Genomic DNA, 541,413 nt, shown 5'->3' on the forward strand with positions numbered 1-541,413 from the left:
TAGTTTGAGAGACATTTTAACTTTCAGGTGCATATACGCCGAAGGAAAAAAAAGATTTTAGTATGTCTCACTGAAAAATTCATCAGGGAAAAAGCTCGTCAGGCTCAGGCAGGGTTGCAGTTTTTTATCGTCTGCATTGATGGAATTTTCTGTTGTAAGCAAGCTAGTTTTTGAAGATTTGTTCTCCCTTAGAAATTAACTTTTTTAAAAAAGCTTTTTTAATGGGAAATTTTAAACATTTTCAAAGGAAACAGGCAAGTATAACAAATCTCCCTCTTCCTTCCCATCACCCAGGTTCAGGAGTTCAGAATAAAATTTAGATGTGCTGCAATTTCAGCTACCTTGCACCTTATCTTGCTTGGGTGTTTATTATTCAGGAAAGGAGTAACAGGAAGAAACCTAAAGCAGAAAAGTGTCAGATGGGCAACTTATAATTCATTAAAATACATGTTATCAATTTCTTTCTTTTTAGACTTGTAGATAAAGGCATGGAAAACTAGAGTAGACCTTAGAAATAAACCTTTTGTTCCTGTTAAGGAGGTGGTCAGTTGATCCATAATGCTCTTTCATAATGAGTTGTTTGTTATAAAAAGTTGTGAGTTGTTTGTTATACAAAGTTGTATTTGCTTATGAAAATACTAGAAGAACTTCCTTAAGGCCTCTTGGTCGTCATCTGGTGCCAGCGGATACAGATGGCTTCATTAAGGAAAAGAAAACGGGCACTTTAGCGGAGTTGTTTTTGCATGAAGTGAAATCTGGGTTGAGTGTATTTCTCAAACCTGGTCTGTATCAAAATTACATGGAGATGTTAGTACAGGTTCCCTGGACCTTCTTAATCACAGTGTCTCAGGGTGGGGAGGGTCATAAAAAAAGCCCCCCAGTGGTTCTGGTGTGAAGCTCCATTCAGGAATCATTGTACCATTTATTCTACAAATTAATTCAAATACCCCAGAGGCATTAGTGGTAAGAATCACTGCTAGTGTAGGAGAAGTGAGAGATGCGGGTTCGATCCCTGGATCCAGAAGATCCTCTGGAGAAAGGCATGGCAACCCACTCCATATTCCTGCCTGAAGAATCCCATGGATAGAGGAGCCCGGTGGGCTGCAATCCCAAGGGTTGCAAAGAGTCTGACACTACTGAAAATGCATGCAGAAATTACAATACAGTATTCACGGCACTTATTATGTTCCCAGACACTGTTCTAGGTGTTTAGGAGACATCAGAGAAGAGAAGTTCTTGACTTTGTGGACTTAGGATCTAGCAGGGCTAAATTGATTGCAGTGTTTAGTTGTTCAGTTATTATTGCTACCTAGTGATATAACAAACATTTTTTTGCTCTCAAGTTTGTGAGGCAGGAAGTCCGATCGGTCTGGACTGCGCAGGTCTTGCGTGGTGGGGGGAGGGGGGCTCTCTGGTTCCGTTCAGTTACCAGCTGGGCCCGGTCCAAAAGCCCGGTAAGGCGTACAGTTGTTCAGTCACTCAGTTGTGCCCAAGGCTTTGCAACCCCATGAACTGCAGCACCTCAGGCTTCCCTGTCCTTCAGCATCTTGTAGAGCTTGCTCAGATTCATTATGCCATCCTACCATCTCATCCTCTGTCGTCCCCTTCGCCTGCCTTCACTCTTTCGCAGCATCAGGATCTTTTCTAATGAGTCAGCTCTTGGCATCAGGTGGCCAAAGTATTGGAGCTGCAACTTCAGCATCAGTCCTTCCAGTGAATAATTCAGGGTTGATTTCCTTTAGGATTGACAGACTGGTTTGATCTCCTTGCAGTCCAAGGGACTCTCAAGAGTCTTCTCCAACATCCCAGTTCAGAAGCATCAATTCTGTGGTACTCAGCCTTCTTTATGGTCCAGCTCTCACATCCATACACGACTACTGAAAAAACCATAGCTTTGACTAGACAGAACTTTGTTGGCAAAGTGATCTCTCTGCTTTTTAATTCACAGTCTAGGTTTGTCATAGCTTTTCTTCCAAGGAGCAAGCATCTTTTAACTTTGTGGCTGCAATCACTCTTCAGTGATTTGGAGCCCAAGAAAATAAGGTCTGCCACTATTTCCATTGTTTCCCCATCTGTTTGCCATGAAGCGATGGGACTGGATGCCATGATCATCACTTTTTCAATGTTGAGTTTTAAGCCAGCTTTTTTACTTTCCTCTTTGACCTTCATCAAAAGGCTCTTTAGTTCCTCTTTGCTTTCTGCTGCCATAACGGTGGTGTCATCTGCATATCTGAGGTTATTGATATCTCTCCCGGCAATCTGGATTCCAGCTTGTGCTTCATCCAGCCCAGCATTTTGCATGATGTACTCTGCATATAACTTAAATAAGCAGAGTGTCACTCTGCTTATTATACGACCTTGACATACTCCTTTCCCAATTTGGAACCAGTCCGTTGTTCCATGTCTGCTTCCACTTGTTGCTTCTTGACCTGCATACAAATTTCTCAGGAGGCAGGTAAGGTGGTCTGGTATTCCCATCACTTGAAGAATTTTCCACAGTTTGTTGTGATCCATACAGTCAAAGGCTGTAACGTAGTCAATGAAGCAGATGTTTTTCTGGAACTCTCTTGCGTTTTCTGTGGTCCAGCAGATGTTGGCAATTTGATCTCTGGTTTCGCTGCCTTTTCTAAATCCAGCTTGAACAACTGGAAGTTCTCAATTCATGTACTGTTGAAGCCTGGCTTGGAGAATTTTGAGCATTACTTTGCTAGCGTGTGAGATGAGTGCAGTTGTGCAGTAGCTTGAACATTCTTTAGCATTACCTTTCTTTGGGATTGGAATGAAAACTGACCTTTTCCAGTCCTGTGGCCACTGCTGAGTTTTCCAAATTTGCTGGCATATTAAGTGCAGCACTTTCACAGCATCATCTTTTAGGATTTGAAATAGCTCAGCTGGAATCCCGTCATCTACACTGGCTTTGTTCGTAGTAATGCTTCCTAAGGCCCACTTGACTTCACACTCTAAGATGTCTGGTTCTAGGTAAGTAATCACACCATCATGGTTATCTGGGTCATGAGGATCTTTTTTGTATAGTTCTTCTGTGTATTCTTATCACCTCCTCTTAATAGCTTCTGCTTCTGTTAGGTCCAGACCATTTCTGTCCTTTATGGTGCCCATCTTTTCATGAAGTCTTCTCTTGGTATCTCTACTTTTCTTGAAGAGATCTCTAGTCTTTCCTCTGTTGTTTTCCTCTATTTCTTTGCATTGATCACTGAGGAAGGCTTTCTTATCTCTCCTTGCTATTCTTTGGAACTCTGCATTCAGATGGGTATATCTTTCCTTTTCTCCTTTGCCTTTAGCTTCTTTTTGTTTTTTTTTCTCATCTATTTGTAAGGGCTCCTCAGACAGCCATTTTGCCTTTTGCATTTCTTTTTCTTGGGGATGGTCTTGATCACTGCCTCCTGTAGGGTGTCATGAACCTCCATCCATAGTTCATCAGGCACTCTGTCTATCAGATCCAATCCCTTCAATCTATTTGTCACTTCCCCTGTATAATCATAAGGGATTTGATTTCGGTCGTACCTGAATGGTCTAGTGGTTTTCCCTACATTCTTCAGTTTAAGTCTGAATTTTGCAATAAGGAGTTCACCACCTGAGCTGCATTCAGCTCCTGGCAAGACTGGCCATCCACAATGCTCAGTCACTGCTGGACGCGCTAGGCAGTGGTGCGCCCTCTCCAGCGTGTGGCCGTGGGTACTCGGACGTTAGATGGTGGTCGACCACCCTCAGAGGATCTAGTGGAGAGAACCAGGGGTGATGGCAAGGCCCTTCCGCCCTGGCCCCAGAAGCTGCAGTGACAGTACAGGTTTGCCCAGGTTCAAGGGAAGGGGTCACAAAGCCCACCTTTCAATGGGGACTGATGTTAAAGAATTTGTGAACATAGCTTGACATGGCTACAAGGGCATGGCGGTGTGTTTTGAATGTGCAAGAGAGGTGTTGTTAGGGGCGCTGGGTGCTGCTTTTCTCTGAAATTCCCTCCCCTCCTCAACACCATGTGTTCTTCTTCTTGTTCAGTCGCTCAGTCGTGTCCGACTCCTTGCGACCCCATGGACCGCAGCACGCCAGGCTTCCCTGTCCTTCACTATCTCCCGGAGCCTGCTCAAACTCACGTCCACTGAGTCAGTGATGCCGTCCAACCGTCTCACCCTCCTTCGCGCCTTTCTCCTCGTGCCTGGGTGCTCTGCTGAGCAGTTTCTCCCCCAGAGGGATTCTTCGGGAAGGGCGTGCAGGCCTAGACCCTCTCGGGGATGGCACGTGGCAGCATGCTCACAAGTCTGCTCCCTGAAGCCGCTAGCCCTGTTCCGAGCTGCAGCCTGGCTCGCTTTCTGGGAATGACAAGGAAGCTGGGTGGCAGAGCGCACTAAGGCGTGAATGCAGAGCCGTCATCACAGCCATAAAAGCCGCCAGGGCTTGTGTTCTGCAGGTGACCGTGCACGGGAGGCTGTCGTCACACACACAGAAAAACGTTAACCTTCTGTCTCTTTTGCTTTCTGCAGACTCACAGGGCAGAGCAAAGAGCATTCTGGGAGGGTGTGTGGCCACGTGGCGGAGCCGCATCGAGCCGCCTGCCCAGGCTGGAGGGTTTCATCGACACCCACTGTCACCTGGATGCGCTCTTTGCCAGGCTGTCCTTCCAGGGGACCTTTGCTCGGTTCAGGAAGATCTACAACAGCTCCTTCCCGAGGGAATTTCAGGGCTGCGGCTCCGACTTCTGCGATCCTCGCACACTGACCGATGGCCTCTGGGAGGACCTGCTGAACGAGGACCTGGAGTGGGGGGCCCCTGGCTGACACTCCCATTTTGCCCACTGCTACAGTGAGAGGCAAGAAGGAAATCTGCAGACCTTCAGGCACCCCGGAGCCGTGGTGTTCGGGGCGATGGGCTTGGATGACTCCCTGAAGAGCTCCACGCCCGCCCCGGTGCAGCACAAGGCGACGTCGTCCTCGGGGGCTTACTTACCGTGTGAGTTCCTCATTTCCTTGTAACACCAGGGTTTCTCTGCCTGGGGAACTAACAAATTTAGAATCTCTAAGGATGTCATCACTCTTATCCAGACCCCCCTAGTTGTCATTAGTCAGATGCTTCACACGCTGTTTCTTACCTCTCAGCTTCATTGTGTAAGAAGACGGGGACAGGCCCGAAGTGACCCTTGCAGCCAATGATACCAGTGGCAAAACTTCTGTTCCTTCTTGGGAAGCAGCACATTTTGTTTGATTAATTAAATAATATGTTATATTTTTTAATAAAATATATTTTATTACATATATAATTATTTATAGCTTATATAAAATCTATTTTATAACTTAAAGTTAGTGTGCCTGTTGCAGGATATTTGAAAAGTACACAGATGTGTACAGATCATTTCCTGTTCCATCAACATCGTGACCATGACCGCCATAAGACCCTTCCCGCCGAGTGAGCTTCGTTTCCTCCTGTGCTTCCGCTGGCGTACTGGGGAGGACAGAGTCTCCAGCCCAGCCACAGTTTCTGTCCCCAAACAATTCTTCCTTCTTAACGGTTTTGAAATTCAGATGTGTTTTGAAATTCATATTTTTAATGTTGCTGTGCCTTGGAGAATTGCGAGGAACAGTTGGGAGGTGTCTTTCAAACTCCTGTCATGGAATCAGGAACACGTGGGCTGTCTCTACATGCTTTTTAGAAAAGTAAGAAAATCAAAATGAGAAAGTTGTAGTCGCAAACCTTTTTTCTACTGTGAAAGTGTTCCTGCTTCAGTAAGTATGCTTTGAAAAATAGGGTTTTTAACAGCTATGTAATATTCCACCTCAAGGCTGTACTGGTTTGGTTACTTAAGGGGAGGTTTTTTAGAAGCAAAAATTAAATGTGGGAATTGGAATCCCTTGCTGCCTCCTGCCTCTGGAGGGTCTCAGGGAGGGTGGATGTGCTGGGGGGATGGTTCTCACCAGCTCTAGATAATGGGTCGAGCTTGTCTTTACAGTCCTTGGCAGGCATTCTATGCTCTTGGTTCCCCAGGGTCACTTTCCCTTAGTTGAAAATCACAGATTCAGCGTGAGTTACGTCAGAATTGGTATTGGCTCATTGCCAGTGTTTTGAGGAGAGGTAGTGTAAGTGTTGGACCTGAATGTCATTGCAGGTGAACATCACCTGACTCAAATTACCCAAAGCATCTTTTTATTTGATGTAGTAACTCAAACACGAATTATATTCCACAATTAAAAAAAATTCATGGAAACATTAAGTTGAAGATGATATCATTTGTTTATAAATGAATTAGTATTTTTGTTCTCTTTTTTTCCTAAACTGACCTTTTTAAAGGAAAGAATAAATTCTAGTCCTATTTTTTCATTAAAATTATTAGCAACTTGTATATTTTACTAAAGATATTTAACGAAACTAGAACTTTTTAAAATGTAATATATCTGTAGGTATCCACCTAGAAGAAGATCTGGTTTTGGTTAGGGAAGCAAGTTGGAGGAAATATATGTAGTATTTATGCTTTCCACACACACTTGAGCACCCTCCGAGAGTCAGGCACTGTGCAGATGTGTGTGTGTATGGCAGCGTTGTGTGTAGGAAAAGGTGTGCAAGGTGATGGATTACCTCTGGGGAGTGGGGGTAGAGGACGGGGCAGTGAAGGGGACACTTAGCCTGTAGTGATGCCACTGAGCACCGCCCTGCCCCCGGAGCCCCAGATACACATTGCCCAGTGGTTGCTGTGAGCACAGCCTGGGTTCAGATTTGAATCGTGGTGCTGGAGCTCACCACCTGCAAGTTACATGACCTCATTTGGAGCCTCCGTTTCTTTGCAGGATGGGCCAATAGCAGGAACTCTCCTAAGGTGCTCTTGAGCATTGCACGTTATAATACATCTAAATACTGCTACCACCTAGGAGGGCTGTCCCTTGTGGCTCAGCCAGTAAAGAATCTGCCTGCAATGCAGGAGACCTGGGTTCGATCCCTGGGTTGGGAAGATCCCCTGGAGAAGGAAATGGCAACCCACTCCAGCATTCTTGCCTAGAGAATCCCATGGACAGAAGAGCCTGGCAGGCTACAGTCCATGGGGTCGCAAGAGTCGGACATGACTTAGTGACTAAAGCACGACCACCATCACCAGCACCTAGGGAGCGTGCAGTGTTAGCTATTATTATTCTGCCTGCAATGCGGGAGACCTGGGTTCTATCCCTGGGCTGGAAAAATTCCCTGGAGAAGGGAAAGGCTACCCACTCCAGTATTCTGGGCTGGAGAATTCCATGGACCTTGTAGACCATGGGATCGCAAAGAGTCAGACACGACTGAGACTTTCATTTTCATGCATTATAAAGTTTAAGAACAAGGAATCCGACACAGAGGGGGTTGCCAACTGCGCTGGCTGCTCTAGGGCTAGGCTTGGGGAAGAGGGGCCCTGGAGGAGCTGAGAGATGGTCAGCTGGTCACTCTCCCGAGGCCGGGGGGCTGAGGTGGACACGGGGTGCCCTGGGAGCCGGAGGAGGGGCCCTCAGCTGTGTCTGGCTACAGTAAGGCCAGGAGTGATGCCCGGCGGGTGCTTTCAAGAGGGGCGAGAAGGGCTTAACTGAGAAAACGGGGAGTCTGGATCCCGCGCAAGGTCAGGACAGGTGGCCGGAGCACGTGGGGCTGTCCGGCCGCTCAACGCCTGCCTCCAGGGGCCTCAGGCTGGGGGAGTGTCACCTCTGAGTGGAGCCACCCCCAGAGACCCGAGGTGTGGGCGCTCAGCCCTTCTGGGGTGATGTGTGTTGTACTAGGTGTGCAGACAGGGGTCAGTTCAGAGAAGAAAACTCACCTGTAGGCCAGCCCCCTGTTTCCGCTTTCTGTCTCCTCCTTGTTCACTTGACCGCGTGGACGCAGTCTTTCCCTGCTCTCGTTTCGATCCAGAGGGACTCAGGTTGTCCACTCTGCCCCGACCGCGTGGACTGTGAGTCCTTCCCTGGGATGCGGTCTTTCTGTGTCTGAGAATCTACCCACCGGCAGTCCCATAAAAGAGGACATGGGTCTGGAGCAAGTCGGACACTCTGCAGAGCTGGTTAGGAGGGAGCCCTGACCTGGAAGTGTCCTTCCCACAGGCACTGCTTCACCAGCAGCTACCAGGTCGTCGAGCCCCTGCTGGAGCAGTTTCCCAACATGTTCCAACATGTCCGTGGGCCCGGGAGAGCCGGCAGGCTGTGAGAGATCCCGCAGGAAAGGATCGTCTTGGAGAGCGACGCCCCCTATTTCCTGCCACGACAGGCAGGGCTGTCTTCAGGCTGAGCTGAGGCTCTGAGGGGAGAGGGTGGGAGGCGGGCGGTCACCGCGCGGGGCTGGCAGGACCTGGGCCGCAGTACCTTTCCAGGAGCCCCGCCCCCACACTTTGGCTGTGTAGACGCCGCCTCTGTATTGCTTTTCAGAATCAGAGTCTGGGGGACCTGAAGCATAGCTACTCTGTTCCAGGTGGTGCAGAGCCCCACCCTGCAGAGGGTCGTCCAGGGAAGCGTGGGACCCTGCTCACTGGCGCTCCGTGATGGGGACTCTGCACCTGCAGACAGAGGGGCGTCTACACAGTGTCAGAGAGGCCCTGCTGGGGGAGGGCGGGGAGGGGGTCGGACGTGATGGTCATGACCGGAAGGCGCAGCGGGGTCCTGAAGGCTCGGTGTCCTCCAGGTTCCCAGGAGCGTCTGCCAGCGCGCCCGCCCTGGCCTGGCCTTGCACACGGCTTGAGAGATCGCCAGGGTCAAGGTCCTGTCACCCAGCCACACCCTGGCCACCCTCGGCGAGAGCACCCGCCGCCTCTACAGCCTCTAAGCCCAGACGTGCCATCAGAAGTCTCCCAGGAAAGGTGACGAAGATCAAATTCCTTAGGTTTTAAAGTCCAAGACAAAAGTGGCTTGGGCTCAACGTTTGAAACGGAGAGCACGTGACCAGGGGGTGAGAGCAAGGATCGCAGGGTGTCTTGAGTGACCTCGAGTCTAACCCTTGTCTCCATCTCTTCCCCGACCAGCGGCCTGGAGAGGGGAAGGCCATGTGAGCTCGGCCTGCGTGTCCCCCTCGAGGGTGTGTGAGACCCCCCGAATGGTGGGCCCCCCTGAGACCTCGGTGGGCGCTCCCCCTTCAGGCTGGCAGGGTTGGGGGGGTGGGTGAGGGGTGCGCGCTGGCTTCCCGGCCGCGGGGCTCCAGGGCCCCGGAAGAAGAGGGGGAGGACGGACGTGAGGATGTGGCGAGCTCGCCCACCAGCGCGCGTCTCTGCAGCTGGTGGTGTGAGTGGTCTGTGAATAAAGTCACAGCCCTTCTCAGCTAAGTGCGTGTGGGCGCCTAGCGTGGTTCCTGGCTTCTCCACTCTAAACACACCTCCCCGGGGGAACTCTTCCTCTGGGGGACATTTGCCAGAGACCACGCAGGCGGTGAAGGAGCCCCTCGTTTCCCTGGATGACTCTTCGGTCCGATCCTCCGGGTTACCGTGGCAGCCCCCAGTCAGCACTGGCAGAAGGACCTCAGCTGCTGGCCGCACTGGTTCCGCTGCCGTCTATTCGGTGGGGCCAAGGGGGAGCCCATCGTCCAGGGCACATCCTGGCCAAGGGAGCTCCTGACAGGTTGGGGGGCCCAAGGAAAGCCTGCTTGAGCAAGAAGACCTCAGGGAAGCTGCACCTGCCTGCAGATCCCCCCGGGCCGCAGCCTCCCAGGGAACACCAGCCGGGCCTGCATGCCAGGCTGAAGAGGCACACTCCGGTGGAGGTCTGCGCCCCTGCAGGCTTCCTGCCAGAGTAAAGCACACGGGCCGCACGCTCGTGCCTCCAGGCCTGGGCTCCTCGTGCCTGTCACACAGTGCACCGTGGCCTGTGTGGGCAGGAGAGCCGGCGGGCGTTGGTTCCGATCTAGTTTTTGTGTGGCTGGCCGGATGGTTTTGCTGTGCTGCCAGAATGCCTCTGTATCTCTGCCCCCTCGCCCCCTTTGACCACCCCTTTCTGAAAATAAAGTGATGGGCCTCCCATGGCCTCCATGTTTGTACATCTTACTCCGAGTGTTACCAATGGTTTAGTCATTGACTAGCTCAGGAATCCAAAGGTCTGGAGGCATTCTTGAATATGTATGTGCCTTAGCAAAATTCAACTGGAAACAAGCATTCCTGGTCCCTTCTTCAGAGTTCTGCCACTGGACTTTTCCTGGTGGTTCCGTGGCCAAGACTCCATGTTCCTGTTGCAGGAGGCCCGGGTTCAATCCTTGGTCGAGGATCTAAGGTCCCACGTGCTGCAGAGCAACTAAGCCCATGTGCCAAAACCCCTGAGCCCATGTGCTGGAACTACTGACGCCTGCATGCTTTGGAGTGCGCTCGCCACGACTGAGGAGAATCTGCAGTGCAGCAAAAGATCCTGCTTGACATGATGAAGATACCATGCGTTGCAGCCAAATAAATAAATTTTGTTTTAAAAAGAAAGTTCTGCTGCCTTTGAGCATTACCTCTTAATTTACTGCCTAGGAAGACCCAGATATACTTGTGCTTCTTGGCCGTGAAAAATAGACACCTTCTTTGTTCTGGAGCAGTGCAACAGGAGGAAGAAAAATTGAGTGCCCAAGGGTGTCGTCGATGACTCGGTTGTTCCGTGGGCTTTGGACTGTGAGCTCTGATGCCTCTGGGCAAACTAACTGCAAAGCCGTGAAACAATTTCCTCCCACCTTCCAGTGCTGTCCTAAGGTATCCCTGGATACAAGTGCTCAAGCCAGAAGCGAACGTGCCAGAAGGGAGGCTCTGTTCCAGGAACAGCAAACAAATTTGGAATCTGTGGAGGCCTCCTCTTGGACACACAGTCATTGGTTTGTGTATTTCCAGTACGTTCTTCACTCGGTCTCGGCCAAACGCGTGGCAGCTGCGTCCATCTGACGCAGCGATAGCCTCTTGTCTCTGGAAATCTGCTCTCGGCTTTTCTGAGGTTTGACATCTTTCTCTCTGTGTTGAGTTTGGGACCAGCCGTAGTCAAGCCCTTCTGCAAGCACTTAGTAATGCAAGCATTTTCATTTTTGTTTTGTTTTTAATTAATTTTTTAATTGAAGGATAATTGCTTTATAGAATTTTGTTGTTTTCTGTCAAACCTCAACATGAATCAGCCACAGGCATACATATATCCCCTCTCTTTTGAACCCCCCTCCCATCTCCCTCCCCATCCCACCCCTCTAGGTTGATACAGAGCCCCTGTTTGAGTTTCCTGAGCCATACAGCAAATTCCCGTTGGCTATCTGTTTTACGTATGGTAATGTAAGTTTCCATGTTATTCTTCCCATACGTCTCACCCTCTCCTCCCCTCTCCCCATGTCCATAAGTCTGTTCTCTATGTCTGTTTCTCCATTGCTGCCCTGTAAATAAATTCTTCAGTACCATTTTTCTAGATTCTGTATATAGGCAATAGAATACAATATTTATCTTTTTTTCCTGACTCACTTTGCTCTGTATAATAGGTTCTAGGTTCATCCACCTCATTAGAACTGACTCAAATGTGTTCCTTTTTATGGCTGAGTAATATTCCATTGTGTATATGTACCACAACTTCTATATCCATTCATTTGTCAATGGACATCTGGGTTGCTTACATGTTCTGGCTACTGTAAATAGTGCTGCATTGAACAGTGGGATACATGTTTCTTTTTCAATTTTGGTTTCCTCAGGATATATGCCTAGGAGAGGGATTGCTGGGTCATATGGTGGTTTTATTCCAAGTTTTTTAAAGGAATATCTATACTGTCTTCCATAGTGGCTGTATCAATTTACATTCCTACCAACAGTGCAAGAGTGTTTGCTTTTCTCCACACCCTCTCCAGCATTTATTATTTGCAGACTTTTTGTTGATGGCCATTCTGAGTGGTGTGAGGTGATAACTCATTGTGGTTTTGATTTGCATTTCTCTAATAATGAGCAGTGTTGAGCATCTTTTCATGTGTTTGTTAGCCATCTGTATGGCTTCTTTGGATAAATGTCTGTTTAGGTCTTTTTCCCACTTTTTGATTGGGTTGTTTGTTTTCCTGGTATTGAGTTGTATGAGCTACTTGTATATTTTGGAAATTAATCCTTTGTCAGTTGTTTTCATTTGCTATTATTTTCTCCCATTCTGAGGGTTGTCTTTTCACTTTGCTTATAGTTTCCTTTGCTGTGCAAAAGCTTTTAAGTTTAATCAGGTCCCACTTGTTTACTTTTGTTTTTACTTTGGTTTCTCTAGGAGGTGGGTCATAGAGATCTTGCTTTGATTTATGTTGTTGAGTGTTCTGCCTATGTTTTCCTCTAAGAGTTTTATAGTTTCTGGTCTTACATTTAGGTGTTTAGTCCATTTTGAGTTTATCTTTGTGTTGTTAGGAAGTGTCCAGATTTCATTCTTTTACATGTAGCTGTCCAGTTTTCCCAGCACTATTTATTGAAGAGGCTGTCTTTGCCCCATTGTATATTCTGCCTCCTTTGTTAAAAATAAGGTACCCATAGATGTATGGGTTTATTTCTGGGCTTTCTATCTTGTTCCATTGCTCTATCTGTTTTTGTGCCAGCACCATACTGTCTTGATGACTGTAGCTTTGTGGTATACTCTGAAGTTAGGAAGGTTGATTCCTCCAGCTCCATTCTTCTTTCTCAAGACTGCTTTGGCTATTTGGGGTCTTTTGTGTTTCCATATGAATTGTGAAATTTTATGTTCTAGTTCTGTGAAAAATGCCATTGATAATTTGATAGGGATCACATTGAATCTGTATATTGCTTTTGGTAGTACAGTCATTTTCACAACATTGATTCTTCTTACCCAGGAACATGGAATCTCTCTCCATCTGTTTATGTCATCTTTGATTTATTTCATTAGTGTTTTAAAATTTTCTGTATACAGTTCTTTTGTCTCCTTATGTAAGTCTATTCCTAGATATTCTTTTTTGTTGCAATGGTGAATGGGATTGACTCCTTAATTTCTCATTTTTCATTGTTAGTATATAGAAATGCCAGTGATTTCTGTGTATTGATTTTGTATTCTGCAACTTTGCTAAATTCACTGATTAGCTCTAGTAATTTTCTGATACTATCTTTAGGGTTTTCTGTATACAGTTTCATGCCATCTGCAAACAGTGAGAGCTTTACTTCTTTTCTGATCTGGATTTCTTTTATTTCTTTTTCTTCTCTGATTGCTATAGCTTGGACTTCCAGAACTATGTTGAATAATAGCGGTGAAAGTGGACACCCTTGTCTTGTTTGTGATCTTAGGGGGAATGCTTTCAGTTTTTCACCATTGAGAATAATGTTTTCTTTAGGCTTATCATATATGGCCTTTACTATGTTGAGGTAGTTCCTTCTATGCCCATTTTTTGAAGAGTTTTAGTCATAAGTGGGTGCTGAATTTTGTCAACGGCTTTTTCTGCATCTATTGAGATTATCATATGGTTTTTATGTTTCAATTTGTTAATATGGTGTATCACATTGATTGATTTTTGTGTATATTGAAGAATCCTTGCTTCCCTGGAATCAACCCAACTGGATCATGGTGTATGAGCTTTTTGATGTGTTGCTGAATCTTGTTTGCTAAAATTTTGTTAAGGATCTTTGCATCTATATTCATCAGTGATATTGGCCTGTAGTTTTCTTTTTTTGTGTTGTCTTTGTCTGGTTTTGGTATCAGGATGATGGTGACCTCATAGAATGAGTTAGGAAGTGTTCCTTCCTCTGCAATTTTTTTGAAAGAGTTTTAGAAGGATAGTCATTAGCTCTTCTCTAAATGTTTGATAGAATCCTCCTGTGAAGCCATCTGGTCCTGGGCTTTTGTTTTTTGGGAAATTTTTGATCACTGCTTCAATTCCAGTGCTTGTAGTTGGGTTATTCATAATTTCTATTTCTCCTTGGTGCAGTCTTGGAAGATTGAACTTTTTTAGGAATTGGTCCCATTTCCTCCAGGTTATCCATTTTATTGCCATATAGCTGTTCATAATAGTCTGTCTTTGTATTGCATTGTCTGTTGTAACCTCTCCTTTTTCATTTCTAATTTTGCTGATTTAATTCTTCTCTTTTTTCGTGATGAGTCTGGCTAAAGGTTTGTCAATTTTGTTTATCTTCTCAAAGAACCATTTTAGTTTTATTAATCTTTATCATTGTTTCTTTCATTTCTTTTTCAATTATATCTGCTCTGAACTTTATGATTTCTTTCCTTCTACCAATTTTTTTTTTTCTTTTTCCAGTTGTTTTAGGTGTAAAGTTAGGTTGTCTGTTTGATGTTTTTCTTCTTTCTTGAGGTAGGATTATACTGCAATAAACTTCCCTCTTAGAACTGTTTTTGCTGCATCTCATAGGTTTTGAGTTGTCATGTTTTCATTGTCACTTGTTTCTAGAAATTTTTTGATTTCCCTTTTGATTTCTTCAGTAACCTGTTGCTTTTTAGAAATGTGTTGTTTAATCTCCATGTGTTTGTATTTTTTACAGTTTTTTTCTTGTAATTGATATCTAGTCTCATAGCATTATGGTCAGAGAAGATGCTTGATATGATTTCAATTTTCTTTAATTTACTGAGGCTTGATTTGGGACCGAAGATGTGGTCTATCCTGGAGAATGTTCGATGTGTGCTTAAGAAGAAGGTATATTATTCTGCATTTGGATGGAATGTCCTGAAGATATCAAGTGTTTTCATTTTTGCATCAGTGACTTCCGTAACATCTGGGCCAGTGTCCACTGAAGTGTGTGGTGCTGGAGTGAAGTTTCCAAGACGGCAGAAGAACCTTTGGTCTGTGACCAGGCAGTCCCCTTGCTCGCTGTAAACGCTCATCTGTCAACACTGTGTGGACGTGGGTACAGACTAAAGGGAGGTAACTAAGCTTGGGTCTCTACTGTTGTGTCTGTCCACCATCGTAAGAGAATTTCTTACACCCCTGTCAGTGTGTAAGAGGTTAAGTTCATGTGCTAGTTCATATGCTAATGTACCTGGCATATTAGTTATAGAACACAAAAGTTTGGCTTTTTTAAAGTCTTTTTTTAAAGGAGGGTGTTTTCTCCCATGTGGCAAATACCTTGCTCAGCCTGGGGATACAGGCTGAGTACACCTGTACTGGGGATAAGTACACCAGCTTCAGAGAACCGGAGTTAGTGGTGTCAAGAAGGGACGTGTGCAGGGGCAGGTCTGAGCAGGCTGACCTGGGACCAGATTAGAAATGCTATGTATTCTCAAGTGTGTTCCCTGTGATCAGTTTTTCTGCCAGTTAATGACTTGAAACTGTCCTCAGGCCACTCCAGGCTGACCCCGTGTATTGTGAAGGAAAATGAGAAATAGAAACAAGAGGAACCCCTGGGACCTTAGGCGGTAGGGTCAGGCGGTGACGTGGGTCACCGAGTGTGCAGCTGAGTGTGCGGGAAGCAGCTGAGTGTGCGGGAGTGCGGCCTAAGCCCATAGCTCTGGGTGGGTCAGAAACTTGTTTGCTCTGTGACCTTGGGAAGTCGCTTAATGCCTCTGGACTTCAGTTTTCTCCCTCATAAGTGGGTTTTTTTTGTGTGAAAACTAACTGAAATCACACTAAATTCATGTAAGCAGTATTTTGAGCAGTGCCTGGTGCCCAGGAAAGTGAAAGTGTTAGTCGCTCAGTCGTGTCTGACTCTTTGTGAGTCTGAGTCCTGTCTGACTCTCTGTGACCCTATGGACTGTAGCCGCCAGGCTCCTCTGTCTCTGGGATTCTCCAGGCAAGAACACTGGAGTGGGTAGCGTTCCCTTCTCCAGGGGAGCTTCTCTGACCCAGGGATCGAACCTGGGTCTCCTGCATTGCAGGCAGCGTCTTTACCATCTGAGCTACCAGGGGTGCCCAGGAAGAATGCAGTAAGCGGTGGCTGTTAAGACAGTTAACGTGCAGGGGTCCTAGTGGGAGATGCTTGGTTCGTCCTTGACAGTGACCAGTGAAGACGGGTGTTTACGTGGGAAGAGCCTGCACAGTTCACTGTCATGGGTGGGTCAGCAGCTGCTGTTCACGTTCAAGTCTGAGTCCGAAGCTTTCCAGCGCTGCCTGGGCCAGTGAGAGCCCAGGCCAGAGTGGGTGCTTCTCATCTGTGTGTGGAGTGAATGACCTGGGCGGGTGGGAGGGAAGGCTGGTGTGGCCCTTGAGGAAGGGGTAAGGCCTTGTCTCTGAGGAGGGGGCAGCCGGTGACCAGCGTTCCCTGGGACCTGACACCCGTCCTCCCCTGAGCCCCATCTGGCTGCTGTCCATCAGGTCAGGAGCGGGTTTCTTGGGCCCTTTGAACGTGTTCAGACCTTGGGTCCTCCTCTGGGTGTTGAGAAGAGGGCAGTGGGCTAGGGTGGCACCCCTGCTCAGCTTTAGAGCTGGGATGTGACTCAGCTCCAGGCCCACATGTTGGTCTCTGCATCAGAGCGAGGGGCTGGAGGCTTCAGCTTCCTCCCTGCCTCCCCCCACCCAAGCCGTTCACCTGCTTTCTAGTACCTTAGATTCCTCCTGTGGGGACAAAGCCTTTCAAACTGTGATCGCCACTTAGAAGCAGATGCTTTCAGAAGGAAGGGCTCGTTGAGTTAAGGCACTGGGCGGTCAGATCGTCAGCGTGTGAGGTGCCCCGAGAGATGGAGAAGTATGTGTGTTGTCCGTCCGATGGACAGGCCTGGTGTTGACATCAGAGCTGAGGCTTAGAGGGCCGGTGGGGGAGGTACGTGAAAGAGGAGGCAGGACAGCTCTTTGCTGCCCGCTCAGTTTTGCTGAGGCCCGCGGGCCAGGCCTGCATTTTCTTGTCACAGGAGAGTCGACACTTGCTCCAAGCCTGGCGGGGGACCGGGCTCTGCTCGTGAATAGGACCCTGTGGCCTGTAAACCACTTTATATGCGCCTGGGGGTCTTGTTAGAAAGCAGATCCTTATCTGTCCTAGGGCAGGGGCGGGGCCCCAGAGTCTGTTTCTAAGAGGCTTTCTGACCTTAGTGATGGTCCTCTGACCACAGGTGGCTCTTTGCTGAGGGATGGTGGTGGGGGTTCTGGGTGCCCATCAAGTGTGATCAGTGATTCGTGCTTTGGTCTTGAGCACCTGGGGGCTTCCCTGGTGGTGCTAGTGGTAAAGAACTCACCTGCCAATGCAGAAGACGTAAGAGAGGCAGGTTCGATCCCTGGGTCGGGCAGATGCCCTGGAGACAGGCATGGCAACCTACTCTAGTATTCCTGCCTGGAGAATCCCACGGACAGAGGAGCCTGGTGGGCTACCGTCCATGGTTGCAGTGAGTCAGACATGACTGAAGCGACTTAGCATGCAGGCATACTTGATTGCCGGATGGCCAGCACTTCACTGGAGAAGGTACTTGGCTCCTAGAGGGAGCTCTCTGTGACCAAGGTTTCTCCCGAGGGTGGTTATTGTCCCGGCTCCACAGAGGGGTGTCCTGCATGTTGGTGACGGGTGTGCACATGTCAGGTGGGTGTCTGGGTGTTGCTTCTCCCCCGTGATCGCCCACCCATCGCCACCAGCTCTTGAGTCAGCTCACATGTTCGCACCAAAGTGCAAGTGAGTGCTAAGTGACATCCCTTCCAGGAAGACTGGGTCTTCGCTGGGATTCAGTTGTGGCGCTTAACAATCAAGGCTCATTCAGCCATGAGCTGGGGTTGCAAGCGTGTTTGGACATCAACCTCGTGTCCCAGATCAACGAAGGGACCAAGGCAGTGGTCAGTCTCGGCCACAGGCGGTGGCGTCCGCTGTGTTAGGCCTTTTCATAGGTCAGCCAGGTCCAGCAGTGGCGCTCGCCATTGTCAGCGCCCCTCTCACGTCCAGCCTCAAAGTCAGGCTTTCCCTTTCCCAGCATCCCGTCCGCCCGTGAGTGTCAGTTCAGGGACATTGGCTCTGATGGTGTCACGAGAAGTTTCCCTGTTCATACAGCCCTTGCTAGTTATTAATAAGAAGCCCGTTGCAGCTTGGCACCTGGGAAGCTCTGCTGTTTAAAGGAACTTTGTCATCTTTTCCTTCATCTTGCCCCTCCTTTCACCTCCTTTTCCCCGCCTTGTCTCCCCCACCTCCGCTCCTGCAATCCCCGGCAGCCGTATCTGCTTGTAGGAGTGGATCTGGTTTGGTTTCTAAGCATGCACACCTCCGTGCTGTGTGTCCTTCCTCGTCCTCTCCTCTCTTTCTATTGACCACAGACCAGGAATTGCGGGGGCAGGTTGTTTCTCATTGAAATGTGAAATTTTCGTCTTTGGTGAAATAAACATTTTGAACCTTTGCATTCATTTGAGCATTTATTCATCTCCTAGGCTAGCACCCCTCAGAGCTGCACGTGGTCTCAGAAGTGTCCTGGAAGCCAGGTGAGAGCTTCTGAGGGTGGAGAACGGACAGGGGGTTGGTCCCAGGGCTGGTCACTCATCAGCCAGGGTTTCTGAAAAATGCAAGAGGGCAAATCAAAGAGCTGTGTCCAGGACTTCCCTGGCGGTCCACTGGTTCAGACTCCATGCTTCCACTACAGGGGGCACGGGTTTGATCCCTGGTCGGGGAACTTAGGATCCACGTGCCTTGCTGTGTAGCCAAAAAAAGAAAAACCACCAGAAAAACCTCTACTGTGTCCACTGTCCTGTTGCCATCCAATTTGGCTTTCCTTCTGCAGGGGGACGGAGGAGATGTGTTGTAATGGTGAGAGAACTGGCCCCAGAGTTGGACCATGCGACTTTGGCCCGTCCCCTAAAAGCTGGGGCCCTGGCCCCTATCCCCGATGGGTACTGAGTGATGACTTCGGGAAAGAGGAATTAGAAGCTCTTTAGAGAGGCAGGGTGGGGAATGAAACCTCTGTTTTGTTACCCCTAGGCAGGCTCGCACTGGGACTCCGGTGAAGCCTGCAATTGAGCCAAGCCGGGCAAGGACTTACCGTCGGCTTCTTCCCAAAGGATGTCCTGAAGAAACTTCCCCAGCGTCTGGCCATGCTGGAGGGACTGAGCCCCTGACAGCTTGATCCCAATGTCAAAGGGGGCGTTGAACTAGGAGGAGGACCACCCAGGAATCGTCAGAGGTCACCCCCACCCTTCCACCCCTGTCCCCTGCACCCCCACCCCAGAAGAGGCCCTGGGCTCTCAGGAGGGGGAGAGGGGAGGGCCTGGGGTCCGACAGGGTCCCCGAGGGGTGGCTTAGCCGGGTCACCAGCCGTCCCGGGCCTGGCCTCACCACTCCACGATCCTTAGGAGGCTTCCCTTGTGCCCTCTTTACCTGGCTCTGAGGAGGTTACGGATAAAAGCTGCAGGGTCCCCTAGATCAGGTGACCCCCTCCACCTTTCAGCTTCAGAAGACGTCAAACGGAATGGCCAGCGGCGGAGCTACAGGCCCTGGCGGCGTGATGTGGGATCAGGGCTTCCCTGGTGGATGCAGCACTGGCCTGGGGGACAGTCCCTGCAGCCCCCTCCCTTCCCGGGGGCTCTTCCCCTCGACCACACAGGCCCTTCCTTGTTCCAGGTTGGACCAGATAGGAAGGAAGTTGACCTCTTCCTAGAACAATGCTCTGAGCCAAGTCTGTTCTTTCTGTGCCTCTGTCTCTTCCCTTCTCCAGGGGGATCACCCCCCGTCTCCTAGTTCCTCGGCAGCCTATGAGATGACTTGTTGAAGCTCAAACATTTGGGCAACCAGGAAGGAACTCTGTGGCCGCATCATTGTTTCTCTCCGGGGGAGCGGAGACCATGTTCGCCTCCACTCCTCCAGTTCCTGGCCGTGTTGGTGACAGAGCTCCTGGGTGAATCCACGAAGGGATCTTGGGGCCGAAAGGGAGCCCTCGGTCCCCCCGCCCTGGCAGGGGTGCAGCCCTCAGCCTGCTCAGCCCGGGCTGAGTGCCTTTCCCTCCGCCTCCCATTTCACAGATGAGCAGGGATGCTCCAAGGTGTTATTAAAACAAAATGTGGGTTCCGAGGGGCCACATGTGGGTAAAATGTGGGTAAAATATCGGATAAAATGTGGGTTCCCCTTTTAAAATTTACCTCCCCCTCTTGCGTCCACCGTGAAGATGGAGCTGTGGAGATGACGTCATCGATTTGGGGGGAACTGAGACCCCTTGGTTCCCTCCCTTCAGTAAATACTCATTTCCCCTCCAGCCCCATGGCCGATGTGGGTGGTCGGGTGACCCCAGCAGACGCTGGGGCTCCGTGAGCAGTGAGCCGGGGACCCGCCGGCTGGTCTGCGCCCTGGAGCCGGGCGAGGGGCGGTGACAGGAGGTGAGGGGCTGTCGGACGGGAGCGCGGCTTCAGGGGGCTGGAAACGGCCGCCTTGGCCCCAGTGTCTGACTGGTCTGTGGGTGACGGGTGGGGTGGGACAGGACTTGGTCTAAAAAGCGTTCCGCTTTGAGATCCCATTTTAGGAAAACGTGTGGAGGGAGAGGAGGGGCCTGCGATGCCTGAGGCGGGACCCCGGGACTGGAGGCTTTGGGGCGCACAGCCCACACCCTGCGGCCTGTGTCTCAGGCTTCCCCCACATCTGGTGGGCCCCCCACCTCTGGACATCACACACTCTGGTGCCGGCTGAGGTGGGGCCTGCTGTTGCCTCTGTGGAAACTGGGAAGTCCCAGCCAAGACTTCTCCCCCAGCTGAGCCGTCCCAGGGCTTCCCTTGCCCCGCTGGGCCTGGCAGTCTCATCAGGAAAGTCCCCTGGTTTTAATCTAAGAACCTGCAGGCGGTTGTCAAGTAGGAATGTGACGGGTGGGGTCTTACATGTGGTGGAGGAGGCGCCCGGCGAGAGTCAGGGGCTGGGGGTGGGGATTTGACCTCTGATGGGAGCAGAGGCGGGCGGAGGAGACTTCCCGGGCACCTGCTGTCTCTGCCAGACCGGCGACGGAGAGCGAGGGCTTGGGGACCCGAGCCCCCCAGACCGTGGGTCCCACCTCGGCGCCTGCAGGCGGCGGCCCGTCGGGCCAGCGGGTTCCCCTGGCTGAACCTCTGTTCCTCATCTCTAAACGAGGCCACAGAGACCAGCCGTACCGACCTCACGGGCGGTTGTAGAGCTTCAGTGCCAAGCAGGAGGGTAGAAGGGCTTCCCAGGTGGCGCTGTGGTAAAGAACCCACCTGGCAATGCAGGAGATGTAAGAGACGCGGGTTTGATCCCTGGGTGGGGAAGATCCCCTGGAGGAGGGCCTGGCAGCCCACTACAGTACTCTTGCCTGGAGAATGCCACGGGCTGGGGAGCCTGGTGGGCTACAGTCCGTGGGGTCACAAGGAGTCGGACACGACTGAAGTGACTGCCTACGCTCGCGTGCAGGAGGGCGGAGCCGTGGGAGGTGAGGCCGAGGGGGTGCGGCGCTCGGTGGTGACCGGGCACCTCGGGGGACCCTGGTCGCCCTGCACGGAGATGCCCAGCCCCACCTAAACCCTTGCCAGTCCTTTCCCGGGACCGTGGCCAGGCCCCCCGGCAGGAAGGCCACGTGATGGGGGGCCCTTAAAACCCTTCAGGCCCTGGTCCTCCTGTTCTCTCCAAACAGCACCCTTGCCCTGGGCAGGATTCCTGAGCCCAGGCGAGCCTGCCAGGCTCCGTCCTGGCCTGCAGGGGGGTTCACCCGTCCAGGGTGCCGCCCTGACAAGACAGAGTAAGGAGGGCCCTGAGCCCATCGGGAGGTTTTCTGCGGGGAGACCCCTGCAGCCCGTGAGCAGCTCCTCCTTCCTGAGTGATGTGAATACTTGCTGGCACGCACCCTCCCCTCTGCCGGGGCTCCTCCTGTTGCAGCAAATTTCCTTAGACATTTGCCTGTTGATGGCGAAGACCTGGCAGAGCCGGGGTGTGGAGTCCACTCTTGTCCTGCTGTTTGATGCCCCTTGAGTAGCTGCTAAGTGGGTGTGTGTGGGTGGCCGCCCTCCCCTGCCCTCCCCACCCCCCCTCCTACTGCAGAGGGACCCACCCGGATTTCCAGCTCGTCCTCCGCACCTTCCGCCTGACTTCCCACCTCCGGGTCAAACTGGCCTTCCAGGGCCCGGGGCTTCAGTCTGCCTGATGGCTTCTTAGGTTCCTTTCTCTGCAGGAAAGAGGAGGTGCTCCCGTTAGGCCCCGAATCCCCCCTCTCCTCCGAGAAGCAGAGTGAGGTGTGGACCCACGATCACACCCAGAGCCCTCCTTCAGGCTCGGGGAGAAAGCTGAAGATCAGAGCGAGCCGCTGCCCAGCTTACACGGCTCGGGGCATTCAGGATGCAGGGCTCCCGGGGTGACGTCTCACCTGCAGTTTCTGATGTTCGGGGCTCAGAAAGCTAGAGCCCGCCATGGCCAAGTCCAGCCAGAGCACGCTGAGCAGCAGCAGGGTGCAGACGGTCCATGGGGCAGGCATGGCTTCCCTGGCTGGAGGCAGACGGACCTGGAGGAGAGAGGGTCTCTGGGCCGATTAGAGAGATGACAGCGGGGCTCCGCGCTGGACCCCTGTACCCGGGGTGACTGCTGTCTGGAGCAGCTCCCCCCAGGAGTGCCGTCTGCCCGCCTCCCCAGGTAGGAGCATGCGGGCTCCTTCCCAAGACTGTTCTCTCGGGGGCGGGTGCTTGGCAGTGGGACTGTCCACATCCTTCATCCTCCACCCTGAGAACCTTGTGCCAGGTTTCTGGTGGAGGGGTGAGAAAGGCGAACCGGCCAGGTCCCAGGAGACGCGGGGGCACTGGGGCTGCTCCCAAGTCCAGCTGGGAGCAGCCAGGCAGCCCGGGGCCCTGCGACCTCCCCGTGTTCAGAAGGGCGCCTGTGGGTGCGCAGCCGTTGCCATGAGTGAGACCCATAAACAGACCCCCCGCACGCGAGCGTCCCCAGAGTGCCTACCTGGGGTTCCGGGCAGAGGTGGCGACTGGTGGCCATCTGGTCCTTATATAGGGCAGCCTGTGTTTGTCTGAAACCAGCAGCTGTCTCTCAGGGCAGCCTGGCATCCGGGGGCTGAGTGCCATTCCTTGGGAACTAAAAATGCTTCCAGCACCCACCAGGGAGACGTCAACAGCAGAGGTCAAACCCCTGGGAGATGGCCGGCTTGGCTGGGGCGGCCCTGTGGGCCACCTGCCCCTCCTGTGCCCAGGCGCGCCCGCCTCGGCTTGGGCGGGAGGGGGGAGAGTGCGCCCTGGGGCCAGCCCAGCATCGCTGCTCGGTGGCCGTGACCTGCTGGCCTTTCTGCTCGCCTCCTCCTCCCGGGATAGAACCAGGTCAATTGCTGTTGTTCAGCTGCCAAGTCATGGCTGACTCTCTGCGACCCCAAGGAGTGCGACGGCCAGGCGTCCCCATCCCTCATCCTCTCCTGGAGTTTGCCCAAGTTCACGTCCGTGGAATCGGTGATGAACCAGGCATCGTCGCTCGATCTCAGAGGCTTGTGCTGCCTCGGGCCTCATGAGGGACGCGGCTCTGGCTCCCATGGCCTGGGAACCTCCTGGCATTCTCAGGCCGCCCGGAAGGAAGGCCTGTTTTTTGGATGGGGAAACTGGAGGAGCAGGGCAGTGACTGTCTCCAGCAGGGGCTGAAGGCCCGTCCTCGCCTCTGGGAGGAAGTGGGGTGGCTCCGCCCTGCATGGTCTTCCTTAACGTGGGCTTACCTCCCCTCCCCCGGCCGGCCCTGAGAGGCAGCCGAGTGGCCCCGGCTGACCACGCGCACGCCAGCCTCAGCGAGGTCACGGAGCGTCCCCTGCGCAGGGCTGCCTCTCAGGGCGGCTTTGAGGACGGACCGAGGTGAAGACGTGACGTCCTTTGTAAGCTGTCGAGTGTCACGCGGTAGCTGTTCTTCGTGCCTTGGCCAGCCTCGGCCACGTCACATGTTCCCCGACGACGAGCTGGCCAACCACGTGGGGGGTTCTTAACCTGCCCGGAGCCGTTCGTCCCACCGGCTGCCCAGACGGTGACTCCTGAGGGCTCGGTGTGTGGTCTGCGTAGACGTTCTGGCGTCTCAGAGGAGGAACTCGCTTCTGGCCGAGCTCGGGCTGGGACTGGGGGAAGGCCGCCCCCATCAGGGCCGCGGCAGTGCGGCTGGGCTATGAAGGGAGGCCCCGCTGCAGGCCGAGGGCGGGAGCGGAGGTGAGCGGCAGGTGCGGGTGTAGGCTGTGTGGAGCCCCCCGGCGAGGAGGTGGGGTGCTTGGAGGACGGTAGCAGCAGTGGAGGGAGGGGTGGGCTGTGAGGAAAGGCCTGGAATGAGGGGCGGGGTGAGGATGAGCGCCCTTGGGAAGCTCCTGGCACAGGCATCTGGGCTTTGATCTGGAGGAGGGAAGACTTTGAAGGCTTGTGACCCAGTGGCGTGAGCGATTGACCTTGAAGACTTGGGAGGCTGCACCTCTTGTTTCATGGGGAGAAAGACTGACTGTTTAAAGGGGCCATCCTTTCCGCAAAGCCACACCGCCCTCAGTGGCTGTGTGGGCTGCCAGCCGGGCTCCCGATCAGGAAGGGGCTGGGGCCGCCAGCAGACTCTGGCCGTCGGATGCTGGCCTGACGTAGGTGGACCTCAGGGAGATGGACCTTGTGGAGACTCTAGGGATGGGGGACCTGGGAGGGGCTGGACTGAGCCCCGCCGTGCAGTGTGAGGACTAAGTACCGTCTGCTGGAAAGCTTTCCACCAGGAGCCTCCATCAGTCCCAGGAGAGGGTAAGCGTGTCCCCGGGAGACCTTCCCCTTGTGGGTCCCCTGAGCGTAGGGCTCCTGACCTTGGGAGCCCAGAAGGCTGAAGGTGGAGTGGGGTGGTGAGATGTTTGAGACAGCCAGCAGCTTTTTCAGATCCTCTCCTCGCCAACTCCAGCAAAAAACCAAAACAACCCAAACCATCTATGGTGACCAGGCCCCTGCTGCGACATGAGGCCTCCCTGTATGGTGAAGATGGAGCTGCGGGTGTTGATCTTAGATAACAGCCCCCACGAGCAAACACGGAACACGCTTGCTCCCTGGTTCCCTCGCCCTCGGATCCTGGGAACAGGAAAGTGCAGACAGGAGGCCTGCGGGGGGGAAACCACCCCAGGCTCATCCCGCAGAGCCCAGGCGAGTTGGGGAAGGAAGGGAGGGTGGAGGGACAGGGAGGCAGCGCCCGGATGTACCCTGCCGCCCACTGCCAGCTGCGGAAGGGGGCGCGGACTGAGGAGGGGGCACACGCAGACCTGACCCGAGTTCTCTGGAGGAGGACTGTCTCCGGGGAAGGACTGACATTCCCCAGCTCATGATGTCCGTCGGAGTGCGGGTAGCGAGGCCGGCCTGCACCTGTCTGTCGGCACCTCGGAGCGGTCCTTGCCTGCTGGGTGGTGGAGTCCTTCCCACCGCACAGCCTCGAGGGCCCGGCCTCGTGAATGGACAGGGACGCAGCGTCACCCAAGTAACTGCCATGTGTAAATGGTGTCTGAGAACAAACTGTGTACATGGCCCACTGTCCTTTTTGTTTGCACCAAGGATGAGTTGGCTTATTAGGCACTTTTTTCATCAACTTAGACCAACCTTGGTATGACCGAGGCGGAGTCTGGGGTTATAGAAACAGGTTTTATTTTGTGAGATAGGGCTCTTTGGTCCAAATTCTTCTTTTTCTCCTTCTGACTTTCGAAATAGAAGTATCATGCCAGCCGTGTGATGAAAAATTCCTTAGAAGTCACATTAAAGAATGCAGAAAGAAAGAGGTAAAATCAATTTTAATAATATAATGTATCCAAAATACTATCAATTTGGCATGCAATCAATGATTTACATATTTGGCACTGGTTTTCTTTTTACTAAATCCTTACAGTCTGGTGGATCTTATGTTTCCGCAGCACGTTTCAGTTCAGACCTGCTGCATTTCCAGCGCTTAGTAGGGACCTATGGCTCCTAGCTACTGCACAGGGTGAGTACTAGATCAACATGGGTGCCACTCTTTTTTTTTTTTTTAATTTCGATTTCTTTATTTAAAGTCCATAGTAAAGTCACAGCTATAAAATAAATGCATTTAAAAAAAACAGAAGATACATCTGGATGACAAAAAATAGATGATGACTGAAAATTTATGGGATTCCCCAATAGCTCAGTTGGTAAAAAAAATCCGCCTGCAATGCAGGAGACCCCGGTTTAATTCCTGGGTCAAGAAGATCCGCTGGAGAAGGGATAGGCTATCACCTGCAGTATTCTTGGGCTTCCCTTGTGGCTCAGCTGGTGAAGAATCTGCCTGCAATGCGGGAGACCAGGGTTCAATCCCTGGGTTGGGAAGATCCCCTGAAGAAGGGAAAGGCTGCCCACTCCAGTATCTGTCCTGGAGAATTCCATGAACTGTATAGTCCATGGGGTTGCAAAGAATCAGACACGACTGAATGGCTTTCACTTTTCATGAAAACCTACTGTACATTTTGCCAAGGGCAGCAGAATGCAACATGATAGGGATATTTTCCTAACAAAAACTTCCCTTATGAATAGTAAAATCATCTAGGAAAATGGTATGTTTACATAAGTGGACACTTTTTTAAAAAGTGGGGTACAGGGTGCTCGATAAAAATATGTGGGCACCAGGAACTCAAGATTAATCTTCTAAAATGAAGGTTTATTTAACAATAAAATGACCGTTTCTAACATGATAATCATGTGAAACCCTCCCCCCTTTTCCCCCCTTTATAGAAACGAGATGGGCAGTTAACAGGAACAGCTTAGTAGTCATTTAAGAAGAACTGGAGACACCATGGGCATCACTCTTGACACTTGCCTCACGTTAACCAAGTGCACTCTCATCCCTCCTTTCCCACTGGGGCGCCCCTGTTCTCCTGCCACCGTGGGGCTGGAGCCCCAGGTACTAGTCTATCTTCAGGCTTCCTGTCCAGCAGCTTCCGCCCTCAGCCGTCAGACACGCCCAAGTCTTCATCCTGGGAAGGTCTGTCGATGCCCCCGTGTCCAGGCAGAATTTCCTTTCCCTGTATCCCGTTCCTCCCTGGATACTGGCCCCTCCAAACTATCTGGCACGACACCCGCTCCGCCAGCGTGCTGAAACGGCTCTCAGAGCTGCCGGTAGCGCAGCCTTAGTCCAGGGGTCACTGAGAGCCGTGGGACCTCTGGGTGAGGCCCGTGGGGTCGCCTGATCGCCACTGCTGGGGGCAGACTTGTGCTGCGCTGCAGTGGATTCACAGGGGAGGCCGTAGGAAAGCTGACCTCCTCATGCTTCATCTTCCGACTCTGATCGATAAGTCTGCCGTGGGGCTGAGAGTCTGTATTTTCACAAGGGTCTCAGGTACTTCCTTTCTGATTACAAAGTCATGTTCCCAACGGAAAACTTGGCCAAGAGTTTTCCAACAGAAACCTGTGTAAGCTAAACTCTCCCCAGATATATTTGAGCTTCTAGAAAATTTCAAACTTACAAAGAAAGCAGAACGAGTAATTCCATGAGTCTGCAAGCACCCAGCATCAGTTCCAACACGTCTTAGCATCTGCTTTCGTGTACTTAGCCTCATACTGTTTTTCATTTGAGGGGGATGTTGTAGCAAATCTCAGCAGGCGAGTGATTTGTCTTAGAAAGCTTCGGTCTGTACCTTTCACAGGTGACGCGCTCTCGCAGTTTACCGCAGCCCCCTCTCGTTGTCATCGTTTAGTTGCTCAGTCGTGTCCAGGCTTCCCTGTCCTTCACTGTCTCCTGGAGTTTCCCCAGACTCATGTCCATGGAGTCGGTGATGCCATCCAACCATCTCTCGCTCTGCCGCCCGCCCCTTCTCTTTTTGCCTTTGATCTCTACCAGCATTGGTCTTTTCCATTGAGTCCACACTTTCCATCAGGTGGCAAAAGAATGGTGACTTCAGCTTCAACAATTTTGTTTCACGGCAAATAGAAGGGAAAGGTGGAAGCAGTGAAAGATTTTATTTTCTTGAGCTCCAAAAATCACTTCTGATGGTGACTTCAGCCATGAAATGAAAAAATGCTAGCTCCTTGGAAGGAAAGCATTCACAGCTAGACAGTCAGACAGTTGTTTTGGGGTCCAGGAATTAGTCTATTTTGATGAGTGTTTATTATATTTATTTATGAGTGTTTATTAACACTTGAATGTGTTTTAATTGTTGTTGGGAAGAATGTTCTATGAATGCCACTTAGGTCAAATTGATAGTATCCCATCACCTGACTGTTTTTCAGGGGTCTATGTGTTCTATTGCTGAAGGATGAGCATTGAGATCACCAGCTAGCATTGGAAAAGACTTCTCTTCACTTCTGTGAGTTTTTGTTTCACATATTTTGGAGTTCTTCCTCACCATAAACACATCCAGATGTACCTGAACCCAAATAAACTACTATGCTGAGGGGTTGTTCTTAATAAAGATGACGACTCTAAGCTTAGAGAATGTAGGCAGGAAGCCCTCAGAGCATGCTGAGGCCACTGCACTTTGAAACCATTTCTCGTGGATGGCCACTTATCTTTGGGGTCCTTGAGGCTGGGATTAGATTTGAGAGAGTGGGCATTTGGGTCTGAACCAGAAGTGGGAGGCATTAGGCTGGGTACCAGGGGGCATCATTTCTGCCCAAACCTCTACAGCACGCTTGGATCCAGGACAGTCTAGGCCAGGGGACCAAGCCAGGGGACCCAGGCCGTGGGGAACATAATAGACATTTTTACAAATGCTTCAGTACTTTCAAGTGTATAAAGACATAACTGGTCTCCTCCACGTGCATGATGTAGACGGGCAGCAGCAGCATTCGGCTGTACACGTCTGCACAGCTCTCCTTTGTGATGGAGGGTCGATGTTTTATGTAGCGCTGTGAACTGCTCGTACCTTTCCCCCCAGCTTTTGTCCCAACCGCACGCACATTTTGTTTCCAGGACTCAGTCTGTTGCTGTTTTCTCAGAGGGTTTATTTCTCTCCAGTTTGAGATGACACCACTACACCAAATCCTTTGGCTGCAGCCTTTACGTTAAGTTCCCCAAGTCCAGAGACCTCTAGGTCCGTCCTTGTTGCCGTCAAAGGCATTGTTTTCGTCTTCATTTCATAGCCGAGTCAGTTACTGCGGCAAACGTGTCCCAGGTGTGCAGGTGGTCCTGGCCCTTGCTGCGATGGCCTGTCGTGAGCATTGTCCGTATTCCTGCAGCGTGTATTTTGATAATCCCTAGTCTCTCTCTGTCCAGGAGCGTGTGCCGTGCCCACGTGGAGCTGTGACGTCCTTTCAGGAGCCCGAGTTTTCTTTCCAGCGGCCCGTGCCTGCGTGCAGTACCAGCATCGGCATGGAGCGTTCCCTTTGTCCTCGATCTGCAGCATTGACTGTTTGCAGACCTTTGCGCTGGACATTCTGACTCATGGCAGGCAGTGCAGGGTGTAGTTTTGACAGTCCTGTCTCTGAGTTTGAGGGATCTGCTGCAGCATTTAATGTGCCTTGTTAGTTTCTTATAAATAGTTGAGGAAAATTCCCTTCTGAATAGGGCTTGCTGAAAGCCCTCGTGTTCATGGGTTTTGAGGTTTTTACTCACTGACCTGCGCCAGGGTGCTTCTAGGGTAAGCGCTCCTTATTTAAGGCCCCGCAGCGCTTTGATGATGCGGTGTCTGAAGCACCAGTTTGTACGCTGTAATAGCAGGAAATGGCCACATGGCGGCATTACTTTTCCATGCCCAACCCAGGTCGGTGGGGAGAGCAGCCAGCGCCTTAGGAAAATGGGGGCTTTGGGTGGTCCGTGTCCTTGGAACATGCCCCCACAAACCCCACAGCCTTGCGTCTCATCCCTCCTCCTACTTCACCCTTGACCCGCAGATACTCAGAAAGCCCTGGGAAACTGCTGTGCTGCATTCCTGCCCTTTGGAAGTTAGGGGCTTGAAGCTAAGGGCTGCAGGGGAGACCCCACCACCAAGCCTGTGCAGGCCGTGTGAAAGTTTGAAGTGCTTTTCTCCCCGACAGCGCAGTGTCCCAGGTCCTTTTGGCTGAGATTAGCATTCAGGGTAGGCCGCCTCAGATTGAGGCCCAGTCAGGAACTGAGGCGGCACTGGGACTCCCAGGGAGGAACGTTTATGCCAAAACCTCTACAGCAGCCTGAGCTCAGGTGGGTCTGGCCTTGGGACCCAGGCTGTGGGGAATATAATGCTGTTTGAAACATACTTCAAGTGTTGAGGTGTATGACGGCATAATTGATCTCCACGTGCATGATGTAGGTGGGCAGCAGCATTCTTCAGTGGTACACGTCTGCACAGCTCTCTTCTTGTGGGCTCTTTCCCCATGGAGGACTCTCTTCCCGTGGGGGACTCTTTCCCCGTGGAGGCTCTCACACAGTGCTGGGCAGAGTGTGTGCGCTGTGTAGTGAGGGAGGGTGGATTTTCATGTGGCAGTGTCAACTGCTTGTTCCACAGTGTTCCTTGATAGCCTGGCCCCCGGCTTTTGCCCGACAGACACACATGTTGCTTCCAGGACTCTAAGTCTGTTTCTGTTTTCGCAGATGACACCAGTACAGCAAATCCCACGTCTGCTGCCTTTACCTAAGTTCCCCGAGCCCAGAGATCTCTAGGTCCGTCCTTCTTGCGGAGAAAGGTATTGTTTCCTCCTTTATTTCACGGCTGTTTCAGTAGTCTAGTGCGTACATGTCCCAGCTGGATTTTTTCGGCATGCCAGTAACCTATCATTTGGTTTGATTCCCAATCTTGACTATTGTCCACATAGCTGCAGCACGCATTTTGATGCCCGTGGCATTTCAATTTCTGTTTCTGTCTGGGAGTGTGTACTAGGCTCATATGCAGCTGTGATTTCCCTTTCAGAAGCCTGAGTGCTGTCTTCCAGAGTGGCCCGTACCTATCTGCATTGCCAGCGTTGGCATGGAGGTTTCCCTCTCCTCCTGGGCCTGCATATTTGATGCTAGACATTCTGACTCATGGCAGGTGGCGCAGGGTGTAGTTTTGATGGTTGGTCCAGTCTTGAGTTTGAGGGATGTGGTGTAGCATTTAATGTGCCTTGTTTGTTTCCTGTAAATACTTTGAGGAAGATTTCCTTTTGAATAGGGCTTTTAGAAAGTCATCTTATTTATGGGGTTTGAAGTTTTACTCTCTGACCTGTGCTAGGGCATTTCTAGGGTAGTGAAAGTGCAAATCACTCTGTTGTGTCCAACTCTTTGCAACGTCCGTGGCATTCTCCAGGCCGGGATACTGGAGTGAGTAGCCTTTTCCTTTTCCAAGGGATCTTGCCAACCCAGGGATTGAACCCAGGTCTGCCACAGTGCAGGCAGATTCTTTACCTGAGCTGAGGCACAAGGGAGGCCCATTTCTAGGGTAAGCGTTCCTTATTTAAGGCCCCGCAGCCCTTTGATTATGCAGTGCCTTGAAGCACCAGTTTGTACGCTGTAGTAGCAGGAAATGGCCACAAGGCGGCATTACTTTTCCATGCCCAACCCAGGTCAGTGGGGAGACCAGCGCCTTGGGAAAGTGCAGGCTTTGGGTGGCGAACGTCTGTGGAACATGCCAGCAAAACCCACAAAGGCTCATGTCCTATTCCTCTCCTACTTCACCCTTGACCTGTAGATATTCAGACCCCAAACTGCTATGCTGAAATTTCGTCCTCTGGAAGTTAGGGGGCTGCAGGTGAGACCCACCACCAGAGCCTGTGCAGGCCGTATGAAAAGCCTGTAGTGCATTTCTCCCCGATACTGCCGTGTCTCTTGGGTCCTTCTGGCTGAGATTAGCATTCAGGGTAGGCCACCTGGGTCTCAGATTGAGGCCCATTCAGGAAATGAGGCTCTGGAAGTCCAAGGGAGGAACATTTATGCCCAAACCTCTACAGCAGCCTGAGCTCAGGTGGGTCTGGCCTTGGGACCCAGGCTGTGGGGAATATGACACTGTTTGAAACATACTCCGACATTTCAGGTGTATTAAAGACATAGCTGATTTCCTCCACGTGCATGGTGTAGATGGGCAGCACCATTCTTCAGCTGTGCGCGTCTGTCTGCATAGCACTGTTTTTGGATTCTCTTCCCATGGAGGCTCTTACACAGTGCTGGGTAGACTGCATGTGCCATCTATTGATGGAGGGTCGATTTTTATGTAGCAGTGTGAACTGCTCGTTCCCGAGTGTTCCTTTATAGCCTTTCCCCCAGCTTTTGCCCCTGCTACACACACATTTTGCTTCCAGGACTCTAGGTTTGTTTGTTTTTTCAGAGGGTTCATTTCTATGCAGTCTGAGATGACATCCCTACCCCAAATCCTATGGCCGTTGTCTTAGTTCTCTGAGTCCCGAGATCTCTAGGTCCATCCTTATTGCCTCAAAATTGTTTTCTTATTTCACGGCTATGTCAGTAGTCTAGTGCATGCACGTCCCAGGTGGATTTTTTCGGCGTCCTAATGGTCCTGGTCATTTGGTTTGATTCCCAATCTCGAGGTTGTTCATATTCCTGCAGCAAGTATTTTGATGCCCGGGCCATTTCAATTTCCAGTTGCTTTTTACTTTGTGTCTGGGACCATGTACTTTGCTCACATGGAGCTGTGATGTCCCTTTCAGAAGCCTGAGTATTGTTTTTCATAGTGGCCTGGAGGGTTCCCTTTGTCCTCGATCTGCAGCATTTACTGTTTGCAGACCTTTGTGCTGGACATTCTCACTCACGGCAGATGGCGCAGGGTGTAGATTTGATGGTCCTGTCTCTGAGTTTGAGGGATCTGGTGGAGCATTTAATGTGCCTTGTTTCTTGTAAATACTTTGAGGAAAATTCCCTTTTGACTGGGGCTCATTGAAAGTCCCCGTTTATGGTTTTTGAAGTTTTACTCACTGACCTCCGCCAGGGTGTTTTTAGGGTCAGTCAGTTCAGTCGCTCAGTTCTGTCTCTCTGTGACCCCATGGACTGCAGCATGCCAGGCCTCCCTGTCCATCACCAACTCCCAGACCTTGCTCAAATTCATGTCCATTGAGTTGGTGATGCCAGCTAACCATCTCATCCTCTGCCGTCCCCTTTTCCTCCTGTCTTTAATCCTTCCCAGGATCAGGGTCTTTTCCAGTGAGTCAGTTCTTCACATCAGGTGGCCAAAGTATTGGAGCTTCAGCTTCAGCATCAGTCCTTCCAATGCATATTCAGGACTGATTTCGGTAAGTGTTCCTTATCTATGAAGCACCAGTTTGTACACGGTAAGAACAGGAAATGGCCACAAGGAGGCACCACACGTCTATGTCCAGCCCAGGTCAGTGGGGAGACCAGAGCCTTGGGAAAATGGGGGCTTGCTTTGGGTTGCCAATGTCTGTGGAGCATAGAAGCACAAATCCAAAAGGCCTGTGTCTGATTCCTCCTGCTTCTGACCTGCAGGTATTCGGACACCCCTGCCAAAAGGCTATGCTGCAGTCTTGTCCTTTGGAAGTTAGGGGGCTTGAAGCTAAGGGGTTCCAGGCAGCCTGTGGAGGTCATATAAAAGTTTCAAGCACTTTTCTCCCGTTGATGCACTATCTCTTGGGTCCTTTTGGCTGAGATTAGCGTTCAGGGTAGGCCTCCTGGGTTAAGTGGAGGCCCAGTCTGGAAGTGAGGAGACACTAGAATTCTACTCCAGGGGAGAAACGTTTATGCCAAAACCTTACAGCACCCTGGGGTCAGCTGGACCGGCCTTGGGGACCGCGAGCCTCTTCACACTCAGGGTTTTTTCCTTCTCTGGTTTTTAGTAGTTACAGGCTGTACACAGCACAGGGGCAGTTTCTCACCTTCCTGCTGATTCCCTCGGTGCTAATTCCAGATTTTCTGCCTCCAGAGGCTCGACACGCTGTCTGCAGAGATCTCCGTCACTGCAGTGAGTGGTGTCAGTGCTCCTTCCAGTCAGGGTCACAGGTGCTCCGAGGAGCTCCTCCACTAGGGGGAGGTAAGGCCCTCCGCCCGCCAACGGGTTAAGTGGACAGGGCGGGCTTTATCAGCCCGTCCGTAACAGGCGTATCCTCAGGGTGAGCGAGCAGTGCAGGGGAGACAGCGGCAGCCCTGACGGCCCAGTGCATTACGGAGCCCTGCAGGGTGCCTGCAGCAGAACTCGGGTAGGGGCATGGTGCCCGAGAGGTGTGTGCGAGGCTTGGTCAGGCCCCCGGGGACCTGGTCTGCATCTCTGCTCTTCTCAGACAACTAGAAAAGGAGCTCGGTTTTAGGTGGGTTAGGAAAATGCAGGGAGAGTTATAAGCAATATGTGTTTATTTAATTACTCTGGAAACAAACCCCACAAATGACACCTGAACGTAAAAGGTACTTAAAAATGACCAAAGTATCTTAAAATAACAACCTTCAGATCTTTTCATAGTTTTCCCCTCAGAACAAGTGTGTCTTCAGCTGGACGGCAGGTTACAAACCATATCAGATCATGTTAAGGCAGATGACAGTCCTGTTGTGTCTGTGACTCTCCCGAAGGGGATGGTGCGGGAGCGGGGTGTTCTTCCTCTCCGCCGTCTGGGCTGCTGGCCCAGGATCTGCAGCAGGTGGAGAACCAGGCATGCTGTGCGCTCACTGCTCGTTCTGCTGTCCCTCTGTGACAGACGTGGACACGGATCCCTGGCCCTTGTTGACGTCACTGATGCACACCCACTGCCCGTCGACCGACTCCTTCCACAGGGTCACCTGCAAGCAGAACACGGCACCCGCTGGAGGAGGCACCCTGCCCTCCTCTCCATCGGAGACCACAGCTCACCTCAAGGGGTAAATCGAGCACTTACATTTGGTGGTTTCAGTGGAGGAACCAAGGTAAATAAAGGAATAAAAACCCACACAGAGGAAGACAGGGGTGGAGAGAGTGATATCAAGAAGAGGATGACTCCAGCTGCTCCTAGCTTCATCTCCCTCATGAAGAACTGAGAACTTTTCAGGGACATGACATGCCTGAACAAATCCTACAGCACTGAGGCTAAGTGCCCCTACCGCAAAGCCGGAGACTGACTCCATGAGAAGGTGAGAGGTGTGGCCCATGTTCGGCCCAGGGCCCCTTTCCAGGGCTGGCAGAGCACCATGCAGAGAGGCTGCTCCTGAGGCTCTGGCACCAGAGTGAGAAGAGAGCTCTCTGCTTGCAAAGAAGTTCCCACTTCGCAGATTGGCTACTCTGGTTTGGCTCCACAGAGACTGCAGTTGAATCTGAGGCTCTGCTGCTGAGACAATAACTGTGCCGGGTAAGGCCTGCCACAGCCAGCGCCCGGATCTTGAGGCAGGAGTCTGTTCCTACAGGGAACGTGGGGACACTGAAGGCTAGAGATTAGTAACCTCACAGCACGCATCGCCTGATGGCTCAGTTGGTGAAGAATCTGCCTGCAACGCAGGAGATGCAGCCTCGATCCCTGGGTGAGGAAGATCCCCTGGAGGAGGAAATGGCAAACTGCTCCAGCATTCTTGCCTGGAAAATCCCATGGTCAGAGGAGTGGGGCAGGCTACACACACTCCACGGGTTCGCAAAGAGCTGGACACGACTGAGTGAGAAACCTCAGAGCTGCTTCCCAGGCCAGGAACCACTGCCGACCCTCAGGGCAGGCAGACTGCACTGGCACTCTGTAGAAAAAAACTGAGTCACCTCACTCACCAAGAATCCAGTGCACCCTCTTGCTCAGAAGCTCACCAAAGCGAGAGCAAGCCTCCTTTGGTATCTGTGATACCACTATATCGAGAGGCTCCCAGGTACAGAACCTGAAGCAATGAGTGCTAGAATTGAATCCAAATGTTATCAGATACAGCACAGAAATACATGGTCTAATCCATAATTAGAGGGGAAAAGAAACAGGAAGTTCAGGGAGAATTCCTTGAAATTAATAAAAACGGCAATCGTAACACAATGTGAGAAAAACAATCTCAAGAGTATCCTGGGCGGATAAACCAGGAGGTTGCGATTCACGTAGAGAAACTTCTGTTAATAAGACAAACCATCAAAAAGGCCCTATGGCAGCCCAGCTGAGCTCTACTATGAGAAAGGACAGGTGAGTGTATACGGACAGGGGACCAGCACAGTGTTCTGAAACTGACACAACCCTCTACATCTGCAGTAGTCCCAGGTAAAATAAAAAGGAAAACCTGAGACTACTGTCTACTATGGTATGTGAGGGCTCTGAAACCAGGGCTAATGTCCATCTCGAGGGCCGTAGGGAGCTGGCAGGGTGGGGCCAGCAGTGATGCCTCTTGGACCTGACTGCCTGCTGCCTCAATCACCAGACACGCTGGCCATGCAGAGGATAAAGCACACCCAGTGACCCAAAAGGCGAGTCCCCTGGGCGGGAGATCTGGAAAGACCCGAGTCCCCACGGCCGATTCTGCAGAGGGCTCCCCTTCTCTGGCCTCTGTCCAGGGGCTCAACCCCACATACACTGGGCAGCTCCTGTGCGCTGCGGCATCCGGGTTTCAATCTGGTGGGTTAATGGTCAGGAGGCGGAAGGAGACAGAAACCCTGGGATGTCTGCTGTACCCATCAGTCTTGGGACAACCCAGGAACACGTGGTTCCCAACAGTTCTGGAGGCTGCACCAACCACCAAGGGCAGAAAGAAATGCTGCCGCCTGTGGCCATTTCCCACACCAACACTATTAAAACCATGGTTTCAGGACACTTCAAGCTCACCAGGCCTGTGGGGCTGTAAAAGGCACCCATTTTCAAGAAATAGGGCCCCAGAATCTCAGGGATAAGAATTCAAAACAGAAACCACTTTCCAATAGCGGGCTGCAGGGTACATTTTCCACACACTGCTCTCAACCTCAGCACAGAAAGACATGCTCTTCCTGCCCAATTAGTAGAGAGGATCAGCAGAAACACGACGAGGAATCCCAACCCTTACACAGTGTGAGAGAATCCGTCTCGGAGAGGACCTGGAAAGAAGACAGCCCTCCTGCACTGCTGGGGTAGATGCATATTGAGAGCGCTACTAGGCAGAACACTAAGGAGGTTGACGAAAAATTCAGAAAGGGAGCTATCATAGTTGACTGAGAAAGAGCCCAGCGGGCACACAGCAGCAGACGCCTGAACTTCAAAAGCTACCTGGCACCCCAGCGTCCACTGCACTATTACGTGCAATGAGAAAAATGATAAATACTGATGACAGATGAACTGCTAAAAATCGTGATACAGATATAGTGGAATTAACTCCTCAGCAATGGAAGCACAGCTATATGAATGGATCCAGAGATGAGCCCATGAACCAACTAATACAGATGCAGACTGACAAATATTTCATGATTTCCATAACAGGCAGAATCTAAACACTGTTACATGTGAACTTAGCTTAAAAGAAAAAGAGGCTCAGTGAAGAAGAAAAAAAGGTTAGTGCAGCGTTAGGGGGCAGATAAAAGAGAAGGCTGGGATTCAGTTACATAAACTCCTGTTAATAAAATAGACAATCAACAAGAACCTACTGCAGCAAAGAGAATTCCACTGGACGCTGTATCCTAAGCTATCCGGGTTCAGAATTCTAGAAAGAAGAGGGTGTGTATATGCACAGGTGATCAGCACTCAGCATTGTGAAACTGATGCAACACTGTAAATCAACAACACTCCCAGATAAAACAAAGAGGGAAAAAGGAAAATCTGAGACTGCTGTCTACTGTTTTGTGATGAGGGCTCTGAAACGGGCTAATGTCCATCCCTGGAGCCTGAGCTGGTTGGAAAATGAGGCTGGGGAGTGCAGGGGTGGAGGAAGCTGGCAGGGAGACAGCAGCAATGATGCACTCTTGGACCTGGAGTTCCTGGTGCTTCTGGAATGCAGTAGTCACCAGACTTGGTGGGTGATGAGGGGAATACACACACCCAGTGCACCCGAGAGGGCAGTCTTCTGGGTGGGAGAGGTTTGAAAAGACCACGAATCCACATGGCCAGCTTCCGTGGAGGGCTCCCCTTCTCTATTCTCTGCCCAGAGGCTACACCTCACCTACACCAGGCAGCACCTGTGCACTGCGGCTTTTTCTGGGTTTGAATCTATTCGCGTGAAGGGTGAGGAGGAGGAAGGAGACAGGAACCCTGGGGTGTTGGTTCTGCACCCTTCAGTCTCAGTGGGGACCCAAGAACGCGTCATTCCCTACGGTTGTGGAGGCTGCATTAACCAGAGTCAGGCAGGAAGAAATGCTGCCGCCTTGCGGCCATTGCCCCAAACAACAACACTAAAACCGCTGCTTCAGGGCACTCAAACTCACCAGGCGTGTTGGGTTGTAAAAGGCACCTGTCTTAAGAACATGTGAACAATGAGCAAACTCCACAAAACAACTTCTGAATTCTGGCAGAGGACATCAGGCACCCAGAAAAGCAGCTCACTGTCTTTGAAAGGAGGTAGGACAAAATATAAAGGATAAAGAGAGAGACAAAAGAGTTAGGGATGACAGATTCATCTGGGGAAGGGAGTCTTAAAAGAGGAGAATTTTCCAAACACCAGGAAACCCTCTCACCAGTGGGTCTGGGGGAAGTTTTCGAATCTCAGAGGGCAACATAACCGGGAGGAAAAATAAATAAAACCCACAGATGACGTGCCTAAAGGCAAGTCCCAGCAGAGAAGTACCCCAGACGCTGGTATCTGCCACCAGCAAGCGGGGGATGACCTGAGGGCAATCTGAGGGAGCTAACGTGAGACAGCACCTAAACTGTGGGATAGCCAGAGAGAGAGATCTATCCTGCAAAAAGCCCTAAACTAAGGCACTGCCGGTCGTTCACAGAACAAAGCACTGAGCCAATACCAGAGAAGAGCTAGCTGGTTGCGGATCAGCCCATCCCCTGCTGGGGGCAGCGGCCAGGCAGGCGCCAGCCAGAGCCGGAACGGGGCAAACTCAGCCGCAGAGAGAGCATCCCCTATCAAACTGTGAGCTGGCTTCCAGTTTCTAACCAAAGACTTCCTGAGATTCTGGACGATTGAGATCAGCTCCCCAGAAGAGACACACGGCACACCGGAGACCTGAGCGGCGATAAGACGCACTGCACCCGGGGAGAGTGTGCGCGCCACTCACCTGGTCTCCTGAGCTGCTCGGGCCTGGGACGGCATAAAACGCAGGCCCAACCGAGTCTGCGCCTTGGTGGAGTACCTGAGACCCTGAACGGCTTAGACCTGGGAAGTGCACGCAACCCAGGGCCCGCTCCCTGCAGAGCAAGCCGACACCTGAGCAGTGTAGACGGGGAAAGCACACACGCTGTGAATGGGGGCAGACCCAGTGCGGCTGAGACGCTGCGAGCGCTCCCCACACACACCAGGGATGTTTGTCTGCAGTGCTCCCCGCTCCCCACAGCACGACTGAGCAAGTGAGCCTGAAGAGACCACCTTCGCCCCCTTGTGTCAGGGCGGAAATTAGACACTGAAGAGACCTGCAAACAGAAGCCAAGTAAACAGAGGGAACCGCTTTGGAAGTGACAGGTGCAACAGATTAACATCCCTGTAGTTAAGACCAACTACATGGGAAGGGGCCTATAGATACTGAGAAGTATAAGCTGGAACAAGGGACTATCTGAAACTGAACTGACCCCACACTGCCCACAACAGCACCAGAGAAATTCCTAGATGTATTTTTACTATTATCATTCTTTTCTTAATTAAAAAAAAAATTTTTAAGTCCTCTATTACTCCTTTAATTTTCATTTTTATAACCTACTATTACCTTGCAAAAAAAAGACCCTATTTATAAAGCAAACTTCATATATATTTCTTATACATTGTGTTTTTTTTTAATATTGTATTTTTGAGAGTCTAATCTCTACTCTAGATTTTTAATCTTTGCTTTTTGGTATTTGTTATCAATTTTGTACATTTAAGAATCCAATCTTCAGTACTCATTTTCACTTGGGAGTGTGATTACTGGCTCTCCCCCTTTTGACTCTCCTTTTTCTCCCCCAGGTCACCTCTATCTCCTCCCTCCCCCTTCTCTTCTCAACCCAACTCTGTGACTCTCTGTGGGTGTTCCAGGCTGTGGAGAACACTTAGGGAACAGAGCACTGCCTGGATCTCTCTCTCTCCTTTTGATTCCCACTCTTCTCCTCCTGCTCACCTCTATCTCCCTCCTCCCTCTTCTCGTCTCCATGTAACTCTGTGGACCTCTCCAGGTGTCCCTCAGTGTGGAGAATCTTTTCACCATTAACCTAGAAGTTTTATTATCAGTGCTGTATGGATGGAGAAGTCTTGAGGCTACTGTAAGAATAAGACTGAAAACCAGAGGCAGGAGGCTTAGCCCAAAACCTGAGAACACCAGAGAACTCCTGACTTCAGGAACATTAATTGATAAGAGATGATCCAAAAGCCTCCATACCTACACTGAAACCAAGCACCACCCAAGGGCCAACAAACTCCAGAGCAAGACGCACCACACAGATTCTCCAGCAATGCAGGAACATAGCCCTGAGCTTCAATATACAGGCTGCCCAAAGTCATGCCAAACCCACAGACATCTCAAAACTCATTAGTGGACACTTCATTGCACCAGAGAGAAGAAATCCAGCTCCACCCACCAGAACACCAACACAAGCTTCCCTAACCAGGAAACCTTGACAAGCCACTCGTCCAACCCCACCCACAGGGAGGAACCTCCACCATAAAGCGGAACCACAAACTGCCAGAATACAGAAAGGCCACCCCAAACACAGCAATCTAAATAAGATGAAAAGGCAGAGAAATACTCAGCAGGTCAAGGAACAGGGTAAATGCCCACAAAACCAAACAAAAGAAGAGGAGATGGGGAGTCTACCTGATAAAGAATTCTGAATAATGATAGTGAAAACGATCCAAAATCTTGAAGACAAAATGGAGTTACGGATAAACAGCCTGGAGAAAAGGATTGAGAAGATGCAAGAAATGTTTAACAAGGACCTAGAAGAAATAAAAAAGTCAATTAATAATGAATAATGCAATATATGAAATAAAAAACACGCTGGAGGGAACCAACAGTAGAATAATGGAGGTAGAAGATAGGATAAGTGAGGTAGAAGATAGAATGGTAGAAATAAATGAAGCAGAGAGGAAAAAAGAAAAAAGAATTGAAAGAAATGAGGACAACCCCAGAGACCTCTGGGACAATGTTAAACGCTCCAACATTTGAGTCATAGGAGTTCCAGAAGAAGAAAACAAAAAGAAAGACCATGAGAAAATACTTGAGGAGATAACAGTTGAAAACTTCCCTAAAATGGGGAAGGAAATAGTCATTCAAGTCCCAAGAAACCCAGAGAGTCCCAAACAGGATGAAACCAAGGTGAAACACCCCAAGACACATATTAATCAAATCAACAAAGATCAAACGTTAAAAGCAACAAGCGAAAAACAACAAATAACACACAAGGGGATTCCCATAAGGGTCACAGCTGATCTTTCAACAGAAACTCTTCAGCCCAGAAGGGAATGGCAGGACATACTTAAAGTGATGAGAGAGAATAACCTACAATCCAGATTACTGTACCCAGCAAGGATCTCATTCAGATATGGAGACTTCAAAAACTTTACAGACAAGCAAAAGCTGAGAGAATTCAGCACCACCAAACCAGCTCTTCAACAAATGCTAAAGGATCTTCTCTAGACAGGAAACACAGAAAGCGTGTATAAACTTGAACCCAAAACAACAAAGTAAATGGCAACAGGACCATAGTTATCAATAATTACCTTAAATATAAATGGATTGAATGCCCCAATCAAAAGACAAAGACTGGATGAATGGATACAAAAACAAGACCCCTATATATGCTGTCTACAAGAGACCCACCTCAAAACAAGGGACACATACAGACTGAAAGCGAAGGGCTGGAAAAAGATATTTCATGCAAATGGAGACAAAAAAAAAGGAGTAGTAGCAATATTCATATCAGATAAAATAGACTTTAAAATAAAGCTGTGAAGAGAGACAAAGGAGGACACTACATAATGATCAAAGGATCGATCCAAGAAGAAGATGTAACAATTATGAATATATATGCCCCCAACATAGGAGCACCACAATATGTAAGGCAAACGCTAGCAAGTATGAAAGGGGAAATTAATAATAACACAACGATAGTGGGCCAGCTAGACCTAATTGATATCTGTAGGACATTTCACCCCCAAACAATGAATTTCATCTTTTTCTCAAGTGCACACGGAACCTTCTCCAGGAAAGATCACATCCTGGGTCATAAATCTAGCCTTGGTAAATTCAAAAAAATTGAAATTATTAGATCTCAATTACAGGAAAAAAAAAAACTATTAAAAATTCCAACATATGGAGGCTAAACAACACGCTTCTGAATAACCAACAAATCATAGAAGAAATCAAAAAAGAAATCAAAATATGCATAGGAACGAATGAAAATGAAAACACAACAATCCAAAACCTATGGGACACTGTAAAAGCAGTAAGGGGAAGGTTCATAGCAATACAGGCTTACCTCAAGAAACAAGAAAAAAGTCAAATAAATAACCTAACTCTACACCTAAAGCAACTAGAAAAGGAAGACATGAAGAACCCCAGGGTTAGCAGAAGGGAAGAAATCTTAAAAATTAGGGCAGAAATAAATGCAAAAGAAACAAAAGAGACCATAGCAAAAATCAACAAAGCTAAAAGCTGGTTCTTTGAGAAGATAAATACAACTGACAAACCATTAGCCAGACTCATCAAGAAACAAAGGGAGAAGAATTAAATCAACAATGTTAGAAAAGAAAATGGAGAAGTCACAACAGACAACACAGAAATACAAAGGATCATAAGAGACTACTATCAGCAACTATACACCAATGAAATGGACAATTTGGAAGAAATGGACAAATTCTTAGGAAAGTACAACTTTCCAAAATTGAACCAGGAAGAAAGAGAAAATCTTAACAGACCCGTCACAAACACGGAAATTCAAACTGTAATCAGAAATCTTCCAACAAACAAAAGCCTAGGACCAGATGGCTTCACAGCTGAATTCTACCAAAAATTTAGAGAAGTGCTAACACCTATCCTACTCAACCTCTTCCAGAAAATTGCAGAGGAAAGTAAACTTTCAAACACCATCACCCTAATACCAAAACCAGACAAAGATGCTACAAAGAAACTATAGGCCAATATCACTGATGAACATAGATGCAAAAATCCTTAACAAAATTCTAGCAAACAGAGTCCAACAACATATTAAAAAGATCATACATCATGACCAAGTGGACTTTATCCCAGGGATGCAAGGATTCTTCAATATCTGCAAATCAATCAATGTAATACACCACATTAACAAATTGAAAGATAAAAATCATATGATTATCTCAATAGATGCAGCGAAAGCCTTTGACAAAATTCAATATCCATTTATAATAAAAACCCTCCAGAAAGCAGGAATAGAAGGAACATACCTCAACATAATAAAAGCTATATATGACAAACCCACAGCAAACATTATCCTCAAATGTGAAAAATTGAAAGCATTTCCCCTAAAGTCAGGAACAAGACAAGGGTGCCCACTCTCACCACTACTATTCAACATAGTTTTGGCCACAGCAATCAGAGCAGAAAAGGAAATAAAAGGAATCCAGATTGGAAAAGAAGAAGTAAAACTCACTGTTTGCAGATGACATGATCCTCTACATAGAAAACCCTAAAGACTCTACCAGAAAATTACTAGAGCTAATCAATGAATATAGTAAAGCTGCAGGATATAAAATTAACACACAGAAATCCCTTGCATTCCTATACACTAACAATGGGAAAACAGAGAAATTAAGGAAACAATTCCATTCACCATTGCAACGAAAAGAATAAAATACTTGGGAATATATCTACCTAACAAAAGACCTATATGTAGAAAACTATAAAACACTGATAAAGAAATCAAAGAGGACACAAATAAATGGAGAAATATACCATATTCACGGATTGGAAGGATCAATATAGTGAAAATGAGTACACTACCCAAAGCAATCTATAGATTCAATGCAGTCCCTATCAAGCTACCAATGCTATTTTTCAGAGAACTAGAACAAATAATTTCACAATTTGTATGGAAATACAAAAAACCTCGAATAGCCAAAGCAATCTTGAGAAAGAAGAATGGAACTGGAGGAATCAACCTGCCTGACTTCAGACTCTACTACAAAGCTACAGTCATCAAGACAGTATTGTACTGGCACAAAGACAGAAATACAGATCAACGGAACAGAATAGAAAGCCCAGAGATAAATCCACGTACCTATGGACACCTTATCTTTGACAAAGGAGGAAAGAATATACAATGGAGAAAAGACAATCTCTTTAACAAGTGGTGCTGGGAAAACTGGTCAACCACATGTAAAAGAATGAAACTAGAACACTCTCTAACAACATACACAAAAATAAACTCAAAATGGATTACAGATCTAAACATAAGACCAGAAACTATAAAACTCCTAGAGGAAAACACAGGCAAAACACTTCCCAACATAAATCACAGCAAGATCCTCTATGACCCACCTCCCAGTGTAATGGAAATAAAAGCAAAAATAAACAAATGGGACCTAATTAAATTTAAAAGCTTTTGCACAACAAAGGAAACTACAAGTGAGGTGAAAAGACAGCCTTCAGAATGGGAGAAAATAATAGCAAAGGAAGCAACTGACAAAGAATTAATCTCAAAAATATACAAGCATCTCCTGAAGCTCAATTCCAGAAAAATAAATGACCTAATCAAAAAATGGGCCAAAGAACTAGACAGAAATACAGATAGATGGCTAACAAACACATGAAAAGATGCTCAACATCACTCATTATCAGAGAAATGCAAATAAAAACCACAATGAGGTACCATCTCATGCTAGTCAGAATGGCTGCTATCCAAAAATCTACAAACAATAAATGCTGGAGAAGGTGTGGAGAAAAGAGAACCCTCTTACACTGTTGGTGGGAATGCAAACTAGTACAGCCGCTATGGAGAACAGTGCGGAGATTCCTTAAGAAACTGGAAATAGAACTGCCATATGACCCAGCAATACCACTGCAGGGCATACACACCAAGGAAACCAGAATTGAAAGAGACACATGTACCCCAATGTCCATCACAGCACTGTTTATAATAGCCAGGACATGGAAGCAACCTAGATGTCCATCAGTAGACAAATGGATAAGAAGCCAGAAGGCAAAACACCAATACAGTATACTAACGCATATATATGGAATTTAGAAAGATGCTAACAACAACCCTATATGCGAGACAGCAAAAGAGACACAGATATATAGAACAGTCTTCTGGACTCTGTGGGAGAAGGCGAGGGTGGGAAGATCTGAGAGAACAGCACTGAAGCATGTATATTATCATATATGAAACAGATCGCCAGTCCAGGTTCAATGCATGAGACAGGGTGCTCAGGGCTGGTGCAATGGGATGATGCAGACGGATGGGATGGGGAAAGAGGTGGGAGGGGGGTTCAGGATGGGGAACACATGTACACCCGTGGCTGATTCATGTCAATGTATGGCAAAAACCACTACAATATTATAAAGTAATTAGCCTCCAACTAAAATAAATTAAAAAATAAATAAACCAGATGGGGAATGTTATCCCCTGCAGCAAAAAAGAAAAAAGAAATATGCTCTGGCATCTCACGGATAATAATTCTAAACAGGCCACTTTACCGAAGCAAGTTGCAGAGATGTATTTTCCTCACACAGCTTTCAACCTAGGTAGCTAAACACATGCTGTAACTCCCCAATTAGTAGAGAGAATCAACAGGAAACTCCAACTAGTAATCCCCTGACACCAAACAAGGGCCATCCTTATGCAATGTGAAAGAATCAGTCCTAGTGGGAACCTAGGAAGAAGGGAACCCTCCTAGTCTGTTGGCAGAAATGCAACTTGGTAGGCCTACTACACAGAACACTTTGGAGGTTGGTCGAAAATTCAGAAAGCGAGGTACCATAGTCAACTGAGAAAGATTCCTTCGAGTACAGGGCCTGCAGACAACTAAAGTCAAAAGATAACTGTACCTCCAACTCCTCTGCATCATTTACAAACAGGAAAATGATAAACAAATACAAAAGACAGATGAACTGGTAAAAACTGTGGTACAGATTTACTGAAATTATTTCCTCATCCATGGAAACAAAGGAAAAAATGTCAATTGCAGCCATGTGGATGGACCCAGAGAGGATCCCATGAACCATCTAATTCAGATACAGACCAACAAATATTTAGTGATGTCCATAATATGCGTAACCTGAATAGTGTTAGATGTGAACTTCAAAGAGAAAGAGAGTCTCAGTGAAGAAAAAAACAAGAAGTGTTAGTGCAGTATAGTGAGCAGACAAATGAGAAGGTTGGGATTCACACACATAAAATAATCAACAAGAACCGACTGCAGTGCAGAGAGAACTCCAGTGGACACTGTGTCCTAAGCTATCCAGCCAAAGAATCTGAGAAACCACAGGTATGTATGTGCATATGTTTAGGTGACCAGTACCCAGTGTTCTGACACTGACGCAACACTGTACACCAAGAATACTCCCAGACAGAGAGGAAAACAGGAAAGCCTGCAACAGTGCTGTCTACTGTGTTGAGACGAGGCCTCTGAAACCTGGGGCAATGTCCGTCCCTGGAGCCTGAGCTGGCTGGGAAATGAGGCTGGAGCGGCTGGGACAAGGCTGCAGCGGCTGGGGCCGAGGGAGCTGGGAGGGAGGGGCCAGCAGTGATGCCCTCTTGGACCTGAGTGTCTGGTCCCTCTGGAAGGCACCAGAGTCAGCAGGTATGGGTGGGACATGCAGAGTGCTAAACCCACTGAGTGCACCAAAGAGGCGAGTCCTCTGGGAGGGAAGAGGTCCGTAACGTCCCGGGTCTCCACAGCTCTTGGTGGAGGGCTTCCCATCTCTAGCGTCTGTCCAGACACTCAACACACTGGCCACCCCCCTACGTATTGGGGTTCGGCAGGGGTTGGTATTTTGGGTGCTGAAGGGTGAAGAGGAGGAAGAAAGGAGAAGGAAGCCCTTCAGTGTGTGTGCTGGCACATACCGTCCCCTTGACATCCCGGGAATATGGCTTTTCCTAAGCTTCTGGAAGCTGCGGTAACCACAGTTGGTCAAGAAGAAACGTTACTTCCTTGTTGCCGTTTTCCATAACAAGTACTTTAAATCCAGGGCTTAAGGAAAGGTCATATTCGAAAGGTGTGTTGGGTTCTAAATGATACCTGCTGTCAATTAATGACTTTGGGTAGGTAATGTAATAACCATGAAAACAGGGTCCACTTTTAATACGGCAATTTCAAAAGGTACATTTTACTTACAATGCAGTGAAAAAAAAAGTCACACTAAAGATGTTCAACCTAATATCAGAAATTAAATCAAGGTGTAGAAATAACAAACACAGGAAGAGTGTTCAGAGAAAATGGAACTCTTGTGAGATGCTGATAGCAGTGCAATGTGGTAACAGCCTCTACTGAGAATAGAATGTGGTTCCTCAAAATAAAAGACAGATATATTATTGGGCCATTTCAGTCTCTGGCGAATAAGCACAGAAAAGTATAATTGGAAAAGGCACACACGTGACTACTGCCTCATCTATGCAACAGACTCCCAGAGATAAAGAATACACTTCTGGTTGCCAAGATGGATGGGGTCTACATGAGGGACGGATTGGGAGTTTAGGATTGGCAGATGGAAGCTATTATACACAGAATGGATTAACAACAAGGTCCTACCACAGAACAGAGGGAACTACATCCAGTATTTTGTAATAAACCACAATGGAAAGGAACATGAAAGAAAGATGTATAACTGAATGACTCTTCCGTACAGCAGAAATTAACACAACATTGTAAATCAGCTACATACCTCAATTAACAACAACAAGCCACCCACAAAAAATCAAATCTTTTATAATTCTACTTCTAGGCGGTCCCTAGAATAATCCATTCATAGCGACGGAGAGCAAGATTAAGGTTGTTGGAAGATCGATGATGTCGATAATAGACGTGCTCAAGTCTTCCTTCTGGCTCCTCCCAAGCCTGCGGTTAGATGGAAGACTCAACTGCGCCCTCTACTGGGCAAAGTAAAAACAGGGCCCTGTCTGCCAAGTCACAGAGATAGGGTGCACATACCTTACTGTCCTTGGGCTGCAAAGAGATCCAACCAGTCCATCCTAAAGGAAATCAGTCCTGAATATTCATTGGAAGGACTGATGCTGAAGCTGAAACTCCAATACTTTGGCCACCTGATGCAAAGAGCTGACTCATGTGAAAAGACCCCGATGCTGGGAAAGATTGAGAGCAGGAACAGAAGTGGACGACAGAGGATGAGATGGTTGGATGGCATCACTGACTCAATGGACATGGGTTTGGGTGGACTCCCGGCGTTTGTAATGGACAGGGAGGTCTGGTGTGCTGCAGTTCGTGGGGTCACAGACTCGCACACGAGATTGAGCAACTGAACTGAGCAACTGAACTGACCTTATTGTCTCCGCCTGAGACCGCCAGGATATTGGCTGTGATGGACCAGCTGACATGCCATACAACATCGTTGAACTTGTGCAGCAGCTTGGGAGACCATGTATTGCCCGAGGCATCATCACAGGTCCAAATGAACACTCGACCATCCTGGGAAAAGAAGGCTAGAGTCAGGAGACGGGGGCAACAATCCTCCCCGGTGCCATCTTCTCCCTCTGTATCTGTACTGGACCTTTTCAGGAGGAGGGTGAGGGAATCAGGGCAAACCACAGCCAAAGACCTCCTGGGTGTTTACAGCTTTGACAACCAATTTCTGGCCCACAGCACCCTTGCCTGTATCGCTTCACCCCAGGAACACACTTCAAGTCGGTCAGGAGCCTCCAGGCCCCTTTCCGCATACAGGTTTCAGGTATGGACTTTGTCAGCACTGCTATTTCTCAAATTTTCCCTGGGGCTCTCCCATATATGCCAAGTCACTTCCTGGTTTTGGTTTCCGGCAGCTCTGTACTTTCTCAGTGGAATGGGTATAGGTGTTTAAAAAGAAGCTCAGAGAATGAGAAGGGACCAAAAAAAAACCACACAAAAATAAACACACACACAAAACAAACCAAAACAAAATGATCTTTTACGTCATTTGACCCTCTTATACTTGGTCCTCTCAACAGGCTCAGGAGGAGCCTCCAGGAGGGCATGACAAAGCCACCCCAGCCGTCTTGCCTGGAGGATTCCATGGACAGAGGAGCCTGGCACTTTGCAGTCCACAGGGTCACACCAGAGTAGGACACAACTGAAGCGGCTTAGCACACACGCACACACAAGAATAGCTCAAATGATGTAAAAGGCCTGGCCTAACCTGCATCTTCAATGAAAGTGTTACTCACTTCAGTCCTGTCTGACTCTGCGACTCCATGGACTGTAGCCCACCAGGCTCCTCTGTCCATGGGATTCTCCAGGTAAAAAGACTGGAGTGGGTTGCCATGCCATTTTCCAAGGCATCTTCCTGACCCAGGGATTGAACTCGGGGTCTCTCGTATTGCAGGCTGATTCTGAGCCACCAGGGAAGCCCCCTCATCTTAGATGAGTGAAGTGAAAGTTGCTCAATTGTGTTTAACTTTTTGTGACCCCATAGACTGTATAATCCATGGAATTCTCCAGGCCAGAATACTGAAGTGGGTAGCCTTTCCCTTCTCTAGGGGATCTTCCCAACTCGGGGATCAAACCCAGGTCTCCTGCATTGCAGGTGGATTCTTTACCAGCTGAGCTATCAGGGAAGCCTCATCTTAGGTGCTTGCATGTAATTAAAGGCTTGTCCTGGGTCTTTTCTGTCTGGGAAGCATGAGCAGGGAGACGAGCCCAAGGTCTTAGGATTTCCCACTGATCCTGGTCCTTGTTTGGGAACACTCTTAAAATGATGCCCGGGTAGCTCCAATCCCTATCCATAAAAGGGTCAGGAGAGGAACTAGTCCTGAGTCTGGTCTTCCTCTTGGTTCAGTAGAAGATAGCCACTGTGGCTTCTGGTCAAGATCTCACTGAGAGATGAGTGGGCTCCAGAAGCTCTCTTATTTGCAGTGGTTCACAGGTGCCAGCCTCCTGCCCTTCCAAAGACTTCCCCCAGGAGACTGTAAGGGTTGATGGAACTTCCCGAGAATAACTAATGTGGGACGCCTGCGTGGGTCTGAACTGACCTGAGAGCAGCTGGCAATGGTGCTGGTAGGCAGGCCGATGGAGGGGGCCCAGGCCACATCTCGAACCCAGTCACTGTGGGCTTCCAACTTCTGCTCTTCCTTCCACTGGCCGTCCTCCTCCTCCCTAGCAGGAGAGACGGGAGGGAGAATTCAGCAGGCAGAGCCCAGGCGCCACTCCCTCACCTCCCTCCCCACCCCAAAGGCTCCACAGGGGTGGAGAAGCTACTCCATCTTTCTGATAGCATTTGTTGAGTCAAATGATAGCATTTAGGAAGAGTCAAACCGCCTGTGAAAAGGGCAAGTTTTTGACTTTTTTTTTTTTAAATAAAGGATGTCTTCTGAAAGACTGAAGACAGTATTCAGTGGGCAGAGGGGAAAAGGTGATTCTGTTTCCGGTGAACTGAGGTTGAGTCATGGTAGACAGTAGACAGGGTAGAAGATTCCCCTTAAGAAGATAAGATCCCCAACCCCGCTTACTTCCACAGCTTGATGAGGTTGTCACAGCCTCCTGACGCAAACTTCTTGATGTAGTTGGGCTTCTGCCCAGATGGCTGGTCTATGAGGCTCCCAGGCACGACAGCAGGCGCCCAGCTGACCGCATTGCAGCCAATCTGTAAGGAGAGGGACTCGTGCCGACTCTGCCCCCTGGCCCGGCAACAGGACACTGCTTCTGCAGACCTAAGGTTGGCAATTATCTCCTCTCCAGTTCTCAGGACTGGATTATGCAGGTCAGCTCTTTTAACGAACTAAGGATTAGCCACCCAGAACTCTCCTTCAAGGATTCCTTATGGTGCGTGTCTTTTTCAGCAACATGCATTTAAAGTAGGAAGCAGGGACTCTCAGGAAATTTAAAAAACAGAACATATTCCAAATATATGAAGGGAGGGCACAGATTTCAGAAAACCACACAAAGTAAATACATGGTTTCATGAATTACTCTGAAGTACTCCTGTAATCACTCCCAGGTCAAAAAATAAAATGACCATTTACCCAAGAAGCCCTGTCACTTATGTCCTACTTGAATCACAGCTCCTCTTCCCCACAGTAAACCCTATTCTGATTTCTATTCACCACCTTTGTCATCCAAATATGCATTCCGAGGCACCAGTTTAGTTGTGCCATTAAAAATATACATGTATTTCTTGACTGCAGTGTTCTCTTTTTTACTGAAATACAGTTGATTTGCAAGACCTGTGTCAGTTTCAGGTGTACAGCAGAGGGACACGTTTTTCAGATTTTTGTCCATTTTAAGTTATCAATATTATACTGAAAAGAGTGCCCTGTGCTATAGAATAATTCCTTGTTGGTTATTATTGTTATATAGTAGTGTGTACATGTTAATCACAAATTCCTAATTTATCCTCCCTCCCCCTTTTCCCTTTAGTAACCATAAGTTTGTTTTCCTTTTTCTGGTCACGCTGTGCCACATATGGGATCTCAGTTCCCCAACCAGAGGTCAAACCCACACCCCCTGGGCTGGGAGCACAGAGTCTTAACCAGTGGACCACCAGGGAAGTCCCATAAGTTTGCTTTCTATGTCTGTGAGGCTGTGTTTTACATCAATTTTTAAGATCCCACATGTAAGAGATATCATATGATGTTTGTCTTTCTCTGACTTCATTTTTATAATAATGTCTAGGTCCATCCAATGCAAATGGCATCATTCTGTTCTTTTTATGGCTGAGTAACACCCCACTGTATATGTATGCACCACATCACCTTTATCCATTCCTCTCCCGATGGACATTCGGGTTGTTTCCATGTCTTGGCTAATACAGTGCTGCCATGAGCAATGAGGTGTGTGTATCTTTTCAGATTAGAGTTTTCACTTTTTCTGGATATATGCCCTGGAAAGGGACGTGTATCCCATGTATGGTAGCTCTATTTTTAGTTTTTAAAGGAGTCTCCACATTGTTTTCCATACTGGCTGCATCAATTTGCATTCCCACCAACAGTGCAGGATGTTTCTTTCCTTTTGTCCACATACTCCCTACCATTTATTTTTTTGTAGACTTTTTGATGATGTTTATTCAGTTGTGACCAACCTAGATAGCATATTAAAAACCAGAGACATTACTTTGTCAACAAAGGTCCATCTAGTCAAGGCTATGGTTTTCCCAGTGGTCATGTATGGATGGGTGTGAGAGTTGGATTATTAAGAAAGCTGAGCGCAGAAGAATTGATGCTTTTGAACTGTGGTATTAAAGACTCTTGAGAGTCCCTTGGACTGCAAGGAGGTCCAACCAGTCCATCCTCAAGGAAATCAGTCCTGGGTGTTCATTGGAAGGACTGATTTTGAAGCCAAAACTCCAGTATTTTGGCCACCTGATGCAAAGAGCTGACTCATTTGAAAAGACCCTGATGTTGGGAAAGATTGAAGGCTGGAGGAGAAGGGGACGACAGAGGATGAGATGGTTAGATGGCATCACTGACTCAAATGGACATGAGTTTCGGTAAACTCCGGGAGTTGGTGATGGACAGGGAGGCCTGGCGTGCTGCAGTTCATGGGGTTGCAGAGTCGGACATGACTGGGCAACTGAACTGACTGATTTTGACCAGTGTGAGTAAAAACATTTTTTTGATGTTTCTTGCACCTCTCATTTATAGATTTCCCCCCTGTGATCTTACTAATCAGATTTGGGTTCGTTCCTTTTGCCAAGAGGAAAATACGCCATACAGGGTATGGTGTGTTCCTTCAGCAGGAGGCATATGATCTCAGACTGTCTCTCTTTATATGTTATTACCATGTCAATAATTTATGCCTCTTTTAATTCACTGGGCATTACAAAATGGTGATACTATCATTCTATTCCTTTGTCATTTATTACAGGGAATACTCTACAGAGGGGCAATTTCATTCATTAATATTTGCTTCCCCATAGGGGTACAGATCAGGTAGGAAAGGCAGGATAAACACTTAACCCCTTCTGAACCAGTTTCGTCTTTCTTCAAAGATGACTGATTCTTCTTTACTAAATAAATGTCAGGATGAAGGCATTGATTTAAGCGTATTTGATGGGTTTCAGTTCATTGTAATCATTCTAACTTTTTACAATCAAACTGCCCATCTTTGGCATTGTGAGCCTGTTCAAGGTGGCTCCTTTGATATAACCTTAGTATGTCTGTCACTGATTTCTTTTCTATCTGGTATAACAAGATGTTTGTTCCTTTCCTGCCTCAAAACCTGGGATTGTCCATTTCCCAAAGAGCTCTGGATTTTTTCAGTGAGAAACTATTTCAAGTGTACTTCTGGTGCTAAGGATATTCACTGATAGACGATTATTCATTTTATTTCATTTAACACACAGCAGAACAGCCTCAGAATAATAATACCATCAATATGATAACTAGTAGTATTTGCATCAGTCCATGGGGTTGCAAAGAGTCAGACATGACTCAGCAACTTAACAACTCCATTCTCCCATAGTTTTTTTTTTGGGGGGGTGGTGGGGTGTTTTTGTATGTATGGTACCAACATTAAGAAGTCTAGATCGCCAGGTGTTTGTGCCGCACACCATTTTTTAATAGTTATACTCTATCTATCTTAGCTGAGCACATGACCAGGACTCATTCAGTCTTAAGTTCTATTTATATGGATGTCTTTCTAGCCATTTTTGTGGTCTAAAACTTATTCTCTAGTAGATACCTCAGGAAGGGCTCATGGAAACAGTAGTCCTTGAGTTTTTGCATACTGGTAACAGTCTGCATTCTTTACACTCCAAATTGTAAAGACAGCTTTGAGATCTAACTGATGTTAACAGCACATAAACTGCACAAGCTGATTAACTTTGACATCAGCATATCCTGTAAAGCCATCACTACAATCAAGATATCAAATGAATCTCAAAGTGCTGAAAGAAAAAAACCCTTCCAACCAAGAATACTCTACCTTGCAAAGTTACTGTTCAGAATTAAAGGAAAGATGGTTTTCCACACAAGCAAAAGTGAAAGGATTTCATCACTAAACCAGCCTTACAAGAAATGTTAAAGGGACTTTTTTAAACTGAAAAGAAAGGGTGCTAATTAGTAACAAGAAAACATATAAAAGTATAAATCTTCCATGTTTTATGCTCATAATATAAATATATATTGAAGGTAGTGGGTTAATTGCTTATGATGCTATTGTGAAGGTTTAAAAAGTAATAAAAATCTGTGACTACGGTAATTAGTTAAAAGGATACACAAAAAGATGTAAAATGTTACATCAAACAAAAAGTGGGTGGGGAGGGTAAAAATATAGAGCTTTAGAAAGGGTACAAATTTAAGTTATCAACTTAAAATAGACTGTTATTAATATGAATTGTTATATGTAAACTTCATAATAAAGACAAAGCAAAAATCTATATAGTAGATATACAAAAGATAATGATAAAGTAATCTGAACATGAAAGTGACAGTGTTAATTATTCAGTTGTGTCCGACTCTTTGTGACTCCATGGACTGTAGCCCACCAGGCTCCTCTGTTCATGGAATTCTCCAGGCAAGAAAACTGGAGGGGGTAGCCATTCCCTTCTCCAGGGGATCTTCCTGACCCAGGGATCAAACCTGGGTCTCCTGCATTGTGGGTGGATTCTTTACCGTCTGAGTCACCATGGAAGCCCAAGGATAAAGGTCATCAAACTACAAAGTAAGAGAGCTAAACAAGTATAAAAGCCACAAAAAAACAGTAACACAGCATTAAGAACATACCTATCAATAATTACTTTAAATGTAAATCAACTAAATTTTCCAATTAAAAGACATGGAAGGATGGCTGACAGGAGAAAAAAACAAGATCATCCGTATGCTACCTATAAGAGACTCACTCCAGACTTAAGGACACACAAAGGCTGAAAAAGAAGGGGTGGAAAAAGATGTTCCACGCAAATGGAAAGCAAAAGAGCTGGGGTAGTGATATCTTTATCAGACGAAACAGACTTTAATACGGAGGCTGCACTAAGAGACAAAGAAGGGCATTAGATAATGACAAAGGAGTCAATCCAAAAAGATGATATAACATTTGTAAACATTTACGCACTCAACATAGGAGAACCAAAATATATAAAGCAAGTATTAACAGACTTGAAGGGAGATATAGGCAGCAATACAGTAACAGTAGGGTTATGTCAATGGCTAGATCATCCAGACAGAAAATGGCCTTAGGGACACATTAGACCAGAGGAACTTTACAGAGATATAGAGAATGTTCCACCCAAAGCAGCAGAATACAGGCATGTCTCACTCTATTGTATCTTGTTTCACTGTGCTTAATACCTCAGTCGAGTTCTTCACAAACTGAAGGCTGTGGCAACCTTACATAGAGCAATTCAACTGGAGCCATTTTTCCAACAGCATTTACCCACTTCTCATCTATGTGTCACACTTTGGTAATTCTTGCAATATTTCAAACTTTTTCATTATTACATTGGTCTTGGTGATCTGTGCTGAGTGATCTTTGATGTTACTAATACTGATGTTATTTATGACTTGCTAAAGGCTCATATGATGGTTAGTTTTTTTAAGCAATGAAGTGTTTTTTAAAGTATGTACACTGTTTTAGACATAATGCTATTATTGCATACGTAGTAGACTAGTATAGTTTACATATAACTTTTACGTGCACTGGGAATCCAAAAATTCATGTGACTCCTTTTATTGTGATATTTGTTTACTGTGGTGGTCTGGAACCAGACCCACACTATCTCTGTGGTATGCCTGGATACAGTCTTCTCAAGTGCACATGGAACATTATCCAGGACAGATCTTATGTTAGGCCACAAAAAAATTTTAATAAATTTAAGATGACTGAAGTCCAGGGGTCTCCGGTGGAGGTGTGGGTTGACAGTGGCCTGCCGTGGCGTCAGGGGCACTGAATACAACAATGCTGGCATAGGTCCTTTTGAAGGAGGTTGCCATTATCGCCATTGTTTGCAACCACAGTTTGGCCTCAGTTCAAACAACAGGGAGGGAACACAGCCCCACCCATCAACAGAAGATTAGATTAAAGATATACTGAGCACAGCCCCACCCAGCAGAACTAGACCCAGATTCCCCCACATCCAGTCCCTCCCATCAGGAAGCTTCCACAAGCCTCCTATCCTTATCCATCAGAAGGCAGACAAAATGAAAACCACAATCACAGAAAGCTAAGCAAACTGATCTCAAGGATGACAGCCCTGTCTAACATACTGTGTAGGGCCACCCAAAACGGACAGGTCAGGATGGAGTTCTGACAAAATGTGGTAGACTGGAGGAGGGAATGGCAAACCATTTCAGTATTCTTGCCTTGAGAACCCCATAAACAGAATGAAAAGACAAAAAGATATGACAATGAAAGATGAATTCTCCAGGTCAGTAGGTGCCCAGTATGCTACTGGAGAAGAGTGGAGAAATAGCTCCAGAAAGAATGAAGAGACAGCCAAAGCAAAAACAACACCCAGTTGTGGATGTGACTGGTGATGGAAGCAAAGTCCAATGCTGTAAAAACAATACTGCATAGAAATCTGGAATATTAGGTCCATAAATCAAGGCAAATTGGAAGTGGTCAAACAGGAGATGGCAAGAGTGACCACTGACATTTTAGGAGTCAGTGAACTAAAATGGACCGAAATAGGCGAATTTAATTCAGATGTGGGCAAGGATCCCTTAGAAGAAACGGAGTAGCCCTCATAGTTAACAAAAGAGTCTGAAATGCAGTACTTGGGTGCAATCTCAAAAATGACAGAATAATCTCTGTTCATTTCCAAGGCAAACCATTCAATATTACAGTAATCCAAGTCTATGCCCCAACCAGTAATAATGAAGAAGCTGAAGCTGAACAGTTCTATGACGACCTACAAGACCTTCTAGAACTAATACCAAGAAAAGATGTCCTTTTCATCATAGGGGACTGGAATGCAAAAGTAGAAAGTTAAGAGATACCTGGAGTAACAGGCAAGTTTGGCCTTGCAGTACAAAATGAAGTAGGGCAAAGGCTACAGAGTTTTGCCAAGAGAATGCACTGGTCATAGCAAATACCCTCTTCCAACAACACAAGAGACGACTCTATACATGGACGTCACCAGATGGTCAATACCAAAATCAGACTGATTATGTTCTTTGCAGCCAAAGATGGAGAAGCTCTATATAGTCAGCAAAAATAAGATCGGGAGCTGAATGTGGCTCAGATCATGAACTCTTTATTGCACAATTCGGGCTTAACTTTAAGAAAGTTAAGCTAAACCATTCAGGTATGACCTAAGTCAAACCCCTTATGATTCTACAGTGGAAGTGACACAGACTCAAGGGATTAGATCTGATAGATAAGAGTGCCTGAAGAACTATGGATGGAGGTTCGTGACATTCCCAAGAAAAAGGAAAGCAAAGCAGCAAAATGGTTGTCTAAGGAGGCCTTACAAAAGCTGAGAAAAGAAGAGAAGTGAAAGGCAAATGAGAAAAGAAAAGATATACCCATTTGAATGCAGAGCTCCAAAGAACAGCAAAGAGAAATAAGAAAGCCTTCCTAAGTGAACAATGCAAAGTAGCAGAGAAAAACAATAGAATGGGAAAGACTAGAGATCTCTTCAAGAAAATTAAAAAAAACAAAGGAAAATTTCATGCAAAGATGGGCACAATTAGGACAAAAACAGTATGGACCTAACAGAAGCAGAAGATGTTAAGAAGAGCAGGCAAGAATACACAGAAACACTATTCAAAAAAGATCTTAATGACCCATATAACCATGATGGTGTGATCACTCACCTAAGTGGGCCTTAGGAAGCATCACTACAAACAAAGCTAGTGGAAGTGATGGAATTCCAGCTGAGCTATTTCAAATCCTAGAAGATGATGCTGTGAAAGTGCTGCACTCAGTATGCCTGCAAATTTGGAAAACTTGGCAGTGGACACAGGACTGGAAAAGGTCAGTTTTCATTCCAATCCCAAAGAAAGGCAATACCAAAGAATTCAAACTACCGCACAATTGCACTCATCTCACATGCTAGCAAAGTAATGCTCAAAATTCTCCAAGCCAGGCTTCAACAGTACACGAAATGAGAACTTCCAGATGTCCAAGCTGGATTTAGAAAAGGTAGAGGAACCAGAGATTAAATTGCCAACACCAGCTGGATCACAGAAAAAGCAAGAGAATTCCAGGAAAACCTCTGGTTTATTAACTATGCCAAAGGCTCTGACTGTGTGGGTCACAACAAACTGGTAAATTCTTCAAGATATGGGAATACCAGACCACCTTACCAGCCTCCTGAGAAATCTGTATGTAAGTCAAAAAGCAACAGTTAGAACTGGACATGGAACAACAGACTGGTTTCAAATAGGGAAAGGAGTATGTCCAGGCTGTATATATACCATCACTGGGTTTATTTAACTTACATGCAGAGTACATCATGCGAAGTGCTGGGCTGGATGAAGTGCAAGCTGGAATCAAGCTTGCCAGGAAAAATATCAATAACCTCAGATATGGGGATGACACCACATTTATGGCAGAAAGTGAAGAGGAATTAAAGAGCATCTTGATAAAAGTGAAACAGGAGAGTGAAAAAGCTGGCTTAAAACTCAACATTCAGAAAACCAAGACCATGGCATCCCGTCCCATCACTTCACGGCAAATTGATGGGACAACAAAGGAAACAGTGACAGACTGTCTTTTCTTAGGCTTCAAAATCACTGCAGATGGTGACTGCAGTCATGAGGTTGAAAGATGTTTGCTCCTTGGAAGAAAAGCTATAACAAATCCACACAGCATATTAAGAAGCAGAGACATTACTTTGTCGACAAAGGTCTGTCTAGTCAGAGCTATGGTTTTTCCAGTAGTCATGTTTGGATGTGAGAGCTGGACCATAAATAAAGCAGACTGCAGAGGAATTGATGCTTTTGAACTGTGGTGTTCGAGAAGACTCTTGAGAGTCCCTTGGACAGCAAGGAGATCAAATCAGTCAATCCTAAAGGAGATCAGTCCTGAATATTCATTGGAAGAACTGATGCTGAAGCTCCAATGCTTTGGCCACCTGACGTGAAGAACTGACTCACTGGAAAAGACCCTGAAAGACTGAAGGCAGGCATTAGGAAAGATTGAAGGCAGGAGGTGAAGGGGACGACAGAGGACGAGATGGTTGGATGGCATCACTGACTCGATGGACATGAGTTTGAGCAAGTTCCAGGACTTGGTGAAGGACAGGGAAGCCTGGCATGCTGCAGTCCATGGGGTCACAAAGAGCCAGAAATGACTGAGCAACTGAACTAAAGTCCTATTAAGCATCTTTTCTGACTACAATGATATGAAACTAGAAATTAATAAGCAGGAGAAAACTGGAAAATCCACAAATATGTGAAGAATAAACAACATGCTACTGAACAGCCAACGGGTTAACAAAGATATCAAAAGAGTAATAACAAAAACACCATCAGACAAATGAAAACAGAAATACAACACACCAAAATTCGTGGAAGGCATTAAAAGCAGTTCTAAGAGGGACGTTCACAGCAATAAATACCTAAAGAAAAAAAAAAAACTCAAAAACCCCTAACTTTACACCTCAAGGTACCAGAAAAAGAACAGCAAATGAAGACCAAACTCAGTGGAAGGAAGGAAGGAACAAGAAACAGTAGAAATAAATGAAGTAGAGACTAAAAAGACAATAAAAAGATAAATGAAACTAAGAGGTGGTTCTTTGAAACTATAAATAAAACACACAAACCTTTAGCTATACTAAGAAAAAAGAGGGCTCAAATTTCATTTGATAAATGAAAGAGGGGTAACTGACACCACAGAGATACAAAAGTTCATTAGAGTACACTAAGAGAAATAATAGGCAAACAAATGGCAACAGAAGTAATGGATACATTCCTAGAAACACAGAGCATTGCAAGACTGAATCATGAAGAAACAGAAAATCTAATTAGACCGTTAACTGTGAACATAGATGATAAAATCCTCAACAAAATAATCAGCAAACCAAGTTCAACAATATCACAAAGGATCATACACGTGATGAAGTGAGGTTTATTCCAGGGATTCAAGGCTGGTTTAACAGTCACAAATCTATCCAGGTGTTTACAAAATGAAGGAAAAAAAATCACATAATCATCTCAATAGATACAGAAGAAGCATTTGATAAAATTCAGCACCCATTTATGATAAAACTCTCAACAAAATGGGTATGGAAGGTGCGTCCCTCAACATACATAAAGGCCATACATGACAAGCCTATAGCTAACATTATTCTCTGAGATCAGGAACAAGACAAAGATGCCCATACTTGCCACTATTATGCCTCAAAGTATTAGAAATCCCAGTGAGAGCAATCAGACAAGAAAAAGAAATAAAAGGCATCTAAATTGGAAAGGAAACAGTAGAACTGTCAGTAGTTGGAAATGATATATTATATACAGAAAATCCTCAAGTTCCACCAAAAAATTATTAGCAACAATAAAAGAATTTAGTAAAGCTGAAGGATACAAAATCAATATACAAAAATTTCTTACATTTCCATACACCAATAATGAACTATCAGAAAAGGAACTGTGAAAACAACCCATTCACAAGTGCATCAAAAAGAAAAAAATACCTAGGAACCAATGTGAGCAACGAGGTGAAAGACTGGTGCACCGAGAACAATGATGAGAGTAAAGACAGCACAGACGAGAGGTATCTGCGCAGGTGGATTGGAAGAGTATTGTTGGAGTGTCAATTCTACTCAGCAATCTATGGATCTGATGAAATTCCTATCAAAGTTCCAATGCCATTTTTCACAGAAACAGAACATACAATCCTAAAATCTGTATGGAATCACAAAAGACCCCTTAATTAAAAAATGCAGTGATAAAACAGTGTGCTCAGTCACATCCAACTCCTTGTGACCCCATGGACTGTAGCCCACCAGGCTCCTCTGTCCATGGGATTCTCCAGGCAAGAATGCTGGAGTGGGCCGCCATTTCCTTCTCCAAAACAGTATGGTACTGGCATTAAAAACAGACAGACATTATTTATAACACTGCTACTGTCTACATTCAGTTACGTACCTGTTATTTTCTATCCTTACTAAAATGTAAACTCAAAATAAAGACATAAAACCCAACCAGACACATAGATCAATGGAGCAGAATAGAGAACCCAGAGATAAACCCATGCCTCTGTGGGCAACTAATTTATGACAAAGGAGCCAGGACTATACAACGGGAAAAGGACAGTCCCTCCAACAGACAGCGTTGGGAAAACTTGACGGCCACGTCAGAGTGGAACTGAACCACCACCTTACCCCATACACAAAAACTACTTCAAACGTATTAAAGAATGTGAGACCTGCAGCCATAAAACTCCTAGAGAAAACCTTAGGTGCTAAGTTCCTTGACACTGATTTTGGTGTTGATTTTCTGGACCTGACTCCAAAAGCAAAGGCAACGTAAGAAAATATAGACAAGAGGGAGTACATCAAACAAAAATACAGCAAGAGAAATCATCAACAAAGTGAAAAGGCAACGTGTGGAATGGGAAAACCATTTGCAAACTGTGTACCTAATAAGCGGTCGATATCCAAAATATAAAAGAACTCACACAACTCAACAGTAAAAAGCAAATAATTCAACTCAAAAATGCCAGAGGATGTCAATATATGGTTTTCCAAAGAAGATACACAGGGGCTTCCCTGGTGGTCTAGTGGTTAAGAATCCGCCTCGCAACGCAGCGGACACCAGTTCGATCCCTGGTCCAGGAAGATTCCACCTGCCGCAGGGCAACTAAGCCCATGTGCCACAACTACTAAAGCCTGAACACTCTAGAGCTGCCCGCACACTCTAGAGTTTGTGCTTGGTAACAAGAGAAGCCACGGCCTGAGAAATCTGCATGCGCACTGCAGCTGGAGAGTAGCCCCTACTCGCTGCAACCAGAGAAGGGCCTTCAGGCAGCAACAAGACCCAGCACAGCCAAAAATAAATATATATATATTAAAAAAAAAAAAACAAAAAAAAGAAGATACACAGATGGGGTACAAGGATCAACAAGTACATGAAAAGACACTCAACATCACTAGCCATCAGGGAAATGCAAATCAAAACCACAATGGAGAGCACCTCACACCTGTCAGAACACATCCTACTGAACACACAAGTGTTGGTGAGCATGTAGAAAAAAGGGAACCCCTTTGTGCACAGCTGGTGGTAGTGTAAACTGGTGTAGCCACTATGGAACACAGTACGGAGGATCCTCAAAAAGTTAAAAATAAAACTACCTAGATAGATACAGCAGTACCACTTCTGGCTATTTATACCAAAAACCAAAGAAACCCTCCATTAATTCTAAATATATCTGCACCCCACCCCCATGCTCACTGTAGCATTTATAATAGCCAAGATATGTAATCAAGTTAAGTGTCCATCAACAGATAAATGGATAAACAGGTGAGGTGTACACACACAGAGAAGAATATTACTCAGCCAAAAATAAGAATGAAATCTTTCCATCTGCAGCAACATGGATGGATCTTGAGGGCATCATGCTAAGTGAAATAAGAAAGAGAAAGACAAATACTGTATGATCTCACTTAAACTAACACTAATAAAAAACCCCAAGCGCACAGATACAAAGAACAGATTGGTGCTTCCAGTGGTGGTGATGAGGGATTAGAAAAATGGGTGAAAGAGGTCAAAAGGTACAAACTTTCAGTTATAACAGCTTGCAGGCTCCAATCCTGGGACATCTCAGGCCAAACAACCAGCAGGGCAAGAAGACAGCCCTACCTATCAGCAGACAGGCTGCCTATAAAGTATTCCTGAGCCCACAGCCGGCCCTGCCCACCAGGGGGACAAGACCCAGCTCCAACCACCAGTGGGTAGGAACCAGTCCCTTCCACCAAGAGGCCTGCCAAAGTCTCTTAGACCAGCCTCATCCACCGGGGCAGACGGCAGAAGCAAGAACCACCACCTGCACACAGAAACCACAATTACAGAAAGTTAGACAGAATGAGACAGTAGAAGGATATGCTCCAGACGAAGAAACATGATAAATCCCCAGAAGAACAACTAAGTGAAGTACAGGCAGGCAATCTACTCTAAAAAGAATTCAGGGTAATGATAGTAAAAATGTTTTAAGATCTTGGAAAAAGAATGGAGGCACAGACTAGGAAGACACACAAAATGTTTAATAAAAAGCTAGAGAATCTGAAGAACAAAAAGAGATGAAAAATAGAATAACCAAAGTGAAAAATACACTAGCAGGACTCAGTAGCAGAATAAGGAATGCAGAAGACTGGATAAGTGAGATGCAAGATGGAATGGTGGAAATCACTGCCATGAAAAAGAATAAAGAAGAAAGACTGAAAAGAAAGGAAGACCTTTGTCATAACATTAAACACAAAACATTCACATTATAGGGGTTCCAGAAGGAAGAGAGAAAGGATGTGAGAAAATATTTGAAAAGATAATAGTTGAAAACTTCCCTAATATGGGAAAGGAAATAGTTACTGAAGTGCAGGAAGCAGAATCCCAGGCAGGATAACCCAAGGTGGAAAATGCTGAGACACATAGCAATCAAATTGACAAAAAGTAAAGACAAAGAGAAAATATCAAAAGCAACAAGGGAAAAGCCACAAATAGCGTAGGACGGAATTCCCATAAGGTGAGCAGCTGGTTTCTCAGCAGAAACTCTATGGGCCGAAAGGGAGCGGCACAACACATTTAAAGGGAGGGAAGGGAAGAACCTGCGCCCAAGAACACTCTAACCAGCAAGGCTCTCATTTAGGTTCAAAGGGGAAAGCAAGAGCTTTACAGACAAGCAAAAGCTGAGAGAGTTCAGCACCATCAGACCAGCTCTGCAACAAATGCCAAAGGAATTTCTCTAGGCAGGGTGAAAGGAGGTCACAACTAGAAACAAGAAAATTATGAATGGAAAAGCTCACTGGTAAAGGGAAACAAAATACAGGTAGGAAATCATCCACAGAAACATGGTATCAAAATCAACAATTGTGAGGAGAGTACAAATGCAAAATATTGGAAATGCATTTAAAATTAAAAGACCAGCAATTTAAAACAATCTTATTTATATATAGACCACTGTATCAAAACCTCATAGTAACCACAAACTGAAAATCTACAATAGATACACAATATAAATAAGAAAAAGGAATGCAAACACAGCACTAAAGTTAGTCATCAAATCACAAGAGAAAAAAAGAGGAAGAGGAGAAAAAAAGACCTACAAAAACAAGTCCACAACAATTAACAAAATGGCAATAAGAACATACATATCAATAATTACTGTAAACATAAACAGATTAAATGCTCCAACCAAAAGACACAGGCTGGCTGAATGGATACAAATTTTCAGTTGTAAAGTAAGTACATGACGGGGGATGTGATGCACAGCTTGGTGACTAGTTAATACTTCCATTTAAAAAAAAGTGATTAAAAAAATAGTAAGTTATTGGTAAAAAAGAGAATGAACACATCTGTCATCTCCAAGTTTGCAGTCCACCTCTGCCCCTCATCCCCCTAGCTCAGCAAACACTGATCTGGTGTGACTCAAGTTTGCTTTTCCATACTATAGAATCAGAGTATGTACCTTTTGACTGATTTTTTTCTTCCACTCAGCACAGTTATTTTAAAATGTGTTTATCTTGTATCAATAGTCATTTCTTTTTATTGCTAGGTAACATTTCTACTAGATCACCGTTTGTTGGCCCATTCACCTGTTGATTCACCTTTGGGTTATTTCCTATATATTTGGCTATTAAAGCTGCTATAAACTTTTTGTACGTTAGGTCTCTGCGTGAACTTGAAAGTCAATTTCACTAAGTTAAATCCTTGGCTCACACATTCTTTCCTTGAGTGTTGCAAATGTGTTCTCCATTTTCTCTTGCACTGATCATTGCCGTTGAAAAGACTGATGATAATCTGTTTCCCTTCTAAATCACATGGCTCCTTTTGCCTAGATGCCTTAAGGATTTGTTTTAAAAGCCAGTAATTTCACTATACTTAGAGGTCTTTTGGCTTGTGAGTCTGGGTTGATATTCTTAAGTATAAGGTATACTCTCTCAATATGTAGTTTCAAAGAGAGTTCTTGAATTTTAAGATAGTTTTTCTTTAATCAATTTTTAGTATTTGTTCTGATTTCTTCTGGACTCCTAATATTCACATTTGATCTTTGCCTGTCTCCACTTTTTGTCAAAATCTATTTATAGCTTCATCTTGGGGGGATTTCCCCTTCTTTTCACATTATTTATCTTAAGGCATTATTCTGCTGTTTATTTGCTCTTACACTCCTTCTAAATTTAGTCTTTATAATTTTACATTTCTTTCTTGAGTCCTGTCATTTCATTTTTTCTTGAATTTTTCTAATTTTGATTTATGCTATTTTTTATGCCTTTTGTCATTAAAAAAAAAGTCTTTTTAGCGTGTTTTGAAATAGATGACAACTGATTCAATTTCTGTTGGCATGTCTTTCTTTCACTGTGTGTAAAGGTGCTATTCTACATATTCTTTGTTTCCTAAAGGAAAACTCTGTGTGTGATCTCACTTCAAATACTTTTCTGGTATTTTTATGTGAAATTAGTTTTCCTGATGGTGAGGTTCAGGAAAGTCTTCCTCAGTTCAGAAGTCTGTTTTGTGCGGTGTTAAGAAACGTGGCACTTGCTCTGGGGATTTCAAGGCTGTGTTCCTCTCGCCCACTCTGGTCTAAATCCTTCATTCTGCGTCTCTTTGGCTCCGCGTCCCTCTGCTCATGAGGGGTGCTGCTGAAAGCAAGCCCTGCGGGTTGTGAGGGCCAGATTTCCCCACGCCCCCTTTTTCAGTTTCTTATGGTGGGTCCCTGCACTCATTTGGGCGAGAGAGTGCAAGCCCACTCCCCCAGTCAGTTCTCCAAAGACACACAGATGGCCAGTAAGCGCATGAAAAGATCCCTAACACCATTAGCCACTGGAGAAATGCAAATCACAACCACAAGCAGGTACTGCTTTACACCCACTGGGATGGCAATCATCAAAAGAAAAGCAGTGTTGGCAGGGGTGTGGAGAAACTGAAACCTTCATACCCTGCTGGCAGGAACGTAAAACGGTGGTTAATTTGGATAATAGTTTAGCAGTACTTCAAAAAATTAAACAGAGCTTCCCTTGCTTGGCGGTTCCACACCCAGGTAGTTACCCAAGAAAATTAAAATTTTCACAAACTTATACACAAATGTTTGTAAGACTGTTATTCATAATGACTGCTGATGAATAAAAATGAAATAAATGCAAAATAAAATGTGTATATTCACACAGTGGAATATTATTCAGTCATAAAAAAGGAACAAAGCAGTGATATATGCTATGATCTGGATGAAACCTGGATAAACCTTGAAAACATGCTAAGTCAAAGAAGTCAGTCTTCTGTGGACTGTACTGCATAATTCCATTTACAGACAATGTCCAGAATAGGCAAATTCATAGACAGAAGTTAGATTAGGGTTGTTGAGGGCTAGAGGTAGGGTGGGGTGGAGAGTGACTGCTAATGGGGCTTCTTATTGAGGTGATGAAAATTATTTGGGTATTAATGGTGAGAGTTGTACAACTTTGTGAGTATACTAAAAACTACAGAACTCTTTATGCTTTAAAAGGGTGAACTTTATGAGTTTAAAATGTTACGAATAGATCCTTTTGTAGTTCATAAGCATGATGATTGGGTGTTCACGCTGCTGCGTGACATGTGCCTCCCTCTAAACCTTGTTACCACATCGGCACATTACCTGTCTGATGTGAAGAAAAAATAAATAAATAAATAAAATGTTACGAATAAAAGTACAAAATCCCTGTTTTCAGACAGCGGCTGTGGGCCAAGTGGCCAGCTATGCTTCCAGCGAACACCTCGTGCTCTTTGTGGGTGCTCCGCAGGTGTCACTGGAAGGCGCTGCTCACCGCTTACTTCCTCCTCTTGCTCACATGCCAATACCACACAGTCTTGGTGTTGTGGATGGTCCACCCCCCTTCACTTATACTTTGGAGTTCATGGAAATACCTTTTACCCAGTTCTGTTGTTAACTACTGCTCAGGAAGTTTTGGTTTTGCTGCCTAAGTTGCTCTGTTCGTTTTTATGCAGAGATGTGGAAGACTCAAGCACTATGATGTCATTCCCTGCCATCTTTCCAGAAGCCTCTAGGCCTATTCAATGTTACAACTTAGTCAGCAGATGTGGGTCACAGGGTCCCAAGTAACAAGAGCCACAGACAGGCTCTTGGGGCCTTGAAGGCTGGGCAGGCTGTGGAGTCCCAGAATCTGAGAACTGAGAAAGTACAGGGTTAGACTTGAGGCTGCCGACTTCTGTCTGGGTAGCTTTCGGAAGTACTGAGGCCATCAAGGCTGGACGGTTGTGTAGACAAGAAGTACACAGGTTCTAGTGTTCTAACCCCAGCACAGTACCTCCTCTAAGTCAGTCACCTAAGCCTCACTTATCTATTCATAAAATGAGGACAGGACTGGTGACCTCACGCATCTGTACATTTGTTAGTTTTTCCTTTCATTCACAAACATTTGTGAGGATTACATGACATACCCTAGAGACTCAAGAACTGTGAGTCCCTCCCACCACTGTTCACAGTGCTTCCTTGACTGTTGCAACCTTACACAGGAAGCAGAGAACCAACTTCCTACGATGCTTTCTGTAACACCACTCAGTCCAGGGGTCCCAGTGGTCACTGCAGGCCATGACAACTTGCAGTGTGCACAGCAAGGGCGGCAGGCAGGCAGGCAGGCTGCTCCTGCAGTGCCCCGGCCTGCCCTGACCTGAAGGAACCAGCCCAGCACTGCTCTGGGCTGAATGAGGCAGGTGCAGCCTGGCCTCCCTGGATGCAGCCTCTGTCTGGCTTTAGGGCAAAGAGACTCAGACCTGCTCTCCCAATTGTGTCTGCTGAGCACCCCTCGCGTGGCCCAGCGCACAGCAGTGACACCGCTCCTGCCATTCTCTAAGGAGTGAACAGCGGACACGTGGCAAGGTCGCAGAGCACCCCCTACCCGCAGGCAGGGTGTGGACTTACAGTGTGAGCGTTGTTGATCTTCTTTACTTCCCACTGGCCCAGCCCGGTGTAGGTCAGCAGGGAGATGGCCCCATCCGAGCTGCCGCAGGCCAGGATGAGGCCATAGTCGTGGGGAGCCCAGCACACGGAGTTTACTACGGGAAGAAAGGAGGCACAGTGAGCAGACTTTCATTTCCGAGACTTACTGTTTAACTAAATTTCTGGGGAAAAAAACCCAGAAAAATCGTAGGGATCACCGTAGGGAAAGTTGTAATTTTGTCAATTGAGTTTTAAAAAACCCATCACGTACTAATATCATCATAAAGCCTATCTTATAATCTCAGAACAAAGGCCAGTACTTAAAATGAATAAACCTTAAAGGGAAAAAACCAACCAAACAACCTCACTATGTTGTCTTTGCTTTTCTTGTTGTGCTGTGTGCTGGCTTTAGGGCTGAGGACCTCACCTCTGCTGTGGACAGGCTGGCAGAAAAGCAGCCCAGGCCCGGGGGGACAAACGGGGAGCCCCCGGCAAGACCGACCCTCCCGCCGGCCCTCCGCGCTCGCCCTCTGCCTGCACTGTACCCGAGGAGTCGTGTCCCGTGTGCTCGTGTGTCTTCTCCCACGTGCCGTTCTCCTCTTTCCAGATGATGACCTTCCGGTCGTAGGAGCAGGACGCGAGTATATTGCCGTACATGGGGTGGGCCCAGGCCACCTGCCACACGGGGCCCTCGTGGCTGCAAGGCGAGAGGGTCAGAGGCTGCTCAAATGGGCAAAAGAGGAACCCAGGGCACTCTGCCGGCCACTACTTTGGACAGAAGCAAATGGCTTCTCAGGAGAGAACTGCCAAAGAATTTCAAAAGGGACAGAGCTGAATAACGTCACCCCAAAAGTGACTTTCACTGGACAGTGAGGACCCTGAGGCTGAGAGCAAGTCGGCCCCTCTTTCCTGAGCCAGCAGAGCCCCTGAGGAGGCTGAGCTCTTGAGGAGGCAGTAACTGTTTCATCTTAGTACTCTCCACCACTCTTAACTTTTTCAAAAGGCAGGTCTCTTTCTTCCCATCGCTGTGCATTCACCTGGTAACTACTGTCTGAGCTTGTGCCCTGTGCCAGGCTCCGCACTGGGTCCGTCCCTCAGAAGACGGGGCGCCCAGTACCCAAGACGTGGGCAGCACAGAGCGGATGGGACGGGCTCTCTCACACCCATTCCCCTCTCACTAGCTGCCTGACTTCAGGTCAGGGCTGTATCCTCTCTTTGGCTTTGTCTCTTAACAGAGATGTCAATGTGACTTCTTTCACATGGTGGTCATGAAGGAAATGTCTGTGATAACTCAGTTAAGAGCCTGGAACAGTGCTTGGCACCGAGAAAAGGAAAAAACACAAGTTCGACGCCTGTGAGCTCAGAGAGCTGCTCCCTGCTCACCTAGTCACCCGGGGCTGCAGACACTCAAGAGCCCATCTCCCTCAGCTGGGACAATGGTCCAGCCCCAGGCTCCACAAAGGAGCTGCTAATGAAACTCTCAGACACTCAGTCATCCTACAACGAGCATAGTGTTAACTGAGGGAGCAAAGAACGGGGGCATGACTTTTTTACCCTACAATCTCTCACGTACTTTGAGCAGAAAGGACCGAGTGACATAGACACTGTGTCCAAGCCAGTACTGGCAGCCAGGCCTGGCCCTGTGAGCTCTCTGCTCAGCCAGGGGCCGCTGGACGGGGAAGGCGGCACTGGGCTCCTTAGTCACTCAACTCCTGACCCCCAGGAAGAGCGGAATTTCTAGGCCCATCTTCCTAAATGGCTACTGACTTAGCCATGCTTTCTTTAATCCGTTCACAAACATGTAGTGTGTACCCACTTGTCAGGGATTCTTAACCTCTCTTGTGTAGTCTGGTCAAGGCTATGGTCTCTTCTCAAGATAATGAATAAAACAGTGATGATTATAAATGAAACCCAGTTGTACTGAAATAGTCATCAAAAAGTTAAAGAACAATTTATGTTATTAGTGATATATGTGCTTCTTTGTTAATACATTAAGTAACAAACTCCAGTGGCAAGTCTAATAACCATTCTAGTTTCACAGTAATGATGAGCATGAGTGCTGTTCTGAGAAAGTTGCAACTGCAATGTGATATAAAAACATCTGTGACTTCTACTGGTAACAAAGTGACAGGTGTCGGGGGCTCTCCTGGTGGTCTAGTGGCCAAGACTTGGCGCTCTCACTGCGGGGGCCTGGGTTCAATCCCTGGTCAGGGAACTAGATCCCACATGCCCCAACTAAAGATCTGCACATCTAAACAAAACAGAAGATCTTAAGTGGCGCAACTAAGACCCAGTGAAGACAAATAAATATTAAAAAAAAAAAAAAGTGACAGCTAGGTACCATGAATACTACCTACTGTGGTTCTTGGCCTATAGCCATAATTGAAGGAAATGCTATATACCAGAATCACTGAAAATAAAGACGTGATTTTTTCCCTTTCCGAGTTCACCACCCCCTGAATTCTTTCCTCAGAACCCTTGGAGATTCATGGGACCTGGATAAGAACCCCATCCATCTGAGGTAGTGAACTGAGAGGGAAAACACCAGAATGTGGCCACAAAAAAAAAAAACCTGGACCTCAAGAATCTCCACAGGGAGAAGGGCAAACCAAACATCTGTAAATATTCACTGAGTACCTGCCGGGGCAAACAGGCCCAACTGTGGGATCCACATAATTACTCTTATATCCTGAGTCACTTTAGATCATGTGTGCTGAACATGTTTAAAAAGGGAAGGAAAAGGTAGTTTCCCACTTTTGAACACAGCAGTAGCCACCAAAGACTTGAGCAGGCACTGCCCGGGTGGAGGCTGCCCCAGCCTGTGCCGGGGGGAGCGGGTGAAGACGGAGGGGTAACCTGACTCACCCCAGGGCTGTCTGTGGGCGTCTGGGCGGCAGAGGTGAGACTGGCTCCTGGCCCCATTAGCCCGGGACGCCTGCTGAGGCAGTCAGCTGGCCGGGACCAGGTATCCTCTCCGCTAACCACACCAGGGGCTGCTCTGATCTGGGCTCTCTGCTCTTCCTGCCACATCTGAGAAAACCAAAAGCTCTCTGAGGCTTTGTCCAGGGTCGGGGGCGCTTACCCCCTGAGGTCGGCGACGAGGATCTGCCCCCCGTTGCGCACGTCGAAGATCTTGACGGACCTGTCTGACGAGCAGGTTGCCAGGCGGGTGCCGTAGTAGTCCATCTGCGCATCGTGCTGCAGAGGGAGCACAGGGCCTGAGATTAACTGAACCTCAGAGAATCATCACTACCCGGCAGGAAGCTAGCTTGGTAACATTCTCACTTCTCTCACAGGCAACTTCCTTCTGAGAGGGACAGGAGACACTACACCCAGCTGCTTTCAGACCCTTCAGAGCACGGGGAAGTCCTTCCAATCCCGACTGGCAGGGGGTATGGGAGGAAAGGAGCTCGTGCGCTTCTCTCTCCTTCCTCCCACCCCGCTATCTTGAGGCTCCATATGCTACCAGGGAGGTTCAGCTCAGTGCCAGAACCCAGGGCTAAAGCCGTCTTAAGAGAAGGCCTCTGACTACGGCGGGACCCAGTCAGGTCCTCCACAATGCACGTCTGGCCGGGACACAGGGCTCCATTCGGACATTTGGGCTCCTTCCTCCATGGCCCTGGATGCTCTGTGGGCCTTTGTTCCTGGGTTTCTATCTGACCTTTTCCCCAAGCAGTGTGCCCAGGACCCTGAACTCTCCACCCAGCACTTCAACGTTGCTGGTCCCACCACTGATGAACCGACTTCATCGAGGCTGCCCTCCAGGGCTAGACCCTGCCCACAGCTCCTTGTCCATCTGGGCGATGGCTCCTCTGAGCCCATCTGCCTGCTGCCTCACTGAACTTAATGGCCCTCGTGTTTGCTCGCCCTGCTATTCCAACAGATGACTTAACTTCATTATTCTACCTTTGGGGTTTCAGGAACTATCAGCTGTCACACTGTGGTCATCAGGAGCAATTACATCCTTTCAAAGGTAAGCAATTATTCTGTCTGCTTAGACATTTCTTCCTCAAGTCCATACCCAAGGAAGACATCCTGATTCTTCTTGGGAAGTCAACCTTCTCCACCACTCCAGGTCTTGGCTTCCTGGAAGGTGGGCAGGGAAGTGCTAACACAGATCTTCTCTGTAACTGTACTTCTGAAGCACTGTTCCTGCAGACTGCTGTCACACACTTTGGGAGGAAGCAGGGCACAGAACCGAGACTTCAATCCTATCTCAGGTTATCTGCCGTGCAACCTTGGGAACATGTCCTAATGCCCTGGAACCTTAGTTTCCTTGTCTTTAAATGGAGCTAACAATGGCCTCAACTTCATGAAAGTTAAATGAGACACTGAAGGAGCAGCATTCAGCAGGGGGTGTGATGTGCCAAGAGCACGCAGATGTTCCCCATTACTACCCTGTCTCATCTGTTCCCCAAGATGAACCCGCCCAGAGAGGGGACACATCCATGGCATTTTCCATCTCAGCTATGAGGAAATCAAGGCTGGCTCAGAAAAGTTAGCAGATTGACGAAGGACCTCAGACTGGACTGTCTTAAAGTTAAGATTGACTAGGGATCTCACATTGGATGGTCTTACCCAGGTGCCACACTGCCTCCAAGGACGACCACATCCAGGAAACCCCTCAGAAGCGCAAAAGCAACAGCTAGAGGGGGGCTGTGAGGGCAGGACGCCTGGGAGGAAATGCTGTAGGCTGACTGACTTGGGTCTTGTTCAAGGCTTCCTGGACTCCTTGCCCTGCATGAAGCAGTCTGTATCTTTGCTGGAGACTTTAACCTCTGGACCTTCTCCCACAGCCCTGTCCTCTTACATAAGCCAAGTGTTCACCTCCCAGGACACACCCTGAGTTAATGACTTCTGGTTCAAAGGGCACCATCTGGCCCGCCGTCTGTGGTAGTCCTACCTGGCTCTGCCTTTGTATTGAGTCATCTTCCTATTTCTTTCCTTGTTTTTTTTTTGGTCACATCACACAGCAGGCAGAACTTTCCCAACTAGGGGTCAAACCTGTGACCCCTGCATTGGAAGCATAGTCTTAACCGCTGGACCACGAGAGAAGTCCTTATTTTTTCTTCTTTAATCCCCTTTTCAATGCGGCTAAGAAGTGACAGCAGGAGGAAGATAGCTGGGAAGACTATTTCAAACCTCTGCACCCACTTTCATCCCATCCCAGAGCCAGTTACTTTTTTGGCCAGGAGACTAAGTACCCTGAGCTACAAACTGTTTCTGGGTTTCTCCTGACACAGTGACCAGACTGTCACAGCCCTGTCAACTCAGAGGGCCTGCTTGGACACTGACCATACCCCTGAGGTTACAGCCTGACTGGCAAAGGCTGCAAGGCCACACTGGATTCAAAAATCATCAACAGAGATGCCCATGTCCTCAGCATCTGAGGAAGGGCTAAAGGAATACTTACAATCATGTCCTCATGGGAAGTGTCCACAGTGTTAATTACTGACACCTAAAACCAAAGATATTGTTGGTAAATGAACTGATGGTAGTTAGAATGCAATCATCTCATTAAATCCACCGATCACTTTTAAAGTTCTTGACAGCATCTAATCATTCATTCATTCAGTAAACATTCACTCTAAGTGCCTTCCTTGCACCAAGCACTGTGCCAGGGACTGGAGACGCAGACACAGAAGAGAGGTACTTCTTGCCCCAGAGAACCCTCTATGGAAGCAGCCCCAACAAGGTAGAATGAGTATTTTCATGGGGTTAGGATGTGCAACAGCAGTCTGAGGGGCTGGTGGTGGTGGACAAAAACTGGGGCTCCGATGAGGAGGAATTTGGCAGGTGCCTTCCCTGTAGCTCAGATGGTAAAGAATCTGCCTGCAATGTGGGAGACCCAGGTTCGATCCCTGGACCAGGGAAGATACTCTGGAGAAGGGCATGGCAACCCACTCTAGTACTCTAGCCTGGAGAATTCCCTGGACAGAGGAGCTTGTGGCCTACAGTCCATAGGATTGCAAAGAGTTGGGCAAGACTTGAGTGACTAACACATGGAGAAAAAAGTACAGTCCATGCAGAGGAAATAACATGAGCAAAGATCGGGGATGGTGGCATGGGAGGTCCTGGCTATGCTTGAGGGTGAAGAGGGACTCCAAGGGAGCTACAGCTGGACTATGGAGCATCAGAGGACAGAGCCTCTGATGTTCCAGTTTCTTGCATAACAGGATTTTCACCTGAAGACTTTGATTAATTGATTCAATTGATTCTCTTGAGGTTTCTCCCTGGTCCACCACCTGTGACAGAGTCCAGTTCGAAGGGCTGCAGTACAGTTACCATGGTCATCACCTTCATATCCATTCTCTGAGGTTCAGCTCAAAATATAACCACACCCCGCCCCCCAAAACCGGGTCTTGAAGATTCCCAGATTTCCAAACTGGGCAAACTCATTTGAATGTCAACACTGAATGTCTAGATGCTTCTTTCTCCCAACTAGAAAGCAAGCTCCCCAGGGCCAGGGTTGGTGTCAATGACAGTTCTGAATCCTCTTAAATCACCCAGCACAGAGTTTTGCAACCAGAAGGAACTCAGTGTCTATCTGCTAAATGAATAAGTCAATGAACAAAAATGTACAATTTCCCTATGTTCCACCACTAGTCTCTCAAAACTCTTGGGATAGAAGAGAGACTGAAAAGGAGGTTTCAGACTGGAAGTGATACTTCTTACCATCTCCCCCATTTCATCTTTTCCCAGCACTAGTACTGCAGGTCTAAAACCTGACTTTTCAGAAAGGAGGACACTGGAAGAGGATGGCTGCAAAGCAGTGCAAAAGGGGAACATCAAGTAAACACAAATTCTCTCATCAAAGTCTAGATGCCCTAGAAAGCAGGCCCCCGAGATCTGCAAAGGCAAGGAAGGCAGATAAAGGGAAGCAGCTCCTACCTGCGCCAAGCTGCCCGGGTTATAAAGTGCTTTCAGGTGTGCACTAGGAAAGCTGAAGGGTAGAGTTCACAGCTAGCCGACTAAGGAGATGAAGCCCAGAGAAGAGGAAACAGCTGCTCCAGGGCTAGTCAAAGGTGGTGCTGGGAGAAGAGCCCCCACCTGCTATTAATAATTTCTAGCCCACAAAGCTTTCCACCCCACTAGGCTGCCTATCTAGCTGTTACATTCAATTGCCTAAGTTAACGACCCAATGCTAAGTAGATGAAAAAAGAAAATTTACTGGTAGTTTCATACTAGTTCATCAGAGGACCTTGAAGATTACCAGCATTTATTTTGAATCACTTTCACTCACCAACCAGGACTGATAAGTGCCTGGTTCTTTTTTTTTTTTTTTTTAAGCTACTTAAAAAAAAAAGAATGTTCATCCTCCCGAACACCACAAGTTGTCTGGTCTTCACTGGGTAGTAAAAGACAGCCCTCAAAACAATTCACTCTTCACAACTACTGACTTAAAACCTCATTTTTTAAAAAAGCTGAATGTCACGGCATAAGCGACTCCAACTCTACTCAGTACCTTAACAGGCCAAGAAAAACCCCCAAGAAACTTACAACCCAGTCTCCTGCAGAGCAAGGAGCAAACCAAGCGTCTTGACGTGTGGGCTCACCCAGCTTTCCTCAAACACCTAGGCACAGACATTTCCCCGAGAACACTGGCGTAACAGAATCGACTTCACGGGGCTGTGGGCAGGCTGAGATTAGGAACAATGCTTGGAACCTGCCAGGGCTCAGAATATAGCGGCTTCTACGGTGTTTGGGATTTTATTTTCAATTGTTGGGGGAGGAGAAGGGAAGGAAGGAGCAGGAGACGCTGCAGTTCGGCTGTCCGCAGAGTTCTGAGAGGTTCCGCGGCCTCCCTCTGACCACCCCCTAGAGCCACCCCACCTCAAACCCGAAGCGGTGCGGGAGTACGGCCCCAGAATGGGGCTCGAAGTTCAGCGCGGCGAGGACCCGGGAGGGCCGCGACCCCCACCCCAACGCTCACCATGATTGTAGCGGCGGTAGCGGCTTCAGGACTCAGACGTGGCAGGACCCGGCGTCGCCTCGAAACACCTCACTTCCGGCGTCGGGCTAAAAGCCCGTCGGGTCCGGACGCCGGAGCCTCCGGGGAGCAGCGAGCTCTGCTCGCACAAACGTTCCGTCCTCTCCTGAGCGCCACGGCCCCTCCCCTTCTCCGTGCGTAGACCGCGAGACCAAAACGGGGTGGGACTCGTTTCCATGGCGACCCAGACTCGGGACTTCTAATCTGAAGCTTTAGCCCGTCATCCCTCGCGACCAAACGCTTCCCTTTTCCTGAGATCCACACAGGAACAAAAGGGACTCCTAAGGAACGTCTCTGCGGTTCTGGGTACAACGGGCCTTACGATGAACATTTTAGGATGATTAATTTGGGGGGCAGTGGCCAGACTGGTCCTTGTTCTTCCTTGTTAGTGTCTCCTCAGGACCCAAGCTGGGACCAGGAGCAAAGAAACCCAGCAGATAAGCCCCGTGCCGGGAGCTGAGCCTGTCTCTCTTCCTGCCCTCTCGAAGCACAGAGGATCCACGCCTCTGAAACCGCCTTTTCCGTCACGGCTCTGGGATCCTATGAATCCGGCCCACCGGCTAGATGCCCAGGCAAGGAGGGATCTCAGCCCTGCAGCTAAGCCCAGGATCCAATCACCAGTTTCCCCAGCCCCTAGGCCCCTGGCTTCTCACCTGCACAGCGAGGATGCTGTAGCTGGACAGAGCCCCTGGGGGGGGGGGGGTTCCCCGGGGGGGGTTCCCCGGGGGGGGTTCCCCGGGGTTCCCCGGGGGGGTTCCCCTCAGCCACACATGGGCTGGCAGCCGTGGGCTTCTCGTGGCTTTTTAGGAGTTCAGTGACCCAGGATGGAACCTAGACTCCCCTTGGATGAGTCAGAATCCCCCTTTCCTCTCTTGAAACTGGAGGGAAGTGTCCTAGCCGAAGATGGTCCCTGCTGGAGGGATGATGTTAAGACCCAGAGGGTGTGACAGACCCAAGCCATCAAGGAGCTGGGAGAGGGGGCCGGAGAGCGGGTTCTTACAGAACTCAGGGCTGGACCTCCAGATTGCAGCTCACCCTCCACTCCCACCCCAGCTTTCAAGACCTCCAATTTCCCTCTAATGGGAAAATGTTCCAGGGATTTGAGGTCTGGTGTTTATGATGGAAAAAAAATGTTGCAAGGAACAAAGCGGGAGGGGCTCTGGGGTCTCCTGTTCTTCCAGGGACAGGCCCTGATCTCAGATCTGTAGATGTACTACTGATTCTCTGAGTGATAAAATCATATCGCTTCTTTCTGAGTCCGACTTCGCTTGAGTATAAGATGAGGGCAATGACCCACTAGATACAGCATAAACACAATGCATGGGGCATAAGGAATTCCCTGGTGTTGGCACTGAAGCTGTAGAGAGTGAGGATTTGGGAGAAACAGTGCAACTGTATCCTATTCATTAAGGTATTTGCTGGTGGAACTGAAAAGTTTTGAGTGCCAACCCAGGCATCAAGACTGCTAGGTATGAATACTGTAGCTCCTGTTTACTAGGTGGGTACACCTTCACCTCTTTGAACTGCTGTCTCTTCTGTTAGGTGGAAACTGTAATAAAACCTTCTGTAGAAGGTTGATGTTGGGAGTAAATGGACCTTTGGATGTGAAGCTGGGTTTGGGTTTGGAAGCCAACTGGGCCTGTGGTGCTTGTTCTGGGAGTCAGTCTTCCCTGAGAAGAGCTGGGATTGTGTGTGCGTGTGTGTGCACGTGCGACCCTCAGCCTTTGAACCAACACTGGGACTGTCTCTTGATCTGGGCGTGTTCCTGTTCTTTGCCAATGTTCACCAGAGGTGTGCAAAGCTCAGACTCTTGGTGTACCAGGCTCCCTTCTGCATCCCCCTGTCCTCAGGAGGGGATGACACCTACATCCTTTGTCCATATCTCCCATCACCTCCCTCTGGTTAATCCCAGACCCCAAGTCAGGCCACTGTTAGCTTTCCTTATTTGGTGCCCTGACCCGCTAGAACCTGAATCTCAACCTCGTTGTCCTCCTGAGATCTCTTCCCCCAAAAGTCTGGCCATCTGGGATTGTCAGCTATTCCTCATGGAGGTTTCATGACTCACGGAACACTGAACTTGCCTCCTTCAAATGGAACAGGAAGGCGTGACTCAGTGGAAGGAGAGAGACTGCCCCTGCTCTGCACACCCTCAGGCAAACTGCCTTTCCCTTCCAGGGACTCGGTTTCCCTCTGAGTTCAAGTCCACGGAGGGCGGGGACCCAGCCATCCCGCGGAAAAAGGCCTTGTGATGTGGACCGTGTCTACATTTCCACGTGTGCATTTATTGTTATTGCTCAGTATAGTGTTGAAAAGGCAGACAAATCCCATCAGTTACAAAGAGCACAAGCCAGAGATACAGAGAAATCAAGAGTGTACAATAAGAGCACAGTCACTTCACAGCCCCGATTGTCCCAGAGCCCCCCAGAGCCCGGGCAGCTCAGGAAGCTGGAGGCGGCACCATTTCCTTGCTTACTCTGGTATAAAATATGTGCACACAAGAGTTAGCAAAGTGTGGCGACCGACCCTCCCGAGAGGAAAGGTCGGGAGGGAGAGCACCACAGGCGTTACAAGACTTGGGGGAGCCGTGAAGGGCGGTCCCAAAGCAGCCTTAAATATCTTGTTTTCGTTGGAGGGGGTGATGGCTGATGCCCAGAGCTTGGGATTTCCCCTCCCCTACTTGGGTGGACAGGATCTTTATGTCAAAATCAGGAGAGCTTGCTTTGGAACTTGAGAAAGACCTGGGGATTTCCCGCTATTGTTTGATTTTGGCCTTGGCTTTGGAGGACCCAAAAACCTTCAGAGAAATGCAGCCCATCCCCCCCCCCCCCACACACCTTCTAATGGTGGGATCTTGGGGCCCATTGGAGAGAGTTTGGGGTTGGGAGGCGTGTCACAGTGTACTTATTTGACAGCCTCCTGCAAGTAGAGCAAGAACCACTAGGGGGAGTCAGGGTGGTGAGCAGGTCCAGGCCAGAAACGGCTACACGCGGAGGACCTATCTCAAACCTGCTGAAAACTGTCAATAAAGAGCAAGGTGTGACCCCCTCCCCACAAAAACAGCCCAGGAAAAGGAGCCAGGAATAAACATCTCTCCATGAGGAGAATTGGCAAGTGGGATACACATTCTGGTAGCTCTGAGTCTGGGAGAGAACCTTCTCTCTCCCCTGGACCCGGGTGGATGGAGGGTTCACCCCATCACAGACAAGGTGGATGATTTGGGGGCCCACACTGATATTGGGTGGGGGCTCAGTGGCCTCTCCTGACAACACCCTGGCTCAGGGGACAGGTGAGATGATGGGAGGAATATCAGGCTTCCCTCAAGATCTAGGATGCCTTCTTTTTTCTCCTTAAAGGGCTCTCTATTTAGTGAACCGGAGTGGACAGTGCTTACAATGGCGGCATGATGTTTGCACCTATGATGAAAAGGCCCAATATTTGGGGTGAGAGGAGGGCAGGAGGGTGGAGGACTTGGCAACATTTTAAGTTTACTTGGAAGAATAGACGTGAAAGAATAACCAGGAAATTTTGTTTAAAAAAAAAATGCACAAAGGGTATTTATCCCACCACATAATAAAAACATAAAGTGACAATAATTAAAACTAGGTGGCTGGTCAGATGAGACACCCTGATGAGGGAACAGAGGGGAAATTCCAGAAACAGATGCAAGTCTCTCTAAGCTGTCAGGGTGTGGTAAAGGGGGAATTTCCGCACAGTGGAGGAAGGGTGGCTGTTCCATCACTGGGCTGCCTGGGCTGAGACAGGTCCCGGATCCTTGCCCCAGTGCAGTCACCGCTGTTGGTCTGTGCTCAGAAGCAGGGACCCCTGTTTCTTGTCTGCTCTCTGCTCTGGCTGGGACATGGGGAGAAGGGGCCACGGGGGTGGGGTGGGGGCTGGTGGGAGCAACCCAGGCTGCTGCTGAGTTAGGAAGGAAGGTCTTCAGTTTCCTCCCTGTCCACCTCCAAAGGCGGGTGGCTCACTGGATGGGCCCCCTGCCCGTCCCTCATCTGTGGAGGGGGAGACAGATTGGTGAGCGCAGACCTCAGAACCGAGTCTGCTACCTCCTCCTGGAACCCTGTCCAGAGGGCAGACAGGAATCTAAGAGGATGGTGCAGTCCCTGACCAGTTAAAAAAAAGTATATATTACAGAGTATATAGTCACTGTGTTCTGTTTGATGTTTTTGCCTTTTGTTTTCTTTTAAGACCACAGACATTTCAGAACGACACTGCAGGAGTAAGAAGAGAGAGCAATTGAAAGCATCACCATTGCATAGTATTAAATGAACAGAGATGGTGAGTTCTTTATTTACAATTATTGTCTAGATTAAAAAAATTCATAAAAACAGATGAATGGTCATAAATTATTTACCCCCTAATGGGGTGAACTGCCAAACGTACCCCATGCTGCTAGATATAGGACGCCGAGTGCAAGCTTTATGTACTACAGTGAATTCTGACAAACCAGTCATTTCCTCTGTGTGTGTGTGTGTGTGTGTGTGTGTGTGTGTGTGTGTGTGTAAGTGTGAGGCCGAGGGTATGAATGTATGTGTGTGTGGGCATCCATCATTCCTGACAAGAAAAGACCAGCACTGACGAGGGGGCATTCTAGCTTCCGTGGCTCCCTACTCTCCCTGGAGCTGAGCCCCGCTCTGGGAGACCCCCTCCTGCTCCTCTTCCGTCCTGGCTGCAAATGAGCAGGAGGCCTCATGTGCAAGCCGGGCTTTCCTGGTGTCATGGAATGAGGTCATGGACACAGGGTCGGAACACGGGGAGATGGAGAACCTGGAAAAGGGAAACTACAAAAAACAACAGAAAACGAAAAACACACCACGTTCCAAAGCTGCCCCAGGTTCTGCAGGAGCAGGTCTTTCTCTAAGGAGAGCAGTGGGCGGTGTGGGCGGTGTTGGTCTTGGAATCCAATAAACACATCTGAGGGCTGGTCACCCCTTCGGGGGATACAGTTCCCTCTGCTGGCTACATTCAGAGATGCTGCTTCTCGACATTCAGGAGATGCTCTTGCTCAAAAAAGGTCCTCCTTCCAGGAAGGTCTTGCCAGGTGGGATGGGCTGTCTCAGGATCCCAAACCCTCGGGTTTCTCCACAGCCGTCCAGACGCACGCCCTCCCAGCTGACTATGGCTCTTTTCCCGAGTGGCTCTCAATCTTGTTTGTGGAAGAATTCTCTGGGCCTGGAGAAGGGAGGGGCCCGGGCTGACACAGAGCAACCGTGGGAAGGGTCAGTATGAAGAATGCATTTTGCAAGCGAGGCGGGAAGCGTTTTGGTTTTCCTTGAAGCATGGGACATCATCGGTCATGGTATTCAAAATGTCTTTTGCACTGTACAAGTTTATGGAAAAAGATCATATGCTGAAAAGTCTCAAAGCAAACTTTGTATTCAATACAAAAGTTCTTTTATGAAAAAAGCTGATACCCACAAAGTGCTTAGCAGTTAAGAGGCTGACATACAATTAAATAAGCTCTTATTAAGTGGGATTACTAGTGCTGTTATTGTCTCAGGGGCGGGGGAGAAATAACCACCTTTTCTCACCTGTGATATGCAGGGTTTCAGAATGGCTTTCTGTCTGGGAAAGCAAGACTTGCTGTTCAAAGGCTACAGTATATATTGCGACTACAGGAAGACGATTTGGTTTAAAAAAAAATCACACCGAATACATCTCAATATACACATCATAAGGTTCGTTCGGATCTAAGTAGTGCAGAAAAAAAGGCTATTCTTCTTCAAAAGTAAAAACAAAAGCAGCAAACCTTAATGATCCTCATCCAATATGCCAACAGCATATTTGCTGCAATCTATGAGGAAATAAGCCTCTCAATGACTAACTGAAAAAGGAAAAAATCAACAAAACAGCATTTCTAATATTGCCTCACTACCTCAGTCTCTGCACAGACAGCGCCAGAGGGAACCTCTGTTGGAAGTGCTCTTAGTAAACTCAAGTGAGTTTCATTGAGAGAAGGTCTTCACTCAGTGCTTTGCGGACCCCGTGGCCCGGGGGCCGGCCGGCCATCAGTCCTCGGAGCCCACGAAGACTTCTCTCCTCCTCCCCCTTTGTCTACGGAGCGTGCTGTCGCACCCCTCGGGATGGATACCTGCTCACATTTGACTCCTGCCTCCCACGGTAGTGACATTATCCAACAGAAACAGCAGGCCAAAAAAAAAAAAAATCAGAGCATGGCTATCGGAAAACATCGAGGATGCAATCCAGGGAGGTGTCTGCCAGGCTGAGCTGTTTTTATAGCATCTCAGCCACCAGTGTTCTTAAACCATACAAATAGCCGAAGACGTTATCTACAGGTTTGTAAACAAATTACATTCTTCTTTTAGGACATAAATAAGTTAAAATAGAGCAATTTAAGCGGAAACAAGGCAACATGCCGGCAAAAAAATTTTATATATCCATTATATATATTTATATATATATATATATCTACCTATCTATATGGACGTATACAGTCTCAGAGAAGTATACGTTGATATAGATACAAAGAAATGGATATAACCTTGTGAGTGTCTGAAGTTCTTCGGTTCCATTGGTGCAAATTTACCAGGCGAGTTAAGCTCTGCAATTTCAAAAAGTTGTGAAATTAACCTGTACAACTGAGACCATGCTACTTGCAAGCATCTCAAAAACTTCACAGACCAGTGGATTGGATAAATAGTCTCAGAAAAGAGTCTGTTTTGCAGTTCCCGCCTAAGAAAAGAAACAAAACAAAACAAAAAACAAAGCCCCTCCCCAACCCCCCAAAAACCGAACTAAGGGAGGACCGGAAGTATGCAGTACATTCATGCAGGGATGTGGCTGGCGCTGGGCAGGGGGCAGGGCTGGTCCACGTCGGGCGGGAGCCAGGAAGGGCTAGTTCTGGGAGAACCCCCACTCACTCCCTTCAGCCCCGCTCCCCACGGGATCCCGCCCTCGCCTCAAGGTGGAAAAGAGTTCAAACAGCATCGCAGCCAGAAAAAAAGGGTCTGCTGGGTGGAGTCGGTTTTCTCGCCAGTATTTGTTTTTGTTTTTTTTCCTGCCGTTGCTCGCTGCTGCTTGGGTCGGTCAGGTGCCTGGATGGGTGGCTGCCCGGGTGGGGGGCGGGGTGCGGTGTGGCGGCGGGGTGGGGGGGTCCCTCAGCTAAAGCGACGTCTCCAGGCTGTGGATGGGGCTCCCTGGACTTGAAGAGGTAGCTGATTTGCTTGTGTCGGTCGTCAGGTTGATCCCGCTGTCGATGGCGCTGTTGTTCTTGTTGAGCGACGAGGGCGGGCTCGAGTTCTGCTTGAGCGCGGCATCTTCTTCCAGGTCGGTGTCGTCGATGAGGGGGATGTGGGGCTGCGAATCTTCGATCCGGAACTCAGGATGAGCCATGAAGTTATGGATGGAGGTTCGAGACTCAGGCTTTTCTAGACCTTCATAGAGAGAGCTACGAAACGCCTTCACGACGCGGATCTGCAAGGGAAGGGCCGGGGTGAGGCGCACCACCGCGGGGGCGGCGGCCAAGCTCTGGGGGTGCGGGGGGTGGGCTCGCGGGAGCGGGTGGAGAGGAAGAGGGCACGGGGCACAGCGGGCGGCTGGAATCCACGGCGTCGGGAGCGCGGACCGGAGCGGGAAGAAGGAGCGGGGAGGGGGCTCAGGCTATGTGCACCCGAGAGGTCTTTGCTTTTACTTGCTCGGTTTGGGGACAGACTGCAGTATTAGGACAGAAGGAAGGAGGCCCCGCCGTAGAGACGATGGGGAGCAGCGGTTAGAGGAAGCTGAGTCCGCTCCAGGGGGCACCCAGACCTAGTGAGAGACTGAGCCTTGTTAACTGGAAATTAGAGCTTTGCCCATGCAGGAGGGTAGCGGGGCCAGGTGGGAGTCAAGGAGGAAAAGGAGAGGCTATTTGTAAAAAAAAAAAAAAAAGAATTCATCTTAGAAAAACCACACACCGTTAAGGAACCACAGACATGGAACAGATAACGCATCACACATACACAGGGAACAGAGGGGAGATGGCTGGGTGAGCCGGGATGAGAGGGGGGACACACGAGGGCCAAACAGAGAAGGGGGACATGGAACCAAAGCAGCAGAGCAAACCGAAGCCAACTCGGGGCTTTCTGGGGTGCAGCAGAGGCAGCCAGAAAGCGCGGAGGAGCCGGCGGCCCAGGACATTCGGGGCTCGGGAGCATGCGGTGGGGGACGGGAACCACACGGCACACACGGACGGACACACGGCTACACTTGGAAGCCTGCACAATGTGAACGGAGGTCGTTTGTACCCAACGCTTCTTTCCTTCATGCATTTGGGAGGTAAACACTCGAGTATAGACTCAAAGCTCTGGCCAGTCATTGGACTTGTCTTTGGGGTCCCTGATTTCCTGCGTTTTTTTTTTTTTTCCTTTCTTTCTTTATTTGTGCTTTGAAAACACAAAACCGAGAAATGAGGCCAGAATCACAGGAGCCCACTCAGCCCCTGGGTAGGATTCTAAGAGGGTTCGGAACTAAGCCACAGGACAGCCAAGTTCTTTCATTGTCTGGGTCTCAGTTGGAAGCTGGGTTCCCTGCAGAACGGAAGGTGGCCGGACACGGAGGCGTCCGGGCTGTGCCACTTCTGGCGCCTTGACTGCGGGCCAAGGCGAGCCACGCCACCAGGCTGGCTGCCCCCGTCCCGCCTCACAGGGGGCACAGGAGCGGGACCCTCGCTTTGAAGAGAGGCGTCCTGTCTCTGAACTCCTGGGAGGGGAGCCCTGCCTGCCATGGTGGGGGGCCAATGGGACAGAAGCGCCTCCTCCTCTCTTCCCAGCCCCCACTCAGAGCGGAGCCAGCAGGCGGGGAGAAACAGGCATCTATGATGCCTCGGGGGGAGCCGAGCCTCAGCAGAGAGGTGGGGGTGCTGACCCGGACAGTCTACCTTCCTGCCCCCCTATATCACAGGCCTGGGGGGGTGTGGGAGGGCCCTCGCCGTCCCGGGATTTGTGGCACTAAACCCAGGTTGGTGGGGTGCGTGGCGGGAAAGCCCTGTCCATGGAAGTGAATTTTCATGATGACTGTGGCTGATGGTTTTAAGTGTCACAGCTCAGGGTTTACGTGACTATTTCGGAGAGGAGTCTCGGCAAGGCACGTCGTAAGCGCCTCCGCCTTCTAATTTAAAGAACACAGAGAATTTGTCAGTGAGCCCTCTTTGTTTTGTGTAAGACTCCAAAGTTTGGATTTTTAAAAAAACTTTTCTCCTGTGCTGCCAGCCATCACTTGCTAGCTCTGACTCTTCCTCATCTTCTCTAAACCACCTCTGTCCCTGGTCCTTATGTGCTGTTGGGCTGGGGATTCTGGGGAAACCTGCCTGGTGGGATCCTGCTTTCAGTAAAAGGCACTGGGCGCTAAGCAAGAGCCAGCCAGACACCGTGCGTCAGTGCTGGCCCCCCGTGATGGCCACGTGGCTGTTCAGAGACGTCTTTCTCCCTGGATACCCTATCTGTGGCTCTGTAGAGATTATGCAGTATTCTAACCTCCTGATAACTGGGCCATTACTCCATTGGTTAAGTGAAAACAACAAAAAAGAGGTTGCAGGCCTCAGTCTTCCTAACTGTATAATGGGGACGCTAATGACCGCTGTAGCTGTTCCGCCCTGTGCCCGGAGTGTTTGGAGGCTGAGCTGCTATGAGACGCCAGCCGGGCAGCGCCTGGTGGAGGAGGGGGGATGGTGGCAGGACCCTGTCGTGTGACTGACAACGTGGAGGGGACGACACACAATGAGATGCAGGCCCCTCGCCCTCCCCCTGGAATGGAGACGACAGAAAGAATGAACTGCTCTGGACAAAGACTGTGGGGACAAGACTTTCCGGGACACCCCGCCACGGCCGTTTCAAGTCTCCACTGCGGATCTCTCGCGGCTGAAATGGAAAACAGTATGGGAAGAAAAAAAGCTCTTCCGTCTCCCCTTCCCTGACTGCCCTGGGGATGGGCCTTTGCTGGCGTGAGCCGCCCTGGGACGTGGGGTGAGGGGGGAAGAGAGGAAGGGTCTGGGGTCTTCAGATGTTTTGGTTTCATCAGCACAAAGGGGGCGGGGAGGGGGTGTGCTAAAGGAAATGTATAGGCCCCCCCGTCTGGGGTGGGTTGGACATACTCGAATGTTTACCCGGCTTCAAGGAAGCCAAGAGTCTGGGGTTGATTCACATTCATTTCAGGCTCAAGGTTAAAGACTCACAACCTCTTTTAATTTCACTCTCTCTTGCTGAACTCTGTGTCCAGGGTTCTCTAGCCCTCTAGGGAAACAAACACATGGAATATTCAGACAGTGGAGAGGTCTGGGCTCCCCCCCACCACCAACCAGAAGCAAGCCATTTTCTCGCCAACCCAAGGTTGCACTAAATTAGTAAATTAGTTACCAGGATGCTAATGAGAGCTCCGGCTTCCTTTCCTTCCCTTCTCCTTCATCCCCCGCCTAAGAGACGCAGACTCCTCATCCTAGCAGTCCTTAGAACCTGGAATCTGAAGGGGGCTGGGAGGGGGCATGCCCTCTCTAGACTGGGAAGGCATGGGGAAAGTGGCCAGTCTGGGGTTAGGAGTCTGATGCTCTGGGCCTGGTTGGTTCAAAGGAACAGGACCTTCACTCATGAACATGGCACATGCTACGAACTTGCTAAATATGAAGACGGCCTGAGATGGATTAGGAATTTGTGGGAATAAGAGAGAGAGGAGCCACGGAGGTTGGCCTTGGATCCTAAAGCTGAATGCTAACTCTGTTCCTGATCACTGATGGGAGGACACCCCCGCCCCAGTTGCTGCCAGGCTGATGGAAATCTCAAGAGGAGAAACAGCTTCCCTGGCCCCCTGGACCCCAAAGCACTGGCTCCTTGTCACTGCATGTGTCTGTGGGCGTGGACACTGGTTCCACCATGGAAATTCAACCTCTGTGGGCTTGTCTGGCGAGTGGTGTGGGTGGTGGGGAAAATGGGGGACTCTGAGTCAGATCTCTTGTCACTTACATGCTGTGTGATCTTGGCCAAGTCAGGCCACTTCTCTGAGCCTCAGAGACTTGCTCACTTAAATGGAGGTATTGGCAGATCCTCCCTCTTTGCATTTCAGTTGTGAGGTACATATGGAGTGGAGGATGTGGGCAAGTGCTTTGGAAAATGGTGGTTGAGGCTCAAGTATTAGGGGCGTGTCATTAAGTTTCTGGGTGAAAAACTCACTTTTGAGTGGGTCGGAAGAGGAAAGCGAGGTCGTGGGCCAGAGTTTCCTCCTGATCATTAGAATGTCAGTCTGACCACACTGTCCGGTCACCGCAGGGCATCTGTCAGCTGGGGGCCCTCCATCTCACAGTGGTGCTGGGGGAGGGACGTGTGACTTTCTGGGGGTGTTCCAGAAGTCAGCCCTGCAACCCAGCCCTGCCCTAGGCCTCTGTGGTCACTTCTGATAGCCAAGGGGACTGTGGTTGGGACTCCTTCCAAGGTTGGACGGCATCACTGACTCAATGGACATGAGTCTGAGCAAACTCCGGGAGATGGTGAAGGACAGGGGAGCCTGGGATGCTGCAGTCCATGGGGTCACAAAGAGTCGGACATGACTGAACAGCAACAAAGGTACAGAAAGCCCAGGTGTTTTTTTTTTTTTGACTCAGCAAGCACCCTCCTTTACCCAGAATCCTGGGAGGAAGATCCTGCTCGGAGGAGGTAGGGGTAGCCCATCTCTCCATCCACCCAATGTGGGGCCCTGCTTCCTGGCCGCCTGTTTGAAGAAAGCCTCTGTGCTGCTGGAGGGACCTGCCTGGTACCCAGAGGGCTCCTGGAGTCCCTGGAGATGGGAGGAGGCGACATGGCTATAGAAACTATTCAAGCGAAGGAGAAACTCAGGGGTATATATTTAGAGTCATGACTGTGTTGACCCAAATCTGTGTGTTGAGACCACAAAGGCTTTGATCCTTTTTGGAACAAGTACCCTCATGCAGGGGGATGGCCAGGCTCTTTTTGGAGACCTGATGCCCAAGAAAAGGTCCCAGCACAGACCCAGAGTCACAGGCCGGATTCTGCAATCACAGGTAGGAATGCAAGACCCCTAAGGAGGCGTGATGCCTAGAGAGAAGCTGGATGATGCTTGGGTGAGGGAGTCATGCTTGAGTAGCCCCCTTAGGGTCCTCTGAGAAAACGATGGGTCATGGGCAAGACCTGAAGGCTCCTCAAATGCTGTTCCAAAGCTGGGTCACCTCAGGGGGTAAAGGGGTCAACCTGGCCTGAAAGGAAGCTGGCTTAGAGAAAGGGAGTGAAGGGCAGGCGGAGATGGGCATTTCTCTGAAGGGAAAGTGTTGAGAACCAATTGGCCCAGGACTGGCCTTGCTGAGTGGTTTTATAAAGAACAGAAGAAAGGACTCGAGACGACTGCACTCTTTCCTTGAGACGTGAGAGCTAAGATGCGAGGCTCAACCAAGGGAGATGTTGCGGGGTGGCCGGGAGCTCTGGGAGCTCCGTGCTGGCCAGGACGAGTGGGGCGCCACGCTTCAAGAAAGACACCGTGCCAGGGAAGGCAAGGACTGGACCTGGAGGCCGCCCCCTGGCACTCAGGCCGACTGGAGGGACGCAGGAGGGACGTGGGAATGGAGGGAAAGGGACTCCTCCCCACTGGCTGTCCAGCCCCGAGCACTTCTGGTCTCCATGCTCGGAGACAGGAGGCACCGCTGAGCAAGGCCACGGCTTGGCTGGTGCGGGAGTAGGGCCGATGGGTGCAGGCCTCCCGCTGAGGCGGGGCCTCTCTGGTGTGAAGGGCGAGAGTGTGGGATCAAAGTGCCTGCTGCCCAGAGAGAGCCTGGCACTGGCTTCCGGTGACAAGGCCTCCTGGAGACAAGGCTCAGGCACCATCTGCTCAAGTGGCCCCACTGCCCTGGGTGCCTCCGGTGTCCCCATCGCTGCATCTTCATGCTGATAAACCACCACAGGGTTCTGCCTCATTTCTGCGTGCCTCCCGTCATCTCGCGACCCGGTGGGGCTGCACCCACGGAAAGGTCCGTGGGACACACCGCCGATGGTGCCCCGTGACTTGCGCCTCCTGCCTGAGGGCTCGGACAGCATCGTGCCCTCCCAGCACGCGGGCCTCTCCTGCTTGGTGGCAGAGGATGTGTGTTTTGGGTGTTCTGTGTTTAGAAGAGGATAGAGGCCCCTTACAAACTACAAGAGATGAGGCCTGGAGTCTCATGAAAGAGGCCCGGGGGCTGGGAGTTAGCACACAACCCGAGAGGCCCAGACTGCAGCTCCCGTGTAGTTTGGGAGGGGCTGACCGGGAAGGGAGCCAGGTGGTAAACAGAATCTTCTTGTGCCCTCTGGGGCCTGAGGCCACTAGGGGTTCAGAAAGATCTAGACAAGGCCAGAGATGAGTGACCTTGGGCGGAAGCCGTGGTATAAGGAGATGAGCTCGTGGGAGGAAGCTGACGGAGGGGCTCAGAGTCCCAGGCTGCCCCTCCAATGAGGAAGGAGGAAGCCGAGGGTCAGACCAGGTCCACGAGCCCATCGGCAGCCAGCCTGGATGAGACCCCCGCCATTCTCTACTGAGCTCAAGTGGAGTGGGGTCACGAGCCTTGTCCCTTCCAGGGAGGGCTCAGGCCTTCACTGTGCTCCAAGCCCTGCTGCAGGGAGGAGGGTACGAGGCAGCCGGGGCTGTCAGATGTACAGGGGGAGAGGACGGAGGGGCTGCACGATGGGGCACAGGGCCTCGGGCTGCGATCCCCGTGGGGGCCCGGGTCCCCGGACCGACTGTGGTCCCTGACCTACAGTGCTCCCTTTGGGTGGGCCTCTCTGTGGCTGACCATGACACCCAATAGCCTTTCCTCCCTTGACCCACGGTGACCCTCGGCCTGACCTTGACTGCAAGACTGTGATCTCCTGGCCAACTCTGACCCTCATAAGCCAGACTTTTCCTGACCCTACACTGATTGGGACGCCTCGTGCCCCCCCAGCTGACTGCACCCCCACTTGGCCTCCGTGACCCTGTGGGCGACTGCGACCATTCGATCACTGAAACCTCCCTGAGTGCTGGGGATCCTTGGACTGACCCAGACTTTCTGACCACTCGTGACCCTCCTGACCCCACGACGGCCTGGTCCGTAACCCCTGACCCTGACCCGCCAAGGGACTGCCACCCCGTGCCTGGCTGTGGTCGGCTGATCATCTGGGACCCTCCTCCTCAATGGCTGGGGCCCCTCAGCTCCCTGGGCCTAACCACGAGCGGCTGGCTGCCCCCCGGCCCCTGCCCGCCTGCCCGCGTGGCGCTGGCGGCTCCCGAGGCGGTAAGGGGGTCACACTCACGCCCAGCTGCAGCAGGAGGAAGGCTGGTCGGAGAGGAAAGAGCATTGGACAACGACACGCGACTAGGGCTAGAGAGATTGGCTACGTCCTGGCTCTGGCTGGTGACGGAGGATTGTCTCCGCAGGGCCCCCTGAAAGGAGGCCCCGCTCTTGAAAGTATTGACTACTTCAATCTGCAACGGAGGAGAGAACGAGACAAGTTGCGAAGAGAATGGACACGACAGCTTCACGACTGACAGGCGCCACGCCACGAGGACAGCCGCAGCCACGGCAAGACGACACGCCACTTACACCAAGACGACAATACCAGACACGTCCAAGGCTCTGAGAGATGTCTGCTCAGTCGGGCACCTGGGCTTCCCAGGGCCCGGGGAGAGCGGGGTGACATAGGGCCTGGCAGCAGCACCGCTCTAGCGGCCTGGGGGCTGGTGGGCTGGGGGCGGGGTTGGGGGGCATGTTAAACGTGGGGTTTGCAGGTAGAGGGGGTGCTCAGCCCCTGGGACCAGGCGTGGAGCCGGAGTGGTGTGGAGGGGACTCCGGGGAGGACCGCCCTTGGCCCAGATACCCGCTCTGTCACGTACGAGCTAGGTGGCCTTGGACAGGTCACTGGCCGGAAGCAGTTTCTTATCCTTCAGAAGGGGCAATGCCGTCAACCTGCCTGGCAGGGCTACGCTGTGAGGGACAAAGCACTGACCCACTTAGTGGTCGGTAAGAGTCAGGCTGGACAGGACTCGTGCCCACTCAAGAAACTACAGTCCTTGGAGTCCTCCTGAAGGGCTTAGCGGCCAGGCTGGGTGTCAGCACCAGGGCTGTGTGTGACAGCTGCCAGCCCTCATGGGCAATGGGGGGCCGGGGGCCACCAGGAGGGCTAGTTCCAGAGCCTGCAATGCTGGTCATCAGGAGGCTCTGGGTCTGCAAGCTCCTCCCTGCACCCAGCGCTCACAAAGGGCTGTCTCCCACGCGTCAGTTACCCCTAAAGCTAGGTGGGGGGCTGGAAAGGCCCAGGAGATGTTTGGGACAGCGCCCTGTGCAGGGTGAGGCAGCCCAGGAGATCTGTTTGCGTTGCGAATGGATGGAAATGCAGTGGTTGGCCACGCAGGGCTGTGGGCTGAGGTGGGGGCCCCTGACATGCTTCCCAGAGGGTGAGGGGATGGGGTGGGGTGCCATGACCTTCCCAGGCCGGCTGGGCAGGAGACCGCCTCACTCTTGGTCTCTTGGTCCCTTTGTTCTTCGCCCTGCAGGGCTGTGAAAGCACCTGGGAACTGCAATGCTGAGCCAGGGAGCGGACCCCGTGAGAGTGTGGGGGCTGCACCTTCTTGGTGTGTGTCGCCTGGTGGGAGGCTCTGTTCTGGGGAAGAAACCTGCTCTTGGTTGGACACACATCCCGCACCAGTGCTCGGCCTGTGTGTCCTTGCGGTGTGTGTTTTAAAACTGAACTTTGTTCCCCTTGAACTCACTCAACGCCCTGAAGCCCCACTGCCCTCCCCTCGCCCCAGGAGGAAGCTGTGTGTGCAAGTGCAGAAGAGCCGGGCTCAGGGCTGACTCCCTGGCCGGGAGAATCTGGGGCCCGCCCTGGCCTCAAGCGTCCATCCTGGCCTCACGGGGGCTTGACCCTTCTGGTGGCCGCCCGGCAGCCCTGATCCACCCTCCCCCAACAGCCCTGAAAGGAACCCTTCACTCACCTGGGCCCTCAGAGCCAGCCCTCCCCCACGGCAGGGGCACCCCTCCCCCCAAAGCCCACAGTGGGCGTGGCCCTGGTGTGACCCCGTCGCCCAGTGGTCGGGGAGGTAGGCCATTCCCTCGCTCAGCCAGGCAGAGTGCACGCGCGGCACTGGCCCGAGGCTGATCAGAAGGTGGGATCTGGGCCCGCCCCCTCATCTCCGTCCCCGCCCACCCGGCCCCGGTAGCCGCCGGTACCTGGGTCTGGATCCGATTCAGACCTCGGAACCACAGGATCTGGCCCCGCCGCAGCTCGCGCTCGGCGTGGTCTATCTCCTCCACGTCCTCGTTGAGCTCCTCCTCGGGGATCTCCTCCTTCTGCGTGAGCCTGCCCGCCTCCTTGAGGAACTTGAGCCTGCTGGTCGGGATGGTGGCGATGACCTGCCGGGGGGCCCAGCGGTCAGCGTGAGCGGAGGGGGCCAGCCGCTCCCTCCCTTCCCTCCGGCTTCTGTCCCTCACTCACCCCGTTCCCGTCAACTCGCTCCTTAGCTCACCTCCCCACTTCGTCAACCCAGTCTTTAGATTTCTTTCTAATTCCCTGGATCCTCCAGAGTCAGCGGGACATGGTGGGAAATCTTGGGAGCTGGATTAGTCATGCAACCTCTCTGGGCTCTAGCTTTCCCTTCTGGAAAGCTGGGGGCAGTTCTCAGAGTTGGAGATGGTGTGTCTAAGTCGCTGGCTTATTCCTGAGGTCCCTGGGGTGCCCAACCCTGGGCAACAGGGCCTGGGAGCTTAGGTGCCTGGGGGCAGTCAATGCTGGGAGACTCTTGGAACGTCTGCCCTCCTGGAAAGGAAGGCGATATGGGAGGGGGCTTTGTCTTCGTTCTTACTCTTCCTCCAAAGGGCATGTCCATGGGGCTGAGGCCTGAGTGGCAGGCCCTATGGGGTAACTAAGGTGGCTGGTGTCAGAGGCCCCTTACATCTCCTCTAGGGACAGAGAGGGGCTGGTCTGGACACTCTCAGGGGTTCCCTGGGAGTCTGAGGTGGCATCATGCTTAGGGGTCAGGAACCAGCTTGTCCAGATGCCAAGGGCTCCCTGAGGGAGCGGGCCCCCATGAGACAAAGATGTCCAGGCTCAAGGGTGCCCAGGGAATGGGCTTGCTAAGTCAAATCTAGTTTATCAACTCTCCAAAGACACTCTGAAGTTTAAAGATTACTTTGAGTGAAACTAAAGTTCCTTCTTGACCTTCTAGTTAATTTCTGTCACTGGAATTCCCCACTTTAGCCTGGAAACAGCTTGAAGGCAAGACCAATGTCTTAGGTCTGCTGGGGCCCCTCCACCTAGATCCAGATACCATGTCCTCTGAGCTGCAAGCTGTGAGTTCGCAAAGGTGCATGTGTGTGTGCTAGTGGGGGAATGTTCTGGAGAGGATCCAGCCCAGGGTTCCCCAGAGCTGGGGAGGGTCACGGATGGCTGCAGACACAGTACCACGATGCAGCAGAGGTCTCGCCTCTTGCATTCCCTCGGAGCTCGCTGCAGGAGCCTCTGCTGGGCGTCACAACGCCTGTGACACCCTTTACAACTGGCCGCCTCAGGCTCTGAGCCTTGGCTGGCCATGACATCTAGTTAGAGTTTAATAACATTGGTCTTGTTACTTTTTTTTTAAAATCAGCTTCTGTTTATGACAAATAATACTTTTTTTTCAATCATATTAGTAATATAAGTTGCCTTTTGAAATAAATTTCAGTTAAAAAACCAGACAGGATTAAAAGAAAATATCAAATAACAGGATCAGCGGTATATGTGTGTGTGCATGTGTGCTCAGCCACTTAAGTCGCATCTGACTCTTTCAGACTCCATGGACTGTATGTAGCCCACCGGCCAGGTTTCTCTGTCCATGGGATTCTCCAGGCAAGAAGACTAGAATGGGTTGCAATGCCCTCCTCCAGATCTTCCCGACCCAGGGACTAAACCCTTGTCTCTGGCATCTATCTGCACCGGCAGGTGTGTTCTTTACCACCACCTGGGAAGCCCCTCAGCAGGGTATATAGATGGAAGCAAAAATCATAGTGGCGATACCCACATGACCATCATGTGAGACCAGGGTCAACCCGCACTGCTGCAGCCCCCAGAAATGGGGGCCAGACAGCTAATCCTTGCAGGAGCCAGGACCTATGGGTGAGGATCCCGGACTCCCCCAGCCAGTGCTCTCTCCGGAGCATCCCTGCCGAGAGGCCCCTCCTGCACCGCCCACCCCCAGCACTCACCTGGCCCCAGACGAGCTCTCCTAACCCAATGAATATGCACCACATCCACTGGTCCAGCTGCAGTGGGGAGCAGCTGAATGGCTTTCCCCCAAACTGCACGATCACTATCTGGAGATAAAGAGGAGAGAGAGAGAGACAGAAAGGCCATCAAGGGTCAGCTCAGAGGTCTGGCTCCCAGGGCATTGCCGAGGGGTTCCGGCTGCCCACTGATGCCCCCCCCACCAGCCAGGCCAGTGTGGGGGCCTGGTACCTGGATGGCAAAGGTGCCCAGCACGATGGTGCAGAAGATGGGGTTCCGGAAGATGCCGTCGAAGACGTTGCGCTCGCCGTGGATCTTGCGGGCGTTGATCTCGTTGAAGAGCTGCATCATGACGAAGGTGTTGAAGATGATGGTGTAGTGCTCGGAGGGTGGTGAGTGCAGGGGTGCGTTCCTCCCGCTGTCGATCTGGAACATCTTCTCGCCTGCCAAGTCGAGAGGGCGGGAGCCGAGCTGAGGGTCGGGACTTGTGGGGGACGCCTGGCCCTGTGGGGGGGATGCCTGGCTCTGTGTGGGGGCCTCTTCTGAGCAGCCAGGAGGGTCACCCAGATGCGGGAGGTGCTCTCTGGGCACTGGGGGGCCAGGTGGGCCTGCGCCATGGGGTGTAAATGAAGGGGTAACAGTACCCTTTCTCCTCTAGGGGTCAAGTGCCTTGGGTGAACTTTCTTCTTCTTTTTTGAGGAAATCTGACAAAGGTGGGAGGCCAGCTGTACTTCTGGGCAACAGGGCTTATAAAAAACAGCCCCTGGTTGGCAAACTCATCTGGCCTGGGAGGACGGGGAGGGACCTCAGAACGTCTGGCAGGAGGTCTTGGCTTTCTGTGTTGTTTCTCAGTTACTCAGTCATGTCTGACTCTCTGAGACCCCGTGGACTATAGCCCGCCAGGCTCCTCTGTCCTTGGAATTCTCCAGGCAAGAATACTGGAGAGGGTAGCCATTCCCTTCTCTGGGGATCTTCTTGACCCAGGGATTGAACTCAGATCTCCTGCATTGCAGGCAGATTTCTTTACTGTCTGAGCCACCACTAAGCCGTAGCTTTGGGTTCCCCCCAAAAGTGCAGCTGCCTGTAACTGAGAATGTCCTTGCAGAGACCTCTGGAGCTCAAGGGGCTGTCACAAGAGAGACGGTTCCCACATGGATGCTGAGCCTTCCAGGTCAGGCTGGCTCCAGACCCGCCCAGGTGGCCTCATTCTTTGAGGGGGCTGTCACATGGTGGGGGCGACACAGCTCCCTGCTGCTCTGCGGACACCACCCATGGCATAGCCTGATGCCATCCTGTGTCCTTTTGCAAAGCTGCACAAGCTGGTGCTGGGAGGGCTTGTGGGGTTTTCTGACGGTGAGAGTCTAGCTGAATCCAGAAGCACCCAGAGCAGATGCTGCAGTGGGGAAGCCAGTGAGTAAACCCGGCCCTCTCCACCTTTCTTCCCCAGCCGACAGCTTTCTCTGCGAGTCTCTCCTAGCTCTGCATTCCCGAACATCCTCTTAGGCTTCTCATGATCATCTTTACAACTGTCCTGCCAGCACAACAAACAAGAACTGCCCTTGGAAAAATGGGCTCACGCCCCAACCCCACCCAGGCTCGCTGGTGTTGAAAGCCCAGCTCAGGGATCTGGGGAATCCCACTGGCCCCAACTTGTGTGACCCTGGGCCACCATCTGCCTGCTTCTGGGCCTCTCCAGGTGCCGGGGGTCGACTTTGCCCGGATCACCTTGGAAGCACCCTGGAAGCCAGGCCAGTCTGAGTTCCCGCCAGGTCTCTTCTCAGCCCAGGTGCCCCCTCAGGCTGGCTGCATGTCCTCGGGCAAGTCACCTCCCCTCTCTGTCCCTGGTGCCTCATTGTCATGGGGGTGGTGGCCCAGGTGCCCAAGAAAAGTGTGACTTATAGGCAGGTATGTGGGTCTTTCCCAGGGAGGCCTTGGTGAGGAGCCTCCTTCGGGGCAAGGAGCAAGTGTGGGAGTGATGAGAGCAGGGGCCGGTCACTCCCACTAGTGTCTCGGGCTTCTGGGGGGCTGGCATGAAGCCCCGCCTTGCGCAGTGTGTACACAGTGTCCAGAGCTGTCCTCAGTGGGAAAAGCCCAGGCCTTGGGGTTGCCAGACCTGGGCCAGGGCCCGGCTCTACCCAGGATTCGCTGTGTGACCCCAAGCCACTAACTTCACCTCTCTGGGCCTCCATTACCTCCTCAGCAAACAGGCGGGCGACTGGGAGTCCAGAGCGGCCAGGTCTGGGCCATGGAGTCCTGGGTGGGCAAGGCAGGGGACTCACCGACGAAGAGCAGGGTGAAGATGAGGGTGAGCTGGTAGACGGCATGGCCCAGGATGTTCTTCATCATGGTCCGAGAGATGAGGGGCTTGTTGCGGCCGTACGGCTTCCTCAGGAGCAGCGTCTCGGTGGGCGGCTCAGTGGCCAGCGCCAGGGAGGCGAATGTGTCCATGATGAGGTTCACCCAGAGCATCTGCACGGCCTTCAGGGGGGAGTCCTGGGGACCGTGGGTGAGAGGGTAGTGATAAGTATCTCCTAGGTGTTTATGACGGGAGGTTGGCCACCACCGCCCTGATGTGCCTGGCGTGGGGCTCATGGCCAGGGTGTAAGCAGCTCCCCGTGAGGCCAGCTCTGCCGCTGTGTCTCCCTTGGGTGGCTGGCCCACCCCAGGGTTCCAGAGTGGGTGCTGAGTAGGTTTGCGAGGCCTTCCGTGGAGAACCACCCAGCTCTATCTTCCACAGCGCTGTCTTCTCCCCCAGGGAGAAAATCAAACCCTGGGCATCACGGCCACCACTTCACACCTTGTGCTTTGTAAATATAGCCACACTCCCACTATCTTCACCCTTCCCCTCCAGCCCCCACTGGCCATGTCTCTCTTCCAGGCTAAGGCCAAAAGCCCCCACAAGCATCTTCCACACACCCCCCCAGCTGTCCTGCTTCCTGCCGCCTCTTTCCCCTCAACCATCAATGAATCAATGACTCAGGCCTCTCCTGTCTCACAAACAGTGCCTGGCACCCTGTCCCCTTTTCACTAGCATCCAATTTCACTTTACCACCACCCAATTTCTCTTCACCTTTTACCTTTACTTGAAGGAGGTACTGTATGTCTCAATAACTCCACACACACACACAAAAATGTTTTCCAGGTAGAAACTTTGGACAAGTAAGGCACAGAGGAAGCCAAACTTCATCAAGGATCTCACCACTTATGGGCTTTCTGCCATCCACATTCTGGGGTGGATCCTTCCACGTGTCTCCCTGGCTGAGACTGGGATCACACATCCATACAGTTCTGTGCACAGTCCTATCATGTGGTCTATGCCGCCTGAAGGTGTGTAGACCCCAGGCTTTGTCCCCCATCCTCTCCTCACACCTGCACATCCCCCGAAATGCCTTTCCCCAAGGGCAGCAGCACCTTTCTTGTCACAGATTCAGGCATAATTTTCCAGGCTCGTCTCACTGAACCTTGAGGTATCTGACAGCAGCCTCCGCTTTGCAACCTGACCCCTCTCCGGGCACCCTTCTCTCTGACTCCTCCTTCTCCAGCTCCCTCTTCCCCTACCCTTTAAATTTGTGTTCCCTGTGGCCCATTCCTCAGCCCTGCCCCCCTGCTGCAGTTGCCCACATCTCCCCACATCACCCTCCCTCCAGCCCAGGCCTGGCCCTGTGGCTTCAGCCTCGCCCAGGGGTGGGACACCTCCTCCAGGAAGCCCACAGGCCCTATACACCTAACAGCCTGGGGTGGGCTGTTCCTTGTCCCCTGGTCCTCTCAGCGTGGCTCCGGAGGCCCCACTGCCTACACCTTGCACCCTCATTCACCTCCTAGATATTTATCACCTCCCCTCCCCCAGGCCACCCCTCCCACCTCCGTGCCAGCTCAGTCATGCTCCCCACTCCCCTCAGCCTCTTCCTGCCCACCAGCCTCCTCTGATTGCATGCACCCTGGGGCCAGGGCCCCTCTATCTTCACCAAGGCCTTCACAGCCCTGCCACCAACTCAATCCAAGACCTCAGGCAAACACAGTCCCTTTGGACCTCAGTTCCCCCGTGTGGCATCAGTGGTCTCCAAGAAACTTGGTGTGAGTGGCTGTTCCTCCCTAAGCCATCACTAGAGGGAGCCTCTTGTCCACGGAGCAGGAGAGAAGGGCCTGGTGAGCACACCCCCTCCCCACCTCCGCTCCTGCCATCCTGCACCCAGGGCTCTCACTCTCAGGGCTGGGGTGTTGGGCGCTGCCATGTATGTCCTCAAAGGCTCAGAATGCAACAGAGGGAACAGCATTCCCTGGGCCACACAGCTCTTTAGGACAGAGGTACGGGCACCAAGAAAGGTCTGTCTAGTCAAAGCTTTGGTTTTTCCAGTTTTCCCGTAGTCATGTACGGATGTGAGAGCTGGACAATAAAGCTGAGCGCCTAAGAATTGATGCTTTTGAACTGTGGTGTTGAAGAGTGTTGAGAGTCCCTTGGACTGCAAGGAGATCCAACCAGTCCATCCTAAAGGAAATCAGTCCTGAGTATCCTTTGGAAGGACTGATGCTGAAGGTGAAACTCCAATACTCTGGCCACCTCATGCGAAGAATTGACTCATTAGGAAAGACCCTGATGCTGGGAAAGATTGAGGGCAGGAGAAGGGGACGACAGAGGATGAGATGGTTGGGTGGCATCACCGGCTCAATGGACATAAGTTTGAGTAAACTCCGGGAGTTGGTGATGGACAGGGAGGTCTGGCGTGCTGCAGTCCATGGGGTCACAAAGAGTCGGACACGACTGAGCAACTGAACTGAACTGAACAGTTACCCCGCGGGCCCCTCTGTCCTCCAGAGCCTCTGGGCTTCTGGGGGCTCCTGTGGGCAGGAGCTTGTCTGCCTACATGGTCGCTGGGAGAGGCCTTCCCTCTCCTCCCCAAGTGAGGCTGGTCAGTCCTTGGCCGCAGGGAGGCAGGAGGCTGCGGGAGCAATGGCAGGCGCCTGGCCAGCCCATCCTCTGGGCGTCAGTTTCTGCCTCTGTGAAATGGGGCAGACAACAGTCCCCATTGTACGAGGTGGGTGAGGAAGCAGTGAGGCTGTGGGGACTGGCACCTGCCTGCCAGCTCCACGGGGCACAGGACACGGGGCTGCCAGAGACCTGGCTGTAAAGGTGGGGCCGGCTCCTGCTCTCCCAGTGACCGAGTCCACCCAGCCCAGGAACCCAGGTACCCGGGCCTTCCCTGATGCACTCCACGCCAGAGCTGGGGCTCCCAGGGCCACAGCAGCTCCGTGATGCCAGCTGGCTGCCTGTCTGGTCCCGGCCTCTCTCTGGCCCTTTACGTGGCCAGGGGCCCTGCCTTCCTGGAGGGTCGCCTCTCCTGCCTCCTGGAACGAGGGCCAGTGTCTCCACTGGCTGGCTGACCTTGGGCTAGTCCTGCCACCTCTCTGAGCCTCCTTTCCTGCACTTTATGCGGCTGATGCCTACGTGGGTGGCTCTGTGATGTGGTTCCGGGCCCTCGGCATGGAGCCGTGACAATCTGGGACAGCCCCTGTGGGTGGTGCCCGTCCTCCCCCGGGCTTCAGCTGCCCCACCCCGCCCACCCCTGGAGGACCCACCTGCGTGATGCAGGCGCCCGTGAAGGCCACGATCACGGCCACCACGTTGACGGTCAGCTGGAACTGCAGGAACTTGGAGATGCTGTCGTAGACGTTGCGGCCCCACATCACTGCCTTGACGATGCTGCTGAAGTTGTCGTCCGTCAGGATGATGTCCGAGGCCTCCTTGGCCACGTCCGTGCCTGCGATGCCCTGTGGGGATGGGGACAGGAGCCTGGGTGGGGTGACCGGAGAGGCAAGCAGCTCTAGCAGCACCATCCTCACCTCCGACCACCACCCACACACACACACGAATCCCCAGCACTGCAGACCACATGGGAGCATGTCTGCCCACGTGGTTGCTGGGAGAAGCCAGGCCTTGGAACATCTGCCCTCTCCTTCCCAAGCGAGGCTGGTCAGCCCTTGGCTGCAGGGAGACAGGAGGCTGCCTCTCCCAGTGATGGAGTCCAGCCGGCCCAGGAACCCAGGCACCACACGGGACACGGACGTGTGCATGCATGCACACACACATACACACCACCCCTACTCCTCCAGACCCAGCCTTGAGGCCAACCTCTGCCTTCAGGAAGGGGGCCCTTCCACCCTATCCTCTTCCCTTCCCGAGACCCATCACTGCGGGAAGCTCTCTCCTCCCTTCTTGAGGCCAAGCTGAGCCTCAAGACCTCTGGGAGTGTCAGGTGGACAGAGGGTGGGTGGAGTGAGCACTGGGCTTCCTGAGCCCCCTGCCTCCGCCGCTGGAGGCTGGTGGTCCGGGCACCCCCTTAACCCCTGCCTGCGGGCTCCTGCCAGATGCCGCCTAGCCCCCATGCGCTCCTACCATGGCGAAGCCCACGTCGGCCTTCTTGAGCGCAGGCCCGTCATTGGTGCCGTCCCCCGTCACGGCCACCACCTGCCGCTGCTCCGTGTGCGTGCTGTCGATGATGCCTGTGGGCGGGGCGGGCGTGTGCTCAGGGCCCTGGGACCCCAGGAAGGGCCCCAGGCTGGCACAGCCTCCTGTCTGGCCCCTGCCCTGCCACTGCCCTCCCCACGCCCCGCCCCCGACTCTATCAAGCTTCATCCCAGCTCCCTGCACCTGCAGGGACACGGGGCCTGCAACCAACACTCCCTCGTCGGGGCCTGCTGCCTCTCCAGCGTCCTCTTTGCTCTCTGCAGCCCACGGCCACAGCAGTGACCACTCTGGCTGAACTCACTTCCCATGTCCGAACCCCAGGGGCCTCTCTGTTCTCCAAGGGAGCCAGGTTTGGCCAGGGGGCCACCTCTGTTCCCCAGCATCTTCCGCTTGGGGTGGGGGGCCGGTCACACCGAGGAGGCCTGGGCTCTGCCATTTGCTAATGACCGCTCTCTAGATACTCATCCTTAATAAAACCTTCAGCAAGTAGCAGTGAGCAGACGACAGTGGCTCTTGTCACTGAGCGAGTGAGGGCCAGAGGAACAGGACGAGTGAAAGAAGCCACCTCTACCCACCGCTCAGGTGGGAGTTACCTGGGTCCTGCGGCTCCTCTATTTCCACCCCCACGAGGCATACAGACACCACCTTTGCCTTCAGCGAGGCCGGCCCTCTCTCCTGAGCCCTGACTCCATGGCCATCTCCACTAGGATGTCAGAGCGCCTCCAGCCCAGCCTCCTAAACCACATGCATCCGTTTCCCCTCAAATCTGTCCCTTTTTGTGCGACTTCCGACACCGAGCTGCCCCCTGGTAAACTCTGCAGCAGGCTCCCAGGCAGGAACACACCGAGGGGTCCTGGACTCCCATCTCCCTTCTTCTTCCACCCCATCTGGGCCAGGCCCGCCCCCCACAGAGAGTTCTCAGACCTGCCCACTCCCCGCGCACCTGCACTGTCACCAGCCCGTCCCCAGCATCCCTTCTCACAGCTGGACCATCCCAGCGGTCCCTCCGTTTTCCAGGCCGCTCTCCACTCGGCAGCAGGGAAAGAGATGTCTAAAACACCGCTTCTCCATCACGGCCCTCCTGCAGCTCACCACCTGGGCTAGCAGTGCAGGTCACTGCCGCGTGTTCAAGGCCCTGTGCGATCTGAGACTGGGACTCCCTTCTCCAGCCCTTTCCTCTCGTCTCCCTCTCTCACTGGAGGCCCCAGCCCAGCCAGCTGAACTTCTTCCCACCCCTTGAAAGTGCCTGGAAATCTTCCCCTCTGGACTTTCACAGTGTAGTTCCCTGTCCTGCCTGAAGCACAGGTCGGTCCCCCTGGACCCCATCCCACCTTCCACAGCCTGCGATCTGACACCATCCCCAGGTGGAGCGAGAGGCCAGCAGGCGGCCCTGCTCAGCCTCCTCTTCCACTGGTGTGGCCTCTGTGCAGGGAAATGACCTAGTCAATGTCCACTGGGTAAGACCTGGCCATGAATTCCAAGAGGGAAGGGCCACGTCGGCCAAGAGATGAGCCTGACATATAGTAGATACTCAGTAAACATTTGTCAAGAGAATGAGTGAATGAATGAATAAGTGATTGAATAAAAAATGGAGCCGGGTTGGGGGGCTCTCCTGGGGTTCAGGGGCTCAGTGTTTCTAAGGCCAGGTCTGCCTCCATTGAAGTCTTTGGGCAGCATCTTTGGAAGACGAATCTAAGACACCCTATGATTGACCACAGTCAGAAAACTTCCCCTTATGGCCATTTAACAGATGGAAAAATTGAGTCCCGGGATTGGACACTAGCCAAAGGCCACAGAGCAGGGCAGGGGGCAGAGCCAGGGATTTAACTCAGGGCTGTGTGACTCTGAAAGTGCCCCGCATCTGGCCAGCGAGATGGGCTCAGCGAGGGGTGTGTCCTCCCCCTGGAGGGAGTCAGGGAAGGACACTGGCTTTGCACCTCCTGTCTCAGATCGCTGTTCCCAGGGCAGCCCATGCCCAGGGTCCTGGTCACACACGTCGGACAGTGTCCTTAGGGACCAGGCAGGCCAAGGCTCTCAGACTCACAGGGTGTGGGGTCAGACGGGGAACATATGCAAAGGAAGGGGGCCGAGTGTCAGACCTAGTGGTTAAGACAGCATCTAATGGGAACAGCGGGGTCTGTATCCAGTCATGCAAACTGAACACTAGCAAAGACATACCACCCAAATCAGCTCGTCGGTGGGCCCCTCAGCCCTTAGCTCCATTGCTGCCCATGGGAGATGGGACCTAGGCCAGAGGCCCACCACCTCCTCATGCCACGGTGGCCCCCGGCAGGCCTCCTAGGGCGTCCCCAGGTCTCAGGAGCCCCGGGCAGGAGCCGCTGCCATCCTGGAAAGAAGCTGAAGGCGCTAGGACAGGGAGGCCCCAGAGGCCTGGTGCCTGGGCCTCAGCACTGTCCGGGCCCGCCCGAGTCTTACCTTTGACCAGGGTGTGCTTGTCCGTGGGGGAGGAGCGAGCCAGCACTCGCAGCTTTGGCCAGATCTTGTCAATCCGCTCCTGCTCGATCTGGAGAGGGATGGGGGGGGGGCAGGTCCGTGGGGTCGAGGAGAGAATGCGAGGCACAGATGAATGGCCTAGACCCCTGGGCTCTGAGCAGCACACTGGCTGAATGCTGCAGTGCCATGCATGCCCGGGTCTCCTGGCCCCCGCTCCCGGCCAAGCCCACCCTCCGAGGACCCTCTGCGCTGGGCCACGTACCTCCCCTTTCTCGTTGCGGATCCTTCGGTTGAACTCCTTGCCCTCAAGGCACAGGAAGTCCTCCCCAGGATGGATGATGCCACACTTGATGGCGATGGCCCGCGCCGTGTTGATGTTGTCACCGGTGACCATGCGGACAGTGATGCCTGCTCGCTGGCACTTGCGGATGGCTTCCGGGACCTGGGAGGGAGGGCAGGAGCCATGGAGCGGACGGCACCTTGGGTAGGCCCTCCCTGCCTTCATGGATTCCAGAGCCTGTTCACAGGCAGCACCGGGAGATACTGATGGCATGCAGACCATCTCCTCCCTTCCTATGCCCATGGCAGGCATTGTTAATCGATCCCAGCACACTCTGATTAAACCCTGATGTGATCTCACAATCCTTTTCTGCAGTGTCCCTGACAGCCATCACCTATCAACAGTGATAGTGCATCTTAGGATGACACCATTGACTATTCCGACCTGGACAAGAACTTTAAGAAATACTGCACTAAACACCCTCTTGGATATGGCCCTAGGCAGCAGTACAGAACAATGCATTATTGCACAGGATATTGTCCCTGCTTTATCCACATGCACATTTCCTGCAAATGCAATGTTAAATACGTTTGTGTACTTTGGGGTTTTTTTGGGGGGAGGTGGGCATGGGAAGAACATTGCGTTTTAGGGCATATTATTTACATAGTGTGACACTGGTTTAGATAAATGCAAATGATTAGGCTTCATGTAAAACATGACATCTTCCTGGGAGAATAAGGACTGTCTACTGCCCTTGCTGTAATGATAGATTTGTATCTGGCCAATTAGGCCAAAGCAGACCCAAGCCAACCAGAAGCCAGCAAGCCCCCCAACTCTGCCCTCTAATCCCCACTCCACCCCCACTCCCCACCCCACCTATGCAGAGCTCTGGATCTGTCCAGCAATTAGGATGCAAAAGCCAGCCTGGGAGCTTCCCCAGTGGTCCAGTGGTCAAGAATCTGCCTTGTAATGCAGGGGACATGGGTTCAATCCTGGGTCCAGTAAGATTCTACAGGCCATGGAGTAACTAAACCCCTGTACCACAGCTACTGAGCCAGCAGTCTAGAGCTAAAGCCCTTGAGTCTCAACTACTGAACCCACACACCCAGAACCCGTGCTCTGCAACAAGAGAAGCCACCGCGGGGAGAAGCCAGCACGCTGCAACGAGAGAGCAGCCCCCACTCGCCCCAGCTAGAAAGGCAAGCAGCAGTGAAGACTCAGTGCAGGCAAAAATAAAATAAGTACATAATAAGTACTTTAAAAAACCAGCCTGGAGCTGCTATGGCCCTTTATACACAGTACAGATCAACTGAACCAGTGGTTCTTATCCACGGGCAGTGACAAATCGCACAACAGGAAGGCAATATTTGCTGCCAAACATTCTTCAGGGGGAGAGGGCGTGTTGGGGGCAGAAAACCCAGTTCTACTGAAAGACCGAAGCACTTTAGCATCTCAGACCTGGCGACTGAATCCCACGCCCCCTCCTCCTGCACATCCTGGGTCTGAGAACTCACGTTCACCCCTGCCTAGCCTGACAAGTCACATCTTTGAGAGAATTCAAAGATGTTGCTGCTGCTGTTCAGTCACTCAGTCATGTCTGACTCTTTGCGACTCCACGGGCTGTAGCGCACCAGGCTCCTCTGTCCACGGGATTTCCCAGGCAAGGGATCTAGAGTGGGTGGCCACTTCCTCCTTCAGGGGATCTTCCCGACACAGGGATCGAACTCGTGTCTCTGGCATGGGCAAGCGGATTCTTTACCACTGAGTCACCTGGGAGGCCCTCAACCTGCAGTGCAGGGAGAGACAAACGCCCTGAAGAGGTGGGGTCCAGGTCAAGGCTGGGGAGGCCTCTCCAGCTCCCCAAGTTCTCTAAGAAACCAGTTCCGGGGTGACAGGTAGTGCTCTCCCTGTCCTCGGAAGGGCTGGAGCGGGACACGCTGACCGTGGGCCGCCGCTGGGTGTGTTTCCAGGGTATGGGCAGGAGCCTGTTGGTGCCCACCCAGGGCCTGGGGCCACGTGATCAAGGCCTCTGCTCTGTGCCACGGCGGCTGCTCACGTGAGCAGGCGTGACCTCTTTTTACAGAGCTGCAGGGAGTGGGGGTGTGGAAGGTCCAAGATCCCGTTTACATAATTTATCGATGTCCTCACGACGGCAGTAATCCGGCTGCAGCCCCCGCTATCTCCTGCCCCAGAGGACATGCAAGAGTCACTCTTCTTTTGGGAAAACATACCTTTATCTGTTTCCAGCCCCAAAAGGAGTAATGTAGGTTTCGTTGTTTCAGAGGCACTTGGAGTTGGAACGGACTCTAGGTGGTGACTCTGACCCTCTGCTAATTGCCTAGATCCCCTCCCAGGCATCCCCTCTGCTTACATGCCTCTGTTGACAGGGCATTCACCCCTTCTAAGGCCGACTGCCCCACGGTAGAGCAAGTCTATTCTATCCTTTCACAAAATCCTTTTTTTCAGATAAAAGAGTAGTTACACATTGCAGTATTCTTGCCTGGGAAATCTCAAGGACAGAGAAACCTGGTGGGCTACAGCCCATGGGGTCGCAAAAGAGTCGGATACAACCGAGCCTGGTGCGCTACAGCCCATGGAGTCGCAGAGTCAGACATGGCTGAGCGACTGAAGAGACCGAGAGACTGAACAACAACTCTGGGTCAGACGCATTCTCTTGTACAGAGATAGACTCTTCAGTAAAGATCTGTGCAGAAGGTTCTGGAAGCACAGAAGAGGGCACTGTTACTTAAGGAGGAAGTGTGTGGGGAGGAGAAATCTGGGAGAGCTTCCTGGAGGAGGGGGTGCTCAAACTGCCTCTTTTTAGCCAACACTAACTAAGGCTTGGATGCCTGGCTCTGTGCCCATGCTGGGCCTGCAGAGACAGCCACTTCATTATGGTTCTGGCTTCAGAGAACTGTCCACAAGGTGCGCAGGCAGAGAAAGGGAGGGTGCTGCAGATAGTGTTGCAGGTGATCTGGGGGGGCTGAGGCCAAGGGAGGGTGAGAGGTAGGGGCCAGTCGGTGGCCATGGAGCTGGAGACGGGCTGGAGGCCCAAAGGTCTGGGAACCAAGGCCTCGCTCCTTCAGGCCTGGGAGCCATAGCAAGTTCTGAACTGGGAATGAGGTCATGAGTACCATGTTTTAGAAGGACTTCTGCTTTCAAAATGGTCTCAGGGAGCTGAAATTTGCCTGCGTGAAATCCCTACCATCTGAGCTTCACCCTAACAAGCCAGACTGGGAAAAAAGGAGGAGATTAATTCGTATGGCCCCCCATGATTTTCTCTGTGCAGTGGAGGCACCTCTGCTTCGGGGAGAGAGGGCTCAGGGACCAAAAGGCTGAGTTGGGCCTTGCCCGGGCTCCCCACTGAGCCTTGGTTTCCTCATCTGTAAAATGGGACCATAGTTTCCACCCTTCACTGCAGCTGCAGAAATCTTTGACAGGCGAACGGCACCAAGCTCGGGGCCAGCTCATGCTGGTGATGAGGGGGTGGGGGAGGCTGGCGAGACGCCTCACCCCAGGCGTCCTTGTCTGCTCTTTCTGCTCCAGAGGGGTGAAGGGGATGCAGAGTGAGGGTGCAGATGTGGGGGTGGGGTGCTGTGGGCACCTGGAGCATGCGGGGGAACAGGTGCTTGGGGTGGTGGGATGGGGTGGGCGCCGCACCATGGCTCTTGGGTCAGGTATATTAGGAGTCTTTGACCTGCCTTGACTCAGGGCGGGGACTGGGGACAGATCTGGAAACCCCTGGCCACCGCGAGATATACTCTGCTTCCTTTCTGAGCAGTGCCCCCGACACTGGACATCCTTGCCGCGTTCAGTCCCGTCTGCTTTCACGCTCTCATGCACCAAGCAAGCATCTACACTTTCCCTCACCCTTCATTTCATTAGGCCGTGGGTCTGCAGGCGGGGGCTGCCGGTGGCTCAGAACCCTCGCAGAGGCCTGGGCACAGGGCAGGCACTCAGTCAGTGAGGGTTATCGTGAAACACCTCTGCACTCAAGTTCCTCGAAGGTTGACCCACGTGAGAGGACATGGACGGGCATGTGCAAACCCTCCAATTCCGCTCCAAGCTCGCTTCTCAACCTGTTCTCTCATAAACTCAATCTGAGGGGGACTTCCATGGTGGTCCAGTGGTTAAGACTTGGCTTTCCAATGCAAGGGGTGTGGGTTCAATCCCTGGTCGGAGAGTTAGGATCCCACAAGCCTCGTGGCCAAAAAAAACCACCCCCAATCATAAAACAGAACCAATATTGTAACATTCAATAAAGACCTTAAAAATGGTCTACCTGAAACAAAAAAACTTTTTTTTAAAGGAAAAGCAACCCATCTTGGGTTTTCAAGAGTCTCCAAACACCCAGCATCCCGTCCCACCTCCTTGCCTCTTCCTGTGTGGTCCCCTCCACCAGGGATGCTCTCTCTCCCTGAATCTCTGTTCTCACAGATCTTTTCCATCCTGCACATGAACGTTCTCTGCTCAGGAGCCATCCTAGGCCTCTCCACCTCAATGGGACGCCTCCTGCAGCTGCTTAGCCCTTCCTTTTATCGCCTCACTCGTTCATTTATGTGACGCAGAGCCAAGGAACATCTAACTGTTCTGGGCAGGGAAGATGCAGAGAGGATAAAGACTCAAGCCCCAGAGGCTGAGTTGAAATGGTTGAAATGTGCTTTCCCCATAGATACAATAGCTGTAAAAAAAAAATTCCTTCTTTCACTAAAATTATCCTCGATATTTCTCGCTGAGGAAAACCAGCCAGGAAATGGGTGCTTCCTGTTTTCATTAAATAAAGGCTTTAAAACATCTGTTGTTTCTGGTGACAGCAGTCGTCTGTGACTCCAAGGGCTCCAAACGCCCCCGGATAACACGGCAAATCTCCAGCCATGGCTCTCCTGACGGCTTTATCCTCACTGGCTTCCATCAGCCTTGGAAAATGTACTGTGGTTGTGTCTTGGGGGTGGGGGGGTGGTTGGCAAGCCTGTTTTAATCTGTTCTGTCCTTTGTCTTTTCAAGGGAGGAAGGTAATGAGAGTTTCTCCCCCTGACAGATGGGGAAACTGAGGACACAGAGTTTCTTTTCCTGCAGCAGCTGCAAACGAATCTGACCAGGCTTGTAGGACCCTAGATGTGGTCCAGGTGGGGCCCTTCACTCCGGCCAGCCTCACGGTTGTCCTGGGAACTTTCACAAACATTCTCTCTGTAGGCAGAGACAGTCCTCCCAAAGGTTAGGGTGGAGGCTTCCCAGGTGGAGCTAGTGGTAAAGAACCCACCCGCCAATGCAGGAGGCATAAGAGACGCGGTTTGATCCCTGGGTGGGGAAGATCCCCTGGAGGAGGGCGCAACAGCCCCCTCCAGTATTTTTGCCTGGAGAGTCCTATGGACAGAGGAGTCTGGCAGGCTACAGTCCATGGGGTCACAAAGAGTTGGAGACGACTGAAGCGACTTAGCACGCCCACACGTGACCCTAACCTGAGAAACTGGTGACCGTGGCTGCCTCTGTGGTGGGGACTGCGAGTCTGGGGCTGGCATGGGGGCACCTTCGCCCTGTCTGTGCTATTGAACCTGTTGAATTTGCCTCCATAAATCACATAGCCTAAAATACCCAAATAAATCAAAACCCATACCTACTGGTCTCCTCAGGCCCTGCGTCCCACCCCTGCCTCACGGGAGTTGCTGAGTCAACAGGTGAAGAGGTTCAACACTCTCACTAGTATCGCCAATAACCCTGCTATGCCCCTCACACGTGGATGTCTAACTTCCTCATTGTTCAAACAGGGAAATTGAGGCCGGGGCAGCGATGTATGGGAGGTCTTATGGGAAGGAGCAGCAGGCGCGGGATGAGAACCCACTTTCCTCCAGTAAGCCCCCTCCTTCCAGCACAGTTCCAGCTTCTAAATCCACATCCCAGAGTGAGCCCGGGGCAGACAGAGGTCACCACAGGCTGTGTTGACTGAGGGTAAGCCTCCCTCAGTAGCTTGCTAGTGGCAGAGCTGGGGTTGGGATCAGGCCCCCTTCCTCCCGTGCGGGCTGACCATGCTCCCAGCCCTGCTGGGTGGACAGCATGCGTGTGTGCGTGCTAAGTAGCTTCAGCCACACTCAACTTTTTGCGACCTCATGGACTGTAACCCTCCAGGCTCCTCTGTCCATGGGATTTCCCAGGTAAGAAGACTGGAGTGGGTTGCATGCCCTCCTCCAGGGGGTCTTCTCAAACCTAGGGATCGAACCTGAGTCTCTTATAGCTCTTGCGTTGGCAGGTGGGTTCTTTACCACTGGCGTCAACCTGGGAAGCCCACAACCCCTCCCAGAGTCTGAGCCTGAAGTCAGCTTCTCTGGATATTCTTCATGTCAACAGAAAACAGTAGGGACCCCGCTCAGCCCTCTCAGGACCTCTCTCCTCTTCTTACCCCGCTGACCCACAGCTACCTGCCCTCACATTTCTGTGACCCCCAGGAGGAGACTCCGGACAGGAAGGCAGGAAACCTGGATTCACTCAGCGAGACTGTGGGCACCTCACTGGCCCTGCTTGGGTCTCCGTGTTTGCTTCTGCAAATTGGGAGTGTGGGAAAGTGTTTGGACTAGGTCAGCCATTCAGACCTCGAGTCTTGCCCCTTTAGTGGGTTGTGAAATCAGTTTTGTGGGTGGTGGCCAGTGTTTAAAAAAAGAAAGGAAGAGATAGAAGAGAATAGGAAATACTTTAGTGCATCACGTTACTTTGTGAGAGTCGTATTTCGGTTTAGTGTGTGTGCTTGCTGAGTCCTGACATAAAATACATTTCTCATCACTGGGGTCACGACGAGAAAATAGCATATGGTGTGTGTTATGCTGCTTTCCACCCCACTTCAGTGTGATGAGGCAGGAGCTCGGGCAGGGGGCCAGAGGGGGATCTGGGACAGGAAGGGCAGGGGAGCTGCAGGCCAGCTTTACGCACTGTGCATCTCAGTTGCCTGTAAGGGTATAACGCATCACAGCAAAGCCTGATCCCATTAGCAGCTGGTAATGAACAGGCATTCTACCAGGGAGACTGGTGAGTGGCCGTGTGTCCAGGGAGATTTGCCTTCCAGGCTGAAGGCAAATGCGTAGGGCTCTGGTGCCAAGCCCCAGAGGCACTAACTGCCTTTGCTATTTTAGGCTCTCGGTGGGAGGAAGGAGGCATGTGTGTGTGTGTTCAGAATACTATTATTATCCCCAGTCTTCGGATGAGGAGATGGAGGCTCAGAGACGTTATGTAACTGGCCCAAAGTCACACAGCTGAGGGACTCAGAATCCCAGGTCTGTCTGATGCCCAAACTCACAGCTTTGACCCATCTCCCTGTTGCCTAAATGTGAAAGCCCACGTCTGTGACCCTCAGGTTTCACTTGGTCTTTGGAATGCAGAGTCTTGCTACACTGCGACCAGGAGCTTCACTTGAAAGAAAGAGGCTCCAAGAAGAGCAGGGAACAGCCAGAGGCCCCCCCGAGGGTGGTGGCAGGCTAAGTGGGGCACCCTGAAGTTGCCCTCGGTGGGGGAAGGTGGCCCTGAGACCGGCTGGAACCTGGGGCCCTTTGCTGCAGGGTTAGCACCTGGGCAGTCATCTCCTCAAGCAACAGGATATAAAGGAACCATAAGGGGACTTCCCTGGTGGTCCAGTGGTTAAGAACCTGCCTGCCAGTGCAGGGCACACTGGTTCGATCCCTGGTCCAGGAAGATTCCACATGCCATGCAACCACTAAGCCCGTGTGCCTCAATTACTGAGCCCACGTGCCTAGAGCCCGCGCTCCGCAACGAGAGAAGCCACCACGAGGAGAAGCCTGCACGCCACAGCCAGAGAGGAGCCTGCACGCAGCAACGAAGAGCCAGGGCAGCCAAAAATAAATAAAACAAAAAGAAACTATAAGGGACAACAAATGACGGCATGCGTGCCCAGCTGGGGCAAATGATAGACAACAAGACACAAAAAAGACCAAAAGAACCCTATTGCCACTTGGAAGAGTTGGGAGCAAAAGCAGGGTGCTGCGCATGCCCCCTGATCAGAACACCACCAAAGGGTGGGCAGACCCCCTAATGGAACCTGTTACTTGTTCTGGCTCCCCTCTGCTGTAGCAGGGGCCCCAATAAAGCCTTGCCTGAATGTCTTGTCTGGCCTTGTATCAATTTCTATTGATTAAGGGGGCCGAGAACCCTGGTCAGTGACACTCCCAAGGGGCCATCACCAAATCCCACAATCAAAGCCCTTCTGGGCCCAGCGGCGGGGTTAGTCCCCAAGGAAGCCGAGGCCGCCCCCTCCTGGGTCCTGCCCCCACTTCCGGCTCCGGGGGGAGTGAGTGTGCTCTGCCTGCCCACAGTGGTGTGTTGGTGATTCAAGGTCGCTCTCTCCTCTTCTCACTCCCCCTTTCCAGCCTGAGCAGCCCGACTGATCACGCAGGTCCCATCTTCCCCCAGCTCTGCAAATCCCCAGCTGAATTCAGATTCAGCTAAAGGAGACTGAAGACCCACTGTCAGCCGAGCACCCCAATAGGTGCACCTGCTGCATCACTTCCCTCGGCCTTTGTGGGGAGGGCTACTGTCATCCCCCTCCTTCCCTTCGGCTTGAGAATGTGACCTTCAGTTAACTTTCCCGCTCTGTTGCCCTGGAAACCTGACGAAGGCGGACTGCCCGCTGCATCACGAGGGAAAACTAACTGGGAACCTTGGTCTGCGTGCAGAGAACGCTAAACTGCTGATAGGGATGCCCACGTTTGTGGTCTTCCTGAGTGCGGTAACCTTTGTTAGTGGGCGTCTCCTTTGCAGGGACCCTGGAATTGGGGCCTGTGGATTTTTGACAGGAAATCCTGACTCCTCTGAGGCTTCCAGGGCAGGGTGGCCCCCATGGCTGTCCCTGGAGCCCCGTAGAGAAGGTCTCTGGGTGATCGGGTGGACGGTTCCAGGACAGACCCCATGGCAGTGCGACGCTGCCTGCCAGGCTGCGGGCTCTGCCCCGGGGCCCGAGCAGACAAGCGTGGCTTCGCTGGTCTCAGTAGTCTGAAAGTGTAGGAGAAGGTAGAGAGGAGACCCAGTGGGCCTTGCAGGGACATTGAGGCTCAGAGGGGGGAGGTGGCGTATGCCAGGTCACCTGGCAGCAGGCTGGATGCCCAGCCTCGCCCCCTCCCTGGGGTGCTACGGTGAGGCACCTACCTCGGGCCGCACGGGATCCTCGATGCCCACCACACAGATGCAGGTGAGCTCGTTGAGGATGTCGTTCTCATTGTCCCAGTCGGGCTCAGGGCTGCTGGGGAAGTCGCGGTAAGCCACGCAGATGGTGCGGAGCCCGTCGCAGGCCATGGGCTCGATCACCTTCTTCACCATCTCGTCCCGGTCACGGGGCCGGAAGACCCGAGGCTCACCTGCCCCGTTGAGGATTTTGCAGCACCTGGAGGAGGGGGGTCAGTCAGGTGCAGCCAAGGGCCCGAGGACCCTCTTGCCGATGGGCTCGGAGCTCACCCCCGCACCCCAAGTGATGCCCCGCACTGGCCAGGGTTGGTCATCCAGGGCCCGTCCAGTCCATCTCCCATAACACTTGGGATGGTCCTGGCCACTGGGCCCCAGGCAGGTTTGAAATCAGCTGCTGCTGCTTGCTGCTTCAGTCATGTCTGACTCTGTGCGACCCTATCGACTGTAGCCGGTGAGGCTCCTCTGTCCGTGGGATTCTTCAGGCAAGACTATTGCAGTGGGTTGCCATGCCTTCCTCCAGGGGAACTTCCCAACCCAGGAATTGAACTGGGGTCTCCTGCATTGCAGGTGGGTTCTTTACCAGGTGAGCTACCAGGGAAGAACTTGAAATCAGGACCAACTAAAAAGAAATCAGGCGGTCTGGTTGCTGTATCTGCCCTCAGGCCATCCACCAAGAGCCTATCTACTTTGTTTCATTTTCACAAGATTTCATATGAAAAGGTAGTTTCACAGCTAAAATGGTTTTCAGAAGGCATAAAACCTAGGCGAGGGGTTTCTGACCCCACAGGTCACATCAAGATGGCTCGGGGGAGCACTGAACAAATCCCCACCTTCGAGGCCCACATCAGAGGTTCCAATTCAGTTTGTCTCGGGCGAGTCCGGGGATCCTTGTTTGTTCGTTTGTTTAGAAATCTCCTTGGGGCTATTCTAATGTGTAACAAGGGTTGGATTCCCCTTCAAGGTACAAATGGGAAAACTGGGGTGCAGGGAGGGGGCCTGACTTGCTTAGTTCTCCGAGTTTATTTCTGGCACCTGGAGCTAACAATGAAAATCATGTTGTCAACCAACTCCATGTTCAGAGAAGTGACAGGAGGGGCGCCAACGGTGATAATCAGGAGAATTTCCTGATGAGACAGTGACTTAGAGGGGGAAGAGGGAGGACTCTCTGCATGAACATTTAAGAGGTTGTTCAGTTGCTCAGTCGAGCCCGACTCTTTGCGACCCCATGGACTGCAGCATGCCAGGCTTCCCTGTCCCCCACCATCTCCCAGACCTTGCTCAAACTCAGGTCCATTGAGTCGATGATGCCATCCAACCCTCTCATCCTCTGTCACCCCGTTCTCCTCCTGCCCTCTATCTTTCCCAGCACCAGTGCCTTTTCCATTTAAGAGGAAACAGCAGCAAAAGCCCTGGGCGAGGGATTGCTCAGGTGGTCTTGGGGCTGGGATGCTGGGCAGGGCCCTCCCGGGACCCCAGGCGCCCCGGCCCGGCCCCCGACCTGCGCCAGCCCCCTGCGTAGATCGTGGGCTCCTTACTCACTTCTTGAGCACGATCTCCGAAGCGCCCTTGCTATACATGCGGAAGCTCTCGTCCGGCAGCTTGATGACGGTGCTCATGGACTTGCGCACGGAGTTGAAGGTGTAGACCTTGTACAGCTTCTCCTCGGGCATCTGGGCGCGCACCGGCTCGTAGTCCTGCTTCAGGTCCAGCACGAAGCCAAGCAGGCCGCACTCCGTCTTGTTGCCCACCTGCCGGGGCAGGGCGCCGTCCTTCTCCGGGGGCTGCGGGAGAGGCAGGGGGGCTCACTGGGACGGCCTGGCACTGCGGGGCGGCGGGCTGCACGGGGCTGCCCCCACCCGCGCCCGCACTCTCCGGCCTCTGCATCCCAGACCCGGTCCGGGCTCTTGGATGACGGGAATTAACCTAGACCGGCTTTTTAAGACTTCAAGCATAAACTGGTGACAGAATTAAAAAAAAAAAAATGTGCGCAGACTACCCAGCTCTGCAGAACTTGAGGCGTTGTTCACTTCAGATATTTCTTTCTTTTTTTTTTTTAAGAAGTCAAGCCTAACAGACCAAGTTGAATCCCCCATGTACCCCTCTGCATAACCCACTCCTTGTCCCACAAGGAAACTCTCACTTAAATTTGGTATTCATTCTTGCCCTCTGTGCTTTAACTTTTTGTTTCGAGATTCATGCTAGATTCTCAGGCAACAAGAAATAATACAGAGAGGTGTCACATGCCCTTCATCCCCAAGTGCTCACTTCCTGAGCGATTGGACCACAAGAACACAACCAAGGAGTTGACGATGACACAACTGACCCGGCCGGATTCAGATCTCACCAGTTTTAAAGCACTTCTATGTGTGTTTAGGTCTGAACAATGGCATCGCGTGTAGATCCCTGTGATAACCATCATCCAGGTACACAACTGTTCATCACAACACTCTCCTGTGCCATTCTGTGTGTGTGTGTGGTTTTTTTTTGAGATAACCATTGTAAAAATGTTAGTGTCTTTTTCTATGTGGACATAAATTTTAATGAAATTTAAATTTTACTGTCTATGGTTTGTTTTCCTAATTTATTATAATTAATTTTTATTGGAATATAGTTGTTTAACAATGCTGGGTTTAATTTCTGCTGGACAGCAAAGTGAACCAACTATACGTATACATGTTATTATTGCTGTTTAGTTGCTAAGTCCTGTGTGACTCCTTGTGAACCCATGCACTGTAACCCGCCAGGCTTCTCCGCCCATGGGCTTTCCCAGGCAAGAATACCAGAGTGGGTTGCCGTTTCCTCCTCCAGGGGATCTTCGGTATGCATGCGTTCCCTCTTTTTTGAACTCCCTTCGCGTTTAGGTCACCACAGAGCGCTGAGTAGGGTTCCCTGTGCTACGCAGTAGGTTCTCATCAGGTATCTATTTTGTACGTAGATCAACAGCATGGATATGTCAATCCCAGTCTCCCAATTCTTCCCCCTCCCCGCCCCCTTGGTGTTCATATACTTGTTTTCTACGTCTGTGTCTCTATTTCTGCTTTGCAAATAAGATCATCTATACCATTTGTCCAGATTCCACATATATGGATTAATATATATTTTCTGACTCACTTCCCATGCTGCCCTTTTATGACTGTGCTCATTTCTCTCCCTTCCCCCTCCCTACCCTCTGACCACTGCTAATCTGTGCTCCAGCTCTGTAATTCTGCCACGTTGTGCAAGTTATATAAATGGAATGGTACGGTATGTAACTTCAGAGACTGGCTGCTTTTCACTCAGCACAGTCCCCCCGTTATTCATGCAAGTTGTTGCATGCGTCAGCGGTGTGTTCCTTTTCACGGCTGGGTGGTATTCTATGTTCTGAATGTAACATCCTTTGTGGCTTCAGCTGAGGTTGAACCAAATGCAACTGCTAATGCGTTACAGTGGCCAATCGTTGGAAATTTCATGTAGTTTAATGTACTGTCTATATGTGGGTGCGGTTTTACAAGTTGCAAATGCCAGGTAAGGAGGTTATACACATTGTTCTCTAACTTGCTACATTCTCATAAACATTCAGTTTTTGAGTTATCCTCATTTAGGGCGCTAGTTTGTTCTCTTTTTAAAATTGGAATATAATTGTTTTACAATGTTGTGTTGGTTTCTGCCACATATGAACTGAATGAATCAGCTATATGCATACATATATCCCCACTCTCTTGAACTGCCCTCCCACACCCCCATCCCACCCCTCTTGGTCATCACGGAGCACCGAGCTCAGCTCCCCATGCTACATAGCAGCTTCTCACTAGCTATTTATTCTACATATAGCAGTGGACATGTGTGGATGGATCTAGAGCCTGCCATACAGGGTAAATCAGAAAGAGAAAAACAAATATTGTATATTAACGTACGTATGTGGAGTCTAGAAAAATGGTACCAGTGAAGTTATCTGCAGGGCAGGAATAGAGACACAGACATGGAGAACAGACATGTGGACACCGCGGGGGAAGAGGAGGGTGGGATGAACTGGGGGTTTGCTCCTTTCTAACTGGGCCGCATGGACACCATAGCCTCTGCCCTGAACCTCAGTGAAACCACTGACCACATCTCCCCAGTGCCTTCCACTTCCTCACGAGGCTGCTGGGACACAGTCTGTTGTTTCTCCACCCTGTCCCCGAAGCCCTGCCGCTCCTGTTCCTTGCCCTGCTAGGCAAACTGCCCTCACACTTTAAGGACCAGCACAGAATATCCTTGTCTTTGAAAATGACTTTGTCACCCCCTGAGTAGGAGCTGTATTCGTCCATCCCCTGCCCAGGTTCTCAGGGCCAGCATAGAGCCCGGCACCCAGTAGGTATTTACTCATTGTTTGCAAGATGGCTCAATGCAGACCAGTCTTGGGGGCGGGGGGTGAGAGGCACAGGTGAACGGGTACACACAAGATGCTGCATATAAGCGCTGATGGTGGGATTAGCAGGTGGCTGTGGGAAGTTCACACGGCAGGTGGACTCAGCTCCCACAGCCTCCCCCCCGCCCCCCGCAACCCTGCCTGCCACACGCAGACCACTTGTATAAAATCAGTGTGCAGCGACCCAGGCGGAGGTGGCTTTAGGAGCGCTAAGAGCCGTCAGGGATAAACGCAGACCCCAGAGAGACGCTGAAGAGGACCCGCGTCTATGAGCATTCTGTGTCCCCTCTCCCACCCCACGGGTGGGTCTTTGTGGGTCTCAGACCAGCCTCGCACAGGAGCCCTCTGAACCCTCACCGTCAGCCTCCTTGGTGTCGCTCGTACGAGCAGCCCAGGTAAGAGGAAGGCAGACCCCAGAGGATGCTGGCACGGATGGGCTGGCTGTGCGGGGGGGGGGGGGGGGGGGGGGGAAGGATGGCAATAGGACCTGTCCCTGGCCACCCCCCCACCCCTCCACAGTCAGGGCTCAGGTCCCGGGAGCAGACCTGAGGCGCAGCGGGTCACGGGCACTGATCTCACCGTACATAGCTGTAGACCCTAAGCTGTCATCCTCAGGGTCCCCGTCTGTAACATGGAAAGGCTGGAGTAAATGATTTCCAGCTGAGAAAAAAATCAACCCACTCCTTCAAGTGCACCGTGGGCCGTAGTGAAGGGTGGTAGAACAAGGCAGAGCTGTGGGTTCCTCCGAGGGGCCTGGGGGCCGTGGGTGCAGCCAGAGAATACCCTCCTGCTCCATGCCACGGCCGACTAGGTTCCAGCACTGCGGGCCTCGGAAGGCTCCCCACTCCCACACTCTGTGGATGTGACTTGAAAGCAGAAGAATCTGACAGCTCCCTCTTTCTGATGTTTGGGAAAAGAGACATTAAGCACTCTTCTTAGTCTCTGCAGCATGCGGTTATGTGTGCTTTGAAAATTTACATATTTATTTATTTTTTTCTTTACAATTTTATAATTAACCTTCTGGTGATTTCCAGAGTTTTATGTCTTTCACAACGGTTCTCCCCGCCCCTTGCTTGTGAAAGAAGATGATGACACGGAGGACTGAAATAAAAATGGCTAATTACTTATTTGCCCAAGAGAGCTGAGCAGTTATGCCTGCAAACACACAGCATTTTATTACCCTCTGTGAAATATTTTAATTTTCCCCTAAAAGGATTTCAAACAATCCATGGCTGTAAATGGCAGAGCTGGCTCCTCCGTAATTCAATTTGTTCCCGTGAACTTGAGCTCTGAAATCGCCTACGTGTATTATTAAGAAGTAGGGACTTGTCCCTTTTTTCTTTTGACTTTTTTTTTTTTTTTAATCTCAACAAACACATAGGTTTTGTTATTACTGTGGACTTCCCAAGAGCCTTTGCTCTCCAGGGCTCTAGGTCTGTAAGAGAGTTATGGCATTGGTTTTGGCAAGCCTGGGGGGAAGTGATTTGCTACTGGTCAAAGACCTCCTGCAAAGACTGGTCAAAGGCCTGGGGCTGCCTCCAGTCTCTTCCATTCCCAATGCAGTGCCGTTTACTGCTCATGTCCCTGTATGAGCACTAAGTCCTTTGGGAGTGCTGGGCGCAGCTAACTTCGGGTGAGCATAACCTTGAGAGGGCAATTCATGCTCCTGTTTTGGGATGCTTGGGAGTGACTGGAGCTCAGAAACAAGGAATGATGACCCAAAGGGCAGCAAGTTATAAATAACATCTTCAAAAAGGAGATTTAAAAAAATATAGCGAGCAGGTTCCACTTCACACCCATGAGGACACCGTTATCAAAAACAAAATAGGAAACAAGTGGTGGCAAGGATGTGGAGAAGTTGGAACCCTTATGCACTGTTGGTGGGAATGTAGAATGGTGCAGCTACTGTGGAAACCAGCATGGAGGTTCCTCCAAAATTAAACATGGAATTACCATACAATCCAGCAGGTTTACTTCTGGGTATATACCCAAAAGAACTGAAAGCAGAGACTTGAGGAGATATTTGCATACCCACGTTCACAGCATCATTGTTCACAGTAGCCAAAAGATGGAAGCAACCCAACTGTCCGTCAACAGATGAACAGATAAGGAAGATGTGATCTACACATACAGTGGAGGGTTATTCAGCCTTAAAAAACGAAGGAGATTCTGATACATGTTACAACATGGATGAACCTTGAGGACACTATGCTACGTGAAATAAGCCAGACACAAAAGGACAGATACTGTGTGATTCCACTTATACGAGGTCCCTAGAGCAGTCAAATTCATAGAGACAGAAAGTAGCAGGGTGGGTCCCAGGGGCGGGGGGAGAGGGAAGGGGAAGAGTTTAAAGGGAACAGAGTTGGGGAAGATGCTAAGTTCTGGATGTGGGTGGTGGGGACGGTTGTACAATGTGACTGTACTTCATGACACTGATGTGTACACCAAAATGGTTGAGGTGATCAATTTTAAGTTATGTGTCTTTTACTGCAATATTAAAATACCCTCAACAACCCCTCTCTGTCCCTCAAAACCCAACAGACATAGCACGGTAAGCTGCAGCCGCGGTCACGGGACAACACTCGTGAAAACACATTAGAAAATGACTTTTCACTCGCTGGTGGTCTCTGGCCGCCGCGCCCACTCTCCTCACCCCCTGAGGACGGGCACTCGCAGAGGAGCCTCCCTGAGGCCTGGACGGCCCACCAGGAGCCTCGGCAGCTGCAGCAAGGACTGTGTGCCGGATACCAACGCCTCTTGCCCTTTGCTGAGCTCTGCACTAAACATGCACCTTCAGTTACATCCTCATGGCTTCCTAGGGGGCAGACTGTTATTATTCCCAGGTACATGGGGAGGCCTGGAGAGACCGGATCTCACAGCTCGTGAGTGGCTGAACTAGTAGGATTTGCCCCTGGCCGGTCTCAGCTCTGTGTCCACAGAGAATGCTTTCCCGGCAGCCCTGCCTGTCTTCACTAGCATTTCAGATAGTTGGTTAACGAGGTAACTGGTGGGTGACTGGTTTAGAGCCCATGGTGGGGGCGGTGGGGAGGGCTGTCTTGCTTATCTCTGCTTCCCACTGTGGGTAACCAATGAATATGTGTTGAATGAATAAATGAATAATTTGGTGCTTGTGGGTGTGGAGTGCTGCCAACGGGAGGCCAGATGGGATGGGATTTCATCAGAATGTTGGCCTCCAGAATTGTTATCTGAGGCTCTGCCTCCCCAGGAGCTTCTCAGGAGCTAGGCCTTGATGAGCAGGAGAGCAGAGTCAGGACCTTCCTGAAGGCTACAGAGGCCCAGGCCAGCATGCGTGTCCTGGATGACAGCCAGACAGGCTGAACTGCCCGGGGGAGACGCTCGGGAAAGCAGACTCCCCGGGGACCCTATTGAGCTCACCACTGCACTGTGTGTGTGTGTGTGCATGTGGGTGTGTGTGCATGCACAGATGTGGTATGTGTGTGTACACATGCACGTGTGTGCTGTGTGTAGTGCAGTATATGCGCGTGGTGTGTGTGTGTGTGTGTGTGTGTGTGTGTGTGCGCGTGCAGGCACCTGTGTGGGTATGGGGTATGTGCTGTGTGGTATATGTGTGTGTGCACGTATGGTAAGAAGGTAGGATACATGGATTAACAGTTCTGTTAAAGATCAGACTCCCCCATTCCAGGTTACTTGTTTTAAACTGTTCTCCTAGGGATAGTTTTTTCAAAAAGAACAAAAACAAAACCAATGAACAGAACCAGAACAGCTGTTGAATTCAACGCAAAGGTGCCGTCACTTCACAGACCAGGACGAAGGGCAGTCCCACCTCCCTGTCTGAAGGCCCTGGTAAGTCACTTCCAGGGTCTTCTGCGCCTTCTGGAACCACTGTCCTAGCCAGAGTCCAACGCAGAACTGGCTTGACTCAGGGGGTTTGAGGCTCCTTGGAATATTCAGTTGCACCCTGGGTTTGGAGCCAGATCTGAGTTCAAGGGCTGACTCTCTGCTTCCTAGAGTTAGCGCCCAACTTCACCCTCCTCCCAGGAGCTCTAGTTCTAAGATTCGTGAGAAACGCAATCAGGCAGATCCTTCCTGCCTTTCAGTTTTTACTGGGGCTCTTGGGGTATGGAGGCACCTCAGTTTGGGAATGGGGTAGCACCTGGAATTTCTAACTGGGTGAGTGCATGTTGAGTCATGTCTGACTCTTGCGACCCCTACAGACTGTAGCCTGCCAAGCTCCTCTGTCTGTGGAATTCTCCGGGCAAGAATACTGGAGTAGGTAGCCATTCCCTTCTCAGGGGAATCTTTCCAAACCAGGGATCAAACCCTGGTCTCCTACATTGGCAGGTGGATTCTCTACCTCAGCGCCACCTGGGAAGCCTCTACTTGGTGAAGTTTGCCTTATTTATTCAGGAAAACCTTCCTGCCAGGAAAATCCTTCTGCTCCTTCCTCCAAAACCACTTCAGAGACTCCAAGGAGATCTGTTCTTCTTTCAATAGTTTACGTTACCAGAATATATACCATAAACTTCCAACAGTTTGACTCCGCAAGTGCCCACCTTCATTTTAATAATTCAAACGTTAACCGTAATGTCAACCTACTTTAAAAGAGGTCTCATAAAAAAATTAAAGTCCGCTTTGGTGGTTTCAGAGCACAGAATAAACGTGGGTGGAAAAGGAGAGCGTTCTCCCAAAAGAGAGCGCGGTGCCTCTAAAGTCTGAGGAAGGAGCTATTTCCATCTGAGAGCTCAGCTGCGGCTCTGGGAAGCAGCAGGGCGACAGGAAGAAGCAGCTAGTAGAAGTCTCGACGCTCAGAGAGTTAGAGGCGACAAAGCCAATCCGAGGGTGTGCCAGGATTTCTGAGGCAGGGAAGCAATTTCTGACTAAAAGATGATTCATCTCGCTTCCCTCAGAGGGCAAGTTTAGTTGCCAGTGATTAGAAACAGGAGTGGAAAGAAGACAGTTCCGCCATCCTCAGAAGGGACGGGGCGTGTGGTGGAGGCTGGCCCCCGGAGAGGGACCTCCTGCTCAGGTTTCCTGGTCTCCCCCGGCAGCCTCCGCTCTCACACCATCTCCGCCAGCGCCTGGGTGATTCTGAGCATCGTGAGGAAAAAGTCCACTTAGGGTGTAACTGCTGCCGCCCCAACTCGCCCTCAGCCTTCCCAGCCTCACCGCTCACCATTCTGGCCCGGGAAACGCCCAGGCCACAGACCGGCTCATCTCTAAAAGGGCTCCGGGCCTTGGCAAGGCTGTGCGGCCGGCCCAGAGGCCCAGAGCACCTCCTCACGTGCCGGGTCAACTCCGCCACGATTCTCTGGGCTCAACTCTGCCCCCTGGTATCAGGAGCAACGTGGGTCAGGACACCTGCTGCTTCTGCAGCTCTGCCGTCTCAGCTGCAAGAGGAAAATGGTCACGTTGGCCTTGGTCACCTGGAAGGGATGTGGAGGGTCAAGCTAGACAGTGGCCAGAAGAGCAGGCTATGGAGGCTAAGGCTCAGAAATAATAGAGGAGGTAATAAGAGGAACTGACATGGACGGAGAAGCTGCTACATGTCAAGCACTACCCTGGGAACCACACATGCACCCTCCTCTCTGATCTCACAGTGGTCCTAGAACTCTTACACCAGCCCTGGGAACTGCCTCAAGGCATGTACACAGCCAGAGGAGCTGGACATGGAGCGGCGGCGAGCGGTGCAGGCCCTGGACTGGACGGACGTGGATTTGAAACCTGGCTCGGCCTCTCATCATCCCTAGGACCCTGTTCTTTAACTCCTCCCAGCTCCATTGTCCTTATCTACGAGTTGGAGACGTGACATCGCCTACTTCACCGGGTCTTCATACAAGCCAACATGGGTTAAGCACTCAGCACTCTGTCTGGCTAAGTGAATACGAGCGATTATGATTAACTGTATGATCATTTAACAGATTCGAAAGCAAAGGCTTAGAGAGGTTAGGTAACTTGTTCAGGGTCACACGGGTGGTGAGTGCTGGAGCTGAAATGTGGACCTTGGTCTGTTGGACTTCAGAGCCGAAGCTCCTAACTGTTGCTTACTGCACTGGGTGTCAGGACATATGGATTCTAACTCCACAAACCCACAGGGTGACTTGGCCCAAGTCCTTTCCCATTTCTGGGCCTCAGAGTAAAGTGAGGGGGCTGGACCAGGTGGTTCCTAAGGTCTGCAAATCCATGCAGATACACCTATACAAACTACCCTTGCAAATATGCATCTAGTTTTTTTCTTTTTTTAAATCTTTTAGAATAACAGGCATGAGTTAATTTGGAAGTCTGGATCAATGGAGAGTAGAGAGTTGAGGGCACTTTCAGAAAAGATTTCCCCGGCACGCTGGAGGTACCAAGAGAGCCTGGGTGTTAGCCTTAGACTGGGGCCAAGGCCAACTCCTACTTCTTGCTGCCATAAGAATAGGAAAGTAGAACATGGAGGTGGCCCTATCCTGAGCCTCTTATCAATTCAGACTCATCCATTCACCACCCACACATTCATCCATCTGCCTACATATCCATTTACTCATCTATCAACCATCCATCCATCTTCCATCTGTCTGTCCATCCGTCTCCCTACCTAGTCCTCATCTCACTGATTACACATCTCTATATTTATTCACCAATTCACATACGTCACCCACCCAACTAGTACTTCCCAAGAGCCTATGCTGGAGGGAGCGGAAGTAACTCAGCTGTGTCTCAGAGCACACAGCCTGCAATCAGACCACGTGAAGACACAGAAGAATCGGCACCCAGGATCTGTTTCCCAGGCCAGGCTCATTTCCCAGCTGAAGCTGGTGGGTATTGTGGGGACACTGTGCGCCTTTCCTGTCCATCTCCTCTGGCATGGTAAAGATGTCCCACATCTAGATTTCCCAGCCTGGTCTGGACTTCCATGTTGGATAGAGCAGCCCATGATGCTTCTCAAAATTCCTCTAGGACTACAAGGGCAGGCCCGGGGAGCCCCTTCTCTCCATATGGCTGACAGTATTGGCTGTGAATCTGACCCTCTGAGCTCCAGGCCTTCCTTCCTGAGACCAACCAGTACTAAAGATGCTGCAGGACTGGTTTCAAGGACCAAGAAAGAACCTAATCTGGACACCCTACTCAATAGCTGGTTTTAGGGTATCTGTAAGTTGGCTTTGCCACCAACTTTGAGCAGAACCCTTTCTTCTGTAACCCGGATGTCTCTGTTGTCTATTCATTTATTGATTAGCCTCTGCATGACTACAAATGGGTGATTTTACTGCTGACAGACAACAATGCTAATCACCCTGAGTGCTGAATATGTGCTAAGCACTTTCCACTTAGTAACTCATTTCATCCTCACAATAATCCTATCGTTTCCCCCAGGAAACTGAGGCACAGAGAGGCTTAGTAACTTGTTCACAGTCACATAGCTAGTGAGGGATTTGAACCCAGGCTGTCTGGCTCCAGGCTGTGGGCTTTAACCAGCACCCAGTCATGCCAGGGGCCTCTGCTGTCCCTTCCACACTGATGGCTATCAGCTCACAGAAATGAGAACCGTGTGGCCAGGGTTCTTTCAAGGGAGCCCCAGAAAGAGAGGCGCAGGGGTCCCAGGATGCCAGGGTTCCAGGCACAGAAGGGGACACTGGTGCTTGAGAGGTCAGAGACTTGGTCTGTTTACAAACCAAGAATCCCAGTTTCCAGCTCCCTGGTTTCTTCCAGTCTTGGCGGTTACCCCTTTCCCCCAGGTGGACTTGAGGACCCCTGTCCTTGAAGCCACGGACACCGTCTAGTTAACCACATCTGGACATGAACTGTGGCTCTGCCACTGGCACTGTGAAACACGGCCTAACAGAGCCTTCTTGCTGCATAGATGTTCCGTGGCCCCTCCTGGCAGATCCCAGAACTCCTTTTTTAACTGTAATTGCATAACATACATCTTCATCCAAGCCCATCTTGCAGGGCTCTGCCCACACGGCCGCCCCCACCACCCGAAGCCTGCTCTGGGAATTGCCCTGTTCCCTTCTCTGAAACATCTACAGGACGAGACCATTAACGGCATCTTGGTTATTTTAGGAAGGCCTGAGGAACAGAATAAAGCCTTGCCCCACCTCCCTTGATTCCCAGATTGGGGCTGGGAGGTGGGGGGAGGGGTGGAAGGAGACAGAAATGCCGTCATCTCTGGCATCCCCCTCCTCCAATCCCCCCGCCCCCCGTCCCCGCCCCCAGCGTTCTCTATCACCCATCTGCACGCTTTCTCCCGACCTACTTTCTCCTCCTGTCAGGGCTGCCTCCCCAGCCCTGCAGCTCTGGGCTGATGGGGCAGCTGCTCGGCCACAGTGGACGGGACAGTTCTTGCAGCCCCAGTGTCTGGAGGCAGAATCTGCCTCCCTCCAGCAGACGCGCCCCCCCTACCCCCACCCCAAGCCCTCGGCCCTTGGCCGCTGACTCACGCTCTAGCGCTCGGCAACCCAGTCTGATCCCGAAGGTTCAGGCTAGCTCAGCGGCAGAAGGAGAGGTCAGAGCCAGGGCACATTGGCAGGGCAGGCAGAAAAGCTCAGCTGTCCTCTCAGATGCTCGCTCTGCAGGAACGTCCTGCATCTGGGAGCCGACAGAGCTCTGGATGGACCGGTGTGTATTTCTCCAAATGCTGGTTAATCACAAAACGGCAACCTGTGCTTCTGAACCAAACAGGGATTCTAGCATGATGACTCTAGGTGGCTGAGACAGAAATATGAGCGTTTTTTTTTCTTATTAAAACAAGTTAATGCCCCTACTATTACTAATAACTACATTGTCGCTGGTGGTGGGCTGTGTAAATGGCCACAGTGAGACCCCTCTCTGAATCCATGCCCTTTGCAATGTGACTTTGAAGTTCCTCCTATTAGAGATGGGGTCTATTTCTCTGTTCCTTGAATCTGAACAGGCCTCTCGACTTCTGTCGGCCAATAGGACGCAGCAAAATGACGTGAAGCCGAGCCTGCTGGAGGAGGTGGGACCACACAGAGCAGAGATGAGCCATGCCAGCTGAGGTCATCCCAGATCAGCCTACAGTCCTGCCAAGATCAGCAGAGCCATGCATGTGACCCACGGTGGATGTGCGAGGAAATGCATCCGCCAGTTGAGCCCGGCCTGAGCTCCCGGCTCACAGAACTGCGAGCTAAAGACACAGCTTGCTTTTGAGCCACTACATTTTGGAGTAATTATATAGCAGAAACTAACTAATAAAAAGATTTTTTTGTAGGGAGGGAGATCATAGGATCTAAAAAACACAGTTAACAGTAATCTTTTTTTTTCCCCCATGGGTGGCTCAGATGGTAATGAATCTGCTTGTAATGCAGGAGAACTGGGTTTGATCCCTGGGTCAGGAAGATCCCCTGAAGAAGGCAACGGCTAGTCACTCCAGTAGTATTCTTGCCTGGAGAATCTCATGGACTGAGGAGCCTGGCGGGTTAACGGTTCATGGGACCACAAAGAGTCAGACACCACTGAGTGACTAACACTTTCACTTTGGGGGCTTCTCAGGCGTTGTTAGTGGTAAAGAGCTAGCCTGCCAACGTCAGAGGCATTAAGAGATGGGGATTTGATCCCTGGGTCAGGAAGATCCCCTGGAGGAGGGCATGGCAACCCACTCCAGCATTCTTGCCTGCAGAATCCCATAGACAGAGGAGCCTGGCAGGCTACAGTCCACGGGGTTGCAAAGAGTCAGACACGACTAAAGTGACTGAGCACGCACACACGCAAGCATCATAGCTGGGTCAAAGAGAAACGACTGCCTGCTATCTGACCACCCAAAATACCTCAGCGGGATTGCAAATTACGAATCGCTCTGCTCCGCCAGCCAGGTGCCCCTGCATCACGCCCTGGACGCCTCTCCCTTGGCAGAGGCTGCCCACTCACCAGGATCTTGGTGGTGTAGGCGCTGTTGATGGCGATGGCATGGACCAGCAGCTCCATGGTCTTGGCGTTGATGGAGCTGGGCTCGGGGATCTCCTTGTGGTGGACGTCGCCCACGTAGGCCTGCACCACCGTCATGCGATTGGTGGTCAGGGTGCCCGTCTTGTCCGAGCAGATGGCCGTGGCATTGCCCATGGTCTCGCAGGCGTCCAGGTGGCGGACCAGGTTGTTGTCCTTCATCATTTTCTGCAGGAGGGGGCGGGGGAGAGGGCGCAGTGAGGACAGGGAGCTGGGGCTGGGCTGAGGGCACCGCGGGACGGGCGGTAAATGAGGCAGAACTGCCCCTCTGCTTCACTCCTGTGCAGAGGACCCGGGCCCCAAGAGCGTCTGTCATCGGGGTCCTTATTTGTGTACAGCACTCTCTCTTTCTCCTTTTAAATTACTCGAGCCACTGAACAGAGTTGATTAGTTGACTTTATTAATTTCAATTATGGAAGTAATCTGTATTCTTTATGGAAAAGATAGCGAAAAGGATGGTAAATGAAGGCTGGGTCCTCTCTGAGCACTTCAGATGCTTTCCTTTTACCTCCTAACAGAAATACGCTCTTTATTTGATTATGGGTTTTTTCTTTTCCAAAGGTATCATCTCTCACTGGCACCTGGATTTCACGGTCACTTTGGTTTCATGAGAAGTGAAGAAGTGTAAGTTATGTATGTATTAATAGACATAGGAGACTACGTGGAAAAAACCAAAATACTAGTGTCATTGTTTCTGAGTGATACACTTATAGGAGATTGCTATTGCCTCCTTTTAAAAATCTATAGCTTCCATTTTCCTACAATGACTATATACTATAACTTGCATAATAAAAATCACAGATTTCTTTTAAATATAGATACACATGAAAAAAACAAGTCAGTCATAATTCTACCACTGAGCACTGATGTATCTTACATAACAATATCTTTTCTTTTTAAATTTATAACAAAACTGAAATCCTACTCTACAATTATTAATTGTCTTATATTCACCTTCTTTTCTCTCCTCCCAGCATCACACTCCTAGCTTCTTCCAGGTTCTCAAGCAAATATTGCAAATACAGTGATTCTTAAGGAACCACCACTCTTAACTGCAGATCCTCCTGACACAGTGACCCTACTGGCAAGAACACATGTGAAAAGGTGGATTTAGCTAAAGGCTGAGTCAGATGTTCTAATCTGAGCCTAGGAATCTGATTCCCTTTTTCTTGCTCCTCATTATAACTCTTTATAACAAGGATAAAAAAGGAGCACAATTAAAATAATTAAAAAAAATTTTTTTGGCTATGGGACATGTGGGATCTTATTTCCCTGACCAAGGATTTGAACCTTCGCCCCCTGCATTGAAAGCATGGAGTCTTAACCACTGAGCCGCCAGGGAAGTCCCTAGAATAATTTTAATAGCAGGTCATGTTATTAAAAAATGAAAATTGGTAGAATTCTGTCCTCCTGCAGCTTCTCTTATCATTTGTTGTTGTTTAGTTGCTAAGTCGTGTCTGACTCTTTGTGACCCCACAGACTGTAACTCACCAAGCTCCCCTGTCCATGGGATTTTCCAGGTGAGAATACTGGAGTGGGTTGCCATTCCCTTATCCAGGGGATATTCCCAACCTAGGGATTGAAGCCTGGTCCTCTGCATTGTGGGCAGATTCTTTACCATCTGAGCTACCAGGGAAGCCCATGAAATGTGCTACAAGAGTAAATTTCACATCCAGTTTTGAAGGCTGATTATGAAAAGAAATGTAAAAATCTCACTAATCATTTGTGTATTATTAAATATTACCTGTTGACTTGATAATAACTTGGACATATTAGGTTCAATAATGTACAGTATTAAAATTATTTCCACCTGCTTCTTTCTGTTTTGTCCTTTTCATGCAGCTGCTAGGAAATTTAACATCATACAAACGTCATGTCTCTATCGGACAGTGAGGATCTAAGTGTCACCTCTATTCTTTGGCTGGTGGACCCTGGATATAGCTCAGTCGGTAGAGCATCAGACGTTTAATCTGAGGGTCCAGAGTTCCAGTCCTTGTTCTGGCACTTGCTTTTGGGGGGCTTCCCTGGTGGCTGAGTGGTAAAGGATCCATTTCCCTGGATGAGAAAGACCCCCTGTGTTCTTGTCTGAGAAATCCCAGGGACAGAGGAGCCTGGTGGGCTACAGTCCCTGGGGTCGCAAAGAGTCAGACACGCCTGAGCACACAGGGCCAGGCTCAGAAAGCGGAGAGTTCGCCTCTCTCCTGGGTGGCGGGTGGGGGCTGAACTCAGTTTATCAAGGGACTGTATAAGTAACACTGCGTAAGGCAGCTGAAGGCACAGGTGCCAGAGACACAGACTACGGGGGTAGAGGCAACAAGGTCTGCAAGTGAACCCCCGATACCATTTATGACTTTAAGGGGACCTTGAGCTCCACTGGGTGGCTATGGGGTCCAGACTCATAGCGGCACGAGGTCTCCAACCCCAGACTCTCCGATCAGCCTTGTGTTGTGATCTGTTTGGGCTTTGGTTTGTGGGATGGAGTTTCTTAGAGAACCCCAAAACAAGGAGACGATAAGCACGGTGTCCTTTTACACAGACCTGCCACTTCCTGGCACTACCCTGAGATCTCTTTTCTGTATGAAATTACATCGGCCAGCCCAGCCCAAATTCCAGCTTGGAAATTGACCGTGCCCTTGGTCGGCTCTGCCAACGACTCGGAGCGAATGCCTTGTTTGTAAACAGCCCTGGCCTCCGCTCTCGCAGGCACATCCGGGCCTAGGGGCCCTGGGAAACAGGAGCACAGGGCCCTGCCCACCGAGTTGGGGCAACCACAGGGCTGAGGCAAGATGATAAGCCCGGGGTATGGGGATCTGGGGATGAACCTGGCTTGGAAGTGCCCCCAAGAGGGTCAGACGCCTGTGCTCACGAGATGATGCCAGCCCCCACACCCCCGTGTTTGGGCTCCGCCGATGGCCATGGGCCTGGGAGCAGGGGAAGGTGGGGCTCTGTTATCAGGGTGGCACTCAGGAGCACCCCCAGACCCAAGGCACTCCTGGGTCCACTTGCCCTTTATCGGCTTCCCTGCTGGCTCAGCGGTAAAGAATCCGCCTGCCAGTGCAGGAGACACAGGAGACATGAGTCCAATCCCTGGGTTGGGAAGATCCCCTGGAGCAGGAAATGGCAACCCACTCCAGTATTCTTGCCTGGGGAACCCCACGGACAGAGAAGACAGGCAGGCTATAGTCCAGGGGGCTGCAAAAGACTTGGACACGATTGAGCGACTAAGCGCAAGCCGTTTATTGAAATGCTTTTAAGACTTCCTGTTTTTAGCCCATCTCTTGAGAGGTGGGGGCTTTCCTAAAACCAGACATCCTTTTTACTTTGGCTTATCTCTTTTGAATTTTAGGAAGAAAACTCCACATAGTCCCAAGTACCGCGGCTAAGTGGGGCCTACGGCTGTGTGATGACCACACTTTGGCCAACATTTGATGGGACGGGATGGGTGTGGGTCTGGCTTCCCTGGTGGCTCAGATGGTAAAGACTCTGCCTGCAGTGTCGGAGACCCAGGTTCCATCTCTGGGTGGGGAAGATCCCCTGGAGAAGGAAATGGCTACCCACTCCAGTATTCTTGCCTGGAAAATCCCATATAGACAGAGGAGCCTGGCGGGCTACAGTTCATGGGGTCGAAAAGAGTCAGACATGACTGTACAAGGAATATCTGCGTCTAATTTACTGCTCAGAGTTGAGTTGACGGTCAACGTTTAAAACTCAGGAGAGCTTATGTGAAGTCCAACTTTCTGGCTTCTCTTAGAAAAATGTGAAGATCTGGCAACACTGGACCCCATCACTACAAGGGGACACTTGGCTGGGCTGAATAACGGCTGTCCCCTTAGCCAGGGTGTGGCTCTCCTGGAGGCCTGTGACTCTGGGGCTCCCACATGCAGCCTCTCTCTCTGAGCTTCCAACGTGCCCACTCCTTTCTACTTAGCTCTCCTCGCAGCCCCCGGCGCTGGCCCCGCCAGCCACTCCTCAGACCCCCAGCTCGGTGGCATCAGCCGGCCTGTCCTGCTTCCCACTCCTCACCTTCACCGAGTAGGCCAGGGAGATGGTGACGGCCAGAGGGAGCCCCTCGGGCACGGCAACCACCAGCACCGTCACGCCGATGATGAAGAACTTGACGAAGTACTGCACGTAGACGGGCGTGCACTCGGGGAGCCACGGCTTCTTGTTGACCACGAAGGTGTCCACAGTGAAGTAGAGCACCAGGATGATCACCGTGATGGCTGACATCACCAGGCCTGCGACATGCGTGGGAGGAAGCCTGTCAGGGGGGCTCCTGGGGGCAAGGGGCCCTGGGAAGCGAGATGTGGACCCAGCCAACCCTTGGCTCCAAGCGCTCTGGGGTCAGGCAGGCCCTAGCTAACATGCCAGCTCAGCTTGGTGGCCTTTGGGCAAGTGCTTGATCCTCAAAGAGCCTCAGTTTCCTCCTCTGTACAATGGGGATGTGTATTTATTCCATGTGGTTTTATAAGAATCAAATGCGACGAATGCATATAAATTGCCAGGTACAGTGCTGGACATACAATAGGTGCTGCGTGAGCATGTGAACAAGGAACTGCTAGCATGGGGCTCTCACACTGTTGGATGTACAGAGGGGACCACTTATTTCCTCCTTCACTCAGGCACACACTGTTCCTATTCTAGGAACAAGGGACACAGCAGTAAAGAGACAGAGTCCCTGCCCTCGGGAAGCTGAGATTCTAGAGGAGGAGGCAAACAAGAAACAAAACAAACACACTAAGAGGATAAGTCCAGTGGTCACATACGGATGTGAGAGCTGGACCATAAGGAAGGCTGAGCACTGAAGGACGGATGCTTTCGAATTGTGGTGCTGGGGAAGACTCTAGAGAGTCCCTTGGAGAGGAAGGAGATCAAACCAGTGAATCCTAAAGGAAATCAACCCTGCATATTCATTGGAAGGACTGATGCTGAAGCTCTAACACTTTGGTAACCTGATGTGAAGGGCTGAATCATTGGAAAAGACCCTGATGCTGGGAAAGATTGAAGGCAGGAGGAGAAGGGGACGACAGAGGATGAGATGGATGGATGGCATCACTGACTCAATGGACATGAGTCGGAGCAAACTCTGGGAGGTAGTGAAGGACAGGGAAGCCTGGCGTGCTGCCGTCCATGGGGTCGCAGAGTCGGACACGACTGGGTGACTGAACACCACCACTGGGGAGGGGAAGTGATGTGCCCGAGGCCACAGGCCAGGGAGGCACTGGAGAATTAGTGCCTGCAGGTAGCTACCCACCCGGCTCCCTCTTGCCAGCTCATGTGCCCAGACACCCCCATCCACCTCAGTGCTGTGCGGGTGTAGCTGAGGCTGCCCACACCTGCAGCCTCTGCCAGAGGAGACTGGCGTCTCCTTGTCAAAAAGTGCCTGGCAGGTCCACCCACCCCAATCTGATGGCCAATATCCAGAGGCTGACGCAGGGGTCCAGAAGCCCAGCCGCTTTGCTGCAGCATGGGTCGGACCCTGCAGAAGTGTTCATGCTCCAGAGCTCCCTGTGGGATCAGGTGGAGACGGGGATTTCTCCGGAAACCTCGGCTCGGTCGGCTTCTTCCTGGGCTCTGTGGCATGCTGGGCCCTCTCCAGGTCTCCCCCTGAGAGCACCCCTCCCCAAACCCTGTGCCCACCCATCTCAGGCTCTGCTTGCAGGGAATCCATCCCAGGAGAGGAGCAGCGGTGGGATGTGAACCAGAAGGGTGCACGCCTGGCAAGGCTGACTGAGTGGCGGAGGGGATGAGCCAGGACAGGAAGGCCATGGGATGCTTCCCACGGCTCTGCTCCCTGCCCTCCAGCACCACACTGCCGTCGAGCCTTCCCCGTGGTGGGGAGGGAGGAAATCCCCAGACCCATTGCCACCCGCCCCCGCTGCCAGCTGTGGAGCCCAAGAGCCAGCTCAAGCCCTGTCTGACAGTCGCAGGGGCGGGAAGCCAAGCTCCCGGCAGCCGGGAGCTGTCACCAGGCCCCTGAGTTTAAATATAGACGGCCAAGCCTGCAATTTGCCTCTCTTCTCCACACTGCGGTGCCTATAATTAGAGCTGGGAGACAGCCGTGGAAGAGCAGGCAGCCAGGTGGGGAGACCGTGGTGTTTGCCACATCCTTACCCAGGAGAGGAGGCCAAGATCGTGTCGGGCGGGCAGGGCTCACCATGCAGCCGGGCTTGGCTTTGGGGGCCTGAGCGGCCGTCATCAGCTGTCACCTGTAGCTATCAACTCGGTTGGGAAACCTGGCTCGTGTTGTTGTCCAGTCGTGTCTGAGTCTGTGACCCCATGGACTGCAGCACGCCAGGCTCCCCCGTCCTTCACTACCTCCCGGAGTTTGCTGAAACTCATGTCCATTGAGTCGACGATGCCATCCAACCATCTCATACTGGGGCTCAGACAAGGGGCTTCTCCCTGGGCTCCGAGCACTGCCCTCCATCTCCCCAATCTTTCCTGTGCATGGCAGCTGGGGTGGTCACTGCAGAGTTCAACTCCATCCTTGCTCACACCTCCTCCAGGGCTCGCAACGTCCTCAGGATAAAGCCTGCACGGCCAACTCCTATGGGGTCTGCCCGCATCCAGCCACCACCCTTGCCTGTACGTGTAAATAATCTCCTTTACTCCTCACGGCAACCTGTGAAGTGGGGGCTACAGGAGCCCAAGTCCACGGACCGGGAGCGCAGGTTCAGAGCTTGGTGAGGGTGCTTGCCCAAGACCTCAGCGCCGGAGCTTGACGAGATTGCAGGCAGGCTGCCCCCAGAGCCCGCGCTTCCTTCTTGTGCCTGTCTGAGTGCTAGCTGAGTGCCTGCTGAATCAGGACTCAGACTGGTTGCCGTGGCAGACAAGGGTGGGTCTCATGCAAGCCCTCGCTTTGCAGATGAGGTAGCCGAGGCCCAGTCAGGGGCAGGGCTCTGCCCCGGGGACCCCTCTGCGCGCCCTTTGTCCCCCCAGCCCCGTGCCGTCCGCCGGGGCTGCGCGCTCACCTGCCTTGCCGATCTGCACGGCCAGCTTGGTGAGCTTGCCCTGCAGCACCGACTTCTCCTTCTTGTGCATGTTGGCCTTCTTCTTGTCGTCAGCGTCTCCCCCCTCGGCACTCTTGAGGGGTTGCATCTCCATGGCGGCCGCCCCGTCCTGCTGTTTGGCTGCAGGGGGCAGAGCACACACATATGTACACACACATGCACACACGCACGCACAGACACGTGCACACACACAGACATGCACACCCACAGGTTAGCCTGCAGGGTGCGGGTGTCGGCACCCAGCCCCCTGCCCAGGGGAGCACGGTGAGACCCTCACTCCCCAGCCTGAGACCCCCTGCATGGCCGGCACAGATTCCCTGTGATGAGGGGTCAGCCTCTCCCTGCTGGAGACCCTGGACCCAGGGCCACAGGACATAGCACGGAGGGACACGGCTCCACCCTGGACTTGTAGCAGGAACGGGCTGGGGGCGCCTCTGGGCCTGAACAAGTCCGCCAGCCCTTCCCCAAAGGGCTCTTCGACTTTTCCGCATTCAGACAAGACACAGGCTTGGACTCTGCCCAGTTGTTCCTTAGGCCATGTTGCTGGAATATTAAGTAGTCAGTAGAGAGAAGGGACAAAGGGGGACTTAAAAAGTGGAAGAGTATGTCCTCATCCACAGGTGCCAAGACCCTGCTCCTTCAGCACAGCCCTGACTAGTGGGCTTGGAGCCCGACCCCTTGGCCCCTAAAGATCCCAAAGAACCAGCTTCAAGCCTTCAGCTGAACGGGGATATAGCTCAAAGCAGGGGAGACACTGGCTTGCGGGTGGACTGTCGTGAGGACAGTGCCGCTTCCATTTTTTCTGGTACCACGAGATCACAGCTACCCCCCCCCTCCCCCGCCCAGAGACGTCAGGCACCCAAAGGCGTGGATGTCTGCCTCTGATGTGGCCCCTAGAACCAGCAGGGAGGGGCCGCAGGGACCAGGTTAATACAAAAGGGTTACCTTTGCTCTGGCTGGCGTCCACATTGCCATCCTGCATTTTACCTACACGACAGAGAATTTTAACAGACAACAGAGAACAGACAACACACATCGGTCACCATGAAGACGCAACAGGGCCACGGACATTCATGTCAGCTGGGCGGGCGGGGATGGCCAAGCCGGCTCTGCCCCTCAGTACAGGGGTGCCGGGGAGGCCCCCCAGGCAAGAGCAAACCCACGGGGGTTGCAGGGTCTCTCTGGATTCTCTGAGGGCGCAGAGAGGGGGCTTCCAGGGGGATTATGTTAGCCGTGAGCATTTTACGGATTAAACAGCAGCCTTTAGGGTAAAGGAACCACACAAGCAGAAGGAATGAGAGATCTCAGGCCCCCAGTGATGAATTTGGAATTTGGTTGGTGCTTTATGTGGGCTGAGAAGAGGCAAAGGCAGAGAGAGAGAGAGAGAGAGAGAGAGAGAGAGAGGTTGATTTTAGAATGGGGAGGTGTTCGGTCAATGTGCTCCTTAGTTTCTGGCTCCAGGAGAGATGATTCCAGTTCCTCTTCCTCTTGGTGGTGGAGGATGAAGCCACGGCATGGACAACCCTCCCCGCCGCCCGCCTCACTGAGAGTGATTCAGGCAAAGGGCGTGCAGAGGCTTCCCAGCAGTGGGCTCAGAGGCACCCACAGGTGTCTGGGGGCTCGGTGGCCATGCCGTGGCGCCCAAGGGGAAGCCACCCCATCGCTCCCCTCAACTAAAGTGTGTGTTCTTCACTCTAGATTGCCTAGTTCGGGCCACAGCAGAGAGGCAAAGTTGGCTTGGTGGGAACCCCTGGATGCTCCCTACCCCTAGCTCTATAAGAGTCGGATGCTGTCTAGTGCTGGGTCTGGAGCTCCCCACCCTGTAATCGGGGCCACGTGGCAGGCTGCCTCCCCAGGCTCGGCCCAGAGCACGTGGGCTGCGTTCCCAGGGTGGGAGGTACTGGTGACTGCTACCTGGTAGCTAGACACCTACCTGCACCTGCTGGCCCTGCACGGATGGGGGCACCCTCCTGTCCCCTGGCTCATCCTGGGCTTTGCCCCATGGCTCGCCACCCCAGGAGGACTCAGAAGGTTGCTGAACCCCTCACCACTCCTGGATAATCACTGTGAAGGACATCCTCACAGTTCGTGGTCCAGGCCCATACATGACCTCCATGGTTTCAGCTGGTCCTCACTGCATCCCTCCTGGGGTGCTCCAGGATCATGCCCACAGACAGATAAAAAGCTGCAGCTCAGGGAGGGGCACTCAGCAGGGGCTCTGCCAGCTCTCTGCAGGTGAGTGGACAGCTGGCCCCAAAGGGTGTGCACATTTTTGCCCCTCCTTGGGAGAAAGCAGCTGCCCCCCATCCCCTGAGCCTGTGGTGGGGTGGGCATTGAGGCGGCAGTGGTGTGACTGGGCTCCTGAAGCTGCTGTTTCAACACCAACTAGCCCTGTGACTTCACTGCTCCCAGCTTGGCTTCCACCTCCGTAACAAGGGGTTGTCATCTTGCCTCCCGGAGCACCTAAAAGTTACCTTTTGTGATAACCACTCGCCCAGCAGCATTCGGCAGTTTGCAAGTGTCTCATGTCTTGTCAGTTTTCCTGGTACCCTGCAAGGCGGGGTGGGAGGGACTTTCATCCCTCTCATTTTACGAGGAAACTGGGGCTGGGGGAGGTTCAGAGGCAGTCGTCATTTACAGAGCATCCGGATGACCTCTGCAAACACTGTCGTCCCCACACCACATTCACGTTCCACTGACTGCCTCAGAGGGAAGCAGCGGCTTCCTGGGTGCCAGCTCCATACCATCTCTGCAACAGTGCCGGGCTGTTCCCACCGCTCCTCCCAGCAAAGGGTCAGTGGCCTGCCCTGGGGTTGAAAGAGAAGGGCCCCCATCCCCGTATTCTAAAATTCTTTCTACCAGATTAAGGAACAACACGGAAGAAGGCTTCTCAGAGCTGACAGGAATGAACCACAACAGTTGTTTTTATGTTTAAACATGATTTCACTAACTGGGCTAAAAGGCACCAGAGGACTCGGCTTCAGGAGCTGGTGTGAGGGGCACAGAGGGACCTCTGTTTGCATCGCACATTATCACATGCAATAGCCCACGTGTGCCCATTAACCAAGCCAGCAATTTCCTCTTGTATTTCCATAGCGATCACGTGCCAGAAAAATAATCAACAATGCATATGTCTGAGGGAGGGAGCCGTGTCCTGGGGGCACTTGGGTGCAGATGGCCTGGTTTCTTGGAAGCGAGGGACTCATTTGGGGGCTCTCCTTAGCCAAACCAATGCTCCCATGGCCCTGGAACGGTGGTGGGGTCCTGCTCTGCCCACCCCCCACGGGACCTGGAAGATGGGCTGATTCAGGGGAGCTGGGATGGAGGACAGGAACCAGGACGGGGGACCGGGGTGGAGACCCAGAGGCCTCTCTGCATCAGATGCCAGATGCATTTTTGCCAAATGGATCAGTCCTCTCTGGGCACTGTGAGGGTCATGGGTGTGGAAAGCCTGGACGTGGAGGGTCAATGGTGAGGAGACCCAATAAACAAGCTTTGAGGAGACAGGCTGCTAACTAGGAGAACTGGGAGGCGTCACTTCTCTTACCCGTGCCTACATTTGTCCCTCTGCGAAATGCAACAATTTCAACCAAGGTGATGCTTATGAAAAGCACTGCAAAGTACCCTGTAAGTGTCCAGGGTTAAGAGCAATGTATCACTTAAAATCGTGATTAAAAGTGATGTATTCAATAGTGATATATCAATAAATGGGTTTCCCAGGTGGTGCTAGGGGTAGAGAACCTGCCTGCCAATGCAGGAGACACAAGAGATGCGGGTTCTATCCCTGGAGAATCCCATGGAGAGAGGAGACTAATGGGCCGCAGTCCATAGGGTCACAAAGAGTTGGGCATGACTGAAGCAACTTAGCATGTATGCACGCATGTCAATAAATATAAAAGAATCAATAAAATGGCAATTATAATGCCTCCAGAATGAATGGGACACCCCTTAGCGCTCAGTTGAGAGGGGCTTGGGGGCGTGGAGTGAGGAGGGGCATCCCGCCACCTGAGTGTGTCTTCCACATCCAGGTCATCCTGATTCGGCTCAGATCAAGGAGTGGAAAGGAGTGGTCCATTCTCTCACTCATAAGGCTCAGCTTAGCACCCTCAGCCTTCAGCGCACTCTGCCTGGAGCCTGGAGGGCGCGGCAGAGGGTAGGTTCTCATTCACTAGGCCTGGGTGAGGTCTGAGAGTCTGCATTTCTAACGAGCTCCTGGGAGATGCCCAGGAGCATGCCGGCCTCCAGTCACAATTCAAGTAGCAGCAGCTTAGAGCACCGGCTCCAAAAACAAACACATGAAAAGATGCTCAACATCACTCATCATCAGAGAAATGCAAATCAAAACCACAATGAGGTACCATTACACGCCAGTCAGGATGGCTGCTATCCAAAAGTCTACAAGCAATAAATGCTGGAGAGGGTGTGGAGAAAAGGGAACCCTCTTACACTGTTGGTGGGAATGCAAACTAGTACAGCCACTATGGAAAACAGTGTGGAGATTTCTTAAAAAACTGGAAATAGAACTGCCATATGACCCAGCAATACCACTTCTGGGCATACACACTGAGGAATCCAGATCTGAAAGAGACACGTGCACCCCAATGTTCATCGCAGCACTGTTTATAATAGCCAGGACATGGAAGCAACCTAGATGCCCATCAGCAGATGAATGGATAAGGAAGCTGTGGTACATATACACCATGGAATATTACTCAGCCGTTAAAAAGAATTCATTTGAATCAGTTCTAATGAGATGGATGAAACTGGAGCCCATTATACAGAGTGAAGTAAGTCAGAAAGATAAAGAACATTACAGTATACTAACACATATATACGGAATTTAGATAGATGGTGGCGATAACCCTATATGCAAAACAGAAAAAGAGACACAGAAATACAGAACAGACTTTTGAACTCTGGGGGAGAACGTGAGGGTGGGATGTTTTGAAAGAACAGCATGTATATTATCTATGGTGAAACGGACCACCAGCCCAGGTGGGATACATGAGTCAGGTGCTCGGGCCTGGTGCACTGGGAGGACCCTGAGGAATCGGGTGGGGAGGGAGGTGGGAGGGGGGATCGGGATGGGGAATACATGTAACTGTATGGCTGATTCATGTCAATGTATGACAAAACCCACTGAAATGTTGTGAAGTGATTGGCCTCCAACTAATAAAATAATATTAAAAAAAAAAAAAAAACAAAAAAAAAAAAAAACAAAGTATATTTGGGGGGGTCTACCAATCCCACGACATTCAGCCAGGAAGGGTCCTGCGGCCACGTCAGTCTGGGAAGCCCTGTGTGACTCTCACTCTCTACCCCACGGCACAATCGAGGCTGTCTTTTTGCAACGAGGAGGAAGCCAATTCTACCCAGTGGTTCTTAAACAGTTTTGACCACAGGATCCTTTCTTTGCACGGAAGACTTCTTAACGTGCTTGTGAAGTTTATTTATTTTTTAAAGCTTTTCTTTTTTTTGAGGATGTGGACCATTTTTAAAGTCCTTATTGAATCTGGAACAATACTCCTATTTTGGTTTTTTTTTGGCTGCGAGGCATGTGGGAATCTTAGCTCTCTGACCAGGGACTGGACTGACACTCCTTGCATTGGAAGATGAAGTTTTCACCCCTGGACCGCCAGGGAAAAGTCCCTACATCACTGTGACATTTACACCAGGAAGAGCAGCACACACTTAGAGCCAGGGAATCCTGGCTTCACGTCCCAGCTTCGCTACTGTCTAGCTCTGTGACCTTGGACTAGCGTCCTGATCTCCATGAGACTCAGTTTCCTCATTTTAAAGTGGGGACAAAAAACTGACCCACAAGGTTATCGTGAGGATTAAATGAGATGCTTGCAAAGTGCCTGGTGCACAGAAAGTGGGTAAGAAATGATGTTTCCCCATCTTTCCCTACAGTTTTTCTTGGGAATATATGGATGTTTTTGGCTTGAACTGGAAGTGAGGCTGCGGCCTTTTTGAGACCCACCAGTCTGGATGGGGTCCCAGCAGGGTCATCACCCGGGAAGGGTGCGGGGAAGCAGGACGTCACTTCCTGTTTCCTCCTTCTCCTCTCCCTCCTCCCATGTGGATTTGCCTACTTCGTTACCTTAGGGCTTCTCTGGTGGCTCAGTCTGTAGAGAACCTGCCTGCAATGCTGGAGACCCGGGTTTGATCCCTGGGTCAAAAAGATTCCCTGGAGAAGGAAATGGCAACCCACTCCAGAACTCTTGCCTGGAAAATCTCACGGACAGAGGAGCCTGGCAGACCACAGTCCACGGGGTGGCAAGAGTCGGACACGAGTTAGCGGCTAAAGCGCCAGCACCACCCCTCCCTCACATGTGACACCTCCCACACCCCAGACTGTCCTCTTTTCTCTTCCTGTGCCTGAAATAGACCCACACCCGAATTAGCCCTTCCTGGCCAGGTGCTGCTCACAGAGGAGTGTTGCCCAGCCCCTGACATCGCTTGCTGCTTCCGTCTTGGGTCACTTTGAATCCGAGTGGCTCAGCCAGAGGTCTGGACAGGGGAGGGGAGGAGGAGGCAGAACCTCAGCTCCATGTTTTCTGGGGGTGGTGAGGAGTAAATGATAGGATGGATGAGAAACCTGCTGCCCAGTTCCTGGGATGAGCGATGCTGGGGAAAGAAAAAGCTTTCCCTTCCCTTCAATTCTCGGGGGCAATGGTTTCATGACTGAGCCCTAAAAGCTCTTAGGAGCAGACCGAGTGACTTTATGTCACCTGACTTGGGGACGGGGATGACCAGAGAAGATGGCAGGGTATAGAGGTGTGAAATCTTCCAAAGGCGAGGCCAGTGAATGGAGTTCCTTCCTGCCTGTGTATAAGGAGGGTGAGATGCAGACCCAAGGTACAGTGGCAGCCCTTACCCCCATCGCCCATCCCTGGGAGGGCTGGTAAGAATGCAGAGACTCAGGACAGACACTCCAGCGCAGGCAACAGCGAGAAACACCAGTCCACACCGCAGGGACAGCGCTGGGCCCGAGCCCAAGCGAACCCTCTGCCCTTTCGGTTTGCGAAAGAAGAGAAAGAACGTCTACTAGTGGCTCAGCCATGCTACAGGGAGGGGCCAGGAGCTGAACGCCGGCCCGGGTCCCCCTGCCTCGAGGGAATGGTGTGAGTCGAGGATGGGAGCCTGCCCCGGGGACCCAGAGGCCAGCCTCAGCCCGGGTCCTGACCCCGGGCCTTCTTCCCCCAAGCCGGGACCAGGAATGTGCTTAGGAGAGGGCCACATGGGGAGGGAAGCTGCTTCCAGGGAGGGAGGGGAGACCAGACCTGAAGCCAGGGTCACGTCCCTCTTCTGACCACCGCCGGTGGAGGCGGACGGAGCTGGGTGCCCGGGGGTGGCTTCTCTCTTAAGCACCTGCCCCGTGTGTGAGAGGATGACCGTCCCCGAGCTGCCCATGCACATCCAAGTCTGGGCCATCCCGAACAGGGAGGGGAAAGCCCAGAGCTGGGGGTGGGGAGGCGCCCACCGCCCAAGACCGAGAGCTGACCGGGGGCGGGGCGGGAGACGTACCATTGACTAGGCTGGTATTTGCACTATCTGCAGCATTTGAACCTGCCGCACCATCGGCCGCTGTGGGGGTGGGAGGGATGAAAAATGCAGTGGTCAAAATGGAGGAGAGCAACAGCGCAGACGGCAGCAACAGTAGACGCGAACCAGCGTGCGGGGAGGGATGAGACTATGGGTGGAAACACACATCTCCGCCGGAAATCGAGAAACGCAAATTTGGGGGTGAGGGTAGGGTGAAATGCTCCCGTGGAGATGGCACACAAGTCGGAGGGCAGAAACTCAGACACGGAGGGTCTTTGAAATAAAATATGGAGGGTGATCCACGTGGGTAGGTGGGATGGTCGGTGTGAGGTCTGGACCCAGGCACCCCGTTCTCCCAACCAACAGAGCAGGTCTCTCGGCCAGTGAGGGTTCTGTGAAGGTCGGCGGAGGGGCTGGCTGACCATCATGGCCAGAGGGACCCATGGCCAGGAGTCGCTTCAGCACGGGGTGCAGTAATAGCACCGGCCGTTCTGAATGACCGCTGCTGTGTCCTGGAAGGACATCTGTTCACGGCAGTGACCTCAGATTCGTGTGTTTGACTCAGGCCACTGCCCACGGCCAACTCCTCCTTTCCTGACTGACGCCAAAAAGGCTGCCTTGGTCTTGCCCGTAGGAGATGCCCCACCACTTAAAAGATGACATCAGGCATGTTGCATCTTGTGCACGAGACAGAGAGGGTACTAGTGAGATTTCCTTAATTTAGAAATAAAAAGTGATATGAGATGCTCAAATTTGCTCTGGTTGCTTTTTCTTGGGGTGGGGGAGAAGGGTTCTGTGGGAAGGAGAGGGAACAGACGCTGGGTGAGTTGGCCGTGCCGTGAGGCGAGGGGCTCTGTGGGGTCTCATGGTGCTGAATGTACACGGCGTGCCACTGTCTGGGATTTGGGGGCGGTGGGGGTGCCACTGGCAGCATGGGGTGCTGGCCTGTCCTGCGGGGCTGGCAGCACACGGGACCACAGAGGAGTTCTGGGGTAGGGGGCAGAGCTCCCAGCCATCGGGTACCCTTCTAGCTGTGTGCTGGGGGTCTGGGGCTGGGGCTCAGGGGTCAATGGCTGCTGTTACTTCTAAAAGCCCCTTCTACCCTGAGGGATGTCTTACTGTACCTGGTAGCTGAAGGCCATCCCCCTTCTTCACACCTGTGTGATGATTTTTGAGACATGTTAATGAAGGAGAAGCATGTACAGCCACATACACGCCCGCCCGCACATGCACACACACACACACACTCCAGCACGCTCAGAGTCATCCTGAAATGGAGGGTTGTAAGCAGCGCCTCTGGTGGAGGTGATGGGATGGAAGCGCTAAGGGGGTCCAGCCCTGGGAACCCCCCGGGTCTGCTCTCAGGGGCCTGAGAGGCTGGGCTGCCCCCCATCTTCCTCTGCCATGTCCCCTCCACATCCCACCTCTTTCTTCTGCACTGCTGTCCCCCTCTCAGTGATGGGCAGGTAAACATTCAGAAAGGGACTCTGACCCATGCCGGGCAAGAGAGGCCTGTTTTCTTATTGGCATTGTAAAAAACACCGGTCTGGCCCGTGGTAGCTTCTGGGTGCTTCTGCCCCTCACCCAGGCCCCCGTGAGGCCAAGGAAGTGGGCAGAACTGCTACATCCTGCCCAGCCGCCTGCACCCATGGCCGCTGGTGGCCACTGCTGCCACATCACTGCGTGCACGCTGCCCTGATGTGCTCTGCGCCTCACGGCCAAGGCTTGGCCTCAGATTCTACCTCAGCTTGCACAGATCACAGCTTACTGCTACCGTTCCTGCTGGTGCAGCTGCCATAATCTTAGGAGGACCCCAGTAGGAAGCAGGTTTTGGCCCTGGGAGCAAGTAACCTTTGATTGTGACCCAGGCCCAGAGACTGGCTGACCTCTGAGAGCTGGAGGTTAGTCCTGTTGTCCCTAAAACCAAAAGAGGGGTCATCTACTATCTCATCTCCTTCCCCTGGGTTCCAGAAGGTCTGGATGTTGGGGACTCTCCTCTGGAGCTTGGGGAAGGAGACAAATGAATGAAGATGTGAGAGGGGGAGGGTCACCAAGGCTGAGTGTGAGTGTTGGGTAAGTAGCCAGCTGTTTTGGACCAGAAGCTGGTTGTTAGACTTGGGCCCAGTCTGATGGGATTGGGGCTCACATCTCCCAGTCAGCCCTCCTATGCTCTGAGAGGCACTTGCAGCCCAAGCTGCCAAACTGCTGCACCAAGGGGAGCCCATGGAGTGAGGACACTTGCTTCTGGGGGAGGAGGAGATAGAACTCAGCTGAGATTGCGGCTCCAGGGGCATTGGAGAGGGGCTCACGACAGTTGATTTGGAGGCACCTTCCCCAGAAGCTCCCCATCACCTCTGGATAGAGTCTCCACTGAGTGTGCAGCTCTGCCCAGTGGAGTTGAGAGTAGTGATGGAATATGCCCAGGTTGGGTTTTCTATTCAATATCAGGGCTGATGATGGGACCAGGTCACACCTGAGGCTGGAGACTAAAGAAAAGGCTCAGCACCCTTGGCCTGGTTCCAAGGGGAAGGGGAGCCCCCCATGACATGACTGGACAAGACAGAGACTGGGACAAGACCCTGGAGATGGAACAGACAGAGCCTCCTGGCCCGAGCAGGGCTTCAATGATTCCGGAGGTGACTGCTGGCACAGGGTGTGGACATAAAATGCACTCAATAACTCTCTCGTTGAGTGAAAGAATCAACAAAAAAAAATGTGGCCTTAAGAGCTCCTCTCCTGGTCCACAAGGGGGCTGGGCTTACCTTTCTTGTCTTTCTTCTCTTCCTCTTCACCACCGGCCCCCAGCAGGGTAAAGATAATGCCAGTCTGAGAGTTCACACCCACGGCGGTCACCACCATCCGTCCAGAGCCCTCCATCACGTGGGTACCTAGGGATGGGGACGAAAGCCAAGTTACCATTGCACAGCCCAGATCCCCCTCCCCCATGGAGTGGGAGGAATCTGGTCCCAGTCTGCTCCTGGCAATTTGCCTGTCGAGGTCCTGGGGCACCTCCTACAGTGAAGGTTTAATGTGTATCATGGCAGTGGGTCCTTTAAAGATGACTATACCTTGGGACAATGCTATGATGAGCCAGGAACTCAAACACTGCTATACTTAGCTCTTAGGCCCCTGGAAAGCTCAGGCTTACCATCTCCTCCCCATTCCTAGAGAGTTCCTTTCTCTCTCCCCATTCCTCCTCTCCCTGCCTTACAGGTCAAGCAGGGACCACTCTCGTCTTTTCCTTCCTTGATATATCTAGAACCATACCTCATTCTATTTAATTTTGCAACTGGAAAGAAAAATGCCAACTAAGCCCTCGGCAGGACTGCTTAAAATGAAGTTCACCTTCTTCCCAAAGATCTGAAGAAAGAATTCAGGGCTCAGTGAACTTGGATGAGGAAACAATGAAATCTTAATTTTCACAGACATCAAACTGAAATTTAGCATTTTTCCTCCACAAAGAACAAAGTCAATGGACTCCAGGAGTGTTAGCAGTGCCCACACCATTACATGTTACCAAAATCACAGTTTCTTAAAAATATCTCTTTATAACTGCTGTAGATAGGTTTTGAAAGTGAAAGTTGCTCAATTGTGTCCAACTCTTTGCAACCCCATGGACTATACAGTCCATGGAACTCTCCAGGCCAGAATACTGGGTGGGTAGCCTTCCCTTCTCCAGGGGATCTTCCCAACCCAGAGATTGAATCCAGGTCTCCCTCATTGCAGGTGGATTCTTTACCAGCTGAGCCACAAGGGAAGCGCAAGAAAACAGGAGTAGGTAGCCTCTCCCTTCTCCAGTGAATCTTCCCAACCCAGGGATCAAACCGGGGTCTCCTGCATTGCAGGTGGATTCATTACCAGAGCTATCAGGGATGCCCCCAAGATAAGATACTTTTTAGGCTTATGCTTATTTTACAACTAAGGCTGCTATTAAACTGATTGCTGGATCTCATTATTCAGTATACTAATAAAGAAATGCATATGTTACTATACCACATATTTATTCTTTTCTAATTACTTTAACTATTTCAATATAATTGACTTCCTTTGTGATCCAAGGTATTTCATGTATTTCAAAGCTTTCTGAATAGGGGTGGCCCATGATGACCCTGGACCTTCCCAGGAGCCCATGGTACAAGAAAAGTTACAAACTCCCTTTCGAGAATTTGAGATTTTGGAAACTGGGTTCCAAAGGGTCCTGGAATTCTTCCAAGGGCCTGAGGGGAGCTGTGGGGGAGGGAGGTGGGAGGCCTTTGAGCAGAGTAGCTCCACTTTTACTCATCTCTGGGGTCTTCATTGTCAACTTCTACTTGACAAGAGGGCACTCTGCTTAGTAAAGAACGTAGGGAAGTGAGTGAAGTTTGGCCTGTCAGGCGCTTATTTTTTTGTGGTTTTTCATTTTTACTGCTCTGGCTAGAAAATTCTCTATACGAGCACACAGCTCCTCCTTCAGCAGACAGGTAAGAATCCAGTCCCGCATGGTGTAGGGTCTCCAGCCATCCCCAGGCTGCACAGAAAGAATTATATCTGGTTTATCAGACAGGCGGCCATGGCCACTGAGCCCAGACACCAAACACCCCTGAATACTTGTTTCTCAAACTTCTGCTGTTTTCAGATTTTCCTTCCTTCCCCTCAAGATCGATGGTCATTTCTTCCTGCTTTCAGGGTCATTTGTCAGTAATGGCCTTCTCCTGGTCTCCCAATTTGCTTCAGACTTGAAGTCTAGGTGGACAGACTCATTAGAATTGCATGTAAAATAAGAGTCAATAGGTTCTAAGTCAGGGCAGAAAGCACTTTCCTTAAAGCAAGGAATCTATTTTCGCGTTTCAAGAGGTTTCATCTACTACGTTTTCCTTTTTCTTCTAGGACCTGAGTCATATTTTGAGATGGTGTGTCTGCATGTATAGGTTTGCACACATGTCTGGTTGTGTGTGTGCGCGTGTTTGTGGGGCTCCAGCTGTTTGGCCTCTAGGATGTAAGGATCTTAAAGTGCTTTACAGACAGATAGATATTCTCCAGTAAGTTCCTCTGAGGTGGTAAAGGTCAGTCTGTCCTTCCATGAAGGGTAAACTAAGTCATGAAGGCTCCCAGAGGCAGCCTGGAGCCTAGCAAGCCGTACCAGAACCCAGGCTCTCAGGGGAGGTGCTCTGCGGCTAGCTTCACACCCATCCCCAGGCTCCTGCCCATCCCCAGGCTCCAAGCCCATCCCCAGGCTCCAAGCCCACCCCCAGACTCCTGCCCATCCCCAGGCTCCTCCCTATCCCCAGGCTCCAAGCCCATCCCCAGGCTCCAAGCCCACCCCCAGACTCCTGCCCATCCCCAGGCTCCTCCCCATCCCCAGGCTCCAAGCCCATCCCCAGGCTCCCACCCATCCCCAGGCTCCCACCCATCCCCAGGCTCTGCGCCCATCCCCAGGCTCCGCGCCTATCCTCACACAGGGAACAGTGGGGACCGCAGAAGGTGCTCGAACACTGACTCCAGGCTGGAAGGTCCAGGCCTGGTGTCTTCCCATCACAGGCAGACCCCGGAGCACACTGTCCTCACCAGGGGCACAAGAACAACCTGGGCCAATTATGGGACTTCCGGAACGACAGTAACTTGCTGACAAAATGCTTCTCAAGCGCGGGCTCAGCTTGAGTGGGGGCTGGCAGGATGGACTGTTAAGTATCAGCGATATTAGAAGGATGAGGAACTAAGGCGCAGAGGGGTCACCTGTGGGCGGTGTGAGGTCACTGCAGATCTTTAAAGGTGAGGGGTGAACACACTTCACCGCACTCACAGGGTGTAGACGGCGGGGGCGGTAATCAGCACGACCTTCCGCAGGACACCTACTCTGCACCAGGCCTGGTGCCCTCGCCCCGATCCTAACCCCAACCTTAACCCCGACCCTTCACGCGCAGTCATCTCATCAGCTCTCGCGCTGGCCCTCAGCTGGCAGAGGAGAAACCTGGGGCTGCGGGAGGAGTGGCCCGTGAAGGGTCCCTGGCTGGGGAGGGACAGAGCCCTCTGCCCGGCTGGTCAGATGATGCTCTTCCCCAGGAAACAAGGCCACACGCTGGTCCCAAACACGTTCGTGAAGAAGTTAGCTTGGCCTGGGTGTCGACAGAGAAGCCGCTCCCCACCTCCTCGGCCCTGGGCCGGATGGAAAAAGACACAGGGGGCCAATTTCCACCCAAGATAATCAGACCCCAAATCACCTTCTGATCTAATCACTCCCAACTCAGCAGGGAGCTGGCGGCTCTGCACCAGGAGGCAGGGAGGAGGGGGAAGGAAGAGGAAGCCAGAGAGGTGACCTCCGGCCACAACACAGGGACACGGGGAGGCGGGAGAGAAGGGTCAGCACGCCTCCCGCCCAGCACCGAGGAGCCCCGGGGGTCCTCCAGGCCTCAGCATTAGAGGGGCCAGAGGAGTTGGGGGCGTCACCTCCCCTGCTGGTCCCCCCTCCCTCCACACCCCAGCAGCACGCCCAGCCTCAGCTCTGACTACCGTCCCCCGGCTCAGACCCTCCACAGCTCCCCGAAGTCCAGACGCCTTAATCAGCAACCTCTGGGTCAGCTCTCAACCTTCTCCGAGCCCCGGACCACCGACTTCTGCCACACGCCCTCTCCCTGGGGGCGGCACAGCTCACTGGGCCCTTCTGTCCCACAGCCGACCCCAGCCCCACGCCCATCTCTGCTCACAGTTATCACCGCCTGAATGCCCTTCTTCCACTTCTTGTCTGAAACCTCCTCTTCAAGGCTTAGCACAAACACCCCTCCTCTTAGGTGACTTCCTTGACTCCTATAAAAGGACGTCTCCTCTCCCCTAGTCTCCTCTGCTAGCAGTTTCCCCAGGGGGTGCCGCCTGGCCCCTGAGCCCCTGGGGGGCAGGATCTGAGTGCATTTCCCCTCTGCCTCCCACAGCACCGCTGTCACTGCCTCCTTGTTTTCTGCATTTTTCTTGGTGGGCAAGTGTTACACTTATAATGGAGGACCCACACCCCCTCCATAAGCCATCTTTATGGTTTTACAAAGGGTCAAATTCATCCAGCCCAGCCCTCCTCCCCACAGCTCCCTGGACTGCCCCCCACTCCCCTACGAAGACTTCAGAGCCTGGCTGCCCCTTCCTGCCAGAGGAAGAACCGAGTGGACTGGGTCTCCCAGCTCCAGGATCCCCTGCAGGGGACAAGCTTTAAGCCCAAGGGCCGAAGCTCCCATAGTACAACCTGAGGCATATAAAACACAGGTCTCTGTGTGTGGACAGAGGGGAGACCCTTCTGGGGAGGGGCGCCCTGTCTAGACTGTGAACCAGGCTCCCTTGGGCACCATCCTGCGGTCCCCACAAGTCCCCAAGGAGCCCCTCAGAATACACCACCTGGGGGACGGCCAATGGAGAGGGCCCTGGGTTGAGGAGGAAGGGACCTGGGATCAGTCTGGGGTCTGCTTCTGATTTGCTGAGCGGCCTGCGGCCAGCCCTCTCCTCTGTGGACCTGTTTTATCCCCTGTTAGAGGTCTGGCTTAGGTCATCGCCTCTCGGCAGTAAAGTCTGGAAATCCAGGTCTCCCGGAGATGAGGGCCCCTTCCGGGTGGGAGAGGGCAGCCTCTATTAAAGGCAGCATCTCGGGGACTCTGGAGGGGCGGGCGGAGGCTGAGCGGACAGACTGACCACAAGTTGCTCCCTGTCTGGGCCACGCTTATTCACGCAACAGATGGGTATGGTGGGGTCCCGCTCTGTGCCAAGGGGCTCCCAGTGGTCCCTGCCCTCCAGGGACCTCACAGTCTAGTTGGGGGAGCAGACAGGCACAGAGATGAGCAACAACACAAGACAACAGAGACCCAAGGGCCCCTAGACCAGCGGGAGCAGGGAGGGGCTGGGGCACTGTCCAGGCAGAGGCAGGAGACGGCCACGAATCAGCTGCGCTGAAGCTCAGAGCTCATGAAGGGAGCAGCGGCCTGAGCAGAGGGCTGCGGGGTTGGGGGTCTGTTCGGGGCTCAGTGGGGAGCCGCCGGAAGTATTCTGGGAGGAGGGGAAGAAGAGAACCATCATGTACAAAGATTCCCTCCGTGCCCCGCACTCTGGCCCGCTCTTTCCACTTGGTGACCATGGTCCCTGGGGAGGTCACCGTTGTCACCCGCATTTCAAAGCACACTGCTGGGGCAGCTGGGTGGCTCTGGCTGTTATCCTCCCCCCCTTGTAGGGAGGGCTTATGCACAAAGTCTGAGGCAGGGCTGTTTGGGGACACGGTCCCGAGGAGTGAGAGGGAGACAGGTGAGTGGCGGGGGGGCCGTGTCAGCATCCGTCTGTCCATCCATCCGTGAGTCAGAAAGGAGCTTGGGCCCCGGGAACTCTGCAGGCTCCAGTCAACAGGATGGCCTGTCCAGGCCCCACCTGAACCTTCATCTCGTCCCCCTGGAGGTGATTTCTGCAGCCTCTGAGCTGGCAGCAGAGTGTGGGCCAGAGCCTACCCGACTGCAGGCTCGAAGCCCACCTCTGCCTCCGACTTGCCCCAGACCTGGTCCAGATGGCCTCTCAGGGCCACAGCCTCTGGTGATGACAAGTGGGGTGCACCGAGGCCCTGTGGGCAGGCCTAGTGAAGCCTTGCTTTGTGAAATGAAGCTTCTGAGCCCAGAGAGGTCAAACGGCTGACTGAGGCTGCGCGGCACACGAGGCACAGGCTGGGGCTTAAGCCCAGAGCTCCTCACTCTCCAGGTTTTGACTTCCGAAGCCTCTCTCCAGGCAGGGAGTGTGGAGAGGTCGGGCTGTCTCAGAGGCCTTTTCCTGAGAGCAGAGACGTGAAGACAGGATGGAGGCCCTCTCTGGGGGGTTATCACCTGCCTCCAGCACGAGCACCAGGCCAAGTCCATGCGGTCCCCAGCCCAGACGCGATGCTGTCATCGTTACTGTCATCGACGCGGTTAACAACAGCAGTAACGCACGCCCTCGAGCACTCCAAGTCGCAGAGCGTTTCAGCACCCATGAGCCCATCCCCCTCACAACAACCCAGTGAGGCAGGCCTTGGTGCGGGCACCACCCCAGGCCCCTCCGCCCACCTGCGGCCTCTCCGGCTCAGAGAGGTTGAGCGATGGCCCGGGGTCACACAGCTGTGAGAGGTGGAGCCGGAACTTGAACCCGTGCTCTATCCACTACACCCCGCTGCCTCTCGTGGAGAAGAGGCAGGGTAGTGTAATGGAGAGAGCGCGGGCCGAGTGGCAGACAGGGCCTCCCCGCGGTCACGGTGTCGTCCTAGGCTCCCCGGCGGCGGCGGAAGTGGCGGCAGGTCTGGTTCCCCGTGCCTGGCCTTGCGCTTGGTGGGCAGGGTGGGCAGCGGGCCCCAGAGGGTTGTTGAGGTCCTGGGTTACCTCATGCTGTTCGGGCTCTGGTTCCAGGGGTGAGGGGGGAGGGAGGAGGGGGTTCCTGCAGGGGGCTGAGCTGGAGGGTCTGCTGGGGGTGGGCCCTGCGGCTTTTGAGGACAGCGTGCTGGTCCCTGCCGAGTCCTTGGTTTCCCTGTGGATTCACTGTGTGTGTGTTCATCAGTCCTTTCCATCACTTTGTGACCCCATGGACTGTAGTCCACCAGGCTCTTCTGTCCACGGGATTTTCCAGGCAAGAATACTGCAGCGGGTTGCCATGCCCTTCTCCCAGAGATCTTTCAGACCCAGGGATCGAACCTGTGTCTCCTGTGTCTCCTGCATTGCAGGCAGATTCTTCACCCGCTGAACCATCCCCGGAATTCACTACAAGATGCTTCAAATGGGCCATAAAGTCATGGGCTCCCCGAAGGTAAGCTCGTGAGCGGGGGCTGCAGGGGAGCTGAGAGGCTGGAGGGGTGGTGTTCCACTCTGGCCCTGTGCTCTGAGGGTCCCTACGTGCCTGAGGGGCCTCACCTTTCCCCTGCTGCAAATGGAGATCAGGGTAGGGCTCTCCAGGCATCTGGGGGTCTCTTGCGTGTGCATGCATCCTTCCTTGTCTCAGTCATGTCTGACTCTTTGCGACCCCACGGACTGTAGGGGGCTCCTACAGTCAGGCTCCTCTGTCCATGGAATTTTTCTGGCAAGGATACTGGAGTGGGTCGCCATTTCCTTCTCCAGAGGACTTTCCCGACCCAGAGATTGAACCTGTGTTTCTTAGGTCTCTTACACTGGCAGGCAGGTTCTTTACCACTGGCTCCACCTGGCAAGCCAGGCTGCCAAGTGGCAAGTCTGGGCATGTATTTCTAACAGGAGGGATCTCTGCTTTCATGGGGCTCTCATGGGGGTTCATGACCCAGAAGGGCTAAAAACCACTGGCCTTCCAGGAAAGGCAAAGCAAGGCTGAGGAGCCTGGAGAGGCAGGACGTCTAAATGCCGCAGGGCCGCTGCACCGGGTTCCAGCCTGGGGGATGCCATGGGCACTGGCGGTGCCTGTGAACACGGATGGTGCGTCGGGTGACAGCACTGCACCTGTGCCTCCTGAGTTGACAGCTGCGCTGTGGTTACTCATGAAAATACCATTTCTCGGGAGACACACCTGAAGGAGGAAGGGGTCCCGACAAGGGAGAGTGCCTGGCTCCCGAGAGCGAGGGCAGCGCGTCGGCCATAGCGGTTTTATCAGAGGGAGGGCATGCAGGCGGTCATTGTGCTACTCTTGCGACTTTTCTGAAAGTTTGAAATTATTTTAAAATACAAAACTAGGAAAAAAAAAATTAGGCCGAGTTCATGGGCCCCTGCACTCCAGGGCCCATCCACATGTCTTTCTTCCCAACATCTTAACCAACTGTACGTGAAGTATCTGGACCCCTGGGTCCCCTTGCAGAGTGGACATCACTGTCACACTGGTGGCATGTGGGCAGGCGGCAGGGGGAGAAGGCGACACTGGGTTTGTTGCCCATCCCCGCCCCACCCCCCTCCCGGCTTCGTGGACATAGGATGGCCCTGAGATTCCTGCACATCTCCTCTGCCCAGGTTGAAGACACTGCAGACACGGGCCTGCGTCCTTCTGTCTGTTCTCGGGGATACGCTCCAGGCCTTTAGGATTTCCTTTGTGCCCTGAGTGCTAGAGAGACAGCTGAATCTTTCTGAAGCCTGGTCTGCCCCCATTTGACAAATGGGGAAGCTGAGGGCCCAAGGGGCAGAGGTCGTAGCGGGAGCTGATGCAGAGCAGGCACTGGGGGGTTCTTCCTCTGTGTTTGATCCACATCATGAGGCGTCTCACAAGCACACCATTCACAAAAGATAGGCTCATTGGTTTAGGCATGTGGTCCCCAAAACAGCCCTGTGGGGTAGGCAGATGTGGGGGGGGGCCCAGTGACTACACAGACATGGACATGGACGCTCAGAGACGAAGCAACCTGTCCAGGGTCACAGGCTGGGCCACTGGACCCAGAACCGAGCATTATTTGCCTTCCTCTAGGCTGAGCCAATGTGCTCGATGTGATGTAGCGGTGTGTGTGTGGCAGGTGTGGGTGGGGGTTTCTCAGCTACCATGAGGACCCTGTAGGTGTCTCCAGGCTGGTCTCTCTGTATTTTCGGAGGGTCATCTGACCAGAAGGCCCAGCAAAGCCTTTAGCACAGCGGGAGGGTATGAAGAGTCTGGTCATGTGCAAAAAAAAAAAAGTGTCCAAATGACAGTTATGCAGAATTGAGAGCAATGGGGAAGATAGCAATCCAGGTGTACTCCCTGGAGGAGACAGGCTCATGAGGCTGTAGGTGGGGAGGAGTTACATGATGGAGAGATGGGGCCAGCCCAGAGAGGGGGAATGGTGACACATTCAGGATGAAGGGAGATGTGGGAAAAGGACACATAAGCTGTTGTCGTTCTCCCATTTTACAATTGAGGGAATGCAGGCTCAGAAAGAAGCTTGTCCAGGGTCTCCCAGCCAATGAGGGGCAGAGTCGGGATTTGAACCCAGGCCTATGTCACTCCCAAGTCCAGGCTCCTCAGGAGGAGCAGGGAATGGACCCAGCTCACCATGGGCATCCCTCTGGCAGCACCGTGCTAGGTACAGGCCTCACCTACATCACACACCAGGACATTGCTATCGTCCTCACAGGTAAACCGAGGCTCAGAGAAGTGAAGCGACATGCCCAAGGCCACACAGTGAGTTCATTCCAGCGCCCAGATCCAGCTCGGCCTGGCCAAGCTCTGCTCTTTCTACTACACAGTGCGGCCTCCCTCCTCACTCGGCAGACACTGCCTGAACCCTAAGGGGTGCAGGGCCTGGGGTGGAGCTTGGCTGACCTCCTGGCAGCCTCAGGCCCGGGGTCCCACCCACTTGGACCGGCCAAGGATGGAAGGGCCCACAAAAGTGAGGCCTGTTAGATCTGTTTGGGTGGCGGGGCTGTGGATAGTCTTGCTCTTTATCTGAGATGCTCTGCACAGCACAAAATTCAATCAGCATGACAGGCTGTGCCCGAATGGCTGAGTGCAGTGTGATGTCACAGGCCAACACAAGGGTCCCAGGTGGTGCCGGGGTGCAGGCCAAAGGGTGGTCAGGGAAGACTTCGTGGAGGAGGTGGCGCTGAGCAGATGAGCAGGAGTTAGGTGTGCAATAAGGAAGGAAAAGGGCCATCTGAGAGGAGTGAACGGCCTCACCAGAGGCAGGGCAGAGGAAAGGAAGCAAGGCGGGTCTGTAGCTGAGGTGCGGGTGAGGACGGGTGTACTGAATCTGTGACTGTCACCACAGGGAGGGGCATTGAAGGCAGTGTCTGCTCGTTGCTCCAGCCTCCTCTACAACTCCAGTCTGTCCAGGCCCTACTTACATACAATCAGTGACGGGGAACTCACTACCACACAGGCAGCCTCGTCTGTTCCTAGAATGGTTTGACTGTCACAGAATTCTCTTTCCAATCAGCTTGCTTTCCATCGGGCTGACTACCCCCCTTTCTTACTGTCTTTCCCCCTGGAGCTTGGGCTAAGTCACGGCCCTCCCTCCCCGTCACATTTCAGAATGTCGGCACTGCAGCTCAGAGTTCATTTTCTTGAGTCTAGTTCACCCTGCACTCTGGCCACCTTTTACGGGTCCTGACCCTCCCTGGGTGTGTGGGCTCTGCAAACCTGACGGGCACACTTTCCACACTGCAACAGGAGAGAGCTGCAGGGGAACCTGCTAGAAACCTCCCACCAGGTCGCCAGCAACGCAAGCACCAGCACAAACCAACCAAGATTCCCAGGCCTCGGCACAGCCTTCTCTGTCCTGCCCTCAAAAGACATCACGGGAGACCCTGGCTCCTGTTTCCTGACGCCCAGAGGCCCAGGGTCTCCTCCATTTGTCTTGACTTCCTGCCAGGTGGGTAGATTGAGACCAGAGTGGCTGACCCTGCTGGGGCTGGCCAGCCGACTTCCCGTCCACCTCTGCCCTGTTGCTCTTTTCCAGGGTCTCCACATCTGTGCCCACCCTCAGGGCTGCTTGGTGATGCTTCGTTCGGGTCAGTGATCCTGAACATTTTCTCTCCCCAGCCTCCTGCCAGGGAACTACCTCTCCTCTCCTCCAAACGGTCTGGAGCCTTCATCTCCCATCCACTCAGGCCCCGCACCTCCCCTCAACTCGCACTGAGCCTCATAACCCACCTCGCCGCTTCTCTCAAGGGTGCCCGCCTCTCTGACAATCACTTCAGCCCAGAGGTCAGGACCAAGGCCACAGGGCGATGACCATTTACAGAACCCCCACGTGGCTCTGAGTTCCCAGAGGGCAGTTATGGCTTTCCATGATCACTCGGTCGGACCCCCGGCCCTTTGCACTTATTGTCCCTCTTTCTGGAATGCTTTCTTTCTTTCTTTTTTTTTTCAAGTTTCAGACTATTTATTCATCAGTGTAAACCCCAACATAACACACCAACATGATTTCATGCATTTAGAGGGGAAATATTTCCTGGTTAAGTGGAAAATTATGCAGATGGCTTCTGGAAGACCTTCATTCTAAGCAGCTTTAAGTGAAATGTTTCATTTAGAAGCCTGGACCTCCTTTCTTCAGTTTGCTGTAGTCTATATTCACAGAGTAAAACTTGTACTGATCATTAGGACCTAGTTGGTTCCAGGGTTCTGGGTTATTCTTTCTCTCCCAACTGACGTCGGGATTGAACAATGCCAGGCGTGTGACATACAGAGATGCTCCGATAAATATGAAGAGGGGGATCAAGCTAGGATGCTTCTTGGCCTGACCGATGATCTGGCGGAGCATGGTTGCGACAGAGGCCTCGAGTCCAAACCGACAGAAAAACTAACCCGCAAGGCTGGAGATTTAGCACTCACCGCACCTGAGGAATGCTCTTTCTCTCACTGCTCTGCCTTTAGCTCAAATGCACCTCTTCACACACACTTTTCCTTGACCACTAAGATTCCCATCCCCTTCCTCAGGGTCTCTATCTCACTACAATGATGTAACGTCTTCACCTGACTTATCTCCATCTGAAACTGTGGCACGTATCTGCTTCTTTGTTCCTTTCTTGTCAGTTTCTTTTACCAGATTCTAAGCTCCAGGAGGGCAGGCACCTTGCTTGTTCCATGAACCACTGGCATACAGCAGGTGCTCAATAAATGAATAACTGAATAAGTTCTTGATAAGTAAATGCCCCAGACCCGATTCTCAGTTCTTTTTACCATCACAGCCTGTAGACATGCACCCCTTCCTCTTTGTAACGTTTCTAGGAAATTCCGCCCTCCTTTAGACCTCTGTGCCTCTGCTAGGAGGACCCTTTCTCCACAACTCTGCCTGGTGGGCTTCTACCGGTCCTTTAAAACCCCGCTCAATTCTACCTCTTCTAGATGGTTCTGTCCCCTTGGTTTTCTCACACCTCCCTCACTCCTCTTCTATGGACTTAGCTATTTGCAAGTCTACCCCCTGCCCCCTGCTCCTGCTTACTCAGGTTAGAGGTTTCCAAGGGCGGGGGGTGAGTCTGTACCATCGTGGGGAGGGGGGGAGGTGTCCCACTGCTCAGCCTGGCCCAGAGCAGCTGCTCAGATGATGTTTGCTGAGCACTGCTGGACAGCAATGCCTTTTTGGTGTCCTGCTCAGAGGAGGTATTTCATCTGACTGGTGCCTCACCTCTGCAGGGTCACCCCTCCTTTCTTGCCCCCCCTGCAGCGGTCAGACAGATCTTAAAAACACAAACGGGATCAGCTTACTGCCGGTTCCAGAGAGTACTTATCACACTCAGCACTTTTATAAACTCCTGAGCACGGCGCACCAGGCCTGACATCTGACCCCTCCATCTTGCTCCCAGTCCTGCCTCAGGGCCTTTGCACGTGCCATTCCTGCTGCCGGTATACTCATCCTCTGGAAAGTTGCGAGACCAGCTCTGTGTCATCATTCACACCTCAGCTTACAGGCCTCCACGACCTCCCCATTGACCTGCTGTATTTTCATTGTGTATCGGTCATTGCTGTTATTCAGTTATCAGTCATGTCTGACTCTTTGCTACTCCATGGACTGCAGCACGCCAGGCTTCCCTATCCTTCACCATCCCCCAGAGTTTGCTCAAACTCATGTCATTGAGTCGGTGATACCATCCAACCATCTTAACCTCTGTCATCTCCTTCTCCTTCTGCCCTCAATCTTTCCCAGTATCAGGGTCTTGTCCAATGAGTCAGTTCTTCACATCAGGTGGCCAAAGTATTGGAGCTTCAGCTTCAGCATCAGTGCTTCCAATGAATATTCAAGGATGATTTCCTTTAGGATGGACTGGTTGGATATCCTTGCTGTCCAAGGGACTCTCAAGAGTATATCTATTACTCTTTGGAAATTTCACATTGTCTGACCCCTCACGACACCACAGGCTCCTCAAGGCTGGGGCCTCATCTGTCTTAGGCCCCAGTCCCCAGACCAGCGCCTGGCACACAGTATGCCTCTAAAACAACGGCCACCAGACTGATTCTTTCTTGTCCCTAATGAGAACAGACTTCCATGTTCAACTTTCAGAAAACCAATTCGCTAGAATGTAAGTTCCATGGTTGGAGGGGGCAGGAATTCATCGTCAGTTTTATTCACTGGGCTCATCCCAGGGCCTGGAGAAGTACTGAGTACACAGTAGACTTAATGCATGTCTGCTGGGGAAAAGGAGGGAGTTCTTGGTTGGGGCCGAGCTGGCCAGAGACCAAAGGCTCTGAGACCCCCGGCCTCATCAAGGGGGCACGGGCAGGAACTGGCAACGGGAATGAGCCCACCGCGGGCCGCAGCTCACCTGACAACAGCATGGGGTCCTTGTCCACCGACTTGCGCACCTGGTCAGACTCTCCAGTCAGGGAGCTCTCATCGATCTTGAGGTCGTTGCCCTGGATGAAGAGGCCGTCGGCAGGGAGGAGGTCGCCTGGTGGGAGGAAGGGCAAGGGGGGCGGTCAGCAGGGTCTCAGGGGCTGGAGAGGCTGGAATATTCCCTTCAAGCATGATTGCAAGGAGGAGTCGACTTCTGGAACAGGCTGCCTAGTGCCCCCAGGGTGCAGGAACCAAGGTGGCGTCCATCAGAGGCCAATGGGCAGCTGAAGCCGGGGCCGGGTGAAGGGCAGCGGGCCTGGAGCACTGAGGTTGGGTCCTGCCTCTATCTGAGCTTGAGTGGGCATGTCCTTCAGTTTCTAAAGTGCTTTGCTTGGCATGGCATGAATTTAGGGCCCAGATTTCTCAATGATTCATTCTTCTCTGGCCTCAACTATGGTTTGGGGAAATTCTTTGGGAAGGGACTAACCTGTCTTGACTAGGCTGAATAGACCCCAAGACAGGAATATTATCGGAGGATAATATGGCTGGTGAGAAGGGGTCCTCTAATCTTTCCCCCTTCTCTTACCTCTACTTACCTAGAACATATCTCAACTAAATCCGCTTTGGCACCAGCCTGCTCACTTTCTCCACGGCAGCATCACAGGCCTGGAATGTTTTCCCATTCCTGTCAACTCCCCATAACACCTTCTCTAGCACAACAATCATCCATTAACAGCCAAATCAGAGAAGGGAAAGGGATTTCACTTTCTCAGCCCACTCTGAGCGTTAGTGGTCCTTGGAGTGCTGGGTTGAGAAGTCATCTGATGATGCTATCGCAGGTTTCAGTTGAGATCGATTAGTAATGTCTGCTAAGGGTAGATGTTTAGAGAGTGGTGGTATATGTGTCGTGCATTTGCCATTTTTTGGTTTAAATGCATTCTGGAATCCTACCTCCTCCAGAAAGGAGCCTTCCACCTCTTCAAGAAGCTCAGAAGATATCTTAGCTTGGGGTCAGCCTTCAGGAATCCACCCTCTGCTCTGGGCCCACTTCTCTGGGTCTGCCTGGCCCATTCCCACCCCGGCCTGGACTCCAGTTCTAGCCCCCAGCTCAATAGTGGGGTCACTTACCATATTTGACCTGGGCGATGTCCCCAACCACGATCTCAGCCACAGGGATCTGGACCACCTGGCCAGCCCGGACCACAGTGAACTTCTGCTCCTGCTCAATGCGGCTCTGCAGGCCCCGGAACTGCTTCTCTTTGCTCCAGTCATTGAAGGCCGTGACCAGGACCACGCAGATGACCGACAGGAGGATGGCGGCCCCCTCGATCCAGCCCGCCTCTGCCTCCCCTTCATCCTCTGCCCCGCCCTGGGCTGTCGCACATCCTGCACAAAGCGGAAGGAAGCAGGAGGGGTGGGTCAGCCGGGGAAGGGGCCGCACGGTCATCTACAGTGCAGGTGCTTTAGGGTCTAAAAGAAGGCAGGTTTGCTAACATCCTTTCCTTCCATTTTTCCAGCAACTGTGAGGCAGGCCTCTAGGCTGGGGCAGGACCTGCCCTCTGACAAGCTGGGTCCGAGCCCTGCTGCTGCCCTTCTCTGGTCCTGGGCAAATCACTGCCCTCCCTGAGCTGCGGTGTGCTCGTCTGCAAAACGGGTCACGGAGGCCAGGCTCCAAGGGAGGAAGGTCAAAGCTCCGGGCAGTGCTCAGCACACAGGAGGGTCTTATGCGGCTCTCGTTGGATCTGAGCCTCCAATACACAGTGAGGACAGCGATGCCCCGAGCCACCTGTGTGACCTACAGCCTGATGACTACATGGGGCCTAGGAAGGGCAAGAAAGTAGAGGTGTAGGTTCCTTCCATCACCCGGAGCCACAGACCCTGAGAACACCTCCTGCTGCTCTGGGGCAATCAGGAGAAAGATGAGGAAGGGGAAGAAAGAGGGGTGTGGCTGGGCCCTGCTGAGGTCACCTCTGGGCTCCCTTGGACTGGGGCAGGGACAGGATCTGGAGATTGTGACCATAGGATTTGGGGAGACTGCAACTGCCCCCTTGGACCCAGGGTTTTCTAAGGTGTGTCTGTGTGACTTTGGGGAACCCACTTGGCCTTTCTAGGCTTCCCTGTAATTGTTCATCAGTAAAATGGAGAAACTACTTCCGAGGTGGTTACCAGGGCCCGGCATCAAATAAGGACTCTCAAAACTGGTCAAGTCACAAACATTTTCTAAGCATGTGCTGGTCACTCTGCTGGCTCTCTGGCACTAGGGAGCTGTCATGGGCAGGGAGTTGGCAGCAGGGGTTATGCCTACCCTAGCCCTGCCGTGAAAGTGCCTTGTGACCCCCAATAGGCGTCTAGAGGTCTCGGAGCCAAGTAAGCAAACAGGGAGGGGTTCTGGGTACGGCAAGGCAGTCTAGTGCTGGTCCATCACCAGCTCTGTTCTGCGGCTCCCAGGTGGCACCGGTGGTCAGGAGCCTGCCTGCTAACGCAGGAGACGTAAGAGATGCGGGTTTGATCCCTGGTGGGGAAGGTCCCCTGGAGGAGGGCATGGCGACCCACTGCAGCATTCTTGCCTGGAGAATCCCATGGACAGAGGAGCCTGGCGGGCTACAGTCCACAGGGTTGCACAGAGTCGGACAAGACTGAGCGACTTAGTACACAGCATCATTTTAAAGGCAACTGCTGCAGCCTAAGTCTGCCACGGCAGGGGGTGGTCCAGGCACCAAGGAAGGTTCAGAGCACAGGCCGGGGCCTGGGTGTCAGGGAGAGTAAGTCACAAAGTTCGAGAACTCCATTCTGCAGGACAAGAGTGTGTTCAGCTGCCCTTATCAACCCAGTGCGGCCTGAGCTGGTGTCTCAGCTGGAAGAGGTGAGGGGCAGTAGAAAGAACCAGAAGCTTGGAGTTCCAAATCCAGCTCTCCTGCCTTCACGCTGTGTGACCTTAGGCAAGCCCTTCCCTCTCCGGGCCTTGGCTCCCGCCTCTCTAGGATGGAGGCGACCCCAGGCATCTGAGAGCAGGGCTGTGGGGCACCCCTTCAGGAGCCTGATCTCTGTTCCCACTGCACCCCCTCTACCCCCTGCCCGCTGAGTTCTAAGCTTGCACTGCACTGGGTCACCTGAGGTCACTTATCCGGGTGGCGCTGACTCAACCTGGTCCCTTTCTGAGGAAAGGCAGCCGACAGACAGGCACGCGGGCGCGGAAGCCAGAACGCCTTGGTCTGAGTCACGGTTCTGCCGGTTCCCGGAGTCTGACCTTGCAAGTCATTTACCATCTCAGGGCCTCGGTTTCCTGGGTAATAAGATTACCTGCCCACAGGGCTGTTGTGAGGGTCAAGGGAGTGTCAAATGAACTTTTACCCTAAAAGCTTCCAACTAGCGGTGGCTCTAAAAATAGTAGGAATTACCCTCCTTATTATGCTTTTGTGTTGCGCTCTTAGCTTTGTTTGAGGCTTATGCAAGAAGCAGTGTACCATCTTCTTCTCTGTTTTCTACAAAATTTCTGCAAAGAATGCTGCCCATTATGAATCTCTCATAATGGCCTGGGCTTCCCAGGTGGCGCTAGTGGTACAGAATCCGCCTGCCAATTCAGGAGACGTAGGAGACGCTGATTCGATCCCTTGGATGGGGAAGATCCCCTGGAGGAGGACATGTCAACCCACTCCAGTATTCTTGCCTGGGGAATCCCATGGACAGAGGAGCCTGGTGGGCTACAATCCATTGGGTCGCAAAGTGTCGGACACGACCGAAACAACAAGGCATGCTCGCACATAAGGTCCTATGTGTAAGTTCATCCCACAGTTCATTGTCAGGGAATGTGCTATCTTCTTAAAGAACTTCCTTTACTCCTAACTGATAACTTGAGCTATGCAAATCATCCTAATTCACTTTCTGCTTTGGTTGTCACGAAGTTCAAAGTCAAATTTATATCTCAATCAAGGGAGCAGACTTATTTGCTTTAAACCCTCTTTGGAAAGAGGTGATGCAGAAAAAAGGAATCAACTAGTAATATTAAGTAAAAAAAAAAAATCGAGGTAGCTGACCAGATAGACTTGGTTATCCAGTTTCTCAGGAAATTCTGGCATGGGAGGGAATGGGGAAGCAGCTGTACAAGGAACCTCAGAAACCACCTCCTCATTTGGGCAAATGAGGCCCATAGAGATTATTTCTTACATTTGGTTTCCACTTTTTATTTGCTTGCTTGAAGCAGTGAACCTAGAAGGATGATCTGTTTATGAAGCACATTAAGATGCCTAATAATAATTAATAACAAAGTATTTATATTTTTGTTCTAATGCCAAATCAGATTATAAAAATCTAACAGCAAAACAATATATCTTATGTAATCCTACATAGCCCACGGTTTATGCGTATATATTTATCAGTCTGCCTATCTTTCTGTTTACATATAGACGTGTAGAGGGATTCAGGCTTAAAAAACTTTGCCATGATAAAGGCAAGCTGCATGGAGTTGGTGAAGCCTAGCCCTTGGCAGGCGCTCAGTATTTGGAATTAAAGGAAGAATGGAGGCTGAGGTTTTCTTTTCTTAAAGTAGAAGTTTAGTTGATTTACAAGGTCGTGTTAGTTTCAGGTGTATAGCATAGTGATATATCTATTCTTTTTCAGATTCTTTTTCCTTAGATGTTATTACAAAATATTGAGTGGTGTTCCCTGTGCTGTATAGTAGGTCCTTGTTGGTTATCTATTTTAGTGTCTATTAGTGTGTATATCGGAGAAGGCAATGGCACCCCACTCCAGGACTCTTGCCTGGAAAATCCCATGGATGGAGGAGCCTGGTAGGCTGCAGTCCATGGGGTCATGAAGAGTCAGACACAACTGAGCGACTTCACTTTCACTTTTCACTTTTATGCGTTGGAGAAGGAAATGGCAGCCCACTCCAGTATTCTTGCCTGGAGAATCCCAGGGATGGGGTCGCACAGAGTCGGACACGACTGAAGTGACTTAGCAGAAGCAGCAGCAGTGTGCATATGTTAATCCCAACCTCCTCATTTATTTATGAGGTTTTCCACTAGGGCTCCCGAGTCCTAAGTGGGTTTGCTTCAGAACCCTCCCTGGGTGAGTGGGACAGTACTTCCTCCATCCATCAAGCAATGGCCCCATTCAGAACCCAGGCCATATTTCAGGACGCCCTCTCAAGCCCGAGACGTGCCACGCGGCAGAGCGTGCTCAGCATCGGCCCCACCAGGGTGTGCTGGCCCTGAAGCAAGCACAGGATCGGGACTGAGAGTCCTCCTCCTCAAGGCACCCAGTGTGAGATCCCCAACGGGGATGCAGGGAAGGAAGCCCAGGGTGGTTCCCCTGACGGTGCAGCAGGTCCAGCATCTCTGGGAGCCCTCTGCATGCCAGGCTGTCCACGCACCCCTCCCCCACCTCCTTGTTATAACCTCTCCAGGTGACGTCTGTTGGCCTGTTTAGCAGATGGGGAAACTGAGATTCACAGAAGGAAAGTGATTTGCTTAAGGGCCATACAAAAACAGGAGGCGAGCTGGATTTGGCCGTGGGCTGACGTTTGAGATCCATGTTCTAGAATATCAGGTGCATAGGGCTCTGACGTCCTCATGGGCTTTCTCACAGTTGGGGGCCTCAAGGAGCCCAGTGTTGGGACCGAAAGGGGATCACTCAGAAGTTAGAGCGCCCAGAGGGCAAGGGGCCTGAGGCTGACACCATGTGAGATCGAGCACGGATACACCCTGTGGGTGGGCAAATAGGAGGGTCTGTCCTCAGCTTAGAGAGTGCGGACCCTGCAGAGAGCAGCTGGATAGAAGTTTGGGGTCACTCTCCCTTGAACTCCAATCAACATCACCAGAGAGTGGCCACAAAGAAGGCTGAGCGCCAAAGAGTTGATGCTTTCAGACTGTGGTGCTGGGGAAGACTCTTGAGAGTCCCTTGGACAATAAAGAGATCAAACCAGAAAATCCTAAAGGAAATCAACCCTGAATATTCACTGGAAGGACTGAAGTTGAAGCTCCAACACTTTAACCACCTGATGTGAAGAGCTGATTCATTGGAAAAGACCCTGATGCTGGGAAAGATGGAAGGCAGGAGGAGAAGGGCATGACAGAGGATGAGATGGTTGGATGGCATCACTGACTCAATGGATATGAGTTTGAGCAAGCTCTGGGGGATGGTGAAGGACAGGGAAGCCTGGCGTGCTGCAGTCCATGGGGTGGCAAGGAGTGGGACACAACTGAGCGACTGAACAACACCAAGAGCGTGGTCTGGGCAGTGGTGTCTTTAACAAGCCCCACCGCAAAATCTGGGGGCTCTTTCTTAGCTGGTGACCTGGAGCAAGTTAACACACTCCCCTGAGCCTTGGTTTCCTCATCTTTAAAATGGGCATAATCATGGCCCCTACGTCATGGGGCTGTTGGAGAACGGTATCTCGGCCTGCAGCTCAGCACGCTAAGCGCCCGACAAACGCTCACTCTAATGTGACCATGGTTGATCCAACCTCTGCATTTCCCACATGGGAGAAGGCGGGCCAGGCGCTCTCAGCCCCGGGTCCAACTCAGCCACCCACTACCCCTTGGGCCTCAGTTTCCCAGCCTGGAGGGAACGGTGGCCTTGAGCCCCAGGTGCCCCGAGGTATGGCCGGGCACGCGTGCTACAGGCCAGGAGCGGGAGGTCCCAGGTACCATCTTACCTTCGTTGTTCTCGCCGGGCGGGTGGTAGAAGGAGAGCCCCAGGGAGATGATGGCGGCGATTTCCAGAATGATCAGCGTCACGTCCTGCAGGGCCTCCCACACGAGCTGCAGGAAGGTTTTTGGCTTCTTTGGAGGTATAAAGTTTTGCCCAAAAATCTGCTTTCTCTTCTCCAGGTCTGGAGCGGTGCCTGGCAAACCTGTGGACAGAGTGCAGAGAGGTTGGCCTGGGGGTCCTGGGGAGACACACATGGCCAGGAATCACCCTGAGGGGGGTGGCCGTGTGGCAGGGGGAAAGCGAGAAGGGAAGAGAGGCAAAAACAAGGCAGGAAGCTGGCAGGAACCCACCAGGAGCCTGTGCCCAATGCTAGCTTCGACCCAGAAGATCTCCTAAACAGCATCACTAGCGTGCTGGAGTTGGAGGACTCGGGCGTTCTGCTGTTCCAGTTGCGGAGAACCCGGGGTCCAGTATGTACTCTCATAGACAAGCTAACACATCACAGGGTCTAGGACTCCAACAGTCTTTCGTTCATCCAGTTATTCATTCAACCCCTATTTCTCTGCACGCCTGCCCCGTGCGCGTGCTGGGTGAGTCCTGCGAAGGGAAGAGCCCCTTGCTCAGGGCTCAGTGATCCTGGGATCCTACAGTCTGTGGTTCAGGGGTACAGGAGATGGACATGTCTCCAAAATGGGGTTCTGGGTCCTGAGCCTCTTCTGATGTTCATAGTAAGACGCCCACCTACTGCCTCCAAGAGCCAGACTGGCTGAGACCCTGCAGAAGAGCCTGAGGATGTCCTGTTCCCCAAGAGACCTCCCCCCACCCCACTGGCCTTGCCTATCAGTACAGGTAGCGCTGGAGATCCACTGTCCTGCCTGTTCAGTGGGAGGAAGGGAGCTTGAGCTGGGTTATGCCCCTTTCATAGATGGGCCTTCATGAGACCCAGCTGTGGCCGTGGCACACTCTTGGGACCCGAGGACCCAGGCCGGCCCTGGTCTAAGCACATGGAAATGTTGCCCCCAGCCTCCCACATACTGGCTAGTATGTGTTCACAGTGAAAGGCGTTAGTCTATCAGGCGTGTCCAACTCTTTGGTGACCCCATGGACTGTAGCCTGCGGGCTCCTCTGTCCATGGGATTCTCCAGGCATGAATACTAGAGTGGTTTGCCATTTCCTTCTCTAGGGGATCTTCTTGAACCAGGGATCGAAACTGCATCTCCTGCATTGCAGTTGGGTTCTTTACCACTGAGCCCCCAGGGAAGCCCCCAGGTGAGGATATTGGGTCCTTATTGTTCAGTTAAGACAGTGGGGTCATTAATCACGACCTCCTGGAGGAATAAGACTGAAGAGATGGGTTTTCAGTGAGATGGAGAGGAGGCTGGACCTCAGTTTCGGCATGAAGGATGGACTTGGCTGAAGGGCTGAAAGTGGGGACTGGTGGCTGTGACAGCCTTATATCCGAAGACAACTGTTATGGAGACCTACAGGTAGGAGAGTCCACCTGGTCCAGGCCACCGACCATGCCCTTCCCAGGAGGAGAAATTTAAAGTCTCCTCACCCTCAGGCTGAAAATTAACAGTGCCTATTTTGGGAGCAAAACTACCAGGCTGGTGTGAGAGATGAATGGTGCTGGAGATTCAATTTAGATTAAAGGGCATCTCACCATTTAGTATATTAAAAATTAAAATACTGTGTCAAATATCCACTGGACAAAGCCAGGAAGGCCTTGAAAATTCAGAGACACAAATACCCAGCAGTTGATTGCAGACACTGTGTGGAACCACAGATTTTTGAACCTGAGTTTCTTTTTGTACAAAAGGCAGAGGACAGAGTATTGGGTGGGGAGTCAGGTTTGTGGATGAACTTGGGCTGGTTGTTTCATCCCCTGGAAACTCAGTGTTCTCATCAATAAAATGGGAACAAAATAAACCTGAGGCTGTGGTAAGCCGTACACCGCAGAGGAAGGGGTGTGGAGGCTCTCTGTGAACAGTTTAGGTGAGGGACGTGTGCTCTCATGGTAAAAAAACAATGTCCTAGCATGTGGCTCAAGTCTTCTACTGGAGTCAGAATTTGTATCTGTTAATTATGTGCAAGAAGAGAACTGAATTCAGAATGTGGGTTCCTTCGCTGAACAGGAATGCTTGGCTGTAAAGACCGCAGTGTCATCGAATACCTGAGGAAGCTTTGCCCCAAAGTGCATCTCTGTCCAGCCAGACTGGACACACATGGGCTTTTCCCCCAGGCTCTGAGCCTTGGTCCTGGCCAGTTCCCATCCCTCTGCTTGCTCTTCTTAGCCATTTCAGACTCAGCCTTGAGGATTGCAAACAGCAGCCTTCAGGGTACTGGAGAGGTCTTACTGGACTTCCCTGGTGGTTCAGAGGCTGGAAGTTCATCTGCCCATGCAGGGAACACGGGTTCTATCCCTGGTCCAGGAAGATTCCAAGTGCCTTGCAGGGTTGACGGAGGCTCAGGACCACGACATGTGTAAATAGTGCCTGGTACACGCTGGCCCTGATAGACGCAGCCGTGACCACTAACTGCCACCACTGCCACTAACAAGCACGCTGCCACTTGTGACCATCACTACTCCTAACGGCCACACCACCGCTACCAGCTACCACACCGCCTCTGCTGTGTTGGTCTGGGCCTGGGATGTGCCTCCCAGATGTTTTGCCCCCGTCTTACCTTCTGTCAAAGACCTGGGTTGGGTGCATTTTCACCTGCTGTGTGACCTTGCGTGGCTCACTCTCCCTCTCTGGGGGCCCGCAGGCTCTCTCACCATCCTATCCTGGTGTCGATGGGCCCTCAGCGGGGGGAGGTGTCTCTGTGATACGTCATGGCCCCTGGCGGGGTTTCCTGAGGACCCAGGGGCTCACACACAGACCTGGCGTCCAGCCCCACACGGTTCAGGCGGATGCGGTGCACACCCATGGATGTGGCTTTCAGCGCTGGTGGGAACGCGCCTGACCACAGCCCTGGCCCGCTTCTTGGTTACACGCGGACGCAGTGCCCCTAGTTGTGTGCGCACACGTAGACGCGGCACACGATGAGATCAGCTGCTTGTGAGCACCCACAGACACTGTGTCCCTCCAGCCTTTGTGACACACACGGACACAAATCTCTCCACTGACTTAAGTCCCCAAGTTCAGCTGCATCTCCACCCCTACCTCTGCTGTAGGATTTCCTAGACCCATGAAACCTCTCAGCTCATGGCTCTAGAATTTCTATGTCAACAGGAAACTGGGTGTTGGTGGGGAGGTTGGGACCGGATGGTGAGGATCTGGTGGGAAGGTGGGTGGCCAGGAGTTCATCTAGAACCTGTGAAGATATCAATTATCTGCAGCAAAGAATTGAAGGGTCCAGTGGAGGTGAAGGCGCTGGATAGGGTTGCCAGACAAAATACAGGATGACCAGTTAAATTTGAATTTCAGATAAACAGCAAATAATTTTTAAGTTATGTCTCCTCTAATATTGGGGACAAACTAATAAAAATTATTTTTTTATCTGGAATTCAAATTTCACTGGATATGGTATACTTCTCTTTGTTAAATCTGGCCACTCTATTCCAGAAGCACCCCCCCACCATCCCCTGCCCCAGATTCCCCCATTGCTGGAGCAGGACAAGTTCTGTGGTCAGCCAGTTTCACTCTCCCATTTGACAGGTGGGAAAAGTGAGGCCCAGAGACGGGGAAGTATCTTGGCTCAGATACAGTGATTCAGCTGCAAAGTCGGGGTTGGACTCCTGACTCCTGGCCCAGGCCCTTTTCACCAAAACGTTCTCATCTTGCTCATCAGCTTAAAAACAAACTGAGCCTTAAGGCACACACAAAATTATGGACATTTCATATTCTCTCTCCATCAGCGTCGTTTAAGAGATTTGATTCAAACTGTCCTTTTGTGACCTCTGAGTAGCCTTTATCTCATCCTTTTGGGGAACAGGAGGCCAGAAAAGCCGCTTTTCTCTTCTTCTGTGAAGGGCTCTTTTTGTTGAACACAGACATCTGCGATGTCATCACGAGAGGTGCAACATCCCTGTTGGTCCAGGACGGGGCGCTCTGCTGAGTGGCTGCCTGCAGCCTCAGGAAAGCTTCCAGAAGCAGAGGGACCAAATTCCAGCCTCAACCTGCTACTTGGGCAAGTGACACTCCCTCTCAGAACCTCAGTCACTTCATCTGTAAATTGGGGCAGAGGGGAGACTCGCTGTTTTTGCCTGCTGGGGTGCAAATGAAAGGCATACAACTATATGAGAAGTGTCCGGCACACCATAGGTGCCCAGAATCCGGGCAGAAAATCTCTGAGCTCAAATGCAGCCTCACATGGCATTGACAGCAGTGACAGAGTATTCACTTCTTTTCATTGTGACCTTGAGTGACCCCTTTGGAGAGGCAGGACGAACTCCTCTGGCCCACCCCACACCGCCACCCCGTTCTTTCCAGTATGCTGGGGCTGCAGACAGAGGGGCACTAAATGCACCATCTGTGCTCTCCGGTGATCATCACTCAGCACGTGTAGCTTGCATTCACCTCTGGCCATTCTATAAGACGAGGATTACAAAGTCCATTTTGTGGATGGGGAAACTGAGGCTCAGAGAGGTCAAGTGACTTGCTCAAGGTCACATAGCTACAGCTGGGATTGGACCCCACGTCTTTGAGAATCTATAGGTGTACTATTTCTATATCATGCCAGGGTGCCTATTTCAGGGCCCTGCACCTAAAAGTCAATAACCCCACCATTTCCCCTGTTCTGGAGACAGCTTTGAGCTATAAACACAGACTTGGCAACAGACAAGAGCTAACTCCCAGGGATTTCAGGCACCTGAAGAAAATGGGAAAATTTAGTCACCAGGCTCAGAGTTGCTAAATATTTGTGTTGTCACTGTAGCGTGGGTACCTCCATTAGCATAAATAAAAGTCTTACATTTTGAAAGGAAAAAAAAAAAAACCACAAGCCCTTCAAAAGCTATAACATTTATAGAAAAATGCATTTCCATCTTTGGAAAGTGAGTGGGCTAAATCCACTGTGGTGCATCCAGTCCATAAAATATTATGCAACAATTAGAAAATGCAATCATTTATATGTACTAATATAACACAAACTGAGTGAAAAAGGCAAGTTGCAGAGCAATTTGTACACTTTGATTCCATTTATACAAAACAGAAAACTCAATAAAGCCATAGTTTTTATTTCCTATAGGTAATATATACATAAATATGTAGCAAAGCTTCTGTAAGGATCTGTTTCAAACCCATGATGGTGGAACCTCCGGGGAGGAAAAGAGCAATCCGATTGGTTGCAGTGGTTGGGACTCTAACTTGGACTAAAATATTTTTATTTTAACCCAGGAGAATGTATTCACGTTTTATTTGAATGATTCAAAGTTTAATTTAAAGGGGGAATTCAATATGTACTGTAAGAAAATGTACACTTATTTCCATATAAGCTTTTGATATGAGGGGCTTCCCAGGTGGTGCTAGTGGTAAAGAATACCCCTGCAATGCAGGAGACACAGTTTGATCCCTGGGCCAGGAAGATCCCCTGGAGGAGGAAATGGCCCTGCTTTTAGATATGAACTTGGAGACAAATATTCCTGGGTTAAAAACTTGGCTTCATCACTTACTACCTGTGTGTCCCTCCACTCAAAGGAATACTTAACTCAGATCTGACCACTCCCCTTCACTGCCTGCCTATCAGTTCAGGAAGACTTCAGCTAGCCATCTTCCTGCTGCCACCCTCAGCCCATTCTCCACCTAGTGGTCAGAGGGATGTTTTAAAAGCATGAAGTCAAACCCTTGTTGAAGATGCTCCAGGGGCTTCCATTGCACAGAGAGAAACCTGCTCTCCTTGCCAAGATCTGGAAGGCCCTGGACAGTGTGACCTCTGCTTTCTTTTAAGTCTCATTCCCCCACCCTGCCAATACACTCCAGCGCCACCAGCCTCTCTAGTACAGCTTCAGTACAAGTGCTCTCCTGCCTCAGGGCCTTTGCACATGCTGTTCCTGCTGCCTGGACTGCTCTCCCCTCTCATTCACACTGAACTTGGCTGAACCTGTCTCTCTGTCCCCTTCAGATTGGACCTGTTTTTGAACATTCTCATAGCTCACTGAACTTCCCTTTCATTTTTATTATTTTAATCATTAATAGTGTGAAAGTGAAAGTTGCTAAGTCATGTCTAACTCTGCAACCCCACAAATTATACAATCAAAGGAATTCTCTGGGCCAGAATACTGGAGTGGGTAGCATTTCCCTTCTCCAGTGTCTCTTCCTGACCCAGGAATTGAACTGGGGTCTCCTGCATTGCAGGCAAATTCTTTACCAACTCAGCTATCAGGGAAGCCCCAATAATAGTGTAATTGCATGCTAAGTCACTTCAATTGTGTCTGACCTTTGCAACCCTATGGACTGTAGCCCACAGGGCTCCGCTGTCCATAGTATTCTCCAGGCAAGAATACTGGAGTAAGTTGCCGTTCCCTCCTCCAGGGAATCTTCCTGATCCAGGGATCGGAACTGCGGCTCCTGCATTGCAGGCAGATTTTTTACCGCTGAGCCCCCTGGGAATCCTCCAAGGGGCTAACTGTCCCTATTTCCTCAGGTGATGAACATAACGGACGCAGCATTGCACTTGGTGCAGGGAAACACCTCGACGAATGAAAACCATTGCTGGTACTATTATTATCTCATAAGGAACTGTGGCAAGAGTTCTTGTGCCCCAGCCTCTCGGTCCTCCATGACCCCGCACTGCAGCCGTGGTGGGCAGCTCCGAGCACACTGGCCACACCCTTCACGTGCCCTCCAAATCTACCTTCAGCTTCAGGGCTCTTCCTGCATCTGTGGGTTCATTTGGTGCCACTAAGCAGGGGGCCCACAAGTGCCGAGAATCACCCCAAACCACACCCAGCGGGAGCTGGGAGTCAGGATAGACACTCCAGCCCTGTACCTTTGGAGGGACAATTCTCAGGTGCTTCCCACATGCTCCTTGCCAAGGTCAAGTGGGACATAGCCCCAGGCCCCAGCAGCGTAATCAAGTCACCAGCACACCCCCAGTGGCATTTCTCTCTTCCTTGTTTTCTTTTCTTGCTCTCTCACTCCTGAGATGACTCCCAAACAAACCACCTGCACCCCACCCCTGGCTCACACTCTGCTTTTGGGGAACCCAAACAAAAACCTTTCCCTGGTGGCTCAGATGGCAAAGAATCCACCTGTGATGCAGGAGACCTGGCTTCGCTTCCTGGGTTGGGAAGATCCCCTGGAGGAGGGCATGGCAACCCACTCCAGTATTCTTGCCTGGAGAATCCCCATGGACGGAGGAGCCTGGTGGGCTACAGTCCATGGGGTCGTAAAGAGTCGGACCCGACTGAGCGATTAATACACACACACAAAAACAGGTCGTGAGGAGTGAGTGCGGGAGGCTGGGGCCTGGCCTCCCATCTTGATCTTCCTCTAATTACTCACTGGCCATGTGACCCCGCTGGGCCTCTGCTTCCTCTCGACTGAGGAGCTTGGTAAAAGTAAAAGTGAAGTTGCTCAGTCGTGTCCAACTCTTTGCGACCCCATGGACTGTTGCCTACCAGGCTCCTCCGTCCACGGGATTTTCCAGGCAAGTACTAGAGTGGGTTGCCAATTCCTTCTCCAGGAGATACTCCCGACCCAGGGATTAAACTTGGGTCTCCTGCAATGTAGGCAGATGCTTTACCATCTGAGCCACCAGGGAGGCCCTTGTTGCTCAGAAATTCTGAGACCCACTTCTCCTGCAGTTGTATCATTCATTCATAAAGCCCTTAAGCTTCCACGAGGGGCCTTCTGAGCCTGCCGAGTCAGCCTGTGGCCCGCACCCAGCAGAGGTGCTGCCGGCTGACGGAGGGGACGAGCCTGCCCTGCGTGAGGGGGCAGGACAGCTACAGGGCAGCCCACTGAGGATGCCACTTTGACGGTAAGCCTCTCATCTCTCCTCACTGCCTCCAGCGTGCCCGTGCTCCCTCGGCCTGGCCATCTGCATGCCTGGCTGCCTTTCTGGCTTTACCCTCCCGGGACGGGTCACAGCACCTTCTCCAGGAAGCCGCCCCTGGCTGGCCTTATTCTCATCTAATGGCCCTTCCATGCCGCTCACCTCCCCCCCACCCCCCCACCTTACGGAAGTTATTAAGTGGTATTTCAACTGACTCCTGGGATTACTTAATTTTGAGCTCCTGAAAGGCAAGATCTGCGTCATTTCATTTTGTGTCCTTGGTTATGGCTGGCAGGCAGGAACCACTCACTGTGTGCATGTGGAGGAGGAAAGATGGGCGGGGAGGAGGGAGAGGGGGGAGGAGGGAGAGGGAGGGGGCGGGCGGGTCCCCGGCTGGACCCACAGTTGGTACCAGCAGAGAGCAAGCAGCACAGAGCAACATCGCTAATGCTAAATAACAACCAAGGCACGCAACCCTCTGGCTAAACCGCTGGTCCTCACCATCCTCACAGGCAACGCTGAGTGTTTACTCCATGCCAGGTTCTAGGCTAACAGCATGCACGGGCACAGACTCACTTAATCCCCAGTGTGGCTCCCTGAAGGGGACACTATGATCATCCTGTCTTACATACAACTAGGAAGTGGCAGAGAGAGAAGGGAACCCAGGGAAGCCGGCCTGAGTCCCGCTCTGAACTGGTGCGTGTGTGGCCTCGTGCCTTCCTTCATCAGCTTGCTGTTTCTGTCACTCGGTGAACGGTGACTGTGCACCCACGTGCACCAGCATCTCCACAAGCACCGGTCGCACACTAGTGAGCAGGAATGTCACTCCCACCCCCCCTGGCTCTTCTATACCTACTTGGACGTCTAACCGTGCAACCCTGTTGCACACATGGAATCAGACTCTTCTGGCAGCGAGTGAGACACGCACTTATTCATTTCGATCCTCCGGACACTGAGTTGTGTGGTCACAGCCTCCAGTGGCTCCAGCTCTTCCACTTTCTTCAGCTGCATGACCTGGGACAAGTCACTCATCTTCTCTGGGCCACTTGGGCTATAAAATAGGGAGATCCCACAGGCCCCCAGAGACCTGATGAGAGAGCTGTGTAAGGCAATGCCTGGCCCACAGTGCTTGGCATAGAGTAGGCATCAGTGACACAAGTGGTAAAGAATCTGCCTGCCAATGCAAGAGGCACAAGAGACGTGGGCCTGGTCCCTGGGTCGGGAAGATCCGCTGGGGTAGGAAATGGCAACCCACTCCAGTATTATTCTTGCCTGGAAAATTCCATGGACAGAGGAGCCTGGAAGGCTACAGTTCTGGGCCACAGTCAGACACAACTGAGCATACACACACACACATATACACACGTGTACGGGTTAAAGGGCTTCAACTGCAGAAGCTGATAGCCTTGTGACACCCCATGGAGGAGGGAGCTGAAGTGACCTGACTGGGTACATGCAGCCACTAGTGGCATAAGTAGGACTAGCACCCCAGCCTCGAGACGCCAAGACCCCACGCCCCTGTTGCTCTGTGACACAGGCTCTTTCAGGACAGGCTAAGCATTTGCACCAGGAACCTATCATGGATGTTGTTGCTTCCCCCCACACTGTCGAGCATTCTCTTATACTTCAGATGTTCTGCGTGTCTCCCCGATAACTTGACAAAGGCCACCTCTGTCATTGCCCGTCAACAGAGAAGGGTCAGCATCACCGCTGTTTCAGGGTGATGTGCTCAGGGGACCGGTGTGGTCCTGGGCACAACCTCGAGCTGGATAAAGATGCTGGGCTGACCGAGTGTTAGTCGCTCGGTTGTGTCTGACTTTGCGATCCCATGGATTGTGGCCCATCAGGTTTCTTTGTCCATGGGATCACGCCAGGCAAGAACACTGGAGTGGGTTGCCATTCACTTCTCCAGGGGATCTTCCTGGCCCAGGAATTGAACCTGGGTCTCCTGCATTGCAGGCAGATTCTTTACCATCTGAACTACTAGGGAAGCCCATGCTGGACTGACCAAGAACCCAGCTAATACTGAGAGCACAGGGGCAGCTGGGAAAACGCACTCAGTGACTCCAACTGGAGCCGCCAAGGTGATCATCACACCATCTACTGATTCCTGGCAACACCCAGTGCGTTTTTCTCTAGACATGTGCCATGTTCTCTCTGAAGTGTGTTCTTATTTGGAAGTGTGTTGTTTGGGGAGCGTGTGCTTCCTTTAGCAAGCCTTTCTGCAGCTGTGCTAACCCTGAGCCCTGGAGAAGTCACTTGTGCCTGCTTTTGGGAACCTGGTTCCTGGGAGGCCCCGCTGTGCCTGTCCTGCTGGGGGGTGAGTCCGCCCTCCTCTGGGGGAGAGGGGACGGTTACCCTGCTGACCAGCCATGCCCCTGCTCTGGCCAGGTCGGGAGCAGGCCTGCTGGCAGGCTGACTACAATGCTTTCTTGGAGGATGACAGAACACACTCTTTTTCCAGCTGTTAAGCTGACTGTGAAAGAGGAAGGGTCACCGGGCCGGTCACTGGTGAGACCATAGCTGGCTCTGAGGCTGGCTCTTGCTCTAATTTGCTGGGCGCTCCATGGTGAAGACTGTCCTGTTACCTCGAATAGAGCCCAGCACAGAGGGGGTGCTCATGAGGCAGGTGTGGCATGAAAGGCTGGCAGGCTACAGAGTCCACAGTAGGAGAAAAGTATGTTCCTTAGCACATTTACCAAACAATAAAGCTGAAGTCGGTTGAGACTAGTTAGGCTTCTCAGGAAAGTTGTCAAACTGTACCTTCAGAATATTATTCTTCCAAAGAATGGATGCATTTTCACTACTTGGGAAAAATGAATAACAATAGCTGGGTGTGTGCATTCATGTTAAGTTGTTTCAGTCATATCCAATTCTGTGACCCATGGCCTGGAGCCTGCTAAGCTCCTCTGTCCATGGGATTCTCCAGGTAAGAATACTGGAGTGGGTTGCCATGCCCTTCTTCAGGAGATCTTCCCAACCCAGGGATCGAACCCAGGTCTCTTAAGTCCCCTGCACTGGCAGGCAGGTTCTTTACCACTAGCGCCACCTGGGAAGCCCAATAGCTGGGTGATTTTGCTTAAAAAAACGAGTTCCTTTAATACAGATGGCTAATAAACCCATGAAAAGATGCTCAACATTGCTCATTATTAGAGAAATGCACATCAAAATTACAATGAGACACCACCTCACACTGGTCAGAATGGGCATCATCAAAAGGTCCACGAACAACAGATGTTGGAAAGGGGGCAGAGAAAAGTGTGCCCTCCTGCACTGCTGGTGGGAATGTAAATCGATATAACCACCATGGGAGACAGTATGGAGATTCTTCCAAAAACTAGGAACAATAATGAAATGTGATTGTTGTTCAGTCACCCAGCCTCGCCCAACTCTTTGTAAAACCACCATTCAACCCAGCAATACCACTTCTAGGCACACACTCTGAGGAAATCCAAACTGAAAAAGACACATGTACCCCACGCTTACTGCAGCTCTACTTACAATAGCTAGGACATGGAAGCAACCTAGATGTCCTTCGACAGGTGAATGGATAAAGAAACTATGGTACATATATACAGCAGAACACTACTCAACCATAAAAAGGAATGCATTTGAGTCAGTTCTAGCAAAAGAGATCCACCTAGAGCCTATGATACACAGTGAGGTAAGTCAGAAAGAGAAAAACAAATATCGTATATGCATATGCATATCGTATGCATATATGTGGAATCTAGAAAGATGGTATTGATGAACCTATTTGCAGGGCAGTGGTGGAGATAAAGACATAGAGAACAGATGCACGGACAAGGGTGGGGGAGAGGAAGGAGAGGGTGAGATGAACGGAGAGAGCAGTGTGGAAGCATATACACACAACCATATGTAAAATAGATCGTCAATGGAAATCTGCCGCATGACTCAGGATCTCAAACCGGCGGGGCTCTGTAACAACCTGGCGGGGTGGGATGGGGAGGGAGGTGGGAGGGATGTTCAAGAGGGACGGGACAGATGTACACTTATGGCTGATTTATGTTGATGTGTGGCAGAAATCAAACCAATATTGTCATGCAATCATTAATCAATTAAAAATAACTAAATATAAAAAACAAAACAAAGTTCCTTAAAAAAAGAAAAGAAACCTCTTCGAGAGTTTAAGTGTTGAAACTCTGTAAGCCTTCAAAGTCTTTCTTACAGAGGGAAAATGTCATGATTCTTACCTGGACCTCAGGTGGCTCCTATCTGACCTTAACTCTGAGGCCTCACTGGTCCCATCACTGCTCCCTCATTACCCCTCTCCCTCTTCTGTTTCAGCTTTCAGAGAATAGTCAAATCTCAGGGCTACCCTTGCCACCTCTAGGACAGGAGCCACAAATAAATTTCATCTTGCAAGTCAACTATGACTGATTAGCAAGGGCTACCTGGAGTTGAGTTGGAAGAGTCTGTGTATCTGGATTGATTGGTGGTGTCTTCCCCAGATTTGGATCTGGAAGTGGGGGCTTGCGTTTCAGGAATTTGCTGTTCCGTCCTCTTTCTCTTTCGACCCCTGGCTCAGGATGTTAAGAGGCCCACAGTGTAGCCCCACCTGGATGTCTCTATTAATGCATCTCTAACTCGGGAGCTCTAAGACCAAGCTCTTCATTTCCTTGAAATCTATCCCCCCTTCTGACCATACTGGCCAGCCACCCTGGGGTTTCTAGGATCTGACCTTTCTTCTTCAGGCCTGAGATCATCATCTGAGTTTGGGGTCCTTGCATTTCTCATTTGACTGTCCCTGCAGCGGCTCCTTAGTGGATCTCCCTCCCCAAACCGCCATCCTCTGACTCACGGTGAACGATGCTCTGATCGCTCCTAAGCGCCCCTCAGGCCCTTATGTCCCCACCATGTCCCCACACTGGCTCTAAATGCTCAGCAAACAGTGTCTAATATTCCCTCTTCAACAATTAAAACCAATCCCTCTCTCTCACTCACTAATCCATTCATTCTTTGATTTCCTTTTCTTCTCTGTTCACATATTTGTTAAATAAACATTTCATGATTGCTGCATCCAAAATGTCAGATACGTACTGTCTCCTGAGGACACAGAGATGAATATTTCCCCTCCACTTCAAATCCTACAGGTGCTGATACAGTCCTGCTTTCCTGTGAGAAGTAAGTCCAGTCCAAGGTATGTGAAATTCACAACCCTTCCCAGGTTATTAATTCCATTAATGCATATTATTCCTGCTTTGAGGAGCTTGCAGTCTGGGGTGGAGACAGATGCCTAAAGAATTCATTCTAATCCCAAGTGATAAAACACCACCTGAAATGCCTCTCCTTCCAACTTTGGTTCCTTTTCCAGTCTGGGTCTGTCTCCTTTCCTCTGGGGTCTGCCTTAACACCATCCTCTCCCAGCATCTTTCTCTTCTCTCACAGTAACCACCACACCCTGGTAAATAGTCCGATGGCCGGCTTAGGTCTACCTGCCTCCACTCCTTTTTCTCCATTTCTTCACCTCATTTCTGTATAAAGCAAACTGTCCAGTGCATGGTAGGGCCATGATAAGAACTGAACTGATTCAACTCCAGTTTTTCAGTAAATCTCTCCCGTGTCTATTTCTCCTTGCTGACCCCCAATCAGGTCTCAGACGGGCCATCCACCCATTTGTTTTGGTGCTGGACTTGGGGCCAGACCACCTGCTTCTGCCACTTTTCGTTGCTGTTGCTGAGTCATGCTCAGTCCAGTCACCTGCTTCTGCCACTTTTTGTTGTTGTTGCTGAGTCATGCTCAGTTATGTCCCACTCTTTGCGGCCCCACAGGTTGCAGCATGCCAGGCTCCTCTGTCCTTCTCTATCTCCCAGAGTTTGCCATTGAGTTGGTGATGCTATCTAACCATCTTATCCTCTGCCGCCCTCTTCTCCTCTTGCCTTCAATCTTTCCCAGCATCAGGGTCTTTTCCAACAAGTCATCTCTTTGCATTGATCCATGAAGGGGTTCTGCCACTTACAGGATGAACATAACTCCCAGGTGCTTCAGTTTTCCTATCTCCAAAATGGGAATTTTGACAGTACCTCCTTCCTAGGCTTGCTATGAAGATACAATGAGTTGATACTTTTTAATGTGCTTACATCAAGGTTGTATATTGTCACTCTGGTTATTTAACTTATATGCAGAGTACATCATGTGAAATGCCGGGCTGGATGAAGCACAAGCTGGAATCAAGTTTGCAGGGAGAAATATCAATAACCTCAGATATTCATATGACACCACCCTTAAGGCAGAAAGTGAAGAGGAACTAAAGAGCCTCTTGATGAAAGTGAGAGAGTGAAAAAGCTGGCTTAAAACTCAACATTCCAAAAACTAAGATCATGGCATCTGGTCCCATCACTTCATGGCAAATAGAAGGGGAAACAATGGAAACAGTGAGAATCTTTATTTTCTTGGGTTCCAAAATCACTGTAGATGGTGACTACAGCCATGAAATTAAAAGATGCTTGCTCCTTGGAAGAAAAACTATAACAAACCTAGACAGCATATTAAAAAGTAGAGACATTACTTTGCCAACAAAGGTCCATCTAGTCAAAGCTGTGGTTTTTCCAGTAGTCATGTATGGATGTGAGAGTTGGACCATAAAGAAGGCTGAAGGCCAAAGGATTGATGCTTTTGAACTATGGTGTTGGAGAAGACTCTTGAGTCCCTTGAACTGCAAGGAGATCAAACCAATCAATCCTAAAGGAAATCAATTGTGAATATTCATTGGAAGAACTCATGTTGAAGCTGAGGTTCCAATACTTCAGCCATCTGATGCAAAGAGCCAACTCATTAGAAAAGACCCTGATGCTGAGAAGGACTGAAGGCAGGAGGAAAAGGGGACGACAGAGGATGAGATGGTTGGATGGCATCACTGACTCGATGGACATGAGTTTGAGCAGGCTCCGGGAGTTGGTGATGGACAGGGAAGCCTGGTGTGCAGTCTATGGGGTCACAGAGAGTCAGACATGACTGAGCGACTGAACAAGAACGACAACAATGTGCTTAGAGAGGGAAGGATGGCAAGAATGGAGAAGGGATTGGCAACCCACTCCAGCATTCCTGCCTGGAAGATTCTATGGACAGAGGAGCCCAGTGGGCTACAGTCCATGAGGTTGCAAAGAGTCAGACACAACTGAGCACCTAACACTATACTAATGTGCTCAAACCCGTGTTTTTGGTACATGGTAAGAGGGAGGGCCATTATTATGGTCATAAAGGACCTCCCCTACACATTGGGATAGGCACTCCTCTAGTTTTCCTTTAGGCCTGAACCCATTTAATGTTTGTTTGGAATCATCACCCTCTCCTGTTTGCACTTACTTTGCATTCTGTCCCCCTCATCGTCGAGTCCCTGGGGTTCACTTGCCTGGCTGAGAAGGTCTGGATTTAGTGGGGGCTGCAAAAGGGGAGGGTAGGTGGATCTGCCACTTCTGTCTGGGAAGAATCATCACCCCCAGCACTCACTGGGTCACACCTGGTTGCCTAGCAACCAGCAACACACATCTCTGCCTCGACTCGAAATTATATGGTGAAACAAAATGTTCCGGATGAACCCTCAAATCACACACCATTAACTTCTGTTCAGCCTGAGGCTCAGCAACAAAGCCATAAGGAACAGAACAAAGCAGCAAGACCTTTGGGAGATGGAGCACCGTGCTAGGAGACTGGGGCTGGGCTTCCGGCCATGCTGACCCCTGGCTGGCTGGGTGATACCGAGATCCTCACCCAGGTCCAGGTGCAAAAGGTGGCCCTGTCACTTCCTCACTGGCTGAGCCGTACCCACTCAGTGCCCTGGTATCTCCTCACCTGCTGGAGTTCAGATTTGGCACCTGCTCTGCAGGGCGTGGTGAGAATGGACGAGATAACACACTACGTCCCTCTCCTGTTCTCAGCTCTCCAGCGTCTACCCCACTAAGAAGGAAACCCCACAGTCCTTCTGCTCCCCTGGCCGTCCAGCCCCTGCTGACTTCCCCTCAGGCCCCACCTCCAAGCCTTTGTCCATGCTTCCCCCTCGTTCCACGGGGCAGCTTCCCTTTCATTCTGCAGGTCCTCTCCGCCTCCTGATCTCAGGATAGCCAATGACTGTTCTGTTCTTACTCCCCTGGGCCTTGTTTACTTCCCCCAGAGCCATATGACAACGGACAATCTCAATTATTTCTCCATTTTCTTAGCTCTTTTTCTTGCCACCCACACTCAAACACAAGCCCTACAAGAGCGGTGACATTTTTTATTTCATTCACTGCTGCACCTATCCCCGGGGCCTAGAACTATGTCTAGCACATGCTAGGTGCTCAAGGAACATCTGCTGCATTAATCGATGAACAAATGAAGGAATGGTTCCAATGCCTGGCACTTAGTAGGTGCTTGGGACTTTCTTGCCTTTTGCTTCACTTTAGGCTTTTCTACAAAAGGGGTTGGCCAACACGCTTAAACCCTGTATGCTTGGCCCTGCATCTGCTGGAGGCAATTCTTTCTTAGATATTTACAGCAAAAGGTAAACGATACCCATTAACCAAGAAAACCAGCATAAAATCATCATTCCGTGCACTTTTCAAGGACAAAACTTCTGGATGTGTCATGAAGGACTCTGAAATTCAAATACACAAAACAGGGAGAGGAAATAACATCTAAGATTTGCCAGCATCTAGAACACACTGGAGAGTGGGGACTTGGGCCAGGCTGGCTTGGGTTCAGATGTCGCTTCTGCAACCTGTTGGCGAGTGACCTTGGCCTTAACATTGTGTCTCAGTTTCTTCGTCTGTGAAACGGTGATAATACTGAAAAGAGATACCATACATAAATGGCAAGTCCCCCCCAACCACCCTCCACTGCTCAGAATTAAACGTTGGCGCTGGGACTCACTGCAGCCCCATGGGTGGTCTCCATCAGCCTCCCACATGGCGGCTGCATTTTCTTTGCTACTGTGCTGAGGCCCGAAACATGGCTGGCTCCCCAAGATGGTAATTGTTAGGACAATTTAGGAAACCTCTGGGGGAGACAGAGAAGCTGGCAGTTCCAGATCAAACAGCCAGTTTTCTCGGGAGCCCATTGTCAGAACATCAGAGGGACAGTTTTGCAGCCTGGCTTCATATTAACTGCGGCAGTCAGAAAATGGATTATTCCAGACCCTGGCGTTCACTCACTCAACACTTTCTCCTTGTCTGGGTAATTAGATCTCCCAGGACTTCAAGAGGATGCTGGTGGCTTCATGCCAGCTCACATGTCCTTCATGCAGCAGGGTATGTGTCTCTGTTAGATCACAGCCCCTCTTGGGCCGTCCTAAGCTCTAGGTCTTAAGCTGAGTGGGCTGTGGGTTCTGTTTGGGGGAAAGTGGACTAGGGAGCCCTCAGCATGCCCACATATATCATCATCACTCATATTTTCATTTATGTAGAATCCTTGTTTGGTGCTAACTTTTCAGAGGCACGTGAGACTGACTGTCCTTGTCTTCAGGAAGCATAAAATCCAAAAGTCTAGATAACTAATGAGAACCTATGGTATAGCTCTGTATACAGTATTCCCTACTGTATATAGTAGGGAGCGCTTCTCAATGCTCTGCATTGACCCAGACAGGAAGGAAGTCCGAAAATGAGAGGACAGATTTCTGCGTATAGTGGATCTACTTTGCCGTACAATAGACTAAGACAGCACTGTAAAGCCATCAGGTTGTTATTGTTTAGTCGATAAATTGTGTCCGATGCTTTGTGACCCCTGGACTGTAGCCCCCCAGGCTCCTCTGTCCATAGCATTTCCCAAGTAAGAATACTGGAGTGGGTTGCCATTTCTTCCCACAGGGGATCTTCCCACACCAGGGATCAAACCCGCGTCTCCTGTGTCTCTGCATTGGCAGGCAGATTCTTTACCACTGAGCTACCTGGGAAGCCAGAAATGGACATAGGGGATCAGAAAACTCCAGAGAGCGGGAGTCCAACCAGAACTCACCCTTAGCCAATCATGGCAAGCAATTCATGGGCAGCCACTCCAGATTCCTGAGGGTCCCCATTCAGCCTCTTCTACCTGCAGGGCTGCTTGAGAAGACTCTGCCCTGAGATATTCTCCCACTGGGATTTCTGTCCTCTTGGGAGAATCTCTAGGGTGGGCGCAGCAGAGTGACAGGGAGTTGAGTTTATTTCCCTCCCTCCCTGGAGAAGGTAGGGGCCAGCCTGGGCAGGGCGTACATGGTGTAACTGTTTTAAGCCCCCATATCTCTCCTGGCTGGCTCCTTTCATTCACTGCTCTCATAAGTAAGCCCTGGATTCTCTTTAAAGGGTTTCCCTGGTGGCTCAGATGGTAAAGAATCTGCCTGTTGTAGGAGATGCAGGTTCGATCCTTGGGTTGGGAAGAAGGGAATGGGAACCCACTCCGGTATTCTTGCCTGGTAAATCACAGGGATGGAGGAGCCTGGCGGGCTACAGTCCATGGGGTTGCAAGAGTCAGACACAAGTGATTAGCACTTTCACTTTCTCTTTAACGACTCTGGGACTTTAAGCAATTATGACATTTAAAAAGTAGGAATGGGGAGATATCATAAGATGAAAAACAAACAAACAACACAAATTTATCAAAAGCGAAACAAAAGCAGGTGTTGGGTCTTGGCCACCTGGTGGCATTCTTCTTTCCTTCTGGGAAGTTATTTCACCCCCACTGAGAGGAGTCTTGGTGGCTATCCATCAAGACGCCCCCCCAAGCCAGGCCACTCACGTGCTCTCTCCTTGGACCTGGAGTCAGCAATGCAGTGGAATCAGCTCACATCTTCTTGTGAGACCCTGTTGCTAAGTATTCAGGCATTTTTGTGAGCTGGTTTTTAGATGCAGCCGTCATTAGAATTAAATGATACAGACTTACGATTTATATAAATTATACTTAAAAAGAGAACAAGTGGCTCATGCTTGTCTCTTCCTAACTGTTTTACTGCCTGTCACTATGCTCTGTTCTCTGGAATCCACCTAGTCTACCTGCCATATAAGGGTGTGTACTGTGCTTCATCTCCCAACTTCACATTTCATGCCATCATGTTAGTGACATGGTAGGAACACTTACACCACAGAAATCTGCATACACCACAAACGAGGACTCCCAACCCAGAGAGCTGTCTGTTAGACATTCACCAGCACAGCGATGCCTGAAATCTGGAGCAACACAAGGACCCAAAACAGTGGGAGTGGATTTTTCCCATCCTGTATGCCCCCAAGGGGCATCTATTCTGTCAGTCCTGCCATCCAGCCCCGCGCATCCCAATTTCCCTCCGGAAAACCTGAGCTTGGTTTTCCAGCCTCTGATCTGACTTGGGGGGACCACGCCCAGTCTTCCCTCGGATCTGCCCCACCACTCCTGTTGCTCCTCACCAATGCCTTAGCTGATCTGCCTTAGGACAACGTCCCCACCAACGCAGAAGGACAAGAGGAGAGAAAAACCATCACCCCGAATCTTACCCATAACCCCAACACTGGCACCTGCCTCCCATCTGTTTCTACGGAGTAGCTGCCATGTACTGTGCTGACCCCTGCTTTTTCACACTGCTCTGTATCACGAGCCTCATGCACATTGCTTCATGTTCTCTCCAACAACAATTTCCCACGATGTTCCATCAGGCATGCGGAGGAGCTGAAGGCGGCTTAATTGCTCTCCTAATGTTAGGCATTTAGGGATTACTTAACATCACAGGAAAACGGTTAAGAAGAAAAAAAAGAAAAAAAACTGGGACTTTGGGTCAGGAGAACAGCGTTCTCACTTGGTTTTGTGCCAGAAGGCTGTGTGAGCTTGGGGCAAGATCCTTCCCTCTCTGGGCCTCAGCATCTTAAACCTATAATATGTAAATAATGATGATGATAGTGATAATAGTAATAAGAGTAACGGCAGTTTCCGTTCCCTGCAGGCTTCCTGTACTGAGCTGCGTGTTCTTACACCAGCTCATTTATTCCTTACCACGGATCACGAACAAGTACTATTTCACAGATGAGTAAACAGGTTCTGAGAGGTGAAGTCATTTGCTTGGCACAACGCAGCAAGTAAGTAAGTGGCACAGCTGGGATCAGACCCAGGACGCCCGCTGCTTAACGCACAGGCCGCATCACCGCTTCCTGACGCCCACTGTGATGGGCGCTCGGAGGCGCACACATCCACACGGAAGACAGCTCAGCGCTCACCACAGTCCTCATCTGTCCCCCTGTGTACCCCCACTTTACAGGAGAGAAACTGGGGCTTCAAGCGCAGAAAGGATTGTCTCAAGTGAGAAAGTTCTGGGTGGATTGTGCCCCCGCCCTAGTCCATATGCTGAAGTCGTAAGGCCTGGAAACTCAGGATGTGACTCTATAGAGTCACCAGAGAGGTGAGCGGTTGCTAAGTTAGGATGAGGTCTTGAGGGTGGGCCCTACGCCAGGAGGACCCGTGTCCTTACGCGGAGGAAATCTACAGTCAGAGACAGACACACACAGAAGGAAGATGGTGTGAAGATACAGAGAAGATGGCACCTGCAAGGTAAATATCATCTAGGTCCGACTGGTCTACTGAGTCATTTAAAGCTTGCGCTTCCTTATTAATTTTCTACCTGGATGATTTGTCCACTGGTGGAAATAGGGTGTTCAAGTCCCCCACTATTATTGTGTTATTGTCGATATTCCCTTTTAAGTCTGCTACCATTTGCCTTATGGATTGAGGTACTCCTACGTTGGGTGCATAGATATTTCCAATTGTCATGTCTTCTTCACCGACAAGGTGAAGGAGAGAGACCTGGGACAGATCCTCCCCTCACGCCCTCAGAAGGAACCGGCCCTGCCAACACCTCGATCTCAGACTTCAGCCTCTAGAAAGGTGAGACAATACGTTTCTGTTGTTTAAGCCACTCAGTTTGTGGTCCTTGGTTATGGCGGACTTTGGAATGTACACATCCCTGCAGCAGGGTGCGGATGGATGAGAGCTGAGGTTCTGTGGGGAGGTGGGGAGCCTGCATGAGGCAGGGGGCAGGGAAGAGGAACGTCTGCCCCCTTCACCACATGCAGGGATGACTCGGGGCCCCTGGTCCTGGGTGAGGACCTCACCCACCGCACACCTGGGCAGGTCCCTTCCCTCCTGGGCTTCAGTGCCTGCTGGGATCGCGGGATGAGATGGTCCCTGAGAGCCACTCCAGACCTGTGGTCCTCATGAGTCTGTGAGTCCCTCTGGCTCTTGTCCCAACCACCCTGACCCGATTGAGCTGGTGTGTGTGGGGCAGCCCCAGGGAACACGCCATTCTGCTGTTTTGTCCAGCAGAGGTTTCCCAGGAGCCCAGGAAGCAGCCTGTCCCGGAGCTGTCACTCCGTCACTGTCCTCTACGGACCCTTCCTGTCAGCTCTCGTGTCTGACTGCCTATCCAGTGCCAGACACCTTGATCACACCCTGCCCGCAGGTGACCCTCTCCTCCTGCCTCTCTGACTTCTCCTGCTTTGCTGGTTGCCTGCTCCCTTACCAGCTGGACCTGCACTTGATGAGCACCCCAGGTGAGTCCATTCCTGTATGTTCACGGAGTGTACTCTGCGCCCAGCACTGTTCCAGGCACTGGAATACAGCAGGGAACAACACAGGCCCAGATCTCTGCCCCCCTCTCCCCATGCAGCTTTGGGACTTGTTAGCAGAGTCCCAAACTTCTCTGTAGGCATCGTTGTCATCTAGATGCTCCACCTCCAGGCCTGCCATCCCATCCCTCGGGGCCCAGCAGAGACCTCTCATTTCACCACAGACTTGTTCCTCTCCTCGCTGACCCGTCTCCACCACAAATGGCCAGCTCTGTCTTGAAAACTGATCTGCACGATCCTCTCTAGCCCTTGACTGTCTAGCCCAGGCTAGGCCCTCCTCTCCATCACCACTCCCGGCCGGGTCCAGCCGTCAACTCTCTTCCAGATGCCTTTCCCTCCCTCCCTGCTGGCTTTATTTCATGGGGTATCTCCCCATCCAACCCAAACCCATGGCTGCCAACTGTCCCAGCTGCACTGCTCCTCTGCTTGAGGACCGTCACAGACTCCCTCCTGCCTCTTCATTTAAGCACAGAGTTTGTGGCTGAATATTTGGAGTCCTGGCATGGACTCTGGAATTGCCTGCCTGGGTTTGACTCTCACGCCTGGTTTGGATGCCTCTACTCATTAGCTGTGTGGCCACGGGCAAGTGATCTGATGTCTCTGTGCTTCAGTGTCTTATGAAAATGGGACTACTACTAGTGCCTACTCTGTAGGGTTGTTGGGAGGATCAAATGAGGTGACAATGTGTGCAAAGCTTTTAGAAGAATGTTTGGAGCATCTATATTGCTAAGTTAACTCTAATTATTATCACTGCTGCTGTGGTTCTCTCCTCTAAGCCCCACCCAAAAAAGAATAGTTGGCTCTTCCTTTTATATAGCCTTCTTCTCTGCCTCTGTCCACACTTTTCCTTCCACATGGAGTGCCCTTCTTCACTGCAAACCCTGCCTATCCCTCAACATCTTGCTCAAATACCATCTCCTCCATGCAGCCCTCCAAGATCCCCCCACTGGAAGAGTTCATATCTGCTTTTCGATTCTCTGGCATCTTGTCCGAAGCTATCCTAGAGGAGGAGCAGAGTCTTCTCTGCTCAGAAACGGTCCCTGGGAACATTTTCTGGGACCACAGAAATTTGTAAAGGGCCTCCCTTTGGGGTGGAGGCTGATGCTGGCAGGTGCGTATGAGAGAACCATCTGTGGAGGCCCTAATTTCCACTGACTATAAATAACTACGGATCTGAAACCACAGCAGGGCCTGCGCTGTGCCAGGAGGAGTAAGATAACCATTGTGGGGGTGAAGGGGAGGCTGTGTAAGTAACTCACCTGCCCCACTGAGGCCTCTCCTGTGACAGGCAGGCCTAGAGGGACAGGTGGCCTTAGACCTCCTGAGTTTTGTGGGACCCATGCCGGGTGGACAACTGGCATTGCTAAGACAGTCCAGCCTGTGGCTGCTGAGCGGCATCTCTCGTCCCTCAGCCCACTTGACAGATGAGGAAACTGAGGCTCAGGAAGGCAAAGCAATCAGAGACCGGTGTCCAGGGCTCTGGGCTTCTGAATCCAGAGACAGACTGCCTGGGAATGCCCACGGACCTTTGGAAGCCAGTGTGAGCAGGACTCTGAGGCTGCCTGGTGGAGACGCTGGGTGAGGGCTTGGTGCGAGGGGCCAAGGGCACTGCCCTGGCCAGGGCTGTGGTGGGGCCTCAGTCACACGCTAAGGATGTGAAGCTACAGTCTTTTAAAGGAAGAAGAATCTGGGGACTGGCTCTGAGTTAGTCACCCTTTGGCCAGTGTGATGTCCACATGGCTGGGGGTAGGCAGTGGTGCCAAGGACCTGGAAGAACCTGAGACCCCTAGACCTGCTCTCTTCATTGGCACTGAAGCTTGCAGTTCTCTCAGCCAGCAGGGGCCAGAGTGAGGCTGGTCCCCACTCCAGGCTTTCCAGCGCCGTGAGTCTTCTAACACAGGTGGGTGGGCTACACACAGGAGCCCAGACTGTGGTCAGCGGGCAGGGTGCAGGACGAACCTCCCAAGGTCCCACTGTGGGCCAGGCTCTCTCTGTGCGTTTTCTCATTCAATCCAGAGACCTGAATGGATTCTGGGGGTCGGAGATTACCCACTCCACTTAACAGATTTAAAAACCAAGGCACTGAGAATTTATAGAACCAGAGTTCCAACCCAGGCTTTAAGAGACTACAGTTTAGCATCTTTCTATAATATTAGAGGTTTCCAATTTTTTTTTCTTTTTTTTTTTAAAGTTCTTTTTAAAAAAAAAAAGAAAGAAAATTTACTAGATGCTTCACAATGCAAAACAGATTAAAAAAAAGAAGAAGCTGCTCTGGTATGCAGTGGGGCCGGAAGGCCAGAGCCCTACCTACTCAGCATCTACCTGTCCCCTGGGCACCTCCATGGAACCCCAGGGAAACGAGTATGAGAACCACCTCACCCAGACCTCAGTCCCCCTGCCTTTAGTGAGCTTTTTGGCTTCCCAGGCCCCTGGAGAGGAGCTGCTCTCGGGCCTGTCTCAGGGAGCTCGTGGTCCATTTCACATTCATGTGGACAGCATAGCATAAACAAACGTAACCACAATCAGCAGGCTGACAGTCTGCACGCACTGCATGAACGCACCGGCTAAAACCCAGTCAATCCACGGCCCGTGGACTGGAGCCCTCCCCCCTTGGGATACATGCTGGGTCCCAGCCGCGATGAGCCCCTCCCTTCTCCCTGGGCACGTCCTGGCCCTTTGCTCAAGCAGCTCCTCTCACTGCGAACAAGCTCCCCATCCGGTCACTGCGTGCCCAACTCCCCCAGCCCTGCCTGGGAGGAGACCCGGCGCAAAGGACGCCTCTCCTCACTCATCTCCAGTCGGGCGGGGACGGCCCCCGCCTTTGTCCAAGTGCCCTCCCTCTCGCCGTAGAACTTTTCTTCTCAACAGCAGCCGGAAGATGAAGGGGGCTACCTGGGTACATTCGCGTGCCAGCCTGTCTGGGCACCCGTCCTGGCTGGGCCCCTTGCTAGCGGTGGGGCCCTGCGGCCCAATTTTCTCATTCAAAAGCTGGGGATACAAATAGTTCCTGCTTCACATGGGTTTGAGAGGATTAACGAATATAATGTCACGAAACCTCAGTAGATGGGCTGGCCATCTGTGAGTTAGACAGTCTCTGGGGCCACAGCTGAACCATGTATGACAGGGAGACCTGGGATTACAGTTGGAACCAGGACCACAGCTGTACCTGGAATCCCAGCTGTATCACAGCTGGAACTGGAATCCCAGCTGGAACTGGAATCACAGCTGTACCTGGAATCCCAGCTGGAACTTAACTCTTAGCTGGCAGTCCTATCACAGCTAGACTGGAAGCATCTTCAAGGCAGGGGGATTAACAACCCAGCTCTGCATCCCCCTTTCCAGGGAATCTTTGGGCAGCTTTGGAGCAGAAGGACGTCAGGAAGGGGCTCCTCCACCCCAGACCTTGGACCAACAGGGAACAGAAGGCTGCCCCATCCCGGCCCCGCCCACCTGTCTCACGTTCAAGCACATAATACAGACGCTGCCCGAGCAGCAGACAGAACCCAGAGGAGCCACGTGGCCCAAGCCTGCACACAGTAGGTGCACAACACACATCTTTTCAATGCATGACTCTGTGTTAGCTTCCATATCTGCTCAGTAAGACGGATGCGGGGTAAGAACTGGACAGTCTTGAATAATACCCGTATTCATTGGTCCTGGAAGGTGGGCGTGCTTATCACACCATTTACAGACGGGAAAACTGTGGCCCTGGCTCCCCCGGGTGGAGCTCTTCCCCTTCCTTCTCTTTTCTGAGCACAGAGTAGGCGCTCAGCATTTAGGACACATTGATTCTGTAAACCAAAGGTGGCTTCAGAACATGAATCAGGACCGCCTTCCTCTGTACGCCGTGGCTTTCTGCACACGGGGATGCTGGGAGGCCCAGATAAGAAGGACTGGCCCTGATAAGTCTGCACCCAGTAAATTACAGCCACTGGCTGGCCTGGGGACGCAGGCTTTTTGGATGGTGGGCCTGCCTGGCGAGAGGCCCACCTGAGACGGGGCCTACGCCCCTTCTCTGGGCCTGATTTCAAAGCACTGACCAGGCCAAGCAGTACTGGTCAAGGTCAAGGAACATGCAGTTCCTGGAAACCCGTCCTCACACTCCCACCCTCCCATTTACCACCCCGGCCAGGAGCGCCCACGAGGGACAGATCAGGCCTCTTCTCTAACTGTTCTGCACTCTCCGGGCCTCCCCTGAGCCTGTACAACAGTCTGTCCAGCATCAGACTCTGCTGCCCCAGCCTGGGAAGACAGAGAACACCACATATCAATCAACATGTGGGTTTATCTCATTGATGATTCAGAAGGATGTGCGGGTGGCATTCTGGACGGCGTCTACACGTGATTCATCAAACTTCCATGGAAAACTGTGCTTCTACGGGATCTGTTTTTCCTGATGGTGCTGGGAGTGAGGGGAGGGGATAGAAGCACTGCAAGTCAAATACAGGGCTCATTTTTGAAAACCCACAGACTCACACATGTTGCTTAAGCCCCTTACCTGCCCAGAAACGCTGCCTCTCTCTTCTCCACCCATGTAAACACAACCTGTCCCTTAAAGTCACTCAGAGTCCCAGGCTGACACTGAGATCGCACCTGCCATGTGCCAGGCACTCGGCACTTGACACACTTTACCCTGATGCTGGGAAAGACTGAAGGCAAAAGGAGAAGGGGGTGGCAGAGGATGAGATGGTTGGATGGCATCACCGACTCAATGGACATGAGTTTGAGCAAACTCTGGGAGCTGGTGAAGGACAGGGAAGCCTGGCATGCTGCAGTCTATGAGGTCGCAAAGAGTTGGACACGACTTAGCAACTGAACAACAACAACGTTCTGATCTTCCCAGGAACCCCGTGAAAGAGGCCCTGTTATCATCTCCTGTCACAGATGAAGAAACAGAGGCACAGAGATGTTAGACAATGGCCCAGTGCTCCACAGCTGGATGAAAATGGAGCTGGGGCTTGACCATGACACTGAGTTAACCCCTTCACTTCTGGGACACTAGCCAGAGACTCCCCGCCCCCCAACCTGGGTGCACCCAGCTTCTGCTGGCTTTCCTGGTGTAATTATTAACAGTGTGGAGTTTGGCTATAATCACTCCCTTATTGGTGCTCCTAAATCCTGCCTTCACTCCTCAGCTGCCTCCTTGAGTCTATCCTTTCTCCCCATCCTCCAAGGCATGGAGCATGCCCACTGCTCCTCTATACCACCCCTGCGCACAGTAGGACTGCACCTTTCTGGGGTGAGCACGTGACTGGATCTGACCAATCAGACTATTCCCACCTCCAGCCACATGGATTGGTTCAAGAGCTGCTCCAGGTGGCCTCCGGGGGAGTCTGTTCCGATACTTCATGGAGGGGTGGGGGGCCCTGAGAAAGAGGTGACTTTGACTGCTGGAGCCCTCACGGGGTGAGGGCCTGCCAGAGAAGGAAGCCAACACAGAGGACAGTGGAGGCGGAAGGCAACAGGAGAGGGATGAACAAAGCCCGTCTCAGCACCAGAGGCCCTGGATCCACCCGTGCCTGAGGCCAGGACAATCCCTGGACTTCTCAGTTGCACAAATCAGAAAAAAAATCATTTTTTTTGCATAAGCCAATTTGAGACACATTTCTATCAAATAGAATCCTCTGTTCATGGGTTCTCCAGGCAAGAATACTGGAGTAGGTTGCCGTTCCCTCTTCCAGGGGATCTTCCCAACCTAGGGATTGAACCCGGGTCTCCTGCGTCTCCTGCATTGCAGGCGGATTCTTTCACAGCTGAGCCACTGGGAAAGCCCCAAATAGAATCCTAATAGATAGAAATACTCAGTAAATACTGAAAGATGATGATTTCTTTGGTAGAAAAGCTTCAAAGCAGTTTCAACTCACTGTCTCCAAACGGTGGGAGAGGGAAGTAGCACAGTCCCATTTTACAAGTGAGAAAACTGAGGTCTGGAGAGTCTAAATATCTTGCCTGAAGTCACAAGCCTGCTGAGCGACAACAGTGAGGCCAGAACACCTCCTGCGGTGTCATGCCAGGCCGCTCTTCTGCCCCTCTGTCTCTGGGGAGACAGAGCGTCATGGTGGCGAACAGGAGACCCCCCCCCCCCCCCCCCGCTGCCTTCATGCTCTGCCCCATGCCCAGTGGGCGGCGGCCCTGTGGGCGACGCGGGCCCCTGCGGGTCTTGTCCATCACCGCGTTCAGGCCCCGTGGGGCCCCATCCCTCGCCATCTGCGCTCTCTCCCCCACTCGGGCAGGGCTGCAGGATTCATACAAAATTAACTGGAGGTTCCGTTTCACAGCACCCCGCGGGATCCGGTTCCCACCGCCCCTTGCAGCTGCCTGGTCTCCTCTGTCCCCTTTCTGCCCCACCATGAAATATGCAACACGGGGAGCACCCTGAGGGGCCTCTCTGCCCACCTCAGCTGACGGCCGGTGGTGCGGGGTCCGGAGTGAAGGACTCGTGCCGGGCGAGCTGAGTGGCTCAGAGCTGCCCCTCGGGGCTCTGGGACTGAAGCCGAGCGTTCCCTCGGTGACGTCCTGTCCCCAGTCTGCAGCCTTCCATACCCCACAGAGAGGGACGCAGAACGTCTCCATTGCTTCTTTCTCTCTCCCTTCGTTCTGCCAATATTTTTGACCCTCCAAGTGCTGCAGCAGGTGCTGGGGACACAGTGAAGAATGAATAACAGCTCCTGTGCCTCAGGGCTCACAGGCCTCCCCAGCACCCACTACCCATCTTTCTGGATCATGCGAAGCCACCTCCTCAGGGAAGCCTCCTCTGATAGCACGCTGACTCTCTGTTGGGCACCATCTCATTTAATAACTAATTCTTGCACAGGGATGGGGCCAGAGCATGTTGGTTTTCTTTCTTTCTTTTTTTTTTTTAAATAAGAGACTATTTGGGTGTGATAATAACAATGACAGCGATCATCATTTTGTGTCTCGGGGCTGCCACACACAGGGCTAAACCCTTCAGGTAGGTGATCTGATTTGATTCTCACACATTTCTATAAGGAAGGCAGTGTTATTATGCCCATTTCACAGAGAAGACAACTGAGGCTCAGAGAGGATTCACTGAGTTCTCCCAGTGTCTCTCAAAGAGTAAGCCAGTCAGGAGTCAGACCCGGGCATCAGGGGCTCTACTGCCCCAGGCTGGATGGGTGTGGAAGGAGGGGGACAGTGGGGGCATCAAGGAGGGGCACCACCAGGATGGACGAGAGCCCACAGTGGGAGAGGAGAGCGGTGGTGCTCAGGGGCCCAGGGACATATCCAGTATTGCCAGGCCGTGGGCGCCGAGCTCGTGGTCAGGGTGGGCGGCTGGGGGTGCCCTGGGTGGGAGCTGACCTCTATGACTTCAGACCCCCTCGACCACCCTCGGCAGTCTTTTTGCCTCAAAGTGGCTGGACTTATGGGAGGCCTGGGGCACTTTCCCAGAGTGTGTCTCAGAGGCCACTCCCTGCTGAGCTCAGCAGATGAGGGCAGAGGGTGTTGGGAATGGCCCACCTGGGCCTCTGTCTGGAGCCGGGACAGCCCCAGATCACAGGGCTTTGGAGCCACGGGCTGGGCGGGAGGCCAAGCATCGCTCTGAGTCTGAAGAGGGCCGAACAGGGCAGACAAAGGCTGAAGGGGAGAGAGAAGGTGGAGAGTGCCCTGGCGGCTTCCCCTGGCAGACAGAGGGTACCTTCGTAGGACTGTTCCCAGGTCACACGTGTGTGACTTGGGGCTGAGGGCACGGCTGGGCGTGGTGCCTCACACAGTTGTGTTCAAAGTCTGCTCTGATGTGAGCCGTGGTGGCGCCTTTGAGCCCTCTTGCTTCCCATCTGTGAAATGGGTGACACCACCTGCATGCAGCAAGGTGGGGGATAAGGCTGAAGAAGAGCCTAGGAAAACGTGTGTAGCACCAGCTGGGACATGGACCAGTGTCCTGGCCGGAAGAGTCGGATTCCAGCCTTTCTGGAAATCATCGCTACTTCTTCCAAAGTGGTGACAATCCTACTGGAAACAACAAAAGCTGACGCTGATTGAGGAGGACGCACATGCTGGGCCTCACTCGTGTGCCTGACCTCACCCGGTGTTCAGAATCTGTGTGACTGATAGGGAAATGGAGGTGCTCAGTCTCTGGGGCTGAACTCTAACACACAGCGCTGTCCTTGCGCCTGGTAGACGCTGTGTTAAACTATTTCACTTTATCCTCATCACAGCCCTATGAGGTTAGTTAGTTAGTTAATTCGCTCAGTCGTGTCCGACTCTTTGCGACCCCATGGACTGTAGCCCACCAGGCTCCTCCGTCCTTGGGATTCTCCAGGCAAGAATACTGGAGTGGGTTGTCGTTTCCTTCTGAGGTAGTCACTAGGATTTTCCCATTTTTTTTTCAGATGAGAAAACTAAGGCACAGGGAGGCTGAGTAACTTGCCTAGAAACACACAACTGTCAAACCGCCCAGCTGGGATTTGAATCCCAGTCATCCAAGTCCAAGTCCAAGGGTAGCATTACACTTGTTGGTCCTTCCTCAAACCTCTCCCAGCTCCATCTGCAACCCGGGAGATCCCTCAGGGCAGCAACGCAGCAGGGGCTCTGGTTAATCCCGCTATGGGCTTTCCCTCTCCTCAGGGAGCTTTCAACCATCAGACATCTCTCTGGATGCTCATGAAATATTAGGAAACCAAGGTCCAGTGAGGTCAGATAAAAGTCTCAAAGGCGTACAAATGACAGGTGGCATAGCTATAGTCATTATCACTTCCATTTTACAGATGAGAAAGCAAAGTCTCCTTTATTTTTCTTTTCACATAATGCCTCACTTCTCGCAGCACACCAGCAGTCTGGGGAATTCCATCTAAGAAATGCTGCTCTGTGCCATATCACATGCTCTCCCTTTTCTTTCCTCCATGGCCAAGTTCAAATACCACCTCCTCCAGGAAGTCCTCCCAGCTCACTTCTCTGATCTCTGGGGCCCTTGGCTGCACTAGGTCTGGGATTTGCTGTTGTGGCTTCTCAGCTGCTTGAGAGCCGCTCTCTGTGGAGTGGGGACTCAGTGGCTACATTTCAGGGTTTTATGGGACAGTTGTCAACCCTCCTCTATGCCAGCTGGGAGCTGGGTGTTCAGAGAGGAGCAGGACGGGGCTCCTGTCCTTAGGCACGCACCCGCTGCCCCCAGCCCAGGAGTGTGGCTGTGAGCCACTCAGTGTCCCAGAGCCTGTCAGGTGGGAGGGCAGGGTGGGTGTCTTAACCCGGGATCCAGGGCCCAGCTTTGAAGAGCTCTGTGACCCTGCTGGCCGTGTAGACCACACTGTTGCACGCAGTTGGCTGTTTTTCTGGGTAGGGGAGGGGACATAGCTTCCATCAGTTTTTCTACAGAGTCTGGGGGTCCAGAGACACTTAAGAATTCCTGACTCAAGAGAATCACCTGGTCCCACTCAAAACGCAAAGACCATTCGGACAACCCTGTCTCCTAGCAGGCTAGTTGTGCCAACCTGACGGTGGAGGACAGCACAGACTATTCTACCACGGGTAGGTGTTCACAGCAGGCTGGGGCCAGGAGGCCCCCAGGCCGAGCCCACTCTCAAGCCCTGAATTACAGTCACGCAGCGAAGGAAGGGTGCTTCCCCTATTTCCACTCTCCCCGCCAAAAACCAGACCAAACAACATCAAAGAAGAAGATGTTTCTAAACTTCTGCCTAGACTCAGCAACATGGGCAAAACGTCAGAGACAGGAGCCAGCCTGGGAAGGAGGACTCATCTTAGCCTCTCCTCCTGACCTGAGAGAGGCGGGCCCCACACCAAGAGGGACACTGACCCCCAGCGCCGCTGGGCACGCGGGTGCCGGTACAGTGGGGGACCGCCTGGCCCCGGCTGAGTGGCAAGGCCCATGGGCAGCCTCTGCAGGGAGTATGTTCAGGGTTAGCGCCCAGCAAGGCCCAGGGCATGGGGGTTGGAGTCAGGAGATGGTGTGGGAGGGATCTCCGGCCTCAAATTTGCCGCCGGTCAGTGGGGGTGAGATTTCAGACACTGCCTGCCTCCCAGATTGTGGCCTATCCCTGGAGGAGGATTGTCATCCACTCTCTTTAGAGTAATAATGCCTGCCACACATTGAGCACCTACTGTATGCATGCTTGGGCTTCCACTAGGCACTGTGAGATAAGCATTAGCCCCATTTTCCAGAGGAAGAAACTGAGGCAGCCTTTTCGTGCAAAACTGCAGTGCCAGGGCAGAGTGCCTCACACCTGAACCTGAGGGGTGTATGTAGGGGACGCTTCTCTCTCGTGGTGAAGGGAAGGTGACTGTGGGGAGGGGACCCAAACTCTGAGCGCTGGTGCCCAGGCGAGGCTGCTGTCTCTCCTCTCTGCCCTGCAGCAGACAACCTGGCCTTGGTCCCCTCCAGGGGAGGCCCCAGGAGGCTGAAACCTCCCCTCTCTGGAGATCACAGGCCTGCTCATTAGTAGCGCTAGTGGTAAAGAACCCATTCGCCAATGCAGGAGACAAAAGATGCGGGTTCGGTCCCTGGGTTGGGAAGATCCCCTGGAGAAGGAAAAGGCAATCCGCTCCAGTATTCATGCCTGATAAATCCCACAGACAGAGAAGCCTGGCGGGCTACCGTCCATAGAGTTGCAGAGAGTTGCACGTGACTAAAGTGACTTAACACGCATACACAAGAAAGCCCCACGCCATCTTCAAGGTATGACACACATGGGCGTCCGTCACCTTTCCCATGATGGCCCAACCTCCTGCCTGTTCTCATCCTAGTAGCTTCATGGCTGCCCCAGACTGAGGGATCCCCAATCAGAGTCTGGACGTGTGAGAGTCAGACATGACCAAGCGCAGCGGCGGGGGGCTGGGGAGCTGGAATCGGCTCGTTGGTTCCATGCTGAAGCCCGGATGTGGAGATTCCTGGGGCCTGGGGCGGGGAGCCCAGGGTCTCACTGACCCCTGCACCCAGACCCCAGGAGGGAGCCTCCCGCACCTACCTTCGACAGGGGAGGTTTTGAGGCGCCGGCAGATGGCGTCGGTGTCCCCGTAGGTCTCCTTGATCTTGACCACGGCCTCGGTGCCCCGCAGTTCCATGAGGGAGCGCAGCTCCTCCATCGTGCACCCGAACTCGCCCCCATGGCTCGACTCGTTTCTTTGGTTTTTGGAGTAAAAGTCGCTGTTGGTCATGTCACCCATGTCTGCCGCAGGCCCCGCTCGGGGCGGGCCCGAGGATCAGCGCTGGACAGGAGGCCGCCGGCCGATGACTCCGCGTGGCTGTCCCCAGCACAGCCTCACTGGACTGCTGTGGCTCCAGGCGGCCGGCTCCAGGGGGTGGCCGAGGTGGGCTGGCGACAGAGGCGGTGGGCTCCGAGGGGCGTCCCCAGGCGCGGGGCGAGGTCCAGGGGCTGGAGGGGCTCAGGGCTGCAGACCCAGGAGTCTCCATTCAGCGGGGCCCATGCTGCTTCCGGGAGCCGGCATCTACATGGTCAGGGGTGGGGGCTCCTGCAGGGACAAGCAGAATGGTGACGAAGGTCAGGTGCTGGAGGCCTCAGGGGACAGGTGCTCAGAAAGGTACCCAGGCGCCACACACAGATGCACACACCCTACCCCAAATAAGACCCACTACACATACACACACCCAGACGCTGATGTTCATAGAAAACCGCATCGTGCACCAGCACACACCATAAACCCAACTGTACTGATATCCACTGGGCGCTCCATGCCATCACTCCCCCAAGTACAGCCTGGTGCATCCTCATAACACTTTCTAACCCCCAACAGCCCACTCGGCACACACTGGCCTCACGACACGAACCCTGGTGGACAAACAACTCAGGGTGCAACACCCAATCGCCTATTTTAGGGCCCGGCCACACACACCCCCCAACACAGGGCTCCCCTTCGCACACGCCCCGGTGGACACCCCTCCCAACCATGAACACTGTCACACGTAGTCACATTTACAGGCGTCATCTTCACAGCCCCACCTCCTCCCCTCAGACACACCCGTGCGCACAACCCTGTTGACACACATGCCATGTCCACACAATCGGGGCACATCCCCCTCCCCCAAAGTTCACAGCTCCCAGGCTCCTCCCCTCCAGCACAGATGCTTCCCGTGTCCAGGTCTCCTGCGTCTGCTGATACGCACTGTTCTCCCCCTAGGCATGGGGGTGGAAGAAAGCCCCTCGCCTCCACCCGCAGCCCACAAGCACTCTGATCAAGGCCCCTGTGTCCTGGCCAGAGGGTCCAGCTCATGTACGCTCAACGTGATGTCACCGTGGCTGTCAGCATGCGCTGGGCTCCACAGAACCCTCACCTGGGGGCCCCGCAGTCCAGCACCATGGACAGCGGCGGCTGCGTTCCCTCGGGGCGCACCGGCGGCTTCTCCCTGCCCGCCCGGCCACCCTTGCAGGAGTGTGGCATCTGTGAGCCTGCCAGGAGAGAACCCAATCCACCCAGACACCCAACACCGGTGGCCAAGGCCCCGGCAAGCGTTGGGTGACAAAGGGCCTCTGCTGAGCTCGGCCGGGCCTGGCACGGGGACTGGCCCCGCCCAGCAGGCATGGACAGCTGGCCATCCGAGGCCCAGGACATGAAGGGGAAGGGGTGCAGGCAGGCGGATGGGGCTGAGCCCCCACCCCGGCCCCGGCCCCACCCGGTGTCCCCTCCCCCGCTCCTTCTCTTTCCTTCACAATCCTTTCCTGTTGCACAGGATTTTAGAGCTGGAGAGTAATTTCGGGTTCCTCCCATTTTCCCAGGGAGGAGCTTGAAGCTCAGCAAGGGAAAAGAACTTGTCCACGGATGGCCTGGATCTCCCGACGCCCAGCCCGCTGCTCTTTCCCCTCTCACTAGGGGGCGCTCCCTCCTTTCTCGCTGAAGACCAGGGCCGATGGAGTGGGAACAACTCAGGATTCTAAATCACAGCAATCCGGGTTCAAATCCGAGCTCTCTCAAGTCCTGGCTGTGGGGTCCTGGGCGAGCCCCTTCACTTTCGTGAGGCCCGGTTTCTTTATCTATAAAAGGAGTCAGTCTGCCTTGGCCCCCTGTGACCGCTCAGTTTACTGGAAACTAATTATGAACCATGTTCAAACCCAGTGCGTGTCCACTCGGGGTGCAGGGCTTCCCAGCCTAGGGCAGGGGGTGCTGGAGCCACAGGAGAAGCCTGTCATACCTCAGAGGAGGGCCCTTCGCTCAAGGATGCAGTCGTAGGAAGCCTGGTTTTCACACTGGGGCCAACTCGTATCATGTGGCGTAGAACTTACAATGGAGCTGATGCCTTAGGCAGAGGCACGAGGCACCTAAAAGTGTGTGCGCGGGGCTCCCACCCAGAGTCCTGCAGGAACACTCAGGGTCATCGGTCACCCAAGCACACACCGCCCCCAGAACCCCTGAGTTTGGACCTCAATGGTACATCTCTGGGAGAAGCAGGTGAAGCAAGGACCCAGCAGGGCTGTGTGCAGAGATGCTATGGAGGCTCTGGGAGACACAGCCCCTGGGTTCAAGTTCTGCCACCTCTCAGCAGAATGGGAGGCAAATTAACTTCAGTTTCATTATCTTAAATAAAAGCAGGGAGAGTAATAGTATCTACCTCGTAGGTATTATGAGGCTTAAATGCATTATTTCATGCAGAATATTTAGAATCAAGACAAGCACATGGTAAGCACTATTCTTGTGACTATCACCAATCCACAAGCACTTTTTGAGAAACTCTCGTTATTCCCTAGAACACGCATGGAAACTGAAACCCAGAGAGCTGAAGTCAGTCGTCCAAGGTCACAGAGTGAGTGAGTGGCAGAGCTGGGATTTGAACCCAGGCAGTCTGGATCCAGAGACATACCCTTAACCAGGAGGCGTTGCTGCCTTCCCTGGTAGTATCTCCCTCACGGGGCTGTACGATGCTTAAATGAAGTGCCATATGTGAACGAAAGTGCTTCGCAAACCACAAGGGACTCTCTAACCCCGAGGTGCTGTTTTCTATCCGTCCTCCTGCTACCTGCGGCGTGGCTTACAGGCACCGATAATTACATCTCTGACACCACGAGCGATGAGAACCGTTAGCAGTAATTACATCTGTGATGACAACAGTAGGCATCAGTTAATGGGCGACTGGTGATTTTAATGGCTGTTGTGTGAAGATGAACAATGATCTTCAACCATTTATGCATTCACCCTCCCATCCGTCCATCCATCCATCCATCCAATCATCCATTCATTAATTGTGCTGTGGGCACCCACTTTGTGCCAGGCAGTGGATAATCCAGACAAGGGTCCTGCCCTCCAGGAGCTGACAAGGGGCAAGAGAGACAATCAAAAGACTTGTTATAACATGATGGGTTTGCCACAACAGGGAGTCAGTCCCGGATGCTGTGGATTTCCAGAGCAGGAAGATGTGATCGAGCCCAGGGTGTCAGGGAAGATTTTTCTCTTAATATGAGTAGGGAATATTCTTCTCCTACAGGAAAATGGACTGCGTGAGTTTGGAGAAGTCACCTAACCTCTCTGGGGCTCATCTGCCTAGTGAGGCCGGCCCACCTGTCTTACTGGCTGCTCTAAGAACCCACTGAGATCCGGTGTATGGGTCTCTCTGCAGCCCCTGGCCCCTGCAGCAGACACTCTGCAGTAAGCTGGCTTCTGTGCCTCCTCCCACCTCCCTCCCACCTACCCCTCCGGTATTAGCAACTGCCCCTCACCCAAGGTTGCAAAGAGGTTCATTTGCAGCCAGCTCTCAGCTGCACACTGACAGTCACCCCTGTCCTAACGAATGGGCACACAGCCTGCTATGGACTGAATGTGTCCCCCTGCCCCAAGTTTATGTGGTGAAGGTCCCAATCCCCAGTGTGATGGCGTTGGAGGTGGGGCATTTGGGAGGTAATTAGGTCATGAGAGTGGAGCCCTCATGAATGGGACTAGTCTTCTTATCAAAAGAGACATGAGAGAGATGATCTTTCTTGACAGTGTGAGGACAGTGAGGAGACGGCCATCTGTAAGTCAGGAAGTGGGTTCTCACCAGGAACTGAATCTGCCGGTAACTTGATCTTGGACTTCCCAGCCTCCAGCACTATGAGAAAAAAAATTTCTGCTGTCTAAGTTGCCTGGTCTATGGTATTTTGTTATCTAGCAACCTGAGCTAAGCCATGGGCCTGGGCAGGGCAGAGAGCCAGTCCTGGGTCCAGAGAGGTTAAGCGACAGCCTAGGGGTCACACAGCCAACTGGGGCCACAGCCCATTGACAAGCTCCTCCCAGCTTTCCGAGCTCCTGCTGGGTGACCTTGACCAAGCCTCTTTCCTGCTGGGGCCTCAGGTTCCCATGTGGAAAGTGAAGAGCCTGGATCAGTGAAGAGGCTGGGGTCCCTTCTGGCTCTGATACAACAGCCCCTTTGGACTCTAGGAGAACGTTCTGACGATATTGGGTTTGTGCATTTCAGTTTCATCTTATTAGCATTTAAATGACTCTGTACTGGTATACTTCAATGACTCAACAGTAGGTTAGGGGCACCTTAATAAAAAGTCTTTGCCAGGAGAGACTGACAGAGAGGAAGGAGCAATGCTTTGTTATTGTTGGTTGTTTTTTTTTTCGGAGTTAATTTAACAAAAAAGAAATCCATCTTTCAAAGGAAGCGTTTTTTTTTTTTTAAACACCCCCAAACCTAAACCAACAGCTTTCAAGCCCTAAACGATGGTAGCTGAGACACTGCAGATGAATTAGGCGCTAAAAATAACTTTCGGAAGCCGAATCCTTCTGTTTTCAGATGTGCAGAATTTAAATGCCACCTTAATATGTATTTATAAAGTCACTCTTTAGTTTAAATCTTCCCCGGCACCAATAAGGGAGAGATGTAGGGACACAGACCCCATCTGCAGATCCCCGATGACGAGGCCTGACGCTGACAGGTGGGGGTTCTGAGATTTGGGGTGAGGTGTGGGGCAAGGCTCCCCACCCCTCCCTGAGCATCCATCTCAACTTCCCGGAACGGAACCAGCCCCACAGCCTCCCTCTTAGGGCCGGGTGAGGACTCAACTGAGATGGAACTTGGCCCAGGGAGAGGGAGACGCGTTAAACAGTGACTGTTCTGACGATGCTAACTTAACTCACTCCCCTCCTCTATTTGCTCACCCAGACTGTCCCCACGCTGCTGTCCTTGACACAGGTCTCAGGCCGCAAGGCCCCCAGCACCACTTGGAAGGCTGGGGAGGGTCCCCGCTTGTAGGCACAGATCGCGGGGCTAGTCTCCCCTCTGCTCTGGTCTTGACTGATTCCCCCAGGCAGGACATTTTCTTTCCTCTCCTGGATGCAAATTCCGGCCTTTCTGTAGCCCCTCCCCACATCCCTCTCCAGCCAAGGGGGCCCTCCTGCTGGGGGCTAACAGGGGTGAGACGGGGAACTCGGCTGGCAGCTGGGGACAGAGGGGCAGCCTCACGGGACAGCCAGGGGAGGGGGTGTAGGTACTGCCTCAGCCGCCCCTCTCTGAGAGAGGGGATGTCCTTTATGTGTGTGTGCGTGCGTGCATCGAAGCTCACAGTGACAGCCTCGGCTTTGAATTCTCACAGTCAGGGAGAGAGAACGGGGAAAGAGGAAGGGAACTGAAAATGAATACCTCAGAAGCGAGTTTAGTGCTATTTTTAGAAAACTCCTATCCTGTTAACCAGAAAAGGAAAATCTAAAAAAAAAAAAAAAAACACCCACAGAAGCAGCCACGCATCAGCCTCAAAGGCACAGATGGCAGAAGCAGGGACAGGGATGGGTTGTTAGGGACTTGGGGTTTCTCACACAGCTTCCCAGCCTCCTGCCTGAATTGAGGGAGAGTGGGTCCCCTGACCGCCGGGGTCAGCTCTCCCCAAGGCCCCTTGTTCTCCACAGGAGTTTTCAGTGATAGGCAGTAGGGAAACCCCCACATTTCTGGTCCTCCAGGTGCCTCACATACCCACTCATCTAGTCACTCATCCATCCATCCATTCATCTACCTATTCAGTAAAAAGCTGCATCTCAGGCCCTGCCTCAGGCACTGGGATTCTGGAGAGAGCAAGGGAGGGGCAGAGACCTCCTTTCTAGCTGTTGAGGGTCTGTTTACTCTGCTACAGAGCCCCCCCAAAACCCCACAGTCAGGGTCTGCTGACCAAGTTGACTGATTCCTGCACCGCTCTTGCTTCAGGTTTTGGGGCAATGTAATCCAAATGGCTTCCCTGATAGCTCAGTTGGTAAAGAATCCGCCTGCAGTGCAGGAGGCCCTGGTTTGATTCCTGGGTCGGAAAGATCCCCTGGAGAAGGGACAGGCTACCCACTCCAGTATTCTTGGGCTTCCCTGGTGGCTCAGCTGGTAAAGAATCCACCTGCAATGTGGGAAACCCCGGTTTGATCCCTGGGTTGGGAAGATCCGCTGGAGAAGGGAAAGGCTACCCACTCCAGTATTCTGGCCTGGAGAATTCCATGGACTGTACAGTCCATGGGGGTCACAGAGAGTCAGACACGACTGAGCGACTTTCACTTTCAATCCAAATGGCACGTGCCTGGGAACTGCATCTGCGGGGTTCCAGTCCCGGCTTCGCCTCCGCTATTAACATGGACTGCTTAGCACAGGCTTGCATGCGCTGTGTGGTATCACTGTTCCCACCTTACAGGAGAGAAAGCTGGGCCCAGAGGGTTACAGGCGGCCAGTGCCTTACAGACGGGTGCCTGCTTGTGTCCAAAGCCTCTGTGTCCCACTGTCTTTCACCAACTCACAGCATAGCCTCAGACCACTGTCTTCTTCCCTGTGGAAGGAGGCAGTTCCCTTCCTTATAAAGTGAGGGGGGATTGGACAGATACTCAGTCTTAGAGAGCCACTTTAGCACCATCCTCAAGGATTCTCCCATCACCTGACACTTGCCGCTCAGGACACATGCACTTCCTGAGCCTCCTTGCTGCCCTGCCGCGCCCAGCAGGAACATCATCCTGGCAGCAAGCCGAATCCTGCTTGTCTGGAGGCTGGAGGAAGGAGAGAGGTCCTAGAACCTAGGAATCACAAGCTGACAAGAACTCACCTGCTGCCTTTGACACCCACTGGCCCTTCCCCTCTGGCCTCTGCATGGAAGTGCCTGCCTGCCAAGATTTGCACACTTTATGTGTTCCCTGTTACACAACTTCCCTTTAAAAAAAAAAAGAAAAACTTAGGAGGGTTTTCTGATGAAGGGCAAACAGTAAAGTCACCAGCAGATAGAGGCAAGAAAGCTTAGCTGAGGCAGAAAAATGTCAGGAAAGACTTCATCTTACCTCCAAGAGAGGGGACACGCAGTTTGAGGGCTCTGCCTAAGACAGATCAGCTGCTCTGTTCAGCGTCCTCTGCGTGTGTGTGTGCATACTAAGTTGCTCAGTCATGTCCAGCTCTTTATGACCCCATGGACTGTAGCCCACCAGGCTCCTCTGTCCATAGGATTCTCCAGGCAAGAATACTGGAGTGGGTTGCTGTGCCCTCCTCCAGGGGATCTTCTGATCCAGGGGTTGAACCCGAGTCTCTTACGTCTCCTGCACTGGCAGGAGAGTTCTTTACCACTAGGGCCACCTGCGAAGCCCAACGCGTCCTATGCTTTCAGTCAAATGTCTTGGCCACGTCCCCAGTCTCATCTCTCCCCCTGCCCAACTCTCCCTGCAGATGTACTGACTTCCCTGGCTGTCCCCAGCCTCCAGATCTTAACTAGCTGGAGTGACACCACCCCCTTCAGTCTTCATCTGCCTCCTTCTCTCCTACCCCCAGCTTTGTCCTCACAGGTTACAAGCAGAGGGCTAAAAGGACAAGAACAAACAAATAAACACAATAAGGGGAACACTTGGATCATGCGTGTATAGTACCATTCTATGCACCCCACATTTGTTATCTCATTTAATCCTTCGCAACAACCCAATGACACAGGGACTGCCACACTCTTATTTTACAGAGGAGAAAACAGGAAGACTACAGGGACGGCATGAGGTCTTTGGTTTGGGGGCGGGTGGCCGTCAGCTCTCAAACACACGCACACAGAAACTCTTACATCCTTCTTTCCACCAGAGCAGGCTCCTGCCCTTTTTCCTGATCTCTGTAATGATACCCGAGGTTCTGCCATGTCAGTGCTCTGACCATAAACAACAGGTCACCGGCTCCTTGGGGCTCAGAGAACCGTCTCCAGGGGTGACGTGCTGATGGATGGATGGAGGTGGGTGCTAGGGAGGGATTGGGTAGCTAAGGTCAGGGAACCTGATAACCACAGGGCCCCTTCTCTCCCCTTGCAGGCTGACCAGCAGGGCGTGAGTGCTGTCCTTGGGGTGGTGGTGCTGACCCACAGCCCCCCTGGGAGGACAAAGAACCGCACTGGGGAGCTGTCTCCACTGGGAGCTGTCCCCAAGGCCACGGTACTGATCTGGGATCCGGGGTGGGTATAGGGACCGCGTGCCAAGGAGCTGTCCATGTCCCGTGCTGCTGACACAGGGCAAAGGGTTACAAGCGCCCCAAGAGCATATCAGTGCTGACCGATGGAGCATAGGTTTGGCAAGTCTGAGGGGCTGGCTGTGGGTGGAGTAGGGAGGGCACAGGGCATTTTTCACGAGTTCTGTGATCAGGCGTGGGTAGCTGACCCCAGGTATTTGGTGCTGTCACTCAAAGCCAGGTTGTCAGGCAATGGGGTGTCCCTGTGAGCAGGCTTGAGCCAAGAAAATGAGACCAAGCAGAAGGTCATTTGGGGCCAACTGCAGGACTAGAGAAGACTCACTGTGGCCCATCAGTGCCACCTGTCACCAGTGCCAGAAGTCCCACCATTAATGATCCATTTTTGTGTGTGTTCTGCTTTATCCTTTCCCTCTGGTTCCTTCTGGGACTGTATTTAAGTGGCTGCATCTCAGTGTATCTGAGTTTATAAAGTTCTTTCCTCCATGGAATGGGGAAGGAAAATTCACCCACAGAAGTGCCAAAGAATGAGTTTAACTTGGGAGACTGCTTTTGAATCGCTAAGTTCTTTGCGGTCCAAATCAGAGAAGCAGGAAGCTAAGGCTCGAGGAAAAGTCATTCTATGTGGCCTGAGCATACAGAGGCCAAGAAATAGAACTATATAGAAAAAGGGAAAAGGCAGAAAGCAGGATTCCCAGATTCAGAGAAGGAGGGGAGTCAGACTGATGCGGGCACTGGCAGGAGGTGGTATTCGGATGTGTTGGGCGGTGTTTTTCAGATTCTATGTCTCACTACTGAAGCGAGTCTTCTGGGCTCAAGAAGAACTATCTCTGGTTCGGGACTGTGCACTCGCTGTCTTTCGTGCTCCATCCCAGGTCACCTCTCTCAGTGACTCCTTGGGGGATAGCCAGTGATCTCTGTCTGGATGCTGTCTTGGCCTCAGACCTAAAGGTAGTGAATCAGAAGGCCTGGAAGCCAGAGGAGGAGCCGAGAACAGGAGCAGCTTCCCAGGCTAACGTTTCCTCTCCTTCCTCTCTTGATAAATGCTTCCCTGAGTGAAGCTCAAGACCCCAAAGCAGGGATGCCCAAAATGTTGTTCCCCAGGCATCACCTGGGGACTGGCTGAAACATAGATTTCCAGGCCCAGGCCTGCAGAAATGAGTCAACCTCTGGCACTGGGGCTGGGAATTTTTAAACAAGCAGAACCACTGCCCTAGAGTTCGTGGCGATTCCATTGCAGTCCTTCTTTGGGGCTTTCTTCCTCTTGTAGCCAACATTCCACTGGTTCTGGTTTCTAGACTCCTGTCTTGCTCCTGTAACCCAGTCTATGGCTCAAAATCACCTCCAGCTCCTGCTTTCTCAAATGCCATTTCCTGCCGGGTTAGGCCGTAGGATCTTCTGGGAATGACTCCCACCAGCCACTCCAGGGTCCTTCTGTCTTTATACTCTTGCCCACACCTGATGACCCCGTCCCTTCTTCCCACTCTCCGGTGGAGTCTCTGAACAATTCTCCCCAGGGGTCTGCACCGCTTCTCTGTTCTGGGCCAACTCTGGGCTTTTCCCACAGTCCTGCCCTTGACCCTCTCCCCGGCAAAGCCACCCACCTGACATCAACTCGCATCCTAATGTGAGTGGTTCCCAAACTGACATTTCCACCCTGCCCTTTCTCCTACGCTCTAGAACCAAACTCCCTATGACTACCAAATGTCACCTCTGAAGGTTGTCCAGGCTCTCAGACTCTCCCAAACGTCCCCATCCTTCTGTGACCTCTGTGTCAATTATGGCATCTAAAGCATCCCCCCAGGGTTGGACCATTCAGTTCAGTCTGTTCAGTCGCTCAGTTGTGTCTGACTATTTGCGACCCCGTGGACTGCAGCACACCAGGCTTCCCTGTCCATCACCAGCTCCCGAAGTTGGCCCAAACTCATGTCCATCGAGTCAGGAGCTGGACCATTAGGGTTGCTCTTGACTCTGTTCCCTCTTTGTACTCAATCAGGTGCCTGAGCTCAGGGGGCGGTGGGGTAAGAGCTCAGGCTTCATCGTCTTCCTCACTGCCCTGGGCTCCTGACCCTGCTCAGGTTCCTCACTCACAACCTCTCGACTGGCTCCTCACCCCCTTCACTGTCCCCAGTGTGATGCTGACAGGGACTCCTACTTACTGAGTGGCTCTGAAAACATCTGATTCCACAATAACCCCATGAAGTAGGCATTCTTATGCCTATTTTACAGATGAGGAAACTAAGACTCAAAGAGGTGGAATAACATCATCCCCAGGTCACATAGTTAATGAGCGGCTGAGCCAGGAGTAGAGTTGGGACCTGTCTGACTCTAAAACCTCTCAGATTTGAACATGTCATGCTTTGGATTAAAAATATCACTAGCTCCTTGGTGACTTTTTTTTTTTTTAAGAAAAAAAACATATTCACAACCACTGCATCCAGGAGCCTGCTTCACTGGCTCAGAGCCAACTTTCCTGGGCTCTGGTGTGAGTGAACTTCTTGTGTTTCCTAAACAACAAACACATGCTCCTCCTCCCGCCTCCCCACCCTCTGTATACACTGTTATCTCTCTCCAGGATACACCCACTTTGCCACTATTCAAAAACCTTCCTTGCAGGGACTTCCCTGACAGTCTGGTGGTTAAGACTTCACCTTCCAATGCAGGGGGTGTGGGTTTGATCCCTGGTCAGGGAGTTAAGATCCCACATGCCTTGTGGCCAAAACACCCAAAACATAAAACAGAAGCAACAGTGTAACAAATTCAATAAAGACTTAAAAAATGGTCCACATCAAAAAGTAATTTTTAAAAAAGGACAACAATAACAAAAACATCCCTTCCTCTCTAAGGTCCGCCTTAACTAACTTCGCTGTGATGTATTACTGTTGTGGTTCAGTTGCTAAGTCGTGTCCAACTCTCTGCAACCCCACTGACTGTAGCCCGCCAGGCTCCTTTGTCCAAGGGATTTCCCAGGCAAGAATACAGAGTGGGTTGCCATTTCCTTCTCCGGGAGATCTTCCCAACCCAGGGATTGAACCCACGTTGTCTGCGGCTCCCGCATGTCAGGCAGTCTCTAATTCCTCTGTTATACATTTGAACCGCCTTCCCTCTTTCAGCCCATCACGTGTGGCTCATTCCTTGACTTCACACCCTCCACCCTCAGTCTTGGGGTGGGTTCTACCAGCTTGCCTGCCCCACTAGATTAAACTCCCTGAGGACAGAGCTTCCCCAGCCCCCAGCACAGGGCTGTTTTCCACCAGTGCTGGTTCCATGGCTGAGGAAACAACCGGACTGTGGAAAGACAACAGATCTGGGGTGCGGTCTGCATTTGGAAAGTGGAAACTGGCCGGCCGAGTGGCCGCACAAGCAGATGCTGAATGCAGCTGGGGGTTGGGGGGGCAAGCGTTACAGCCAGCAAGTTGGCAAACGGGCACCTAAGACTTGGGAAGCAGATGCTCCAGTAGCCCATTTCACAGACGGGCAAATGGAGGCTTTGCCAGGTTAAAGAAGTTGCCCACGGTCACATCACCGTTGGATCTGAACCCAAGCAATTTGCCATCAGAAGCCCTGCCTAAGTCCCTCCTGAGATGACTCAGAAGCCCGGAAGGTGGTGGTGGCGAAGGCAGTGGGACACACTGGGGCATCTTGGGTCCAGCAGGGAGATGCCTCCGCCCGTGTAGACTGCACTGGCCAGGTCCACGTCTTCTGCCAGGCCCCGTGTTACATCCCACCAGGGGTCCTTGCGGTCTGGCCCTCATACTGACCTCCACCCCCACGTGTCTCTGTTCTCTACCCAAAGCTGGAGGGCAGGGGTAAGGTCAGGGTAGGGCACTCAGAATCTGTCAGGAGGTAGATCCAGGCTCAGGCCCAGGGACCTGGTGGGGTGCTAGGAGCACAGGGCACCCCCACACCTAGCCTGTCCTTCTCGCTGACTGCCCTGGTCCCAGAGTCTCAGCCCTGGAGGCTCCAGACCCCAGACCCCAGAATCCCGCGCCTCATGGGCCCACAGCATCTCTTTGGCTCCTGCACCCGGCAGGCCGGCTCTGCAGCCCTTCCCCTGACACGGCATGGCTGTCCCGGCCACTGCGGAGACAAACAGAATCTGCCCGGCACCTTGAACAGATGGTGCCGCTTCTAAAAATAACGCTCCCCTGCGCAGCCGGTCCCGGCGACAGAAGGGGGTGCGGGTGGGGGTGGGGGCCGCGAGCTGCGCTCACCAGCCATCTGCACAGAGACAGACGCGAATGCAGTCTCCCCAGGGACGCGGGCCCAGGGGACCCCAGCCTCACGGAAGCTGAGCAGAGCCACGGGCCTGCTGCTGAGATCTGGCCCTGAAGTGAACGCAAGCAGGCGAGGCGGGGGTGTGCAGCCTGGCATTCCCACTTGGAACACCGGCTCTTCTTCGCCAGTCACCTTCGACCCCGTGTCTGGGTCCCTATGCCCACAATCCCTAGTGCCATCTTCTCTAGGGAATTTCCTTCTACTCCCAGGAAGCTTCTCTTTCCATTCATAGAGTCTTTAACCACTTTTCATTGGACTCACAACCTAGCAGGTTCAGAACCCCTTTGTTTGAGGCTGAGAGCCACAGAATTGATTCTTTGGGACTGTGGTGCTGGAGAAGACTCTTGAGAGTCCTTTGGAAAGCAAGGAGATCCAACCAGTCACTGCTAAAGGAAATCAACCCTGAGTATGCGTTGGAAGGACTGATGGTGAAGCTGAAGCTACAATACTTTGGCCACGTGATCCAAACAGCTGACTCACTGGCAAGCACCTTGATGCTGGGAAAGATGGAGGGCAAGAGGAGAGGGGGTGACAGAGGATGAGATGGTTGAGTGGCATCACCAACTCAATGGGCATGAGTTTGAGCAAACTCTGGGAGAGAGTGAAGGACAGGGAAGCCTGGTGTGGTGCAGTCCATGGGGTTGCAAAGAGTCGGACACGACGGAGTGACTGAACAACAACTCTTTGCCCAGCCCCTTGTCACTCAACAAGACAGTGAGAGAGATCTGGGTGAGAACCCTCAATCTGCCAGCCCTGAGTGATCGTGGGTAAATCAGGGCAGCTCTCTGGCCTAAGTTGCCACATCTGTAAAATGGAGACAATAATCATCCCTACTTTGCAGGGCGGTGGAGGAGACAACATGAATTGATGCAGGGTACAGGGTTCAGGCCAGGGCCTGGCCAGCGACAGACACACGATCAGCAGGAAGGATAGCGATTTCTAGATGAGGAAACAGAGACCCCGAACGGAAGACACTGGCCCCAGGCCACAGAGCAGGTGTCGGCAGAGCCAGGTTCAGGCCCGAGGCCTCTGCCAGAGCGTTCACCCCCCGACCCAGCCCTCTCTAGTGTCCCAGGGATGTGGCTCACCTTCACGCTTGTGCAGGAGTTTCCCTGAGTGCTACTCCACCTCCAATCCCAGGAGCTGGCCAGGAGGCCTAAGGGACCCCTTGAAAATACCTCCTCCCCATGTCTGGCAAAGAGCCAGCCCTGAACCCCAGCCTGACCCTTCCAGCTTCTCATGGAAGTTCAAGTCCTGCCAGAAAAGTTTAAGACCTCAAAACCCAAAGTGCTCCCAAGGCCCCAGGAGACCCCAATCCTTGGACCCTGGAGGCACCCACATAGGCAGACCTCTCATGATGGCCCCCCATGGCTCTCCCCCCTCTGATTTCCCAGCCTTGCAGTGGCTCTCCTCCTCCTCCCAAGTCCGGTGATGAGGCTACCTGGGAGAGGTGGGGTGAGGGGCTCTGTCTACTTCCTTTTCCCTGGGCATGGCCCAGCACTCCCATCACCATGAATCTGCTTTTCAAAGGTCCTCCTCCAGCCATGGCTGCCCTTCCCCCCTGTTCTGGGGTTCCCCATGGCTCTGGAAGCCTCCCAGAAAGGGAGGGATACAGGGACTCCTGGAGGTACTGATGTCTCCTAGATTCGAGGCCTCGTGTCACACCGCCTCTAGGGCCTGCTCTCTGTGGGGGTACTGCAGGGGAGTTTACGTTTGGGGTCTCAGATGCAGTCAGAACCCACGCTCAAATCGCACACAACTCCCAAGTCCCGGAAGCTTTCTCCAGGCCCCCTCAGTCACTCCCTGTCTCTCTATAGACACTTCAGTCCCTTCCTCCTACTGCTAAACAGGGCCTTCATTACTCCAGACTCGTTATTACAACCGACTGACCAGCCCAGAGCTGCCGCCTCTCTGTCCCTCTCCAGGGTCAGGCCTGGCACAAAACGGGTGCCGGGTTTGTGGGGGGGCTCCTGCGTGTGCATCTTTAGAGGGTGGCCACGGACCCCAATGACGTCAGGCCTGCTCAGAGCCGGTCCTTGTCCACCACACCCTGGACTCCGGGGGCACTCCAAGAAGCCCCTCCCCACAGGTGTTGGTTGTTCAGTAGCTCAGTCATGTCTCACTCTTTGTGACCCCGTGGACTACAGCCTGCCAGGCTCCTCTGTCCACGGGATTTCCCAGGCAAGAATACTGGAGTGGGTTGCCATTTCCTTCTCCAGGGGATCTTCCCAACCCAGGGATCAAATCTGCAAAACCCGTGTCTCCTCCCTTGCAGGCGGATTCCTTACCACTGAGCCACCTGGGAAGCCACTGTTTGTAAAATTTGAGGGAAAGCCAGAAGAGGCCCTGATTCCCCAAGCTTACTTGAATCCAGAGACCAGGAGGGCCCTCAGAGGTCAAAATCACCGTGACGCTCAGGCCTCTTCATAGCACCTGTGTAAAGTCCTGCTTGGGCTTGCATGCCTCCCTTGACAGGGGTTTCACTCTCTCCTTCCACCTGGGGCTTCCCACATGGCTCAGTAGGAAAGACTCCACCTGTCAACCGGAGACCCAGGTTCGATCCTTGGGTCAGGAAAGATTCCCTGCAGGAGGAAATGGCAACCCACTCCAGCATGCTTGTCTGGGAAATCCTATGGGCAGAGGAGCCCAATGGGCTACAGTCCACAGGGGTCACAAAAAGACTGATTCGATTTAGTGACTAAACAACACCAATGCTAGTAATTCCTAAATTCTTTGGGTTGAGCTGAAATCTGGCTAATAGTTTTTGCTTGTCTGTTTTACGATTAATGGACTCACACACGGTAACCCTGCTCCCTCTTCTCCTTTGGACATTCATTACCATGGGCGCATACACGCGTGTGTGCCAGGGCAGAATGTGTGAATGGTTGTGCAATCCTGAATACACAGACAGGGGTGTGTCCGTGCGTGTCAGGGCGGGGGAGCACGCAGGCAGGTTGCACGAGGGTTGTATAAACTCGCCTGAACATGTCTGAGTGAGGGCTGTGCTGGGACGTGCAGAAGTGTATGTATTTTGAAAAAAATAAGACTTTAGATATAGGGGGCTGTTAGGGAGTCATGAATCATGGCAAAGAGTTTCATTGCTACCTTGAGATTACCTTAGCCTCCCAGTTTGGGAGATGGGTGGGTGGCGAGAGGGGGCGCCCACAAAGGCTGCAGAACAGAACAGAAGGCCAACCTGTAGCAGAGACTTTGTCACCGCCTCCACGGCCGACTGCAAGGTGGCCCTGAACCTCTGAACCCCACCCCACATCACCAGGTGACTTTATCTCTCAGGGAACTCTGCCATTAGAGCTTGCCTTGAACAAAGAGACAGTGACAACAGAATGCCATTTATATAAGAGCGGTCGTAAAATGTTTCTCAGCTTGAAGTTCACAAAGAATCCACTGATCATTTATATTTCATGAATAAAGACGAGAAAGACCCAGGAGCCTGTGGTGGGGGGCCCGGCAGAGAGTGATGTCTCTGGGGGGAACCTAGGGGCTCAGAATCCTGCACAGAACACGCACCTCCAGGGCTGGTCACCCCCAGCCATGGTGGGTGGGCCCTGGGAGGTCTGCCCTTAGCTGTAACTGTGCCACTGGTCTTACCTCTTTGAACCTGAGTTTCTCCATCTGTAAAATGAGGAAGTCAGACTAGATGGCTTCTAAGAGACCCCGTGCACCGGCTGGTGCTAAATCTTGGACACTGGCTCGGGCCCAGGGAGGGGGACCTCTGGGGCTCTGGAATCCCCTCCCCCAAGGGCATGCTTGCCTTCAGGTTGGCCAGAGTCATCTCTGGACACCGGGACATCTATGGGGGCGGGGTAATTTTCTCCTTTAAAAAATAAAAAAATCAACTCAGTGCTGCCTTGTGAAAAATCCGTCCTGGTTTACGGCAAGCTCTTCCCTCCCACTTGCTTCTCCTCTGGCTGCTAGGCTCCTATGCACCTTGCAGGGCCCCACCCGAGAGCCCCCTCCTCAGAGAACACTATGCTGAGCCCACTCTCCAGGCAGGATCAGTTGATCCCTCCACCGGGCTTGACCGTTCACACCAGGGGACTACGTCCATTCCCCTCCGGGTCCCAGGGTATCTGAGAGGGTCAGTGTCTGACAGAGGCTTGCTAACAGGCCATAGAAACCCGTAGCTTGACCTCAGAAACAGGGAGAACAACACTGTCTGGGACCTGGGCCCATCCACTTCTCCCGCAGGTGCTTGCTTTTGAACACAAAGGCAGAGAGCATACACTGAGGACCTACTGTGTACCTGGCACTGGATGGTGTCTCCAGGATGGATGCGTCCAGGAAGGATGGCCCCTGAAGGCTAATTTGAGGAAACGAGACCACCTCCCTGGTGGGGAGGAGGTCACAGTAATCATGGCATCAGAGCAGCGGTAACAGCAATGCAAAGAATCATGTGTGTGTCAGTCATGTCTGACTCTTTGTGACCCCACGGCCTACAGCTCATCCATGGGATTCTCCAGGCAGGAATACTGGATTGGGTTGCCATTTCTTCCTCCAGGGGATCTTCCTGACCCAGGGATTGAGCCCGGGTCTCCTGCATTGCAGGTGGATTCTTTACCAACTGAGCCACCAAGGAAGCCTAATTTTATTATTAATGGCTGCTGCTCCTTATATTTAATTTTGTCTATGCACAACCTTGCTCATACCCACAACAGCCTCCAAGGTTGGAATTCTGATTTCCTTTACTCTACAGAGGAGGACACTGAGGTTCAGATGGTGGGGTGACTAGCTAAGGTCACATTGGGTTCTGCACTAGGGACTGACTCTCAAAGCTATACTCTTGACCTTGGTGTGCAACAGATTCCCAGACCTGGACCCAGTGGATGTCACAGGAGTGGAATGTGTTGTTCTGCAGGGAGAGAGAAAGCCAGGGCCACCCTGTTCCCCCGCCTCAAGGGGGAGGATATAGTACCTGACCTCCAGGTGGGCTGCGGGCTGTGGGCTGGGAGGAGGCCCCTAGGCTTTGCCAACTTTAGCATCCATAAGGAAACCCCCAGAGGGATTCTGGTCCATTCCATTGCTGACAGGTGCGAGGCAGGGTCTTTGGCTGACCCGGCAGGTTGAGTGTGAGGGGCTGGGAAGCAGATGGCAGCCCCTTCCTGTGTTTGGAAGAAGTCAAGGGTGAAATCCTGGAGCCGCCAGCCTGGCCGTGTCACCTGCTGTTAGAAACCGCCCCCGGGCCAGGGGGCTGGTGGCCACCCAGTGTGGCTCTGCTGACGAATGGGAGGCCTGGGGAGGCACCAGCCCAGCCCTTTTCCATGGATAGCATCACTATCTTATAATTCAGGACTGTTGCTGGAAGGAGTTCTTCATGGTACAACCCCCCTGGTCTCGTCCGTGACCCTGGGGCAGAGGAAGCAGGGTGCCCATTTGAAAGATGAGGAGACTGAGGCACAAGAAGATAAGCAAGTTCCTAGACACAGGTCCCTGAGACGCAGTGCTGGGGTGGCGGCGAGGCAGGGGAGGCCCCCAGGGTGCAAAACGCAAGGCAGTGCTTGCTCTCAGGTTCCACTGCTCTGCAAGCTGTCTGCGCTGCAGCTCAAGTCCACCTGGATTAGCCATGCAGCTCCCCGCCCTACCCCCCAGCAAACACAGGGCAGAGACCGAGTATCTACAGAGAGACTGCAAACCCACTTTGGTAACTTTGTGGATGGTGCAGCCAAACATAACAGATTCTAAGAAGTACCCAGAATTACAAAAGAGGTTTCAAGCCGATGTCTCAGCAATCAGTTCCCTGAGCAGCTGGGGATTTGGGGGCAAACAGTTCATTCCTCATTTCCACTCATTTAGCAAACTCTTGCTCTGGGTCCGCTATGTGCCTGGACCTGTGGGATGTGATGTGGATGGTGAGGAATAGGACACAGCCCTGTTCTCAGAAAGGTTGATGGTGTTCTCTCCCTGTGTGGCACGGTGCCTGCACAATTTCTTACAAATAATCATGACAAATTAGCATTTATGCAGCATTTTCTATGTGCCAAGCTCTGTGCTAAGTATTTTATACACATCATCTCACTGGGCTCCAAAATCATTGCGGACGGTGACTGCAGCCACGAAATTAAAAAACGCTTGCTCCTTGGAAGCAAAGCTATGACAAACATAGACAGTGTATTAAAAAGCAGAGACATCAGTTTGCTGACAAAGGTCTGTATAGTCAAAGCTATGGTTTTTCCAGTAGTCATGTACGGATGTAAGAGTTGGACTGTAAAGAAGGCTGAGCACCAAAGAATTGATGCTTTTGAATTGTGGTGCTGGAGAAGACTCTTGTGAGTTCCTTGGACAGCAAGGAGATCAAACCAGCCAATACTAAGGGATATTAGCCCTGAATATTTACTGGAAGGACTGATGCTGAAGCGGAAGTTCCAATACTTTGGTCCCCTGATGTGAAGAGCCAACTCACTGGAATAGACCTGATGCTGGGAAAGATTGAGGGCAGGAGGAGAAGGGGACAACAGAGGATAAGACAGTTGAATGGCATCAATGACTCAATGGACATGAGTTTGAGCAAACTGTGGAAGATAGTGAAGGACAGGGAGGTCTGGCATGCTGCTGTCCATGAGGTCGCAAACAGTTGGACACAACTTAGAGACTGAACTACAACATCTCATTGGATCCCCATCATAACTCTGAGGCAGGTATTCTCATTATCCCATTTTGCAGAAAAGAAAAATGAAGCAAAGAGAGGTAAAGTAACTTGCCCACGGTCCCTCGGGCAGAACACAGTAGAGCTGGGATGCAAGTTCAGTAAAATGTTTGGTGGGTGAATGAATGAATGAAGATGCAGGGGAGGTCATGTGGGGGGCCTGGACCACAGACGGGCGATGTGATTGGTTAAATGTGACCGTGCAAAGTGCCCTCACAGCTCCAGGAAGCAGCATCAGGCCTCCTGAGGGCGGGGCTAGGAGTAGGTCAGGGAATCAACTGTGCTTTTGGGCAAACCTGGGCTGCAGGCTTCCAAGAAGAGGGTGACAGTGACAGCCACTGTATCAGTTAGCAGGGCAAGGAAGCTCCGATTTCTCCCTCTCTGAGTCTGACCACGTGCCCCGCCTATAAAAATATCCGAGGCCCATGGCCCTTTTACCCTGAGAAAAGTGGGCTCTGAGACAGACTGGCCCTGAGCAGGTATGAGGGGAATGGGAGGCCACTCCCAGACTGCCCTGGTCCAAGGTCCCGGCCCTAAGTCCTCCTGCTTCCCGGCCACACGGTGACCACAGTGACGGGGTTCCAGTCCCTCAGGGAGGGGGCTGCAGCTGGACACCCTGACACCCAAGCCTCCCCAGCTTGTGCCTTGGTTGCCAGGCAACTCGGCAGCTTAGGTTTCGGGGGCTGAGGACAGGGCTCGGGTGAGGGCGTCAGTTAATAATAATAGATATGGCCCAGCCAGGTGGGGCCGCTTGAAATACACAAATCTCAGACCTGGGCCGGGCCGGGGTGGTCCTGTGGCCATTCTGTGGATGGAGAGACGGAGCCCTGGGAGGGAAAGAGAGTTGCCTGAAGTTACCAGTGAGTTAGTGAAGAAGGTAGGATCATCTCACTGAGGCAGGCTGGAAGACAAGTAACAATTCAGAAAGTGACGGCAAATGCAGCTGCCGTATGCCGGGCACGGGCTGTGGGCCTGGCGCCGTGCTGGTGGCTTCTCCCGCCGCAGCCCAGCTCGACCCCAACGCAACAGGGAGGGGCAGATGCTTGTTTCCCTGCCCATTTTGCAGATGGACAAAACAAGGCTCAGAGAGGCTGTGTGGCCTACTGGAAACCAGCAAGCTGGTGAATGACAGAGGCCGGTCAGAGCGGCTCTGAGGTCGGCAGGCTTTGCTCCCACTGGTGCTAAGGAGGACCAAGGAGAGGATGGGGAAGGACTGAGGGGCCCGCCTCCAGCTGGTCTCTGATCTCTTCCGCAGACCCCGGAGAGAGAGGCGTAATACTCCTCCTGACCCAACTCTGAGGATGCTGAACTCAGAGGATGAAGTGATGGTCCCCAGGTGACCTAAGTAGTAGGTGGACATGCAGGATTTGAACCCACATCTCTCTGGCTTTAAGGCCCCGGCTGACCCACTTTGCTCAGTTCACTGGCAGCACCCTGCTGCCAGGCCTCCCAGCCTCAGCCATCTCTGCCCCATCCCTCCCCAGCAGCGTGAGATTTCTGGGGGAGAGGTCCCCATTTCCCAGCCCCCAAGAGAGCCAGCAAGCCCCAGCACTGAGCTGTGGCCTTCGGTTCTTTTTCGGTGGCCTGCACCCCCCACCTCCAGGAACCTGAGCCTGGGCTGGATGGAGACAGGCGGGTTGCCATGGCGACAGCACATGGGATACTGACCTGGGGACCCGCCGGCATCGCACGGGAGGGGCAGGCCTGGCCTCGGAGGGATGGCTGGAGGGCGGAGGACGGGGTGCCCAGGGGGCCCTGTGGCGGCCGGGGCTGCTCTGTGGGCCAGTCTGGGCACACACTGCTATTTATAATTCTGCTGAATGGGCCCAATGACTTGACCCGCCGACCGAGGGCCGGGAAGCCCACAGTTGCACAGAGGGAGGAAATAGCTCAGGAACCTCCGCCCCACCACCCCACCCCCGGCCCCCAGCTCTGAGAGCAGGGACCCCTCCCCTACTGCCCCTGTGAGCCTCGACACCCAGCCCTCTGGCCAGCCCTGCCCCATCTCTATGCGCTGCACCAGGCTTGGTCAGCGTGGGAGACCGCGGGAGGGTGCTGGGCTCAAGAGCAAGTGTGCAAGTGCGTGTGTGCGCGTGTGCATGTGTGTGTGCGTGTGCATGTGTGCGCGTGTGCATGTGTGTGCGTGTGTGCATGTGTGTGCGCGTGTGCATGTGTGTGTGCGTGTGCATGTGTGTGTGCGTGTTCCTGGACGCCTCCCACTGGAAGGGGAGGAGGGGGTGGGGTGGAGGGGGAAGAAAGGGGAGAAAGAGAAGCTGAAAGGCAGATGGGAACTTGAGAGGCTGGGGTGGGAGGGACCGGGGGAGGAGGGGAGGTGGGGGAGGGCAGAGCAACAGAGGTGGACTTCCAAGCAGATAAAGTGAGATGTAGCAAAGGAGAGGGAGTGAGAGAGAGGAAGGAGGGGGCCCGGAGGTGGCCAGAAGGAGGAAGGAAGAGAGGGAGAGGGAGGGAGGGACCTGGACAGACGGACACGGAGCCAAAAGGACTGACGCAGAGACACAGAGAAACTGGGACGACGGGTGACACAGCGAGGAAGGAGAGGGACGACTGGGCGTGTGTCCTCTCCGCCCCGGCGGCTGAGCGGCTGGTCCAGAAGCCGAACCGCAAACACGGCTGCTCTCACGGGGCAGATCCGTGTCCTGTATCGAGGAGAGAGGGCCCAGCCCCCTCGGCCTGGGGCCCCCGTCTCTGGCATGGGCATCCCTCCCTCCAGCCTCCTGGCCACCTGGGGGCACAGGGCCGGGCAAGGAGTGCTCCAAGGTCGCCGGAACCCAGCCAGGAGAGGCATGGTAGCGGCTCCCGGGGCTTGCCGGGCTGTCCGCCCTCGGATCCGGGTTATTTTGGGAACTGAGGAGCCAGAACCCACCTCCTCCTCCCTTGTTCACGGGCCAGTGGCTGCTGACTCAAAAATATTCTCTCAAGGAAACTGTCTCCCCCAAATCCAATGTCACTTCTGCCGGGAGGCCTTCCCTGACCTCCCAGATTAAATTCTCTGCTTGCACAGGCCGTGGCTGGTCCATCCAGTCCAGTGCTCATCCTAGGAACCCACAGTCGGGGTGCATCTGCCAGTCTCGCCCATCAGACTGTAAGCTCCATGTCTACTGAGCAAGAACTGTACACACACCCTCCCATGGAACCTCCCGGCTGCGGAGGCTTCAGGAAGAGGCCCTGGTTTATAGAGGAAGAAACTGAGGCACAGAGGCTGAGGGGTTTGCTGCGGTTTCATGTCTGGAAGTCGCGGAACCAAGGTCTGAGCCCAGGCAGTCTGATTTTAGAACCCAGTCACGTGGCCACCTGGCACACAGCCTCCCCCACTCCAGGGATCACTTTCACTCCCAGGGCTCAGCTCCGGGTCCTTCCATGGCTCCCCAGTGCCTCTCAGAATCTAAACGTCCCGCCGGGTGCTAGTTCCTTTCCTCTATTTGTCCTTTAACCATCCTTTCAGGTTCTCTCTCCCCTGACCTCCTGCTTAGAGGCCCGCTTCTGCTCTGGCCTTTTCTGATTTACTAACTCAAGACTTATTTAATGCGCACCTACTGTGTGCCAGGCACATCATAACTGGCTTCTGTAGGAAAAGACAAGTTGTGAAAAGCACTATGGAGCGACGACGGCATTACGACCAACTGCCGGGGGAGCTTATTTTGCCAAGTAGACAAGGCAAAGAGCTGGGGCCAGCGGGTGCCAGACAGAGGGAACCGTGGAGGCAAAGACCCTGAGGCAGGAAGTGGGGTGGGACATGCTTTTAATAACCCAAAGCATGGCTGAGACTTGTGAGTGAGGCGAGTTCAGAAAAGGGCAGGGGCCAGACTGTGTGAAGCTTCACAGTGATGGTGAAGAGGCTGGATTTTATTCCAGGTGCAGAGGGACACTTCTGAAGACTCTTAGGTGGCAGGTTAGCACAAGCCTTTGCTTTTTTAAAAACCCATCATCCTTTGGAGGAGACAATGGCAGGGTGAGAGCAGGAAGAAAGAGCAGCTACTGCGTCATCCAGGCGGGCAGGGATGGGGCGCCGGTTGCAGGGGCGGCAGAGGTGCTGAGGACACGTGGGCAGGTGGCAGATAGGAAGCAGAACCCAGAGGCTGAGCCGGGGAGACGGAGGCGGAGGAGCCTGGCCGATAAGGGCTCTGCCTGAGGCAGGAGGCTGGGTGATGGTGCCATTTACTGGGATGGGAAGCTGGGGAAGGAGCGAGGTTTTTTTTGGGGGGGGGAGGCGAGTGGGCACGATCAAGAATTCTTTTTGGACTTGTTAACTTTGAGATGCTTGTGAGACGTCCAAGTAGAGGTGCCAAGTGGCCAGTTGGATGATGAGTTGGGAGTGCAGAAGAGAGACGCGGGCTGAAGATAGAAATATGGGCATCGTCAGCTTAAAGATGGTATTTAAAGCCATGGGGCTGGATGAGATCACCAAGGGAGGGGGACAGAGCCACACAGCCCGCTGGCTGACCCGTTGGGTGACCCCCTGCTCAAAGCCGTCAGCGGGTCCCTACGGCCCTCAGGACAAGGTTTGTCACCTGTAGCTTGACACACAAGGGTCCTGCCAACTTCTCCGGTCTCACGTCCTTCAGCCCCTCACTCAGATCCTTCCTCCCAATCGTAGGAAGCACCTTGTGAAGTTTCACACCTCCAGGCTTTTGCCGGAGCAGCTCCCCCGCCGAAGTGTCCTCCTTTGGGCAAAGGCTAATTCTAACTCTTGCTCTTCTAAAGCATCCTCTAACCTCCCGGGCAGACCTCTTTGCCACCCCGCCTCTGTGCTTCTATGGCCTTCTGGACAGGCTACATTATCACTGTCTTTCTGGGAGCCCCTTGGGGGAGGGGGTGGGGGCTGGTCCATCGCGTCTCAGGGGCCTCGGGCCCACGCCCGAGGCTCACAAGAGAGCCACCCTGCACTAAACACCCATCCTCGCGTCACCCATGAGTCGGAGGAGGTGCATGTGAGCTGCGGCAGTGGAGATTGGGGGGGGGGGGCTGAGAACGTGGACTTCGTCCCATCCTTTCCACCCTGAGCCTGGGCTGGGGCTCTGAACAGACTCACAGGAAGGAAGCTGCACGGGGAGGAGGTGAGTGGGTGTGAGAATGAGGGGCGGCCGCTGGGCACTCGCCGGGCCTCCCACCTGCCGTCGCGGCAGCAGAGGGAAAAAGTGAAAAGACAAAATCGGAATGAGGTGCAATCAAGTTCACTGTCCTCACTGCCGCCCCAGCTCTTCACTAGAGACTCGACTGCGCAGGAAATCAGAGAGGCCTTGGGGGCGGGGCGTGGTCTGGAGGGGTCACGACAAAGCTTCTGCACGCTCCTGGGCTGTGGCGTAAAGTCTGACGCTTTGCGACCCTGAGGACTGTAGCTGCCAGGCCCCTCTGGCTGTGGGATTCTCCAGCAAAGATACCGGAGTGGTATTCTGGAGCTGCCATGCCCTCCTCCAGGGGATCTTCCCGATGCAGGGATTGGACCTGAGTCTCCTGAATCTCCTGCACTGCAGGTGAATTTGTTACCGCTGAGCCGCCAGGGAATCCCCCTGCATGCTACAAGGCCACTTGTATTCTGTCCTGTGTCTGATGTTATCACCCACGGACCTTTGCAGAAGGCCCCTCTAGCTGGTGGGCTAGGGTCGGGGGGAGGCACCGTGGCCATTTAATGACCACCTAGGAGGGGTCAGGCACCATGCGTTTGTTCAAGGGCACAGACCTGGACTCTGATTTGAGATCAGCTACTTCCACATGGCCTTGGGCGCATCTTTGCCTTGCTCTGAGCCTCAGTTTCTTCATCTGCAAGATGGGAACATTTCCATGTGTGTGCCCAGGCTTTGGGGGAGGTGATGTGTGACAACATCTGTGACACATCGAGCAGAGTCCCTGTCCCGCAACTGTCTCCTTCATCTTCCCAACAGCTGTCAGAGGAGTGTCGACATTCCCATTTTACAGACAGGGAAACTGAGGCTGAGAGAGGCCCAGACCACAGAGCTAGGATGGACAGCGCTGATGACTAGGAGCATCTCTGTCTCCAAGGCCAAAGGTCCCTCCCTCTACAATGCCCCATGCATTCTCTTACTTGTCATTCAGTTGGTAGATTCTGGGGCCGCGAGTTGGATGCTGGGGACTCAAAGGTGATTCAGGCGAAAGCTCCACCCTCTGGGGGTCAAGCCGCCCACCACCAACTACTTCATACCTCTCCTTCCTGCTCAGAGAAGCTGGGGGTGAGAGGGTGGGGTAGGAACTCTCAACCACACAGGAGGAGAAATAGTTTGGGAATTCCCATCTCACAAGCCTGGTTACTCCTTCTAGGACCAGGCAAGCAGTTAGGGTTACTGAATCTCAGTTTCTCCATCTGCAAAACTGCATAAATTATGTCTCCCCCTGAAGAAAACCAGAGGGCAAAGCAGAAAAGCATTTGAGTAGCCTTGGCACCCTTGCAGGGAGCCCCAATCAGGCTGTCTTTAGCTGAGGTCCATGTAAAGGTCCTTTGTAAAGATCTGTGTAGATTTACTTTTTTTTTTTCTGAAGAGGAAGCCTGTGGCTTTCACCAACTTCTCGAAAGCAGTCCCTGACCCTTCTGTCCCACAAAGACCCAACTGGAATCACTATGTGGTGGGACCAAGCCAACCACCTGCTTTGCCAATGAATGCCATGTAGGAAGAGTAACAAGATGGCAGAGCCAGGAAATCCAGGGGCCTGGGCATGGTTAGAGAGAGCAAGGTTTGAGGCTGGGACCCCAGGTTTGGGGGCCCTCAGCAAGGCAAGGCTACTTGAGAATCACGCCAGTGTGGATTGAGCAGAAAGAGCTCAGATACCGGTCTTACCCAAGTAAGATGCAAACCTAATTCTTCCAGATCAGTGAGTTCCTGTCACCTTAATTGATCAGCCTCTAGGATCAGAGGAAATGAGATTTCATCTGACTCCTCCATTAGCCCCAGGGATGGGCGTGAAGGCAGCAGTGCAGTGCAGAGAGCTCTTGTCACAGATGCACCCCAAATCTGGCCAGAGAAGCAGACGGATGGTATAAGCCACAGCCCAGTGAGACGGCACTCAGAGAAGATACCTTGAGAAAATACTCAGGGGTTCATCTGCTTGGACATCCACAGCTAGACCCATTCCAGAAGTGACCCAAAGACACTTATTCTAGACTGGCGGGTCATAAAGTGGGTGACCCCACTGGGGCCCCCAAGGGCAGACTGTAGCTGGAAATATCAGCTGACTGCGGGGGTCTCATGTGTGGTTCCTCCCGCCCAGGTCTCATTAAGAACAACAACCAGCTTCGTACCTGGTCCCGCTACCCCGATGTCCCCACACCTCACACTCAACCCATCTCAAGTCCAACCTGTCAGTTTCTTCCCTTATGATAAACACTTTCCTGTGTCTTTCCTGAAAATCATTTCTTATTGCAAGGTGAAGATGTTCTCCTGTGACTTCTAGAGGTTTTAGAGTTGCAGCTTTTACCTTCAGATCTATGTTCCGTCTCAACGTTTCTCATCTACTTCTCCTCCTATTGCAGTTAAATCTACGTGATACAAAATTTTCCATTTTAACCATTTTGAAGTGTACAGGTCAGTAGCATTAAGTACATTCACACTGTTGTACAACCATCACCACCATCCGTCTCTGGAACTTTTTCATCTTCCCCAACTGCAACTCTGTCCCCTCAAACACTGTCCCCCCATCCCCTCCTCCCCACCAGCTCCTGGCCCCACCATTCAACTTTCTGTATACGATTTTTGACTATGGTAGGGACCTCATGTATGTGGAATCGCACGGTATTCATCCTTTTGTGCTGTATTCCACTTGGCACGATGTCTTCAAGGTTCATCCATGTTCTAGCATGTGTCAGACTTTCCTTCCTTTTTAAGGCTGAATAATATTCCATCATATGTATAAACAATATTTTGTTTATCCTTTCTTCTGTTGGTGGAAATTTGGGCAGCTTCCCCCTTTTGGCCATTGTGAATAATGCTGCTATGGACATGGATGTGAAAATATCAGTTTTCAGTTCTTTGGGGTATATATCCAGGAGCAGAACTGCTGGACTGTATGGTTACTCTATGTTTAACTTTTTGAGTTGCTTATAGCAGTTATACAACTTCGCATTTCCATTAACAGTGCAGAAGGGTCCCAATTTCTCTACATCCTTGCCAATTTTCTGTTTTATTTTTAAGAGCCATCCTAATGGGTGAGAAGTGAAATCTCACGGTGGTTTTGATTTGCGTTTCCCTAATGATTAGTGATGTTGAGTATCTTCTCATGTGTCTATTGGCCATTTGCATATCATCTTTGGAGAAATGTCTATTCAAGTCCTTTGCTCATTTTGAATTTGGGTTGTTTGGCTTTTTTTTTTTTTTTTTGGTTGAGTTGCAGGAGTTCTTAATATCACAGATACCATTTGCAGGTATCTTCTCTTATTCCATGGATCATCTTTTCACTCTGTTGATAGTATCCTTTACTGCATAAAACTTTGTGAGTTTGGTGAAGTCCAGTTTAACCAGTTTTTCCTTTTGTTGCTTATCCTTTTGTTTTGGAACTAAGAAATAATTGCCAAAAACCTCCCCTACCACTCTGCTTTCTTCTCCTTCAGTTCCGTGTGTGCTTGCTGTGAGACAGGAGTTCCTATCTGAAATCCAAGCCTTAAACTTCTCCACCCCCATCTCATTCTCCCCAGGATTCACTGTCCCCAGGAAAGGCCTCATCTTCTCTCCAGGTGGGCAGCTCAGAACGCAAGAGTCACCCTGTCACTTTCCTCTCTATCATCCAAGTCCTATCAGTTTTGCCCTTCCGGTATTCTTGCCTGGAGAATCCCCTGGACAGAGGAGCTTGGGGGCCTACGGTCCATGGGGTCGCAAAGAGCCGGACACAGCTGAAGCAAACTAGCATGCACATTTCCCTGAAGCTACTCACCGCACTGCGCCTCCACAGCCCATGCTCTAAGTCCCTCTCACCTCTTGTCTGCGTGACTGCAGGAGCCTCTCTCCTTCCACTTGGAAAAGCAATTCTGTTTATACCACATCCTCCTCATCTTGTTCTTAGGATAAAGACAGAAGTCCTCACTGTGATCTTCGAAGCCCCAGGTGGCCCACCCCGGGTCCACCAGCCCCACCCAACACCCCATTCTCTCACTGTCTCTGCTGCGGCCACGCCGCTCGCTCTTCCCACCATGCCTTTGTCTGTTCTGTTCCCTTGCCTGAATGCTAATGCTGTTCCCACCCCAGGAGCGACGGGCAAACGCATACTCATCCTCCTACACTCTGCTCAATCCCACCTCCTCGTGGGGCCCTTCCCGGACTCACCTACCACGTGCTCTGGTTGTGTTTTATATGTATTCGTGTGACTACTGGATTAATGTTCGACACTAGATCACTGAGAGCAGGGCCCGTGTCTGTTTTTTAATCACTGTTACACATTCCTAAGCCCTGCACACTGTGAGTACGTAGTAGATCATCTGTGAATCATTTAGGAATAAAGGAAAGAAAGAAGGAAGGGAGGGAGGGAGGGAGGGAGGGTGGATGAAAAGATTGACTGGAGTGAAAATTCCAAAATTCCAAAATTTCAATTCCAAAAGATTGATTGCCTTGCTTTATAAGATTCTTTCTATGGGAAGCTATGATACTCATCATTTCTGGAGGGCAGTGGGGAGCACTCCCTTTGAACTTATTATGCATGACAAACACATGCAGGCCCTTTCTCAGCCTCAGTTTCGTCATCCATAGAGTGGGGATTACAACATTCCCTTCTAAGACTGTCATATTAGAAGAGATGACGTATGTGAAAGCGCTGAGCCCCAAACAAGAGCTCCATAGATGACCTGAGCGCAGCCATGCTCCCAGACCCAGCCACTCTCCTCGGTTCTCTGCGCCTTAGTCTCTTCATTAGTTGCCAGATTTGGGCATGGACACATCCCTGGAATGATACATGGAGCCCCAAGTCCCTTTTGAAGCATGCAGTCTTTGGAAACTGCCCCCAGGTATATGCCTGGGAGGCTTAACTCAGATACACTTTGATCTAGCCATACCTGAAGCCCAGTAAGAGCAGAAACCTTAGAAAAAATGCTCATGACTCATTTGCTTGAACATTTGTTTTTTTGTTGCTATTGAAACTTTGGAAATGGCATGAGACTCACTCTAGCCTGGTGAGTCAGAGGTGGGTGGGCCCACTGCCCACTACAAGCCTAGATGCTGGGCAACTCTCCCTTGCATGGGACTTGAGTAAGTCTCCCTGGTAGGCAGGGCAGGCCTCCTGAACTGCCCTTAGGCACCAAGAAGAGGCCAGGCCAGGCCAGGTCCTGAGAAGCTCTGGGGCCTACCCAGGACCCTGACGTTGCCCACAGGGGATACGTCCTGCCATGGACCCAGCAGTGAAAGAAGGGGCAATGAAGGGCCATGGCTGAATTAGGGGCTTCCTCAATCCTGGGCCTCCTGCTGTCTGCTGGGTGGGCTGCCTGGCCCCTCAGCTCTCCTTTCCTCAAGCTGAGGAAGGGGGCTCCGGGCTCCAGGCTCAGTGGGCCCCTAACTGGGCCTCCTCCTGCTCAGGGGGCTCGTGCCATCTGGGGAAACAGGCCCTACCTCTAGGGGCTGCCTGCCGGCCTGTCCCTGACACAGGGCTCCCTCCCACACCCCAGTCCCTTTAGGCCTGAGACTCTTGCAAGTCTCTCCCAGGGACCCTACTCCCATCTCTACCCCAGGCTTGTCCAGGCTTTCTCCCAAGTGCTCCCCTCCCCAACTCCCGGTCCATCTCCTTCCCTCTACCTCTACATCCATCACGAAGGCCCACCTGGATGACCACAATAGCCTCCTCATCGATTTCCCTGCTAATCCCTTGCTCCGACAATTCTATCACCACACCACAACAAGACTGACAATTCCTAAAACATAAACTGGATCAGGTCACTTCCCTGTTTAAAACCTTCTATGGCTCCCAGTACACTCAGAATGAAGTCCAAAGTCCAGACTCTACAAGGCTGGACCCAGGTGCTCTGTCTGCAGATGGCTCCCTTCTCCTCCCACATATTTCTCTCTCATGATCTCCGCCCAGCCTGCTCCCATCTGCCATGCTGGACCTTATAGCAGAGCATCTTTTTTTTTTTTTTGCAGTTACAGACACATAGGTCATCTAGCTGGGGCTGCTGCGACCTTCTTGAGAATGACAATAACACAGATGCAAAGCAGAGATGACGAATGAGAAAAGTCGTTTGAGCACCAGGATACAGTCATACCTGAAGTCAACATGTCTTTTTTTTTTCTTAAGTTAACTTGAGCTGACATTTATACTACTTGCTTCTGAAAGGAGCCCCACTTAATTTGACTGGCCAGCCCTTCCTCACCCCACGCCCCATCTCCTCTTTTGTTCCTCCGCCATGCCAGCACTCTCTCACCTCAGAGCTTTTCCCCATGTAGTTCCCTGTTCATCCACACGTCTCACCCCCCAGGTCCCTGCTCAAATGTCACCTCCTTAGAGAGGCCTGCCCTGCCCACCCCATCAACACCCCCTACACTGATCATCGCCCCCTACTCCCTTACTCTGGGTTATTTAAAAAAAATAACTGCTTCAACCACCATGAACAGTATGTGTTTACTTACTGTCCATCTCCCTCCACTAAGCTTTAAACCCCACTAGGGCGGGGACTGTGTTACGATGTCCCACTGTCCTGCTTAGTTTGAGAATGGGGGAGGGGGGCGTTGGTTTCTCAGATGCAGGACTTCTATTTCTAAGGTCAGAATGTCCTGGACAATTTGATCACCCTCGACTGCTCAGTTGGTTTCCTATAAAACCCCTCTTCTCAGACCAGGGCTGGCACACAGTAGATAATCAGGACACAGTTGAGTGGGTAAATGGATGCCAGCCCTGGGCCAGGCGGTGCCACGCTGCATTTATGGGCACTGTTTCGTTTCATCCTCATGACCAGCCTGGTAGGTGGGCTCTATTAACCCCCGTTTTACGGACGAGGAGCCTGAGGCTTGGGCAGCTTGCCCAGGCCACACAGCTGGGGAAGCAGGACTGGAGTCCACCTGGAAGCCAAGCCCTTCACTGTCCTGCTGTGCGCATCCCAGTCACAGCCTGCTCTGCTGATGCCAGCTGACCCTCAGCCCCTGTTGCCCAAACAGTCGTGTCTGGGCCCAGAGCGGCTCAACCCCTCACCTCACCCTACCCAGGGGGGTCAGAACTAACCCAAGGGCAACCTGCTCTCGGCCAGGCTGGTGGTGAGAGGAAGGAGACGGGGGCAATGCAGGGGCTGGAGTTGAGCTGCGCTGAGACCAGAACCCAGCGTGTGGTGACGGCTGCCCTGACCTGTGCGTCCCCAGGCACTTCTGGTCCAGAGCCCCCCCCGGCTCCGGGTCCTCCTGTCAATCACAGCTGCCTTTGCAGGTGGTTCTCAGCCCTGTGACTTCTGCTCACCCACCGGGGCCTGAAGCATCCTTCCCACATAGTCAACAGAAAGGCCCCTCTGCCATCGCAGACTCGCTGCTCTCCCTGCCCCCCAGCGGGCCATCAGAATCAGGGCAACAACACTGGCGGGGGGGGGCAATGCTTTTCCCCAGGCCAGTGAAACTCTCATCTGATCCCCACAGGCAACCCTGGTAACAGGTTCTCTTTCTCATCTCCATTTCGTGGATGAAGAAACGGAGGCCCAGAGGGGCGAAGTCACTTGCCCCAGGCGACACAGCTCAGAGAGATAGTCAGGGCTGTCTCCCAAGCTCACTCACTATCTATCTATTCTATGATGGAGATGATCTGAGGCTCTGCTGTTCACAGAGCCAGGCATTTCCCACACGCTAGTTATCATTGCAACTTTGCACGGTAGGTATGTCTGCTATTTAGTCGCTTAGTTATGTGTGACTCTTCGTGACCCCATGGACTGTCGCCCGCCAGACTCCTCTGTCCGTGGACTCCTCCAGGCAAGAGCACTGGAGTGGGTTGGTATGATCCAGTTCTCCAGGAGTGGTAGGTACAATCGTGTCCATGGTTTGGAAGTCGGACAGCACAGGAGTGAAGGGATTGACCAAGGCCCCGTGGCCCGGATGTTTCCTGGTGAAGCCTATCCGACTGAATTGCTTGTCTCCCTCCTTTCCTTCCGCTCTACCCACCCACCTGTGCGCCTGTCTCACCACCGATCAGCGCTCACTGACTGACGGTGATGTCGACACCAACCCCAGCACACAAAGAAGGATGCCCTGAGCTGCTGCGCTGTCCTGGCTCCCGGCCCAGAACAGCTGGAAACCCCTTCCGGAGAGGCTGCCCGGACATCGAACCACCATCCCCTGGGTCCTCCCAGTGATCTACTTGGGAGTCTCTCGCTGGGGAGTTCTTCTTCCTGGGATCTAATCTGCTCTCCCCCTGCCTGGCCGCCAAGGAGTTGTTTTTTCATAACAAAGTGGGGCGGGAGAAGGGCCATGGGAGGTTCTCATAATTCCATCGTTGGAAATTTCCACGGCGGTGGAAAAGACCTGCTGGCCACTCTCCAAACACCTCTCCTGAAAAAACTCCCAAACCCAAATGGCTGGACTGGGCCCGCTGCAGTCCTGGCAGATGCTGGAGCCGCCCACGGGTAGGGCCCCGGGCCAGCGTGTGGGCATCAGCCCCCCGGCGTGGAGCTGGGCATCGGAGGCCCAGGACTCAAGGAAAAATGGGGAGCTTTTCCTCTCTTGGAGGGATGTGTGGAAGAACAAAGCCGTTACTCCCCCGGGAGCCAGTCACAAGCCTGGAGTCCGTTTCCCCTGCCACCCATGTTCTGTGTGACCTCAAGCGGTGACTAGGCCTCTCTGAGCCCAGTTCCTCCCCGGGAAAGCAGGCAGCGGGTGGGCAGCTCTTTAAGGTCTGAAACACATCATGATGTGTGGCTGGCTCCGACACTGGGTCTCCTGAGTTCTGAGGCCAGGAAGGGAGCAGAGAGACTGAACCCATGGGAACTCTTGAGCAATCTAAAGGGCCCAGAGGGAGAAAAAGGACCCATAGTTCCTGGAGGGTGGGAGCTCGTGGGTGAGATGGCAGCCTCCTCACCGCCCAGCTACTCTCTGCCTCTCCCATGGGCACGCGGTTCGCCCAGCTGCCTTCTGTGAAAGGAAGCGACAGACAGGGGGGTCTGGACAAAGGTGAGGAACCTGGGGACGCCCCGCCCGCCCACATCCATCCCTGGGGGTCTCAGTGGGCATTCTGAGCTCTACACACCCACCCACTGCAGCCGCTACCCGCTGCTGCCTTGGTGGTTCCTGCCCGCCATCCCCAGGTGCTCCACTCCCCGCTCTGCCCTCACTCCCCTGCTGGGCTGACCAGGCCCTCAGCCTGTCCTGCAGAGACCCCAGGGCCCCAACTCCCTGCTATGTACGGTAGAAGAGGGGGCAATGACCCAGAGGATCACCTCTCCCTCCCCCTTCCTGCAACCTCTCCTTCCAATTCAGGAAACCCCCTTACACGTCAAGGCCCATCGGGGGCCACGGCTTCCGCCAACAGCCTAGGAAGAAGCCCCGCAGGTTAGGGACAGTGGCGACTTCCTGAGCAGACCTGGGTTTCTGCCCTCCTAGGCAGACACCTTGACAGCTCAGAGTCTATTTCCTCAGCCATGAAGTGGGGGTGCGGCCCCGGCCCTTCCACTGTCATCCTGAGGGTGGGAATGAGAATGAGCTAGCAGCGCTGGGCCCAGAGGCTGGCCTGGAGTGGATCCTAGGCAGACCTGACCCGGGTGGACCCGCTCTGTGAAAGTACCTGGGTCAGGACCCAGTTAGACAAGGCGGTGGGGCGGTGAGGTGAGAGGACGGAGGTGTTAGGAGGCCGGCTGGCCACTGTCATCCCTGCCATCATAGAAGTGCTGTCTGTTTTTTAAACTGAGCGCTTAGTATGTGCTGGGCTTCCCAGGTGGCGGTAGCGGTAAAGAACCCGCCTGCCAGTGCAGGAGATCCAGGAGACGCAGGTTTGATCCCTGGGTCGGGAAGATCCCCTGGAGGAGGAGATGGCTCCCCAGTCCAATATTCTTGCCTGGAGAATCCCACGGACAGAGGAGCCTGGCGGGCTGCAGTCCACGGGTCTGCTTCCATGCCAGGCTGTGAGGTTAGGGCTTTGTGCAGCTCCTTCACTAAAGTCCTGCCTGGAAAGGCTTACCAGCTCATTTCACAGCTGCTGAAACTAGGCTCAGAGTGGCAAGGCCACCCGGCTGGTGGGTGACGCGGCCAGGGCCTTTACCCTGAGCCGTGTGCTGATGAGGGTGCATGCGGGGAGCGGTGGGGAGACAGGGGGCTTAAGAGAGGAGGCAAGCAATGGTTTTGTGCCCCCTTCCCGGCGGCAGCTCAGGGCGAGCTGGGCACACCAAGCACAGCCGCCTCCTGGCTGGGTGAACCCTCAACAGGCTCCCCTCCTGCCTCCAGCCCCTTTGCTTCCAGCTCGTCTCCTCGTGTCTAAAGCAGGCCCTTGCAATGACATCAAAGAAACTGAATTTACTCTGCCTGTCTCCACATTTTCTCCAGGGGTGGATAGGGATGCGGGTGGAGTGGGATTGGGGAGAGGAGGCTTGCCCACACCCACTGCCCACTCCACAGGGTCACAGAGGCCGGGCTGTGGGATCCCTGTCTTGGCCTGCTTGCTTCCCTGGCTCCTGGTCCAGTCCCTTAGCTCAGGATCAGCTCTCAGAGCCTGGGAGCTGGGAGGTCAGTCTGCAAGGGTGCTGTGTGCAAATGGCAGGGGAAGGCCTTTGCAGAAGCTTCTGGCTCTGGAAATGGGGCTGAGAGGTGGCGAGTGAGATGGGGGGGGGGGGGTGCAAAGGTGCACAGGGCAGGGCCCACATGAGCACTCTGCAACCCCACCTGCGTCCCACCATTTCCCCATCAGGGCCCTTCTGTGGGTGCCCGCTGATCACATGTGGGACTTGGTCATGCAGATGTGGGTTTGAAACCTGCTCTGTCACTTACTAGCTGTGCATCTCATGGGAATTTCCTCAACAACTGCTCAGAACTGTTGCAAGGGTTGAATCGAATGAGAACCTCTTCCCATACGGCAGCCAAAGGGGACTGTTATGTGTGTCTCACCCCTGCTTAAGACCCTTCAGCTGTCGTTCAGTCCCTAAGTTGTGTCCGACTGTTTGTGACTTCATGGACTGCAGCATGCCAGGCTTCCCTGTCCTTCACCGTCTCCTGGAGCTTGCTCAGACTCATGTCCATTGAGTCGGTGACGCCATCCAACCATCTCATCCTCTGCTACCCTTTTCTTCTGCCCTCAATCTTTCCCATTCTCAGGGTCTTTTCCAATGAGCTCGCTCTTTGCATCACATGGCCAAAGTATTGTAGCTTCAGCATCAGTCCTTCCAATGAATATTTGGGACTGACTTTCTTTGGGACTGACTGGTTTGAGCTCCTTGCTCTCCAAAGGACTCTCAAGAGTCTTCTCTAGCCCCACAGTTCAAAAGCATCCATTCTTTGGCACTCAGCTTTCTTTATGGTCCAACTCTCACATCCATACATGACTAATGGAAAAATCATAGCTCTGACTATAAGGACCTTTGTCAGCAAAGTAATGTCTCTGCTTTTTAACATGCTGTCTAGGTTGATCATAGCTTTTCTTCCAAGGAGCAAGCATCTTTTAATTTCATGGCTACAGTCACCACCTGCAGGGATTTTGGAGCCCAAGAAAATAAAGCCTCTCACTGTTTCCACTGTTTCCCTATTTGCCATGGAGTGATGAGACCAGGTGCCATGATCTTAGTTTTTCGAATGTTGAGTTTTAAGCCATGTTTTTCACCCTCCTCTTTCACCATCATCAAGAGGCTCTTTAGTTCCTCTTTGCTTTCAGGGCAAGGATCAAATCCAAACTTCATTCCATGACCTATAAAGCCCCTACAATCCGGTCCCTTACTTTTTCTTCTGCCTCATCCACCTCTCCGCCCTCTGAACACTCTACCGCAGCCACCTGGCCTCAGTCTCTGAACCTGCCTCGCTCCTTCCTGCCTCAGGGCCTTTGGATGTGCTGGCTCCTTTGTTGGGATTACTCCTCCCCCAGATGGTGGTACAGCCAGGTATTTATCATCTCAAATGTCACCTCCTCAGTGAAGGTCTCCCTGACCATCCTACTCAAGCTGCCCACGTGGCCCCCTCAACTGCCCTGTTAATTTTCTTACAGTGGTAACACTCACCACTGTCTGGAATTGTTTATTTATTAGTGAGACCTGCCCTGTGTTGTTCACCACTATATTCCCACTGCCTCAAAACAGTGCCTGGCATGGAGCAAAAGTTCAAGAAATACTTGTTAAGTGAATGAATATGTAATGAGCATGAAACACCGTGGGCATTACACGCATGCTGGTCCCTTTCCTTTTACTCATTCCCAGCATAGCCTTTCCTCCCAGGCAAGTGCACGTGTATCATTCAGTCACAACACACCCCCCTGGCGTGCTGCAGTCCATGCGGTCTCAGTCAGACACAATCCCCCAACCCCATGTAAATATCCAGATGAAACCAAAGAACGCAACTTTCAAACAAGAAAACTCTGAGCTGGAAGGAGGATGCTAAGGTCTTGCCTGGCTTCCTGGAGGGTCCCCACTGAGGTTACAGGAAGTCCAGGTCTCTGGAAAGAGCAGAGAGCAGCCCCTTCCTTCTCAGCATGAAGTTGGGGGCCACTGAGCCCCAAGAGTAACTGCATCTTCTCTCTGGTTCTGAGACACTCCCTCCCCACCCCGTGCAGGGTGAGAATGTGTCCTGTGGGCAGAGACCGTGTCCAGTTCACTCACACCAGGCCCCCAGTGCCCTCATGGAGCAAATGCTCAGAGAACACTTGTAAGTATAAATGAATTAGGACAGAGGACTGGACAGCAGGAGACAGAAAGGACTGATAAATCAGTGTCCACAGAGGTTACCAGCTTGGGACAAGATGCCAGACACTGCCCAGTGCCGCCTTCTAAGAGTGCCTCCAACAGTCCTCATGTTCCATCATGCCCCTGCTCAAGAACCTGCAGTGGCTCCCACTGCCTCTGAGAAAGTTTGGATTTCGTAGCCTGGCATTCGAGGCCTGTCTCCTTTCCTCTCCCCCTGCTTGCATGCATGCATGCATCCATCCTTCCCCTCTAGCTGCCCATCTACCCATCTGCCTGACTGTCCATCCATCCATCCCTCTGTCCTTCCACCTATCCACCCGCCGACCTGTATTCTTTCCTCCCTCTCTCCATTCCTCCACCCAGATGTCCACGCACCCATCCATCCTTTCACACAACATTGACTAAGTGGGTCCCAGGTTCTAGACAGCGTGCTAAGTGCTGGGGTTAACCTAGATCTTCAACTCTTTAATAAACCTATTGCACCAAACATCGATCTGCAGATCCTATCTGCTCTGCCTTTAAGACACAAATCTGACCATGTCTCATCACTGCCACGGTCTCTACACTGGGCTGAGCCACTGTCTTCTCGCAGAGTGCTCACTGCGAAGACCTCCTCCCTGATCTCCCTGCCTCTCATCCCCCCACTCCACCCCAGCCTGTTCTAAACACACGGTCAGAGATGAATCAAGTCCTCTTGTATTCAGAACCTTCCTGTGGTTCCTGCCACTCTCCGAGGAAAACCTAAAGTCCCTGAATGGCCCACAAGGCCCTACGTGATCTGTACCCCTCCTCCACCCATTACCTCTCCAACCACATCCCCCACTGCCCCTCGCTCACTCCCCTCCACCCCACCTGCTTCCTCGCTGTCTCTGAATCCACTGAGCATGCACCCACCTCAGGGCCTTTGCACTGGCTACTCCTGCTTCCCCAGACAACCACAGAGCTCCCTCAGGTGTCTGCCCAAACGCCACCTTCTCAGGGAGGCCTTCCCTGGCCCCATGCTTGAAACCACCCTCTTCATCTTCCTCTCTTTGCCTTATTTCTCTCCGTCCATGGATCACTCCCCGACACGCCACCCACTTGCATCTTTGTTTACCGTCTATCTCTGCCCCCTCAAGGCAGTGAATGCATCCGTTTTTTCCCAATGTGGCCTCTGCAGTGCCCGGCACACAGCGCATCCCGCATGGTGTTTGCGGACTGAAGGAATGCCGACCTTTATGTATGGGTGGTGACTTGCGCTTTATGAAGGACTTTCACATTCTGTTCATCAGTGATCATAATCTGATGATTGTCTTTGTTCGTAACCAACTCTCTCAGCTCTCACTAAACAGATCCACAGGTTCTCCCTGACCTGCTTGCCCTCTCACCAACTCTGTCCCTTTCCAAAGGGCTCCAGTGACCCGTTGTCGGCGGGGACCCAGTGTGACCTCCCATTTGCTGCCCCCTGAAGCCCCCAAGCCTTGTCAGCTCGCCCTGCCTCCTCTCCCCAGAACCTGCCCCTGATTCACCCAAACGCCTGTCCGGCCTCCAGCCTCCTCTCTGCAACCCGTCATCCTCACGAGGGCCATGGAATTTCCCCAAGGGGCCCATCTGGCCACACCCCTCCCCAGCTTCACACCTGCCCTCAGCCTGGCCCTGGCACCTCTTGTGCTCCCCACCCCGCCCGCCGCCTTCTGCTCTGGCTGCAGTTGGCGTCTCCACCGGCTCAGACTGTGCCTTTGCCTGGGGCGCCCTCCCCACCTCCTACCTTCCTTCCAGCTGGCTGGCTCTCGTCCACCCTTCCGCTCGGCTGCGGCCGGCCAGCCGTGTGGGGCCCTCCTGGGGCTGCTCCCTGACAGCACCGGCGAGCGGCCGCCTTCCCCAGGCACCGCATCCCCGAGGCTGCCCCCTCGCCAGGCTGTGAGCACCCTGACTGGTCTGCAGTGGCCGGTGTCCCCGCGAGGCCGAGCACTCAGGGGCTGGAGGCCACTGGCCTCATGGTTAGGCTCGGAGCGCTGGAGCCAGCCTGCTGGCTGGGTGCCCTTGGGCAGGTCACTGTACGTCTGGGGACCTCACTCCCTCTTTTGTAAAGTGGGGGTAATGATTGCCAGAAGGATGCTGTATTCAGCGAATCCCCCACAGCACTTGCAGCAGAGTCTAGATGCGAGTCAGTTGACAGCATTCAGATGGAGAAACCCGAGGAGGGAAGGAGCCCAGGGCCCTGGCACCTGGCTGCCGTGGGTGGGGGCCGACACCGGACCAGAGGATCACCTTGACCTCTACCTGCCCTCAGAGGATCACCTTCTTATTAAGAAGTCTCTACTTGCTTCAGCAGATTTTTAAAAACATGTCTTATTTGCTTTGGGGGTGAGAAGCGTCTTTTCAGGTTTGCGGTTAATGCCCTTCGTTTTTCTCTCCTTCTGACCTTTGTGCCTGTTATTCTGATTTCACCTCCTGCCTTTGTTTGCATGTGGCTTTTTTTAGCCGACCTTTTGCATCCAACCTTTTTATTTGAGCTCAGGCTCCCTGCTCCTCCTGTGGGTCTCAGGGCAACGATGTCTCTGGTTGGGGCAGGGGTGGTGATGCCAGTCCACACTGTCCACATCAAGGGGGAAGGGGAGGGGGGTGCACGAACCCCGGGCGCACATTTGGGGCCAGCTTGTGCTGGGCACTGCGCGTGTGAGGCGCTGGGGGCACAGAGACGGTGCACCACGGCGGGTGGGTGGCAGGGCTAGCAGCTGCCAAGCCCCTGTCACCTGCACTAGCCTCTGTGCCCTTCAGAGACTGCCCGGCCACCAGGATGGCCACAGTGCCCTAAGGGACACAGCAAAGCCACAGTACAAACAAACCGACTCCAAAGAAAAGAAGCAAACTGTCCGAATTTAGATCTACCAGTATGTGAATATCTAAGCAAGGGAGGGAAATAGCAAATTGCCAGATTTCCTCAAACCTAAGTCAAATTGTAAGGTGCACCCCAATCTTATGTACCACTAAGGAGGGGGCGGCTTCCCAGGTGACTCAGCAGTAAAGAATCTGCCTGCCAGCGCAGGAGATGCAGGTTCGATCCTTGGGGCAGGGAGGAGGACATGGCAACCCACTCCAATATCCTTGCCTGGAGAGTCCAACGGACAGAGGCTCCTGGAGGGCTATAGTCCATAGGGTCGCAAAGAGTTAGATGGACTGGACGACTGCGCATACACACACAAGTCAAATTGTAAGCTGGACCACAATCTTATGTGCTATTAAAGAGGGCTTCCCAGGCAGCTCAGCGGTAAAGAATCCACCTGCCAATGCAGGAGAGACAGGTTCAATACCTGGACTGGGAAGATCCCTCTGGAGAAGAAAATGCCAACTCACTCCAGTATTCTTGCCTGGGAAATCCCATGGACAGAAGAGCCTGGTGGGCTACAGTCCATAGGGTCACAAAGAGTTGGATGGGACTTAGTGACTAAACAGCAACAAAGAAAGGAAAAGAACTTCCAGCACAAAACTATACCATGATTCAGGGTTTTTTTGTTTCTTTTTGTTTTTGCAGGTTATGGTGTATACCTGAAACCATCACAATATGGTCAATCAACTACACTTGAAAAACAACAACAAAACGATAATGTGTTATCAATTCTATATGCACAACACGTATCCCTTTCTCAGGGCCGTGAAACTATGCATCCTAAAAGCTACAAAACAGGGAATGGACAGCGGTTACATCTGGTCACTGTGGGATGTGTAGATACAGACCCTTCTGTATCATTCTGTCTGTTTCAGTAAGCAAACCATTATTTTTGTAATGCAAATGACTGCAGTTTAAAAAAAGGAAATTGGTTTTTGGAGCGGTTGCCGCCTGGTTTCTTTTCCGGGCACCTCATGGGTTGGGGACACATTAATTGGCAGCTCCGTGTTCCCTGCTGGGGGAGACGGTTGGGAGGGGACAGGTGAGTGTCAGGCATGCACTTTTCAGAGCTTGTCCTAGGCGGGTCTAATCAGCAGAAATTTCCCTTTATTAAGGCCTGGCCCCCAAACCCATCATTAAAGGCTCTTCAAGTCTGAACGTACACAGTGGAGCCACAAACAACGCGACAAAGCCTAATTTCTCAGAGAGCGGGGCAGCCGGGGGCTCTTCCTCCCGCACCGTCCTCTGCTAAGTTCGCCTCGCTGCATCACTGCTACCTGGCGTCAGATCATTCAAAGGCCTGGCGGTCTGCTTACTGCCCTCTCTCCAGCTAGAACGCAAACAGAAGGAGGCCACTCATTGCATTTGTCTCGTTCGGGGCTGTACCTCTCTTTCTCTCCCCGCCCCGTCCCTGTTCCATCTACTAAAGGCAGGTAGGGTGAGCATGAGGTTCCCAGGCAACCCCACAATCATGTCTCCCTGTCTAGTATATAGAGGGTCAAGAGTGAAGCTAAGTAAGGACACTGCCTTCCCCTTCGAAACAGCCGATCGAAACAGAAACCCTCCCCCACTGAATGGGATGGACGCACTTCCCATCTGCGGCGGGGGAGACAGATAACAAACAAGAGAATAAACACTGAAAAGACTAAGAATTGTGACAAATGCTATTAAAAGAGAAGGGCTGTGACCGGGAAAGTTCCCTTTAATAGATCAGGGAGGACCTCAGTGTGGGGGGGGGGGCGCCCATGAGATGGAAACTATAATAGAAAGAGAAGGGGGAAGAGCAGTCTAGATTGGAGAAACATGTGCAAAGGCCCTGAGGCGGGAAAGAGGCTGATGAGTCTGAGGACTGGAAAGACGACCAGTGAGCTAGAGGAGACACGTGAGGAGTGCGGGGTGTGATGAGGGGCCCAGAGCCCGTGGGAGGAGTCTGGGTTTCATCCTGTGCAGCATGGCGGAGGACTGCAGAGACTGAAGCAGAAAACACCACAATCTGGTCAGTATCATTGAAAGGGTCCATCTGGCCACTTAGGGAGAACAGATGATTTGGGGAGGTGGGGGGGAGGAAGAGAGGACATGGGGGACCAGTGAGGCAGGTCACCCTTCCACACGTGTTTATTCAACAACGTTCTGATGAAATTTCAGACAAACACACAAATGGAAACAAACAAGACTCATTAGCTGGGGCCTGACTCCAGAGGTCCAGGAGATTACAGGAGGAGCGTACAACAAACGGACAGTCTTCCTGCATCTCAGGAGGCCTTGAAGGATGGCTGAAGGGTGTTCAGGGATGGACACCATCCGGGCAAAGGCTCAGAGGTAGGGAAAGGTCGGTGTGAGCAGGAGCTGTACTCCTATCTGTACTGAATGACTTAGTACTTAGTGGATGAAATAACTAACTGAGGTGGGAGGAGTGGGAAGAAGGTGAAGCTGGAGGGAGGTGCTGGAAGGGTAGATGGGGGATAAGCCATGGCAGCGCTGAACAGGGGCCAAGGAGTCTGAGCTCCGTCTGCTTGGCAACAGGGAGCACTGAGCCCTTGCCCAGAGAGTGGCTGGCCAGATGGACGTTCTGAGCAGGGCCCCCTGGTGGCCGTGCGGGGCCAGGGAGGAGGCTGGAAGCAAGACAGGGAGAGAGGGCAAAGCCTGGCTCCTCCATCCCATTCTGAGGATATGATTAATAATAACAGATAGCTGACACTTTATAGAGCTTCCTAAGAGTGAGGCACTGTTCTAAGCTCTTTATACCTATTAACTCACCGAACCAGCAGAAAGACTCTAGGAAAGGTGGCGCTACAATGCACTCCGGTTTGCAGGGAAGGCGACGGAGGCACAGAGAGCTGAAGTCACTTGCTCAAGATCACTCAGCGAGGAAGCACTGGGGCTGGGAAGCAAGCCCATGGTCTCAGACTCCAAGAGTCCACTCCTAACCACTGCCCGTGGCTGTCTTCTCCACCTAGGATCCCACAACCCTACATTGGGGCAGAGAAAACCCTCACACAATGCCCCTGAGTGCCTGCTGAGGCCCTGAGAAAACGCCAACGCGCCCCTCAAAGCTCGAGAAGGGCCCAGCTCCCGCTCACGGCTCTACTGCTGACCTGTGAGACCAGAGTGTGTCCCTGGGCATCTCTGAGGGACACCTGAGTCTGGTCTGCAAAGCGAGGACGAGAACACCTTCTTCACAGGATGGACAGGAGAACCACGTGTTTCGAGCCGGAGTGATACCCCCGTGAGCAAGGAGGCACCCAGCAGGAGACGCACGGGGCCTGTGACTCACGCCTACCCTCATCTCCACGACGGTTCTGGTCACTTCCCCGTTTCAGAGGTGAAAACCACGAGGCTCAGAAAGGAACAACCCACCTGGGGGACACAGCCTGTGAGCAGCAAAGCTGGGGTCTGAAATGCAGGTCCCTCAAGTGCCCAGCAGGCACTTAAGAAAAGCAGTCACCGCTCTCGCCCAAAGGTGGACCCAGTGCAGCTCCAACCCTACCAGGGTCACCCGCGTGTCTCTGGGGGTGAGAACGAAGAGCAGGCCGTGCTCGACTCCTGGGGTCCAGGCCTGGCACTGCTGAGGTGTCAGCGTGAACGGCCTCCTGAGCATCCTCTGTGCCGGGGGCAGCTGTGTTGGGCACACAGGTTGTGTGTAAATGACCCGGCTCCTGGCTTGATGTCTGGCCCGAGGCCTCACCCTTTCCCCTGGAGGGTTTTAGAGCTTTGGGGGTGGTGGCCAGTACCATGGACAGAGTCCTGGTGTTCTGGCTCTCACTGGGCAACCTTGGGCAACTCTGCTCTGGGCCTCGGTCCCCCCTGAGTCCAATGCACACAGCAGGATGATGGGGGCGGGGGGATTGACTTCCTCCCAGGGGTGCCCTTCTCAGCTGGGAGAGCTGGCTGGGGCTGCCACACTTCTCCCAGCCCGGGTGTCATCCTCTGTAAAGGGGTCCAGTCACGGTCACGACAGGTGAAGGGACACATGCGCAGACCGTGCTGCGCCCAGGAGCCCTTGGTTAATGACATTGTTATCAGTAATCTGGTTACCATGGGGGCTGCAGTGAGGCTCGAGGAGGTCCCCAGGGGAAAGCTCTCAGGCCACTGGTCAGCATCAGCCTCCATTCACCTTTACCTGCCATGGTCCCACTGTCCAGCTCTGACCCTGGAGCTCAGAAATTCCTGGAGAAGCTTCTGGAGGTCCCAGGATGAGGGAATCTGTTGGAAATCCCTCTGCCTGCAGATGTCTGGACAGACCCCAGCCTCCAAAAGGGCAAAGAAACACCCACAACCAGCCCGAACCCCAACCCCAGTCAGTCTTCGTTCTATTCCCACTGACTGAGTGTGGGGTGGCTATGGCCATGGCTCCTCCCAACACTGGCCCCATTTCATAGATGAGGAAACTGAGGCCCAGTGAGGTGCAAGGACCATGGTTGGCGAGGCCACACCTGGGGCACAGAAGATTCTCATGGTCCGGCCAGCAGCGGGGCATCTGCTCTCACCTACTGCCTTCTACCTGGGGCTGCACCCAGCCTGATACGCTAAGTCCTCAGCCAATATTGGTTTTATTGATTTCTGTTCTCTTCCCTTTTCAAGATCCTCCCTCGGAGCTTGGAAACTTGAAATTGGCTGGGGGTGGGAATGGGGAGAAGCGCCTCATTTTAATCTGAAGTGAGTCATGTAAGTTGATAAATTTAGAAGTGGCCTAAAGAGCTCTTAATCTCCTGCCTTCAGATAGTTGCTAGGAAGAGGCTGGTTCTCAGCGACCTCCGCATTGCAAATATACAGGACTGCAGGGCCACGGTTGGTGCCCCCGCCCCCGCCACCAGCAGACCCTGCTCCCCAGCCTATAGCACCTGCATCCCAGTTGCTGGGCTGTTAGACCTTCGGCCTGCCTCCTCCTCTGGAATCATCCTGGGGTGAATAGGAGCGACTGCTGTCTCAGGCTTGCTCCCGGGAAGCCCAACCTCAGATCCCCAAGGAGGTGCACACAGAGCTCCAAGCTCCTTCTCTTCCAGCCCCGGCCCTTCCCTGTGACCTTGACTATCAGCAATGTCAGGCAAATTTCGAATCTTAGACCTTTCAAGTCCCAAGGTGCCCATCTGGCTCCAAAGTCCTCGTTTCAAAGATGGGAAACTTTGTGCCCAGGAGGGATCGTGACAAGTCCAAGGTCACCTGGAGTGTCTGTCAAGGCCCAGCTGCACCCGGTCTCTGCTCACCCTCTTCCATCCCAATCCATTCTGTGACCCTGGCACGGCTCGGCATCTGGACCAGCTGGCCAGCGGGGCTTTAGCTCCCTCCAGGAGGGAGCTCTGCTGCGGCGACTCTGCAGCAGTCCCTGAGAAGGCGCTCGGAGGCCAGAAGGGCTGGTGGGGAGACCCGCAGGGTGACGGGGGTGGCAGGCTCTGTAGACCTTGGGCTTGGCCCAGTTCAGCCCCTTCCCCTGCACCATGGGGAACAGGCAGAGGCATAAAGGAGGAAGAAACCACTTCTGACGGGAACCCCAACCGGGAAGACACTGCATCTGGCTGCTGTTTCTTCTTGAAACCCATTCTCCCCCAGGCAAGAACCTCGTTCTCCTTGAGAATCACAGAGTACCAGACTGACACGGGCCAGGAGGAGACATCAGACTGGAGCCTGGAGCTGAGGTCAGGCTCCTGCTGTGGGGAAGGCCAGCTGTGTGACCTTGGGCAAACTGATGTACCACTTGGGCCTCAGTCGTTTCATCTGTAAAATGGGTGCAGTCTGTCCTGCTATTATTTTATTGAGTCCCATGTCCATTTTCGCTACCATTTACAGAACTAGAAGAGACTCATTAGAAGCTCATTAAATAATAATTGCTTACACTTCCATCAAGCACTGCCCCCAGGCACTTTAATTCTATTTACTTCTCACAGCAATCGGATGAATTGGATACTTCTGTTACATCCATTTTAAGATGGTGGGACTAAGGCACAGAGAAGCTATGAAGCTGGCACAAAGTCACACAGCCCGGAAGTGGTGGGGCAGGAGTTGAAATCCTAGAGTCTGGGCTTTAAACTCCTCCCTGTACTACCATCTTCGCTGCTTGCTTTGAACTGGCAATTATTAGGCACCTACTGCATACAGGTACTCTGCTGGGCATGTGATACACTCAGGAGCTTGCTAACTTCTCACGACAGCTCTGGGAGGCCGGGATCATTTCAGAAGAGGAAGTGAGGGCTCCCGTGAGATGCACAGAAACGCCCAATTCCACTATGACTGATCTGGGCAGGCAGGTGGGAGACGGCTCTGTTCTCCCAGCCTGGTGGCCCTGTCCAAGTCCTTCACAGGTTATTGTCTTATTTACCATATTTCACTGAAGCTAAGACGCATCTGCTGGAAGAAGTATCACTACTTTATCTACACTTCAGAAGGAGAGAGGAGGCATGGTTGGGTCTACTCTGTGCCCTGATTCAGAGATGTCAAAACGTGCATCATGCCATCCCCATGAGACTCAGCTTTCACCACCATGCCCTACAAGGGGAGGTGCTGCCCCCATTCGAGAGCTGAGGCAACTGGGGCCCAGAGGTGAAGGGCACACAGTTGGTTGGCACCTGGGCCTCAGGTCTGAGGCTGGGCCGGTTGGGCCCACACTTGGTCCTGAACCGTCCACATCGCCGCTCAGCCAGGCCATGTGGGACCTCCCCCTGCCCCCTCTCCCATCAGGTCCAGGAGGAGACTCAGTCAGCTGGAGCCCAGAGCCCCCTGTTTCCCAAACAGCCTTCCCAGGACCCTCCAGCCCTGCCCGGCCTCGACCGGAAGTGGTGGCAGCTCAGCTCCCAAGCTACCCTGGAGCCGGCACTCAGTCTAGGGAGGCCGGGCTGCAGCGATGCCCCTGGACCAAACTGCCCACAGCTCCTGCAGCGCGGCCCCCCGGCAGCCAGGTGTGGACGGGTGAAGCGGCCTGGGCTGGCGTGGAGAAGGTCAGACCTTTGTAGACAACTTCCCTTGCGGTGGCAGGAGAAGCCTGGAGAGACCTGCTTCCTTTCCCGGGAGCGACAAGCCTCCTGGACCCCAAACAGCGTCATCCCATCACGGCTTTCAGCCACAAGCTTTTCCAAGCCCAGGCTTCACTACAGCACGACGTCTCTCAGTCTTTGAAAATCAAATCCACTCCAGCCCTGGGACCAGGATTTGCCCCTTCTGCAGATATCTGTAAGGAAGTCCTCTGGGGGCCATTCCCCAAAGGCAGGACAGAAATGCAACGTCTTTCAAACATCTGATGCGGTAGGGGCTTCACTTGTGACAGTTTTCTGTCCATCACATCATGCACGTTTGTGAGACAGGGTTTTTCAAGCTCAGAGAGGCAAAGCTAGTGACTCAAGGTCACACAACAGTAAACGCTGGCATTGGGATTTCAATTCAAGCCTAGCTGATGGCACAAGAGGAGATTGCTTTAACATTGACCTCTGGGCAGGCCCTGAGCTGAGTGCTTCCTCTGCATTACTTCACCAAATTCTCCCACAAGCAATAGTATAATAATAACAACAACACTTTTATTACTCCCCATCTTACAGATGAAGAAACATCCTCTGGGCCCTCAACTGCAACACAACCCCAGGCAGGCACTTGATTTGAAACGCATTTGCCTCTCACAACAACTGAGAAGGTGGCTACTGATGTGACCCCCACTTAATGGAGGAGTAAACTGGGGTTAAGTCACTGGTTCAGCCACGCACAGCTATTTCACGGTGGAGCCAGTTGTTAGCATATGGCTTGGATTAAGCAATTACCCTCCCACACATTAAGTTAAAAAAATATTTGTGAAGTGCTTGAGGATATATTTTAACTATTAGAAATGACTATTAGGATTAGCATTTTAGAACTTGGCTATGATCCCACAAACTGAGTGGCTGCTGTCCCATTCTCCAGAAGAGAACACTGAGGTTCACGCAGAGTCCTGGCAGATTGGAAGGGACTGTGGGCTCTCAACCTTCTGCCCCGCACTGGTCTTTGGGGGCCAGCAGGGCTCACCCACGCCCTCTAGCTACCATGCCCACCGTCAGCTCTTCTCTCCCCCGGGCCCTGCAGGCTCTGGGTGAACACAGGGCTGGCTGGAGGTCTTGCCCTGTGGGTTCCTGGCTATGTGGAGCCCCTGTTCCAGGGAGCTGTGCCAGGGAGAAAGTGCACCGGAGACCTGGGTACATTCTCAGCTCTGCCCCTCATTTGCTGGGTGACTTGGGCACTTCTGAACTCCCCGGGCCTCAGTCTCTTTGTCTGTAAAATGGGTGACAGTGAGGAAACATAGCCATGTGCATTGGATTCACTGGCAGTAAAGGGGCTTTCTAGTAGCTCATCTGCCTGCAATGCAGACCTGGGTTCGATCCCTGGGTTGGGAAGATTCCCCTAGAGAAGGAAATGGCAACCCACTCTAGTATTCTTGCCTGGAGAATTTCACGGAAAGAGGAGCCTGGTGGGCTACGGTCCATGAGGTCACAAAGAGTTGGAGACAACTGAGTGATTAACACATACACAGTAGTCGATTGTCAACAAACATAGTCATCCCAAGACCCCCAGCAAACACAGGGACACGGGATGCTCAAGTCCCTTCCAGAGGCCCTCTGTACCTGTGGGCCGCACACCTGCTGGTACAGAGCTGACTCCATCCATGAAACGCAACGGGTTGCATCGTGTCTACCCAAATTCAAGCCTACTCAGCACCTCAGAAGGGCCCTTATTTGGAAAGGGGGTCTTTGTATCTGTAATTAGTTAAAGACCTCAGTCATCCTGGATTTAGGGTGGGCCTTGTATTCAATGACTATAAAGAGGAGATAAAAAGAGGAGAGGACACAGGGTGGGATGAGGATGGATTTGAGAGGGAGTGATGCGGCTACAAGCCAAGGACCGCCTTGTATCACCTCCCTCGGGGCCTCTAGGGGGAACTGGCCCTGCCAACACCTTGATTTCAGACTTACAGCTTCCAGAACTGTGAGAAATTGTTTTAAGCCATTAAACAGTTTGTGGTCATTTGCAACGGTGGCCACAGCAAACACACACAGCAGTTGTAACTGCTGCGGTTGGTCACACCTCCGACTCGCCCTGGCTCAGCCTCTTCACCCCGAGGGCCGGCTGGCAGGAGAATCTGCTCCCACTGAGGACATGAAGCGGGCGGGATCATGGTCCCCGCCTTCCAGGGGGATGCACGGGACCAGGGTGCCGTCACAACTTGCCCAAGGTCACAGATCCATTCCAGAGGTGGGCCTAGAAGCCCGGTCACTCAATCCTCAGACCAAGGTCGTTTCCCCCACACCCAGGGAACTCTGTAGCCTCAGGGACCCCAGTCTTGGTATCCCTTCCCCTGACCATATTTGGCCCAGCCATCTCATCCTGCATGGAACCCTGTAGAGGCTTCCTGAGTTGTGCAAGATGCTTCCGAGGGCTGGAGGGCAGGGTGAAGCCCACAGCACGTCACCGGGAAATCACTTATTTTTTTTTAACTGTTCTCACCCTGCAGTCCTGTGAGTGGGCAGACTGGGAAACACAGTCCCACTTTACAGGTCCAAAATCAAGGCTCCAAGAGGCGGCAGGGCTAACAGAAGTGCACTCGAAAGCAGCGGAGGTAGGTTTTACGCTCACAATGGATCTCCATCTCCACAATTTCCATTCACTAAGCCATGAAGACAAGCCACATCTTGAGCCCAACACTCTTTCACTGGCGCTTTACCACAGCCTGGGACGTGGGTACCATTGTCATCCATCCCACAGATGGGTGAGCAGTGCAATGGCGGTCACCCGCCCACTTGGAATGCCAGGACACACCTTCTCCATCTACTTTCAGCTCTCAAAAAGTGGCAAAGTGAAGTCGCTCAGTCGTGTCCGACTCTTTGCGACTCCACGGACAATAGCCTACCAGCCTCCTCCATCCATGGGGTTTTCCAGACAAGAGTACTGGAGTGGGTTGCCATTCCCTTCTCCAGGGATAGAACCTAGGTCTCTTGCATTGCAGGCAGATGCTTTACCCTCTGAACCACCAGGGAAGCCTCTCAAGGAGGGGTAAAGCCAGACACCCAGTTGTCTCCAGCCAGGAGAACATTCTCCCTAAATATTTAGTTTCAGGCTCCTACAGGGAGGGAGGGATGAATTGCCGCAGGTTCAGTGTTCAGACTCTGGAGAGAGCAGGACGGGCTGGTGGGGGGTGGGGGCCGAGATTCCGGGCATGAGACCGACCCTTGCCTCCGACTCTGCACCATGTGCTCCAGGCAGGGCTGGGGGAGGCACCTGTCCACCCCCTGTATCCTGTGTGTGTGCATGTGACAGCCAGATCCTGCACCCCAGACACCTCTACTGCAGCCCTTTGGGAACTAAAGAGGCTGAGAGGAGCCACATTCTGAGCCCAGGCTCCCCCACGGCCCCAGTCTTGACCGTGCACTTACTACGTGCCAGCTGCTTCTTAATATTAATCTGACTAGACCGTGCATGCTCAGTCGAGTCCAACTTTTTGCCACCCCATGGACTGCAGACCGGCAGGCTCCTCTGTCCATGGGATTCTCTGGGCAGGAATACTGGAGTGGGTTGCCATTTCCTCCTCCAGGGGATCTTTCCGACCCAGGGATTGAACCCCCGTGTCCTGCACTGGCATGCGGGTTCTCTACCTCTGAGCCACCCGGGAAGCCCTGACTTAAGCGGCCCTACTTTAAAACTATCTCTGTTCTAGAAAAGGGCAGAGTGAAGTTACAGAGAGGAGCCTCGTCACCACTGTCAGGACACGGCTGGGGTGAGGCATCCCCAGGGCTCATGGCCAAGGCCCAGGGAGTCTCCTTGGAGCCCTCCTCCCAGCCACATGGGACCTGAAGCTTGCCCGGCTCCCAGAAAGGCCTGATTTAACTGTGCGCGTGGATGTCAGGGGCTGGGGGCTGGACGGAGGACTGGAGGGCTGGAGAGCCAAGGTTCAGTCTCCTTCTGCCACCAGCCTGCCAGGCACCCTCAGTTTCCCGAGAGGCGGTGGTGGTCAGGGAGCCGCCCGATGGCAGGCATCCCCAGCTCCGGGACTCTGTGAGCTCCAAAAGCTCATTCTCACGCCCCTCGGCTCCCTCTGGGGGCTTAGGGCCATAGAGACGAGAACGCGGGGGCTCCAATGGAGAGGCAGTCCCCAGGACCTCCTGACGCACTGGGGGACCCAAAGACCTGCCGCCACAGGTGATTCTTCAGGTTCCCACCCTGGTCTCCGCTCCTGACCTTGGCAAGGTGCTCTGCGGCCCCGGCTCCCGGCCCTGGCTCCAGGCATGGCCCTGCGCACAGCCCTCGACAGCAGTCCAGGGCCCCGGGCAGCTGTGGGCCAGGCAGGGCAGGGACAGGTCTGCCCTGGCCACACGTGAGGACACTGGGATGCTGAGACAGAGTGACTTGCCCAAGGTCACACAGTTGCCCGGGCGCAGAGCCTGGGCCTGGCCTGGGCGGCCTTTTGCCTGAGACTCAAAGATCTGGGGGAAACCAAGGGCCCAAACAGGCCTCTGCTGCTGGGTGCCTGGGACCAGAGTGGGGCTGGCAAGACTCCCCACTCTCCACTGAGCACAGTATGATCTTGGACAAGTCCCTTCCCCTGGCTGGGCTTAGGTATCAATTCTATGGGGTCGTGGGGTGGCAGAGGTATCAGGGTGCCCAGGACAGGGCCACATTTGCCTGGGGAGGGCTCTGCCTTCACTCACAGGAGACCCTCTGGACCCTTTCTTGGAGCCTCACTCCCAGATCCTAAGATCTTGGCTAGCTGGCACTCAAGAGGTTGGTACTCCAGATTGGAGCTGGCCTTGCACAGGAGGGGAGAGGAGGAGGGGGAGCCTGGAGGCTTAGCCTACCCCCCATCTCTGCCACATTCTGGCTGTGTGACCTTGGGTAAATGCCTTCACTTCTCTGTGCAGCTTCTTCATCTGGGATGTGAGGATAAGAAGGCTACGGGAGGCCTCACTGAAGTGCCAACCATGGAGTCATTAGTTGAGTGAAGGCTAACGGGCTTATTATCATCTACCCTGGTGTCCTTGACCTGCACCTGTCCTGGGCAGAGAGAGACGGCAGGGGGGTGTGGGGGTGGGGGCAGTCAGTGAGAAAACGGAGGGAGGGGACCAGCCACTCCGGAGGGGGTGCAGCTTTTCTGACTTTTGGTTTGGAGAGGACTTTGGAGGCTGCCGGAGGCGTCCCACGCCCCAGCTCTCAAAGACCCCACAGCAGTGTGCCGGTTTTCAGGTGCCCAGAGCAGGGGGTGGCGGGGCTAGTCCGGGCTCCTGGTGGTCTGGGTCATGGGCAGAGACCACCCCTGCCGCCTCCTGTTTCCTTTCCAATTCCAGGCACTTCTGCAGAGTGCCAAGAACCCAAGATGGCCTTGCTGAGCACAAGTACAGCTTCCTGGGAATGCGGGCTGGCCCTCCCCTCAGACCTGTGGCAGCAGGCGTCCCTCTGTCGCCACAGGCAGTCCCCTGGGGGGCGACCCTCTCCCCTGCACCCTGGGAGGTACCTGCAACTCTCACGAAGGATGCCTGGCTGCTGAGGGGCGAGGATGTGCTACATCTCTGCCTGGGCCATCTTAGAACCCACATTCACCTGTGGGCACATTCCAGCGGGCCCTGCACCTGCCAACGCATGGCCAGGCATGCAGATGGCGCTCAGGAGGCCACATGTGTGTGCCCGTCACTTTCACAGGGGCCAGCCCTCACCGGGGCACAAGCCACAGACACGGCTGCTGTGGGGTCTCGCGGCGTGCGGGACGATGCACCCATGGACAGCCCACGGCATTTCTGTGTTGCTGCTACCTGCATGCGTGTGAGGGGATGCTGCCCTCACAGGTGTGAGTGTGTGTGTGTGTGCGCGTGCAGGCACATGCATGCTGCAGTCACGTACATGCTGTATTCTGCAGGTGAGCAGGTGGTGCTCAGGGCTGTGAACTGTATTCACACGTGCTGGGGTCTATCTAGGGGCACTGGCACGCCATATGTGTGTGTATAATTTGAACACATTCGATGCACTACTCTGCGTACTATATTTGTATATGTGCATCTGTGCGGATCTGTGGATGTATGTGTGCCCTGATGAGAATGGGACTGGGGGGAGTACGAAGGTGGCTGAATAATATGGACCACCGGCCTCAATCCTGGACACCCCCTCCGTCACCAGCAGGGTTCCCCCAGAGACGCAGCCCCCTCCCTGCCTCTGCTCCTCCAGAGAAGTTAACAGGCGGAGGGCCCCGGAGCCTGTGCTCCAAGCCCCCTCCTCCCGCACACGTCAAAGGAGAATTTCTCTGGATGGCGCCTACCGCTCCTGGAGATGCCCCAAACGTCAGCTCTGCCTCCTCCCAGAGACCTGGAGAGCAATGCAGGCAAGGAGAGGAGCCCGCTCCGTGCTGGGCAAGGGGGCTTCAGCGTCGCACCGAGACCCTCTGCTGGTCGAGCCCGCCTGCTCACTTACCCTTCTGAAGGTCGAGCCAGGCTGGGCCGACCCCTCCCCACACGACCTGGGTGAGCAGAGGACAGCCGTGGCGTGGACTGGCCACTGGGCTAGAACGGGTGGCTGCTCACAGCAGCTCATCCTTGGGGCGTGCAGAGGCCCCTGCTGGATTTCCCAACCTTGACCCGACCTGGGGGCAGGGAGGAGCCCCCCTGCCAGATGCCTAGGGCTCAGCTAGAGGCCACTGAGGCTGACCGGGGCTTTGGGACGAAAGTGCCAACTCCACCACCCAGCATGACTGCTGAAAAAACGGCTGTCCATCCCACTCCTGCTTCCCTCCAGGCCGTTTCAGGAACCCGGGGGACTTGCCCCTGCCACCACACGCCCGGCTGGCCTGACCTGGGTAGGGGGGCTCCCCGGCACTTCGCAGCAGCCCACCCCACCAAGGGGACTCTCAACGGGGGCCTCCCTCTGCCTCTTTCCCAGGACTCTGGCCGCGGCGGGCAGGGGGCAGCCTCCGGTCCTCTGCGTCTCCCTGGGACAAGCTCAGAAGGAAAAGAACCTTGTCCCCCACTGCCGCCGGCCGGCCCTTGCGTAACATCCATTAGGTGCATTTGCTGCCCAGAGGCGGCCAGAATCTGCCTGAGATCCCGGGCATCCGCCTGTCCGAGGCCCCCCTGCCCATGTCCCCGGCGCCCCAGCCCTCCCCCCACAACACATGGACCCTCACATAGCATCTCCCTCAGCGGGCCGGCTCCCAGTGCAGCCTGAGCTGCTGTGGGATAAACAAGCCCGGCTCTTACCCACCCCCCACACCCCACCGACGCTGCCACCGCCACCACCATCAGCCCTGAAAAAAAATTTAAATGAAATGAAACAAAATAAAATGGATGAGGGAGGAAGGGGAGAGCGAAATGGGGCGCTTTTTATTTTTTATTTCTCATGCTGGGGTATGCCGGTACTTACTTGGCTACGAAAATCGCCACAAATCCGGCACGGTTTCCAGGAGGGCAGCACCGGGATCGCGGTGCGGCAGCTGGTCCCGCGGCTGAGCCCAGCCGGCGTGCCGGTCCCTCTGCAGACTGTACCATCCTGCCCGAGCAGGTGGGGGGGCGGGGGGGTGGGAAGGCGCCGGCGCCGGCTTCTAGGAGAGCATCTCGCCGGCAAAACGCAAGATCTCGGGGGAGGTGGAGGCCGCCCCGGTCGCTGCGCTGCCGCCCAGGCTGGGGGAGGGGGCACGGGAGGACGAGGGAGGGGCGCGGGCAGGGCGCGTTCTGATGGGGGCGCTGGGGGAGGCGGGTGGGGGGCGGCGGTGCGTGGACCGAACCACCACCACCACCACCAGCACGGTGTTGTCTGCGGTTTTAATTCCTCCCCGTGGGATCAGGAGGAACTGAAGCTGGCGGAGTCCCAGAAATATGCCCGCTCCCCCAGGCAGGAGGGAATGTCAAGGGCGTAGTGAGGGTAGGCTCGGGGCTGCTGGAGGGGAGGGGGTCCTTCGGGTGAGTGGCGGAGGTGCGGGGGGGACTGAGAGAGAGGGGAGGATTTTGCCCATATGGCCCTACTTTCCCTTACTTTTCGGAGGGACCCATTCAGCTAGGCAGAGGCTCTGGTGCCCCCTCTTTTTGAGCAGGACACCCCAGACCTTGGGGGCAAAGGTCATATGGGGAGCAGGTGGACTCAACACAGACGAAACACAACTGTGGTCTTAGGACGAATGGAACCAAGCTGGCAGTGAGCTCCCTGCTGCCATGGGAACACAGCCCCTGGACCCCCACAGCCCCTGGACTCCCCGCAGCCCCACTGCCGGGCTGGGCGCACCCCGACCTGCCTGGGGGCTGCAGGTCTGTAGAGGACTCTCTCCAGGGGCCATTTCTCCACTCACAAGGGCCCCCTGGCAAAGGGCTGCGTATGCCTTGCACCTCTCCAGAAATTGCAGGGACATCTCTGTGATGAGCTGGGGGGCTGATGGTGTCCAGAGGACCCCCAACAAGGAGTCTGCAGGAGTGGGATTCCCCCAGCCAGGTGCCAGCTTCTTCCCACCTCTTCTCTGCAGACCTGCTTCCCCTTTACCTCCGGATGGGTGGGGAGGCCAGCCCTAGGAGCAGGGGTAGGAGGTCACAGTGCGAGCAGGGGCCTCTCTTAGATTCCGGAGCCTCCCCCTCCACCAGCCTGCCCCCTCCAGGAGGGGCGCCCTGCTTGGCAGGAGGGCACTGAAGGCAGAAGGACCTTCAGGACAGTGTCTTGGGGCACCTGTCCGCGTGGAAGGGGTGCTGTAGGGGCAGGGTGAGGGCTGGGATGCCCCGGGAGGCCGCTCCAGACTCCAGCTGCCTCTTTCCCCTGCCCCCACTCCCAGCCCACTTCTGCCCGCCCGAGCGTCCCAAGCTGCCGCTCCATCCCTGGGCTGGCACAGAATATCAATTTGTCTCGTTAAGCTGAAAGTCTGCACTGCACCAAAATCAGAACCCGGCCCGGGCAGAGGGGCCGCGAGAGGCAGAGAGCCGGGAGCACCAGCGGCCACGCAGATAACCCCTTGCCCTTCATCGCCTCAGCCCTGCCTGGGGTCCCCTTCTGCCACTGGGCCAGGCCGAGTGAGATGCAGGGAGGCTGGTGAGAAGCTGAGGGTGCTGTGCGTGGGGTGGCCATTTGGAAGGAGCAGCCTTGGACGCCGCCTAGGGAGGCTGAGACAGGGACCTCCCACCTCGGCCCCTTCTCGATGGGTGCCGACGGGGGTGCTCCACTGGTCCCCCTCCCCCTCCACTCAGACTCTTAAGACATACTCTACTTCAGGAGGGGCCATCCCAGGAGTACCCCCTCCTCCAGGGCCCGGGGAGGGGAAGCCTCTGCCCCCCAGCACGGGGCCAAGTACAAGTGTTGGAGGCGCTGGGGTGAGGGCAGAGGGGAGAGGCCCACTTCAGCTCCCGTCCGGTGGGAACAACGGTGTCTGGGCCAGGAATCCCACCTTTACGACTGTGAGATGACTGGGGGCAGAGCTCTCTCCCTGTGATTACAAAAGAAACAGCCCCGCAAGGGGCCGCTTACGAGCCACCGTCCAGAAAGAATAATCCCTCCCGTGTCCAGTGTGTTTTAGTTTGCAGAGGCCACCTGCAAAACAGTAAATCGCTTGCTTCTCACAAGTATGCTGGAGAGAGCACCCATATAACAGATGGGGAACCTGTGTGGCCCCGAGGCATTGCAGGGGCCGGGGCAAGGTCCCTCAGGTGGGAAGGGGGCAGACGGGACCCGTGCTCCAAGCCTGAGGACTGCAAGCCCAGGGCCCCCTGCACCTGAAGGCCAGAGCCGCCTGAGGGCCCACACTCTTCCCCTTGGCTGTCCAAGTCCTGCCTGTTCCCCGGCCCCTGTGAGGGCTGGGCTGGGCCTCACTAAGGGACACCAAACTCTTGGGATACTCTTAGGATACTCCCTAACTTTTGAGGCAGTCCAAGTGTTAAATGGCAGAGTTTGGAAGCTTTAGGCCCACAAACTCCTACTCATCCTTCAAAGTCCAGCTGAAATGCCACTGCCTTACCCCTCCCCTGGAATCAGTTCTGATTCCAGCAACAGAATTGGTCCAAAACTCTGACCCAGCTCTGACCACAACATTTCACATCTGTCTCCCTCCCAAGCTTGTGACCATATCAGCTCTGTCTCCAAGTTCTAGCTCCCAGCATGCGGTAGGTGCCACAATAAAGGCCCGAGTGAATCTGCTGTTGTGTAGTTTTACGTTATCAAATACCGGAACGAGAAAGACGCTTATCCAGGAGCTCTCCCATTTTATAGCTAAGCAAACTGAAGCCTCCAGAAAAAAGGCGTCTGGGGCTCGCCAAGGTCATTCCTGAGGGTGGAATCTCGCCACAGACCTTCATCCCCGGCCCCCTTTGCCTCCCCCTACCACAGCAGACACACCTGGGGCATCTGGCCTGTCCTTCCAGGATATGTTGGGGGTAGGAGGTACTGGACAGGCAGAGGCATTGTGAAATCAGACAGACAATGGCACTAGTGTTGCAACTCTGGGAAGGTTGGAAATGACAGGTCAGGGTCACCTACAGGGAAGTGGGAGAGAGAGGCCAGCCAGGAGGATCACCTGTAGCTTCTGCCTCCAGCATGATCTGGCTTGTGGGGGACACGGCTTGAAGTCAGGGTTGGGGGAAGACCTGAGAAATAGGGTAGGGTCAGGGGAGAGCTGTTCGAGTGGGATTTCAACTGGCGTTTATATGGCTAGTTTTCTCCCTGGGGGCAGATCCCAGGGCTTAAAAGAGAAGGGAAGTGGAGAGGGTCCATCCACCCAGGAATGAGGGTGGGAGCCTGGCCCAGACTGATGGGGGCATTTCGCACAGGGGAGCCTGATGAGGTGGGTCCAGACAGGTCTGGGGGAGGCTGAATGGGGTGCAGTCTGAGGCCTGAGGTGTCCCTTCTGGAAGGTAACAGGCTCTCTGTGGCTTCTTCCCCTTGAGCAGCAGCAGAAATGAGAACTAGGCTTGCCCTGGCCTTGCCCAGCTCAGGGTCTCCTGAAGCCTGGGCCGGCATCCTAGGGCAGCTGCCATCACAAGGAGCTGCTGGCTGGGCCCCTCGGGGGATGAGAAGCTATTTCCAAAGGCCCCTGCCATCCCTGCCTTGTCTGACTTCCACTAATCACTCATGGAGAGTTTGGGCTTCTTCCCATTTTATAGGAGAAAACTGAGGCCTGGAGATTTCGAATGACTTGCTTAGGAGTTACAGGGTCAGGGAGGGCCAGAACTGAGATTCGAACCTAGATCTGTGCCACGAGATTTAGGCCTGCCTGTCCATCTGTCCTTGCCTCAAGCCGCCGAGCTCTGAGGCCTACGACTCAGACTCTCTAAGGCCCGTGGTCTTTAAGGGGCCACAGGACGTTAGGAGGCCTCGTGGCCCAGCTTGGCCTAACTCTTCCCTCCACCAACGTTGGGGTCCTCCATCCACTCCCACCAAGGCCCAAAAGTCCCTCGAGACAGCTTGGTCTTGGGCTGAGGCTTTGTGGTCAGACAGAGCTGAGTTCAGATCCCGGCTCCTTCATTTACCAGCTGTGTGACTCTGGGCAAGTGACTCAACCTCCCTGGGTCCCCGTTTTCTCATCTGCACAGTGGGGACCATGATACCTATTTGGCAGGTCTGCAAGCTAGACAGAATGGTAGCTGTTATTCATAGCAAAAACACAGAGGTGAGCGTCTTTTCCCAACCAGGAAAGGTTGGGGGAGTGGGCCTCATGTAGCCCTTCGTCCCACTGGCGTATGATGGTCCTCAGATGCCACCAGTGGGGCCTGGACAGGGCCAGTCTCTAGGACTCTGAAAGCCCAGTCGGCCCTGCTGAGTTGCAAACCCAGGTCCCGGATGCCCAGCCTCCCCCTGGGTCCTGCTCCGTCAGTAGGAGGGTGCAGGCCTGACTCCTGGCTACTCCAGCTGCCATTAATACTGACGTCGTACCGTGTGTCACACGTGTTGTGAGATTTGCCACACCCTGAGTGCTAACCAGCTTTCAGTTGTGTCCGACTCTTCGTGACTCTATGGACTGAAGCCCGCCAGGCCCCTCTATCCATGGGAATTCTCCAGGCAAGAATACTGGAGTGGGTTGCCATGCCCTCCTCTAGGGGATCTTCCTGACCCAGGGATCAAACCTGCGTCTCTTAACGTCTTCTGCTTTGGCAGGTGGGTTCTTTGCCCTTAGTGCCACCTAGGAAGCCCTTTCTGGGAGGTAGATCCTGTTTTTATCCTCCCACCCCCGTTTTACAGATGAGGAAACTGAGGTTCAGAGAGGTGAAAAGATGTCCCAGGGCATACAGAGAGTGGAGGAACTTGAGCCCAAAACAGGGCTGCGTGAAGCCCCATGCTGAGCCCAGGGTCTGTGGGAGGTGAGCATAAACCTGACCCAGGAAGCCGCGTGGGACCTGAATTTCCCACAGATCTGAACACCTCAGAGGACCTACGCTAACCCTCCATCCAGCAGGGTGGAGCAGGTATTCAGTCACGGCCGACCCTGCCCCCCCACCGCGAGGCCAGGAATAGAGGCTAATTAGGGAGTGGGGACTTTCCCACCTGGCAGAACAGAGCCTGGTGCGTCAAGAGCTACTCTGGGAAGACTCCCTGGGGGAGGCAGCCTTTTACGGGCTTGGGAAACTACGGTCTCATTCGTGTCCATCCTTCAGGTTAACGTGACCTTGTTAATGCACAAATATTTCCACACTGCCCACTCCCATGTGCCCATCCTGCCTCCTCACCTTGGTCTCCCCCGCTGTCCTCCTAGGTCTGCCCACCCCCTGCACCCTAAGACCCTCCCTCAATTCCTCTAAACCCCTCTTTGGCTTCCCTGTTCCCTCAGCATAAAACCCAAATTCCTTATCACGGCTCATGACACCTGGATGACTGTCCCAGATCCCTCCCCTTATCGTCTGGACATCAAGCCCTTCTTGCTTCTGAAACACACCCCTGCATTTCCATGCCTCTGTGTCTCCAAGTGCGCTCTCTGATCTGCCAGGTTTGCCTTGCCCCCCACTTCTCTGCCAGGAGAACTTCTACTCATCCTTCAAGCTCAGTTCCAGCAATTTCTCCTCCAGGAAGGCTTCCCTGATTTCTTCTCCATCATCTCTGCCTCCCTCCCACCCCCACCAACAGAGTCATTGTAATTAATTTTTTTATGTACATCTGTCTTGTTCATCAGGCTTGGTAGGGAGGGGGCAGGTTCCTTGGGGATAGGGAACAAGTCTTGTTTGCCTATTGTATCCCTAGCACTGGGCACACAGCCTTAATCAATATTGATTGAACTGATGAATACAGGTTTGTTGAATGAAAATACAATTCCCCTGGTGGTTTTAAACTGGTATTTGCATCTCTCTGTGGCTCTGGAAATATTCTTTGGGCTTGCTTGGAGCTCCTGATTTAAAGGTTGCTATGTCCTGAATGGGTCAATGAATGGGACTCCCTCTGCCTGCCCACCTTGGGAAGGGGAAAGGAAGACCCCCAACTTCCCTCAGACACCCTGTCCAGAGATGTGTCAACAGGCTCGGGATGCCTCAGCCCAGGGCTGGACTCAGAGAGAGTTACGCCCCCAGGGAAGAGCCCCTGTCCCTAAATGCTCTCTCCTAGATATCCACAGCCTGACATTTCACCATTAGTAATTCATTTCTTTGGATTATTCAGTCATCAGATATGTATTCAGCCCTCGCTGAATGTGAGGTACTGTGCTGGGGTCCCTATTTAACATTTGTGTGTATGTGTGTGTATGTATATATATATATATATATATATATATATATTTTTTTTTTTTTTTTTTTAATTTCTACTGGAAGACTGACTCCCTGGATGAAGAAGAGGAGAAAGGAGAAAAACAGAGAGAGTGGGGACAGTGAATCCAGGAATGTCAGGAGAAGAGGGAAGAAAATCTGTTATTTGCTGAGCTCCTACTATGTGCCAGGCACTTAACACAACAGCCACCATGTTACTCCTCATCACCACCCCAGGGGAATTTCGTGTTCTCAGGCCTCAGTTTAGAGGAAAAGAAGAAGCCCAGAGGGGGTGAGTCGCTCGCTTAAGGGGACACAGCGGTGTGGAACAGGATCGAGCATTCGGACTGAGCGCTGTCTGCGACCTCTGTGGACGGCCTCCCACCCAGGAGGCTGCAGGGACCCAGCATGGAAAAAGGACAAGGTCAGAGGGGTGACAACTGAGATGCTCCAAGCTGAGAGGCCTGCCTGCTGAGAGGCGGAAACCAGACACACGGCTGGGGTTGTGACTGGTGAGAAGCTCGGCCGTGAGCGTGGCTGAGCCTGTGGCCTGGGGCTCGTCACCATGGAAGGATGGCTGCAGGGGCCACATGGGCTGTGTGCTTAGCATTCTCCTTTGTGCCAGTGCATGATCTAGGTACCCACAGCTGACCTGCTATGTGCAGAGGATCGCTCTGGTTTTACTGATGAGAACACTAAGACCTGGAGAATGGGGAGGGTGGGGACAAGTCCAGGACTAAACAGCTGGAGCCAGAGTCAGAACTCGGATCTCTTCTGGAAGGCTCGTGGAAGGGGGGTGGGCTTGGCGGTTCACCCCTTAGGAGCTCTCCAAGCTGCCAGGACTATCAGCAGAATGGAAGCCCCTGCTCTTGACCTGTCACTCAAGCCCCCAGCTTCTAAGATGGGAAGGGGCTCATCTGCTTCAGTCCCCCTTTGCACCCAAAGGCGGTAAGGAAGTAGGGGTGGGTACATCGAGTTTGAGCACTTGAGCCCAGTGGACTAGCCCCAATCCTGCTCCACCCTGAGGGGCTCTGTGACTTTGGGCAAATCCCCCCCTGCCAATCTCTCTGGCCTCAGGCTCCTCATCTGTAAAACAGGCACACAGCACTATCTGCTTCCTGCCTCTCTGACCGCTCATTTGTTCAACAAAGATCTGCGGGTGCTCCCCACTTGTCAAGCTCCTTGCTCGGTGCTGAGGATACAGCAGTGAACAGAAAAGCCCACGGTATCCACTCTCAGGAGGGTTTAGAGACAGCTGTGGAATGAAAGGACCAAATGAAACTGACCTGCATTTACAAAGGGGTCTGCGATGAAGGAGCAGAGGCTATGAGCACCTTAGGCAGGAATGTCTCTGGGAGGGGCGAGGGAGGAGCTGGAGAAGGTCTCCCTGAGGGGGTGGCGACTGGGCAGGAGTTCACTAGGTAAAAAGTGGTGTTTCTGGCAAGGGAAATGGCATGTGCAAAGGCCCTGAGGCTGGAAAGGGTTTAGACGTTCTCAAGGGTACAAAGGCAGCCGGATGACTAGCAGGGGAGAGTAGGCAAGGGGTTTGGGGGGCAGGTAGGGCTTTGTGGACCAGTTATAGAATGCTGGGAATAGGATGGACCTTCGAAAGGGACTTCTCTTGTGGCTCAGCTGGTAAAGAATCCACCTGCAATGCGAGACACCTGGGTTTGATTTCTGTGTTGGGAAGATCCCCTGGAGAAGGGAAAGGCTACCCACTCCAATATTCTGGCACTTCCTCACTGCCTTTGGATGCAAAGGGGGACTGAAGCAGATGAGCCTCTTCCCATCTTAGAAGATGGGAATAGGAGGGACCCTAGGTTTGAAGAATTAATTAAACGGGATGAGGAACATCAGGCCCGTGGCAAGTGCCTGCTGCTGGAGAGAATTGCACAGTGTCCACACCGCATCACCCACCTTCCACAGGGAACGTGTTCGTTCAACAAACCGGAACCAGGGCAGACCCTGGGCCAGGGACACACTAGCATCGACCAGGAGGACAAACACATCCAACAGACACCTGCAGACTCCCATGTGAGCTGGGAGGGGAGGGGAGCCACCCGACAGGAGGGGAGCCAGACCAGGAGAGGGGAAGGGGGTCCTCATCCCCGGGGTAATGGGCAACTGAGATGGGAGCTGTGGGCTCAGTGCTCCCTCTGGGGCCCTGATGGTTGCCCTGCTGGGCAGAAAAGACAGTATTACTATGAGTAATAAATTGTAATAACGAGGTGGCATTGGCCGAACAATGATTACTAAACACTGGGTATGTTTGTCCTAAGAAATGTTCATGTTTGGGCTTGTTTAATTCCCACTCTTTAAGGTAGTTCTGACTATTATCCCCATTTTATAGATGATAAAAACTGAGGCACAGAGAGGTCAGGGACCTTGGCCAAGGTTGTTCAGTAAGTGGCGTTGGGATTTGAACTCAGACGTCTTCCTACCCTGCTAGAGGTCTGAGGAATGCTTGGGCACAGCTAGGCGTGTCCAGCAAGTGGCCCAAGGGAGCAGGGTAAAAGTGAGCTGTGTGGAGTCAGAGGTGGGATGAAAAGGGAGGTGGGCTGATGGCCTGGCCTCCAAAGTCGTCCCCACAGGGGCATCCCACTTTCTCCCAGAGGGAGTTCTCTTTGGGACCCACCCCTCCATCAGCCTACCCTTCCATTTTACAGGGGGGCAGCTGCAGGCCTAAGCAGGCAGCCGGCTGCCTCAGACACCCTGCAGCTGAGCCCGTGCTGACTCTGGGGCAGCCTCTAACCCTGTAAGAAATCTCTCCTGTCATCTCATCAGGCCACCTGACCCACATCCGCCTTCATCAGGTAGGGGTCCGAGAGCACCTGCACAGGGACCAGGCCGCCCTCCTCGGACACCCTGCGTCCGTGGGCCTCTGTGGACGGGACTGCCCTCCAGGCTGGGCCAACATCTCACTCCAGGGCCACCGACAGGCTTCCCCGGGAGGTGCAGTGAGCCCTGGACCAGGAGCTGGCCGAGGTGGGACTAACTGCTGTGGCCCGGGGGGCATTCCGACCTCCTGAGCCCGCCCTCCTCCCCCCAGCCTCCTGCCCTGCTAACCCCAGGGGCCAGTTTGCCATGAAGAAAAATACAAGAAGAAAATAGACCAGTCTTGACAAACTGTAAGCAACTTCTTGGACAAGGGATGCTGTTTCTTTCTTGGGGGGGTGGTCACAGCACAGCAGAGTGGATCAGAGGCTTGGGGGTCAAAGACATGGGCTTGAACCCCAGCACTTCCACTTACTGGTGGGTAGCTTTGAGTTAGTCATTTTTGAGCAATCTGAACCTCAGTTTCTACACCTGTGAAATGGGGATACTAATTCTTGCAATTGTGAGAGTGTCAGGAAGCATGAATGACTAACATGTATGCTTGTGGCACATAGTAGGTGCTCAGCAAAGCCTGGCTTGCTTCTCTGTCTCCTTCCTGCAAGGTGATAGTAATTTCAGGCCACAGGAAATCTGGTGTTTGATTTCAAACAAAATGAGAGAGAACCTGAAGGTATCGTTGGTTTACTTCTTCAGCATGAATTGAGCACATACTATGTGCCTGCTGGTATGATGCCTGCCTTCTGGGGCAGATGGAAAGGAAGGAAGCAGGGAGGGAGGGCCCAGGAAGTCCTGGGTGCTGAGTGGTACCTCTGCCCTAGTGAGGGTTAGTTAGCGCCCCACCCACGTGGGGCTGTCTCCAAGCTCTCAGGACCTCCACCAAGGGGTGGTCCTGTCCCAGGACACGACCCCAAGGGTAGTAACCATCTCCTCTGGGCCTTGGTTAGGACTCCCAGCTGTCAGCCCCACACAGGAACCCCATAATCTCCTGCCTGAAAATCCAGCCCCTACTCAGCTCCCAGAGCAACCCTGGGGGCTGGAGGCCGAGCAGTTTCTGACTGGGGTGTGGGCTCTGAACTCACACACCCCTGGGTTCAAACCCCGACACCATAACTCACTGGCTGTATGACCTTGGGCAAGTCACTTCACCTCTCTGAGCCCCAGTTTCTTCATTGGCAGGATAGAGATAATGTCGAGCTCAGAGGATTGTGCTGAGAATTCACTGAGATACTGCATGTAAAACACATCACCCGTCCACAGTTAACAGTAGCTGAAAAGGGTGCACAAGGCCCCCTCTCTTTCCCTGAAGCAAGCGGGGCATACGTGTCCCACCCTGCAGGCTGGCATGGAGCAGTCTTGCCCGGGGTGCTCTGGGGTCCCTGGGACTGGCTCATGGACCAAGCGTGTGCATGGCCACCTCACGCTGGTGGCCTGCAATCTGCATCTGCCCCACAGACACCAGCAAACTGCACAGCAGGGCGCCTGCCTCCCTCTGAGCCGGTCTAGAACGTTCCCCGGTTCACCCCAAGCCCAGACCAGGACGCCACGCTGCTTGTCTCCAGTGCCTTCCTTCGGGGTCTCGGGACCCCCTCTGCCCTGGTTCCCTCCCACCTGCTCCTGCCCCGCCACCCGGCCGCCCTCGCGACCCCAGCGCTGGCAACCCGCTCTTGGGTCTCCCTCTGCCGCAGGGCTGGCCGAGGATGGCCGCTCCGCCCAAAAGGACCTCAGTGTCAGATGAGGGGAGCCTGGTGAGGTCCAGCCCAACGCGACTGGCAGCCAGTTATCTTCTCTCTTCCTCACCACCTTTTCTGAACCTTCACAGCCCTCTTCTCAGCCTCCAGCACCCCCGGCCACCACCTTCTTGCTCAGAATTTTCATTCCACGACGCCCGGCACCCACTCCTCTGATCCCTGCATGACCACTTCTTCTTCCCCCAGCCCCATGAGGCCCACTAGCAGCCAGTGAACTTCTGCGTCTGGAGCCAGGTGGCCCCAATGTGGTTCTGGCCCTGACCCTTTTCCCCCTGTGACTGCGAACAAGCTACTCGGCCTCTTGGAGACCCCTCGCCGAGGGCGGTGATACAAATCAGGCTCTCGTCATGGATCAGGCACATGCCCATGGCTCCCCTGGCCTGGCTCAATCTTGTCTCCTCATCTGCAGGATGGGGAGGAGAGAAGTGTCTGCCCCAGGGACTTTCGCTGTGATCCCCAGCCATAGCTGGGGCGAGGCCAGCCCTGGTTGTAAAGTGCCATGCTAACGCTATGATTTTGCTTTGAAGGGCAATGCTTGTTGAGATCTACAATTTTTAGATGTGTTAAGGAAAAAAAAACAACAAAGAACACGTCACAGGCAGGTTATTTATAGTCAGCTCCCGTACAGGTTTTTATCATTCCCTGCCTGCTCAGCTAAAAATAACAAATGACAAAGGTCACATCTGCTCCTACCTATCGGAGGAGGCTTTCGATTCACTGCCCAGGTAAAGTGAAAATCATGCTGCCGCAGACCCTGGAATTCCTCCCTGGGTCTTGCTGGGCAGCTCGGGAGGCCTGCGGTATCTCACTGGACAGGTGAGTCCATCTGGCTGTAGTCACTGCCTTCCCCAGCCCTGGGGCGGGAGATGGTGGTGGAGTAGCAGGAGATTGGACTGTTCCTGGTTCCAGGGTCTCATTTTTCCCATGTTCAAAACAAGAAAGGCGGAGTCAGTAAGTGCTGAGAACTTTCTCCTGATTCTAAGTGCATGCGTGCTAAGTCACTTCAGTTGGGTCCGACTCTGTATGGACGTATGGACTGAAGCTCGGCAGGCTTCTCTGTCCATGGGATTCTCCAGGGCAAATATACTGGAGTGGGTTGCCATGCCCTCCTCCAGAGGATCTTCCCAACCCAGGGTCGAACACATATCTCTTATGTCTACCTGCATTGGCAGGTGGGTTCTTTACCACTCATGCCACCTGGAAAGCCCAATCCTAAGTGCAAAGATACCTTCTTCCTGTTTCCTTACCTTCCACCCTGTACCACTGTGGACTCCCTCCCTGAATATCCATCGGCCCCTGGTGATGTCAGTGGTGCTGAGGATGTTAATAATCAGGGCAGTGTTTGTGGAGTGGAGACGACGTGGCAGGCATGTGCCCCTAGATGGAGGGCACTCACTGACTCCCCGCGGGAGAAGGGAAGTTGGTGTCCCCCCCGACGGGTGAGGGTGCACACGCTCAGACAGGCACCAGGCTCTGATGGCTGCGGGATGTGACCTGTGTCTCCCTCCTGGGTCGGCTCCAGGCAGTCAGCTGGGCAGAGCAGGTAGGACAGAAACCCCTGAGAGTCTGCTTTCCCCATCACTGGGGGAGCCATGGTCCCAGCCACGGTGACGCTCACACAGGCAGGGAATGACTGTGATGGACAAGGGCCGACAGCAGCCTGGGGGAGGTTCCAGGGAAGACCTCATTTCTCCGGGTCCTTGCCGGGAAGAGTGGGTGGGAGAGGCACTCCAGGCAACGGGTCCGGTGAGACTGGAGGTGGGGCCGGGTGCCAGCGCCTGGGATGTTTGGGGAGGGCGGGGCTGGGCTGTGGGGTGAGACTGGCAGAGACCACTGGAGCCCCACCGCAGGGTGGGGGAGGTGAGCAGTCTGCCTGAGGACCAGAATCCTGCACCTGTCAGGAATGATGCTTGCCAGCTCCAGGGGTATAGCACACACTTCACATTCTTCTTTAAATCAACTCCCTTTTAAAAAAGTATACAACTTCTTGGGTTTCCCTGGTGGATCAGATGGGGAAGAATCTGCCTGCAGTGCAGGAGACCTTGGTTTGATCCCTGGGTCAGGAAGATCACTTGGAGAAAGGAATGGCAACCAACTCCACTATTCTTGCCTGGGGAATCCCAGGACAGAGGAGCCTGGCAGGCTACAGTTCATGGGGTCACAAAGAGTCGACACAGCTGACACACAGATACACACACCTTCTCACTATAACCTTAGGCATTCCCAGCCGTGAGATCATGACTTTGCTTGGCCACTTGTGTTTTTCCTCAAACACAATAAAATAAGCGCTCACTCCCCAGAAAGCGGCCTGGGCCTGCCCTTGGTGAACCGCAGCTGTGGCCTCAGCTGGTGGGAAGGTTTGAGGCCGTCGATCTGATCTGAGTTACAGAAGGGTTTTGGGGGATCACAAGGGGGAGGAGAGGCGTTCCTGGGGTCGGCCCCGCCGCATGACAAAAGCTGGGTGCCAGCAAGCCCCTCTCTGGGCACACCTGTTGCCCTCCCCCTCCTCCGCTCCACTCTCGGGGACAACACACTCCTGGAAACACCTTTTTCCAGAAGAGAGCTGCCGCGGCCCGGGTGACCTCAATGATTAGCACACATTCCTGGCCTAGTTAGAAAGCCCCTCGCCTCCTGTATTTATAGCCACCTCTGGACGCGGCTTGCGCCTCTGAGGCAGGCCCGGCTCCTCTCTCGGCACCTCTGTCCTGCCCCAGCCCTGCCCGGCCCGACAGGCACTGTCAGGCCTTCCTCCTCCCCGACCCTCATCTGTAAAATGGGCGCCATCATATGGGCCAGGCTGGGCTTTGATGAGGATTCAGTGAACTCACCTAGAGTCTTTACGACAACCCCGTGAGGGACATTACGCTATCATGCCGATTTTGCAGAGGAGGAAACGGAGGCACAGAAAGGTTAGGTAACCTGCCCGAGGTCACACAGCTCACTGGGACTCAAACCAGACTCTAGAGCCTGTGTCTCCCAGCGCTCTGCTGAGCTTGGCACGTGATGTGGGTCCTTAGCCCCCATGCGTTACCTGCCTTTGGGGTCTCTTGAGTTAGCTGAGCGTGCCCCCCACTGTCTGCAGCCAAGTGGCCACTGAGTAAACAAATAATGATGGCCACGCGCTGGTCGTGGACACTGGGGCCCTGAGAGGTCAGGAGGACATGCTAACCAGGGGACAAAGCAGGATGGGGCCGGGACCACAGGTGGGACTTGAGTCCAGGGGCCCTGTCTACGGAGGGGACGCTGAGGCCCAGACACAGGAAGCTCACGCGACGGCAGAGGACCCCCGAATTCCAGCCCTACGGCCACTACCCACCCCTGACCTCTCCCACCCTCTCATGTTGAAGGGGGAGCAAGCGCAGTAAGCGTATTCACACCAAGGTTTGAGGGGCCTAGCCACCTTTCCCATGAGTATGTACAGTTACAAACGAGGGTTTTCCAGGAAGGACAGGAGGACGACTATCATTCTGTGTTTGCTCTGTAAGCGGCACGGGGCCAGGTGCTCCGCAGTCACCCCTTCATTTCACAGACATCGGCTCAGCCCCTGCTCCACAACGGCCGCTTTATGTTGACCCGTGAGAGGCTGCCACCTGCCTCGCCTCCTCAGCTCTGGCTGCACCCCAGTCCTTCAGGGCCCCCACCTGCTCCTGCCGTGGCGCCTTGACCCGGGGCAGAGGAGCAAAGGGGGCGGTGCCCTGTCCTGCTGCTCACCCGCACATCAGCCCTGAGAGGTGAGCCCTGTTCTCAGACCCAAGCTAAAGCCGCTGCCATGGAGCGGCGTCAGATCAGAATCAGAGTCTGTGGAATCCTGGAAGGGAGGAGGGGGCTCGGGTTGCTTGTCCTTAGCCGGGAAATTGATGGCCGACCCTGATTTAATTAGCTTTCCCTTAGAATGATCGAGGGAAGCCTGTAATTAGCTCAGGGGCCCAGAGGGAGAGGCTGGGTGCGGGAGCCAGGGCTGGAGCAGGCAGTGTGGGGGGGGGGGGTGGCTGTAAGCTCGGATGCCCAGCTGTGTAGGTGCTGAGGGTCAGGTGAGCCCCTGGATGCCCGTGGGAGGTGAATGGAGAGAAACCCTAAGTAACACACAGAAAGAGATGGGCTGGAGGGGCCAAGAGTCGGGTAGGGGCTGTGCCTTAATGCTGGGACTGAAAGTGAAGTGGAAAGTATTCGTTCCTCAGTTGTGTCTCTTTTGCAACCCCATGGACTCTAGCCCGCCAGGCTCCTCTGTCCATGGAATCCCCCCCGCCACGAATACTGGAGTGGGTTGCCATTTCCATCTCCAGGGGATCTTCTTGACCCAGGGATCAAACCCCGGTCTCCCACACTGCAGGCAGATTCTTTCCTGTCTGAGCCACCAGGCAAGCCCCAAAATGATGGTTGCAGAATGATTATCGCCTATGACTGGTGCTGAGGCTGAAGCTCCAATCCTTTGGCCACCTGATGTGAAGAGCTGACTCACTGGAAAGACCCTGAAGCCGGGAAAGATTGAAGACAGGAGAAGGGGACGGCAGAGGATGAGATGGTTGGACGGCATCACCAACTCAATGAACATGAGTTTGACCAAGCTCTGGGAGTTGGTGATGGACAGGGAGGCCTGGCGTGCTGCAGTTCATGGGGTTGCAAAGAGTCAGACATGACTGAGCGACTGAACTGAACTGAACTGATGGAACCTGATACCAGCTAAGGTGTGATTGCGTTGGACCAAACTGTGTGGTGACTTTACCAAGTAACACATCACCAGGGGCTCAGGGGGTGGCAGCGGGGCCCAGGGCTGCAGATAGTCTCTTCGAGGCCCTTGCCAGTGGCCACGGGGCTCCTCCAAACAGTGACAGGTGTTAAAGCAGGATTTCCCAGCTAGTAACAGGGCAAAACCTGTTCCCAGTTCTGAGGGGGAGGCTTGTAGAACAGGGTCTGCACTGCATGTAGGGTAAGTGCTCCTGACCCAGACATGCACAGGGTCTAGCCTGAGACCCTTGCCAGCTTCAGGCTTCAAGGGCACACACATCCCACGTGGGCACGGGGTCCCTCTCTGGCCAGCCCCCACTGGCCACGGCTCCATGGGCTTCCTGCCTCGGGGATCAGAGCCAGTGCCACCTTTCAGGAAGGCAGCGTGACCAGGACGTGCCGGAGAAGCACCCAGCAAGAGTCCGCTGGGCAATGTTGCAGGGTTTCCAGACCATCCTCAAGAATAAGACGTCGGATCTGGGACCACAAAGCCCACACTCATGACCTCGCGCAGCCTGAGGACGTTCACAGACACTGATGAACCCTCACATTGCCACGGCCAGAGGATGCTGTTGGCCCTTGCGGATGTGTGTTTTAGACCCCAAGGGTGGTTTATCTCCTGGTCTCCAGTGATTTGCTCTCTGACGCTCATTTTCAAGGTGTTTTATGGACTTTGTTAAGCCCACCACATCCAATCAACATCGGAGCAGGGTGGAAACTGTGTAAAGAGACGGTGGGAACAGGGGTGACACTTCTTCACTGACCTGTCCAGCCTAGGTGCTTGCGCTGTGTCATCTGAGATGTAACGACAAATCGCAAACGCCCTGGGGCTCTGTGCTTACGCTGCGTAAAAACAGAGTGGCCAGGTGCCACGCCAGGAAGGAGCGGCAGCACTGCCCACTGCCACTGTCGTAATGCTAACTGCGTGTCAGGGACCTCTCGAGGTGCTTTCCTTCACAGCCTCTCCCGTGCGAACCCTGCCGGGGGAGGGGCAGGACCAGCCCACTGATAGAAGAGGAAACGGAAGGTCAGAGAAGGGAGGCAACCCGCCCAAGGCTACTGAGCCAGAAGGGGCAGAGTGTGGATCTGAACCCCCATCTGTCTGACACCGGAACCCGTGAGCTTCCACACGTCACAGAGGCCGGTGATGGGGCTGGAGATGGCAGGACTCCGGGAACTGAATGGGCGGGTTTGAGGCAGAAAGGAAGCTGGATGTGTAATTCAGTTTGTAAAATCTAGTCCGTGCTCTGGTTGGGAGCCAGGCCACTGGGACGAAGAGCGCCTGCCCTGCAGCTACTCGTGGGCCAGTGTGCATGCCCTGCTAAGCCCTACTTGGCTGGCGTTCCTTCCCAGGGTGTGTGTCCTGCTAAATCCTGCTTGAGCTGTCTTCCCTTCCTGGCTTCAGGAGCGACCCTTCTGCCCACCCCGGCCCTGTGGCTGATTTCTATCCTGCTCCCCACTCCATCCCCCATAAGGTCTGCTGCCCCAGCCTTGGACCTGGTACCTGTCTCATGGGATGTCAGTGAATCCTCGCGCTGTGCTTGTCAGCCCCCGGGCTCAGCTCCCCCATCGTAACCATCCCCTGTGTGAGGCTCAGAGGGCTTAGCTAGCAGGTTCAAGGTTGCCCAGCCAGGAAGTGGAAGAACCAGGATTTGATCCCACTTCCATATGATGCCATAGTCCTGAGACCTTCTGCATGACCCTGTCCGCCCTGCAGCCATCATGCCCACCTCCCTTCGCCTCCCAGGTCACTGCATGGGAAGCTGCTTGCTTTAGGCGTAGTCTCTGCCGAGGCCAGCTCTGCACTTGTCAGATGGAGAGAGGAGACGTGTTTTGGAACCCACCCAAGGAAAAGACACTTGGAATAACTCCCCTCCGAAGCTTTTGCTGCCCAAATACCCTGAATCCTGAATGGGGATCAGGCCTCTGCAGGACTCACACCACTGCTGCCTGTCTGCCTGGGATTCACAGCTGACAGTGCACCCTCCAAGCCGTGACCTCACCGATCCTCACAGCAGCCCCAGGATGGGTGTCCGGAACCTCCTTTTACAGACGAGGAAGCTGGAGGCTCAGGCAGGTAACGGGGCATGCTCAGGGTCAGGTTCCCACGTGGGGGTGACCTTCCAGAGCCTCAGGTTCTTCATCTGCAAAGATAGTGGTGCTGTTGGCTTCCCAGGGCTGCTCTGAGAGGTAAGGAAGATGAAACAGGGGGGAGGGTCTGGCGTAGAAGCTGACCCACGAGAGGCGCTCCACAGCCAGTGGGTGCATTTAACTCTCCAGACAAAGCCAAGACCGCAAATGCATCGAGAGTCGGGGTGCGGGAAGGCCGAGAGCGACAGCTCCTCTGGCCACCACCTGGGCAGGTAGGCCGGTGGGCCGCGGCTGACAGCGACAGCCTCGCTGGCTTCTACGGCTTAATCCTCGGCACATGTGGTCTCGTTGCACTGTCATCACAAGCTGCAGGAGGTCAGGACGACGTTTATCCCCATTTTACAGCCAAGGGAGTGGAGGCGCAGGCAGGTTAAGTAAGTGGGAACCAAAGAGCAGGTTTTTAACAGAAAAGAAAAAAAAATGGCTCAAGCTCAGAGTATGATAGGCCTGCAAATCAACTGCAAAAAAAACCACCCCTCCAAGACTTTAGAACCTGCCTCGGCTCTTTCCTCGACTCCTTGCGTTCTTATTGAGCAACTTTCTTTACTGAAGAGTATATCGCTAGCTCCTTCCCAAAGCCTGAGGGTCAGGAACGCCTTGGAATCACACCTCCCGTCTGCTGGGCCAGTGCTGGAAGCAAAGATGGGGGTCCCGGCATCCCTAGTCTTTGCGATGGCTTTGGAAATCGGGAAACTTTGGAAATCGGGAAATTCCCATTTGGAAATTTGGAAATCGTATCAGCTGCTCCTGAAGGCATGGCCCAGTTGGCCTGTGGTCAGCAGACATCAGAGTTCAAACATGCCCCTGGAAGAGCTCAGGCCGGGGGCAAATTCCCTCCAGAGTCCCGCTCCCTCACCTGCTGCAAAGCCTGGTGGATTCCCTGGGGAGTCCCGCGTTGCTTGCAGCCAGGAGAAGGGAACGAGGAGACTGCCTGTGGCCTCCACCAAGTAGTCAGATACACAAGTCCAGGTGTGTCTCCCCGTGCCTCAGTTTCCTATTCTCTAAAACGCAGGGCAAAAATAATAGAAGAACGCCAGCTGGCAGGGCTAGACTGGGGTGGAAGCTGCAAACCAGCCGCTCAGGAGAGCAGCCAGCTTAAAATACATTTGTTTGTTTGGCTCAGAGCTTAAAATAAAGTTGAACCAAGTGCCAATGTTTAAAAATTGGGGACTTGTGCGTAGAATCCAGATTTCTGGCTTCTCTGAAACCATGGCAAGCGTTGCTCACCCCGGGGTTGGCTGGAGGGGGTGGAGGCCGTAGCGACGGGAAGCTGGTCAGCAGGTCGGCCTTCACCCTGCCTGGCTTTGTGAGGGGCAGTTGCCTGCCTGGATTCAGGAGGTAAGAGAATTCAGAAGGCCAGAGCTCCATCTCTCGCGTGAGTCAAGGCCCTCCAGAGAAGGGAGTGGGTTTCCGGTATGAAACCTCTCCCAGTGATTTAACAAATACTGGTCACATGCCAGGGGCTTCTCTGGTGGCTTAGATGGTAGAGAATTCTCCCGCAATGCAGGAGACCTGGGTTTGATACCTGGGTCAGGAAGATCCCCTGGAGAAGGGAATGGGAACCCACTCTAGTATACTCGCCTGGAGAATCGCAGGGACAAAGGAGCCTGGGGGAGCTACAGCCCATGGGGTCGCAAAGAATCAGACACGACCGAGCAGCTAACACTATACGCCTGCGGCTGCTTAAAACACACCACGTACAGTCCCAGGGGGTGCATACATAACCAGACAACTACTTAATTCTCATGACAATCTCATGAAACAAGTACTGCAGTAATCACACCTGTTTTACAGATGAAGATACGGGCGCACACAGAGGTTAATGCTCTTGCCCAAGGCTACATGGCTATATAATAAGGGCGGGACTTGGGCCTGGACTCCCAGTAGACCGGCTTGCGAATCTGTGCTCTGATCACCATGTGAAGCCACCCAACCTCTTCTCTGGGTCAGTGGCCAGTCCCATGGCTTCGTCCAGGGTTCCACGTCTCAATATGAACACGAACTCGTCATCCCTCCCCCACCCTTCCTTCTCTCCTGGCCTCTATTTATCACGTCCCTCCCTCCCCTGGTATATCACTCGACTCCTTTAACCCTCTCTGCACTCCCGTAGGGCGCAGGAGCCACCATCAGCTCCACCATCTGATGAGAAGTTTGAGGCACAGACAGGTTAAGTGACTTGTCCAAGGTGTTGTGGCTGGAGCGGCAGGGCCAGCGTCTGACCCGGGCCATCTGGCTGCAGCGTCTGCTCTCCTGGCCCCCTCTCCCCCACCACCCTCTCCCAAACAGCCACTCACCCCTGCCGTTCATTTCTTCCCTCCTTCATGTCTTCACTCACCCATCCGTCCAACACTCAACCGAGGCCGCGGGCTGGCCATGGGGAGACACCTCTCAGGTGCGTGGAGACGGGCGGGAGTGGGAAGACGACACCCTGCTCCCAGAACAGGAACTGCTCTTGACCACTCCCTCTGGGGCAGAGGCCAGTGGGAAAACTGGTTTCCAACTGACAGCCCTGGACGGCCCGGGAGGAAGCCGCAGAGGGAAGCCGGCGGCACCTGGCAGCTTCCGGCAGGGCAGGCCCCCGGCCAGGACTCAGGATCCCCGGAGACCCCGGCGGCCCTGCACCCGCGCCCCAAGCCCCTCCCTTGCAGCTGGAGGATGGACCAGCCTCTGCCACTGGCCCCCTGTGGGGTCCTGGACGAGCGCCCTCCCTGGGGGCCCCAGGTTGCTCATCTGTAAAGTAAGGACATTAGACCGCAAACGGGCAGCTCAAACGCAGCCAGACGCAGTCCATGGATGTATTTTGCTTAAATATCTACAGAACGCCTTTTTTTTTTTTTTCCAATTTTAAATAAACTTTTTGTTTTAGAACAGTTTTAGGTTTACCAAAAAATTGCTAAGAATAGTACTGGGAGTTCTCACCTACCCCACTTCCAGTTTCCCTTATTATTAACAGTTTACTTTACTATCGTGCATTTTTCACAATTAATGAATCAATATTGATATGCTAATATTAACTAAAGCCCATGCTCGTTTCACATTTCTTTAGTTTTCACCTCCAGTCCTGTTTCTTTTCCAGGATCCCATCCAGGATATCACAGTATATTTTAGTCATCATGTTTCCTTTAAGTGCCTCTTGGCTGTGATAGCTTTTGCAGAATAAAAAAAAAAAAAATTTGTATGCCTGAGAAGCAGTGTTTGGGGTACTAGGAATTTTCTATATGTGTTTTTATTTGGGTGGTATAAATAAGTGTAAAAATCGTCAGATGGTACAATTAAGATGAGTGCTCTCTGCCCACTTTAATGTCTGTGTGCTCAGTCACTTTAGTCGTGTCCGACTCTTTGTGACCCCATGGACTGTAGCCCGCCAGGCTTCTCTGTCCATGGGATTCTCCAGGCAAGAACACTGGAGTGGGATGCCAAGGCCTCCTCCAGGGATCTTCCCAACCTGGGGATTCAACCTGTGTCTCTTAACGTCTCCTGCAGATTCTTTACCTCTAGCGCCACCTGGGAAGCCCTTTCGGGTATCATGACCCAGTTTAAAAAAAAAAAAATGCATTTTTCAGTTGTCTCCAATTTGCCACAGTCCTTAGCACTCACTAGGATCCCACTGAGTCTATCCTTCTTTATTTCATCTGCTTGCCATCCATAGCTGCCACATGGCATATAAATAGGTCTCTTCTAGTTTACTCATCTATAAAATGGGTATCATAATATTTTCTACCTGATATGGCTGTAGTCAGGATTAACTGAAATAATATATGTGTGTGTGTGTGTGTGTGTGTGTGTGTATAAAGTTCTCAGCAGAGTGCCTCATGCACATGTGCAAGCTAAGTCACTTCACTAAGTCTGACTCTCTGTGACCCTATGGACTATAGCCCACCAGGCTCCTCTGTCCATGGGGATTCTCCAGGCAAGAATATTGAACTGGGTTGCCATGCCCTCCTCCAGGCGATCTTCCTGATCCAGGGATCGAACCCGCATTTCTTACATTTCCTGGATTAGCAGGTGGCTTCTTTACCACTAGCACCACCTGGGAAGCCCGTCTGGTGCATAGTAAGTGTTCAATATGTGGGAATCATAATAATTATTATTGTTCAAGTAATATTTATATTATTAAAACAAGTACATAGCTCCTTTTTCTCCTTAAAGCAAATTCCATCCTCTCCTTCCTCAGCCTCCTCTTGTGACTCTGTCCCTCCCTGCCAGGAGAGACCGACCTCTGATGGCTGGAAGGTAGAGAGACAGAGGCAATCCTGCAGAGGTGGCCCAGATCAGCTAAGGAACAAGTAGCCCCCTGAGGATGACCCTGGATCTGACCCCAACATCCAGGGAAGCTTTGGTGGAAGTTGGGTTCCCAACCCTCCCCTCCCTAAGGAGCCTCTTGGGGAACAAAGGAGTCAGCCCTCAAAAGCTGCATCCTGATCCCCTCAGGGGTCCCCCTGGCCAAGGATCCCTGAGGGCTGCAGGGAAGCTGCGGGCTTTTGGAAGGGCACTGCGGAAACCACAGGGAGAAGGCAGCCTTACCAGCACGCTGATGGTCCAGAATCTTGTCTCTGGGGATGTCAGCTTCCCCTGTGTGGTGACCCCAAATCTGTGCCCAGAAGCAACAAGGTCAGTAAAAGACAGGTCTCAGATGCTTCAGGGTGACCTCTTGCAAGGGGAAAGCAAGCTCTAGGCAGGATGGACCGAGGGGCGCAAAGACCAATGAGATGATGAGGGAAGCAGAAAGAACGGGGACTGGGGGTCAGGAGGCCAGGGCTGGACCTGTCTTGCCCTCTGACTTGTTGTGTGTCTCCCGGCAAGTCCCCTCCCCTCTCTGAGCCTCCCTTTCCTCACAACAACATCGTTTTCAACAACAACAGTAATAGTAACCACAGCAATGGTGGTGCTGGTGCTGGCTCCCAATTTTAGTATGAAGTACAGGATACGCCTTTTATGTGTGAAGCATGATTTCAGTCCTCACAGATGCCCCCATGAAGTGTATCCACTATAATCATCTCCACGTCACATATTGAAAGATGGGGGTCAGGGGGTCAAGGACTTGTCTACAGCTTCCAGCTGAAAGGTCTGCAGACACAGGACTCGGTCCTCAGGCTGTCTGACGTGGAGCCCTAGATCATCTCCTTTGCAGTTGCACTTGTGAAACGGGCGGGTAGCCTACACATCTCTTCATTTTCCCTCCAGCGCTGACCCTGTGGGCTCTGAAGGTGTGTTCCATGCTCGGGGAGTATCAGGGGGCAGGCAGCGGAGATGCCCTGAGCTATGGGGCTACATCTGCCGTCTTGCTTGATCTTCACAGCAGCCTTATGAAATCAGTCCTGCTATCACATCCCCATTTTACAGGGTGGGAAACTGAGGCGCTAGTAAACACGCACAGTCTCATAGGGACCTGGATTTGAACCTGGGCTATCTCTCACGCTGTCCCTCGAGTCAGCTGTTTTCTGTAGGAAAGGTGCCCAGAGAGCTGAGTGAGGCCCGAGACTGACCCCTCTGGGCTCCTCATCAACTTCCAAAGGGCGTGCCTACCCTCCAGCCTCCCTCCCAGCCCAGGACTCACAGGCTCGAGGTCCCTCCTCCACACTGAGTCGCCTCCATCTCAATGCTCCCTGACCCTGGGGGCCCAGACCCTTGAGCGGCCCAGCCAGTGCAGGACTGTGGGCAGTGCTGGTGAACCACCCACCCACACCTGGGCTGGAGATGGTGGAGAACCCTCTAGGGGCCCCCCTGCATACCAGGACGCAGACACAAACCCCCACCCTGACCTCTTGGCTTCAGTGTGGACGGCCCTCACTGCAGAAGCCTCCAGCCCGTGGCTACACCCTATGAGGTGGCCAGTCCAGCTGCCAGCAGGGCTGACACCTCCCTTTCTGGTCTCGGGACCAGCGGGGAGCAGGCCAGGGTGAGGAGGGGCAGGGGAGCACGGCTGGCCTCCCCAGCGCCTGTGCCAAAAGCAGCGCGGGTGGTGGGCGCTTCTCTGCGGCCCCGGCTTCCTCCTGGGCCACCTTTCGCTTGAGGCTTCTGATCCTATCAGCGGCGCGCTGGCTCCAGTCCTGTTACCTGGAAGTCCTTTTGTTCTGAGGGCTCCCTGTACGACCGGCTGGTGTCGAGTGGCCCTGGGATCGTGCGGAAAGGGCGGCCACCATCTGTGCATCTGGCCGGACCCTGAGCACAGGGGCTGCCAGTGAAGCGGCCGCCTGAGTGTGAGCGCTGGGGAGAGGCCAGGCTGAGGTGGTGGGGAGGGCCTGGACCAAACAGCCCGGATCTTGCCTCCTCCAGGAAGCCTTTCTTGATTAAAGGGAAAAAAAGATGACACCCCCCCCCCATCCTGTCTCATGTCCCCACGATACTCCTTGCTTGTCCCCTTATAATGTGCCCGATTCCTTTCTGTCTCTTGACACAGAGCAGGAAGAAAACACGGGTCTTTCCTGTCGGGCAGAGAGCCAGACTTTCACCAGCGTCTCCGGAGAAGGAGCACTTCCACTCGAGTGCCTACCCAGCTCCTGATGTCCTCCCCTTCTCGTGCTGACAGTCTCTTTTATTTTAAACATTTCAGGTGTAAGGAACTCGCCTTTGACTCTGTTTTCCTCTTTTTTACATGAATTGATATTTTGCTGATCGCAGCGGCTCCTATTTGACAAACAGTAGAACGTCTATGTGGCAAACATATTATTTAGTCAACCCAGCGACTTCCTTTCCTTCCCAGGTTTTTGCTTTTTAAAACACAGGTTAAGCCCTAGATGAGCACTCCCCGGCGCGGGGACCGCGGGGCTGGCAGTTCCCGCAGGCTGGCTCCCAGGTGGTGGTGTGACTGTGCTTCCCTCTGCTGCCCCTTCGCTAAGGAGCCCTGGACCGCTGCCCGTGTCCGCTCCTTGAATCTTATTTTCCTGTTTTGTCTCTTGGCTTCAGCACTGCACACTTCTAGCAGCAAACTCCTCCCCTGCAACCTAATAACTTGCTGCACTCACGGCCGTCTGGCACTTCCTCTGTCCCACAAGGGCTCAGCACCACTGTGGGTCAGGGACTAGGGATGCAGAGATAAGCAGAAGTGGGCTCTGCTCAGGGAGGGGCTTCCCTGGTGGCTCAGCGGTAAAGAATCCGCCTGCAATTCAGGAGACCTGGGTTCGATCCCTGGTTGGGAAGATCCCCTGAAGAAGGAAATGCAATCCACTCCAGTATTCTTGCCTGGGATATCTCATGGACAGAGGAGCCTGGCGGGCTACAGTCCACGGGGTCGCAGAGAGTCGGACATGACTGAGTGACTCAGTATGCACGCACATACAGGCAGGAGGATCATGAAGACTCTGACGTGATCCATGTGCTCAGAGAGGTTGGATCACTTCCTCCGGGTCACACAGCCAGCAGGGAATAAGGCATGAAAGTCAGACCTATTTGACTCTCAGGCCCAAGCAAGCTCTTTCCACTGCCCCCCAGTCTTGGAGACTTTACAGTCTAGTGAGAGAGCTCTAACTGAACAACCAAATAAAACACAACAGGATACCTTCTACCATAGAAGAGGCATAGCTGAAGAGCTGCAGAGACAGAGGAGAGTGATTGATTTCCGTGGCGGATGGTTCCAGGAGAGGTGAAATGTGAGCAGGGTCTTCCATTCTCAAGCTTAAGAAACCACATAACTCGTGTGGTTAAAACTGTGTGTAAAGTAAGAGCCAAGATGCCCTGAGTGAGGAGCGCTGGGTTTATTTATGCATAAAATGCTTGAGAACGAGCTGCATGAACTGGGGGTCATCTCTGCTCGTGGCCACAGAACAGGCAGTGAGGTCCCTGTCCCTGGATGTAACCAGCAAGACATTTTTAAAAGGTACCAGTCCCTGGGTGGGGTTGTTGAGGAGTTTTTTTGGTTCCTTCTAGTAGTGAGATGTTACGAGTTTTATTCTTCTTTCCTAGTGAAGGGAAGGCGGGTCCCTTCTTAGTTCTCCCACGGAACCTGGGGAAGGGCGCCCTCGACCCCTTGTTCCCACTGGGGTCCCAGGACCAGAGACCCCGTGAGCAGCTGGTGACACTCCACGCCCTGAAATGTCCTCTCCCACCCAACTCTTTCAACAGCCTCAAGACGGAGGGCTTCTTACTCCCATTTTAAAGACATAAAACTGAGGTGGCAGAAATTCAAACACCTTGCTCAGGACTGCACCACTGGGACCTGAAACCACCAGAAGAACTGTGCAGACTGGCAGTTCCTGCTGCGCCCGCCTCCCCAGACAGAACCTGTGCTGAGCGACCTCGGGATGTGGGGTGTGCGGCTCCAACCTCTTTGCTCCATCCCTGGCATTCCAGACTCTCGGACTGCCTGGCCAGGGGAAGACAAGTCACGAACTAGGAGAAAATACTTGCAAACATGTGGACAACAAGGGATATATTCATAGACAACATATACTATAAAGAGGTGGCTTAGAAAGTAAAGAATCTGTCTACAATACAGGAGACCCAGGTTCAATCTCTGGGTCAGGAAAATCCCTGGAGAGAGGAATGGCTATCCACTCCAGCATTCTGGCCTGGGGAATTCCATGGACAGAGGAGCCTGGCGGGCTATAGTCTATGGGGTCACAAAGAGTTGGACTCGACTAAGAGACTAATGCTTTCACTTTTCAGATAACAAAGGATGCATTCGTAGAAAACATATACTATAAAGAACTCAAGACAATTCTGGTGTTTAGTTGCTAAGTCGTGTCCAACTCTCTGCGACCCCATGGACTGTAGCCTGTCAGGCCCCTCTGTCCATGGGGTTTTCCAGGCAAGAATACTGGAGTGGGTTGCCGCTTCCTTCTCCAGGGAATCTTCCTGACCCAGGGATTGAGCCCACATCTCCTGCATTGCAGGTGGAGTCTTCACCACTGAGCCACCTGGGAAGTTCAATCAATAAGACAAACAACCTAACAACAAAAGCGAGGCAAAAGACTTACAGAAACATTTTGAGTACTGTTAAAGCCCTCTCGTGCACGAGTGTTCACGTATCACACGGCACTTCTGCACGCATTGTCCCCTGGCGTCAGCACTGCCCCTCAGATAGGAACTACCATCCACCTCTGTAGAAGGGCCGACTCGCTTTGTAAACTAGTGTTAGTTCCTATGGCCTAAGATGTGGCTCTGGTGTGGAAAGTCCACCAGTTGGATTCATTTATAGAGAAGGATGCCTGTAGTTTTTGCTTAGGAGAGGCTCCACTGGGACTTTTTTGGGGGTTGTTCCTGAACAGACTTGGGGGAGACTTTTCTCATGGGTGTGATCTGACTTGATGAACCCCTCCCTCTTGGTTCACTTCTCTCTGCATGCTCTTGTCAGCAGAGAGGGTGGTGGGATGTCTCCACAATGATGTCAAGGAGTTGAGGCTGCCCGTGCCGGCTCGTCTCTGCTTCTGCAGGTGGGTCAGGCTCTGGGAAGCCCTCTGCTTTGGCCACTGAAGAGTCAGCAGGCTCTGGGGGGGACAGTACAGTCCCTTGTGGCTTCCCACGTCTCCTGGAGTGCCTGCCTCACTACCCAACATGGCTGGGACTCTGGCCCAGCCAAGGCTTGGCCCCAGACTTGGAAATGCAGACGGAGCCAAGGTTGGACTGTAGGTGGTCGACGTCCCCCCAACTTACACTGCATTTTGCTAAAACCTGGACTCTGGAGCTAGAACTCCTGGGTTCAAATCTTGACTAGGGAAAGCTCTGCACTTCAGTTTCTTCTTCTGTAAAATGGGGATAAAGGTCGTGCCTGCCTTATAGGCTGTTGTGACGACTAAATGATTAGATTTTTTTTTAATGAGGATCACTTTAAAAGTCTTTACTGAGTTTGTTGCTACCTTGTTTCTGTTTTAGGCTTTGGTTTTTTGACCTCAAGGTATATGTGATCTTAGTTCCCCAACGAGGGATCAAACTCCCACCTCCTACACTGGAAGGCGAGATCTTAACCACTGGACCACTAGGGAAGTCCCCAGTTAGCATTTGTTAAAGCATTTAGAATAGGGCCTGGCATGTAACTAGCACTGTATTAAGCAACTGCTCTCATCATTGTTAGCATTGCTACTATTATCACTTCACTCAGCCACCATGGATGGAGGACCATATGTATGGAGTCAGATGGATAGGGTTCAAATCCTAGCTTTGCTATTAATTCGTCAAGTGACCCTGAACATTTCACTTAACTGCTCTGTGCCTTGGTCCCCTCCCTCTTCTGTGAAATGGAGATAATGAACATACATATATAACAGGCTGGTGGTGAGGATAAGAGGCTCAGACCAATGCCTGGCTCACCGCAAGTGCCCAGTGAATCCTAGGTACTATTATTATCATCGATATCTGAGTTCCCGTGACTTCTGCCGGGTCGGGCCAGGCCCTCCACAGCTGCCCTGGGAGGAACGCACTGTCACCTTGGACAAATCCACTAGCACTTGGGACCCCCCTCAGCCCCTCCTTGGATTCTCTCTGCCCACCCCCGGCACTCCAGACCTAGAACTTTGACCCAGCCCTTTCCCGCATGCCACCACCCCCCAGTCCTCTCCTAGCTGCAGAGGAGTGTTTCCCTAAAACTCATCAGATTGCTAGAGCCCTCCAACAGCTTAGCCGCTGCGTGTGGACTGAAATTCAGACTCCTCTTGGGGGTCCTCTGGGCCTGGCCTCAAGAGCCCTGTTGAGGAGGTATCCCCCTGCCTGCATAGCCTACTTGGGGGCCTCACTCACCCCTCCCCAGCCCACTGCCTTCCTCATTCTTCCTTAGCTCCATCAGGGCCACTTGCCCCTTGCCCCCACCCCCCTCTGCTCAGGACACTCTCCCCAAACCTGCTCCCCTTGCCACCCCCATGCCTTGCCCCAGACCTCTGCATGGCTGGCTGCTTCCACCACAGGGACCTCCGGTCAGAAGTCCCCTCCTTAGGGGCTGCCCACCATTCCCACCCTGCTGCTCTGCTTTGCTTTATTCAGTGCTGGCCATGTCCAGAAGCCATCTTTTGTATTTGTTTGCTCAACTGTATGAGGAGCGGGTCTCCTGTGTTTCATTCTCAAGGGTTCCCCAAGGTGAATCAGAGCATAACAGAGACTGCACACAGAAGATGCTCAGCAAACACTCATAAACAGGTCAAGAGGCAGTTGAGCAAGCCCTGCCCCCAAGCATCCTTTGCTGTTGTTGTTGGGTCGCTAAGCTGTGTCCAACTCTGCGACCCCATGGATTGCAGCACGCCAGGTTTCCCTGTCCTTCACCATCCCCCATAATTTGCTCAAACCCATGTCCATTCAGTCGTGACGCCATCCAACCATCTCATCTGTCATCCCGTTCTCCTCTTGCCCTCAGTCTTTCCTAGGTCTTTATCCCACATCAGGGTCTTTTCCAATGAAGAGCTCATGCATCTTTGGGATTATATAATAAAGGAGATTGAGCCCCAGTGGTGAAAACACTAAATCTTTGCCAACCTTGTGAGCCTTGGAAGCTTTTCAGCCCATCTCGGGAAGAGGAGGAGGGGTGGGTGTCACCTCCTGTTCCTGTGGATGGCTCATAGATGGCTCTCCTCAACCTCCTTCTGCACCCACGCCTGTCAAAAGCTGCCGGGTTTAAACACCCATGTTTCTCTTCCGCATTATTGATTGTTTAATATTCAAGAGATGGCATTAAATAAATATGTGCACGATTATGTAATGTGTTTGGAAACAATCTGGTTGGTTCCAAAGTGCTTGAGCAAGAAACAGAACTTCAGTGAGGCGAGAGATCTGGGTGATCTCCAAGGGCTGAGGACAGAGGCACGTGGCCCGTCTGCCTGTCTACTCCTCCCCCTGTTCGGGTCTGGACTCCCTCATCTTCCTTGGTGCAGGCAGGGCGGGGTAAGTAGGAAGTGAGCTCAGAATCTCTGAGTTGCACCCTGGATCTCCCAACTCCTGGCTGGTAGTTACTTCTCTCTGGGTCTCCGTGTTCTCACCTGTGAAAAGGGGCCGATGACACCTTCTGAGGTCAGAGTAGATGCTGACTTGAGCTCTGGCTCAGAGGCTGTTCTTTTGGAAAGTAAGTTGGGTCTGATGCTCGAAGATGAGCAGCGTGACCTCTGGTCCCTGACAGCTGTGGGTCTCGGGGAGCAGGCAAGGACTTTGAGGTCCACAGGTATACAATGCAAGGCTGGTTGAGCAAGGCATTAACAGAAGCCCAAAGAAAGGAATTTGGAGAACAGAAGATGTGGTTAATCCCAGCTAGGAGCCAGAGAAGCCTCACAGAGCTCCCACAGGGGCTGGTTCTGGAAGGCTGCATGGCATTGTGACCCTGGAGAGACAGCTAACTGCCTCATTTAACTAACATGCACTAGACAACTAGGCATCTATTTATTCAACTGAGCCCCTACTATCTTCCAGCTACTCTGCTAAGCACTTCACATGGATCATCTCTGCTTGACCTTGACAAGAGAGAGACGCTGCTGCCGCCCCATTTCACTGACCTGAGGCTCAGTTCACTAATTGCAGGGATGCTGCCTTCCTTCCATGATGCCTTGTCACTCCGCTCTCCGTTCAAACACAAAGACGTGAGGGGGAGTTTCCCACACCTGCACCGTGGTGCATAAATAATTCACGCGTCCCCACCAGAGCGGCAGAGGGAAGGCGGCTGCTGTCAACCACTGCCCTCCTGCCCGGCGGACCCGCCATCGGCACCCCCGCATGCATGCTGTCCTCCCAGGTCTCCCCCACCTCCAGCTCCCCCACACCCCAGCCTCCAACTCACCCCTCCACGTCTTCTGGTTAAATGAAAGGCATCAGGGTTTGGAAAATGGGGCCCATGTCTTGCCGCCTCTGGGGGCTGGGTGACGAAGTTCAGCTCTGGAAAAGAGGAGAAGGCATCGGTTAGGGGCGGGTGACCCCACGGGGACTCAAGTCAGGAAGGAGCTGGGAAGGGAACAGTGGGGGGCATGTCCCTATGTGTTGGCACTGGGCTAGCGCCAGGGTCAGCGGGGTGGGGATGGGAGAGAAGCAGGAGGACTCCGCCCCTGCCTTCTCTATCAAGACTTGCTTGGGTGGGCTTCACCCCCTCCCAGGCCCCATCTCAGGGGAACCAGTCTACCCGCCAGGAGAGTGTTAGGGTGAGGTCTCCCTGTCCTCTGTCTGATGGCTGGTGTGGCCTGCGAGGGCAGAGGAAGTGAGGCAGAGTGGTCATAGGCCTGTGCTCAGGAGAAGGCCAGAGGCCCTGGGGCTGGTGGCTGGACCTTTCCAAGGCTCTGTTTCCCCATCTGCAGGACAGAGATAATAATGCCTATTTTTATGTGTATTCGTGTACATGGGCGATGTGTGTGAGCAGTCCTAGCACATGTGTAGTGTTATGCAAGCACAGTCACAAGCAAGAAACAGAACTGTTCTGTCATCATACGTTTCCTTGGGCCGCCCCATTGAAGCCACCCCCACCCACCTGCATCCCTTGTTGTTCTTGGTCAGTTGCTGAGTCGTATCCGACTTTTTGCGACCCTGTGGACTGCAGTTCTGGGTCCACTGAGTAGGTGATACTGTCTAACTATCTCATCCTCTGTCGTCCCCTTCTTTTGCCTTTAGTCTTTCCCAGCATCAGGGTCTTTGCCAAAGAATCAGCTCTTAACACCAGGTGGTCAGAGTGTTGGAGCTTCAGCCTCAGCACCGAGCCGCCAGGCAAGCCCCCTGCACCCTTAACTCCTGGCAGTCATGAATCTGTATAATGTTGCTTCTTCAACGATGTCTATGAACGGAATCGTGCTACATGTGACCTTCTGGGATGGCTTTTTAAACACAGTGCAATTCTGTGGAGATTCATCAGGTTGTTGTGTGTGTAGATGGCTCAATGCTTTTTAGGTGCGTACCACTCCATGATGTGGGGGGACCACACGTAGCTTAATCAACCATTAAAGGACACCTGGGTTACTTCCAGTTTTTGTTTAATATGAGTAAAGCCGCTATAAACCTTTGTGTACAGAGTTTTTGTGTGAACATAAGTTTACATTTATTTGGCATGAATGCTCAATAGGACAATTGGATCATAGGGTAGTTCTATATTTAGGGTTTTGGGTTTTTTTTTTTTTTTAAAGAAACTTCCAAACTCTTTTTTAGGGTGGTTGTACCATTTTACATTCTCATCTACAATGTATGAGTGATCCACTTTTTCTGCATTCTCATCAGCAGTTGGTGTGATCATTTTTTTATTATAGTTGTTCTGATAGGTGTGTAATAATATCTCACTGTGGTTTTAATTTGCCTGTCTTTGATGGCTAATGATGTTGAACATCTTCTCATGTGCTTGTTTTCCATCTGTATATTCTCTTCATAGAAATGTCTCTCCATGACTTATATCCATTTTCTAATTGGATTTTTTTAGTGGTTGAATATGGAGAGTTTTTTTATACTTATTAGATATCAGTACTTTGTTGGATTTTGTGGTTTGCAAATATTTTCTCCCAGTCTGAGCTTTTCTTCATCTTCTTAACAAGTTTCTTTGTTGTTTTTGCAGATCATGAGCTTTCAATTTTGTGAAGTCCCAATTATCTTTTTTTCTTTTATGGATCATGCTTTGGTGTCAAGTTTAATAATTATTTAGTCCTAGATCCTGGAGATTTTCCTCTTACATTTTTCCCCTAAAAGTTTTAAGTTTTACATTTTATATTTAAGACCATGATCCATTCTGAGTTAATTTTGTATAAGGTATGAGACTTAGATATGATTTTTCTTTCTTTTTTTTTTTGCCTATGGATGTCCATTTGCTTCAGCATCACTTGTTGAGAAAGTTATCATCTTGCCTCCATTGAATTGCTTTTGTATCTTTGTCAAAAATCAGTTGGGCTTGTTTGCATGTGTCTATTTCTCAATCTTTTATTCCCTCCATTGATCTACATGTCATCTCTCTGTCGATACCACAAAGTCTTGATTTCTATATAATAAATCTTGAAATCAGGTAGACTAACTCTTCTTACTTTATTCTTCTTTTTCAAAACTGTTTCAGCTATTCTAGCTTCTCTGCTGTTCCATATAAGTTTTAGAATAATCTTTACTACATCTATAAAAATTGGCTGGGATCTTAATAGGAATTGCAGAGACTAACATTTTTACTGTGGTGAGGCTTCCAATCCATGAACACATATGTCACTTTGTTTACCTAGATCTTCTTTGATTTCTTTCATCAGCTTTTTTTTTTTTTTCTCAGCATATAAATCTTGTATGTGTTTTTTTTAATTTACACCTAATTATTTCACTTCTGAGTGATTGTAAATGGCATAGCATTTTTAATTATGGTGTACCCATATTCCCTGCTAGTATATAGAAATACAAAAGATTTTTGTATGTTTATCTTGTACCCTGTGACTTTCCTGAAATCACTCATTAGCTCCAGGAGGTTTTTCTTTTTTTCCCTTTGATAGATTCTTTGGGGTTTTTCATGTAGACAATGAAGTTATCTGCAAATGGGGACAATTTATTTCTTCCTGTCCAACCTGCCCTTTTCTTGTCTTGTCTTACTGAATTGGCTAAAATTTACAGCATTATTTGAATATAAGTGGTGAGAGCTGACGTCCTTGCCTTATTCTGTTTTAGGAGCAGTCATTCAGTCTTTAACCATTAAGATAATATTAGCTTAGGTTTTTGCAGATGTTCTTTATCAAGTTGAGCAAAATCCCTTCTATTTCTATGTTTCTGAGCATTATACCATGAGTGACTGTTGAACTTTATCAAATGCTTTTCCTGCATTAGTGGACATACTGCATGATTTTTCTTTAGACCATTAGCATGGTAGATTATGTTAATTGATTTTTTATTTTTGAAAGAAACATCCTTTTATTTTACATATTTTTGTTAAGATATTTAAAATCCATGTGTTAAAGTTCAGGTATATTTAACAGGTGACAACTCATTGATAAACTGATGCAAAGTAACATGTCACTGATATTTGCTGTAACCCAAGAACAAGCTCATTTGTATGAAGTAAGCAAACATCATTCAGGAAATGCCTTTGGGAAATTATTCAAAATGAAACTTTAATACATAGGAAGGTGGTGAAGGTGAAAGTTACTCAGTCGTGTCCGACTCTTTGCAACCCCACAGACTATACAGTCCATGGAATTCTCCAGGCTGGAATATTAGAGTGGGTAGCCTTTCCCTTTTCCAGGGGATCTTCCCAACCCAGGGATCGAACCCAGGTCTCCTGCATTGCAGGTGGATTCTTTATCCACTGATAAAGAATTCTTTATCCTTTATCCTGCTGAGCCACAAGGGACACCCTTAATACCTAGGAAGCCATTAGATAATCATTAACACATATCAGATATACTGAACGCTAGCAAAGTGGATTCAGTTACTGTTTGCAACTTAAATTCTAAACACAGAGGTATAGCAGGGAGTTAATTGATTTATAAATGCTGAACCAACTTTGCATTCCTGGAATAAACCCTACTTGGTCATGATGCATAACTGCTTTTCATATATCACTGAACTTTATTTGTTAAAGTTTCACTAAAGATTTTCACATCTACATTGATTAGGAATGTTGGGCCCTAGTCTTGTGTGTGTGTGTGTGTTATATTTTCTTTGTCTGGTTTTGATATCAGGGTCATTCTAGCTTCAAAAAATGAATTGAAAGTGTTCCTTCCTCTGCTACTTACTGGAAGACACTGTGTAGAATTGGTGTTAATTTTTAAAGCATCTGGTAAAATTGTCCAGTGAAACTATCTGATCTGTGGTTTTCTTTGTAAGATATTTAAAATTTAAAAATTCAAATTCCGCAATAATTATAGTGCTACTCAAATTATGTTTCATATTGGGTAAATTGTAGTAGTTTTCATTTTTTGAGAAATTGGTTCATCTCGTTTAGGTTGTCAAAGTCCTGTGCATAGAGCTATTCATAGTATTCCTTTACCCTCCAGTTGTGTATCTGCAGGGTCTATAGTGATGTCACATTTCATTTTCAATGTTGGTAATTTCTCTCTTTTCCTTTCTTTTTTGCCTGTTAGTCTTGCTAAAATTTTGCCAATGTTGATATTTTAAAGGTACAACTCTCCAGTTTCACTGATTTATCTCCATTCATTTTCTGTTTTCAATTTTATTGATTTCTGCTCTTATCTCTATTATTTCCTTCATCCTGCTTGATTTGAGCTTATTTGGCTTTTCCTTTTCTAGCTTGTCAATATGGGAATGTAAATCATTGATTTGAGGCTTTTCTCTTTGCTGACTATGCATCTAGTACTATAAATTTCCCTCTCAGCACCACTTAGGTATGTCACACACATTTTGACATGTGATACTTTAATTTTATTTTTTTATTAAGTCTGGCTGCGCAGCATGTGGGATCTTAATTCCCTGACCAGGGATCAAACCTGTGCCCCCTGCATTGGATGCACAGAGTCTTAACCACTGGACTGCCAGTAAAGTCTCCTGTGATATTTTTATTTTAATTCAGTTCAAAATAGTTTAAAATTTTCAAATTATACTTTATCATTGACTCATGGATTATTAAGATGTGCATTATTTAATTTCCAAGGAGTTGGGAGATTTTTCTGTTTTCTTTCTGTTACTGGTTTCTAGCTTGATTTTACTGCAGTTGGAGAACACATCCTTTTGATTTAAATTCCAATTTTGCTGAGGTCTGATTTATGTCCCAGCATGTGGTGTATTGTGGTGCATGTTCTGTGGACACTTGAAAATAACGAGTTCTATAAATGTTGATTTGATCCTGTTGGTTGATGATGTTGCTGAGTTCTATATCCTTGCTCTGATACTCTGTCTAATTGCTCTGTCCATTATTGAGAGAGAGGTGTTGAAGTCTCCAGCTGTAATTGTAGTCAGTTCCATTCGTTTTTTCTTCTCCTATTTTACAGCTCCATTGTTTCGTGCATTTATATTCAGAATTGTTATATCTTCTTGGTGGTTGGACTCTTCATCATGATATAATATTCCTTCCCAACTCTAGTAATTTTCTTTGCTCTGAGGTCTACAGTATCTGATTTTTATATAGCTACTCCTACTTTCATTTGATTCATGTTGGTATGATGTATATTTTGTTTATTCTTTTACTTTCAACCTGCTTGTGTGTGTGCATGTGTCCACATCGGCGCTCAGTTGTGTATGACTCTTTGCGACCCTATGGATTGCAGCCTGCCAGGATCCTCTGTCCATGGAATTTTCCAGGCAGGAATACTGGAGCAGGTTTCCATTTCCTACTCCAGAGGATCTTCCTGACCCAGGGATCAAACACACATCTCTTGCATTGGCACTCTTGCATCTTGCACTAGCACCACCTGGGAAACCCCCCCAACCTGTCTGTATCATTATATTTAAAGTGAGTTTCTTATAGATAGCATATAGTCAGGTCATGATTTTCAAACCACTTTGTCAATATCTGTCTTTTAATTGGTGTACTTAAACTGTTGACATTTCATATCATTATTGATGTGCTACGTTTAAGTGTACAATTTTAACTTCTGCTTGCTATTTGTTCTTTCTACATACACTTAAAACCACATCAGAAAGTATTACAATTTTTGTTTTGGTCATCGAATATAATTTAGAAAAGTCGAGAAGGGAAAGAAAGGGCCAATTGCGTTTACCCACATTTTTGCTTACCATATTCTTTTTTCTTTCCTGATATTCAAAGGTTCACTTTTTATTGTTTTGTTTCTGTTTGGAAACCTTCTTTTAGCATTCTTTTAGGGTGGGTCTGCTGGCAACAAATTCTCTGTTTTTCTTCATTGTGAGAATGTCTTGATTTCCCCTTCATTCTTGAAGAATATTTTCCCTGGATATCAGGTTCTGAATTGACAGCTCTTTCTTTTCAGCATCTGAAAACTGTTGTGTCACTTCCTTCTGGCCCCCGTGGCTTCTGATGAGAAAGTCACTGTCATTTGAATTGTTCCCCCCTTACAGAAGAGGTGTCATTTCTCTCTCACTGCTTTCAAGATTTTTTTGCTCTGTTTTTAGTTTCAGAAGTTTAACTGTTTTGTATCTTGGTGTGGATTTTATTGAGTTCATTTTCTTTGGAGTTTTGCTCAGCTTCACAAATCTGTAGATTCATGTTGTTTGCCAAATCTGGGAAGTTTTCAGCCACTGTTTCTTCAAGTTTTTTTTTATTTTTTTCAGTTCCATTTCCTCTCTTGTTCCTTTCCAGTAGTAATGACACAAACATTAGAACTTTTGTTACAGCTTCACAAGTCTCCGAGGCTGTGTTTTTCATTTCTCTTATGTCTATTTTCTCTTGGTTATTCAGATTAGGTAATTCAGAGTATTTCTATTGTCCTATATTCCTGTTCAGTGATTCTCTCCTCTTGTCCCCTCCAGCCCTCAATTAAACACATCCACTGATTTTTTTTTTTAACTTCAGTTTTCATATTTTTCAGTTCTAAAATTTCCCTTAAGTTCTTCTCTATCCTTATTTTTCTTTGCTGATACACTGTATTTTTTTTTTTTTTAATTTGTTTCCAGTGTGTTCATAGTTGTTCCTTGGAGCATTTTTATGATGACTGCTTTAAAATCTTAGCCAGTTAGTTCCAACATCTCTGTCATATTGGTGTTGGCTTCTATTGATTGTCTTTTTTTTCCCATTCAGTTTGAGATCTTCCTCATTCTTGTTATAAGTGAATTTCTACTGATACTTGGGTATTTGGGGTATTATGTTATGAGACGCTGATCTCATTTAAACTTTGTGTTTTAGCTGGCTTCCTCTGACACTCCTCCAGCTGAGAAAGGGGGCTGGCTGGGAAATCAGGCTCCCCATGAGGCGCTCACTGATACTTCCATGACTGAAAGGGGCAGATCTGCCTTGTCACAGCTCCCAGTGCAGTCTCCACCAGCATGGCAGGGACTGGGGTGAGGTCTTGTTAGCACCCAGTGGGGAATGAAAGTCCTGGATCCTACCTGACCTCCTCTGACACCACCCCCATGGGGCCCTTGAGATGCTTTGTTACAGTCTGGTGAAGGGAGAAGGCTAACCTGCCCACTGGATCTTTGCTGGCGTGGGTGGAGCCTCGGTGTTTTCTATGGTGTCTAGTTAGAGCAGAGCAGTTTTTGTTGGTAAGTATCTGTTCTACTGGCGCTTCCCAGGTGGCGCGAGTGGTAAAAGAACCTGCCTGCCAATGCAGGAGACTTAAGAGAGTCAAGTTCGATCCCTGGGTCTGGAAGATCCCCTGGAGGGCGGCATGGGAACCCACTCCAGTATTCTTGCCTGGAAAATCCCATTGACAGAGGAGCCTGGAGGGCTACAGTCCATAAGGTAACAAAGAGTTGGATGCAACTGAAATGACTTAGCACACGTGCACATCTGTTCTGCTAGGCTACCCTTTTCTTGCTTTTTTTTAGCTAAAGAAACCAGGTTTCTGTCAGGGCACTTTTGTTTGTTTTTTGCCTGCCCATTAGCATTTCCTCATTTCTAGCTTCTTCAGCTCCAACTCTGGGCTGTATGAGGCCAAAAGAAACCCCCCATTCACCAGGAACTCATCACTATGCTGTTTCCTGGGTCCCCAGGTCCCAAGAAGCAGGTCCGCATTCTATCTTTTAGAGTTTTCTTATGTTTATTTTACATAAATGACTAGGGTTCTCAGTTGTGCCTAGGAACAAGTACCTCTATTCCACCGACCAAGAAGCAGGAGCCTACCTGAGCCCTCTTAACAAGTGCTCTTAGCTCTCTGGAGTTTTCCAGGACCACCTCTATCTTCTTAACACAGCTAAACAGATCAGATATTCTAAGATGCCCGTTATTTTCCATGGACTCCCAACTTTCTACCTGACCCAGGTGAATGCCTACCTGTCCAGTCAGGGACAAGAACTCTAGGCCTTCAGGAGGCCTTTTCTTTCAAAGCTGTAGGTGGCAACAGGTGACCTGGAGCAGAGCCCCAAAGATGCCGATTTGTTACAACTAGAAATCCAGCCGGGTAATCTGTTTCGGGGGCTCCAGGTCCAACCTTGTGAGGTCTCTTCAGGGGAATGCAGGGATCTGGGCCGTGTTGGTAATCAAAAACGACTTAAGCCAGGGTGTTAAAGTTCATAGCTTTGTCTCATTCCCCACCACGGCTGGCTCCTCCCTCCAGAACTGTGTATTACCTTTTACAAGAGGCTTGCAAGTCTGCACCTGATTTCCTTCCCTACCCAGCTCTGGGAGGCAGCAGGCAGCCACCACCTTTGATGTGCTAAGTACCTGGCTTCCAGAGGTCAGAGACCTACCCAAGACCACTTGGTTCCATACTGACAGAGCCAGGTTCACACCCAGGTCTTGTGACTCTGGTACCAAGGTCATTTTCCAAGCCCCAAATCTTCTCTGTATTTTTCTATCTAAGTCAAAATGGTTCTCAAAGTGTGGTCCACATGCCCGAGGGTTCCCCCAAGATTCTTACAGAGGGTGCTGAGAGATCAAAACCACCTTCTGAGTAACGCTTTAGACATTATTTACCACCTTCACTGGGTTGATGTTTGCACTTCTGGTGCAAAGGCAGGAGTGAGTAAAGCTGCTGGTGCCGTAGCAGGAATCAAGGGAGTGGCACCAAATTGTACCAGGCGTCATCGTATTCCTCATCACCACACGTGGGCAGTAAAAAATGCCAGCTTCATCCTGGAATGTCCGAGATGAAGCGGTAAAGATGACTAACTTTATTAACTCTTGCAAGAACACGGAAAGGGAAGTGTTTGCATAAGCCCTTACATTGTAACAGAAGAATGACGACTCTTGGAGGAGAGGTTCTCCTGTGAGCATTTGCATTGTGAACTGAAACTGCCTATTTTCACCAAATGCCTTTTTTCTTTTTCTTTAACATAAAAGAACAACCGACAGACATATGATGGTTATTCAGACATGGGTATCTGGCAGACATTTTCTCAAAAGCAAACAAAGTGAGCCTATCACTTTGAGGAAAACAATTGGCAGTATGTGTTGCCAATGATAAAATGTGAGCTTCCAAAGTGAAAATTAGAATTGTGGAAGGCTTATGTGTGCCATCATGAACTTGACAGCCCCCTGCTACCAAGAGATATTTCTGATGATGTCAATGGTAAGACAAAAAAATGTTCTTTTTTGATATAGTATAATGAAATGTGCAAATATTTGGAAGGTCTGCATAACTCAAAGAGCCAATATTTTCTAAATGACCAATGCAGGATGTTACCAAACCATGCATGAGTAAAAAAAAAATTAATCAAAGTGTAAGAAAAAATGAACTAGAACGTATAATACGAAAAGTTCATTGAGATTGCTTCAGATTCTTCATTGCAACTGATTTTTAAGATTCTGGGTTGAATTGTGTCCCTCCTAAAGTTCATATTTTGAAGTCTTTACCTCCCAGTATCTCAGAATATAACTGTATCTGGTGACAAGGCCCTTTAAAGAGGGATTAAGTTAAAATGTTAAGTTCCCCTTAGACTGCAAGGAGATCAAACCAGTCAATCCTAAAGGAAACAATCCTGAATATTCATTGGAAGGACTGTTGCTGAAGCTCCAATACTTTGGCCACCTAATGTGAAGAGCTGCTTCACTGGAAAAGACCATGGTCCTGGGAAAGACTGAAGGCAGGAGGAGAAGGGCACGACAAAGGATGAGATGGTTAGGTAGCATCACTGACTCAATCAACATGAATTTGAGCAAACTCCAGATGGGGAGGACAGAGGAGCTTGGCTTGCTACAGTCCATGAAGTTGCAAACAGTTGGACATGATTCAGCAGCTGAACAACACAACAACAAGTTAAAGTGAAGACATTAAATGGGCCCTAATCCAGTCAAGGCGGTATACTGTCACCCTGCTTATTTAACCTATATGCAGAGTACATCATGAGAAACGCTGGGCTGGAGGAGGCACAAGCTGGAATCAAGATTGCCAGGAGAAATGTCAATAACCTCAGATATGCAGATGACACCATCCTTGTGGCAGAAAGTGAAGAGGAACTGAAAAGCCTCTTGATGAAGGTGAAAGAGGAGAGTGAAAAAGTTGGCTTAAAGCTCAACATTCAGAAAAGTAAGATCATGGCATCTGGTCCCATCACTTCATGGCAAATAGATGGGGAGACAGTGGAAACAGTGTCAGACTTTGTTTTTTTGGGCTCTAAGATCACTGCAGATGATGATTGCAGCCATGAAATTAAAAGACTCTTACTCCTTAGAAGGAAAGTTATGACCAACCTAGACAGCATATTAAAAAGCAGAGACATTACTTTGCCAACAAAGGTCCGTCTGGTCAAGGCTATGGTTTTTCCAGTGGTCATGTATGGATGTGAGAGTTGGACTGTGAGGAAAGCTGAGCACCGAAAAATTGATGCTTTTGAACTGGTGTTGGAGAAGACTCTTGAGAGTCCCTTGGACTGCAAGGAGATCCAACCAGTCCATCCTAAAGGAGATCAGTCCTGGGTGTTCTTTGGAAGGACTGATGTTGAAGCTGAAACTCCAATACTTTGGCCACCTGATGCGAAGACCTGACTCATTGGAAAAGACCCTGATGCTGGGAGGGATTGGGGGCAGGAGGAGAAGGGGATGACAGAGGATGAGATGGCTGGATGGTATCACCGATTCAATGGGCATGAGTTTGAGTAAACTCCGGGAGTTGGTGATGGACAGGGAGGCCTGGTGTGCTGCGATTCATGGGGTCGCAAAGAGTCGGACACGACTGAGCGACTGAACTGAACTGACTGAATCCAATCTGATTAGTGTCCTTATAAGAAGGGGGAATTTGGACACAGAGAGAGAGACCAGGGCTATCCAAGCAGAGGAAGGACCCTGTGGGGATATAGCAAGAAGACAGCCATCTGCAAGCCAAGAAGAGAGGCCAGCGTGCCTTGATCTTGGACTTTTAGCTGCCATAAATACGAGAAAACACGTTTCTGTTGTTCAAGTCATTCAGTGTGTGGTATTTGGTTACGGCAGCCCTGTAACTGAGCAAGACCCTGTGGGGCCTTCTTGGGGACAGACACCCCTACCATGTCCCCCCACCCTTACTTGTCAAAAAGCTTTAGTTTCTTAGGCCTTCGCCAAGTTCCAAGGAACAGATTTAATCAGAGAAGTAAGAAAAGGCAGCCACAAAGGAAAATGGTCAAGCAAGACAAAATAACAATAGTTCAGCCATAATACAAAGTCCAAGACCTTTAATTCCTCTTCAAGGGGTCTAGGTGATATCCTGAGCCATACCCTTGGGTTGTTTTGCAGACACTAAAATCATCTTCAAGTAGAAGAAGTTAACTGCAGGTTGACCATCAGTACACAGATCCCAGACCACTTGGAACCAGAAGGATGATGAGGTTACCTCCTGAAAAATCACCCTATTATCTCACCACTGTCTAATCAGAAGAATGTCAACCATGCTGATCTACCCACAACCCTCACCCTTAACAAAGACTTTCAAAACCCTTTGCCAAAAGCCACTGAGGAGTTCAGAGCTTCTGACATGAGCTGCCCGTTCTCCTTTTTTGGCACTATATTGGGTGTCTTGCAATAAATGCTATACTTGCTTGTACACAACCTGGTGTCAGTAGACTGGCTTATTAACTGTGTGTGGATGAGTGGGACCAACTTTGGTTGGATACCAGCCATAACTAACATGATATCACTTGTTGAGTTTGGGTGTAGTATCAAAGGAGAAGATCTACAATTATCTGAACAGCTATCAGAATCCTCCTCCCTTTCCCACAACAAATCTCTGTGAGGCAGGAATTTCTTCATACACAGTAACCAAAACATCCTAGGCAGCATACTGAATGCATAAGCAGATGAAAATCCAGCTGTCTTCAATTAAGTAATTAAAGAGACTCGAAAACATAAAGCAACACTACTCTTCTAGGCTTTTTTTTTTGGAAAATACAGTTATTTTTCATAAAGTATGTTATCATAATGGATTTACTATTGCTATTTTTAAGATAATTAATACATAAGTATCATTACTATCTCCATTTTGACTTCAAATATATGGTAAATATGGGGAAACAATATTCATATAGTCATGACTCTTGGAGATCCTCAGTCATTTTTAAGAATGTATAAAGGTCCTAAGACAGAAAGTTTGAGAACGGCTGATTGAGGTCAGTTTTTCCCCAATTACATCAATCAAACATGACTGTCAAGATGATTACTATCTCTCCTTTAATCAATGTCATTTTTTCTTAATAGCTTGCTTGATTAAAACTTAAACACAGTTATTTTAAAAGGAAAACCAGGGGCACTCACCACAAATAAAAGACAACCACAACAGAAAAATTATAAGAGGATGTTCTGATGTTTAGTGGATTCTATTGCCTGCCCGATACCCTAAGTCCAAAACCTGTTTGCTATCTACCCAGAGTTTAGCCAGTATTCAGGTGGAGTGTGTGTGTGCTCAGTCAAGTCCGACTCTTGTGGCCCTGTGGACTGTAGCCCACCAGACTCCTCAGTCCGTGGGATTCTCCAGGCAAGAATACTGGGTGGGTTACCATTTCCTCCCACAGGGGATCTTCCTGAACCAGGGATTGAACCCACGCCTCCTGCATTGGCAGGTGGGTTCTTTACCACGGAGCCACCTGGGAAGGGAGTGGTGTAAAGATACACTAGTTCCAGAAAGAAGCTTTTGCCTTGAGGTAACCTGGAGGACTTAAAGAGAACTGAAAATAGATGAGTTTTCTCACCAGGTGATGGGCTGTTATTTCATACTACCTAGAAGGAAATGGCAGCCCACTCCAGTGTTCTTGCCTGGGGAATCCCAGGGATGGCGGAACCTGGTGGGCTGCCGTCTATGGGGTCGCACAGAGTCGGACACGACTGAAGCTCCTTAGCAGCAACAGTATCCTCTTAGGTACCATCAAAGGTATACACTCCACACTTAGGGATGCTCAGATTTAATGGCATTGAGGCTAACAGGTAGGGGCAGTGGTTCCTGTCACAAATAGTGCTTCTGCCTCCTTGAAGGCACATAAGGGAGAGGGTTCTACTCTTGTTCCCAAGCCCGAAACACTGACCTCGGCAGCTGAGTCTGAGAGATGAGAAACAGCACATTCCCGCTCGCGCAAGCCCTCAAGATGCTGTGTGTAGCCCTCCTCCAAAACCAAAGCAGCTCACGGTCTGTGGGAGCCTCAGTTCAATCGTGGGCATGCTCCACTCTGAATTTCGCCTCCTCCCAAACCTGTTTTAAACTCCGCTATTCCTTTTCTAGGTGACAGTGGCATCGCCAAGAACGTTTCCAGCAACACTGACTGCAAGAGCTCTCTGGAGACAACCCACACGCTCACCAGAACGAATCAGCAGACTGTGATATCCTTGCATCAGGGAATATTATACAGCCATGTAAAAGCACCAGCGCCAGGAGCCGCAGCCACAAAGACAAATCTGAGAAACACAGTGTCTCCCAGAAGGAGCAAGATTCAGGAGGTCACATGCCACACAATGCCATTTTAAAGAACGAAAGCCAAAGCAAAGCTAAACAACAGGCCCTTAAGCATACATACACAAGATAAAAAATTTTTTTTTAAAAAAAGCATATGAGAATTCTCTGTACTTTCTGTTCAATTTTTCTGTGAACCTAAAACTTCTCTAAAAAATACAGTCTATAGAAAAAAAAGCAAGGAAATGATAAACAGTACAGTCATTTCCTCTGGATGAGGCGGGGGTCAGGGTGGGGACAATTCACACAAGAATATGAAAGTTATTGGTAACATTCTAAGTCCACAATATACATTGCATTACTAAATTGACATATATGCCACATAATTTCCCCTGTATGCAACAAATATAATACTAAAAAAAAAAAAATAAATAAAGGAAAATATGCTCAGCTTCTTACCCAATCATGTTGCTTCTTAAGAACTTATTCTAGGGACTTCCCTGGTGATACAGTGGTTAATAGTCTGCCTGCTAACGTAGGAGACGCAGGTTCAGTCCCCGGTCTGGGAAGATTCCACATGCTTTGGGGCAGCTAAGCCCATATGCCATAACCACTGAAGCCCGTGGGCCCTAGAGTCTGTGCTCTACAACGAGAGAAGCCACTGCATTGAGAAGCCCGCACACTGCAACTAGAGAGAGTAGTCTATGCTCACTGCAACGAGAGAAAACCCGTCTGCGGTAACAAAGACCCAGCACAGCCAAAAAATTAAAAAATAAAAATAAAAAAGAACTTACTCTAACTGAAGTACGCATAAATGCAAAAATATTTCAGCCTTATCAATGCTGATCATGGTGTTTTTCTTTTTAAATCATGGGAATAATCTGGACACAATCTAAATTTCTAATCTAGAAGGTTAGTTACGTAAGTTACTGGGAAGTCGTTGGTCAGAATATTATGCATCAATCAAAAAAAAAATCACATTTCCAAATACTTTTTAATGGCCCAGGAAAATAGCTTAATAACCTGAAGTGAAACATGCAGAATAGGGAACAGAAATAAAACAAGATCTTGATTTTTATGACCTACAACAAGCAATGTATTATGTTTATAACCTAGAAAAGAAATAGTAATGTTTAAAGATATACTATTTCTCATACGTCAACACTGTGGGGCTTAAGGTTTTGGTTCTTCTATGAAACGTCTCTGTTTCCCTGTTTTCTCTAGTAAACATACATGGAGGAAAACATGTTCAGCTTCATACTCAGTCATTTTGCTCCCTGAGAATTTATTCTAGGGACTTCCCTGGCGGTCCAGCAGTTAAAATGCAGCAGATCCTGGTCTGGGATCCCTGTAAGCCTGCACATACGTCAGTTAGGAAGAGGGGCTTGCCCAGACTAATGGGCTTACATACCCTGCAGCTCCCTCACAGCCCCCTCCCCTCAAATGATTATCCCACTGTGTCCTGAGGCTGGAGCTTATTAGTCTGAGAAGCCCCCGTCAGCCTGACCCCACCAAGGGGCAGAGGAGGGAGATCAGGAGGCCTCATAACATCCCCCCCTCTCCTAGCCTTCAGCCTCCCCACTGAAGACCAAAGACCTTCTTGGTGTCCCTCACCCTCTTCAGTCTGACCCTTCCTTCTCTGGGCCCACCCTCTGGACAGGTAACCCTGTCCAGAATTACCTACAGGGAACAGAGGAAGGACCAGGTCCCCAGGTTTTCCTGGCTCTGCCCTGGCCACTGGCCTACCCCACTCCTATATGGGGCCAACACCTGGGACGGCTCAGCTCCAGGTCCTAAAGGCGGGCCTCCACTTTCCCCTCCCTAGAGATGGAAACCAGCCCCAAAGTCCTCCTCCACATGTGCATCTCCCCCCTCGATGAAACCTGTGAAACTGATGAGTGACGGCCTCTGAGCCTCGCTGTTCTGTTTAACAAATGGGGAGGTGGAGGCTCTTGGAGGGAAGACTGGGTATCTGAGGGCACAGAGCGAAAGGTGGCCGAGCTGGGATCTGAACCCAGGCTGCGTGCGTGGCTCTCCATGCTGGTAGATTCTGCTGCCCTCGCACCAGACCCACCACCCCTACCGGCGAGCACTGTGCACTTGTGCGATGACCTCTTCGAGTCAAAAATAAACCGACGCTTAGTTCTGCTGTGCCATCTGCCGCACCAACCCTGCAGCACGGATACTGGCTTGCTGCAGAGAGGGTACGCTCCCACGGCATGGTCAGGACTGAACAGTGAGCTGCCCTGTCTGGGGGCCATGGAAGGAACAGGGCCTTGGGGCAGGGTAGGCAGCAGAGGGGCCAGGGCAGGCACAATCCTCAGCAGATGGTGGGGGGAGAGCTGTGGGCTGTGTATCAGCATTCCATGGTCAATGCTGATCACCACTGAAGCTGGGTGTCCTCGGGCAAGGCCTCTGCCCTCACTGAGTCTCAGTTTCCCCACTACAAGAGGTTGGGTCATTTGATTCTTCTCAGGCTTGACAAGGTCATATTCTATGGCTGCAGGTCTTCCGGATGCTGCATGCCCATTCCTGGTCCTTTGGGGTCGACAGCAGCCAGTAGGGAGGAGAGAGGATTTTTAGAGAGAGGGACCGGCTGGTCCAAGGTCACGCCATTCCTACCAACATCAACAACCATGATAATAATGTGGTAATCTCAGAGATGACACTCGCAGCCCCACAGGGGTCAGACTGAGGTGGCCAAGGGGCACACTGAGAGGGTCTTTGGTCTTCAGCTGAAAGCTGGGAGGGAGGGGATATGGTAAGCCTTCCTGCCTTCCCTCCTCTGACCCTTGGTGGAGTTGGGCTGATGGGAGCTTCTCAGACGAAGATCCAGCCTCAGGGGACAGTGGGATAATCATTTGAGGAGAGGAGGCTGTGAGGCTAATCTAGAGATGGGTACTCGGACAGCGGTAATTTTCCTAGAGTGACGTGGAACGTTCATATCTGAATCCAGGACTGTGTAGCCTCAGATGTTTTGTTCTAATCATCACATATGCCAGGAAGAAAGAACTAAGAGCGGACTGAAAATCTAGTGAGAGAATGGCTACGGAAGGACATTGATTCACTCACTCAATCTTTCAAAGACTCTATTGAAATCAACTGATTTGCCATGTCCTAACCTGGGTGCTGAGGGTACACTAGTGCGGTGCACCAGCTCTGGAATTTGGGGACCTGGGCTCAAACCCAGGTTCCAGCCATGTGCCAGCTGAGTGACACGGGCAGATGAGTCAACCTCTCCTGACCTCTGCTTTGCTGTCTGTCAGACGGAGGACTATGGTGAAAGTGTCAGCTGCTCCGTCGTGTCTGATGCTTTGTGACCCTGTAGGCTGTAGCCCACCAGGCTCCTCTACCCATGGCTACTGGAATGGGTAGTCATTTTCTTCTCCAAAGGTTCTTCTCAACCCAGGGATTGGACCCAGTCTTCCTGCAATGCAGGTGGATCTTTACCGTCTGAGCCACCAGGCTTGTTGGGAGGGTAAGCAGGCACATGTGTCTATGTAAGTGCCTCTATGGGTTGGCTATAAGATGATGGTGAAATCAACGCTGGACACTGGGCCGGGATACGTGGCAGTAATACTATCGTTTTTTTAGCCTGTCTTATCACTTAGGCCAGTTGCTGGTTAAAATAAATAACTGTGAGTTCCAGAGGAGTTTAAATTTGCATTTCCCCCTACTTTTCCTTCCTCTCTCTCGCCTTCCCTCCTCTGCCTTCCTTTTTTTCCCCATCCACCCAAAACCCCAGCCCTCTGCTCCTTGCCAGATTCTGAGCTGGACACAGGGACATAGAGACGACAAGCCTCTGCCCTCACGGAGCTCTCAGGACCCGGGAGGGATTGAGGAGGTAGACCAGGGAACCACAGAGCTCAGTGAGGTGGACAAAGGCCAGCACGGCAGACAGCAGGGGAGTATGAGGTGGGGCACTTGAGCTTGCTCAGCGATACTGCAATTAAGGGAAGGGAGTTAAGAGTCAGAAAAGTCAGGTCACCTGCTTCAGGCCACACTGCAAATAAATGGTTGTCCTGACTCCAAATTTCATATGACTTCCGGCATCCTTCCATGTGGTCACAGTCTGTGAAGAGCCACAAGGAAATAATAATAACAATGACTTCCATTGCGAGCTAGGTCTTGGGGAACTCAGCCCAAGGGAGTCTTCCGTGGCTGACTAGCCACAGAGAATAGAGCCTCTGAAGTTTCAATAGTAAGAACAACTGAAGAGTTGAGAACAACACGAAAGCAATAAATTTCTTCTCAGAATTAAAAGCTAAACAGATAGTAGAAATGTGACAAGACACTTTACTGAAGAATAAGTTGGCATGTAGGGCATTTTACCTTGCTGCAGATTATTTTTTTTAATTTCCTCAGTCATCTCAAGATTAATTTAACCACATAACAATCTCTTTAACCCAGAAATAAATTAGATCCTAATTCTAAAAATCAGATTTTTGTTTTCTTTGTTTTCAGAAAGCACATTTTTCTCATTTCTCTGAGATTCTTTCTTCTCCAAGATCTGGTGCAATCTGAGATGCAGATCTTTTATCTGTTGGGCTTAAAACCTTCTCCCTTCCAGAAGGACACATTCTAAATGCTCCAATGAAAGTTAACCAGAATCCAGGTTTTGATATTCAGAAATTCACTTTATAGAAACCCTGTCAAGACTTAATTCCAGGAACTCAAACTGTCTGGGCACCAACATCACACTGCTGTTCAATTGGTGGGGATCAATGTCACCCCCGAAGTCTACCCAATGAGCTGCAGAAGAGTTTTAAATAGTAGGAAATCCATGCTGGGTGAGGTCATGGTGAAAAGGAAGGGGAAACAGTCACAGTCACTCTGGGAGAGAAGGAAGCTGTTAGGCAGAGAGGCCAAGACCTGATGCAGAGCAGAGCACAAACTCCAATCAGGCCAGGCGGCCGGCAGGATGTGACTCAGACTGCTGCTCCGTTGGCTGAACGGGCAGTCTGGCTTTTCTTGACCCTGGTCAAGCACGTTTAAGGCTCAGAGAGGGCTGAGGTTGATGGGAATGCCTGTGGATCCCGTCTGCCCCTCCACTCTCCTCTATGCCTATTTCCCTCTGGACTAAGCAAGACAGCACAGCGTCTCATTGAGCAGACTCCAGCCAGAGGCAGCCGACATGCAAAGTCACCAGAGTGACTATGCAAATATTTTCTATTCTCCCCTCATCCCCACTCACAGCGCCCAAGCGGAGCTCTGATTCCTAATTAGTTCACAGGACAGGAAGTCAAGTACCGGAGGGAAGAACAGTTAGTGAATTCTGTGAGGAAAGAGGAAAGACACAGCTCCCTGGAGAAGCAGGTGGTGTGGTTTTAGGACCAGGCAAGGCAGAAGCAAGGGGATTCCCATGTAGCTCATTTGTAAAGAAAGCGCCTGCTGATGGAGGAGAGGCAGGAGCAGAGGGTCTGATCCTTGGGTCGGGAAGATCCCCTGGACGAGGAAATGGTAACCCACTCCAGTATTCTTGCCTGGACGGTCCTATGGATAGAGGAGCCTGGCGGCCTACAGTCCATATAGGGTCACAAAGAGTCGGACACAGTTGAGCAACTGGGATCCCCAGGCAGAGGCGAATGGATGCCCACGTACTGCAGCAAGTAAAGATGAGGCAAGAGGCCCAGCCTCAGCAGCTCAGATCTGAGGACCTGCATCGCCGTGGCTGTCACCTGCAAAGTATGCTCCTAATACCACATCCTTTCGCTTTCATGCTCAGTCCCCACGGGCAGCCTCCATGGGCCCAGCTCTGCAGTAGGAAGTAGTTTTGAATTTTTGTATAAAGAAACATTCCCCGTAAAACATGTTTCTATTTTATGTGAGCTTGTATTCAGAAATAGATTTTTCTTTCTTCTTATCAGAAAACAAGAGTTCCGGTTTCTAACCCAGCAATCGGACACAACTGCTCACCATTATGCTTCATTTGAAAAAGAAGAAAATTATCATAGTTACCTGTTCTGCTTTGTCTAAGGACCCCAGCCGGCTGTAGAGGGGGAGTTTTGAGGGCTGGTGCAGAGGGCTGGGTCTGTGAGCGTCCTGGCCCTGCAGCCACAGCCACGGCCCAATTTCCCCACCTGTACAGTGGTGGGGAACGCCAGCCTCTGCCTGGCTTCAGGAAGCAAGGCATGAGGTCTGGGCTGGGCCAGCCGGCTCTCTAGGGCCCTCAGCAAATGGAAGCGAAGGAACATTAGCCTTGTTTTTGAACAATGTCACCAAGTTGCATAAGGAGCGTAGCTGCGTTTATCGTGGGGCCTGTTTCTGGCTTTCTGGAGCAATCCTTTGCAGCGTTCCTACAGCCTGAGAGGGAACACCCTTCCCACGGCCTCAGTGTCGGCTGGTGACTCAGACCATTGGCAAGAGGTGTGGCTGGGAAACCACGCAGGCATCAGTATGGAATTGGGCAGATTTGCCCCCAGTGGCGCTGCTCTGGAAAGGAAAGGGGAAGGCGGCCCTGCCCTCTCCTGCAAGGTGAGCGGGGCACCAGGGGGCAGCTTCCATCAGAGCCCCCTCCCTGCCCACGTGGCTGACCGCCGAGCCTAGAGCACACGGTGGCACAGGCTCCAGGGCTGGCGGGGGTGGGGGTGGGGTGCGAACCCCACCTGGGGGTTCTCTCCCTCCGGAATGGGTCCAAAGTACCCCCCGACCCGACCTGACACTCATATCGGGAACGCAACATGGAATACGCATGGCCAGTGCGCTGGGTGCTCTACCAAGCCTTGGCCCACCCTCGGGAAGGTGGATTCTTACCCCCATTTTACAAATGAGGAAGCTGAGGCTGAAAGCCCGTCACACTGCCACCCGAGGCAGAGCTGGGATTCCAACAGAATGGGGCCAGTACGCTGAAAACTTCCCAAGACCCCCAAACGGGTGTCTGTGGGAGCGGGAGAAATGTCCCGGAAATGCAACTGCTGGGGCCACGCAGCTCCGGGTGAAGGCGCTCGTGTGGGGCAGATACCGTTTTCTTAAGGACTTTCTCTGTGTTGTCTCATTTATGTTTTACGTTCTCTGCAGCGGGAGTTGGTATTTCTACCTCACAGGTGAGGAGGCAGATGTTAAGCTGCTTCCCAAGGCCATCCAGACACCGCCCTGACCGTCCCCTCCGAGACCTTTGGCCTCCAGCTCCACATCTGTGCAATGGGGACTTGAAATCACAGCCTCTGAGAAGGTCAGGGTTAACCGAGGGAACGGAAGGGAAATGCTTTAGCAACTGCAAAACGCCGCCCGAATACTAAGGAGTATTATTATTTACTAAAATAGCTTAGTGGGGCGAGCACAAGCAAGGCTGAGAATGACAAGGTTCTGGATTCAAGCCTAGATTTGGCAGAATGCTTAAGTGGCTTTCCTCCTAGAACTGGAAGCCCCTGAGAGCAGGGATCTTCTCTGGTTTGCCTCAGCCTCCCCAGGTCCCAGCTCTAGCTATGGTACAGAAAGAAAGAGCCCTTAAAAAATCTTGGCTGGACTAGTCAGGATTAATTCAGGACAGCGGGAGAGGGTGGAAGGGAAGAAAAATAGACTCAAGGACTAGAGGTGGCCTCGGGGTAATCAGAAAATTGATCTTCCAGGTGGGGTCACTTTTGAGAATAAAAAGGGCATTTTTAGTAGTCACGATAAGCCAGGACTATTCTAGGCCAACCACAACATATGATCACCCTATTTGCTGATCATTTCATCTGATCCCCATGTTGTGAGGGAAACTGAGTCCCAGTAGGAGGCACCAGAATCTGATGCTGGGAAAGACTGAAGGCAAAAGGAGAAGAGGGCAGAGGATGAGATGGTTGGCCAGCATCACTGATTCAAAGGACATGAACTTGGGCAAACTCTGGGAGATGGTGAGGGACAGGGAGGCTGGCATGATGCAGTCCATGGGGTTGCAGAGTCGGACACGACTGAGCGACTGAACAAGAACAACAGGAGGCACAGAGCCCGGTGGAACCCAGAGTGCCTGTTACCCTCATAGGCCTGCTCTAAAAGGAGCAGCTAGGAGTGGGTGGAGCTTGCTTTTCGGGCCTGCAGCTCGCTGGAAGGAATTGGGTGTTCTCCATATAGTCCAAAGTTTCTGCTGGGTAAATATCAACCCTTCTGGGCTGGTTACTAAGGCCTGAGCAGTTGCTAAGTGGCCATATGACCTCATGGGGGCTATTGTTCAGCAGTCAATAGGCATCCTTGAGTAACATTCTCCTACTCCCAAATCCCAGGGGCCCCTGGGGTTCTCTGAAAAGAAGCCAGAGATTATTAGGAGCAGAAGCAGTTGACAGAACCATGCTTGCTTTCTGGGGGGGCTGGCTGCAGCCTCTCAGAGCAGAGCATAGGAAGGCTGGGTACCCAATGAGAGCCCATCAGCAGCTGAGACGAGCAGCAGAAACAACCCAGGAATAGAGACCTAACCCATGAGCAGCGACTGACCCTCTCTCAACCACCTGAACACACATCACCTCAGTTTGGAACCAAAGCAGCCATATGGATGGCAGGGTTGCAATGATTACCCCATTTCAAAGTATAGGAAGCTGAGGTCCAGAAAGAAGAAACAGCTGCCCAAAGCCAGCCCCAAACCCTCGCCAGGTGTGGCATACAGAACAGCAGCCACCCAAAGACACCCGTATTCTAACCCCTGAGCCTCCGATTACGTTAGGTTGTGCAGCAAGGGGGAGCGGAGGTTGCAGATGGCCTCAAGGATGCTCATCAGCTGACCTGAAGACCGAGGAAGGGCCCGTGAGAACCACGGGAGCTTCTGGGAGCTGGAAAATGCAGGGAATCAGATTCTCCATGAGCACCTGCAGAAGGGAACACGGCCCTCGGTTTTAGCCCTGAGGACCTGCACCAGGCTCCTGACTTAGATGTGCTCAGTCGCTCAGTCGTCTCCGACTCTTTGCGACCCCGAGGACTGTAGCCCACCAGGCTCCTCTGTCCATGGGCTATCCTAGGCAAGGATGCTGGAGTGGGTTGCCATGCCCTCCCCCTTGAGGGAGGGATCGACCGCAGGTCTCTTGCATGTCCTGCATCAGTATGTCAATTCTTGACTGCTGAACCGAAGGGGAAGCCCTTGACTTAGAGAGCTAGCTGGTACATATTAAGCTACTCAGTTTGTGAGAATTTGTCACAGCATCGACAGGAAACTAATGCACGAGGAATAGAAGTCATCAAGGTCTGAGCCAAAAGGGGTCTTCAGAGATGGTTCAGCTAACTTGGGAGCTAAGGCAATGAGAGGCCCAGAGAAATGAAGTGATTTGCTCAGGGTCGCAAAGCAGGGAACCCATAACGACAGAGACCTGCAGGTGTGCTCAGCCCTCCTCTAGGCTCCTGAACTGCCCACCGAGGGGCCTGTGTTCCCGGCAGCCTCTCTGCTGATTCCCTACCACCAGTCTCACTGGAACCCTGGGCCTCAAACCCCGTCCCCTTTGTCTCTCTCAGCTAGAGGCAGGCGGGTGGCCCATCTCATGACGAGCAGGGGCCGCTTTCCTCCTGTGTCCCGCCGCCAGGCAGCGGTGGCCTGGATCAGCACTCACAGCCCACAGCCTTGGAGCCTCAGAGCCCCCTCCGCATCAGCTGGAGGGGACACAGAGCAGAAGGTCAAAGGGCAAGCCCGTGGCACCTTGCCTGGCGTGCAGGTGGCACTTACTGTCTGTTCCCTCCTTTCTCTCAGTCAAGCCCAGGCCTGCCCTGGGTCCCCCACAGCCACGGGCTCCAAAGCCTTTGGAATTTCAGAGCCTTCTTCCCGGAAGAGCCTCATCTCTGCCTGGCACACAGAAGGTACTCAAGGAATGCTGGTGGGATGGACCCAGGGACTGACACTTGAATGCTCCTCTTTCTCTGTGTTGCCTAGAAGGCCCCTTATGTTTCCGTCGAGCTCCAGCTCACATGCCCCCTCCTCCACGCAGCCTTCCTTGATCCCAGGGTGCAAGGTCAGGCTGTACTCTGTGCTGGGCTTTCAGCTTCCCAGTGGTACCATGGGTTTCATGCTCAGGGCTCAAGCATGCTATCAGACACCCCCGGGCTCCAGTCCTGGCCTTGCCGGTGTGGTTCTGGGGTAGTTACACCTCCTTTTTGAGTGGTTTCTCCTCTGATCAGTGGGAATAATGACAGCACCTCCGTCACTGGGTTGTCAGGAGAAGCACAGGAACTGCTGCATGAAAAGGGTTTAGCATAGCGATGGCACCAAGCGGGCTTGCAGTAAGTGGCCGTGTTTTCACGAGAAAGGTTATCATTTTAGATGCTTCCTATTCTTGCCTAGAGAATCCCGTTGACAGAGGAGCCTGGTGGGGTGCTGTCCATGGGGTTGCACAGAGTTGGACACGACTGAAGCAACTTGGCAGCAGCAGCAGGGTAAAATCGAGGTCCCCGGGGCAGGGGCGTGTCTGATTCATCTCCGACAGACCTCAGGTCTTTCCCGAGTACCTACCCTGTACCCAGCTCTTCTCGAGCCCTGGGAGGACAGCGGGGAACAAGGCCCTGCTCCCTTGAGCTGACTTTTCAGGGGTGGGGGAGGCAGACATGACACAGTCTGCACAAGTGAAAACAGAAGGCGCCAGGGGCTCCTGTGGTGGTCCAGTGGGTAAGAGTCTAGCTTGCAACGCAGGGGACACTGGCTCAATCCCTGGTCGAGGAAGATCCCCCACGCCTTGGAGGACAGCAGCTAGGCCTGCGTGGCACAACTGCCGAGCCCACGCGCTGCAGCGACTGACACCCGGGCACCCTGGATCCACGCTCGGCGACCAGGAAGCCTGCACACCGCAGTCAGAGAGTGGCCTCCACTCGCTGCAACTAGAGAGAGCCTGTGCACAGCAACAAAGACCCCGGGCAGCCAAGAAATAAATACAGTTATGAAAAATTTTAAAAATAGAATACAGCAGGCAGGGGCAGGGAGTCATTACAATGACGCATGGAGACACAGCAAGGGGCAGGGAGAGATGGGAGACCCTCTGCTTTGGGTGAGGGGCCAGGGAGGGCCTCTCTAAGGAGGAGGGAGCAGAGTGAGCCATGTAGACACATGGGGAAAAGCATTCCTGGAGAGGGAACAGAAAGGGAAAAGTCCCCAAAGAGAAGAGAATGTGGCTGGTGTGTTTGAGAAACAGCAAGGAGGCCACATATTGTGTGCTCAGAACACATATACACAACTGACATGTTATCACATTATTTTAACAGTTTATAGAAAAATATTTAGTTATGCCCATTTATTGATTCTTTCCTATTAACCAGAAACTCATATTCAGTGGGCTTCTTCCAAGTATTATGTCACTGAATGGTCATAACAATCCTTTGGGGATGGTACAATTATCCCCCTCTTTGTGCAAAGCTAAGGCTCAGAGAGGTAATGTGTTTTGCCTAAGGTCACACAGCAGGCAGGTTAAGTCAGGATTTGAACCCAGGACTGTGTGATATTTCAGTTCTGACTTCTTCTCCCAGGATAGGCTTGGGAGGTACTCACTCCCTGATTCCTGCTGCCCCAGCATGAGTTACTCCCAGCCCCAGAGGGTACCTCCCTCCTTCATTCCTTGGCAGTGTCGTATCTATAAACGGTCTCCAGCCTGGGTCTCTGTTCTGAGACCCAGGGGTGAGCGTATGGAGTGGCCCCTGGGCTGGCCACTGTGGCCTCGGGAAGGCACTCCCAGGGGCCTAAGATGCTGGAGGGCAGGCAGACCCTTGGGGAGCGTGGGTTTCTAAGAAGTAGACCAGGAAAGTCAAATCGCATGTGCTCCGCAGGCTCAGTCCAGATCTCTCAAAGCCAGGGCAGCCTCTGGGTGCCTGGATGGGGCTGGATCCTCAGGGAGGTCGTGCCTCAGTGGTGCAAGGGAAGGAGACAGGAGAAATTTCTGATAGAAGAGCTGACGGAAGAAGGTGGCAGAGAGATCCCAGGGCAGGGCTCCAGGACAGACCAGGCTGCAGGGTGATGCAGAGAGTGGGCGTGGAGGGTACAGGATTCCCCGAGGACAGGGCCCTGGCCTGGGGTCGCCTTCACAGTGAGGGAGGAGAATGGATTGGGCCCTGAGGCGGGTACCAAAGTGTACCAAGCACTGCATCTAGAGCGGGGCGAACAGAAGTCACTGGAACAAGTGTGTGTGTGTGTTCAGTCACTAAATCACGTCCGACCCCTTACGACCCCACAGACTGCAACACACCAGGCTTCCCTGTCCATCACCATCTCCCGGAGTTTGCTCAAATTCACGTCCGTTGAGTCAGTGATGCCATCCAACCATCTCATCCTCTGTCTCCCCCTTCTCCTCCTGCCTTCAATCTTTCCCAACAAGTGTTGTATAAGAGGGCAATGACCTGTACCATTATTCTGGTTTTATCCTTCCCCCTGCCCTCATTTATCTCAGTCGGTGGCAGAGCAGGGACTCCAACTCTGATCTGTGTGAGCGCGAAGCTCAGGCTGTTTATCCGCTATCCTGACAAGAAGAGGCAGGTGGGTCACGGTGGTGAAAGGACCACGGTGCCTGGGGAGGAAGTGCTGTCAGATGTCCAGCAGCAGGACTAGGAATGCCCCGGAGCTGGGGGTGCGGCCGCTGCCTGCTGGCTGAAGACACTACTGTGAAGGCAGCCTGGCAAGGGAGTAATCCGCGGACATTTCCCCCATATTCGGAAGCAAGGCAGTACCAGCGAGGAGGGACAGGATCCTAAGCAGCTACTCGGCAGGATGAAGTGTGCTGCCTGGCACAGTGATGCCTCTGGGGCCTCCTTGGGGTCAGGCAGCCTGGCTTGCCTTTGGGAAATTGCTCATCTCTGACTCTCAGACTGTGGGACTTTGACGGGGCTCCCAGGATGGCTGTGAATCCCAGCCTGGGCCAGACAAAGCTCTGCAGTCCCCACCTGGTGAGCAGTCTGTGGCTGTGCGTGTGACCTGTGAGCCACCGGAGAGTCAGTCTCAAGACTCTGTAAGACCACAGGGAGTACTCTCTTTCTTTTGGGGTGGCTGACCTGAAGCTGCTGGGGGCCGCTGTGCCACCACATAAGGAGAGAAAGCCTGAGGGTGCAGTCCAAACAGGGAGAAGCAGAAAAGGGAGATGGAGAGAGAGGAAGATAATAAGTTCTGATGATATTGTTCCAGCCCCTGGATCCAGCTGTACCTGAAGCCCTATTGCCCTCAGACTTATCAGTTACACAAGTCAGTAAATTCCTTTTTGGACTTCAGCCAGTTTGAGTCACTTTCTACAAAAAGGCTCTTGACTTATATAGCTTTTAACTTCCTGGGAACAAAAAAGAGAGAATGGAACTCAGAAGAAAAAAGAAGAAAGATGGGTGAGGGGAAGAAGGAGTGAGAATTATTGTTCCATGGTATAGAATTTCAGTGTTGCAAGATGAAAAGATTCTAGAGGTCTGTTCCATAAGAATGTGAAAAAACTTAACATAACTGAACCGTTTTTTCAGTAGTCATGTGCGGATGTGAGAGCTGGACCAGAAAGAAGGCTGAATGCTGAAGAATGGATGCTTCTGAACTGTGGAGTTGGAGAAGACTCTTGAGAGTCCCTTGGACTGCAAGAAGATCAAACCAGTCCATCCTAAAGGAGATCAGTCCTTGGTGTTCATTGGAAGGACTGATGCTGAAGCTGAAGCCCCAATACTTTGGCCTCCTGATGTGAAGGGCTGATTCATTGAGAAAGACCCTGATGCTGGGAAAGATTGAAGGCAGGAGGAGAAGGGGACGACAGAGGATGAGATGGTTGGATGGCATCACCGGCTCAATGGGCATGAATCTGGGCAAACTGCAGGAGAGAGTGAAGGACAGGGAAGCCTGGTGTGCTGCAGCCCATGGGGCCTCAAAGAGTCAGATACGATTGAGTGGCTGAACAACTGAAGGGTACACTTACAAATGACTGAGGGAACAAAATTTTAAAAACTAGTGTGTAAAAAACATGGGTGAGGGGAGACCGTAGAACAGAGAGGGGAGGAAAGGGAGGCAGGAGAGGCGAGGGGAAGAGAGGAAAGCGGAGAGTGGCAGAAGGTGGCCCTGCAGCCCCCAGGAGTGAGGCCAGCTGCTCCTGCTACCTACTCTGCTATTCTTGTACCTCGTGGCTCTCAAGGTAACTTCACACCTGTTATGCCTGTCCTTCAAACCCTACTTCGTTTTCCAACATTTTAGAAATCCCTTCCTTCCCTGAGAAACTCTACCTGCTTCTCTGAAGCCCTTATTTTTTTGAAACGCGTATATTCCTGGGAGGGTAACAAGCAGAACTATGGGTATGGGGTTCCCTGGCGGCTCAGTGGCTGAAGAATCTGCCTGCCAGTGCAGGAGATGTGAATTCTATCCCCAGGTCGGGAGGAGGAGGAAATAGCAACCCACTCTAGTATTCTTGCTAGCATAATCCCATCGACAAAGGAGCCTGGAGGGCTAAGGTCCACGGGGTCGCCAAGAATCTGACACAACAACTGAGAATGCACTCACGCAAATGCTGGTGACCTCTGGGGCTGTGACGTTTCTGTTCAAGAAGCACTTTCACGCTTTACATCTTGTGGAGGCCTCTCAGAAACCTGTGAGGTAGTCAGGGATGTCATCAGCCCATTTTATAGATGAGTAAATCTAGTGTGAGGACATGGAGCGGGGTGCTGGGTTTGCATCCGGGTCCTCTGGCTTCCAGTCCTGCCCTCTGAGACGTGGCAGGGCGGGACGCAGATGGGGCGGGCTGGAAGCTTGGAGCTCATCTGCAGACCTCATCGACTTCTCAAGGTTCATTCCGGGCTTGATTGGGAAGAACCTCTGAGGAGGCTCAAGACCCACATGTGACGTCCCCGCGAGTGTCCCCTCATGGGGAGCTCAGGAGTCCTGGGCATTCCATTTCCAAAGCAAAATGACTTAACGATGCAGCAGGCAGTTCAAATGCTGGGGATTGCTTAACACTCTTCCTTTCAAGTTTCCGTGCTGGGCGATTTGGTTTCCATCTGGGGAGGAGTGAAGTTGCTCCTGCTTAAAGGCACTGCTGATAACGACGACGCTGTCCTCTTGCAAGGCTTTGATCACTGGGTGCACTTGACTCTCACTTCCCAAACCTGAACAGCTGGTCCAGGTCCTTTCACATTCAGCAGGCAATTAAATTTTCACAAAAAGAAAGTGAAACTCCAGGGATAACGAGATGAGAGCAACACAAAGGCAGCAGCTGGGCTTCTGAACAAATCAGGGGGAAAGCGTGATGTGGTGGACACCCTCTCTAACGAGGAGTTGCAGACAGGCCAGGGTGCTGTGGGACCCTTGGTGGGGACCCGCCAAGCTTCGGATGCGGCTGTGGACAGCCAGGACCTGCGCTCAGAGGAGGGACATGGCTCGGCAGGTGCCAAGGCAGAGGCTGACAACCTGTTCTGTCTCACTGAGGCTCTCTCCCTGATGCACTGAGGACACAAAGGAACCTCCCCACGGCCGCCCTTCTTCCGAGTGCCCGGCCTTATAGCTGAGAAGCCCCTCAAATGCCCTGTGGACCCAGGTGAGCACCATGCTTCTCTCCTCCTCCAGTCTCAGGAGACGGCTCCCAAAGCCAGTCGACCGGCTGCCTGCCACCCATCACGGGCTCACAGCCTGTAGGTCCTGCAGACCGTACCTCTCAGCCCTCTCCCCTGCATGGCCACTCTTCTCATCATGCCATGGTCATCCACCATCACTGCTGGCCCGAATGAATGTCATACTTTTGACCTGGCCTCTGGCCTCCACTATCACCCCTTATAATCAATCCACTCTCCCACCGAAGGATCTTCTGGAAGCTGGGTCCCACTACAGGAAGCTTTGGTCCTTTAACGGCTCTCCTGCAGTGGATGACGTCCAAACCCCACACACGTCCTGCCGGCCCCCTACCCACCCTCCTCACATCAGCATCTCCTACCCGTGGGTTCCAGTCACCCTGGCCTTCCTTCAGTGTCCCCAGGGCATGACACTGGGTCCCACCTCAGGGCCTCTGCATATCCTGCTCCCTCCACCTGCACGCCTCACGCCCTGCTTTATTCCCAACAAATCCTTCTGATCATCTAGGTTACCACTGTGGAACACTCCTCCCTGACCCTCTCATCAGAAGCCATTCTCAATATGCTCACATAGCCCTGGGTTGGTGAGTGACCTCATGGAGCAGAGCCCCATGTCAAGCTAATAGCACCCACCTGTTGCCCTAGAAAAACGCTTCTATTAATAGTCTGCTTAAGCAGCAGTACTTGGGGGCCTCTTAGTTACAGTGGCACTGTCGTTATTGCCCTAACTAATACGTCCTTTTAAGGAAGTATGTGGTTCGGGAAAGGGAAGTGACTGCGTTCAAGGTCACACAGACCCCTGTGATTTCTACTGCTCCTCTTCTCTCACTTGGGCTTAGCCACCGGGTCCTGATAACCTGAATTCTGGAAGCCTTTTGAATCCGTTCTTGCTTCTGTGCCACCTCAGCTGTATCTCTGACTCAGTTCCTCATTGACGATTACTGCAACAGCCTCCCCCCAAATCAACAGCCACCCCATAGGTGGGTTCCCCTAAAACCCGGCCATCGCATTGCTGTGTGTATCGTCTTGCTAAACTCAGAAGGATGGTGTAATGTCCAGACTTACACAAAGCCCTCTGCCAGCTCCCTGGTTGCCGGAGAACAAGGTCCAGCTTCCCACGACATTCACTACTGATTCCCAGTGCTCTTCTCCAGTCTTCAGTCCATCACGGTAGTAATAAGTCAGGCAGACTCAGCTTCAAATCTTGGCCTAACCTATTCCGAACTGGTGACTTTGGCAAGTGACTTTGTCAAATATAATGCAGTGATTAAGAGAATGGGATCTGAGGTCAGACCGCCTGGGTTCCTATGCTACCGACGAGCTGTGTGACTTCGGGAAAGTGAGTAAATGCCTCTGTGCCTCTTCTTCCCCCTTCCCTCATTCCATCCACTCATCCTTCCCCCAACCACCCACTCACCTGTCTGTCTATTCATCCATCTTTCCATCTGTCCATCCACCCATCCATCTGTGTCTGTCCAGTCACTGCATCTGTCCACCCATCGGCCAACTGTTTACCCATCAGGCTATCTGTTCACCACCTGGTTTTCTGTGCGTTCACTCTCCCATCTGTCTACCCATCTGTCCACCTATCCCTCTTATCCATCCACCCACCTGCCCACTCATCTGTCAGTCCACCTACCACATCCATCCATCTACTTGATTCTCTATCTGCGTACCCACTTACTCATCCATCCATCCATCTACCCACCCGCCCACTCATCTGTCTGTCCTCCTACTACACCAGTCTATTCACTTGCCTCTCCAACTGTGTACCAACCTGTCCATCCACCCACCCACCCGCCCACTCATCTCTCTGTCCACCTACTACACCCATCCATCCACTTTCCTCTTCATCTGTGCACCCACCTGCCCATCCATCCACCCACCTGTTGGTTCATCCAAAAGCCCATCATCCGTTATCTGTCAACACCTACTGCTCTCCTGCCAGTCCAGTGGCTGAACCTGGTTAAACAGATGGCATCAGAGGCTGGGGGTAAGAGCTAACGCTCGTGCTTATATCCCAGGTCCCCGCTAAGTAGGGGCAGGACACCAGCCATGACCAGTGGTTTCTGTCCACTATGCCAGTGGTCTTTGGGCCCATCTTATCCAACATCCCTTTTACTATCTAGAAAGCAAATTCACAGCTAATACGACCTAGCAATATACATAATTTAAAGGGCCTATAATGCCCCAACTGTAAATACAGAGGAGAAAAGAAAGGAAAATCATGTGTGCGTGTCCACATCAAAACGCCTCGCTATGATAGCTCCAGGATGATGCCATCAGACAATGGATCCTACTGGGCATGAAGGTTTGGAAGAGAAGACACCATTCAACTGAGAGCTGCCAACTCTTTTCTTCATGTTGGGCATTTTGAAGTGAGGGCTAAGTAAATAAATTCATATATATATATATACACACACATACACACACACACACTGAATCACTGGAAATGTGACAGCTACTAACAGCTACTAAGGGGCTATTCTATCAGCACCAAAATATCTTAAAAACTACAGGTGACATTGCTGGCCCTGGGTTTTAAATTGGGGACAGCTCTTAGTGGAGTTCTAAGTAAAATGAAGTACAGATGTGCCCTGATTTACTTGGTTAGTTTGCTGAAAATTCCAGGATGTATCAAGTGTCAATACGTAACACAGAGTTGGGTTCTGGGCTTAGATAGAAATGAGCAGGATCTTCACCAACATCAGCCTTCAATGAGAAACTGACCGCTGTCAGACTCAGGACAGGTCCACGTGCACAGTGGGGTCTGTTACATCCCGATTGGTGTTCGATTGCTAAGTTATGACCGACTCTTTGTGACTCCATGGACCACAGCACTCCAGCCTTCCTCGTCCTTCAAGATCTTCTGGAGTGTGCTCAAATTCATGTCCATTTAGTTGGTAACACTATCTAACCATCTCATCCTCTGCCACCCCCTTCTCTTTTTGCCTGCCGTCTTTCCCAGGATCAGAGTCTTTTCCAAAGAGACGGCTCTTTGCATCAGGTGGCCAAAGTATCTGGCTGTTAGCTTCAGGCCTTCAGTGAATATTCTGGGTTGATTTCCTTTAGGACTGACTGGTTTGATCAGTTTGCAGTCCAAGGGACTCCAAAGAATCTTCTCCAGTATCACAGTTAAAAAACATCAGTTCTTCAGTGCTCAGCCTGCTTTATGGTCCAACTCTCATATAGGTATATGACTACTGGAAAAACCAGAGCTTTGACTACACGGACCTTTGTTGGCAAAGTGATGTCTCTGCTTTTTAATATGCCGTCCAGGTTTGTCATAGCTGTCCTTGCTCATAAATGCCAGCAGGGCCCGGCCACTGTGACAACCCAGAATGCTCACCGTTGGCAGCCAGACCTGGCCCCTCCCTTTCAGAGTCAGGTCTTCTGGAGCCAGAGTCGGTGAAGGCCAGGGACCCAAGGCATACGCTGCAACCTACGAGACTCCGTCTTAGCCACAGTTGATCAAAGCCCAGAAGGACTAAATGCCCTCTTGGAATGAAGGGGCCATACGTCACAGCAAGAGGAGTTTTGCAACTGGAAGTGCTAAAACCAAAGCCTCACCTGGGTGACCTGAGGGAATTCCACTGGCCTCTCTGAGCCTTGGTTTCTGAAATCACTAAATCAGAATAATAACATCTCTCGTGCTAGGAAGAGGCCAAATAAAACCTGTATTTGCTGATCCTGACTTTGTTCACTCTGACAGGAGAGACACAGAGGTTGGGAGAGGGCTTGCCAGCCGGGTTTTAGGCAATCGGTCTTTGTGGGCTCAGTTGCTCAGTTGTGTCCAGCTCTTTGCGACCCCACGGACTGCAGCCTGGCAGGCTCCTCTGTCCATGGGATTTCCCAGACAAGAATACTGGAGTGGGTTGCCGTTTTCTTCTCCAGGGGATCTTCCCGACCCAGGGATCTAATCTGCATATCTTGCATCTCCTGTGTTGGCAGGTTGGCCATCTGAGGGCACCCCTGGCCTTGGGCAAGATGTATGGCTTCTCCAAGTCTCAGTTTTCTCTTCTATAAAATGGGGATGATAACAAGATCTGCCTGACAAGACAGTTGTGAGATTTTCATGAGAAAATTCATGCAAAGGGCTTCACAGAGGTGCTTCAGCCAGCGCAGGTTCTCAAGAAATGTTAGCTTCAGCACTGTTGTTACGTCTATTTATGATGGCACGAGGAGTATGTGCTGGGCTTGGGAAATGGGATATGGTGATGGAAACAAGGACAGGTGGGCACTCCCCGCAGGCCAGGACTGTGCTTTATCTACAGCACCTAGCAGGTGCTCAGGAATTGTGAATGGCTACTGGGTGCAGGCAGAGCATCACTGAGTGGTCCTTGGTACCCAGAGGGTCATGGAGAAGGAGGGAATTGTGTGATGGAGGCGGCATGGACTTCCTGAGAAGCCTTTCTGAGAAGGGCTGAGACAGTATCTCCTGTTCAACCAACTCCTAAAATGAGGCCTGCCCCTTAGGTGAGTGGAAAACTTGGGGAAGAGACCGTTTATTGCTGAAGCCAGGCTCTGTCCCTCAAGGGAGTAAGGAGAACCAAGAGGGTGGGCCTGGTCCTTTCCAGGGGAGGCCAACGGCCCGAGTCATGCCCCTGACTCCACTGCAGGCCCTTCCAGCACCAGGGGTAGAGGTGCTGCTGAACGAGGGGCAGCCCTTCGCTTCTGCTCATCCCTCCAGGGGGAGACCCGGAAGGGTGGCTGGGGTATTCCTGGACCAGGATACCAGAGCTAAGCCAGCTCCCACCTTTCTGCTGCCCACGTATTCCAAAGACACATGGGGCCCGGCGGAGCAGCTCAAAGCTGGCCTGGACTTTTAGGCCCTGGCAGGATCAGGGCTTGGGTGGCCTGTGCTGTGAGAAGGCACACATCTGACATCCAGAGAAAGAAAATCCTCCCGGAAAACCTCGCACAGAAAACCAAAATACTCCAAGGTCTAAACAGACACAGGTTCACGTGGCTGGAGCCCAGGGAAAGCTTGCTTCCCACACTTCGGCTCTGACTGTTGAACAGTCATTTTACTAGCAGCTATTTCTGACTCTGCTTCAGAAAGGTCCTTTTGAGGAAGAGGCTTGGAGCCACCGCCTCCTGCTCAGTTTGAGTATCACATGTGAATTCCTGGATAAAGTCAGGCAACATCCCTGAAGAGTGGCTCCAGTGAGGCTCAGAATGCCCCAACTCTAAACCCATCTCTTTCCATTTGCACTGCACGTTAGTCACTCAGCTGCGTCCAACTCTTCGCAACCCCATGGACTGCAGCCCGCCAGGCTACTCTGACGATGAAGTCCTCCAGGCCAAGAATATTGGCGACGGTTGCCATTTTCCTCTCCCGGGGGTCTTCCTGACCCAGGGATCATATCCGGGTCTCCTGTATTGCAGGTGCGTTCTCTACCATTTGAGCCACCAGCAAAGCCCGTCCATTCGCATGGCTCCCACTATTGAGAATGCAGGCGTGTAGCCTTGGTCTTCTATTTTCCCTGGCTTGTTTTTGTCTGAGCAGCAGACAGGCAAACTAAGAACCTACCAACTGACCAGTGTCAGGGAAAAAGAAACGAAGGAGAGAGACTTGCCATCAACGGGAAACAACAATCGGGCCAAATATAACCACATGCTGCTATTCGCGGTGCTTTCCTGTTTTGACTGAGTCAACTCAGTGATGTGGGGCTGCTGCTCCCTTTTTCCAGATGAGGAAACCCAGGCTCAGAGAGGCGATGTGAGCTTCTGAGCTCACATTCCGGGGATGTTAAAGAGCTGGCAGTACACCCTTACGTGGCTCCGAAGCCCACACTCCACCCAGGAGTGATGGTGACAAAGGTGACAAACCGTGAGAACAGCATGCTCTTTACGGAGCACCTCACGTGTGCAAGGCACGGTCCCGCTGCACAGGCGACGTCGCTTAACCGGCTCCACTCAGCACTGACATCCCACTGGGAGGAATGCAGCCTGTTTTGTAGGTGAGGGGACATAAGCGCAGAGAGATGAAGTGAATCGCCCTGGGTCCCGACAGGGAAATGGTAGAAAGAGGAAGTGACTCCTTTCCTCTCCCAAAGAGTGGCACAGATGCTTTTAAACACAACCCTGACAACCAGTTTTTCTTATGTCAGTAGTTATGGATTATTTGCATGAACCAGAAATAAAATTTAACTAGAACGTAAACACTGACCTCCTGGAAAGAGGAAGAGAAAGAAAAGACAGAGATTATTATTCCGTATTATTCCTTATGACAAAACTAAGAATAATATTTAACAGAAACAGACTCACGGACATAGAGAGCAGACTTGTGGTTGCCAGGGTGGAGAGTGTGGCGGAAGGGATGGATTGAGAATTTGGGATTGTCAGATGCAAACTAGTATTTAGAGGATGGATAAACCACAAGTACCTAAGGAACTGTATTCAATATTCTGTAGTAAACCATAACGGAAAGGCTTTATATATAACTGAATTGCTTTGCTGTAGAGTAGAAATGAACACATTGCAAATTAGCTATGCGTGCGTGCTCAGTTGCTTCAGCCACGTCCCACTCTTCGTGACCCTGTGGCTCCCCTGTCTGTGGGGTTCTGCAGGCAAGAATATAGGAGTGGGTTGTCATGCCCTCATCCAGGGGATCTTCCCAACCCAGGGATCAGACCTGCACCTCTGGCGTCTTTTGCCTTGCAGGAGGATTCTTTGCTGCTGAGTCACCAAGGAAGCCCCCAAATTAACTATACTTAAGAAAAATAAACTAAAAAAAAGAAAAGAGAAAAAAATTAATGATGAGGGTGAGAGAAGAAATAAATGATGGAAGTGAGAGAGTTCAAGGAAGAATGTTAAGCTGAGCCTTTCAGAGCCTCGTGGAGTGTCTGAGTGAGAAGGGACTCATGCTCAGCCCTTGGGGGTGACAGTGGAGGAGGAGAGACCCGAGTAACGGAGGGTCCTCAGGGGGGTCAGCAACTCCAGGCCTCTAGGGTTCACAGCACACACTCCTCTTTACAATCCCTGGGGCGGCCTTTACCCACGGACTCTGTTTTACAATCTGGGACCCTTGGCTGATCAAGTGACTTTGGGGGAATTTCCAAGATTGGAAAGAGAAACTAAAATTGGGAAGGTGAACTAGCGGCCAGGAGGGAGGATGAATTTTATGGCTCATTTGAGACACAGGAATTATGTCTAAGATACAGCCTAACCCAACACATTGCCCCTGAGACACCTGCCGTTTACTTTGCCTGGTACCTAAACTCTTCCCTTTATTTGGGGAGCTGCCCATCTTGTGACTCAGAGCCCACTATCATACTCAAGAAGCTGAAAATGCCTGTGGCTGGCTTCCCCACCTCTGCCTCACAGGGTCAGGCACGTGACCCAGGCTCCACTGGCCGAACACCCCAGCCCCAACCTTGGGAGTGCAGTCTTCCCAGGCTGGTTCTACTGTAAAGTGTGGGGACATGATCCTAGCCAAGCAGCCTTGAACCTGGTTCTCAGTATTTGCCGTGAGTTCCTTCCAGGACCAAGGTGCTTTAAATTAATTCCCTTTCTCTCCAAATCATCCAAGTTCAATCTCTGTTGTTTGCAGTCTAAAATCGAGGCAGATCCAGCACTTTGTGGGTTACTTGCCCAGGGGCATTTGCAATTAAAATAAGAGGCCCCCAAGAAAGAGGTCAAGGAGATCAAACCAGTCAATCCTAAAAAAAAAATCAACTCTGAATGTTCATTTGAAGGATTGTTACTGAAGCTGAAGCGCCAATACTTTGGCCCCTGATGTGAAGAGCTGATTCACTGGAAAAAACTTGGTATTAGGAAAGACTGAAGGCAAAAGGAGAAGGGGGCAACAGAGGCTAAGATGGTTGGATGGCATCACCTATTCAATGGACATGAGTTTGAGCAAACTCGAGGAGACAGTGGAGGACAGAGGAGTCCATGGGGTCACAAAGAGTCAGACATGACTTAGGGACTGATCAGCAACAACAACAAGGACCATGTTCACTCTAGAGGCTCTAGGGGAGAATCTATTTGCTTAACCTTAATCGCATCCTTTTGCCATGCAAGGTAACATATTAATAGATTCTGGGGATGAATTTGTGGGCCATTATTCTGTCTATGACAGGTTGCCTTGTGGCCCACTAAGATTCATGTCTATACCTCATGCAAAATACATTCACTCTATCCAAAGGTCCCCCCAGTTATCATTTCATTACAGCAGCAATTTGAAGTTCAAAATCTCATCTGAATCTCATCAACTCAAAAGTCTCAAATGTCATCAGCTAAATCATGTAAATTGGGACAGGGCTCTTGTTATGATCCATCCTGGAGCATAATTCCTCTAAAGCAACAAGCTACTTGTTCCCTATATAAAATGATGAGATAGACACAGAGTAATAGACATTCCTGTTTAAAAACAGGAGACAATGGAAGGGAAAAAAAAAAAAGGTCATTGGTCCTAAGCAATTCTGAAATCCAACCAGGCAAATCTGTCAGGTCTCAAGGTCTAGAAATAATCCTCAGTGGCTCAGGGATATTCTATATGGGCTTGCCACTCCATCCTCTGAGTCACCGTTCCTTTCTCATGCAGAGTAGCAGGTATTTGCAGATAAGCACTTTTATCAGCCCGGGTCTTGTCAGTAGACTTTTGGACATCTGACAGCCTGCTTTCATTTCATATTCTCTTTCAGTCCAATCTGGCAGTGTTTCTGCTGGTATAACGTTCTCAGTAGCCCCATGGGTCTCCTGTGTATATCATGGGAATTCACTCCATTAGACAAGAGGCTCTTCAACATGTCTTTCCTAGAAAATCCCTCCCTTATTTTTGGCATTTGGTGAGATGGCTTAGGAAACACACACCCTTAAGCTTCTGAGATACTCTTGGGTTTGACTGAAGGGATCTGTGACTCACACCCTTAATCTCTTCAAAGAGCCTTTTGTGTGACTGAATACTTTGAACTTTTGGTCTTTCTAAGGTATTAGCAGAAAGTTGTACGGCTGCACACAAAGCCTTTTCTCTGGAGCATGATTTCCTGACAGGGAACCTCTCAATTTTAGCATTTTTTCCCAGTAAGACAGGCAGAGAACTCCCCAGTTATCAAGTCCTTCTTTTTATCTGTTGAACAGTTCTTCTCTCAAATTCATCTGTTTCTGCTCACAGTTTTCCATAAGCAACAGGAAGATCCCTGCCAACCATACCTTCTACACTGGCTTGGAAATGTCAGCTAAATACCTAAACTCATCATTTATAAGTTCTGTTTCCCACAAAACTGCAGGATATAGTCCTTCTGAAGAAGGAATTCATAGGGCCTGGACTCCATCTCAGGCCTGTCCATGCTGATCGTGCTAGGCCACCTCTCTAATGGACTCTGAACTCTGTGCTTAGGCCTGTGGGAATGACAATGGAAGGATAAGACCCCCTCTGGGCAGGGGAATCTTGAAGATCACATCCAGGTTAAGAGAAAACAGACACTAATCACCCCTGCCTCAGACAATATCTATCAGAATGTAACCACAGGCTTATCGGTTATTAACTGGTTGGAATATAACCTCGGGCTTATTGATTATTAACTGTTTGAACACATAACACGTGAATGATGGGGTTATTGTGATTGTATTTACCCTTCCTTTGTAAGCCTAAAGGGATTTGGGCTGGTGGGTTTGGATGCCTACACATGGGGTATAAAAGATTTTCACATAATGCTAGTCGGGGCCCTTGGCTAAGAGGAGACTCTGCCTTGGGCCCGCCGGTGTAATAAACTGCACTCCACTATCTGCATTGTCTTTCTGAGTGAGTTTGTTTCCCGGAAAGCATGGCTATAACACTTCTAATATTTCTGTCCCCTCTGACAAGGATCCCCTTTCTTCTAGTTTCCAATAATATGATCCTTTTTTCCCCTGGGTCAACACTAATTAAGTTGTTAATAATCATAGTTCTACTAACAGTAGAGTCTAGGCAAACTACATTTTTTTCCCCCTCTATCAAATATCTCAAAACTCTTCCAGCCTCTGCCCACTGCCCAGTTCCAAAACCACTCCACATTTTTAGGTACGTTTTAAAGCAACAACCCACTCTGGGCACCAAAGTCTGCATTTTTTCTAACTGTTCCTGTCATAAGAAATTACAACAGAGGTAGAGGCTTCAAACTACACAGATGCATTATCTCACAATTCTATAGGTCAGAATTCCAACACAGGGCTCACTGGGCTAAAACTAACATCTTAGCCAGGCTGCTTTCTTCTCTAGAGGCTCTAGGGGAGAATCTAGTTTCTTGCCTTTTTCCAGCTTCTAGAGGCAGTCTACATTTCTTGGCCAATACCCACTTCCTCCATCTTCAAAGCCAGCAAACGTCACATCTCTCTGACCTCCTTTCCATTACCGCAGATCTATGACCAGATAAGAAAGCAGTTCTCTGCTTTTAAGAACTCCCATGATTAGACTGGGCTCACTTGGATAATCCAAGTTAATCTCCCACCTAAAAGTCCTTATCCTTAATCACAGCAGAAAAGTCCCTCTGGCCACTGGAAGGTAACTCATTCACCAATTCCCAGGATTACAGTGCTGACATCCAAGGCGGGGGCGAGTTATTATTCTGCATGCCATATCACCCAACTCTCTGACCCTCAATTTTCCTATCTATCAAATGGGGATAACATCCCTCCCAGGATTGTCATGAGGACTGAATTGAGGGAGCTTTCAGAAATGGAGAATTTCAAGCCACACCCCAGACCAAGTGACCTAGAATATCCATTTTCAGCAAAATCCCTGGTAGACTGAGATGCCCAGGGAAGTCCGAGATACACGGGCATGGAGAATTTCACACTGGACAGAGTCTCACCGCCTGGACTTGAACCCTGCTCTGCCATGAAGTCACTCTAAAATACGGGGCCTGTTCAAGTATCCTCTAAAAGCACTCTGAGCCAGGACACTGAATTAGACAGGTTCCAAGGCTAATTAACACCTTGGAACCTTAACATTTTATGATTTGATGACTAAAGTACTGATGCTGGAACTGCAGGCAGTAGCAGTTTGGTGAGTGGGTGGGATGTGCTGCAGGGGGAGCTTCCTGGCACCCCTCAAGCCCCATCACTAAGGTGACCACCCACTCTGCCTAGCCATGAGGTCAGCGTGGTCCACTGTTTGGGATTTTAAGAAACCAGTGTCTTCCCAGAAGGCTGGGCTGGAACTATAATGGATCCTGGATTGCACCTGAATCAAAGAAATAGTTGCACCTGAATCAAAGAAATAGTTGTCAACTATCCCAACTGATTTCCTCCCACGTTGCAGGCAAGGGGAAGAAGGTAGATTCCTCACTTTCTCTGGCCAAAATTAGGTGAACACAGAGGCTGTTTCTTGGTGGAGAGAGTGCATGGAAACCCCGTAGGGGGTTGAGCCACGAACTGGCCCAGGTCAGCCGCACTGGAGCCCAGCCTGATGCCGGGAGCGAAGGGCTTGCTGCCCCGCCAAGGATGGCCAGCTTTTCCCACAACTTCTTAGCCCTGTAACACTTCCTGCCACCTTGACCCAGCCCTGAAAGACCCTCCCTCAACTATGCCGAGAGAGGCCCACTTGGCCCACCTGAGCCCACCCTGCTCCTGGGTCCTTAATGAGCATAAATTCTCGCTGTCATTACTGAGGCACACATGCAAAGCTGAGTTTAAATATAACATTCTGGGTCAGAGAGCTGGCCTACTTCATCCTTTTTGTCTATCTCAGGCCCCAAATGAAAAGAGAGGAGTTTCTCCATGTTTCAATTGCTCTAAGAGCTTGGTCTGAAACTCGGGGGGGTTGAGAAGGAGAGCTGTCTGGAAGCTCTGTGCTGTGGTTACCCAGCTGAGGGCGAGGAGGCTATTGCAAGGCTGACTTGGTGCCCAGGGTCAGTGCCGATCCCATGGGGTTCCCCAGCTCCCTGAGAAGGACAGAAGCTGGGGAAGGCCCTTGCCCAGGGCAAGAGGACTGCCCAGTGGTGCCAGGGACAGAATCTTCAGCAGGGGTACCAGAGCTGCGGCAGGTGTCCCATGGGCTGTGAGAGACCATGCCGCTCGAGGCCATGGGAAGCCAGCTCTCCACCTGGAGCCCCCGGTGACAGATGGCCTGGAGGAGAGGACCCTGCCCTGGACCCGGGTGGATTCCATGAAGCCTCCCACGTGAACGGAGGCACAGACACGGATGTGCGGCAAATAGTCTAGCCAAAGCTTGAACTCAGGGGTAGGAGAGCCAGAGAAACTTGGCCGGGCCCTTCAAGTCCAGCTCCCAGCACTGAATGTCAAGTTAAAAGCTTTGGATGGAGTTGTAAACTGTTGAAGAAAGCTGAAACCACTGTGGTGGGGGCACCCTTATTTAAATGCACCCTGGATGCTTCTTGCCTAAAAGAAGTAAGCCCTGTCGGTCTCCTCCTCTGCACCCAGTAGGGTTCTGCATGATGCCTCCATGGCCTCCTGGCTGACTCCTTAAATGACTTGTGAGGTAGGAGTTAGTAGCCTCTGCAATGGAGCTATGAAAGGTGGTATCACTGGCCTGCATTCTTTTTTTTTTTTTTAAACTTGGGTATAGTTTTTTTAAATTAATTTATTTTTTATTGAAGGATAATTGCTTTACAGATTTTTGGTTTTTGCTGTCAAACCTCAACGTGAATCAGCCACAGGTGTACATGTGTCTCCTCCGTTTTGAACCTCCCACCCATCTCCCTCCCCACCCCACTCCTCTAGGTTAATACAGAGCCCCTGTTTGAGTTTCCTGAGCCACACAGCAAATTCCCATTGGCTACCTATTTTACATATGGTCCTGTAAGTTTCCATGTTACTCTTTCCATACATTTTGAGCTTGCCCTGGATTCATGCCTTTTGTTAACTGACTTTGCAATTACTCTCATTTAAGGAGTGCAGTCAAATTCCTCGCCCTGGGGCTTTACATCCGGCCATGTGACTTTCTTTGGCCAACGGACTGAGGGGTGCCAGTGGGAATCTAGACCTTAAAAGCTTTTGCAGGCTTCTATCTGCCCCCTTGGGCCTCTGCTATCACCATGAGAAGAACATTCCCTTCAATGAGTTTGCTGGCTCCAGGCAGAGGTTCAGACACAAATGGAGCCAGCTTGGATCAGCCAACTCCTGGACCACCTACAGACTTGTGAGCTAAAGAAGTATTTATTATTGTACCTACCTAAGGTATTGGGGTTGTTTGTTACACAGCATTACTCTGGCCATGTTTCACTGATACATTAGGATAATAACAGACCCTATCTCTCAGAGTTGTAGTGAGGATTCAATAAAAATAACCCACTTAAAGCTCTTAGACAAGAATTCCAGTCTGGAAAAATGAAAATTTCTAGAAATGGATGATGGTGATGCTTGAACAACACTAGTTGAACATGCTGGAACTGCATGGGTTCATTTATACCCTTATTTCTTTCAATAAATATAGTACTATGTCTATGTTGTTTGAATCTGTAGATGTGGAACACAGATAAGGTCAATGATATGGATTTTGGTATCCAAGGTAGGTCTTATAGCCAGTCCCCCGTGGATACCTATGGATGAATGTATATTTAATGCCACTGAACTGCACACTTAAAACATGGTTAATATGGTAAATCTGACATTATATATATCTTACCACGGATGTATGGATGTGAGAGTTGGACCATAAAGAAGGCTGAGCACTGAGGAATTGATGCTTTTGAATTGTGGTGTTGGAGAAGACTCTTGAGAGTCCCTTGGAATGACTGTAAGGAGATCAAACAAGTCAATCCTAATGGAAATCAACCCTGAATATTCATTGGAAGGACTGATGTTGAAGCTGAAGCTCTAATACCTTGGCCACCTGATGCAAGGAGCCGACTCATTGGAAAGGACCCTGATGCTGGGAAAGATTTAGGGCAGGGGAAGGGAGTGGCAGAGGATGAAACGGATGAATGGCATCACCAACTCAATGGACATGAGTTTGAGCAAACTCCAGGAGATGGTGAAGGACAGGGAAGTCTGCAATGCTGCAGTCCACAGGGTTGCAAAGAATTGGACACAACTCAGTGACTGAACAACAACAAATCTTACCACATTTAAAAAAAAAATTTAGTCCCTTCCACATAGGAAGTGCCTGATAAATGTTAGCGATTATTAGAAGGCAAGAGGAGGTGTGTGGTGGAACTGCATGCTCTAGCCACAGTGCAAGGATGATCAATGAAGCCCCCAGGGAAATGACTCTGGAGTGATTGGCCTCTCTGTTCACTTCTTAAAGGAGCAGACATAAACTCATTCATACTAACAGGCTGAAGGGGCATTTGCAGTGGTCATGTGATAAGGAGAACACGGTCAGAGCTGGAAGACTGTTGGAAAGTGTCTAACTCAGACCCCTCGTTGGGAGAAGGGGAGACTCAGAGAGGCAACTCTGAGGTCACTCAGGAACTCGGGGGTAGATGCTAAATTGGAATCTGGAGGTCTTGACTCCAAGTCCAGCGCTCTTTCTGTTCTGCCACAGATGGGGACACAATAAAGCTCCATCTGACCACTAACTGTGCACTCTCAGGCACCTGCCGACAGGCTCTGGGGCTTCCTGGTGCAGCTCAGACCACAAACATAAGACAGCGCACAGAGCCAGTCCTACCTCTGGGTCCCTTTAACACGTGGTAAGGAGATAATATTTTTCCCCTCTTCGCCTTCTTTTTTTAATTAAGCCAAATATATTTCTGCTTGGGAACTTTATTCCAGTTTTGGACAGGGTTAATTAAAAGAAAAAATATACATATTAAAAGGCCAATTTGATTACTGCTACACGTTAGTAATGCGATGAATAATTGATTGAATGTCTATGTTAATTGCTTCCTGAATCAGTGATTCTGCTACTGAATACTCAAGAAGTGTTGCTATTTTGAAATTAGTAATAATTTCACTGCACTGGGATGGCAGAATGTGCCACATGAGTGTCCTCCTGGGTTTAAACCTACCTCTACTTCCTGTTCACTCTCTTCATCCTGACTTCTCCATTTCTTCCCTGTGTTGCAGTCTACCACCCACTCCAGAGACCAACGGTTCTCAAGCGTTGGTCTGTATCAGACTCCCGGGGAGCTTGTTGAAATATATATTCCCACCCTCCAGGGTCTGACCTGGCAAACCTGGAAATCTCTATTGTTAACCAGCATCTCAGAGGCAGGGTTGGGGGTTTGCTTTTGAAAAGAGCTGGCTGGACTTCCCTGGTGGTGCAGTGGATAAGAATCCGCCTGCCAATGCAGGGAGCACGGGTTCGATCTCTGGTCCAAGAAGATCTCACACGCCGCAGCACAGCTAAGCCCATGCTCCACGACCACGGAGCCCGCGCTCTAGAGCCCACGAGCCACAGCTAAGGGAGCCCTTGTGCTGCAACGACTGAAGCCCACCCACCTAGAGCCTATTCTCTGAAACAAGAGGCCACCGCGACGAGGAGCCCATACACTGCAACCAGAGAGTAGCCCCTGGTCTCTGCAGTGAGAGGAAGCCCGCATGCAGCAATGAAGACTCAGCACAGCCAAAAATATAAATAAATAAATCGTAGGGTGTACATGTCAAAAAAAATTTTTTTAAAGAAAGCAGAGAACAGCTGGCTGAGATAGAGACGCGCCATGAGGGGCCATGCTCCAAACTGACGGCAACGGCTTCCTCGCACTGGGTTTCAACCCTCTGCTGCTTTGCTGTTGGATCCCCCTCCAGCCCAACTCATCTAAAATAAATCTGTGGGCGTTCCCTGGTGGCCTAGTGATTACAATTCCAGGCTTTCACTGCCATGGCCCGGGGTTCAATCCCTGGTTGGGGGACTGAGATCCAGCAAGCTGCATGGGGCAGCCAAATAAACAAACAAAAATAAAATGAATTTGCGATTGTCCTCCCACAACCTGCTTTTCCTCAGTGAACTGCTCAGCAAATACGGGCTCTTCCCAGCCCTACCTGGTCAAGCTCAGAAGCCTCTTCTGTTCTTACCAGCCCTTCCCCCAACATCCATGCAGCGGCCAGACCCTGACTGTTTCTCCCCATTTCAAATCGCACTGAAATATTCCTTTCTGCAACATTAGAAGCAGGTTTCCAAGAGTCCTTTTTGTTCTCCAAATGGTCCTTCTCTTGCCTCTCCATTTCACAGATGCAATATTTACCTCTCCGAGAAGTTAATTACAACGGCTCCTGGCAGTTATCTTCTGCTTCCTGCATCGTCTCTATTGCCTCTTGGTTTCTTTTCTCTCTGTTTTGGCCCCTGCCTCCTTCAGATGCCTGCTGAGCCTGGAGGTCTATTTCCGTTTAGGGGAGAAGGACAAAGAGCTGCCAGGGAGCTCTGTGGGGTGGGGGTGATCAGTGGAGGGTGGGCTTCACTGAAGGTGGGCTGTGCCCTGGGAGACGCTGACATGGCAGCATCAGTGGCTGTCTCCTTGGGGGCTCCTGAGTTTCCTGAGAGCAGAATCGTCCAGTCTTCTGTCCGGCTGCGGGCATTCTCAGACCACACTAGCCCAGGGGTTTTTCCCAAACAGACCTTTTCTTCTGCTGACTTAACACGCCCTTCTAATACGGCCTCTGACACCACTCCCACCTGGGTTGAGCCTTCATCACACTTTCCACTGGCGTCTCCAACCACCCCTGCTCCCTGAGACTGCAGAGTTCCAGCCACCATGGCGTCGGCTCTTCCTCCCCCCAGGCCGTGGCAGATGCCCACTTAAGGGCCCAGCTCGCATGCTCCAGCCCTGGGCAGCCTTCCCACCACCCCGGACAGCTCTGCGGCCCCTTCTGAGTCTCATGAGTCCAGTCAGGTGGCCAAGGGCACTGGCTCTGGAACAGGACTGCCGGATTTAGGCTCTGGGGCCTGGCAAGTGCTGGCCCCTCTGGACCTAGTCGCTGCCCTGCAAAAGGGGCATGACAGCTGCCTCTCCCCTGAGAGGGCAAGAGGAGGGGCTGTATGGGGAACCCAGCACCACGCCTGGTGCAGAGCATGCCCGGGAAATGCCAGCTCTTCTGGCCACTGCTGTTAACATTTTGACTTTGAGCTGAGCATGCGACCAGCTTGCACTATTCCCAAGAGGAAAAGGTCTCGTCTCCGGGCAGATGGTGGACACAGCCTGCTGGGGATGGAGTCTAGAGATTGTCTGCTGTTTTCATCTCTAGGGGTGAGGGAGGAGAGAGACCATACATCATCACAGGGATCAGGGCTTCAGGGAGACCCTCAGAAGCACCAAGCAGGAACCAGACCCCTTTCTTTCCTTGGAATGGGATTCTGTTTAGTGCAGAACACAGCCTACAGCCCACAGATGCACAAAATACAGGTGAAAGCTCCCTGAAGGAGGCCTCAGCCCAAGCTCTCTATATTCTTATTAACTGAGAACACAGAAAGAAAACAACTGAAAATACTTGGCTTCAACTTATTGTTAAAAACTTCACCAACTGTCAGAGCTAAAGATCCCTTGCAGGATAACTGAGAAGGTGGGGAAACTGAGGCTCAGAGAGGCCAGTGGGCTCATCCAAGGTCATACTGTGGGCTTTCCCAGCGACTCAGATGGTAAAGAATCTGCCTGCAATGCAGGAGAACCCGGGCTTGATCCCTGGGTCAAGAAGATCCCCTGGAGAAGGGAATAGCTACCCAACTCCAGTATTCTTGCCTGGAGAATCACACGGATGGAGGAGCCTGGTGGGCTACAATTCATGGGGCTGCAAAGAGACAGACACGACTGAGCAACTAACACTGTCACTTTCTTTCACTTTCAAGGTCACAGAGAGAGGGGTGCAGAGGTGAGAGGACAGCCTGGCTTCTCAAATGCCAGACCCACAGCCACCCTGGCCTCCTCACGTCCCTACCTCCCACCCCTCCCTCCAACAGTGGTTACCACTGTCTCTTAGGCTTTCATAACTGAGTCCCCTCCCCGCCCCCAGGCCCTCTCCAGCCTGTCCTAGGAAGGGAGAAGGTTAAGAGGTGAACCATCCCTAGATTTACTCTCAAAGGATGACGGATGGCACGTGGAGTTTATTTCCTTGGGTTTCCCAGGCGGCGCAAGTGGTAAAGAACCCACCTGACAGTGTAGGACACATAAGCGATGTGGGTTCAATCCCTGGGTTGGGAAGATCCCCTGGAGGAAGGCATGGCAACCCACTCCAGTATTCTTGCCTGGAGAATCCCATGGACAGAGCAGCCTGGCAAGCTGCAGTCCCTAAGGTTGCAAAGAGTCGGACATGACTGAAGCAACTTAGCATGCAAAGGCCTGCAAGGAGTTTGGGTGCTTGCTTTGTTTTAAAGGTGCTATACTGGTATTAATAGCACTTGTGTTTGTTTTTATTTAACTTGTGGACAAAGACTTATAGATGGGTGCAAAAATAAATCCTTTTTTGCAACCCAGAACTCATTGTTCAGTATGAGTTTTGACACAGATGAGAAGGAATATGATTTTGTTTTTTGTTTTTTTTAAAGGGTGCCATATTAGAACTTCCTTGGTAGTCTGGTGGTTAAGAATCCACCTTGTAATGCAGGGGACATGGGTTTGATCCGTGGTTGGGGAACTAAGATCCCACATGCTACAGGGCAACTAAACTCAGGTACCACAACGAAAGATCCTGCATGATGCAACAAAGATCCAGTATGCTGCAACCAAGACCCAACACAGCCAAGTAAATAAATAAATCTTAATCAAAAAATTTAAAAATGAAAAGTGCCATACTAAGAAAAGAGGCACTACACTTAATCAAGATTCTTAGCTAATAGACAGCAGGCTATTTTCTTTGCATTATTTTTTCTGCCTGAGTCTCAGTTTTCTTCATCTGGAAAATGGGTATAGTAAATTTCACAGACTCCTGAGAATTAAAGGAGACAAGGGTAAATGTATCCAACCTAAAACTAGGTACACCACTGGTGATCAATAAATGTTCACCTTTCTCTTCCTCAACCTTGGCATACAGCATCTCTTCCACTGGATATTGGAAGCAGCCACAGAATGTAACAGGTGGCCATAATCTAGTTCATCACCGAATTATTTAAAACAAAAAATTACAGGCCCCCTTGTCGCCCAGCAACACAGAAATCAGAGTAGATGGACTCAATGTCCTAGGATGTGGTGGTTTAGAATCACAGTTGAACATCCACAGCAGAAGGGCATTTGCACCTGACTGACTAGGTACTGGGCCCCGTGTTCTGCCGGCAGGACCCCATTCCTCCCCCAACCCAGCTCTGTGGAGTCCGCTCCATTATCATCCCCACTTTACAGATGAGAACACTGAGAAATGAATCAGAGGAAAACAACTGGTCACACCTCATAATTCTATCTGCATAATAACAGAATAAGGAAAAGGCCAGAGGGGAAGGCAAAATACAATCGTGGTCATACTTTTTCTTCTATTTAAAAAAACTTCTATAATGTTGCTTTATTACCTCAGTGTGGGATCACAGAAAAGCACCAGAAAGCCCCAATCCAAACCCCAGCCCTGGGACTCGCCCACTGTGTGGCCCGAGACGAGTCAGTCTGGGGGTGTGCCTCAATTTCCCATTTGAGATATGAGTGAAATCTGGGGGTGATTTATATTTTCTTTTTTTCCTTATCTCTAATTTCAAACTGGTCTTTAGTTTCATTATACCTATACTACTTGGATAACAAAGAGAAAAGATATTTAAAAAGAATTATCTACTTTTCATGATGTTTTAAAGATTAAATTAGGTCATAAGCATAAGGAACCTGACAAAACTTATGATATTCATTAAAAAAAATAAACAGGTCTCAGCAGGGTAGGGGAGGGTTGCCATATTCATACTCATAGTTAACACGTTCATTTTAGCGCTTCCCTGGTGGTTCAGCCATAAAGAACCCACCTGCAATGCAGGAGACGTGCATTCGATTCCTGGGTTGGGAAGAACCCTTGGAGGAGGCCACAGCAACCCACTCCAGTATTCTTGCCTGGAAAATCCCATGGATAGGGGAGCTTGGCAGGCTACAGTTCATGGGGTCACAAAGTGTTGGACACGACTGAAGTGACTGAGCATGCAACATGACCATTTTACTGTGTATTTGGCAAAAGACATGCCTGGTACCTCAAACCAGTGGTTCATATATGTTACTGCTTAGGAGAAATCTAAGTTTCAAAAAAACATGATTTAAAGAAACACATGGACTGGGAGAGAAGTTCCTGGGCTCTTGCCACTCAAAGCGTGGCCCTCAGACCAGCAGCACCATCAGTTGGGGAGCTTGAGAAAAAATCCAGGTGCTCAGAACAAACCCACTAATCAGAATCTGCACTTAACAAGATCCCCAGGAGTATCGTACGCACATTAGAGCTTGAGAAGCACTGAACTGAGTGATAAACAAATGTGTCAAAGCCACCAGGTTGCCAGAGGAAACCCTGAGACAGGCTTTCGCTCCCCAGATGCCAGCCCAGCCTCTCCGACTTCTTAGTCAGTCTCTCCATTTTATGCACAGTGACGGGGCTCAGAGAGGAAAGGCACCTTGCCCGACGTCACCCAGCAAGACAGGAGCAAAGCTGGCCTAGGATCTCAGACCTCTGCTGTCTCAGGCCCCAGCTTTAGTTTCCAAGGCACGCCCAGGGGAACACAGGGCTCTAGAAACCCACGGCTGGGCCAGAGCCGACCCGGAGTCTCCAGAGGCCCAGGCATGCTCATTAATCCCCTGGCCTTAGAATGGGATGTTTTCCTGAGAGGAACAATCAGTGCCTCTGGGGACAGTAGAGCCCCTGGGACGGGGACTCCGAGAGAGCCCGGGGCTGCAGAATGCAGACTGCATCCTGCCAGCTTGTAAAAGAACAGTCTCTCCTGGCAAGCTCACGGGGACGCGTTCTCAGCGGCGTGGCGGGGACAAGAGGAGTTCCCAGGGAGCCCGGGCTCTCCCTGGGGTGGCTGGCGTGGACCCAGGGCCCTGTGCCAGCAGGCAAGAGCACCAGTTGGGCCCATCGCTGCCACTGGTGAGCGTTCCAGTTTTCAACCACCCACGTCGTGTTCAGAAAACACTTATTCAAACACCTCTTCCACTCTCACTCTGTCCATGCTCTGTACCTTGAACTCTGGGCTGCGACACAATTCCAGAATCTCACAGAACCCGAGTCTCTGTGCCGGCATCAGTAGCCGTGTGGTCTGGGGCAAAGGGCTCAGCATGTGTGAGCCTCGGTTTCTGCTTCCAGGAAATGGGTGCGGTGACACACCTACTGGAATGGTTAAAAGGAAAGGGACAGATTCTACCAAGTGTTGATGAGAACATGGAGCCACAGGAAAACTCTCTGATGTTGCTGGCAGGAGCGTGAAATAGAACGGCCTTTTTGGAGAAAAGCATTGACAGTTTCTAGGAAATTTAAACCTATGCCTACCCTGCAACCCCCAAATCCCACTCTGAATGAGGGAAATGAAAATACATGTCTACACACAGACTTGAATATTCACAGAGATCTAATTCATTCACCTTAATTAAGAAATACACTACATGCCCACCCACAGGAGAACAGACAAATCTCCTGGACTCCTACAGGGGACTATTAGACAGCCCTGCAAAAGAAGCATGCTGCCCCCATCCCCGTGCGTGACAACATGAAGAATCTCACAGACATGCTGGTGAAAGAAGTCGAGTCAAGACAAACACCCCATGGGATTTTAGTGATCGAAGCTTCGAGTAAGTGGAAATGATCCCCAGTGATATAAGTCAAAACAGTGGGTGCCTCTGGGGTCAACAGAAAAGGGGCAGAAGAAAGCCCCCCGGGGACCCGGAAATATGTGTGTAGTCACACAGGCATAAACAGAGGGAAAAGTCTATCCATGTGCACTTCAGATTTGCTCACTTTATGATACCGTTTTACTCAGTGGGGGAGAAAGAGAGAGAGAGTGCATGTGGGAGATGTGGTGGGGGGGACATTCCTCCATCACGGGAGTGTTCTGAGGATAAGGCTAAAGGAGAGGATGTGCAGTTGCTGGTGGATTCACAAACAGTGATCACTGTGGGCAGTCAGGCTCCTTGCAAGCTCTTGGGCTGTGGTTTCTTGCTCTGTAAAGGGGGAACAAGGAGGGCTCATAGCTCACTCACAGGGATAAGGCTGCAAAGGTGCCCAGAACAGGGTCTGCCACTGGATGGCCGGGACAGGGGTGGTCTCTGTCTGCCCTGGGAGAACAGTATTCCCTGTAGGGAATACTACACAGCCCTGAAAAAGGCTTGGCCCTAGAAAGTTTACCCTAAAGTGCTCCCCTTCCCCAGCCGCCTCCACAGATGTGGTCGACATCAATCCATCAAGCTTAATGAGGTCGCTAACACCCCCCGATATGTGGGAGCTCTGTGTGCCCTGGGTCACAGAGAAGCCCAGGGAGGCTCACACAGCCACAACCCAAAGGCTCTAACAGTGAGGACAGCCCAAGGTCCCAGCATCCTGTGTTAACTGCAGGAAGCACAGATCATGGGCCTCGAAGAAGTGAGGGGGTGGGATGGGGGCGGGCAGTGAGGCTCAGGTCCAGGTCAGAGACCCCGAATCCTGTGCTTATCCCACTGTAGCAGCAGTAACCCTGGAAATGCACTTCACACTAAAGGACACGTACCAGCTCTGGGGTTCCAGGGAGTTCTGGGCCTCAGTTTCCCCCCTCTGGAGGAACCCAAGCTTTTGTGAGGGCAGGGGTTTCTGTGTTGTTCTCCTGTGGCAGAACCATACAACACAGTATGTGGCACACAGGTGCTCAGGAAACAGATCTTACACAGGAAATCGATGATTCTGGGAGTGCATATAGCATTCAAGGTTGGCTGGCCAGGCCCCCTCCCACTTTACCCCTGCACACGGAACCTGTGCTTCTCTCTGCGGGCCTCCTCCACAGCGCCTCCTCCTGGCCACCCCTTTCCTGTCTGTCTGCTCCATGCACTGCTCTTGGCCAAAACTTTCACGCCTGGGAGGAAAGTCACAGCCTTCTCTTTTCTGATCTTTATAGCATTTCAGAGATAATAAGGCCGCTCCGAAGGCCAGGTGTGGACCAACACCAGTTCATGGGTTAAATCTGACTGCCATCTGTTTTTGCAAATAAAGTTTTATTTGAACACAGTTGCTCTCCTTTGTCTATGGCTGTTCATACACTACAGCACCAGAGTTGAAAGGGTGCTGCTGAAATTGACCTGCAAAGCCTAAAATATCTACTACTCGGCTCTTTGTAGAGAAAGTTTGCTGAACTCTGACACAGATTAAGTGCAGATTTTACACATAATCTTTTGTTGCATCTTCACAACAGCTCTATAGGAGCTTGGGAACCACTTTTATGCCCATTTTATGGATGTGGAAACTGAGGCTCAGGGATGAATGGTCTTCTCCAAGGTTGGGTATCCAGTAGGTGGCAGTACTGGGATTTGAATCCACCAATGTCCCAGAGTCCAGGAACAGACTAATCATTAATACAAGCAGGATGAGATGGTTGGATGGCATCACTGACTCAACTCAATCAGTTGGAGCAAACTCAGGGAGATAGTGAAGAACAGGGAAGCCTGGTGTGCTGCAGTTCATGGGCTCATAAAGAGTCAAGATACGACTTAGTGACTGAACAAAAAGCAGATCAACACAATGAATCTAGTTTGCAAGATGCAAGGAGATTCCACAAGCCCAAGAGAAGTTCTGCAGATGAGGGTAAACGAGGGCAGAGCAGCCCAGAAGGCCCTCGGAAGCAGCAAGATCTGCGCTGAGTCATTCAGGGAGAGGAGAGTTAGCCGGATGGGGGGAGAAAATATGGAAGGGTGGGCCAGCTAACTGGGACAAGGCAGGGGCATGAGCCAGCTGGGGCAGCTTGGCCCAGAGCCGGGGTGCTGGGGACTACAGAAAGACACTCTTGAAATGATGCTTATTTGTCTGCCGGGCCCCAAAAGGCTGCCAAGTCCACAGGAGGAGAGACATGCTGCAGGAAATTCCTACCTAGGCATTGCGAGGATTCCGAATTTCCTAAAAAGGGCAGAAGTGAAAGCTGGGTACCCTTCGGCAGGGCGGGTTATAAGCAAGGTTTTCCCTGTGGCCAAAATGTTGGTGGGAACTCCCCCAAGGGCATGAGCCATGTGAACTTGGGCGAGCAAGTGAACTCCGTGACTTGACTTTCTCAACTGTAAAATGGGGAACGCCATGGGCTGGTGGAAAAGGTAGAGACACTGATATTCGCAAGGCACACCAAACTGCCTGGCACAGAGCGAGTGCTATAGAAAGGTTCGCTAGGTAAACACAGAACATAGAGAAGATCTGGCTTCAGCAAATATCAACTCCCAATTTTTTCGCCTCCAAATGATTCACGGGCTGTTCGGAATTCACAGTGCCTGATGTGGTTAATTTAAACACTGCCGCAGAATGGCGAGCCTGAACGGCATTTCAATGAACACAAACCTTATTTTTAACAAGACACACTCTGGCACTTGCAAGAACATTTAAAAATACCTTCCCCATTCCAAAGCTGCAACCAGGTCCAGGGAGAAATCCTTTGTTTTTGGGGTCACTGTTTTCTCCGGAAGCTAGGCTCCAGAGTTGCTGTAGAAGCTGCTATGGGTATCCAGGGGGCTAAAAGTGGGAACGAGAATTTGTGGATTGTTGATCAAACATCCAAGTTGACACCCGTTGGTCTGCTTGCTTGTCTGTGGACCTGGGGGCGGGGAGGTGGTCCTCAGACAGAGATCCTGCATCTTCTTTCATTCAGCAAATACACAGGGACACCTACTCCCCTATGGACACGGGGATAGGTCCTAAGTCCTGGGGCTTACTTTCCAGTAGAGAGACAGATAATGAATGTGGAGATGAATAAATAAGCCAATGAGATCATTCCAAGGGATTATACGTATTTTGGAGAAAATCAAAGGGGAAAATGGGACCCCTGTGTGCACGGTCGGGGTGAGGGTATTAGGATAGTGGGGGAGGGCTTCTTGGAGGTGGTGATGTTTGCAATGCAAATGGAATGAGGAGGAGGAACCTGTCCTGTAAGATCTGGGGAAGAGTGATGAGGGCAGAGGGAGCGTGGAGCCTGGTGATTGAAGAACCAACAGGAGGGTGGGGTGCTGGAGTGTGACGGGCTACGAAGAGCGGCTGCAATGCAGGGACCCACATGAAGGCCCCTGTAGGGCTCGTGGTTACAGATGCTGCATGGTCAGCACTAGGGTGGGACAGCGGCTCAGGAGTGGTGGGGAAGCCGCCGCACAGCCCCCACTGCCTTCCTATGAATGGTGCCCCTTGCCTCACGTAACCTGGCACTTCTCTCGGGCCACCGTGCCAGGCACATGGTAGATATTTCATAAATGTTTAACGAATAATCGTAAAAACCAGCTTTACTTTGGTCTGTGACAGGCTCACAGTCTTCAGCAAACCTGCTTGCTTTCAAACGAAGCGCATGCTTCACCTATTTTCTTCTTTTTCAGACGGCTCTCGTGTGTTTCTTCTCATCACCTTGGTTCGCCAGACTACTGGACCAAAGGAGCACCTGATGAGATCAAGACTGTGGGGCGTCTTGAAGCCCCACGAGAAGGGGGGACATCTCGGTCCCGTCACGCACAGCCCCATGGCTGAGAGGACTGCAGTTTGATCGATGCTTGGGGTGGCAATGAAACACTGATGTGCAAATGCTCAAGGAACAATACATAGAGGAGCATCTGCCCATCTGCCCACTAACGAGCCATTTCCTTCAGCGCCTCCTGGACTGCCACACCAATGCTGAGGGCATGCTGGGTCTGCACCACAGCATGCCCAGGAGGCCTCCTTGACCCTCTTTATTCCCAGTGTGAGCATATTCAACTCTTTGCAGTGAGAGATTCTGCGGTTGTAAACTCCTGTTCCACCTCTTATTCAGGCATTTCTTTTCTTTCTTTTTTTAAAAAAAAAAATTATTGTGCTGGGTCTTAGTTGTAGCATGTGGGATCTTTAGCTGTGGCATGTGGGATCTAGTTCCCTGACCCGGGATTGGACCTGGGCTCCCTGCACTGGGAGCAAGGAGTCTTAGCCACTGGACCGCCACGGAAGTCCCCAGGGATTTCTCACTGCAGGTGACTAACTACAAAAGATACAGGTTGTGTTCAACGTGTTTCATGAACAGTATCAGGCAGCTTTGCAAATGCGACCTCGTCAAATCCCCGCTGTGAGGGAACCCAATCTACAGATGAGGAAAACCGAGGCCGCAGGAAGTTATAAGGGGAACAGGATTTGTCTCTGGTGGCGTTCAGATCCACCTGGGTCTTCTGTCTCCACTCTGAGGGGCCACGAGTGTGAAAGCAGAGTGTCACGTCGTGAGCTGGGCAGGAGCCACGAGGGTCCCCAAGCCTCGGTTGCCAGCAACCCCTCCACACTGACTGGAAACGAGCGGAGCAGCTGGGGCTGGGACCCCGAGGGCAGTTGCTCGGGGAATCCAAGTCAGCATGCCCCGGGCCAAGCCAAGTTGCTGCTTGCTGGGCCCTGGAGACACAGTAGCAAACTGGACAGATTCAGCCACGGCCCTCCTGCAGTGGATGGGACGGCTGGATGGTAACCAAAGGGACTTGCCGGGAAGCGAGCTGTGAGCTTGGTGTTGAGGGAAAAGCAGGCCCTGGGCAGGTGAACGGTGAGAGGAGGCAGTGGGGAGGAGGGGCCCGCAGATAGGGGGGAATAGAGGCTACTGTGGGGAGACGGGAGAGAACGGGGGGGCCCGCGGGCAGGGGTGAGGCTGGCCTGGCATTTCCTCCGAGGGGTCTGATGACTGGAGGAGGTCCCGCAAGGCAGGAGGGTGTGTCTAGGGATCCAGCTCATCCACTGGACTGGGAGGTTTGAATTCAGACAGGGCTTTCCCTAGCAATTTTTCTTGCTCCCCTTCTGCTGGTCTGATAGAACCTGAAAGTGAAAGTGAAAGTCACTCAGTCGGGTCCGACTCTTTGTGACCCCATGGACTATACAGTGCATGGAATTCTCCAGGCCAGAACACTGGAGTGGGTAGCCTTTCCCTTCTCCAGGGGATCTTCCCAACCCAGGGATTGAACCCAGGTCTCCCACATTGCAAGTGGATTCTTTACCAGCTGAGCCACAAGGGAGGCCCCTGAGAGAGCCTACAGGATTCCAAATGGGGGCTCCTCAAGCGACCCCTGCATCGCTATGGGCTTCCTGATATGTGGGCCCTTGTGTACCCAGTGGAATCTGCAAATACCACAGAGCCAGAGACACACGGATCCAAGCCCTGAAAAACCGTGTAGAGTCAAGCTGGCCACTCTCTCCAGAAAGAAGGTGACGTTTAGCTCGTGGCTGATACTCACATGATGGTCTCACAACCATGGTTCCCAGAGGCTATGCTCCCTAAACATCTTGCCTTAACCCCCATTAATTACTTCCTACTGCTGGGTGATCCTAAGGCTCTAACTTTCCATTCCATCACTTCCCAGCACTCACCCCTCATTCCACATATACCATCCACATGCCTACTTGGCATCAAGGCTGGGACAACTAACACGCATGCCAAAACGACCCCACCCCACCAATCCTTCTCCTCTGGGCTCCCTACCTGGGCAAACAGCCACAGGCACCTTCCCAGGTGCTCAGCAGAAAACCAGGAAGCCTTGACTCCTTGACTCCTTGAAAACCATCTTTGACTCCTCTCATTCTCTCAGTGTTCGTACCCAATCCCTTGGCAAGTCCCAATGGTGCCATCTCCAAATGTATCCCAAACTAGAGCCTTCCCACCTTCTCCCAGCCACATCCAGGTCCAAGCCACCACTGTCTATTGCAACTCTCTCTAGCCTTCAAACCCAGCCGGCTGCAGCAGCCAGAGCAGCAGAACGGGTCTTTTCAAAGCACAGATTAAATCATGTTATTCCCCTGCTCATCTCTCTCCAATGCTTTGCACTATACTTAGAATCCAGTGCAAGAGCCATTCCGTGGCCTGCAAGACCCTTCCTGGTCTGGCTCTTCTCACCTCTCCAGCTTCCTCTTTGCCTCTCCTCCTCAGTCGCTCTTTACATCTGCCTTCTTTCCCCCACACCAGCACACAGCTTTGCTATGACAAACATACAGCATATTAAAAAGCAGAGACATTTCTTTGCCCACAAAGGTCCATCTAGTCAAAGCTGAGGTTTTTCCAGTAGTCATGTACGGATGTGAGAGTTGGATCATAAAAAAGGCTGAGAGCCAAGGAATTGATGCTTTTGAACTGTGGTGCTGGAGAAGACTCTTGAGCATCCTGTACACTGCAAGGAGGTAAAAACCAGTTAATCCTCAAGGAAATCAACCCTCAATATTCATTGGAAGGACTGATGCTGGAGCTCCACCTAATGTGAAAAGACCCTGATGCTGGGAAAGATTGAGGGCAGTAGGAGAAAGCAGCAACAGAAGATGAGACAGTTGGATGGCATCACTGACTCAATGGACATGAGTTTGAGCAAGGTCTGGAGACAGTGAAGGACAGGGGAGCCTGGCATGCTGCCGTCCGTGGGGTTGCAAAAAGTCGGACATGAGTTAGCGGCTGAACAACAGCAAACAGGATCTTTGCGCTTGCTGTTCCCTCTGCCTGGACCGCTTTCTCCAGATATGCCTGTCTCCCTCCCAGGATTCTGATCCAACGCCAACGTTCCTCTTCACAGAGGCCTTCCCTCACTGCCTTGCCTGAGGCTGCCTCCCCATCACCTTCTATCACATCACTCTCAAATCTGGCTTCTCTATTTGTTTATGCATCTAACACCTCTGTACTGCCAAAACAGTGTAAGCTCCATGAGAACACATCTTTTCCGTCCTCTCTGTTTAGTTTGCCGGGGTACCTCCAGCATCTAAGAGTGTACCCAGAAAATACCAGGTACCCACTGAACACCTGCCGACTCACTGACTCCCTCGGCACCGTCACTCAGACTGTTTCCTCCTCTGCAGGGCTTTTCCCTTCGCAGTTCTCTTTATTAGCCCGAGACATGTTGAAAGAAGACAAATGGTGGCACTTGCACTTCTGCTCAAAACCACGGCATCATCGCCTTTGCTCAGGGATGTCTGTATGCTGCCGTTATTCAAAGAGTGGTGCTGGAGAATTTGTTTGGCTCACATCTGCAACCTTCGGCCCCTCAACTCATGTTACCAGTAAGAGCAAGAGAAGGATGCTGGGAACAGAGGGAGGAAGGGCACCTCCATGTGCCAGGATGCACGGCAGAGCTTCCCTAGTCTCCATCACCCCAGGGCACGGGCGTTATCACTGCCATTTTACAGATGAGCAAGCTGAGGCTCAGAGAGTTTAAGTAACCTGCCCAAGGTCGCAGAGCTGGCAGGCAGTGGGACTGGAACTCTAGACTGCTTCCCCAGGGAGAGAACCTCTGCGGGTCCTCGAGAGAACCTTGTCCCCACCTTCCAAGGTCCAGTCTTTAAGTAACTGTGCATTCTTCCGGTCCTTCGCAGAGGAAGAAAATGCCATCAGCCTCTCCTCAGAGGTGTCAGAGGGAGCATCTTGATGGATTGCACTTCCAAAATAAGAAGTCCTGCCATTTCTCCGAGTGTGACGGAGACCTTCCAGAGAAGAAGTGGAACTTCTGCTTTAAACACATAAGATGTCCACACTGGGTTCATATATCCTGCTCCCTGGCTCCACTCAGGTCCCTGTTCAAAAGTCACAACCTCTTGAGAGGTCTCCTCCCATCAGCTCTTCATCACGCCTTGTCCCTGCCCTGCCTTACCTCTGCTCATCCCACATGTCAACACCAGCTATTCTGTTGTATTATAAATATCACATATTTGTACGTTAAGTCCTTAATTGTTTTCTTCTGCTGGAACACAAGCTCCAAGAGAGCAATTTTATCTGGGTTTTTTTTTTCTCCACTGTTGCACCCCACTTACTAGAACCACGCCTGCCATATACCAGGGGACCAATAAGCATTGTTTAAACGAATGAATGAGTTCAATTACTATATGGTTCAGGACACATGTTATGCCTTTCTGACATGATCCTGCTTTTTCTTCCTTAAGTAAAGTTTTCATCATACAAACTCTGCAAATCCAGAGTGGGAGATTTTTTAGAAATCATAGATAAGCATTGCAATATTGGTTTGGTTTCTGCCACACATCAACATGAATTAGCCATATGTCCCCTCCCTCTTGAACCTTCCTCCCGCCCCCACCCTTTCCCACCCTTCAAGGTTGCTACAGAGCCCCAGTTTGAGTCATGCAGCAAATTTCCATTGACTATCTGTTTTACATGTGGTAGTGTATAAGCTTCCAGGCTACTCTCTCCATTCATCTCACCCTCTCCTTCCTCCACCCCCCTGCCCTCATCAATTATCTTTCAATTAAAAATAAATAAGTTAAAAAACACTACCAAGAAAGAAAGAAAATAGCTTGACAGTATTATGAAGAATCACAAAGAAATCAATAAAAATGCACACAAGCAAAGAGGAAAGCAGGACTCTTGGGTAACCCCACCACGTCACTGGTACATTTAGGAGTACTCTCTGCATCCAAAGACGACATACTGCAGGTTCTCTGCTTTCCAGGTGCTGTGTGAGGCACTGGACTCCGGCGAGGCCCTGGGCTAGGGCAGGGACCCTCAGCCACGGCACCGTGGACAGCTGAGCTGCGTAATTCTCTGTCGTGGCTATTGCCACGTGACTTGGTCTCTAGCCACAGGATGCCAGTAGCTCCTCGCCAGTCATGACAATCAAAAATGTCTCTAGAACTTACCAAATACCCCTGGGGCAGGAGGTGAAGTATGCAAAACCACCCCACTGAGACCTGACGGTCTAGAGGAGGAGACAGATATTTCAAAAGGATTACACTGTACCTTGCCTTGTGTGCCTAAGAGTGCTCTTTCATCAGTATTTGTGAACCAACGTCCAAGTCCTGAGACACACTTCTGACGACTGTGTGGCCCCACTTCTGACAATCTACACTACCACTCCCACGGCTGGACACTTAGGTGTGCCCCTGACTCTTGATTCAATGGCAGAGCCCAGAAGAACAGAGTTAGCCCTCTGCCTAACTCTGCACAGCCTCACCCAGCCCAACAGCCATGCGTGCCACCATGGAGGAAATGGTCTCAGGCCCTGTGTCTCCTGGCTACACTGGGCACCAAGCCCCCAAATCCTCTTCCGGAGCCCCCTCATCACATCTACTCATTCCCTGCCCTACAGAAGGAACAGGACAATGGAACCTGGAAAGGAGGGAACTGCTAGAGCAGGAGCGGCTGGTTGACACTGTTGTGTTCAACATTCCCATTTTACAGATGTGGAAACACGGCTGGGATAAGGTGAGGCTGGTCACCTCCTGGCATGAATGTCCTAAGGGGATTTTGGCACTGTTTTCCTTTTTTGTTGTTGTTGTATAGAGGTCATTTTATTTTCTATAAGTGCATGTGTGTGTACATGTAATTTTATAAAATTAAATACCTTGATACAGACCCCCCTTTAATGTGAATTCTGTGGCCATAGGTGGGAAGCAAATAAAGGTCACCATTGCTGTCTGTCTGCATTGACAGGTTCCCACCGTGACTGCCATCTGTGACTCATGAAGCGAGACTCTATGACCTAAGCATGCAGTTGGCACCGTTTTCTGAGGGCCACGGTGAGACTCGAGTGAGATGGAGGCAGGAGAGAAAGGGGCTGCAAAGTACTGCTCTCACCCAGCACAAGCGCTGCTTCTGAGGCCCCTCTGCTGAGCAACTCACTGTCACCTCACTGCATCTCCACCACAATCTTTAGAGGGACAGATGCTTCAGCTTTTATGTCCGCAGCTTCCCTGGTGGATCAGATAGTAAAGAATCCGCCTGCAATGCAGGAGACCTGGCTTCGACCCCTGGGTTGTGAAGATCCCCTGAAGAAGGGCATGGCAACCCGCTCCAGTATTCTTACCTGGAGAATCCCACGGACAGAGGAGACTGGCGGGCTACAGTCCATGGGGTTGTGAAGAGCTGGACACAACTGAGCAACGAACAATGTACAGACAAAGTGAGGCTCAGAGAGGTTAAGTGCTGTAAATAACTATTAAGGAGGGGGAAAAAAGGACCCAACAGGAAATAACCTCCTTTTTCACACTCCAATGCAGTCAGATTCCAAAAAAATCAGATTCCCTTGCCAGCGGCTGGCAGTACCTCGTGAGCCTGTGTATTAATATTAGGAGGGACTGAGAGACAGTAGCAAGTTTCCCAGATCCTGACGAGTCTCCGGGACACGAGCCGGGGCAGCAGGGGAGGAAACAAGGCCCACAGACCTGGGAGGGGGCCCTGGGCCTGGCAGTGAGAGGCCTGATCTTGGGAGGACCTGGGGGTTGGCATAGTTCAGGGTGGGTCCCCGTAGAGGGTCCGGCCGACAGAGCCGTCCACGCCTGGCCTGGTCTTCTTGCCCTCTAGCTCCTTCCCAGTGGCTCCCTCTCTAGGGGCCGAGAGTGGCCAGGGAGGCTGCTGGAATCCAGGGAAGGACTGAGGTTCCTCGGGTGGGTCTCCGCCTTGCAGCGGGACCTCACACACCACCTGCCTCACTCTTCTGCTGGGTCTGTCCCAGGCCTGGAGATACAGACAGGACCAGGATGCAGCCCCTCAGAGGGCTCACAGACCATCAGAGGAGGCAGCGAGGGCAAGAAATGACCGCTGGGGAGGGCGGAGGGAGAGGTGAGTCTGGGACTGAACCCGTTTTCCTGTGGTGTGAGCGAGTGTCGATACTGTCCCACATCGAGGCAGAACCTCTCAGACTGGCCGAGCTTTGGAACACACGGTGGAATTTCCACACCCTGGGCCAGCTCTTGTCCTGCGGGACCTTGGAGACTCCTCTGGGCCTCAGTCTCCAAACCTGCAGAATGCCCAGCATTTGATGAGATACTGTGCATCAAGCACCTGGCTCAGTGCCTAGCACTTAGGAGGTACTTGATAAGGCCCCCAGTACTTATCAATGGCTAAAAATAAGCAAAGAAATAAACAATGACGAATACCAAATGCTGGTGAGGATGAAAAGCAACTGGAGCTCACATCCATTGCTGGTAGGGGTATAAAATGGGAAAAAGACCTGAAGAGTTCCTTACAAATTAAACAGAAATCTATCACACAATCCAGAAATCCCACTTCCAGGTATCTATCCCAGAAAAACTTACATTTATGCAAAAATAAATTGACTTTATTTATAACAACCAAAGCCTGCAAACAGCCTTAATGCCTCTCAAGGGATGACTGAGCAACTGGATAAACAGAGAGTCCTGATGATGGAATACCACTCAGCATTGGGAAAGAACGAACCGCTGATGGAAATGACAGAGTCACGATCTCTGTGTGGAGTGGGAGGAGCCAGGGTCAAAGGTTGAGTATTGTATGATTCCGTCATACACTGTTACAGAAAAGGCGCATCTACAGATTGGTGGTTGCTGGGGTGCGGGGCGGGGGCGAGGCTGGCTACAAAGTGACAGGGGAATTTCGGGGTGAGGGAAGTCCTCTGTGCCAAGGTGGCTACACAACTGTATGCATTTGTCAAAACTCACAGAACTGTACACTAAAACAGGGGAATTTTACTGCATGAAAACTATACCTTAATGCCTAAAAATAAAAAAAAAAAAAAACCCTTCTAGAATGATGTTAGCCTGCTGTAGGCTCTAGGACCACCCCTGGACTAATTCTTCCTCCCCTGGACCACCCAGGGCTGGTGGGCTGGCCTGGAAGCCCAATCTTCCCCACCCCGAGGTGGAGAGGGATTCGCTCTCCCCACCGTTACGTAGCCTGGGACTTCTCCCAGCAGCCGCCCCGGCCCCTGGGAGCAGTGGGTCCTGCAGGTTCTCCTGTGTGCGGCCCTGATGCTGCCTCCTCCACTGTGGAACCAGTGAGGCTGAGGAAGAGGTGGCTGTGCTCACAGTCCTGGCCTCACGAGAGAGGGGCATCTGAAGCATGTGCGTGCACCTGCTTTGGACTCAGGGACTGGGGACCAGGCTTCAAAGGCCAGCTGGCCATGCCCAGTGACACTAAGGCTCAGCTGCTGGACTCCCTCCCACCTGGTCTCCGCGCTTCACAAGCTGTGAAGCGGTGACACCGGCCAAGAAGGGCTTCCTGCTGAAGGGTCAAAAGCGCTTCGCTATCCCTGGTGACTGTCCTCAGCAGACAGCTCAGCTCTGGGAGGCAGTGAGGAGCAGACAGAGCCCCCTTCCCTGGAATTCCTCCAACCCTCCTCAGGAGGTCTTCTCAAGCAGTCTTTCCCTCCCCATGGCAGGCATGACCACACCGCCCCCCTGTTCAAAGCTCTCCAGTGGCCTCACTGATTTCAGGATAAGGTGCAAACACGCTAGCTGAGTCCCAAGGCCTCTGTGACCAGGGGCCACTGACAGTGAGCCTCACACAGGAGCTAGCCTCCATGGGTACTCCTGCTCTCCTCTCCCCTGAATCATCCTCTTGTCCCTCCTCTACTGGGTCATCGCCATCATGTTCTTGAGCATGCTGTACTCTAGCCCATCTCAAACACATATCCTCTCTTGATCTCAGGCTTCTCCTGCTCCACTTCTGTTTTCCTTGCTCCCTACAATCCCTTTCTACAAGGCTTATTCTGAAGGGACTGAAGGGCAGAATATCAACACTGTAACAATCCTCACAGCTTAAATTTTGCAAAAGCACTTTATACATGAAGGCAGTGCTATTCCAGATGAGGAAGCTGAGGTCTGCACTGGCGAAATCCAGGTAACTAGGGTGATAGACATCCATGTTTCCTGACTCTGAATTCCATGGCACCTTCCTCAGCCCTAAGATCAGGACAGATCAGAACTTCAGTTCCCAAGGCGAGGGGTAACTGGAATAATGGGCACAAAGTTCCAGAAGGTGAGTCAGCACGAGAGGTTAACTGTGAGCAGAAGGCAGATCTGAGAACCTCAACGTGAAGAAGGAGACTTGAAGGCCAAGTTTACACTGATCACTCAACCAGGAGTGAGACTGGGAAGAAGAGAGAACTCACACTGAGAACAATCACGGTCAGGACTTCATCTTTCTCTTTCTTCATCTTCCATAGATGCCCTGTGGTTTTGATGTCACTATCAGCCCTGATTTACAGCTTAGGAAACTGGGCTCAGAGAGGTGATTACTTCTGCCACCCAGCTGATTTGTGTCACTGCAACAGTAGAAGGAGGGAGGGAAAAGGATGGGAGGAGATGCATCACGATTAATCAATGGTTAAGAAAAAGATTACTCAATGGTTGGTAATTACTGCCACTAGGTAACAAGGATATGTAGCTTTGCCATTCTATACGACTTTTTGACATGATCGAAATTCTCCAAAATTAAAATAACATCAAGTTGCCCAGAAAAGTGGTGGAGCAGACATCTGGGCGAGGTAATTTTCTTTCTGCCCACAGGGACTCTGCACACCCCAGCTTCATGCTTTTCCGTTGGAAAAGTTTCAGGCACTCAAAGACACACAGCTTCATTCTTTTCCCCCCGTGAATATGGAAACTTTAGAGACAAACCTTATGAACATTTTTGTTCTCACACACCAAGGGCTCTATGCCTTCTGAGAATAGATCTTCTTCTTGGGGGTCATGACCACATGACTCTGACAGTCATGTGCCATAGACGCCGCCTAACAGTGGTGGTTCCCCATAGTGGTGATATCGGCTCAACTCAAACACATCCATTTTCCTCTCACCCTGTCACACTACAGCATGACCATCTGCTTCCATTTACTGCCTGCCCCCTTTTAATGGAGTGCAGGGAAACATAATAAACCTGCTGTTAGGTTAGAGATGGACTTCAAATTAAATTCTATTTTAAAAAGGAGAGGAAGGTCACCTGAAAATTCGATCCAAATCCACAAGCCTTTGTTTGGTACTTATTAAACTCAAGCTATTAGGCCCTATTAAGTATGCAAGATTAGCCCTGTTTAACAGGTGAGTGTCTTAGTCACTCGTACTATCAGGGAAAAACTGGAACTTCAGAATACATATTATTATAACCAATCCTGTGATCTACAATAGGCTTCTCTGAGAGTTCACTGCCCAGGCAGAGGGACGTCTACTTAATGACCTATTAATCTGGAATTGTATTAGGTTCTTCCAATGCTTTCGCTCATTAACCCACACAAGCCAACACAAAATAGCTACCACCACCCACACTTTAAAGATGAGGAAATGAAGGTTTACGTGGTTAAGGTCATCAGCTGGTTAGAGATTTTAATCCAGGTCTGTCTGACCCCAAATGTGGTTATTTCCCCCAGATACTCATTCTTGGTCCAGATGTGATAACCACAATTCATTTCTAAGACAACGCAATTGGAGTCACAGCTATAAACTCTAAGGTTACTGCAATATTCTGGGAGCACCGCTGGTCAGGACCCTGGAGAGCTCCAAGTGCTTCATGCTGATTGGCTCCAGGATGCTGACCTCAGTGCACTTCAAGGCTCTCATAGGTCTGCCTTGGACAGGCCCCTCCCACCGCAAATGGGAAGCAATGCATGGTAGGGCTGGCATCTTTTAAGTGGGCCTTTAGTTACAGAGCATTGTCAGGTGTCTGGGGGCCTCTGGGGGAGAGAGGGGTGCTGCAAGTCCTCAGGGCATGAAGTAGGATGCTAGATACTCTTCTTTGACATGCTCCCCCCTCACCAAGGCTTTAGGTCTTCTAAGACCATTAAAAAAAACCAACACATCTCTAGTGGGCATCTGCTCCCCTAGATAGCAATGTATGGTCCTAATTGCTGAGAGGTGTTGCAGTGGAGAATTCTCAATGGAATACACGTTTCCAGCTGCATACCACCTGGCAGTCTATAAAACACTTTTTAGTGGCATTATCATTTTTCACTTTCACAATAGCCCTGTGACTCCAGTATCACCCCTCTGCTCAAATAAGGAACCAGAGGCTCAGAAATAATAGTAGATGACCTGCCAAAGTTCACACAGCTAGGAAATCCAGAGTGAACCTTGAGCCCTGTGATCATTACACCAAGTTGCCATAACTCATTTAAAAAGACCCTGTCACCTTCCATTAAGAGTATTACCTTCATCAAAATTGTTTGCCAGATGCATGAAAATTCTGTGAGAATAAAACGGTAAATGTGGCCATAATCCATCATCTTTCCTGAATTCACACATCACTTGTTAATCAACAGAGCATGCAGACTGCTTAATAGAATGAAAGCCAAGCTCTCTGCATGGCCGCAAGGTTCTACATGAACTGGCTTATGCCAAGCTCTCTGACATCATCTCCCACTGCTGTCCTCCTCCTTGCCACTCCTTGAACTCACCAGCTTGTTCCCAACTTGGCATTTTTTGCATTGACCATACCCTCTGCCTGAAATGCATTTTCCTCAGATAGCTGCATAGCTGTCTGCTTGTCACTCCCCTCTCAGCTGACAGGCCCCCTCTTTAGAGAGGCCCTCCCAGACTACCTGAGCTAGGTGGCATCTGTCACTCTATCATGGCCCCTTATGCCACTTCCTTCTATTTGATCTGAAATGATAAGCTTGATTTATTTATGCAATATCTTTCTCTCTATATAGAACTAAGTTCCATGAGGGCAGGGATTACCTGCCCTGGATCTGAACACCCCCATAATTTCAGCATCAGGCACAGTGTAGACACCCAAGAAATGCCTGCTGAATGAATAAACTTCATCATCCATCTCACACAGTGATCACAGTTTTAGATTTTGCAGATCTTGAGTGTGTATGATAACCTCCAGGGAGGTGCCAAGGCTTTGAAAACAAGTTATTTATTTATTTATTTATTTATTTTTAACGAGCATGCCCTATATCACAGGTATAAAGTAAGAGGCTGTCACTTTAAGATGGTTGAGAGTCGCTTTAGTAGTCAAAAGAGCTCATATTTCTTTTTTTCAAAGAAGAAAACACAGTCCCAGGCAGGACTGTGAATTTCTTGGCTGTCACTCTTCTGTGGCTTAGTTTCAAAAGAAAACTGGAGTTTCCCGAAGAAGGCTCGAATCGTCCTGAAGGACCACTTCTCTCTGTCCCTCAAGATGAAACCCTGACAGTCAGCTGCCACCCACAGCCCAGGGACAGGAGAGACACACAGTCAAGAAAGTCTTCACCCCCAAGTGAAGGAGGGAGTCAGAGAGAGTTTTGGTGCATGCAGCTTCCCCAGGCACAGTCTATAAGGAATCTCAGCAAACTGGCACATGGCACTCTGCAGGCATGAACACACACACACACACACACACACACACACACACACACACAGAAGTGAATCTTCTCCGGGACCAACAGCACTTAAGTCAGCCCCTGTAGTATGTGGGGTTCCGTAATGGTGGGACAGTCAGAAACAAGCCCTAGGCTGAAAAGGAAAGAATGAGGAAGACACAAGTGAAGCTGAAGGAGGGGTCGGTGATGAGTAATCAAGTCATCCCCTAGTATTTGCCAAGTCCTCTGTCCGCCTCCCCACCAGCCAGTTGTGTGGTTAACTGAATGAAATGGTTCAGGGTATGGGTTCTGGAGCCAGACGTCCTGGGTTTGAACCTCAGTTCCACCTCTCACTAGCTGTGACCTTGGATAAGCTACTCCAGAACCTGGTGCCTCAGTTTCCCCAAGTTCCAAAAGGGAATAACAATATCAGTACCTCCCACCTGCATGCAAGCTCGGCGTAGAACATTTTAACTGCTGCAGTTTTTATTATCGCCGTTGTCCTCAAGCCTTTGAGCCCTGACCCCTTCTCTGTCAAATGGCCCTCAAGCTACCAAGCCTCAGAAGGAAGTGGCAAGGATTAAATGGGAAAAAGACTTGCAAGGGTTAAGGAGTGTTACATAATAAGGAGGGTAAGGATGAGAAAGACCTCATATTAGACTCCAGGCTGGGCTACCAGAGAAGGGGTCTGGACATCACAGCTCTTCTGAAGGGCAGGCATCAGGAGAGACAAGTGAGGAGACCACAAGCAAAGGAGACTCCTCTCAATGTGCAGGCCTCCTTGGAATTCGGGGGAGGGGGACAAAGTCCTCTGCGATGTGTGTTCCAGAAAGGCCTCACAGAGAGTAAACTGAGCAAAGTTTGGGAGTGAGCTCAGCTTGCTGCAGTGCTCTGAGAAGGCCTGCTGTGGGCTCAGAACAGGGTTTGTGGGGGCAGAGGTCCTGGGTTCGAAACCCAGGTGCTCTGCTTTCTGTGTGACTTACCCTCTCTGAGCTTCAGCTTACTCACCTGTGAAATGGAAGCAATTACACTTCTGGCTGTCATGAGTTGTTAAAAGATTAAGAGATGACAGACGTTAAGCATTAGCCTGGTGCCACAAGCTTTATATTTTTAATGACAAAGACGTGGGGTAAACACAAAGAAATTTGGTTTTTACGCCTTTCAACGGTTCACTCTCCTGGGAAAAAGGGAACTTGGCCCCAAGGCTACAAGGATTCAATATAAAAGAGCCTCAGTCTCCCCTCCAACTAATTCCAAACGTATTCTTAGCTCTGAGCCTCTGCCCATGCAGCTTCCGCACCCACCCAACCTCCGGCAGGATCTGTGGCTGAATACAGTAAAGAAGCAAGCAAACAAGAGCCTACATCGACGCTAAGCAAGTGGTCCGTTGATTGACTGTACAACATGCACTTAACCAAGAGGATGGCGCTTCCAGGTGCCGGGGGTGATGACCTGGAGTCCCCAGGCCTGGAGAACACCCCCAGGGCACACTGACGCGGCACCTGCCCTCTCAGCCACCTATCCAGGAAGACGTTTATCCCCTTCAGAGGGAAGAGTATCTGATAACAGGTAAGTGATCCCCCTGCCCTGCATTTTACCACCCGGCCCTCTGCAGAGGTTTGCGCTGACAGTCATCCTCAGAGAGGGGCCCAGTGCCTGGCATCATATTCCATTTCCCTGGTGGACGCGAAAGCAGGCCCCAATTCCTCTGGGGCTTCAGTCCACGCTCCCAGCTGCTGCTCAAAGAATGCTCCTAAAACACAGCTGCTGGTGCCCTGCCCCTGATGAATTGCCTTTGTGACACGCTCTGGAGCCTATGTGTATGTGGGGGAGGGCATCTGAAATGCTTTCAAGACAGGTCTTCACCGGCCCTCCGACCCCAGGCTTCACCACTTCTCACCACTGGTTCTCAGAACGGCCTCACCCTCCAAGGCACTCCACCCTCTTCTCTCCCAGCTAGACTGCTGCTCATCCTCCTGGATGGTCCCCTCCTCCAGGAAGTCTCCCTGGCCTTCCATTACAGACATAGTCCACTGAACTGTGATTTCCTGTCTGTCCTCTGCACTGAGAACCTCTTGAGGGCAGGCATAGTGCTGACTTCATCACTGTCCCCCCAGGATAATCCATCAAGGGGAATGACCCAGAGCAGAACAGGGACTCAGGGAACCTCTGCTGGTTGGACGAGCCCCAGGATCACAGTCGTCATGACAGACTTTTACGATATTGAAATTATGTCATGTTTTTATCCTAAAGGAAATCAACTCTGAAAATTCATTGGAAGGACTTATGCTGAAGCTGAGAAGCTCCAATACTCTGGCTTGATGAAAAGAGTTGACTCATCGGAAAAGACTCTGATGCTGGGAAAGATTGAGGACAGGAGGAGAAGGGGACAACAGAGGGCGAGATGGTTGTATGACATCACTGACTGAATGGACATGAGTTTAAGCAAGCTCCGGGAGATAGTGAAGGACAGGGAAGCCTGGCGTGCTGTAGTCCATGGGGTCTCAAAGAGTCAGACACGAATGAGTGACTGAACAACAACATGCTTTTAAGTGGAGTCTTTGCCCCCAGATTTTACCTAAGTGTATTCAGTCAGCCACTGCTGAGTGTGTAATCTGTGTCAGGCGCTGAGTGAACCAAAGAGACAAAGCCCTTCTCCTCCTGGAGCTTATATCCTGGGGGAGAGACGGCCAATTCAGAGGAATTAAAATTAAAAAAAAAAATGTTTTTAGAGGGATGGGTTACAGGGAGTGTGGGATGTTAGGGGATAATCCATATTCTGGAGGGCTTCCTGGAGGAGGAGCCATTTGAGCAGGGATTCTATGGACCAAGGGCAAGCTGGGATGGACAGGCTGGGCTGGGTTCTCCCATAGGTGCCTCGACTCAGAGCTTGGTCTGGGCTGGCTTGCTGAACAGTGGACTCCTTCTGGGCAAGAAGCCAGCATGTGGCAGGCAGAGAGGATGGTATCAGAGGGCAAGAGGGACTGGGGCGGGGGTTGGCGGGGGACAGGCTGCCCTCCAGCACAGCCCGCCATCAGCTCCTTTCCGGACCCCTGCTGGACCGGTGTAAAATCAGAACATGTCTCTCCCCTGCCCTTGGGTTTAATTTCCTAAATGTGTCCCTGAAGGTGCTGCTAACGGGACACCCAAGGAGGGCTGGATTCCGGCAGGGTGGATGCCTCTGCGTGCACATGATCCACCCGCCGAGGGCACAGAGCTGCCTGCCCAGGGCTCTCAGCCCCACCCCCGCTCACCATTTCCCAGCCAGGGCAGGGCCCCCACCAGCCTCTCCTGAATCGCTTCCCCTGGGCAGAGGGTTCAGGCAGCGTGCTCAACCCCCATCTCTGAGTATTTAATTAAAATGGAATCACTGCTCACCCAGGAACCGCGGGTGGGGGGAGTGTAAACAAAGGGCCCTTTCACGGTGGGAACTGGCCCGGGGGCATCGGTGGCGTCGGCGACAGCTTCACTCACAAGCCTCTGGTTTCTGACTCCAGACGGGCTGGTTCTGTGGCTCTCCATCTGTGGGATCTGCTGTCCTCTCCCCACCCGGCCCAGCTCAGGCCAACCCTGGCTCTGAGAGCCTGGGGGCACTTGTGGACTACACACTTTGCTCCCCAGGAAACCAATCTTTTTCCCCCCTGAAAAGAGGAGGGGGCCTGGGAGAATGAGGTGGAATATGGGGGGTGGGCAGGGGCTGACCAAGGAGAACAGACAGATATCAGGCAGAGACCAGACAAAGTATCAGGGAATGAGAAACCTAGGGTTTTCCCTGGGTGAGAGGCAGGCTTTGCAGTTGCAGTCAAGGCCCTCCATTCTGCAGTGGAGCAAGAACTCCTCCCCCCCACAAGATTCTAAGACCTGAGACACTCTGAGCTGAAAAACCCAGCTGCTCTGAAAGGGCAGGTCCTGGTGCCCATGGGAGGGTGTCCTGGACGGTGAGAGGGGTCTCCTCCTGTGCGCTGGAGCCTACTGGCCTTGCCAACTGGCCCAGGGGAGGTCATTTCAGACTCTGAAGACGGAGGAGACTTTGCGTGTCATGCTGGGCCAAGGGCAGGGGAAGTGGCCACAGTCGCCAGGCAGAAAGGGGGAAGGTGTCCCCAGAGGCTGTGACAAGAGGCGGGTGTGAACAAAGACACTCCTAGAAGAGAGTTAGCACAGATAGGGGTCTAGCTGGGCCGAACCCCGAGCTCGAGGCTTGCACCTGGCAGGTCCCGAGGGTGGACTCTGAGGCCACTCTCCAGCCCCTCTGAGAGGAGGAACTATGCAGGGAGAGAAGCCTGGGTCAGAGTCGGGAGCCTGGGGTCTGGCTTTGCTCAGCCCAGACGGGCGGTCACACCTTCCCCTCTCTAGGTCTTAGTTTCCTCATCTGTAAAATCTTTCCACATCTTGCACCTGTGGCTGTGGAGTAACAATGAACTAGAAGGTCTCTCAAGATGCTTTTGATCTAACATTCTCTCTCTGCTCTTGACTGATCAGAATACGTCTCCCCCTTCCACCCCCAACCCCCTCCTCATTATGGCCAGGAAGTGGGCAGAGCCCAGTAGGGAAGGCCCCCTCGGAGGCCAGGAGGGGACGCTCATGAGCATGCACACTCCATACCAGCCTGCACGCAACTGCAGGGAAAGCTGAAGTGGGGACCCCCGACCCCAGAACCTGGGCAGAGCCCAGAAGGAGGCCGCCTGGAGCTCAGCGTTGATGGGACGTAACACAACTCTGATCCTGTCGGGAGCAATCCCCCGGTTCCCCTCCAGCCTCCCAGGTGGGGAGATGAGCTTGCTTAGTTTAATTTCCCCCAACCCAGCCAGTTCCGGGGCACATAAATTCATTAATATGGGATTATGGGGATTATAGGCTGCCTCACTCTGCAGGTGACTGAGGGCAAACTCGAGGGGCCTCAAGATGTCCTCCCCACCAGGCGGGGGAGGAAGCCAAGGCTCCAGCAGCAATCCCTGGAGGGCAGAGGGAGCGCTGGGCAGAAGCCCCCTAGGAACCCCTCCACCCCTACCTACCCTCATCAAAAGGGAGAAAGCGTGGGAAATGTGCCCGTCTCCTCGTCACAGAAAGCAGGGCCCGTTCTGGAATCCCACCCACTCCTGCCCTCTTTCTAGCATCTCCTGTAGCTTCTCCAGCCCAGACCTGCCCAGGGCCAGTCGTCAGTGCATGATTTCTGACCAGGCTTTCTACAGAGCGCGACCCCAGACACTGGGGCTCACAGGGGCGATCTCAGGAGGCACAAACGCTGCCCTACGTGTGGAAGCAGGCTTCCCGTGGCCACCTCGAGCCGCAAGGGCTCAGCTCGGGGTCAGCGGGTTTTAACACCCACCCCTGATGAGTCCCTTCTCTTTAACAGAGACAGAGAGGGCTCCAGGCCACACAGCTGGGTAGAATTTAATCACACAAATTATTATTTTTCATATTCTTTCATTTTGATGGTTAGCTTCTGTATAAGGCAAGTGATACTCTAGCCTATTGAAGGTACACAATAAAGTTTATCTTTAAAATAATCGAGTAAAAATGCTATTTAGTCGCTAAGCTGTGTCCGACTCTTCACGACCCCACGGACTGTAGCTCAACAGGTTCCTCTGTCCATGGGATTCTCCAAGCAAGAACACTGGAGTGGGCTGCCATTTTCTTCTCCTGAGTGAAAAACGGGAACTGACAAAAGCAAGAGTATGTGGGTAAAAGTACAGGCGATCTTCAGAGACGGTGATACTTGTGAAACAGACACGAATGACCCACGTTGGGGAAAATTGATCCGGAGGACAGACTCCTTTGCAGACGGGTGAGCTGAGGGCCAGAGAGGGGAAAGGAGCTGCCCACGGGGAATTTGTGGCAGAGCTGGGGTGTGGACCAGGCCACGCCCAGTACCAGCCCTCAGAGCCCCCTCCTCCTCCATGCGGAACTGGGCCTCCTTCTCCTGACCTCTCAGCCCTCTCTCTCTATCCTTTCCCCCTCTTTCCCCTGCTCTCCAAACCCCCTGAAGGTCTATTTCAGATCATCCTTGCTCTGATGGAGGGACAAAAACCTGAATTGGGGCGAAAGCACCCTGAGATGTAGCAGAAAGAACTCGGGCCTGGTGGTGGGCCCCGGGGGACTCAGCACCACAGCTGAGCACACCTGCACCCTCAGCTCACCTCCTCTGGGCTGGCCTCCTTTCCCTGTGAGAAGTGAAAGGCCACCCCCCGGGGACCCGCGAGAGGCTCTCCCGTGCCCACACAGGCACCTGGGGCGTGTGAGCAGCTCCGTAACCGTGAGCTCCCTAACAGAAGAGCTTCTTTTCAGGAGGAGCACAGCGTTGCTCTGAATGTCCTTGGTAGGCTCCGTGACACTCTTGACAGCAGATGAGAAGTCTTAAACCGCTTTAAAAATAGATAAGGAGTCATTTATAATTTGTACACTCATTGTTGGAATGCAAATGCTGCCGCTAAAAGCCTGCGCTCCTAAGCGGGCTTGTTAAACTATCAATCTGCTTAGCAAATCCTGTTCTTCTCTCAAGTGCAGGTAAAACCCTGTCGCAAGGCTTCAGGAGAGTGGAGCTCGGGGACTGCTCCTGGGCGCGGGGCTGGGGTTTCATCCTGTGGTCGCCCTGGGGTCTGGGGAGCCCTGCATTCTCTGCCTGTCCTCCCCGCAGCTGCCCGCATCGCGGGGCGAGAGTGCAGATCAGAACTGATGGATTCAGAGATCTATGTTCCGGCCTTGAGCCTCAGGCTGCTTTCTCCCTCCTCAGGCTTTCTAGGAACAAAACCCCAAGCGACACCCAGGAAATAAACTTCTCAACTCTCAGACCGCAGAGCAACCACAAAGAGAAGCAGGATCTCTGGGCCTCCTGGAAAGAGGCGGCCATCCGGGTGGCGTGTGGTTCTGTCTCCGGCCCTTCCTCTCCTGAGAGCTCCATGTCTGGCCCCGGGTCACCTCTTCTCTTGGGTGTGCCAAGGGCATCTAAACTTAACGTGGCCCCAACCAGGCTCACCGCCCCTCCTCCACCGACCCCCTACTTCCCCCGTCGGGTTCCCTGCCTCGGCGAGAGGCACCCCTGAGACCTCCACGCGGGTGGGGACCTGGGGCACTCTGCTTTCCCTCTCCAGCACTCGCCAAGTCCCTCTCTGCAGAACTGACTCCTGTGGAATCCGTTCTCTCCTCTCAGCCCACAGCCGTGGTCCTGGCCACAAATGCCTTATGTCTGCAGCCCTGTTAAGCATCCTGACCCATCTCTCTGCCTCCCGTCTCCCCACTCCAAGCCGGCCTCCATGCGGCAGGTGGAGTGATGGCCATAAATACCCATCCCGTCACCTCACTCTCCTGCCTCAAACCTCAGCCTCCCCTAACCCTCCAGATAAAGCCCAAACTCCCTGCCTCATCCGCAGAACAAGGGTTGACGAGCCACTGTCCATGTGCCAGGTCCTGGCCCCAACGCTGCGCGGCACAGAGTATAGGATCCACAGTCCCACTTCCTCTGGTGCCAACACCCATAACCACCTTACGCTCGGGGCCTGAACCAGAGGCTGCCAACTGGTGGTCCCCGGGTATATTTTGTTTGACTTCCCCCTTGTTGGCTTAATGTTTCAAAGTCAGGAAACTTCACATAAAAACCTGGCATCTCTTGAAAACTTAGCAGACCTAGCGACACATGGCCAGCTCTCACTCATAGCAACTATTGCCTGGAGCTGAGCCCCACTTCCCCTTTAGAGACGTCAAGCACCCTCGTGTTGGCCACAGTCCCCACCACGCATACCGTCTTACCCTCGCCTGCTTCTGTGACCCCGTGGCTATCAGGACCTGCTCCAGGTACACTTTCTCCCGTGCATCTCACTCTTCTTGCCCTAAACTTTGGCCTCTACTGGTTCTTCCTCCTGGAATGCCCTTCCAGGTGATGGGAAAACATCCACCTCTTGGGAAGCTTAACTGAAGGACTCTCCTCGCTTCTTGACATCATGTATCTTCTGTGTTCCCCCCCTGCACCCCGTTCAGACCCCCTTCCAAGCATCTTTTGCACCAAAGTACCTTTATTCATTAATACTTTCACTTCTCCCACTGGAATATAAGCCTGTCCCCATGTGTCTAGAGCTTAACCCACTTACTCCCCCATCAAATTGGCCCACAGGAAATCACTGAGAGGTAAATGAACAGATGCCAAGAATAATGAAACAACAGTACCACCCCCTGTTAAGCACTTTATGTGCTATCTCATTTAACACTGAATAAAATCCAACGTGGGTGCTATTATTATCTGCATGTAATGGCTAGGACTCTGAGGTGGGGGTGGGGCGGGGTGTCTGTCTGCAAAGCAGCCTGTTCACCGCCCACGAGCGGGGCCTCCTCGCCACTCTGTAAGGCTCAAAGTCCTTCCTTCTTCCCACCGGACACATCACTGCCCAGAGAGGCCAGGCTGGCAGGAAACTGGATGATGGTACTGGGAACCAGGCCTGAGGCATCAGGAGAGAAGTGCCCCATGTCCCAGGAGGCCTCAAATTGTCAGGAAGTTATAGGAAAAGCCCGAGGACTCCACCATCCAGGGAGGCTCCAGGCATCGGTGTTGCCCTGAGCAGCACCTGCTTTGGGCTTGTTGTTTTCAACGAGGGGTTCCAGGTTCAGGTCTGCTACTTGTGAACTGTGTGAGACCCTGGGTAAGAGGTCCCATCTCGCTGAGCCTCAGTTTCCTCGCCTGTAAGATGGGGTAATAACTGGATCCACCTTCAGGGCTGGAGAAAACGTGAGAGGAGACAACGCGTGCCAAGGGTCCAGGGGCATGTTTAGTGGGCAGGGCAGTGAGGACTCTCCCGAGAGGCCCCGGCAAAGCTGCAACCATGTCATCAAGCCCAGGAGCTCTGGCCCTGGCGTCCTGACGGGTGGGGTGGAGACGGGAGCGGGATTGAGGTCCTGTGCCGCGCTCTAGGGTGAAACGGGATGGGCTGCAGTTCAAAGCCTCTGGCTGACACATCAGGCGGCGGGGTCAGGGCCCTCTCCTGAGTTAGCTCCCAGGGTGGATGTGTGTGTGTGTGGGGGGGGGGGTGAGCATGTACTGGAGCACGAGTCTGGGGCAGGTATGTGGGTCTCTGCGAAGCCAGTGAGTGTTTCCTCATGACATGGGCTGTTCTGTCCACGGGAGTTCCCAGCAAGGAATACTGGAGTGGGTTGCCATTTCCTCATCCAGGAGGTCTTTCAGACCCCGGCATTGAACCTGGGCCTCCTGCCTTGCAGGTGGATTCTTTACCTGCTGAGCCAGCTGGGAAGCCCGAATATAATTACGTATTACTGGCACATAGTAGGTGCTCAATAACACGTAATGTGACAGTGTATCTATACACACAACACACACACACACACACACACACACACACACACACTCACCCCTCAGCTGCTCACAACCAGTCTATAAACAAAAACACTTAATTTGGTTATTCAAGGATGAATCCCACACTGTTGGCAAATGTTCTATCTTCCTCAACTTTACCCGGAGACCAAGGGGCCCCACTGGCATGGCAGGGGTGGAGGGGGAGGAGAAGCCCTGCTCCCGGCTGCGCCAGGCTTGGGCAGGAACCCAGCTCTGCCACGGACTGGATGTGTGACACTGGCCAGTTGCTTCACCTCTCTGATCCCCGTGTGTGAAGAGAGAATATGCGTGAAAAGGGGAAAGGCCAGCACCAGAGTTCAATACGACACAGTGGTCTGTCCCAGTAACTTCCTGTAAAGCCAGGCACCCCCAGATCTCCAGCAATGCCGCCTCCCACCTCAGAAACTATCTGCATTTCCTGTTTCTATTATTCATTCTATTTATTTATATTCCTTAATCTCTGTTTCTATTTATCCTAACCCCAAGATCTTTTCCAAAGTCAAGCAGGATCCCAGGAGGGGGTGAGTGGGGGGCCAGAGTAATTCTTGACCAGTCAGACCCTAGTCACCCCTCCTTCAGCCCTCTGCCACCCTGCCGAGGGTCTCTGGGCAGGTAGCCAGCAGGCAAGTCTCTCTAAAGCCCTAATTTCCAGCCCCAGCTCTATACCGCCAACCTGGTTAGCAGCATCCCATTCATATTTGGAAATCTTCCAGACGATGTGTACGCATGAAAGAGAAGAAAGAATCTTCTCTTTCATGCGTGTACCCAGGGTGATTCACCCCCAAGCCGTGAAGAGCAGGCTAAGCGCACGGTAGGTGCAAGGTTAAGATCCTACTGCTAGGCTGACGGCTGCTACACAGTTCAGTGTCACGGGTGGAGGACCAGGAATCTCAGGGCGTGGGGTCATAAACTGGCTTTGACTCAGCATCTCCGGAGGCTTCACTGTGGAGCCCGTGGGGATGAGGGGGTGAGGGTGTCTTGGGTGCCACCATCCTAAAGCCACGTCCCCCCAGCACCTCGGCTCAGAGGCCACATTCGAGCTCATTACTTGTCCTTCCTGTGCTCCCCCCCGCCCCCCGCCAACCCTCTGCTACCTGGTCCTCCTCGTTCATTCCCTCTCTCATCAAGAGGGCCCATCACCCAGCCCGTCCCCACGGTCCAGTATGAAATCACCCCAGCCTCTTCCTTTTCTTTTATCGTTCACTTTCCAACCTGTCTTGCGACTCAAACTCAGAAAACAAACAGCAAAGCTGTCCCCTGACCCTCACTTCCCAATGACCTTGGTCTAGAGCACTGACTTCTAAGAGTTTGAGGACACAGCTGTCTCCTCGGGGATCTTCCTGTGTCTCTCCTCACCCTGTCTATACGGTAGCCACACCGAGTCTTCTAAGATGCAAAACCATATCACATCACTGCTTTAAAAACTTCATCTCTCACCTGCCTGCAGGATCAAGTCCAAACTCCTTCACCTGGCATTTGAGGCCTTTCATGATGTGGCCCTGTCAATCTTTTCTGCTTACTTTCGGCAGTGACTGCTCAGGCCTGCCAAGCTTGTTACCACCTATTACAGTTTTGTATGTTCAGACCTCTTTGCACTCACTCATATCATCTTGGCTGTCTTTTGTCCCTCAAAGAACTCCTATTCATCCTTCAGGACCCAATCCAAATGACCCCTGCCCTGTAAAATCTTCTCTAGTACCCTGAAGTTTAGTTGACCTCTTCCTCCCCTGGACAGACTCTTTCCTATTATCCACCACATGCAGTACAGTTACTTCAGCAGCCATCCTCCTGGCAGGTCTAGCGGCATTTCTGGGTAGAGGCCTCATTCTTGTCCTCCTTAAACACCCTGCTGCCCCGCAGGGAGCTTGGCATGTACACGGCCTTCAGTTAACACCTGGCAAAGAATGAGGGAAGGACCTAAGGTCCTCTGGGGAAGTCCTATGACCGCCGTGCTTTGGCCGTGAGTCAAGGGCAACCTTCCTGCCCCAGAATTCCACTTCAAGTTTGAGCAGGGCCAGGCACTGCTGCCGCTTCATGGAATCACCAGGAACGGGCTCTTGAGCTGTCTCCTCCTCCAGTCTCCACAGCAATGGCTTTATCAGCTTTGATTTTCTACAAGTCCCAGAGCCCATGGCTCCTTCCCAGCCTCTGAGGGTCCACGGCACTTGCAGCCCCTCACTTACTCCTCTGAGAATGTCCTGGGCCAGTTCTGCCAGAGGTGTGGGCCTCTCTCCAGTGCCCCAGGCTCCAGGCCGGAGGGGTCTGCAGGGTGCAGACCTGTCCAGAGCTCTGGCTGCCAGCAGCAGAGGCAGGCGGCCGCTGCTGCAGAGCCTGCAGCCACCCCCACCCAGGACTGCGGCTCTGGCAGCCGCAAGGAGCCCTCCGGCATCGATCAGTCCTGCTACTACAACCCTCCTCGGCGCGCCTGGCTGAAGCTGGGGACTCTGCAAGTGTGCGTAAAAAGAAAGAGAAAATTAAAGGCAACCATCTAAGAAAAGGCCATTGGCGGGGACCTGTATGGAACACCATTTGCCAATACAGAAATGACACTGGCCGGGGTTCAGGAAGGCCCCCAACAGTCCATGCAGAGGTGGCAGGGGGACACCAGATAAATGAAGGTTAACCTACTAAGGGCCAGCTCCCTTGCCTGCCGGGTTTCTGGGTTGGCTTTAATGGGAATTAACTAATCCACACGGTAAACATAAGGTGCAGCAGAACCCACTCGTAATTTAAGCATGTTTTGATGACTCAGAGCTGATGAAGTGAACACGCGGGGTCATTGCAGTGCCTCTGCTCTTGACCCGGGTGGGTGGGCTGTTTGGTCAGACAGTGAATGACCGCCTAGTGCTGATCACCCCTCAACCAACTGAGCTCCCTCCCTTTGCGTCCAGAGCTGCTCCTGATGTCATCGCTCCCTCCCAGTGGACGCATCACAGGTCTACCCTCCTGGACCACACACTGTTCCTCTGCTTCTCCCGTGCCCAATTCATTCTTCTTGTGTTTCTCCCATCTATCTATTGATGCATCACTCTATCATCATCATTTTTTTGGCCCACTAATCCAGACTCTGGCCTTGAAGACCTGATGATCACATTTCTGGCAACCAAGGACATGAGCCTTCCTTCCAGCTGATCCCTGACCAATCAGTTCTGGCGTCTAGACTCCGGAAGCCCTCTCGTTCTCTTTGGTTATTCTCAGAGTGGCCCAATTTGGGGGCTCTTCCAGGACTTTGGGGATCTTCCTCAGTGAGGGAGTCCCAAAACGGGGTCCGACACGAACTGCCTTTGAGGAGGGCAGGCCCCTGGGACGTTACAGAGATGACAGAGGGGAGTGAGAAAGGAACAGCGTAGCCAACTGAGGGACCAGCCTCGGAGACGCAGCTGAGGGCGTGCACGTGGGGAGCAGCAGGCAGACTCCGGGCCCAGGCTCTGGGTCCCGTGGGCCCGGCTTCCCATCCTGCTCGCCTGCTTGTTGGCTGGATCATCCAGGCAAGCCTTTCAGCCTCGCTGTGCCTCAGTCTGCCTGCCTGTGAAGCGGCACAAGTCTGCAGCGAGACAGCTCACTCAGAGCTCCCGGCCCGGCATCTCCTGACTGCCCCACCTCAGATTTCCCCAGAGGCGTGTGCAGACACTGAGAATCAAGGAAGGAAGCTCCAGAAAAAGCTCCAGAAATACGGCCTGCAGCCCAAGAACCAGCCAAGGAAGTTTGAGAGTCAGGGTTTCTGGAAGGCAGCACAGAGCCCCTGGGAGAGTTGAAAGCATGCTGGTTTTTCAAGAACTGGCCCTGCAGCTCCCCGTGGAGGTTGGGCAAAAGGAGGATGGGCCAGTGACCCCCAGACACATTCATCATCTGCTTCTAGATCCCAGATATTTTCAAACCCAGGCCCCTGGCCCACAGTCTTGCGTCCTTTCCAAGTCACATGTGCATGGGCGTGGCGGGAGGTCATGCCCTACACCCCACATCACTGAGTGCTTGTCTCATTCTAGGTGCTTCTTTCCATACAACCTGAGACCAAACCACCAGCACGCTCGCTGCACAAGGAGAATCAAAGGGTGCAGTCACAGACTTCCAGGTAAAGCGGCCGGCATGACAAGGTCCAGACGGAGAATGTTCTAAGACTCACTCACTCTCCAAGTGTCGAATGGAGTCAGGATTCCTAGTTCCCTTCTTCTTGAAAGCCAAGGTGAGCCTCCATCCTCCCGAATCCGCACAGCACCCTGGGCCTCATCCCTCTCCCCATCGCCTCTTTCCCTCCCTCCCTTCCCTTACATAGGAAGATTTAGGCAGGAGATATTAACACCTGCCAGAGGGAAGCTTGGTCCAATCTCTCCCGACTTTAGCCCACTCCTCTGTGAAATGGGGGGTGTGGGGAGGGCCCTGCTGGCTGGGATGCGCCATGCGTCCGTCAAGCCCAGCAGAGCCGCGTACACTGTCAGAGGTACGGACGGAAGAGCCCCTGATGACCACAGAAGTTATCAGGGTGTATCCTACCCAGCTGGGGTCCTTGGGCTGTCTCTCTCAACAGGTGGCATGAGCCCACTCAACCAGGACGCACCCATTTCATGGGTGGGGAGCCGGGACCTGAGACTCCCAGGTGTGCCTCTGAAGATCTGAGGTGTTTCAGAATCAAACCACTGCCAGATCCCACCTCCGATGGCAGTCTCCTGATCGCACCACCTGTCTGTTAGGACTGGGGTTCCCATCCACTCCTGAATGAGGGTTATGGCTCCTGGTTTCCGCAGGGCGTTTCTGGGAAGTGCCTTTCCCCCACAGGTTACGTCGTGATTGTGTACCCTGACAGGGGTGGGCAGAGCCCACTGTCCCCATGTCATAGATGAGGGATGAGAAGGCTGTGAGCAGAGACACACCTCCACCATGGGAGAGCATGTGGGGCGGGCTGGGGGGCCAGGCAGGGGCCTCTCAGCCCACTGCTCCTCTGTCTCCTGGGCTGGCTCCCTGCTCCCCAAACTGTGCTCCCCAAGCACAACCCTTGGCTCTTCTCTTCTCCCTAACAACACTCACTTCCTGATTTAATCCATCCAGTCCTACTGCTTGAAGTATGATCTATATACTGATCTCTCTCGGAGCTCCAGTCTCATAGATCCAACTGCCTCCTCCCCACCTCCACTTGGATGTCTGATTAGCATCTTAAAGTTGACGTGCTCAAAGCACTACCCTTCATTCCCCCACCAAACCTACTATTTCCAGCCCCCACCCCTGGCCTCCCTCCTTCTCCTGGTCTCAGTAAATGGCATCATTATCCAGCCTGTTGTTCAATAAAAAATTAAACTGCTTTTGTCCCTGGTTCCTGGGAAGAAGCCTCTCAATTCTTGGGATTTCCCAAGAGACAGAGGTTGTTCTGAGCCCCTGGGATCACACCTGAGTTTATGCTAATAAGCTGAGTCAGGATGGAAGCTGGTCACCGGAAAGACCAATCAGGGAAGCAGAGGGGTGGAGCTTGAGCCAGCCCCGCCTCCAGGGAGGGAGGGATAGAGATGCAGTTTAATCATAACTGCTGTATGTATCTCTTCATTCGGCTGGTCTTGACCTGTAGCCTTTATAATAAGACTGCAGTTGTAAGTATAGCATTTCCCCAAGTTCTGTGAGTCATCCTAGTGAGTCACCAAGCCAGAGGGGTTGCAGGAACCCCCAGATTTGTAGCCAGCCCAGTAGAAGTATGGTGGCTGGCGTCTGAGGTGGGGATGCTCTCATTGGGAACGGTGTTCTCTGTCTGGCGGGTCTGTGCTAACTCTGGGTGGTTAGTGCCAGGTTTGAATATCAGCACTCCAGCAGCATCAGAATGACGGTGCTCCCCCTACCCAGAGTCACCCAAGAGTCCTCTCCTTCCCTCATCCCCCACATCCAATGACAGACTGAGTCCCACGAGCTCAACCTTCACATTTGTTCAGTACATGGCCACTTCTCCCCACCACCACTGCCCTGACTGGGTCCAGCCACCAGCACCTCTCACCTGAAATTATGGCCACCACTGAAGCCTCCTCCCTATCTCCCTGCTTTCCCCTTGCCTCTGGCTGCCTACTCTCCACACAGCAACTGGGGGCTGAAAGTTGGTCATGCAAGCCGGTTTGAAACCTTGCATGCCTGCCCCCATCCACCCTGGCGTTAAGGCAGAATCTTTGTCATATGGCCCTCACTTCCCTCCCTGACGTCACAGCCACCTCATGTTCCCCTGCTCTGTCCCTTTGTCCACACTAGCTTCTCCGTGTCCCCAGATTAGCTTTGGCCTGCCTCAGGACTTCTGCTTTTCCCTTTGACCTGGAATGTGCTCATTCCTTACATTCAATCTGAAAGGCCACCTCCTCCAAGACGCCTTCCTTGATTACCTTCTATAAAACTGCCTCCCCTCCTCCCTTCCCCACCTCCTCTCCCTGGCTTCACTCTTGTCTGTAGCCTGGACAGCCGGAGAGATGGCGTTTTGTTTTGCTGTTCACTGTCCTGCTCCCTTAATGGAACGGCAGCTCTTGAGGGCAGGGGCCACACCTGATCTGCTTGCTGCTGTTCTCCCAGCACTCGACTCAACAAATGACTGTCAAATAAATGAATAAACAGGTGCCACCAAGAAAGCTGGTCAGACTCTGGGAAGGGTATTGTACCAATGACATGATGTCTTATTGAATCTTTGCTTTGCCGCTGGTTGTTCTAAAGATGTATTCACAGGGATGTGGAAAGAAGCACAAGAGGGCCATACAGTTCAAGCAGTTTGAGTGAAAGGAAAAGAAATGTTTTCTTAGTAGGTAACCAACAGATGCTCTGAAAGCAAAATGTGCCAGTTCATTTACTCTAGAAGTTACTGAGAGGTTAAAGGCAAAAGAGACAACTGGGAAAAATTCACAGAACGTGGAATTTCCCGACTCGGGTTTTGGTCTCATTTTTCCCATTTCCAAGCTGTGTCACTCTGGGTGAGGGCCGTCCTCCCTCTGAGCCTCAGTTTTGTTATCTGTGTAATGGGAAGGATGCTGACAATGCCTCCTGGCCTGTGTCCCAGAGTTGGTGTGAGGGTCCCGTGAGAGGCAGACAGAAGCAGGCCTGTCAGCTGCTACTCAGTTCACTCCTGTGCTAACACCCACCAGGACATTTAGGTGAGAAGCAAAGTCAGGGACTTCCCTGGCGGCCCAGTGGTGAAGAGCCCACCTGCCAATGAGGGGAACATGGGCTGCATCCCTGTCCCAGGAGGATCCTACGTGCCACGGAGCAACTAAGCCCATGCACCACAACTACTGAGTCTACGCCCCAGAGCCCAGGAGCCACAGCTACTGAAGCCCACGTGCCCTAGAACCCGCGCTCCACGGCAAGAGAAGCCGCCTCAATGAGAGGCTTCACACTGCAGCTGGAGAGTAGGCCCCGCTTGCCGCAACTGGAGACAAGCTCACAGCAACGAAGATCCAGCATGCTAAAAAAATAAACACTTTTTGAAAAAGAAATAAAGTCAGTACTGAGTGGATCTCTAGGAATAATGGCCAGTTTTTTCTCTGTCAGGAAAGATGCTGAAGGAAGAGATTTTGCTGAATTAGAGGAAAATGCTAAACAAAGTTGTCATGCTTCATGGGGACAAATTTTCTCATTTGATCATCCCTTCAGCAACTCTGAAATCCTGGGCACAGTCTTGGAGCCCAGCCTGGGCCCTGACATGGGACCTCAGGCAGGTGGTCTCCCCCGTCCCCGGATACTGAGGTCCCTGTTGGCCGACCTGCCGGGGCCACTGTGAGTCAGAGGCCCTCTGAGTGGCTGGCAGTTGGACTATCGGAGCTCAGTGTGGGGTGAGGTTTGGCAAAGGCACTTCCAAATACCTCTGCAAGTGTCCAACTATCTGCCTTTGCCTAAATTGCAAGTGTACTCACTCGTGACTCTCCTCCTTTCTACCCACATCTTGACTGTCATTCGCTTCTGTTTACTTCCCCATGGCCACCGTCAAGTCCACACTACCAGGATGACTGCATCAGCCTCCCAACTGTCCCACTGTCCCCCCAGCTCCCAGCCATCCATTCACTCCACAGCAGCAGTCAGATCATGCCTATTTGAAATAAATACTCAAGACATGGAAGCAACCTAAATGTCCCCTGACAGAGGAATGGATAAAGAAGATGTGGTACATATATACAATGGACTATTACTCAGCCATTGAAAAGGATGAAATGATGCCACTTGCAGCAAGATGGATGAACCTAAAAATTGTTATACTGACTGAATTAAGTCAAATAGAGAAGAAGAAATATCCTAGGACATCTCTTATATGCAGAATCGAAAAAAGAAATGATACAAATGAACTTATTTACAAAAGAGAAGCACACTCACAGACTAGAGAACCAACTTATGGCTGCCAGCAGGGAGGATGGAGGAAGGGATAGACAGGGAGTTTGGGATGGACATGTACACACTGCTATATTTAAAATGGATAATCTACAAGGACCTGCTGTATAGCACAGGGAATTCTGCCCAATGTTTTGTGGAAGCCTGGGCGGGAAGAGGTTATGGGGGAGAATGGATACATGTAGCTGTATGGCTGAGTCCCTCTGCTGTCCACTTGAAACTATCACATTGTTAATTGGCTACATGCCAAAATAAAATAAAAAGTTTTTTTTTAAAGTCTGCCATCCTCCTTCCAATAAAGAAAAAAAAAAAGCAGAGCATGTCCAGCTTTGACAGATCTTTAATCCTTCCCCACTACCGCCTTTTACTTCTCCAACTAAACTTACCTGCACGTGTCCCAGCTCCTCAAACCCTGCCATCTGCTGAGGCTAATCTGATCAGAGAGTTTCTACAATGGACATACATGCCCAAGGCTTGCTAGACCACTCCAGATAGCGGAGTAAAAACAATGCAGTAATACACACTTACTATGTGAAACTACGAAAACACAGAAAATCCAAATCGCGCATTCTCTCCTAACTAACCTATGGATGACATTTGGACAGAAGCTTTCAAGCCTTCCTCATCCTTTCCCGGGGCTTATGTGGGAGGTGGCAATGTGGGCACTGTGGCAGGCCAGCAGGGAGGGGTGTTGGTGGAGACGGCTGTCTCCCATCAAATGCCCTGGTGTGCGTGGGTGCTCAGTCATTCAGTTGTGTCTGACTCTGTGTGACCCCTTGGACTGTAACCTGCCAGGCTTCTCTGTCCGTGGGATTCTCTAAGGCAAGAACACTGGAGTGGGTTGCCATTTCCTACTCCGGGGGGATCTTCCTGACCCAGGGATCAAACCTGCATCTCCTGCATTGGCCGGCGGATTGTTTACCACTGAGCCACCTGGGAAGCCCCAAATGCCCTGGCGTGACTGCTGATTCCACTGAGCCCTGCACACACCCACCCCGTGGTAGGACAATTTCTCTGATTGCTCCAAGGTTGTGAGTGAAGTGGCAGCCCATAGCCATTGACAGAACTCCTAGGCAGCCCCCCAGGCAAAGGGGCTGTGTTTCCTAACGTCTGTAAACGAATGGACAGTCATGAAGCTCCAGGAACGTCCTCTGTGGGCTTCCAGGCCCTTGTTCCATTCCAGGCCCCATGGAGGCTGAGCCAAGGCCCTCCCCGCAGGGCTCCCCTTTCTCAAGTCCCCGAGTCAATAATACCCCCTCGGTGTGGCTGACCTCAGTCACATAATAATTGAAAAATAATCCGATGGCGTTAAAAGATACTGAAGTGTGAATGACTGAAATGAGAGCTGTGTAACCCACCCAGGAACATGGGCCTTTATCTCAAAAGGACACGGGCTAGCCCAAGCGCCCCTCTGTTTTGGTGGAACGTCACGGCGAGGTAAGGCGGCAACACGCAGGCCCTGCAGGACGTAAGGGGAAAGTCACAGCCACAGGGTATGTGTCCAAACCGCAGCTTCCCTTCTGCTTCTTGCTTCCTTTTCCTCCCCCGCTACCCGCAGGTCCTCAGGGGTCAAGGAGTGAAGTGTCAGTGTCAGGAGGGGCTAGGGAGGCCCGGGGGTGGCTGACTGTACAGACAAGTGGTTTGCAACCCAGGGATTTCCTAATGGGGCCACTGTCGGCGCTGAAGTGTAAACGGGATGCAGAGCACCCCAGGTGAACCAGGGGTCTCAGTCTCACACTCACCTGTCTCCTGGGCCGCCCTCAGTCCACACGCCAGGTGCGGGAAGCCTACAAGCAAAGATCAGAAAAGCCTGTCAGAGGGGTCTGTGTTTTCTGGGCTCCAGACCAGTGGCCAGGGATCTGAAGCTGACTGAAATTTAGTATTTGCTTAAAATTTCATGTTTGAACTGATCCCAGTATTTAGAAGCCAAGGATGGTGGATGATAACGGTGAGTGCTCACTCGTGCCTGACTCTTTGCCACCCCCAGTCCAGTAGCCCAGGAAGTGCCTCTGTCCATGGGATTTCCCAGGCACGAATACTGGAGCGGGTTGCCATTTCCTTCTCAAGGGGATCTTCCCGACCCAGGGATCAAACCTGCCTACCCTGAGTCTCTAGCATTGCAGGCAGATTCTTTACTGCTGAGCCACCGGGGAAGCCCAGAAGCTGAGGGACTGCATGCAAAAGCCTATCTTTCTGACTCCTCCCAGGAGAGCTGCACCTCTGTGCTATGTGTGGATAGGACAGTGATGGGCTGGGGTCGAGCAGGGCTGTCCTCTTGGCTCTGCCGGGCTCCCTACCCGATCTTTCCCTTCTCTGCTACAGACACACAGACAGAATTCTGGGACAGGTGATGGGGGCACGGGGGAGATCCCAGGCCCATCCCTTGGAGTAATCAAGGGTGAGAAGATGGAATCAGATTCCAGGTGAAGTTGGGGTCAGGGGTCCTGCTGCCCCCTCCCCAGGATCCCTGTCCAGTACCTTGCTCTGCAGCTCTGGGGAGCTGTAGGAGGCCGGGTCTTGAGAGGCTCATAAAGGACCTCTTGACAAAGTTGTGAGCAGCAGTGGTACAGTTCCCCTGGCGGGAGCAAAAGGTTTATCACCACCACCCCTCATCTGGAAGCAGGTGGGAGGAAGAAATAGTTTCCAGACCTAGGCACAGAATGGGCTGCAAGGAAAGACCCCTGACGGGAGCTGTCACCTGTGGGCAAGGCACGCAGCCAGCCCACGGGGACCCCCGGGGCACAGCTGGAAGACTAACTACGTCAACAGCTCCCTGCCCCTCGCTCTGGGGCTTGCCAGGGCTCCCCAGGGGCAGAGCCAACAGGAAGCCGGCGAGGGGGCAGGAGCTGAACGGATGCAGCCAGCCCTCCGGGTCTCCTCCCAGCACAGCGGGGGAGAAGGGCGGCCAGCGGGTCTCCAGGGGTGAATGGCAGAGTCCAGCGCAGCGGCCCTGCCTCCCGCTCCCCTGCCCTGTTCACACTGGACCCATACCTAAGCCAAGGCTGACCAGGTCCTTCAAGGTGTCAGAAGCTCGGTTCCATCCCAACAGCTATTAGCTGTCCCTAATTGTGCCAGAGCCTCTCTATTCTGCTCACTTGGCCTTGCCTGCATTTTCCGCCCCTGCTCTAGCTGCCCCCCTATCCCCTCGCACCTGGCGCTCCGTCCGCCAACAAGTGCAGGGCCCTGGGCTCCCATCGCCACCCCAACCTGTCCTCTTTCACTGGACACCATCAAATTCCCCTCCCTACAGAGCCAGGCTGTGCTCTTCCCGGAAAGACAGCCCAGGGTTCCCAGAGATCGGGGCGCAGAGCTGCAGGGGATCCACTGGCACGAGGCTGACACAGATTTCCCCTCCCCAAACCACTTCTGGGAAAAGCACGCGCCTCGCAAGGGGCAGCCGCCTGCAGTTTCGTGGAAGCCAGAGCAGCCAGAAGGGACCTAGGAGATCGCCTGCTCCATACAGAGGGAGAGACTGAGGCCAGGAGAGGCGGGAGGGCTGCCCTGGTCACAGCCAGAGGCGGCAGAGCCCGTGTCCAGCCGTCCTGCCAGGCTGTCCCTGCCTCCCAGTCTGGGACACACGAGGGCCAGGCCGAGTCAGGAGACTGGTGTCAGGCTGTTTCCTTGATAACGATTTTACTAGTGACCACTAACATCAAGGGATCCCAGTTCATCCTCTCCTCATCCCAAATCTGTGAGGCAGGTACCGCAGTGGTGTGACAGAAGAGGAAGATGAGCTCCAGAGGAGTTATCTGCCGTGCCTTAGACCAGCACGTCGGGTGAGGTCTGTCGCCGGGGCAACAATATCGATGACAATAATATTAAAAATGAGAGTTGCCAACTAGGATGTTTTTCCCAAGCTGGCCCCTTACGGAGGGCCTCACACACATCATCCCAGGAAATGTTTTGTGGTGTTGGGAGTTTTTTTCTAACTTTGGTTAGAATGCAGAGGGTATATATATTTCCAGCTTTACTGAGATATAATTGATGTATAACATTATGTAAGTTTAAGGTGCACCTGTCATTAGATAGACATACTGCAAAGTGATGATCACTGTAGCATTAGCTAATACCTGCATCATATCACATAATTACCATTTCTTTTTCCCGCTCGCTTAACAACTTTCTAGCATATATACCCCATAGTTGTAACTAGACAGGATTTGCTGTTGTTAGTCCCTAAGTCATGTCCAACTCTTTGCGACTCCTATCGATTGTAGCCCACCAAGATCCTCTGTCCATTGGATTTCCCTGGCTAGAATACTGGAGTTGGTTACCAATTCCCCTCCAGAGGATCTTCCCAACCCAGGGATCAAACCCACATCTCCTGCATTGCAGGGAGATTCTTTACCACTGAGCCACCTGGGAAGCCCCTACCTATGGGTTGTTTACCTGGCTCCTGACTATTTAGTTCCACACACTCATTTTCTGAGCCTCTTTGGGCCTCTCCCTGATATTCAGCCCATGTGAGGCAGAAAGCAGAATCAGTCACCAGTCATGACGAGTGTCCTTCCGTGATGTTCTAGGGGCCTCCCCAGGCTGGGCTGGGTCCACCTGCTCCCTACTCCAGGCCTTGAACTCATGCACACGGTGGCCAGGGCCCAGGCTGGACTTACGAGTGGGCAGCCAGGACTGCCTCACGAGCAGTGCCCTGTCTTCTCCAACAGGGACTGTGAGGATGAAAGACTGATGAGCAACCTGTCCTCGCTGGTGAATCTTTAATCACAGAAGAAAGGAGACCTCGGCCCCCGGCCCGGGCAGGCTGGCAGGGACGGTGGCACTTGGATATCACCAGTGTTAACATTTTGTCCACACGGGCACAGCCATGAATCCTGCATCCATGTTTTCTTGTCCATAAGTAAAGGTGAAAGGGCAGGAGGAGGGGTGACTGGTGGGAAAACGGCCAGACTCCCAGCCTAGGAAGTGCTGCAGAGACATGAGGATGAGTGAGACCAGGTACACAAGGCCCGGGGCAGGTCCGGGCACAGGAGCAGAGGGTGTGGAGGCCTGAAGGCCAGGCCTACAGTCAGTCTATGACTCCTGCACTCCTACACTGCAGGTGACCACGCCTCGCGTCCCAGATCCTCTTACAGTGAACCAGCAGAGACAGGGCTGAGCTCAGAGCACGGTCCTTGGGTGGGCGGGGGTGGTCCCAACCCCCAACCTCAGGTCACTGGCCCCAGAGAGCAGGATGCCTGTGGGACTGCTGTTTAGTTGCCCAGTCATGTCTGACTCCTTTGCAACCCCCATAGACTATATCCCACCAGGCTCCTCTGTCCATGGGGTTTCCAGGCAAGAATACTAGAGTGGGTTGTCATTTCCTCCCCCGGATCAGGGATCGAACCCATGTCTCCTGCACTGCAGGCGGATTCTTTACCACTGAGCCACCTGAGATGCCTGCCTGTGGGATTACGCACAACCCAATTCCATCCAATTTTACAAGCCAGGCCATAAGGAGAAATGAAGGCCTGGGTTCAAATCTCCACTTCGTCATTTACTTGCCCATGTTCTCGAGCAAGTCACTTCTACCTCCCATGCCTCACTTTTCTCTTCCATAATATGGGAACAGAAATAGCCACTGGAGAGAGCCGCGATGGAGATAAAATGAGAGGATGCAGGGGGATATATGGAGGGCTGGCGCACGTGTGCCTGGCAATGGTGAATTCTTGATAAGCATTAACAATAACAAAGAATGAACCAGTGATTCCACTCTCAAACTGCTTACAAACTAGTGTGGATCTCACGCTGGCTAAGAACAAAGCTCACAGTAAAGATGAAGGGTAAAACGACACTATAAAACATCCGGAATGAGAACTCAGGGTGGGGGCATCACTTTGATAGAGGCAGCAATCAGGGTGGGGGAAGGGCTTCCTGGAAGAGGGGACCTGGAAAACAGGCTTCCAAGTGCTTCCATGTTTTTGTGAGCTCAGGGAGATTAGCATCTCCTCAGGTTCCCACCCATTCCCATCCTGAATTCCCTTTTCAGCAAAGTGGGCATCGATGAGGTTCTAGTGTATACCTGGTTCTCAGTGACACCACTGTATGGCCAATAAAGTCACAAAGCGTTGGCTCGCAGGGGCCTTAGATTTTCTAATACACATCCTGCCTCTTCCAGGAATCTCCCCAGGGTTGCTTCAGCCCACATGGATTCCATGCTTTTCACACGGCACAAGCAGTCAAAGCCCAAACCAAATGCCCTAAACAGCCTGCTGGCAGGGGAGGAGTACTGGATTCTGGTCCCAGCTCGGCCCTCTGCTCCCTGTGAGATGTTGGCCAAGAGCCAGGTTCTTCCAGTTGTCATGTACAGATGTGAGAGTTGGACCATAAAGAAGGACAGTGCTGAAGAATGAATGCTTTCCAACTGTGGTGCTAGAGAGGACTCTTGAGAGTCCCTTGGATAGCAAGGAGATCAAACCAGTCAATCCTAAAGGAAATCAGTCCTGAATACTCATTGGAAGGACTAATGCTGAAGCTCCAATACTTTGGCCACCTGATGTGAAGAACTGACTCCTTAGAAAAGACCCTGATGCTGGGAAAGATTGAAGACAGGAGAAAGGGTGACAGAGGATGAGATGGTTGAATGGCATCACCGACTCGATGGACATGGGTTTGAGGAAACTCCAGGAGACAGTGGAGACAGAGGAGTCTGGTGTTCTATAGTCCATGGGGTCGCAGAGTTGGAAACAACTTATCGAGTGAACAACAGCCACTCTCTGGGCCTCGGTTTCCTTATCTGTGACCAAGGGGTTGGACTAGAATAGAGTCCCCCTGAATAAACTCTAGGGAAGCACCAGCCTTTTGAGACGCTCCCTTTAACCCCTGCCACCCTTGTATATTTCACAAACTGATGAATACATGAGGCTCTGATAAGTCCTACAACACAGAAACAGCTGACTTAGCTTTGCTTGATGCAGTATTTACCAAACTAACTTTTGACTTTCAGACTTCTTAAGGAGCAATGTCTATTTGCTGTTGTTTAGTCGCTATGTCGTGTCTGACTCTTTTGCAACCTCATGAACTGTAAGCCGCCAGGCTCCTATGTCCATGGGATTTCCCAAGGAAGAATACTGGAGTGGGTTGCCATTTCCTTCTCCAGTGGATCTTCCAGATCCAGGGATTGAACTGAGGTCTCCTGCAATGGCAGGTGGATTCTTTACCACTGAGCCATCAGGAAAGCCCTTTCCTGGCATAATGTTGGGTTACGTACCCGCTCAAATTGTACCTTGTGGAGTTGATCCTATTTGAGCTGGAAGGAGGATGGAAAGAGATGAAGTATAAATAGGACACTTTTCCAAGGGATGAGAAGAAAAAGCAGAGTGGTCAAATCACCCACAAATCTAGACATTTTTGGGGGCCCACAGCAGGCTACCCCCAAGTATGTCACAAGGGCATGTTGATTATTTTGAATGTCTATTAACACCTACAAAACTAGCATTTCTCAGAACCCACTTTGGGAATGCTGGCCTCAAAGAGCTCTCAGGTACCCTCCTGTTCTGTCAATGAGGGGATTCAATAAGAGTCTGAGGTGTGGAATTTCACCCTCTGGGTGATTGCTCCGAAATGTCTCGGCTGCATTTCTGGCCAAGGCGGGAGGGTGCCCTCCCCCAGCTCCCGTGGCGGGTGCCATGTCTGGGTCTCTGCCACAGCCAGTCCTGCCCGGCGACCACGGGTGTATCTCCTCCAGCAGAGGACCGTAAGCTCTTGAGAGAGTGACCACGTTTGGGCACCAATGTGTTCCGGGGCTTGACGAGCTCAGTGCCTGAAACACACAGTGTGTGTTCAATAAATATGTCTGGGTACAGGGGTGATGTTTAAAATATTTTACAAGGGGTGTACCAAGAGGGACACGAGCTATAAATAACCTACAGGTGCTTGTCAGTCACACACCAGCCTGCTGGAACGAACAAATGAATGAATGAATGATAAGGCCTGCATGAGAGAACATAATTATTAACCAGAGAGAAAAAAGCACTTTCTAAGACAAAGCCCAGACTTTTTTTTTTTTTTTAACATTTTTTCCCCTTCTCTGTTTTTCTGGCTTGGCTGTTCAGATCTGGGCGGTGGGGGCTGGGTGGTACGAAGATGACCCCTCCTCCAGTGCCCCAGGCGGGAGCCAAGGCCAGAGGAAAAAGTGGGCTTTCCTGTGTCTTCAACAGAGCTGGCAGCAGGCTCATCATTTCAAATATCCTCCTGAAATCTGAATCCAAAACAGAGCATTTTTTCAAGTAAATAATACCCTTGAAGTCCGTGGCTGCAGGAGGCACCACAGCCCCCAGGATTTCAGAGGTGAGGCAGCGTAGGGAGCCGTGGGAGCACAGAGCACCCCAAGCCTGGGCCTCCTGGCTCTCCCAGGCTGCCTGTCTTCCAGGGGTGAGAAGAGTGGGCACACTTCAGGTCTTAGAGTAGCTAATAGATATTTTTCTCTGATCAGACCTGCTAATGCCACAGGGAGATTCAGGAAGGCTTCACCCTGGGGGTGGTCATGGGCTTTGCGATCCCTGGGTCAAGGGAGGGTGGGGTCGGAGGAGATGGGGTGGAGGAGTCTGGGGGCCGCAGGTAAGATTAGAACGGGCCAGGGTCCTCTCCGAGTGACAGGCAGCACCTGACGCCGTTGGGCTCGCGGATGGCACGGCTTCAGATTTCCATATTGGTTTCTCTCCTGCATCAGGATTTGAAGCAGATACCCCCTGGCTTGAGTTACAGAATCCGGCTCACGGCTTGCTGACCCTTGGCTTCTGGGAGGCTTGCAGAGGTGGTGTGAGTGGCTGGGGAGGGGGCAGGCCCGGGGCACATTCAGAGGGCACAGGAGAGAGAGGTCAGGGAAGCGCCTCTGTGAGGAGTGACGCCCACACCCACGGACCCTCCAGGGGTGACCCCTCCCCACCACCACCCCGTGCTATCCAGGCACACTGTGGGGAAAACTAGCCTGTACACGGTCTCCGCGTAGTCCTGTCTCACCTCTAACACCTGCCCAGCCTCCCTCTAAGCTCTTTCCTAACCAGACCTGCAGGCCTCCACCAGCGGGAAGCAATGTCCACCTCGAATCTAACCAGCACTTTGCCTTTTTTTTTTAAAGTATCTTTATGGTTACTTTCTATTTATAACAGCTGTTACCATTTTTCCCCATTTATGATAGGCAATAAGGTTTCATTTGCCAGCATCAGGGTCTGTTCCAATGAGTCCCTGATGCTGGGAAAGACTGAGGGCATGATGAGAAGGGGGCAACAGAGGATGAGATAGTTGGGTAGCATCACTGATTCAATGCACATGAGTCTGAGCAAACTCCAGGAGATAGTAAAGGACAGGGAAGCTTGGCGCGCTGCAGTCCATGGGGTTGCAAAGAATTAGACATGACTTAGCAACTAAACGACAAGGTTTCATTTTGGTTTTTTTAAAAAGTGAGTTCCTTTGAATAAAAAGACAGAGTGCTTTTCAGGACAGGTGATCTCATGTACAGGTGAGGCGGGGGCAGGTGAATGACTGGAGTCTGGGCAACGCTCATGGAGTCCAACCTGCCCACATCGCAGACGGGAACAATAGGTCCAGAGGGCAGTGGCCCTCCCCAGCCACACGGCCAGTTAACTGCAAGGGCTGAGATGAAGAATTCAGGGCCTTTCCCTGGGCCGTCTCTTCCTTGTGCAGCCAGGCTGTGAAGATCTCCCTGAGTGTGTGGTCCTCGCCAGGCAGGGGAAATGTGCCCTCAGAGACCTGCTGCCACTGGGGAACTGGGGTCCTGAAGAGGCTGGACCTGAGATGCACTCATCTCTTTACCCCACAGCCAGGTGCAGAACTGGTGTTCAGCGAGAATGTGGTCAGAGGCACAGATGGGTGGATGGCAGATGGATGGGTAGAAAGTTCAGTGGGTGGCTGGATGGAACGGTTGAAGAATCAGAAAAGTGGATAGATGGGAGAGATGGGGATGGATGGAGAAATTAATGAATTAATTCCATGGCTGATGACTTACACTCTCCCTCCCCACTTCATCCATCCAACGGTATCCATTGTTAGAGAACTAGCAGAAATTTCTCTAAAACAAAAGAATTTATGGTGCAATTTCAGATGCCATGACAGACTGGTAGAAACAAAGACCCTTTCCCCCATTTCACCAGTAAGACTTCGAGGCAAAATTGAGTGACACTGCCCAGGGAGCCCAGAATCTCAGGTTCTCATGTTGTTTTAGTCTATGACCTTGGATGAATTTGGGCTTCCCTGGTGGCTCAGTTGGTAAAGAATTCGCCTGCCATGCAGGAGACCTGGGTTTGATCCCTGGGTTGGGAAGATCCCCTGGAGAAGGGAAAGGCTACTCATCCCAGCATTCTGGCCTGGAGAATCCCATGGACTCTATAGTTCTTGGGGTCACAGAGAGTCGGACACAACTGAGCAACTTTCACTTTGGATGAATTCGCTCCCTTTGCTGGCCCCTTCTTTTCTCATGTGTAAAGTGGGTGAGGGGGTGTGAGTCAAATGAGTCCTGCTATCTCAGCATCCTATGACCTAATCCCCCACCCCACCCCTGCAGACCTATCAGAGGCCAAAGCCTCCCCGAGCATGACCAGCACTGCCAGTAGGAACAGCATCCTTCAGTCAGATTTAGCTTTTCTTAGACATGACCTACACTCAGTCACTCAGTTGTGTCTGACTCTTTGTGACCCCAAGGACTGCAGCACACCAGGCTCCTCTGTCCTCCATTATCTCCCTGAGTTTGCTCAAATTCATGTCCATTGAGTCAGTGATGCCATCCAGTTATCTCATCTTCTGTCGCCCCCTTCTCCTCCTGCCTTCAATCTTTCCCAGCATCAGGGTCTTTTCCAGTGAGTCAATTCTTCACATCAGGTGGCCAAAGTATTGGAGCCTCAGCATCAATCCTTCCAATAAACATTCAGGGCTGATTTCATTTAGGACTGACCGGTTTGATCTCCTTGCTGTCCAAGGGACTCTGGCTAATATGCAGGAAGTAGTGAATCTGAGGTCCACTGGTATATCCCGTCACCTTTCAATGAGATTTATTAAGGCCCCGGAGCTCAGTCTCAGCCCTTTGGATGAAGGCAGGACCTCCCCAGCATCCTCAGTGCAGGAGGACTTCCCTGGAGCAGAATGCCCATGCAATCAAGTGATGCCATTTACAATGCCTATGTGAAGACTTGACAGTTTACAACCGCCCCTCACAGCCTTTATCACATTTGATCCTCACAACTGCTGTCAAGTTGGGAGAACTCCAAACCCAACCTCTTTTGACTTCCTTCTGAAGAATAAAAACAATCATGATGACAATAACTACTGATAGACAGTTGATCCTTGTCATTAGTGGTAGTTATGTTCTATAAAATCTTTACAAATGCTGAACAGTCAACCACTACTCCCAGGGAAAATACAGGAACAGGTTCCTGTGAGCCTCAGTTGACAACATTTTCATCAACTGATCCACACATAACCTTGATTTATGTGTGTTTCTATATATGCATCTTATTAGTACCTCCTGTTGATTAATCAACATTGGACTCACAGCCCACAGCACCATAACTCACATCTGAACAAAGCCTGTGTTTTCTCCATAAGACCCAGCACAGCCTTCCTGGCTTAAACACAACGGACAGCACTTCGACACTGCCCTTGGGGGTCATTTAAACCAGCAAAATCACCAAGAAAAAGTGCAAAAACATGGAAAGCGTGGTCACAAGTAGACCACAAGGAAGCACACTGGTTGACATGTGACAGCTAAAACACAAGAGCAGAGTGACACCCCACTCAGATTCAGCTGGGAACCTGCGCACTGGGTGACTCACAGTTTTGGCCATTCCTCACATTTCTGCCAAAGACCGCAAAAGCACCGTGAGTACTGATTTGGGAGGTTACAAATCAAGTGTGGTCAGTACGGGAATTTCAAAAGTAACGTGGAGTCTGTGATGTGTGAGATCCTGTGGCCCAGGCCCTTCAGGGGCCGGGGGTGTGCAGCCCGCTCCCCCAGGACTGACCCTTCATTTGTGGAGCACGTGCTGCCTGCCAGGCGTTGCGCAGTCTCACCGCTCAGCGATGGTTATTCTGAGAAGAGATGGTTAGCTTTGGTTGCATATGCAGAGTCTCACAGTGGGGACATGGCCCAGCGTGGATGAAAGCCACGGACACTTCCGTCTGGGGTCCACCTGCACCCCTAAGCTTCATCTACACGCCCTCATTCTAGAAACTGTTTCTACATCAGGTTTCTTAAAACCCTGTTCATTTCCGCCTTCCTGCCAAGTAAGCAGTTCAGCTCACAAACTATATTAATCCCTGGCATAAATTCATTCAAACAAAATATTGCCAAGCAACGCAAAGGCAGAAATCCTCTTATGACCTACATGGGTATCGATGCTGTGCATTGAGGGAGGGCTGAGCCTCTTAGCACTGACTGTCAACACACCTGAATCCCAGAGCAAAGAGTCCAAGCAGGGCCAGAGGACAGGCCTGAGGGACACGCCACACCCCCAGGATAGAATGACCACTCGCCCTGGTAGGAGGCGGGCACTGCTCTTTGCCTACTGGTTTCATATGATCTGGACTTCCCAACAAAAGGTGTGAAAATGGGATTTCCCAGGTAGCACAGTGGTATAGAATCTTGGGTTGGGAAGATCCCATGGAGATGGAAAAGGCAATCCACTCCAGTATTCTTGCCTGGCAAATCCCATGGACAGAGGAGCCTGGCAGGCTGCAGTCCAGGTGTCCGCAAAGAGTTGGACATAACTGAAAGACTGAGCATGCACACGCGCAGTCATGCACTTCACAGGATCCTCATAGACAAAGGAGGGCAGTACTTAAGGGCTGGATACTTTTTAGTGAAAACCAGCTTCATGATCCTGACTAATTAACTTCTTCGAATACAAATACTGCATTTAAGACTTTATGAAGCACATTCACATTGATGGCTGACTCTACTTCCCTCCAACTGAGAGACAGGTGGTGATATTAGCCCAGTCTAGAGATGAGGAAAGTGATGCTCAGGGGAGGGGAGTCACTTGCGTGATGTCACACAGCTGGGGCAGGAGGCAGAGCAGGGATTTGATCCCACGTCCTTTGTCTCCTACATGTGTGCTCAATCACTAAGCCATGTCCGACTCTGCAGCCCCATGGACTGTAGCCCACCAGGCTCCTCTGTCCAGGGGATCTCCCAGGCAAGAATACTGGGGTGGATTGCCTTTTCCTTCCCCACGGAATGTTCCTGACCCAAGGATCAAATCCGCATCTTCTGCATTGGCAGGCAGGCTCTTTACCACTGAGCCACCTGGAGAAGGAATTCAGTCTCTGAAGGCAAGTCTTTCATCTGCTTCCTCAGGTACAGGAAGAACAGTTTCTTCCTCTGAGATGGTCAGTTAGCAGGAAAGGGGAAGCTCATAGCGGTGCACACAGCCCCTACCCCACACGGATCAGTTCTGCAGCCCAGCCCCGCCACCCATCAGCTGCACATCCTGGAGCAGGTTACTTACTCTCTGGGTCTCAGTTTTCTCCCCTGGAAATCTCTGAAGTAGTATCTGCCTCCGAGAGTGGTTCCAACCATTAAATGAGTCAATATTGGTAAAGTGCTTAGCGTAGAGCTTGCTACTTAGTAAAGGCTATATAAATATTTGTTAAAAGTCAACAAAATTAATCTAGGTATAAATGAGAAGGGGAAAGTATTTGCCAAATCTGTTGTTGCCCCAAATTTTCTGTTTCTAATTCAGTTGAACTCCATGCTTATTTGTTGTGATTAATATTACTATCAATAGCTAAGTGAGAAGTCCATCTTTCCTACCTATAGCAATTAGGTAGGAATGTGCGTGCTCGATGGCTCAGTCCCGTCCGACTCTGTTTTTTGTGGGGTACATGAAGGCCAGTCTGAGGACGACTTTTTGTTGTTGGCCGGGACAGTTCTAAAAATTAGCAAACTTAGGACTTCCCCGGTGGTCCAGTGGTTGAGAATCCGTCTCACGATGCAGGGGACACGGGTTCAATCCGTAGTCCGGGAAGATCTCACCTGCCGCTGGGCAACTCAGTCATGCACTACTCCGCTCATGCAGTCAGAGCGGAGCTTCAGAGCGCATGCTCCGGAACAAGAGCAGTCACCGCCCCGAGAAGCCCGCGGACGCAACTAGAGAGCAGCCCCTGCTCGCTGCAACTAGGAAACACCCGCAGGCGGCAGAGAAGACCCGGCACAGCCAAAAGATAAATAAGTAAAATTTTAAATTAGGAAACTTACATATAAAAGTGCAGATTTCTACATTTTCTTAAAAATGGGAATACCTGGCTCCTAGATCTCAGCCTCCCACAAGGAGACCTACGTTCCCTTAGAGACACCGCGGTCCCCAGCGCTCCTCTCTGTTCCCCTCCCCCCCACCGACCTTCATGCAGCCTGGCACCGGTCTTGCCCTGGGGACATTTGAGTTTGCCATCCATGGGGTCAGCATCCTCTATGCAGCCTGTAAGCACTAAAATTTACTGGCTTCAAGGGCGTTCCCCCACCTTAGCTGTCATTGTTCTGAGGCCCCATGGAGCAGGGACCTCACCTCGTCACCCTGGTTACCCCAAGACCCAGAACATGGCAGGTACATCCCAATTTTTTTGATGACTTCTGAGACAGAGGTGACTGTGGAACGAGTCCTGCATGAGCCAGGGGGCCTGGCCCCGAGCTCTGCCCTCCCACAGAGGGACATCTGACTCAGAAGAGCGCCTGTCCATCTCCTGGGCTTCTCTTTCCACCTCCTAAGAGGGCGGGCCAGCTGTGCCAGGCCCCTTGTAGGTGGCTCAGGTGACAAGGTCCTCCAAAGGTCTGGACACTGAGGTCCTGGCTTGGTGCCCCCAATGCCACTAGGCACTCGTGCTGTGACAGTCCAGTGGACCTGCGGCTGCCTCTGCTCCCCTGACCGGCTCTCCTGTGCTCCCCCTCCCCATAATGGCTGGCCCGAGGGGCTCAACACGGCCCCGGAGCCTGGCCTTGCTGGGGGCTGTGGGCTCCTGGAGAAATAAGGGCACTCCAGTGCAGGGAACAATGTCTTTGTATGAGTATTGACTGGGTTCCCAGAGACTCTGGATAAGTCTGGGCCCCTCTGCAATGAAGATGATAAAAGACAAGGATGTGCAGAGGCAGGGTAGGACCCGTGACCCCAAGCCGTATGGTACCGGCCCCTTACTGACTCAGGAGGTCTTCCACCATCGGGTACTTATTACTTTAGCACTCTCAGTCACGCAGTCTGTTATTTAGTTGCTCAGGCATGTCTGACTCTTTGCGACTCCGTGGACTGTAGCCCGCCAGGCTCCTCTGTCCATGGGATTTCTCAGGCAAGGATACTGGAGTGGGTTGCCATGCCCTCCTCCAGAGCATCTTCCTGACCCAGGGATCAGATGCCCAGCATCTGCATCTCCTGCATCAGCAGGTGGGTTCTTTACCACTGAGCTACCAGGGAAGCCCCATATATTCTGTTACCTGCGGGCAAAATGCTCCTTGGTGCTCAAGGCAAATGAGGCCGTGTGGCTGAATTATGGCCAACTCCCTGGTGCCTGGTGGTAGTGGCTATGGGTGAGACCCTGGTTTCCACGGTTTTAGTGCCTGCTACAGCACCATACCCCAAGGTGACCTCACTGGGCTCCCATCCAACTTAGCCTGGGAACATTACCGGCCGCCGCCTCCCTCCCCACTCCCCTCTCAAGAAGTGCCCTTTCAGTGGCCTCTCACAGATGCACAAAGCCATTGCCCAACCCCAACCAACAGAACAATCTCCCCAATGTGAAATAGAGCCCAGGACCTTCTCTCTGTGGCCTGGAGGAAACGTATCTTTAATCAGTGACATTAAAAAAAGACAGAGCACATCCCTTTGGGAGCCTCCAGTCATGGGTTTTGAAGGCTGAGAGAGTCCAGCCCAGGCCATTTGGGTCATCGTCCTGCCTCCAGAGGGTTGGCCTGTCCCCTGCAAGGAAGAGAAGCATATGACTGCCTTACACACCGTGACCCCCTGTCTGGCCAGCCTGACCACCCAGAAGGAGTCTTCCCCTCCAGTGCCTCCCCTGTGAGCCCCCATGGCACCACGGGAATCCCCTGAATCCACAGGAGCGTGCCATGCCTCAAGCATACAGCTCTGGCCTCTGCCAACAAACTGCTCCACTCTTTCTCGGACCGTTTAAGAGTACCGTCTTGAGGGGCAGCTCTGCCGGGGCAGCCCCATCACAGGGGCAGCCAGGGCTCAGAGGTCTGAGCTGGGTGTCAGGGAGACACAGCGGCATGTTACTCAACTCAGGGCTGTCACAGAGGAAAGAGACGACCCCTTCAGCGTGGTTTCAGGGACCCTTGGGTGGAAACTAGAGGGGGCCAGGCCCTGTGCGACAGAGAACAGGGCCTTCCAACACCCACAGGATCACCAGGCAGGTGTCCATCCACAGGAAGTGGTGAGTTCTCACTGGCTCTCCTCTGTGGGAGGCGCTGGGGAGTGATGAGAGCTGTGAGGGCTTGCAGAACGGCCGTGACTCAACTCACAGTTGCCTGAGTTTCTAACTTTTCAAGAGAAGCTGGCAATTCAGGTTTTTCCATGACATCTCTCAGTGTGGGAATTCAGAAAGCTAATTCCAGTATAAAACAGAAGGTGGGATAATGCAAAGTACATAGAATTGAACATGCACCCACGGCATTAGCCTGAAGACCTCCATTTGGAGGCTCTGAGTTGAGAGTTTCAGGGTTTACGAGTGTTGCAGGTCAAGCAAACAAGAAGCAGCTCTAAAATCCACTTGCAGAGCCCTTCCCTCCACCACCGACGTTCTGAGGACACCAGGCAATAAATACGACCCCTTTAGGCCAGAGTTTGGTGCACGGTGTATGAGGTCAGGTGTGTGCGTTGAGGTTTCTCCATCGTACCCCGGGCCACTTCCCCCCATGTGTGCACACTCTGAAGCCCACCCCATCCACTTCCCCGCCTCCTCCTGTGGTCTGAGCACTTGGATGCAGGACAGACAGGAACTGGACGCTGCTGTTCGGTACGGCCTGTCATGATCTGGCCTTGGTGGGAAATTTCACTGGCTCCTCATAGGCAGTGCTTTGCACACACAACAGCCAGCACCCATGGGCGCCCTTCCACAAGACCCCACTCATCCCTGAACAAGGACGGGACCCTTTCGGTCATCTTCATCAACCCCTGCCGGCTCTGCACTTGGCAGGCGAGACCAGCCTCTGCAAACAGTCCCCTGGGGGGCGTTTCACTAAGCGTTTCCGGCCTCAGCTCAAAGAGATCCCTGCAGTGAGGGAGGCTGTGGCGGTGACACCGAGGCTCGCTCCCAGGTCTTCCTGCTGGGCCTCCTGGGACATGGGCAGGGGAGAAGGACCTCAGGGCCACCAAATTGAAGCCTTGGGGCCCAGAGCTTGAACCTGTGCCCAGAGACACAAACCATGCCACTTAGAAACTGGGTGACTGCCCGCAGTTTCAGCCTCTAAGAAGGTGCTAAAACCCTCAGTCTGCTGAGCCCAAGGGGGCAGGATGTGGACAAGCCCGACGCAGCAGTGCTATTCCAATGTAAAGGTGAATTTCCCCTCCCACAGCCCGTGGTGTGGCCACTGGTGTGGGTGACGAGCTGCTGCGCTCACCCAAACGCTCCCTGCCTCTGAGAGCCAGGGATGAGACAGACAGGAGTGGGAGGTGACAACGGCGGAGGCTGGACCACCTCCCAGGAGATCCACAGGACCTATAGGACTGGCTCTGTGACCACGCCACCTTTCTCGGCTGGAGGAGGCTGGGAAAATGAGCTCACTCAGGCAGAGAGGCCCAGTTGCTTATGGCCCCAGGGAGACTAGAAAGAATGTCTAGAAACAGGGATTGTCCTAAAAGGTGAAACTGGCCTACTGCCTCCCTGATTTAAACTGTTCAGGGGACGTGGCTGCGAAGAACAAAAAGTGGGCAAAGTATGCAAAACAATAATTGGTCTGCCACTTTACATCAGACAATGACAGACAGCGGTAACCGAAAGGTGAGCAATAAGAGGTAAGCCCAGTGATAGCCCCAGCTTACTGCCTTGAGAAGTTTCCAGATAATGGGGGAACCCAGGTAGAAAGCAGTGGACTCCTTGAGTGGAGGAGATGGAGCTGAGGATCCAGGACAGAACACTGGAGACACAAGAGGAGGTGTGGAGAGATCAGGAGATGGCAGAGGGTGCCCCGCAGCATGCAGCTGAGTGTCAATCTGGCCTGTGTGTGAGGACACCACTTGGGGCCAAGGCAAGAACCACCCAGAAGGACCACAGAGAACAACGCCTGACACTCAGGCAGGGCCAGGAGCAGTGTCTGTAGCCACCAGCCAGACTGGCAGAACCCTCAGGATTCACGGGACGCTGAGTCAAGTACTCAGGGAAAGAGTTAGCTCCAAGCCGAGCACTGCTCTGGTTGCGTCAAACACACACTCAGAGCAGGACTCAAAAGGATCTATGTTCTGCTCAAGACTGCTTCCAAGTAGTATAACTGCATCTCAGACAGGGCTCAAGGATATTGGGAGGGAAACAAAAACATCAAGCACCCAGCAAGGTAATACACAGTATCTGGAGCCCAATAAAAAGTATCAGGTATGCAAAGAAGCTGGAAACTATAAACATGATGAGAAGGCAAAGCAGTCAAAAGTGACCCGGGCCAGATCCAGATGTTAGAATTAACAGATAGGGTTGCAGCAACAGTTACTATAACTGGACTCCATGGGTTCAGAAAGGTAAGCAGAGATAAAGAAGATATTTAAAAAGACATAGGTTTAACTTCCAGAGATGAAAACTGCAATGTGTGAAAAGAAAAACACATTGGATGAGACCAACAGCAGATTAGAGGGTGTGGAAGGAAAGATGAATGAACTTGAAGACAGCAATGGAAACTAAAAGGAAACGCAATAAGAGAGAAGGAGAGGAAAAAAAAAAAAAAAACAGAACAGAGCATCAGTGAGCTGTGAGACAACTTTAAGTGGCCTAATATTTGTGTAACTAGACCCTTCAAAGGAGAGGAGAAAGGGGTGGGAGTGCAGACAAGATATTTGAAGAAATAATGGCTGAAAAATTTACAACATTTGATGAAAACTATAACCACACACACTCGGAAGCCTAACCTAAGGGATCCCAAGCACAAGCCACATAAAGAAAACAAAATCAAGTTTCTCAAAACATGTGATAAAGAGAAAAATCTTTGAAGTAGCCATAAAAAATAGATGCATAATATACAGTGAAGCAAAGATAATGACAACAGACTTCTCACTGGAGAGAATGCAAGTGAGAAGATAGTGGGAAAACATCTTTAAAATATTGAAAGAAAAGAACTGTAAGTCCACCAACAGAAATAGCTTTCAGAATCAAAGGGAAAATAGACATTTTCAGACACACAAACTCTGAAAGAATTCATTACCAGCAGTCAAACTACAAGAAATGTTAGAAGTCTTTCAGACAGAAGGGTAGTGACACTAGATGGAACTACAGATCCTCACAAGGAATGAAAAGCGTTGGAAACAGAAACTACATAGGCAAATGTACAAGCTATTAAAATTTATTTAAACCCCTTAAAAAAGATAATGGCTGTTTAAATGAAAATAATAAAGTAGTGTGGTGTTTATAATACATTCCACCCTTGAAAAATGTGAGGGCTAAGGGTGCTGACCCCATGAAATAAAAAGTCCATATATAATTTTATAGTTGGCCTTCCATATCCACAGTTCCTCATCCACAGACTCAACCAACCAACCAAGAATCGTGTAATACTGTGGTACATACTTATTGAAAAAAATCCACTTATAAGAGGACCCAAGAATTTCAAACCTGTGATGTTCAAGAGTCAACTGTATACCCCAAACTAAAGTGTTTGATAATAATAATACAAAGGTCCAGAGGGAGAGAAATGGAAGTATACTGTTATAAGGCAGTCTATGTGGAGTATGAAGACAGACTGTGATAAGTTAAAGATCTATCCCATAAATACTAAAGACACCACTAAAATAACCAAAAAAAAAAAAAAAAAAATAATTAGAGTTAGTAAAACAACAAAGGACATTAAACAGAATCATACAGATATTCAATCACTCCAATGGAGGCAGAAAAAGAGGGAAAAAGAACACAAAGAACAGAAGGGACAAACAAGATGAGAGATTTAACCTTAACTATATCTGGATCTCAATAAATATAAGTAGTCTAAGTTCCCCCAATTAAAAGGCAGAGATTGTCAAATTGGATTAAAAAACAACTCTATGCCGCTTACAAAAAATGCACTTCAATATAAAACACTAATACATTAAAAGTAAAAGGATGGAAAAAGATACACCTAGCTAACACTAATCAAATGCCAAAGTAGCTGTATTGATATCAAAGTAGATTTTAGAGCCAAGAATATCAGCTGGGATAAAGAAGGTTATTTTGCAAAGATAAAGGAGTCATACATCAAGAGGGCATAGCAATTCTAAGTGTTTAAACATTTAAAATAAGATGAGATAAGAGAGCTTACAATACACTAAATAAAAACTGAGGCAAATGCAAGGAGAAATAAACAAATTCATGATCATAGTCAGAGATTTCAATACCCTCTCTTAACAACTGGTAGAACAAGGGACAGAAACAGGAGAAAACTTCCACAATCTTAGGCATAGATCTAGAGGAATATTTCTTAGATGCACCACCCAAAGCATACCTAAGAGAATGAATTGATCTTGATACTTGGGATCTCATCAGAAGTTCTCACTTCTGCTCTTTGAAAGATACTCCTAAGAAAATGAAAACTGAAGCCACAGACTCAAAGAAAATATTTGCAAATCATATATTGGATCAGGCACACGTATCTGGAAGATATAAAGAACTCTCAAAACTAAATAATAAGAAAATAAACAATCCCTATACAAAATAGGAGAAAGATTTGAACACTTTACCAAAAAAGATATATATTTGGCAAATAAATACATGAAAAGATGCTCAACATCAGTAGTCATGAGTGCATGCTAAGTCGCTTCAGTCCTGTCTGACTCTTTGCAACCAACCCTATGGACTGTAGCCTGCCAGGTTCCTCTGTCCATAGGATTCTCCAGGCAAGAATACTGGAGTGGGTTGCCATTCCCTCCTCCATCTGGGGATCTCTCCAACCCAGAGAAGGAAGCTGTGTCTTTATGTCCCCTACATTGGCAGGTGGGTTCTTTACCACTAGCACCACCTGGGAAGCCATGTTAGTTAAGAAAGTGAAAGTGAAAGTCACTCAGTCATGTCTGACTCTTTGCAACCCCTTGGACTATATAGTCCATGGAATTCTCCTGGCCAGAATACTGGAGTTTGGCAGCCTTTCCCTTCATGCTGCTGCTACTGCTAAGTCACTTTAGTCGTGTCCGACTCTATGTGACCCCATAGATGGCAGCCTACCAGGCTCCGCCATCCCTGGGATTCTCCAGGCAAGAACACTGGAGTGGGTTGCCATTTCCTTCTCCAATGCATCAAAGTAAAAAGTGAAAGCAAATTAAAACCACAATGAGCACCACTACTCAAGTATTAGAACAGCTAAAGTGGAAGACTCACAGTACCAAGTGTTGCTGACAGTGTGATGTAACTGGACTCTCATAAACTGGTGGGGGGACATAAGAGGGTACCACCACTTTGGATAACAGTTCAGCAGTCTCTTAAAAAGTTGTTATCTGCCTATGATATGACCTAGCCATTCCACTCTTAAGTATTTGTTCAGGAGAGATGAAAATATGTATGTCTACAGCCAGATTTTTACATGAATGGTCATGACCACATTATTTGTAATATTCCCAAGGAGGAACAGACTCAACTGCCTGTCTTTAGGTGTACAGATTAAAAAAGTGTGGTATATTCCCTACAGTGAAATACTACTCCATTGTAATAAAAGGACATGAAGTATTAATATAGGCTGCAACATGGAGGAATCTTAAAATAATTATGTTTAGTGAATGAAACCGAGCCAAAAAAAAAAAAAAAGAGTACAAATTGTAGGATTCTGTTTAGATAAACATCTAGAAAATGCAAGTTAATAATTTGTGGTGGAACTCTGGTGGTCTAGTGGTAAAGAGTATGTCTACCAATGCAGGGGATGCAGGTTCAATACTTGGTGCAGGAAGATTTATCATGCCTCCAGGTAACTAAGCTTGTGTGCCACATCTGAGCCCACCCTCTGGAGCCCACTAGTTGCAACTATCAAAGCCCACATGCCCCAGAGCCTGCGCTCCACAACAAGAATAGCCACCACAGCGAGAAGCCTGTGCAGTACAGCTAGACAGCAGCCCACACTCGCCGCAACTGGAGAAAGCCTGCATGCAGCAACAAAGACCCAGCAAAGTCAGAGACAGAAAAAAATAAAATTAAACAAAGTAATTTATGCTGACAGGAAGCAGATTAGTAGTTGGCTGGGGCTGGAGCAGCTGGGAGGAGCAGCAGGGAGGGCGTTACAAAGAGACACAAGGAAACTTCTTGGGGTGATGGAGATGGTCTTTACTGCTGGTGGCAATAGCTTCGTTCATGTACACATATCACAAAACTTACCAAATCGTACACTTAAAATGTGTGCAGTTTATCAGACATCAATTATACCTCAGGAAAAAAAAGTTGTTAAAAATAGGATAAAATAATTTTAAAAACTAAATAAAATAAAATCTTCTTCATCAGGGCACCTGCACAGCCCTTAAGCTGAAACCCCGATGCCCACAAGAGCTCACAAGACCCTAGGAGGCAATCTGTCAGCCAGTGCCCTGTCCAGCCTCACCATGGATGCTTCCCATCAACCCTCACACCGAGCCTCACACGCCAGCCTCTAGCCACACTCAGCTTCTTCTGCCTCTTCAAGGTGGCACATTCTGTATTGTTGCCAGGCTTTTGTGTTTGCTGCTCCATCTGCCAGGTACAACCTTCCCACTTTCCAATTCACTCAGATAACTCCTGCTCATCCTTCAGCTCTGGAAACTCTCACTAAGTAACACTCCTGGGATCTCACATCTACCCATATGCATTATAATCACCTGCTCAATTTATTTCTAACATCATGTTCTCATAATGCTGCTTTCCAGGTGATTTGGTGGTAAAGAATCTACCTGCCAAGCAGGAGATGTGGGTTCAATCCCTAGGTCAGGAAGAACCCCTGGAGAAGGAAATGGTAACCCACTCCAGTATTCTTTCCTGGGAAATCCCATGGACAGAGGACGCTGGCAGGCTACAGTCCATGGGGTCGTGAAGAGTTGGCCACGACTTAGGGGCTAAGCAACAACAACATTCCATTCTCAATCTGTACGTGTTGATTAAAAGAATCCCAGGCTGCCTCCAGACCATGCACTCCTTTCGTGCAAGGAGCGTGTCTGGTTGGCTTATCTTGGAATCCCAGCACCAAGCACATGCAAAGAGAATTGACTATGTGCCAAACCGTGTTCCAAGCACTCTGCAAGCATTAACTGGTTTAATCTTCACAGCATGCCTCCCAGGTAGACATGATTATTGTTCTCATTTTCCAGATGAGAAAACTGCAGCTCAGGAAGGTTGAGTACCTTGCTCAAGTTCACACAGCCAGGAAGCGTGCAGCCAGCACTTGGACCTAGGTTCAGTTCAGTTCAGTTCAGTCACTCAGTCATGTCCGACTCTTTGTGACCCCATGAATTGCAGCTTGCCAGGCCTCCCTGTCCATCACCAACTCCCAGAGTTTACTCAAACTCATGTCCATCGAATCGGTGATGCCATCCAGCCATCTCATCCTCTGTCATCCCCTTCTCCTCCTGCCCCCAATCCCTCCCAGCATCAGGGGCTTTTCCAATGAGTCAGTTCTTCGCATGAGGTGGCTAAAGTATTGGAGTTTCAGTTTCAGCCTCAGTCCTTCCAATGAACACCCAGGACTTATCTCTTTCAGGATGGATTGGTTGGATCTCCTGGCAGTCCAAGGGACTCTCAAGAGTCTTCTCCAACACCACAGTTCAAAAGCATCCATTTTTCAGTGCTCAGCTTTCTTCACAGTCCAACTCTCACATCCATACATGACCACTGGAAAAACCATAGCCTTGACCAAACGGACCTTTGTTGGCAAAGTAATGTCTCTGCTTTTTAATATGTTATCTAGGTTGGTCATAACTTTCCTTCCAAGAGTAAGCGTCTTTTAATTTCATGGCTGCAGTCACCATCTGCAGTGATTTTGGAGCCCCCAAAAATAAAGTCTGACACTAGGTAGTCTAGTTCTTAATGACAGGGTGAGGCTGCTGAGGAAGTGAACAAATGAAGAACTGCAGAAGCTTCAAACATGAGGCCTCAAAATTGCTTTGGAGTCATTGAGTCCAACCATTGGATATGCCCTGTGGTTCCAGGGAGCCTGGCACCTCTCAAGCCAGTGGGACACCAGGCGAAGTTGATCAGGCCATCACATGCCCCTGGCCATGGTGATTGGTTAGGAGTGGTCACATGACCCAAGTTTGGTTGATCAGGCTCGATAAAACCAAATTTCAGAACTTTTGCTGGAGCTACTGCACAAGAGGCACTTGTTTTCTTTAGGGGTCTCTGAGTGGGTGAGACATAAGCTTAGAGCTGCTGGGATCCATCTTTAAATATTAATATCATGAGGAGATGCAGAAGAAATCAGAGCTGAGAGGTGGGTGCAGCCAAATTAGTGGCAAAAGAGTTGGTGCCTCTGGATCCAGCCTTGCCTGAAATTATACAGTTTTAGTATTCAGAACCTACATAATCTTTTTTTTTTTAATTTACAACAGTTGGAACAGAATTTATACAATTTTCAACCAAAATGATCATATAAGGATACAAGGCAATAGGCCGTTGTAATAGGAGACACAAGAATTTCAGACTGTCAGAGCTAGAAGGGATCTTAGCACTCTAAGTGCGTAATATGCTACTCATCACACCTGCCAGCCACACTGGCCATTCAACTCAAGATGGGTGTTTTCTAAACCAGTATTAGTAGTCATGTATGGATGTGAGAGTTGGACCATAGAGAAAGCTGAGCACCAAAGAACTGATGCCTTTGAACTGTGGCGCTGGAGAAGATGCTTGGGGGTCCCTTGGACAGCAAGGAGATCAAACCAGTCAATCCTGAAGGAAATCAACCCTGAATATTCATTGGAAGGACTGATGGTGAAGCTGAAGCTCCAATACTTTGGCCACCTGATGCGAAGAACTGAATCATTGGAAAAGACCCTGATGCTGGGAAAGACTGAGGGCAGGAGGAGAAGCGGGGGACGGAGGACGAGATGGTTGGATGGCATCACAGACTCAATGGACATGAGTTTGAGCAAACTCCGGGAGGTGGTGAAGGACAGGGAAGCCTGGCATTCATAGGGTCTCAAAGAGTCGGACATGACTTAGTGACCGAGAAACAACAACAGTTAAGTCCTGCACCCTCGTTCTGGTCAAACTTCCCAGTCGACACAGTGGCAGTGCTCAGAGATGGCTTCTCAAATTCAGCTTTGACTAACAAAAAGGGAGTGCCTAGGAAGTGCTACCAGGCTTCCTAGGTGGCTCAGTGGTAAAACGAATCCACCTTCATTGCAGGAGTCTCAGGAGATGCAGGTTTGATCCCTGGGTCGGGAAGATTCCCTGCAGAAGGAAATGGCAACCCACTCCAGTATTCTTGCCTGGAGAATCTCACAGAGGAGTCGGGGCGGGGGGGCGGGCTATAGTCCATGGGCCACAAAGAGTCAGACACAACTGAGTGACTGAGTGCTATCACATCCCTGTTTCACAGACAGGAAGCTGTGCTGATTGAGGGGCTGGCAGAAACCTATTCTTTGCGTCCTACTAGCAACCTGCAGATGGGAAGGATGAATGGAGGGGCCAGAGGCCAGGCCAGAAGCTTCCAGACTGCAGTATTTGTCACTGATGTTCACTTGGGAACAAACAAGGACAAAGAAGCAGCATTTCCTTGTCTAGATGTACATGTTTGGGGGTGGAAAGGGGTTCTCATGTTGGTCACAGGGCAGCGAAGGCCATGAAGAAGGTGTTGAACCACCAATCAATCACCTCTTTGGAAAAAACACCCACTGGCCAGCAGCCACTGCAGGGGTTACTGTTATTAACTCCATTTCACGGGTGAGGAAACCGAAGCTCAGAGAGATGAGAGTGTTTGCCCAAGGCCATACAGTCAGTAATTAAGACTTGGGACCCACACTGCGACTTTCCTGCCTGTAAGTTCAGTAAACCTTCTAACACAGATAAATAAGGCGGCAGCCAGAAATCAGCATGATGGTAACAGCAACGACCATCAGCAGATTACTGAGCACTCACCGCAGGTGGGCCCCTGAGCTGGTCCCCTATTCCCACCTAGCACACTCCTGTCTTCTCTCCCAGGGCTCTCTGGGCAAACAGACAGAAGCAATACCTAGGTTTGGTGTCTCCTAATGCTTCTGAGAAAATGTTAGAGCTAGGAGGACCAGGTTATAGAACAACAGAGGGCCTCATAGTTTCCAGATGGCCAAAAGAACTTGGAGGTATTAACCAGACAGGTGTCTCTGACAGCACACGAGCTGGCCCTGTGCCTGCAATACACTGATCATTGATCCGGAGGAGAATGACCAACAGTGGAGAGGGGAGAAGTGTGACCCAAGGCAGAGAGGATTAGGGAACTCCTAGAATGAGTAGCAACCTCAGACTCTCAACTGAACTCAAGACAACTAACAACCTTGGAACCTCAACTGGACAGAAATAACACACAGAAAAGGAGCAGGGTCCACTGTGGGAGGGGTGCAGGTGGACGATGGGGCAGTATCACGCTGGCAGACAACGATTCACTCCACAGAGTCAGAGGGGAATACTGCAGCCAAGAAAGAGAATCTCACCTTGGACGAGCTGATAAGGGGCAGTGTCTGACCAGGGATTGTAAACTCAGGTCCTCCAGGGGCCAAGCGGGCCACAAGTGAGGAGCGATGGGTGAAGATAGCAGCAAATGGAGAGCCTCGAGTCTCTTGTCACAGATAGCCGATTCTCAGCCCATCTCAAGGTGATCCAGCAGATATGAATGCCACATTCTCCAATCTGCCCATTTTTCCTAACGAGAAGGTGGAAATCAAGCTTTGACATAACTCCCCTATTTTAAAACACTAGGCTTTGCTTTGTTGTAATGCTCTGTGGGTCAAACAGAACACATCCAGGGGCCAGATCTGGCCCTTAAGTTGACATTTAGTGACCTTTGGTCTACACCAAGGATGCTAGCTGTCTGTCCTCTCTCTCTCTCTCTCTCTCTCATTGCTCAGCTATAACTGTGAGTGCATCTGGGACTGCAGTTCCAGGAAAGACAGTATGAAAAGGAGTGAGTTTCAAGGGAGTAGGAAGGGAGGGCATGGATACACTCCTAGTGAGACGCTAAGTCAAAGAGAGAAGGGGAGAAATGGATGAGCCACCATGTATGACTGATTTATCTACCCATCCATCCATCCATCTGTTACCATCCATCCACGTACCCACCCACCCATACATCTATTCATCTACTCATCTATCCATCCATCCACCCACACATCCATCTTCATCCATCCATCCATCTACCTATCCATCCACCCATTCACACATTATCTACTCATCTATCCATCCATTCACATGTCCATCCAACCATCCACGTACCCATTCACCCATACATACATTCACCTACTCATCCATCCATCCATCCACCCACACATTGATCTTCATCCATCCATCTACCTATCCATCTACCCACTCACACATTCGTCTACTCCTCTATCCATCCATTCACAGGTCCATCCATCTGCTACCATCCATCCATCCATGTACCCACCCCTCATATATTCTTCTAGTCATGCATCCATCTATCCACCCATCCATCCATCTACGCACCTGCCCACACATTCATCTTCATCCATCCATCCATCTATCCACTCACTCACACATTCATCTACTCCTCCAATCATCCATCCACCCAAACACCCATCCATCCACCTACCCAACTGCCTACCACAATTCATCTACTAATCCACCCACCCATCATCCATCCATTCCACAGTATGCCATTATAGTTAAGAGCATGGATTCTGGAATCATATCTAACTTTGCCATTTCCTGGACGTGTGAACTTGGGCAGGATACTCAACCTCCCTGAGCTTCAGCTTCCTCATCTGTCAAACAGGGGAGCTACAGTAGAGTCACTGTGAGGACTGAAAGAGTTAATTCATGTAAAGCACTCTGAATAGCACCTGGTATGTTGTATGCGCTCTGTATATGGGAGCTACGCTTGGCTATCAGTACTCATTCAGTGGTCATTTATAGAATTTCAGGCGTGTGCCAGACACTGTTCTGGGTGCTGGGAGGTGAATAAAAGAAGCACAGCCATCAACATCAAGGAGCCTACACCCCTGGAGGAGACATATTAGAAAACATCACACACACACTGTCCAGCCTGTGTAAAACATAACAGCCCTGTGCTCACATATCATCAAAATAATGTTTCAATATTTAAAGAATAAATGATTTTTCATGACCCAGTAGGCCCCCTCCTAAGGAAATAATCACAGACCCTACTGGGTCTAAATGAGCATAGACATTTAGCTAAAAAGAGATGCAGCATGAAGTGGTGCCCGAGGCCAGCTGACTTGAGTACTTGCCACGGTAGGCTGCATGTTCCACACTTGTGACCTCGGAGCAGGCTGCAGAGGTAGGGTGAGGGAGGGAAGCAGCTCTGGGTCCCACACCCTCCGCACTGCGCGGAGGAGGCCTGGCGAAGGCGTGTGCTCGCCTGTGCCCAGACCTTGCGCTCACTTGCCATTGTTCTCTAAGAGGAGCCACAGATCCCAGGAGAGACGGCTGACAGTTTCAAGTTGAGCCCAGGAGGAACATCTTGTCAAGCCAGGAAGTTAAGGACTCTCTCTCTCTCTCTCTCACACACACACACACACACCACACACACACACAACTTCAAATCAAGAACAAAACAGAGATGGAGGCATGTAATAAGGACACAAACACCAGCTCATAGGGGGCTCCCAATGGCCAATTCTGGGATGAGTTGAGCACCAACATAATTAAATGCAGTAGAAGCAGTCCCCAACCTCTTTGGCACAGGGGCCAATTTTGGGGAAGACAATCTTTCCGCAGACTGGAGGGCAGTGGGGGGATGGTTTCGATATGATCCAAACACATTACATTTATTGTGTACTGCATCTCTATTATTATTACATCAGCTCCACCTCAGATCATCAGGCATCAAATCCTGGAGGTTGGGGACCCCTGCGGGAATGAATTATAAGACACTGGGATGAAAAACAGGGATTCATGAATTCGCATAGAAAAACGGATAAATCAATGAATCAGTGGGAAGAAGGGAGGTTAGAGTGGGATGCCTGGTCTACCTAGGAAATGCAGAGAGGGTACTAGGGTTGGACACTCAGAGTTTTGCAGTCATAGTAGTAAAGAATGGATCACGTAAGAATTATCAATGGATGCTAAATACAGGGGAAACTGGAGAAGCAGGATGTGCACAAGTCCTTCAAATGAGGAGCCAGAGGCTGGGCATAAAATAGTAAGGATACACTGGACAAATTAAATAATACCTTTCCCAGGTAATCAAAATGAATAGTTCCAATGCTAGGTATATGCCCCAAAGAAATGAAAACATGTAGTCAAACAAATATATGTATAGCTATGCTCAGAGCAGCTCTATTCACAATAGTTAAAAGGTAGAAACAACCCAAACGTCTGTCAACAGAGGGATAGATAAAAAAGGCAGTTGATCCATACAATGGAATATTATACAACCATGAAAAGGAATGGAGTTCTGATACATGCTACAAAATGAACCATTATGCTCAGTGAAAGATGCCAGACACAAAAGGTCACATATTGTATGATTACATTGATATGAAAAGAAGAGATAAATCTATAGATAGTGGTTACCAGGGGCTAGAGGTGAGGAAAGAGGAAAAAACTGCTTAATGGGCACAGGGTTTACTTTTGTGGGTAATAAAAATGTTTTAGAACTAGATAGAGAGAGTGGTTGGACAATCTTATAATATCCTAGAGGACACTGAATTGTTTGACTTTAAAATGGTTACTTTTATGTTATGTGAATTGCATCTCAAGAAAAATTTTCTATCAGGGTGACTCTTATGGAGCATGTAACTGTATTGTGGTATTATGTAAGAGAAAATCCCTCTTCTTCGGAAACATACACTGAAGTACTTAGGGGTAAAGGTACATGGTATGTGCAAGTTACTCTCAAGTAGTTTTAGAAACCATGTTCTGTGTGTAGATGGAAAGGTAGAGATATTTTGTGTAGATGATAAACCCAGTGGAGTAAAACATCAACAACAGGTGAATCTAGGTACAATCTACAGGTGCTCTCTGTAGCATTCTTCAGACTATTCCATGATCTTGAAATTATTTCCAAATAAAAAGTTAAAAATGAGGAAAAGAAGGGTGTGTGCTCAAAAGAAGTCAGGGAGAAAAGCTTTGAGGAGCATCAGTGGGGCATTTGATATGTGAATACGGACAGTGGATTAAGTGTTGGCACTGGATTAACATTAAATTTCCAGATGTTGACAACTGTCCTGGCTCTTGGTTCTTAGGAAATCCCCTGAAGTGATCAGAGGTGACATGCAGGGAGGGGCATCTTGCTCAGAAGATGTGCCTGTGTAAGCGTGTGCACACACACACAGGACAAAGGAGGGAGGAGATAAACAATAGGGACTTGTGAGCAAAAGTCGTGACGCTGCTTTGATTATTCTTGCAATTTGAAATGATACCCCAAAAAACTTAGAAAAAGAAAGAGGCCATCATGGACACAGGCATGAGAATCAAGGTCTGCAAACTGGGTTTGGACGTATCTCCTCTGACACTGTCCTGGATGAGGCCTAGAAGCACAGTCAACACCTCCTCCCTCCACAGTCCCCATCTCTCCTTCATCCGTGGCTGCTTCCTGCTGGGGAATCCCAGGACATTTCAGAGTCTCCTTCTGTGACTAGAAAAGAGTCAAAGTGGGGACGGGGAGGCTCACCCTCCTGTGTTTGTGGGATAGTGGTGAACACAGGCTCTTTGACATGGCTCTGCTGAGCATGGGATGACCCGCCTGACCCCTGGTATGGTCCCCGCTGCAGAGATGTTGAGGCACAGAACCTTGCTCAGGATCCTTTGGCAGATGCTCTCAATCACAGGCGACCGGGAGACCCTAGCACCACCTTCCCCCAGAGACAAGCACCCAAATCCCACCCTCTGCTTCTCTGGATTCAGATGGCATGGCATATCAGGGGCTGAGGGCTGCTGCAGTGGCGTGGGCATGGACTGGCAGGAGATGGGACTGTACATGGATACCAAGAGGGCTCTGGCTGGTGTCCTTGGGCAAGTTAGCGTTTATCAGCTGGGCAAGGTGCCTGCTCGGGAGATGTTGATGGCCCTTCTGAAGTCTATGGACTCCTAAGCTTCTGCAAATCTCACCAGTTACTGACCTTCCTACACTGTCCTGAGGCTGCCCGAGCAGGCACAGAGCCTGCAGTGATGGCCCCAGCAGCTGTGTCACTTTGCTCTGCAGCGTCCTTGCCAGGAATCCCTTCACCTCCTCCTGCCCCAAACCTCCCCATCCGACAGATCAGCCCAAGCCTCTCAAAGTCAGCCTGGATGATCAGAGCCTCGGGAAGACACTTCCATTTCTCTGCCTTCCTGCGGGTCTCACAGGTCCTCCATTCATCCCTCAGCTCCACGCATGCCTCTGTGTCTAGTCATTCCTAAGCATGTCAGTCTCATTGGCGGGGGGCGGGGGTGTTCTAACAGCTGTTTCTTCACTCGCTGCTTCTTCACCCCTCAAGTCCCTACCCAGCACCACCCACCCAGCAAATACTCAACAATGCTGGCAGACGGCATGGAGGGAGACAGATGAGTTACGTAATGAGAACAATCCTAGAGAAAGATTTTTCTGACAGCAGCATAAAGGATGGGCTGGAGGAAAATCAACAGCCAGCCCATCCATCATCACGCACTTATTGAGTCTCTCCTGCGTGAGCCACTTCTGCTAAGAGCTCAGAGACAGATAAGGCACCCCTGCCTACTCCCTGCCACCTCCCCACCTCCCCACTGGAACTTAATTCAGGTTGAAGAGACAGGCAAGTGGGGAGTTACATAATAATACCAGGCATGAAGCGCCCTGCAAATCAGCAGCATCAGAGCTGGGAGCCAGCAGGATGTGACTAATTGCCAGGTGAGTGACGGGCTACAAAGGGACATTATATGATGCTGAGATTCAGCAAGGCGGTGGGGCTCTGGTGCACGGTGCGTGGTGTGGATGGCGGGGCTGAGAGTGAGTGTGGGCAGCTCCTTCCGTGGTGCATGGATTTGGGAAGGGGAAGGACTGTGGGGAAGGAGGGATTCGAGTTGTGTCCAGCTCATGGGGAGGGTTTCCACAGGAGAAGTGATACTGCCTGAGAACTGGGCCCATAAAGTGAACACAGGGGTGGGGAGGAGGTCTGCTCAGGGCTGTTAGGTAGATCAGTCTAGGAAAGGGCAAGGTAAGTGGTGGGAGTCAGGCTGGGCCAGCAGGCTGGGGGCTGGAGGATGAGAAACTGCCCTCACATCCGACTGGAAAATTTTCTTCTGTCTCTGCCCCAATCATCTAAGGTCAAAATGCGCCATCACAGAAGCCGAGGAAAAGAGGTCCATGGAAAAGAAGATGAACGAGGCTCCCCCTCAACACGTGAGCACAGCTGCTGTGGGGAGGTGGGGATGATGGACAGGAAAGGGGTCCCCTGGGTTTGTCCACCATGGGGTGGGGGCCCTACTGGGGGTGTTGGGCACAGATGGAGAACTCTCTTTTAGAAACTCAGGCTGGAGAGGGGAGGAAGCTAGAAGATAATCCTTGGACAATGAAAGTCTCAAGGGAAGGAGGATTTCTTCCTCAGTAGAGGAAGCCTGCGCATATCCGAGAAGGAAACAAAGGAAGTTGATGGAGATCAATAAACCAGTGGGCAGATGAGGAAAAAAAAAAAAAAACCTCAGGATGAAGTCCAGAGAAGTGCAGAAAAGGAGATGCCCGCCTTCACAGAGGCAAGGGAAGATGAACGTCTGGAAAAGGCGTAAAGATGATAAAGTTCATGCACAGTGGTCTTCATCATTGATTCTAGGCTGCTCTCTCCTTTTCACCACCATGTAACCCTGAAAAGATGGCAAAACACGGGAAAGTGAAGGACTTGCAGTAGAGCAAGGGGTGCCTTTGGCTGCAGGGATGTGTGCTCTTGGGAGCCTAAGTCGGAAGAAGGCTGAAAACAGCCTTGTCAGCAAATCAGCAAGGAAGTCAACATGAAGGCTGCTGGGCTAACTGAGGGGCTGAGAGGATGACAGACAGTAGTAGTGGTAGAAGCCATAGGGGCAGTAGTCGATCAAGAATCGGCTCCATCAGATGACTTTCTCCAGCAAACCTGGACCAACTGAGGAACCGAGAGAAGGCGTGGTGATGGTCTATAGACAGGAAGTACTCCTCACGTAGGCATTCCATGGGCCATGTCTTGCTGGCCAGTCTTCCCGCAGGAAAAAGTCACCTGTGTGCCTTTAAATCCATGTTTGAAAATCCTACTGGATTTATGCCTGCCCAGTACGCCCAGCCATTTCCGGGAACTGTATCTCACTTCACTGCACTCACACGGTTAATGAAGGAGATGCCATATGTACATATCATGACTCCACATCCTGGCAAAGCTGACTGGTTGAGGGGTGGGCACCTGACCCAACTAGACCAATCAGATTCCTTCCCCGAGATTTCAGAACTTGAATTGAGAAAGGGAAGTTAGTTTCTCCTTTCTTGTGGTCAGACTTGGGGCTGATAAACTCACATGTTCTTGATGGCTGGATGGAGTGGAGAGAGATGAAGGGCAGATGACAGTAAGAACAAAAGATGAAGACTTAGAAAGAGAGAGAGAGGAACAGACTAGGAAGAGACAGAGAATCTTCCAGGGTTCTTGCCCCTCTTCTCTATGTACATTCGCTACCTGGATGTCGATGTCACCCCAACTTTAGACTTTCTCTGTACTGATGACTCCCTGATTTATATCTCCAGCCTGGACTAGAGAAAGTTCCCCTCTTCATTCTGCTGTGTTTGCCAGAGACCGAGGGTTATCCTGATGCCTCCGCCTCTAAATCACCATATCATTCATTGCCAAGTCCTGCTGGATTCCCATCCCTGATCTTTCCCAAATCTCTGCACTTCTCTCTACTTTCATCTGCCTAGGCAACCAGCCCTCCTCTCTGGACCATTGCAGAAGCCCCCTCACTGGACACCCCCTGCATTCTCCCCTCCTCTTCACAATCCGTTCTCCACTCGGCAGCCCCAGAAGACTGTGATCATGTTGATTCACCCTTTGCTAAAACACCCAATGTGGCCTCCTACTGTTTTAGACTAATTAACATGAAATAAAAACAGAAGTTCAGTTTCTTAGTCATACTATCTACATTTTGAGTGCTCAGTAGTGACAGGTGGCTAGTGGCTAATATATTGGACTCACAGCTATAGAACATTTCCATCATCATAGAAAGTTTGGTTGAACATCACTGGTACCCCCATGACTGTGTGGCTGGCCCTTGCTCATTCCTGCACACTCATCTTGTGCTCTTTGCCCTGGTCCAGCCCTACTGACCAACAAACTTCCTCCCACCACAGGCCCTTTGCACATGCTGTTCCCTCAGCCTGGCACACTCTTCCTTTTCATATTAGGCTGCTGCTGCTAAGTCACTTCAGTCGTGTCTGACTCTGTGCGACCCCATAGACAGTAGCCCACCAGGCTCCCCCGTCCCTGGGATTCTCCAGGCAAGAACACTGGAGTGGGTTGCCATTTCCTTCTCCAATGCATGAAAGTGAAAAGTGAAAGTGAAACCGCTCAGTCGTGTCCAGCTCTTAGCGACCCCATGGACTGCAGCCCACCAGGCTCCTCCGTCCATGGGATTTTCCAGGCAAGAGTACTGGAGTGGGGTGCCATTGCCTTCTCCATCATATTAGGCTAGTTAACTCTTATTCATGCTCAGACCTCAGTTCAGGGATGAACTGGACGGATGATCAGATGGGCAGATACACAGATGTATGGATGAATCAGTGGCTAGGTGCATGGATGAAGGTGGTAGGATATTTAGCTAGCAGCAGGGATGGTAATCTCCTGAACAGTCCCTGCCCATTGAGGGATGGAGTCCTTTAGCTTGATGCCATCCCACACTCCTTCTATCTCACTCTCCTGCTTCAATCTGGAGCTATCTTCTGATGCCCACCTAACCCTATAAGCCAGGACAGAATGCACAGATCACGTCAGCTCCAAGTTTCAGGTCTGGGCAAGAGTGGTTCCATGGCTAATCATTCAATGTCCTTCAATACTGATTTGGTTTCCCAAAGAACCTAGGGCTTCAAGGAGAGAATGTGCTCAGTTACTCAGTCATGTCCGACTCTTGCCACCCCATGGACTGTAGCCTGCAAGGCTCCTCTGTCCGTGGAATTCTCCAGGCAAGATAACTGGAGTGGGTTGCTATTTCCTTCTCCAGGGGATCTTCCCGAACTAGGGATCAAAACTGCATCTCCTGCGTCTCCTGGATGGGCAGGCAGATTCTTTACCATTGAGCCACCTGGGAAGCCCCAGAGCTTCAAGGAGAGACTACTCTGATCCAGAAAATGGGGTTATTTTTCATCGTCAATCAACAAACGAGCCTTCTTATGTCCACTCCAGCCCCAGATGTGGCCTGGCTGGTGTTAATGGCCCTTGAAAGCTGATGACCACACACACTGCCTAGAGGGGAAGGTGCTCCAGCCCATCCTCAGGAAGAAAGGTCTCCATCGCTTCCAGAGAAATCTATCATACATCCATAATTATGTCACGAAAAATAAAAGATGCTAATCCCCTCGAGGAGTCAGGCATGAGGTGAAGCTGTAAGGGAAAACCTTTCAAATCCACAAAGCTGATGTGTTCCACTTCTGATTATGTTCACTTTAGCCAACTATACTTTAGCTTCAACTCAGGCATTTACGGGTTGCTATAACACCACATACCGACATCACAGGGCGACCTGAACCCATGGCGGCCTTCCTTGGCTGCACTAGTACTTGGAGGAAGGCAGCAGAAGGCAGGACCCTTGGTGCAGCCCCCGTGGGCGACAGTACTGTGTGGACTGCAGCACGCCAGGCTTCTCTGTCCTACACTGTCTCCTGGAGTTTGCTCAAACTCATCTCCATTGAGTCGGTGATGCCATCCAACCGTCTCATTCTCAAAAAAATTCCAAGTAGCACACCACATGTTCCAGCAATTTCACTCCTGGGTATATACACAAAAGGACTGAAAGCAGGAATCCGACAGGTACTTGTACACCCACATTCATAGTAGCATACTGACAACAGCCAAAACGGAGAAACAAGCCACGTGTTTATCAGTGGATGAATGGGTAAGCAAAACGTGGCCTATGCAAAGGAATACCATTCAGCCTTTAAAAAGAACAAAATTCTGTCACATGTTACAGCAAGGATGAACCTTGAGGACATTATGTGACAGGCAGTAAGTCGGTCACATGAGGACAATAGGGTGACATGAGGTCCTTAGAGCAGTCAGACTCTAGAGGCAGGAAGTGCAGTGGTGAGTGGCAGGGACCGGAGAGCAGTGCATGAGGAGCTATGTGTTTAACAGATGCAAAGCCTCAGATGGGGAAAATGAAACAGTCCTGCAGATGAGTGGAGTCGTGGCGACGGCTGCACAACAAAGTGGACCTACTCATGCTGTGTGTGCGCTCAGGCACCAGTTATAGCCAAGTCTTTGTGACCCATGGACTGCAGCCCACCAGGCTCCTCTGTCCATGGGATTCTCCAGGCAAGAACACTGGAGTAGGCTGCCATGCCCTCCTCCAGGTTATCCTCCCAGCCCAGGGATGGAACCTGTGTCTCCTGCACTGGTGGGTGGGTTCTTCACCACCGCACCACCTGGGAAGCCCCAGCTCAATGCTGCTGAGCTGTATATTTAAAATGACTGCGATGGTAAATTTTATGTTCTGTATATTTTACCACAATATTTTAAAAAGAAGAAAAAAAGAGTGTCGGCTACTGGGTATTTCTAAGCAAACGCTCAGGGCGACAGGCAGGCAAGAGACCCACAGAGGGACTGTGGCTTCCCTTCACTGGTTGGCCTGGAGCAGGTAGGGTGGAGGCTAGAGACAGTGACTCTTATCCCATCCACGCATCCCATGAACATTCTTTCCAAGACCTAAATGTGCCCAATTCTCACTGGCTGTCTGTGGGTGAATCTACTTTTTTTTTTCCATTTATTTTTATTCGTTGGAGGCTAATTACTTTACAATATTGAATCTACTTTCTGAACAGCGCAAAGCCATCCTTAGCCAGGTCTGCCAGAGACAGGGCAGGACGGGCAAGGAAGGTGCCAGAGTAGGGGGACCCTTCTTTGGGAAGAAATAAGGTGGGGCTATAATGTAACGCTATCCACAGGCTCCTGTGAGGCTGTTCACCTCACCGCCAAGGTGAGAGAAACACCATCGTACCACACAAAACCTCCATTCCAGGACGTGTCACCAGGCGCTCCTCAGGCTGGGGAGGACTTAAGGGGCTCACCCAGCTTTTAACTGCTGCCACTTGAGCTCTCCAAGAGCTAGAGCTAGTAAAGAAAAGTACAAAGGTCTGACAAGTCACCAATAACCAGCTTGGCCACAGGTCAAGATACAATATTTAGAATAATGGTCAACAATAAAATAATACAAACATCAACAGCAAAAAGAAAGAGAATAATGGTCAAATGAAAATGCCCAAGCTATGTATTTGCTGGATACTCAACTTCACTTAGCTTCAGCTGCAACCAGTCTTTATTAACAGATGGTTTGAACATGCTTTATTTAATTTATTCATTTAAAAAAGTGTTTTGCTGCACTGCATGGCACGGCATGTGGGTTCTCAGTCCCCCAACCAGGGATCGAACCCGCGCCCCTGCTTTGGAAGCAGAGTCTTAACCAAGGGATCTGCAGGGAAGTCTCACCAATCACTCTTAGCTTCCCTTTGCTCCTCCCTCTCCTTCCCCGCTCCGGGTTTCTCCCTCTGCTATTAGGATTTGCGTTCCTACATGACAGCTTGGCCTCTCGGCTTTCAACACCCCCGCCTGACCTTCCTCCCTAGGACTTAAGTGTGGCCCATGTCCCAACGGCATCAGCCCCACGGGGGAGCAGGTTAGAGGTACCAACTTTCAGGTCCCATCCCCACCCGCTCCATCAGAATCTCCAACATTAGGACAAATGAACTCTACTCTTCAAATTCCCCAGGTATTCCAGAAGACTCTAACCTGGCCGCAGCCACCACAGTCTAGTCCCCTAGACCCTGGCTACTCAAAGTATGGTCCATGGACCAGCAGCATTGGCATTACCTGGGAGGCAGCAGAGTGGCAAGCCTCAGGGCGCACCCCATCAGCTGTGTACCTGGACCCAGGTGGACGACAGTCAGAGAAGGAGGGCCCCACATTCCCTCGATTCTTCACAATCACCTGCCCACGTGGCCTTCTCAGTACCCGCCCTCCCACTTAGCCGCTTTGGAAGCAATTCTCTGTATTTCCTCTTACCAAAAGAAGTTCCTTCCTTCCTTCCTTCCTTTTAAACAGCCAGACTCAATCCAAGCTTTTCAACAGTAACAGGAGAAAACCTCCCCACAATAGACCGTGGAAACCTGATTTAAACATCTATTCACACCACAAGCCACCTCCTTCTCTGTCAATGCTTGATTTACAATTAATTGGTACCTTAATAACCCTTCCCAACTCGTTACAAGCCAGTGCCGTGAAAGGACAAAACCTTTTTCCTCTTGGAAACATATCTGAGGGTGAGGAAAACAAATCCTCGATCGATGAGTCCAAGCAAAACAAGCTTTTAGCTGCACAGCGGTGTCCTCTGGGATGGGTTAAAGTTTCTACAGAAACATGAATAAGGCACCTAACTTACTGCATAGGCAGCAGGGGCGGCGTGGGGTGGAGGGCTGAGGAGGGAGGGTGGGGGAGGAGACGGGGGGCAGTGTCTGGGGCGCAAAGACATGGGGGCTCGAGTGGGGGGCTGTACCTCTCCATGGGTCGGGGCCACCTTCCATCCACCAGTTCTCCTTTGCACCCCCTAAAATAGGATGCGGTTGGAACTGAGCCCAGGGCGAAGTGGCCAGCCCATTTTAGGACTGAGGGCCAATGCATTGGTCTCTGGGCGTCTCAGGAGCCCCCCAGGATGCTCTTCTTTTCCTTCCTCTCAGTAGAGGAGCTGGCAAGAGGCAGTGACCTTAACCAGATGATGTCCAAATGCCTTACCTGGACATTGAAAGCCTTTCATCACCTAACTCAGGCACCTCCCGTCACTGATCCTTCCACACATACCAGTCAAATGCAGCAATTATTCCTGAGCACCCAATATGTGCCAGGCACTGCTAGGGGCACTTGGGATAAAGAAGTGAGACAGATAAGGTCCTTGCCCTCAGACAATTCACATGTCAGTGGAAACATGTGAGATAGACAAGAAGACAGTCAAACAAGCTAAATGACTGAAGTTGCTAGAAGCATTATGAAGGAAAGTAACAGGGCAATGGGCTGAGGTGTGACTTCCCTAAGGCATGACATATACTGAGACCTGAAGGGCAAGAAGAGAAGCCAGACTTGTCAAGATCTGGAGGAAGAAATTTTCTTTGTCCAGAGAGAGCAAGGTAAGTGCAAAGGCCCTGGGGGCAAGAACAAGCTTACAGTGTTCAGAGAACAGAGTCGGCCAAGACAGCTGGAGTGTGCGAAGGCAGGCAGGGCAGAAGGTGGGGACAGAGGCTGCTGAGCCAGATCACCAGGGCTGGCTGAACATGGAAAGATGCTCAGGTTTTGTTTTGCTTTTTTGTTTGTCTGTTTTTAGTGGAAGAGGAAGTCACTGAAACTTTTGGAGGAGGCTCAGTGAGACATGATCAGATTTACATTTAAGAAAGTCCATTCTGGCTGCTTCTCCTTGGAGAACAGATTGGAGGGGCCTGGGGTGGTGGCAAGGAGACAGTCAGGAGGTGAGAAATGAGGCTGGAAGAAAGGGGCATGTGTGCGTCCCCCATAAGCAGTGTGTTTCACACCCCGGGGCCTTTGCACACGCTGCTCCTCCTCCTACCATGCCGTTCCCACCACCTCCATCAGGAAAGCCCCACCGGTGCTTCCAAGGCTTCTCAGTCTCAACCTCACACATCTGCCCTCCTGCCCAAACACGACAATCTGCTGCCCCTTCCCCCGGCCCCATCTGGAAATTGATCTCTCTCCCTGTGTTATCGCACGCTGCGGAATGGAAAAAACCTGGGCTGGGGAGTCAGACCACAGTTGGCCCAAAGCCCAGCTCAGCCACCACTGGCCGGGGACACCTGAGAACGTGGCTGAGACGTCCTCAACCTCAGTTCCCCTCATCTGCAGAATGGGAAACCAGGGTTGGAGGATTCCCCTGCGAGTGATGCATGAAGAAAGCGCTCTGGGGGAGACCAGGAAGGGAGGGGAAGCAGAACAGGGGCAGGAAGGGGCGAGCACGGGCGTCACCTCCTGCGGCGGCAGCTCCAGCACGGGAGCTCCGGGCAGGGGGTGGGGGTCACACCTCGGGGGTCCTGGTCCAGGAAGGCGGCCGGGCTTTCACCCTGCCACACGCACCAGGCACCACCTAAGCACCGCCTCCCCCACCCTGCCTCACTCACCAGAGGGGACGTTTTTGTGAGAGGGGCCTCACACTATGAGAGGGGGCTCCTAGGCATTTTTGGTTGCACGGGTGCTAGCAAGGCTGCCCCAGGAACCCATTCCAGGGTATCCAGCGAAGAGGAGTCGCGGTGCAGGCGTTTGAAGCAAAGCCACAGAACGGCCAGGGGAGGGGAGCGCAGACACTGCAGGGGACACGAAGGATCCGGCTTCACCCACTTCACCACCCACCCGGTCTGACATTGCAAGGATCACTGCCCACTCCCGCCGCCCCTGGGGGAGTGGAGGCTGAGCTCCGACCCTCCTATCAGGGGACTCCGGGCTGTCTGAGGACAGGACAGGGTCCCCTCCGCTGCTGTCCACGGAAGGACATGAGAGATGCCTTGAGGTCACTGATAACTATTTAACAAAGACACCAACTCACCCTAGAGCCCGTGCGCCAGCAAGACAAGTGAGTGATCTTACAAAGGGGGCTCTGTGACTGCTCACGGCTCTCCCGAAAGTTCAGAAGAGCCTCGCCGCCCGCCGCCCCCACCATGCTGCAGACGAGAAACAAGCCCAGGGCGGTTGGGCAAGGTCCCAGAGGCAGGGAGCGGTCTGGGGGTGGGGCTGAACCCTGAGCTGTTTCACACTGGAGCCGGGACCCTGCCTCCTTGCATCTTGGGTACCTGTCCCGTCCCTGGCAACTGGTGGGATGATTCATCTCCCGTTCCCTGAAGGCCCCCGGGGCACTGTGGCCGAGAGGATTGATTTGTTCTTAGAACCGAACAGCCTCTGGGGTCCCCAAGGAGCTTTTACCCCACACATCTCCTCCCCACAAAGCAAAACCCCTCTCACCTGTCCCCACCCCAGGGCTGTTGAGCTACTCACTTGTGAAGGCTGGAGCTCCTTTTCTAAAAAGACCGGTGTCCCTGCCCAGCTCCCTGGTCATGGGACTCGGCTTCTCTGCAGGTTTAGGCCCCCCTCCGCCTGGCATGACCACACGAGCTTTGCTGGGACTTAGGGACTAATCCTATTTCACCAAGACTCTTTTGTGAGCCTCGGACCTGGGTCTGTTGGGCATGTTTTTCATTCGCCTTCTCTGAGAGGTAAGGGAGATGATAAAAGATCTTTGGAAACACAAGAGCAAAGGTATCTGATCTCCCAGGTGCCTTGAAAATAGGAGGAAATGGAGAAGGCCGCCTTGGGGAGGAAGAAAACGTTCATCGTTTCCCACAGATTGTAGTCTTCTTCTTCCAGCCTCCCCATTGCAGGAAAAGTCTCGAGCAAATGCCCAGATACCGAAACCAGAACCCCAGGAGCCAGTCGGACAGCACCTCCCACCCCCAAGCCCCCATCACATTCACTCCGTCACATCGTCCAAATCTGCTCTCAAGACCAGCTGCTCCCCTCCGTTCCTGTCAAGCCACTGCCCAGGTAACTGTGGCGACTCCTCCCTGGGATTCCTCATCCTCCTCAGCCCTTTTCCACCTGAGCTTTGGGGATCAGACTGGTCTGTGTCTCCTCAGAAGCTTCTCCCCAGCTCCAAACACCTGCAAAGCTTCCCTGCCTTAGGGATGAACAATAAACTCCACTTGGGCCTGCCAACCCCAGGCCCAGCCCACCCATCGCAGCCTGCAACACCCCATCCTCTGTCTCAGTTCCAGCCACAGGACCTTTGTACAGGCCGACCTGCCCCTTCATTCTCCCCTTAGCCTGACTAGCCCATCCTCCCTCTGCAGGTCTTGGTTCAGCATCACTTCCTCAGCGAAGCCTCCCCTGACCACACTGCCCACCCGCACCCCTACAGTCCTCCCCTAGGCCTGCACATGGCGTGCAGGTTTCTCTCATCGCAGACAGAACTTCACACAGAGCTGTGATTCCCTGACTGATTCCCAGACTAATGTCTGTCTCCCGGCTGCAGTGGGAAGGGAACTTCATCTGGTTTTGCTCATTGTTTTGTCCCCAGCACACCCCCAGTACCTGGCACACAGTAGGGCTTCAGTATATATTGTCTGGATGAGTGAATGAAAGCAAAGATGCAGGAAAATGTGGCTGAAGCCACTTTTGAATTTGCATAGAGGACCCGCCAAAGGTTAAGATCTTCCTAAAATTTAGGTTCTGTATCCCCTCCTGACATGTTAAGCTCCTGAAGGAGTGACAGGCATGGGGTCATCTCTTGCTTAGGGGGTCCACCCACCGCAACCTGGGGAGAGGTAGACAGAAACCCACCACAGAACGAAGAACAGACCAAGGGCTCCTCCTGACCCACCAGGGGAAATGTCCGCTTCTGTCCTCATTGTCAGGAAAACCTAGAGGACATTCTTTAGGATGGAAGAAACTTCTAAGAGCCTCTCGAACGGCCCCCACTAACCATTTCATAGAAGAAGCAAGAGTCCGATACATTCAAGGACTTGCTTCTGACTTGAAGCCAGCGGCAGAGTAGGAGTGGAATCTAGTTTAGAGGGTTTCTGCTGTGCACGGCATCCCTGGCCGCTGGCCAAACACACTCACATAGAAGTGCCTGAGGGGTTTGGTGGGTCACAGATTCCCTCTCCTCTCCTCCCCCCGCCCAAAACTCTGCTGGGGAGAGGTAGAGCTCTCCAATGGCCGCCTCTTGCAGGAAGCCCTCCCAGGCCATCATTGGTGATGCTTGGCTCTCACCGGCTTCCAGTCCCTGTGACCTCTTGCTGTTTACTAGGAATTTCCACGTGTACATCTGACTCCCCAGATGAAGGGACTCTGGGCAGATCCGATGGTCTCCACTGTCTGCTCCCTACATGGTCAGTCCAGCTTGGTTGCTCAGCTGTGTCCGACTCTTTGAGACCCCACGGACTGCAGCACACCAGCCTTCCCTGTCCTTAACCATCTCCCTGAGCTTGCTTGAACTCATGTCCATCGAATCGGTGATGCTATCCCACCATCTCGTCCTCTGGATACTCTACATGGAACCCAGCTGGAAGCCCAGAGGAGGAGAGAATGAATGGACGGATGGATGGACAGGTCCAGCTCCCCAGGGAAGCCCCGGCCATCTTTCTCTCACTCACCGCCCAGCCTGTGCAGCCCCCACGTGTGCTTAATCTCACTCCCTGGGAGAACCCACGTGTGGCTGAGTGACACGGGCTCTACCCCGGACCCACTCTTCTCCAGAGCCTGGCGGGTATGGCTGGCTGGGAGGAGAAGGTCTCACCCCTTGAAGAACACGGAGTTCTGCCCACACTGCTCTCTGAGCTTTAAAATTCCACCACCTGATGTTTTCCAGGCTTCCCACTTTACTGGGGTTACCAGGCAACAAGGACTATTTCTTTCCCCCCCTCTTTAGACTCCTGTGAGCATCCAGGCAGCGTTTCCACCCTCACTGAGGCTCCAGCAAGACGGAGCCCTAGAGATTCAGGAGCCCCAGCAAGGCCCCTGATGGGCTGTGTGACCTTGAACAGACCTTCCCTCCTCCTGGGCCTCAGTTTCCCCATCTGGAAAACACAGAGGCTGGGCAGCGCCCTCCCAGAGGTGGTGCCCCCGACACTGCTCCTTGCTGGGCACCATCCAGACGTCCTATAGGCAACGGACCTAGAGGAGTCAGGCTCCCGATGTTGTAGACCGGGAAGCGGAGACAGATGGACGAAGGCGCTGGCCAGGTCCCCCAGCTGGCTGGCAGTTGGGGGCGTCAGCCTGGGCCTCTCTGATTCAGAGCTGTCCGTTCTCTGCAGCCCCACAACACGGTGCCCTGGGGGGCTCCGAGACATCTCCAGGGGCAGGGGAGCCTGAACGGTTCTAAGGTCAACATCCCTTTAGCATAAATCCCCCAGCAAGCCAGCAGGGAACGACAGCTTCAAGCATGGTCTGTCTGAGTTTCCTGCCTTAGCATGTCAACCTGGGCTGCATTCCACCTCCTGAAGAGCCGTCAAGGCGCCAAAGCGCCACCTGAATGCTCACTTGGCAAGCACTGGCCAGGGACTTTCCTGGACCCCCGGTCCTCTGTTCTTCACAAAGAGCTCCCGAGCTTCTGGTGAGCCCACTCTACAGATGTGGGAATGAGGCCTGCAGAGGGCAGTTCCTTGTTAAAGCCTCCATTCGAACCCAAATCCTTGGATCTGAGATCCAGCATGCTCTGAACAGGAGCTACATTCAGAAAGAATGAAATGGAGAAATGGGCAGACACGATTGGTGGCCAAAAAAAACCTCTCAGCTCAGGACTCTCTCCAGTCCTCTGGGTAAATTCCAAGCTCCCTTCCTCACTATGCAAAACAAACAAGTGAGACAACCTAATTAGAGGGAGGAGAACTCTGAGTGATCTATTTTCAAAATCAAGGGCTGCTGCTTCATTTTAAAAAAGAAATAGCTGAACTAGGATAGAAAGTGTGGGGGTGGGCAGCGGTGGGGGGGGACTCGCAGGCCCTCCTGCTAGCTGTTGGGGCTCCACCCTGGCTTCCGGCTTCCTGGGACATGTGACCTTGGGCAGACAGGTGCAGCAAGCGGGTAAGGTAGGTGGGGGAGTGACTCTGGGGTCTCAGAGCAGCCCCCTAATGCCCACACTTTAGGGTCAAGTTCAGGCTCCTGTGCGTTTGATCCCCATGACAAACTTGAACTATAGGTCTTCTTGTTATCATCATTGGGTGGAAGTTCAGAGAGGTTAAGTGACTAGGCCAAGATCACACAACCTGAGAACTGCAGAGTTGGGATTCAAACCCAGACTGATCTAATCCCGATTCATGCTCTAACTGCCACACACTTCAGAAGTGAAGTGCTATGGCTCTACCAAGATTATCAACACTAATAAGGACATTAGTGCTAACATGGAGCAATTAAATCACACAGGATCTGCCAGATCACTTTAAACTGACCCTCAGGCGTTCCAGGGCCGGATTCTGATTCCCACTGCTTGTAAAAGCTAAATTCAGCCCCAGGAGGTGGACAGCCAACAACTGAGATACTAAGAAAATGACAGGGGGAACTGACCCACTTTTTGGAATCAGGAAGAGGGGACCTACAAGAAGCCAGGGTGTGGTGCTATTTGCCAAATGCTTTATCTCTTCTTGTCCCAAAGTAGACTCAGTTTTGGACCCCAGGCAAGACAATGATGGCATTTCAATCCCAGGGCTGCATCTTTAGTGGGGATGGCAGAGGTGCTCCAAGAATTTGCTAATAAGTAGGGCAGGGATGGGCGTGTGTCTGCGGCTGACCTCCTCCACCCTGCCCAGCCCCTCTGGACCTGCAGCCCATGCCCCATTTTACTGGGCATCTAGAGGGCCCTACTGCTTCTCCCTGCCCCTCATTTCCCCTCACTTCCCAACGCCTCCCTATCCCTGGGTCCTGGGCTCACTTCCTTCAGCCTTTTAAACCGCGGATTTTAACTTTGGGGAGTTACAAATAGGAGGCAGGGCGCCTCCTCCAGGCTCTGGGTCCCTGAGCTGGGTAGGTCTATGTGCCTGTACTTCTGGCAAGCTCCCGGGCAGGCGTAATGAGGGCGAGCCTTGCTGAACAAGGGCCCCCTGGGAGACCGCTCTGCAACTTTGTCCTTGGTTTTCACCCACCTCTGTGCCCTGGAGATGAGTCCTCATTTCACAACTGGACTGTAAACCCCCTGAGAGACGGGGCAGTGTGTCGCACCTGTATCCTCTAACTCTGACCCTGAGTGCTCAGTAGGTGCTCAATAAATTCTTGAGGGTTGGCTTAGGTCAGCCCAGTTGGGAGGGATGACTAATTCACATCGTAAAAGATTCGAGAGCCAAAATTATCCCCAAAGGCAAAATTCCTGGGCCAGACAGTCAGAGAATGATACTCAAGGGTAGATGAAAGACAGGCGTCTGGACTCAGAATTAAGTACAGATCAGCGGAGGCATTTGCTCGGTAGTAGTTTATGTGAGAAAGATGTGAGAGGCATACCTGACAGTTAATATTAATACAAGCTAACAGCGTGATGTGGTTGCTGTAAAGTGAAAAAGCCAAACAAAATTTGGTTGCATTAAAAGAGGTAGAGTATCTAATCAGGGGAGGTGATGGTGCCCTCTCTTTGGACTAAGCCAGCCTCAGCTGGAGTGTGAGATTCGATTCCCTTGAAGAGGGAAATTGACAGGCAGCTATCACTCTGAGGATAATGACTGAGATGGCAATCTGGGGCTGCAGGGCTGAGGAGGCATCTAAAAATTGTCTTACCCAAAGAACAAAGTAAAAATAACAAATCAGGAAAGTTTACCCTGGAGAAGGTAAGTCCTGATATGGTAGTTCCTCAGTCATGTCCAACTCTTTGCGATCCCATGGACTGTAGCCTGCCAAGCTCCTCTGTCCATGGCATTCTCCAGGCAAGAATGCTGGAGTGGGTTGCATTTCCTCCTCCAGGGGATCGTCCTGACCCAGGGATTGAACCCACGTCTCCTGCATTGTAGGTGGATTCTTTATCATTTGAGCCAGCAGGGAAGCCCAAGTTTCTAAGTATCTAAAGGATTCTTGTGTGGAAGAGGGTCTGGACCTTTCTAAGCTACTTCAGAGAACAGAAGTAGGACGGGTAGGTGGAGATTGCAGCAAGAAGGAATTAAATCTAATATTGGAAACGAATACAAAAACAATTCATATTTTCCAACCATGGAGCTCATGCCCTACGAGGCAGTGGCTCTTACTGAGCAGAAGGAGGCTAGCAGTAGCTAGGCCCATCTTTGTTGGGACGGTCTGGAATTTCAGAATCCTTGCTCCCTCCTCCACAAAAGAGAGGAAGACTTTGGGACAAATAGGTGCCCCATGACTTACAAATGCTCGAAACTGACGAGGACGCTCTGAAGCTGCCTAGCATAGGATAAGATGGTGACTGCACTCGCCTGCTTGGTTAACAGGACACTGGTGGCATTGGATGGGCCCTTCTCTTGTAGGAAAAACACCCCCACTCGAAGTACCCCGGATGTATCTTTCTCATGAACCCCAAGTAATGGAGCTGAAGATGCTGGGACCTCTGCAGTATGCACTGTGGGTGGGGGCCTTGAGGTACAATTGTACTATTTGCACAAATGTCTGTGTTTGCCTGTCGGAGAGCCTCAGAGTGAAAGCAGCACGATCTTATGCAACATGACAGCCAAGCAAACATTCGTCAAGATGTTTGGGGCCTGCAACCTTTCCTTGGAGATCATAAGCTCCCCCACTGGTTAGATCACACACAACAAGATGCTGAGAGCCCAATCTGCCCAGGTTTTCTCAAACCCCTGGCACTCCACTCTCCAACCCCATAAACAAAGTGTGGACAGATTCATGAGTTCAGGAGAGGCCCCTGGATTTTTTCCACAACAGCTGGGTATGGATGGAGCCCACTCTATTTTTGGCTCCTTCCTCTGATGCCGCGGAGGAAGAGAAGGTTGCCGGGGGAAAGGTCAGGCAGGTGGGGCTGAGCTCGATTAGCGGCGGGTCTAATGGGCTCTCTGAAAATTCTCCAGTGTCTTCAGTTCCTGCTCTTTCTAGGATTCCCGGCCCAATGGCCTGTGTCAGGAAAACAGCTCTGCGCCCAGCACAGAGTAGTTTGCATTAATCATTCTCCATGCCATTCCCCTCATTCGGAACAGGACCCCCGGTGCGGGCCTAGGCACAGCCACTCCATTTGAAAGGTTTGCAGATAACTGGCCAGTGAGCGGTGACTGGACCAGATTGTGTAGAACAGGATTATTAGGGTCATAAATTTTTATTAAAGGTCACTACCAGATTTATAGAAAGCATTGTAAAAGGACACTTGCTTTTATTAGCACGGATTCCAGCCCTGGACAGAAAGTACCTGGGCCAAAGCAAAGCTGGAGGTCTTTATCCAATGACAGAGGAGCCTTTGATTCAAGTTCTTATCACCCACAGGGGAATCAGTGCTGAAAACCCCGGGGCTCTCTGTGAAGCAGGTAGGACGCTCCCAGGATTATTCGAAGAAGGCCTGGTGGGAAGTTCAAGGCCATAATGTGTGGTATGTTGTCACAAGGCACCTGCTGGATGGTGACCTGGCCAGTCATTTCTCCTTCAGAGCCTCAGTCTCCTCCTCTGAAAGATGGGGGTAGTGGGGGAGGTTGCAACGTCCACTTTTAGGAGGGCTGTGACTGCCGACATGAGCAAGTCAGGACACGCAGGGCTTCCCCTCAATTCGCCATCACTGCTTTTCTACCTACTCTAGTGTTCTTGCCTGGGAAATCCGATGGACAGAGGAGCCTGGTGGGCTACAGTTCATGGGATCGCAGAGAGTTGGATACAACTGAGTGACAACATTTTCACACAAGTGTTGGTTGTCTGACAGATGCGGTTTATCAAACAGTAAAGGTGGATCTGGACCCCTGCATTGGAAAGAGCCAGCCTCACATTCAGGCTGGAACACCCAGCCTCCACCTCCCTTGTGGAGGGTGTCCAGGTAGCTCAGAGGTCTTCACAGATTCTCATATCAACATGTAATTTCAATATGTTTTCTGTATTTAAAAAAAAGCCATGGGAGATAAAGATTAGAAGAGAATATACAAAATGATGGTGTTGGAGTGGAGTTTGGGTGCTCTTTGTCCTGCATTTTCTCCAGAGCTTTTGTAGAAAGAGAAGTGGTGGTATAAACATGAGGGGAGTGTAGGCTTTGGGGACAGGCAGACCCAAATTCAAATTCCATCCTTTCCTGTCCCTGTGGTGAGACCTTGGACAAATTGCATAATCTCTCTGAGTCATGGGATATACACAGCGGGTAAGACCATCTGCCTCACAGATTACATGCAAGTGTGGAAACCACTTCGGGGAGGAGTCCAAGCATCCTCTCTTGCCTCCATTTGGGGAATTTACGCTCTTCCTGATTGGTCCTGGCGGCCAGCTAAGGCTCAGGAAGGGAAAGTGAGTCTGAAAATGAGGCCAAACTACAAGAAGCAGAGCCTAGACGGAGAGGTCCTGCAAGAACAGGTCCTGGATCAAGCCTGACCTGAAGTTAGAAGGCCTTGCATTATTCAGCTCTATAGCTCAACAAATATCCACTTCAGTTATTTGGTTGGATTTTTTCTTATTCCTTATAAAGGCCTACCTGACGCATGAGATTATCTATAATATATATTAAAAGCCTAGCAGGCATGGGACACACAGCCATAACTTTTTGAAACTCTTTTTGAAAAAGAGAAGAATGATTTCTTTCATTATTTTATTTCCCAAATTTTTAGTTTAGCAAATTTCAATCCTACAGAAGATCTGCAAGAATAGCTCAGTTTGTGTTCACCTCCTTTTCACTTACATACACCAGTTGTTAATGTTTTACCCCACTTGTGGTGTGTTTCCCTCCTTATCTCCCTCCCTTTCCCTCGTATTGAGACATTGGTCCATTTCAGTCCTAAGGATTTGAGCATGACTCTCCTAAGAATGAAGACATCCTCCCACACAACCATGACTCCAGCTTCCCACCCAGAAACTCAGCTCTGTATCATCCAACTCGCAGCCTGCATTCAAGTTACCCCAGGTGTCCCTGTGTCTTTACAAGTCCTTTTTCTATCCAGGGTCATGCATTCTGCTCAGTGGTCACGTCACTTTAGTCTCCCTTAATTTAGAATGGTTCTCCAGACCTTTTGCTTCTTTCAGTGTGAGCATTGAGGGGAAGTCCCTTACTTTGGAGTCACCTCATTGTTTCCCACAATTAGATTCACACTAAACATTCCAGGCAGGAGCACGAACCAGGTGACTCCGAGGGAATGGACTTAGTTGTAGTGAACGTTGTATTAAAGTGTCACAGACATACACTGAAGTGACTAGCACTGCACTTTCACAAACTGAAAACACACCTATAGGTCCAGCCCTTGGGTCAACACACAGGAATGGCCAGCCTCCCAGGGGCCCGTCCTGCCCTGTGAATTCTGTTACCACAGATTAGCTCTGTCTGCTCTTGACCTTCACACGGAAGGAGGGATCGTTCAGCATGCTCCCTCTGGGGTTTGCCTCCTTTCACTCAACATCACTTTGTGAGATTCAGGCACATTGCTACACGGATCCGTGCTTCACAGCATTTATGATGATTGATTTATCATTTTCATAGGGACAAAGGGTGAATCAGGTCACATATGTTCTCACCCGTAAGAACAAATTGGAGGGCCTGGAGCTGGCCTGGCCCTCTAAGCTGGCCTGGCCAGCCACTTGGTGGGCACCTCCCTGCTCATAAGTTGAGCAGCTGATGCCACTGGGGGTCCAGGCACAGTCCAGGATGCCTGAGGACGTGGGCCTGGTCTCCTCCCAATTCACGTCCACTTCACTCAACTCAGATCTTGGCCTTGACCCTGAGCTGGGCCACCCATCCCAGCAGCCCCTGGACCTGATGTTCAGAACCACAAGGCTGGAGATCTGCCCAGCTTCCCTTCTCATTCACTAGCACCTCAGCCGGGACACCCCAGCCAGCCACACTGGCCTGCTTTCCTGAGTTCCCACCTCAGGGCCTTTGCACGTGCCAAGCTTTCTGACTAGAATGCCCTTCCTCCACCCATTTTCTGTGATCATCTTTCAGGTTCTGGTGCAAATGCCACTTCCTCAGAGAGGTCTTCCCTGATGACCACGGTGGACGTCAGGTCACCATCACACTCTCCCATAGCAGCCCCGGGTGTGTGCACGCTAAAGGACATCAGTCGTGTCCAATTCTTTGCAATCCCATGGACTGTTGCCCACAAGGCTCCTCTGTCCATGGGATTCTCCAGGCAAGAATACCGGAGTGGATTGCCATGCCCTCCTCCACAGGATCTCTCTGATCCAGGGATCAAACCCGTGTATCCTATGTCTACTGCACTGAAGGAGGACTCTTTACAACTGAGCCACCGGGGAAGCCCATAGCAGATCAGACCTGGTAACAAATGGTGCTACTTTATTTGTGAATGTATCTATTTTCTATCTCTTTTATTAGTTCCATGAAGGCAGACATTTGCTTTGTTTTTATGCCCCACTCAAGACTTAGCACAGGTATTTTCCAAGTTCAGTAAAAAAGGAGGAAAGAGAAGAGAGAGGAAAAGAAGAAGAGAGGGAAGGAGAGAGGGAAGGAGATCCTGGTCACTGATCCTCAGCTTGCTCCTTTTGTGGGTTCTAGGCACTTCTGCACCTGTCTGTGAGGTCTGGGGGGGTCCCCTCTCCCCTGTCACAAGTATTGAGAGGTCCTAGAGGCAGAGAGAAAACTCATACTCCCAAGACAGACTAGAATTGAATCCCAGCTCTACCCTCCTGATGGACATGTGACCTGGGTTAAACAATTCACTGTGCTGAGTTAAAGCGGTGATAGTAACAGAACCAACCTATGATAAGCTGAATTCTAAATGGCTCTCAAGATTCCAAGCCCTCAGTATACAAACCCTGAATAATTCCCTTCCATTCAGTATAGGCAGGGTCTGTGGATATGATGGGCTATCCATCCTGTGGTCATGGCACAAAGGTATATAGCAAAGGTGATGGGGTTCTGCAGATGTAATTAAGTTTCCTAATCAGTTGACTTTAAACCAAATGGAGAGTATCCCTGGGTGGGCAGGACATAATTAGGTGACCCTTTAGAAGAGGGTCTGGTAGTCACAGACCTGGAGTCCCTCATCCACTGGCCTTGGAAAACGAGTCAGTTCTGTAGGTGCAAGGAAGTTAATTCCACCACATGAGTTTAGTAGAGGACCCTGAATTTGCATGAACTCCGGGAGATCATGAGGGACAGGGAGGCCTGGCGTTCTGTAGTCCATGTGATTGCAAACAGTCAGACATGACTTAGCAACTGAACAACAACAACAACAGAGGATCTTGAACCCTGTAGACCACCCGCCCCCACCCTAGCCCGGATTGTGAGACCCTGAGCAGAGGAGTCAGGTAGGTGTGGCCTGGTGCACAATAAACATTAGTTGAATGAGTGAATAGTCGTGGGGCTACATTATCCTCTATTAGATTCTAAGTGAAAATCACTCAGCATGTCCGTCTCTTTGCAACCCCACGGACTATACAGTCCAAGGAATTCTCCAGGCCAGGATACTGGAGTGGGAAGCCGTTCCCTTCTGCAGGGGATCTTCCCAACCCAGGGATCGAACCCAGGTCTCTCAATTGCAGGCAGATTCTTTCACCAGCTGAGCCACCAGGGAAGTATGCATCTTAAAACAATAAAACACACCAACAGATAAATAGAACACAGAAAACCTTAAAGGTGCCCTGGCACCAGAGATGTCCCATCTCCAGCCACTAACTTCCCTGTGGTCCTGGGGGGAGATCACCAGTCCTCTTACAGCCTCACATTGCCATCTGTAAAATGGGGCAGTGGAGGCTGCATGAACTGGCCTTAGTTTCCTCCTGCTGCAGAAGTCTGGTCTCTGAGGATTCTGGAGGCCCAGGTGAGTGGCAGGTTGAGTATGGGGTTATCACAGTCTAGTGCAGCTGAGACCTGTCCCTGGGGGATTTCTACTTTGATTGAGCCCTTATCATTCCTTGCAGGGCTTGAGGCAGACTTTGCTGGGAGGTACCAGCTCCAGCCCTTGCTAGTGATGTGACCTTGGACAGGCTGACTATCTCTAGATGCCTTAGTGCTCCAGAAAAGCGAGGACTGAAACCATCCTCAACCTGCCAATCAGAGGCTATGACCAGTGAGGACAGCCCTTTTAGGTCCCACTCCATGTCCCCCAAACACAAGGACCAGTACAAGGTTCGTGGAGAACAGAGCGTGTTCTCCAGAATCACCCCAGGCTGACCCCATGCAGGTGGGATGGCTCAGGCAGCAGGTTCCCACAGCTTCCCCAGCCCTCCCTGACTGGCCACCCTCCCAGGCTGGGTCCCATGCTGGAGGCACAGCCCTAGGTCATCTGTCCCTACAGCCAACATGATTGCAATCTGGCCACTGGGTACAGGGCACCTCCCTGTTTCCAAGGCGCTGTCACGGCCCATGTACTCCCATTAATCCTCACAACATGCTGGGAGGCAGACTCATATCCCCCTGTCCCATGTTCAGGGCGATTTGTGTGCAGAAGGGCAAAGTGTCCAACTCACTCACTCACTCACTTGTTCGCACAGACATTCATGGGGCATCTGCTGGGGGTAGGGGCTGTGTTTGCTCCTCAAGATACTAAAATGAAGAATAGTCTCAGCAACAATGATAACATTTATAGGCACCTGCTACCTGGCAGCAGGGCTTCCCAGGGGGCACTAGTGATAAAGAACCGCCTGCCAATGCAGGAGACCTCAGAAACACAGGTTTGATCCCTGGGTCAGGAAGATTCCCCGGAGAAGGGCATGGCGACCCACTACAGTGTTCTTGCCTGGAGAATTCCGTGGATAGAGGAGCCTGGAGAGCTATATTCTGCCAGGCTTTGGGGCTACTTAGTATGTACCCGGCAGCAATTATTAGACACCTACTATTAACTCAATTGTTACAACACTCTGAGAGGTGGGAACTATTTTTAGGCTCATTTAACAGAGGGGGAAACTGAGACTTATCAAGATTAAGAAATTTGTCCCAAGTTATCCTGTTACTAAAATGGAGCAACCAGGATTCAAATACACAGTCTGGCTTTGAAGCCTGAAATGTTAACTGTTTTGCTAATCTGGCCCCTGTCTTTGAGAGTTTGCAGAGTAGATCTCAGAAAGTATTCACTAAATGAATGTGTAATTGGCAGTGTAGGATGATCAGACATATCTGAGGTAGTCAGGGAAGGCTTCACTGAGGAGGAGGTACTGGGCCTGGGTCATGAAGGATGAGTAGGAGTTCACCAGGACTCCACATCCAGATTCCCTGCTCTTCCAAAAAGCCACACTGATTCCATAACAATAAGAGACTGATGGGAAAGATCTTAGGGATACAGTATTTCCATTCATGCCTTATAAAGGTCTGGCGTGAAGGACTTTCAATCTGTCTCCATCACCAGATTTGAAATTTTCTTTGCCCTGCGTCTGATAGCAAGTTTGGAGCACTGAGTTGCATTTATATACATGTATTACCTCAGAAGGTAGGGTGGCCTCCAAGACTAAAACTTAGGACAGGAAGCATGAACCAGAGGTGCACAACCAGACACTAGCCAAGAACATGGGCTTTAGAAGAGAATGACTTGGGTTCAAATTCTAGCTTTCCCATTAATTGGCTGTGTGTCCTTTAGTAGGCTACTTAGCTCCTCTGTGCCTCAGTTCCTTCTCCATAAAATGAAGATCATAACACCACATACCTTGTAGGGCTGTGGTGGTGGTTAAATCAGTCAGCAGATGTAAGATGTTTATAAATTGCCATGAGAAATGCTTTGTAAGTACAGTCTGTCTTTTGAATCAATATTCTAAACCTGGGAGATTTCTGGGAGGACAGAACAATCACATGAAGGTCTATGAAGATGACAGACATGGGGATGGGGGGGATCCCTGTGGATTCTGAGTATGGGGACTTCTAACTAGGGCAGAAGCAGGGCCACGTGGAAGTTTTAGGTGAATAAATCCACGAGAAACACAAGAAATTCCAGAATCTGCCATTCATTCCTAGACTGGGCCTGGTTAAAGATGGATTGAGGGCAGAAGGCCTCAGGGGTCAGGTCGTGATCCCACTGGCTTCAGGCCGGACAAGCAAAGGGCACCCGGCAGGAAACAGCTTTGCAACTGGGATGAGGACTGGAATGCAAGGTTGACCTGTTCTTTGTGTGTGCATGGTTCTTGAACTGTAGACTGTGCCCTCTCTATGGAATCAGATGTATTAAAAGATGGGGACACCAAATGAATATGGTTACTAAGAGTGGTCAGACACATGCCCATCGAGTCTTTGCTGTGTGCACTTCGCCTCCATTATCTCATTTACCTTCACAACATCCCTTCCTGGTACCATTATTAGGTCCATTTTACAGATGAGAAAACTGAGGCTGAGGGACGTTGAACCACTAAGGGGTAATTCTGGGGCTAGGACTCAGTTTGGTGTCAGGGCCTGTGTCCTTAACCATGCTCTCAGATCCCAAGGATGAGTCAGAGAGAGAGGCACAGGAGGGCATTGTGTGGAAAGGTCCTGCTGCTGAATTAGGAGAGTGGAAAACTTCCCCACGGGCTGGGATGATGGGAACAAGTGTCAGTCCTGGTTAAAGACAAGATTTTCTGACTTTGTAGTTCTGCCCATTTCTTCATGTGGAACAGAGGTCAGGGAGTGTGGTGAGTGGATAACATGAACTCCAACCTCAAGATTCTCTGCCCATCAAAACAGTTCCAGGACAAGAATCAGACTCATTCCTTCTGGGCTGCTACCACTGAGAACATCACTGCCAACATGCCTTCCAGGTCTGATGACTCATACAAGGAAATATGTCTCCTTACGTTACTTCTCATTTTGACCTGAAGCCTTATCACTAGATTTCTAATCTCTACTAAACTGTTCTGTATCGACATCTCTCCCTTTTCAGAACCTCACCCACCCCTGCAGTGAGCAACTGCTGTCTGCTGAGCCCCAATGTCCATTAAAGAATGGTTCCTTCCCCATCTCATGGGGCTTGGGTGAAGCTGGCAATCCATTGTACCTACCCTAGCCAATGAGGGAAGCCCATCTCTCTGTCCACAGTGACTGGTCTTAAGGGGAAGGCATGTGACCTAAGCTGGGCCAATCCCAGTCCACCCATGAGATTCACTTTATGGACAAAGGAAGGAGAAGATCATTCTTTGTCTAAGTTTGTGAACTGACTGGAAGAACTCCATCATCCCAGAACTACTGGTGGCTATGTGATCTACCACGAGGAAAGAACGTGGGGGAATGAAGTCAACAATGGAAGCAGGGTTGAGGGAAAAGGAAAAACCAGGCCCTAGTAATATGACTTGAGCCTCTGGATTCAGCTGTGCCCGCTGCCCTCACCCTTGTACTTCAGTCGTGTAAGCCAATGCATTCTTTTTTTTTCTTTTCACTTAAACTAATTTGTGTTGTGATTTGGCCACTGGCAACTGAAAGATTTCTATTAAATAGCAGCCTCAAAGGATTCATCAATTAATTGCCTCATTCAACAATGATCTATTTAGAACCCACTCTGGGCCTGGCACTGATACGCCATCTGCCAAATCAGGATGAAGATTTATCATCTTAGAGTATTTAGGGCAATGGGACCCAGGCTCTGCAGGCAGTTTCTAAAGAGAAGCATCCAATATGCCTGGGGTGAAGTCCAGCTCTCAGGAGCAGGTTTGCAGCAGTGATGACCACAGCAGTGACCACAGCAGGGATCACATAGCACTGAAGGCTAATGGAGTATATCGCAATAGGTTCCCAGAGAGGTCACTGTCAACTGGATGGCTATTCGGCTTGGGACAATGACAAGTCAAGATGGTGGTTGAGTCTCTGCTGTTAGGAGTTCATCATGGAAGGCGGTGGGTCAGGACAGAGGTTCAGATCAGAGGTGGCAGGGGAAGGGAAGCTAAGCCTACGAGACCATGAATGTTCACACTTCGGAGAGAATTTTGCAGAAGCTAAACTGAGCTGTAGAATCACTCAAAACCAGAAGGCAAGCTCTTTAAACCCAGACCACCCGTGACATGCTCTGAAGTTCCTGTCCCAGAGCCCATTTCCCCTTCTGTAAAACGGGTGTATCAGCTCCCCTCCATCTAGACCTCAGGGCTGCCGTGAGGATCAGACGAGGCATCCCGGAAATGGCAAGACCCAGGCTTGTTTTCCAGTGAAAGCAGGTACTCGATTAAAGGAATAAAATCTGTGCTCTGGAGTCAGACCAGTAAGTGTGACTGCTGGGGCCGGATAGGTCTTGAAGAGGCCCAGAAGAAAATAGATTATCTTCAAGAAGGCGGCTGAGTAAGCAGAGGGAAGCTGTGGGTTTTGTAGAAATGACTCTTGGAGAGCAAGGCTTGCCGTGCCTCGTGTGGAGAGTCTAGCTGCGGTGTCTCCACTTCACTGGGACATTACCAGCCCTCAGCTGATGGTCTCCTCACCGCCCGAGAAACAGTGTGCGTGGGGGGTCTGCTAGCTAAACCGTGCGCCCAGAGGCTGCTTCTGCCCAAGGGGCACCTTTTCCTAATGCACACAGAGGTGCCCTTTGGTCTAATGGTGGGCGTGCACAGGTGCACACACACGCGTGCACGTGCACACACACACACAGGAGCACAGACGTGCATGACAGCCGCAGGGAGCTATGTGTGAGGGACAATCTCTGCAACCAGAATTCTAGCTCCATTCTTCGCTTCCTTGTCCTTGAAGCCCCAACTCAAAGGCTTCCCATTTATAAAGCGGAATTCCTTCTTATATGCATCTTAGATTTTTTAGATAAAGACACCAAAGAACAAGCTTCGCACCAAGCAGGTCCCCGTGGAGCCAGGGTCACTTTGTTCTAAAGCCGTTCATTCCCTCATGGCTGAACCGTGAGATGCAGATTCCATCTCTGCCTCCCTCCTGGGTTCCTCATGTCCCTCCCCTCTCTTTCTTCCCACTAAACTGACACCTCGCTGCAGTCCCCAAGGGAGCCACGTGGGATGGGAGGCTGAGTTTGTCTAAGCAGAGAGGCCAGGGCCCCTCTGACAAAGGGTGCTCAGGCTCCCATGGTTCTCCACGGAAAAGCACCAAGACTCTAAACTTTGCACAGATTCCTTAAATAGATGCCGGGTTTGTGGAGGGCAGGGGCTTGGTCTCCAGAGTTCCACAGGGGATCTGTGACACACGGCCCAGTAGACTAGAACCAACTCTGTTTTTTAAGGTGAGCAATTCTCATGCACTCATTATACCCCGGGGGGCTTGTTGCATTCTCACTGAAAGGTCACACTGACCTATTTCAAAGATAGGAAAACTGAGAGCATTTTTTGAACAGTAGTTCCTACGCTCTTCGAAAAATAACTGAAGAATAGAAAGCTTTAGGCTGGATTCATGTAGATGCCTGCCCAGTTCTGGAATGTTGGGGTGGGGCTGGGGCATGGGGCTGATGCCACGTCACCAGCTCACTTTACGCGTGGGAGGCTGAGGCCCGGAGAGGAGCTGGGGCTGTTAGGAGCCAGGGCTGAGCGGCTGGAGCCTGTCCTCTGAGAGCACACACAGCACTGACCGTCCTGGCCACAGCCGACATCGCTGGGCATGGTCCGCAGCAGGGGCTCCACATGAACCCCCCTCTCCCGTGCCAGGACACACAGGCCTCAGGAACTAAAGACCCTGGGCTTGGAGGCTCAGTTCTGCCTCTCACTGGCAGCCTTGGGTAAACAATCTACCCCATGCACTCCAGTCTCCCCACATACAAAACGGGAACAAAGCAGAGGCGTCTTCCCTCCGAGTACTGCCGTGTGGATTGAGTGAGCGAGTCCATGTAAAGTGCCTAGCGCAGCGCGCGGCGCATCCTAAGCGCTCAAGCACTGTCGACTTACGTCATCGCAGTGGGCTAAAGAACGCTCTTCACGCTTCCATGACACAATGAATCGAACAGAAGATGCCTTTCCGATGGCATTTTGGGCATGTTTTCTTCTGTTTAGAATCTTCTGGGAACAAGTTTAGAGGTGTGTGCTCACTCAGTCGTTGCAATTGCATGGACTGTAGCCCGCCAGGCTCTTCTATCCATGGGGTTCTCCAGGCAAGAATACTGGAGTGGGTTGCCACGCCCTCCACCAGGGGATCTTCCCGAGCCAAGGAACAAACCCGTGTCTCTTACGTCTCCTGCACTGGCAGGCAGGTTCTTTGCTACCTGGGGAGCCTGATTTATATATAGTAGTGGCGGTAGTAGCAGTGTTAGTCACTCAGCAATTCTGACTCTCTGCGACCCCGTGGACTGTAGCCCACCAGGCTCCTCTGTCCATGGAATTCTCCAGGCAAGAATACTGGAGTGGGTAGTCATTCCCTTCTCTAGGGGATCTTCCCAACCCAGGGATCAAATCCGGGTCTCTCACATTGCAGGCAGATTCTTTACCATCTGACCCACCAGGGAAGCCCTGGGTACATGTATATATACACACACATATATATTCATTATGGTTATTCATATCATACACTCATAAAATTCTCACCATGACTCCTGTGAGGAAGGTATTGAGTGTTTTTCCCATTTACCTCTCTGAGCCTCAGTGTCTCCAATGGTGCAGGAGGCCAGTACACACTGGTGCACCCCATGGGGTTCCCAACCATCCATCCATCCATCCATCATCCATCCATTCACATACGCACCCATCTGTCTATTGGGAATACCCATAAGACAAGGCATGTGAGGCTGCTTCTCAGACACAAAGTCCAAGAATGCGACGAGAGTTGGTCAGTGCCACCAGACGTCAGCCATTCCGAGGGGCTCTGGCCACAGCGGGGGCTACGGGAAGGACACCCCAATTCCAAGTTGTGGCACCTACCACAAGGGACCCTGTCCTCAGCAGCAGCTGACTCCTGACAGCTCATACCGAGGACAACAGGCGTGTCTTACTTTTCAATGCTCTTCCATATGTCCTTTGCCTCAGACTCCTAACTGTTCAAGATCAGATGGGAAAACATTTTGTTCAGAAATTAGCCTGAGTCCATTTTCATTTAGATTTGTCCCTGTTGCTTGACCCGAGTCCTCCGAGAGAGCCACCAGGGAAAGAAAATCTGCTCTCAGAGGGGAAGGAGGTGAGGCAAGCAGACCTCCACGGCGGCATGATTTATCCGTCGCAAGGCCACCTGCAGCCCACAGAAGCAGCCAAATCAGCAAAGTCATTTTACAAAACCCACAAAGCGCTTACTCACCAGAACGCAGGCCGTTATTTTCCCCTGGACGCCAGAAGGGCAAAGATGCGGGCCCCGGCTTGACAGGGACTGAGCAGAGGAAAGAGAAAGGGACACGGCCCAGAAAGGTGTTGGTGGGGCTCTCGGTTTAAAAAGGCAGCGTGGAGGCTCACGAGAGCTCTCCCTCCACAGTTCTGATGTGAAATCACCTGGGCAGACGAACGGGCTGCCATTACCAGGGGTGAGGGACTGGCAAGGAGGGCAGGTCCATGACTAGTGGTGGGGGGCGGGGTGGGGGGATCCACTCTGCATTCACGGAACTGTCAGCAACTACAATTCAAGAAGATAAGCCCCTCCCAAAATAAGCTAAGCAAGCTCCGGGAGACAGTGAAGGCCAGAGAAGCCTGGCGTGCTGCAGTCCACGGGGTTGCAAAGACTCAGACGCCACTTAGCGACTGAACAACAGCAAAATGAGGTATCTCAGTGCTTCCCAGATTTTGAGATATCCTGGACCAGTAAAATTAAAAAGGCAAAACAAAACCAACCAACCAAACATAACAACATTAGGTAAATCAGCCTAAAATTACCAAACTTTAAGAGAAACGGACCTCCTTCTAGCATCAGCATGACAGAAGAAAGTCCATTTTTAACACAGAAAGAGTAGGAAGATTGAAATCCCACGACAAAAGGGCCTCCTTTTGTCTCAGCTTTATGGAAAGCTCCCCACCGTTGTCCAATTTGCCTCAGACCAGAGAACCTTGCTGAGGACCAGCACTGGCCTCAGGTGGTTGCCAGGAAACCACTAAGACGATGTGCTTGGCCCCGGAGGGAGCCCAGTGGATATTAGTATTCCGTCTGATTTCTCACACTCTGCCATGCTGTTAAGGCATTTGCTGCACATCCTCCCCTCCCCACCCCACCCGAGTGGTGGGCTTTGTGTGGGCAGGACGCAGCGGCTCAACAGAGTAAGTCCCCAGTGGGGGTAGAGTGAATGGGAGAGGGAAGAACATTCTAGAGAGAGCAGAGGCCAGCCCCATAGATCACGCAGAGATCAAAACGAAGGGAGGGGGCCAACCCCTCCTCCCACCCATACACACCAACCCACCCCCACCACCCACCACCTACAGAGGATTCTGTCTTCACACTGCAGAGTGGACCACAAAGGTTCGGGGGACAAAGTGCAGAAATAATGTTCACATCAAAAGAACAGGAGTCTTCATTCTGAAAGGGCAAATCAGGAAAGGGGACTGGGAGTCATAGCTACGACTATTCATCACTGGGGATTGACACAGAAGAGAATACACCCCTGATTCCTGAATGAGGCCCCTTTAAGATCAATAGGAGAAGCAACATCCAACACATGGGGTGAGTACAGTGAGTACTGTGGAAACTTGTACCATCATCCTCTGAACAGCTGACACTTAAGAGCACTCACACATACCAACATAACTAAAAGTGAAAGTGTTAGTCCATCATGTCCAACTCTTTTCAACCCCATGGACTGTAGCCTGCCAGACTCCTCTGTCCATGGGATTCTCCAGGCAAGAGTATTGGAGTGGATTGCCATTCCCTTCTCCAAGGGATCTTCACAACCCAGGAATCGAACGCAGGTCTCCTGTATTACAGACGGATTCTTTACTGTCTGAGCCACCGGGCAAGACCCACCAGTATAACTAAGTGATGGCTAAATAGATGCATGGATGGATAGATGAATGGATGGATGATGGGTGGGTAGATAGATGCATGTGTACATGGATGGATGAACAGCAGATGAATGGAAAGATCTATACATAGATAGGGATAAACATATATATACACACACACACATCCATCTCTCAATATATCCTTACAAAAAGGACTATTATCTCTATTTAATAGAGAAGGAAACTGGGGCTTCTAAAGTTTGTCACTCTAGTCACTCGCTCAAACTGTTAAGCAATTTTTGACTCCCTACATTCTGATGATTAAACTGTGTGAGGTAGATGCATAAAACTTCTCTCAGAATCACCTCCAGGGAAGAGAAATGACTCTATACCTGTAAACAGTGATCCTGTATGGAGAGAAGGAGAAGGGCAGCAAAACCTGCTCCTAGAGGAAAATCATTCCCTCAACTTTGGGAAAGATGTTGGGAACTTTCCCATAGAGTATCTTCCTTAATCTTCCAACCTCCACTTTTTAGTTGAGAAAACTAATGCCCAGAGAGTTCATGTGACAAAAAGCGAGAAAGTCAAGATTTGCATTCAGGTCATTCCAGTCTTAGTCTGACTGGCTGGCTCAGAAAGTTTAGATGAACCATACTAAGTTAGAAAGAGAGAGTGGGGATCAATCCTCACAGTAGCTCTATTTTCTTTTTATTAACCTAAAATCTGCATATTTTTACAAGATGTATAAACTTGAGGAGTTTGGAGCTGGCGAGCAAACAAAACCCCAGCCAACATGACTTTGATTCCTGCTCAAAGAGCAGACGGAGTTAACACGCAGATGCAGGCATTAGGCTCTGCTATGGCAGAGTGCGCCCGAAATAGCTGCTGTCCTCTACCCCGCCTCTCTCCCCAACCATCATTCATTAATTTCTGCTTTGCGGGCGCCGAGGCTCATCGGCTGCAGACAAGTCATCTGGCCTCGCAGCCTTTTCCTGCAACTGGGTGATAAATGTATGAGGGGACCCAGCAGGAAACGGATGAGGGGACACGTTGAGGTCATGATCAAGGCTGCCGGATACCCACGTTCCGGGGGATCCCTGGCCTGAAAGGATTCCCTCGGTGACCCCGAGAGCTTCTTCATGTTTCGCTGTTTTGGCTGGCACTTGGAAGGCTGGTTTGTGGTCCTCAGGAGGGGACAGGAAGGGGTGAGAGTAACTTGTGTGCGGTGACCCTCCCAGTACGCAGGTTCCCAGGCGACACTGGGTAACCTGCCTCCAGGCGTTCTTGTCCTGAGAACGGCACTGGGTCAAACCACACATCCAGGACCAGCCACAGGCTCTAACCAGAGCCTCAGGACACGTTTGGTGAATGAGTGAGTGAGGGAGGGAATGACTGAGCTACTCTGAGCATCCATGTTCTCACTATTTGTTATCCCACCACACAAACTCTCACGCAGGTTAAAGGAAAGAAACACGCTCTTCTTTCACCTTGAAAGCTAAACACTGTACAAGTGTTCCTTGTGATTGAAAATTCAGAACCTGCCTTTAAAGAAATCTCAACTCCTATCAACCCAGCAAGCATTCCCAAGAGTCGGGCTCCGTTCTAAGCCACATACGGGACTGATGGAGATGAAGAGGCAGCGAGCTGCAGAGGCTCTCCCGTCTGAGAGGAGCGTTCCCCCTGGACCCCAAGGCATGCATGGATTCTCTGAGAGGCTGAGGGGGGAGCAGAGAGTAAAGATCATGTGTTCCCCACAAGGCGCTCACGAAGGCTCCAGGGAAGTCCTATGTGTCCCATAACAGACTCTCTTGCTTCCAGTCATCTAGCATCATGTGCCTAAAAACTTACAGGAGGGCCTGGGCCGGAGATCAGATGGAAAATGTGTGAACATCCACTTTCCCCAAAACAGGATTAATAGGAGGATTAAATGAGATAACGTCAGCAGGCATGCCTCACACACTGTTCAGTTCAGTTCTGTCGCTCAGTCGTATCTGACTCTTTGAGACCCCCATAGACTGCAGCACGCCAGACCTCCCTGTCCATCACCAACTCCCGGATCGTGAACCAAAAAAATCGTGACCTTGTTCCACAACCAACAGCCAGTGTAGATCAGAAGACCCAAGACTTGACAATTTCAGCCTCCTGTGGTTGGGTTGGGAAATGGGTGAAAGAAAAGTATATGGTAGCCTCAAAGTCAAGGGTATTTGATCCACATCTCATAGCTCTTTTGGGGGATAAAGCCAGTATATCACTGCTAAGGGCCTCATGCTTCCCTTGGCCAATCTGTAAAATGGGTATGGGAAATAAAAATATCTCCTGCCATATCAATAAATAAAAAAATGTCACAGCTATCAGCGATTTCTGGCCTCCAAATGTGAAGAGGGCTCCCAAAACTGTGATCCAGCGGATGCTGCCACCCCCCACGGTGATTGCTCAGATGCTGCGGAAAAGCCAGAAGCAAAGGTGAACAAGGGAACAGGATTGGCCCCAGAGAGCTGAGGTGCATATGAAAGGAATGAAATCAGTGAGCCCAGAGGTTTGCATATACCTGATCTTTGCAGTTCAGACCCTCTGCTCCCTTTGTTGCAGCCTTTTGTATATAACCCGACTTTCCCTCCTGCCTCCTTGGAGCAGTTTTCTCAGAGCTACTGAGATACTGTCTTTTTTTCCGGGGTAGGAATCCTACATATGCTCGCAAAATAAAATAACTCTCTACTTTCAGATTGTGACTCTATTTTTCAGTCAACAGGTACAACTCACTCCTTCCTCCAGCAGATATCTGCATGCCTCTGTGTGCCAGAACTGCTCATGGAGGGGTGCGTGGGCAAAAAAAGCCACAACTCCCACCCCCGTGGGCCCTCCATTCTGGGGAGGGGGCCGTTTAACATCCGGCAAAGTGCACGGCCAGAGTTTGGCCCTTTCTTTATCTGACTGTGCTTCTTTTCTAAAAAAATCACACCGAATTCCTGATTCTGCTTCTTGCTCTTTCCCTCTCAGCAATGTGGTCTGGACACAGAATCAGACAAGTCCAGAGAGACTGGAACCCACCTCCTCTCCCTGTTTCTGTTACCTGGGATTCCTTGGGCAGCTACCCTGTGGTCGAGTCAGCTCCCTGTGGTGAGACGGTCACTACAACGTGAACTCACCTGGGCAGACTAGGACTACTTGGTTCACGGCGATGTCCCCAGAGCCTGCACGGTGACGGGTACAGAGCAGGCACTCAATAAATGGTTGTTAGGTGAAAGAATGCGTTCAGGCTGTTTCTGAATCATTTGCAACCGTCTGATAACAAAGAGTGTTCGGTGCCCGCCTGCATAAGCCTCCAGGCACACTGGACCAGGCAGTACACTGGCATCGCTCTGGACTCAACTCTTTATTTGGAAATAATTATAGATTCACAGGGGGTTGTTAGGAAATGCATAGGGAACACCCAGATATCTTTCACCTAGCCTCTCCCAAAGTCGGGATCTTGCATAGACAGAGCACAATGTCAAAACCAAGAAACAGACACTCCACAGCCCCCAGAGCTTAATTCAAACTGCACCTGCCATACAGGTGTGCTTGTGTGCGTGCATGTGTAGCTCTCTGTAATTTTATCACAAGTGTGTCTTTGTGCAAACAACAGCCCCTCCAAGACACTCAACTGTGCCATCCCCACAAGGCCCCCTCACCTCCCCTGCATGCCGCACGCCCTCTCCCCATCCCTGAGCCCTGACCACCACTAACTTGTTCTCCAACCCTAAGATTATGTTACGTCACCAAAGTTACCTAAACGGAGTCATGGAGCAAATAAGCTTGTGGGACCAGACAAGGTTCATCTGGGTAGTTGTGTCTATAAGCAATTCATCTATGATATGGTCATTCCACACTGTGTTTAACCCTTACATATATTTTTAATTCTAAGAAATACAGAGATAATTATGGCTGGTTTGCGTTGTTATACAGCAGAAACCAACACAACATTATAAAGCAATATTCCTCCAATTAAAAAAAATTAAGTTCAAAAAAAAGGAAGAAATACAGCAGCATTGTCCCCTTAAACGCCATGGAAACCCTGACCAGCCGTGGATACAACATCTATTTTCCCCACATCTTCACCAACACTGGAGAACATCAAGCTGTTTAATTTCTGCCAGTCTCATGAGTGAGTGGGGGCTTCCCTGGTGGCTAGTGGTAAAGAATCCACCTGCCAATGCAGGACACACGAGTTTGATCCCTGGGTCAGGAAGATCCTCTGGAGAAGGAAATGGCAACCCATTCCAGTATTCTTGCCTAGAGAATCCCATGGAACAAGAAGCCTGGTGGGCTACAGTCCATCAGGGCGCAAAACTGTCCAAGACAACTGAAGCGACTAAACAACAACGCAAGTGCAACTTGATCTGGCATTATGTGGGAGGATATACTTCCCTTATTCCACAGATAAGACTCTTTTAGAAAATTCTGAACAGCAAGGGACTCCTGGGCGTAGGGACGACTATAAGGAAAGACAATCGCCGACTGTGACAGCCCCAGAGGCCAACGCTGAAGCTCACATGTGTGCAGGCCAAATGAAGGTGTTGGTGGTCCCAATTACAGGCCTGCCTGGACCCCAGCCCTTTTCAGTGTGACTCTGCCATTCAAGAAGTACCATCATATTTCCCCAATCCTGGAATGGGGGTGACCTCGTAACTTGTCAAAACAGAAGATTTCCCAGGAGGCGCTAGTGGTAAAAAAGAAAACAAAAAACAAACAAAAAAAAACCCCCACCTGCCAATGCGGGAGATATAAGAGACGTGGGTTTGATCCCTGGGTCAGGAATATCTCCTGGAGGAGGACAGGGCAACCCACTCCAGCACTCTTGCCTGGAGAACCCCATGGACAGAGGAGCCTGGTGGGCTACAGTCCATGGGGTCACAGAGAGTCAGACACGACTGAGCAACAGAGCATGCACTGGAAGTGACCTTGTGCCAACTTTGAGCCCAGGTCTCAATGACCCTTGCATGCTTCTGCTTTCTCTCACAGCCCTGCCACTGCCTCTCCAAGAGACCCACACGTGCTGCTGGAGAAGACACAGCGTACAGCAGAGCTGAGCTGTCCCATGGAGACGGTCCCAGGCCAACCCAAGCCAGCAGACCCCCACACCTGTGGAAGAGCCCACCACGACCAACAGAGCTGCTTACCTAACTGACCACAGACCACAGACATGTCAGGGAATCCAGCGGGTCCAGAAGAACCATTCCGCTGAATTGTACACTCATTACCAATAATACAAACCAACTGCTTCAAAACATCAAGATTGGGGCAATTTGTTACCAAGCAACAGCTAACTGATACAGCAGTGTTGGAGAAATCTCCTGCCAGGCAAATCTCCCTGGGCACAGTGACAGCAGCACAAAATGGATTTGAAGGAGTCTCTGGCAAATTAAGATATATCTCTGTTCCAACATATAAAACTCCCAGACAAGTTCCCCCGCTCATCCCCCAGTCCCAGGCCACCCACTCTGAGTAAGGAACTTTAACAACTTCTGTCAAAGACAGTTGCCGTCTTAACATGACAGTGGGTGGGAAACCCAAAGTGGTGAGCTGCCTCTTCCCTGGTCTCACCCTAGGAGACAGGGGTGTTTGCAGTTAAAAATACCCTTTCCCCTTTAAAACATGGAAACTGTCCAGGGTCAGCCTCCCACACACTTCCACTCAATTTCTGCCTCTGGTTATAAAACCTTGTGCCAAAAATAGATTTCAAGGGGATTTCATAGACATGTTCTCAGGCATAATTGCAGTGTTCCTGCAAACTTTGGAGAAATTCAATTTCAGTCTTTGAACACACACACTCTTCAAAGCCCTGCCTCCCAGGTATTAAGCATCAGGAAAAGCTATGATTGATCTCTCTCTCTCTCTCTCTCTCTCTCTCTCTCTCTCTCTCTCTCTCCCTCTCTCCCTCTGGTTCTCCCACAACGCAGGCAGGTGTCAGACGCAGCTGTTCTCAACGTGCTTCTGCCTGGTCGGTTTCAGCAGGCTGCCTCTGCTCCCCTCCAAACTGTCTGGCCACCGGTTTGCACACCTGCCCGGTCCTGGTTGGCTGTGCGCCTGCTCTGGCTCCTCTCTGCTCCTCCTTCCCACCTCTGCCCTTCCCTTCCCTTGCTTCCCCCGAACAAAGGCATCCCCAACACCCCCTCACTCCATTCTGATCCCGTTTGTCATTGCAGCCTCCCCCTTCCACCTCACACAAGTGCAGAGCTTGGAACGAGGAGGAGGCTAGAATTCAGCTGGCCCACCCCCTCTGAAGTTTGCAGAGGAAGCCTGGAGAGACAGGCTGGGTGTGGGATGCAGTCAAGGTTAAATGTGTGGGTGGTGATCAAGGCAGAGCTGGAACCCAGGACTCCCACACCAAGGGAGTCGCCTCAAAATGTGATCACCCACCAGGCTCCAAAGCCACAGCAATAATGATAATAATTATAATAGCTCCACTTATTAAATTCTCCTTATGTGCCAGGCACTGGGTACATATTTAATTATTATCATCATTTTATAGATGGAGAAACAGGGATGGAGAAGCTAAGTGTCCCGTCAAGGTCACAGCTATTAGCTGGCAGATCAGGGATGTGAGGTCAGGTCTGATGCCAAGGATCACGGTTCCTCAGGTCCACCCTGAATCTTGTTACAAGCATCTCTTCCACAGGGATGTTTCGCCCCCCTCATTGCACAGCGCCAAGCTTCTCAAGGCCCTCCTTGCCAGTTTACAGGACCCCCCCTCCCATTCACTCCACAGTCCGCTGGTCTTAGGTGGGCCCTCGAAGGCCATCCCAGCCCCTTTGCAGAACGGAGCCAGCGTTTCAGAACAGATGTGCTTTCTCAGCCAAACTCTACCACTTCCTGGCTCTGTGATGTCCGACAAGCAAATTCACCCTCTGAGTCTGAGTTTCCCCATCTACAAAATGGGTCAGGATGATCCATTTCATAGAGACACAGGAAAGAGTAGATGAAATAAATACAAGTATGATGCTCAGCACATCGGAGGCTCTCAGGAATGAGTCCTCTTCAGGCCTAGCTGGGGCCCTCACTGCCCCATATCCACCACACTCGCATCCAGTCTCAGAGCACACAGGGTTTTTCTCCACCACCCACCACTGCCCTTCACACCACCTGGTCCCTAATGGGCCTTGTTCTACTATTCTGGGCTCCTACAGAGGCATTTACCGTCTATGACAAGTCTAGTCAGAGCCACCATCCAGGCCGTAATTCTACACAATGCTTAGGCTCTAGTGTTCTCCCCACCGCCAAATTACAGCATCTTTGAGGACAAAGCCATTCCTATACTCTCTGAAATACCTAAGCCACCCCCTGCCCCAGTCGACAGAGCACTGGCATTGTCGGTGCACAGAGATCTCAGGGTCCAATGCAGTCTCCAGAAACACCTACTGATTTGTTTCATTTGTTCATCCAATGCATAGTTTGCACAATATCCACAAGGTGCCAAGCCCTGTGCTAGCCTGCAGCAGACACAGGAAGGGGTAAGTCCCAAGCCCTGTCCTCTCACAGCTCCCAGCCTAGCAGGGGAGCTGGGAGTGTGAGCATACAGTTGAGTAGACCCTGGGAGCTGCCTCCCAGTGGTCATTCCTTTCCTAGCTGGCAGAGCCCTGACTGTATTCAGCATCTACCTCTGCCTCTAACTGACGCAGAGACGAGTCCCGGTCCTTTAAAGTCCTCAGACACAGTCCTTTCGCAGTGATTGGTTTAGACATGGCCATGTGGCCCAATTCCAGCCAATGAGACAGAAGGAAAAGTTGGCTGGGGGGCTTCTGGGAAAGACTTCCTCCCTGATAAAAGAAACAGAGAGCTGCCTCTGCCTATTGTCCCCTCGGTTGCTGTGGCATCTTCAGGGGATGCTCAGGACAGCGGAATCCTTTTAGATGATGATAGCAGAGGAGAAGGACAGAAAGACTATGGATTTTGATGGCATGGGATGAACTGCTGAATTAATGGACTCCAGAGCTTTGGATCATGTGAGATAAGAAAGGGTCTTACTGTCGGTCAGTTGAGTCAGGGAATCCAATTCACCAAAGCCAAATGCAGGCTCCCTGTTTCAACAGTGAATACTCAAGAGTTAATACTCTGATGATGGCCTACGGGACATCTTTCTGAGCCCTGAGCAGTTCTGACTTACTCTGGGGGTGGGGGGCGGGCAACTGGGCTGGATGAGGAGCCACGAAGAAAAACTTCACAGAGAAGTCACCTACCATCAGTCTTCCTTTCCAAGAGTGGGAAAGAGCTGGCTGAGATGGCGTCTGCCAAGACGGGAGGCATGAGCTAGCCAGGGTGTGTGCAGGCAAAGGGTCTGAACTCTGCCGGAGCCCACACACTACAGACGGAGACAACAGCACCTTTGCTACATCCTCTCCAGGCCTCACTTTGTTCCTCTGTAAAATGGGGACAGAGACCTTCCTTGCAAGGTGGTGGTGGGGCTCTGATGTGCACATAAGAACACTTGCAATTACCTGGCTCCAGTGAATCTTAAGTGCCGTCACAGTCAGCCTATGCCTGGGAAATGGCTCACCCAAAGCTGGGACTGAGGGTCTCTAAAGCCAGCTCCCTCCATGTCCTCCCCGTCTTCCACCACCTCAGCCTTCCAGACCAGCCACTCTCTCCCTTTCATCTCCCCCCTCCTGGGGACCCTTTGCAGGCTGCCCTCCTGCCAGAAGTGATTCCTCTACCTGATCACACCACAGCTCTGATCTCTTCTTTCATCCCAAACCGTTTTGCCTGAGTCAGTCGACGTCACTTCTAGGAATGTGTCCTTAGGAGATGCCTGGACACAAGCCCAGGGGTCCACAGACAAAACGTTCATCCTAATGGTGCCCCTAATGGCACAATTCAGGAACAGCCGCCAGGAAGGGATCCATTAAATAAATTATAGCAGAGCCACTTACAAAAGACAAGGTAGAGAAATATTTACTACTATTTAAGACATCCATACTCTACTACTGAGTGACCGAAAGTTAAAAAAAAAACTATCTATTTGCTTATCAATCATAGGGAAACATCTAGAAGGACACTGTCTGGAAGGAAATGTTAATGGAGGTTAGCTCTGTTTTATGGCATTGCGTTTGAGTTTTACTTTGTACTTTTGGATATCATTTGTAATTGTATAATCATTATGTAACCAATCTATAATTGGGAGGGGGAGCTATTTTTATTTTTTAAAGGGAAAAAGAAATAGAGAATTACAGCCAAGATCCACCTCCTTTGGACAATCACCTAAAATCATGTGTGACAGGATTGGAAAGTTTATGCTAGCTTTGCTGACTTGAAACCTCCACCGTGACATCCCACTCCTCCTTGGAAACTTCCTAGTGTGGTGAGCTCACTACTGTGCCAGGCCACGCCCTAATAGCTAGAAAACTCTCTCACACTGCACAGGACTCTCGCTCTCAGTCCTAATTCTGGTCTCCCAGGCCGCACAGAACCAACCCAACGCTCCCTTCTCCCTCCATGCCCTCGTGATTGTCCACCACAGCCACTCATCAAGTGACGTGACTTCCTGGGGATGCCCCATTCCAGGCAGAGCAGAGGCGAAGGCCTGGAGTTGCTCCAGCACACACGGCCCACTTCGAGGATGCTGCGGACGTGTCTGGCAGGACCACATGAGACCAAAGCAGATGAGGCTGGGCTGAAATTGGTACAGTTCCCATAATCTGTGCCACAACGACTGACCTTTACCTCAGAGCAGTGATGCTCACCCATTTTGTATGCACAACGCCTTCAAACACTAAAATTTTAATCATTACGTGTGAAGGAATGAAAAGACTTACACACATCTCTAGAGCTTCCCTGGTGGATCAGACAGTAAAGAATCGGCCTGCCTTGCAGTAGACCTGGGTTCGATCCATGGGTCAGGAAGATCCCCGGGAAGAGGGACTGGCAAGCCACTCCAGTATTCCTTCCTGGAGAATTCCATGGACAGAGGCTACACATCTCTAAACAAGTTGTGGTTATTTTAGCTCATGCCCTACCTGTATCAGTCAGGACAGTACAGCTTATGCTGCAGTAACAAATAAGAGCAAAGTGTCAGTGACTTAAGAGCGAAGGCTCACTTCTCATTGATTGCTGCACGTCCATCATGGTTTGGCAGAGGGCTCTGCTCCACATCATCTTCACTTGGGAATCAGACTGAGGGAGGCCCCAACTTCATGCTGCCTCAGTTGCCAACGCAGAAAAAGGGGACAGTGGCTAACAGCATTCTAGATATTAAAGCTTCCATCCCGAAATGACAAATGTCACTTCTCAAATTTCATTTGCCAAAGCAAGACACACAGCTATAATTAATGACAAAACAGGCAAAGAAGCTCCATTTAACATCTACCTAGAAAGTAGGGAGCTTTACTTACTTTCTGTAGCACTTCTATAAATAATACAGCACTTCTGTAAATACTTCTATAGCACTAAAGACTACCTCAATTAATACACTAAAATGAAGAGAGAAGAAGAGGGGTGGGTGAAGAAGAATAAAAGAGCAAAGGAAGGAGACAATATTTATGACCCAGGCTTTTTTGCTAAACACTCTACAAATCTTAGTTGGACCCTCTTTACACCCTCACCCCTCACAGCTCATCCAGTTTCCTCAAACAGCATCCAAAGCACGTTTTTGTGACATCACTCACACGTCAATGGCCCAGCTGTGAGTTGTGGTCAGGAATCATCACTTAAGCAAGGGGGCCTCATCCCAGGATTTTGTTGTTGTTGTTGTTGTTGTTGGGTGGGGGACAGTGACTATTTGTGTTTGATAAGAGATCCATTCATCCAATACATTTATTAGGCACCTACTATGTTCCAGGGTCTGACAATGCAAATTTAAAAAAAGAAAGACCGCCACCTGTGCCACCTCCAAGAAGCATGGTGACAAGGGGGGCTCTAGCCACTGAGGCTATTTCCCCTTTCTGGGCACCCCTTCCTTCCCCTCACATCTTCCTCTCCCGGAGACATCACTCCTCTCCAGCCTCCCAGCCCCATGAAACCAGGAACAACGTCTTCATACCAGTGGGTTTTCAGCTACCAGAGCAGGAACCATGCAGTGAGGCCAGCTCGGAACTGGAAACCCGAGAAGTGGGGTTGAGACCTGGCTTCATCAGTGAGTAACCATCTTATGGGGAGAGGAAGCTGGTATTTACGGAAGCGTGTCACAGGGCTTGCTGTGAGGAAGGCTGAAAGATACAAAGATGTGTGAAAGTTATCTAAGTTAAAAGGTGACGGTGGTGGTGACAGTAGCAGCTGTGTGCCAGGCACTGTTTTAAGTCCTCTCATTCCTCAGGAAAACACCCATGAGGTAGGCACTGTTGGTATCCTGTTTCACAGATGAGCAAACAGGGGACTGAAGCCGCTCAACTCCCCCAGGAAGCCAGAGACACAAATAGAAAGTGATGGCGTCAGGACGGTGGGGCAAGCAGGAAGGCTCAGGTGGATATGCTACTGTGTACGCTTGGGACTGCTTTCTCCCTCAACGGGGATTGATTTTCCTCTCTCAGTGTGGACTGAACAGTTGTCATTTGCTCCTCCTCAAGAACGTTCGATTCTTCAGAGCTGGTATTAACCTTGGGGCAGAGAGGAGTTCATTCTCGGCCCAAATCATTCACATTCACACAGTCTGGTTCACTGCCGTTGTGCGTGAGGCTGTGTCCTCCCTGAAAACACGCTGGAGTCCTAACCCTGCACCTGTGAATGTGACCTTATTTGGAAACGGGGTCTTTGCAGACGTGATCAAGTTTAGATGAGGTCATCCTCAGTGAGGGTGGGCTCCATTCTAATATGACTGTTGTCCTTATAAGGACAGAGAGATGTGAAAATGAGACACAGACAGAGTGGGGGGCCAGGCGTGTGAAGACACCGGCAGGGACAGCAGTCATGCAGTTACAGGCTTACGAGCAGCAAAGACTGCTGGAAGCCATCAGGAGCTTTCCTACAGGTTTCAGAAGGTGCCTGGCCCTGCCGGCCCCTTGATTTCAGACTGCTAGCCTCTAGAACTGTCTTGCTCGCTCGCTCAGTCGTCCCCGACTCTTTGCGACCTCACGGACTGTAGCCCGCCAGGCTCCTCTGTCCATGGAATTTTCCAGGCAAGAATACTAGAGTGGGTTGCCATTTCCTCCTCCTGGGTATCTTCCCCATCCAGGGATCAAACCTGCATCTCCTGCATTGGCAGGCCGATTCTTCACCACTGAGCCACCTTGGAAGCAGCGCTAGAATGGTATGAGAATAGATTTCTGATGTTTGCAGTGTCCCGGCTTGTGCTAATTTGTGACATCAGCCCTGCAAAACGGATACAACTGTGTATTGAGTACCTACAGTTACAGGCACTCAGTGAGACAGGAACTCGGACCCTGACATGCTCAGTTTGGTGGATCTGGCTTAGTCCTAATTCTGCTGTAGGAAAAAAAAAAATAATAAGTAGTAGTAGTTCAAGTGACAGGAGACATGAATTCATCGGTCTAGTTCAGATCCCTCAAATGCTGTGTGACCTTGGAGAAGTCGCCTTCCCTCTCTGGGCCTGTCTTTTCACTCTTCTCTGCAGAATCAAGGAGTTGGCCCGGGTACTCTTCAGAGGATCTTCCTAGCTCTGTGACCTGCTGGAGTCAGGACAGGTGGGAAGCGGCAGAGAAAGCACGGGCAGCCTCCCTTCCGCCTCCTTCAGCAAGCTCCTGCAACTCTGCCTGTCCCAGTCACCCTGGGGCCAGATACCAGACAACTCAGGGCAGTCCTTACGTCCTCCAGCCTGCTGAAGTCACTCTAACTAGCCAATCCTCAACCTGCTTCCTCTGTCTCGCCTGCTCCTTCCCATGGAAACCACAGGAAGGGCAGCTGCCCGTGTTCCTCTCTGCTCCCTTGGCTTCCTGACTGACCCTGGGGCTTCCCCTGTGGCCTCTTGTAGCACGACATGCCCTGTCCTCTTGAGGGGCTGTGAGTCACAAACTGTCTTTTATGTCAGTCGTCTCCTGATCTGTTGGCCTTACCATACCTGCTGTTTTGTTGTTTAGTCACTAAGTCATGTCCATTCTCTGTGAGTCCATGGACTGTAGCCCGCCAGGCTCCTCTGTCCATGGGATTTCCCTGGCAAGAATACTGGAGTGCATTGCCATTTCTTTTTCCAGGGGATCTTCCCAACCCAAGGATCAAATCCATGTCTCCTGCATTGGCAGGCAGATTCTTTATCACCGAGCCACCAGGGAAGCCCCTACCAAACCTGAGTCACATAAAATCTACATTTTCAAACAGGGACGACATCACATACCTCATAGGATTGTCAAGAAGACTAAAGTAGAAAAACAAGGTAGGTGGTCTCACACAGCATCTGGCACATGGCAGGGACTCTAGAAATGTTACTTGCTTTTCTCTCTTCCCATCGCTATCTTTACCCTGCTGTCTTCCTGACCCCCACCTCCACCCCCACCCTTTCTCTCTTCCTCTCTCCCTCCCAGGATGAGCTATATAATTTGTAGGATGTAGTGCAAAGTGAAAATGTGGGCTTCCCTGTTCAAAAGTTATTAAGGATTTCAATATGTGACCACAGAGCATTGAATCAAGTTATGGGGACCCTCTCGCCACAGAATCCCACGTCATTACATAGGTCACACGCCCATCTGGCCCTGCTCCGCCCCTTCCCTGCCTTCCATCAAGCTCTCAGTTCAGTTCAGTTCAGTCGCTCAGTCGTGTCCAACTCTTTGGGACCCCATGAATCACAGCATGCCAGGCCTCCCTGTCCATCACCAACTCCCGGAGTGTACTCAAACTCATGCCCATCGAATCGGTGATGCCATCCAGCCATCTCATCCTTTGCCGCCCCCTTCTCCTCCTGCCCCCAATCCCTCCAAGCATCAGAGTCTTTTCCAATGAGTCAACTCTTCGCATGAGGTGGCCAAAGTATTGGAGTTTCAGCTTCAGCATCAGTCCTTTCAATGAACACCCAGGACTTATCTCTTTTAGGATGGATTGGTTGGATCTCCTGGCAGTCCAAGGGACTCTCAAGAGTCTTCTCCAACACCACAGTTCAAAAGCATCAATTTTTCGGCATTCAGCTTTCTTCACAGTCCAACTCTCACATCCATACATGACCACTGGTAAAACCATAACCTTGACCAGACAGACCTTTGTTGGTAAAGTAATGTCTCTGCTTTTTAATATGCTGTCTAGGTTGGTCATAACTTTCCTTCCAAGGAGTAAGCGTCTTTTAATTTCATGGTTGCAGTCACCATCTGCAGTGATTTTGGAGCCCCCCAAAATAAAGTCCATCAAGCTCTACTGCTTCCCAAATCTTCCTAGCCTGATTTTCCAAATTCAAGGCCCTAACAGTTGACCCTCTTTTCTGCTACTGTTCTCTGCTAATGAATTCAAAGTTTTAGATACCATAGAGCTAATAATTCCACTTCCTTGGCAGGGAGAGGAAAGGAGGCCAGTCTGAATTAGTGAAAAGTCTGAGAAATAAGACTTTATTATAATTTTCTATATTACTAAAGAAATTCAATTTTATGACTTGCAGATTTCTATGGTGACAGAGGTGACATGGAGAGGAGGGGAAAGAGGAGGAAGTTCTACTATTCTGGATGTGACTGAGCAAACAGAAAAGATTTAACTTATAATGAGCACATTCCTTATTTGCAAATGATGCTACTAAACACCGTGTCCCTTAAGTAGGTTAATATTCCTCTTGCCGGCAATCACTTTGCCTGGTGAAACCTTTCTGCTGCGAGAGACGCTGGTAAGATTCTTCTGCAGTGGTTCTACATAACAAACTGATTTCCCTGACCTTGCAGGCAATCCATAGTATAGACTGGGTTACAGAAAATTCCTGTCAAAGGGAAAACCAGCACAACCAATTCTCTCTCTAACGCCTACCTCTGGAATAGTCACATCTTCAGAGCATTCTTGTAAAACGCCACGGCACACCAGCTTTGGATGCAATCTTCGCTGGGTCTGCTGTTTCAGACCCAAATCTTGTCCTGTCACAGTTAGATCCAGACCTATTTGGGGATGGTAGCTCCAAACAGTTCATATACCCTACACCTCAAAGCCTCAGTTACCTGGGCCTAGAATGCCCTGCCCCCAACCGAACACTCCATCAAAATCCTAATTCAGGTTTCAAGCTCCAGCTCAAAGGTTCTGTCCTTCAGAAAGCTGCCTCAGACTCTTTCAGGCAAAATCTGTGCCTCCGTCTGCCCCTGCGGCACATCTATTACAGCATCTGCGCTCCCAACAGTCATCTTTGAGCTTCTCTGATAGAGTGAGAGCGCCCATGGGCCCTGGGTCTTGTCCACCTCTGGGGAGACGCTGCGACTCAGCAGCTAAGTAGCAGAAGGGGTCCCAGCCCCACCACTAACCAGCTGCATGCAGATGGTAACAGCAGCTTCACAGACCTGGGAGGATTAAATCAGATGATAACTCGAAAGGGCTTAACAGAGCCTGGCAAAAAGCAAGCTAAAAAAAAAACACATTAACAGTTCTCCATGAACACTGGTGTATAAATACGAGGTCACAGGATGGCCATGCAACCCGGTTTGGCTGGAGAGTCCCTCTCTATGTCTGCGGTTCTGGTGTTATCATTAATAATGCCCTCTCTCGTTCTCAAAATTATCTCTGCTTGGATGGCAAATTACATGGTCACCCTAGACAATTGAGACCAGGTCTCTTTTATTTACCAATGTCTCCCTGGCACACCAAACAGTTCTTAGCACATATTAAGTATTTAATAAAAATGTGTCAAATGAATGAACGTGTCTCTAGGGACTAGGAGGTGCCTGGCACCTGGAAGCAGCGTCATAACTACAACATATGGCTGATATTTCTCAGTACTTCCAAACACCCCTTGACTCAGAGAAGGCATGACTCAAGGCTAGGCAAGGGAATGAATGAATGAGTTCCTCCTGCCTCGTCTCCTCTGCTGCCAATAGCACCTCTGAGGGAAGGAACGACATCGCACAGAGGCTGAGAGAAGAGTGGTTCAGATGGAGAAGGTGAGGCTGATGTTCGCCCATGAGACTGTGGGGGGAGGGGATTGATTCTCCTGGAATTGCAGCAGGGCGCCCCTGTCAACATCTCCCAGCTAGCAACTAGGGACCGTTCTTGCCATGGAAGCAGCAAGAGATCACAGCCTACAGTGGCCAGACCAGTAGGTCCAGGGGGCTCTTGAGGGTCTGGGACTCCTGCCACCACCAGACATTCTACACAGGGCATAAGGGTTCAGGGTTCCAGCAGGTGCTGCCCCCTAGCAGCCCAGAGAGCCACAGGGGAGAACCCACCAAAATCTAGCTGCCAGAGCAGACCGGAGACGATGGGAATGGTTTCTTCTCTTCTGAGCCCGGAAAGGAAATTTCACATGTTGGTAGCCAAAAATTTTTTGGACACAGACCATGCAATAGGCAGGGTGGTAAGAACTTTAAAAACATTAACACAGCCATCAGAACAGCCCTGGGAGGTAGCTACCCCCATTTTACACATAGGCAAAGAGAGTCAGAGGGGAATTGACTTGTCAGAGATCACACTAGTAAGAGACAGAACCCAAATTCCCCAGGAGTAGGAACCAAACAGGAGTACTCTCCTTCCCTCTCAACCCGTTTTGGGGTGGGGGGGGGAAGCCCAGTTCTTGCTCCTTTAACAGGTTGGCGGTGTGACCTTGAGGTTGGATCACCCTCTCTGGGGCTCACCTCCCATCTTCAAGAATAATGTTCCAGGATGCTAAGACACACCGGATGGCCAGGACATAGTCTCCTCCTGAGACCACAGGGCTTCAGGATGACCAGGCCCCGGGTGAGTCCAGGTGTGCGGAAACATATTGATCCACTTTGGGGCCTTAGGTGGGGTACCTGCCTTAGGTGGAGTCCTCTTTCTCAAGGACCCTTTGACGCTGGACTGAAAAATCAAGCTGCAGATCTGAGAGCCTGAGAAGGGTGTGGGGCTTCGGAGCCTTTGAGTCACCAGGTGGGGGACTCCTGGTACTTCGGGAAGGGCTGCGGGCAGGGTGAGGGGCGCCAGGGAAGAGCAAGGCCGGAGATGCAGAGGGCACCTGGCAGAGGGTCCTGCGGCGCTTCGGCTCTTAGCGCTCCGAAACCGCCTTTGCGGAGGACAGCAGCCCCCAGCCCCGGGTCAACGTCCACCGCCCTGCTCCTGTCCCTGGCCTGCAGATATCCGGACCTGGAGGAAGGGGGGACCCCGCAATGCTGGGGAGAAGCTAGCAATGAAGTCAGAGACAGCTGGGAAGGAAGAAATCGGGGGGTTCTAAAGCCTTGGACGACCCTGGCCCCAGTTCCGGGGCTGTTCGGAGCCCCGGAAAGTTTGCGCGCGTCAGGCGGACGGCGCGCCCCCTCCCCGCGCCTGCAGGCGCCGGGTCCGCAGGCGCCCACCCCAGCCAGCCCCGCCCGCGCCGGCTGCCCGCTCAAGGTCACCGCTGACAAGACGCCTGCCTCCGCGGGGCGAGTGGACCCGGGACGCGGTCCGGCTCGGGCTCTGGTCGGGCAGTGGTTCCCGGGGACGAGCGCCCGAGGAAGGGAAGCCAGCCGAGAGGAAGAGAGAGACCGAAGGAGAGGGGAGGAGGCCCAGAGCCCCGGGCCCGGCCGCCCCTGTCTCACCTGCGCCGGCTCCGCAAGCGAGATGCTGCCGCTGCCGCTGCCGCTGGTGCGCGCCCGGCCCGGCCCGGCCCCGCTGCGGCTGCGGCTCCTCTGCTGCCGCTGCCCCGCGCTTGCCTCGCCCCGCCGCCCCGCCGCCGCCCGCCCGCCCGCCCGCCTCCCTCCCGCCGCCGTCGCCTCTGCCGCCGCTGCACTGCGCTCTGCCCGCCTCCCTCCCTCTCTCCCTCCCCTCCCGCTCCCTCCTCCCCCGCGCGCTCCCCCTCGGCCCTCCCCAAACTCCGCACAGAGAGCGTCCTGCGGGACCCGGAGGTCGCGGTCCAGCCCGCGCCCTCCCCCGCGCGCGCGCTGGGGGCCCGGGGAGCGGGTGTCCAGCCTCTCCCCGGCTCGGTCTTCAGGTGCCTGCATCAGCACCAGCTCCTCACCGCCCCCGCCCACCAGCCGGACCCTTGGAGGAAACCTTTCCCTGGGTCAGGGTACCCCAATCCCCCATTCCCAACACACAGGAGCCCAAGGCTGGGGTCATGCAGCGTGAGATTACTGAGGTGTGGACGGGGTATACGGGGAGACCTAGCTTTGGGGGAGAGGGCTGACTGGAGCAATCCTGGGGTGTTGAGCCTGAAGGCACTCAGACTGGGAGACGAGATGGGCGTAGGGCAGGGGCACCTGTTGGCCCCCGGCCTCCAGCCCTGGCTGGGCCTAGGGCCTAGAGGAGGCCGGCACAGAGGAGGAGAAAGGTGGACGCCCCAGGCACACACTGAAGTACTTCCCCAAAGCAGGCTTCCCCTCCTTGGCACAAGCCCCAGGTCGCTGAAAAGCCTAGCTCCACCAGGAAGCTGGGCCACCTGACTCCCAGCGCCTGGGTCTGCTCCATGCCATCAATTAATCATGCCCGCTTGCTTATTTATTTATCGGCTTTATAAAAAGCCAAATGCACTGCTCTGCTCGCAGGAAGGGAGAAGAAGAGGGGCCCCCGTGGGGCGGGGGCAGGGAGGGCAGAACCCTGGTAACCACCCAGCCGCCCCCAGGCTTTGGTCTGTTGAGACAGGCGCTGGGACCTGGGGAGGCCCTGGGCTCTGGGTGTCTGGAAAGCCTGCTTCCTAGGAATGGCTGGGATCTTGCTACCCTTGGCAGGAGCCAAAGGCACAGTGGCCTGTGCTCTGCGGCCCTAGGATGGGGCAGAGGATATTCACGCTCAGGGGCTTAGGCGTAGAGGGAAGAGAGGGGGCCAGGGAGGCCTGAGGGAAAGGAAATCCGGCAGGTGTGAGAGGAGGTGTCTCCAGGCTCTTGGCTCAGAGTGCACCGTTCTCACTGCTCCAACGTGGCTTGGCAGGCATCACGGCATCTCCTGCTGCAGGCCTGCCCTCTCCCGCGGGTGCCCGGAGGACATCTCCGCGCGGACACCCCACCTTCGCCATCCCAGTGAACGGCGCCGAGGGCCTCCAGGCGACCAGCTCCAGGCTCTCCCATCTCCAAGTCCTCACTGAGGGGACCTCCACAGTTACCCCTGGAACCTGTTGAAGGGCCCCAAACTCTCTTCTGGATTCTCACAGTGCCTCCTGTCTGCCTGCACCCAGCTGCCACACTAGGTTTCATGACGTCAGACATGGTTCACGGCCGCTCCTGCTCTAACACCTGCCAGAGCTCCCCAGTGCCCTTAGAAGCTCCATAGCTTCAGACTGCCATTCCAGTTTCCCTGCCTTGGCCACACGTGCCCTTTCTACTCCGCTCCCACCTTGGTTCCCGGCGCCCCTCGTGATGCATATTTAGCCCCATACCACATCTCTCTCTCTTCTTCTTTATGGATGGAAATGCCCTTTGCCCTCTCAATCAATTCCTGTCCAGTCATTGTGCCAAGGCTCGGCTTCAGTTACTATTTCTTTTATGAAACCTTCAGAAACCAGCAGTTACGTTGAAAGGCAAAACGGACAGGTGTGAAAAGCTGCAAAAGGTGAGGCAACTCAGGGCAAAAGTAAGGGACACCACAAAAGTCCTAATGACAGAAGTCATCGCTTGGCTGACCTTGAACATGCCCTCAACCTTTCTGAGCCTGTTAGTTTATTTTTGTGCATGCTAAGTTGCTCGGTGATGTCTGACTCTTTGTGACCCCATGGACTGTAGCCCGCCAGGCTCCTCTGTCCACGGGATTCTCCAGGCAAGAATACTGGAGTGGGTTGTCATTTCCTTCTCCAGAGGATCTTCCCGACCCAGGGATTGAACCCATGTCTCCTGCATAGGCAGGCGGGTTCTTTACCACTAGGAAGGGAAGTTCTTCCTACTTTTATGTTTATTTAAAGGGTGATAAATTCCATAGCCTTCTCCAAGGTAAACACACACACACCCAAAAAGCAGTAGCTATTGTTATTCTTCACATCTATTGTGTGCTAAGGCCCTGGGATTTACAAAAATGACTGGTAGGGATTTGAAGGACAGGGGAGAGAATTGCCTATGTGCTGGGCTGCGCTTAGTTGCTCAGTCAGGTCCGACTCTGCGACCCCATGGACTGTAGCCCGCCAGGCTCCTCTGTCCAGGGAGATTCTCCAGGCAAGAATACTGGCACGGGTAGCGTATCCCTTCTCCAGGGCATCTTCCTGATCCAAGAATCAACACAGGGTCTCCTGCATTGCAGGTGGATTCTTTACCACCTGAGCTAGCAGGGAAACCTGAGAATGCCTATAAGGACCAGCAATACTGAGTGAGGTGGGCTGGTTAGGACTTAGAGCTCTCTCCTCTGGAATCTCCCAATTAGAAAAAGCAACAGTCTCTGTGCCGTGACAAATAAGAACTGACACTGGCTCTACTGGGGGAGGTAACAAGGAATGGTGGGGACTGTGGCAATCTGCCCAGTCAAATGGATACAGCCACCACTCAGCTCCACCTGACCGTGGCCAAGCCAGGATGTGAGTCTAAACTGCCAGTTTTCTATTTTTTTTTTTCAAGAGAAGCTGGACATCTGGATTTTTAGGCTCATATTCTTTATCTGTAAATGTCATCAACAGTTTTTTTTAAAAAATTTAAAACCCTGTGAGGAGCAAACACAATATAGCTGTGGTAGGTTTTTTGGCCAGCAGGCTGGTAGCTTATGACCTCTGGATTAGCAGGAGAAAGATCAATGTTATCTATTTACACACAGGCACACACAGGCCCCTTCTCTCTCCCCCAGAATATGTTCATGTCCACCTAAGAGGCACACAGGGTCATGGGATGGAGAGGACAGGATAGGGAGGGGGTCCGGGGGGGCACATGGGATCCTAGACAAGCCCCCTCTGCTCGCTGAGCCTCAGTTTCCTCACCTGAGAATGGGGGGTGGGGAGGACTTGCTGGGCTGTGGCAAAGTACGTGAGGTGACAAGCATGTGACAAGTGAGGACACAGGGTTCCAGTGACAACACAGAAGAGCATCTGGTAGCGAGCAAGCTTTGGCAATCTGGACGCCCAGAAGTCCCACTCCACTAAAAATAGGGCCCTTCCTGCAACTTGAAGACTTCTTGAGTGATGGGACCGACAGCAAAATAAGGTGGGAAATGACCACTTCCCTTTCTCTACTGGACTGGGAAGAAGAGTCGAAGAGACTGGGAGTTGACCAACGCTTGGCGAGCGGGTGGGCGCGTCACCTCTGAGTTCGCAACAAGAAGAGAAAGAAGCATGGGTCCCCCGGGGTCTGTTGTGAGGCAGGGGCCAGAGGTAGCCGAGAGCAAAAGTGACGAAAGACTGCATGATCCTGGGACCACGTGAAAGTCCCTCAAAAGTGATTTTGCTGGGAGGAGATTAAAGCTGACTTTTATTTCCCAATCCCCCACAGTGACCGCATCTTACTATTTTTAGTCACAGTAGAAGTCATTCAGCACACACACACACTAAATGATAGTTCAGGGGAGGTAGGAATAAATCGATGAGCAAGGTCTTCGACAGACAGAAGCCACCTTTCAATCTCTTGGACAGATTTTTATCTCATCTACCTGGAGAATTTGCTTCCGGAATCTCTAAGGAGATTGCTGGACTGACTCAGGTCAGGGTCAGAATCTCCAAGGAGAGAAGGCTGAAGACCTCCTGCCCCACCCCCATCCTGTCCTCTAGAAGCTCCAGCAGCAACTCTGGGCTAAGCAAACTGTTTATTGAGCAGGGGAGAGGAAATGGCAAGCCGGCTCCCTCCCATTAAGGGTCTCTAAATGCAGCTGGGAAAACCCAACTCCCCAAATACAGGGCAGGCTGATGGATAACACTTGAAGCACCAAGTGCCACAAAGGGGAGTTTCTCTGGGGAAGATTGGAAGGGCAGAGAAAACATTGTGTGTATCCCCTGAATGTTTCAGGCTCTGCCAGAATCTTTTACACTAACCATCTCCCATGTTTTATTTGTGCCGTTTTAAAACCTAAATGAGAAGGAAAAACACCCCGTGCTGAGGCAGCCGGGGAAGAGATGATTAGTTCTCAAGACAGCCAGTGAGGAAGACTTCGGAGGTGGAATTTTACCGGGTTTTGAAGCAAGAGGACCAATGACAGAAACAGTTGGTGAACTCTAAAAGTGTCGATTACTGTGCTTAGAATTTTGAGTAGCCTGGTTCCATCCTCCCAACGAGTCTAGCAGGCAGGTATTTCTTGCAGGTGCTGCTGGCGTGCCACCCTGCCCTCCACCTGGCAGGTGCGCCCAGCCTCTGACTCTCTGGGGGTGGCTTCTCACACCTGCACCCTTCTCCGGAGGATAAGGTCCTTGGCTGACGGGAACCACTAGATAGCAACAGCCCATATGGTGCAAGTCACCCCCCAGGGCTCCCCAAGGGCTGAGGCTGGGGGTGCAATTGTCCTGAACCCTGAACCCACGTTTGCCAATTGCCTTTCCCTCCCCTGTCCTGCCCTCATCCTTCCCCGGCAGGTTATTCCGGGGGGCACTCCCTCCCTCAGTAAACTCCATGCACGAGCATGCCCATCCCAGGCTCTGCTTCTGAGGAACCAGACCTCAGACCCTTTTCTTATTCCCATTTTGCAGTTGAGGAAGTGAAGGCACTGATCTCGAAGAAGGAAGAGTCAGATCATGGGCCTCTTCTCCATCCACAGAAGGATTTTTCTAAGGGGACAAGGGAGCATGTCAAGGGCTCATGTCAGAGAGACAGACGAGAGAGACAGGTCTGAGGTGGATGGAGCGTGGGTGCATCAAGTGAGAATGGCCAGAGAGGCGGGAAGGATGATGGCTGTGCTGTCATTGGCCCCACCTGAGCACTCATCCATCTGTTTATCTGATGTATGTACTGGGTCCTTGGTGCAGGATTCAGAGATGAATGTGTACAAATCCTTTTCCTCAAGAGGGGCTGGTGGGATGGGAGGGGATCAAGGAAACGAGATAGACCCAAACCCAAATGCTCAGCAAAGCAAAATGAGACAATGGGAGCTGGTTCCGCAGTAAGAGAAGGGAGGCACAGAGTGAGACAGAAAGAGGAAAGGTGGAAATAAGGGAAACGTGGTCGACTCCATCTCTCTGTGAAAGAGAACGACTCTTGGGCCGACCGTGGACCAGCCTGGCCAGGAGGTACAAGTCTATTCTCCCGTGTTATTGTTGTTCAGTTGCTCAGTCCTGTCCGACTCCTTGTGACCCCATGGACTGCAGCACGCCAGGCTCCCCTGTCCTTCACCATCTCCCGGAGCTTGCTCAAACTCATGTCCTTTGAGTCAGTGATGCCACCCAACCATCTCTCCCTCTGTCATGCCCTTCGCCTCCTGCCTTCAACTCTTTCCCAGCATCAGGGTCTTGACTATAGGCTTAATAAATGCCAGCGTGGCTGCTGGGAAAGTTAATGCAGTTGGAGGCAGGAAGCCCCAGTCAGGGCAGGAACTGCCCCGCAAGCTGGGGAAGGAGAAGAGGGTTCTCAGGCCACAGCTACAGATGGTGACGTAGCAGAGAGACCAGATGCATCGGCAGGATTTGGGAGGGCAGGATAGGGCCCCCAGGGATCTGACAGCAGTCCTGCCAGGGATGACCCTCCTACAGAGGAATGCCCTCATAGAGTCAGAAGGTGCAGCAAGTAATCTCTGGGGTTTCCTCCAGCCTGGACCTAGGACAGGGATCCACACCAGACCTGGAAGCTAGCAGGGCCCCAGGAAATGAGAGCAAGAGGGTGTGGGTGAGGAGAGCTGCCAAGCCCAGGGGAGGGAGGAGGGAGGCCTTCTCTCCTATAAATATGTGGTCTTTAAATGTCGGCTTGGGAGAAAACACAGCAACCTTTTGAGGGTGAGAGTCTGAGTGGTATCTGAAAAAGGTGCTGGTGGTGCCCCACCGCGTCCCCCCGGCAAATGCAAAGTCCTTGCTGAGAACGTCTGCCCGACTGTGGGGGCGCCAGCCCACACGGGGGCAAGGCAGACAGGCTGGAGGGCCACCCCCCACCCCACCCCGCCCGGGAGCAGCCTTCACTTGCTGCTGACTGCTGATGGGAGCCGGGCTGTGAGCTCTGCGGCCCCCACACAAGGCGGGCAGGATAACTCTGAGCCCGCCCGTCTCCACCCGCTCCCAGACCACCTCAGTGGGAGTCAGCTTTGCTGGTCCCCGGAGTGAATGGATTGATGAGGACACTTTGCTGGCCTCCTTCTCACCCCTGCCCTGTCTTCCTTCCCTAGCCCCACCTGGTTTCCTGGAGTCACCTCCCAAGTGAGCTACTCAAGCTTGAATCCTGGTCTCAGGATCCATTGGGGGGAACCCAAAGTTGGAAAGCATCACAGTGTAACTTGATGGGGTGTAACATCACAGGGGCTTTGCAGTCAGAGGACCCAGCTCTGGCCTTCACCTGGACCAGGTATTTAACTTCTCCAAGCATCGATCTCCTCATGCTTAAAATGAGGATGGGGTGATAATCGTGACTGCCTCATACATTTCATGTGAGCATTCATTCATTTCACAAGTATTTACTGAATGCCTACTAAGTACCAGGCACTGTTCGAGCTCCAGGGACACAGCAGGGAACAAAACTAAATTTCTGAGCTTGTGATGTTTACCTTATTGAGGAAATCAGATACTAAATAAATATATAATATCAGGCAGTGATAAATAACCAAGGAAAAAACTAAAGCTGGTTAGAGAATGATGGGGGTTATTTTAAATGTAAGTAAGTTAAATGAGAATTCACACCGTATTGAGCGTATTGCAAGACATACAATAATCATTCAATAGATGTTTGCTAATAAAACCTCCAGGCTTCCCTGGTGGCTCAGTGGTAAACAATCCACCTGCCAATGCAGGAGACCCGGGTTCGATCCCTGCATTGGGAAGATCCCCTAGAGAAGGAAATGCCAACCCACTCCAGTATTCTTGGCTGGGAAATCCCATGGACAGAGGAACTTGATGGGCTACAGTCCACAGGGTTGCAAAAGAATTGGACATGACTTAGCAACTAAAACAAGGACAATAAAATCTCTACCACCATTGCCACCATCACCTTCTCTTCCCACCCACCCATGCCATTTGCTCATTGACTCAGATGAGAAACGTATGTATCGGTCCCTCCTCAAGGCCTGACTGTCTGTGGGGTGCTGAGGATACTGTGGTGAGGAAAAGAAGCATTATGGTGACTTTCGTGGACTCATAGTCTAGTGGAGGAGAATGATAACAAATAAAAGTAAATATCGTTAGATGTTTATATGCTAAAATCAGTTTAGCATATAGAGAATACAACACACACAGCAGAGTGAGAGAAAGAATGTGAACAGCATGTGCAGAAGTCCTGGGGTGGGGTAGGAAAAGAACAAGATGAAGAATGAGAAAGAAGGAGGGATCAGGCAGAGCAAGAGGGATCATGGACAGGAAGAGGGAAGTAGAGGACAGACCATTCCAGGCCATTCTACCATTTATCAAGTGCCAATCAATATGTCAGCCTCTGTTTTAAGCTCTTTGTGTGTATTATCTCATTAAACCTCAAGCAACTCTTTGAGCTGAGTATCTTTATTATAAATCTTATACTCCCAAAACCCTGAGTCTCAGAGAGGCAAAATAGCTTGTCAAGGCCAGAACCTGAATCCACATCTCTCTGACTCCAGGGCTAAACTAGAATAATGATCTCCATCTTCATGTTAAAAGCACCAAGGAACAGAAATTCAAGATATTGCCATGGAGGTAAACTTGGTTTTGAAAGCTACACAGGATGTCTCCTATTTATTGCAGTTGCACGCAAATCTACAATTATTTCAAAATAAACAGTTTAAGGGATTTTTTGAAAAACAATAGGAAGCCATAGAGAGTTCTTAAGCGAGAAGTGGCCCTGATCAACAACGGCATTTTTAGAGGATCCCATTGGTTTCCCCGAGGATCAGAGAGGGGAGCAGTGCAGAGGCACTGAAATGATCATGTGAGAGATGACACTGGCTTGAATCTCGTGTGGGGGGGAAATACAGGGAATTAAGAGATGTTTGGGAGGTTTATGGTGCCTCCCATAAATGGTCTGGCTGGGAGGCAGGGTGAGAGAGAAGACTGGGAGGCTGGTGGAAGATCAGAGAAATAGGCTCAGGCTCCAGTTCTCAGCCCAGAGTCTGACTTGCCAGGGACCTGGGGTGCCGTCACTTCCTTGGGGTTCAGTGTTGTCAGGGGTGAAACGTGGGGATGAGGTGCGCCAGGCAGCTTCCAGGGAAGCCCAGCTGGAGGAAGCGCCACACGGCGCTAACCTCTGCATCAGGAAAGAGACGCGTGGGCCAGAAAGGCCCCCTGGCGCACAGCCTGTCACCCTGAGCACCATGCTGCCGGTGTCTGTCTGTCCGTGCAGGCTCCCTCCTGGAAACTCAGCTCTCCCAGGGCAGATGGGAGTCATCGCGGTCCCCTGGCCCTGGACTCAGGAGCTGGATGGGGAATAGCTCCTACAGTGGCCTGGTGGTTAATGCGAGCTGATGGTCATAAACCGGCCCAGACTTACAGAAGGATCTCTAGGCTCAACAGAAAAGGCTTTTTCCATCGCAGTCTCCAGTGCAGGGTGGACTCCCAAGGCAGGGCAGAGTGCCCTCCTTGTCACGTCGACAGAAGAAAGAATAACAGGCCTCCCATCCCACGTTCTGCACAAAGGGAGGGAACGGCCCCCCGCCCCCGAGACAGGAGGACTGGGTCCATGGGCTGAAGTTCGAAAGGGGAAAGGAGAGGCCCGTCTCTGGGGGCTCTAGAGTGTCTAGGGTCCAAAGAGGAGCACCCAGCCATGAAAAGACACCCAAGTTCACTGCAGAATCACCGGTCCAAGGCCCAAGACATCTGGGAGGAGTCTGGGAGAAATGCCAGAAGGTTGGAGGCAGGGGAATTGTGTCTCAATTTTCAAACAAGGGAAAAGGTGACATCCAGGAAACTACAGCCCTGTATGCTCACAGGCAACCCCTGTGATGAGACGGATGAATGTGGGTGTCAGTGGCCGGCCCCATGCCAGGCCCCACCCCAAGCACCCTGGGTGAGCAGTTATACAGGGCAAGACCCTGTTTTTACTGAGTTTGCAGCCTGTCAGAGGCATTTGGGGCATTAAGAGAAGAGGGGAAAGGAGGTCCCATTTGTTTAAGGATCTTGAAAAGCATCACGAGGAGACAGGTTTAAGTTGGATTCATACTGTGAAACCTCAATCATTAAACCAGTGTGATACTGGCAAATAAGGAGGCAGGCATACCAATGGAACAGAAGAGAAAGTCCAGAAACTGGCTCAAATCCATACAGGAAGTTGGTAAATGATAAAGGAAACATCTCAAATCACTAGGGCTCAAATGGACTTGATAAGTGGTGTTGGGATGGATGGGCAATCATTTAGGAAAATATATGATTAGATCCATACCCTATACCATACACCAAATCAACCAGGAAATTGAAATTCTGACTTAATAACCAAACATGAACCCATAAACTATCAATATCAAACTTGGGCAAACTGCTTTAACACTTCGAAATGGGTAAGGCCTTTCCATCACCCAAAATTCAAAAGTCAGAAAAGATAAGACTGTCGAATTTAACAAGATAAAAAAAAAATCTTTAACAAGAATAAAAAAATCTTTCACACTTCTAAGTAAGGAAAAAACATAAAATTACAAGAGGCAAATGACAAATAGGGGAGGAAAAAAGTGTATCTTATGTCATAGACCAAGGGTTAATTGCCACAATATATAAAGTACTTCTAGAAATCAAGATGGAAAAGACCAGCAGTGTAATAGGAAATGGGCAAAGGCCATGAATAGGCAGTGCCACACCCCCAATAAACCCAAGGGGCTCTTAAATGTATGAAAAGCTGCTCAACCACACTCATAAGAGAAATTCCATTTAAAACTGCACTGATAAAGCCTGACGCCAACTGTAAGCGAAGCTTGGGGAAGCAAGTACTCTCATGCACTGGGAGTGGGAGTGAAAATCAGTACAACCCTCTGGACGGAGGCTTGCAATATCTGTCAAAATGACAAATAGAGCTACCCTCTGACCGAGCAATTCACTTGTAGGAATCTGTCCTCTAGTTACCAGCCCACACAGGGAACATGTTATTTCTATAGCATTGTCCAGAGAAGCAAAGGACTGGAATGATCCCAAGTGTCTGTCAGCTGCAGCCACGGTAAACAACGATGAAACATTTACACAGCGCAATCCTCTCTGGCTACGTCAAGAATGAGGAAGCTCTGCAAATAGTGATGGGAAGAGAGCTCCAGGCTATATTGTGACATGGGAAAAGCAAGATACAAAACAGTCTGTATCAGTGAATGCAGCATCCTAAAAAAATGGATTTGTTGAGATACCGTTGGCCTATCATAAGGTTCATCTGTTTAAGGTGATGATTCAACGGCTTTTAGTATATTTAAGGGTTATATGACCATTGCCGTAGTCTAAACTTTATAATATTTTCATCAAAGTTCCAAAAGGAGCCTTAGTACTCTACATTTCGTATAAGAGGGGAAATAAGAAAACAGACACGCAGGCGTGCATCTGCACCCACAACACGCATATTTGCATGTGCTTGTATAACCCTAGAAGGAAACACAAGACATGAACACAGTTGTGACGGACACTGTAGAGTCACGTGATATGGCTGCTGCTGTGTGCACGGAAAGGGCTGGTGGGAGATGACCCGGGCAGGCCAGCTGAGGTGAGATTGCTTAAAGCCTTAAGTACCAGGTTAACCAGTTTGCATTTTAGCTCATAAAGTCCAGCGCCGTCCAGGCAGAGCTTTGGGCAGTGAGTAAACATTCTATACCCATGCGTTCCAATATGGTAGCCACATGTGGCTCCTGAGCACCTGAGATGTGGCTCACGGGACCGAGGAAGTGCATTTTACATTTTATCTAACGTTAGCTAACCCACATCTAAATGGCCACCTGTGTCTAGGGGCTGCCTCGCTGGACAGCACAGCGTAGGCTGGGGAGCCATGGAAGGTTCCGCAGGTGGGGAAAAACACAGCCTGATTTTAGTCTGAGGGGGTCTGTGAAGGATGGATCCCAGGGAAGCCAACAGAGGTTGGGAATAGTTGGCGGGGAAGGGCTACAGCAAAGTCATCTAGAGGGGAGGAAAACCGACCCTGACCTTAACCCAAAGCAGGGGCCCAGGGCTGGATAAGAAGGGATGGGTTTGAGAAACTTCTAGAAGGGGATGTGAACAGACGGTGAGGCTGAAGGCAGAGTTGAAGATGACTCTGCAGGTCCAGCTTGAGTAGCTAAGGGGGTGGGGAGGACAAGAAGGGAGGGGCCCTTGGGGGGGGTAGGTGAGGGTGGGACCAACCAAGAAGCTCACACTGGGTCTCATAGTCTCGGAACAACCAAGGGCGTCCGCATTTAGAACACAGCTCAAATGCCCCACAGGGCACTGGGGCCACCAAGCTCTGGCCACCACCCACTCCTCCACGCTCATCTCCCGCTCCCCCAGCTTCCACTCATGCTGGCCTCCTTTCCGTTCCCCAACACACCAACCCCTCCCTCCACAGGATCTCTGCACTCGCTACTCCACTTATCTCAGGGCCTGGCACACAGGAGGTCTCCAAAAATGCCTGGCGATGAACAAAGAAGGCAAAGGGCCAGCTTCCCCAAGAGGACTTTCCAGAGACCTAGGGAGGAGTGCCGTGACTACCACAGTGACCACCACCTGCGCTGACCACTCGGGGGACGGGGTCCCGGCCTTCGCAGCCTCGCAAGATTGAGAGCAGTGACAACCTGGAAAATCAAGTCCACACATCTCCCCAAAGCCATTGCCGCTTGCTGGAGAGGGTGGGCACGCCATCAAAGTGAGATCCGCATGCACATGAGAAAGAAGCCCAAGGAGGACAGGCCAGTGTGAGCACCGCAGCGGCCAGTGAGAGTAGAGGTAAAGAGAGCTCTGGCCCCGGTTCGATTCAGGCTCTGCCTCTGGCCAGCATGGGAACCTGGGCCTCAGTTCTCTAATGTGAAAACTGGTGGTAATAAGACATATGTTGAGGGACGGTTGTTAGAAACACAAAAGGCTTGAAACATAGCAATTAGTTAGTCACTCAGACTCTTTGTGACCCTATGGACTGTAGCCCACCAGGCTCCTCTCTCCATGGATTTCCCAGGCAAGAATACTGGAGTGGGTTGCCATTCCCTTCTCCAGGGGATCTTCCCAACCCAGGGATCCAACTTGGACCTCCTGAATTGCAGGCGATCTCCTGCATTGCAGGCAGATTCTTTACTGTCTGAGCCCCTAGGCAATCCCCTGATACATCGTAGGTCTATACTCTCTACTACATGGCGACCTGTGAAACTCCAACCCTGTAATAAAAAAATGCCACAGAGAGTGCACTTCAGGAGGAGTGAGGATATTCTGCCCAGAAATGACATGTCATAGTAGGAGAGATAATCATAAAAACAATGCCAATGATAAATGCCGATTATGTAGCTCATGTGTTGTGCCACTTAAAACAGGTTTTAAGTGGTTAAGTGGTTGGCTTTATCAATTCATTTAATCCTCACGAGATCCCATTTCACAGATGAGGAAATTGAAACATGGAGAGCTGGAGATACTTGCCAGATCACAGCCTTTAAGTAGCAAGATGGTCCTGTCTGTGTTCTGAGCCAAGACTCTCCCGGCCCCCAGGAAACAGAGGCTTTCAGGTGTAGGACCCATCTCTGCCCCTGAGCCAGACAACTGGGCCCACATGGGCATCAGCCATCTGGTTGGTCCTGTGTGTTGGACGAGAACCAGCCATTGGAGTGGAGTACAAACACTGTTGTTGTTTAGTCGTTCAGTTGTGTCTGACTGTTTGGGACCCCACCGGGTTCCCCTGTTCTTCACTATCTCCTGGAGTTTGCTCAAACTCATGCCCATTGATTCAGTGATGCCATCCAACCATCTCATCTTCTGTTGATTCCTTCTCCTCCTGCCTTCAATCTTTCCCAGCATCAGGGTCTTTTCCAATGAGTGGGCTCTTCACATCAGGTGACCAAAGTATTGGAGCTTCAGCATCAGTATCAGTCCTTCCAATGAATATTCAGGGATGATTTCCTTTAGGCTTTACTAGTTTGATCTCCTCTCAGTTCAAGGAACGAGCTGGACATGACTGAAGTGACTTAGCACGCATACATGCAGGATGGGATCTGAGATGTGAGCTACCGTGGGAAAAGTCTGATCTTCACTGCATCAGTCAGTCTGCTGAACTCCTGGGGGACTGGGCCCTATGCTGGTTGGAAGGAAACTCTCTCCTTCTGATCCAGCACTCACAGGACTTCATGAGATTGAAACCAGACAGGCGGACAAAGCATGGCCGGAGAGGCCTCTGGAAGGAGGAGAGAGTTGGAGGAGTTCACTCTCAGGTGACAAGAAGGAGTCACACAGGGCGTGCGCATAGGAATGAGTGGGTGGAAGGACGGGCCTGGCAGCAGGAACAGCAGGAGCAAAGGCAGTGAGGTGGGAGGCAGCCTAGAGCGTGGGGGCGACTCGAGCAACTCAGTGTTTGGATGGAGTGGGAGCTTGTCGAAGGGGAGATGAGGCCTTGGAAACCCCATGAGGATGGCAGGATTCCACCCTGAGGGTGTTAGGAGTGGTGGGTGGGTTTAAGCTTCAGTGACAGGATCACAGTGACAGCAATGTGCGTTTCTGGGAGAGCTTCTGCCAACCCACACCCTTGAGCATCCAACGCCCCTGAACGCCGCGGCCACACGTGCGGCCTCAGGACTGAAGTCCTGTCCTTTGGGTGTCCACACCTCCCTGGTGATGGCTGCCACCCACAACGCAACGTAGCACAACCTCAAGAGTCTTGAGGTTCAAGGCTCCAGGTTCTGCGGAAATGAATCAGTGACTTCTTTAACATGACATGAGAAATTTGTTGAAATTGGTGCCCCTGTAGATTGTCCCGGGAAAGACGAATGGGGCAGAACGAGGGCGTGTGAGTCTAGAGCCAGGGAGGCAGGCGTGGAGAAGGCGCATGTTCTCACGGTCAGAGCTGCCCGGTGACCAAGCGGTCATCCTGGAGTCACGCAGCGGAGGTGCCTGGCAGAGCCGGCTCCCCAGCTTCCATACGGGCCCTGGCTGGGCAGTCATCCGCCAAGGCGAGCACCGGAAGAGCGGGTGTGAGGACTGCACAGAGACAGGGCTCTGCCAGGTGAAAAAAGGATCACCTTCAGCGATTCCATGGCTCCACTTCTCCAAACTGTGCTTACTGCTTTCAGAACAGAGCCTCTTAAAGGTTTGCTAAGAGCGGACCAAGACCTGTCAACAAGTCTGAACCCACTTGTTAAAGGTAGTTTGTTGAAAAGTGAAGCTGATTCTCTCTCTCTTTTTTTTGTTTTGCTTCCTACTGTATATATTTTTTATCTCCTCTGGCATTCAACTAGACCAAAAAAGAAGTTGACGGGCGAAAAAAGAGAACTCTGAATAACAAGTTCTACGTGGGGTGGAGGATATGTTCATTTCAAAAATAATCAGAGAGCATGGAGAGACAGTCCTCATTCCTCAAGGACAAGGCAAAATCTAAGTGACTCTCTTGAGTGTCCCAGAAACTGAGTCGCATTTAAAAGACGCCTCCTTTCTTCACCTCTCATCGTAAATGTATTTGTTTTGCTTGGTCCTGGGCTTCCTTCCTGGACAACATCACACAAAGGAGGTGGTACACGCACTTCTCTGGCCACTGCCCGGCTGCCTCTGACCCTTTCCCCATCTCTCATGTTCCCGAAGAGTCTCAGGTTTCGTCCCTTCTCTGTCTTGAAGCCCCTGGACCACTGTGCCCGCAGGACATCTGGACCACGGTGGAGGAAGCACTAGAGCTGGAGATAAGAAACAAGCTCACGTCTAAGTCATGGCTTTGACCCTTGGTAGCTGTTGGACCTTGGACCTTGGACCTTGGACAAGAGGTTGGCCACGATGAGCCCCAGCCTCCCCAGCGGCTGAGTGGAGTTAGTCACCCCTCCCTCCCCGTGGTGCTAGAGAAGAGCGTGATGGAGGAGCCTGCAAAGCCTCGGATGGTTCCAGGCATGCATACTAGGCTGCTTGGTGAGCCCAAGCTGGATCAGAGAGGGCCACACACTGGTCAAGGCTTGGTTGTGGAGTAGCAATGAGAGGCTCTGAAGAGTCTAGGGTCTCCCCTCCTTTGCCAGCCCACCTTGCCATCAACTTGGGGCTGCCATGACCAGCCCTGGCAGATGGATCCCAAGCCACGGGGATGTGTGCGGTGGGGGCTGAAACGGGGACAAGCAGTCGCCCCTCCCCCTTCTCTTCCTTCTGTGCCATGGACACTTGCGGGGCCACAGTGGAGATGATGGAACCCGGAGGTCCTGGAATCACCAGATGGAGAAAAGACCTTCTGTGAGCAAGAAATGTACCTTTTTAATCTGAAGCCACTGAGATTTTAGAGGTTCGTCTGCTCCATTAATTAACATACCACGTAAACCAAGCAACATTTATTGGGCAATTATTGTATATAATGATTTCCCAGGTGGCTCCGTGGTAAAGAATCCGCCTGCCAGTGCAGGAAACCCAGGTTCAATCCCTGGATTGGGACGATCCCTTGGAGAAGGAAATGGCAACCCATTCCAGTAGTCTTGCCTGGGAAATCCCATGGACAGAGGAGTCTGGCGGGCTACAGTTCACGGGGTCGCAAAGAACTCACGGCTGAGCATGCATGCACACATCATACATAATACATGCCAAGCATTGTGTCAGGTATCACGGTTACAGCAGCAAGTGAGGGGTGTGTACGACAGCAGAATCGCACATGACATGAGGTTGGGGAGATGGAGCCAGGATGGGCACTAGACCCAGAGTCAGACTTTCCCTGGAAAATACTAACCGTTGCAGTGGTTTGGAGAGCGGAACTCCGCGTGGGTTACTCTTAGGTCCAGTAAAGTTAGCAAACCAGTGAGCCAGATGAGAGGGAGAAGCACAGGGGGAAAGACAGGCCCCACACAGGGGCCTGGTTGTTCCAAAACTTTCAGGTGACAACTGCAGGCCTACGGACTGCACGTGCGTCCACCTGTCTGCACCTGTCGGCTCTGTGCTCATACAGACCTTCCAGGCACTGCTTGCTCTGATGGATGTTCCTGTGGGTGGAGCGAGCGTGGGGCATCGAAACGAAATGAATAAAGTGTAATTCCACACCACTGTCCCTGCCCTCAGGGGATCGCAGAGCAAGGGGTCGCCTCCAGGCAAGATGAGGTTTATTTGCAGAGGTTTCTATGCAGCACATTTTTCCATGTGGGGTTGGGTGATGATACAGTCTTCACCACTGCAGAGGGTGCTCTCATCCTCCAATGATCATGTCCATGAGCCGGGCCTGTCGTGGGTACCAAGGGATGAAGAGAGGTCAGGGAGCATCTTTGAGACCCAAAGACTCTGCCCTGAGCTCAGGGACAAGGACAAGCTGGGAGCTAACTGACGCCCTGTCGGGCCCTCTCTGAGCTAAGAACATACAGACGGCCCCAAGCAATTTTTATTCATTGCACAGAGTCCACCACCAAACCCAGAAGTGCCTGCCCCCTGCTCGCTTCCTAGTTCCCAAAGAGCTTTTCCATAGCAAGACTGAAGTCACTATCTCTCAAGTGGGAAGATGCACCGTGGAACAGTCACACAACCAGCTGGTGAGACCATCAAGACCCAAGTCTTGATGGGATCAGACTTAGGGATCACATGGTGATCCCTAACCCAGGCTTCTTTCCAGTTCACCAAGAAGGAACCCAAACCTCAAACCTGGACGGAAGAGAAGACGGGCCCTGCCCCCAACCCTGCAGCCTCCCGTTTACACGAGGGAGTGCCCGGCCCTACAGTTAGCAAAGAGAACCATATCCCCACGTTAGCCTCCTGTTTCAAAGTGCTCAAGGGGCTGGATCTTTTCTCAAGCACCCCAGAGGCCCTGGGACACAAGGTACTATTTGCAGCCTGAATACATTAATCATTTAAACGCCAAGATCCAGTTTGGAGAGTGGCTGGGTGTCCACTCATCCATCCTCACAAAGCACAGCCTAAGTCGATGTGTGCCTTGGAGCCGAAATCTGAAACGCAGCCAGCCTAACCACGCAGCCCATTACTGGGAGCAGCTCAAAGTGGAAGGATTCAGGGAGGCCGCGGGCCCTGGGCGGGGGCCAGCCCTCCGTGGTAACACTCCACAGTAGCACCAAGCGCAGGCAAAGCGCCCTCATGCTCCAGGCCGGTTCTCATGGGTGATCCTCGCAGCACCCCAAGAGGGGGAGTCGCACCAGCCCCTCACAGAGGAGGACACGGAGGCTCAGAGAGGCTGAGGGACCCCCGCGCCACGCAGCCGGCCAGTGGAGCGACCGAGGCAGACAGGGCTGAGCGCCCCGCTGCCCTTCGCAGAAGGACCCACGGTGGGCTCGCTGCCCCTGCCCCGCCTCCCGCGGGTCGTCAGTTATACCACCGCGACGCGCCCTGCATCATGAGCGGCGCTACGCATGCACCACGGTCCAGGTAGGAGCCACTGGAGACACAGTCCTACCTCGGCTCCTCCCAACATTCCCAGGTGAGCCGTGGGACTCCGAGGGGCCGGGATTTCAGAGAAGCGTGGGCACCAGACTGAAAGATGATTTGGGGGCACATGTGAGGGAGGCGCCAGTGGGAAGGCTGGGGTCTGGGCGGAGGGACGTGCTGGTTGCGATTGTATTCTGGGGAGACCCGTCCAGATGCACCGCAGGGGCTGGGTCAGAGAGACAAGGCTGCAGGCTGTGGGGGAAAGAGAGAGAGCTCTGGGCAATAAGAAGCTAGTGCCAGGTGGTGTGACCTGGAGGCTGGAGGGTCAAACAGGCGGCACAGGGGCTCTAGAGGAAGCATCGGACCGCCGCTGAGGGCTAGTGTGAGGGGGAAAAGAGCGGGCAGAAGGAGCTGAACACCACGCCAACCTCGGTTCCAGGAAAGGAAGAGGAGAAGCAAATTCGTTCATTCAAGGCAGATTTCCTGAGCACCTGTTCTGTGTTGGGCCCTGAGGTTGAGACTTCAGTCTAGAATAAGAAGACCATTAGAGAGCAGTCGGTTCAAACCCAACATCACGTAGGGAAACACAGACTCAGAGAGGGATGGACACTGACTCAACCACACAAAGCGGAGGGAGCAGACGGGGAGACACAGCCCCCTGGGCCCCCGACCAAAGCCCTCCGTGCCGCCCCAGTGTATCCTTCTCGACACACCGTCTGGGGCCAGACAAGGATTTCTGGAAGGCATTTCCAGGTCTTGGATCCAACCCAGGGAGCTCAGTCTTTGCAGCTATGCAAAGATCCTGTGTTTACACACAAGTTTGGCATCATCAGTCTACTTGGGTACAAGGCGGCTTTGCCTGGAGGTCTTAGAAGATCAACTCCCCAAGCTCCCTGAGAGAGGATGCCAGTTTTGCTTCTCACTGGAGTTTTCTGACCTACCTTAACTCTGCATCTTTTATTCCTGCCTTGGAGCTGGGATTCACACCATCTCCCTGAGCTCATTGCAATCACCTCTGCAGGCTTTTCTCTTGGGTAAATGATCTGAGGGGGGAAAATAGAGAAAAAACTGGGCTATTTCACAATCCAGCAAGGTGATCTCAACCAAATTACCTCCTCCAGGCCACAAACAGGTTTCGGAACCTGTGTTTAATGAGGTCTATGTTTTTATGAGGTCTTTCGAGCCAGAGATCTGCTTGGGTGGCCAGGTACTTCACTGTGTCAGGCCTCAGCTTCCTCATCTGTAAAAGGAGGGCAACAGGGCCAGCACGTCTGCGGATCCCAGAGCGTGTGTCAAGGAAGGGTTCAGCCTGGAGCCGGGCACACGGTCGGATCCCGGTGGATGCAGCCATCACCGTGACATGCCAGGACCTCCATTACGAGGCAGGCTGCCCGCGAAAAGGCTGGCTGTTCTGCCAGTTCTCGGTGCCATTCCCACACGTTAGCCTGCCTAAAAGTCATCTGGGGAGACTGTGAAAACTTACAACCTACAGACTTAGATCTTCCCACCCCCAGAGTCTGGGATGCGGACTGAGAACCTACGTTTTCACCAGCTCCTCCTGGGTGGCTGAGGACGCCAAAGGCCAGGCCATGAAAAGGCACAATGTAGGTCACCGCATCCTCGGGTGACCCTGCCATGACGATGTGGCCTTTGAGAAGCAGAGCGCGCCAGCCTGATTCCACATCCTCCCATGACGAGGTGACAGGACGGGGAGCGGAGGACGGAGGTGGCCTTGGGCACGTGTTCTCCATCGAGCAGGGAGGAAGGAACGGGAGAAGCAGGGGACACTTGCGACCCTGCAGGTGAGCTGCACCTGGGTGCCAGGGCGCTTCCTCACTGGTCTCGGGGACAGCTGTGACCGTGCCTGAATTCCCAGGCCCCACAGGACAGTCATTTCTGTTGATCCCAGAGAGGCTTTAGGACCCAGATCTGTGCTTGGTTTCCTCATTCTGTCACTCACTTGCTCAATCAACAAACACAACCTGAGCCCTTCCTTGGCACCTGGACTTACACGTGCTTGATGCCAGACTCTGTGGCAACGAAAGCAACGTGACCTTCAACTTGTCACTTCGGTGAACCGTCCATAAACGGGCAAGGCGACACCATGTTTCAGAGGGTTGCCATGAGGATTCTGTGAGATAACGCGTATGAAGTGCTGGGTCCAGGGCCCGGCCCCTTGAATGTCAGGACTGCTCACGATTCCTGAAGCACGTGCACCACACGGGCCATCTCATCCAGCCCCCGAACCCCCTCCACTCTCTGTATCCCAGAAGCAGTGAGCTCGGCTCAGTTCCTTGGGGCATCCTGTTCTCTGTTTCTTCCAGGCCTTTGCAGTGCTGTTCCCTCTGCCAGGAACACTCTCCCAGCCCCCCCAAGTTCCCTTTCCACAGACGCATTCACTGCCTGGCCAACCTGTCCCTGCAGGTTCTGTAGTTACTCCTTCCGGGATGCCTTCCCCGACGCCCTCCTCCCCAAGCTGAGGACCCCCGCCCTGCTCCCACAGCGGTGTTTCTCAACACTGAACTTTTGACACTCGGGGCTGTGCGATTCTTAGTTGTAGCAGTTGCCTGTGTGTTGCGGAATGTTGAGCAGCACCCCAGCCTCTATCCACAAATGCCAGTAGCACCCCCCCCACCCCTCACTGCAAAGCTGTCCAACCAAAGGCATCTGCAGACATTACCGAATGCACACTGCGGGGAGGCAGGACCGTCCCCAGTTGAAAACCACTGGGTCAGCGCCTTCTTCCTCCACCATGAACACACAGCCTGCAGGTCGCTGCAAGTTCAACACCTGTCCTTCCTCAGAGACTAGGCTCCATGAGGGTAGGATCTGAAATTGCCTTTCTTACTGATAAAATCCTCAGCAGAGAACTCACTTGCAGGCACAGAAGGTTCTCAAGAAATACTTTTTGAATGGACAGACGAAGGATGGTGGATAAAGTGATTTGCCCAAAGCTGCACTCCAAGCAGATGGCCCAGCTGGACTTTGAACCCACTCTCTGCTGGTAGGACCCTCAGTCCTTCGACCTCACCTCCCAGGGCTGGCTCACGGTCAGGCATCAGAGCACATGAGGCCTCCTGAGATGACAACCAGCATGCACCTAGCTCAATTCATGACCCAGGAAGAGGGACCAAGAGAGGTCATCAATGCTGCTAATGCTGCTGCATCAGGAGTAGTGGCTAACAGACAGGGAGGGAGGGAGGGGGCCCTCAGAGAGTACTCCAGACTAGTGGAACATCATGATCCTGAAAACAAAAAACCAGTGCCAAAAGGAGGCAGGAGAGAAACAGTAAACATGAAAAGGCAATGTCAACGGAGGAAGGAGCCCAGACACAGGAGAAAACGATCCAGGGGTCACAGAGGCTCACAAGGTGAGTCAACAATAGCATGCTGTTGGCACTCCTAACCAGCTCTCCTTTCCTCACCCTTTCCCCAAGCAGACCCAGATTTTATTTCCCCGAAAGCCACTCAGAGCTCACTCCTGTTTCATAAACCTTCTTTGGTCCCCTTTGCTTTCAGACCAAGTTCAAATTCATCCCTCCCAACAAGCCCATCCCACCTCATCTCTGAGGCATCTTCATACCTCAAGCTACCATGTAGACTCAGTATTAGAGTTGTCCTGAGAAATAGGAAATAAGAGAGAGAATTCTCCCTTTCTCTGCCTTTTTGTTCTATTTGGGTTCTTGAAGGATTGGCTGATGCCCACCCCAGAAGTTGTTTCCCTGCAACCCTGAGACATCCTGAACCAGAACAATCCAGCTGAACCTTTCCTGGTTACCTGACCCACAGAAACCATGAGAAAGAAAAAACTGCTATTATTTTAAGCCACGAATTTGGGGGTGATTTATAATGGATAGCCAGAACACTCACCCTGGCCCATTTTCAACTCCACAGCTTTCTCACTCAGTTCCTCCTGGCTGGTATACTCTTTTCTTTTTCCCTTTTCATTACTTCTTTACCAGATTCAACCATCTCTCTTGGAGGCCCAGCTTGGGTTACTCCTCTTCCATGCAGACATCCTTGAATGCTTCAGTTCCTGGCCTCACTCCCTTCATTACTCCCCGTGGCACTTACCATCCCTTCTATTCATCTGCACTTAGCAGATGGATGGCTTCTATAATCACCATCTTTCTATGTTCATTTTCCTGCCCATCTTCAGGGACCAAATCTTTCCTGGCCATCCCCTGAGACCAATAGCACATGAGTTCCATTACCCAGAGCTGCCCATGAGTGAGATGCTCCCTCCCCCGACACACACTCCTGCATAAGAGTGACTATGTGTCCACAGCTGGACTGATGCTTGAAGGTCATGGAGAAATCAGGAGAAGCAAAGAAGATCCTGCAGGTGACTAGAGGGGACAATCAGCAGGTCCTCCAGAGAAACAGGAAAGTAATGAGGGTCACTTGTCCCAGACAAGAAGACCACAAAATAATCCATACAGGTTTCAGCTAGCAGTGAACTGGGCTGAGGGGGACCAGGCCTTAGAGACATATGATGCTGTAGTGCTCAGCTACCTAAATAACATGGGGCATTTGTTAAATTACAGTTTTCTGGGTCTCTTCCCAGACCTGTGATGGAGCCTATAATTCTGCATTTTAAATAAACATCCCAGTTGATTCTTACAAGTCTGGCCAATATTGCTCCTTGTTGAGAAGACAACAATGTACAAACTAGAGTGAGAAGTGGCAAGCTTTCTTTCATTTATCAAGCATTTAATGAGCACCTACTGTGTGTCAGGCCCCATGGTAGGTGCAAGGGAATGAGCAACAAACAAAACAGATAGTTTCTGCCTTCAGGGAGCCAATAGTTTAGTGGACAAGACTTTAGTGACTTAGTGACATAGGTCATTAATTAATAATAGCTAAGAAGAAGTCAGGGTTACTATAAGCATGCAAGCAGGAAACCTAAACAAGACAGATATTTTTCATCCATATAGCAGCTGTATTCTGTTTTTTCAGCACACGATGTAACTCCTACCAATCAAATGCTCTCACTTAGGAGTTTTTTGTATCTGGAGTGAGGGAACAAATGAGCGAAGAGAGTGATTCTTCTTGAAGGGGCAGGAGGTAAGCACGAATCATCAGTCTAGCGAGCAGAGCTTCCCACAGTGGTTGCATTCTGTACTAGTTATCTATTGCTGCATAACAAATTACCCCAAACTAAGCAGCTTGAAAGAACACACATAAAAAAGCTTAAAGGAGAGCCTCAAAGGTATCAAACTGTTTCTTGCTAACTTAACTGTATCTCTGAACAAAGCTCAAAAATATTTAAAGAAAATTTAAGAAATCCATCATCCAACATTAAATCCAGAATAACTTTTAAGAAAAGTACTAGGCATGAAAAGAAGCAGAAAAAAAGTGTGAGCCATGATGAGGAGAAAGCTCATTCAATTGAAACAGATCCAAAAATACTGTAGGTGATAGAGGTACTGGATTAACAGCTATTTAAAAATACTCTATATGTACAAGAAGATAAAGAAAAGCATAGGCATGTAAAGGAGAGATATGGAAGAGACAAAAACTCCCAATCAAACATGTAGAGATTAAAAGTAGAATGTCTGGGATATAGACGGGATTAACAGAAAGCTTGTTAGAGCAGAAGAACATATTAGTTTTATGAATATTTTTGAACTTTATGAATGGTGGTGGAAACTATCCAAAATGAAATACAGGAAGAGGCAGAGGAGAAGGGAAAGGGGTTGAATACAGCATTTGGGGCTATGAAACAAGGGGCCTAATATTCATAGTATCGGTGTCCCCAAAGGAAAGAAAAAAGAAGTTGATGGAAGCACTGAAAAAAATATCCTAAGAAATAATGGCCAAATATTTTAAAATGTTGATGAAAACTATTAATCCACAGAATCAAGCAGCTCAACTAACTTCAAGCACAGGGAAGATAAAAATACACCATTAGCAAACTGCTTAAAACTAATGATAAAGAAAAAACTTTAAAAGCAGTGAGAGAGAAGCACAAACTGTAGAGACAAGGGGAAAAGAAGAATAACAACAGGCTTCACTGGAAACACTGAAAGCTAGAAGAAAGTGGAAGGATATGACCAACAAACAGAAAGGAAACAATGTCAACCTACCATTCTATCCACAGTGGGAACGTCCTACAAAAATGAGACAGACAAACAGCAAGGGATGGCAAAGATGCAGAAAACGGGAACCCTGGTGCATTGCTGGTAGAGTGAAACGGTACAGGCACTGTGGAAAGTAGTCTCATTCAAAAGGGTAAATACATGTGTGCGTGTTAAGTCACGTCAGTCGTGTCTGACTCCTTGCAACCCCATGGACTGTAGCCCACCAGGCTCCTCTGTCCACGGGATTTCCCAGGCAGGAATATTGGAGTGGGTTGCCATGCCCTTCTCCAGGGGAGCTTCCCAACCCAGAGACGGAACCTGTGTCCCTTATGTCTCCTGCATTGGCATGAGGGTTCTTTACCACTAGCGCCTCCTGGGAAGCCTATGACCAAGCAATCCCACTCCTAGGTATATACTCAGGAGAAATGCAAACAAATCTCCACACAAAAACGTGTACGTGAGTGTACATATGTAACAGAACTGTTTGTAATAGGCAAGAGTGAAGACAACCCAAATCATCATCAACTGAGGAACAGATAAAATATGGAATGCCCCTATGATGGAATATTTTGCCATAAAAAGAATGAAGTACTGATACATGCTGTAACATGGACAGACAACAAAAACACAGTAACTGAAAGAAGTCAGACACAAAACGCCACGTACTGTGTTTCCAATTACGTGAAATGTCCAGGGTGGGCAAATCCATAGAGACAGTAGAACAATAGCTGCCCAAGGTGGTGGAGAGGTGGAGAATTAAGAGTGGGTGCAAATGGGTATGGGGTTTCTTTTGTGGGTGATAAAAATGTTCTAAAATTAGATAGTGGTAATTGTTGAATTGTACATCAAAGTGCACATTTTAAAAGGGTATATTTTATATGTAAATTATGTTTCAATGCAACTTTTTTTTTTAATAAAGACTTTTCAGACACACAAAAGCTGAAAGACCTCATCACAAGCACTGAAATGTTAAACAAACTCCTTTAGGAGGAAGGAGAGTTATAATCAGATGTAAAATATGGGCCAATACAATGGAATGAAGAGTACTAAAAATGAGAAACAAAAGGGTTAATAAGAAATATTTTTTAAAAAATCTCTTTAAAAGACAACTGACCATGTGAACCTAAGATAGTAATTTACTATGCTTTCATAAAATAAGGAGAATAAGATGCATGACAGTAATAGCTCAAAAAGTTGATAGAAAATCAAATGTCCTATTGTGAGTTCTTCCATCCATGACAAGTGGGCATACTTGAACACAGAGACTGTAATAAGTTAAAGATGTAGTATGCACGGTGGTAAAGAATCTGTCTGCCAATGCAGGAGACATGGGAGACACAGTTTCAATCTTTGGGTCGGGAAGATTCCCTGGAGGAAGAAAAGGCAACCCATTCCAGTATTCTTGCCTGGACAGTTCCATGGACAGAGGAGCCTGAAGGGCTACAGTCAGGAGCCTGGAGGGGTCAGAAAAGCATTGGACACGACTGCTTGCAACTGAGCACGCACACATGCAAACCCAAAATCAACTGCTTAACAGCTGGGCATAAAATAAGCCAACAAGGGAGAGAAAACAGAACCAGAAAGTAGCTGACTGGCCAAAAGACAGGAAAAGCAGAAAAACAGGTGAGGGTGAAATAAAGAATAGGTAGGACGCGTTGAATGCAAACAGCAAGATGGTGGATATAAACCCAGTCATACCAATAGTCACATCAAATTTAAATAGCATCTACATAGGAGGTAGATATTGTCAGGCTGGATAAAAAAGTAAGACCTAGCCATATGTTGTCTAGAGCAACCCACTTGGAATATAAAGAAACAAATCAGTTTAAAAGGAAAGTACAGGAAAGGATCTACCCAGCAAACACTAATCTAAGGAGAACTGAGGTGGCTATGTTAATATCCTGCAGTGAAGCAGGACTCCTTGGGGTAAGCTGGTTTAAAAGCGGCTTCCTAGATTCTACCTGGGGACTGGATCACCCCCATAGGGCTAGGAGGTAGTGAGCCTCGAATGCCTGGCTTAGGAGCTGGCACGGAGCAGGCAGCAGTGTCCTTGCAGGGCTTGGAATGCACGGGGGCAGCGTCACTGGAGACTGAGAACCAGTTAGACTAGCATGATGGAGGCCTGGACCACTGCAGAGACAGCTAAGGTGCGTGATGTGGGTGACAGGCCACAAGCGGGGACTGAGGGGCAGAAAGTGGAGGACAGGAAAAGGAGAGAACTGAGACAGGGAAAACGGGAAAGTGAGGCGGAGTTACCAAGTAAGGAGATTCAGATCGGAGAAAGGATGCTGACCCATTCAGCATTTACTGTGAATCTATGAGGGCTTCCCAGGTGTCACTAGTGGTAAAGAACCCACTTGCCAATGCAGGAGACTTTAGAGATGCAGGTTCAATCCCTAGGTTGGGAAGATCCCCTGGAGAAGGGCATGGCAACCCACTCCAGGGGATATTTTTGCCTAGAGAATCCCATGGACAGAGGAGGCTGGCCGGCTACAGTCCATGGGGTCACAGACAGTCAGACATGACTAAAGCAAGCAACTTAGCACACACACATGCACGCATCTATCATGTGACAAGCCCTGAGCTACTGGCACTGGAGAGAGTTCAGAGACAGGGGAAGCTCAGATCCCAACTTCCAGAAGCAAAATATGTCTGTGTGACCAGAATCTGTATTATCCCGCTCTGCATCATGAATCTCCAAGAATGCTCCAGAACGCAACTTGTCCCAAACTCATTCAACCATCTGAAGAGCAGAAGCATAGGAGTCGTCGTCAGTCACTGAGCACTTGCTGTGTCCCGGGAGATTTCTCTGTAGCCCGGCTTCCAGGGAGTCTCTAAGATGTCAGGGGCCCCCTTCACAAAGCCCCAGTGGCACGTGCCTCATTCCTATAGATGTCCATCCTCCCCCACGACAAGGTGTTGGAAGACAGGGAATAAATGTCAAGTCCTCTTGGGAGAAAAAAGATGTCAACTCAGATGGATAAAGCATTCCACTGGTGAGCCCAATTGAGTTAGGGTCTCTAACTCAGCTCTGTACACTCTGCAGTGGGTCCAGGACTCCCCTTCCCAATTTCCCAGCCAGTCAATTTCACCTGCTGGTGCTGGGGTGTTACATCAATGGCAGTAAAGTGAGCTCTGGAAGACAGCCACCCGTGTTTAGGAGGGGGCTCCCTCATTTCTTCCCCTTTGAGGCAGTAGGACAATTGTGCCCATTTTACAGATGAGGAAAGGCTTCTGGGGGTTTGAATTAGTTGCCCATGGAAACAGTAAATGATGGGATCTGAACCCAGGTCAGTCTGACTGCAGAATCCAGTTTCTTCCCTCCTGTATAGTGAGGCTTCTGAGGGTTGGAGGGTTAGAGCAACAGAGTTTGAAAATGCCCCTCTGCGGGATGATAAATCCACATTCCTTCTAAGTAGAGAAAACAGGGGCAGGAATATAAGATCAGCCTGCAACACTCTGTGCCAGAAAGTAAAGTGTTAGTTGCTCAGCTGTGTCCGACTCTTTGCGACCTCATGGACTATAGCCCACCAGGCTCCTCTGTCCATGGGATTCTCCAGGCAAGAATACTGGAGTGGGTAGCCTATTTCTTCTCCAGGGGATCTTCCCAACCCAGGAATCAAACCTGGGTCTCCTGCATTACAGGCAGATTCTTTACCATCTGAGCCACCAGGGAAGCCAGAAAATAAGGAAGTGTCTAAGAAATGTAGATGCATGTCTAAAGCACACAGGAGGCAGTGTTAAAGAGCTCCCACTGGCCAGACCTGGGACCATTTGAGCATCAAAATAAACAATCACAGTAACAGATCATAAGCTATTAAACACAGTGGGAATCCATGCATCCACATTGAGTCCACACGTCAATGAGTGAGTAACTGGGAGAGGAGAAAGCTTTTCCTTATGGTCGAATTGTCAATCGATCCATTTAGAAGGGATGGCAGAATCAGAAAATCACCATTTGGCAACTGTCATAGTACTAACACTTGATTCAGGGGAGAATCAAGTATTGATTCTGATGTGGGGGCTTGAGGTGAGGCAGACAAAGGCTTTGTTTTTGTCACCACCAAAATATCTGAGGTTGATAGGATATCACATTAACAACTTACTTTCAAATGGTTTGGTGTGTGGGGGGGGCGTTGGGGGTGGGAGCTCTTTATACTACTGCTGCAGCTTTCTGTAAAATGTGAAATGATTCCAAAAAAGAAATGGAGCTACTTTGTGGAAACCTTGCTGAGCCATCAGAGAATGAAGGTGTTTGCCGTGGAAGGAGGTAGGGGACTAATGCATGCATGCATACTAAGTTGCTTCAGCAATACTCAACTCTTTGCAACCTCATCGACTCTAGTCCGCCAGTCTCCTCTGTCCATGGGATTCTCCAGGCAAGAATACTGGAGTGGGTTGCCATGATCTCTTCCAGGAGATCTTCCCAACCCAAGGATTGAACCCGCATCTCATATCTCCCGTGTTGGCAGGTGGGTTCTTTACCACTGGTACCACCTGGGAAGCCCAGGGGCCTGTCTAGGGAGACCCATAAAAAGTCTTTCTCTTCCCCTCCCCGGCAGGCAGGCACCAGGGGGCTTCCTAGGTTCTTCCCACTTCAGGAAGCACCAGCAGCTGCCAAGGGTGGGTCGGGAGGCCAGCAAACTGCAGATATCTTGGGGAAAGCCCTGGGGTTCGCTAAGAGACCTCAGCTTGAGGCCAGCCTTCCTCGCTTGCACACCTATAGCAATGCAGAGCTCACCATTGAGCTGACTGTCATCGTCAGCAAGTTCTTCCTCTTATACCCGACAATCTGTGCCCTAGAAGGACTGGGTCCCTTCTGACTTAAGCATCAGGTCAGTTTCACTGGGAAGTGCTCTGAGTCCTTCAGGCTCTCAAAATGGGGGCTGCAGTGACAGCGCCCCCTTGTGTCCAGGAAAGGATGTGCCGTTGCCTCAAGATCCTTCCAGGGGAAAGGCATGATATCTCACAACTGTCCCCACCCCAAATTTACTCTCCCTTGGACTAGCCAGTCCACTTATTCCTATTCATTTAGGCATTAATTCTTTGCTTTGTTCATTTATTCATCAATTCAAGCAATCACTGCTCTCTAGGTAGCTGGCTGTACCTCACCCAGGAAGTACATACTTGGGTCATTACCAGGCCTTAATATCAAAGACCTCTCAGTATGATAGAGGGATAGAGTACTACACCACAGCAGGGTCTGTGTCTTGCAACAGGTAAGTGCAAGGGGCTCTGGGAGCACCCAAAATAATCTTGGAAGTCTTCCAGGAGGAGGTGACCACAATTCAGCTGCTTTCTGTCCCCTGCTGCCACTTGCTAGGAGCTCTCCAAAGCTCCCTGCCCTCTCCTTCGGAGCTTCTGGATCTGTCTAGTCCTGACTGAAGCTAACAGAAGCATAAGAGATTAAGAAGAGGTGGCAAGAATACACAGAAAAACTATACAAAAAAAGATCTTCATGACCCAGATAACCACAATGGTGTGATCACTTACCTAGAGCCAGACATCCTAGAATACGAGGTCAAGTGGGCTTTAGGAAGCATCACTATGAACAAAGCTAGTGGGAGTGACAGAATTCCAACTGAGCTATTGCAAATCCTGAAAGATGATGCTGTTAAAGTGCTGCACTCAGTATGCCAGCAAATTTGGAAAACTCAGCAGTGGCCACAGGACTGGAAAAGGTCAGTTTTCATTCCAATCCTAAAGAATGCCAATTGGCAATGCCAATTCTTTGGCAATGCCAAAGAATGTTCAAACTACTGCACAATTGCACTCATCTCACTCACTAGCAAAGTAATGCTCAAAATTCTCAAGCAAGGCTTCAACAGTACATGAGTTGAGAATTTCTAGATGTTCAAGCTGAATTTTAAAAAAGCAGAGGAACCAGAGTTCAAATTGCCAACATCCATTGGATCATAGGAAAAGCAAGAGTTCCAGAAAAACATCCACTTCTGCTTTATTGACTATGCCAAAGCTATTGACTATGGATCACAAAAAACTGGAAAATTCAAGAGATGGGAATACCAGACCACCTTACCTGTCCCCTCAGAAATCTGTATGAGGGTCAAGAAGCAAGAGTTAGAACTGGATATGGAACAACGGACTGGTTCCAAATTGGGAAAGGAGTATATGTCAAGACTATATATTGTCACCCTGTTTATTTAACATATATGCAGAGTACATCATGTGAAATGCTGGGCTAGATGAAGTACAAACTGGAATCAAGATTGCCAGGAGAAACATCAATAGCCTCAGATGTGCAGATGATACCACCCTTATGGCAGAAATTGAAGAGGAACTAAAGAGCCTCTTGATGAAAGTGAAAGAGGAGAGTAAAAAAGCTGGCTTAAAACTCAAAATCCAAAAGATGAAGATCATGGCATCTGGTCCCATCACTTCATGGCAAATAGATGGGGAAGCAATGGAAAGAAACAGTGACAAACTTTATTTTCTTGGGCTCCAAAGCTACTGCAGATGGTGATTGCAGCCATGAAATTAAAATATGCTTACTCCTTGGAAGAAAAGCTATGACCAACCTAGACAGCATATTAAAAAGCAGAGACATTACTTTGCCAACAAAGGTCCATCTAGTCAAAACTATGGTTTTTCTAGTAGTCATGTATGGACATGAGATTTGGACCATAAAGAAGGCTGAGCACCAAAGAATTGATGCTTTTAAACTGTTGTGTTGAGACTCTTGAGAGTCCCTTGGACAGCAAGGAGATCCAACCAGTCAATCCTAAAGGAAATCAACCCTGAATACTCATTAGAAGGACTGATGCTGAAGCTGAAGCTCCAGTACTTTGGCCACCTGATGCCAACTGACCCTTGGAAAAGACCCTGATGCTGGGAAAGACTGATGGCAGGAGGAGAAGGGGACAACAGAGGATGAGATTGTTGGATGGCATCACTGACTCAATGGACATGAATTTGAGCAAGCTCCAGGAATTCGTGATGGACAGGGAAGCCTGGCATGCTGCAGTCCATGGGGTCACAAAGAGTCGGACACAACTGAGCAACTGAACAACAACAATCATTTAGTGAGTCTTAGTTCATTTCAGGGGCTGTGCTCAGAACTGTATGATACTATGTCATGTAATCCTCACAACTACCACTGAGACTGTTCCCATTTTACAGATGAGGAAACTAAGGCCCAGTGAAGCTAAGGAGAGAATCTCACCAATCACCTTCCAGGCACTGGGTCTACAGCTGCACGTGGTCTGCACCCATTTTCTCCCTGCTGCCCCATCCCCTGAAGGTCCCCACTCATCTCAAAGTTCAGCTCTGATCCCATCACAGTGCATGCTCTGGAGGCCCAGCCCTGCAGTGTAAGCTTGACTAGTACTGGACGTCTCCTCCCCTCACAGAGGAGACTGGGGGGAACCATAGGCTGGTGAGAGCAGGACTGGAGACGAGAGCATCGGACTTTCCTGTGTCCCCCAAGTCTGTCCTCGGTGCAGGCTCAATCCACATTTGCTGCTTGAGGGAAACTGCCTCCTGTTTTAACACCTGATATTGCTCTAAAGCCCTCAGAAGTTCCATTTCTATTAAGAGTGCACAAGCTGACTTTGATATCTGGCTGGACTCCTACGATGCCGGGAGGTACAGAGCGTGCATCTCGGGGCAATGGTGGACATTTCCCAGGGTTTGGCCTGTGCCAGACTTGGTTACACTCATTATATCGGCAGTTCCTCACCACAGCCCTTCCATGGAGGATCACGGTGTCCCGGACACCCTTGGGTCCGCTCTCCAGGCTGTTGCCCTTCCTCCTGCTCATCTAACACATGCTCCACCCCATGCACGGCCCTGCCTTCTGCTCGGCCACCAGAACCGTATGCTGACCGGCTCCTGCCTGTCATTCAGGTCTCAGCTCATCGTCCCCGGCTCTGACCACCCTGCCTGTGCCACGTCACCCTCTGCCCCGCCTCCCCGTTCAGCCTGCTCCGTGGCTCCAACCACACACTGAGATCCTCGTGTGTTCCCCGCCTGCTTGCTCACTGACTTTATCTCCTGCAGGTACACGAACCTCATGAGGGCAAGGCCTCTGCCATCCACACACCCAGGGTCTGGAGCAGGGCTGGCACATCGTAGGTGCTCAGGAAGTATTTGTTGGGTGACTCGAGTTGCTTGCAATCCCTGGGCACCTGACTTCTGCTGACTCTTTCACAAGGACCCCTCTCTGCAAACACACACACCTCTCTTGGCTGCCGCTCTAACCACGACCCTGACCATGGTGACATTTGCAGAAGCTACTCAGGTGTCCCGTGTGCTCTACAGAGTTGTCCTTCTGACCACATTTCTGCTCACACACCCCCTCTCTTCAAAAACATTATCATCATCATCATTAGGACTCTTCTCTGATGGCGACTGAATCTGCCATCACTGTTGGGTTAAACATCCCCCCAGTGCCCCAGGCTTTCTGTGATCTCGTTTCATAGACAGGGGCCCAGAAGTTCAGAGAGGTTAGGGACCTGACCGAGGTCACACAGCTACTACGTGGCCGCACTGGGTTTTGGACCCTGGCCAGTGCGCTTCCCAAGGCCCCGCTCCCTGCCGCTGTATTCTTCTACAGAGCTCAGCCCTCGCCACCCAAACCACAGCACGCATCAGAACCCCTGGGGGCTCGTCAGAGCACAGATGGCTGGACCTCAGCCCCCAGTGTGTGACTCGGTAGGCCTCGGGCAGTGCCTGAGAGGCTGCCCTCGCTAACAGGTGCCCAGGAGAGGCTGCTGCCGTGGGCTCACACTACAAGAACTACCAACTTAGAGACCCCGTGTCTGTGATTTCAGCAGGTTCTGGGGCCTCCCATAATCCCTCCATGCACTTCAGGCAGCGGGAGGGTCTGAGGACCACGCCTGAGCGTCAGCCCTGCTCCTTCGGCAAATCGGACGCTTCCTTAATAAAAGTGAGTTATCTGACCTTGAAACACACCATAGCTGACACTCCATGGAAAGGCCTCTGCTTGTCTTAGTGATGCGATGATAAATATAGGGCCCAGAGCTTCGTGTCAGTATTTTAATAATCGTTGAGCAGAGCCTTGGGAGCCAATTACAGAACTAGGACAGGTTTTTTTTTTTTCATCTTCTTCTTCTTCTTCTTTAAAACTACTTGGTTTCCAACTCCTAAAACTTGTGGGCACCTAAGACCAATGGGTCCAGAAGGGTTTTGACTTAGTTTCCCCCAAGTGTGAGTGTTGCCCAGAATTTGAAATCTCATCCCACTAAAGCGGATACACTGATGCTTCCCTCCGCCACGCCTCCTCCTCCTCCTCTTCTTCCTTCTGCACCTCCCTCAACTCTTCTCCTCTTTCACCAGCTTCCTCACTGAAGCTGAGTCAGCCCAGGATCTGAGTCAGCGCATGGAGCCCTGCCTGTCACCGGCCTGCCTCCTCCTCCTCCTCCTCCCACGTGGCCAGAAGCTGAGGACCGGCACTGTCTGGAGGTGGGAGGGGGCCGGGACCCTCGGGAGCTTGCCTGGCTTCCCCTCCTCACCTGGCAGACACCGGCATCTTCCCAGGCCATTGCAGTGGTGAGGGTGGAGCTGTTGCTGACTCAGTACAGACCAGTAACAGGCACTGGTCCCCAGTGCTCCCACCCTCCACTCCCCCGGAATAAAACAAGCCTCCACTTGGTCCAGCCCCACCACCCTCACTGACTGCACCTCCCCTGTGCCCCCTGTCAAACTGTGCTCAGACATGCTGGCCTCCTCGCTGCCCTCCAAGTGCACCAGGTATGACCTGTCTTAGGACCTTTGCACAGGCGTTCCCTTCTCCCCAAGACCTGCACGGCTGTGTTCCTCACATGATTCGGGTCTCTGCTCAAAGGCCACCTTCCCACACCCCCACGAAGAAACTCCTCCCAGCCCTCTCCCACACCCTGCTCTCCTTTCCTGGAGCACTAGTCATCACCCTCATTGCAGGACTTGCTCTGTGTCCATTATTGTAATCTCTCCCACTAGAGGGTAAGGAACGCAAAGGCACAACGAGCAGGCTTGGGCTCAGCTCAGCACTCTGTTCCCAGGGCTGGACTCACAGGAGATGCTCAGCAGTCGAGAATGAATGAATGCTACCACCGATGGAGGAGACCATGAGTACCAGATGGACGATTTTATATCTGTCCTCCCATACTGCAAAGCAGGAGTCACTGGCCCTTTTTTTTCATGTGATGATGGCTCAGCTAAGCAAGGGGACCGAGCTACCCAGAGCCACACAGCAGTAAGGGGACCTGGGCTAGGAACCCAAGTCTGTGTGCCGGCAGGCCCGGGGTGGGGGTCAGCGGGACCCCGGGGAGGGTGCCTCCCAGGACGCACCAGGCCCGTGGTGATGCGGGCAGGTGGGGGGTCAGGCAGCACGGGGCGGCTGTTGCCCTGGGTCTGGAGGCGCCCATGGAGGGAGACCGAGGGCTGCGGCAGGACCCCAGGTGGGCTTTCCCAGAGGAATGCAGCAACAGCTTAGCCCCCCGAGTGGGGAGGGGGCTTGTGGAGACCATCTCGGGGCTGGGGTTGGCCAGGGCGGGCTGGCCCCAAACCTCTCCAAGACCCACACACATGATTCATGGAGCTGGGCTTCTGACATGACCCTGCCCTGCCAGGATGGGACTGGGCAGGACCAGTGTCAGAGATGGGGTGTCAGCAGAGGCTGGAGCTGGGACCACACACCCTGCCAGTGGACGGTCAGCTCCCAGAGGGGCCATGGGGTCTCACTGGAGGTGACGGGAATTGGCACCAAGTGGAAACAGCATCCAGTATGCCAGGATGGCAGAGAGGCACGTCTTCCTGGGAGATGGAGAGGAAAGACCAAAATGAACTAGCTTGGAATGACCTGACCTGGAGGGACTGGGGACCCGTCCCAGATTCAAGCCTCAGGGCCTGTGGGCAGAGTTAGCAGGACCTGTAACAGCAGCCTGGCCGGGTGGAAGGCAGCCGCCCTCTCCCGTTCCTGCTCCTGCATATATGCGCCTTCCTCAGCTTCCTCATCCCTGAGACAGGACAGCGACCCCAGCCTTGAGAGGGTACGTGTCCTAGGACGTATGAAGGGTGTCATCACAGTTCCTGACACACAGTCAGAGCTCAAAGCATGGTTATCCTACGGCTTCCTTCGGTACCCCGGGAGGAGAACATCCGCTTCACTCCAGGAAGCCCCTGGCTCCCTTCGGAGCACTCACGCTCCAGAGCACCTGCACGAGCGGGGCCCGGCTGTCAGTCAGCTCCAGCCCTGTGCCTGAGACCCGGGGTGAGCCAGGCGTGACTCTGCCTCAGGAGTCCCACGACTGGTGGAAGAGGCCTGCAGGCAGATTAATGATGACGTCGAATTCCAGTCACTTTGAATATATTCAGAACGTGCAGACCCCACCCTGCAGCTGTGGACACAGTCCTTGACCACTTCAGTCCCTGGGAGCCAAGGCCAGTGAACAAGCGGCATGACCCAGTTCAGAAGCTCTGAGAGTTGTGGGCGTGGGCTCTGGAGTCAGACCTAGCTTCTTCCTCTGGCTGGGAAAGCGCCCCAACTTCTCCGGGCCTTAGTCTCTTCTGCTGTGAAACGGGTGCCCCCCTGGGCTGCGCAGCTGGTGGCAAGATGAGATTAAAGCCCCGAAAGCTGAATGAGCCCGTGTCTGTTGGGTGGCGAGGGCTCTTCCAGGTCCCAGCCTTTCTCGGGAAGTGAGAAGCCTGGGCCCCCACGGTGGGCACAGAGGCGGGGGAGGGCAGGGCAGCGGATGAGCGTGGGAAGAGACACGGCAGTACCACGCCAGCAGAGCCTCCTCCACTGCGGGGATATTGTGGGGACACTGGTGGCCTTAAAAGCAGAACAAGCCTGCCACCCAGTGCCGCTAGGTGCCACCACAGCGGCCGGGCCAAGCAGCCACCTCGTCTGGCTCCAGCTCCGTACCCCCTAGCTCGGGCCTGGGTCTGGGAACTACAGTGGCCTTTAGGAAGATGATGACCCAAGACTGCCACTGCCCGTCCTCACCTGGGAAATCACTCGCACATCTGATTCTCCAAACAACTCACAAGTCCCCAGGGAGGCTTGAGACTCCAGGCAGGAAGGCCAGCTGGTGCCAAGAAGGTCCCGTGTGGCTGGAGTGACTCCCAGCAGGAAATGACTGAGGATCCAGAGCGGCTGCTTCCCAAGGTGGCTCAGTGGTAAAATAACCCACCCACCAGTGTTGGAAACTCAGGAGTTGCGGGTTCGATCCCTGGGGTGGGAAGATCCCCTGGAGAAGGCAATGAATGGAAACCCACTCCAGTATTCTTGCCTGGGAAATTCCATAGACAAAGGAGCCTGGTGGGCTACAGCCCATAGGGTCGCAAAAAAAGTTGGACACAAATTAGCGGCTAAACCATCCACATTATTTAAATTTTAAATTTATTTTCTTCTTCTTTTTATTTTTTTGGCTGCACCATGCGGCTTGTGGCACCTTAGTTCCCTGACCAGGGATCAAACCCACGCCTCCTGCACTTGAAGTGTGGAGTCTTAAGCACTGGTTCCCCAGGGAAGTCCTACCTTTACTTTATGATTAATACCACATTGCCCAGCACTGTTCTAGGACTTGGAGACACATTAATGCTCACTCTCTGACCTGTGACCTAGGAACCATCACTTCCCCCACTTTACAGATGAGGAAACTGAGGCATGGAGAGGTGAAGTCATTGGCCCAGGGGCATGGAGCCAGGCAGAGTGAGAGCGGCGATTTGAACCCTGATCCTGGCCTGAGCTTCTAAGCGGCAATACCACAGAGGCTTCCGGGTCTTACAAGCTTCTTCAGGTCACCGATACAAATCCTGGAGGAAAAGACGCTTTCTTGAAAAAAAAACATTTTTTAAAGGTCTATCAAGAAATAGTTTCATACGTTACCTCTTTAGTCATACTTTATAAATAGTTTTATAATTTTAAAAGAGACAGAGGGGGAGGGGGGATTGGGGTGGGGAATACATGTAAATCCATGGCTGATTCATGTCAATGTATGACAAAAACCACTACAATATTGTAAAGTAATTAGCCTCCAACTAATAAAAATAAATGGAAAAAAAATATAAAAGAGACAGAGGGGGAAAAAAAGAAGGAAATCACCCCTGCCAACAGGACTGGCCCACAGTGGACTTGTGAAGGGAATGCTGACTTCTGACCCTCTGTCCTGTCTCTGGCCCTTTTCGTCGCTCAGCAGGGTCCTGTCCCCACCCTCAACCTCCCCTCCATTTACTTTTTAAACACTTGCTGTTGGGAAAAGTCCTGATCAGTGGATCAAAAAAGAGAGGGGCGTTCCTGGTGGTCCAGGTGTTGGGACACCGAGCTGTCACTGCATGGGGCACAGGTTCAATCTCTGGTTGGGGATCTAAGATCCCACATGCTGCACGCAGACAAAAAATATGGGGAAATAAGAGTGATGGGAAAGAGGCTTTAAAGGCGGAATTCCAGGCAGGAGGAGGGAGGCAAGAGACAGGAAGACAGAGTGAGAAGTGGAGGCTGACAGAGAAGAAGGAGTCTGGGGTTTACTGAGCACAGACTTTTTTCCAGATACATTCTCACATCCCCTTATGTGAACCCTGCTTTCAACCTATGGAATGGGCACTACCCCCGTTTAAAAGATGAGGGGACTGAAGCTCCCAAAGGTGCAGGGACTAGTGTGAGGTCACCCACTAGGAAGGGCTAGAACCAAGACTCACACCCAGTCTCCTCGACTTCCTGAGTGGATTCACTGGGTGTTCTTTGAACCCTGGAGTGAGCCTAAGGCATGCTTGGAGCCGGGGTGGGGGAGATGGGCAGATAAACGAGACCCAGCTCCTGGCCTTCAGCAGCTTGGGCTGAACCAGACCCCATGTCCCGTGAGGCTCCGGGGCCTGGACTCCTAGTTCAGACTGGGCCAGTCCCAGCTTTTGGACTACTGGAATATGGAATATTACACACCCAGCAGAAGGATTCTTAAGATGATGCTCTCCACTTGGACACTAAAAATCTAACAAAGGAAGACATGCAGCTCATGTTTAAAAAAAAAAAACAACAACAGGTGAGATTCAGTGTTGTAAGGGACTCTGCCCTGATTTTCTGTGTGATCTTGGGCAATTTATTTAATCTCTCTGAGCTAAGTTTCTTCATCTGTAAAATGGGTCCATGCCTTGGTTCAGGGTACTCCAGAAGTCTAGGGAATAACATAACAGGTATGTAAGCAATCTGTAAGCTGAAGAGCATTTCACTACACAGACGATATCACACTAATAAAGAATCATTGACTGCTTTCTGAATTTCTCCTGTCAGTGAAGCTGCTTGTAAGAGTTTGATCATCGGACTACGAGAATCTAAGAATGGTCTGGACATTGGTGACCCTCACAGGGGCCCAGAAACATTGCAGGAGTGTTAATGCCCCTACACTTGGTCCCCGGCTCCCATCACCAAAAATGCTGATACTGCTACACTCTCCAGTGAAGTAGGCATCTCCTCCCCTTTTGTAGATGGAAAAACTAGGGTCGACTTGCCTCAGCCTGTAAGCCACAGAGTCCAGACACACCAGATTCCCTGCCTCTTTCTACACCTCCTCCCACTCTTCCCCCTCCCCGCCCCCATCCTTCACAAAGATGAAGACAAGAGGCAAAGCTGACATGAAAAGGCAGCCCAGTGGCTTAAGACCAAGATCCCAGTGAGCAGAGACCTCATTTATAAAACCAAAGAGAGTCCTGAGGAAAGTTAATTGAAGTGAACGAAATCCTAAAGAATTTAGCACTCAATTTGAGAGGCTATTTTTGGCTGAACCAAGATGAAAAGACAAAAGAAAGTGCACCAAAATTGAAGAGAAACTAATTTGGAAGACATAATAGGGAGCAAACTTCTCAAATTTCCTCAGAGCCCGGGAGACGTGATTATTCAGGAAATAATTAGATGCTATCCTGGGGGTAATAAAAGCTAAAAATGAAGAGGAAAGAAATTGAAGACTGCCATAAAGGTCATGGACTGCTCTCAATATTTTTTTTTTCCTTTACAGATTTGAAGATGCAAGAATTAATTTGCAAAAGAATAATAAAGCAGTACAAACTAATCAGAGAGGAAATTGAGCTAGGAGAATCTAAACACCTCGCCCATCTGTTCGGGATGACTCTGCGGGGAAAGGTAGAGCTAGGTGTGCCCTGAGTCTAAAAAGGGCGGCAGTCCCTTCTGAAGGAGCTGGAGGTACACAGAACCTTGACACTACGCCCAAAGCTGAGCTGCTCCTGACCTGAGGGCTGGGCACGCTTCTGTAAAGAGCCAGACAGGGAATATCTTCAGCTTTGAGGGCCAGATGGTCTCTGCTGCAACTAAATTCTGCTGGTGTAGCAGGAAGGCAATAGCAGTCAGAATGTCAATAAGTGGGTGTGGCCACGTCCCGAATAAAACTTTATTTATAAAAACAGACAGCAGGCTGGATTTGGCTTTCGGGTGACAATCTATTCCATCCCACCTGAATTAGCACACCTAGTCTTCTTATTCGCAGTCAAATCCTGTTTATATTTACACAAAAACACTGCCTACTAGAACATGCTTTCTAAAACCCAGCCAATAGTAATAATAATGGTGATGATAAAAAAGACAGCTGCTAGGAAAGAAACGCAGAGTTTCTGGTGTATGCTAGTCGTGGTTCTTGGCACGTCAATAACACCTACTATCTTTACAATGACCTTTATGGGGCAGGACAATTTCACAGATGGGTACTGATGCCCAGAGAGCTGAAGTAACTTGCCCAAGGTCATACAGTCAGTGAGCGTCAGAAGCAACATTTGAACTCACAGTCCAGCTCCAGAGTCCATGCTCTCAGCCACTATGATTTATTGCTTCTAATAGGTTTGGGTCCAGATTCTTCAGGAGCTTCCCACTGCCCACAGAATCAAATCCACATCCCTTAGCTCAGCACACAATGGCATCTGTGACTTAGTATTATATCTCACCTCTCCAGCCTCATCTTTCTCCAGGCCTCACCCTTGCCCCATGCATCAGAGCTGCATGAAGAACCCTATATTCTCATGCCTTTATTCTTGCTTTTCCCTCTGCCTGTGACTCTCTTCTCCTGCACTAATATCTGTTCTACCTTCCAAACTCAGCACAAGGGTCACCTCGAAACAGGTGTCTGTTCCAGGTTGATCAAGTCACTTCCTCTCTTTGGGTCCTAGTTTCAATGACTTCAATGTAATTGGTGGAAAGTAGGGGAATGACTGATTCCCTAAGAGCCATTAACACTTTAGTATAAATTAGACTATCTGATTAGCTTAGTTTCCTAGAAGCATCTTTTTTTTTTTTTTTTTAAGATTTTTTTGATGTGGACCATTTTTAAAGTCTTTATTGAATTTGTTAAAACATTGTTTCTGTTTCATGATTTGGGGGGATATTTGCTCCAAGGTATGTGAGGGCTTCCCTGATGGCTCAGACAGTAAAGAATCTGCCTGCAATGCTGGAGAGCCAGATTCAATCCCTGGATCAGAGAGATCTGCTGGAGAAGGGAATGGCTACCCACTCCAACATCCTTGCCTGCAGAATTCCATGGACAGAGAAGCCTGGTGGGCTACAGTTCACGGGGTCACAAAGAGTTGGACACGACTGAGCAACTAACACACACATGTGGGATCCCAGATCAGGGATCTCAGCTCCCTGACCAGGTATGGAACCCACACCCCCTTGGAAGGCAAAGTCTTAACCACTGGACCACCAGGGAAGTCCTGCTAGGAGCATCTTGAAGGAATAAGACACAGAAGAAATAAGTCCAAGTGTAAGAGAGAAAAAGACTGCTCATCACATGACTCAACTTATGTTGAAACTTTTGATTCTACCCAAACAAGCCTGACAACCTCCCTTTCCAGCCTATTTCCTTCCAGGGCACTGAGCTCTGTCAGACTGAGCCCAGAGCTCTGTACCTGCTTAAGGCGAGCACCTGCTTCACCAGAACCCAGATTTCTTAACTCCAAGAAGAGTGTGACTTTTTTCCCAACCCCATACTGGATAAAGAGCTACACTTGTCAGGCCAGGCAGCATGATTAAAACATCCCTTCGTGATGCCAACTCCTGCTCTAATTCCAATCCTCCAAGGAAACTTTGACCTATAAGTTGGTTTTCATCCATTCAAATCTGATCCAACTTATTCTCCACTGCACTACTCAAAAAAAATTTTTTTTACTCTTTCACGCATTCCTTCATTTCAAAGTAACTTTGAATCAGGAGTGTTAACTCTGATTCTAGCATATTATACTTCTGTCTTCTATCCATCCATCCTTCTATAAGTATAGTCAGATAGATAGATAGATAGATAAGGATGCATCAGGTTTTATTGTGGTGCTTGGGCTCTCTAGTTGTGGCACACAGGCTTAGTTGCCCTGTGACAGGTAGGATCTTAGTTCCCTGACCAGTGATCGAACCCATGTCCTTGGCATTGGAAGGCAGATTCTCAACCACTGAACCACGAGGAAAGTCCCCATCCATCCTTCTTTCCATCTCTTCTTCCACCCATCTGACCCCCCATCCATGCTCTATCCATCTATCCTTCCTTTCATCCATTCTTCCACTCATCCTTCCTCCTACCCATCTTTCCACCCAACCTTCCTTCCATCCATTTCATCCATTCATTCACTCAAAACTGGCTGGGTGCCCACTGTCAGCCTGGCCTGTCACCCTGTGCTGCACCCACAGGGAAGGACTTGACCTCTTGGAGCTTACCACAGAAGAGGGATGACAGACGAGAAGAAACACTTGTCCTCCTTCTGTCTAAGCATCTCTCCTCCCATGCCATTATTTCCATGAAGCGCTGGATCCTGTCTCCGGGAGGCACTTGAGGTAGTGCCTGCCCATCCTCACTCTCCTTCACCTCTTACCCACATGTCTCTGAGCCTCAATGGCCTATGTCTCCTCCAGCCCTGCCACACTTCCCTTTCTAGGTGAACTCCTCATACGCCTCACTTCAGTCCCCCTCATCGCATTCTTTCCTGCCCTCTGCAGCCCCTTGCCTTACCACTCATCACCCCACTAATTACTTTTCACGTTTCCATCTATATGATGTTTATATCCAGCAACTCCTTCTCTGGTCTGAGTCCCTGGGACTCTGGTCTAGACGCTTGAATAGCTGCCTCACTCATCTCTTTTGCTGCCCTAAAGTTTTAACAGGATAACCAAGGTTCTCCACATAAAATGACAATCAGGAATTAATATCTGTCTGCTTCGAACCCTCCACTGGAGCCCATTTCACTCCAAGTAAAACCTGAAGTCCTGACACGATGCCCCCCAGCCCCGTAGGATCCCTGACTCTCCTGCTGCCCTCCCCCAACCACACTCCTATCCCAGGGCCTTTGCACGTAGATTCCTTCCACTTGGAGCCCTCTCCTTTCAGCTCTCGCATGGCTCACTCTCCCTTCATTTGGGGACTTACTCAAATATTCCTTGGGCTTCCCTGGTGGCTCAGATGGTAAATAATCTGCCTGCAATGTGGAAGGCCCAGGTTCGATCCCTGGGTTGGGAAGACCCCCTGGAGAACGGAATGCCAACCCACTCCAGTATTCTTGCCTGGAGAATTCCATGAACAGAGGAGCCTGGTGAGCTACAGTCCATGGGGTCACAAAGAGTCAGACATGAATGTGTGACTAACTCACACACACACACATACACACACACACACACACACACACACACACACACACATCCCTCATTAGCAAGGTTTTCTCAAACCACCATCACAGAATAACACCCCAGCCTTCATCACTCGCTATCTCATTTCCCTGCCTTATTTTCTCTCATGACATTTTCTACCACTGGGCACACAATATATTTTTACATCTCTTAATTGCTGTCTTCCCCCATGAGGATGAAGATCCCTGAAAGCAGGGGCTTTTTCTGATTGTGGTCACTGCTCTCCCTGCAGCATCTCTCACAATGCCTGGCATAAAGTAGGGACTCGATACCTCCACTGAATGAATGAACGCAGGGATGAATACAGGCCTCCCTCTCTAGCGAATCTCTCCCCTTGGCCTGCATACATGTCCAAGCCTCTATTTTTAAAACAAATTAAACAAAATAAAAACCTCCCTTTGCCTATGTAGCTTATCATCTTTGTTTTTCCTTTCACCACCAACCAGAGGCAGAACTTTTTTCCCATAATTGCTATCAATGTGCACGGGCAGTCTGGAGCTCCCCTTTCTCATCTCACCACCCCTTGCACATGCTGACTGATGTTCCAGATTCAAGGTGACTTGGGGGAGGGCTTCCCACATGTCTCCAACTCTGGATCCACTTTCCAGCTTTTGCCACATCCTAACACTCCCTTTACACTCTTTGATTCAGTATCTTTCTTGAAACAACTCATCTACTTATTTAAACAAGGTTATTTGAAAAGATATCTTATAACGCAACCAGAAATAGAAAATCTGGGTGACTAATCATAGTTGAGATGCAACCGCAAAAATTAAACGAAAACAAAGTGATTAAATTCTAGATGGAGGCTGCCACTTGCTGGGGGCTCTGGGCTGGGGTGTCCCTCACCTCCTTTGCTCTTTGTGGAAAAAGAGCCCAGAGGGAATCAGAGACACTGTGTGAGGGCTGTCCCATGGTGACTGCAGTTAGCAGTGCGGCACTGTGTCCTGGAAGTCTGCCTAGAGAGATCTCAGACATGTATGACTTAACCTGCAGTCATTTTCCAGTGCACACATATATCAAATCAAAGTACTGTATACTTTAAATACATACAGTGTTATTTGTCAGTTATGTCTCAATAAGGCTGGGAGAAAAACAGGACCTGGGATTTCCCTATCAGTTGGAGTCATCAGGACTGGAGGAGGACCTGGGAAGTGTGCGGACATTCGCAGCATTTCTCGATGGTATTTAATGTCCCTGAATTTATGGCACTTAATGTCCTGCTTGCATGACCTCCCGCAATTCAAACTCATTTTCTGAGTGAGGCATAAGCCTCCCCCTTTGGAAGATTCTAGATGGTGGAAAGGGAGCTGGACTGTAAGTCACCCTGAGGCCAGTCCTTGCCCCATTCCAGACCCGCACGCAATCTCAGAGAACTCACTTCTTTCTCCAGAATGTGCTTTCCTTGCCATTAGCAGTAGGAGTTGATATTGAGCATTTTAGACATTTATAATCCACTGAGACCTTATGTTATCATTTTAGTGATAAATTTAATATCCCACTAAATTAATACATCACAACTCACTTAACCCCACCATGAGACATTCATATAGTCTTTGGCCTTTCACAGCTCTAATTCACACTGTTATAAATGTGTTTTCCCATTATACCAGCATTTTCCCTATTTCTGAGTTATTGCATAGGATAAATGTCCAGAATTGGTATTCCTAGACCAAAGCATGTGGGTCTAATCCTCTCTGGCCGACGCCCCTCCTGCAGGCTTGGACCACTTCAGAACCACACACACAGAACCAAGGAGTGCTCTGGGAACTGACCGCAAGTGTTAGCAGCAAGGATATCCCCTTTAGACATCTTAAACACATGGAAGTTTAGGAAGATGTGAGTTTAAAGGGAAGAACTAGTCCCATCTTCAAGCAAATCTGTGATGTGACTCTGAGCAGACCCCTTGAAAGCCCCAGGGTCCTCAAACCCTCCCTTCCCCGTTGGTTCCTCATTTTCCCCAACTGTCTGATGCCTGGAACAAGCAAAAGGCTCTGGAGAAAGAAACTTTTCCCCCTTGCTTTTTCTCCTGTGGACCTGTCACATCACCTGCTTCCCTCTGATGAAGAGGCCCACAGCCTGGGTGCCTCTTCTACCCACCAAGATGGAAACCTGAAACTGCACCCTTTGAGATCTCTGTGGAAGTCTGGGAGCACCTTATTCTTGGTTTTGAAGGAGGTGTGTTTCTTCTACGTGAATTCTCAGCCTCATCCAGCAGCATATCATACTGACACTACCTTCCTCCTGAGGGACACATGTTGGCTCCCTGAGGGCAGAGATTTGCATCTGTCTTGTTCACAGTTGAGGTTTCCGAATCTAGAGCAATTCCAGACATAGAGGGGTGGCTCAGCACATACTTGGTGAAGGAATGGCTGTTGCAACCAAGTTCCTCCACTTTGAGTTGCATCTGGTGTAGGAAGTGGGTTCGAGCCATTCCAAGTCATATCTTTCAGCTCCAATGGGCATGACAATGTTCTAATAACATGGCAGCTTATGGAGAAATACAGTGTTTCTAGTTTGAAGAAATGTAGGATTATTCAAGTTCAAACCCAGACGGAATACAATGAAGTCACTGAGAATCATTTTTTTGAGAAGATGATTCGAATGTGATTCTTTCTGCCCCTGGAGGAAGTGGATGTTCATTCTGAGAAGAAAAAAGAAAAGAAAGAGAAAGGAGAAGGAGGGGGAAAGAGAGAGAGTGAAAGATGAACGGGGGAAGAGACAGATAAGAGAGGAGAATATGTGACTCGATGAACAAATGCAATCTAAGAATAGAAAGTTTAAAAGTTCCAGACCTATGTTGAAAACATTTGTTCAACAAGTCAGTTTTAAATACTTGCAGGGAAAGGTAAAACAAGGTTTTAAAATTGGTTTTAAAGCCGATTATTAGGTTTCTGAGTGCATTCCGGGGTGGGGTGGCAGAGCTGCCCCTGAGCCCTGAGCCCTGCGATCAGGAACCTGAGCAGAGGAGCTGGCCTCCAGGGCAGGGAACCAAAGCCAGAGCCAGGTCAGGACCCTGGAGAGCACCAGGCCTGCAGGAGGCTGGGAGGTGCTCAGCGTGCCCAGCAAGGCAGGAGGAAGTCTCCTTCCCCCAAACCCCTTCTGAGAATTAAGGATTGGACCCCTTCCCTCCTGACTGGGGCCCTGCAACTGGGGGATGTGGAGACTGAAAAGTGGAACCTTGGAGCTGAAAAGTGATTGTCATGGAGCTCCTGAGATTCCAACCTCAGACCCAACTACATCACGGATCACTCCTCCTCACTGCTGACTTCTGGGTTCTGTGTGTACTTGATTCTAGACACCATGGGTCCCCTACTCTACCCATATTATAGGTGAGAAAACTGAGCTTCAGAAAAGTGAAATCAAAGTCACCCTGAGACTATGCCTCACATTCTGAAGGGAAGGCAGATGTGCAAAAAAGGTTTTGGGGCCTGTCAGACAATGACTCCTCCTCAGAGGGCAATCCTGGACCCTTGGGGGTTTGCACATATCCCTGTCTAATAGTCCCAGAGCAGTGGCCCACAAAGGCGCTAGACTCTGAAGTTCTTTGTATGTCACTTTATCTTGCCTTTCCTCTTTTCCCTTCAGAAAGCCTACAACAGAGAAGCTACGTAAACGCCAGCAAGTGGTTTACTTTCCATAAGTAACAGTTGTTGTGCTCATCCAGGGTCTTTGCCAGTTGAACAACTTATGAAACCCCACACTGCCCCCATATTTTCTTTGGTTCTGGTCTGGATAAACATTAGTCCCTTGTGGAGCTCATCGCTGGGCAGCGGTCAGTGGTGAGTGCAGGAAAAGCTCGGAGGCGCTGGTGACTACAACAGTGCAAGGTAGCTGGACCTCTGAGGCAAGAATCACAGTGTGGCTTAGAGAGAGAAAATGCTGAGGAGGTCAAGAGCAAGCACACGAGTTGCTGACCTAGCTCTGTGGACAAGGACCGCTCTGAGCCTGCAAGAGAGAGTCATGTCTCAAAGCAAACCCATCAGTACTGGTCTTCAGGGGCCTGCAGGACGCTGTTGAGTGTCTGGTACTGGGTCTCATCCCACTGCATGTTACGAGAGGCATAACATGGAGAGACTTGTCTCTGAGTGTCCCCTCCTCTAGGCACGATGAGGTCAGAAATTCCACTTGTGCAGATGACAGTCTTCCTTTTGGACTGAGCCTTGCTTTTCTCTTTGTGCTCATTCGGAATGCAACTAGCACCTCCGAGATAAAAGGCTTCCAGGGCTGGGTCTCTAACCTTGGGAAGTGGGGTAGTGCACTAGTCAGGATTCTCCAGAGAACCAGAGCCAACAGGACACATAGCGAGAGAGTATATATACAGATATAGACAGATAGGATATTCTAACTGCGTATTTATCCTTTATGTATATAATATATATATATACACACACATATATATGATAGATAACAGATAGATACATGTTTATTGATTCTGTTTCTCTGGAGAATCCTGACCAGGGCACTAGGCCACTACCCAAGGCTAGAGACCCAGCCCTGGAAGCCTTTTATCTTGGAGGTGCTAGTTATACCATCTATATATATGTGTGTGTGTGTGTGTGTGTGTGTGTGTGTGTGTGTGTGTGTGTGTGCATCTGTTCAGTTCAGTTGCTCAGTTGTGTCCAATTCTTTGCGACCCCATGGACTGTAGCATGCCAGGCTTCCCTGTCCATCACCAACTTCCAGAGCTTGCTCAGACTCATGTACATTGAGTTGGTGATGCTATCCAACCATCTCATCCTCTGTCATCCCCTTCTTCTCCTGCTTCAATCTTTCCCAGCATCACAGTCTTTTCCAGTGAGTCAGTTCTTCGCATCAGGTGGCCAAAGTATTGGAGTTTCAGCTTCACCATCATTCCTTCCTATGGAATATTCGGGGCTGATTTCCTCTAGGATTGACTGGTTGGATCTCCTTGCCATCCAAGGGACTCTCAAGAGTCTTCTCCAACACCACAGTTCAAAAGCATCAATTCTTCAGCACTCAGCTTTCTTTATGGTCCAACTCTCACATCCATACATGACTGCTGGAGAAACCATAGCTTTGACTAGATGGACCTTTGTTGGCAAAGTAATGCCTCTGCTTTTTAATATGCCATCCAGGTTGAACACAGCTTTTCTTCCAAGGAGCTAGCATTTTTTGATTCCATGGCTGCAATCACCATCCGCAATGATTTTGGAGTCCCCCAAAATAAAGTCTGTCATTGTTTCCATTGTTTCCCCATCTATTTGCCATGAAGTGATGGGATCAGATGCCATGATCTCAGTTTTTTGAATGTTGTTTTAAGCCAGCTTTTTCACTCTCCTCTTTCACTTGTATCAAGAAGCTCTTTAGTTCCTCGTCACTTTCTCTCATAAGGGTGGTGTCATCTGCATATCTGAGGTTATTGCTATTTCTCCCAGCAATCTTGATTCCAGCTTGTGCTTCATCCAGCCCAGCATTTCACATGATGTACTCTGCATATAAATTAAATAAACAGGGTGACAATACACAGCCTTGACATACTCCTTTCCCAATTTGGAACCAGTCTGTTGTTTGATGTTCAGTTCTAACTGTTGCTTTTTGACCTGCATATAGATTTCTCAGGAGGCAGGTAAGGTGGTCTGGCATTCCTATCTCTTGAAGAATTTTCCACAGTTTGTTGTGATCGACACAGGCAAAGGCTTTGGCGTAATCCATAAAGCAGATGTTTTTCTGGAACTTTCTTGCTTTTTCGATGATCCAGTGGATGTTGGCAATTTGATCTCTGGCTCCTCTGTTTTTCCTAAATCCAGCTTGAACATCTGGAAGTTCATGGTTTATGTACTGTTAAAGCCTGGCTTGGAGAATTTTGAGCATTACTTTGCTGGTGTGTGAGATGAGTGCAACTGTGTGGTAGTTTGAACATTCTTTGGCATTGCCTTTCTTTGGGATTGGAATGAAAACTGACCTTTTCCAGTCCTATGGCCACTGCTGAGTTTTTCAAATTTGCTGGCATTATGAGTCCAGCACTTTAACAGCTCCATCTTTTAGGATTTGCAATAGCTCAACTGGAATTCCATCACCTCCACTAGCTTTGTTCATAGTGATGCTTCCTAAAGCCCACACAACTTCGCATTCCAGGATGTCTGGCTCTAGGTGAGCCAGATATAATCACAACATCGTGGTTATCTGGGTCATGAAGATCTTTTTTGTACAGTTCTTCTGTGTATTCTTGCCACCTCTTCTTAATATCTTCTGCTTCTGTTAGGCCCATACCATTTCTGTCCTATGTGTGTGTGTGTGTGTGTGTGTGTGTATATATATATATGTATAATCTGGGATATCTATCTATCTGTCTATCTATATCCCTGAGCAAGCAAGTGAGTGAGAAGGAATGGGGGTGGTTATTATGAGAAAGTGGTTCACGTAATTATGGAGGCTGAAAGCCCCAGGATCTGCCATCTGCAGGCTAAAGCCCCAGGCAAGCCAGTGGTGTAGTTCAGTCCGAGTCTGACGGCCTGAGAACAGGGAGCTGGTGGGGACAGCTCCAGTCTGAGGTCCAGAGAAGATAACGAGATGTCCAACTCAAGCTGTGAGGATCTGAAAAGGGACAAATACCTCCTTCTTGCACCTTCTGTTCTATTTAAGCCCTCAGCAGAGGGCAATCTCCATCTACTTGACTGACTCCACTGATTCAAATGCTAATCTCACCCCAAAACACCCTCACAATAGGCCCAGTACATGCAGAAAAAATGCTTAATCAGGGCCCCTGGTGATCCAGTCAAGTCAACACAAAATTACCCATCACAGGCGGGGACAAGCCTCCGTTAGGGTCCCTCCCTTTCATGACCCTGACACTGATGATGGCCTGGTTCCAGTCTCAACCACACTCAGTGCTTTTCCTTCTAATAAAAGCATTGCTGCACTGTTTTCATTACCCACGTGAGTGAGTGGTTTGCCCTGAGGTTGCACATGAGAACCACGGGGCTTTTGAAAACCCCAGAGCTGTGGTCACAGCCCTGATCACCTCTTTTGTTAAGGCCCTCTGACCTAGCCTGCATTTATCTGGGCATTTACTTCGTGCCAGGTGCTATGCCAGGCGCTTTATTCCCATCAGCCCATTCACTGCACCCCCCCCGTAGAGCTACAGCCCTCCCATTTTACAGAGGGGGAAGCTGAGCCTTAGGCTAGCTGTCTGGTCAAGGTCACTCAGCGCCAGGACCAGGACTCAGGTATCTGCCTGCAGAGACCCACTCCTCACTCTGCCCTGGCTCTTCTTGGAGAACTGACCTCTTTAATCATGCTGGGGTTGCAGGAGTATACACAACACATATAATCCCTGCCCACGTGGAAGCGGCAATCTGGGGGCGAATGCAGTGGGGGGATTTCTGAGCATGTGTGCTTAGGTTCACCCAGCTGTTTGTATGACAATCCTGAGAGGTAAAGGCATGATCATCCCCATTTGACACTTTGAGGCAGGGCTCAGAGGGTCAAGTAACCTTGCCCAGGGTCACACAGCTGGGTCCAGCAAGACCTGGGAGGGGCAGGTGAAGAGCCCACCTGTGGTGTCTGGGTGACAGGTGAAGGTGAGGATTTGAGTACTCGGGCTCTTTCAAACCACCCTGACTCCCTGCCCCTTCCAGAGCTGGAGCCCACCGAATCGCCCCAGGGGAGGGCTGGTGTCTTCTTGCTGCCCTCCTGGCAGGCTCAGTGTGATGGTCAAATCAGACAGACCATGGAAGGGTGGTAGCAGTCACGGGTGCCAACACGTATCAGTCAGTTCTCCCAAACCTCAGGACGGCGGTGAGGTTGTGGGAGATCCACACCCCCCACTGGGAGAACCATTAGCCGATAGCGGGCATGCTAACAAGTGGCCCCAGGCCCAGAGATGCAGCCCCTCTGGACTCAGCGTTGATTTTCCGGCGGCTGTGGCCCCCTGAGTACTGCCCAATGGGGCTCAAGGGGCAGAGGACTTTCCAACACGACTGCAATATTCATCTTGGCCACAGGAGGGCAGCATGCGCCCGTGCAACGCCCAGCTCCTGGGAAAGTGATTCTGGGGCAAGGAGTGCTTACTGATTCTCCCAGGGGAAAGGGGAGCTGAGCTCATGCACAGAAATTGGGGACAGCCCTCCACCCATGCCCACCCACCCAACTCTGCCCAATGTTCTTCCTCCCTACCCTCCTGCTTCACAGATATCACCAAGTCCTCTGTGAGGTAAGTGTTTAGTTTAAGATTTATATTAATATATAATTTTTATATATTTATATATTTAATATTTATATTTAGTTTAAGATTCTATTCTGCTTGTATGTTAAAAAAAGATTTATAGACACAAGGTAGATACTCTATCATCACATTCCATTCAGCCATTTTTCACTGAAAACCTGCTTCATGCCACTATTCCTGGTGCTGGGAATTCAGCAGTCACAACCTAGGCAAAGATCTCTGTTCTCACTGAGCTCACAGTCTAATGCAAGTTATTAGCTGCCTCCCCTCCACATAACATCTTATTATGAAAATTTTCAGACATGCAGAAAAGTTGGAAGAACTGTCCAGTGAACACCCACAGACCCACCACCTTTATTGCATATCTATCCATTTATTTCTTCCTCTATTCATCCATCGTTATTTTTTTTTTTTTTTGAGCACTTCAAAATAACTTGTAAACCTCTTTCTGCTGCAAAGCATGACTTGAGTTCACACTCTTTTAAAGGTAAAATCGATACATAGTAAAATGGACAGACCTTAAGTGAACCAATGCATGAGTGATGACAAGTGCACACACTTGTGCACCCAAATCTAATCAGGGCAGAAACCATTATTTGCTGCCTTTTATTAGTTCTGCAACCTTGGACTGCTTATTTAACCTTTCTGATTTAGTTTCCTCAGTTGTTGTTTTTTTCTTAAAGAATTAACTTGTTGGGCTTCCCTGGTGGCTCAGTGGTAAAGAATCCATCTGCCAATTCAGGACACACAGGTTTGATCCCTGATCTGGGAAGATCCCGCAGGCTGTGGGGCAACCAAGCCCATTCGCCACAACTATTGAGCCTGTGCTGTGGAGCCCAGGAACCACAAGTGCAGAATTCAAGCACCCTAGAACCTGGGCTTCACACCAAGAGCCCACACCGCAATGAGAAACCTGCACACTGCAGTGAAGAGTAGCCCCTTCTCACCGCAACGAGAGGAATTTTCACCGCCCAGCAGTGAAGACCCAGCACAGCCAAAAAGAAACAAAATGACATCAAGAAAGAATTAACTTGTTGAGAGCATGAAATGAAATGATAATATGAGAGTCCCTGGACCATGATAAACACACGGTTACACAGTCAGCCTGCCTGGCATGGGAGTCACTCTCTTCTGGCTGTGTGACTTTGGGCAAGTCCCTTTAACTTCTCTGAGCCTCTACTTCCTCCTCTGAAGGAAATCATAAAGCTAACCTTTCAGCAATGATCTTAACCCTAGGTGAACACTAGAATCATCTGAGGAACTGTTAAACATAACCTACAGGTCCCAAGTGTTTGGAAATGTACAAGTACACTTTCAGAAGGAGAATGACCAGAGCCAGGAGAACTGAGTTCAGGTGACTCTTCTGCAGACGTGGCCCAACCTTGGGTAAGCAGCATGGAAGGTCTCCGGGCCTCAGCCTTTTCACCCTTAGAATGGCTGCGTCATGGGCTCCCTGTGAAGCACAGACGAGCTAGTGGATGTGAGAGGAGGCTGGGAGCTGTAATGCATTCCACACCTATGCTGCTGTGTGTTCAGTCGCTCAGTCGTGTCCGACTCTCTGCAACCCCACGGACTGTAGCCCATCAGGTTCCTCTGTCCATGCAACTTCCCGGCAAGAATACTGGAGTGGGTTGCCATTTCCTTCTTCGGGGGTTCATCCCGACCCAGGGATCAACTTTGTGTCTCTTACATCTCCTGCATTGGCAAGCAGATTCTTTACCACTGAGCCACCCAGGAAGATTCTACACCTATGAGATATAATTATTTAGGAACACGGTGAGTCAGAAAGGATCTTCCAGATCTAGTTTGACAGAATCAACTGTTTTAAAGAAACAGAACCAAGGCATAGAGAAGAATCAAACTGTTTTTTTATTGCATCTGAGTAAATTCAATCTGGTCCAGATGATACCTCAGATGCCAGAGGGTGCAGGGACCCCAAAAGTTCACCTCCTCCCTTCCTCAGGCAGCCTTTCCTAGGAGACATCCATCTCTTTTCTCTGTTGTCTGCTTTACACAGTTAGGGACTTACAAAAACTCCCATGTTTTCCATTGTGTTCAGTTCAGGTGCTCAGTCATGTCAGATTCTTTGCGACCCCGTGGACTGCAGCACACCAGGCTTCCCTGTCCATCACCAACTCCCAGAGGTTGCTCAAACTCATGTCCATCAAGTTGGTGATGTGATCCAACAATCTCATCCTCTGTCATCCCCTTCTCCTCCTGCCTTCAATCATTCCCAGCATCAGAGTCTTTTCAAATGAGTCAGCTCTTTGCATCAAGTGGCCAAAGTATTGGAGCTCCAGCTTCAGCATCAGTCTTTCCAATGAGTATTCAGGACTGATTTCCTCCAGGACTGACTGGTTTGATTTCTCTACAGTCCAAGGGACTCTCAAGAGCCTTCTCCAACACCACAGTTCAAAAGCATCAATTCTTTGGTGCTCAAATTTCTTTATAGCCCAACTCTCACAACCATACATGACTACTAGAAAAACCATAGCTTTGATTAGATGGACCTTTGTTGGCAAAGTAATGTCTCTGCTCTTTAATATGCTGTCTAGGTTGGTCACAGCTTTTCTTCCAAGGAATAAGCATCTTTTGATTTCATGGCTGCAATCACCATCTGCAGTGATTTTTGGGGCCCAAGAAAATGAAGTCTCTCACTGTTTCCTTTGTTTCTCCATCTATTTGCCATGGAATAATAAGACCAGATGCCATTCCATGGTATAGAAACAGAGAAGTGAAATTTGTGGCCCATAGCCACTCCTGTGCCCCAAAGAGCTATGAATAGCTGATCACCAAACTTCTCCCCACCGAGTCCATAGCTGCCTTAGACATACGTCCATCCCACACTGTATTGGAGTTGACATCACCAGGTAATCAGCATTGACAGCTGAAATGAAACCTCTTTGCTCTTTTTTCTGATATGAAGTTTCACAAGCCAGACATGCTCCCCTGAGCATGGCACAGAATGAAAACGTCACCCGCCAGTGCCTGAAGACAATGAGAGCTTGATAAGCACTTGTCACCTCACCTGGCAGCTAACACAGGTATTTGTTACTGCAAAGGTGGCAATTTCTGGGACACAGTCAGATCAAGAAAAACTAGGGTGAGATTGTGTCTGGAGAGCTCCTGGTATCCAGTAGAGAAGGGGGTTGAGGGCCTGACCATGCCAACTGGCAGGATCAGGGCAGGTGTGTCTGGGGAAGTACCGACCTGTAGGTGATGGGGAAGAAGGCAAGGCTGGAAGATGGGGTGGGGGCAGTGAGACAGTCCCATCCAGGCGAATGCAGGCAGCAAGGGAACAGTGCCTGTGGGGGTCCCAGCAGGTGAGACAGAGATACCTGAGAGCAGGTGATGGGCACGGATCCAGGCAGTGTGCAGTGAGTTGGGCCATAGAAAAGGCTGAGCACAAAAGAATTGATGCTTTCAAATTGTGGTGCTGTGAGAAGACTCTTGAGAGTCCCGTGGACAGCAAGGAGATCAAACCAGTGAATTCTAAAGGAAATCAACCCTGAATACTCATTGGACTGATGCTGAAGCTGAAGCTCCAGTACTCTGGCCACCTGATGCGAAGAGCCGACTCATTGGAAAAGACCCTGATGCTGGGAAAGACTGAGGGCAGGAGGAGAGGTTGACAGAGGATGAGATGGCTGGATGGCATCGCCAACTCTCTGGACATGAGTTAGAGCAAACTCCAGGAGACAGTGGAGGACAGGGGAGCCTGCTGCATCCATGGGGTCACAAAGAGTCAGACACGACTGAGGGACTGAACAACTCACTGAATGTGGAGGTGTGGAGGAGAGTCAAAGAACAGGAGAGAGTGGGGCACCCAGCCGAGGCTTGGCCCCCATGAGGCTTCCCTCAGCTCAGCTAAATGAGCATGCAAAGTCAGGAGGCTGGGTCATACATGCCCGCACCCGGGATCGGCAGTCGCTGGGGGCCGTGAACCCACCCCTCAGCTGCCCTCGCTGCTCTCAAGCTGCCTCGGCCACCAGCCTGGGGAGCTTCCCTGAGCAGCCCCCTCCGGCCTGCAGAGCTGCCCAAACATCGCCCGCCTCTCCGTCAGCAGCTGTCAGAGCACATTTGCCATCATAGCGTCATCCGCGCTCCAGGAAGCCCAGGAGGCTGGGCGCTTCAGGGAATGGCCAGATTTAGTGATGCCTCAGATCTCTGGATGACTTCCCTCTGTGCTTGCCGCCCAAGTGGACTTGTGTCCTGGCTAAAACAGGGGAAGCTGGGACTCAGTGGGCTTCCGGGGGAAAGGGGAAGAGCAATCTACTCAAATGCCACCGCCTTGGTCTCAGTGGGCCTTCAAAACACATCCTGAGTGGAGTAAGAGCTGAGATCCCTCCATTCTGGTCCTCCATTCCGTGACTGCTGTGTGCTGCACTAGTGTGGAAATCGGTTCAGTCACATCTCATTCTTTGTGACCCCATAGACTGTAGCCCACCAGGCTCCTTTAATCGTGAATTTCTTCAGGCAAGAATACTGGAGTGGGTTACCATTCCCATCTTCAGGGGATCTTGCCGACCCAGGGATCAAACACGTGTCTCCTGCATCGCAGGCAGACTCTTTACCATCTGAGCTGCAAGGGTGGCCTCCCCATCTCTGAAATGAAGACAGCTACACTTGCCTGATGAATGGGGCAAAACGAGGCTCAGATGTGAGCAAGCTGTTTAGCGAGCACAGAGGGATGGACTAGGGACAAGGAAGCTGTTCTCCTGGGTGTCAGCTCGGCTCGGTAGTGGTTCCCTGATCACCGTTCGAGAAGGGTCTGAAGCCGAGGCCAAGCCGGACCAGAAAGCATGCCGTGATGGCTTAGCTGTATCTACCGTGGTGTGAGGCAGAAGGGCACCCCCTCCATGCAGTCTTCATGCATGTGCGTGCTCAGTCACTTCAGTCATGTCTGACTCTTTGTAATCCCATGGACTGTAGCCCACCAGGCTCCTCTGTCCATTGGATTTCCCAGGCAAGAATACTGGAGTGGGTTGCCATTTCTTTCTCCAGGGGATCTTCCTGACCCAGGGGTCAAATCCACGTCTCCTGGGTCTCCTGCCTTGCAGGCAGAGTCTTTACCACTGAGCCACTGGGTAAGCCCCACTATGCTATCTACTTGCTATTTTTGTCCTAAATAGGTGTGAGATATTATTGGCATTTCTTTTTTAGGCCACCGCCAAAACCAGTCTGAGAAGAGGCCAATGCACAGAATTCACAATTCAGAGTCAGTCCACGGGCCCCCTCCTGGGCAGTGACTGGGGAGCAAAGGGCCCTGGTACCCTGAGTCATATCACATGGATATCCAGCCCTCACTCCTGCCTCATTTCCAGCTACATCCCTTCATTCTAGTTTTAAAAAATGTTTCAGCTACTGTCTATCACACCACATACTTTCAGGCCTCAAAATTTGTCCTTCTGCCTGACATACTCTTTCCCTCCTTGCCTGGCAAACTCCTATGCATCCTTCAAAACCCAATGTCCATGACAGTTCTTCTGGGAGGTCTCCTTGTTTGATAACCCCTCCCCCAGGAAGAAGAAATACTGGGATAGAACAAATCTTTCTCTTTCTGCTGTGTTAGAACGAGACTGGAGAGGCCAGGCATCGCTGGCCCACACGCAGCAGGGGTCTGCACCATACCCCCACTCCACTCGCCCAAGACCAGCCATGTGTTCAGCCTTCAGAACTCAACACAGGCTCTCTTCTGACTGCGTACAAGCCCCTGATTCGCGTCTGGCTTGGCCCATGTTCTCCCGGACACCATGGAGGAAGGCCGTCCCGGGGGAGCCACGGGATGCTGTGTCTCTGTGTGCCGGGGTTTGCGGGAATGGAGGGGGCAGTGGTCACGGACGAGCCAACCGGGAGCTCCGAAGGCCGCCCGTTGCCATGGGAACGGGGCCCCGTGGGCCAGCCAGGCCTGGGCTGGTCAGTGAATGAATAAACGTGGCCCATTTTTCTGCCTTTGTTAGGAGCCTCCCTGGGGCTTCCTGCTGTCAGCCCCAGCTGTGGGGAAGGCGGAATTTGCCTGATATCGCCGGGCCTCCGCCTGGCAGAGCTGAGCCCAGCCCGGGGTGCCCCACGCCAAGATTCATGCCCGGCTAACAAGCCCCACTTTGTTCCTGTGGGAAAGTCCAGCCCCTCAGGAAAGAGCCCTCTCTCCGGCCGGCCCCTGGTCTGGGGACTCAGCGAGCCAAACAAAGCTCCATCCGCTGGCGATGATTCACAGGCCCCAGTGTCCACCTCCATGCCCGGCGAGGCCAGCAGATCTGCTCGGAGAGGCAGAACTCCAGTGCATCCCTTTCCTGCTTCTCCAGGAGGCTGAGTGGGAGCCACTCATTCCCAGACCTGGCCCAGGTCTCCCCCACCCACCTCCGCCTCTGGTTTCCAAGTGAGGGCTGTGTAACAGGCAGGTGGGCCTGGGTCGGGAGCAGCAGGAGTAGAGCTCAGCTGGTACACATGAGAGGCCTGGCCCCTCACCCCCCTCCCCAAGGCTGAGGTTCAGTGGACTTGCAGTCTCCCCCTCCCTTGCCCCAGGGCTGTGTGGGGTCCTGACCCAACCACCTTCCAGACAGTGGCCTTGGCCTCATCATGTCACCTCATCAGCCTCAAGACAAGGACGCTGATTCTGGCTGCCTCCCAGAATGTCACTGATAGAGGCTGTGATTAAGGAGCAGCTGATGCTCCTTTGCCAGGCCCTCTGCGAAGGGCACCCGGGGGCTACCTCATTGCAGTGTTTCTCGTGGTGAGAACTCACCAGCCCAGACGTCCGTGGGGAATAGCGGGCAGGTAAATGAAGGAGTGCAGAGTCCAGGGAGGGGAAGCAGGAACTCCAGGAACCGGGAGTCCTTGCGGATCCCTGCACCACCTACCTAGTCCATCCCCAGTGACTTACAGCCAACAGCTGTTACCATGTGGGGACAGGGGTTCAGCCTGGTTAGGTCTTCTGATGGTCCTTAGAGGAGGTTGGAAAGGTGCGTTTTGATGAGAAATCCCAGGAGGCTCAGGGGGAAAGAATCTGCCTGCCAATGGAGGAGACTCAAGAGACGCAGGTTCAATCCCTGGGTTGGGATCGAACCCAGTATTCTTGCCTGGAGAATCCCCATAGACAGAGGAGCCTGGCAGGTTACAGTCTATGGGGTCACAAAGAGTCAGACATGACTGAGCATGCATACACGCATGCATCTCAATTTGTGAAAATGCAACACGAAAGAATACGTCATTTACATCGAGAGTAAAACTATGACTATAACTATGATACGCACAAGATTCATCACAGTGGTGACCTCTTGGAGGTTGCTGGGGAGTGAGGATCCAGGGATGCAGCAGTCTTGGGGCTAGTCTATTTCCGAAGCTAGAAGGTCGGTGCATAGACGCTTATTATATGACTCTTTAAACAAGCATCATATACTTTGGAATGCACAATGCAGACTCCACAACAGACAGTTTTAAAACTACCTGTTCGTGCTAAGTCGTTTCAGTCTTGTCCGGCTCCGTGCAGCCTCACGGCCTGTAGCCTGACAGATTCCTCTGTCCATGCGATTCTCCAGGCAAGAATGCTGGAGTGGGTTGCCACTTCCTCCTCCAGGGGATCTTGCCCACCGAGAGATTGAACCCGTGTTTCTTATTTCTCCTGCATTGGCAGGCAGGTTCTTCACCACTAGCACCACCTGGGAAACCCTAAAACTATCTGGAGACCAGATAAAACCTACTTGGAGGCTACATCCGGTCCTCAGGCCTCCTGTTTGTGACACCTGCCCCATGGCTCAGGTAACATTATCCCCATTTCACAGATGAGGAAACTTGAACCTTGAGGGTTGAAGCCACTTGTCCAGGGTCTTACAGCTCCCACTGACTGTGTGGTTTGGGTGCTCCCAGAAGCAGAGCCTGAGCCAAGGGTTTCTGAGCAAGTGGTTTTTGGGAGGTGAGGCCCAGTAACACAGCTAGGGAGCAGGAAGAGAGACAGCGAAGGAAGCGAATGGAAGGTGTCTCATTAAGCAAAGGACCCCCATGGGCAACTGGAGCTGTCCTGCCAAGAACCCCAGGGAGACAGCATAAAACGCTTACCCCCAAGCTCTCCAGCCTGAGGGATGAGGGAGCTGGGTCATTTATGAGTGCTTAGTCGCTGAGTCATGTCTGACTCTTTTCCACCCCATGGACTGTAGTCCACCAGGCTCTGCTGTCCATGGGATTCTCGAGATAAGAATACTGGAGTGGGTTGTCATTCCCTTCTCCAGGGGATCTTCCCGACCCAGGGACTGAACACGGGTCTCCTTCCTGCATGGCAGGCGGATTCTTTACCATCTGTTGTTGTTGCTCAGTAGCTAACTCACAAAGGACCCCATGGACTGCAGCACACCAGGCTTCCCTGTCCTTAACTCTCTCTCAGAGTTTACCCAAACTCATGTCCATCGAGTCAGTGATGCCATCCAACCATCTCATCCTCTGTCGTCCCCTTCTCCTCCTGTCCTCAATCTTTCTCAGCATCAGAGTCTTTTCCAACGAGTTGGCTCTTCCCATCAGGTCGCCAGAGTATTGGAGCTTCAGCTTTAGTATCAGTCCTTCCAATGTTCAGGGTTGGTTTCCTTTAGGATGGACTGGTTGGATCTCCTTGCAGTCCAAGGGACTCTCAAGAGTCTTCTCCAACACCACAGTTCAAAAGCACCAATTCTTCAGTGCTCAGCTTCTTTATGGTCCAGCTCTCACATCCATACATGACTACTGGAAAGATGGTATCATCTGGTATTTATACCCCCTTCCTATCAGCACTGGTTCAGGGCTGTTCTTGGGAGGTGTAAGTTCTGCTGTTGCTGAGGAAGCATGGCTCTGGGGCACAAGAGTGTCCTCAAGAAAGGGACACAGGGCTGGCAGGTGGAAGTCAGGCAGGTGTGTGCTAAAGAGATCAGGGCGGGGGCCTGGAGCAGGACTCTGATGACAGTACTGGGACACTCTGGTGGCTGAGCATCCTACACTACAATGTCATCGCCTGCTCACATTCACTTGCTGAGTAGCTCCCTACCCTATAGCTACTGAACATGAACTTGAGGGGAGGGGAGAAAGGATAGACAGATGTGTTTTAAAGATGGTCCCATGTAATCCTCGTGCATTAACATCTTGGCTGGGGTGGCTCTTTATGTCCTAGCCTGCCATTCACACTCAGCTCCCATCCCTGCCTTCCTGCTCCAGCCCACTAGGCTATGGCCCCCTAGGCTATGGCCCCCTAGGCCCCCTCAACCTGCCCAATTATCTCTCCAAGAAACAGTCGGCCCAGGAAATGCGATGCTTGCAGAAAAGTTCATGTGCAGCAATTTCAGACTTTGAGGATTTAAGAAACTGCCCAAATTGAGGGTTTCTGAAATTACTCCACTTATCTCTTCTTGGCCTTACGACTGCTTTTTATAAATTGAGATGATGGAAAACTTTCTCTCTTCCAAAGAGAGGCATAAAGGGAACCAATTCCATTCTGCAACCCAAAACAGAGGCCTTAATTTTCTATTTCCTCTGGAGCCACAGTAAAGCTGTTAATCTTTAAACTTGCACTGATGTTCTCATGTGGACGTCAAAGGAATCTGAAAGCTCATCCTGCCTCCCTGGGGCTTATCTGAATTTAGCCCTGAAAACAGACGTGGTAACCGAAGCCTTGGGTTCACTAGGGGTCCTTGGAGACTGGAGGTGTCTCTGCACTGTGCTGTCAACATTGATTGAGCAAGAACTGTGAGCCAGGCATGGTGCTGGGTCATGGCGGTGCCCGGGTGAGTGAACAGCAGCCCTGACTTGGGGACCTCAGCACGGTGGGTGGAGAATCAGATGGAGCAGCAGATCACAGGCTCACCAAACAGTGCATGTGATGCCTGATGGGGTGATGTCTGAGAGGCAAGGGCATGACCTTGACCCTGGAGCCCTGGCATCATGAGGATGCTACCCTCACCGAGGGTGAGTCCAGGTTGAGCCTTATGCAGAATCCACCCACCGCAGTTTCTACACTCACTCCTTTCTCACTCTTTCCAGACACATTTTTAAGATCACTGATGAGAGGCGATCAGCCTGGGTGTTCATTGGAAGGACCGATGTTGAAGCTGAAGCTCCAATACTTTGGCCACCTGATATGAAGAGCTGACTCATTTGAAAAGACCATGATGCTGGGAAAGATAGAGGGCAGGAGGAGAAGGGGACGACAGAGGATGAGATGGTTGGATGGCATCACCGACTCGATGGACATGGGTTTGGGTGGACTCTGGGAGTTGGTGATGGATAGGGAGGCCTGGTGTGCTGCGGTTCATGGGGTCGCAAAGAGTCAGACACAACTGAGCGACTGAACTGAACTGAACTGATGAGAGGAATCTGAGCACAAAATACTTCAGAGACTTGAGCCTGATTTTCCACTGCTGTCCAATGTTTCTGACACTGTGAGGATAGCACCTCAGTTGGGCACTGAGGCATCTTTAACACTGTCCTGTTCTACCAGAGCACGCATGTGTTCTATCGCTCAGTCCTGTCTGGCTCTTTCTGACCCCATGGACTGCAGCCCACCAGGCTCCTCTGTCCATGGATTTCCCAGTCAAGAATACTGGAGTGGGTTGCCATTTCCTCCTCCAGGGGATCTTCCCGACCCAAGGGTCAAAACTGCATCTCTTCTGTCTCCTGCATTGACAGGCAGGTTCTTTACCACCGAGGCACCTAGGAAGCCCTTCTACCAGAGCAGGGCTCAGCCAAATGGGCATTCAAACCAGTCAGGCATTCAGTCAAAATCATCCCCTGGAGGTGACAGCTCATCCTTCCTGCCAGAGAGGAGTGCCAAGGTGACATCATTCAAGAGAAGAAGAATGTCTCTTTAAGGGGGCTCCTAAGTTCTCCTTATACGCTTCCACACAAGCTTATTTATTCTATGGGGCCAAGGGGTCCATGGAACACTAGTGCTCCATGCCCTTCAGCAAAAGGTTTATGACCCAGTAAGTCTGAGAACTTACAGGGGTCTCAGCAAGATGGACTGGGATGGACTGAAAGACATCAGTGACATCACTGAAGAGTCCAATGTTTCCTTAAAGGCAAAGACCATAGAAATGGACTGGTTTCATTTGGAGTTCAGAGATGAATCTGGGGCTATTCCAGCACATGTCTGGTGGGGACTCCAGGATCCCTGTACTTCTAAGTTCCTCCCAGAGAAACCAGGTCACCTGTGCTACCAATTATATTGTAGAAGCTTTCTGTCAGCATTGCAATGTTAGATCATCAGTTTCTTTGGGGTAGGTATATTCCTCTTATCTATCTGAACCATCCTGAGCATTCTGGCTCGAGCCTGTCTGCTTAGTAGATGAAAGAAAGTGCTACAAATCAGTTGGCTGCTAGATCAAGCTTGTGCAAGGTCAATTCCCAAATTTATCATCCGCCTAGAAGTGAGCTGCCATTGGAATCCACAGCTGCCAGGGGAGTGCTAAGAAGCACGCACATGGAATCTTACCCCCAAGAGATGCTTAGGCCATGGGTCTAGCGTGTGGCCTGCACATTAAGGTTTCTTCCAAAGCTTCCCAGTTAATTCCAGTGTGAGGCCACAGTCAGGAACACTGGCCTAAAGGAACCAGGGAGTAGGCCCAGCTGACTCTCTCCTTCTTCAAAGGCAAGAATTCACGTTCTGTTAAAGATTCTGAGAGCCACTGTCTTAAAGACCCCTCTTTAACCCAATGCTTCCCAAACTTACTTAACCACAGAACCTTACTGACATTGGAAAAACAGCATTCCCAGAACACACTTAGGATGTGCCAGCAACAAAGTGTTCTACTGGGGGAAAGGGTTCATGGGGCGCTGCGAATAAAGGGCCAGCACCTTTACTGAAGACAGAAGGTCATCCTGAACTTTGCCTAGGATGAAAGGTTGAATAATGGACCAAAATATCTGGTGTCTCTACACTGACCTCCGGCTTGGCCATGAGCTCTATCCTGGCCAATGAAACACGAGAGGAAGAGACGCGTGTTCTTTGCCAGCAGGAGGTTTAAGAGTCACTGCCTGCAGTCACTGAGTTCTCTCTTTCCCTTTTGCTGAGAAAGGGAAAGTGTTAGTGGCTCAGTCACGTCCGACTCTTTGCAACTTCCCAGGCCATTGTCCGCCAGGTTCCTCTGTACATGGAATTCTCCAGGCAAGAACACTGGAGTGCATAGCCATCCCCTTCTCCAGGGGATCTTTCCAACCCAGGGGTTGAACTCTGGTCTCCTACACTGCAGGTAGATTCTTTACGACTAGTGCCACCTGGAGACGGCAATATTTCAGACACGGATGCTCTGTCAGCCTGGGTCATAGAGTGAAAGAGACATGACACAGACCCACAGCCAGTCCCCAGTGGACAAGTAGCTTCAGCAAGACATAAATCTTGGTGGTTGTAGCCACTTAGATCTTGGGGTTACTTGTTACCAAGCATAACTTAACTTATGCTGACTGATGAACTTATGGAAATGGTGCTGGTAACATGCTTGTTCTTGCCATAAATTCCTGAAAAATGAGGCTGGGTATTCAGATCTTTTGCTTTACTTGAATTTTTACTCTCATGCATGTATTTCATTAAAAAAAAACAAACTGATTTAAAAGTGTTTTAAAATTTACCCTCATATTGACCTTTGTAGATGGAATCTTTCTCCTGCTCAGGCTGGCAGGGTCAAGTGGAATCTTTTTAAGGACATTTTTTTTTGCTCAGGCAAGACAACAAAATGCCTTTCCTGGAGGAGATGCCTAACCTTTTAAAAATATCCTTTTGGAGCTCAGATGTGCAGAAGGGAAATGCTCATGGGGACATGGCTTTAAAATCAGTGGATGCTATTTTTGGTCTCTGCCCAACATACATAGGACCTGGGTCACCCACCTGGAGGGGAAATAGCTCAGTCAACATGTCAAGGCAATAACTTCCACAAGACCTTTCGGTTTCCTTCTTTAGGGACAATTAGGCAGTGGAGAGTAACATATATCCACCCTCTGGAAAGATATCCAAAAGCAGCATAGCGCTCGTCCTTTCACTGGTCCACTTAAGTCAGCTGGAGTCCCCTACGTTGGACCCCCCATGTGAACAGCACTCACTCACTATCATGGTGCCTGTAATTCCACCAAGGAAGCTTTGTTCCTTCTAGCCTCCCGCCCTGGCCTGTGATGGAGCCAGAGTGGGACAGTGAGCCTGCTGTCTCATGAACAGAGATGTGCAACGGGTATCTGGTTAGAGGATCTAAAGGGTAGATTGTGAGCTGGAGGAGTTACCTGGAGCTGTCCCTTCCAGAACCAGGCAAGACTGAGGCTAAGATAGGAATAAGCCTGACACCACAGACCTGGTCAGCGCTGAGTGCTAACCATGGCTAGTATTCAGCTGGTATCAACTGGGGCACCCAAACCCTCTGCTACAACAAGGGAATTGCGTCCTCATGTCACTAGCTGCTGTCCTTGAGGGTTGAAGCTCTAACAGTGGGATCTCAGGCACAGTGACCAGTGGTGAGAAGGTCCCAGCCACTCTGTAAGGTCTGCCTCTGCAACCCTTCCCTCCATCTATTGGCCAAGGGGAGTGGAGCTCCTTGGGCAGAAGATACCCTGAAAGTGATTTGGTTTCTACCAGCTGAACAGAAGGCCCCTGGGAAGGGAACGTAGGTGGTGGACACCAAAAAGTGAAGAGGGGGCACAGAGGGAGGTAGAGTAGGGAGGGGGCCTGAGACAAGGCTCTCCAGCTTCTATGTGCAGAGGAGCACATTGTACTCTGAAGGGGAAGTGGTGGCATCCGGCCGGGAAGAGAATGTCTCTTGAATGCTTGTACCCAGTGGGTTTCCATCAAGACCAGAGCTCCTAATGTACTCAGAGTGAAATGTCTGGGAGAGAGGCAGGGAGCCTTCTAAAGCCCTAAAAACCTAAAGAGTATCCAAAATATATAAAGAGTTCCTACAAATCAATAAAATGATAGCTAGCCCACTAGACATTAGGGTAAAATACTTAAAATAGGCGGTGTACAAAGAGAATGTCCACAACATCCCTAATGGTACAGTGGATAAGAATCTGCCTGCCAATGGGTTTGATCCCTGGTTTGAGAAGACGCCACATGCTGGGAAGTTCCACAGAGTAACTAAGCCTGTGCAACACAGTTACTGAGTCCATGCTCCAGGGCCTGTGAGCCACAACTGCCGAGGCTGCATGCTGCAATTACTGAAGACCATGCGCCATAGAGCCTGTGCTCCACAACAAGAGAAGCCACCGCAACAAAAAGCCGGTGAACCACAACAGAGAGTAGGCCCCACTCACTGCAACTAGAGAAAGCCCCTGTGCAGTAACGAAGACCCAGCACAGCCAAAAATAAAATAAGTAAATTTTTTAAAAGGGTAATATCCAAATGCCCAACAGGTGTATATTAGGACAAATGACCTCATTACTGATCAGAGAAAGGAAAATTAACACCACAATGAGGTACGTCTGCACAGTCACTATGATGAGTAAAGTGTGGGTGTTTGCAAGGATGGGCTGACCATGTTGGAAGTGTACGGATGGATCTCACCAACACAACACTGAAAGAAGCCAGACACCAGCACTGCACACTCTTAAGAGTCTGTTCTTATCAAGTTCCAAAGCCAGACTCAGGGGAGTGTATTGGGAAGGACATGATGGGGGCTTCTGGGATAGTGGTTCTGGTCCTAGAAGCTTCTTAACTTGGTGCTGATTTCATGGATGTCAACAGCTAGTGAAATTTATGGAGCTAATCATGTGCGATTTGTGTGTTTTTCTGCATGTCTAGAAGACTTTAGTAAAAACACCTTTAAGAAAGTATTTCTGTGTTCATTCCCTCCATTAATTCACCTATGTCTGAGGACAGAAAAAGCACTAAGAGATACCTATTTCCTGAAAACTAGTTACCTGACTACACTCCTGTCCCTTTAGGCAACAATGATAGAACAACCACGTCTAGCTAAAATATTCCCCTCCAAAAAGACTGCTTGGTCTGCAGAATCTCTGTGTGGATGGGTAAGAGGGCTCTGCAAGTAATGAGCACCCACAGTGTTTGAGGAACTTTCGCCCACGGGATCTCATGTCACACTCCCAACAACCTGTGAAGGAGAGAGGATGACCCACATTTTAACAGATAAGGAAGCCAAGGCTCAGAGAGGGTGGATGGCATTCACAGGGCCACATGGTCACGTGCCAGACTGGGATGGGAGCCCTCAGATATCTGGCTCTGAGTCTAGCCCTACTCTATCCCAGGTCACAGCTGCCTGTTCACATTAGAGCAAAAGTTCTGAAACTTGAAAGGAAATTCTAAATCAAACACCATCTTTCATTAATTATAGATAGTTTCCCTTCCAGCCATCTATTCCTGTTGAATGCACACAAACACACATGCAGCCATGATCAAAGCAGTCTGGGGGCCCTGGGGGCCCAGGGACTGGGGGCTCCAGGAGTCCCCAGGTTGTTGGGGTGGGTCATGGGGAAAGGCAGACCAGGGCCGTGTCCACACGGTCTAAGGGCAGCTGTGACTTTTTCCTCTAGGACAGCACAGACCACCTGCCCAGGGACCTCATACAACCTGCAGAGCAACTCTATGGATGCCAAGTCCAGACGAAACTGGAGGGCAGGGCTCTGTGCCACCTGGAGAAAGCGGGGAAGGGTTTTCTGAGACTGAGTGGTGGCGGGGCAGGAGGCCGTGGATCAGGCACCAACTCCATCCTCCCAAAGGTCGGGAGTTCACTGGCTTCAAGCTAGTGAAGTGGTACCTCTGTTTCCTCTTACCTTCTCCAGTTACTGAGAACCCACACCCCTCTCTCCTCTGATCCTCACAAAGAGACCCAACCACTGGTGTGAGACCTTGGCCAAGTCTCCACCTCACTTTAAGCCTCAACCTGGTCATTTAGAAAACGGAAAATCTGGACAAAACGAATCTCATAGTCCCTTTCAGTTTTCATGTCTGTGCATGTCTCAGACCTCAGTGAAAGCAAAACACACAGGCCCCGAACCCGGAAGATTCAAGATGGCAACCAGGTTCCGGTGGAGCTGGAACTGCTGTGTGTTTCAGCACGATCCCGGAGCACCTTCGCTACTGCCTGCTGACCTCTAAGACCACGGGCCCCAGACGTGACTTGAATCGGTACTTTTAATCAGCTCCCGGAGAACTTGCCATGAGTAGAGGTGTGTGAGACATTGGGCCTCAGCTAAGACAACTGCTGCTGGCCTAAGCTCCCCTAATTGGCACCCACATCAAGCGACGTAACCGTGCCTCAGTTTCCCAGTCATACTGTGGAAATAGTGAACGTTCACTAGAGTTCCTGGAGCGGCACGGCAGGGTGCCAGACCCCGGATCCCCATTAGAGAGAATGCTAGGCTGTATCTCCTGGATGAGGCAGGGTCGGGGCAGCAAGCCCAGCCCCACCTCATAAATCAAGAGCCAGGAAACGCTGAGCAGAGCCCTTGCCTCCATATATACCACACATTAGATGCTTCACTGGTGCCCCACAAGGGAGCTTTGTGAGGTGCGGGCCCCTGGGAAGAGGGGCAGGCAATTAACATAAATAAAACCGAGGGCCAGCTCTCCCCTAGGGTCCTCCAGCTCTTCAAGAAACCTCCTCACACGGGGGCTGGAAACACAGCTTTTTTTTTTTCTTAATTGGAGGGGGAGCATTTGGCTCTGAGTTTGAGGGCACACAAAAGGTTCTCAAAAGGGAGACAGAAATCTATTACCCGCCTAGCCAGAAATAGCCCTGTTGGAGGCTGGGCTGAGGCCAGGAGCTGAGAAGCCATCCCAGGGGCCCTGGGGAGGCCTCTGAGAGGGGACCAGGGGAGTCACTCGCCGGGTCCCTGGGGGGCTGCCAGCTGCAGGGACGGGCTTGAGGGTACATTTCCCCTCCGGAAAACTCAAACAGCGGACATGCTCTTGGGCTCCCCACCAACCAGGGGTCCAACTGAAGGACTCAGGGCATCTCTAAGGAGTGGTAACTCTGGGGCATCAGTTTTCAGGGGTGAAGCTATGTCCTGTGCAAGCGCCAAGCCTGGGGTGGGGGAAGTCGCTCTGGTCAGGCTGAATACCCAGCATGTGCCCCCTGCCCTAGAGTGGGCACCTCTGTCCACTTTATCTGCTCAGGGGGCAGTGCTTCACCCCATATAGACAAAGGCTCAGTCTAGGTGGCAAGAGGCCCTGGCCAAGTTTATTTGGTCAGATTAACAAAGACGGTGACCATTTTGGAGGTAATTTCTCTGTGGCGGGCACTGGAGGCCACTTAGCTTACTGGCAAAGAAATAGCTTTAGAGTCAGAGCTAGCATTTCCTAGCTGTGTGACCTTGGCCACGTCACCTCACCTCCCTGTGCTAGGGTTTCTCCAGCTTCGAGACACGGTTAATGTGACTGCCTTGAGGATTCAATAAGACCATGCAAGTAAAAAGGGACAGTACCCAGCTGTAGAAAGGACAGTGAGTTCTTATTAGAGTAGAGGTTCTCTGTGCTATCTTTTTAGGTTCTTTACAGCATGGAGATACAATTATGTACTGGTTAGCCCAATGTCAGCTGCTGTAACAAATAAACCCCCATGATTCAGTAGCTTAACAAATATTTTTACTCGCATGCTCCAATGCTGGTGATTCTAGCTGGCAGGCAGCTTCGCTCCACATGGTGATTGATTCAGGGGCCCCGGCTTAGCATTCTGCATCTAGGAGGGAGTTGAAAGAGATGATGGAGAAGATACAGCTGCTTCTTAACCACCCTGGGCCTGGAAGTGACACACATCCCTTCCATTCACCTTCTGTTAGTGAGAACCCATCACCTCAGTGCAGGGAGCACTGGAAAATGCCATCCCAGGCCTGGGCGGCCCCTCCAGCTCTGTTGCAGAAGGGGGTGTACAAATCAGAGGACAGTTAACCTTCTCGGCCCCCTGTCATTCGAGGCTAAAAACGCTGAATCTCGGAGAGATGAACTTGCTCAAGCAGAGAAGTTTATACATGGTAGTGCTGAGACCTGAGGTCAGTTCTGTCTGCCTCATAAACTCTTCCTTCCACTGTGCAGCCCAGCCTCTGCCTGGGGCATCGCATCTCCTCCTGGCTGAGGAAAAGGGCTGGGACTTTGCTCTGAAATTGTGGCTGCACCAGCCACATGCTCTGAGCAGACTCAAGGGTCTTCGTGGATGCTGGAAAAGGCTGCTATTGCAATCAATGGAGCAGAACGGAGGAAAACCAGACTATGAGCAATGTTTGAGGTCCCAGTGAGCAAGATGCTAAATGGGAACCACAGTCTGGGTGGTGGGGGTGCAACAAGTGAGAAAGAAAGGGTAGGGAGACGAGGATGAGCCCTTTGGGCTGAACCAGCGCGTGTCTTCCGAGGAGCTAGTCTCTGAGCTGGGAGGAGCAGCCAAGAGACTCTAGCAATGCTGTGGAGTGTGTCTTACTTTGGTTTTCCCAGAAATAGACTTGAGCCAAGTATTCAAGCATAAATTGAGTATCTGGATGGTGATTCTAGAAAATTTCACTAAGGGAGGTGGGGCAGGGGACAGAGAAGGGAAGGCTATTATGAAGCAGACGACCCCCATGGGCAACGAGAGCCCAGTTGTGCTGGAACTTCTGGGGGACAGTGTTGAGTATGCCTCAGAGATATCCTGACATGGCTTTTAATCCACCAGTCACCCAAGTAGGCACTGTCAGCCCACAGGTGGGTACTGGTAGCAAATCAACAGCATCTGCTCCCTGGGGACTGTCCTGGGGCTCAGAATTATGCGAAGGGACCAGATGTTGGTGCCAGGGCAGCTGGTGTATTTCCTGCCTTGGCCAGGACCGGCTTGGAAACTGGGGTGAATCCATGCTGTGTGCAGGCAGCAAAGGGCTAGGTATGACCCCATGATGTGGGAGGGAGGGAAGTAACAGGACCCTTCGAGGAGGATGAAGGCATGGAGGATGCCTGAGGCACCCCAGCCACCGGCTTAGGCTCACCATCAGCAGGACACGTCCCCTCCCCCCCTCCCTCTGCACTTTCCAAGTCCACATCCAGATCGCCAGCCAGCCCAGAGTATGCAGCACTTCAACACTCAGCACAGCGGGACAGCCAGGCCTGCACCCACGCAAGCCAGGTGTCCAGGTAGCCAGGGCACCGCCCTCTGCGGGGAGCAGTGCCCTGCTAGGGAGCCGGCCCATCCCCAGGGCCAAAGGCCCTTGAAGTCATACCTGTGAGGACTTTTCTCCCCTCGTTCAAAAGGGTCCATGGAAGACAGTCAGAACGAATGCTCAATTAAAAGCACTGAGAGGTAATTAAGTGCCATTTCCCTGCCGGAAGTGCAAACACAGCTGGGGGGCTGGGGGGACGGCAGTATCTTTCAGCTAATCCTTGGGGTCCCAGATCTGGGACCTTGGGGGCCAGGGAGGTTTGGAGTTTGGGGGAGTGGAAGGGGTTGCGGGCAGGAACCCATGACTGTCTCCCCAGAAGTGCACAGGGACACCCAGAAGGCATCTCGGTGCTCCATGCAGAAGCGCAGGCTGACATCCAGGAGTGTCAGTGCTGAAGCTCTTCATCCAGGACACAGGGGGCTGAGATGGGCGGTCTGATCGGAGATGGGGGTTCAACTTGGAGAGAGCACTCATGGTAAACCCCCAAAAGAGACAGAGCTTTGGATCAAACACCCAAAGTTTCATTGATTACAAGGTATCTGACTTTGGCCAGGTGATATTAACTCTTGAACCTGTTTCCTTAACTGCAAAATAGGAACTATGATAGCAGTACCTACCTTCCTGGTGACCAGGAGCATTAAGTGGGACAGGCTACGCCTGATATGTAGTGCATGCAAAGTCCCTCAGTCGTGTCTGACTCTTTGCGACCCTATAGCCTGTAGCCCGCCAGGTTCCTCTGTTCATGGGATTCTCCAGGCAAGAATTCTGGAGTGGGTTGCCATGCCCTCCTCCAGGGGATCTTCCTGACCCAGGGATCGAACCCATGTCTCCTGCATTGGCAGGTGTTTTGTTTTTTGTTTTGTCCCACTACCAGGGAATATGTACTAGACAATCAATTACTTATTAAGGAAGACAGATAGCTGTGATGTAACACATGTACTAGTATCTTGTGGAGGACCTGCTCTGTATGTGCATGCATGCTAAGTCGCTTCAGTTGCGTCCAACTCTTTGCAACCCCATGGACTGTAGCCCGCCAGGCTCCTCTGTCCATGGGATTCTGCAGGCAAGAATAATACTGGAGTGGGTTGCCACGCCCTCCTCCAGGACCTACTGTGTTTGGACACTGCCAGATGCTCTGCGGCCATCTGTTTGTTCTCTCCTCTAAGGCAGGAGGCTGGGTTAAGGTAGAAGCGAAGCCTGGACAAACTAGCTGAGCCATGAGGGTGGGTCCAGGGCGATGGTCAGCAGAGGGACAGTGGGCATAGCACACATGGGGTTGGGCGCACCAGGCAACTATGTCAGAAGGAGCTGCCTCTGTGGGCCGGGCAGGAGACCCCGGATGCGGTGATATCTGAAGTCTAACAGGCAAGGGATGTGGCTTAGCTGGGATTCCAAATCCGGGAACTGCTGCCAGCACTCTGCAGCCTGAGCCTCTGGCAGACATGACTAACCCATCACAGAGTGGTCCCTGGAAGTCTCCCAATCCTTCTCAATGAAAACTGTCAGATAAAGTTAGTTTGCTGTCTTTGTATACAGATGAGCCCTTGGAGAAGGGGTGGGTGTGACAGACAGGAGTCCTCACCTAACACGTGGGGTGCTGCTCTTGGACCGAGCCTTAGATGAAGTGTGGCTTCATCGTGCCAGCGGGGAAGAGACGCCTAACACCTGCTTCCCCATACACACCCCTGTATGCCGGGATTGACTAAGGAAGGCAGCGGGGGCCGAGTCTCCAAGTTCAAGAGCACTGGGACTGCAGCTGAGTAAAGGCGGGAGGTGGTAGAGGTCACTGGCAGCCCCTGACCCGAACGGGGCTGCAACTTCCCCAGCTGGAAAATGCCTTGGATGGAGTAAGCTCTCCAACAGCCTCCACTTTCCTAAAACCTAGTTGGCCAACCCTGCTGCAGGTGTGGCTCCAAAGAAGATGTTTGTGGCAAAGAGCACAAACTTGAATCTGGCTCCTAAGGAGCTTCCCTGGGAAGAATTGAGGGTGCAGAGCCCAGATTGGGAACCTCTGAAAGTTGGACAAAAGCCAAGCTTCATCAGGCATGTTGTGGCCATCTTCTCCAGTTCATTTAACCTTTTCCCGGAGCTGTCATTCAATGAACTAGCCAGCAGGGACCACCTGCTCCATGCCACCTCGAGCACAATGTAGGAAGCGCCAGAAACTGGTGCCCTGCAAGGACCGGCATTCCGTCCTTGTTCTGCTTTACCCTGACTCTGCCTGTCTCTTCTCCCTCACCTCTCTTCTCCACATGTCGTCTTCAGTATTTCTTTGATCCGCTCATCTGAGCATTCTCCACTCCCAGTTGCACAACTGTGCCTTAAATCCGTCTGCTCTGTTTTGTGTGCTTTCTGACTGCTGATGTGTGTGCTGACTTCTTACAGGCTCTGTCAGTGAGTCAGGATGAGCGTTTCCAAGGGTTTTCAGAAGGCAGGAGAGAATTGTACAGAGCAGAATGCCCAAGTCATTACTGAGAGTCTGAAGTGTCAGGTCTCTCCACTTTATATCCAAAAGGTTCTCGTTCAAGACCTCTGGCTTTCTGTCTCCCCTGGGTGCCTCCTCCTCTTACACCTGATCATTACCTGCCCAGGGTGATTTCTGCCTCTTATCACCACCTGGGATCAGATCCAGGCGGCGGTGAGCCAGCTGCGGCATCATTACAGAACAGGAAGGGAAAGGACTCCGTGGCTGCAGCCAGGAGGAGATGGAGTTCAGAGGCCAAGGTCCAGGGACAAGGGGCGTTTAGCTGAGGAGGCAGGGCCACAGCCACAGTTAATCAGTTGCTGAGGCAAAAACCGAGCTGGGTGATGAGAACCAAGAAGACCGCATGTCTTGTGGTGATGTGCTGTGCCTGGTCATTCAGTCGTGTCTGACTCTGCAACCGCGTGGACTGCAGCCCGCCAGGCTCCTCTGTCCATGGGGATTCTTCAGGCAAGAATACTGCAGTGGGTTGCCTTGCCCTTCTCCTGAGGATCTTCCTGACCCAGAGATCAACCCCACATCTCCTGCGTTGTCTGCATTGGCAGGCAGATTCTTTTACCACTGAGCCACCTGGGAAGCTCCCCTGTGGTGATGCCTGAGAGCAAAGCCTCCAGGACCACCTCCCCACGCATGGACTTTTCTGCGAAGCCTGGCTCCACCAAGCAGTCAAGGGGTGTCTCTGGGAGCAGAGTCCAACAGTTCCATCCACACGGCAAGCAGGTCTATCAGCTTGACTGCCACTTTTTCCACTTCTCTACGTTTCATCTTAGGTTGTTGTTCAGTTGCTCAATCATGCCCAACTCTTTGCAACCCCATGGACTGCAGCACACCAGGCTTCCCTGTCCTTCACCATCTCCTGGAGTTTCCTCAAACTCATGGCCATTGAGTCAGTGATGCCATCCAACCATCTCATGCTCTGTCATCCCCTTCTCCTGTCCTCGATCTTTCGCAGCATCAGGGTCTTTTCCAATGAGCTGGCTCTTCACATCGGGAGGTCAAAGTACTGGAGCTTGAGCTTCACCATCAGTCCTTCAGTGAATTTTCAGGGTTGATTTCCTTTATGTTTGACTGGCTTGATCTCCTTGCAGTCCCAAGGACTCTCAAGAGTCTTCTCCAACACCACAGTTCAAAAGCATCAATTCTTTGGCACTCAGCCTTCTTTACGGTCCAACTCTCACATCCATACATCCATACATGACTACATACATAGCTTTGACTAGACGGACGTTTGTCAGTAAAGTAATTCATCTTATGAGCTGGACAGTATGACTGGCATGGGGGGTAGGGTCCTGTCTTCTTTTTAATACCCCAGGAGGTAAGTACAGAGGACAGTAGACATAACTGGGCCTCGAGAGCTGGCATGGGCAGGGTTGATACCAGCCCTGGGATGCTCAGCAAACCTGAAGCACCAAAGACAGAATCAATGGCCTTCCCTAGACCCAGGAGTGGTGTCAGGCCCCCTTGCGCCCAGTATGGGAGTTCCAGACAGAGGCATCAGTGCTCAGCGACTCTGCACATCCCAGCCCCACGGGCCCTCTCACAGTCCTGCTGCACCACTCACCCAACACTTTCTTGCCTCTTACCCACCCCCTCGACCTAGACTCCAAGGGTACCCACATCCGTATTTCCCACCCTGACCTCTCCCACAAACTCAAACCCACAATTCCAAGAGCCTGCTGGACACATCCATCTGGCTATCCCACTGGGACAGACACTTTCACATGTGAGCACCAAAGTTCTCATTTCCTCTGCCTGCCTGTCAACTCCTTCTCCAGGGTCCCCCAGCTCAGGGCTGACCGTCCATCCAGCTGCCCCAGCCAGGATGCGAGGACCACCCTGGACTATTCCTTCTCACTCTTTCATCTCCCACCTCTCTCCCTCTCTGTCCCTCCCTGGATGGACCATTGGCATCTGTTGTCAGGACAACAGCAACACTCCTTCCCTGATGGTACTCGCCTGCATTGGAATCTCTCTCCTCACTGCCATCCAGGTGTTTTTTTCCAAAAACATAAATATGCAATGCAATCATTCTCCTGCTTAAACAAGTTCAAGTGGACTAGATGATAAGTTGTGTGGGAGTAGGGACCTCATTTGCCATTTGTATGAGTCCTGGGAGGAGATGGATGGCACCCATGCCAAGCTGGGTAACTGAGGGCAGCTTAATGAAGGGGTTACTTAGAAGGGTGTGTAGAGTTTAAGGAGAGCAACAGAGATGGTGCAGCACCCTGGACAAGTATCAGCATGGAGCCATCACCAGCCCAGCTGGGCTGAAGGGTCAAGGGTTTCCTGATCCCGAGAGATTTATGTGGAGAGAGCAGATTGACAGCAGCCAAGGGCTGGGAGATTCAGGTGCTGTAGCCCCACAGGAAGGGGACCAGACTGACAAATACCCTTATCTGTCTCTCCCTACACCTTCTGGCCTCTTGCTAGTGCTCAAAGTTCCCACCTCTAACCAGCACCCAGGGGGCTTCCCAGGTGACTCACCTGCCTCCCAATGCAGGAGACGCAAGTTCGATCCCTGGGTCAGGAAGATCCCCTGGAGGAGGAAATGGCAACCCACTCCAGTATTCTTGCCTGGGAAATCCCCATGGACTGAGGAACCGGGTGGGCTACAGTCCCTGGGGTCACAAACGGTCAGACATGACTTTGTGACTGGGCACGCATGCACACAGCCAGCACCCCAGCTGAGGCAGTCTGCACGGGTCAGCCTCCTGGCGACCGGGGTGGTGCAGAGGAAGGCTCCCGGTGAACCCGAAGGAGCTAACAGGAGATCCTAGCACATCACAGGCTCCACTGGTACCCAGGGGCCAACCACTCAGACAGCACGATAAACCAATGAACCAGTAAACATTTCGAAACACACACCAAGACGACAGAGGCCTGAGTTATAGGCCAGATATTTGGAGACTCTCACACTTCTGATCCGAACCCCCTTTCTAATCGCTCCACTTCCAGTCATTACACTGCTCCTCATTCAAGGCGCTTCTCAAACGCCACCTCTTTTGGGAAGCCTTACCTCACTTCTTCGGAAAGTTATCCACTCAATACAGACCTCATTTACCCTTGCCTTTATTACATCAGGCTTCCCCAGTGGCTCAGCTGGTAAAGAATCTGTCTGCCAATGCAGGAGACACAAGAGACGTGGGTTTGATCCCTGGGTCGGGAAGATTCCCTGGAGAAGGGAACAGCAACCCAATCTAGTATTCTTGCCTGGAAAATTCCACAGAGAAGCCTGGCGGCTACAGTCCATGCAGTCGCAAGGAGTTGGACACGACTGAGCACACACGCCTTTATTATATCAGGCCGCGCGCTCTGTTCAGATCTCTTCACGTCTCTCTCCCCATCAGCAGAAGCACCATCATATCTCTCTCCACATCCCCAGCATCTGGTCCACGTTAAGTTCTCAACAAAATGTTCACTAGTTAATAAGACAGCGTGACCTTGTGAGATATGATCATTCCTAGCACCCATACTAGAGATAATGAGCTTTTCTATCCATTGCCAAAGACAATGAGGCTTTTTCTACCTTCTGATTTTTTTTTAATCAATGTGCTCTCTTACAGACTTGAGATCAATGCTGATGTAATTTTTTACTGTATAATAACCGAGGTAAAAGACGCGTAGGTGCTTCAGTTCGTATCTAAGCAAAGTCAAAGCTAGTGAAGCTAAAGCTGGCGAGGCTGGCACCAAGGGAGAAGTTCTCCACCACAGGGGAGTGCCGACAGCTCAGCTCCTCAAGCCTCATAAACTGATGGAAATGAAAACCACCGCTTGGAAGCAGAGTTTACAGTCCACTGACCGACAGAGAGGCACTTTGTGAGCACAGGCAGTGAAACTTGTTTTCATCTTCAAGTTTTAAAAATCTAATTTCCATGCAAATAGGAGAGGATGCGTCAGAGTGTGGAACTTGGGATGTTTGAGCACCAGGCGGCATGACTAATATTTGGGGCTTGGAAAGTGGCCAAGGACACTTAAGGAATCCCAGTGTTACAAAGGAAACCAAATATGTTGTGATTAGAGCCTTCACTGTCCCAAGCAAATAAATGAGCTGGCTCAGAAGAGGAACCGCTCCACACTGCCCATCGGTTTCTGAGCCATTCTGCTCCCAAGAACCTGTGGTCGTGTAAGAAGAACCATTGTTCAAACTTCGGTTAAAAACTCATGTATTCAAATGTTTTGAAAATACATTTTAAAATATTCAGAGGAAGGAAAAAGGGCAAAATGTTAGGCCTGAGGGACAGAGACCTAACTGAGTTTTAGAAAGTAATCTACTTTTGTATTCCATCATGGTGAGCCTGATGCTGGGAAAGATTGAAGGCAGGAGGAGAAGGAGACGACAAAGGATGAGATGGTTGGATGGCATCACCAACTCAATGGACATGAGTTTGAGTAAACTCCCAGAGTTGGTGATGGACAGGGAAGCCTGGTGTGCTGCAGTCCATGGGGTCGCAAAGAGTCAGACACGAATGAACAACTGAACTGAACTGATGGTGAGCCTGAGAAGAGAAGGGAGAGGTAAGGATTGGAATGCCTGGAGTCTGTCTCCTGACTAAAAAGCGAAAGAATCATGAAGAATCTGGTGTAAAGATATAAGAAATCCCCAGGTTTTAAGAAATCTTTCTGGTAATCCAGAATGGATTACCCCTTGCCTTCAAATGGGATCCAAAAAGGATATGAAAGCAAAAGTCGCTCAGTCGGGTCCGACTCTTTGCAATACCATGGACTCTATAGTCCATGGAATTCTCCAATACAGAATACTGGAGTGGGTAGCCTTTCCCTTCTCCAGGGGATCTTCCCAACCCAGGGATTGAACTCAGGTCTCCCACATTTCACGCAGATTCTTTACCAGCTGAGCCACCGGGAAGAAAAGTTCTTATTTGAACAGGGCGGGCTGGGGGTTAGGGTGGGATGAGGCAGGAGAGAGAGCATAGGAAGTTCTCAAACACAAATAGTTTGAAAAGGGCAATTACCTCATTCTATCTGAAAGAGCAAGTGAATAGTTTTAAAGACTTTTAAAATAATCAATCTGAAGTCTCTACAGAGAAAAGCAAGATGTTGAGCTGGGGACTCAGGAGGCCCAGAAAGCCACTGTGTCTTCCTAATACCACACCAAGGACCAACCTGAACGACAGATACTGAAGTTTAATATGAGAAAAGATGCAACTTGGATCTAGATGTTTGTAATTTTCACTATCTTGGCCCAAATCTGATACAGCAGTTGAATAATATTCCTATTGTTGTGATAAAGAGCTAGACCTGTGTGTGTGAGAGGGGGAGGGAAAGAGAGAGTGAGAGGGAGAATGTATATATATGTTTAGTCACTCAGTAGCCCACTGGGCTCCTTTTCCCCTGGAATTCTCCAGGCAAGAATACTAGAGTGAGTTGCCATTTCCTTCTCCAGGGGATCTTCCCAACCTAGGGATTGAACCCAGGTCTCCTGCATTGCAGGTGGATTCTTTACCATCTGAGCCACCAGGGAAGCCCATATATATATAATATAGTGTAGACAGTGTTAGTTGCTCAGTCGTGTCTGACTCTTTGCGATTCCATGGACCGTAGCCCACCAGGTTCCTCTGTCCATGGAATTTTCCAGGCAAGAATACTGGAATGGGTTGCCATTTCCTTCTCCAGGGGATCGTCCTGACTCAGGGACTGAACCTGGGTCTCCTGCATTGCAGGCAGTTTCTCTTACCATCTGAGTTACCAGGAAGATCTCATATATATGATATATCTTGGTCCATTGCCCCAAATCTGCAGTAATCACTACCTCCCCTAGTGGCTGTATCCATAACTGCAGGCCTGCATCTGCATGGCCCCTCGGCAAAGCTGAAGAGTTTTGTTTTACAGTGATTTCTGGTCTGTTGTTTGTGTCAGGGTACAAATGACATGGGAATATGAGTAACAAATGCTCCGAAGGTTCTAATTAATAGGACTGTGATTTCTTTATCACATGCTTGGGACTTACAGTTTGAAGTAGAACTCTTGGCTCTGGAAGGACTGAGCAAGGACTCTCCCAATTTCTTTCTCACTTCTTGGCACACAACACCAGAAGTACTGCTACAAGCCACTTCTCTGTCCCAGGAGGAGAACCACGTTCATTAACATTAGGTCTCCTTAAAGGGCTAGACAGCTAATCAGCCCTATCTTCCCACACCAGAAAAGCTGGTGGTATGCGAAAGATCTATGGCCTGACATCTACTGATCTCAATTTTTGTTTCATTCCTATTTATGCTCAAACAACTCCTAGTTTGCATTTCTGTCGCCGTTTTAGCCTAGTATCCTGGCAACCACCTCCAAGGTTTTTACTGTCTGACAAGAAAGGCGGCAGGGAGGGAGGAGTGGGAGAAATGTGTCTTAAGTTGGGGGGAAGGGGGTAGAAGGTATACATGAGGGAGGGTAAGGTGGAGAGAAGGGAGAAAAGAAGGGGAGGAGAGAGGAAGCAGGAATGATGAGAAGGGACAGAAAGCAGGAGTTGAGACAGAAAAGGGGATGAGACGGGGACTGTTAGGGGAAGGAGGTTTGTATCCACCAGGACAGAATTTCCAGGACCCTGGAACCTCAGTGGTGACCCAAGACAAGCAAGTGGATAAATGAAGTGATGTCCTAACATCTGACCCACTCTAGCCAGATATGGCTAACTTGGTGACTCTGGGATCCAGGACAGCCTCTGCTCCCTGAGATGGGGGGATAGGGAGGCTACCCATCAGAAGCCAGGCCCCTCAGTTAGGAGGTGACTTTAGCTAGAGGCTCATGGCCCCACTTGACCCTCACCCTAACCTCACTGCTACCTCTAGCCCACACCCAGATTCTGGAGAATTTTTCTAGTTTCTGACTCATGCACTATTTCCCCTGGCTCCAACTTCCAGGGAGCTGCTGGTTGAAGGAAGTGATTTCCAGTGAGGTGCCTTCACCCCTCAAGAGGAGCTCTAAATCCTGGCTACCGTGAACCTGGTGATGCAAACATGTATACCAGTTTTCCTCAGACGCAAGGAGACCCTTGTTGTTCAGTCCCTAAGTTGTGTCTGACTCTTTGGGGCCCCATAGACTATAGCACGCCAGGCTTCCCTTTCCTTCACTCTCTCCCAGAGTTTGCTCAAACCCATGTTCTTTAAGGGGACTCTTAGCAAGCTGTATTTTCCAACCCATCTTAGCACAGCACACACACACACACACACACACACACACAGAGCAGACAGGCTTAGCCAACAAGCATCTCAGGCATTCCAAAATATGTTTTCACCTCGCTTAATACCCAACAACAATCTGTACACATTCACTTAACAGCGTACAAAGTGTAGTTGAAAGTGAAAGTCGCTCAGCTGTATCCAACTCTTTGCGACCCAGGCCAGAATACTAGGGTGGGTAGCCATTCCCTTCTCCAGAGGATCTTCCTGACTCAGGAATCGAATCAGGGTCTCCCGCATTGCAGAAGGATTCTTTACCAGCTGAGCCACTAGGGAAGCCCAGAAGTGTTGTTACATGCTACCGTACATTTTTCTCCTAAAGTGGTGGGATGACTTTCCTGGTCTTGCCAGTGGGTATGCTGATAAAATAAAACTGACACCCTGTGCTGCAGGAAACTTTATATGAGTGGATGTTCATGTTGCTAAAAGGGGAGATTTTATGCCATCACTCTTTGAAAAAGAAAACTTGCCAAAATGAAAACAAGAAGAAACACTAGATCTGAATAGTCCTATATTCTTTAAAAAAGACTAACAATTCTTTCTGCATATTTAAAAAATACCAATATACATCATCTTGTCCCAAAATTACAGAGGGGAAGTTTCTCAACATTTTATTTGGAAACCAACTCAACCCTGGTACCCAAACCAAACAAGGATATTACAAGAAAATAACATTATTGGCCAATACCATTCATGAATAGAGATGCAAAAATGCTATACAAAATGTTAGCAAATTGAATATAATGATATATTTTTAAAAAGGATAATCTAGCATGACTGAGTGAAGTTCATTTGAAAAATACCAGTATAATACACAAATATCAATCAATGCATTTTGCCATGTTGAGAAAACTCATATCTCAAAAGATATTAAAAACACTTGATAAAATTAATGCCTATTTATACAGAAATTCCTCAGCACTAGGAATAGAAGGGAACTTCTTTAACTATATAATGACTATGTGTAAAATGCATGCATGCACGCTAAGTTACTTCGGTCGTGTGCAACTCTATGGACTGCAGCTCCTTGGTCCATGGGATTCTCTAGGTAAGAGTACTAGAGTGGGTTGCCATGCCCTCCTCCAATGGATATTCCTGACCCAGGGGTTGAACCCCTGTCTTTTACATCTAACCTGCATTGGCAGGCGGGTTCTTTACCACTAGCGCCACCTGGGAAATAAGATATCCACAGCTAAATTATGGTTAATGATGAAATACTGCATTCTTTCCTCCTATGGTTGGGAACAAGACAACGATGTCCACTGTCTCATCTGCATTCTTAGGAGCAAACTATTATAAGCAATAAGTGAAACTTTCAAGGCCACTAGATACAGGATCAAGGTAAAAATCAATGCATTTAGCATTTCCTTGATGGCCCAGTGGTTAAGAGCCCACCTGCCAATGCAGGAGACACAGGTCGGGTCTCTGGTCCAGGCGGACTCCACCTGCCACGTGGCAAGGAAGCCATGTGCCACAACTACTGAGCCTACCTGTGGTGACTACTAAGCCCAAGCACCCTAGAGCCCATACGCTGCAACAGGAGATGCCACTGCAATAAGAAGCCAGTACACAACAACTAGACATAGCCCCTGCTCACTGCAACTACAGAAAAGCCCGCATGCAGAAACGAAGACCCACTGCAGCCAGAAATTAATTTTTTAAAAATCAACACATTTAAAAGAATTTAAATAACATCAGTCATGTTCTTAAACTACAATGGAATTAATTTAGGAATCAGTAACAGATCTGGAAAATCCTCAAATATAGGAAATTAAACAACACACTTCTATTTAACTTATTGATCAAAGAAGAAACTTTTAAAAATAAATTATAAGGGAAATTACAAAATGAATTGAAAGAAAGTAAAAATAAAACACATCAAAATTTGTGGGATGTGGCTAAAATAGCACATAGAGGGAAATTTATAGTAATATATGCTTAGGGTAGAAAAGAAGAATTTCAAATCAATGCCCTTGGTTTCTAAATTGATATTCTAACCAAAGTTATTCTAACTAAGAACAGCAACTTAAATCTAAAACAAGCAGACAAAAATAGACAAAAAAAAAAAAAAAAATCACCAGTGAAACTGAAACTTAAAAGTAACAAAGAAAAAAAATTATTCAAGTTGACAAATCACTGGCCAGACTAATCAAGGGGAAAAAAAAAAGATGACACAAATTACTAATACCGGAAATAAAAGTCATGACTACAGATCCCACAAATGGTAAAGGTTAATGGGGAATATCACGTATAAAGATATAACAATAGAGAAGGACATGGCAACCCACTCCAGTATTCTTGCCTGGAAAATCCCATGGAAGGAGGAGCCTGGTAGACTGCAGTCCATGGGGTCGCAAAGGGTCGGACACGACTGAGCGACTTTTATCCTCAGAAGCTGAACTCTGCAAGTGAGATCTTACTTCGAAGCCAAATGTATTAAACAGGTACGAAGCGTATTTTCTTATAGATTTATTTTCTCTAAGTTCTCGAATACTTAACAATTGCAATAAAACCCGTAAATCTTTAAAGATATAACAATATACGGGGGCTTCCTTCATAGCTCAGTTGGTAAAGAATCTGCATCTGCCTGCAATGCAGGAGACCCGGGTCAATCCCTGAGTTAGGAAGATCCCCTGGAGGAGAAAATGGCAACTCACTCCAATACTACTGCCTAGAGAATCCCATGGACAGAGGAGTCTGGAAGGTTACAGTCAACGGGGTCGCAAGAGTCGGACATGACTTAGCAACTAAACCACTACCATATAACAATAAATTCAGCATTTTAAATGAAATGGATAAACTTCTTGCAACGTACAAATTACCAAAGCTCACTCAAGAATAAATGTGTATCCTACATAGCCCTATATCCAGTAGGAACTTCTTCTGGTAATTAAAACCCTTCCCACTCCAGGGCCAGATGGCTTCACTGGTGAATTCTATGAAACCTTTAATAGAGATCATATCAATTTTATACAAATTCTTCTTCAAAATCAAGGAGAAGGAGCACTCACTTCCCAAAAAATTCTATGAGGCCAACATTAACCTGAGAGCAAAATCAGACAAACACATTACAAGAAAAAGGAAAACAAAACCATAGATCTGTATCTCTCATGAAAGTACGTGCAAAAATATGAAGTTCAGTAAATCATAACTACAACATGTAAAAGGAATGACCAAGCAGAGTTTATCCCTGGAATGCAAGGTTAGTTTTACATTTAACACAAATGTAATTCATCATACTTATGGAAGAAAAAGAAGAAAAAAAGCATTTATCATCTCAAAAGATGTAATGAAGAGGAAGAGGAGAAAGAAGAATAAGGAAGGGGGAATAGGAAGAGGAGGAAGCAGGTACAACAGCAGTATTTGATAGAATCCAACAACCAATCATGACAGAAACTCTAGGCAAACTAGGAAGAGATGGGAACTTCCTCAGCTTGATAAAGGTGATCCATAAAAACACATGGCTATTAATAATATCATCATACTTAATTGTGAGAGATGAATACATTCCCCACAAAGATCAGGAGAGAGGCAAAGATGTCTATTCTTAAAACATATGTGATGTTATACTGGAGGTTCTATCCAGTGAAACAGGCAAGAAAATTAGTAAGACGTGTATAATTTCAAAAGGAAGAAATAAAACTGTCTTTATTTGTAGATAAATTATAACAAATATTGTCTATTTTCTGTCCTTAGCACAGAAAATCCTAAGAAATTTACCAAAAAATGCTGAAATAAGTGAACTTAGGAGGGTAATAAGATACCAAGTTAATAACAACAACTAATTATATTTATATGTACCAGAAGAGACAATTTGGAATTTATACTTTTAAAAAACAATATGATAGCATCAAAATATAAAATACTTACCAAATCTTTAAATAAAAGTTACATAAGACTTGTACGTCAAAAAATTCAAAACACTGCTAACAGAAGTGATAGAAAATCTAAATGGATGGAGAAATACATCATGTTTAAGAATTGGCAAAATCAATACTAGGAGAGCAATTCTCAGCAAATAAGTCTATTGACACAGTCAATCTCAATCAAAACTTCAGCAGGTTTTGCTTTTTTGTGAAAACTGACAGTTTGATTTTAAAATTTATATTAAAATGTGAAGGACCTTGAATATCCAAAATAATTTTGAAAAAGAAGAACAAAGTTGGAAGGCTTAGACTACTTGATTTCAAGACTTACTATAAAGCAATTCTATAAAGGCAGTGTGATATCTGTATAAAGATACAGTATCAGTGAAACAGAATGGAAAGTCCAGAAATAGACCCACATCAGTTCAGTTCAGTCGCTCAGTCGTGTCTGATCTTTGCGACCCCATGAACCACAGCATGCCAGGCCTCCCGGTCCATCACCAACTCCCGGAGTTTTCTCAAACTCATGTCCATTGAGTCGGTGATAGCATCCAACCATCTCATCCTCTGTCGTCCCCTTCTCCTCCTGCCTTCAATCTTTCCCAGCATCAGGGTCTTTTCAAATGAGTCAGCGCTTCATGTCAGGTGGCCAAAGTATTGGAGTTTCAGCTTCAACATCAGTCCTTCCAATGAACACCCAGGACTGATCTCCTTTAGGATGGACTGGTTGGATCTCCTTGCCGTCCAAGGGACTCTCAAGAGTTCTCCAACACCACAGTTCAGAAGGATCAATTCTTCAGCACTCAGCTTTCTTTATAGTCCAACTCTAACATCCATACATGACTACTGAAAAAACCATAGCCTTGACTAGACAGACCTTTGTTGGCAAAGTAATGTCTCTGTTTTTTAATATGCTGTCTAGGTTGGCCATAACTTTCCTTCCAAGGAGTAAGCATCTTTTAATTTCATGACTGCAGTCACCATCTGCAGAGATTTTGGAGCCCCCCCAAAAATAAAGTCAGCCACTGTTTCCACTGTTTCCCCATCTATTTGCCATGAAGTGATGGGACTGGATGCCATGATCTTAGTTTTCTGAATGTTGAGCTTTAAGTCAACTTTTTCACTCTCCTCTTTCACTTTCATCAAGAGGTTCTTTAGTTCTTCTTCACTTTCTGCCATAAGGGTGGTGTCATCTGCATATCTGAGGTGACTGATATTTCTCCCAGCAATCGTGATACCAGTTTGTGCTTCATCCAGTCCAGCGTTTCTCATGATGTACTCTGCATATAAGTTAAATAAGCAGGATGACAATATACAGTCTTGACGTACTCCTTTTCCTATTTGGAACCAATCTGTTGTTCCATGTCCAGTTGTAACTGTTGCTTCCTGACCTACAAACAGGTTTCTCAAGAGGCAGGTCAGGTGGTCTGGTATTCCCATCTCTTTCAGAATTTTCCACAGTTTATTGTGGTCCACACAGTCAAAGGCTTTGGCATAGTCAGTAAAGCAGAAATAGATGTTTTTCTGGCACTCTCTCGCTTTTTCAATGATCCAGTGGATGTTGGCAATTTGATCTCTGGTTCCTCTGCTTTTTCTAAAACCAGCTTGAACATGTATTATCATGGTTCACGTATTATAGAAGCCTGCCCTGGAGAATTTTAAGCATTACTTTACTAGCGTGTGAGATGAGGGCAATTGTGCAGTAGTTTGAGCATTCTTTGGCATTGTCTTTCTTTGGGATTGGAATGAAAACCGATCTTTTCCAGTCCTGTGGCCACAGGTCCAAATTTGCTGACATATTGAGTGCAGCGCTTTCACAGCATCGTCTTTAAGGGAAATAGCTCAGCTGGAATTCCATCACTTCCACTAGCTTTGCTCGTAGTGATGCTTCCTAAGGCCCATTTGACTTCACATTCCAGGATGTCTGGCTCTAGATGAGTGATCACACCATCGTGATTATCTGGGTTGTGAAGATCTTTTTTGTACAGTTCTTCTGTGTATTCTTGCCACCTCTTCTCAATATCTTCTGCTTCTGTTAGGTCCATACCATTTCTGTCCTTTATTGAGCCCATCTTTGCATGAAACGTTCCCTTGGTATCTCTAATTTTCTTGAAGAGATCTCTAGTCTTTCCCACCCTATTGTTTTCCTCTATTTCTTTGCACTGATCACTGAGGAAGGCTTTCTTGTCTCTTATTGCTATTCTTTGGAACTCTGCATTCAAATGCATATATCTTTCCTTTTCTCCTTTGCTTTTCACTTTTCTTTTCACAGCTATTTGTAAGACCTCCTCAGCCATTTTGCTTTTTTGTATTTCTTTTTCTTTGGTATGATCTTGATCCCTGTCTCCTGTACAATGTCACGAACCTCCGTCCATAGTTCATCAGGCACTCTGTCTATCAGATCTAGTCCCTTAAATCTATTTCTCACTTCCACTGCATAATCATAAGGGATTTGATTTAGGTCGTACCTAAATGGTCTAGTGGTTTTCCCCACTTTCTTCAATTTAATTCTGAATTTGGCAATAAGGAATTCATGATCTGAGCCACAGTCAGCTCCTGGTCTTGTTTTTGCTGACTGTATAGAACTTCTCCATTTTTGGCTGGAAAGAATATCAATCTGATTTTGGTGTCGATCATCTGGTGATGTCCATGTGTAGAGTCTTCTCTTGTGTTGTTGGAAGAGGGTGTTTGCTATGACCAGAGCGTTCTCTTGGCAAAACTCTATTAGCCTTTGCCCTGCTTCATTCCGTACTCCAAGGCCTAATTTGCCTGTTACTCCAGGTGTTTCTTGACTTCCTACTTTTGCATTCCAGTCCCATAAAATGAAAAGGACATCTTTTTTGGGTGTTAGTTCTAAAAGGTCTTGTAGGTCTTCATAGAACCATTCAACTTCAGCTTCTTCAGCATTACTGGTCAGGGCATAGACTTGGATTATCGTGATACTGAATTGTTTGCCTTGGAAACAAACAGAGAACTTTCTGTCATTTTTGAGATTGCATCCAAGGACTGCATTTCAGACTCTTTTGTTGACTATGATGGCTACTCCATTTCTTCTAAGGGATTCCTGCCCACGGTAGTAGATATAATGGTCATCTGAGTTAAATTCACCCATTCCAGTCCATTTTAGTTCACTGATTCCTAGAATGTTGACGTTCACTCTTGCCATCTCCTGTTTGACCACTTCCAATTTGCCTTGATTCATGGACCTAACATTCCAGGTTCTTATGCAATATTGCTCTTTACAGCATCGGACCTTGCTTCTACCACCAGTCACATCCACATCTAGGTGTTGTTTTTGCTTTGGCTCCATCCCTTCATTTCTTCTGGAGTTATTTCTCCCCTGATCTCCAGTAGCATATTGGGCACCTACCAACCTGGGGAGTTCATCTTTCAGTGTCCTATCTTTTTGCCTTTTCATACTGTTCATGGGGTTCTCAAGGCAAGAATACTGAAGTGGTTTGCCATTCCCTTCTCCAGTGGACCACATTCTGTCAGACATCTCCACCATGACCTGTCCGTCTTGGGTGGTCCCATAGGGTATGGCTTAGTTTCATTGAGGTAGACAAGCCTGTGGTCCATGTGATCAAATTGGCTGGTTTTCTGTGATTGTGGTTTCAGTCTGTCTGCCCTCTGATGCCCTCTCTCAGTGCCTGCCGTCTTACTTGGGTTTCTCTTACCTTGGACGTGGGGTATCTCTTCACGGCGGCTCCAACAAAGCGCAGCCGCTGCTCCTTACCTTGGACATGGGATAGCTTCTCTCAGCTGCCGCCCCTGACCTTGGATGTGGGGTAGCTCCTCTTGGCCGCTCCTGCCCCGCGCAGCCCCAGCCCCTGCCCCATGCAGCCGCCACTTCTGCACCGCACAGATAGACCCACATACCCGTGGTCAATTAATTTTCAACAAAGGTGCCAAGGGAGCTTGAAGGAGAAAGGACAATCTTTTCAACAGATGGTTCTGAAACAGTTGAATATTTGAAATAAAAAATTAACCAGATAACTACTCACACCATATATAGAAATTACTTAAAATGGATCATAGATCTAGGTGTAAAATCTTAAACTATAAAACTTCTAAAAAAAAAAAAACAACTTCTAGAATAAACTATGAGATAATACCTTTGTAATCTTATATTTGGCAACAATTATTAAATAGGATACAAAAAGTATAAACTATAAAAGGAAAAATAATTTAACTAATGTCCAGCAAAATAAAAAACATTTGGTCTTCAACAGATACTGTTATAAAAATGAAAAGGCATGCCACAGACTGGGAGAAAATATTTGCAAAACATAATCAGTGAAGGATTTGTATGTAGAATATGTTTTTAAAATGTATAACTCAATAGTACGACAAACAGCCCAAAGAAAATGGTAAAGTATTTAATCTGATATTTCAAAAAAAGAAGATGTCAAATAAGTACTTCAAAATATGCCTCACATCATTAGTCATTAGAGAAAAGTAATTCAAAACCACAATGAGATACCACTTCACAATCTCTATGACATTGTATATGCACTGTGTGCATGCCCAGTCATGTCTGACTCTATGCGACCCCACGGACTATAGCCCACCAGGCTCTTCTGTCCATGGAATTCTCCAGGCAAGAACACTGAAGTGGGTTGCCATTTCCTTCTCCAAGTGACCTTCCCGACCCAGAGATTGAATCCGGGTCTCCAACACTGTGGGCGGATGCTTTACCATCTGAGCTACTAGGGATGACTGACCGCTTTGGTTATGACTTCCAAAACTATGCTGAATAAAAGTGTTAAGAGTGCATATCCTTGTGGTCTTTCTGATCGTAGAGAAAATGCTTTCAGCTTTTCACCACTGACTATGATGTTAACTGTGTGCTTTTCATATATGGCCTTTACTATATTACAATATGTTACCTCCATGCCCATAAAATTGTCACTGTTTGCAGGTGACGTGATACTATACATAGAAAATCCTAAAGACCCTACCTGAAGACTATTAGGGCTCATCAATGAATTTGGTAAAGTTTCAGGGCACAAAATTAACATACAGAAATCTGTTGCATTTCTATACATAAAAATTAACTATCAGAGAAATCAAGGAAACAATCCCATTTACCATCACATCAAAAAGAGTAAAATAGCTAGAAATGAACCTATATAAGGTAGGGAAACTCATCTGGGAAAGAATCCACCTGCAATGCAGGAGACCCTGTTTCATTTCCTGGATTGGGAAGTTCTCCCAGAGAAGGGATAGGCTACCGACTCCAGTATTCTTGTGGCTCAGATGGTAAAGAATCCACCTGCAATGTGGGAGACCGGGGTTTGATCCCTGGGTTAGGAAGATTCCCTGGAGGAGGGCAAGGCAACTCACTTCAGTATTCTTGCCTGGAGAATCCCCATGGACAGAGCAGCCTGGTGGGCTACAGTACATGCAGTTGCAAAGAGCCAGACACAGCTTAGCAACTAAGCACACAGCACAGGGTAGGAAAAGACCTGTACTTGGAAAACTATAAGACAGTGATTAAAGAAATTGAAGATGACACAAAGAGATGGGAATGTATACCATGTTCTTGGATCAAAAGAATTAATATTGTTAAAATGACCATACTACCCAAGGCAATCTACAGATTCAATGCAATCCCTATCAAAATACCAAGGGCATTTTTCACAGAACTAGAACTAATAATTTTAAAATTTTGTAGAAAAACACAAAAGACCCCAAATAGCCAAAACAATCTTGAGAAAGAACAGAGCTGGAAGAACCATGGTCCCCGACTTCAGACTATACTACAAAGCTACAGTAATCAAAATGGTATGGTGCATGCTAGGTCACTTCAGTAGTGTCCAACTCTTTGAGAACATGGACTGTAGCCCTCCAAGCTTCTCTGTCCATAGTATTTTCTAGGCAAGAATTTTGGAGTGGTTTGCCTTGCCCTCCTTCAGACAATATTTCTGACCCAGGGATTGAACCTGCATCTCTATGTCTCCTGCATTGGCAGGGGGGTTCTTTATCACTAGCTCCACCTGGGAAGCTTGAAAAACAGTATGGCACTGGCATAAAAACAGACACATAGCTCAAATAGAATGTAGAGCCCAGAAACAACCCACACAATTATGATCAATTAACTATGACAAAAGAGACAAGAATACACAATGGAAAATAGACAGTCTCTTCAATAAGTGGTACTGGGAAAGCTTGATAGTTAGTTGAAATTAGAAGATTCTCTAACATGATACACAAAAAAACAAAAACAAAACTTCAAAGTGGATTAAAGACCTAAATGTTAGACTGGATACTAGAAAACTCTCAGAGGAAAACATAGGCAGAATAGTCTTTGACAAAAATTGCAGCAATATCTTTTTGGATCTGTTTCTTAAAGTAAAGGAAATAAAAGCTAAAATAAACAAATGAGGCCTAATTAAACTTAAAAACTTTCACACAGCAAAGGAAACCATTGACAAAATAAAAAGACAACCTACTAAATGGAAGATATTTGCAAATGACATGATTGATTGGGGGTTAATATCTAACATATGTAAACGGCTCATACAACTCAAGAATTAAAAAAAAAAAAAAACTGATTAAAAAAACAGGCAGAAGAACTGAAAAAACATTTTTCTAAAGAGAAAATGCAGATAGCCATCAGGAAAAGATGCTCATCACCAGGGAAATGCAGATCAGACTCACAATGAGATACCACTTCACACCTGTCAGAATGGTTATCGTCAAAAAGAACATAAATAAAAGAGGCTGGCAAGTATGTGGGGAAAAGGGGGCCCTCCTATACCAGTGGTGGAAATGTATATTGGTGCAGCCACTGTAACAGTATGGAGGTTTTCTAAAAAACTGAAAATAGAACTACCATATGACCCAGCAATTACACTCCTGAGTGTATATTTGGAAAAAAAAAACAATTCAACCTGATACATATGCCCTAATGTTCATAGCAGCATTACTCACATTTGCCAAGGTATGGAAGAAACCTAGGTATCCAACAACAGACGAATGCATAAAGAAGATGTGACATATTCAATATACAATGGAATACTACTCAGCTATAAAAAAGAATGAAATTTTGCCATTTGCAACAACATCAAAGGACTTGAAGGATATTATGCTAAAAGAAATAGGTCAGACAGAGAAAGACAAATACTGTAGGACATCATTTATACATAGCATCTAAAAAAATACAACAAACTAGTGAATATACCAAAAAAGAAGACTCATAGATATAGAGAACAAATTATTAGTTACGAATGGGGAGACAGAAGTGAAAAGGGGTAATATAGAGGTAAAGGAAAAAAAGGTTATTCCTGGATGCTATGAAAGCATGTTTGCGAAACTTCTACAAATTGTATAGCACTATAGAATTTAAAGAATCTTTCATTCAATAAAAAATTAAAGTATCTTATTTAATTTCCATATAAAAAGTTAAAAATATCATATATTCCATCCAATTCATACTCAAGACATGAGAATTGAAAATAAATGTCCACAGAAAAATTTGTACATAATTATTTGTAGCTGCTTTATTTGCAACAGCACAAAACTGGTTAAAGATAGTTAAACTATCCCTCAACTTACGGGTATGATGAAGATGGATAAATGAACTGTGTTACATGTATGTAATGAATACTAACTAAACAACAAAACCAGAAGTCAACTATTGATACATGAAGCGGGACTAAATCTCAAGATAATTATATTTGTGAAAGAACTCCTATTCCCCTCCCTCAAATAAGTACATATAATATGAATTTCAACTTATATAAAAATCTATAAAATGCAAATTAATCTATATTGACAGAAAGCAGATGGGTTGTTGCATATGACAGACTAGGGTAGGAAGATATGAAAAGCAGCATGATAAAAGTTTTGGGAGTGACAGACATCTTCATTATTTTGATTATGGTGATAGTTTCACAGCATATATGTCTGTCACAGCTTAACATTTGTACACTTTAAACATGTACAACTTACTGTACCTCAACTACACTTCAAAAAGCTGTAAAAAAAATCAATTGTGTTTCAATGTGTTTTCATGAAACAAGAAATGGGAAAAAGATTTTAAATACCATCTCCAACCATCAGACCGGGAAAGGAGTACATCAAGGCTGTATATTGTCAGCCTGCTTATTTAACTTACATCCAGAGTTCAATTCGGTCACTCAGTCATGTCCAACTCTTTATGACCCCATGGACTGCAGCATGCCAAGCCTCCCTGTCCATTGCCAACTCTCGGAGTTTACTCAAACTCATGTACATTGAGCAGAGTACATCATGCAAAATGCTGGACTGGATGAAGCACAAGCTGGAATCAAAATTGTCAGGAGAAATGTCAATAACCTCAGATATGCAAATGACACCACACTTATGGCAGAAAGCGAAGAGGAACTAAAGAATCTCTTGATGAAAGTGAAAGAGGAAAGTGAAAGTGTTGGCTTAAAACTCGACATTCAGAAAATTAAGATCATGGCATCTGGTCCCATCACTTCATGGCAAACAGATGGGGAAATAATGGAAACAGTGACAGACTTTATTTTGGTGGGCTCCAAAATCACTGCAGATGGTGACTACAGCCATGAATTTAAAAGACGCTTGCTCCTTGGAAGAAAAATTATGATCAACCTAGACAGCATATTAAAAAGCAGAGACATTACTTTGCCAACAAAGGTCCATCTAGTCAAAGCTTTGGCTTTTCCAGTAGTCATGCATGGATGTGAGAGTTGGACTATAAAGAAAGCTGAGTGCTGAAGAACTGATGCTTTTGAACTGTGGTGTTGGAGAAGATTCTCGAGAGTCCCTTGGACAGCAAAGAGATCAAACCAGTCCATCCTAAAGGAAATCTGTCCTGGGTATTCATTGGAAGGACTGATGCTGAAACTGAAACTTCAATACTTTGGCGACCTAATGCAAAGAACTGACTCACTGGAAAAGACCCTGACGTTGGGAAAGATTGAAGGCAGGAGGAAAAGGGAAAGACAGAGGATGAGATGTTTGGATGGCATCACTGACTCAATGGACATGAAGCTGAGTAAGCTCTGGGAGTTGGTGATGGACAGGGAAGCCTGGTGTGCTGTAATCCATGGTGTCACAAACAGTTGGACATGACTAAGCAACTGAACTGAACTGAAAACCATCAGAAATGTCAAATACCTAAGAATAAATCCACCAAAACATGTTTAAGACCTCAAGACTGAAAATTACAAACATGAGAACAATCAAAGTGGAACTGAATAAAAGGAGAGAAATCCCATGTTCATGATAGGAAGGCTCAATATTGTTGAGATGTTAATTATCTTTCATGTGATTGCATTCAGTGCAATCTACATCAAAACTCCTAATTGGTTTTTTATGGAAATTGAGAAATTATTTTAAAAATATATATGGAAATGCAAAGGATCCAGATAGCCATCTTGAAGAATCAAAGTTGCAGGACTTATGTTACCAGATTTCAACTTGTAGTCAAAAAACTACAGCAAGTAAGACAGCATGGTATTAGCACAGATACAGACGGACAGACCCATGAAACGAAATGGAGAGTCCATAAAAGATCCACACATACATGGTAACACAACGGAGTCACTGCAATTCAGGGATGAATGAATGATCTTTTTAATAAATCCTGCCACAGCAATTAGATTACCATCTGGGAAAAGAAGAATCCTTCTAGTTCATATCCTACACAAAAGTAAATTCTAGACGGATTGCAGATCTACATGTGAAAGATAAAACAATATTACTTTTAGAAGAAAAATGAGAAAATACCTATATGCCCTTAAGTATGCAAAGACTTCTTAAACTAAAAATAAAAGCACATAAAAGCTATTGCAAAGGAAAGCCACATAGTGGGAGAAGATATTAATGATACGTGCATCTGACAAGACTCATATCTAGAAATTAATAGGAACTCCTACAAGTAAATAAAATAGCAAAAAATCTCAATGGAAAAATTGGCACACAACCTAAACAGCATTTCACAAAATAAAACATCTAAATGTTCAATAGACATGCGAAAAGTACAAAAAAATATAAAAATGAAAATTAAAAACCCGACAAAATACCATTATTCACCCATCAGAATGACTAAAATTAAAAAGGTGGAAAATACTAAATGTTGGCAAGAATGTAGAGCAGTTAGTAGTAGTCTCATATGTTGTTGGTACAAGTGTTAACTGTGTAACCATGTTGGAAACTCTTTGCCAGCATCTATTAAATCAAACATAAATGTACCCTATGATCAAGCATTTCTACTTAGGAATATATCTGACAAGGATGTGTGCATATGTTCAAGCGTGCATGCTTAGTCACTCAGTCATGTCTGACCCTTTGCCACCTCAAGGACTGCAGCCTGCCAGGTTCTGCTGTCCATGGGGATTCTTCAGGCAAAAATACTGGACTGGGTTTCCATGCCTTCCTTCAGGGGATCTTCCCAACCCAGGGACTGAACCCAGGTCTCCCACATTGCAGGTGGATTCTTTACTATCTGAGCCACCAGGGAAGGCCAAAAAGGAGATGCTGCAGTCACATGGGCTGGGAATATGTTTTGTATATGTTCACGACATATACAAAAGTGTCCACAAAAGCACCATTCCTCATGGCCAGAACTGGAAACAACTCAAATGACCATCAACTGTAGAATTAATAAATACAATATATTCACACCACAGGAACAAACAAGCTACAAACATATAGATGAAGGCTACGCTGATGATACTGAGTAAAACAGACAACCAGACACGTAAGATTACAAGCAGCAGGACTCATTTCCATCAAGTTCATAAGCAGGGAAGGGTAATCTACACGTGCTGAAAGTCAAAGTAGTGGTACTCTTAGGAGCAGGAGTGACTGAGACGGGGCATGAGGGGACCTCTCGTCCTGTTCTGTTACTTGATCTGGGTGCAGGCTCACCATGTGAAATTCACCCACCTGTACACTTACGACTTGAATATTTTTCTTATGAATATCATGCTTATCAAAAAAAAGGTGACTCTCTGAGTGAAAAGGGCCTCCCTGGTGACTCAGATGGTAAAGACTCTGCCTGCAAAGCAGGAGACACAGGTTCAATCTCTAGGTGAAGAAGATCCCCTGGAGAAAGAAACAGCTACCCACACCAGTTCTCATGCCTGGAGAATTCCATGGACAGAGGAGCCTGGTGGGCTACAGAACATGGGGTCGCAGAGTAGGAAACGACTGAGCGACTAACACTCTTGAGTGCATGATGAAAATCAATAGAATTCTGGAGAGAGAATTTGGGATGTTTGTTTAGCTGTATTTAAGAAAACTAAGATTATGACATCTTATCCCATCACTTCAACAAGACAAATGGAAGGGGAAAAAGTGGAAGCAGTGACAGATTTTCTTTTCTTGAGCTCCGAAATCACTGCAGATGGTGACTGCAGCCATGAAATTAAAAGACGCTTGTCTTTGGAAGGAAAGCTATGACAAACCTAGACAGCATATTAAAAAGCAGAGACATCATTTTGCCAACAAAGGGCCTTATAGTCAAAGCTATGGTTTTTCCAGTAGTCATGGACAGAGGTGAAGAGTTGGACCATAAAGAAGGCTGAGTGTCGCTAAAGAATTGATGTTTTTGAACTCTGATGCTGGAGAAAACTTGAGTCCCTTGACTGCAAGGAGATCAAACCAGTCAATCCTAAAGAAAATTAACCCTGAATATTCATTGGAAGGACTGATGCTGAAGCTGAAGCTCCAAACTTTGGCCACCTGATTTGAACAGCAGACTCATTGGAAAAGACCCTGATGCTGGGAAAGATTGAAAGCAGGAGGAGAAGGGGGCAGCAGAGGATGAGATGGTTGGATGGTATCATTGACTCAATGGACATGAATTTGAGCAAACTCTAGGAGCTTCTCTGGTGGCTCAGGGATTCTCAAGAGTCTTCTCCAGCACCACAATTCAAAAGCATCAGTTCTTTGGCACTCAGCCTTTTTCATGCTACAACTCACACCTCCGTCCATGACTACTTGAAAAACCATAGCTTTGACTATACAACTATACAGACGTTTGTTGGCAAAGTGATGTCTCCACTTTTTAATACATTATCTAGGCTTGTCATAGCTTTTCTTACAAGAAGCAAGCGTCTTTTAATTTATATTACCTGGGAAACTGACAGGGATGGAGGATACAGTGGAATACATGGGGTTGATGACCATGCCCAAGCACCTCTGAAGCTTTATACCCAGGGGTCACAGACTTTTTCCTTAAGTGCCGGACAGCAGATGTTTTAGACTTTGCAGCCCATGCAGTCCGTTGTAACACTCGGCTCTCCTGTTGTGGCACAAAGCGGCAGCAAACAATATGTCAACAAATAAAACTTTCCTCAAACAGGCTGTCTGCCAGATTTGATCCATGAACTGTGGTTTGCTCATTCTTACCCTATACTGAAGAAAAGTAGTGAACAGTGAAGGGTGACTAACCAGACAAGTGATGGCTTTTGAAGAAAGAATCTTTCTTTTTTTTTTTCCAGTAGCAGAGAGAAGAAAGCTGAGGGCCAAAGTCAGGACTCCAGGATGTCATAATTTGTTGTTGTTCAGTTGCTAAGTCATGTCTGACTCTTTGAGACCCCATGAATGCCAGGCTTCTCTGCAGCACTCCAGGCTCCTTTATCCTCCAGTATTTCCTAGTGTTAGTTGCTCAGTCATGTCCGACTCTTTGCGACCCCATGGACTGTAGCCTACCAGGTTCCTCGGTCCATGGGATTTTCCAGGCAAGCGTACTGGAGTGGGTTGCCATTTCTTTCTCCAGGGGATCTTCCCAACCCAGGGATTGAACCCAGGTCTCCCGCATTGTAGGCAGATGCTTTACTATCTGCAGATTCTGATTTCAGTAAGTCTGGGTGGGGCTGAAGAGTCTGTATTTCTAACAAGCTCCCAGGTGCTGCTGCTGGTGTGAACCACGCTGTGAGTAGAAAATCTCAGTCTACTAGCAAGAAACCTGTGGGCATTTCACTATACAAACAGGTGAAATGAAGAGCCAAGAAGACCTTTCCAGAAAGAAACATGGTAGGAGGGTCATGGAACCCAGATTCGAACCCCAGGTCTCCTGT

The 541,413-nt window shown here is 50.9% G+C and overlaps 3 protein-coding genes, 1 long non-coding RNA gene, 2 other non-coding genes and 2 pseudogenes across 9 annotated transcripts; 4 read left to right on the forward strand and 4 right to left on the reverse strand.

Annotated features, from left to right (window-relative positions):
• LOC136167492 (putative deoxyribonuclease TATDN2) overlaps positions 1-8,160 on the forward strand; it is a 21,066-nt pseudogene extending 12,906 nt beyond the window's left edge.
• Positions 8,161-18,282: 10,122 nt separating this feature from the next.
• On the reverse strand, positions 18,283-22,202 carry LOC136167859 (appetite-regulating hormone). The gene is made up of 4 exons (XM_065935414.1): positions 22,095-22,202; positions 21,783-21,896; positions 18,786-18,894; positions 18,283-18,302 (listed from the first exon to the last, which is right to left on the reverse strand). Exons 1-4 carry the CDS (start codon positions 22,200-22,202, stop codon positions 18,283-18,285), a joined length of 351 nt encoding a protein of 116 aa, XP_065791486.1.
• Positions 22,203-33,889: 11,687 nt separating this feature from the next.
• Positions 33,890-75,754, reverse strand: SEC13 (SEC13 homolog, nuclear pore and COPII coat complex component). Its single transcript, XM_065933888.1, has 9 exons — positions 75,645-75,754; positions 73,125-73,169; positions 70,794-70,909; positions 68,257-68,408; positions 67,694-67,827; positions 50,200-50,333; positions 49,723-49,846; positions 48,041-48,187; positions 33,890-34,327 (listed from the first exon to the last, which is right to left on the reverse strand). The coding sequence occupies exons 1-9, from the start codon at positions 75,645-75,647 to the stop codon at positions 34,214-34,216; spliced, it is 969 nt and encodes a 322-aa protein (XP_065789960.1). The 5' UTR covers positions 75,648-75,754; the 3' UTR covers positions 33,890-34,213.
• LOC136168135 (small nucleolar RNA U13) lies at positions 66,315-66,419 on the forward strand. Its single transcript, XR_010663283.1, has one exon. It is a non-coding gene; the product is annotated as a small nucleolar RNA U13 (small nucleolar RNA).
• A 192-nt stretch (positions 75,755-75,946) lies between the features above and the next one.
• LOC136166914 (uncharacterized) lies at positions 75,947-82,985 on the forward strand. 2 transcript variants are annotated; one of them, XR_010663018.1, is made up of 4 exons: positions 75,947-76,007; positions 76,091-76,273; positions 79,902-79,991; positions 82,914-82,985. It is a non-coding gene; the product is annotated as an uncharacterized lncRNA (long non-coding RNA). The 2 variants fall into 2 exon arrangements; XR_010663019.1 differs by lacking the exon at positions 82,914-82,985 and adding an exon at positions 80,802-80,910.
• Positions 79,973-445,182, reverse strand: ATP2B2 (ATPase plasma membrane Ca2+ transporting 2). Of its 3 annotated transcripts, XM_065933889.1 has the most exons (25): positions 445,047-445,182; positions 367,438-367,482; positions 281,134-281,228; positions 196,389-196,893; positions 163,959-164,156; positions 158,432-158,689; positions 157,293-157,418; positions 143,922-144,047; positions 142,284-142,316; positions 141,142-141,201; positions 134,557-134,598; positions 133,573-133,731; positions 130,622-130,836; positions 126,524-126,766; positions 113,827-114,068; positions 112,252-112,486; positions 103,093-103,272; positions 102,813-102,900; positions 100,305-100,411; positions 99,488-99,679; positions 96,193-96,406; positions 94,145-94,356; positions 93,895-94,002; positions 91,885-92,067; positions 79,973-83,147 (listed from the first exon to the last, which is right to left on the reverse strand). In XM_065933889.1, exons 4-25 carry the CDS (start codon positions 196,585-196,587, stop codon positions 82,836-82,838), a joined length of 3,732 nt encoding a protein of 1,243 aa, XP_065789961.1. In that variant the 5' UTR covers positions 196,588-196,893; positions 281,134-281,228; positions 367,438-367,482; positions 445,047-445,182; the 3' UTR covers positions 79,973-82,835. The 3 variants fall into 3 exon arrangements, with proteins under 3 accessions (XP_065789961.1, XP_065789962.1, XP_065789963.1); XM_065933890.1 differs by lacking the exons at positions 367,438-367,482; positions 445,047-445,182 and adding an exon at positions 295,121-295,254; XM_065933891.1 differs by lacking the exons at positions 281,134-281,228; positions 367,438-367,482; positions 445,047-445,182 and adding an exon at positions 217,398-217,497.
• On the reverse strand, positions 155,060-155,293 carry LOC136167860 (cytochrome c oxidase subunit NDUFA4 pseudogene; annotated as a pseudogene).
• On the forward strand, positions 328,321-328,447 carry LOC136168120 (small nucleolar RNA SNORA40). The gene has a single exon (XR_010663270.1). It is a non-coding gene; the product is annotated as a small nucleolar RNA SNORA40 (small nucleolar RNA).
• Positions 445,183-541,413: the final 96,231 nt, after the last annotated feature.

Source organism: Muntiacus reevesi, chromosome 4 (assembly GCF_963930625.1).
Source record: "Muntiacus reevesi chromosome 4, mMunRee1.1, whole genome shotgun sequence".
NCBI lineage: Eukaryota > Metazoa > Chordata > Mammalia > Artiodactyla > Cervidae > Muntiacus > Muntiacus reevesi.

What these genes read in the sequence shown, in the direction of transcription:
- LOC136167859 (XM_065935414.1), bottom strand. Translation starts at nt 22,202, where the DNA reads ATGCCTGCCCCATGGACCGTCTGCACCCTGCTGCTGCTCAGCGTGCTC. An exon ending in CCGAACATCAGAAACTGCAG is followed by an intron (nt 21,897 to 22,094) that starts GTGAGACGTCAC and finishes TCTTTCCTGCAG; the next exon opens with AGAAAGGAACCTAAGAAGCC. An exon ending in AGGACGAGCTGGAAATCCGG is followed by an intron (nt 18,895 to 21,782) that starts GTGGGTCCCTCT and finishes TCCTCCTCCTAG; the next exon opens with TTCAACGCCCCCTTTGACAT.
- SEC13 (XM_065933888.1), bottom strand. An exon ending in AGATCAACAACGCTCACACT is followed by an intron (nt 50,334 to 67,693) that starts GTAAGTCCACAC and finishes CTCTCCTTACAG; the next exon opens with ATTGGCTGCAATGCGGTCAG. An exon ending in AACCTCATCAAGCTGTGGAA is followed by an intron (nt 49,847 to 50,199) that starts GTAAGCGGGGTT and finishes CTCTCCTGCTAG; the next exon opens with GGAGGAGGAGGACGGCCAGT.
- ATP2B2 (XM_065933889.1), bottom strand. Translation starts at nt 196,587, where the DNA reads ATGGGTGACATGACCAACAGCGACTTTTACTCCAAAAACCAAAGAAAC. An exon ending in TCGGAGATCGTGCTCAAGAA is followed by an intron (nt 112,487 to 113,826) that starts GTGAGTAAGGAG and finishes CCCCTCCTCCAG; the next exon opens with GTGCTGCAAAATCCTCAACG. An exon ending in CGGGCGCCTGCATCACGCAG is followed by an intron (nt 96,407 to 99,487) that starts GTGGGTCCTCCA and finishes CACGGTCCCCAG; the next exon opens with GACTCCCCCCTGAAGGCCGT.